This window comes from Moschus berezovskii, chromosome 8 (genome assembly GCF_049115385.1).
Source record: "Moschus berezovskii isolate FMDL1 chromosome 8, NW_MosBer_1.0, whole genome shotgun sequence".
Classification (NCBI taxonomy): Eukaryota; Metazoa; Chordata; class Mammalia; order Artiodactyla; family Moschidae; genus Moschus; species Moschus berezovskii.
In genome coordinates this window covers 40658619-41235334 of record NC_142467.1, presented here as the reverse complement: position 1 = coordinate 41235334, position 576716 = coordinate 40658619, and the positions used below count along the sequence as shown (strand labels likewise).

General features: G+C 41.1%; 1 protein-coding gene and 3 long non-coding RNA genes across 10 annotated transcripts; 1 reads left to right on the top strand and 3 right to left on the bottom strand.

Annotated features, from left to right (window-relative positions):
• Window positions 1–92525: 92525 nt before the first annotated feature.
• LOC148777041 (uncharacterized) lies at window positions 92526–98968 on the bottom strand. The gene is made up of 2 exons (XR_016037960.1): window positions 98837–98968; window positions 92526–92967 (listed from the first exon to the last, which is right to left on the bottom strand). It is a non-coding gene; the product is annotated as an uncharacterized LOC148777041 (long non-coding RNA).
• Window positions 98969–104549: 5581 nt separating this feature from the next.
• LOC148777040 (uncharacterized) lies at window positions 104550–112831 on the bottom strand. The gene is made up of 3 exons (XR_016037959.1): window positions 112328–112831; window positions 110780–110946; window positions 104550–106944 (listed from the first exon to the last, which is right to left on the bottom strand). It is a non-coding gene; the product is annotated as an uncharacterized LOC148777040 (long non-coding RNA).
• A 16491-nt stretch (window positions 112832–129322) lies between these two features.
• Window positions 129323–549045, bottom strand: EBF1 (EBF transcription factor 1). Of its 7 annotated transcripts, none has more exons than XM_055429599.2 (16): window positions 548051–549045; window positions 545821–545977; window positions 545208–545271; window positions 544529–544584; window positions 534344–534417; window positions 524413–524481; window positions 280151–280232; window positions 263802–263919; window positions 235375–235508; window positions 211820–211946; window positions 163023–163111; window positions 146358–146423; window positions 145225–145402; window positions 144386–144565; window positions 140137–140331; window positions 129323–131697 (listed from the first exon to the last, which is right to left on the bottom strand). In XM_055429599.2, the coding sequence occupies exons 1-16, from the start codon at window positions 548182–548184 to the stop codon at window positions 131666–131668; spliced, it is 1755 nt and encodes a 584-aa protein (XP_055285574.1). In that variant the 5' UTR covers window positions 548185–549045; the 3' UTR covers window positions 129323–131665. The 7 variants fall into 7 exon arrangements, with proteins under 7 accessions (XP_055285574.1, XP_055285572.1, XP_055285573.1 ...); XM_055429597.2 differs by having other exon boundaries at window positions 263778–263919; window positions 548051–549044; XM_055429598.2 differs by having other exon boundaries at window positions 235375–235505; window positions 263778–263919; window positions 548051–549044.
• A 172-nt stretch (window positions 549046–549217) lies between these two features.
• On the top strand, window positions 549218–562242 carry LOC129559476 (uncharacterized). The gene is made up of 3 exons (XR_008686551.2): window positions 549218–549555; window positions 557677–557800; window positions 560135–562242. It is a non-coding gene; the product is annotated as an uncharacterized LOC129559476 (long non-coding RNA).
• Window positions 562243–576716: the final 14474 nt, after the last annotated feature.

Here is a 576716-nt window from a genome sequence, read left to right as displayed (position 1 = left end):
ATAGGCAAGTAAAAGGATGATTTCACACTGCTGTGCTAAAGTAAATTCCATTAAGAAACAGTGTAGGACTTATGAGCGAGTATAACCCTCCTGAGGAAGTAAGGTTCAAGCTAGGATGTGAAGTATGAATAGGAATTAACTGGACAAAATGACAGAACAAATAAACTGTGAGGGGAACACCATGGGCAGAAACTCAGAGGCTCACATTAGCATCAGGGCATTGTTCTAATTTGGAGATCACATGACCAAGCTCTTTTTTTGGTAAGTGAGGAAGGTGAGAAGGTCTTCTAGAGACCAAATGTCTTGACTCATATCTCATTCAGGGTGTTGCCCAGCACCCTCCTGTCATTTCTTGAATTCCAGATGTGTCTGAAGCAAACAGAGAACATAAAGGTTTGGATAAGCAACAGGTATTGCTCTTGAGATTAACATCCAGGACTTGTGTGCACACACACACATACACACAAACACACACTTAGATTTACACACATGCACATATTTATGCACACATATACATACCTATGTGTATTCTTTGCTTTTGAGAATGGCTGTTTACATAGAGCAGCAACATAGAATAACAGAAAGAACTGAATTGCATTCCTGCCCATATTGGTACAAGTCACTACATCATTCCGTGCCTCTGTTTCCTTATCTGTAAAAGAGGGACAAATCTTCTGGTCTAAAAAGTGCATTGGGTTTTAGAGGTGCTAGTCAGATTGTTAATATGAAATTGTTATACCTACATAGTACATTGTTACATAAGTGAATATTACTAGGCAGCCAGGAAATGAAAGGGTGGTTTGGTGAGGTCCCTTGTGTGGTGACACTATGCTTCCTTCTTTGCCTGTTCATCTGGAAATTCTCAACCTCCACATAACTACTTGGTACACACTCCACAGATCTATAATCAAGAGAGCTGCCCCACCAATTTCACAGACCTTCTAGGTAGGGTTCAGTGTCACAAGGTTTGGATACCAGATCATGATAACGGCTTTGTTGTTTTCCAACTCTGTTGCCCTTGAGAAAGCTACACAATCTCCCTGAGCCCCAGTTTCCTTGTTTCTAAAATTTGGATACTAATATTTTCCTCACAGACTAGTGAGAGGCAGAGGCTATTTTGGGAACACCCCTGGGCCCCTGTCTATTACCTAGGAGCCTCAGGAGGCTGCATTTGGCAAGGCCAGTGCTTTACTTCAAGCATCAGCTCCGAACATTGCCAAACACACAGCAGTCCTGTATATCTGCTGTATCACTATGGATCTGTCATTCTTTGAATGTTAGCACATCTTTTAGGGACAATATTTGTATTTTTCAGTCTGTCCCATGTCTTGGAGTTGCTTTAGTTGTTTATTCAACCAACACTTATGAACACCTACTGTGTGCCAGATACCATTCTAGGCACTGGGACACATCATTAACAAGATAAACTAAAAACATCATTCTGCGGGGAGCGGAGGGGAACAGATAGTAAACCATAAATATAGCATGTTAGTAAATTCTGGACTATGTTAGAAAGTGCTTAGTTCTTGGGGGAATAAAAGAGCTGTGTGGTTGTTTAATGGGTGTTAAGTTTCAGTTATGCAAGATGACTAAGCTATAGAGATCCACAGTACAACATGGTGCCCACAGTTAACAGTACAAAGTTGTTCCCTTCAAAATCTTTAAAGGGATGGGTCTCATGTTGTGTGTTCTTACCAGAATAAAGCAAAACAAAAAAGCCAACAAACAAAAACCAAAGGGATACAAGGAAACGATAGACATGACTATTACCTTGATTGTGGAGGAGGTGTCAGAAGTTTTTGCATATGTCCAAAGTCAAGTTTACACATTAGTCATGTATAGTTTTTTGTGTATAAGTCATATAGATCCATTATCCCTTACATATTCATATTTTACATATCAGTTCCGTTCAGTCGCTCAGTTGTGTCCAACTCTGCGACCCCATGGACTGCAGCACTCCAGGCCTCCTTGTCCATCACCAACTTCCAGAGTTTACTCAAACTAATGTCCATTGGGTCAGTGATGCCATCCAGCCATCTCATCCTCTGTCGTCCCCTTCTCCTCCTGCCTTCAACTTTCCCAGCATCAGGGTCTTTTCCAATGAGTCAGTTCTTTGCTTCAGGTGGCCAAAGTATTGGAGTTTCAGCTTCAGCATCAGTCCTTCCAATGAATATTCAGGACTGATTTCCTTTAGGATGGACTGGTTGGACCTCCTTGCTGTCCAAGGGACTCTCAAGAGTCTTCTCCAGCACCACAGTTCAAAAGCATCAGTTCTTCAGCACTCAGCTTTCTTTAATAGTCCAACTCTCCCATCCATACATGACCACTGGAAAAACCATAACCTTGACGAGACGGACCTTTGTTGGCAAAGTAATGTCCCTGCTTTTTAATATGCTGTCTAGGTTGGTCATAACTTTTCTTCCAAGGAGCAAGTGTCTTGATTCTAGTTTGTGCTTCATCCAGTCCAGCATTTCTCATGATGTATTCTGCATATAAGTTAAATAAGCAGGGTGACAACACATAGCCTTGATATACTCCTTTCCCAATTTGGAACCAGTCTGTTGTTTCATGTCCAGTTCTAATTGTTGCTTCTTGACCTGCATACAGATTTCTCAGGAGGCAGGTCAGGTGGTCTGGTATTTCTATCTTATTAAGAATTTTCCACAGTTTATGGTGATCCACACAGTCAAAGACTTTGACATAGTCAATGAAGCAGAAGTAGATGTTTTTCTTGAACTCTCTTGCTTTTTCGATGATCCAGCGGATGTTGGCAATTTGATCTCTGGTTCTTCTGCCTTTTCTAAAACCAGCTTAAACATCTGGAAGTTCTTGGTTAATGTACTGTTGAAGCCTGGCTTGGAGAATTTTGAGCATGACTTTACTAGCGTGTGAGATGAGTGCAATTGTGCAGTAGTTTGAGCATTCTTTGGCATTGCATTTTTGGATTGGAATGAAAATTGACCTTTTCCAGTCCTGTGGCCACTGCTGAGTTTTCCAAATTTTCTGGCATACTGAGTGCAGCACTTTTATAGCATCATCTTTTAGGATTTGAAATAACTCAACTGGAATTCCATCATCTCCACTAGCTTTGTTCATATCTCAATTGTATTGAAAACTGTTTAAAAACAAGGAGCAGTATAAAGTTGTCAAGAATGCAGAAGTTGGAGCAGCAGGTGTGTCTTCTTAGGATATTCAGGGTAAGCATACCTGGAGAGAAATCATTTCATCAAAGACTTGCAATAGCTGAGAGACTGAGCTACGTTGAAAATGAAGAGGACAGAATATTCCTTGCAGAGGGATTAGGACCATGGGTGATGTATGAGGAGGAATAACAAGAAAGCCAGTGTGGGGCGAGCAGGGTGAGCCCTGGGGAAAATAGTTGAAGAGGAGGTTGCAAAGTTAAAGGAAGCCCAGATCATTGAAGGCTTTGTAGACATTGATTAGACTCTGGATTTTACTCTGAGTTTATTCATTTCACAAGTAGGTATTAGGTTTCTGTTTCATGGACATTCATATGTTAGAAACCACAATGTCCAGGAAGAAGTCAGAAGCAAAAAGAAAGAGCAATCTGTTGGTCCCCTTGCTGTTGAGACTGGTGGACAATCAATGATATCTATTAATGTAGCCTTTGTTTATCTGGTCAACACATCGAGCTGTTCATTTGATGGCTGTCAGGGCATAACTGTGAGAAAATCCAGAGAGGGTCCCCATTTACCTGTAGCTTTCAGCCTGAGACAGGTTAATGTTAATAGTTCTCTCTCTCTTGGAAATATTAACATTTGGGGCCATTTAATCCTGTATTGTGGGCAACTATTTTTGCACTGTAGGGAACTGAGCAGCATCTCTGCCCTCCACCTGTTAGATGATAGTAGCAATTCTCCCAGTTGTGACGACCGGAAGTGTTTCCAGACACTGTAAAAGTCCCTGAGTAGGGCAGGCAGAATCATCCCCAAAGAATCAGTATTCAAACTGGAAAGATGTACTGGACTTCTGTCATTATTTTTGGCTAGTAAGAGCTGAACCTTTTCTCTTTAATTTGGAAATCCCTACTTAATGAAATAGGGAGACAGACAGTGCATATGTCCTTCTGCAGTATCTGAAAATGCCAAAAACTTGCTTTCAAGACTTCCCTGATAGAGAGGATATGCACCTAGGCTCAGACAGTCATGTGTATCTTCTCCTAGTTTTGTATCTGAAGATAGAGTTGCAAAGAAGCAGGGCCAATAGAAAGTTCCTTGGCAGTTATAGGGGCACAGTAAGACATAGTTTCCAGGAAAGCAGGGGAAGGACAATCCACAAGACAGTGTGGTCCAGAGATACAAGCTCCAGAGCTGAGTGCTCAGCATGGGAGGAGACACTACCCTGCTCACAGCATTTTATGACAAGCAAAGCTGTCTTCCAGGTTCCCGGTTTCTGTGCTCGGTTCCCACTGGCGCTTTCCCCTGTATCCTTTTGATGAGCTATTTTTCTGCATTAGTCATCCCCGCTCAGTTTCTGTTGCTTTCCATCAGGAACTTTGCCCGAGACCGAAGAATAGGACAGGTCAAAAGGGGTTGGTACTCGAACTTGGACAGAATGAGTTCTTACTGAGTAGTTGTCATTTGAATGTTCTTGTGATTTGGAATACTTCAGTAGCTTGCCCTCGTGACCTTGTGTGTGTGTGTGTGTGTTTTTAAAGAGGAAACAGTCAAAATTCTTACGTGCTCAGAGACACTGCCTTAAGTCTTTCCTGAAGAGAGACTAAATGGAGGAGGGGAGAGAGAACTGTGCTCTTCATGGGAACTTAGATTGAAGACCGAAGCCTCAGAGAGCTCTCCACTGAACCCCATCCATCCATAACCTCCAAAACTCTCTATGAGCTACAAAATGGTGGCAGTTATTTTTAGTAGACTGTTTACTAGACTGTGGTTTGGTTTAGACCAGTCTGGTCACCTTTATGGCCTAAGACCTTCTTGGTATCTCTGCTGGTTGATAACTGTGTTTGAATCTGGCCCTTCCCCAATCAGATTCTAAAACAGAATTAAATCCTAATGTCTTAATGCATCCATTGTATGTAATGAAAGAGACTTATCAAGTAATGATAATAATAAAGAAATACTAAGAATGAACACTGAGCATATTCTTGTGCCAGGGACTCTTCTAAGTGCTGCACAGGTAGACCTTTTCCTTTATTCTTCACCTTGACAATATGAAGCAGGTACTATTATTATCCCCATTTTATAGACGGGAAGGCAGAGGTATTAAGAGGTTAACTAACTTGTCCAAGGTCACAAAGTCAATGAAGGATGGAGCTGGAATATTGATGTTTATTTATTTAGGAGCATCAGCTGCTTTCAAGATGGTGATTAAATCTTCTGACTTGAAGCCATGGATTAAAATACTAATTCTGCTTCATACTATGAGAACTTACTTTTAATTTTTTTCATTGTTAAAATAAATAATAGCATCTAGCCTCATAGGAATCTGAGAAGATTAAATGAGTTAACATGTAAAAATTTAGTACCGGGCACCAAGTAAGTATTCAATAAATGTTAGCTAATATTATTAATATTATTATGTGTATAACTCAGGCACACTGGTTGCAGAGCTTGTGTCCTTACTACGATACTATAATGTTTTTCTTATTAGACTCTGTGTCCTCAGTTCCACAGTCGAACATCTGACACACGTAAAGCAATCAATAAATACTTGATGAATAAATGAATGAATTAGTAGAAGATACAGAAGAGAATTGGGTCTGATGCTACCATGTGGGGTTTGGATGGGGAAACACAAATTCATATTTCTTAGGAAATAAAAATAATCACCTGTGTTTGCTATCATTAATGGATCAAGAAACATGCCTTCTTTCAATAGTAAATGACCAGCTTATCTACACTAAAGGAAACCCCAGCCTCTGGGACCTCCCAAGCATTTTGAAACCCTGGTCCCTCTCACACTTTTTCTTTGCTTCTTCATCTGCACCTAACCGCCCGCCCAGCCTGTGCTGTGAATTTCATGGCCATAGCTTATGCCAGTAAAAAGCTTTCATGCTCTGCTAATGTGGCATTTGTTTGGTAATATGTGGGAGAGAGCATTAAAAATAAATCCAGAAATGGCATCTTATAAATTTGGATTTTCTGTTCTCATAATTTATAGGAGTTCATGTTAGAGAGCACTGTCTTATGCATAAATACAATTTTTTTTGTGTGAGCTGATGATGGAATTTATATCAAAGGGGGTCGAACATATACTTCATGAACTCAGCATCCGCTATTAGAAGCTATTTCATGTATAACTGGAGACAAATGATCTCTCCCCCTGTTTGTCTTAACTTAAAATTCAGTTGGTTTGCTTGAATTCATTTCCAAGGCATAGCAGTGGGGGCAGGGAACCCAAGATTTATACACCTTTAATATAATCAATTCTAAACATATCTTTAGACAAATAATTTAAAAATCTATGCATCACAAAACACCTCTATTAATTTCAGGATACGCAGTTTGGAGAATTTTTATGTGATTGTGAGTTTGTATGTATAAGGCGATTTTTTTTTAAATTCCATCTTCTCTTTTCCTTCCCTCTCAGAAAGAAATTTTAACAGGAACGTTTTGAAATAAAACCCCACAAGGAAACAATCCTCTTAGACAATTAAACTGGGAGAAGGTCCCCTGAGGGCAGAAAAAAAAAATCTGTAAAAATAATTGCCGTGCTGGGTTTCTGCTCTATTTTGGTTGGGCATAAGCAAAGACATTGGATGCCTGTGCCCACACTCAGGGAAAACACACACACAAACACTCGCAGAGTAAGTATGTCCCTCCATGGAGCTGGCTGGTGACACTGCTATGTGTAACTACCTGGCCACTCTTGGGGCCTTTCTGGCAAGCAGCAGTGATTTGGAGACTGTAGGCAATATAAAATAACAATCAGGTCATTTACAAGGTTCTGCCAAATATTAACCTTCTATCCAATTCTCCTTCAACCTTTCAGAGCCCCTAATGTAAACCAGGCCCTCTCCCACATCACTTTATAATATTCTGGGGTGGGGGTGGCAGTAGTGGGTGAGTGGGGGGAGCTGATACACACTTGTTAGAAATATCTTAAGGGGGTGTGTTTATACCAAGATAATGATGTGGTTTGTTGTTGTAGGGTTTTTTTAAGTGCCAGAAAGATTGTTTAATTGCCCTCCCCTTCCTTAGGGGAAACTTAAAGGTTAACTCGTCCAAGAAAGTAGGGTTTGCATTTGCCCTGCAGATAACAGAATTACTTGAGCTGTGGTTGAGGGTATAGGAAACTGTGGTTTAGGGCCAGGTGGCCGAGAGTGTTTTGGCAGGGATGACTGAAGTTATGGTTTTGTGTCTGTGTTAGGGAATCGCTTTGGACGAGAATCATGTAGTCCTGCGTTTAATGCCACACTTAGGAGCATGCTAAGACAGCTAATGTTGTGTTAGTATTTATTTTTAACATGCTTGTTGTAACTATTGTTAGCCCTGTTAAAGAGATCATAGGTTTGGACCTCGATCTCTACATCTTCCCTTCTCTCTCTCTCTTTCTTTTTTCAGCAACCAGTTTTGGGCCGTTAGCATGTGCCAGACACCATAGTTGACATTCATCATAATCCTATTTAATCCTCAGAACAACCATGGAGGTGGATATTGTTAACATCTCCATCTCAGAGATAAGAAAGCACCTTTCCCAGGTTAAATCACAGCTGACTATGGGGCTGGATGCAAATCCCTATCCCTTTACAACACAGACTCCTGGGCCCTATGAACCTTCTGGTTTTAGATGTCTTTAACCATCCATGCCTGGATCTCTTCTGCAAGGATCACTAGTTTTTGCTTTCAAACGACAAGGAAGCAAAAGCAACTGAAGTAGTCTAAGCCATGTCACAGAAGACTGTATTTCTCAAATCATTCATAATCACCAAGGTTAAACAGAGAAATCGTTCCTAAGTGAGCCCCTCTGTTTAAAGAATGGATTTTATTCTCTCTTCCTTCTGGACAAATCCCAGCCAAGTACTCTTTTCCCCTCTAAAGCCTGATCATCCCTTCCTACCGAAGACCTTGGAGAACTTTCAGGCGATTGCCAGTTTGAAATTAAGCCAGGTGAATAGTTCAGCAATAACACTACAAAGCTGATATCTCTGGGTCTAATCTGGAAGTTGGTGTTGTCACAACTTCATTGGAAGTGGGGTAACATTTCTTGTCGGCCAAGATGTTACATCTTCCTGTGAGTCTTTTTTCAGTGTATTTCTTTCTTCGTGGAGTGGGAAGTGGGGAGCCAAATTCTTTAGCAAATGGAGTGTTAGAATAAAGAGTTCTGCTTGAACTTTTAAAGTGAGTACCAATGTACATAGTCAGGGAACCCAGATTTAACAGCAGTGCTGTTATTTTAACAATAGGTTACCAGATCCATTGGGCAATCTGACTAAAAGCCCATATTTATTTCCCTAATTTTATAAACATTTAATAGGTCCTTATTAAACACATCAGCCAGCATGATTTAATAACACAATCAGTCTAGAAGTTTAAGAAAATTGAAAACAGGATTTGAATGTAATACAGGCACAATTACTGGAGATTATAGGGAATCATTCCCATATGTCTCCAGTGGAGAGCTGCTAATCTCTGTTTGCGTGGAGGTGATTTCCTTTGGAACCCTGCCCAGCCTTCAACAGCACTAGCGCTGAACAAATTAGATTTGAAAGTCCCCAATTTTATGACTAAGGTAATATACTCTGTGAATTTAGAGAAACACTGAATTCCTATTTTCACTGGCTCTCAAATGCTGGACAGAGACCTTGATTTCATTTAGTTTGGCTCCACTTAGAATATGGTCATAGGTTTGAAGGGGTCAGCATATGTTTTTGTGTGTCTTTCATAGATACTCTAACTCCACTCCTCCCACAACACCGAGACATTCGCATCACGGCTCCGTGAATGACGACAGATCTTAGGAATGTGCTGCAATTAGACCTGGAAGACAGCCTGCTGCTCCGGGCTTGGGGACTCGAACCCCCTCCTCTAAATGCCCGAGCCCTTCCCCCAATTCCCTGTCCTCTGCTCGTAGGCTCTGTAAGTAGATTTTACTATGCTCAGAGTGGCAACCTGGGAAACTCAGCTTTGTTTTTCCCACTTTCTTAGGCAGTTTCTAGAAAAAGGGTGGATTCTTTGCAAGGAGGCAGAATTTCTTGACTCTGGGTAAGGCAACAAGAGCCAGTAAGCTTAAGGTTGATGCTCTTGGAGCTGTTGTATTAGGGGCAAAGCTGAAAATAGGTTTCCTGTTTTCTGACAGTCTTTGCTTTAATGTTCTCTTCCCATCCTGCCTCCTGTTTTTGTAGAACTAGAAAAACATAGTAACAATGACTCCTGATTACTGGGCACTGAGTACATGCCAGCACATTATAGTATTAACGACTTGAAACTTCATCAGAACCCAATAAGGTCAGTATCACCATTTATACTTGACATGAAAGGAGTCTGAGATTCTGTCCACTTCAGATCCTTGCTGTGGTCTCAGCAAAGCAATGATTCAAATCCAGAGGTCTTTCATTACAAGGCTCCAGTTGTTAATTGCTCTTTGGAATTTGCTTTTAACAATGGTAAAGATAATGGTGGTTCAGGCAGTAAGGAGACCGCTTGCAATGTGGAGACCTGGATACAATCCCTGGGTTAGGAAGATCCCCTGGAGAAGGAAATGGCAACCCACTACAGTATTCTTGCCTGGAAAATCCCATGGACTGAGGAGCCTGGCAGGCCATAGTCCATGGGGTTGCAAAGAGTAGGACATGACTGAGCGACTAACACACACACCCTCCCAAAGATAATGAGATGATCGCAATGCCTTATGTGTGTATGAAAAGAAATTGTAGGTTTTCCTAGGCATCTTCCCACTCAAACCTGTATTTCTGGCTTTATCCATTCAGATTCTTCCAGGGTTTTCTTCTTTACTATGGTTCTTTTAGCTTCTGAAGATACAGGAGCAACAAGAGGGGGAGAATCATAGGCCTTAGAGGAAGAATTTTGGGTAAGATTTAGAAGATGTGTTAGGCAGCTCACAGAGAATCAGGGGAAAAGATTTTAAAATTCTCAAGATAAAGGTTTATCGATCACTTACCATGTTCTAGGAGCTGTTCTAAGCACCTTTCTTGTATTTCCCTTCATTTCAGTCGTCCAAAGCCTGTTAATTTATTTATCTAATTTATCCTAAATAAATATTTATTTTACCCACATTAAGTAGTTTGTTCAAAGGTACCCTGTTCGTAAGTGGCATAACTAGGATTTATACCCAGGCATTCTGGGTCCAGCATCCACTCCTACCACCACTCTATGGCAGTTGAATATAAAGTAGAACCTTCACTCTGATACACGCAAATGAAGCATTCATGTTACGTGTCAGTTAATTTTTGTTGTTGGACTGCGTGTTTGCCTTTTACTGGACCCCTTGGCCTGAAGGCCTCAGTGGATTCATCTAAGCAGAGTGGAAACCAAACCTGTGACTTAGGAACTCACTTTACAACATAAGCATATTCTTTTCTCCAAACTACATCCATGCACAGATACATGCACAAGCACACACACACACACACACACACACACACACACACACACTTATGTGGTATAACTCATAAGCACAGACAAATTCATTACTGTATTTTAAGGCTTAACTTGTTGACTATTAAAACAGAATGGAACAAAATTATCCCCTCAGGTAGTCAATAACACCAGAACTCTTCATTCACCTTCCATTGTAGTCAGGGATTTGAAGGTTAGCTTAAAGGTGGAATGTTTGACACCCAGACATCTGTGTATAGATTTTCTTCGGTTCTTTTTTTGCAACTGTAGCAACTAGTCTCCAACTATAGCTTGCATTAAGGATACTGTAGAGAATACTATATCCTATAGATAATTGGTACAATATTAGAGATACCATAGAGAATTGAATGCATTAAACCAGAGGCTGTCTCCTGAACCTGATGGGCTCTGAAGGCCCTGCCTCCCTTCAGACTTTAGACCAGCCAGATTAGAACTGGTTCAGTGGCCCAACGCTTTGAGGCTTTTGAAATTGTACCAGCTCTGGGAGGTACCAGTTCAGGGCCTGGCCTAGTGAGGTGTTTCTACACCACAATTTTTCATCAAAAAAATTGTAAGGAACCTCATCTTAAGTCAGAATGTGCTGAACTCTAAAGAGAACATTGCTGGGCCACAGAGTAGCATCTTTTGTCAATCTTCAACTTTTGCTGTAAATAATTCAGATACCTTCTAGAGTCATTGAACATAGCATCCTGAGTATTCAACAACTTTTTAAAAGAAATATAGGTAAGTTCAGGTGAACTGTCTGAGAACAATCCAAGTTAATAAATAGCAGATAGACTTTTCTGTTTCTAGAAAACAAACCCTCCTGAGTATCATCCCATTCCATCACTAAGTACTTTATTTCATCAAAGTTTTCCAGTGTAGGTTTTCCACTAAATCCTCATGGTTAATTCTAATTCCATAGTGTTACTGAGTGGTTATAGAGCATGACCTCTCTGGAGCCCACCTGCCTGACTTGCAATCATCACCCTGCCAATCATTAGCTTTATGTCCAAGGCAAGTTCACTTCATCTCTCTATGCCTCAGTTTCCCCACCTCTAAAATGGGGACAATAATGGAATCTACCTCCTGGAGTGGTTGTGAGGGTTAAATTAGTGAATCCATGTCAATTACTTAGAAATGTGGTATCCTGAAACACATTCAGAGTTTAATGAATGTTATTTCCTATGCCTTCAAATGAGAAGATAAAAGTCAAGATAGAAGTCACTGCAGTCAATGTATCAGACGTCTTTGGGCAAGATACAGATTTGATTTTAAAATTAATAAAATAAGTTGAGTGTTATATTGTGGACCAAGGATGGGATTTTAGAATTAGACAAACTTGACTTTGCATCCTGGCCCTGCCCCTTTCTGAAGCTGTCCTCCAGATAATATCTCTGAGCCTCAGTTTCCTCATTTATTAAAAATAGGAGGATGCTAATACCTACTTTGGCCTTGGCCTTGAAGTCGCTCAGTCGTGTCCAACTCTTTACGACCCCATGGACCGTAGTCCACCAGGATCCTCTGCCCATGGGATTTTCCAGGCATAAATACTGGAGTGGGTTGCCATTTCCTTCTCCAGGGGATCTTCCCGACCCGGGGATCTTCCCGACCCAGGGATCAAACCTGGGTCTCCCGCACTGTAGGCAGATGCTTTACCGTCTGAGCTACCAGGGAAGCCCTACTTTAGGAGACTTAATGAATGGAATCTACATAAGGCAGTGTGTGGTCAGATATGTGAACTTCAGAGCCATGCAGTTCTTGGTTCAAACCCCCTGCCACTTAGTGTCTGTGTGATAATGGAAAAGACATGCACCGTTGCTGAAACTCAGTTCCTTCATCTGAAACAAAGGAACAATAAAACCCATTTTGCAGAGTTGGAGTGAAGGTTAAATGAGATTTCTGTACAATTCCTGACATATAGTCATTACTCAATGGATTATAATAGTGTTATTATTAACAGACTTTTTCAGATCACATAGATGGCTGCCACCTCCATAGCCAAACCTCATGAGAATGACATTTTTTTGTTTCAGTTGTGCTAAAATACTTATTACATAAAATTACCATCTTAGCCATTGCTCAGGATACCATTCAGTGATATTTAGTGCATTCATATTGTTAGACAATTAATACCACAACACATCTCTAGAACTCTTTTCATTTGGCAAAACGAAAACTCTGTACTCATTGAATAATAACTAATTTCTCTGCCTTCAACCCCAGGCAACCACCATCCTACTTTCTGTCTCTATGAATTTGACTACTCTAGATACTGCAGATAAGTGGTATCATATAGTATGTCTTTTTGTGACTGGCTTATTTCACTTAGCATAATGTCCTCAAGGTTCATCCATGCTATAGCATGTGTCAGGATTTCCTTTTTAAAGAAAAAAGATCCCATTGTCTACTTATTCCACATTTTATTTATCCGTTTATCAAGCAATAGACAGTCTGTTGCTTCCACATATAACTGTTATGAATAATTCTACTATGAACATGGGTGTACAAATATCTCTCTGAGACCTTATTTTCAGTTATTTTGGATATATACCCAGGAGTAGAATTGTTGGATCATATGGTTATTCTACTTTTAATTTTTTGAGGAACTATTGCACTGTTTCCCATGGTAGCTGCACCATTTTACATTCTTACCAACAGAGGACAAGGATTCTAATTTCTCTACATTCTCACCTACACTTGTTATCTTCTATTGGTTCTATGGTAGCCACCTTAATGGGTGAAATGCCATCTCACTGTGATTTTCATTTGCATTTCCCAAACGATTATTAATGAAGAACATCTTTTCATGTTGGAGAAGGAAATGGCAGCCCACTCCAGTACCCTTGCCTGGAAAATCCCATGGACAGAGGAGCCCGGTAGGCCAGTCCATGACATCACAGAGAGTCGCACACGACTGAGCCACTTCACTTTCACTTTCTTTTTAAGTGCTTATTGACCATTTATATATTTTCTTCAAAGAAATGTGTATTCCAAGTTCTTTGTCTACCTTTTTATAAGGTTTTCTGTTGTTCAGTCATACAAAAAAGACGTTTCATAAAACTTCTAGAAACTCATTTTATGGAGAAATTTTATTTTTTTCTTAAAAAAAAAACCAAATTCTTAAAGGAACTGTGAGTTTGCTTTTTCTTTCTTTCTTTTTTTTTTTTAACCATTGAGTTCAGTTCAGTCACTCAGTCATGTCCAACTCTGCGACCCCATGAATCACAGCATGCCAGGCCTCCCTGTCCATCACCAACTCTCGGAGTTCACTCAAACTCATGTCCACAGAGTTGGTGATGCCATCCAGCCATCTCATTCTCTGTCATCCCCTACTCCTCTTGCCCCCAATCCCTCCCAGCATCAGAGTCTTTTCCAGTGAGTCAACTCTTCTCATGAGGTGGCCAAAGTATTGGAGTTTCAACTTTAGCATCAGTCCTTCCAATGAACACCATAGGCAGCCGTAAATCTCCCTTTCCCTCAGAGTAGCTTGAACAGAGGCCTTGGGTGAGAGAGTACAGGAAGGTCTTCTGCCTCTGGGGCCCTGACATTTTCCTGTGCCCACTCAGGTCCCATAAATGGGGGGAGGTTGCTTATCCGGCTTGGTAGGAGACTGTCCATGAGCCTGGCCAACTCAGTGTGCCTCAGGATGACTACAAGGGAAGAGGGTGCCTCACAATTAACCGGACTCCACCTACCCCATAACCTCAAACAATGACTCCTTTCCCACACCTTATCACCTCAGAGCATCAGCCCTGAAAGCCTTCCTTCTGGGGAGCCTCCTTCCTTCAGAGAACTCCTAAGTGAGGACTGAGCTGGGTCACTGCAAGTGACAATAAAATTCTGCTGTGTTTTACCAGCTCAGCTCTGTGGTAAGAGGCCAGGAGAAGCAGCAGGTGGATTTTGCTGGAGCCTCGTGTCTTCCATTGCTTTTGTTCTCTTGCTTGTTCATACTAGTGTCCACAAAACCCAAGGCCTGCTTGGCACCATCTCCTGCATTTATTCTTGGGGAATGACTGCCTCTTCTCTCTTGGCCCTTACCAGGTAGGTTGCTTAGAATTCCTTGCCTTTGGCTTCTTTTATTTAATGCCATTTAATTCTATTTTACTGACAGAATTCTACCCTAGTTTAATATGCATTTACTCAACCTCAAGACTGGATGAACTTGCCATGAAACAGAAAGGAAAGTTCAAAATGTGAAGGGATGTAGGATACAAAGACCAATGGATAGCTTCTTTGGGCAAGGACCATCAAATGTCTGGCAGGAACCTGTGAAAATAACATTCTTGTGGTAATTCCTCCTAGTTTTCAGTGACCTGAGAACATTTCAAGCATTTTATTTTCATGTCTGCTCTAATCACTGAAAACAATTTAAAGAAGCAAAATATCAGGGCCAAAATTTTTCAAAGAGATCATTTTTTTTCACCTCTAGCTTGTAACTTTCTAAGCAAGCAAACAAAAAGGGCTTTTGTGCATATCTGATTAGCTCATTTCCTTTGATTTTGGCAGGTGATGTCATTTGGGCCCAGCTGTTGGTATGCTGCAAATGATTTCCCTTCCTTGTGTTTCAGCAAGCCTTTTCTGCCCCTAATGGAATTACTTTGACTGGAACCCAGCATTTTTCATGGTTCACCTCTTCTATCAGCTGATACCCAGGACTCCTCTGAAAGGAATAAGGAAAGCATTTAAATGCCTGGAGAACAATCATTTCATGTAGACTGTCATTAAGCAGTTGTCATTCTGAAGTCTGTTTGCTTCCATTTGCCTTGGATGCTTCTTGATTCATCCTATACAATAATAGTGAGGATCTGAGTAGTGGAGGGGTTCTGAATTAAAGGCTACTGGGTCCTCAGAAGCAGACTCACCACAGATCTGACAGGTTAACTCTGTAGGGAAGACAGCAGGGCTGTGGGAAGAACTAGTGAAAGTCATTCAGTCGTGTCCAACACTTTCCGACACATGGACTATACAGTCTATGGAATTCTCCAGGCCAGAATACTGGAGAGGGTAGCCTTTCCCTTCTCCAGGGGATCTTCCCAACCCAAGGATAGAACCCAGGTCTCCCGCAATGCAGGCGGATTCTTTGTCAGCTAACAGGTGATGTACTAAAGCATTGACTTTTACATTCTGTTGACCCTAGTCCAGATTCCAGGGCCGCACCTTGCTGGCCTACTGTTGGAGCCTCTGCAAGCCTTACTTTTCTTACAGGTGAAACAAAACAAAACAAAAAAACAGCAACTAAAAGTAAGCACAGATAGGGAAGGAGGCTGTAGGTTTGTGATGGTAGGGGGTGTATGGGAAATCTCTGTGGTTTCCATTCGTTTTCTGTGAGACTAAAACTGCTCTAAAAAAAAAAGTCTATTTTGAATACAATGTGAGCACAAAGGGTCATGGAGGCTTAGAACCTTATGTGGCATGGTAGACATAATCTACTGCTTATCAACTAGGTATTAGATATCGAGTTGGGCTCATCCACTGGTCAGAGATTTTTAGCCAGGGCATTATTGACATTTGGGGCCATTTAATTCTTTGTTGTGGGGTGGTTGGCGGGCATCCTGTGCATTGTAGGATGCTTAGCATCATCCCACCATCCCTGTTTTCTATGTACTAGATGCCAGTAGCACCTCCCCAACACACACACACCCAGTTGGGACCAACAGAAACATCTCTGTTCTGTTCTGTTCTGTTCAGTCGCCATTGCCAAATGTCTCTTGAGGGACAAGATTGTCCCAGGTTGAAAATCACTACACTAGTAAAGGAGAAACAATAATCAGTGCTTTTGATGGCTCCACTGCTCTGTCAAGGTGAAAACAGAGTTTTGCTCGCTTGTCTCCCAGTACTCACTCATCTACTTAGGCTGGTCTCACAGGTACATCTGGTTCACCTCACCTCTGTCCCTGATCTTGGGCCCCCACATCTGGAATGTACTGTTTCCTCTCTCTGCCCCTCTCCTCCAGTCTGGACCCCTTCTAGCTTCAGCCCCCACCTCCTTTAATGATAAACCATCCTGAACCTTTTAAGCCTCTGGATCTTCTTCTCTTCCCAGCTTCTTAGCCTGCCACTGAATATATCATCACGTTCTGCCCTGACCCTGCAATGAAGGCCTTAAGACCAGGAGTTTTAAAGCAGGAGAAGAAGTGTAACTCAGTGCCCCTCTGGAGCAGATAAGGAAATTAGGCCCTAAAGAAGTTAAAGGACTCAGCCAAGGTCACAGTGCTGGTTGATAGCATAACTAGGCTTATACTCTGTCTGGTAGCTGTTACCCTGGAGTACATTGTCACAGGAGTTGATCCCTGTGTCCAGCCTCTTCCTTCATTTACAAATAGCAGTTCCTTTTACAGACTGGTTGGAAAGGGTAGACTTATCAGCTATTCAGAGGCATTCAAAAGCTCTGGCCCTCCTAGGGATGCTTAGCTTAAAAGACTTGCTTCCTTGCTCCTCTTATCAGTTCAGTTCCTTCAGTTCAGTCGCTCAGTCCTGTCCGACTCTTTGCGACCCCATGAATCACAGCACGCCAGGCCTCCCTGTCCATCACCAATTCCCGGAGTTCACTCAAACTCATGTCCACAGAGTCACTGATGCCATCCAGCCATCTCATTCTCTGTCGTCCCTGTCTCCTCCCACCACCAATCCCTCCCAGCATCAGAGTCTTTTTCAGTGAGTCAACTCGTCGCATGAGGTGGCCAAAGTATTGCAGTTTCAGCTTTAGCATCAGTCCTTCCAATGAACACCCAGGATTGATCTCCTTTAGAATGGACTGGTTGGATCTCCTTGCAGTCCAAGGGACTCTCAAGAGTCTTCTCCAACACCACAGTTCAAAAGCATCAATTCATCGGCGATCAGCTTTCTTCACAGTCCAAATCTCACATCCATACATGACCACGGGAAAAACCACAGCCTTGACTAGATGGACCTTGGTTGGCAAAGTAATGTCTCTGCTTTTTAATATACTATCTAGGTTGGTCATAACTTTCCTTCCAAGGAGTGCGTCTTTTAATTTCATGGCTGCAATCATCATCCACAGTGATTTTGGAGCCTCAAAAAATAAAGTCTGACACTGTTTCCACTGTTTTCCATCTATTTGCCATGAAGTGATGGGACCAGATGCCATGATCTTTGTTTTCTGAATGTTGAGCTTCAAGCCAACCTTTTCACTCTCCTCTTTCACTTTTATTAAGAAGCTTTTGAGTTCCTCTTCACTTTCTGCCATAAGGGTGGTGTCATCTGCATATCTGAGGTTACTGATATATCTCCCAGCAATCTTGATTCCAGCTTGTGCTTCTTCCAGCCCAGCGTTCCTCATGATGTACTCTGCATATAAGTTAAATAAGCAGGGTGACTATATACAGCCTTGACGTCCTCCTTTTCCTATTTGGAACCAGTCTGTTGTTCCATGTATAGTTCTGACCGTTGCTTCCTGACCTGCATACAGGTTTCTCAAGAGGCAGGTCAGGTAGTCTGGGATTCCCATCTCTTTCAGAATGTTCCACAGTTTATTGTGATCCACACAGTCAAAGGCTTTGACATAGTCAATGAAGCAGAAATAGATGTTTTTCTGGAACTCTCTTGCTTTCTCCATGATCCAGCAGATGTTGGCAATTTGATCTCTGGTGCCTCTGCCTTTTCTAAAACCTGCTTGAACATCTGGAAGTTCACAATTCACATATTGCTGAAGCCTGGCTTGGAGAATTTTGAGCATGACTTTACTAGCATGTGAGATGAGTGCAATTGTGCGGTAGTTTGAGCATTCTTTGGCATTGCGTTTCTTTGGGATTGGAATGAAGACTGACCTTTACCAGTTCTGTGGCCACTGCTGAGTTTTCCAAATTTGCTGGCATATTAAGTGCTGCACTTTCACAGCATCATCTTTCAAGATTTGAAATAGCTCAACTGGAATTCCATCACCTCCACTAGCTTTGTTCGTAGTGATGCTTTCTAAGGCCCACTTGACTTCACATTCCAAGATGTCTGGCTCTAGGTCAGAGATCACGTTATTGTGATTATCTTGGTTGTGAAGATCTTTTTTGTACAATTCTTCTGTGTATTCTTGCCACCTCTTCTTAATATCTTCTGCTTCTGTTAGGTCCATACCATTTCTGTCCTTTATCAAGCCCATCTTTGCATGAAATGTTTCCTTGGAATCTAATTTTCTTGAAGAGATCTCTTGTTTTTCCTATTCTGTTGTTTTCCTCTATTTCTTTGCATTGATCGCTGAGGAAGGCTTTCTTATCTCTCCTTGCTATTCTTTGGAACTCTGCATTCAGATGCTTATATCTTTCCTTTTCTCCTTTGCTTTTTGCTTCTCTTCTTTTCGCAGCTATTTGTAAGGCCTCCTCAGAGAGCCATTTTGCTTTTTTGCATTTCTTTTCCATGGGGATGGTCTTGGTCCCTGTCTCCTGTACAATGTCACAAACCTCCGTCCAGAGTTCATCAGGCACTCTATCTATCAGATCTAGTCCCTTGAATCTATTTCTCACTTCCACTGTATAATCATAAGGGATTTGATTTAGGTCATACCTGAATGGTCTAGTGGTTTTCCCTACTTTCTTCAATATAAGTGTGAATTTGGCAATAAGGAGTTCATGATCTGAGCCACAGTCAGCTCCTGGTCTTGTTTTTGCTAACTGTATACAGCTTCTCCATCTTTGGCTGCAAAGAATATAATCAATCTGATTTCGGTGTTGACCATCTGGTGATGTCCATGTGTAGAGTCTTCTCTTGTGTTGTTGGAAGAGGGTGTTTGCTATGACCAGTGCATTCTCTTGGCAAAACTCTATTAGCCTTTGCCCTGCTTCATTCCGTGCTCCAAGGCCAAATTTGCCTGTTACTCCAGGTGTTTCCTGACTTCCTACTTTTGCATTCCAGTCCCCTATAATGAAAAGGACATCTTTTTGGGTGTTAGTTCTAAAAGGTCTTGTAGGTCTTCATAGAACCGTTCAACTTCTGCTTCTTCAGCATTACTGGTTGGAGCATAGGCCTGGATTACTGTAATATTGGATGGTTTGCCTTGGAAATGAACAGAGATCATTCTGTCGTTTTTAAGATTGCATCCAAGTACTGCATTTTGGACTCTTCTGTTGACCATGATGGCTACTGCATTTCTTCTAAGGGATTCCTGCCCACAGTAGTAGATATAATTGTCATCTGAGTTAAATTTACCCATTCCAGTCCATTTTAGTTCACTGATTCCTAGAATGTCTATGTTCACTCTTGCCATCTCCAGTTTGACCACTTCCAATTTGCCTTGATTCATGGACCTAACATTCCAGGTTCCTATGCAATATTGCTCTTTACAGCATTGGACCTTACTTCTATCACCAGTCACATCCACAAATGGGTATTTGTTTTGCTTTGGCTCCATCCCTTCATTCCTTCTAGAGTTATTTCTCCACTGATCTCCAGTAGCATACTGGGCACCTACCGACCTGGGGAATTCCTCATTCAGTATCCTATCATTGCTCCTCTTATACTCAACCCTAAACCCTGTAGTCAGAGAAATGGTATAAACAGGCCCCAACTTAAGTCTGCCTCTGAAGTACCTGGGAAGCTTTTGAAAACACAGATTGCTAGACTCCAGCCCTAGAATTTCTGGACTGTGCCTGGGACCGTGCATCTGGAGGTGAGGCTGGCATTTCAAGCCTCCCCCTGGAGACCCTGGTGGAGAGTGATGAGGAACCTAGACTCTAGGACTGGGTAACCCACAGACAATAGACTCGGTCTCCTTGAGCCTCATTTTTTAAGATCATAATCAGAAGTGCTCATAAAAATGAACCATTATTTTTTATTGAACACAGTACCTTCAATCTCTGGCATTTACTGGCTCTCAGCATGTGTCCTGTCCAGAGGCATAAAAAGAGGCCAGATTCCTTCGATTTATCTAAACTGGTGGCTTAAGAGGCACTCACAAGGCAGTTGGGCTCAGAGAATGTGTCTAATTTGGTATGGAACTCTGAGTAAATCACTTGATTTCTCAGGCATTTCTTTTTTTTTTTTTATTTCATTGGAGGCTAATTATTTTACAATATTATATTGGTTGGTTTTGCCATACATTGACACGAATCCGCCCTGGGTGTACATGAGCTCCCCCTCCTGAACCCCCCTCCCACCTCCCTCCTCCCCTTATCCTCCCTCTGGGTCATCCCCACACACCAGCACCGAGCATCCTATAACATGCATCAACCCTGAACTGGTGATTCATTTCACATATGACAACATACATGTTTCAATGCCATTCTCTCAAATCATCCCACCCTCACCCTCTCCCACAGAGTCCCAAAGACTGTTCTATACATCTGTGTCTCTTTTGCTGTCTCGTATACAGGGTTATCATTGGCATCTTTCTAAATTCCATATATATGTGTTAGAATACTGTATTGGTGTTTTTCTTTCTGGCTTACTTCACTCTGTATAATAGGCTCCAGTTTCATCCACCTCATTAGAACTGATTCAAATGCATTCTTTTTAATGGCTGAGTAATACTCTATTGTGTATATGTACCAAAGCTTTCTTATCCATTCGTCTGCAGATGGACATCTAGGTTGCTTCCATGTCCTGGCTATTATAAACAGTGCTGCAATGAACATTGGAGTACATGTGTCTCTTTCAATTCTGGTTTCCTCGGTGTGTATGCCCAGGAGTGCGATTGCTGGGTCATATGGCAGTTCTATTTCCAGTTTTTTGAGGAATCTCCACACTGTTCTCCACAGTGGCTGTACTAGTTTGCATTCCCACCAACAGTGTAAGAGGGTTCCTTTCTCTCCACATCCTCTCCAGCATTTATTGCATGTAGACTTTTGGATAGCAGCCATTCTGACTGGTGTGAAATGGTATCTCATTGTGGTTTTGATTTGCATTTCTCGGATTATGAGGGATGTTGAACATTTTTTCATGTGTTTGTTAGCCATTTTTATGTCTTCTTTGGAGAAATGTCTGTTTAGTTCTTTGGCCCATTTTTTGATTGGGTCATTTATTTTTCTGGAATTGAGCTGCAAGAGCTGCTTGTATATTTTGGAGATTAATCCTTTATCAGTTGCTTCATTTGCTATTATTTTCTCCCATTCTGAAGGCTGTCTTTTCACCTTACTTATAGTTTCCTTTGCTGTGCAGAAGCTTTTGATTTTAATTAGGTCCCATTTGTTTATTTTTGCTTTTATTTCCAATATTCTGCGAGGTGGGTTTTGGGAGGATCCTGCTGTGATTTATGTCGGAGAGTGTTTTGCCTATGTTCTCCTCTAGGAGTTTTATAGTTTCTGGTCTTACATTTAGCTCTCTAATCCATTTTGAGTTTATTTTGGTGTATGGTGTTAGGAAGTGTTCTAGTTTCATTCTTTTACAAGTGGCTGACCAGTTTTCCCAGCACCACTTGTTAAAGAGACTGTCTTTTCTCCATTTTATATTCTTGCCTCCTTTGTCAAAGATAAGTTGTCCATCCGTTCCATTCCGTTCCGTTCCATCGTTTAGTCATGTCCTACTCTTTGCGACCCCGTAGACTGTAGCCTACCAGGCTTCTCTGTCCATGGGATTCTCCAGGCAAGAATACTGGAGTGGGTTACCGTTTCCTTCTCCAGGGGATCTTCCCGACCCAGGGATTGAAGCCGGGTCTCCCGCATTGGCGGCAGATGCTTTAACCTCTGAGCCACCAGGGAAGCCCAAGTTGTCCATAGGTCCGTGGATTTATCTCTGGGCTTTCTATTTTGTTCCATTGATCTTTATTTCTGTCTTTATGCCAGTACCATACTGTCTTGATGACTGTGGCTTTGTAGTAGAGCCTGAAGTCCAGCAGGTTAATTCCCCCAGTTCCATTCTTCTTCCTCAAGATGGCTTTGGCTATTCGAGGTTTTTTGTATCCATACAAATTGTGAGATTATTTGTTCTAGTTCTGTGAAAAATATCATTGGTAGCTTGATAGGGATTGCATTGAATGTATAAATTACTTTGGGTAGTAAACTCATTTTTACAATATTTATTCTTCCAATCCACAAACACGGTATATTTCTCCATCTATTAGTGTCTTCTTTGATTACTTTCACTAGTGTTTTATAGTTTTCTATGTACAAGTCTTTTGTTTCCTAGGTAGATATATTCCTAAGTATTTAATTCTTTTCATTGCAACAGTGAATGGAATAGTTTCCTTAATTTCTCTTTCTATTTTCTCATTATTAGTGTATAGGAATGCAAGTGATTTCTGTGTGTTGATTTTATACCCTGCAACTTTACTGTACTCATTGATTAGCTCTAGTAGTTTTCTGGTAGAGACTTTAGGGTTTTCTTTGTAAAGGATCATGTCATCAGTGAACAGTGAAAGTTTTACTTCTTCTTTTCCAATTTGTATTCCTTTTATGTCTTTTTCTGCTCTGATTGCTGTAGCCAAAACTTCCAGAACTATGTTGAATAGTAGTGATAAGAGTGGGCACCCTTGTCTTGTTCCTGACTTTAGGGGAAATGCTTTCAGTTTTTCACCATTGAGGATAATGTTTGCTGTGAGTTTGTCATATATAGCTTTTATTATGTTGAGATATGTCCCTTCTATTCCCACTTTCTGGAGGGTTTTTATCATAAATGGATATTGAATTTTGTCAAAGGCTTTCTCTGCATCTATTGAGATAATCATATGATTTTTATTTTTCAGTTTGTTAATGTGGTGTATTACGTTGATTGATTTGCGGATATTGAAGAATCCTTGCATTCCTGGGATAAAGCCCACTTGGTCATAATGTATGATCTTCTTAATGTTTTGTTGGATTCTGATTGCTAGAATTTTGTTAAGGATTTTTGCATCTATGTTTATCAGTGATATTGGCCTGTAGTTTTCTTTTTTTGTGGGGTCTTTACCAGGTTTTGGGATTAGGGTGATGGTGGCCTCATAGAATGAGTTTGGAAGTTTCCCTTCCTCAGCAATTTTCTGGAAGAGTTTGAGTAGAATAGGTGTTAGCTCTTCTCTAAATTTTTGGTAGAATTCGGCTGTGAAGCCGTCTGGACCTGGGCTTTTGTTTGCTGGAAGATTCCTGATTACAGCCTCTAGTTCCGTGATTGTGATGGGTCTGTTCAGATTTTCTATTTCTTCCTGGTTCAGTTTTGGAAAGTTGTACTTTTCTAGGAATTTGTCCATTTCTTCCAGGTTATTCATTTTATTGCCATATAATTGCTGATAGTATTCTCTAATAATCCTTTGTATTTCTGTTGTGGTTGTGATCTCTCCATTTTCATTTCTAATTTTATTGATTTGGCTTTTCTCCCTTTGTTTCTTGATGAGTCTGGCTAGTGGTTTGTCAATTTTATTTACCTTCTCAAAGAACCAGCTTTTGGCTTTGTTGATTTTTGCTATGGTCTCTTTTGTTTCTTTTGCATTTATCTCTGCCCTAATTTTTACGATTTCTTTCCTTCTACTGACCCTGGGGTTCTTCATTTCTTCCTTTTCTAGTTGCTTTAGATGTAGAGTTAGGTTATTTAGTTGACTTTTTTCTTGTTTCTTGAGGTGTGCCTGTATTGCTATGAACTTCCCCCTTAGCACTGCTTTTACAGTGTCCCAGAGGTTTGGGGTTGTTGTGTTTTCATTTTCATTCATTTCTATGCATGTTTTGATTTCTCTTTTGATTTCTTCTATGATTTGTTCATTATTCAGCAGCGTGTTGTTCAGCCTCCATATGTTGGCATTTTAATAGTTTTTCTCCTGTAATTGAGATCTAATCTTACTGCATTGTGGTCAGAAAAGATGCTTGGAATGATTTCAATTTTTTTGAATTTACCAAGGCTAGATTTATGGCCCAGGATGTGATCTATCTTGGAAAATGTTCCGTGTGTGCTTGAGAAAAAGGTGAAATTCATTGTTTTGGGGTGTAATGTCCTATAGAGATCTATTAGGTCTAACTGGTCTATTGTATGATTTAAAGTTTGTGTTTTCTTGTTAATTTTCTGTTTAGTTGATCCAACCATAGATGTAAGTGGGGTATTAAAATCTACTATTATTTCATTGTTGTTAATTTCCCCTTTCATACTTGTTAGTAATTGTCTTACATATTGCAGTGCTCCTATGTTGGGTGCATAAATATTTATAATTGTTATATCTTCTTCTTGGATTGATCCTTTGATCATTATGTAGTTTCCTTCTTTGTCTCTTTTCACAGCCTTTGTTTAAATGTCTATTTTATCTGATATGAGTATTGCTACTCCTGCTTTCTTTTGGTCTCTATTTGAACGGAATATCTTCTCCCAGCCCTTCACTTTCAGTCTGTATGTGTCCCTCTTTTTGAGGTGGGTTTCTTGTAGACAACATATATGGAAGTCTTGTTTTTGTATCCATTCAGCCAGCCTTTGTCTTTTGGTTGGGGCATTCAACCCATTTATGTTTAAGGTGATTATTGATAAGTATGATCCCATAGCCATTTTCTTTATTGCTTTGGCTTCGAGTTTATACACCCTTTCTGTGTTTCCTGTCTAGAGAAGATCCTTTAGCATTTGTTGGAGAGCTGGTTTGGTGATGCTGAATTCTCTCAGCTTTTGTTTGTCTGTAAAGCTTTTGATTTCTCCTTCATATTTGAATGAGATCCTTGCTGGGTACAGTAATCTGGGCTGTAGGGTATTTTCTTTCATCACTTTAAGTATGTCTTGCCATTCCCTCCTGGCCTGCAGAGTTTCTATTGAAAGATCAGCTGTTATCCTTATGGGAATCCTTTTGTGTGTTATTTGCTGCTTTTCCCTTGCTGCTTTTAATATTTGTTCTTTGTGTTTGATCTTTGTTAATTTGATTAATATGTGTCTTGGAGTATTTCGCCTTGGGTTTATCCTGTTGGGGACTCTGGGTTTGTTGGACTTGGGTGATTATTTCTTTCCCCATTTTAGGGAATTTTTCAACTATTATCTCCTCAAGTATTCTCTCATGGTCTCTCTTTTTGTCTTCTTCTTCTGGGACGCCTATGATTTGAACGTTGGAGTGTTTTACATTGTCCCACAGGTCTCTAATATTGTCCTCATTTCTTTTAATTCGTTTTTCTTTTTCCTCTCGGTTTCATTTATTTCTACAATTCTATCTTCTAGCTCGCTTATCCTGTCTTCTGCCTCTGTTATTCTACTGCTTGTTCCCTCCAGAGTGTTTCTGATCTCATCTATTGCATTATTCATTGTATATTGACTCTTTTTTATTTCCTCTAAGTCCTTATTAAACCTTTCTTCCATCTTCTCAATCCTTTTCTCCAGGTTATTTATCTATAACTCCATTTTGCTTTCAAGATTTTGAATCATTTTCACCACCAAAATTCAAAATTCTTTATCAGGTAGATTCCCTATATCTTCCTCTTTTGTTTGTGTTGGTGGGCATTTATCTTGTTCCCTTACTTGCTGGGTATTTCTCTGCCTCTTCATGTTGCTTATATTGCTTTGCTTGGGGTGACCTTTCCCTCTTCTGGCAGTTTGTGGAGTTCTCTTTATTATGTACTTTCCTCGCTGTGTGTAGGGTTTGACGGGTGACTTGTCAAGGTTCCCTGGTTACGGAAGCTTGTGTCGGTGTTCTGGTGGGTGGAGCTGGATTTCTTCTCTCTGGAGTGCAATGAAGTGTCCAGTAATGAGTTATGAGATTTCATTGGGTTTGGAGTGACTTTGGGCAGCCTGTATATTGAAGCTCAGGGCTATTTTCCTGTGTTGCTGGAGAATTTGCGTGGTATGTCTTGCTCTGGAACTTGTTGACCCTTAGGTGAGTGCTTGGTTTTAGTGTAGGTATGGAGACGATTGATGAGCTCCTATTGATAAATATTCCCTGGAGTCAGGGGTTCTCTGGGGTTCTCAGGATTTGGGCTTAAGCCTCTTGCCTTTGGTTTTTGGTCTTATTCTTGGAGTAGCCTCTAGACTATCTGTCATTTCCAAGATGGTTCCCTCTGTTTTAGCTTCTGTTTGCTGGTCTCTTCAGTGTCTAATTTCCGCCCTGACACTAGGGTGAGGGTGGACACTTTTTAAGGCTCAGTTGTTCAGTCCTATTCTGGGAAGGGAGGAACACTGCAGACAAATATCTCTGGCGTCTGTGGGGAGTGCTCACAGCATCTCGGCCACACTGGGTTTGCCCCTGCTCACAGCACATGTGCTGTCCCAGTCTACACTGCTCAGGCTCTAGGTTGCTCTGCCGGGAACTGTCCGAGGCCTGCGCTGGGTTGCATGCACTTCCCAGGTCTGAGTGGCTCAAGTTCAGTTTCTCGGGTACTCCACAAAGGCACAGACTTGGTTGGGCCTGCGTTTTGTGCCTTCCCCTTTCTGAGCAGCTCAGGTGACCAGGTGTTTGGTGAGCGCAGTGGCTGCGACTTATCGCCTCCCCAGTCCCTGCCACTCGGTTTTCTGGGTGTACAACTGGCGCACCTTCTCAGGCGGATATCGAGCGGCCCAAGCCCAAGAAGTCTTGATTAGCAACAAGCCTGCCTGCAGTTTGTATTGGATGCCTTTCTGGGGCCACAGTTTCCCCCTCCGGTTCTGACTGACCTCCCTTGCCTGTCTCCGCGGGGGGATTGGGGGATGGGCCAACCGCAGCCAGCTCGCTCTGCTCAGTCCTTTGTTCTGTGAGCGGGGCTGGCAGAGTCTTAGGTTAGAGCTTTCCGCCTTTTCATGGGGAAGCTATCCCAGTCTGCTTTGCTATCCCCAGTTCTCTCAGATTGTTCTCGCGGCATTCAAGCCCAGGCCTCTCTCTAAGCAGTTCAGCCGGCTCCTCCCTGCCCAGCCCCCACTTGCAAATGGCGTATGCAGGCGTCTGCGCTGCTTCTCCACTGGGAGTTACCTTTGGCAGGTAATCTGTAGGTTTTAATTATTTCTTTCTTTTTCCTCCCGGTTATGTGGCCCTCTGAGGTTCCAAGACTCGCCACAGACTAGCCAGTGAGAGTGTTTCCTGGTGTTTGGAAACTTCTCTGTTTTTAAAGCCTCCCTTCCCAGGATGGAGCTCCGTCCTTACCTCTTTTGTCTCTCTTTTTATCATTTATGTTTTTTCCTACCTCCTTTCGAAGACAATGGGCTGCTTTTCTGGTTGCCTGCTGTCCTCTACCAGCATTCAGAAGTTGTTTTGTGGACTTTACTCCATGTTCAAATGTTCTTTTGATGAATTTGTGGGGGAGAGAGTGGTCTCGCCATCCTATTCCTCCGCCATTTTGTTCCTTCTCCCCAGGCATTTCTTTAAAATGAGCAAAATGGTCCTTTTCTGCTCCCCTCTATACCTGAGCAATTGTTGGACAGATCAGAGAAGATTGTATTACCTGATAATATGAGACTGTTTTATTCATGTTTATTCTTAACCCAAAGCCTCTTTTGGTGATTACCCGTTCTTTCAAAACCCAGCATGTTTTCCTTCTAGCAGGAGCTTCCTTCCTCACTGTAGCCCACATAGATAGCTCCCTTTTTCCTTGTCTCTATTACCTGATTGCTACTTAAGTATAAGCAGCTTACTTTGAAACTTACCTGCCTAATGAGTGCTGTCTCCCTGTCTCTTCTCTCCAATTAGAGTAAATGTTCTTTGAGGAAATGAACTATGCTTTCCATTTCTTTTGAATTCTCCCTGAGTGCCTGGCATCATGCTATGAATAGTCAATAGACAATTGTTGGTTGAATGGATATTACAGAGTTTGCATAGAATTAATATCAAAGTTTTATCCAGGACATGGGAAAGTAGTTTCCTTTATTTTTAAAATTTAAAATGTAGGTCTTTTCATCTTCCATGTTATTGGTTCTTGTATATGAGGTTTTGGTCACTAACCAACTCCTGAATGCTTGAGTTAACCACCTACAGAAGGATAATTTATAGGGGGAATCTATATGCATCATTTTCTTCTGGCATTATATTAACAAAAATTTTGGAGGGAGATCACAGTCTTAGGAAACTGAAACATGTCTGGCTTTCAATCACCATATCACCTTGTAACTGAAATTATAAAAGCATTATGATGAGCTAACATCAGTTGTCCCAATGTAAATGGTCAAACATTAAACTGTTAAAATAGCAAAACCCTGAGAGTAATGAAAAATAGAATGGAAAGGAGGGAATTTAAAAATGATATGAGGACTTACAGTCCTGGGTTGCTCATTTTTGTCTCACTGAAGTGTAGCCTTAAAATAAAGAATGGGCTAGTTGGAGTATATGTGGTTCAACTTGTATTTCCTCTCCCCTCCCAAATATGCTTTATTCTAATAGAATTGTTATTCTCCAAAGATAGATTTCCCTGGAGAGAAGTCAGGGAGCCATGACTACTTGGGTCCATGGAGGATCTATTAAGTCTAAAACCTCCCCATATTCTGGATGAGATTTTTTTTTCTGCTAGTGTATTTCACTTCAAGAACACTTCTTTAAAGTGTCCATCTCTTTTCTTGCTCACTCATTGAAGCCGCATCCTCAGAGAGGATTTGGTATACCAATCCCATTCCACTTCCAGTCATGAAGATTAAGTCTACTCACCAAGGGGTGTGACCTCTTCAGGAGGCAGCTGGGTGGAGATGATAGGATCTGTTCAGTTCAGTTCAGTCACTCAGTCGTGTCCGACTCTTTGCGACCCCATGAATCACAGCACACCAGGCCTCCCTGTCCATCACCAACTTCTGAAGTTCACTCAAACTCATGTCCATCGAGTCGGTGATGCCATCCAGCCATCTTATTCTCTGTCGTTCCCTTCTCCTCCCACCCCCAATCCCTCCCAGCATCAGAGTCTTTTCCAGTGAGTCAACTCGTGGCATGAGGTGGCCAAAGTATTGGAGTTTCAGCTTTAGCATCAGTTCTTCCAATGAACACCCAGGATTGATCTCCTTTAGAATGGACTGGTTGGATCTCCTTGCAGTCCAAGGGACTCTCAAGAGTCTTCTCCAGCACCATAGTTCAAAAGCATCAATTCTTTGGCGCTCAGCTTTCTTCACAGTCCAACTCTCACATCCATACATGACCACGGGAAAAACCATAGCCTTGACTAGATGGACTTTTGTTGGCAAAGTAATGTCTCTGCCTTTTAATATACTATCTGCTGCTGCTAAGTCACTTCAGTCATGTCCAGCTCTGTGTGACCCCATAGATGGAAGCCCACCAGGCTCCCCTGTCCCTGGGATTCTCCAGGCAAGAACACTGGAGTGGGTTGCCATTTCCTTCTCCAATGTGTGAAAGTGGAAAGTGAAAAGTGAAAGTGAAGTTGCTCAGTCGTGTCCAACCCTTAGTGACCCCACGGACTGCAGCCTACCAGGCTCCTCCATCCACGGGATTTTCTAGGCAAGAGTACTGGAGTGGCTTGCCATTGCCTTCTCCGAATATACTATCTAGGTTGGTCATAACTTTCCTTCCAAGGAGTAAGCATCTTTTAATTTCATGGCTGCAATCAGCATCTGCAGTGATTTTGGAGCCCCCAAAAAATAAAGTCTGACACTGTTTCCACTGTTTCCCCATCTATTTTCCATGAAGTGATGGGACCAGATGCCATGATCTTTGTTTTCTGAATGTTGAGCTTCAAGCCAACATTTTCACTCTCCTCTTTCACTTTCATCGAGAAGCTTTTTAGTTCTTCTTCACTTTCTGCCATAAGGGTGGTGTCATCTGCATATCTGAGGTTATTGATATTTCTCCCAGCAATCTTGATTCCAGCTTGTGCTTCTTACAGCCCAGTGTTCCTCATGATGTACTCTGCATATAAGTTAAATAAGCAGGGTGATAATATACAGCCTTGACGTACTCCTTTTCCTATTTGGAACCAGTCTGTTGTTCCATGTCCAGTTCTGACTGTTGCTTTCTGACCTGCATACAGGTTTCTCAAGAGGCAGGTCAGGTGGTCTGGTATTCCCATCTCTTTAAGAATTTTCCACAGTTTATTGTGATCCACACAGTCAAAGGCTTTGGCATAGTCAATGAAGTAGAAATAGATGTTTTTCTGGAACTCTCTTGCTTTCTCCATGATCCAGTGGATGTTGGCAATTTGATCTCTGGTTCTTCTGCCTTTTCTAAAACATGCTTGAACATCTGGATGTTATAGAAGACTTGAAAGAGGTGGCTTGACTCTCCTTGTGATAACCTTCAATCTTCAGTGTGGACCAGCATCTCCCAATCATGGGTCATGGAACATGTTTATATATCGCACTACAAAGTCATAGGTTGCTAAGTACCATGTACAACACTGGTGGGTAGTTTTGTCTTTAAACTAGAATTAAAGACCTCCTGAGCCATAAGTCACTCTCATGTCTATTTTAATATACCTTCTAAAGTAGAGTTCAACCATTGTCCCTACATATGCCTATGAAAGTGATAATTGAATATCTCATGTTGAAAGTGATTTTAAAAGACTGGACAACTTTGTGTTAGATATTTGGATTCCATCCCTGTAGCTCCAATGAGTTATAGAAAACAAGACCTAAGCCTAGGATATTCTAGCTCTGCAATATACCAGCTTAGCAGACTTGGACAAAAGTATTTAACTTTGAGGAAATCTTAGACTTCTAGTGTAAAAATTAGAAAAATAATAAGATTGAGCTCAGAGAGTTGTTGTGAAGATTAAATGGGTAAAGTATGTGCCTATATACAGTAAACCATCAAATGATTTACTGTAGTAATGCTGAATATTCTTTAAAAAAAATCATAAGAACTATAATAAATTGAGTGTTCTTTTTATGCCAAGCATGAGAGTAAGTGCTCTCATGTGTAAGTGCTTTCCATGTGTAAGCTTTTTAATCTTTGGAGAGCAGCCATTTGCATTTGGTACTTTCTGCTAACCCATCCTATATATGAGGAAACTGAGATTGAAGAATGAATTAAAGGTATTGCCCTTAGCAAGTGGAAGAGCTGGATCTCAAACCCATACTTGGATTTCAGAAGCCATGAACTTCACTTTCGCGGAGCCACTCTCTGAAGTTTCATCAGGAGTAGGTGTGAACCCCACCCTGGGATTCAAGTGGACTTCCCAGCACTGAGTTTTATTCTTCTAGACTGTAAGCTTCTTGAAGGCAGATACCATGTTTCATTCAACTTTGAATCTTCATTCCCCTTTTCCGTGTGGCCTATATATTGGTGAATTCTCAAAAAAAAACCACTCCTTGGATATTTGTTGAGTGATTTTATAGCACCTATCCCTGTTGGCTGTACAATATAATTATTGCAAATGAGTTTTAAAAACAAGTTTCTTGTATTTTTGGGGGGATGCAAACAGAAACCATGAAATTAGTTCTCAAGTTCCTAGATTATAGAACATTATCTGAACACAAAACCCTCCCGTGGAGGAAAGGAAAACTTGGAGTTGTCTTTCCTCTTAATGCTTCAAACTTCATCTCCAAGGTAGCGGTTGATTAACTCTCAACTGATACCATGTGTCCAGTGTCCAGTAATAGGCAGCTTCTGATGTGTGAACGAATTTAATTGTGGGCCCAGATGTTACTTTGAAAAATTAGTTGTCTGTGATTTGAGGAGGTGGTCCCACACAGATTAGTTGGGAAGGAGAGAATTATAGTGATGTTTTGAAAGCAATCACTGCAGGGAAAAGGATGGCTGAACCGTTTGTCTACCAGGGAGGCAGGATGTTTTATAGGATTTAAAAGAAAAGCATAGTGTCTGCACACTTCCCTTTCTAAACATTTGTGTTAGTCAGATCCCCACCTCTCAGGACGTTAGGAAAGAACCAATATGAGCCTCTCAAGAAGGATCTGGCTGTATTCTGTCTTAAGTGGAAGAAACTTGAAGCTAAGCCATCTCTCAAATTTTGGCCAAGCAAAACTAAAAATGTTAAGTTGTTGAATTGCGGATACTTGATCCTAATTTTTGTTATTTATGATGATGGCGATAATGTTGCTGTATGCAGATTCTTTTGTTGCAGCTGACATAACTCAAATTGCTGTAAGCTGTAAAACAAACAGCTTTGAATAAAGTTTAAGTAATCAACTAGACCAGAGTAGACTTGACTCTCCTATTGCTTTATTGCATGGCTCAAATGATGTCACCATTACCCTGTTTCTCCCCCTTCCGCAGGCACCTGTCTCTCATTACTGGCACTTATGTTAGATTCCACATACTCACAGAATGGCTGCAGTGGTCTGAGATCCTACTTTTGCTCTGATTCATTTCTAAGATGGAAAAATGGATGATCTCTTTCCAGGACTCTTTGCCAATGTCTCACTGCTGTGGTTGGGTCATTGGCCCATCTCCAAACCAATCACTGTAATTAGGGTGGGGATGTGACAAAGTGATGACCTATTCCTGGCATTTGTGCTTCTCTCCAGAAGTCCATGGGTTAGGAGTTACCAGATATCCATGATAAATATGAACTCTCACTACTATCGCCCTGTGTTGAAAGCTCTATATCAGGCACTACCTAATATTATCCCCCACAGCCTCTTATTCACTCATTTAATTGTTCATCTGTTGTGGTCTTAGCATGATGAGCAAAAACAAACGTGGTATTAATTCATAGTTTAGAAAGGAAATGTACCATGGAATATGTGTTTCATCTACATTTTGCAGGTGGGAAAATTCAGGCTTTCCTAACATTATTTCAGTTCCATACAGTATTATAATTACCAATTGAAAAAAAAAAAAAAGTGAAGTCGCTCAGTCGTGTCCTACTCTTTGTGACCCCATGGACTGTAGCCCACCAGGCTCCTCCCTCCATGGGATTCTCCAAGCCAGAGTACTGGAGTGGGTTGCCATTTCCTTCTCCAGGGGATCTTCCCGACCCAGGGATTGAACCCGGGTCTCCTGCATTCCAGGCAGACGCTTTAACCTCTGAGCCACCAGGGAAGCCAGAGATCCAAACTCAAATCTGTTTTCATAGGCCATGTCCTTAACTGCTGTGCTGATCTAAAATGCTTTGGGGAAGAATCTGCCCCCAGCTAATATATATTTATCTGTGACCATGGCCTCCCACTATGAGGATTATCTCATGATAAAGTATAGGGAACACAATATAAAAGTCCAAGGAATATATATCTTCCCACCAGTAATGAGTCAATATTAAATTCTTCTGGCTTTTTAATGAAGTGACCACAAACTGACCAACTAAATTTTGTGAATGTGTTTTCACTTATAACATTAGGTCTCCTCAGTGCTTTATAAATGACAGTCTGGTGTTGGATATTTGGTCCTGTGACAGCATCTTTGCAGCTCCTTTGTAAGATCAGAATTTTTAATTCTTTCTGGCTTCCGGGAGTTTAACAGAACACCTTATGCTACACATGAAGAAACCAAAGCTCAGACAGATTAAATGACTCATCCAAAGTCACTCGGCTAGTAAAAGGTTGAGCAGCAACTTAACTCTCCTATCCTTTTCACTCTTATCCTGGTATTTCCTGAACTGCTGTCATCCTTCACAATTTTATGGTAATATACTTATTGACTCAAGTATCCAGATATCTCCCCTAATCTCATTCTAGGTGATAATACTGCTCAGTGTTTCTAAGTGTATATTTTTCTAAAGCCCATTTCAATAAACATAAAACTATTCAAAATTTAGGGATCCATCCATGAATCCCCTCAAAATTTTTTTCATGTACCATAAGTAGCAGCTTCTGACACACTGAGGAAATCTGTGCCATGCTCTGTCATTGCCTCACCAGTTAGTTCCAGAACCAAGGCTTATGGTTACAGACAGGCAATAGTTAATTTCCATGGAAAGTTTTTTTTTTTTCTTTCCAGGAAGATATATATATATATATTCGTATATATATATATACGAATGGGGATATGATCATTTTCAGTTCCTTCCCCTCTGCTGATGGCCTTCACAATCACAGTCACATCCTCACACTCTGCTCACTTCCTGTCTTTGCTTGTGGGTGAAACACACCTGCTACTTAAAGGCTAACCCAACTTTCCAGACCCATTAATAGTTGATGCAATTTATTGTTCTGCATGAGTTTTTGTGGTATGCTTCTTTCGTGACTGTCAGATTGTATCATTGTTCAGATTGAGAACTATGTCTTTTGGAGAGTGACTTCAACAACAAAGCTATCACCACCTTCACTTTGTTTTGTTATAATTATATTTGGCTCTCCTTAAGTTTCCTACTGATTTCTGAAAATCTACTACCCTCATAAGCCACTTAAGGATGAAATTCAAACCCTGAAGTGCATTTTTATCCCTAGTTATTTTGAAGGAAAGATTAGGAAAACCACCTAATATCCCTCTATTTAAATACAGAGATTAGGAGAAAGGGAAAAGACCCATTGCATGAACACATTTCTTTACAAAAATTCAAGCACTTGGAGGCGGCTCATTCGTTTTACCATTTAACAATGAAATTAAGAAAGTCTTTGTCCCCATCGCTATTCTTGGCTGCCATGATGCTCAAGGAGACAGGATATTGAATGCAAGTGTGCCTTCTTGAGGGCAAGGGGTTGCACATTTATGTTTTTGTGTTTTATTCTTTTTCACGAGAGAAGCTATCAATCTGAAGGATAGCGCTGTGATTTTTTCTCAACTCCACATTAGGGTGTTAACCAGGTTATCGATGGCCGTTGTTGACTCCAGACAGAGTTTAGATCCATTCTCCTTATTGTAATAGACCTCAAATCTGTTGCATCTTGGAATCACCCTAAGATGCATTTAACTGATATTGATGCTCAAGCCCCAGGCTGATGAATCAAATCAGAATTCCTGAGGCTAGAAGCCAGGTATCCTTTTATCCTCTTGAAAGCTTACCAGATGTCTCCAATGTACACAAAGTGTGAAGGACTTCCCTCCCAGAACCCTCTGGTCTCGAGTCCCTGTACTGTCGTGGTCAGATGCAGTCGGGTGGCACTGGGGGGAGTCGTTCCACTTACACAGCGCTCTTCATTTCAGGTCTCTCTCATTCGTTCACAGTGCTATTGTTTTTCTGGTTTTGGGTTATACATTTTTATACTTTTTTACTTAACAGCTTTCTCTACCTATCCATCCTGAAATAATAACAGAGCACTTAATATGTCAATTATCTGTCCCCACAGATGTCCATAAATTAATTCATTAAGTCCAAACAATAGGTCCTTTTATTACGTCCATTTACAGATGAGGAAACAGGGGCATAGGAAAATGAAATAATAAGCCCCCAGTCACATAGTAAGTGGCAGAATAAGGATTAAGAAATATACTGATTTATCTTCCTAATAAGACTGTTACAAGGACTAATGGGATAATGCAATTCTACTTATATGAAATGGCAAAAATGTTTGGCCAATCTGTAGAGACAGAAAGTAGAAGAATGGTTGCCTAGGGCTAGGAAATATTGTGGGGTGATGGAGAGTGACTGCTAGCAAATACATGATTTCTTTGGGAGTTATGAAAATGTTCTTAATTGATTTGGGTAACAGTTTCACAACTCGGTGGATATTCTGGAAACCATTAAATTGAATACTTTTAATGGATGACCTATACTATAATTGCATCTCAAAAAAAAAGCTATTATAGTTTGAAAAACAATTCAGATGACACTATCTTTGGTGAAATTTGGGAACCAAATCTCACTCCTGTCTTCTGTTAGAGTCATCTGAGGATCTTTCCTAAATTACTAGGACCAATGGCCCGGCACCTGAGATTCTGATTCAAGAGAGACAGGAGCAACAGTGTTTGAAAAATTTCCCACATGAGTTTGATACACAACTTAGGTTAAGAATCTCAAAAACAGATAAACTTTAAATTCCCTTTTCCTTTGAGATGCTGTGTTTTCTCAAGCTTCCAATGCTATCTTAATGTTAATGGACATGAGCTCTGGATCAGATGCCTGCATTAGAATTTAGCTCTGCTTGTTATAAGCTGTGTGATATTGAGCCAGCTGTATAACCTCTCTGAGCCTTGATTTCCTCACCTGTAAAATGGAAGCAATGCTAGCATCTACTTCACAGAGCTTTTGTGAGGGCTAAATGATGTGTGTCAATTATTTAGTGTAGTGTCTTGCGTATAGTAAGACTTCCATATTAAAGAGGATGATGACATTGATGATGATGATGATGCTTCTCCTGGAAGGAGAAGAAATGTAAATTTGGAGATTGGTGGGCTAGGTATTTAAGATGAAATATGGCCAAATCACAGATCAAGTACATATGTAATGGATTTTGTGAACAAAGGTTGTGGGGTAAGAGAGTCAGTGGCATTGAGAAATAGTCTTGTTTGACTACTCTAAGTTTAAAAGATAAAGAGCTAAAGTTACTCATTTTAATGCTCCTTTTATAAGATGATATTTAGATGAGGCTAAGCATAAACACTGCAGTCTTTCTCACTGGTTCAGTTCAGTTCAGTTCAGTCGCTCAGTTGTGTCCGACTCTTTGTGACCCCATGAATCACAGCACGCCAGGCCTCCCTGTCCATCACCAACTCCCGGAGTTCACTCAAACTGGTTATGTTAACCCAAAAAGCAGTTTCTGCTCCTGACATCTAGGAAAAATGGGGCATGTGTCTGAGAAAGTTATCCATTAGGTGTAGGTATATCGTTAGACTGGGAATGTCTTTAAAATATATAATACACACACACACACACACACATATTTCAACAAACAGACATGGAAAACTACCAAGCATGAGGAAACAAGACTCTAATTTGAGCCTTCGTGGAGATCCAGCCTCTATCACATACCTACATGTGGAAAAAATAATGTGGTACAAACTTTCTAAGACTTTATTTTCTAGCTTCAGAAAACAAGATTGATGATGCTTAATCTGCCAGAGTATCAGTTCCCTGCTGCTGCTTTTCTTTTTCAATCCTCCACCCCCTTCCCCCAAACCCACTTACAAACAAAATCAGAACCCAGTATCCTCTGAGCGCACTTTTGGCAGACCTTGGCTTTGGCATTGTTTTTCTGACCAGTTTACTGATTAGTGTTTATTGCTAATCATCTGTGGCTAGAAACATGACCCAGAGAGGAGAAAGAGCAGGGCAACAGCATGCAGTGACATTGTTAGAATTATTCACAGTGTTTTCAGCAGGAATCACTCAACTCAAATCCACAACCACAACAGATGCCTTAGCATGCCAAATCCCAGGCATTGGCAGCCAGGCAAAGTAGGCTTTCCTCAGCACTTGGCAAGATTCCCCTTCCCTTTGCCTAGTATCTGGAGCCCAGTGCTTGGCCAGGAATGAAGGTGAGACAAGCTGAGGGAATAAGAGTTTGCTGTATCTGACAGCAATGCTCTGATGCCAGATGTCTCCAATACACCATAGAAAATCAGGAGTTTCAGTAAGGACATGGACACACGTGGGCACAAAGGCAGGATGGCCAAGGGAATATCCAACAATGTACTTTGAGTTACAGTGTCTCACTGAGTAATTTAACCTCTCAGAACTCAGACTTTTCTGGTGAAGAAATTTATTCACTGATGTAGTATTGTCAACAAATGTTCATTGAGTCCCTGCTTTGTGCTAGATCCATAGTGCTATAAGGAAGGCAGTAGATAAACCAAAATATTAAAATTCACTATTCAAATAAATGATAGACATTTATCTACACCTAAATCTGTGGCTCTGCAACAGCCACTGTTGCTGTCAAAACTTAGAAGAAACTCATAGGCTGAGATTTACTTTATTGAATAGCTATGATTATATCATCTGTTACCAAGTCCAGAGCATAAATATTGCTCACTTTGCTAATATAGTAGTTCCTTTGTCTGGAAATAGATATTTTAGTAATTAATTTTCCCCTATCTGCTTCCAAAAGTAAAAAATTCCTATTCCTAAATTAATTTAGGAAACATTTTTAAGTTCGTTCCGTTCCGTTCTGTCGCTCAGTCGTTTCCGACTCTTTGTGACCCCGTGGACTGTAGCCTACCAGGCTTTTCCGTCCATGGGATTCTCCAGGCAAGAATACTGGAGTGGGTTACCGTTTCCTTCTCCAGGGGATCTACCTATCACCATTTTACACCTAAAACTGTTCTTAACATTTTGGGCATAGATTGGGAATTTTTAGACTGTGAAAATATGTCTTTATTATTTATATTGAGCTAGTAGATCTTCAGTTCAGTTCAGTCACTCAATTGTGTCTGACTCTTTGCAACCCCATGGACTGCAGCACACCAGGCCTCCCTGTCCATCATTAACCCCAGAATTTACTCAAACTCATTCATGTCCATTGAGTCGGGGATGACATCCAACCATCTCATCCTCTGTCGTCCCCTTCTCTCACCTTCAATCTTTCCCAGCATCAGGGTCTTTGCAAATGAGTCAGCTCTTTGCATCAGGTGGCCAAAAGTTTCAGCTTCAGCATCAGTCCTTCCAAAGAATATTCAGGACTGATTTCCTTTAGGATGGACTGGTTGGATCTCCTTGCTGTCCAAGAGACTCTCAGGAATCTTCTCCAGCACCACAGTTTGAAAGCATCAATTCTTAGGCACTCAGCTTTCTTTGTAGTCCAACTCTCACATCCATAAATGTGATCTTCAGTTCTGTTCAGTTCAGTTCGTCGCTCAGTCGTGTCCAACTCTTTGCGACCCCATGAATCACAGCACGCCAGGCCTCCCTGTCCATCACCAACTCCCGGAGCTCACTCAAACTCATGTCCATAGAGTCAGTGATGCCATCCAGTCATCTCATTCTCTGTCGCCCCGTCTCCTCCCACCCCCAATCCCTCCCAGCATCAGAGTCTTTTCCAGTGAGTCAACTCGTCGCATGAGGTGGCCAAAGTTTTGGAGTTTCAGCTTTAGCATCAGTCCTTCCAATGAACACCCAGGATTGATCTCCTTCAGAATGGACTGGTTGGATCTCCTTGCAGTCCAAGGGACTCTCAAGAGTCTTCTCCAGCACCATAGTTCAAAAGCATCAATTCTTCAGCGATCAGCTTTCTTCACAGTCCAACTCTCACATCCATACGTGACCACGGGAAAAACCATAGCCTTGACTAGACGGACCTTTGTTGGCAAAGTAATGTCTCTGCTTTTTAATATGCTATCTAGGTTGTTCATAACTTTCCTTCCAAGGAGTAAGCGTCTTTTAATTTCCTGGCTGCAATCAGCATCTGAAGTGATTTTGGAGCCCAAAAAAAATAAAGTCTGACATTGTTTCCACTGTTTCCCCATCTATTTCCCATGAAGTGATGGGACCAGATGCCATGATCTTAGTTTTCTGAATGTTGAGCTTCAAGCCAACCTTTTACTTTCCTCTTTCACTTTCATCAAGAGGCTTTTTAGTTCCTCTTCACTTTTTCTTCAGTTCAGTTCAGTTCAGTCGCTCAGTCATGTCCGACTCTCTGCGACCCCATGAATCACAGCACGCCAGGCCTCCCTGTCCATCACCAACTCCTGGAGTTCACCCAGACTCATGTCCATCGAGTCAGTGATGCCAACCAGCCATCTCATTCTCTGTCGTCCCCTTCTCCTCCAGCCCCAACCTTGCAATACTTTGGCCACTTTTTCTTACTATATTGCAAATTCAGCTTCCTGGACAAAGATGGAGGAATAGTATTCTAATGGAAGGATTCTTTAGGAAATAGTGGTTTCTATCCTGGGTGAAATATTTTACATTAATTTAGTATTTTTGCCAAACCAGTATGATATGAGGATTAGAAAATGATAGAGGCTTCTCTAGTGGCTCAGTGGTAAAGAATCCGCCTGCAGTGCAGGACACCACCTGCAATGCAGGAGATGTAGGTTCGATCCTTGTGTGGGGAAGATCCCCTGGAGCAGGAAATGGTATCCCACTCCAGTATTCTTGCCTGGGAAATCCCATGGGCAGAGGAGCCTGGTGGGCTACAGTCCATGGGGTCAGAAAGAGTCAGACACAAAACCACTAGTCAGACACAAAACCACTAGTCAACAACTAAACCACCACTACCAGTATTTTTGTCAAGCCAGTAGGCTATGAGAATCAGAAAATGAGAGGATGAGATAATGGTATTTTATTTGATGTTTTATTTATTTTTTAAATTTAATTTTATTTTTTTATTGGAGGCTAATTACTTTACAATATTATATTGATTGGTTTTGCCATACATTGACATGAATCTGCCCCGGGTGTACATGTGTTCTCCTTCTTGAACCCCCCTCCCACCTCCCTCCTCCCCTTATCCTCCCTCCGGGTCATCCCCGTGCACCAGCCCCAAGCATCCTGTATCATGCGTTGAACCTGGACTGGCAATTCATTTCACATATGATAATATACATGTTTCAATGACATTCTCCCAAATCATCCCACCCTTGCCCTCTCCCACAGAGTCCCAAAGACTGTTCTATACACCTGTGTCTCTTTTGCTGTCTCGTATACAGGGTTATCATTACCATCTTTCTAAATTCCATATATATGTGTTAGTATATTGTATTAGTGTTTTTCTTTCTGGCTTACTTCACTCTGTATAATAGGCTCCAGTTTCATCCACCTCATTAGAATTGATGTTTTAGAATATATTTGTTTAAATGTTAAGATATGCCTTTTCATCAAAGAGGACAATTCTTACGTCCAAGAGAGCTATAAGTATTGCTGAGTGGTGAGAATGGTTTTTACTTAATAAGTCAATATTCTTATACAGTGTCTTTTATGCGCCAGTGATTAGGTGAGGAGACTGCAAAGTAGACGTATGGAGGTATTTCGTCTGGGGGACAAATGAGCTTAAGCCAGTAACTTAACTAAGTATCATGGGCACATGCCATAAAGGGAAATACATATACTATGAGATCACATACCAAGGTCCCTTCTTACCCTAGATAATGAGAGCAGCCTTCCATATTCAAGTACCCTTTAAACTCACACAATGTGAAGGCAAGGGGTTCAGTCTGGTCCATGGTGGAGACCATTTAAGCGACCACAGCAGATTAGGATTTGTATTTCAACTGTTTGAAATAACCATTCTGCACCAGGGGCATTTTTTACCTTGCGAGATTTTTGTGCTATTAATATGATTACATAGTGAATCTAGAAAATTCCTTATGTGCTCAACCCACTAACTGACCTTCGTCCAAAGAGAATCCCTCTTCCTGGAGACCACTTGCTGGAGCCCCACCCTTCAGCATTTGATGTATGGTACCACTTGGGACCTAGTTAAGGGAATACTAGGAATTCCTGACTATATGCATAAATGGATACAAAAAGCATTAGATAGATTCTTTGAGTGGTTGTGGCAAAAAAAGATTCATCATGATTTATGCCCTGTACATGGGGAGTTGTCTGATGTGAAGTCAACAACTGAAATCAAATGAATAATTCAGCATGTGGATCAATCGCATCATCTCCCTTGCCACGTTATTGCTATTTTTACGTAATTGCAAAGTGAAAAATAAATTGACACCATAAATAAACAACTGTCATTTGATATGAAATAGACCCTAGCATTTTAGGGATATTCTATTTTCAGGTACTACTCTGAAGTTTCTTATACAATTAAAAATATGCTCTTATTAAAAGATGAGGAGAAGCATCACTAGGCATTAGTTCAGTGCCACTGTTGAAAGAAAAATAATGGAAAATGATGAAGCATCACATCTCTTCTTCAAAGGGCATTCTTTGTTGGTCTCATTCTGGAAGGTATTGCTCAAGAGAAAGCTCTTAATTCCCATTACATAATGTGATAGAACAATAGACTATGCAACTCAAACAAAACACTAACTGTAATTCCTTTTGTATTCGTTTTTATAGTAGGTAGATACAAATGAACACGACCTAAAAGCCTGCTTTCCTTCTGCGTGAATCTTTTCTTGATTAAGTGAATAGTAATTAATAGCTCCTTGTCATATTCATTTTATACCTCTTTAAAGAAAAACACAAGACATAGTCTAGATAATCTCATATCTTAGACAGTAACTGTCATATCATTGTCATAATTGATGTTGCAACTAGCACTTGTTCATCATGGCACAAAAAGAATAATCAATTTAATTATTGCAATTATTGGCCTTTCCATTTTTAAGGGTTTTTATCAAAGTCGTACCTCCCTTAATCAGAAACTTTGCTTCTTGAAAGAATTAAGAGCACTTATTTTATGGGTGCAAAATAAATCTCTAAAGTTTATGCTTATTATAAAAATTAGAAACATCTTTTTATTTATTAGCCTTTGGTCAAAAAATAATTCCAGCTTTAGGTTTAGTTTTGAAAATATGTGTTATCAATAAAATCAGTGAGTCTTTTAGCATATTATTAACTGCATCAACCCTAATAGGTTAGTTTTATATCTTTAAACATCTTATCTCTGGGAGAATGAACTTCACTTGAACATCAATTAAGTCCACATCAATATTTGTTGTTTTAGAGTAGAAATTCCTCTGGGTCAAATAAGCTTTCTAGATAATATACCTTGTCTAACAGTACACTAGGTAGAGTTATTAGTAATAATAACAAAACAATTACAGATTATAGCATGATTTAGTGATCATAGCCTTTTCTCTGTCTTTTCAGATAACTACAGTTTTCTTTTGTTCATTCTCAGAATTGAAAGCACAGTGAGTTTTTCAAGCCAACCATAATTTAAAATAAACTCTTGCATTCTCCTTTCCCAGCTCAGATCTGGGAATGGACAAGAGCTAAGTGGGAAAGAATTAGACCTTTTGAACTCTTTGAGGGGAAAAGCGTAGGGAGTTTGAAGACTTCTGATGTTTCTCATCCGGGCTGGGTTTGTATCACTGAGAGGCTGGTGTTCTTGTCTGTGCCCTTCAGTAGGGTCAAGCATGTTTGTGCAGCCAAATGGAATTTCATAGGAAAAATCAAACTCAATTTGTTGAGATTTCTGGAGAAGAATGAATCCAATCTGGGGTGGAACTGACAAAGCACGTGGATTAAAACAAATGCTAAGCGGTGCCCTGCACATGCCATTGTAATGTCTAAAGATGATTGCTAGAAGAGGAATACAATGGTTTTAGACCTGAGGTGACAAAACACATTCTCTTTCCCTTTTCTCTTGGTAGAGCTTCCTTTCAGAAGGGAAATGAATCTCTATTATATCCCAGTGATCAGGGAGGAAAGAGTACCTCCTGCCAGAGCTGAACATCAGAGGATGTTAGTAATATTGACTGAGCAAATTGGATTCATGGAACTGATAGATTCAACACTGCACATTCAAAGGAATGCCATGATTTTGTGAAGTGCATGTTTATCTGATCCTATATTGTAGAAGCTCACTGTCGATTTCTCAGGACCAACCTGAATGATTTTTGTAGCCTAGAGTTAGATGGGTGGATAGCTGGACTCCAGGGCCAAAGAGTCTGGTAGTGCAGGTTGGGCATGCACACTTTCAGGACAGCCTCACTCACTTAGATTGCAGTACGGATGTAGCCTCCTTGAGTAAAGGTGCAAGACCTTTACAAGAGTAGGAGCAGCCCTACAAGTTCTTCTCATTCAGATCTGCTCCACTTAGTCACTTAGCTCTTTCACTCAGCTTCCCTCAGTGCAAGAATACAAAAAAAGAAAAAAAATTGTTTGCAGTGATCCCTTATAAAGCAACAACAAAATGATGGATATATCCATTGCAATCCAGTGCCCAGCCCATTCTAGATGCTCAGTAAGCTTTTGTTGGGTGTATGATTTTATGTTGTGTGTGTGTGTGCGTGCATGTGCTAAGTCATTTTAGTTATGTCCTACTCTTTGTGATCCTATGGACTGTAGCTCACCAGGCTCCTTGGTCCATGGGATTCTCCAGGCAAAAATACTGGAGTGGATTGCCATGCTCTCCTCCAGGGGACCTTCCCAACCCAGGGATCAAATCTGACTCTCTTTTGGCTTCTTCTGCATTGGCGGGGGGTGGGGGTGGTTCTTTACCACTAGTGCCACCTGGGAAGCCCTTTGTATTGTATGTGTTGGTGAATCTCTGCCATTAAGCTGTAACTCTGTGACAGCAGGGATGAGAACTGTTCCCATCTCTGTCACCTGGGTCCAGGCCCCAGACAGTGGCAAAGTTAATTAAGCATTCAATTAGTATTTGCTGAATGGACTAAAAAATGATGAAACATTGCCTAACAAGATACATAGGGCTTCCTGGGTGGCTCAGTGGTGAAACATCTGCTGCCTGCCAATACAGGAAATGTAGGTTCAATCCCTGGGTCCAGAAGATCCTCTGGAGAAGGAAATGGCAACCCACTCCAGTATTCTTGTCTGGAAAATCCCATGGACAGAGGGGCCTGGTGGACCACAGTCCATGGGGTTGCAGAATTGTCAGGTATGACTTAGCAACTAAACAACATGCCAAGGTACATACTTAATATATTCCCATTTTACATATGTGGAAACTGACTTCTGAAAAAGTAAAGTGAAGATCCCAAAAGGAGCAACACATGTTGTTGCAGCCCACCCATCCTTCTGGTCTGGGTACCTAATCTCAGTCAAACATAAGAGGTTTGTACCTTTGGACATTTTTGTTGCACATATAATCTCTCACTTTGAGCAAATTGTTTTGGATTCTGAGGGATGCTGAAAAAATGGCCAAACAAAACTTGCTATTATATTTATTATCAAGATATTCTTGAGTATAAAAGTAATGACCTATTTAGGAAGACTTGGAGAGAGATTTCTCAGTGCTCTGAACTAGAAAACTTTGATTCCCCCTGAGTAACTAGTGGGCTTTTGTTTTGGGTTTTTTGCTGTTTAGTTTTTTTTTTTTTTTTGACAGAGCTGTTTTGTTTTTATTTTTAAATATACTTGCTTTTTTAAGGAAGTTTTCGGTTCACAGGAAAATTGAGAAGACGGTATAGAGAGTTCCCACATACATCCCACCCCTGTCCATGCATTGCTTCCCTCGTTATCAACAATGGCCACCTGAGTGGTACATTTGTTATAACTGGTGATACTACATTGATCATCCAGGGTCCATAGTTTACTATTGGGGTTCACTTTCAGCACTCTACATTCTTCGGGTTTAGAAAAATATATAATGGCATATATTCACCTTTATGGTATCATACAGAGTAGTTTCACTACCCTAAACATCTTTATTCCACCTATTCATCCCTTTTCTTCCCACCTTCCAACCCCTGAGAACCTCTTATGTTTTTCATGGTCTCTATAGTTTTGTTTTGTTTTTCAGAATGCCATGTTGTTGAGATTATACAACCTCTTCAGACTGGCTTATTTCGCTTAGTAATATGCATTTAAATCTCTTCTTTGTCTTTTCATGGCTTGATAATTCTTACCTTTTCAGTGCTGAATTTACCACAGTTTATTTATCCATTCACCTACTGAAGGACATCTTGGTTACTTCTAAGTTTTGGCAACTATGGATAAATCTGCTATAAATATCTGTGTGCAGATGTGTGTGTGGGTATAAGTTTTCAACTTTTGGGGGGTAAATACCAAGGAGTGCAATTGCTAGAACCTCTGGTAAGAGTATATTTAGTTTTGTAAGACTGCTTGGCTTTTTGTCTTATGAACAATGTGCATTGTGTGTAACTCATCCAAGTTCCGAGTTCACTTTGTCCACTTGGAAAGTCAAAACTGACTTTGAAAGCCAACTTTAGTCATTGTGTACCAAAGTGTGTTTTTCACTTCTAGTGTGTTATTTTTCTTTCTTTTCCTGTCATCATGATTTTTTTCCTCTTACTGCATTTTACTGTTAACATGCTATTACATTTTGCATGGTGTCTTTAATTTTATTAATCAGAAATAAGGATCTCATATGTAATCCCAGTAAAGGCAAAGTTTGTGGAAATGGTTAAGAGATTAAAAGACCCTGGGTTCAAATGCCAGTTCTATCACTTACTAGTTGTATGACCTTGAATGAGTTACTTTACTTCAGTTTCTCGATCCATAAAGTATGATAATAATAATTTCTGCCCCATGGAATTGTTGCCAGTGTTAAAGGAAATAATCTATACATTTTTGGAGGGAGGGTTTAAGTCCCACCTCCCAACTCTTCCACCGACCAGATGGTAGCTCAGATGGTAAAGCATCTTCCTACAATGTGGGAGACCCGGGTTCCATCCCTGGGTTGGGAAGATCTCCTGGAGAAGGAAATGGCAACCCACTCCAGTATTCTTGCCTGGAAAATCCCATGGACTTAGGAGCCTGGTAGGCTACAGTCCTTGGGGTCGCAGAGTCGAACAAGACTGAGAGACTTCACTCACTCACTCACTCACTCAATGCCCTAGAGAAGGTTCTCTCAACCTCCATACTATTGACATTTGGGGTCAGGTGATTCTGACCTATTGTTCTGTACATCATAGGATGTTTAGCAGCATTCATGGGCTCTACCCACTAGATGCCACTAGCATCCCCCTTAGTCACGACAACCACGAGATGTCTCCAGACATCGTCAAAGATTTCATGGGGAGCAGAAGCATTCCTAGTTGAGAACTTCTGTTCTAAAACTCTCGTGTTGTCATTTGTTGATTGGGACCACTTTTTCTCCAGTAATTCTCTTTGTCAGATCACGTTTACCCAGACTATTGCACATGTTGTTGAGTTCATTTAATATTTCTTAAGTCAAAATTTAGTGACCCACCTAGATCCTGATCTCCACCAATCACGGGGAAGCATTTACTGAGCACCAGCAGTGGACTTTGCCTTTGAGGAGACATTGTCTGGGGAGTAAGTTGGGCCGTGTATATAAACCACTGTGACACATGCCAATGACTGCTTAAGGTGGTGACATGCAAACTGCCCAGGCCTATACTGTTTTTTCAGAATGGAAATGCAAGTCACTTGCTTTGACACAAGATTTTTTTTTTTTAGCTGACATTTCAATTTATGTAAAATATGAGTATACACAAATAAAATGATAAGTAGGTAAAGTCTGAGTCACCCTTTTGAAAGGAGTCATTACATGAAATTGAAAAGTGCTTGGAAAAACTGGGCTATATGACAACTATCTGAGGAGGGAATGATTAATTTTTCTAGAAATAGGCAGGTATCCTGATTCATATTGAAGCAGTGATAATTGGTAAGAGGTTAAAGTGATGTCCCTTCCTGATACCATTTACATTTTGATGTGGGGCTGTAATGTCCTAAATGCAAGTGTGAATAATGTGGGGATGATACTTATGGAATCTGAACATTTTTTGTAAACAAACTGAAAGCTATTGGGTGGGGTTGGGGGGGATGGACTGGACAGGAAATATTCTTTTTAGCAAACAAAAACAAAGCAAAACACACCTTGAAAACAAGCAAAACCAAACAAACCAAAAACAAGTTCTGGGTCCCTGATGATTCTGTGGGGTTTTGCCATGACCAGCACTGGAGCCAAAAGGCACTTGGATAAAGTCAAATAAATATGGAGGGAGCGTCCTAAGACTAAGGATGATGGTAGGAAATACATGAGTTAACGATAAATAGAAAAAAATATTGGCAGTATTCTTATTAATTTTATTAAAGCTAAATCTAGAAAATGTGACTTCTGCAAAACTTTCCTCCCTGCACTTTTCTCTTTGCTTTCCTGGCTACTCATCATCATACAAATGAAACCACCCCTTACATGTAGAGTGATTTAGAGGTTTACTGGAACATCCTGAAATTCATTGTTTTCATCAGTGTTTGTGCCACTAATTACCAAAAGTACTTAATTGTAGAAGTTTCCTCCTGACTATTACTGTGCTTTATAAATCCCTCATTTCCAAATTCAAGTGTCTCCAAGTACTAAGTGTGTTAATGTTAATGTGTCACTTCTTTCTGATAATTGTGGAGATCGTAGTGGGTTTTGAAAATGGAGGGAAATTGAGACAGAAGATGAAGTGCCTTCTGAGAAAGAGCTGAATTTATGTTCTCACTTCAGGTTGTACCATAGAAGTTACAAAAGACCCCCCATACCTGTGTACAGACCTATTTGTCTTCAAACCTAAAGAGCCATATAATCCAATATAGGGACTAGGTGAGAAGGCAGTAATGCAAACCAGAAGTTCATTCTCCATGTGCTTTCTGAAGCTCAACTTTGTACAGTTCCATGAAAAGCAAAAAGATACTTGCCCAGTGTGTATACGAGGGTCATTTTAAGGACACATTTGTTGGACTTCAGTCTTCTGGCATCTGTTCAGCACAGCTAACAAAAGTCAGTTGTCTCTTACCTTCTCATCGCCCCCACAGGACTCCCCCTTCTCGCAACAAATCCCTAGCAAATTCCACTTGCTGAGTGTCCCTCTATTAGCATAATGGTGTGTTTTAATTTGGAGAAGAAGCATGTGTTTCCTATAAGAAAGTTGTTTTAGGTCTTTAAATGTCTCTGTCAAACACTTTCTTTTTGTTTGGAGAAATAATTACAGATCAGTACTGTTGAAACCAAAACATCAGAGAAATTGCCTGTCCCAGTGTTTCTAATTTGGTGGATGTCTGCTTAGTGAATGACAAAAGTTTAGCTTGGCCATGCCAAGAAAAACACATCTAGTTTGACCATTGCAATTGCTGATTTGGTTGTAAAGGATGACAGTCACTGCACTGTGGTTATTTCCCTCACATCCCCATGAAAGAACTCTCTTTCTGCAGGACAGATCTGTCCCTGTGACTCCAATAATGGCAGACAGCTGGTGAAATGGTGATGTCAACCATGGTTGTCCTTGGATACTATTTCCCTCCCCCCTTTTTAGGAGGCATCTTATGTTGGCCCATAAATGCTCAGAACTGCCACACTGATATTTTAGCTGATGTCTCCTCTCTGTAAACATTTCACCTAGACATTTTCTGATCCCAGACCTGGATGGGGTTCTGTCATAACTGTCTGACTCTACTGGCTGAAGAGAGAAATATATCATTTTGAGAGATGTATACATCTTAGCATTTAAATGAATGGTACATTCATGGGATAAAGATAACTTAGATGTACACATGCACACACATACATATGTATGTTTAGAAAACTTTCTTTTGGAAGTAGAGAAAATCTTGCCCTCAATTTTTTCCAGTATCAGGGTCTATTTCCAATGAGTCAGCTCTTCATATCAGGTGACCAAAGTATTGGAGCTTCAGCATTAGTCCTTCCAATAAGGATCAGGGTTGATTTCCTTTAGGATTGACACGTTTAATCTCTTTGCTGTCCAGGGGACTCTCAAGAGTCTCCTGCAGCACCACAATTTGAAGGCAGTGATTAGAAGGTGCATAATTAAGGGTGCCTCACGGTTCTGGAAATACTCTGTTTCTTGATCTGATTGCTCGTTACATTAGTGTGTTCAGTTCATTGAACTGCACTTATATGTGCATTTTCCCTATGTATGTTCTTCTTCAATAAAAAGGTAAAAACATATACACACAGACAAAGTTTGGCTACAGGGTAAGATATCATGTATTTGGAAGTCTATTGAGATAAGGAAGGCTTTGAATAGATCTACAAGGAAGAGGCGGGTGGAAAGAGAAGTACAGAGGTGATTTTTAAAACAAATGTATGGCCCTCTAGAATAGATAAAGATGGGACTACCGTGCCTGCCCTCCAGTCTGAGCCCTTGGTACAACACAGTCTCTGAGGTCCAGTCTCACCCATACGTCTGAATCCAAACACACCTGTCATTAATCCACAAATAGTTACTGTATTGATCCATGACTATACACTAGACAAATCAAAAAAAGATATTCCCTCCTCTTAAAGGTCTTGCATTAAAAATTTAGATTTATTAAAACAATTTGGAATATTAGCAATATGGGGATTATTTAATTAAATTATCTTAGGCCCATATAGTCATAAACTACCAGTCATTAGAAACAATAAGTATTTTAATAACATGTAAAATGTTCTCATTTCTTCTAAGGGTTTCCTGCCCACAGTAGTAGATATAATGGTCATCCGAGTTAAATTCACCCATTCCAGTCCATTTTAATTCACTGATTCCTAAAATGTTGACGTTCACTCTTGCCATCTCCCGTTTGACCACTTCCAATTTGCCTTGATTCATGGACCTAACATTCCAGGTTCCTATGCAATATTGCTCTTTACAGCACCGGACCTTGCTTCTATCACTGGTCACATCCACAGCTGGGTATTGGTTTTGCTTTTGCTCCTGCTCCATCCCTCTATTCCTTCTATAGTTATTTCTCCACTGAGCTCCAGTAGCATACTGGGCACCTACTGACCTGGGGAATTCCTCATTCAGTATCCTATCATTTTGCCCTTTGTTACTGTTCATGGGGTTCTCAAGGCAAGTATACTGAAGTGGTTTGCCATTCCCTTCTCCAGTGGACCACATTCGGCTGTGGTCCATGTGATCAGATCGACTAGTTTCCTGTGATTATGATTTCAGTGTGTCTGCCCTCTGACGCCCCCTAGCAATACCTACCGTCTTATTTGGGTTTCTCTTACCTTGGTCGTGGAAAATCTCTTCACAGCCGCTCCAGCAAAGTGCAGCCGCTGTACCTTACCTTGGACGAGGGTATCTCCTCAAGGCCGCCCCCCCCGACCTTGAACGCGGAGTAGCTCCTCTCGGCCCTCCTGTGCCCGCGCAGCCACCGCCTGTTGGAAGTGGGGTAGCTCCTCTCGGCTGCCGGCCCTGGCCTCAGGCGTGGGGTAGCTCCTCACGGCCGCACCTCTTTGCATGGTTCGTTGCTCCGTCAAGAAACACCTGGAGTAACTGGCAAATTTGGCCTTGGAGCACGGAATGAAGCAGGGCAAAGGCTAATAGAGTTTTGTCAAGAGAATGCACTGGTCATAGCAAACACTCTCTTCCAACAACACAAGAGAAGACTCTACACATGGACATCACCAGATGGTCAACACCGAAATCAGATTGATTATATTCTTTGCAACCAAAGATGGAGAAGCTGTATACAGTTAGCAAAAACAAGACCAGGAGCTGACTGTGGCTCAGATCATGAACTCCTTATTGCCAAATTCAGACTTAAATTGAAGAAAGTAGGGAAAACCACTAGACCATTCAGATATGACCTCAATCAAATCCCTTATGATTATACAGTGGAAGTGAGAAATAGATTTAAGGGACTAGATCTGATTGATAGAGTGCCTGATGAACTCTGGACGGAGGTTCGTGACATTGTACAGGAGACAGGGACCAAGACCATCCCCATGAAAAAGAAATGCAGAAGAGCGAAATGGCTGTCTGAGGAGGCCTTACAAATAGCTGTGAAAAGAAGAGAGGCGAAAAGCAAAGGAGAAAAGGAAAGATATAAGCATCTGAATGCAGAGTTCCAAAGAATAGCAAGGAGAGATAAGAAAGTCTTCCTCAGTGATCAATGCAAAGAAATAGAGGAAAACAACAGAATAGGAAAAACAAGAGATCTCTTCAAGAAAATTAGAGATTCCAAGGGAACATTTCATGCAAAGATGGGCTCGATAAAGGACAGAAATGGTATGGACCTAACAGAAGCAGAAGATATTAAGAAGAGGTGGCAGGAATACACAGAAGAACTGTACAAAAAAGATCTTCACGACCAAGATAGTCACGATAACGTGATCACTGACCTAGAGCCAGACATCTTGGAATGTGAAGTCAAGTGGGCCTTAGAAAGCATCACTACTAGCAAAGCTAGTGGAGGTGATGGAATTCCAGTTGAGCTATTTCAAGTCTTGAAAGATGATGCTGTGAAAGTGCTGCACTCAATATGCCAGCAGATTTGGAAAACTCAGCGCTGGCCACAGGACTGGAAGAGGTCAGTCTTCATTCCAATCCCAAAGAAACGCAATGCCAAAGAATGCTCAAACTACCGCACAATTGCACTCATCTCACACGCTAGTAAAGTCATGCTCAAAATTCTCCAAGCCAGGCTTCAGCAGTATGTAAACCGTGAACTCCCAGATGTTCAAGCAGGTTTTAGAAAAGGCAGAGGCACCAGAGATCAAATTGCCAACATCTGCTGGATCATGGAGAAAGCAAGAGAGTTCCAGAAAACCATCTATTTCTGCTTCATTGACTATGCCAAAGCCTTTGACTGTGTGGATCACAATAAACTGTGGAACATTCTGAAAGAGATGGGAATCCCAGACCACCTGACCTGCCTCTTGAGAAACCTGTATGCAGGTCAGGAAGCAACAGTTAGAACTGGACATGGAACAACAGACTGGTTCCAAGTAGGAAAAGGTGTACGTCAAGGCTGTATATTGTCACCTTGCTTATTTAACTTATATGCAGAGTACATCATGAGGAACGCTGGGCTGGAAGAAGCACAAGCTGGAATCAAGATTGCTGGGAGAAATATCAATAACCTCAGATATGCAGATGACACTACCCTTATGGCAGAAAGTGAAGAGGAACTCAAAAGCCTCTTGATGAAAGTGAAAGAGGAGAGTGAAAAGGTTGGCTTGAAGCTCAACATTCAGAAAACAAAGATCATGGCATCTGGTCCCATCACTTCATGGGAAATAGATGGAAAAACAGTGGAAACAGTGTCAGACTTTATTTTTTTGGGCTCCAAAATCACTGCAGATGCTGATTGCAGCCATGAAATTAAAAGACGCTTGCTCCTTGGAAGGAAACTTATGACCAACCTTGATAGTATATTAAAAAGCAGAGACATTACTTTGCCAACCAAGGTCCGTCTAGTCAAGGCAATGGTTTTTCCCGTGGTCATGTATGGATGTGAGAGTTGGACTGTGAAGAAAGCTGATTGCCGAAGAATCGATGCTTTTGAACTGTGGTGTTGGAGAAGACTCTTGAGAGTCCCTTATACTGCAAGGAGATCCAACCAGTCCATTCTAAAGGAGATCAATCCTGGGTGTTCATTGGAAGGACTGATGCTAAAGCTGAAACTGCAATACTTTGGCCACCTCATGCGACGAGTTGACTCACTGGAAAAGACTCTGATGCTGGGAAAGGTTGGGGGCGGGAGGAGAAGGGGACGACGGAGAATGAGATGGCTGGATGCCATCACCGACTCTGTGGACATGAGTTTGAGTGTACTCCGGGAGTTGGTGATGGACAGGGAGGCCTGGCGTGCTGTGATTCATGGGGTCGCAGGGAGTCGGACACGACTGAGCGACTGAACTGAACTGAACTGAACTGAAAATGTTCTCAATAGTTGTTGGGAGAAAACAGGTGAAAAAACATGTTTTGACTATAATAACCGGATATGTATACAAAGCAAAAAATTAAAAAACCTGGAAGAATATGTATCCAAATTTCATCATCTAGGCATGAGAAGATGATGATTTTTATTTACTTTTCTTGTCTGAATTGGCTAAATTTGTCATCTGGAAAATTTATTGTTTTGTAGTACAGAAATAATTATGTTTTTAAAAAATGTGGGTCATTCAGGCTACAAAAGATAAAGTATAAATATAAAAAATAATTCAAATTCCAGGAAATAAGTGCCAGGCATAAGTATTGACATTAAATCTTATGAGCACAGAGAGAGAACAAATCCTAAGTAGTCATGGGAAGTGGTGGAACTTCAGCTGAGGCTGAATCCTGATATCAACGATGGCAGAGAGCATTCAGGCAGTGCTTGCCCTCTGCTGAGAACTGCTTCATAAGAATTTTCCATACTTACCTCACAATAACTTCATGATGTAAGTGATAGTATTTAATCCATTTATCTAAGATGAGAGAACCATTTAGAACAGAGAAATAACTTGCCCTAGATCCCATGGTTAGTAAGTTTCACAACCAGTATAAGAAGCTCCACTTATGTCTAATTCAAAAGTCTGCTTTCCTCACCTTGTCTTCCTCCTTAGAAGGAGAAGCAAAATTCAAAAAGTTACTTTCCTTTGTTTTCAGTCAGTGTGTTTGTTTGGGGATGGTTGAAGGTGACGGTGGCCAAAAAAAAAAAAAATGGAGCCACTTACAGCATTTCCTTCACCTAATAGCCTTTTTGCCTGATAGTAAGTTAAGGGCCAGTTAAAATGGGAAAGTTCTTTCTCTGTGTAATTCAACATAGGAAATCATTATGTAGAGGCTCCATTGCCTCTTTCAGAACAAAATACAATGTGACACTTTGGGTTTAACTCTGAGAAGTATACAGCCAGACTTTCTGGGTTTGTTGATATATATTGTCTTCCAAATTGTCTGCAGTCAATCACCTGATTGGAGATGCTCTGCTCTCAGATGGCATGGAGTTCATCCTCCAAGTATCTAAGAGTATCCTGAACCTATTTATCAGATTCCTTCCTAGTGCTGCAAACAGAAGGATCTTTAAGAGATCCTTGCAGTGAAAAATTCATCAAAAAATAAGTTCTCTACCTCTCTGATGAAATGTATATAGAGAAGATGAGTGGTGTATAAAATCCATCTGCTCTTATGCACCATCCACCTGGAGAAAAGAATTAAAATTCTGAGTATTCCTCTAAACAGATATGATAATGTCACATGAGGTATATTAGATAAGTTTAGACATTAGATCTTAATTTATGTTTAAGAATAAGTGTTCTGCTTTATTATGTTTTTAAGGGACCCCCTCATATATATTGTTTACCAAAAGGTAGACCAGAATGACACTTTTTGTGTCTTTTGTTTGCTAAATTGCAATGTCAGGATAATAAATGCTGTGGTTGGAGTAAGTGTGTGTTTCATTTCTCAGGGAATTCTGTACTTCAAGGGCTTTCCTCTTCAACATTGCAGATAAAACACTACATCACACTCTTTAGTGAAAGAGACACTTTCTCCTTCAAGATGCCTGTTCAGCTGTTCCACAGCTGAAGAGCTGGGACGACTTAAATTACATTCTTTTTCCTGCCATTAAAAGGGAATGGGGGAGGAGGGAGGATAAAAAACTTGCATCTGGTTCAATTTCTTTGCCAAATTCTTCATTTAATTGTTTTGTAATTTGAAGAAAACCACAAATGACAAGATGAAATTGCTAGAAATATAAATACAGAATTTAATTGTTCATGTCAGGATTTCAATTCCCAAACCATGGTAATTCAAGTCAGTTTCGGACAAACAAACAAGAAAAACATTGGATACTGCTGCTGAGTTTTCAGAGTCCCTGTGATCCCACCCTCCCCACTTACCTACCAAGTTCATGTAAAGTCCTTCAATCAGGAAGAGAGAGAGAAAGAGGGAAATTCACTCCTCGTATCTCTGTGGATTTGATCCCAACACCTGGGATCCAAGATTCCTCAAAAAAAAAAAAAAAAAAGCTATCACATCAAGCTCATGATCTAAAATAAACCAGTACCTAAGTGTTAAACACTTCATTTATGGGCTCTTACAAGTTCAAAGAATCTTTGATAATAATGATGTTCTTCTAAAGAGGTATCTTTGTTTTGGTTTATGACATAACCTTCCCTGGCCTAAGGGGCAATTTTACCGAGTTGGGGTTATTCTCGATTTTAAGTTAGGAAATGTATACATGTTTACTCTCAGCCGCCAAGCTGAGTTCCACTGGCTGGAATAGTGTTACATGTATATGCTCAATTCATATTTGTTAACTAAACTTGATGAGCAAATGCACAATAGAATGAACCCTAGGGTTTTTTAAAATAGTTGAGTAGACAAGTGTCTCAGTTCTCTGTTCTATGTTCTTATCAAGTCTATGGAGTCTCCAAACTGTAACTTACCAGAACTGTATTGCTTGCATTCCCTTAAAGTTCTGATTTTGACTCCATTAAAATCTAACAAAGTAATTGAGACTGAAATTCTATTGACTTAGAATGGTTTAATTTGCTGTATAACTCAGCTAATTTTATTTTTTACCAGCTTGATTTGTATTCAGAAATCTCAGAGTCTATTACAGAGTCAAAGGGGGCTATGTTGAGGGATGGAAGTACCTCTGTGTGTTCACAGGCCAATTGATTTCTTCCTTTGAATCTGAAATTTGAAAGGAGGGATTAGTTCCTAATCTTAGTTCAAGGTACTCTTTTATAAGATAGTTTGTGGGAATGATTGGTTTTGTTGTACAATGAAACAATTTAAATCCCTTTTATATAGATATATTCATAAATCATAGAACAAAAAAGTTGAAAGAATCACAAGAGAGAAAAATCTAGAATTACTCAGGTCATGTACATGATTAAGAAAATATGTTATGAAAGAGAATTATTTCTAAGAACTTTGTGAGCTTTAAAGGTCAGTGGATTCTATACATATGCTTTAAAATACTTTTTTTTTAAACAGCAAATAGTAGAAATGACTTATTACTTAATGAAATATGGAAGAATCTTAAATTTTATATAAATACTTGTTGCTTCAAGAAAACTACATTCATGATTTTCCCTCTTCCTGATAATAGTGCAGAAATAAGTAAATCTTAGTTATCTATCCAATGTAGTACATCTCAGTGACTCTCAATCTTCTCTGCATTGAATCCCACCAGTCTATCAAAATTTTTGGCTTAATCATGACAGGAAAAAAAATCTTATTTTTTCTCAGTAAGAAAAACCCTTTTATCAGCAATGTTGTTACATTTTTTAAGGCTGTCAAATACTGTAGTAAAAATATATCTGTTGGAATATATCATGTAGTTCTGGCTTTAATACTCAAATAAATGAAAACAAAGATGCATCGTTTCTTGAGTTGCATTATGATACTTTCCAAAGATTTTCTACAAAATTTTACTATCTAGGTTGTGCTTGATGGTAATAGTTTGGTAATTAAGTCAAGAGTTGCAAGCTTCGGTGAGTGGCCTCTTATTTGCTTCTCAGTTCATCCTAATATACCATTATATTGAGAACTGGAACTGTGAGAGGCTGCGAACACCTCCTTCAGGCGGCCTTTCCAGACTGGCTCCATTAGCCACCCTTTCGCTAAGAGGCGTTCGTATGAAGAGAGCTGATTGGTCTGTCTTTGGTGACACACTTCTCTGGCAGGGCCGAAGTCATCTGGAGGTCTTTTTCTAGCCACAGAGATATCTGTGCCTATGTTATTCTGGAAACTGCCTTTTTCTTTCCTTCTTCACTCATCACGGACCCCAGTAGCCATTCCCGTAATGACTATACCCTCACTGGCAAACTGGGCCAAAGCGAGCCATGCATGACACAAGTAAGCCAATCAGTTCTCTTTGTTGGCGACCTATAACTGGAACCAAGAGAAAATAGAGTCAGCTTATCTGTGTGGCTAAAAGTCAACATATAGACTTAACTTGGGGTGGTCAAATTCAGCACGTGTATCGGAGATGCAGAGATAGTGAAAAACAAAACAAGAGACAAAGTTGAGAGAAAGGGAGAGATGGAAAGTTTCTTTCTAGTTCTATATCCTGAGGTCCAAGCAATTTCTGCCCTTGATTTCTCTGAGACACCTTTATATCTCACAGTGAATTCTCGTTTTGCCCTTTTTGATGGGACAGGAGTTCTTGTTACTTGTTGCCTTAGTGTCCCAATGAATTCAGGTAAATTGCCCTTGGGAGGTTTCAAAGATGTTGGTCTGATTTCTTCCATTTCACTGCGTATTCTCTAGGACCGCTTATTCTGAGGGCTCCCATAGCTTGGTTCAGAGCTCAGTCTTCAGCCTGTGCTGCCATGTGGGGAGGGATGGAGAGGGGGTTAGGATGAAGGGATTTCTCCCTAAGTCCTAGTCTCTCTGGGAACCATCTCAGCTCCTCTGAGCTACCCAGTCTTCTTGGGGGAAGTTTAAAGAGTATTCTCTACTTAATGTTCTCGTGCTTCTCAGTAACAAGTTTATAATAAGTATATTATATATAATTTTGAACTAGGACATTGGTGGGAATCTTACAGCAGGCATCTTCTGCTGACTTCAGTGCCAGCTGCCAATTTTCAAAACTATGTTTTGAATAGATTTCATTACACTATGTGTAGAAGCCAATCTTCCTTTATTATATTTCATATTCTGTAGTCTGACTTGAAGAACTTGAAGAAATTGCATCCTTGGCTTTAGAAGGAAAGTTTTGAAAATTGATTGTTCTTGCTGCCACCAGTTGATTTTTGACCACTGTTTTTACTATGATGGCTACATTTTCTTTAGTGTCTTGGTGCTCTGAGGATCATGAATTCTGCTTTTTTAAAATTTGGTCCCATATTTTAAACCTGTTTTTTCCTTAGTGAATAATCATGTTGAGATTCTAGATGAGTAGTCCTCAAATTAAGACACATCAAAATCACCTGAAGGCTTTGGTGAAACACATATTACTGGATCCCACCCCAGAGTTTCTGATTCAGTATCTGGGGTGGATCATAATAACCAGTGTTTTACTATGTTTCAAAGAGATGCTGTTGCTGCTGATCGGGACCACACGTTGAAAAACACTGTTTAGAGGATGAAAGGAAAAGCTGCCCTTGGCTTTCCCCATGTGTTACACAGATCACCAACTTTTGATTTTCTTTCACCACTAAACCAGTATCATCATGCAAACACACCAGGCTAAATCTTACTGAAAATCCTTGGAATTACTATGGTGCAACTCAAGGATATAAGGAGTTGTGTTAGAATTATTTAGAGAAACAGAGCCAATAGGATATTGATTAGTATTTGTGAATATGCCAGTAGTATATATGGGGCTTCCCAGGTGGTTCAATAGTAAAAATCCATCTGCCAATGCAGGAGATGTGGGTTCAATCCCTGGGTCAGAAAGATCTCCTGGAGAAGGAAATGGCAACCCATTCCATTATTCTTGCCTGAGAATTCTGGGGACAGGGGATCTTGGCAGGCTACAGTCCATGAGGTTGCAAAAGAGTCAGACATGGCTTAGCAACTGAACAACAACAATAAACAACAAAATAGGGTATATACTTATTAGTAAAAATTTGTTATAAGAAATTGCCTTACACAGTTATGGAGCCTGAGAAGTCCCAAGATCTTCAGTTGGCAAGCCAGAGACCCAGGAGAACCCACAGTGTAGTTCCAATCTGGGTCCAAAGGCCTGAGAAGTAGGAGGGCCAATTGGTGTAAGTTCCAGTCCAAGTGCAAGAGAAGATCAATGCCGAGCTCAAACAGTCAGAAAAACATTCCTCTTACTCAACCTTTGTTTTTCCATTCAGATATTCCCTTGGTTAGATTAAACCTTTCCACATTAGAGGGACCAATCTGTTTTGTCTATGGATTCAAATGTTAATCTCTTCCAAAGCACCCTCACAGACACACTCAGCATAATGTTGGACCAAATGTCTAGGTACCCCATGGCTTAGTTGAACTGACACGTACAGGACTCCACCGTCACAGGAGTCCTTGTTTTCATTTCTTTGAATATTAAAGTCAGATTCAGTCTCAACAGTACTTACTTCTGTAGCTTTTGATATCATTAAAAATTAAAGTTCATGAAATATATAATAAGATAGTTAATCAAAATAGAAATCTTCAGATTAAGGAAACTAAAGACTTGTTTGTTTCTATCGTGACTAAAAACAACTTTGTGTTTATTATAGACATTCTTATGTTGATTACAACCAGTTCCAGGCTATTATGATAGCTCTGTCACTGCCCTTCACGTGTAATACTATATTTCTTGTAATACTATATTTCTCTCCTATATACTAGAGAAGTGTGGAGTTGTTGCCAGTTTACACCAAGAATTCACTAACCCTCAACCTACGTATTTATGACTTTTACTGATCTAGCTCTCGATTTGTGTCTATTTAAATGCTTTTATTGCCTCACACTCTTTTGTGGGGACAGACTTGTTTGGGGGGGGGTCAAAATATGGCTGCTGCTGCTGCTAAGTCACTTCAGTCATGTCTGACTCTGTGCGACCCCATAGACGGCAGCCAACCAGGCTCCGCCGTCCCTGGGATTCTCCAGGCAAGAACACTGGAGTGGGCTGCCATTTCCTTCTCCAATGTGTGAAAGTGAAAAGTGAAAGTGAAGTCGCTCAGTCGTCTCTGACTAGTAGCGACCCCATGGACTGCAGCCCACCAGGCTCCTCTGTCCATGCGATTTTTTAGGCAAGAGTACTGGAGTGGCTTGCCATTGCCTTCTCCTCCAAATATGGCTAACCCCCAGGAAAATGTGATGAGTGTGAACATCATGGGCATAGTAAGAGATAAAAAAGACTGAGATGCACTGCCTCATGAGACCAATTGCCACTTCTCTCCCCTTGGATTCACTAGCTATTAATAGGATTCATAACTTATTCTGGTTGAGCAGTATGTTCTCGTTACGGACATAACAGCATTGCCAGGCAACATGAAAAGTGCTGGATCTTAACACTATCACAGATGATAGAAAGACATAGGAGTAGGAGTCCCAGGTACTGCAATCTGGAACCATTGCCTTACCATAGACCTGGGAACAAGAGATGCAAGTGAGGGAGATGGAGGGTCAGGACTGAGTCAGAAGTTGCCAGTATCCACATCATTCTAACTGGTGCTGAGGAGCTTGAGAGGCAGGGCTCTAGGCTAGCAATCCAATTCTGAAGGGAACAAGGAAGGCTCGAATAGGCCTCATGATTCATTCATGCATGCCTGCCCTCCTTTCTTCTCTCCTTCCTTCCTTTCTTCTCTCCTTCCTTCCTTTCTTCTCTCCTTCCTTCCTTCTTCCCTTCCTTCCTTCAGTGAAGCATATCTGGGGGAACCGTGTTCAATGAAACTTCAGTGAAGAGATACTGAGTCTTTTGTGTGTCAAGCACCATGCAGGACCCTGGAGATCAGGAGGTAAACAAGCCAGACATGGTCCCACCTACCCAGAGCTTACACAGTAGCAGGGAAGACAAGTCATGAAGATTAATTACCCAGTAAATGATTTAATTCTATTTTTTCTGTTATTAATGAGAAATACATACAGAAGCTTGGGCTTCGAGGAAGAAGCAAAGTTGTTTAGCTGAGGCTTCAAGGAATGAGAAGGAATTAGGTTTAGAGGAAAGGGCTATAAAGAGGAAAATGATAGGAGAATGTTCCAGATAGGAGAAACAGCAGGTGTAAAGTACCTGAAGTGGGAAGGAGTCACGGGTTGTAGGTTCCCCCACTCACCCCCACAGCCACAGTCCTTGTGCAGGATGTAATCTACAAACCCCCAGTTACCTTGGTGCTATATATGATGATAATTCTCTTTTCTCATGTTATTTGGCCCCTCAGTTGTATTTCATACCAATTAACCATTGCTTTCTTCTTGAAACTCTTTCTTCCCTCAGTTCAAATGATCCCACCCTCCATTCATTTTCCTTTTACCTCGGCTAGTCCTTCCTTCTCAGTTGGCCTCCACATGACGGTGCATCCTAAGGTTCAGTCTTCAGACTTCCTCTTCTTTTTATTCACACACTCCATTGGGGCTCTTTTCTGGACCCAAGGCTTTCAATCTCGGTATTGTGATGATGTCTTCATTATTATCTCCAGCTCTGACTTCCCCTTCTGCTGCTGCTGCTAAGTCGCTTCAGTCATGTCCGACTCTGTGCGACCCCATAGATGGCAGCCCACCAGGCTCCCCCGTCCCTGGGATTCTCCAGGCAAGAACACTGGAGTGGGTTGCCATTTCCTTCTCCAATGCATGGAAGTGAAAAGTGACTCCTTAGTACTCCGCATTCTTGAATCCTACTGCTTATGTAACATCTCTACTTATGTATCTAAGACACTACCTCATACATAATATGAATTAAACAGATCTTTATTTCCCCTCAAAACTATTCCTGTCCTATCTCCCTCATATCTCTGGAAATGGCACTTAATTCATGTAGCTGTTTGGGTCGAAAACCTAGGAGTTATGTGAGAATCCTCTTTTTTCAATGCCACAGTCACTCCATCATCAAGTCCCATCAACTCTACCTCTCAAATATATCCCAGATTTCTATCACTTCCCACGCTGTTTCTCTCATCTTAGTCGATGCCACCATGACCTTACACCCAGACAGAGCAAGCACTCCTTCCCTGCTCTCCCTGCTTCTACCTTGTCCTCTAAAATCTATATTCTATCAAAAGGTTAGGAGACTGTTTTCTAGAGTCTCTAATGGATTCATATTTCAACCAAAATTGAATTCTTACCATGATCTACAGGATCGTATTTGATGTGTCCCCTGACTACCTGCCTACAGCTCTCAATTCCTCCTCCTACTCATCTCATCTGCATTCTAAAATCAAATCGTACACACTAGGGTTTTTCTGTTTATTAAATTCATTGTGCTTATTCCCATCTCAGGGCCCTTGTACTTACTTTTCTTCTCAAGGGACACGGTTCCCCCAGATATGCTCAGCCCTGTCTCATCTCACTGCTCAGGCCACTGCTCAGGGGAGATAGTCTCCTCTTTAATAGTCTCTCCCTCCCAACAGTCACACCCTCTCCCAGGACTTGCTCTCATTCTCTTCATAGGTTCAGCGTAATTAAAAATTCCCGTTTATGTTACTTGCTTGTCTCTCTGGCCATCCTCCTCTAGTATATAAGTTTTCTGAAGTCACATACTTGGTCTAACTAGTAACTCCAGCACCTCACAAATGACCTGGCATACAATAGGTGGTCAACAAATAATTAGGAGTAAGCGAAGTATAGAATTTTAGCTACTTGAAATGTTGCAATCAAGACTCAATACATTAAATCTCCAGACGAATGGACAGATGAATGTGTTTCATATCTAGATTGGAATGTATGAAAGAATCAATAGTTTCTGGGCCAATGGCAACACTTATATCATAAACTTAGGGCTTCCCTAGTGGCTCAGTTGATAAAGAATCTGCTTGCAATGCAGGAGACCCAGGTTTGATCCCTGGGTCAGGAAGATCTCCTGGAGAAGGGAACGGCAACCCACTCCAGTATTCTTGCCTGGAGAATTCCATGGACAAAGGAGCCAGGCTGGCTACAGTCCATGGGATCGCAGAGAGTCAGATATGACTGTGTGACTACAGTGGACAATGCATGGCTGACACTTATGGTTAGTAGCTCCTTGGAGGGGAAAATGTTGAAAAAAACATGGACTCTTTAGATCAAGGGATCTGGATTTTAATTCTGTCTCCAGTTTTGATATGTGCTGTGCTGCTGTGCTCAGTCAGTCGTGTTTGATACACTTGTGACCTCATGGACTGTAGCCTGCCAGGCTCCTCTGTCCATGGGATTTTCTAGGCAAGAATACTGGAGTGACTTGCCATTTTCCACGCCAGGGGATCTTCTCAACCCAGGGATCGAACCCACGTCTCTTGCGTCTCCTGCATTGGCAGGTGAATTCTTTACCACTGTACCACGTGGGAAGTCCTTAATTTTTGCTATGCCAACTTAGAAATCTTTCAGTGTCCTATCTTTTTACCTTTTCATACTGTTCATGGGGTTCTCAAGGTTGGTGATGGACAGGGTGGCCTGGTGTGCTGCAGTTCCTGGGGTCGCAAAGAGTGGACACAACTGAGCAACTGAACTGAACTTAGAAATATTTCTTACTCTATATCACCAATATGCAATAAAAATCATATCACCTGACTTGCAGGTTTGTAGTAAGGGTTAACCCTATGTACAAAAAGTCATAATATGAAATCTGTTCAGTAAATCATATTAGGCCTAGCGGTGGCACTGATGCTGTGGCTGTCACTGACCGAAATTAGGAGAGTACCGTGCCTAACCTAGTCACTGTTTCCTCCTGGCTGCTGTATTTGCTCTTCTTGATTTCTCTTTGCTCTTTCATGGTCCTCCTTTCCCTCAAAACTCTATTCCAGGCTAACTCTTCCATGCCCTTTATCCTTTAACCCATCCATCTCTCTCTACATCCTCATCATCTGTGTATGGAGGTATACATTCATTTATTTGTTCATTAAACATACTCATCAAATACAGTATTTATTGAGTGCTTACTTTATACCAGATTTTAAGCTTTAGCAATAAACAGAACCACTTGAAGATATCATATTGGTTCAATCATTTAGGCTCTTGCATAATTAAGGATCAAAATTAGTACATTTAAGGAGTAGGAATCAAAACTTATGGCATAGTATCTGAACACAGCAAAAGTTAAGTAACTATCTAATGGCTTTGAAGATGGTTTAGTGTAGTAGCAAGTATATAGGATTTGGAGCTGGATAGACCAGAGTTCAAATCCTGGCATTGCCATTGGTTTTCCATGTGACCTAAAATACTACTTCTTCATTTTGCATCTCTTCCCACCAGCATGAATGATGTCTTTCTTGGGCTCCAAGGCTTAGTTCTGGGAAGCCTTTTCTGAACCCTCTTAGTCTAAGTTAGTCACTCTGCTCTGGACTTCTAAAGTTCTCAGTATCTCTGTTTTAGCATTTATCACATCTGGGATTATATGTCTGTCTCCACATCCTGGTTCTTTCAGGAACAGAAACATCTTATTTGTGTTTCTGTCTCATCTCTAAGGTAGCGTACACAGTGGCCAGTGAATGTCTAAACTGGTTCCACTGAAATTTGCCTGTTGTCCTTTCTACATTGCCCTACTCAGTTTGCACACTTCATTTGCCCTAGTGCATTAGTTGTTTTGGAAGCACTGCTGTGACATTATTTGAGTGTTTGACCTTCCTAACTAAAGTATCAGCTCTCCAAGGACAGGGCCCCATCTTTTCCTCCTTGTTTATCACTCCTGCCGACCCAAGCTCTGCTCTGGTCTGTGTAAATGTCCCCTGTCCATATTGTTGACCAAGTGTTGAGCAAGTAACTCTCCAAATGTTAAATCCTTTTAAGAGGTCAGCAAAATCCTTATTTTGCCATTTTCCTTGTTCTTTGAGGACAAAAGAATCCCCCTAGAATTTCTTCTATGCTGTTCACTTGCCATCAGCCCCAGGTGACCTCCTCGAAGGCACTGCCTCTGTAGGTAAAAGGTATTTGTTCATCTTTATGAATGTCAGTCTCTTGACATTCATGGTAAATAGACAAGTTCTCAGTCTCTTGACATTCACAGCAAATAGACAAATCCTTCAGTAAATGACAATGGTCCCCAGCATCACATTAAAAACTCTTGGGGATAAACACTCAAGGGTAGCCATGATTCAGGCTCGACTTTCAAAGGCTTTGTAATGTGCTTACCTACCAAAAAAAATGTCTACCGTCACCAGTTACAGAGTCAACAGCAGCATTTTTAGAGCCCTCATCTATATTTAAACTTTCTCTTGCTTAGTCAGGAGCAGAGATGTTGCCTGCCAGCATTTCCTAACAGCAAGAAAGACACAGCAGCTTCTAATATAATGAGCACAGCTTATGAGGGCTGCTTCTTTGGTATTCACTACTGCATTGGTTTGCCAGATGATGCAGATCCTATGCAATTTCCATGACTTCTCCAATCTTCAACAGATTAGAGGGCCTTGGCCCTCCTCGGGGGTTATTTAAGCAACAATCTACTCATTATGGAATTAACAAATATTTATTGAATAGCTTCTATGACTTGAGTACCTGCTACTACTTTAGAAGGAGCATGTGTAATGATTGAGGTCATGGACTCTGATACCACATTAGGTGGGTTCAAGACCCAGAGTGTTCCACTTATTATAATAGCTGTTTAACCTTGGGCAGCATATTTAACCTCTCTGTACCTCAGTTTCTCCATTAGTCAAAGGAAAATAATAATACCTACTTCATGGGCTGTTGTGAAAATTGAGTTAACATCTAAAGTGCTTCGAAATGGATAATGATAGCTGTTGTTAGTTAGTCTCACTACTATGTCCCTGGTCCTGAACAAGGCTCTTTGAGCTACAATGATCAACAAATTTGTTAATGTTCTTGCTTAGAGTTCAGCAAGAGAAATTAATAGTACAATGATGCTAATGGTTATATACGATAATTACAAGGTAGGATAAGCATTTACAGAAAAGGAATGTGACAGCATAATCTCAAAGGAATCTTCCTGAATTTGAGTATCATGTCTTTTACCTAATCTACAAACAGTAAATTTGCACACTATGTAGTATTCTACGTAATCTATAAGCATGAACCAAAGTTTCACAAGTGGAGGCAGAGAGTGGTAGGCCAGGAAGGAGTGAAACAGGAGATCTATAAAGGGTCTTTCAAGCTATATTAAAGATTTTAGACATCCATTTGGAAGTAGAAATTCATTGAATGATTTTTAAACTGGTGGAGGCTTGGTGTTTGATTTGTGTTTGAAACTAGTATCCTGGTTACATCTTAGAAAATGGATTAGAGAGATGCTGAAAATAGATATGATGAGACTGCTTAAGTGACCATTTTAATGATCAAGGCATAAAATGAAGGTAGCTTGGATTACGATGGTTTAGAAAAAGATGGCAATTAAATATAGACTAGATCCAGATATTTTCTACCCTTGGAATACCAGCTCTGACTTTGTCCACAGTGATGGAGTAGTTTATTTGGTAAACCCTCTACTAGAATCTAAATATTACCAATGGGATGAACAGCCCACCAACATTCTATATAAACATTCAGAAATTATGTGCTTAGATGCATGGAATCTTCTGGTGATGCTGAGAAGTTTAAAAAAAAAAACATCGTATACATGTTCAGGGGAAGAGAAGGAAAAGAATACTGAAAGAAATTATACATTCTATTGTCACGCAAGGAAGATAAAAGTACTCCAACAAAGTGTGTTAATCATGACTTTTCTAAGAATGGATGAGCTTTATGGGAGGTGCACAGCCCTTGGCACCTTCAGTGGAAAAGCTCATCTCTCTGGATATGGCAAGATTTTGCTCTTGCACAAAAGCAGATTTTGGCTAACATTTCACAGACCTGTGTTGACAGTTTTTAGATATGAAATTTTCAGAGACAGAGGTTTGGAAAATGGGTCTTTAGCCAGAGTGCCTGATGCAGGAAAAAAAAAAAAAATTGGAATTAGATTAGAACATCTCCATTTACTACCAAGAAATGAAGACAGGATAACAACTCTTATGGTACAAGATGCTGACGTGACAAGAGGGAGGAAGAACAAACCATCTCCATCTTATTGAGCACTATATGCTAGTTTCTTTGCTTACCAGGTGCTATTTAATCTTCATGACAACATTGGGGTTTTTACTGCTATCTTTATTTTTATAATTTTATTTATTTATTGGTTGTGTGGGGTCTTCATTGCTGTGTGTAGGCTTTCTCTAGTTGCGGCGAGTGGGAGCTACTCTCTAGTTGCAATGTGTGGGCTTCTCATTGTAGTGGCTTCTCTTACTGTGAAGCACAGGTTCTAGGGTGCTCAGGCTTCAATAGCTGTGGTACATGGGTTTAGTTGCCCCGATAATGTGGAATCTTCCTAGACCAGGGATTGAACCCGTGTCCCCTGCAGTGGAAGCAGATTCTTAACCACTGGACCACCCAGGGAAGTCCAGTATCCTTATTTTTTTGAAACAAACTTTTTGTTTTGTATTGGGGTATAGCCAATTAACAATGTTGTGATAGTTTCAGGTGGACAGCAAAGAGATTAAGTCATGCATATACATGTATCTATTTCCACCCAAACTCTCCTCCCATCCAAGTTGCCACATAACATTGAGCCAAGTTCTGTGTGTTATACAGTAGGTCCTTGTTGATTATTCATTTTATATTTTTTATTTTTTTTGATTATTCATTTTAAAGATAACTGCGTATACATTCCACAACTAGTCCTTCCTCTATCCTTCCTCTTGGCAACCATAAGTTTTTTCTCTAAGTCTGTGAGTCTCTTGCTGTTTTATAAATAAGTTCATTTGTATCATATCTTTTTAAATTCCACATATAAGGGATGTCATATGATGCTTCTGCTTCTCTGACTTACTTCACTCAGTATGACAGTTTCTAGGTCCATCCACGTTGCTGCAAATGGCATTATTTCATCCTTTTTGATGGCTTGGTAATAACTCCGTTGTAAATATGTACCACATCTTCTTTAGCCGTTCCTCTGTCAGTGGACGTTTAGGTTGCTTCCATGTCTCGGCTATTGGAAACAGTACTGCAGTGAACATTGGGGTGCGTGTATCCTTTCAGATCATGTTTTTCTCCAGAGATATGCCCAGGAGGGTCATTGCAGGGTCACATGGTAGCTCTGTTTTTAGTTTTTTTAAGGAACCTCCATATTGTTCTCCATAGTGGCTGAACCAACCAATTTACATTCCCAGCAAGAGTGTAAGAGAGTTCCTTTCTCTCCACACCCTCTCCAGCATTTGTTATTTGTGGACTTTTTTGATGATAGTCATAGAAATTTAAGCTCAAAAACCTTAAATGACTTGTTCAGGGTGACTCAGCCTGGACATATAGATAAGACTTGAACCTACTGCCATCTGGTCCTCAAAGGCAGTCTCCTTTTACTACATGAGACCTCCATATTTGTGGCATTGTTTCCCCAATCATCATTGGCTTAACTGGGCTTTTCTATAAGGACTTTCCCCCTCATTCCACTATTGAAGGTGTAAATAACTGCCTTTATGGAAAGTGTGAAAGCAAGACAAGTAGAGAGGAGAAATCAACGACTGTCCCACTTTTCTGTTTCTCCAGACCCAAAGCTTGACACAGCGTGACAAAATACTGGAAGAAGGAGGAAAAAGATATTTTGTGAGAAAGCCACAGTAAAATGGGTTGGAAACTTCATCATCCTCCAATAATACTTCGAAATTGGTACCAAGTACTACTTTGTGGGGCTTTGATGGATTTGCTAAAGGAAGCATTGTGATTAAAATGGGTGCATCATTTCTTTCATTTCCATAGGGTCTCTACCTGTGTGCCATACAGGCCCTCCTAGATTCAGCCTCTTCTTGTCATCAGAATCATTAGCAGTGGCCTCTTCACAGGGATATTAGTTGGGTGATGTGGAGTGCCAACGTTCTCTGGAAGGAACTAGCTCCTTGAGTCACAGTCACATACCATAATCAGATCTCTAACAGCTGTAGTGAGGATGTGTTGGCAAGTTACACTAAAATTCTAGGATGAATTAAAAATATATATTCCAGCCCTTACGTCTAAATCTCGACTTTGTACCTCTTTCATGATATTTTTCCTGTTTTACATTAATGAGAAGACAATTGTCTCCTCCTCTGCTTCTGTAAATCACATTCATAGTTTTAGCCATTTCTCTGTCTCATTTGTATTATTCATGATTTTAAATCAATTTAATTTTTTATGTTTAGTTTTATTCTAAACATATGTGATATGAGATCAGTAGTATTTATATTTTCTACATGCATTAGTATAAATGCATAGTCATTTTTTTCATTTACCATTCATATTGACCCCCCATTAGATCAGTGATATGCATACTATATTTCAGAAACTTCTTGTATAAGAGGCCAGTTCTGCCACTAAAAGTCCACAGGGCTGCAATCCTTTTTTTTTTTTTTCCTTTCTTAAAATCAATCTCTCCCTCTGCAAAATGGGAAGGCTTCTATATTCCATCTTAAATTAGGAAGCTTCAGTGACAGAATCAGTTACACCTAAAATTTATTCAGTTCCTGTCATTTTCCAGAGGCCATACCATGTTCTTGACGTGCTTGTGTTCCTATTTAATCCTGACCATGATCCCTGGCTTCCCCAGTGGCTCAGTGGTAAAGATCTGCCTGTAACACAGGAGGAGACGCAAGAGATGCATGTTCTATCCCTGGGTTGGGAAGACCCTCTGGAGGAGGATGGTAACCCATGGTAACCCACTCCAGTATTCCTGCCTGGAAAATCATGGGGTCCAAAAGAATTGGTCTAGACTGAGCATGCACATGATCCTATGAGAAAAGTACTATTAACACAATCATGTCTGTTTTGTAAAGGAAGACTCTAGGATTTGGGCTGTTATGTAACATGCCCAAGACTCTTCTTTCATCCAGTGGTAGAGTGAGAATTGACCCCTGTTCTGCCTGATATAAAGCCCAGGCTCTATCCCATCAGCATGTCTGGCACATGCTTGGCACAGTCAATGAATAACCATGTGTTCCTTTCCCACTGTGTGGGGATGCCTACTGATGTTGTTCTGTCATGGGTGTTGGATTCTTGCTGGCCAGAACTGCCTTCTCCCCACCATGGCCACCAGTACTTTACACAGAGCTGATGCTCAAGGGTTAATTTTGGATGAGTTAACCAAAGGCTCTAGGATCCCAGTGGAATTACCTCTCACGTTTGCCTCAAGGAAGACCATTTCACACCTCTCTAGTGACTCTGGGACAGCATAGTTGTAAACAGAAACTACATAAGCCCAAAGCATTCACCTGCTAATGGAGCCTAAGGGTCTAGTTTCCAGTTTTTCCCATTAGATGAAGACTTCAGTATCCAAAAAGAAATCTTTTATCAATGTTTTTTGTTGTGCACATTGTTAGTAATGAATTAGGAATCAAAATTAAGTTTTCCTAGAAAGTGGGGAAAGATTGTTATGTGTGCTTGGTGTCTGTAGGAGGATAACAGCCGGTATGGAAATAGGAAAAGTATATGTTTACATTCTTTTAAATTATAGCATCTATGTAGGCTTCCCTGGTGCCTCAGATGGTAAAGAATCTGCTTGCAATGCAGGAGACCTGGGTTCAACCCCTGGGTTGGGAAGATCCCCTGGAGGAGGGCACAGCAACCCACTCCAGTATTCTTACCTGGAGAATCCCCATGGACAGAGGAGCCTGGTGGGCTATAATCCACGGGGTTGAAAAGAGTTGGGCATGACTGAGCGACTAAGCACAACACAGCACAGAGGGGAGAGACTTTGCTTCCTTCATAATTCTGCATAGAACTCTTCTTCATTCTGGCTGTTTCCACCCCCTGATATAACTAGTTATTAACCATCTTTTAGAAGCAAACATAAGCCTCCCAGAGACCTATCAGATACTGTGACAGCAGAACATGGGTCAGAATCCCAAAGAAGTCTCCCAGTGGGCAATTGGGGTCAAGATGATGTCACCTATTTGCCATAGAACAAATAAGAGAATGAGAAGAAATACACCCTGACCTTAGCCCTGATGGCTCAGTGGTGAAGAATCTGCCTGCAATGCAGGGGCATGATTCTATCCCTGGGTCGGGAAGATCCCCTGGAGAAGGAAATGGCAGCCCATTCCAGCCCACTTCTTGCCTGGGAAAGCCCATGGACAGGGGAACCTGGTAGACTTCTGTCCATGGGGTTGCAAAGAGTCGGACACAACTCAATGACTAAACCACCACCTAGGCAAATGCATGCCTGTGCGTACACATGAGTTTGTACACAGCTGCAGGTACAAAGTGGACCCTCCTGAGCATCTGTGAATCTCCCCCACACAGGTTAATAATGCCACAATTCCGGAGATTTGATGAGGTAATCCCCTCCGGGAACAATGTCAATCCTTTTCAGGTATCTTACACAATATAGGACATTTGATGTTTGTTTCTGAGGAACTAGATTTGTTAGAAAGCATTCCAAACAATAGTCTTCAGGTTTGACATTTTCACTGAAAACGTTACAGTAACAGTAGAAGTTCTTGCTTTGGACAATATACTAATATCATTTTTACAGAATTTGAACAAAAGAAGATAAAGAGAGACAAAGAGATATGGCATATTATCTATTATAGTTAAACCTCAAAAATCTGACTGTTTAAAAGTAGTTTTCCTGTATACTCAACATAGAAATAATAGCATTGTTGAAAGAAAAAACTTAAATAGCTCTTAAAAAGTAACAGGCATTATTCCATGTGCTTTACCTAATATATATGGTCTTTTTACCTTGTCCTCCATGAAATCTACCAGAAAAAGAAGATATTTTCTTATTCCTAAATGGACAGAATCCAGGGTGAAGGAAGATTTAAAAGACACCATTAAAATGACAGAAGAGTTTGTGTTACTTCATTGTTATTATACTTCATTATGTAAGGTTTTTTTTTTTATCTCCAGGGATTTAAACAGATCAATTTAACTGACCAATCAGCAGAGGAACCAAGAATCCCTAGCTCTCCAAAGTTCATCTTGGTGGCAGCAAGTGAGTTAACTTTTCCAAGGGACCAAAGTCTCTTTCAGAGAAAACTTTTGAAGTAAAATGCCTTGCTTACCCTCATTGTTCTCTAGGAAAACTCTTGTTTTCCACCTCAGTTGGTATTTTGCAAACACTTATCCTCGAGACGCTGGGGGCCATAGGGAATGGAATGCTGCCCATGAGCCAGATGTTTGTAAACCTTAGCTCTGAAATGTGGCACAGGACCACAAACTGTCAAGTTGTGTAAAAACTAAAGCAAAGACAAAAACAGAACGTAATATTTACCAGATGAGATTTGTGTGTATGTGTAATCCTGCTGGAATTTTGGGAGTATCCAACTCTCATACATTTCAAAATGAGCCTTGCGTCCCACCCCATCCCACCCCACCCCTCACCCCCAGTTTTTTCCTCCTGCACAGGGAAGGAGAGTTATGGAAGTGAAATGCTTTGTCCAAAGCAACAACGAGCTTGATACAACCCTCAGCAGTTAGCTATATATTGAAAGATACACAAGAGATTTTTGGCCCCATCTCAAAGAGAGAGTCCTAAAAATATTGTTCCTGGTATGATTTTCAGAAATAATGCTGAACAATGGAATATTGTATGTGTTGGCAATTTTTATTCAGCATAAGTGACTTAATGATTATATAAACTGTATGTTCATTAACTTGTCCAAAATGTTGGTGTGTATAAAAGAAAACTAGATTCAGATGAGAATTTCCAGTCACATGGAAGAAAAAAATTTTTTTTCCATATGAGTACTGATGTCATTACATTCTGTCCTCTGACACAAGTGAGCAGCCTAAAGAAACCGATAGAAGATACCCATTTAGAGGAATTTATTTTAGAAAGAATCAGAGCGGGGGGAAATGGTAGAATTTTAAGTGAATTTGAAACACAAGTCTTGTGAAGAAGCATCAAATTATTTGGGTTTTAATTCTGAAAGTAGTTTGAAGAGTTACATCTCGAGCTCTCACTACCAGTGAATTGCTCTTTCTGTTGAGAGACGAAACGAGGAATTTGATTCAGTGGCTTGTTGATAGCATGTTTGTGAGTGCTGAGTCTAGGCCAGCAGGTTTGTGCCATGTAACCTCTCCCCCATGACAGCTGGTTAGATCAGGGGTAAACTCATGTCCCAGGGGAGCCAGTCCATGGATTAGGTGATGACTAATCCAATTCTCTCTTTCTTTTGAAAAACTGAACTAAGAGACCCAGTACCTGAGATCAGACAATGGCAGGTTCCTAAACTGAAAGATCACATTCAGATGGGAAATGGGAGAGGGGAGGCTTTTTCAGCCTGTTGCAAGCTGGAGGATTAACAGAGGTCAATCTGCCCAGAGAAGTAGGAACTTTGATCCATTGCACAGAGAAAAAGATATAAGATGATGTTTTCCCAGAAAGAGAAACATGGTACGCATAGATGGCTTGAAAATGGATGGTTTTCCATTTCTAGTCCATCTGAGACCCAGAAATAGGTCACACTCCTTTGTTTAAGCTAGTTAGGTAGGTGCCTTTCCACAACTAGAACTCATACAGGTCCTTCTTGAATAGATTTAAAATTTTTACATACAGTAGTGGGGATTTTTTTTTCATTGTTTATTTGATTTATCTTTACAAAAAGTTCTTTCATCCTTGGGTGACACTGAGGTGCAGCAGAGCCAGTGTAAGAGTTGGGTTTGCTGGGGAAAGCATAGTGACTGTGCTTGGCATAAATCTGTGTTTAATAATTGTGTATTGAATGGAATTTGTGCCCTGACACAAGTAAGGTGAGAGTACGGTGGGTTTGCAAATGACACTGCTAATAGCTACATTCCAATTCTACCATAGATGGTTGATTTCAATTCTTTTTATCCAGCTGTGTTGAGGTAAGTGAAACTGTAAGTGTTAATAGCAAATTAAATGAAATAGATACTGTACATGTGCATTATGGGAACCATAAACTCCGTAACCTTAGCAGAAGATTCTAGAGAAGGAGAAAAAGATCCCTGTGGTATGCTAGTGAATAATTTGAAAGAAACTGCCTTACTTTTAAGTCCCCACTTTTGACTATTGGAGGCTCTGATGACAGAAGATCATGCTGCCACTCTGGGAGGTCAAGATTCTAGTTTCAAATGGCAATTAAAATGAATTTCTGCCTCACCAACCCCTCCCCCACCTTACCTAGCACCTTCCTTCTCCCACTCACTGCCTGAACTTCTCATGTATGATGTGGCTTTCCCAAATACTGAGCTAAGACGTAAGGTGTTTTGTTTTTTTGTTTTAACAACTTTAGCTCACATATTAATAGTGAATACTGCTGGTTGCTTGTTGACATGTGCTGGGAACCTTGCTAAGCATGTCACATATATCTTATCTCTTTAATAGGCACAGCAACCCCAGGTGATGGGCATTTCCTGGTCTCTTTTTGCAGGTGTGGAAAATGGTGCTCCCAGAGGTCAGGTTACATGCCCAGCATCACACACCTCTAAGGGCCAGGGTTGGTATTTCCCCGTATCTGACTCACTGTTGTAAACAACCAAGCTCTTCAGATTACACAGTTATGTGCTTGAATCTTGAAAGACCCAATCTCAGGGTCACCTCTGATATCAGATATTTTCCCCTAAATGACCAGGTACCTAGATCAAAAATTTGTAGACTCTCCAATTGAAAAAAGGTTGGTTCTCAGATTAAATGGTGTTATTTTTCATGTGCTCATTAACATGAAATGATCCTGAATATTCTTTTCTGTAAAAAAAACAAGATCACCCCTTTTTGTATTATCTGTGGCAGCACATTGAGTCAACATAATAAATGCTTTATACATTTTAAGTACAAAGGTTATTCAACTTCATATAAATTAACATGCATACTTTTAGACTGTCTTATTGTCAACTCCCATTTCAAGAGACCTATGAGAGACCCACCTCCTCCCTAAATCTGTATGGTAGCAAGTCTCAGGCGATAACATTACAAACAAACAGAATTCTTTGGATTTACCTGCTTTGTTTCAGGAATGATTAGGAGAGAGAGTTGATCTTTCTTAGAATTAATTGAGGCTATTTTTGGAGACCCATGTCCCAACAAAACACAATGTTCTCACATTGTGGTTTCCAGTTTGTTTTTAACCTAATACCAAATTACAAGCAATCTCAGGATAGAATTTAATCTTTAAAACATGTTAAAAATTTTCCCTGAAAGAATGAGGTTTAGGCGGTGGGTGGTGTAGTAGGGAAAATTTCTAACTGGCAAGTGTACCTTGGCCTTGGATGGAAGAGAGATTGCTATTGACCCCTCGGACGGCTCTCCAGTAAGACAGAAGGCCTTACATACGATGTCCTTCTGGATTGAAGACTGTTGGTTTTGCTGCTGTGCTAATACAGAAATGGGAGTCACATTATGCAAATAAGTATTTGCTTAACCTAACAAATTGTTTTTTTTTTGGCTCCTTCAGCTGTGTGGTATGATTTCTTTTTTTTCTTGGAAAATCAGCTGACATTAGAAATAAAGGAAATGTAATAATTAGCACAGGAAATATAGTTTGAAGAGGCAAAGGACCCAAAATAGCAGTTGTGGAAAAGGGAATCAAAATCATTTGCTGTTACAAACTGTACTATTAATAGGGCTCCAAGGAGAAGGAGTGAGTGAGTTCCCAGAGCTATTAAGATTCCACCGGCCCTTCTCTTGCTTTCAGCAGTCCCGTTGTATACCTTTGATTGTTGGCATGGATTTAAGCATGGACGGGTACTTTACTTAGAAATTCTCTCTCACACATGCAAAGGAGGATGGGAATTAATGAATACGATGCCTAGAAATGGAAGCCCTATATAGCACTAAGCAAGTATCCATGGCTTAATCATTTGAAACATTCCCCATACATATTTAACCTCACTGATCTCTTCTCTCCAGCCTCTTTTTTTCTGTTCTTTCTTTTTTTGTCTTATTTAAAGAGAAAACTTCATCTGATCTGGCAGAGAATGACAAACCTCCGAAGTGGGTAGTTTCTATTCTAATGACAAATGTTATCCTGGGGCAGCTTGCAGGGCCTGGATGTACACACACAGAGTTATCTAGTTATAAATGGGACAATACCTGGTAAGGGGAGAGCTTGGGAAAGGTCTTCCATCAATGGCCGGGTGCATTTTCTCTTCTGGGGAGAGTCCGAGTTAGCAGGTGGGATTCTCTCCTTGCCCACTACAAAGGTTTAGGGGCATTAGCTAAGATTGCAGACCTTGCCCTTATCAGAGTGGTTGGAATACAGTAACATGAGCCCTTTCTTTCTCTTACCAAACACAAAACCCTGTCCCAAAGAAGGCAATAGGAAACCCTTTGTTATTTCTGGGCTTGGATGGAGTTTAAGATGCTTCTCTAAATTCATGGTACATTCCAGCTTGGAGCTACCCTACATTCTAGGCTGGCTATGTTGGACTGGGATTAGGGCAGGGGCCTGGCAGATATGTAAGGTTCCTACTAAAATGATTGGAAAGGAAAAGTTTTACTTTTCATTTTGTTGTGTTTTCTTTGGCCCATCACTCCCTGAATTGCCTTGGCCGTAGAGCGTGAAGTGGAAGAATAGGGATTGATGGTTTAACTTTAGGAGACTGAAGAGTGGGGTAGAATGGACTATGAATTGTGATATATGTACAGTACAGCCTCATAAATGCTGAGAAACATACACATACATAGTATTTAGTGAGGGAAATAAAAATGGGCCGTTAACTAATGTGCATGATATCTTTCTTTTAAAACAATGAAAAATGTATGTATTTTGAAAACAAAAAAGTTTGGATGGTAGTAGACCAAAATGTTAACAGAGATTGTCTTAAAATGGGAGATTTGGGGAGGGAGGGGCTACATTTTTTTCTCTTTGTTTATTCATAATTTCTCTCTTTTTCCTTGCATGTTCAAGTGTACATATATTTCCACTTAAAATTTAAAGCTGAAAAAGTGAGATACCAAAGGAAAAAATCATATCGAGGTTCCAATGCACAGGTCCTGCCCCAGCCTCCTTGTGTCTGAGGAACCTGTTCTCACATTCTTAGGTCCACTTATAAAACAGTGATGAGAACTATACCCTCCTCACATTGTGAGCATTTGATAATTAAATATTCATAGGAATGCTTTGTAAAGTATATACTTTCTGTGACTAAGGGCTTGTGTTTGTTAATTTGGCATCCTTCTATTCCAGGGGAGCCAAGTCTTTCTTTAAGAATTGTCTATAAGCCTCATATGTGGCTCAGGGGGTGGTACTTGTGTCCTCACCCACAGGAAGGCCCACATCCCCCGGGTCGCTGCCAGAGCCCCCTGGCTTCCCTCTAGCCCTTCCTTCATCAAGGTGAGGGCAGTGATGTTGGGTGTTTGGAGGAGGCATGATTCCTGGACATCTAGTCAGAAAAAAATGGGAACCAGGTAGAAACAGCTCAAAAACAAAATTATGGCTTCAAAGAAGATCAAAAAGCCTGAAATTTAAACATCACCAGCCAGAATTTCAGCTTCCTAATTAAAAAGCAGAGACATTACTTTGCCAACAAAGGTCCGTCTAGTCAAGGCTATGGTTTTTCCAGTAGTCATGTATGGATGTGAGAGTTGGACTGTGAAGAAGGCTGATCGCCGAAGAATTGATGCTTTTGAACTGTGGTGCTGGAGAAGACTCTTGAGAGTCCCTAGGACTGCAAGGAGATCCAACGAGTCCATTCTAAAGGAGATCCAACGAGTCCATTCTAAAGGAGATCAACCCTGGGTGTTCATTGGAAGGACTGATGCTAGAGCTGAAACTCCAATACTTTGGCCACCTCATGCAACGAGTTGACTCACTGGAAAAGACTCTGATGCTGGGAAGGATTGGGGGTGGGAGGAGACGGGGACAACAGAGAATGAGATGGCTGGATGGCATCACCGACTCGATGGACATGAGTTTGAGTGAACTCTGAGCGTTGGTGATGGACAGGGAGGCCTGGTGTGCTGTGATTCATGGGGTCACAAAGAGTCGGACACGACTGAGCGACTGAATGGAACTGAACTGAACTGAATCTGAGAAGAGGCAGGTCAGGTGGCCTGGTGTTCCCATCTCTTTCAGAATTTTCCACAGTTCATTGCAATCCACACAGTCAAAGGCTTTGGCATAGTCAATAAAGCAGAAATAGTTGTTTTTCTGGAACTCTTGCTTTTTCGATGATCCAGCAGATGTTGGCAATTTGATCTCTGGTTCCTTTGCCAACAAAGGCCCATCTAGTCAAGGCTATGGTTTTTCCAATAGTCATGTATGGATGTGAGAGTTGGACTATAAAGAAAGTGAGCGCTGAAGAATTGATGCTTTGAACTGTGGTGCTAGAGAAGACTCTTGAGAGTCCCTTGGACTGCAAGGAGATCCAACAAGTCCATCCTAAAGGAAATCAGTCCTGAATATTCATTGGAAGGACTGATGTTGAAGCTGAAACTCCAATACTTTGGCCAGCTGATGCGAAGAGCTGACTCATTTGAAAAGACCCTGATGCTGGGAAAGACTGAAGGCAGGAGGAGAAGGGGACGACAGAGGATGAGTTGGTTGGACAGCATCACTGACTCAATGAGCATGAGTTTGAGTGAACTCCTGTCCAGTTGGTGATGGACAGGGAGGCCTGGCGTGCTGCATTCCATGAGGTCACAAAGAATCAGATACCACTGAGCAACTGAGCTGAATCTGAGAAGGGGAGATGGCACAGGGGCTTCCCTGGTGGCTCAGAGGTTAAAGTGTCTGCCTGCAGTGCAAAGACCCGGGTTTGATCCCTGGGCCGAGAAGATCCCCTGGAGAAGGAAATGGCAACCCACTCCAGTATTCGTGCCTGGAGAATCCCATGGAGGGAGGAGCCTGGTGGGCTACCGTCCACAGGATCGCAAAGAGTCGGACACAACTGAGCGAGTTCACTTTCACTTTCAGTCACTGTGTTAGCACAAGCATTCACAGTGAGAGAAAGGCCTTGCAGCATGAAGCAGAGAGCCTGGCACAGGGTTAGTGCTCAGTGATTGCTGGCTGTTCTGCTCTTGATCCACTGAATGGTCTGTGCTGAGCAGTGAGTACACTTATTATTACAAGCTTTCACTAGTAGTAAGAAGCATGGTAATGTGGATCCAGGAATGACTGGATAAAGTTTGAAGGTAACACCCAATGTGCTGCATTCTTTTGATATTAACTTTCCCATCTTATTGGCTTTTGAAATGCAACAGGCTTGGTCCTCCTCGTGGCTTCAGGGTTTTATTATACTCTACCCAAGAGTGTTTTCTTTGCCCAACTCAAGAGACTTCTGGAGAAAGTCAGAGAGAGTTGAGCTATTGCAGCAATGAATAAATAAAGCTGTAATCTGAACACTTTCCTCAACTGGTTCCATTGGGTTTGCAGCTCATTTCACAATGGTCCCCTAACTGTGAAAGAGATCTAACACATTGAATTCTGGAAAAGACCAAGAAGAAGAGAGCAGCCAGTGCTGGGCCATAACATGGTTGTCTGATGAAGGGATATTTTGTCTAAAATTGAGGGCAAGAGATCTCTTTGCAAAGAATGAGAGTAACAGTAACAACATTGTTGATCATTAATTATATGCCAGACTGTTCTCAATCCATTGCAAGTAGGAAATTTTTTTAACCTTCAAAACAAAAAACATTTCAAGCCATTTTTATCAGAAGGAAATTGTGTTGCAAGGAGGTTAAGAACTTTCCTAAAGTCACATAACTAGTAAAATTGGGAACTGAAATTCAAAGCTAGTCCACGAACTCCTATGTCTATGCTGGGCCCCACTGTGCCAACTTCATCTCCATTATCTACTTATCTAATGGGTTGTTGGAGGAAGAGAAATTAAATATCCCTTATTACTCCAGGAGGCCAAAAGACCGTAGTAGAAAGTTCAGGGAAAGAGATTTCATCTCAATCTGAGAAAGGTTAACAGTTAGCAGTAATTCAAGGATTGGCTGCCACACGAGGTAGTGAGACTTTGTTACTAGAAGTATTCATGTAGTTACTGGACAGTCACCTGAGATGGGTAAGCTCCGAGGGGATTTTGGTATCTGGAAATGGGTTACAGTAGATTAACCCTAATTCTTCTTACAACGCTGAAAAGTGTTCTTCTGGATTTGGCCTAACACATTGTAGTTTTTAATAAGAATTTTGGTAAATGATTAACTGAATCCACAGATTTTGTAAACATATCAGATCAAAGACTTACCTGCACACAGCAAAAATGACCTTTTCTTCCTGATGCCTAAAGTGCTTAGTGACTTTGGATATGCCAGTCAACAGTAAAGGTTATCCTCGTATTGTAATTTTATATTTGACTGTTTCCTTTGCTATAATTGGATTTTAAAATCCTTGCCTGCAGAGATAATACCTTACCTAGTATAAAACAGAGCACGTATTAGAGGCCCTAAATATGGGTATTAAATGATGAAGTCAATAGAAATATGATTCCGTTCCAGGTAAATATTCTAGATGCTGCCAAGATGTCCTGGGTCAAAGATCCATTCTGAACCACTCGTCCCTTCATTTACCAAAAGTTGATGATTTTGCTTAAATCAGCCTTTACTATGTGCCAAGTACTGAACAAAGAAGAACGAGACCATTCCTGCCACCAAGGGAGGGCCAAGTGATAAATAAACTCACAGTGAGAAGGTACCAATGAGGTCCCAGGAGCTTACATTAACTCAGCCCTAGAAGTAAGGAAAGCTCCAGAAAATTTCCCAGCCAAAGAAATTGGATGGTCAAAGACATGGAGGCAGGTACAGGGCCAAGCACAGAAGGCATTTAATAGCTGATGTGTCCATTGAGTACAGTTGATCTGTAGGGCTGTGTCGTATAGACCAGTGGTTCTCAAAGTGTGGTCCCCAGCCTAACAGCTACAGCATCATCCAGAAACACATGTGAAATGCCGATTTCAGACTCCACCCCAGACCTGACTCAGAAATTCTGGGAGACCAGCACTCCCTGTTTTGACAGGTCCTCTGAGTAATTTTGGTGCAGGTTTTTTGTTCGCTTTAGAAACCAGGTACCCAAATAAGACTAAGCCAACTAAATCCTCACCAGCCCCCGACAAACAATCTTAATTGAGATTGTAGAGTATCACTTCTCAAAAAAGGCAAAGCTCCTCTGCCCAGGGATTCTTCACAGCATTCCCTTGGTTGGGAAGAGGAGATGGTCCAAGGGGTCTGGAGCACTAATGCACAATAAGAAGCTAGTAACTGCCAGCCCTGGTGACAGAACAACATCAATAAATCCTCTTTGTTCCCACAGGGGTTAATGATGATCTGTGTTTCACTGGGACGTTCAGAATTGGGGATTCAGGTCTGTTTCCTGGGTCTCCAAAAACAGCCCTAAGATTTGGGCTGTACATCTGTGAAAAAAACAAGGAAATAGAAAGTGAAAACAAACATGGACATTTATTTTCCTAACTTGCCAATTGCAAACAGAATTTTGTTTAATAAACCATGAAATGATTCACAGAGGTCTGTGTATTATTCCAACGTGCAGCTGGCTAATGTAAAAGAATCTCTTCTCTTGGTCTTTCAGGCTATATACAATTCCCAGGCATGCCAATTTGTATTTATTTATTGGTAAGGCCTGTATCTGCCTTATGAGTCAGTGGACTGGAATTCTTGCTGTCACGTGGGCATGGTAAGCAAGAGACTGCAGGGGCCGATGAGCTGCTGTTAACCTCAGACACTTCTCCCCACCTCTACGCAACCCCCTCACCCAAGTCCAGGTCATCATCTGCATTCATGGATAACTGCATTTCCCAAATAGTCAATCTGGATATCAACATTAGTCCTCTCCAGTCTGACTTCCACACACAGCCAGAGTAATTTTTCTTTTAATGTATGTGGGATCATGTCAGCCACTTGCCGATAAGACTGTCTTTACTATATCTTCCCTTCTAGTCTTATAAAAACATCTTCCCATTGTCACTAGAATGAAATGCACGATCCATGTCACGGCCACCAGCCTTGCACATGTGTCTTCCTACCTTCCATCTTCTGTCTCTATGGCTCATTCTACTCCAGCCACAATGGCCTGCCTCCTTGTTTTCAGTTCATGGCAGTTGCTTTGTTCTTTGCCGCCTCAGCACCTTTGCAGGCCGGTGTGCTCTGCGTAAAGGCTCTCACTGCTGCTGTCTGTTCAGTTCATCCTTGAGGTCTTATCTGAGCTGCACCTCAGGAAACCCTCACCCCCAGCCCCACCAGGCCTCAGAAACTAGGACAGGCCCTTCTGTTACATGTTTAAAACATTATCAGTTGCAAGAAAGTAACAGTTTACTTGACTATCTAATATCCTCTTGCCTGTGAGTCAAAACTTGGTAAGAACAAACACAGTGATTATTCTGCTTGCTGCTGCCTTCCCAGCCACTGGCCCCTTGTGCAGCAGGGTAGGTTGTCAATCACTGTCATCAATATCATTGAAAGATCCAGTGAGTGAACCAAAATCCTTTAGAAGGATTTGGGATTTCTGAAGCAATTTAAAGGAAGATAGAGAGATGTGTTAGATGTAGGGTGAAGACCATTCCAGCAGAGGAAAAAGACCAAATTCAAATTTCTAGGCAGAGGATTTATAACTCAGAGGCCAACAAAATGAAAAGTCATCACTTGAAAGTATCTGTGTTTGGCTCCCCTGTGCCAGGAGCACAGCTTTCCAGTTGGAAGGGAAGAAGTGGAGAACCCTAGCACGGTTATATAGGATGTGTTTTTTTACTGAAAGTTGGATATGTTGTTGAAAACTCTTGATGGTTTACCAGATTGACTCCGATTTTCAGAGTTTAGAAGCACGGACATTTCCTCTTGCCACTAGCATCTAAAGGACTTGATTCCTATAATAATCTGCTTTCTAGAAACCTCTCCCCACGGACAGTGCCAAGTATGGAGTCTCTGAGGACCCGGGCAGGCTCTGGATTTAGAGTGAGGGGGTAGGACAGTTGATGAAGCCAGTGATGTGGCTTCTCTCGGGTCATTTGGAAGGACCAGCTCTCTTATCTGTTACTACAGAGTTGTGCCAGCCAGGAGAAGACATATGTAAAGAAAGCCATTTATTTTCAAAGCAATATTAGTGTCTTGAGTTGAACAAAGTGTCAAAAACACATCTTCTGTCCATACCCACGCACACAATCCATAGACCTCTGTGTTGCAAGTTGGCTTCCACACCAGACACGCCCTTCACAAGGTGCCTACATCACTTAGTGTGATCCAGGTTTGACATATCCATGTCTGAATCACTTGAGGATGCCAGAAAAATATTTCTTTTGTTTATTTTCATCCCAAATAGTTTTCTACTCAGAGTCTCATTGTCTGAAATTCCCTCCATTAAGTGGTTTTTCTTTGGGATAAAGTACTGCCCTTTCTGTGTAAATTCTTTAAATAGCAAAGGCTTAAATTACATCAAATCAAGTATAAAATAGCCTAATATTTGATATCTTGAGAGCTGTGAGTCACACAGGTACATGCATATGTACAAAGTCAGTGAAGATTCATTTAAGATTTGAGCATTTTATTTTTTGGAAAGTTTACATTAAAAGAAAAAGCAAATAAATATACATTAATTAATTATATGCCTGTGAAGTATTTAAGGGAAGTTGTACAGATGTCTATAATCTACTTTGAAATATGTTTTTAAAAATAGATGAATTGATGGACAGCTAGAGGGACAGATATATGATTAAAAACCCAAATAATGAAACACTAAAGGCAAAATCCAGATGATCTTTAAATAGATGTTCACTAAAATTATTTCAACTTTGCTGTATGAAAACTGCCATACTGTTGAGGGAAAGAGAAAAGTAAATAACCTGTTGAAATTCTTATTGGGACTTCCCCGGTGGCTCAGCAATAAAGAATCTGCTGCAATGCAGGAGACACAGGAGACTCGGGTTCAATCCCTGGGTCAGGAAGATCCCCAGGAGGAGAGAATGGCAATCCACTCTAGTATGCTTGCCTGGAAAACCCCGTGGACAGAGGAGCCTGGTGGGCTGCCGTCCACGGGGTTGCAAAGAGTCAGATGTGACTAAAATGACTGAGCACACGCACACACATACGTTCCTATTAGAGAGCCTCGTATGGAAGGTCACTCAGTGTGTGAGAGCTGTTGTTTGAGTAATGAGAGGAGTAGGAGAGTGGTTTTCAACCTTTCTCTAAAATTCAGATGCCTGGGTTCCCCTTCCTGACATCCTGATTTAATTGGTCTGGAATGGAATGCAGGCATCAGCATTTTTTAGTTTCATCCCAGGTGATCCTTTTAGGTGACAACATTAGGAACCCCTGTCACTCTGGCCTGCAGTGGTGACCACATTGCTTTCCTCCTGAGGCTGACTTGCAGGACACACCTTGCCTAGAATTGGCCCCCACAGAGAAAGGGAAAAGGGGGAGTTCCTCCAACCAGGCAGACTAGATCTGCCTTTGCCATTTACCAGGGCTGTGTGCATACCTGTGTGTGCTCAGTCACTCAGTAGGTCTGGCCCTGCAATCCCATAGACTGTAGCCCACCAGGCTCTTCTGTCCATGGATTCTCCAGGCAAACATATTGGAGTGGGTGGCCATTGCCTCCAGGGGATCTTCCTAACTCAGGGATCAAACTACAGTTATGACTTCCCTGTTTGTGGCCCACGCAGAACAAAAAAAAAGGTAAAAATCACATCAGTTACAAGGAGATCTTTTGTTGTAGCTGGCTAAAATAATCCTTATTACTTTTAACTTTGAAAAACAGACACAGTAGCACCCATGAAGAGGAAAATCTTTTCTGTTAACTTTTAGTCACCTTCATTTAATTTTTAAATATGTAGTAAACATGATTGTAGGGCTTCTCATTAACTGGGGTATCTTACAGTCATAATTTTTGATACACAACATTACTTACCAATTAGCCTGTCTTGTTCATTTAAATTTCTTTGCTCATATTTTAATGGGAGATAATGATGCCTTTGTTGACTTATTTAATGTTATGTAAATGTGGCTATAAACTGTGAAGGGTTTAAGCAGAAGCACTATTTTTGCTTACTCTTCAGATTTTGGAGTGTGTAGAATCCCCAGGAAACACACATATCAACACAATGAATATAAGCTTACTGAGGAGACCAAATAATAATAATAATTTTAAAAATAAGCAGTGAAGGATGTTTAGACTATAAGATTTTTATTTTCCTCTGTGTTAATTGTTTATTTGGGCATCATTAGAATTTCAAAGTTAACTTCAACAAAGTGTTTTTTCCCCCTCTTTCTGCTCCCATAATACTCAACATAGGCCAATCTAAGACCATCTTCTAAGCTCAGAAAGGGAGAGCTGGGCTAGATAGGTTCTCTTGTTGAGTTTCCTGAACGTTGCTCTCAGAAGAACTGCTTTCTCCCTTATGGCCAGCACATAAATGTTTGAATGAAGAGATGAATTAATGGGTGGATGGATGAGGAAAGGAATGAGGGATCAGAAACCTCATAATTTCAACATACACATAGATGAAGCTTCCAAGATACTGGACTCTCAATACTAGAGCCTCCATTCCTCCAACAATCCTGTCCATTTCCCCACCTGGGCCACTAACTCCCTTGATATACCTGAGACTGTATAATTAGCAGTATATAGATGGACAAACAATGGAAACAGTGTCAGACTTTATTTTGGGGGCTCCAAAATCACTGATTGGATGCTGATTGCAGCCATGAAATTAAAAGATGCTTACTCCTTGGAAGGAAAGTTATGACCAACCTAGACAGCATATTAAAAAGCAGAGACATTACTTTGCCAGCCAAGGTCCGTCTAGTCAAGGCTATGGTTTTTCCAGTGGTCATGTATGGATGTGAGAGTTGGACTGTGAAGAAAGCTGATCGCCGAAGAATCGATGCTTTTGAACTGTGGTGCTGGAGAAGACTCTTGAGAATTCCTTGGACTGCAAGGAGATCCAACCAGTCCATTCTAAAGGAGATCAGTCCTGGGTGTTCATTGGAAGGACTGACGCTAAAGCTGAAGCTCCAATACTTTGGCCACCTCATGCGAAGAGTTGACTCACTGAAAAAGACTCTGATGCTGGGAGGGATCAGGGGCAGGAGGAGAAGGGGACGACAGAGAATGAGATGACTGGATGGCATCACCGACTCGATGGACAAGAGTTTGAGTGAACTCTGGGAGTTGGTGATGGACAGGGAGGCCTGGCGTGCTGTGATTCACGGGGTCGCAAAGAGTCGGACACGACTGAGCCACTGAACTGAACTGAAGGGGCCCAGTTTGTGGTACTTTGTTATGCAAACAGATATGTCATTCTGTCTCATCTCTAACCTCAAATCTTCAACGTTTCTTCCCCATCCTCACTCTCCAGTGATGACTCTGCTTTTTCCTTCACTGAGAAAAACAAAAGCCATCAGGAGCCTCCACTCCCACGTATACTCAGCTATACAAGAGCATAAACTTCTATGCACCTGTCTACTGAAAGCCAGTTTGATGTACTACATGCCATCCTCCTGGCCTCCCCAAGGGTATCACCCCAGCTAGTCTCTCCTCTTTGTCCTTTTCATCACCTTTTCCCTCTTTACTGCATCATTCTTATAGGAATACAAGCATTTTGTTATCTCTCCTATTTTCTCAGAAAAGTTCTTCAAGAAAATGTCAAATCTCCTTTTGATTCCCACTTTCCCTCAACCGTACTGCCTCATTTTGTTGCTTCCCTTTGCAATAAAGTTCCCGGAAGAAGTTATTCATACACATTGTCTCCAGTTCCTCTCCTCTCATCCCCATAAATCCACTCCAACCCAGCTCTCTCCCCTGCGCTCACAGACATTTCTTTCTTCAGCTCACCAGTGACTTCCATGCTACATCCAAAGGTCACTTCTCAGAACTCATCTTACTCGACTTAATGGCAGCATTTGACACACAGTTGATCAACCTTTCCTCCCCAAAACATTCTCTCCACCTCCTTTCTAGGACAACAGAAGACACGGTGCCCCTTCTAGCCTCCTTTGCCAATTCTTCCTCTTCTCCCTAATTTCTTCCTTCTAAGGTTCCCTGGGTCTTAGTAGTGCTTTTTGTTTTCTCTCTAACTGCACTCGTGCTCTTCTATCCCTAGCACAGTGCTCTATTCCAGACTTCAACTCCAGTGTTAGACTGCTAATTCTCTCTCTCCATTTGGATGTTTGATATGTCAAACTCAGTACATCAAAAATTCAATGACTGTTCTTTCTCTTCCTGTCACTTCTCCGTAGAGCCTTCCCATATCAGAAGGGATATAAACATCATTTCCTTTGCTCAGGCCAGAAAACTTGGGGTCATCCTCGACTCACCTCTTTCGCTCCTGTCTCATGTCCAATCTCTCAAGAAATACTGTTGGCTTCACCTTCTCAATAGATTCAGAACTTGACTATTTTTACCACTGCTATGCCTATGCTATAGTTTGAACTTACTATAATTTCATAATGGTGAATTACTGCAATTAGTTCAGTTCAGTTCAGTCATTCTGTCATGTCTGATTCTGCAACTCATGGACTGCAGCACGACAGGCCTCCCTGTCCATCACCAACTGCCAGAGAGTACTCAAACTTATGTCCATTGAGTCAGTGATGCCATCCAACCATCTCATCCTCTGTTGTCCCCTTCTCCTCCCACCTTCAATCTTTCCCAGCATCAGGGTATTTTCCAGTGAGTCAGTTCTTTGCAACAGGTGGCCAAAATATTGGAGTTTCAGCTTCAGCATCAGTCCTTCCAATGAATATTCAGGACTGATTTCCTTTAGGATGGACTGGTTGGATCTCCTTGCTATCCAAGGGACTCTCAAGAGTCTTCTCTAACACCACAGTTTCAAAAGCATCAATTCTTTGATGCTCAGCTTTCTTTATACTCCAACTCTCACATCCATACATGACTATTGGAAAAACCATAGTTCTGAATAAATGGACTGTTGTTGGCAAAGTATGTCTCTGCTTTTTAATATGCTGTCTAGGTTGGTCATAACTTTTCTTCCAAGGAGCAAGTGTCTTTTAATTTCATGGCTGCAGTCACCATCTGCAGTGATTCTGGAGCCAAAAAAAAAAAAATAATAATAATAAAGTCTGTCCCTGTTTCCATTTTTTCCAAATCTATTTGCCATGAAGTGACGGGACCAGATGCTATGATCTTAGTTTTCTGAATGTTGCATTTTAAGCCAACTTTTTTACTTTCCTCTTTCACTTTCATCAAGAGGCTCTTTAGTTCTTCGCTTTCTGCCATAAGGGTGGTGTCATCTGCATATCCGAGGTTATTGATATTTCTCCCAGCAATCTTGATTCCAGCTTGTGCTTCATCCAGTCCTGCATTTCTCATGATATCGGGGTCCAGCCCCGATATGACCCAGGGTATCCTCGGGATGAATGGCGTCGGCGTCAGAGAGAGAGAAAGAGAGAGAGAGACAGGGGCTGATGATTCCTTGGTTTACGCTGGAAACCAATAAAACCCCAGCACGGGGCTTGCTCTGTTTACGTAGGCCGCAGGCGCCCTCTCGAATCACTTGAGGCACCCCACCAGGGCACCCCCTCGAGTGGGTCTTAGAAGCCCAGGCAGATAAGTAAACTCAGAGGGCCCAGTGCTCCAAGGATCTCAACCAGAAAAAGGAGAATAGAGAAAAGGATGGAAAAAGAGAAAGAACGACACGGGGAGACCAAGCTTCAGTGAGCAAGGCCCAAAACTTTATTTTCCAGTGCTGCTTTTATACCCTAAGTTATGCGCATAAGAAACAGAGAAAGGGAGGTATAGATTCACACCAAAATCACGTGGGGTCAGCAGTCTTGACCCTTATCAGGATCAGGGCTTATTTTTGTGTGATAAAAGTTTTGGGTGATTTACATCATCTTCTGGCCAGGGGGCCTGCTAACAGTTTTATGGCCCTCTCTCCTGACAATAGGTTAGTTAGCAAGTAAAAGACTTTTCTTTTAAGGTGACTTTCCTAAAGTTAGGTGGTAGACACATAACAAAGTTACATTCCTATAAGGCACCGGTGTAGTGAGCTGAAAGAAAGGAATTTATTAACTTAAGATCTGATGTGGTTAAATCAAAGGATTAATATATTTCCAAGGATACAATAGAGGAAACTGCAGCAAGCATTGATTCAACAATGAAATCTTTTCTAGTACTATTCTAATGATTTTAACTTCTTCAACAGATTCCTGTATTTTAGAATATTAGACTTTCTGTCCTTGCATGGCTGGGAGGCTATAAACAGTCACACTCATAGTTGTAGGAGCCCGGACAAACTTGTCATGCAAGTTAGAAAGCCATCAGAGGGGCTTGGATTGGAACACTCCTATTAAGCCGAGGAGAACTTTTAAACTACAGCTCTGAATTAATGTTTTCAGAGAAAGGTGGTTGGGGGGAAGCCCCTGTAAGTATTAGAGGACTTGGTAAGAGGCGTAAGATAGTAAAGCAGTCAGACTCCAGTTTTCCTTGGGGTAGATGCTCAGGTAAGTCCAGGGGGTTCCTCGAGCCCTGATTAGCCTTTGCCCGTCAGGCCTCTTCCCCAGTTGACCTTTGCCACAGGTAGGATTTCCCTCGCTGGCTCCCGGCATCATGATGTATTCTTCATATAAGTTAAATAAGCAGGGTGACAACATACGGCCTTGACGTACTCCGTTCCCAATTTGGAAGCAGTCTGAAGTTCCATGTCCAGTTCTAACTGTTGATTCTTGACCTGCATACAGATTTCTCAGGAGGCAGGTCAGGTGGTCTGGTATTCCCATCTTTTGAAGAATTTTTCACAGTTTTTTGTGATCCACACAGTCAAAGGCTTTGGGATAGTCAATAAAGCATAAGTAAATGTTTTCCTGGAACTCTCTTGCTTTTGTGATGATCCAGCAGATGTTAGTAATTTGATCTCTGGTTCCTCTGCCTTTTCTAAATCCAGCTTGAACATCTGGAAGTTCATGGTTCATGTATTGTTGGAGCCTGGCTTGGAGAATTTTGAGCATGACTTTACTAGTGTGTGAGATGAGTGCAATTGTGTGGTAGTTTGAGCATTCTTTGGCATTGCCTTTCTTTGGGATTGGAATGAAAACTGACCTTTTCCAGTCCTGTGGCCACTGCTGAGTTTTCCAAATTTGCTGGCATATTGAATACAGCACTTTCACAGCATCATCCTTGAGGATTTGAAATAGCTCAACTGGAATTCCATCACCTCCACTAGCTTTGTTCATAGTGATGCTTTCTAAGGCCCACTTGACTTCCCATTCCAAGATGTCTGGCTCTAGGTGAGTGATCATGCCATCGTGATTATCTGGGTCATGAAGATCTTTTTTGCGTAGTTCTTCTGTGTATTCTTGCCACCTCTTCTTTTTTTTTTTAGTCTATATAAAAATATGTTTATAGTCAGCTTACTGCCATAGAAAAGTGATGTTTGTATAAATGATTCTAACACACAAATTTGATTAATTCCTTTCCATTTATATTTCTGAGGCTCTTCCAACTATTTGTTTGCTGTCTCCTACAAGAATTGAATATAATTGTAGTTATACTGATTTCATAGAAAAACTTTGGATACAGTTTAGTCTTTTTCTTTCAGGATTGTAATTCTCAATGTATTTGCCCATGGTTTCTTGATCTTGGCAGTATTGACATCTAGAGCTGGGTAATTCTTTTTTTTAATTTATTTATTTTAATTGGAGGCTAATTACTTTATGATATTGTAGTGATTTTTGCCATACATTGACGTGAATCAGCCATGGGTGTACATGTGTTCCCAATCCTGAACCCGCCTCCCACCTCCCTCCCCATCCCATCCCTCAGGGTCATCCCAGTGCACCAAGCACCCTGTCTCATGCATCATACCTGGACTGGCGATCTGTTCCACATATTTTAGTATACATGTTTCAATGCTATTCTCTCAAACCATCCCACCCTCACCTTCTCCCACAGAGTCCAAAAGACTGTTCTATACACCTGTGTCTGTTTTGCTGCCTTGCATATAGGGTCATCATTACCATCTTTCTAAATTCCATATATATGTGTTAGCATACTGTATTGGTGTTTTTCTTTCTGACTTACTTCACTCTGTATAATAGGCTCCAGTTTCATCCACCTCATTTGAACTGATTCAAATGTATCCTTTTTAATGGCTGAATAATATGCCACCTCTTCTTAATATCTTCTGCTTCTGTTAGGTCATTTCTGATGTCATTTCTGCCCTTTATTGTGCCCATCTTTGCATGGAAAGTTCCCTTGGTATCTCTAATTTTCTTGAAGAGCTCTCTAGTCTTTCCCATTCTATTGTTTTCCTCTATTTCTTTGCATTGATCACTGAGAAAGGCGTCATTATCTCTCCTGGCTATTCTTTGGAACTCTGTATTCAAATGGGTATATCTTCCCTTTTCTCCTTTGCTTTTCACTTCTCTTCTTTTCAGAGCTATTTGTAAGCCCTCCTCAGATAACTATTTTGCCTTTTGCATTTCTTTTTCTTGGGGATGATCTTGATCCCTGACTCCTGTACAATGTTATGAACCTCCATCCATAGTTCATCAGTCAATCTATCTATCAGATCTAATCCCTTGAATCTATCTGTCACTTCCACTGTATAATTGTAAGGGATTTGATTCAGGTCATTCCTGAATGGTCCAGTGGTTTTCCCTACTTTCTTCAATTTAAGTCTGAATTTGGCAGTAAGGAGTTCAGGATCTCAGCCACAGTCAGCTCTTGGTCTTGTTTTTGCTGACTGTATAGAGCTTCTCCATCTTTGGCTGCAAAGAATATAATCAGTCTGATTTCGGTATTGACCATCTGGTGATGTCCATGTGTAGAGTCTTCTCTTGTGTTGTTGGAAGAGGGTGTTTGCTATGACCAGTGCCATCTCTTGGCAAAACTCTATTAGCCTTCGCCCTGCTTCATTCTGTACTCCAAGGCCAAATTTGCCTGTTACTCCAGGTATTTCTTGACTTCCTACTTTTGCATTCCAGTCCCCTATAATAAAAAGAACATGTTTTTCGGGTGTTAGTTGTAGAAGGTCTTGTAGGTCTTCATAGAACTGTTCAACTTCAGCTTCTTCAACATTATTGGGCAGGGCATAGACTTGGATTACCGTGATATTGAATGGTTTGCCTTGGAAATGACAGAGATCATTCTGTCATTTTTGAGATTGCATCCAAGTACTGCATTTCGAACTCTTTTGTTGACCATGATGGCTACTCCGTTTCTTCTAAGGGATTCTTTCCCACAGTAGTAGATATAATGGTCATCTGAGTTAAATAGTCGGACACGACTGAGCGACTGAACTGAACTGAACTGAGTTAAATTCACCCATTCCAGTCCATTTTAGTTTGCTGATTCCTAAAATGTCAATGTTCAATCTTGCCATCTCCTGTTTGACCACTTCCAATTTGCCTTGATTCATGGAACTAACATTCCAGGTTCCTATGCAATATTGCTCTTTACAGTATCAAACTTACTTCCATCACCAGTCACATCCACAACTGGGTATTGTTTTTCTCTGGCTCCATCTCTTCATTCTTTCTGGAGTTATTTCTCCACTGATCTCCAGTAGCATATTGGGCACCTACCGACATGGGCAGTTCATCTTTCAGTGTTCTATCTTTTTGCCTTTTCATATACTGTTCATGGGGTTCTCAAGGCAAGAATACAGAAGTGGTTTGCCATTCTCTTCTCTAGTGGACCATGTTTTGTCTAGGTCTATTTTTTTTAATTGCTTAGCAGTTTTATTCATTTATTTATTGACATATTTTATTTATAATGTGTTAGTTTCAGGTGTATAGCACAATTATTCAGATGTGCATGTGTGTGTATAAAACTGTGTACACACATATATAATGTATGCATACACTTTTATATGTTTACATATATGTATTTTTTCTCTTTTGGATTCTTTTCCTTATAGGTCACTACAAAACACTGAGTATAGCCTAAGACTATTCTTAACACAGAATGCAAACTGATTCTTTTAAAACATATAGGGTAGGAGATGAGCTACCCCATGCCCAGGGTTAGGGCGGTGGCCGAGAGGAGCTGTACCACGTTCAGGAGGCGGTGCCTGCTTGGGCACCGGAGGGCCGAGAGGAGCTGATCTACATTCAAAGCAGGAGGCGCGGCCTTGAGGAGATTCCCCTCGTCCAAGGTAAGGTACAGCGGCTGAGCCTTGCTGGAGTAGCTGGGAAGAGATACTCCACGACCAGGTGGAATATAAGAATCCAGTGTTCTGGGGAGGAAGGAACAAGAAGGCGGAGGGATAAGACAGCGAGACCACTTTCTCCCCCACAAATTCATCAAAAGAACATTTGAACGCGGAGTAAAGTCCACAAAACAACTTCTGAATACTGGCAGAGGACATCAGGCTCCCAGAAAAGCAGCCCATTGTCTTCTAAAGGAGAGAGAAGAAATCCAGCTCCACCCACCAGAACACCGACACATGCTTCCCTAACCAGGGAACCCGGACAAGTCACTCGTCCAACCCCACACACAGCGAAGAAACTACGTAATAAAGAGAACTTCACAAACTGCAAGAAGAGGGAAAGGCCACCCCAAGCAAAGCAATATAAGCAAGATGAAGAGGCAGAGAAATACCCAGCAAGTAAAGGAACAAGATAATTGCCCACCAACACAAACAAAAGAAGAAGATATAGGGAATTTACCTGATAAAGAATTTCAAATTTTGATGGTGAAAATGATTCAAAATCTTGAAAGCAAAATGGAGTTACAGATAAATAACCTGGAGAAAAGGATTGAGAAGATGGAAGAAAGGTTTAAGAAGGACTTAGAGGAAATAAAAAAGAGTCAATATACAATGAATAATGCAATAGATGAGATCAGAAACACTCTGGAGGGAACAAACAGTAGAATAACAGGCAGAAGACAGGATAAGCGAACTAGAAGATAGAATTGTAGAAATAAATGAAACAGAGAGGAAAAAAGAAAAACGAATTAAAAGAAATGAGGACAATATTAGAGACCTCTGGGACAATGTTAAACGCTCCAACATTCGAATCATAGGAGTCCCAGAAGAAGAAGACAGAAAGAAAGACTATGAGAGAATACTTGAGGAGATAATAGGTGAAAACTTCCCTAAAATGGGGAAAGAAATAATCACCCAAGTCCAAGAAACCCAGAGAGTCCCCAACAGGATAAACCCAAGGCGAAATACTCCAAGACACATATTAATCAAATTAACAAAGATCAAACACAAAGAACAAATATTAAAAGCAGCAAGGGAAAAGCAGCAAATAACACATAAGGGGATTCCCATAAGGATAACAGCTGATCTTTCAACAGAAACTCTTCAGGCCAGAAGGGAGTGGCAAGACATACTTAAAGTGATGAAAGAAAATACCCTACAGCCCAGATTACTATACCCAGCAAGGATCTCATTCAAATATGAAGGAGAAATCAAAAGCTTTACAGACAAGCAAAAGCTGAGGGAATTCAGCATCACCAAACCAGCTCTCCAACAAATGCTAAAGGATCTTCTATAGACAGGAAACACAGAAAGAGTGTATAAACTTGAACCCAAAGCAATAAAGAAAATGGCTAAGGGATCGTACTTATCAATAATTACCTTAAACGTAAATGGGTTGAAATTTTCAAAAAGGCTAGGAAACAATTCTCATAGCCATCAATAGTTCAGTGTTGAGTTCATGAATAGTTTTTAAAGTTTGGGACAAACTGTAGTATTTGCTATTTGAAGTACTATTTGTAATTGGCATATTACGATGTAACATTGGTCTTCATTTCCAACTTAAAACGCCTAAAAATGCCTAACAGGTTTTTAGATTTGTGAATTTTAGTTGAAATGTATTTTATGATGTTACTAAACCTGCAGAAATATTGAAATATTTCAGAGAACTTATTCACTGTACATTTAATTTATTTTATTTATAAAAGTTATGAACTGTAGAAAGTTTTACTTGTTGGGTCAAATGCTTGTTGCTTCAAATGCTTGTTGCATTTGAAGTGCTAGTTACAAGAAAATCAAATACCTTCAATGTATAAATGCTATTAAGTTTTTAAAGGACTCTGGAGTATAAGTAAGTTTGTTTAAAGAAATTTAGTCTGTTCAACTTGAAAAAAATAAATAAATAAAATTGGAAAAAAAAAAAACATATAGGGTAATGTCACTCCATGCAGAACCTAGCGACTCCATTTCATGCAGGTCACAAATCAAAGTTCTTGAAATTATTTACAAGGTCTTGCCTAACCTGTTCCTCCTCTGCCTCTCTGACTTCACCTGTTGCTCCCCCTGTTCTTTTTCCTCCAGTCACATTCTTCTCAACAATTGTTCCTCAACCTACCTGGTACACTCCCATTCTAGGGCCTTTCTACCAACTGTCCCCTCTACCTTGAAAACTGTTCTCCCCAATATCTCCAGAGCTAATGCCCATACTTTTTGGCAAGCCTTTGCTTAGATCTTTTCTTCCCTATCAAAGGTCCTATTAAATATTGCAATGTGCTCTTCCAAAGCTCCTGGTCACCCTTAGCATTCTCTTCTTCTATGTTTTTGTGAAGTACTTATCAACTTCTCTTATTAGATATATTGGTTGCCAGGGCTGCTTTAACAAAACACTACAGACACAGTGGCTTAAACAATAAAAATTTATTTTCTCACAGTTCTGAAGGCTAGATATTCAGGATCAAGGTGTCAGCAGGTTTGGTTTCTTTTGAGACCTCGCTCCTGGATTTGCAGATGGCCACCTTCTGGCTGTGTCCTTGCAGGGCCCTTTCTTTGTACTCACGTGCCTGGCGTCTCTCCTTTTGTGCAAATTTCCTGTTCTTCTAAGGATGCCAGACAGGGGATGAAGGCCCATCCCAGCAACCCCATTTTTAACTCAAGCACTTCTTTAAAGGCTTATCTCCAAAAACACTCACTTTCCTCAGAATATATGAGGGGTTGCTGCTGCTGCTGCTACGTTGCGTCAGTCGTGTCCAACTCTGTGCGACCCCCATAGATGACAGCCCACCAGGCTCCTCTGTCCCTGGGATTCTCCAGGCAAGAATACTGGAGTGGGTTGCCATTTCTTCTCCAATGCATGCATGCTAAGTTGCTTTAGTCATGTCCAACTCTTGTGTGATCCTATGGACAGCAGCCCACCAGGCTCCTCTGTCCACGGGATTCTGTAGGCAAAAATACTGGAGTGGGTTGCCATTTCCTCCTCCAATATGAGGGGTTAATGTTTTAATATACAAATTTGGGGCAGAGAGGGAAACACAATTTAGGCCATAATACTAGGTAACTTATTACATTTGTTAATTATTCTCTATCTAAACTCCGTAAGCCCTAAACATGGGAAACTAAGGTCATGACCACAAGCACTTTGTCTGTCTTGTTCCCTCCTGTGACCTCTGCATTGGAAACAATACCTCATACAAAGTAGACTCTTAATAAATATTTGTTGAATGAGTGAATGGATAGATGCAAGTCCAGTATATTAAGAGTTAAGAATAACAAGGACAGGTTTTGTGGGTTACTCAGGTATATGAGATCTAAGTTATATTCCAGTTACATGACCTTGAGTCAATAGTTTATTCTAAGTCTTAACTTCATTTGCAAGAGTGCAGGATTTTGTCTGCCTGTCTCACCAGATGGTTTTGAGGTTCACATGTAATAATGTATATGGAAGTGCTTTGGGATCCTCAATTCTCATTCATATACATGTCATTTTATTTACCATGAGGCTAATAGCAATCATGATTCATAGGGTCACAAAGAGTCGGACACAACTGAGCGACTGAACTGAACTGAACTGAATAGCAATCATAACAGTAATAATGACAGCTGCCTTCTACTAAGTCCTTACTGGGTGGCAGGCATGTATTATATGCTTTACAGTCACTACCTTATTTAATCTTCATAGAAACTGTAGGGTAGCTGCTACCCTCTCTATTGTTCTAAGAAGGAAAACCGGATAATGGTCATTGGGCATTAAAAAGAGGTATTTCCCTATGCTCTTTGGCAGAAATTAACTCGACCTTTAGAACTTTAAAGAAGCATCTGTGTTTGTGTGTGTGTGTGTTCAGGCTAGTATTTAAAGTCTATCCTTCAGATGATTAACAGTAAAAAATCAACGATATATAGATTAGTGCTGTGACATGACATTGTACTTTATAAAGTACATGGTATCCAGGGCATTTCAGAAATGACAAAATCTCTTTTTTTTTCTTCTTTCTTTTTTAGCTCTTAAAGAGGCAGCCACTAAACTAGAGAACATAGAAGCATTCTTCTTTTCTCTCTAGATAAATATAATCTGCTGGCTATCTATCCTAACTATATATTTTTAAATTTCTCAATGCCTCATTCCTTTTTGTTTTTCTAGCATTGTAACAATTGCTAAAGGTCTGCCAAGAGGGATTTTTGCTAAACCTTGTCAGAGCAAGAACCAGAGTAATTTGTGTACAATACAGTTAAAATTGCACCATTATATTTGAAACTAATATTATCCTAATGAGTTGAAATAGGGGAATAAGGTTGCTTAGAAAAGATTGTAAGTGACTTAGCACTGGTTTCTCACTTCCAATGATAATGTTCTTCAGAACTGTGTTTTGAACACATTATTATGGATTTAAATATTTTAATATTCATTTATTCTAATATCCTTTTGATAGGTACCGTCTCTGTGCTTGCATTTCATCAAATCTGACTAGTGACACCACTCTATTTAATATCTTTCTTGGCCAAATTTCTTGCAATTTGGGGGCTAGATTTTAGGTGCTTAAGGAGGTTTCTGAAACTCCTTTGTGATTCAACATTTAAAACTCAGGTACTCATCCTAAACCCTTTGACATGGAATTAATCTAGAGCTTATATAAATGTCCTGGGATACAATCTGTTGGAGCCATTGTCAGTGTTTGCCCTAAGTTGCAACCTAGCTCCATTTTCAGGTGTGTTTGAAATTGAAATAGAGGTCTTTATCCATAAGTGTCAGTTTGGTATATTCTAGGGGGTCAATTATTTCAGCTAGTCCTGAAAAGGTAGATTGAACTGTCTTATGCTGGGTAGTGCAGGTACGGTGAGACCCATCTGCCCTAAAATACATCCTCACAGGCCCACATGATGCCTGGTCCCCTCATCTCTGCCATTTGTCTATAATCACGTTGCCTGTAGTAGGTCCCTGTGGAATGCAGATGGTCTCTGGGGGAGTAATTTATATCCCTTACTAATGTTAGTGCGTGTGAGTGACTGGAGAAGGAAAGGCAAGTTTTGATGAAGAAAGAAAAACAGGAAAATAACAAGCCCCGCAATCTTTCTGGGATGGGTGGGACCGCGGATGTTTCCACAGGGACTGAAAGTACCAGTTAGGGGCGCTGAGTTCCTGAGCATGAGGCCCTGCTGGCAGACTCTGTGGAAAGGGGATGAGAAGAGGAGAACTGATGTCCAGTGTCATAATTTTACAAAGACCCGTTCTTCCTTACACATTCCTCTTACTCACAGAGTTACTCCTTTACCCCAGGTCTTCACTTTTATCAACATTCAGGTCTTACCTCAAATGTCTGCTTTTCAGAGAGGCCCTCTCAGACTATCCAGTCTAAAATGACAGTCTCCAAAATGTGTGTCTTATCTCAGGATGCCATAAAACAGCCCATAAATTTATTTTCCCACAGATCTGGAGGCTGGAAGTCTGAGATAAGGATGTCAACATGGTCGGGTTCTGGTGAGGGCTGTCTTGCTTTCTTCCAGATGATTGCTTCCCCATTGTGTCCTCATGTGGTAGAGGCAGAGACAGACAGACAGAGAAAGCAGGCCGAGGTGGCAGGCTTGGTGTGGGGCCGCAGAGCCAGTTCAGAGATGGCATTTGAGCCAGAGGAATGAGTCTCCAGGAGCCTCCCTCTGAACTCCTACACTCAATTCCCATAATACCATGGAGGTTACAAAGATTTGGGTGTAAATGACTGAGTCTCTGTAGGATTGAATCTTTAGCTCTAAATTCTTTTAAAAGATTCAAGAAGCAAAATAGAGATAAGATAATAATATGGAGTGAGGCAGAATGTAAGGACAGGAAGGAAGAGAGCACTATGGCTGTAGTGAAGGGAGGGGGTGCAGTCACCATCTGTGACATGCAGGGGACAGCGCCAGCACTTACCCTAGCTGGGCGATGGTCCACACTGAGCTTCCTGAGCTTTCTGTCATGTACACAGTGGACAGGATGGATGGTGCAGTGGGGAAAACACTTGTTCTGAAACTAGAGAGATACAGGTTTTCATTATGACATATGTAAGCCATGTGACCTTGGGTGAGATTGTAACTCACTGATCTTATCTTTTATCGTTGATGAAATGTGGACAATGTCATTTCAAAACTTACTGTGAAGGTTAAATTAAAGCATGTATGTATAGAAGTATCCTTGATGTGTATTAGATGTTCAATAAATTTAGTCTCTCCCTTAACCCTACAGAATTTTTTAAGAACCTGAATATACATTTCAAATATTTATGCCTTCTTAAAGCAAAACATAGAAAAGCCAACAAAAATAACAAAATAAGTAAAAACCAAACTTGGTTAACAGTAAACTCCCAGGAACATTTATTTCTTGATCCTTCTTTTACTTTTTCACCTGGAAGTGACAGGTTGTTATTCTAATGTTGCTCTTGTTTGTTACTTAAAGAAAATTTTAATGAGAATAAGAAAATTATGCTTTATTTTTGGTTCTCTATTGACATGTTTCCATGGATCTTTAGATTAAAGTAACAGTCTTATAGAAAATGGGCCTGCCAATGACGCGATCTACCTCCTTGACTTATTTTGTGATCTTAGACATATCCATTACCTCTTCCCTGACTGATATTCTCCCATAAATTGTAAGACTGAAAATTTACGGGCATGTAATAGCAGTAGAAATATTGGGTGTAAAAATTCCTTGGAAAAATTATTCTGTACAATCATATGTTGGGCAAGAAGTCAGACACCTTCTGATCCTCCCCAAACACAGATATTTGGAGGGTGAGTTTGTTATCGCCATTCTGAGTGCTAAGTTGAGAGAGGCAGAGGTGTGAGGAGGAAAGCAGAAAAATTAGACTGTTGTGGGAGAGGAAACGAGAGGCACCTTCTCAGGTCAGCAATTCTCTATGCTCCAGAGCTGCAGTCGGCCCCAAAACTGAGGGCACACAAGCCATCACTAAGCCTCCTGCATTTCTTCTCCCCCATTTCTTGCTCCGGTGGCCTTGCCTGGGCCTTTGGGAGAACTTGGTGCTTTCCTGACACATGAGCCAGACACTTGAATCCAACACTCCTCCCGTCCCACCCTAGCATGATCCTCTTACTCTTCACAGATTTGAACTTGAACTCCGTGACCCCCTGAAGCAATAGTAAAATCACACTGTCTGTGTGCTCAGGGGCACTTCTGTGGCAAGAAAGTCAATTTTTTCTTCATATCCTTCTGAGAATTTTTGACCCCAAATTTCCGCTGGGTGACCTCTCACTCCCAGAGTTTTAACCACCATCCTTTGCTCCACTCTCAGATACTGACAAAGTGTCTCCATCTACACCTCAAACTCAATGTGGCTGCTTCTTACTCTACCCTATGTTCCTTGTCCCATACAATCTCTTAGTTCATGGTACCACATTGTCCATCCTTCAGCACCACCCTCCTCACTCAGGCATCTGATTAGTCACTTGTCCTAGCAATTCTTTCTCTGAAGTTTTCCTTGAGCTGGTTGCTTTCTGTCTGCCCTGATCACCATTTCCCCAGGGTAGATCTTCACCACCTCTTACCCTGACGGGTACAACAGCCTCCCTCCTGGCCTTTCTACTTCTGCCCTAAATCTGTCCTCCCTATTACAGCCAGCTCTACCATCTAAGACATGGCCTGACCACACTCACACAGCATCCTGGGGCTTTGTGGGCAAAGGTCCACTTTTAGTCCTAGAAAAGTAAACAAGACCAGCCACCCTGCCTACTTCTTCAGTTCCATTCTTTCCATGTCCCCAGTTACACATCACAGCTCGGTGACCCTGTGCGCCAAAAATTTATGGGCATGTAATAGAAGTAGTAGAAATATTGGTTATAAAAATTCCTTGTAAAAATTATTCTGTACCATCATATGTGGGGCAAGGACTCAGACATCTTCTGATTCCCCCAGCGCACGTATATTTGGAGGATGAGTTTGTCATCCCCCTTGTGAGTGCTAAGTGGAGACAGGAAGAGGTGTGAGGAGGGAGGCAAAAAAAAAAAAAAATAGACTTTTGGGGACTGTTTCTTCATGTCTTTTAGAATACTATCTTCTTCCCTTGGAATTTCCGCTTGCTTCTGTTCTTCATTCAAGCGTCTACTCTTTCATGTCAGCTTCTCTCTGCCCAGACAGACCATATATCTTTGTGCTGTCAGAACCCCCTTAGGCACCAATATTGCCTAGACCAACCCTGGTGTATATAGGAGGTTATCCGTTGCATGTTTGTGCTCCCCATGAGACCATAAGCTCCTCAAAATCTCATCCAACTTGAGCCCAGTGCCCATCACATGGCCTGCCTCTTCCCTGCTACTCCATAGTGCCTATTGGATTGAAGTTGGTTAAATACAAAGAAGGTAATTGTGCTTGTAAGTGATCATATTTCCGGACTCGGCAGTGCAGAAAAGTGAAAACTAAAACAGTCTCCTAGTTATAATTTTTCTTCACTTACTTATATTTTAAGTGACCTGAAAGTTGCTTATTTTCTGTTTTTCTATTTCTTAATACCTTCACTAGTATCTCCCATACATAAAATAGGAAATGAAGAGCTATCATTAAAAAAAAAGAGCTATCTATTGTAAAATAAATAAGTAAATAAAGCCTCTTTGAGAAGTAGCAGTCACACACATTTCTAAGTAACCAGTGCCATTCCATGACATTCCTGAGGCCACAGTTTGTCCCATAACACTATACTTTCTGCCAGAACCTGCTCACATAATTGGTAATAGTCCTCCAGAACTGATGGTCCACATTTATCTGTATATGCCAAATTCTTGTGTCAAAGCAGAATTCTAACTTGGCAGATGGAGAATCCAGAGTTATTCTGTGATAAGCACTCTGAAACCACTGTGACCAAGGCATTAGTGGCCCTGGACAAAGATCCACCATAGAATGAGGCTTCCCAGTGATTAATGAGCTTTTGGAGAGTCTCTGAGCCCCAGGATGAATGTGGAATTCTGTAATCTGGGCCATTTCACAGGAGAAGATGCCCGCAGCTTCTGTCATGTCCACAAAGGGGTCCCTGAGACCCCAAAGTTCATGAAGAATTTAAGAAAATGTAGACTCTCTTTCCTGCGATGACTTGCTCTGTTTACGCATATTAATTCTGGGTGGTGGTGGTGGTGAGTGGGTGGGGGATACCAAGTTGAAGCAATCTGTTCTTCATTGACCAACTCACGGCTCATAAATGAGTAATCAACATAATCTAAATACTCTAAAATGAAATATTCTTTTGGGCTCAACAAAATGCTTGTTAGGTTGAAACCAATCAGTAGGAAATGACTGGTGTTTGTTAGTGTTTGAGAGGAGAGACCAGATTCTTTGCACATTAGCATTCCAGCTGGTGCCAACATAAACCTCCAGACCTCCAAGTCACAGAATGTGTTATTGTTTTCATATGAGTGAATCTGGGACCGCGTGTGAGTCCTGTTTCCATCACTGACTTGAAAAATGGAGCTCCCTTTTTCCACAGACTCTGGTGACAGACGTAACAAAACAGTCCTTCTGAAGGTTGAGCATACAGAGAAGAACATTCTTCCTCAAGCTGGTTCTGTCCTGGCTATTGTTTGCATTTAATCATGGAGCTGAGAGAGGACAAATAGCACAAACTCTGATCTGATGGCCATGTAAGCTAAAAAGCTTGACCCGTGGAATATAGCCCACACAGCAAAGGGCCCTTCCTGCTTGTGAAGGAAGCTCCCCCAGGAAGGACATTGATGGTTTAGGCCAGTTTGGCATTTTTCTGAGAGTGCTGTAAGATATTATTTTCTAGAGTACTGCTTCTTATATAACACCAATTTTCCAGAACCTCAGAGCATGTTATTTCTGTTTGCAGACTCTTTGGATTCCTAGGCTAAGGAAAATAATGCCAGGGACGCTCCAAACACCATGGCTCTTGCTGAATGGGTCTGAGAGGAAGACGGCCAAACCTGGAGGTGTTTGTTTGCTGCCCCCTTTGTTTTTCTGTAGTAAATGTGGTGCTGAGATTCAAGCAGAGAAGTTCAATAAACTAGTGTTTGAACCCCCGTGACGCTAACTATGTCCCTGAGGATATTACCTGATCTCCTTCAGTCTTAGTTTCATAACCTGTAAAATGGTCTGACCATTATATCTGTCTCATAGAATTGGGGTGAAGATTAAATTCTCAAAAGACATATTGAGGTGACATCAGCAACAATGGAATAATAAATAAGTCTTGGGTTTCCAAAAATTATCTCCTCCACAAAAGCAAAGAGAAAAAGGGCAAAAACTAGTCAGAATCAATTTTTTTTGGAACTTGGAAATTAATCGAAGGCTTGCAGCAATCCAAGGAGCATTTATTGAAGAACTGTAATTATACCTCAGAAAGGACAGTCCGTCCCACCCACCTTGAAAATCCACAGCCCACTAGAGTGGTGAAAGCCATCAGCCAGGCAGAAACTTAAGGGGGAAATGTGGCATTGAAATTCCTTCAAACCTTATTCTCTTCTGTTATACATGGTGTTTCCTTGAAGACTTCACTTGGGAGGTTGTCTGTTTTTAACCTGACTTTCTGCTTGTCCTGTAAGAAACCTTTCCCCAGGGGACATTTGTGTAAAAGAAATTCATCCTAACTGTCTGAAGAATTGGATAACAGAGTAAATGATAGAATCTATGTCTCAGATACTGATAGTGGGACATAAATTGGTACAACCACTTTAGAAAACTATTTGGATGTATCTATTAAAGTTGATTGCACCATTTTTATGATGCAACAATTCCATTCCTAAGTATAATCCAACAAATACATATATTCACACAAAGACATGTTCTTGAATATTCATAGCAGCAGCAATTAATAGTAACTCCCAAAAGAGAACTATACAAATTCCCATCAAAAGTAGAATGCATAAGTCATTTGTAATGTGTTCATACACTGAAATATTCTACAACAATGAGAATGAGCACACTAGCTAAATACAATAAATTGGATATATCATAGACATGACGTTGCATAAGAGAAGCTAGACACAAAAGACTTTATACTGTATGATGTCATTTACATAAAATTCAAGACAAGCAAAACCATTCGATGCTTCTAGAAGTCATAATAATACAATTGGAAGAATTACTGAGGAAAAGGGAAAAAGAGGAATTCTGGCAATACCAAAATATTCTATGTAATTCCTGAAAATACATCAAGCTATATGCATGTGATGTGTGTATTTTTCTGTATGTATGTTATGCACATGTTCTCCATTCAAATGTATTTTTAAATACAAAGAAAAAGACAAATGAATGGATGTCCATAGTCCCACTGTTGCATTAACCCCAAATGTTTATGGTTAATGTTTAGGTTATGTTTTCCTATTCTGTATTTATTCATATTTGAGTACATACATTCTTTTTCTTACAAAAACTGAATTGTACTATATTCCCTACTTTATAATCTGATTTTTTCTTAATAATATGCTACAGCCATATTCCAATGTCAATACATAAATTATTGCTGGAACATATCCAGTTTTACTTAACCAATCCCCTATTGTTGGGCATGATGGTTATTTCTAGACCTGACCTTTTAGATGAATTGTTAAATCACCTATGAGTCATCATACTCATCTCTATTTTTTTTTTAATGTAAGGGTAGAATTATAGGTGAAAAAAAACGCAATTTTGAACTTTAATAAGTGCCTTTAATATATGTTTAAAATCATCCTCCAAAAAATACTGAAACTATACTCCAATCAGACTTTATGGAAGGACTCATTTCCTTGCCAAGAATGAGGTTTATGATTCTTGTTCATATTTCCTATTTTACTGGGCCAAAGAAATTATATCTTGATTTATTATTTTTGTAATTTTTATTTCTGCCAGAATTGAACATTGTTCACATATGTGCATTGGCCATTTACATTTCTTCTTTTGTGAACTGCATGTTTGTGTAGCTTATACATGTTTAGAATATCAACCCTTTGTCTGCTTTGTATTTCAAGTATTATTTCTCAGTTTGTTTCTTGTTTATTGGTTTCTTTATACCATTTTGGGGGTAAAAGTCAAGTCTGTCATTATTTTCCTATAAATTGTATATTTAATATTTTCTTAACTATTGGATTTTTTTTCACATTTCATCTGTCTAGAGTTTATCTTGGTAAATGAAGTAAGACAGTAATGTGACATGTCTCTTCACTTACTGAACAATTCTTTCTAGGACTGGCATATTGAATTTGCTTTTTTTTCAGGGACTGAGAAAGTGAAATTATAAGATAAGGTTTTAGCAGACCCTAAAAGTCATGGAAGTAGTTCTCTCTGAAGATTTAATATTTTATGTAACATACTTGAAATAAAATTTTGTGTATCAGCATTCCAGGTCGATTACTAATTCCTTAGTCTCTTTTGTCTTTATCTGTTTCAAGGATATTAACTCTTTGCTTTCCAGTATATACATCAAGCTGTGTTTCTACTGATCTCTGTCTTCCTGCTTGGGAAATAATAAACTATCAGCAACATTCCTAGGATCTTAGTATAGGTAAATTTGAACACGTCAAAGCAAACATAGGAAGTCCTGTTTATTTCATTCACAAGTGGAATGCCAGCCATATGTAAGGTTCCTCATAATGTATATGAAGTCCTTACAACAGATTACACAAACTACTTAGAACCCATGACTAATTACCCCATAGCATAATGAATGTGTTGACCATCAGGTATTCATCAGACCTAGGGGTGTTGTTTGAGCACAGTCCTGAAAGCGATTGTGATTATTCTGTGCATAACTTTCTTATTTGTTGCTCATGAATCATATTCAATGGGTCTTTGTTCAAATTAATCAACCACTGGTCTAGGCTCAGCTTTATTGTTAAGTTGCTAATGGGAAAGGAGGAAGAAGAGGAAAGGGAGGAATAAGGAGGAGAGGAAAGGAAGTGAGGGAAGGGAAAAGAGAAAAAAGAAAACTTCGAACTAGGTAAGTATGAAGGTGATTTATCTGCACAGAGATGAAAAGTTCATCTTGGTTAGACCCATGCATTCACGTAAGACCCAGAGTCTATTTCTTTATAGGTTTTAGCCCTGTTTTCTTCGCCTCTGGCTTTTCTTTCAGACAAGACTTTACCAAATGGTAGCACAGGTGGAGGAGAAGGCAATGGCAAGCCACTCCAGTACTCTTGCCTAGAAAATCCCATGGATGGAGGAGCCTGGTAGGCTGCAGTCCGTGGGGTCACTAAGGATTGGACACGACTGAGCGACTTCACTTTCACACATTGGAGAAGGAAATGGCAACCCACTCCAGTGTTCTTGCCTGGAGAATTCCAGGGACAGGGGAGCCTGGTGGGCTTCCGTCTATGGGGTCACACAGAGTCAGACACGACTGAAGTGACTTAGCAGCAGCAGCAGCAGCACAGGTGGTATCAGTTGCCTTAGGGTTTTAGCCTCCTAGGTTAGCAATCTCCCCAGAAGACAAGAGCTCCTCTCTCCCATTAGTTCTGGCAAATGCCCTGTATATGGTTTTCATTGGCCCTTCAAAGATCCCATGCACTAGATATCAATCCCATGCACACCCCTGAATCAATCATTATAGCTAGAAAAGAAAGGGGTGCACCCAGGGGCCAGGTCTGTGTGCCCATGACATGGTGTGAGAGTGGAAGTGATATTAGTTCTGTTGACAGTTTTGTTATCAGGGGGAGGATGTTTGCAGACAAATCAGATACCTTAGAAAATTCTGAATAGTTGACTTGAGCAGTCTTGCTCTTCTGTCTCCAAATTGCAAAGTACTGCCTATGGTAAGGAGAAGGCAATGGCAAGCCACTCCAGTACTCTTGCCTAGAAAATCCCATGGATGGAGGAGCCTGGTAGGCTGCAGTCCGTGGGGTCGCTAAGGGTCGGACACGACTGAACGACTTCACTTTCCCTTTTCACTTTCACACATTGGAGAAGGAAATGGCAACCCACTCCAGTGTTCTTGCCTGGAGAATCCCAGGGATGGGGGAGCCTGGTGGGCTGCCGTCTATGGGGTCACACAGAGTCGGACACGACTGAAGTGACTTAGCAGCAGCAGCAGCAGCAGCAGCAGCCTATGGTAAAAATAAGAAGAACTATCATATAAAGAGACTTTGGAAAGAGACTTCTTTTTTAGCACTTACTGTTAAAGAGTAGAGACATGCCTTCTAGTCCTCCTTAGCTACTAACGTTGGAAAACTTATAACATTGTTTCCTTGCACTTTGTTTTCCCATATGCCATTGACTGTCACATTTCACAAGTTAAGAAACATGTTATTTCTTTGTTTATTTTGTCAATCTTTGGTATTCTCTGGAGAGAAATTATGTGTCTCTGTTTCAGTGGAATAGATTTAATCTGATTGTCTTGTCTCTAGACTCACCTAACGCCTTGTCTTTCACAGTCAAAGTTTTTCCTTTTCCCTCACTTGGTGAAGAGATAAATCTATCCCAGATTCTGGAAAATACAGAATTCTAAGTAGATCACATTAAAGACTTTCCAATGTAGAAGGAAGTTGCTCCAGAAATGTTATCTCTTTCTCTAATGTTGTTTGGAAGTTGCTCAGTCAATATAATTATTCAAGAACTCTAAAGGAGCCATTGACCTTGTGCTTTGGATATGTTCTATCACTATAGTCACACTTTGTCTGCATATCTCTTGTTAATTCACTCACATATTAAACACGCACCTTCTTAAACACAAATGCATACACACACACACACACACACACACATACATACACACACATTCACACATACATACACACCTGAGGTTGAGGTTTGAGGAAAATCCTAGAATATTTGTCTTTCCAAGTAATTTGCCTAATTTTATCAGTGGCTTCCTGATCAATCATGGGGATAATTTGGTGTCATGCTGGTTATGTTACTAAAGAGGAAGGCAGTGGACTAGTTGTGTGCTTTACTAAATGTATCCCTGGTATGTTTTTATGAAGTCATTTGCTTCCTATCACTGAAAGTATAAGGAAGTTTAGTTGCTGTACATTAGGCTTAAGCTATTCTTACTCCTTGGAAGGAAAGTTATGACCAACCTAGACAGCATATTAAAAAGCGGAGACATTACTTTGCCAACAACGGTACATCTAGTCAAGGCTATGGTTTTTCTAGTGACCATGTATGGTTGTGAGATTTGGACTATAAAGAAAGCTGAGTGCCAAAGAATTGATGCTTTTGAAATGTGTTAAGAAGACTCTTGAGAATCCCTTGTACTGCAAGGAGATCCAACCAGTCCATCCTAAAGGAGATCAGTCCTGGGTGTTCATTGTTAGGACTGATGTTGAAGCTGAAATTCCAATACTTTGGCCACCTGATGCGAATACCTGGCTCATTTGAAAAGACCCTGATGCTGGGAAAGATTGAGGGCATGAGGAGAAGGGGACGAGAGAGGATGAGATGGCTGGATGGCATCATCGACTCAATGGACATGTGTTTGGATAGACTCCGGGAGTTGGTGATGGACAGGGAGGCCTGGAGTGCTGTGGTTCATGGGGTTGCAAAGAGTCGGGTATGACTGAGTGACTGAAATGAACTGAACTGAACTGATTCTTATCTTCAAGCTGCTTAATTATTTATTTGTGAGTTATACGCTATGTATTGCAATTTTTTCTCAGCCAACTGTATATAAACAACGTATCCAGGTATATATTGTTCAGCACGTTAACTTATCATTAGTAATTAAGTACATTAAGTTCTTCACTGGCTATCTTTAGCTGTCTTTCCTCCCTTTTCCAAAGCTTTGTTCTCCAATGCACAGTCCATGGAGCACTAGTTCTAGAGGATACTAACAAGTGTTACCAAAAAGGGGTTAGGGTTCCTTGTGCAAATATGTTTAGCAAAGACCAGATGAGACCCAAAGAAGCCTTTATTATGTCAAGTACATTATTACTTTCCAAACAGTTTATTCTTGTGTGCTTCCTGCACTTATGGGAACGTGAGTGAATACTGATTTAAAGGGCTCCAGCATAGGAAGAACTCCAGTTTAAAATCCCTGCCTCAGCCAAATGACTAGTGATTCTGAATTGGCCATTTTAGAAAGTTAGCAAATGGTTGAGCCAGAATGATAACTATGTTAATGCCAGCCATCTACTGCAATCATGCTAGTATATATGTTATGCATGATAAAATATATGAAGATCTAAGAAGGGAAGATAACCATTTTGAGGTAGAAGTTGTTGTTGTTCAGTTGCTAAATCATGTTTGGCTCTTTGTGACTGTGTGGGCTGCAGCACACCAGGCTTCCCTATCTTTCATCATCTCCCAGAGCTTGCTCAAACTCATGTCAATTGAGTTGGTAATGCCATCCAGCCACCTCATCCTCTGTTGCCTTCTTCTCCTCCTGCCTTCAATCTTTCGCAGCTTCAAGATCTTTTCCAGTGAGTCAGCTCTTCACATCAAGGGTCCAAAGTATTGGAGCTTCAGCATCAGTTCTTCCAATGAATATTCAGGGTTGATTTACTTTAGGATTGATTGGTTTGTTCTCCTTACTGTCCAAGGGACTCTCAAGGGCCTTCTCCAACAACACAGTTTGAAAGCATCAGTTCTTCAGCGCTAAGCCTTCTTTGTGGTCCAGTTTTCACATTTGTGTATGACTACTGGAAAAACCATAGCTTTGACTATATGTACCTTTATCAGCAAAGTGAGATGGAAGTATCAGGCTTAAATCATTGAAAATGGAAGCCAAAGCAGGCTCTGAAATATTAGTAGAATTAGGAAATCGGAACAACAATATTCCTGGAGAGAACTGAAATGAAATGAGGTGGCTGTGAACTCTGTCTTATAGGCTAGCAGTGGTCATTGGGAAAGCACTTGTTGTGTTATAGGGAATCCATTGCCTCTCAAGTCGGTACCTTCCTTCGACCTCAGACCAGTTATGTATCATCTTCTCTTCCACTACAGCTGATCTCCCAAGACCTGCATCTTATCTCCCAGCCCATCTTCTGCCCCCAGGTACAGTTGTGGTACAGTTGTAAAGATGGCCACTGTGCGCGGTGTGGCATCGAAGGGGACACAGTTTACATAGTTGACATCACAGATTAGGAAAACTATTATGACCAGTTTTCTGCAGATGGCAGCAAAGTATCTACTTGGAGCCAAACTAGCACATTATTATCATTTCGTGACCCATGGAAATAATGTGTCTTGAAGGCAGAAGGTTTGTTTTCTAATTCTCACACAGGTACTCTAAGGGCAATTGGCAGTCTTTGCTTGCTGAATGATCAGAATCTTGAACACATTTCCAGGGGGCAGTAGTCAACTTTTGTGTTGTACCAAGGAACTCTTGGCAAGTCAAACATCACGTGTAGTCATTTGGGCCTAAGTTACTATCTTATGTCATTGATGATCAAGTGTTATGTATTATCTTACTCATTAACATTTTCAAGATTTATGAGTTGTATCCACAGGTGCATTTCTTCATGTTACAGGATGCTCGGGGCTGGCGTGCGGGGATGACCCAGGGGGAAGATAAAGGGAGGAGGGAGGTGGGAGAGGGGTTCAGGAGGGGGAACTCATGTACACCTGGGGAGAATTCACGTCAATGTATGACAAAACCAACCAATATAATATTGTAAAATAATTTGCCTCCAATAAAAAATAAATAAATTAAAAAAAAGAAAAGAAACTCACCTAGCCCTCTCTAGTGAGACACATTTAAAAAAAAAAAAATTTGGTATGACTTTGGAATTCTATTATTTACTTAGCCATGAAATTTTGTAATGAGGGTGGTTTCTAAAATGCAAGAGTATCTTGCTGTTTGTACACCTTTAAATGATCTATTGATTGTCACTCCCACCCTATGTCAGCCAGCTACATTCAACATGGTCCACGTGTGCATTTGAGGACCACTGAGCAGACTCTAGGTCTATTTTCCAAAAACAAACTCTTCAAATGACCAACCTGAGAAGTTATCAAGTCACCAAAAACTCTGAAACACCTTCAGCCAGGTCTTGAATAGTCAGCTTGGCCACTTTGCCGCAGGCATTCGGCAGAGGCCAGCCGAAGTTCAGAATATCCCATGTTGTCTTATTCTTCGGAATTTTCAGATCAAAAACTTCTTTTATTTTCTAAATCAGGAAAAATGTGCACAATTTAAGTCCAGATTTATATAAAAGAATGAGATTCTCTTCTAAAACTTTGAGTCCAGTCTACTGAGTTTCCATCATCTTTTAGCTCAATGATTTGTTAAACTAACTTGATTAAATGTGTATTTTGTGTGGGATTCAAATTTCAAAATTTCAACCATTCAGACACAAAGGATATCTGTGCCTTTTAAATGCATTTCTAGGCTGATTTGCATCCTTTTTTTGTGTGTGGGCTTGATTTCCAAATGGTAGCTTTATACTGCATGTTAATTTTCACCAATCTTTGACGACTTTCCTAATTGCTGAAACTACAGCTTTGAAAAAAACCAAATCCTCAAAGCCTTTAGATGCTGGCTAATGCAGTATGAATTCTATAAACTTTACAATTTGACAAATTGGTTAGTCAGAATTGCTCACTTGGCAAATTGGTCTATTTTCCATGAAGCAACTGTCCAGAGAGCTTTCAATGCCAATTCACACACAACCTAATGCCCCTGTATGAAGGCAAGGCCCTTCCTGGTATGAGCTCTGTCCTGCAGCGGGGGAGTGAGAGGGGCTGTGCCTCTCTGTTGCTTTAGCAGGGGGCCCTTTACTGTGCTTATCACTAATGTGCCCAACATCCCTGACACAGGTCCACTTTCTTTCCTCTCTTTCCTGTGTCACCTCCAGCACTAGTTACTGCCAAGTGCTTCTCAGTTCTCAAAGTTTGAGGGGCCTCTACTACTAGTCAGAGCTGCTTTATTTCACTTCAACTAGTCAGCTTGTAGTGATGCTTCAAGGGGACCCCCACTGTGTCCATTAAAATCCTTTTTATTTGCTGGATGTCCAAGGGCTGAGTTTTCTTTTGACTTTTGTTTCTTGTCTATTTCAGAGTTTGTACCTATAACAAAGTAGCAACAGGAGTCCTAGTCAGCTTGTGTCTATACCAGCTAGATAATTAATATGCACTTAAAGTCTGATCTGGTAGCATTGGAGTCATGCTCACTAACCTAGAATTCTGGCTATAATATAGTCATCACAACCATTATGTATGGATCATCGCTTTTCCAAGGCATAAAAAGACAACATGTAATTTCCTATAAAATCAGATCAAATAATTGCACCTTTGATAGTCCAGAACATGCTTTTAGAATTTATGAGACTTCAAATTCCTTTTTATTTCCATCAGTTTTGAGTTAACCATAAATGTATGGAAATTGTTAAGGGAGAGTTTTAACTAATATGATATAGGATGATAGAATTTGTAATGTGCTAATTTTCCTAAAAGTATCTGATTATTTAAGATCTCCAGTGTTTTGTTTGGGGGTGGGAGTGGTTAATAGGGTAAAACTGAGGATGAAAGAAAGAAATTGTAATTTCTTACCAGAACATCAGTTCAGTTCAGTTCAGTTCCGTCGCTCAGTCCTGTCCGACTCTTTGCGACCCCATGAACCACAGCACACCAGGCCTCCCTGTCCATCACCAACTCCCGGAGTTCACTCAAACTCGATTACACCTGACTAATTTGAGGCCTTTGCTTTGCTTCTTTGTGTCATATTCATTAGCACAGTTATTCCACTGAATAAACCTGAAGCTTTTCCTCTCCCATCTTCTGAGGTGGAAATTCAGCCATTCTTCTAGAGGAAAAGCCAGAGCTGAAGGACAAACCCGAGATCCTCCAGAGATGCCCATACCAGGCATCTCTTAACAATTAGTTCCTGGCTTACTTGATCACAGGTTAATTTCTCTTTCCAGAGGCTGAACTTTCCTGACCATTGACAGAAACCTCAGGACCCGCTGCCTAGTTCTGTGGTGCCTTTCAGGCAAAGCTCAGATTGCCATGTCTTCCAGTTGGCAGTATAGGCTGTGTCGCTGTCAGAAACGACTCGGACGAAGATGGGGGTGTGATTAGCTCTAAATGAAGTTCTAAACCACTGGTACATGAAATGAAACTTTTTTTTTCTTTCTCTCTCTCTTTCTTCTTCCCCTTTCTTTAACCTGGGCTGCTGATGTAAGTGGCTCTAATTTACTTTCCCCAAGAAAACAAAGCAAAATAAAAGGCAGAATGGCAAAAAGATCTCTTCTCGAAGTGGAGCACTTCTGCTGCTGATAAAAGGGAGTCATTTGCAGCTTTCATGGTGTCAGTATTAATTTCCAAGCAGTCAAAGCCACCGCTAATTTATTTACAGAACAGCCTCCTTGCCCAGGAGCCAGGCTGGTGAGGCAGCGATTTCTAGCCTCCAGCTTTGCTTGTTGACAGGCTGATTTCCCACAAGGCCATTTCCACCTGTGTTTCTGTTGTTTTTAGTGCATGTCTTCCTTTCTTCTCCCCCGCCACCACCTCCCTGATGGCTGCTGAAGGCCCTTCTCATCTCGGGTCTCTCTCATCCACTTCTTCCCTCCAGCCCCAAGGCCTCCTGGCAGGGCTTTGCAGTCACTCTGCACTTACCCAGAGTCTCTGCTGGCAAAGTCCCAGGGGGCCCCTCGTTTCTTTCTTTCTTTTTTCCCTTTTTTTTGTTTCAAGGACAAGATTCAAAAGAGCCTGCTACACACAGGTTGTAGGGTGCACCTTCAGATGTGCCTTCAAATAGGGACTGAGCAATTTGAATATTGTGCTCCTAGAAAATCAGCCTGTAAAATTGTCCCCCAAAGCCCATTAAATTCTGCAAAATCTCTCCACTTTGAGGGCTTCATTATGGAGTCCAGTTGGGGGCCCCAGCACCTTTCTGCCAAACGCTCATCTCCAAAGATGCCTACAATTGAAATTATAGAGTGGCTGCTTTGGCCTCAGCTTATTGCATATCAAAGGGTGGGAAGGAGGAAGGGAAGTGTCTACAGAGCAGTGGAGATGCTTGCTGCCTGCCAGACCCAGACAGGTAATAGATTGAGATGTTTAAAGTGCATTGCTCGTGTGTGCACGTGTGCCTCTCTGCCATTTTATAGCTTGTCTGCAGGGCAGCATGGAAGACCTAAGGCATGTTTGAAAGTTAGTGATGGTGCCATATGGGCACAGAGTGGGACATAGGTACTAGTAGCCCATTTTCCAGACTGTGCATTTGCTAAATCAATAAAGAATATTGAGACCAGAAGGAACATCAGCGCAGCTATATAAACTGCACCAAATATTGCCAACTTGGATCTATGAGGCACTTAATAATGAAGAAATATCAGTGGAAAATGTGCCTTGCACTATTTTCTCAGCCTCTGCATAGTGTGCATAACCCATTTTGTGCATCTTTTTTGCAATAGCTATTTTTTGGATTCAGAGATATTTATTAGTTGTTTGTGTGTAAAGATGCTGTGTTTAAATAGCCATTTATTTGCAAAAGAAAGGAAACCAGAAGGAAAAGCACAAAGTTTTATCCTTTTTGAAACCATACAATTAATCTGGAAAATTATAAAGAACCAGAGTCCTGCCAAAGGGAATTTTGTTGTCTTCTGTGGTTGAATAGCAGAGTGTAAGAACTGGCCTGTGGTTTCCATTCCCCCCAGTAATTATGCAATCTAAGCTAAAAAAAGTTTCACTTTGCTAATAGAATCTGCCTTACCTCCTGCCCTCCTCAAACTCCTGCATCTTCTTTTTTCAGATTATTTTCTCCCAAGTCTCTGAGGCTTGTTTGCTTACAAGGGATGTGGGATTCCTGGCGTCTGAAGGTGCAGCCATTTCTCACTTCTCTTTCCTGAGCTCTCTGTGACCAAAAACTCTTCTATTTTGAAAGCGGAAACAATGTCATTTCATTGCCTGCATGCATAACTCCAAGATGCCTGAAACAATTTTGCTCAAACTTTCTACCCACTCACCTTTGGGCTGAGACTAAACAGGGAAAGTTTGGGCCCCAAAGGACAATTTTTCCAAGAAGTTGGGAGCAGGTAGAGCAAAGCCGAGTGATGAAACTTATCTGACAATTGTCATCTGCCCTCTTTGCATCTCTGGTCTCCTTCCTCCCCGTCTCCTGAGGATGCCTTCCTTTTCTCTCCTCTCAATAATTTTAGCAGTTCCTCACTGCCTCCCCGTTGCCTGCTGGTCCTCTGGGATGAAGCAAAGGCTTTAAACCTGTAAACTGTATAAAATTTCTCCAAAACCAACTTGAAACTCAGTTTAAATTGGATGGGAGGTGGCAGCCATGCACCCACACAAGTCTGATGGAGCCTGTGCTGTCGGGGCTGCTGTCTGATTACATGGGCTAGCGAGCTCTGATGTCTGCAGCCTCGAGTTTCTGGTGTGTCTTGATAGAGAGACTGCTCCCTTGGCAAACTGTGAGGATGTGGGAGGATACTAGATATTTTCCTTCCCTTCCCAGTGAATACTGTAGCTCAAAGTCCGTGTTGAGATGCTGAGTCTCGGACGCCATGGATGTTCAGAGGCCCCGTGGAAATGGACAGAGCAGACGCAGTCCATGTACAAACCCACAGAATGCAAGAAATAAAACGTTTTCCTCATTCTTAACTGAAGTTTTCGTTTTGCAGACCACTCTACTGATGAGGCAGAAGCCTAATCTCTGTCATGTTGGGGTCTCCACAGTGCCTCCTCCCCAAGGGTGAATTTAGATCCAGACAATTGGCGTGGCCGCGGAACATAGGAAGGTCAGCTGGACATGGTTCTTGGCATCTTTTCTGAGCTGCTGTGGGCTGCGTGGTCCTCACGTGTAATCCAGGCTGATTGCTGCTGAGGCATCCCTTGTTTTACTCAGTCTCACCCCTCAGCCCTGGCCACTCACTGGTCTGCCCTCGAGGGTGGGCGTGCTGTTTGGTGATCAGGTTTCTCACTGGGATATGGAGATCCCCACCAGACTACGTAAACCTGTCTCTCTCATTCCCCTCAGGCCTTCTCTCTCTAGGCATCTTGGAACGTGCCAAGGAAGCACAGATAGAGCCCTTCTCTGGGACCCCCCCACATTTCTGCCTCAACATATTGCCTCCAGTCCCTCCAAAGTCCAGAGGATCTTTTTGGTCTTCAGGGGAAGCCCAGTTCTTCTGGAGCCCCCTTGCTTTACTCGTGATGGCTTTCCCAGCCATTTTGTGAACGCCTAGAACCCTCTTTGTGAGGGCTTTTAAAACACAAAAGCCTGAAAGAAACATCTTTTTTCTCTGCTTTGCATTCAGTCGCAGCCATTTTAGGAACTTGTGACTTGGATGGTTGGGGGGAAATAATGCATAAAAGAGGAAATGTGGGAGAAAAGAAGAATGTGCAGCCACTATAAACCAGCTATCCCCCCCTTTTTAGTACTCCTTGCAGCTAATTAACCAGCTTAATTAACCCGTCCTTTGCTTCGAGACTGTTTAAATAACTTTCCTATCATACAAAGAGCCAAAGACAATAGTGCCCATGGTTAATACTGGTGACAAGGATCGTCGTACTAAGCCATTCCTTTTAACAGTCTTTCAGATCATTTACAAGGCAGGTTATAGTCTTTGAATTAGCACTGTGATTAAGAACATGAGCTTTGGAATCAGACCCAGTTCTGCACTTACCTAACAGCTCAGTGACCTTATGCAAATTAAAGAGCTTCTCTAAGCTTCCAGGTCCTGAGGGGACTGCGTTAGTGTCACTGGGTGATGTAGATGAACTGATGTATGCACAGCACCCAGCACACAGTAAACATGAATCTTTCTTTGTGTTATTATTCATCTCCTATTTCTATGTATTACCTCTAGAACAGATTTCTTATGAGCATATATCTATAGCGTAACTGCTCAGAAAATGAAGTGAAATGAAATAAGGTGGTAATTTACAGCCAGAATTAAAAGGTGGCAGAGGGAGAAATTTGTCTGATCATCTCACTGGATGAACAGTGATTGAAAGGAATAGTAGATCAATTTTCTAAGCTAGGTTTTCTTTTTAACTTATACCCCATATATTTCAAATGGAGAATGATAAGAATGTACATTGAGGAGGGGATGATGTTTGTAAAACTTTGTGGTTGAACTTTACATTTTCTCCTGAGCTCCCTAGAAGGCAAAGTAAAAGGGGAAACATATAGTGTACATTATTAGAAGGGAGAGGCATATTAAAAATGTCATGCATGATATAAGGGAAATGAAAATTTCTTCCTCATCTTGACTTTATGCTGTCAGTCTGTGGCCTGTAGAGATTAAAAGAAATGGGATAGGGAGAGGCATAGAAGATAGATTACAGAATTAAATTTCTCTCTCTAAAATGAATGCTGAGTGCTAAGTCGTTCTAGTCCTGTCTGACTCTTTGCGACCCCATGGACTGTAGGTTCCTCCATCCATCGGATTCTCCAGGCAAGGATACTGGAGTGGGTTGCCATTTCCCTTTCCACTAAAATGAATAGAGGCTGACTTAGAAAAAAATTCCCCTCAGATCTAGAGATTTTTTTAATTAAAAAAAAAAGGCGGGGGAGGAAGAGAGCCAGACAGAGAGCCTTAGAACTCCTCCCCAAAGCTTTGGAGGGGTCTGTCTTGCTTCATGAACTCCACAGGTGTCCTTTCCAGCATCTTTGCTTAGAGGCACAGCCTCTGGGAAACCCCTGCCAATCATCATGCAGTACCAGTAAATCCTGGGAAATTAAGTTTAACTCTTGCTCCACTTAGGTAAGTGCTGGGCCTCAGTTTCTCTATGGGAAATAGTATTCATAATCTGTCTTTTTCTGTTCCCAGGGTAGGTTCTTTTTTATCCCCTCTAAAATATTTCCTAACTCCTAGGTCATACCAGCAGGCATTGTGATATTCACTGAGGATGGAATAGAGAGCATGACAAACATGGCTCCTGCCCTTGCGGTACCTACATTCTAACGGGAGGAACACACAAACAAGTCAACCTACGAATAGAATTATGAGAGCTCGGGCTAAGTACTGGAAGACCGAAACATAGGGCTTGAGGGGTAAGCCATCTCAGCTGGAAAAGGATTGAGATTGGAGATATTCAGGGGTAGTCCATTTGAGAAAGTGACATGTTAAACAAGACCTAAAGGTCAAGAAGTTACCAGATACACAAAGAGAAAGAAAAAACTCCTTGTAGACAGAGGAAAGAGTGAGTCCAAAGGTCACGCAGTGGGAAAAAGCACAGCATGTCCGTAGAGCATAATGAGCATGGGGAGACCTGTACAAGGTATGTTCAGAGAAAGAAGCACAGCTCCACCCTGAAAAGCTCAGTGGCTAAGAGAAGAGGCAGGTGTTTCCTTCTAAGTGTGATGGATGCTACTGAAAGGTTTTAAGATGGAGTATATTGTGTGGTCTGATTTGTGATGTAAGCAGACAACACTTGCTGCTAATGGGAAATAGAATAAGAGATGCACAGAGATAATCAGGAAGGGCCATTATCTCTTGCCTGAATTGCGGCTAGCATTTCCTAGTGTCCAGCCTCCTCCAGGACAGGTTTCCTCATAGATGGACCCAGTGCTGGGAAGGAGGAGCCTAGATTTGCCTGTTTGCTAATTAATTTCTCCTGATCCCTCCAGGGAATTCTGTCCATGTTACTGAATGCATCATTAAATTGACTTCAAAAGTTAGGAATTACATGGGCTTTCTTAAAATGACATATTAATAATTTCTTGGATATTGTTTTGTGAAAACATCTCAACGAGAAGAGGACTTTTTTATTCAATGCTTCAGCTTTTAAAATTCACATGATGAATCTTTGCTATCACTGCCCCAGAAAGTAGGGGTGCACGAAAAGGGAATGAGAACAACAACTCTTGTACTAGAGTGGAGATGAGGGGTCTGGTGCCAGCGTCACCCTTGCTGTATGACTTTAGGCTGCCCCGTTCTGAGTCCCTTCGTCTTGCAAGGGCATTAGAAAAATAATCTCTAAAGCTATCCCTTCAGCTCAAAAGGGACTACAATTCTTTGGCCTTGGATCAGAGCAAAGGTTGAGGTTGATCATTAGCTACTGATTTCTCTAAGTGTGAGACTAGTATTAAAAGAAAATAGCTTAGTAGTTCACTAACCGAAACCCCATTTTTCGGTTTAACATGTCCAGAATCCAATTAATTTTCAATCTCTTCCCACCCATAATCCACCTAATAAAGGTATTCAGGGGTGATTACGTAAGTGATAGTCTTTGCTTTGGCTGATGTGTGAGCTGGAGTTCTGAGGTCTCCAGTGCCACCCCTGCATGTGTTTCTGGGGCTCCACTTGCTGGTTTCTTCATTCTGCTGGAAAATGTGATCCATGGCATCAGTTCTCTTGCTATTCCCACTGCACACAAATCAAGCTCTTAGTAGCCCAATAAAATCATGAGATTTGGGATTAAAAAAAAAAAAAAAGAAATGTTGCTTGGATGCTAATGAGACACATATATCAGATTAAAGACCTTGGAAAGGTCTGGAGACAACATGTGAGGTGACTGGTTTAAACAGCTGAGGACATTCCAGGTACACGAATGTCAGGTACCTTCACTTCAAAGAGGTGAACTTAAAGTAGCCTGTTTTTCCTCACATGTTTTCCCCTGAAATATTGGGACACCAATGGAGTGAGAACAAGCCAAAGGGCTGAGTGATTCTCCCATCAGGATCCTTCGTCTGCCAGGTTAGAGCCAACAAATGTACCAAGCTGGCAGACCAAGAGTCTCCAATGTGTTTCTAGAATGTGTTGTGCAGTTGATAATAAATAACTCCTAAGTTGTGTGATTACATAATGATAGCCACGTTCATTCACTTGTCTATCAAAGGAGCCATACTTGAATTTGAGCTCCTTTCCCCTGGGCCCATGAAGTGTTAGCTTGGAGTCTTTAAAATTTCTAGCAATCCTGAGCTAAGTGCACTGGGGTGGAATGTAGTCCCTTTTGCTTAGTAATCCATTAGCTAATGGGTGGGAGCCCGTCAGCTTTCTATTTATTCCTTAAGCCATTAAGGTTCACCTGCTGTGCATGAGACTACACTTGACAAAAAAGAGTGATAGTTGAAATAAAATAAATATCAAGCCTTACAAGATCTGATGGGTATTGTTTAAAACATAATGGGCTTCATGGAAAGGTAAAGGTGAACCAGCTATTATGAGTTGACACATAGCATTGTGGGCAAGATGCAGCAAACAGAACTCTTCCTTGTGTTCCAGGCCAGAGGCACTCACTAGTGGAGGGGAGTTGTTTGAAAACTGTCTTCCAAGTGCCCCCGCTCCAATATTTGTCTACAGTGTCTACCTAAGTCTCTCGGAACGTGCTTGATAAATTTCTCAGTCAATCTTACTGCGACTTTCTTTAAACTCTAGATAAAAATCATACTCTCTCTGACCTGCACATGACTCCCCGTAGTCTGGGTCCCGCAATAGGACCATCTTTCATCTCTCTTTCCTTCCAACCACACTGATCTTTCTCAGGTCCTGCAAGTGATATTCATTCTCTCTTTAATGTTCTTTCTTTCCTTATGCACCCTTCAGATGTCAGCTGGAACACCATTTTTTCAGAGGAAGATTTCTTTGGTGTTTCGAAGAAAGTTGGTTTCTAACTGGATGATCTCCTGCTTTCCTGTCCTTCTACATAGTTACTATATTTAATCACATTCATATCTTACTAAGCACAGCACATATCTTATTAAGGTCTGCTTCTCTCACTTGATGGAAAGCTCCTTGATGGCAAAAATCATGTCTGGCTTTCCAGCACCTAGCATAGTACCAGTTGAAGAAATAAGGTAATTCAGTCCTGAGAGATCTTCATGGACAAAAAATGCAGATATGGACTGATGGCTATAGAGAAAGAAAGCGTGGCATTTCTTGGGCTTGATTCGTGATGGTTAAGGTTTATTCTGTGGTGCCTAGTTTTAACTGCATCAGTTTCTGTAATATCTCCAATAATGATCACTTAGCCCTTCATAGACAACTTTTCTGAGTTCTCTATATTCTTTCTCAATTGTGTTTGTAAACTGGACCATTTAATCTCTGAGCCCATCTCTTTCATGTAGCATCTTATCAAATGTAGCTACCCTACAACCAGCTCAGGCTTTTAATATTTCATTCCCAAATCTCCTTAGCCTACTCCCAGTCTGCCTGTCTAGATTATCTTGGGTATTACTTTTACCATATGTTTTATTAAATTCTTACTAAATATTTTCTCTGTTGCATACCACTGGTCATGATTCTCCCAACCTCCAATTGGTTCCTCACCACCCACCACTGAGTTTTAAAATCATTTGTTTTCAGTTTTTTCTTATAACTGCACCTACTTCAAGGCTTCTATTTCAGTATCGATCAGCTAATGTCACATAAGAAATCACTCCAAAAAAACAAGTGTTTACAAACACAGCAGGTTTTAATTCTCACCCTTGCAGATTTGCAGGACAGTGGATCCAAAGAACAGCTGATACTGTCAGCATGTCTGGGTGAGCGGGCTGTAGGCCGAGGGTCAGCGCAGCTCAACTCCGAGATGTCAGTGGGCTCTGATCTGTTCTGTGTATGGACACGTCAGGATCCAAGTTTAAGTTTCAGCAGTTTTTTGGAGGAAGCTCTCTTCCTGGCATATCTGTGGTGTGTAAGAACCAAGTCAGAATTCATAGTCACATCTGTGGCCTCTGCCTGTATCATGTGAGCTCATGTTCCAGGGACCGCATCAAGTCATGTGTCCAAGCCCACCATCAATAAGATGAGGAGACAGACAGCATCCTGCCAGTTTCCCTCACAGGGCTCTTCTCAACATGATATTGTATGTTTGCTTATTAATTTGATTTTTTTGTGCTGAATTATTGCCCATGTCCAACTGCTCTTACGTTCAGCAACTAGAATGATGACTGGCCTATATGAGGCACTTATATATTTGACTAATTAAGCAAAGAAGGAATAAGTGACTTCAAGAGATTTCTTGTGCTGAGTGCAAATAGGCTTCTAAAAGTCCATTCCATAACTGTGTTAATCATGTCTAAATTTCAGCTAATCTCATTTCACTTAAACCTGTCACATGGATCTTTTTAGAACTATGAAAGGGCTTAGCTGGATCACACATCATGAAATGATTTATGGATGCCAGCATATACGGGATATTTCTTTTCTCTTTTCCTTGTGTCCCTAAGTTACCATGTCTACCTTTGTCTTGTCTCATCCTCAGCATAGGTGCTAAACCTTTGCCCTGCAAATTTATTGCCTAGAGTTCCCTTCCTTTGGCATATGACAGTATTCAGAATGATTCTTCTTTTTGCTTGTCTGGAGCTCACTGGTACCTACTCTGGTACCAAAGTATAATGACTGGGGGATCCATTGTTTTGCCTGTACTTCTGACAAGCATCAGCCACAGATCGTGCTCTGGTTTGATGTGAGAACTATTGGGACAGTTTTTTCCATGGTAAAGAAGGAATCCTTTCTTGGGGATGGCTCTTTGGATGCCAAGAACACTATGCCATTGGCTTTCAAGTAGTCGGAAGGACTTAGGAGACTTTTTTTTAATCCATTATTATCAAGAGATAGGAAACAACCTAGTGTCTACCAGTTTGAAATCAGTAAAACATATCACGGTATATCTATGCATATCCATCTGTCACCTGTGCATGTATAGTCTACGACCTACCCATCCATCCATTCACACATGCATACATACAGGAGATCACAATCCCCTATATTGACAGGCTGGCTAATGTGTTCTAAGCTTACTTAACATTATCTTCTTAGGTACATTTTAAAATAATACTCTTACTGTCAATTCTTTTTAATAGATGAGACGCTGAGGATTCAAAAATTTTAGTGATTTCTTTTTTTTTAAGTTATTTTCAGTATATACTCATTACTGGATTAGTTCATCCCATAGATAGACTAACTATTGTGCCCATATATCTTAAATAAATGGCCTTCAAGATCCAAAGGGGGCCCTCTGTCCTCAGACAAAGTTGGTGAGCAGTTCAGTTTTAGTTGAGAATGATGACCGGTGTTCCGTGGTCATTGCGAGACTTTAACAAATATCTATCTGTAAGGTTAATAGTCACCTCATGTAAAAGGAGCCTCAAGAAAGGAATGCCAGGTGCCATTATAGTACCATCTCCTTGATTTTCCTGGATGTGAGGGTGTGCCACAGTATTCTGTGCTTGTCGGGGGAAAATGGGAGCTCAGTGATTGCCTTTTCACTTGAGTACTTTGGGCTATGGTGGTTTCTGGGGCATGAAGTTTAGGGTAGGAATGTTTACCTTTGAATTACAAAGAGCAATATGGGGGAATCCCTAACCTTTCATCTGGTTATAGCTGCTTTTAAAGGATTATAGAAAAGTTGACCACATCCCTAGAATCCCATGCAATAAATCCATGGTGCAGGCAGAAGTAAGGTAGGGAGAAGGAGAAGGTCTCCCCATAGTGGTCCTGGAATCATCAGAGTAATTGCTCTGCTTGAAGAGCTACCAGTGAGCCAAACACTGATCGGGAGTGTTACATAGCAGGAAACCATACTGGAAAGCAGAGGGAAAGGATTAGGACAGTGGAGGAGGTGAACTGAGCAGGAGGAGCAGTCTTCCACTCTGGGTGACCTGCAGCGTCCATGTGGAATGCTATATGCACACCCTCCCACCACTACCAGCTCTACCCTTCAGAAATGAAATGTTAGTCACTCAGCCGTTTCCAACTCTGCGATCCCATGGACTGTAGCCTGCCAGGCTCCTCTCTCCATGAGATTCTCTAGGTAATACTGAAGTTTGTTGCCATTCCCTTCTCCAGGGAATCTTCCTGACCCAGGGATCGAATCTGGGTCTCCCACATTGTAGGCAGATTCTTTACCATCTTAGCCACCAGGGAGGCCCTGCTGACTGTTTCTAAAATAGGAGTGGACCCATGAATCTTGCTCGACGTGTTCACTGCTCCTTATTCTTGCCCCTCACAGTATAATATGTTCAAACATTATTAACAAGGAAGTGTTTATGGACTTCCCCTTCCCCCATTTGCCAAAGGGAATCACGTCTGGACTGGCCAATGTCTCTCCTTTCCCCAGCTCTGCTGAAGAGGAAAGATTTTCTTGCTGGAAGAAAGACAATGCAGTGAGAGAAAACAATGCACTGGAGCGGGGTAAAAGAAAAATCACATCAACTCAGAATAGACTGTTGTCAGATGGATTGAGCGAAGTAGTGTCTGAGTAAGGAGAGTAGGAACAAAGATGGTAGAAGAAAGAGAATTTTAGCAGGTATTGCTATGGACTTTACAGCTAGGTTCTTATAATGGCCTTTAAGGCATTTGAGTAATGGATCAAATATTTTTAAACTGAATGTGGGTGTTGACATGTGTGCAGAGACAGAGCCACAGGCTTGTTCAGATACAGTAGGGTTTGTTGTTGCTTAGTCACTAAGTCGTGTCCAACTTTTTTGCAACCCCATGGACTGTAGCCCACCAGGTTCCTCTGTTCATGGAATTTTCCAGGCAAGAATACTGGAGTGAGTTGCCATTTCCTTCTCTGGGGGATCTTTTAGACCCAAGGATCAAACCTATGTCTCCTCCATCTCCTGCATTGTTAGGTGGATTCTTTATCACTGAGCTGCCAGGGAAGCTCTTATATTAGGGTTACAGCAGCATTTATCACAGTGTGAAACGATTCTTGTGTGGTTCTTTGCTTCATATCTGTGTACTCCTTAGGCAGTAATGGGGGGAAGGAAATGGGTCTATTTAAGACACAGTTAAACCCCAGCCCTTAGCAAAGTGCTTAACACAGAGAAAGTCCTTGATAAAAATATACTGAATAGAAAAATGTGTGAGAGAAGGCATGGCTGATGGTTCTAATTCATTTTTTCCTGCTCTCCCTCATTTTATGGCCATGAGTCCTGGTGAAGTCCCACCCAAATCTATGTTATTGAAAGAGTCAACTTCATTGGAACTCCCTCCTTTTTGTTGACATTTTGTTGACTCTTTGTGGAGTACTGGATTCTCCTTATAACCTAATTCCCTGTGCAACATATTTCCTGCAAAGAGTCAACTCTCAGGCCTGTGGTTCACTCCAGGGCTCAGAACGTTCCTTCTTAATATAGAATGTGGAAATTATACAATCAGTGGGAAAAAAGTATGCCAAGTAGATAAAAATCAGTCCCACTGTAGCATAACTCTCCAGAGAGAAGAGATAAAACTGCTTGATACTTAAGTTAAAAAAAAAAAAAAGTAGCAAAATATTTCCAGTTCCGGGAACTAAATTTCATTCCTAATGTAAATATAGAAACCTCTGGAGAAGAGGATTATACTTGGAAGAGGGAAGAAAAGCAAAGGGAACAGTAGGAAAGGATTTCACTACCAAGCTCCATAGCTTAATAGTAGGAAACAGCCCAAATAGAGAAGTCAACCACTTTAATAGTGGGTGTCTCAATCAGAAAACTGAGATTTATCTTGACTTCTCCTCCTCCCCCAATCCCAACATTGCCTCATCACCAAATCCGAGTGGTTTTATCCACTAGATATTTTTAATTGGAGTATACTTGACATTTAACATTGTGTAAGTTTAAGGTGTATGACATGTTAATTGCAACGTGATCACCACCTTAGCACTAACATACACCTCCACTGCATCACGTAAGTATTTCATTTTGTGGTGAGAACATTTAAGACCTAGTCTCTTAGGAACTTTGAAGTTTGTAATACATTTTTGCTGACTATAATCAAATGCTAAATATGTCTAATCCTATCTATTTCCCCCTTTCCCATTCTTCTAGTCCAGGCTATGCATTTTTTTGCCTCACCCATGGCAATGCCTCCTAACTTCTCTCTTTCCCCTCTGCCTCTCTCCAATTTGTTCCCTAGGTAGTTATCAGGATACTTGTAAAATACATGTTTGATCCCTTGTTTGCAAAGTTTAAGACTCCCCACTGTGCATCATTATAGCAAATATCTACTGTAAGACAGATAATAAGAGAATAGAAATGAAGAAGAAAAGACAGACATCTCTTAGAGAGGACTCGCTATAAAATGGAGCAGAAGGCTGATGGACAGACTGAGAGCAAAGAGAGGTCTAAGCATATTTTCTTTTTCTCTAAGATGAGATATTATGTGTAGGCTGACTAGATAGTAATATTGAGGAAGAAGAAATTGAGATGTTGGAGGGACAGCATAATCATTCCAGGAGCAACATGTTTGAGAATGTGATTTGGAGCTTGTGAGGGCAGGCATGGCCATGAGCATGGTGTGCTGGAAAAGGTTTACTTCTCTGGACATCTTTTAAAAATGAACTTTTCGATGAGGGTGTTTGGGCAAGGCAAAAAGAAATTTATTTTAAAGAAAAAACAGCAACAACTGATCAGTGTATTTAACATTGAACACGGCTACTGTAGGATATGGAGAGTATTTTCACAATTATATATTCCGTTTCCCCACATTCCTACTCCTTTTGATGAATTTAATGTTGCTTTCTTCATATAGCCAGCTCTAGAGGCATCGAGCATGGCCCTCCATGCCCTGCTTTCCCTTATTTCCCTGAAGAGTCTGTTTACACCACACAGGCAGGCCGTTCCATGCAGCCTTCCTAAACTAGTACGAGGACATGTGAATAGAACCCTCAAATCAAGCTGGGTAAACATCTCCTTTAGTAACTTGTCTTTTGGCCACAAGTCCCAAACTGACATTCTTAGAGGCCCATGGACTTTATTTTTTTCCCCAACGCAGTGTTTTGAAAGCACTATTTTTGGATTAGATGGCAGCATTTAAAAAATGAAAATTTCACACAAAAATAATTCAATAATGTTCAAATAATTCAACAATGGCATTCTTGAAAAATGAAAGATGGGCACCACTGGGGCTACATTCCCATGTGGGGAAAACTGCCTGGAGCAAGCGAGGGTTCCTTGTCTGGTTTTCACCCCAGCTCCCCCACTTCATGGTTTCCCATCACAGTCTCTGTGGTCAGATCCAGAGCACTGAGTTTACGCCATTGGTTCAGGCCCCACAGGCTGGAGCTATAACTGGTTTGCCTACCGCATCCTAGCAAACCAGTGACGTGCCAAACGGATGGTAGGTCCTCAGTCTCTGTTGTGAATTGAACTTCCCAGGCTCCGCAGTGCCATCTTGCACCTCTGCATACTCTGCAGACACAGTCTTTCTGTTCCTGCGTGTGTGTGCTCAATTGTGTCCAACTCTTTGTGACCCCATGGACTGTAGCCCACCAGCCTCCTCGGTCCATAGGATTTCCCAGGCATGAACTGGAGTCGGTTGCTATTTCCTTCTCCTGAATGGGCCCTGTCTATGCCCAAAGCCCAGATCCTTACATCTGCTCGGATTCCCTCTGCTTATGGTGCCACCCCATCTGCTTACTTCATCCTTCACATCTCGGCTTAGATGTCCATCTCTCTGGAAACCTTCCCCAACCCTTCATGTTAAAAACAGATCCCACTGTAATACACTTTCAGAGCATTCTAGAGTTTTTCAGTACCCTTATCAGTTTGTTAGTTAGACTTGTATGGTTGCTTAACGTCTCCTTGCCTCACTCAACTATAAAGATCCATGAGGGCAGGATCGGTGTTGCTGTGCTTGTTACAGAATCCACCAGGCCTCACCTGGTGCCAGATGAAACCCTCAAGGTCTATGTGAATAAATGAATGCTTCCAGGAATTAGGCCTCAAGGAAAGTAGAAGCCAGTATGTAGAGGTGTGGGTGTCTGTCTTATTCTATGGAGCATTCTGAGTGTCTTGTCCTTAACACTCTAAACTACTCTGAGTATAGATTCCTCTTGTCTGAGATTATGCGTGGCATAAGGGCAGGGGACTCTTGTTCCCTTTTTCATCTTCTGTACCTGATACAGAATTCCAAGAATGTATATTGAATGACCAAACTAATCAGCATTGATTTCTTTTTAAAATGAGGATGGTGGCTTCTCTGCTTATTAACTTATTCATTACACTCTTTCATCACCTCAGATTGGGCTCTATTCCAGAGCAAAAGTGTATCAGCAATGCCCACCACAAATGATCGCTGATGGTCGTTGCAGGATGACCTACCAGCTCTGGTCATCAAGTTTCTGTTGGTGCATGGCCTATTTGCTGAGTCTTCGAGGCATTTTACAAGCATCATTAAGCTTATCATGTCCAATAATTGTAAAAGTAGGGAAGGCATTGAATGTGCAATTGGAGAGACATATGATAATGATGGAAATTAAAGTGAAACCGTTTTACAGAAGTAGGTGCCTATGGGGTGTTTGTGGAATGTTTGACCCTAGGTAAATTTGTTTTTTTCCAATAGGAAAAATGTCTTATCGACATGGGATTTAAAACTATAGATCATGGAAAGTTCTGTGTTCACACTTGCTTCCTCCCCCGTGAACCAGAGCACATAATTGACCAGAAAGCTCACTGGGATTAATTAGCAGTGGTATGTGAAGAGCTTGGTTCAGACTTGGAACATGGAGGATGACTTTCCAGCGAGGCCAGATCCTAGATTCATAATTCAGTCACTTCAGGGGATCTCATTGCTTGCCTAGTGTGATGTTGGGGCTCTTGGCTCAGACCAGGATGGGCATTGTGTGTCCAGCTGCTGCCAGCAGAGGGCAGCAGTACGCTGTGTGTGTTCAATTTGCATTCCAGATTAGCAAATCCCCAGGCACTGACAGAGAGGGAAAGTGGGTGTCCCGGGACTACTCTTGCTGCTTTTCTCTGGGTGATAACACTGGCCCCACGCCATTGCACACACAGACCTTCTCACATTATGTTGGACTTGGGCTCATCCAAAATAGAGAAATGAATACACAACTAGGAGCTGCCATCACAGACAAGAAGTAACTTTAATTAAATATTGTGAAAGTTGAAAAGTTTTTACAGCTTGAATGTTTGCAAAAAAAAAAAAATTATAACAGTCTCTACAGTAGTTAGGTTCTCTAACGATTGAACTGTACAGTGTGTGTCTATTCCAAAAGTCTGATAGGAAGGTGAAAGGTTAGATTTAGAGATGACTTCGTTAAGCTGCATCCTAGTACAATGTGAGGCCAGGGTGTGTTATGCAATCCAGTCATCCAAAAGCTGTATTTTTCCCCCCAAACTGAAATCTGAGTTGAATTCTCTATTTTGTTTTCTTCTTAAAGCCATATTCTGTATTTAGGGGAACATCTTTTATTTGTTAAAAGTTCCATGTAGAAGAGAGAGGGTCAGAGGGCCAGAATGTCTTTTCATCTAATCAATGTGAATAGAGGCAACAAAACACAAATTATACACATTTTAAAGGCTCTTTGGACTTTCAAGAAAAGTTCTAACCACTACAATGGCTGACAATGGGTGGCGTCTGTCGCCAGGGTCTGAGCCGGACACCTCACCGGCTGACCCGGGGTCCTTCACAAACAGTTAAGGGGCTCACCAGACAAAATATGGCTTTAAATTGTACACATCTTCAGGCCAGCGCTTACCACACGAATTCAGACAACCTTTCTGAGTACCGAGAAGCAATGTGTCCACTTTGCTTACATTTTCCAGTTTTATTATTATTATTTATCATTATTATTTCTCACCAAGAAAAATCAGCTTTCTTCCCCTCCCTTCCCTCCCGCAACACCCCTCCCCCAACCCTCCCCAACCCATAAAAATCGCACTCTGACAGTCTAGTGAAAACCATTGCAAAATCCATATGGGGGCATGCACAGTTGCAGCATTGTTGTAAATTTTCTTGCTCTACTAGAAAAAGTTACATTATCTTAAGGTAACAAAACAGTTCTTTTGTGCTTTTCGATTTCTTTTTTTTTCTTCTTCTTTTTTTTTCTTTTTCTTTTTTCTTAGAATGTTAGTGATGACTGACAGTTCTGGTGCAGTTACAATGTACAAGTGACATGAATATGATTTGCATTGTTAAGGCATCCAATCTGCTGGTTTATATTTATGTGAAAGACAGAGGAAATATACAAGCAGACTTAGGAAAGAAAGTATGTTCATTGATTTCTATGAAGTTTCTCCCTGGAATTTAATGCACAAAATGCGTCACTCCAAAGGGAGATGTTCCATGCATATTAATAGAGTAAAACAGCATCAGGGTTTTCTTCTGTAAGCTTCCAAAGCAAAGGATACATTTTTCTCTTTTAATCTACGGAACTAAATGCTACAAGAATAATATGCTACTATTTTTTTTTGCCATAAATTGGAAAAACTTCTTAACTTACAAATAATACAAAAATAGACAATGGCTTTTGGGTGAAAATTTTTTTAAAAAAAAAGAAGCATGGTTTAAAACAATACTAAAATTAACTATAAATGAAATGTTTAAAAATCACATTGAAACAGCTAACTATAGGTGACCAAACAAATACGCACTTTTCACATAGCAAACATACACAATAAAATAAACTGGGAGTCAGAGGAAAAGGAGGAAGGGGAAAGCAATGTACAAATTCCAAAGATAAATACATTATTTATATGGATATCTTACAAAATCCCCTTTAAAACAAAAAGCCTTTTAATTAATTTTGCAAGTATGTGCAAGCTAAAGGTAGTGAGCTTTTTTTTTCCTTTGCAAAATATGCAGTAAAATCTTTTTTATGATATTGAAAAACCATCTTAAGACATTAAAATGTATAAATAGAACAACAACTTTGGCAAAAAATCACAAAAAAATCTACAGTATTTATAACTACATACAAAAACACAACAGCAAAGAAAAAAAATATCAGGCAAATGCATCCTCGGAGCTTTGCTGCATCTTTGCCATTAAATTCTATTGTGAGAACACTTCCCAGATAATGAGAGCAAAAATTCCCATCGAACAGAAAACTGTGTTTTGAGGTCTCAACCTTCTTCTCCTTTCTCCCAGTTTCCTTTTATTCTTGATTCCAAAGCACTTAACCCGTTGTTTCAATCTACTATGTTACAAATAGTAAGGGTCGACTGATAGAGGCGCTATCTCGAATGGGAAATCTGAAAGACCTGCTGTATTGGAGGATTGGGATGAAGTCAGCATTTAGGATGAGTAAACTTTAACCTTGTAAATGGCGGCGTGTTACTGGGATTTTGGCTTGATAACTAACTGGAGGGAATAATTTGGAATTCTGTGCCTGACCCTGTTCCATGCAGTCTCAAAGGAGATTCTCACACAGTGTGTGTGCCTCCAAGCTCTCGAGAGGCCATCGGCTTCAGAAGAAGTTGACATAAGCAAAAGAGAGAGTGCTATCAGGTTTAAATATGCAGTTTTAACATCTGTCTAGAGGCACTGGAATTTTGAGTAGAAGGGGAAAATGTGATCACTTACATCACTGGTTAACTTTCCAGGCTGCATTTATTTACACAGTTACTTAAGACAACAATACGAAAGGGAGAAATAAGCTTGCACTGCTAAAGGGTGGCATGTTAAGTTAGATACTGGAAATGCACTGTCCGAGTAACTACCACTTGATATGCTTTAAGGCGCAGAAGCCGACCCTTAGTTTCCTAAAAAAATCTAACTGGCATTCCTATTCTGTCCCATACAAGCTTTTTTTTTTTTTCCTTTTTCTAAACTTTTTTGTAAATATCACCACTTCATTCTCCTTTTACACAGCTTTAAAAACATCATAAATTAAAACATGGAGTCTTATTTATAGTGTCCCTTGTATACAGCTTTACGGTTTATAAAAGACAAGTGATTGCAGAGTTAAGCTTAAAAAAAAGAGAGAGAGAAAGAAAAAGTGGATTTGCTTTTATCAACACAGAATAAATATATCCCCCCAAGGACGCGGGAGGGACCACTGTAAGCAACACCCTGCGTTAGCAGATCCCTTCCAATTTCGGTATTTGCAAGGTCGGCGATATTGTTTGTTTAAAAATCTGCAGTTATTGTGACTCCTCTTAAAAAGGCCTGAGTTAAAAGTTCCACTCTGGGACTTGTATCAGATTACTCTCTGTAGCAGAATCCAACCTCTTCATTAATAAAATTCTTCAAGGCAATTCTTTCACATGGGAGGAACAATCATGCCAGATATTGCTGTGGAAAGAGAAGACAGGAGTCAGAGGCTTTTGTGTCCAAACTTCCTACTGAAAGAGAAGAAAGACGGGGGGAAAACAAACACCCACACACCACTATGTTTGTTGAACATTAGCCACAAATGAGCTTTCTCATCTTCCCCGGAAGGAATTTTTAATTACAAAATATACATGTACTTTATTAAGAATGTGGTGTTATCAGTGAGTATATGTGTCTTTAACAGACGATCCTGAATGTCCCTCCGAATCTGATTTCAATTTTAAGACATAACTGGCAAGTCAGAATTTGAATACTGCTGGGAAAGTTAGAGCCCCATCACTTGCAAAACAGTGGGAATTTTCAATTTGTCACTCTTTTTTCCCTTTGCTTTCACTTCCAAAATATAAAATGAAAAACGGGTCCACTGTAACAGCCAGCAATTGCTACAAAAAACCGTGGCTCTGCCTGTGTCCTGTATTGGCATGAGGGCTGAGCACTGAGGACAGGAGCAGCGATTTGAGTGCCTCCGCTTCAGTCCTCAGGCCTGGGCTGAGAAGCAGCCAGCTCCAGGAGATGTCATTCCCTGGGGGATGAGGAGGGAGGGTGTCCCCTGTCCCTCTGCTGCAGTCAGGGTTTCTGCAATGGTCTGACCATGTCTCTAGAAAACTTTAGCCTAGGAAAGCTGAAGGAGATCCTAGGCAAAGGGAAAGCTGTATGGGAGAATTAAAAATCTCGCAAAGCATTGTTAGGAGGCCTCACACAGTTGTATTAAAAGAGCGTGGGATCCCACAGGCCCACATTCCACCTCTTCTCCGTTTGCTGAGTAAGTCCCCCAGAGGTACTTGCTTGCTTGCGTGCATGCTCAGTCATGTCCGACTCTTTGCGACCCCATGGACTGTAGCCCACCAGGTTCCACTGTCCATGGGATTTTCCTGGCAAGAAAATACTGGAGTGGGTCGCCACTTCCTTTTCCACCCAGAGTTATTTACTTGTCTCCGTGAACCTCTCTGCCTCCTCGGCTAGGAATGGGGTGTATATGCTAGGGCCGTGATACTGTTAGAGTTGTGGGAGATTTAAATGTAACAACCAATATGAAGTGCTTAGTTCTGATAAGCTCCTAGTGAAGACCTAATAGAGTTGGGCTCCTATTCTGCTGCTAAATTAGCTGTGTGACCTAGTGCAAACTGCTGGACTTTTCTGGGCTGTTTCCTTCTATCAACTAGGTACTGTCCAACATGGAACACTTCACTTGATAGGTATAAGGAATAAAGGGACAAGTGCAGAGCTCAGGATGGCAACTTTGAGATATGTGGAGATGAGAGCAGTGCTTACATTAGAAGCAAGAGGCAGCCATCTTTGGCTCTCAGCAATGGCTTAGCATCCTGTCAGGCGGAGAAAGGAAGTCATTGCTTTCTTTTTGTTGGCAATTCTAAATTTAAATTAATGTCCTTGTCAGTGGTGACTGCATCTAGGAAGTGACCCTCTAAATTTCCCAGCTCTCATGTCTGCAAGAATGGGCTTTTTTAAAGTGAGCCACAAAGCCTTCAGTAGACACAGGAAGGCCAGGTGAGGCTCTGAGTGCGGTGGGCCCCTCAAGCCTCTGCTTCCCCTCCCTCACCCCCTGACATTTTCGATTCAATTTTTAAAAAAGCATTTTGCCAAACACTTTTTCCGTTAATTTTTAAACCCATCTGTATTCACAAGGAAATTTAATCCACATGTTTCTGATTCATTTACACGTAAATCATCCAAATGTTGTTTTGCAAGAGCCATTCTGCAGTCCAAAAGCTCCTAGAGTCTCTTTTGTAAGTCCTCATAAGCCATTTTTCTTAGAAACAGGAAGTGTCTCTTGCCAAATGCAGGCCAATTTAAACTCCCAACGATCTGGGATCCATTGGAAATGCAGTGCGCCCCTAAGATGCAAGTGAGCCCTAGATTTTGACTGACATAGGAAGCTGGGTATTTCAATCCAAGCCTTGAGAATTCAAGATGCTGTAGCTCCAAGGGTAAGGAGGATGGACTGGGAAAGAGGGAAAAATCTTTGCAGAGTGAGAGCTCAGCATGGTGCTGCCTCCCTAAGGATCTTTTCTTCCAGGCTAAAGGTAGGTCCAGGCACCTCTACTAAAAGGCAGACCTTCCCAAGGGAGTGCTAAGGCCTCTGGCAAAGAAGTGTCTCCTTATGCCTTCTGCCAAAATCTAGCCTGTGTGCCCAGCCGTCTCCTAGAGCAGAGCCTGATCACCAGGCAGTTTCCATATGATACAAGGCAAAAGGGAAAATGACAAAATTCCTGCAAATTTGGGTCGGTGGACCCAGTCAAAATTTATCAATGGGGCCCAGAATTAAAAAAAATACAAAAACAAAACCTACTCAGTGTTCTGATACCTAAATAATGTGTTAAATCAATAAGATGAAACTTCTATTGCAGCCACATTAAAAGCTATAAAGTGAAGCTAACTAACATGCTGCCAGTCCAGAGCTAACAGTGTTTCTTAGTCTGTGACACAGGGGTTCAAAACTCCAGCACATCAAGAGCCCAGGCTGACAACTTAAGTGAGCCAGGTTCCCACTGTGGGGACTGAGGTGGCTCAGCCAGAGGTGGGCCTTCTGTAGCGTGAGTGGCACTCGCTGCTGCCACGTGAGAATGCCTACACATAGCCACCACATGTTCCGAACTGTTTCTGGAGAAGGTAGAGAGTTGGATTCTCTAAAACATAAAATAGCCCAGTTTATATGTGTTAGCAAAAAATTAAAATCAAAGCCAAATAAACAAACATACAGTCTGGGGGTGTCTAGGGGTGACTGTGGTCTGTCCCAACTTTCCTCCCTCTCCTTCACTGGCCCTCAGACTCCTCTGAGGGTCTAATGGAAGCCAGGGAACCTCTGTCCAAGAAGAAGGCCCGGAGATGCTTACACCCAGAATTTTGCACGTAACATCAGAGGGTTACTGCTCCCTAAATCTCTTCCATCACTTCCTAAACTCCAGATGCAGAACCCTTATTGATGAGTAAATTTTGGGCAAGGAGTCACATTTGTGGCCTCTGGGTTTAGGCACTCTAAAGAGGCCTTTTAATAAAGAAACCTCATTGCATGACTGCGGGGCAGCTCCCAGGATGTTAGAAGCTGTTTTTCTTGTGTCTGTGCCATAATCCTCAAGATTACTTATGTGGGTGAAATGGATGGGTGTTTGAGGCTTAGAATGTTCCAGAAGTGCTGCTGGCACACGGACTTGCCCAAGTGGGGCCCATGAAGATTTCCATGAGGACACGACACCCCCACACTCTCAGAGAGTAACGTGTGCCAGGGCATCACAAGACCGAGTGGCTCTGCCATCCGCCTGGCAGCTGGGTGATCATGTTCCCTGACAGAAGCTCAGAAAACTACTGGCTTCAGCGGCAATGCATTTTTTGATTGGATAAGAACAAAGTCAAAATGGAAAGTTTTGCCGAGCTGGGAGAAATCTGGAGTGAGAGGGTGGAATGTGAACTTCCTCGAACCACCCCATGTGTAAGGATGCGGAGCTAATCGGGAACAGGACGAGGGGATGAGCTTGCATAAACTCAACATGTGTGTCAAGCAGAAGACAATTCCAGGAGATGTGCTACCAGACTGTGGAGAGCTGGGTGGGGCCGGCCAGCCTGTGGACGGATTTCTGTGAAATGACTCTGGCCTTTTGATTTTAGTTGTTCACTGTGGAGACTGTCCGGAACATAGGGTTTAAAATCCCCACCTTGGGGGCAGGTCCAATGACACGGTGACAGCATTCTGGGGGCTGCCTATCTCTTAATGAAATCCTTTGAGGCCCTAAATTAGATAGAATCAATGCTTCAGGGGCCCAGCTTCAGGAGAAGGGAAAGCGTGTCTCCAGGACTGTAACTGAGCATATAAGGTAACTCACATCTTGGCCTCTGAAAACAAACACACTTGAGGAGTCCACGATCAGGACTGACCAATGACATCTTGATGAGAATGGAAGGAGATTTCTCTGTGTTGTTATCTTTAAATCCAAAATATGTCTACATTTTACATAGTTTTTCATAGGGTGTTCCCTGGTCTTAATGGGCCAATAAGTGCAGAGAACTAAGAGGGAGACTCTCTTCTGTTTAGCTGCAGGGTGTCTTAGAGCCTTTACTTAAACTTGCATGCATTGTGACTCCAAGATAGTAAGCATCATTTCGAGGTGTGTTTGACCATAACCATTTCTTTCTTTTTTTTAAAACAGAACATCTTATGAGACTCCAGAAATACTGAGATAGATAAGAGTTTGTCTTACAGATGTCTCAGGCAAATGGTAGATTGTCAAAGGTTTTACCTACCTGGGAGAGAAAACCAACTGGAGTCACAGGAGAAACTGCAAATGCTAAAATATAAGAATGGAGCTCCTGACTCCCAGGTAAGGACTTCCTTGTTACCCTTTCTCCCTGCGTCTTGGTACCTGTGCTCTGGGAGGGTACATGGCTTAGTGGCTACCACGCAGGACTCTGGCTCAGGTTATCCTTGAACCTTCTGCTTGAAATGCCTCCCCCCTCACCTCATCTCCCTGAACCTGAACCCTACTTGCCCCTCATCCAAGGTCCAGTTCAAAGTCAACCTTCTCCACGAGGCTGGTCTGAATTCTCCCTCATCTGAACTTCCACAGCTGGTTGCCCAGTGGCTTGAATATGACCATTTAGTTTAACATATATAGTGGGGCCTTCCTGGTGACTCAGATGGTAAAGAATCCACCTGCAATGCAGAAGTCGCAGGAGACACAAGTTCAATCCCTGGGTTGGTAAGACCCCCTGGAGGAGGGCATGGCAACCCACTCCACTATTCTTGCCAGGAGAATCCCGTGGACAGAGGAGCCTGGTGGGCTACAGTCCATGGGGTGGCAGAGAGTCAGACACGACACAGCAACTAACACTTTCATGCTTACATAATAGTCAGTCGGGCTGGGACTTAACCCCAGTCTCCCCTGCTGTGCCAGTCCTATAACTCTGGATGAGCCTTCTCAGCTCTGCCTCAGTTTCTGCATCTATATAATGGGGACAATAAGCAGCCTGTATCTAAGGCTGGTTGGGAGGAACACATGAGACAGTGAAGAAGATGGGCTGGGAAGAAGACCTCCCATATTAGTGACTCTGACCATTTTCATCACCATCCTGTGAGGCCGCAGTGTGTATCTGTTGAGGAATAAATGTGAGCTGTCACCAGAGGAGGCCGAGAAAGGGCTGCTAAGGAAACGGATCTCTACGGAGTTGGTTAAAAAAAGAAAGAATGATGGACAATTAGCAGAGTGGTAGTTGGAGGGAAATAGACCTTTAAAACACTTAAACAGCCTAACTGTGTCACCTCTAATCTTGCTTATATGGTCAATTTGCTTAACCAACTCTTCCTCCGTCACTTGCCCTGTCTTAATGATCACAATTCTGAACAAGGTGGGTCCAAGTGAAACAGCTGTTACTGTAACAATGACGATGAAGAGAATACCACAGCTTCAGAGATTCTCCTCCTCAATGCTCTAGCCTACATGTCTTTTTAAAATTTTTAACAGAAGTGGAATTTAGAAATCGAAGTGAAGTGAAGTGAAGTGAAGTGAAGTCGCTCAGTCGTGTCCGACTCTTTGCGACCCCATGGACTGTAACCTACTAGGCTTCTCCGTCCACGGGATTCTCCAGGCAAGAATACTGGAGTGGGTTACCAATCTAAAGATGAGGTAGTTCTTAGGTTTCGGGTCTAGGAGCCCACTGTCAGAATATTACTTTTCCCAGAAGCCAAGGCCCTTGGCAAGAGACCCCTGAAGACAGTGGTGCGCTGCGCCCACATCTGCAGGGGAAGCATAGAGGACAGACGTGCAGCCCCAGGTGGGTGGGCCCCGCCTGGTGCATGGACGGTGGGAGCAGAGTGGGCGGGGAGGAGGAGAGGCTTCCTGGAAGTTGGTGTCAGTTACTGTGACTTTAATTTCTCTCCATATACCCCCTCTGCTGCCATCACCCCGAAACTAAGGACCTTTGGTGCATAATAGAATTGGTAACACAAAAGCCGCCAGGACGCACGCTCAACTAGGAGGGAAGGGCAGTGTCATCCACAACAGCAAGTCGAGCACAAGCATGTCCTGAGTTATATGCCCCAGAGCCTCCTGCTGTGCTAGGCAGGGGTGGAGAGGCAGAGACGCAGGTCAGAAGCGGGAGGCCGGCTCTGTACTTTTGGGATCTGTGCAGACTGGGTTAGAAATGCTCTAGGGGAGACAAATGCACACACTCTCTATGTGGCCGTGTCTTGATGCCATCTCATCATTACTTAAGTATACACACACACATACACACACACCTTGTACCACCGGAAGTTCCCTTAATCCAGGACGTTCTAAAATTCGGGCTGAGTTCCTCCTTTCAGACCCTTCCTGTTCCCTCCTTGATCCACACAGCATGAAAAGACCTTTGGCCTCACCGAAGGGCTGCCCACTTCAGTCACTGACCCTCCAGGAGCCTTTTCTTCTCACATGCCACCCTCTCCACGGCTGATTACAAACCCCATTATACCTCCTTCTGACGTCAAGTCTACGTTTAACAAGGGTTATGATTGGCAGCTCAGGGATGTAGATTTCTGCTTTCCATACGTTTTTATCCTTATTTAAACCCATTATAAGTTATGCTCACTTAGGCATCACATCCTCAGTTTGCCAGCTGGAGGTGCGGTCAGGGTGACAGCATTATTTTTAGCTGAAAAAGATACTTGCATGAATGGGTGGCTCCCCTTTTGTAGGGTGGGCATCTTCTATCACAAACAATATTGCCTGAAATGTCATTCCAGAGTCTGAGTATCTTCCTCTTCAGTCTAAGAAGATGGCTTTGCTGTGGGATGTTTCAGGGATGGGCATGGGCACTCACCTTGCCTGTCCTGAACAGACTGGCCAGCAGGTCTCTGAGTACTGCGCAGCAGAGCCCTTCTGGAGTCAGAAAGGCACAGGCAGCACGAGCTCAGGTTCAGGAGTCACACAGAGGGCGTTTGGTTTTGGCTCCATCATTACTAGATACGTGACCCTGAGCAAACTGGGCCTTCGTTTCCCCATCTATATAACAGGAAAAGTACTGCCCTCATGGAGTCTTCGAGAGAATGGATGTAAGTTTACATCAGTACAAAGTACGTGTACAGACGTATCAATAAACGGACAATAAGAAACAAGACTGCCTTCTTGCCCGCTCTCGACCTCCACGGCTGCGCTCTGTCAGTGACGATGGGCAAGCCAGCCACTGAAAGGAAGAAGGTTCTGTGGGGCCCTGGGTTGGGGCACAGATCCTGAGGGTTTATTTTCATCCCCTCTGTTTCTGCCTGTGCCTCTGGGCAGGTGTTTACTCTCCTGATGCCTGAGTTTTACCCTCTGTACGATGGAGACCATAACTGTCCTTGTGTTTCATCAGGAAGTTGTGAGGATTAAATAAGATAAAGCAGGCACAGTGCTTAGCACCGGTCAGTGCTCAAAGAATGGCAACTGATGATTTTATTGATCTTACTTCCCTGCCAGCTGCCTTAGGAATCCTGGATGCATCCTGTTTACCCACTGAGTAGTGCTTGGAAGACAGAGCAGGAGATAGAACTTTTGAGCCTGCGTTTGAAGCCAGCCTCTGCCACATACCATTGTCTCCAAGTCAAGCCATTCCCTAGCCTCACTAGTCCTTTGCTTTCTCGTCTATAAAATCTGAGTACCAATCTCACAGTCCCACTGTGGGAAAGGAAAGAGGCCGTGCAGCTCTATACCCCAACTCAGTGCCAACACTTAAGGAGAAGGTAAGAAATGGTAGATCCACTTTAAAAGGTTCCGTTTTTCTCAATGAGTAGAAAGGTCCCCTGAAATGACTCTTATTTTCCAGATTCCATGAGGGGGAGGAAATCAAACAATTTTAATATGAACCAGGGTCCTCCAGTGGCACTCTGGGCTTTCTGGTTCCCAGTAGTAGTAAGCCTTGGGTGTTTGGTCTAAGATGCTATAACCTCAGGGCCCTGACTGGGCCATCACACCCCCTCCCCATGATCAGCCCCACATGTGTTCATGCTGACACAGGCAACAGGAAAGGAACCTACTTCAGGAGAAGGCCAGTCCCGGGAGAGACCCTGCAGTGGAGAACTTGCTAGAGTCCACAAAAGACTGATCTGATTATGGCGACCACACGGAATGAGAGAGGAAAGAGAAACGACGACGTTAGTAAGTGACGATGGTGTTTCTCAAGGAAATCGAGGAGTTGGAAGAACTGCTGGAGTTGGAAGAACTGCTCAGGCAACTCCGGCAGAGGAGGGATATGGGGGGCCTGGGGCCAGGTCCAACAAGGGCGAACACACAGGAACAGACGAGCTGAGGGCAGACGGGCAGACAAGCCCAAGGCTGAGCGAGCCCTGAGCAGCCGCGCGTCTGCTGCAGACCCTGGGAAGGTGAGTCAGGGCATCTGGTGGGCCCGGGGGGGGGGGGGGGCGGCCCTGGGGCTTACCTTGCAGACTGTTCCCGTTGGTGCTGGTGCAGGTGGGAGGTGGGGAGGTCTGGGGTCTGACGACAGGCGCAAAAGCACTCTTCTGTTTCACGGCTGAGACCATGTTGGCTGGTGAGAAGGAGAAGATGCCAGAGGAGCTGCTGCAGTTGGAGGGGAGGCTTGTGGAGGAGGCCATGGTGGGGCTGGATGGCACAACTAAAGGGCAAGGGGAAAAGAAAAATCAGCGCTTCTCCTGGTATCCTGACACACAACCTCTCAGCTCCCACCCTGATGCCCACCCCGCTCAGGCCACCCTTCTAGCACGAGCCTTCCCTGAACTCTCAGGGTCTTGTCAGCTTTCTTCATTTGGTACCTGGCACGTGTTTCCTTTTGTTGGTGGTGACCGTGATCTTTTGTGTGTTTATTATAGGCTGACTATGTGCCAGGCAAGAGCATCTCAGGCGAGGAGGCAAGAGTGTTCTTACAAAGGGAATAGTATCACATAATAGCTTCAACAGTAAGTATGGCCCAGCCTGGGGAGTTGGGGAAGGGAAACCAAAGAAGGTTTCATGGAGGAGGTGTCAAAGGAAGTATTTCAGGTAGGGCCTATACTGAGGTTCTAGCAAAGGGTCTGGGGATACAAGAGACAGGAGGTGGCCAGACTGAGAGGGTGTGGTCACTAGTAGAAGGAGAGGTATGAGGAAGAAGAGTGAGTTGAAGCCAATGCCAGGATTCCAATTTAAGGCACTGATGAATGGATGGCAATGTGTGTGTCCGATGTCTCTCCATGAAGCTACTACAGCTTCCCGAAGTGTACGTGTATGTGTGTCAGCCATGTCTGACTCTTCAGGACCCCATGGACTGTAGCCTACCCTGTAGGCTCCTCTGCCCATGGGGATTTCCCCGGCAAGAATAGGCTGTTTCCTCCTCCAGGGGATCTTCCCTACGCAGGGACTGAACTGGAATCTTGAGTTTCCCGCATTGGCAGGTGGAGTCTTTACCACTGAGCCACCTGGGAAGCCCTCTTGAAGGATATGACTGTAGCTCCATGTTCCGCAACACAGATAGAGGTAGGCGGGAGGCCAGATGGATAAATAATCCAGCACGTGCTTTCTGAGTGACTAATGAGGGACTCCAAGTCAAAGTTCCAAATCCTTTCTACCTCCTGCAGAACTGTACAGAGATGCATGCGTGTGAGCTAATAAGCAGCAGGATCGGAGCTTTATGTAAATACTCATAGTCTGGGGGTGGTGGGGACGTGGATTATCAATGACAGGAGGTCTCTGGTGACTCAGAGAGAGAGACAACCTAGCTGCTTGGGGGATATGAAAGAGTGTGAGCGATGCAGGTCCTCTCCACCTGGCCTTTCATCGTTCACTAGTTGCTAGTCATCTCAGGTCACTTTAGGAAATAGATACTGTACACCCGGAAGCCCTCTACACTCAGGACTTAGGGCCATCACACACCCACCTTCCATTTCCTCTGTACCCCAGGGAAAAGTATGAGTCCTGTCCGGTGATTTTCAGGCACTTAATTCAAATTCTAGGTACTTCCTCCTCACTGTATCATTTTCCACATTATGTAATAAACATTCGATATTGCTTTGTCACCTGCAGGAATCTTCACATCTTTTCCATCTATGTCAGTAGTCAAGCAAGCTTAGGTTGGGACTTATTACATCCTTTTTACACCTGAGCAAACCAAGCGAGTCAGAAAATAGTCCAGTGACTTGCCCCAGTGAGTGAACTGAAAGGTGAGTTCCAGAACCTCACCCCAGTGCAGGGCTCTGTCTACGAGGCTATCTTGCAAAGGAAACAGATCACCAGGGGACAGGCCCCTTCCCAGGAGCACACCACAGTCCAAATCCCTGAGTAAGTGGCCTCCCCTCAACCTCCTGGCTTTGGAAACTTAGGGAAGAGCTTATCAAGTCAGTCACAGACAGAAGTTGCCATCAGGGGGAAATGACCTCTTCTAATCAGCCCTCAGCACTACACAACCCAAACGCACTGGATGTTTTATGGAGCAGAACAGGGAGCCGCCATCCTCAGGATTTTCACAAACATTTTCTAAACTGTACTTTTCTTTTAATGAGACCAGCATTTTTATACATCTCTTAGGATTTGTAAATGCGAAAATGCGCTCAATAATAACACCCATTTAAATTGCAAAACTCCTGCACTGGAGGTTTGATTTTTAAATATTCGTAGACTTGAAATCCTGCTGGTTCACTGAGGAAGGCAATTAATCTCGTTGGCAAATGCGATCATTATGTGTATTTAGAGGTGGGGAATTTGAGGGGGGCCTTAACAGAGGAAGGGGTGAAATATAGTCAAGCAGTTCCATTTGTTATAACATTATTAGTTATCAGCCACCACACCAGAAAGGGTGTTCACCAGTGGAAATGTCTTATTTTATTTTTTATTCTGTTTGGAATTTTTCAACATGAGTGGTTTATGAATAATTAAATATTGTGGAGGCAAAAATTCAAATCAGCTGGGCTTTTTGTTTATTGTTTTATTTGCATTTATGCAGATAAAACCGTCCCATCTGAGAGCCTATTTGAGAATTTAATACTATATTTGTGAGCACTGAGGAAATCAATTAATGGAAATTAAATGTTGGAAGTTTCACAGTCTGACAGATGCAATCTCAGGCTCAGGTCGCTGGGTGTCTGCACAGGCTTAGGAAGACAGAACAATCCAAGGCCCTAAATTGAATTGCTACCATATAGCAATTAGGTTATTGATTTAATTAAGAATGCCACCTTTTAATTTTCAGGTCATGATTGAAACCTTTTCTGATTGAGTAGAAACGAGAACACTGAAATGATAGATTTGTGAGAAATAATCTTTTGATGAATCAAAATCTAATGTGAAACTGGCCCCAAACATTGATGCTTCAGCAGACAGATGTAATATATGCAGATTATTAGGGAGAATTTTAAACGTACAACAAGCTGCTGATTCCAAACAGATCAAGTAGAAATAAACAAATAGAGGTTTAGCTCACACTGAGCCTACAAATTCAGCCGAAAGGTAAATGGCGATAAGCGTTACTTTCAGAAGTTAACTTCTTGCAAAGGCCAAGAATGATCTTTCCTCTTTCAACAGCCTAGCACACTCTGCATTTCCATCGTCTGAGAAAGCATCATTTTCAGTATTTTTAGCTGAGACTCATTTTTTTAAAAATTGTACCATTCTTTCATGTAACAACACAGTTTCTATCAGCTCACAAAATTCTAAGAAGAGCCACCCACACTGTCCAAGATGAACTTGGTTTTCTATGTAAAAATCCTCAGAGGGCAATCAAGAGACAGTGGAGACACAGTTCACGACATTTTGTATGTAAAGATGCCAGTTCCCTGAGGTTCTTTAGATGCAATCGAAACACTGCATCAAAAAAAAAAAAATCCTTTAACCTCAACTTCTTTAAGACAGACAAGGCACAAAAGAACAATTTCTTGTATATGTTTTTTCATCATGCCAAATTTTGGGGGAAAATAAAGTGTGTTTTTTGGTTTGAATGTTTGGGGTTTTTTTCTTTGTACATATTAAACACAAAGGGGACAAAAATCTCAACATTAAAAGAATAAAGGAGAGGGACTTCCCTGGTGGTCTAGTGGCTAAGACTATATGCTTCCAATGCAGGAGGCCCACGTTTGATCTCTGGTCAGGAAACTAGATCCTACATGCCACAACTAACACCCAGTGCAGCCAATTAAGTAAATATCTTTAAAAATAAAAGATTTTAAGGTTTAGATAGTCATTACCATGCTAAACTACTAGCACCATTTAACACTACCATTCTATCATTATGATTACTACCAGGATTTCATGGGCTGAGCATTAGGACACGCTTATTACATGCATTCTTTTATCCAAGTCTCACAAAAACTGTGTGGGAGGGAGAGTGGGTTCCCTCCCCATTTTACAGACAAGAAAACTGAGTTTTAGAGAGGAGATGAACCTGCTCAGGGCCACCAGTCAGTGACTGGTAGAAGAGTCAGACCCAGCTCCATCTGACTGGAAGTTTGGGTTCTCAGAATGACCTCACATTGCTACTCTGGTTACAGGCAAGCTCTGCTAGAGAGGCAGGGGAGAATGATGAGCAAGGAGGGTAGAGATTCCTGCTGGAGACAGTGCCGTCTTGGGTCCCATCACCTGGCCCCACACCTGGCAGGGCGGGGCCTGCACAATGAGCCAACACAGCACAACGCCCAGGTGTTGAAGCAAAAAGTGTGCAGAAACACAGGACACATATCTTTACTTACTGGCATAGGGAGAGTTGGCAGCTGAGCCGTTGAGGAAGGTAGGGGAGCCGCCCAAATTGGACATGGCAGCAGTGCCGTATCCATTCATACTCGTGGTGACCGAGTTATAGTTGGTCTGCTGGGGGGTGGTGCTCGGCACATACCCATGTGGTGACACGCTGCTTGAGTTGCGGGTGAAACCTGAGAGGCAGGGGCGAAAGCAAGGATGAGGGTGGCATTCAGGTGGGTGGTGGGCCTGGGAGGCTGGGGGAAGGAGGTCTCTGTCTCTTGCCCCCTCATCACATCCCAAAGGGAAGGGGCCGAGTGATTCATGGGTGGGTTGGTGGTGCTAGCTCTGTGATTAAAATGGGAAGCGAGCGAAAGACACATTTCTCAGGAGATCATAAATACTTAGCGGGCCCGTGAGAAGTGGCAATGCAGGACCTATAAATTACCATTTTGGAACAGAAATAAATCCCAATCCGAGCGATGTACCCTGGAGGTAACAGGTTCCTACTCCCTGGGTGAGGGTGATAGGCTGTGGCCCCTCCAGAACTTTAATTCCAACCCTCTTTGGGACTGTCATTCATGGTTTACAGTGAAAAGTCAAATGCAGAGATGGCTAAATGCATGGATCCTTTCTAGCCGCCCCCCACCAGATTACCAGACATGATGGCTAGAACCAAAAGTCTACAATAATATCTGATACACACAGACCTAGGAATCTCCCTTTTGGAGGGAGAAAAGAATTTAAAAAAATAAACACTTTTGTGTCAATAAATGGGGAGGGGTAGCTTGAGGTTGGGAAGGGGCAAGGAAATCAGCGGGGGTGGGGGTGGGAACAAGGGCAGGCTCCTGACCCTGATTGGTGGCCTGCGACGCCTCGGAGACATTCACGGCCAGTTGTCCACTGAAGGAATTCACGCCCATCATTCCCGCATGGACCGAGGTGTTCGTGAGGGCTGGGAGCTGGCTGTGGTTGCGAGGAACACTGTACAAAGCCTCTGCGATGTCAGCCGCTCTCTTCAGAATAATCTCCTGAAAAGTAACAGGAACATCCCGTTTAACTGCCCCAGTCACATTCCTGGGAGTACCACATCCCAAGTGTTTACTGCAGGCTGCACTCAGGGCTTTCCATGATTAACTGCACTAACTTCTGCAACCTTTTCAACAAACCTGTGTGCTCAGTCTCATCATCATCAAGCCCATACCTCAGATGGGCCAACTGAGGCTTAAAGAGGACCTCATTCAAGGACACTTACCTCCTTAAGGACAGAACTGGGCTACATAACTCTGTGTGACTTTGACAGCCCATTAACTCAGCCAGTCCTCCATACTACCCTGCAGTGTGGGACAGCAACCTGGGGCTTCCCTTCCCCACCAGTAACACAGAAAACTCTGGGGCCACTCTCCCACACACACATATGCCCTGAAATTCATCTCCCTGGATGAACTTAAGGGAAGGTTTACATGACAACCTGTGTCCTTAAGTATTAGTAGGGCTGTGTCCCTTGGACACCGACTGATTCAAGTGACACAAAAAAGGAAGGATTATCTCAGACTTGTTTCCTGAGCAAGTTGAATCAGAAACATGGAGTTGCTTTATGAAAGAGAAACAGACAATGTTCAGACCTTGTTACACTTTTTAGGAGAAGAAATTAAGCCCCCCTTTTCCTCCTAACTTTTCTCGAAAACCTGAAAGGAATAAAATTGAGCACCAGTAACTCTCTTCTTCAATGATGAACTATATTCCCACCGGAGATTCCTTTTAAATAAAACACCTTTTCTCATAAGAAAAATTATTCTCTAGAAAAGGCAATAAACGATTTACAAAAGAAGAGAGGAGAACTGAATGGCTTTGCAACACGTTAGGCCTGAATGACTTTTACTCTGAACTCTCAAAGAGCTTTTATAATTTTCATGCTTTTTCATTCTAACAAGGACTCTGGGAGCTTCAGCTGAATGTGGAAGGTTCGAGACCCAGCACGCTCACCTGGTTGTTGTGTGGCATCCCATAGAGTGCTTCTACCAGATCTGCAGCCCTTTTGAGTATCACTTCCTGTCAAGGAGAACAGCAGACACAGTCCTCTGAGTGAAGGCAGGATGTCACTATCTTTTCACATGATCACATTCTATGTTCTCTCTCACCATCCTTTGCCAATACACTGCTTTAAAGGCAGTGGGTTTGGGGAACCCCAGAATGGTGTTAAATCACCAATTTATCCCTGTTCATATACACACTTAATCAAGTCAAAAGGTGAGCATCATTGGTACTGCAAGATAAAATACATCACTCAATAGTCTGCCATAAGCACGATAAAGCACTCATATGTTTATTGCTGAATACAATTGCAAGGTCATTTACTAGATTACTACGATCGATGTCAGTTGGTGCATGTTATGAATCCCTAAGATGTGTTTATTTTGCACTTAATTGCTTATTCCAGGAACCATGACCTTATCAGACAGGTCACTTTCAAGAGATTTCCAATCAGTCTTCAGCAAGTAAGAAGCATGTGGCATTAGACTCCTCTTGTATCTCTCCCTTGTGTGGCAGAGTCATGAGATCAGGGGGTGATGTGCTGTTTTGTCAGAGGTTCTTACAAAAGAATTCTCCTGCCCCCAGAAGCTCCCTCTGCACCAATTTTCATGACTGGCAGAGTCTGCTTCTTTTATAGCAATTCTTTGCTATTTCAGTATTGTTTGTCATTTTCCCCAATTGCTCATTCATCCTCCTCCTAGGTGTTATGCTCTGCTGTTCACTCCAGTTGAAGAAAAAAAATGTCTCCTTTCATTTAGGTGGACTTCCATATTTAGCTAGCATGCCTGTTTCTAATAATATAGGGCACTCTACAAAAAAATGTGTGGTGGTAATTTTTTTCATTCTAACCACAAGAAATTGTTCCTTTATTCAGCCCCGATTTTCTGAAGATTCATTTATACTGCAATGTGAAAAGAAAAGCTAAGCTTGATACATATAAAATGGAGGTTTATCACAGAACCAAACTTGAAGGCATGGTATGATTATCAGAGGTGATTTGCAAGAAGATATGTTTACTTTTTTTTTTTTTTTGCTGTGGGTAAAGTTTCAAAAAGAAGTTTAACTTTAAACATTTTACACAATAGATTTCTTCATGGAGAAGCAGTGCTGTTCAATTTTCACATACTGCAGACACTGATCACAAAATAGGGATATAATTACATTCATTTTGCTGTCACCATAGCCTCTTCAAAAATTCTTGAACAACTCTTGAAATGACAAGCTTTTAGATACATATTAGCATTTTTCAATTTTAAAGTCTCTATAATATAAGATAAAATAGTTGTCATATTGCAGTAACTACTTATGACATATATAATGTCCTAAATTCAAAAATGAGGTAGTGGGGTTTTCAGTTCTCAATAAACATTTATGCGTGCCTTAAGCTGCTGCTATACCCCATTTACAAAACAGTTCTGTTATTTTTCAGATAAGGAGTGGAAAACATTATATAATCAATGGGGTTTGAATCAACCCATCTGAAATAATTTCTTTATTTTCTAATGCAAGCTACAAGATAACCTACCCACATTTTTGTTTGCAGTGCTGTCTGACCATAGCAGTTAATAATTTACTATGGTATGGGTACAGTAAACCCTATCCCCAGATCAAATTCAGTCTGTACTGCTTGCATTAAAACCTCACGGCTTTATCTGGCTCTTAGAAAAGATTAAAACAAAACAGGATCAAGTTAGTTTATATACTAAAAGTTGACTTCTCTGGGTCTATATTCATTTATTTCTTCAAATGAATATTTATGTCAGTGTTAGGGCTTGGCAAAGAAGGTATTTTTCTTTCTTCTCATTTTAGGGAAAAAAATACATGACTCTTGTTTGTCAAAAGCAGGATGAAGTATGCAGTTAGAACCTGCATTTGGGAACTTCAATCTTGGAACAGTATCATTGAGGATTTAAAGCAGTGCTTATTTTAATTAATTTCACAGGACCAGGGAGGAGGCTGCTGCTGCTGCTAAGTCACTTCAGTCGTGTGCGACTCTGTGTGACCCCATAGACAGAAGCCCACCAGGCTCCCCCATCCCTGGGATTCTCCAGGCAAGAACACTGGAGTGGGTTGCCATTTCCTTCTCCAATGTGTGAAAGTGAAAAGTGAAAGTGAAGTCGCTCAGTCATGTCCAACCCTTAGCGACCCCACGGACTGCAGCCTACCAGGCTCCTCCATCCATGGGATTTTCTAGGCAACAGAACAGTACTGGAGTGGCTTGCCATAAACTCCAGTATCTTTGAAGTTCTTGTACCTGAAAAATTCCAATTATCAGGATAGGCTATATATTTTACACAGATATATTTTTAGTGATAACAGGTTTTGATGACATAATTCACTTGTTTTTCTCCTTACTCAATGCCCAGAGCATTCATCAGCACTCAACCCCCTGAAAGTGAAACATGTGAACTTCACTTCCTAGAGTTGCCTCCTCCTTCAATCCATGGAGCCAGGACAAGCTTTCCACTAGGCACATTGCTGTAGTTGGGTCAGCAGCCCAGCATTGCTTCAGATCAGCAGTCTTGAGGACAGTGAACCCAATGTCATGTCCTGAAAGTGACTCTCTTAAATGGTATCTTGCCTATTTTGAAGTGTCCTTCATCGTGGTATCAACTTTGGGGCTTAAGGGGGAGACGGCTTTTTGGCTCAGCTTGGCCAATGTGATTCAGCTTCTATTAGTTATTTCTGCAAATGGGAAGGAGAAAGGAAATGTCTGGGTCCTCTATGAGTTAGTGCAGCGAACCTGCAAGGTGCTTGGATTTCAGTGACCAGAAAATTGCTCTCACCTCCATGTCATTAGGCTCCCAGTGAACTAGCCCCCAAGCGTGTTTGTGTTGGGGATCTAATATATTGCCTTTCAATCAGAGCTGAGAACCACTGAACACACAGACAGAACATGACGAGCAGGTCAGGAAAGCAATAAAGATTTTACAGAGCTGTCCAAGGTGCTAAATTTACTCAATAATGGGTTTGGCACCATAGTGTTAACCTCTCATTTACTACCAGTTTGAGGGACTAAATTGAAGTAGCTGACTTCATTTACCTTGAAATGTATATTTTATGACATTATGTAAGTAGATTGAAAGGGCACTGCAGTTTTAACAATTTAAAGGCTAAAGCATGTTTAAGATGAAACTTGAATATTTATTGTATATTGCACTTAAAGTATATAGAATGTTAAAATGTATTGATTAAATTTGTAAAAGGCATTATAAAAATGACAGGTAGTATAAAAGATGTATGCCTTTTAAAATCAAATTGATAGTATATGCTATCTCTTCAGTGGTCACGAGTGTAATTTTTTTGCAGTTTTATATGGTAATTTGAAAAATCTGTAATTTCACATTAGGAAATGATTGAGCCTGGGATGTTAAAAAAGAGAGAGAGAGAAATTTCCCATAAGGGGAAGAGCTGGATGTTTCATATAATCTTTTGTCTCTGAAATTGTTCCTAAAGTCTTATTTTTTGTGACATCGTATAAGGATCCTTCCATTCTAATATGCAATTTTAATATTTCTGAAAAGAAAGAGCATTTGACTAGTACTAATATCTAATTTTTCAAAGCATTTATTTGTCAGGAGAGATTTTCTCTTCTCTTCTTAATGTTTAAAATGACTCCCTGCTTGCAGTTTAAAACATGAGGGTAGAGATTAGATTCTTCCAAGATAATTAATCCTATCCTTGGATTAAAAAAATACATATCCCATTGGGCAATTAAGAAGACAAATACTAGTACCCGAAATATTGAAAAGTCCCAGAGTCTCCTTATAGAGGTAATGCTTATTCTCCAACCTATATCCTGAGTCAGACTTTTTCTTTTCATAAGTTTGGACTTATTCTCTCTTAAAGACATAGAAAATGTTTACTCTTTAAAAACAACAACTACTTTTTACTGACCTATTTCCTTTCACAATCAAAACTGGTCTTTACCTGCCATGCTATGACCATTGATTGATGGTTATGTGAATGGGATTCTGGAGAGAAAAAATGGATAAGCTATACTAAATCTGTTTAGAGTTGGTAGAAACACTGGAGAGATTCAAGGAACAGCCAAGTATAATTGTCATAAGTTTTGCTATGTTTTGGAACCTTAATGATAAAAATGCCAAATGGGCTACAAATACAGTGAGAAGACACGGCTTTACTTCCCATTTTGCAACCCCGTCAGTTAGCAAATAATGTTTAAACTTCTCGTTGCCCAAGTAGTCTCACACCAACATTCCTCTCCAGCACCTTTCAAGGCACCCTGTCTTCCCAGAATTAAGGTACAGGGTTCCTAGGAGGTTGCAAAAGATCTCCACGCCTCTTTATTCAGCCTCCTCTCCCTATACATCTGAAGAACTGCTCTCTAGTCTGGGCTAGCTAGACCTCCTCAGTCTAGAAGGAACATGCTGGGCCCCTTCCTATCTCCAAACCAACACTCATTTGCTCTTACTGAATCTGGAACACTGGCTTCAGTCTGTGTCCATCTGCAATGCCTTCCCATCCTGTAGAGTCTGGTAACCAGTGTGGCACTGGTGGTGGCGGTAGAGTAATGGAAAAGAGAACTGTTGTGTTTGGAAAGGGAGACTTTAACTCACTCAGTCCTCAAGGCGAGACTCTGTATCACCATTTGGCAGATACGAAGATTGAGACTCAGAGAGGTCCACCGATGTGCCCTGAGGTCACACAGCTAATGAATGTCTGGGCAGGGATTCAATCGCAGTCCTGTTACACATCAGAGCCTGAACTCTTCATACTTACACTATCCTATCAGAACTAATTTCACCTTCACTGAGACTCCAGCTTCTAACCTCTCTCATTCCTCTGAAAAAGAGTGCAGACTGCCCTACCCAGAGCCACACAGAAGTAGATTCTGGAGGGTCATTTTGTTCTGCTCTTAAGTGTGCAAGTCTTTAACCTCCAACAACTAGATTGTAGGTACTTTGAGGTCATGGCTATGTCTTAATCTCTTTCTCCAAGCCCCTAGCACTGTGTTCAGCAAACCACAGCCCTTGAGAAATTCTTATTGAAGAGTTTATTCTAAAATAGGTACTGATTTTTAAAAGTATGTGCTTAATTTACATGAGGAAATGACCAAGTCATATATTTGGCATAGTTTATAAAAGCAGAAGACTTAAATTTGGTGCCCCATTTGGCTCTAGACCTTTTAATCCAATATATAAATTCCCAAAGGTCAAGTCTGGGGGTGTTTTTATACCATTTTTTAAGTGAATTTGCTCCTTCACTCCTGCTGGCTTGTACTTACACTTTAATTTTGTGATTAATATAATGAATCATCTCGGGTACAGACATTATCTCAAGTTATAGGCTGCTATCAACATGAGGCTGGTCTTGATGTACATTAGCCTTTTATTAACTGTACTCCTAGACTCTTAGAAATACTCAGGTTTTCGCATACTCTCAGGAACAAGGCATATCATATCTGATATGCAGACGTGGCTAATTCATCTTTCTTTCTGTTTTATGACAGTAAAATCTCTGAGGATTATCCATCCTCCGTGTGAATCGTTGGCATCTGATCCCAAATGTGTTGCTCTTAATAATAAGTCCATATTCACCATGCCCACCAAGCCTCCCAGGGAGAGTGGGAAGGATGTCTAACCATCCAATACTGAGCCTATTTATAAATCCAGTTCAACGTTTTGAGTAATTCAAACCCAGATGAGCAGGGAAGATGGCCTGAACTCCCTTCCATTCAGAACACATACAGACCAACTCATAAAGCCAGATGGGTACCCATTTACCAACACAACATTAATTTCAAATATCAGAATCAGATTTTGAGACTCTGGAAACTCCCTCATAAAATTAAAGCCCAGGAATGCTTCAGTAATTTCAGAAGACAATCTGTGCTTGGCTTTATGCTCCTTCAAGTAGAAAATAATGTTTTGAGGGATGTAGAAAACAAGCTAAACGACAAGCATCAATTATCAAAGTCAAGTTGACTTGGGTGATTCCTACGAAAGAAGTACAATACTTTCTTGTTACTGCACATTTCCCTGGCACCCATTTATCACAAATCTACTTTTCTTATCAGGGGATTCAAGATACAGTGGGTCCAAATATCAGCACAATATAGAGTGGAATGGCAAAATCACTGCTGATTTGAAGTCAATAAGCACCTATCAATGAAATCAGCACTGACTCCAGGCACCTCCTCACTCTGGAGTTTACACTGGGTTCAAATTTTGAACAGTGTAATTCAGCTTATTAGCCTCTAAGTTCCAGCTCTTTCCCCACTTGCTTCTGAAAGTGTGGGTGACACTACTGATTGGAAAGTCTAAAAGCTGAAAAATTGATTGGAAGTTTCTGGCAGCCCATTTCCCACAGAGCTGGATGTACAGCACGATAAATACTAGTTGCACTGAAAGGTATTTCTGTGGAGGGTAGTTTTCTGTCCCAACTTCCTTTATGTTTATTCAGCCAAATGGAAAATTCCACAATGGGAGACTCTGCATCCTAAAAAAAAAAATCATATAATGAGGGCAATGAGGGAAAGAATAAAACAAACCAAAATAATACTTGAGCACTGTTTAGTTTCCAATCCTCTGAGACATTCCTTAAATTTTTCATTTTTTCTGGTATTATGAACTTCTCAAAATGGAGCTTACCGCAGATCATTAGAAGCCTTTAGTGTCACACTTTAAACACTCTTTACTCAGAAGCCCTATGACTGAGAAGTGTCGCTTACATTTAGCACAGATATAATTAAACATGTTTCTGTTGAAAGGGGTATTCTCATTATGGCTAAGGACCACTTTAGACTAAATTGAAATGGAAAGGAGGAACATAGATGAGGTGTAGGTAGCAAGTGGTTATTTCTAGGGAGGCATAAAATGCCAAATGTGTAACAATTATATTTTACAACCCTTTATTCTAAGACTTCAGAGCATTTTATTATATAAGAAGCCCCCACTTGGAAGCTTATGGAGCATTCCAGCACACACTCATTGCCCATAGCCTTTAAAGAAAATTAAAATTCAAACCATAATCAAAATCCACAGAAATTTTCAAAACAAAGGATTTAAGTATTTTGAAAGGGTCTACTGCTATTTGCACAAGAGGCTTCAAAAATATTCTAAAGACACTGCAGAGGTTTGAAGGGGAGGGGTGCTTCCATTTTGTGTTCAGATCAGATGATATTCCTCTTACTTCTCAAACGTATGTTAGGTATCATTGTGCCATGTGGCTGAAGGTACACCAGAAAGCTTTGCATTTGTTAGAAGCACGGTATAGAAGACTTCTGAATCACATGAAATTAAGGTAGGTTGTAAGCTAACGCAGCTATATCAACGTAAGACATACTAACTTACATGATTGACTTTTACAGTGGAAAGAAAAAGGCTGTTTTCAGGCAGCTGTTATTGCCTCAATGGAAAAAAAAAAAATCAATGAAAGTGAAATGAACAAGAGATTTTGTCTGAGTTGCAGTTAATACCACTGAAGAGCTATGGATATTAAAAGGTCAACAAATAAATTAGCCAGAGTGTTATGAAATGAATGATTTGGCTTATAATTTTATTGAGTGAAAATTGTTCGCTGCCTATTAGACCAGGTAATTTTTATCTCGTGCCTCAATTACTGTTCCGTAAGCAATAATATAGTTGTAAGAGCTGCTGGTTCGATCGCGTGACCTCTGAGAAGCCGGCTAGGACAGCTGACTTTACTATGATGGATAACTAAGCTTGGTCTCCACGAGGTGCCAAACCTCCCTTTCCTGCAAGGGGATCTCATAAAAGAAACATTACAGCTTGATTCATTTTACCAAAATGTTCGACTTTTCAAGTGTCAGCAGTTAAGTATAAATTGTGAAACCAGGTATTCCTGAGAAGAGTGATGACAATGGCTTCCCCCGCTCTTTTTGGTCTCGTGGCATTCTCTTCTAAATGGTGTCATGGTAATTGGTGAATGGGAGCCTGGGGTGCTTCCCGCCACAAATACAGTGAAAAATGGTGTCTGCACCCTTGTGGATATGACCTGCTTGGAGGTACAGAGCTGAACTTGGTAACCTCTGGCTGGCTCTTCTTATTCCGATTCATTGTACTGGTTTAAGACCAACGCTCTGGGTTAGGTCCTGCTGAGTGGCCTTGGAAATCGACTTTCTGATCAGGATGAAAGTCTCCGCTGAAAGAGAAGGCTCTGGACAGAGGTGCCTTTTTCAGGGCTAGGTTGTAAAGTCAGCACATGAAACAAAAACTGCCTAGAGTCAAAATTACCCTTGAAACTCTTTTAAGTTGCCAAGGCCTGGGCTCTTAGAAACACAAAAGCCAGAAATTAACTACTTGTGTTTCTCTTTGTCTTTTGGCTGTGCTTTTCCCTTTACCCAGGGTGAGAGAGAATAAATATCTAGTTTGAAAGTAAGAGGACGACTGAGTAAACAAAGAGATTTATTTTATGTATGTTGGCGTATGTCTGTATGTGTGTCTGGTGTGTGTGTATACAAATGTATGTGTATATTTATATTTTTGGACAAGTACGTGTAGTTAAACTTGAGTAAGTGATACATGCAGGCTGGAACTACGCTGGACTTTAAGAATATCTAAGGGAGGCAAAAATAGAGTTGGTTTTGGCTTCTTAAATTGTTGAACATCACTGGTTATTGCACGTACCTCCAGACGAACAGTATCTGTAAATGATGATTCCCAAAGCTTTACAGATGGTCCTGAATATAACTGCAATTAAAATTCACTGCCTCAAGACTGCTGGGGCTCTGTTGGTTCTTATTACTCCAGTGTTTAATTGAAGTGTTACTCAAGGCTGAAAATAGTAAGCATGGCCAGAGACCTCCTAGTGTCTCTGTTTCTTTGGTCTTTAAGAGGAGGGTGTTGGGTGGTTGGGAGGTAGAAATGAGCCCCTTGTGCCTCCTCCTATGACTTCTCCTTGAACTAATGAGTAATTGTATTCAAAGCCCCTGTACACAGGGTGTCATATGAAGGTTACAGTTCCCCCCCCCCACACACACACACCCGTCAAGAGCTCCATGCTAAAAAAGGACTTGAAGGAGGCTCAAGAATACAGCTATTGGAGTAACTGTTATTACAAGTCCCTACTGCGATGACTCGGGGGCTAACGAGAAAGAGAATTATCTCCTGGTACTGTATGTGTATTTTTAATTCCTGCTGCCTCTTTCCCCTGACTCAGCCATCTGTGAGGTACCCTCCGACCCTACCACCTTCCTCCTCCCCCTAGCTGTACTTGCGGAATTCTAAAAATCTGGTTTATAAAACTGCCTTTTTTCTTACAATTCCCATTTCTTAATTCTAGTAGGCAGTGCTTCAGAGATTCTGGCTCTGGAATCCAAAAGCGTTGGCTCAAAACCTGCTCGGCCACTTTCAGCCTTGTAAGTGCAGCCCTCAGTTTCCTCCGTTTCCTCATTGGTGGACTCAGACCAGCTTCGAGCTCAGCAGACAGCCCGTGAGGCTTATGGAGCAGGAGGCAGTGACAGCAGTGATCACCCTTATCTTCCAGAGAATTTGGGCAAATTATGTGCATTCTTAGTGCCAGTGTGGGTTATGTGCCTGCAAAACCCTGTGAAAGACTCTGCACAGACTAATGGTGAGGAAATCTGGAAATGGAAAATCTCTATTGACAGCTGCATGAGCTGTCCTGAGCCTCAGTGTCCTCATCTCTAAATTGGGCATGATTCAAAAGTGACAGAATAACTTACTGCAGAGTTGGTTAGTTAAAGATAACATAAATAAAGTAACACAGTGAGAATTAAAACTTCTGTGGGAGTCATAGCCTTTTTAATGAAGCTACAATCTCCCTCCCCAGAAAAATGGTGTGTGCATACTCATCTCACACAAACACTTGTGTATACAATTTCAAGGGCACACAAAACTAGGTTAAACTCTCCCAATAAAAGAAGCAAAGGTAGGAAGGGACACCAAGCCCCTAAACTGGGCATATTATCAAAATGGGGAAGTGGAATTTGCCTGTGAGTTTTCTGGCAGAGACAGAGGAGAGAGGGGCAAAAAGAACTGCATTCCACAGTTTGTGTTTTTAACAAGAAAGACAGAGACAAAATGGTTTTTGGAATCAAACCCAAGCATGCTTTTCCTAAGAGGTGAATATACCATATGATTTGCTTTTGTTACTGTATTTTTTTTGGTTTGAGTCATTTTGGTTCCCAGATATAATGTTAATAGACTTTCTTAAAATTAAAAACAACACAAATGAATGATTAGGATTAGAGAGCAGGGCCGGTGTCACAGTGTGGAAGATAAAGACATAGGGTTTTTCTTTCTCCTCTTCTGAAACCCTCAGTCATCCCCTTTTCTGCTACAGGCAATGTGGTTATGCAAAGATTTCTTATTTGTATTTTCACTGATGCAACTGCAGGTTTTGAATTACGGAGAGTCTTTGCATAAAGACTAAAACAATAAAAACATAATTAGAATACATGGTATACAGCCGACTCCAGTTTTATTTTGCCCCAGCTCTGTATTTATGATAAATCACTAAACACGACCGATCTTTAGGGCGGGTGATTTTGGGTCTCCTTTCTCCATTGAGCGAAACCAGTGCCTGTGACTCGTGCCTGAATTTCCATTCTGCAAGTGTACAGTGGAACGGAATAATATTTGGCACAATGCAGTGCACAACTGAGCCACTAAATGGCTGATTTACTAAATTATTATTAGATGAGCCCTTGCTGCTCCAAATGAAAGTGCAGTCCCTGTCTTCCTCCATGGTGTGTTCAGATTGTTCTGTGTTTAAATATTCAGCATGAGGCTAATGCGAACTGATGAACTGAGACTATAAACATTCACTTTCAGTACAGACAGAGCAACAGAGATGAAACATATCATGTGGCCTGCGGAGGCGAAAATGATTTATATATAAGGATGTTGCTGCCTACTTCCATTACTTTAAGGTACTCTTAATTAGCATGGTGTTAGAAATGACTAATTCCCGTGTACAGGAAGAAGAGGCTGGGATTGTTATTTTTTTGCACACCAGTGAACAAGAAGCTACCCCAAGGATCTGCTGCCTATGTTGTGGTTCAGAACCTTGAGTTTTGGCGGGCTGCACCATGCCAGCAGAGTCTTATTTCTTCTGGGAGAACTATGGTTTCTAACATTCAGTGTTTTTCCTGTACCCACGCAAAGGGTCCACAGTCCCCCCTCAGTACCATCCACACCTCCGCAGTCCACCTTCCTTACCACCGGTATCTACCGCACTTACTCCACAGCCAACCCATCGCACCAGTCCCTTTACTGACACCTGCTGGAATGGAGAACCACCCTTGCTCTGTGGACAAAGATAACCCCCTCCGCCTTCCTCCCCTTTGAGGGCAGTTATAGGCAAGCACTTAAAATACCGTGATCACTTACAGTAGATTAGAATTTTTTATTGGTGCCCTGTTGCCATAACAACACAAAGACAGCAGATGACTTAAGCTAAGCTTGCAAAGCAAAAGGCTGCTCATCTGGCAGTTAAAATGAATACAGTTCATTTCACAAGTTTCCCATATGGACTCTTAGTGTATGGTAATGAGGAGACCATATGGTGAGAGAACATGCAGTGAGAACAATTGGGTTCCACTGAGTGGGAAGCGCGGAGAGAAAACCCGGGTGAGAGATTCCGGTGTGTGTGCTCTCTGGGTCCATCCAAGGTTTCGTTGAGGTTTGTTTGGGTTTGCGTTTGGGATGGTTGTGTTCCGTAGGGGTTTCGCATTTCTTAATCTGTTCCTTAATATGTCAGCTGCGTGAAATGACAAACATCTTGCAAATTTTGCAGTATCATTCATCACAAACTGTCAGCAGTGTTTGCAAATCTGACTTGCAAGATCTTTTAAATGTGTTGTGCTTAAAAGGCAACAGTACTAAGTTTTTAGACAAAGTGCAGGAAAATTTAAGCACTTCTGACAAGCAGAAACATTAACGGTAATCATTTTAAAAACACTCGCATCTTTTGCCTGTGTGTTTAGCTGTAAATAATGCTAGAATGTACAAAAGCTTTAAAGTAAAATTGTAATAAATACTTTTTATTATGTTTCATAAAGGATAACAAAAAAATGCTGTGCACTGTGTGCATGTGTTATCTATAGGTGCGGAGGTATGGAGAGACCCACTCTCCTCACTGCTCACCAGATTGGAAAGTAGGGGGGACAGCTTGAGAAAGGCTCTAAAGTCAATTCTGTACTATACATGCTTCATAAAAGATGAATATAAATGCATTAGTTAGACACGGTGAGCTAAATTAGAAGGTCAGGCAGGGCTGGGAGGGCTGAAAAATCACACAACCAATGAGTGTAATTACTCTTTTTTAAGTCTATTAAGTGGTGTTGTTCTATCAAGGCTCAAGGGTATAGGACATGAAGAACAAGATAAAGTAATGTGTATTTATTACTCCCACTGGATCAATTTACCAGATATTTTCAGCTCCATAAAGCAAAATACACAAATGCTGCCTTTGTTACTTTTCTCAAACTGCTTTATTTTCTCTAAAAGAGGGACTGGCTCTTGGAGAAGAGACACATTTGCCCTGTGGAGGTCCCCATGCCAACCCCTCTGGGCGGGGAAAGAGAGAAAGCTGGTGCATGTTTAAGCAGGATGGGGCTGAGGTTAGGCGCGGGACGGAGAGAGAAGCCTGTGGCCTCAAGGCAGAATTACTTGGGTTTCCAGAATTGGAGGGAAATGGGAACTTGATGCAGTGAGGCCCGAGGCCCTGCGTGCGAACCCTAGTTTTCCCATGTGCTTGCTGTGAGTGGCACACCGCCAGCCCTCTGCAAACTCTGACCCTGTGATGTGGGGTGTACCCATCTTGCCAGGAATAATAGCCCCCATATACTGAAGTCTCGCTATTCGCCGGAGAGACTCCGTTGCATAAATTATCTCATTAACACCCAACAGCCGCACTGTGGGACAGCTGCTTTATGAAGGAGGAACCTGAGTCTGGGAAGGTTGAGTCCGTGCACAGGCAGCACATGTGGTTTTCAAAATCCACGTCCACCTAACCTCAGAGTCTCCCCTCCTGACCTCTGTGCTTTTCAGAAACCTTGATAAAGCCATGCCAGGCACATTGAGGGCACAACGTACATGTCACCTATTCCCTGGGACTCACTGCAAACACACGAATGCCAGCCAAGCACAACGCCTCTGTACTAATGCTCACGGATCACTCAGGAAGACAGCTGACAAACCGAAAGGAGACAGAGACACCTCTGGCCTTCAAAACAGAGACAGCTAGCTCCTTTGCTCAATACTTCTGGATGGCCTCCTGCATTTCAGCATCTCAGCGCTTCTGAGTGACCATAGTCACCATCCCCCTCACCTCCACATGATAAGAAAAGTCAAGTTTCAGCCCAAAGTTGCTAAAAGTTCCTCTCCCTGCTGCCAGGATCCAGAGAGGAAGGCACATCTGTACGACAGAAGAGAATGCTGCAGCTTGAAACCCTCAGCTTGCCCTTCTCCACCTGCACATGAGAAAGGAAACCAACTCACACCTGGGCTTTGCATAATAACCATATTTTAAATCGGTGTGTATGGCAACTATCCCTGATGGTAGCTTTCAGGGACAAAAATCATCTGCAGAAGATTCCCATTTGCTCCCATTTTCTCATTTGGTAAATGGGAATGAGGTCTGCTTTCCCAACTTCTTTCACAAGAGGGGCTCCCATAAAACAAAGCATGTACAAGTTCTTTGAAAAAGCGCAAGCCAGTATACAAAGGCATATTATTATGGAAAGCTGTCTGCTTGGTCTTTGGAGCAGTTTCATTTGACAGAATATGTGGGTGGTTGTATGAATCTAGCTTTGTCTATTCACAAACACATGGGTTTAATAAAGCAGAGTTTGTTTTTTAAGGTGTGTGGTCCACAGCGCACTGAAACACTCCTGTTTGACAAACACTGACCACGATTCTAAGAAAGGCGGAGCCCGTTTTCATCCCTCAAACAATGGACAGCGGGACTATAAATCTCCCAGGTCCACAGGAATACCTCGTGCTGGCTCCATCCGCCACTTCCTGACCCTGCTCTTGAACTCTCACTCCACCTTCACATTCAGAGCCAAGAGGACACCACTCTGATCTGAGTCATAGAGAGAACTTCCTGGGGTGGGCTCCGGCCAAAGCCCTCGCACGGCGCAGTGGCTGGATGCAAGCTATGGAGTGTTTCCTTAACACACAAACCCATTGTGTCCTTGATTACTCTTCCCAAACCCAGGAAAGCAGGGCTGGAAATTTCACCCTCGGGCCACCAGAGATGAAGTGACACGTGCCTGGGCTATTTGTTCAACGTTTCTGAACGTGATGTGCAACCATGAAGATGTTTTTAAAAAGCAAATACACAAAACTCAACCATATATTCCTGTTTCTCTCCTTTCTTTATGAATAAGTACTGCTTGGGAGCTAGAGACCTCAACCATTAAACCAAGTCTGTCTCCTGTTTTTTCAGTAAATATTTATGGAGTGGCAGTGGTGGGCCAGAGACTACACCGTGTAACCCACGGGATTACTTCTTTTTATCGTGATGTGATCCAAGTAAAGTCTGCATGGTTATTTTACCCCCATTTTATAGATGAAGAAACTGAGGCACAGAAGATAAAGCATACAGCCCACTGCTGACCCAGATTGGGATTTCCTGAGTGGCAGAGATTGGTTAGGAGAGCTCTCCAAAGTCAGAGTCTCATTCTCACAGCTGGCAAATAATCATAGCTACTTTTTGTTGAGTGATAAATAAGTGATGAAGGCAACCCCCCAAAGAAGGAAACAAAGGGAAGAATCTGCTATGCACTCATGACTTCTTTCTACCACTCAGAAACCTTAGGTACTGACCACTGGGTGGACACACATTATTTACATCCTTGTGCTATAAAATTATCAGTTATTTTCCCATAGGAAATGCATGGGAGCTAGGTTCCTGCCAGACAAAGGAAACTAAAGATAATTCTCTCCATGGCACACCTATGCTGCAGAAGCAGAGGATCGGTCACTACTACCCTTAGATTCTCTAATTGCTCACTGAGAATAAGTCAGGGTGAAAGGGAAGGAGGTGTAAGGTGGAGGCCCCTTGCAAAGACAAGAATCTGAACAGACTGACACATCATAGGGCTTCTTCCTCAGGTGAAATGCTCTCAGTAAGTTTTTCTAAGTTGAATAGCACCCAGTGGAGGTAAAACTGCAATGGGAACTCAGGGCTAGGACTGAAGGCTCTGCAGTTCTTTCCCTAGGTTTAGGAGAGGTCAGACTTTGCTTGTCACAGTTCTTCCTCTCTTCTGGCAAGCAGGGCCCCTCACCACCCTGCCAGCCCCTCACATCTGTGCATCAGTTTCAGGGGGTGGGGTAACTTTCTCCTGGACAAGGCCCATTCTGACAGGTGGCCCTTCCTGCCCCACCATGCAGCAGACCCCACAGGTAAGATGTGATGATGAACTGATCACCTAAAGAAGTTTGCTGAGCCAGGAAGGATGCCAATTTCATTTTTGTAAGTTCTTTACAAGGGGAAACAGACCTGGAGATGACATATCTCTAGACTTACTGTGGCTTGTGTAGTCAATGAAATTTCATTGTGCATCGTCCTGCCCTTTGACATTCTTTAGCATTTAGCATTCTCTCCTCTGAGTCCTCACACAGCATTGGTTGTCCTTTTGTTAAATGTGGCTATTGTTTTCTGTTATGCATGGTGTTGTATATAGCAATATCTCCTACACATGGCCTGACTTCCTTGGGTACAGAGATTGAAATATCTCAAAACTGACAACAGTATAGAAGAGAAACCAATAGACATGCATTTCCTTTTTTCTGCACTGGCAATTAATGACAGATCACTGTATGACATATATCACTCTGACTGGAATTTCTGTTTAATGTCTCCCAATTGTGTCTTAGGTGGGATGTTTCTGGAGGGAAGAGGCTCATGTCACAGTGACACAAATGCAAGATCTGCCAATATGTTTTCCTTTGAGCTCTAGCTGCTCTCCCCTCACCAGGAATAAGTAAAGATTGTCATGGGGGTAGAAAGCAATATTCTGTTTCTTCTTGAGAAATGATATGATAGAATGATTAATAATCTGGACTTTGGAGCCAAGCTTTGTAGATCTGAATCTCAGTTCAGCAGTTTACATGTTGTGTGACCTTGGGCAATTGATTTAACCTCTATATAGTTACTTTCTTCTCTAAAGTAGAGGTGGTAATGGTACCAATCTCCAAGGGTTTTTAAGAGAAAGAAATCACACAAGTGGGCTTCCCAGGTGGTGCTAGTGGTAAAGAACCCACCTGACAATGTAGGAGACCTAAGAGACACAGGTTTGATCCCTGTGTCGGGAAGATCTCCTAGAGGAGGGCCTGGCAACCCACTCCAGTATCCTTGTTTGGAGAATCTCCATGGACAGAGGAGCCTGGTGGGCTATCGTTCTTGGGGTTGCAAAGAGTCAGAAATGACTGAAGCAACTTAGCATGTATGGACAATGACCCAAGTACAAATGAGTACAGCATTACCTGGCACATGAGTGCTTATTACTTTGATTACTCCTTACCTTTTTGTACTAAATACATAAAGCACAGAAATGCTGAGTTGCTTCTCTATGAAATTTTATCAGTAGCAAAGTTTTCTGCCAATCATCCAAGCCCACATCTCCAGAGACTACAAACCAAAGAGAAGGTATCCTACCTTTGGCAAACGCTCAGGGTCACCAGGGTGCCGGGGAATAACCTTCTGTAACCTCTGGAAACCATAATCAATGGTGGGTTCGTTGAGCGCTACAAAGAAGAAGCCACACAATTAGAACAATTTCAGGAAATAAAGCAGCATATGATTTGCAGCACTTATGGTGTGGAAATAACTGGGAAGTACAAGGTTTCATTGATACTTTTGAATTAGATCATAAATGATGGACAGATGATCCCTTTTGTTGAATACTTCTACCATCTCTTTACCATGGTAGGGACTGACTCACTCTAAAGAACATGAGAAGCAGGTCCTGAACTTTGCTCTTCTGGCCAAATTCTATATCTCTTACATTGTTGAAGGTAGAGAGTAAAATGGAATTGGATATGAGGTTATAGGATTTCCTTTAGTCAGAAGGTTGGGTTAAAACACTGGAAGGCTTGTCCAGGGGTGTTTACAGTCATAAACAGCAAAAGTATCTACTTAGCTACAAAATATTGAGTGGCCCTCAGCTGATAGAGGATCTCAATGCCAGCAGTGACAATTAAGCAAGAGTGTGGCGATGGGCACAGGAGACTGGATCTTCTCAGCATGCAAAGCCTGTGCTACCCTTGGGAGACTCTGAAAAGAGACAGGCATTGAAAATGCCCTTGATATGACACCCTCACGTCTAAGATGACAGACTGATGCGCCAGCATCAACATTATTTCAGGAAAAGGCTCACCCCCGTGGAGCAACTAGCTTAGAACAGCTGGGTCTCCAAGACGAATTTTTAAAAAGAGTAAAAGAAGAGCATAATACTTGGAGATAGTGGGCCTTTCTGTACCCTAATTGACTACACTTTCTTCAAAGCATCCTTAAATTCAACTCGCCACAAAGTGGACTCTGGTATATCATTTTCAAAGTTCCTCCCCGGGATATGAAATGTCTCCAGCCTTCCTTTCCTGACCAGAAAAAGATGGCAGCTCCATCCTCTACCTCATCCCTCATCTCCTCTAAGTAATGGATGGGTGTGGGGTTTGTTCTTTTATTTTTAGTGTAACCAAAGTATTCAAACGCATAGTTTCTCCCTTACTGAATAAAAAGACAATCTTTGTAGTTCTGACATTTTGCTATACATTTAGAAAACAAGGTGCCACATGCTTTACTTAAAATGCATTTCCATTAACCTAAATTTTAAAACTAAGATTCATACTACTGCTAACTTTAAAAAACTGTATTAAATTCAAATAGGTCCCAAGGCTAATGGAAGCAATTTGTATACCAAACCAAACTGACTGGCCCACTTTTCAAAATACAGGTATGATAATCTTGTGGTTTTAAAAGGACATTTAAATTGAAAGACTGTGAATTTAGTACATAATTATACCAATAGAACCCTTTAACTTGTCAACCTGTAAATCTAAAAGGCTATCAATCATTTCTAAAGAGGAAATAAACCTTAAAATTCCTTGATTGACAGTGCTTACTTTTTATGTAAGAAAAAAAAATGAAGGGAAAAAAAGGCTGCATAAAGTGGCCAGAAATCCATTTACAAAAGTACATTGTTTTACATAGGTGAGTAAAAAGCCAATAATTACATCTCCAAAAGACATATAAATCAGAGTAAGTACTTTTTCCTCACTTGTGTATTTTAAGTTGGAGTGAACTTTAGGTAACTTTTTATGAAGATTTCTTTTACCCAAATGCGGTGCTTGTTGAAGTTGTTAATAAACTAGCATTTTCATTTAAGATAATGTAATCATTTTTGCAAATATGAGATTTAGCCATTTCTCACACGTTCTCCTCCTCCCTACTACCACTTCCAAATGGTAAACTTTCAATCTGTCTTTTGCGGAAATTAACTAAAATTACACCCAGGTGAACCAAACCTCTCTATACTAGTATATGAGTTAAGGCATAATATTTATTATTCCTCCCATTTTATGAATTACTTTCTAAACCCTTGAGAAGAATTCTTTTTTCAAATTAGACTTGTAGAGAAAAAGCCATAGAATTCTTTATGCAGGGAAGCTGTGACTCATAAAATCCCCAGTATTTAATCAAGAAATGCACAAGAGCAACAGGAATGAGTGCCTAGGTTAACCTGTATATCACATGTCTCCCACCCATAATGCTAATTGCCAACAAAGATGTTTAACCATAAAAGCAGCTTTAGTCAATTAAACGTATCATTTTAATACCTAAAGACATAGTTCAGCATGCTGAAAAGTCTAATTCTTGGTTTTATTTTTCAGTGTAAGCCACCAATAAAACTTGACTTGTCGACCTACCCCTTCAGTTGTTTGCATAATGAATTAATTCCTACTGTGTCAAAAAACTCATGGTTGTTAACTGAACGACTGCCTGATGTATTAGGGGGAGGATGTATTTTCTCTGACTACAGGACCAACTCACAGCAGAATGACTGACATTCAGTATCCACAATTAAAAGAACTGATTCAAATATCATATGGAACTAATAGCTAAAGAGCTGAGGAGCAGTCATTCTGCTGCCACAAACAGTAATTGAATTAGATATATTAAACTCATTATTCAAAGAAAAATAAGCATCTAGTCTATGGAAGTATGCTATGTGAGGGGAAATATTTTAGGAAGAGGGACAAAGGCTTTTAATTTATTTCCCATGCCTTTATGATTTGCTCTACACTCATATTTTTTATTAACCTGCCCTCAATTTAGGTACTGAATATTTCGATGGCATTGTCCGGTGCTGTAAACAAAGATAACACGAAAGATATGTAAGCAAAGCTCATCGTCTTAATTCAAAGTTGCCTGATGATTTCTCTGACTGCACTGACTAAAGAAAAGTATTAAACCAATTACCGATTGAGAAGGGCCATCTGATAAAGATGTTACTTATAAAAAATAAAACCCTGAAAACTGATTAACAGTCTAGGGAGGGGGATGGCTAAATTATGGCACACCCATAGGAATATGATGGAGTCCTCAAAAGAAATGCTTTGGGGAAAACATAGGAAAATATATTTAGTGGCATAAAATATATTGCCATGCCAAGAAGCGGATCACAGAAGCATTTTGCCGTATGGCTACTTTTTTTTTAATGAACATATACAGAGAAGAAAGAAAAGGTTTCTGTGTATAAACTGCTTAACAGTAGTTCTAAGAAGTAAGTCTTAAAGTGTTTTTCTTCCTTCTCTTTGTGCTGTGCATTGTATACATTTTCCACAATGAACATATATTACTTTTATAATCAGAGAAAAAGGTTAAGAGCAAGAGATTGTTCCCAAGATGGAATCTGACCTGCTTGTATAAAGTAATGACATAAGAAACTTTGCCTTAAAAGGGGTCTGTATACCCTTCAATAACCTTGCCTAGGTTATTACAGACCATAAGAAAAATAAGTAGTATACTTTCAGCCAGTTGTATAAATATGTGACTATTCATAAACTCTCTGCAAATCAACAGAGAGGGTAACGGGGAGGAATCATAAAGAATGGTATATTTATTTTCATCAGTGGGGGTAGTCGTACCTTAGGGACATACATCTACTCTGCAAGAATGTAATATAAAGTTAATCCTTCAACAAAGTGACTTCATTGTATTCAAGCACAGGGCTCAGGGGGCCCAGAAGAAACGTAACTAGTCAGTTTTTTCCCCTCAAAATTTGGGACAATTCTGAGAATTCGGTAGAGAAAGAATAAAACTTAATCAGACATGATTAGTCACAAAGTATCAGTATCTTAGGTTGTAAAAAGAAAAAACAAATTGTCAACTGCAAAAGGATTGCAATGATGAGAGCCCCTCACGGCCCCCGATTTCCAAACACTGAGTCCACACTCTGAATAGGGTTTGAGAGGCTGTTATCCCAAATCAGCTAGAGATGGTAACAGAAAAAGAGAGGCTCAGAGGTTTAGAAAAATCCATAATCCCAAAGATGAAAAGCTTCCATTTTTAAATCAGAATAATAAAATGGAACCAATGAGGGTACTTTAAAAATTCCATAAGATAAGACTACCCTGGTGGTTCAGTGGTTAAGATAGTGCTCCCAGTGCAGAGGGCATGCATTAAATACCTGGTCAGGGAACTAAGATGCCACATGGAACAGGGGAAAAGAAAAATAAGAGGAAAAAATTCCACAAGATAATTAATTGTCCATTGATTCTATAATCATTTTTAGTACCTCCCATGTGTTCAGAAGATGATGATAGGAATTAACTCTTTTATGTCACATAAGCCCTTAAATCTGAGAAGGCAATGGCAAGCCGCTCCAGTACTCTTGCCTAGAAAATCACATGGACAAAGGAGCCTGGTGGGCTGCAGTCCATGGGGTCGCTACTAGTCGGACACGACTGAGCGACTTCACTTTCACTTTTCACTTTCACACATTGGAGAAGGAAATGGCAACCCACTCCAGTGTTCTTGCCTGGAGAATCCCAGGGACGGAGGAGCCTGGTGGGCTGTGATCTATGGGATCACACAGAGTCAGACACGACTGACGTGACTTAGCAGCAGCAGCAAGCCCTTAAATGATGTCAGTGACATCACCAACTTGATAGACATGAGTTTGAGCAAGCCCTAGGAGTCGGTAATGGACAGGGAAGCCTGGCATGCTGCAGTCCATGGGGTCACAAAGAGTCAAACACAACTGAACGACTGAACTGAACAGTAGCCCTTAAAAATAAAAGACACACGTACCCAAATGTTCACTGCAGCACTGTTTACAATAGCCAGAACATGGAAGAAACCTAGATGTCCACTGACGGATGAATGGATAAAAAAGTTGTGACAGATATATACAATGGAATAATACTCAGCCACAAAAGGGAACAAATTTGAGTCGGTTCTAGTGAGGTGGATGAACCCAGAGCCTGTTACAGAGAGTAAAGTAAGTCAGAATAGCAAGTATCTTGTACAAACACATATATATGGGCTCTAGAAAAACGGTAATGATGAACCTATTGGTAAGGCAGCAGCAGACACATAGACATAGGGAACAGACTTGGAGACACAGCGGGGGGAAGGAAAGGGTAGGATGAACTGAGAGAGTGGCAGTGAAGCATATATTACTGTATGTAAAATAGCCAGTGAGAATTTGCTGTATGATGCAAGGGAGCTCAACTCAGTGCTCTGTGACAACCTAGAGGGGTGGATGGGGTGGGAGGAGGAAGGAAGTTTCAAGAGGGTGGGGACATGTTTACCTATGACTGATTCATGTTGACGTATGACAGAAATTGATACAACACTGTAAAGCAATTATCCTCCAATTAAAAATAAATAAAAAATAAACTGAGAGGTGTATATAATCTCACCCTAAAGAGAGATGAACTGCTATGATTGTAGGGTTGTAACCCAGCTCCAGCTCCCTTGGCCAGGCTTTCTTCCTGCTCAGCAATGCATCCTCCTCTTGCCTCCCTGATGGTCAGACGGTGGGTCACCCCTCTGCTCCTCTCTCTGACACTAGGATCACACTCCACTCCACAGGGCCATGTGGATTGAAAGACTGGTCAGACTACTGCAGAGCCGCAAATATTCGCATTCAAGATTTCCTGCCCTGATCACTCTTAGAGGTAGATACATATTAGCCAAGAAAGCTTAATACGACCTCATGGAGCTGTGTACATACAGACAATACAGGAAGTCTGAAACTTCCTATCAAGGCACAAAAGTCGAGATTAAATGACTCTACACAACAGAGCAAGCTTGCAGGGCAGATTATCAGCTGACATTTCAGCAGGGTCCTCTCTCAGCTATGACAGGATACCGGGGAATGGGTATTGGGAGGAAGCATAGGATCCATGCAACAAGGAGGCTCACTAACACTGGAGTCATTACTTTTCAAAAAGGAAAAGTTAAATAATAGCTTAGAAAACATCAAAGCACTTCATATGGCCTTACGTAGGGTCAGCTTATATGGCTCTGGGTTCCCTCACAATCTCCAATTCCACTAAAGGAAACCAGCAACTTTCCATGCAGAACCAGGCTACACAGAGCCCTTCCCCCTGGGGCTTCAACCAAGGTTCTGGTCAAGATGGAAGAGCTCTGGTTATACAAAGCTATTTACAGGGTTCAAATGTCCATGTGGCCACATGCAAAGAAAATTTAGAATAATACAAGCAAATTTAATATACTATTCACAATGACAAGATTACAAAACTCAATCTAAACATCTGGTAACGAGTCAATCCCAATAAAATATGTGGATTGTGGCCTTTTCATGCCTTTAGTTGTCATTTCTTTAATCCACTTCAAAAACACATCAAATAAAAATCTTTAAGAGGACTTATTTGCAAATTAAAATCGTGTAATCAAGACAAATGCATTCTCAGCTATGAGAACTGAGTTTTCTCTTTGCCAAGTTGCCTTTTAGAGAAAATACTCCTCAGTCCTCCTTAACTTCTGGAATAGGTACCCCTGGAAACAACGGAAATAAAAGGCAAGAGAGTTGTGTTCCCCAGTATCAGGGGAACAGCGCTTTGGGTGTCATTCCAACATGAGCGCTCAGAGTCCCCTTGCTTTTATGGCTCACTGACTCACTGCAGTGCTTTAACATATTTTCTGGGGTTTTAATTTCCTTTTTTTAATGGTTGTGTGACATGATGTCATTTTGACTGGAAATAAAAAGAAATGCAGATATTAGAAAGGTAATATTTATATTCTATTGCCATTTAATGTCCAAACAAATATCTAGACTCAATGCCAAGTAATAAATAAGGCCTCATAGCAGAGGCAATGATAAAACCAGCACCTGGGTCTCCACGCTTCCCTGGTGACTACTCTATATTTGAACTAAGGGAACAGCAGCAGAGCATTTCCCTTCAAGGCAGATCCATTCTGGGGATAAGAGTTATTACATATGTGTTAGGCAGAGTCTTTTTGTTCCATAATGGCCCTATTTTTCCCTCAGTCACTAAATTAACAACCAGAGGTGAACAATAAAACAGCAAGTTATCTTCAGGAACCTATCTTTAAGACTGACTTGAAAAGATATAAACCTCAAAATCAACCAGAAACCTAAACAAGAGCCAGAAATATGCTTATTGAAGAAACATGTTGCATTCCCAGCCGCGTGGATGTTTCATCCCTCGCCTAAATATGTAGGGCACACAGGTATTCCAGGTTGCCTCTTCCCGGAAGGGATACACTCCCTAAGAAACCTAACACCAAACCCCTTGCAAGCAGAGCCCCTGCTTTCAGTGTGAAATGCTTTCACAGCCTGGCGCCCTGCCCCAGGAGCCAGGGAGGCTCAGAGGAGCTTTAGGAAGAGGCTCACTGAACTGCAGAAAGCTGTCACTGAACCAGAAGGGTGTCAGGATAAAGCCAACATGGGCAGAATTTACCAATAGAGGAGCCAAAGAAAAATGTCCAAACTGGCTCTGAACATGCTCTGATTTCTTATTTGTAGTCTTCAAACCTCTTGATGTGAAGCAACAGCACTGAGACTTAAAAGTAAAGCAAAGGAAGTAATACCTTTCTCTGCTGTAGGTCCCATCAGAGGTACAGCTGGCTTGTGTGGCTGCATTCTCTTTACAGAGACTGGAGCCGGGAGCCTGCGAGGTAGGGACTGGAGAGAGGATAGGAGCCGCAAAGTGGATCAGAGCCCAGTATGAAGAAATGCACGGGCTCTGGGAGAGAGAGGTGGAAGACCCTGAGGACTGTCACTTGGAATGCTTTTAAAAGGACTGCATATATTTGGAAATTAATAACTCCTCCAGAAGGGAAAGCAATCAAGAGCAGGAAGCAAGAATTAAGAGCAACTTGTTTTTGTTTTCCAACATGGAAAAAGCTTTACTGTTTTCCTAAAAGGAACATATTCTTATTGTATAAAAAATACAAAAGAAATGCAAAACAGTGGGAAAAGCCCCAAAATAGATAAACTTTTGAGTGAGTGAGTGAGAGTCGCTCAGTCATGTCCGACTCTTTGCAAACCCATGGACTGTAGCCTGCCAGGCTCCCCTGTCCATGGAATTCTCTAGGCAAGAATACTGGAGTGGGTTGCTATTTATTAGTGTGTAGGCTTTCAGGCATTCTTACAATATTGGTTTATATAAATACAGATTATACACATATTCATATCCATCTCTTTCTTTTTAATGGTTGTAGCATATTATATGGATGTCCATAAAACTTACGCAATAAATTCCCTGTTAGTGGGAATGCATTTTTCCCCCAAAATTTCACTGCTTAAGTGTTGTAATGAATAACATTCAGGAGAAATTCTTGGATAAAAGAATATATACATTTCAAGACTTTAGATTCATATATTTCCTAACAGTCTTTCATAAAATGTATACCAATGTACCTGTCGATGGGTTACTTTTGAAGGCATCTGCAAAAGAAAACTAATTTTTAAGATTAGTTCATTCCTGAACTCAATTATTCTCTAAGTTATAAGGACCTCTGAACATTTTTAATAGATGTTAAAGATCACAATGATTGCTTGGAGAAGTGTCATTTCAAACACACCCCGAGGTCATATAAGACCCTTTTCCCAGTAATATCCTAGCGCTTTATAGACCTTATCTCATTGATTCCTTTACTATGCCCCTGACATAAATGTTAAAATTTATTACTCCCAACCTGAAGGAGAGAAACTGAGGCACAGGAAGAGCTGGCTGCAGGAATCAGAACAAAAGCCTCAGTGTTCTACTAACTAGGCCAAAAAGACAACTATTTTAATATTGATAAATCTCAATTAGCAGCATATTGACAAGTCCAGCTACCAAATCAATTAAATGGCACCTTTTTTAAAAACTAAGTATCCGTGCAACAGAAACGCAGCGCTAGGAGGAATCCTTGTGCTGGACTCCTGACTTACAGGTGAACACGCACTTGGCCTGATTTCTTAAAGCTCACTCTGTCAATAAGCACAAATCTATTGGAGAAGCCCCCCTGGCATTTTAAACTTGCCTCCCAAATGATTAAGAAACTGTGCTTTCTGTCTCATGAAGTTCTTCTTATTGGTCTGAGCTGTGCTCTCAAAAGTTGATTTGTCTTTTGAGAAAAAGAGGTACATAATGCTGTTGAAATCCATTAAACTGACTTATTTCCTACCACAACCAATTGGTATTTTCTAGAAGATCTTTGATGAGAGGCAAAAGTGGAGCATTTCTTAAACATACCCCCTTTTTGCCCTGGAGGGTTATACTCTTATCTAAAATGGGAAGTAGGTGAATGTACAATCATTAGGGACAACTGTACTGCTGTCTAATTGTGATGAAGTTGATGAGGTTGCCCCGGTTACTACATATGATATGCAGTTTGGCCTTCCAGGATCCTTAGTTTTCCAAATATGATGCAAGTTTAACTGAAATTAAATCCCTCAAGCAAACAGAAACTTAAAGATCTCCAGGATTTTTTTTTTTTTTTGCCTTTCAATCTCTTCCATTTTGAAGTTTCTTTTTTTAATTAATCACTTATGATTAGGTTTCAAAGCCACACCTGCTCAATTGAATGCAAAGAGGACAGCTGTCAGTGTGTAATGGATGCTGTTGTTTTAAGAATTGGAGGCCAACACATTCTGTCTTTCTTCCTTAATGTTTAAAGGTAAATCCATCATTCTCTTCCCTACTGGCATATCTTCTGATATAACAAGAGTAATATTCCTTCTATAATTGTTCTTCAGATTTCTTCCCAAAGAGTTTTGACAATAACTGTTATCAAGGGGGTAAAATCACCCACCCTGTCTGATAAACATGTTTTCTTGTGTTCCCACCCAAGCGAGTGCTTGACACTGTACTTTCATCATCCAGTGTGTGTTCAGAATGAGCTTAGAACAGCAATTGCCGGGAATAGGCAGGCGATAAACCGCATTGATTTAACACATCTTGTTTTCAATCATGCTCGGATTTTCTGAGCACGCATTTTTCCTGTACTCCGGCTTGTAGCTTTTATCTGACGAGCTGATCCCTTTTCACTGGAAAATGAAAAGGTCGCACAATAAGACACGGTTTACTGGAACTTGAACGCGCACCAGGGAAAGTATTTTAGATAAATACTGTCAGACATAGTGGAGCTGAATTTCAACAACGCAATTGTTAAACAACAATACTTATTACTCTCCTAGAACAAGCTACCAGCGTCTTATAGTTCTCAGCAGGGAAGAGCACTGAGTCAGGCGCCAAAGCTCAGAAAGCCCGCTCTGTGCCTCGCGCTAACAGCACGGAGTTTGGGGCTGCGGTCCCACTTGGGACAGTTAATATCACAACTCAAAAAACTACTGCCACCGTCACACAGTTGCTTCCTCTAAGCCAGTGGGCAGGCTTCAGAAGAGCCGGGTGACGAAGTCACAGCAGAGTTCTGCAGACAGATTGGGAGGGGAGAAAAAGATCCCAAGAAAAGTGACCAAAATGTGATAGCAAAGAGCCTATTAATTCTACTAAGAAGATAGGAGAGTACTTGTGACCAATGGATATTTGAGGATTAAGTACTTATTTGGTTATATTCTAATAGACTCAAAGAGAACGTGTAACAAGTATGCTGTGTGGAGTGTTAATAATGGCCTTGCAGATAAGCCCAGAGGTTTTTGTCAGCCTGGACTCCAACCTTAATAGCATGTGATATAAAATAAATGAAGTCAGCCTTCTTCAGTGTTGACCCAACCTAGTGATTATTATTACTGCCTATCATTAGCCTTTGGTTTAGCCAGAAAGTCTGCTCTGCCTGAGTGTTTGAGGCTGGAATCCTACCTTTTCAACCTCAACACACATCCTGAATGTATTATATCTCTATTCATTTTCTGTGCTAGAGCTTCTTGAACTTTCTCCCTTCACAGTTATTATTAGGCATCTCAATAATTTTTTCACAAAGCCAAAAGAAATGCCCAACAATTCTGTTTAACTAACTACTTAGGTCCAAATAGATTAGTATTTATATCCTCACATCTTAACATTTATATCCTAATAGCTTAGTTTTTTGAAAAAAAAGAAATGGAAATTAAAAATAATATAATAATACTTTTAATTCATCCTAAAATCATCACAGGAACTTACTCGTGGGATGTGTGCTCCTACTGAGCACAGCACAACTTCTCAAAGTTTCAAGTAAGATCGGACATTGATACCCACTTCTCTATTCCAACCTGATTTTCACAGCAACTGCTGAAAACTCAGCAAAGTTATGATTCTATCAAAAGGAAAGCAGTGCAATCTAATATTGAGCTCTGAACCACCTGGCACTAGTAGCTTGTCTGATACCTCACAAAGTACCACTTGTTTTCCTTTCATTTAAACAGCCCACGTCACCCTGGACATTTGCAGGGGCACCTGGTGCATAAGTTTAAGGAAACATGGACTACTTAGAAGCATAGAATCAATTAAATGCTAAGATGCTACAAGGATCCGTTGCATTCATTGTGTCTTTTGTTCTAATTATTAATATAATAACAGCACCAGCTAACACTTCCTAAGGACTGACTATGCACTATACAGATTAACCTATCTGCTCTTTACCAAAACCTTAAAGGGAAGTGTAATTGTTATTCTCATTATACAGAGACGGATACTGAGGCCTAGAGGAATTAAACATTTCACCTCAATCCACAGAGCTAATGAGTGAAAGGCCAGAGATTCAAGAGCAGTGAGTCTGCCTCCCAAGGCTTGTGCTTAACCTCTTTGATAGAAGAGCCTAGCTAAGACAACCAAGAGGTCTCCAGGACAGGCCTCTAACAAGTTTAGACCTGCAGTACTCCTCTAACGTTTTCTTGCTCCCAGTATACCCCTCTATGTACAGTCTGTTCTAATTCTTACTTTTGTCCCAATTTATGTCCTACTCTAGCCTCATTTGACTTGCATTCCTTTAACAGCACACTTCCTGCCTCTGTTCCAATCCTTTAGAGTAAGACAGAGCTAGATTATCATCCGGGCTATGGGACTGACCAGCTATGCGCCTTCTGGAAAAGTCACATTCTTTAAGTCTCCTAGTATTGTGAAGATGTGATATAATACTATTTGTGTAACGCTTTGCACACAGAAAAATCCTCAATAGGCAGTTGTTATTACTAATAACAGAATACCTGAGATGATCTTGAAATAGGGGCAGATGTGGGGAATACAGGAATAACTAGATATATTTATGTATTCTCCACCCTCAAGAAACTCCAGAGGCTAGAAGGACATAAAGACAGAAACGGAATTCTGTAACAATGTGATAATTACACTATGAGAATGCAGAATTAAAAGGGAACATCACGTATTCTTCACTTGTCTTTGAGATTCAGCCTTTCCTCCCCTACTCACACTAATAGGAAATTACAGTTCAAAGAATTCCACCACTTCTGACTCTCAAATGTTACTCTGAAACAGAGCTCTATCTGGAATAGGACATAATTATTTTAAAACCATATAAATTTTGTGATAAAATGGAAACAAAATATAGGTGGGAGATACCTAATTCAACTGGGATTTTTATCCCAGAGATGAGTTGTTTTACATTGCTTAATTAATTCAATAAGATTGAGTACTTGCTATATACAACCAGGTGCTAAAGAAAATGAAAACGAGAGAGAGAGAGAAGTACAACACAGACGTAGTTCTCCATGTGATGTCCAGCCAGGAGATGGTTCCATCTGAAAACTCTCCCAGGCACTGTGATGTGCCCGAGAAGAGTTTATAATCCAGGGAAGACAGGACTATAATCGGTCACTCAAAAAGATACAAAACTGTAGCATTACTAATGCAGTAATAGTATACTGCACAGGAGAAGGGAAAAATAATCATCTGTACTGGAGTCAAGGAAACAGAAACCCAAGAGGTCATGTCTGAGTTGGACGTATAAGGACAAGTAGGATTTTACTACTGAAAAGGGTGGGGAAAGAATCTGAGACAAAAGAAACAGCAAGAGCAAAGGCAAAGAGATATAAAAGGATATGATGTGTTCAGATATGATTAGATAGTCCAGTTTGGGGAAACCATAGTTCATATATTGGGAGTAGGCTGTTGAAGGGTAACCATGACTAACAGTATTGGCCTGGAGGGCCTTGCTAAGAAATCTACCTGGTGAGTAACAATGGGCTATTAAAGATGTTCCATATCACAGAAGAGACACAATCAGATCTATATTTCAAAGACACAACCATAGGAGTCCAGTAAAAGATGGATTTTAAACTCGGAACTATCACAATAATCCAAATGGAAAATCAAAGACCAACTAATAATGAGGCGGTCATGGAGAGAAAGGTAGACTTCAGAGATGTTATAGAATATGTTTCATGATTTCAGTTACATGGTAGATGTGAGGGATTATAAAAAGTGGAGGATGATTCTGACATTTCTAATGTATCTGACTAGGTGAACAGAGTGGCCATTCAGCAGGATAAAGAATGGAAGAAGAAAACTATCCACAGAAGGAAAAATCATGAGTTCAACATCAGAAATGCTGAATTTGGGGTACCAATAAGATATCCATGTGAAAATGTTTAGTAGACAGTTGGAAATAAAGAACTGATATTCAGGGAAAAGATCAAGGATGGACTTAAAAATAACACATTATCTGTAACACTGAGATATAGGTAATAGCTGAAACCATCCATGTGAGACGAGAACAAAGAACACACAGTGCTATGGGGAATGCCAGCAGTTAAGGAATAGTTTGAGAAAGATTCAGAGACAAAAAAAGGTAGATACAAAACAAAGAAAGAAATATCAAGAAAGAATAATGTCCCCACAAATCGAATGAGGAGCTTAAAATTGTCCACACCATCTAGTGTAGCTGGGTACTCGACCAGGAGAGGGCTAGGGAGGAAGGAGCTGTCAAAAGAGACCACTCCAAGATGAAGACTCGTGACTACTTTAACCCAGAGGCTCTGACTTTCTTGTGTCTCACTCAATAACCCCCAAATACAAAGATCCAAGTACATCAAATCGGTAAGGGATGAAGGCAAAGCTATTTGCCCAGCTGAAGCTTAGCTAATCACAAGAGGCGGAAGAGAGAAGAGGACATTCAGCCCTGATTGGAGTCACCTCGGTCCTAAAGGAAAGTGTAGAACTCCAGGTGCCCTGAGACAAAAACTATGACGCCAAGTTCACGTCTAGGTCTGGCCATTTCTCTTGGAAATTGGAAGGTATAGTTGGAAGGGTGAGGATGACGGGATTTTCCATAGCTCTTGAGTTTTTCTGCTCCCAGCCTTGATGCCTGTCTTCTCAGAAGTGGACAGAACCCAGTTAACCCCTCACAGCACCCAGTTAGGCTCTACTGCTTCGAACCTACTCTACATATGGACTTGTGAACCATGAGGACTGGGTCTCCTTGCCACAAAATATTGACAAAAATACGTTTGTATACGTAACCAGAATTTAATCTTCTTTGGATGTCGGTGGTCTTAATATTGGTCCCTGATGACTTACAATCAATAGATGTTTAGTTAAGCAGTTCACTTGTTTTGGAGTAACAGCTATTGTGTGGGTAATGGGTATGTGGCCACTTCCGCAATAACTCCACATCCCCTGATGGAGTGAACGTTACAATCACACATTTGTTGTTATTAGCTCAGGAGATGCTGGAAACCAATTTTGAAAAGCAAGTAATAAAGCACCACATAAAAAATAATGGTGTAATTACTTCTTGGTCAGGTTAAACCTACTGTGACGATAAAAACCAAAGGGAGCAGCAAGCATCATAAGTGGGTTTGCTGTAAATTTGACACTGGTTCTGACCTTCAGTGAGAAAAAGTCTTGAACTCAACCACCTAAGCCAGATGCACAAAAGAGTATTTGTGTCACATAGCTTTATCAAGTCTCTGTTTAAAAGCACTTTAATGAATGTACTCCAGGAATGCTATGTCAACTTTCAAGAGCTAAAGAGAACAGACCAATTGCTAAATTACTGAGCCATAGGCTTTCAGATTCCCATTTGAATTTAGGCCCTCAAAAAAAAAAAAACCAGATTCAGAAATTTCATGGGCGAGCTATTGTACCATAAGGGTACAATCTGTTCTCTAAATGTAGAAGAAGAAAGTAGGGGGTCTGGTTGGAACATGGGCCACACTGTCCAGGAGGTGAAGGAAATTCTGATTGTTGGTGCCGATCTATGAGCAAACACTGGTGACCCACCAATGTGAACAGAAGCCACACCAGCCTCTGCTCTCAGGTTGTGATCTTATACATCTCCCCTGAAATGCCTGAGAGGCTTCCTACATCCACATGAAATAGCACAGGTGGGGGTGTGAGTGCAGCGGGTGGGGAGAACTTTAGCCACAGCTATGACAGAACGCTTAAGGAAGGCATGGCAGAGTCCATGTGTAAAGATATTACTTGCTGCCTTTGATTAGTTCCAGCTTTTGGGAAAACAGTTAATATCTTTGCTTAGCCCTTCTAGAAGTTGCAAATGGTTCTCCTAAGGTTCATGCATTATGAACTGACACTCTGACAGGATGCTAAAGCAAGTGTTAGCTCACTGGAAAAGCAACAACAAATTCATTTTTACTAGTGAAAGTGACTTCTGTAGGTTACATTCTCAATGACAGCAACTCACTTGGAAATGCAAGTACTCTTGTATGCTGATGGTTGTTTAGAAAGTGGGTGCAAACTTTCTGCAGGGCAAACTAGCTAATACTGAGTGGAGAGGATGAAAGATTAAGTTCAGAGACTAAATCACGTGTTTAGAAACATCTCCAAAGGAAGCCCAGGGGCCACACAAACCAATTCTAACAACACTATTTTTCCAAGTGGACACAGCACACACCAGACTTGTCAGCCTTCAGAAATGCCATTGTGTGTTTCAGGAGGTCACTGTTCTTGCTCTGACATCTCTGGATCCTTCTCTTCCTTCAAACTGGAAACAGAGATCGAAATTCTCCAAACCGAATCTTCCAGTTCTGTCTAAATTGATGGGTGCGATGGAGTGGCTTAAAATGAATAATAAATGAGGAAAGGAAAAAGAACTGACCTTCCATCCATATTCTCTCTCTACAGTCTACCTGTCCCCATGCAGGTTGGTGCATTTAGAGGAAATGAAAATACATATTTGACACCATCTGTGGAATTCACTCTGCCTGAGGCCACTGTGTCAGATATTGTTGCTGGGTTTTTCAGAGGGCAGGGGCATTTCTGCAGGGACACCTGATAAACTGCTGACCGAGTCCCAGGTGGAAAATTGTTATGATTATATTGGGACAATAGGTACTGTGACCCTTTAAGAACAAAATCAAACATACTGGATTGCATTTTTCAAAGGCTACCCAAACAACTTTTAGGAAAGAATACATTCTTCTAAGTCTCCTTTCTAAGTCTAGAATTAACAACTTGATCTTCATGTGGTCAGGTAGAGGGCAAAAGCACATCCATTCAATCAGCTTCATAACTTTATTGCCGCAAAGATCCTTCCTTTTACAGCAAACACAACCAAGCTTAGAGATCCTAACTGATCAGTGCATGATCCAACGGCTAGTTAACAGTTGAATTAGAAAGAAAAACTCAAATGTTGGAACCTAATTCACACTAGGTCCCACATCAGTGTTCCATGAAAAGTCTGATTTAAAACAACACCCGGGGTGGATTCATGTCAATGTATAGCAAAACCAACCAATATAATATTGTAAAATAATTAGCCTCCAATTAAAAAAATTAAAAAAAAAATAATAAATAAAACAAAAAGGATCATTTACTGAGAAGTGAGACGTGGTACTGGGCATTTAAAATTTGTTAATTTATGTGTTTTTTTTCTTCAATGGCCCCAAAGGTTCCTGTTTCACCGATGAGGAAACTGAGGAGGTAAAGGGTGAGTAGGCAATGAAAAGAAATACGACTGGATTATATCCATGGAAAAAAGACAGAAACTGCCTTTAGACAACATCCTCATTAAAAGATCCATCTACTACAACTGCTGACCATTTCAAAGCCGAATGGTGCTGCCATTTTATAAAACGGCCACTGACTGCAAGGAAGGTCAGCAAAGGCTTCCAGGATCTTGAAAATATCATGGAGGATGTCTACAAGGTGTCCACATTTTAACAAAACCATTGCCAATCTCTCTTAAAGTCCATTTTGCGAAGGTTCCTGGGACAAAAAACAATGTGCTCTGACTTGACCTAAATTCTTGTAAAAGAAATGTGACAATAACTGAAGCCCACAGGAAATGACGCATGCTTAGAATGCACCAGAGCTGCGCTCAGCACTATGTACACATCATTAATTCGGAGCCATCCTTATGAAGTCTGTCCTGTGACTGTCACTGTTTTCACAGAGGAAGGAAGACCCTTGGGACAACAGAGGTGTGATGGATCCTGCCCAAGTTTTACGCGGTAAGAGCAGAACCTGGATCCAAACTTGGGCAGTGTCCAGCGCCCACCCTCTTGTTCAACCTCTACCCTGGGCTGCCCTGTGGAAGCATTTAGCTGACCCACTGGAAGGGATGGCGTTATCTTCCCCTTGAGGGAAACATGGGTGAAGACAAACAGTGAAAGATTGTTTCTGGCAAAATTATCTGGCTTTGACTTGAAAAGATAAATGTGTACCCATGTATGCTATACACACTCCAAGAGGACATAAGTTTAAAAAGGGAAACTTTCCAGAAAGAATCACACCTAAGCCCCAAACCATTTTCTATGAGGTGTATGGTGGTGACGTCACCCATAAAAAGAATGAGAAAAGACACACACTTCTCCATTATCACCTCCCAGCTTGTTGAATCTCACCTGGCAAGTTTTCCTTAATCAAGGAACTTGAAAATTGTATGGAGTCTTGGGGCCGCTCTGGGTAACACGGGTAGAATTCTGATATGCTTTCTTCATTAACTGCTCATACTCCAGAAATGAGAATGAAACCTCTCCTCCTGGGGAGTCTTTTCACTGAGAAACTCATCTTAATTGAATGCACAAATCAGTTAACTGTCTTTGGATTCACAACCCATTAATGCCCCATTCTCACAGAGCAGCTTCCTTCTGGCTTGTTGAGAGGCTGGCACTCTCAGGGCTGTGCGGAGAGGGACATGAGATTCAGCAGGAACAGGGAGGGAACAGCGGAGAGAAGGGCTCACTCTTCACCAGCGAAGGAGCGTTCCAGGGCTGAGCAGGAGGAACACCGGATAACGCTGCCTTTGCAAAACTGACATCCTCCCATGACCAGTCTGTGTTAACTGTCAGGGATTCACAAATAATGCCATTGTGCCCTCAGAATGCCAGTTAAGCAGGCTTCAAATGTGCCTGCCAAGGGAAGATGAGGTTTACAAATGTTTCATGGACGTAATACCAAGATGGTATTAGTGATAAAAGCAAATGGGAAAGAAACATTAATTGCACATTTCTCTGTAGAAATATCTGGCCTGTCTTAAAGTCCCACTTTTCTTTCTCTCTCTGGAGCAGGAAGATCTAACTAAGGTTTTGAGATGTGTCAACAGAAGATTCCTGTTAGGTTGCTCTGCAGAGCACGGCAAGTCCCCATGGAACAGATGCTGGATTAACTGCCCTCCTGTGACAAGGGCGGCTGAACTCTGGAGCAAGAATTATGCCAGCTGGATCTCTTACTGAGCCACTTGAAGTCAGAAGAATCTGAGATTATGTCTCTGATGATGAAGACATTTATAATTAGACTTTGTAAGAGATATAAGCATATTTCTTACTGTGTGGGGAACTATTTAGGCTCTATCAATATTTTTTTTAAAATCTCATGAAGTTATCAGAAACCACCAGGCAGATCCATTTCCCAAAATATGTAATACCATCTTTTTAGACAGGCTGATCTTGCTTTTGAACTAAACTGAGAATCTGTGCTTCCCTTAGCCAAGATTCTAAAATCAACCATGACTATAATTCTGTGAATAATAGAAAGGAGACGCCTGACCTGCCACAGCCCTGCCTTGGGCTTTGCAATTGAAGGTACCAACCAGCCGACAATGAACTCCACACTCGGTAGGAACTGATGCGAAAGTAGGGTTCCAATACACCTGCGAATAATGCCATTAGTGGTGACATAAGCCCACAGGCTCCCAGAAAGTTTAGGATTTGGAGAAAACAAAACAACAGTGTTACATGAGGGAGATAAACACATACTGAATAACAGCAGTTATGAGTTTCCTTTACGTGGCAGGAATATTTTCTTGGCTTTGGGATTTAGGATGTCAACAAGGAAGGCTGAGCATGCCAATTCTCTGAGTTTTGTTTGCCTGCCAGAATATTTAGATGTCTGGGCAAGGTAAACCAACTCTCCCACACTTGTGCGTAAGACAACGCGCCATTGACTTGTCCCAATCTGGGTATTCAATTATCTCTCCTCATGATGATACCAGCATGGAAACTTTCTAGAGGACCTATTTTATAGTCTGCAATATGGGGCACTGGATTTTATTTCCCTTTGGACAATAAGAGTGTCGTTAGCATAACACAGTGAATCCAACATCAGTCCTCTGTCAAAAATAGTTTTATGAAGGCCAGAGGGAGGGTGGGCACACAGGAGACACACCCAGTTGGCGATATATAAACATTGAAAGAGAAACTAAAATAAATGCTGTAAACAGCAGAAGTCAAAGCTTTCCTGCAGTCATGAAAAACTGACACTGTAATATTCAAATAATAGGATATTTACTGAAATATCAGATCAATTCTTAAAGGATTTCAGGTCCCAGTGGGCTTTATTTGTAGTCGTCTGTTCAAAGCCCATTAGATAGGGTCCCTGCCTTTAGTACAGTGGATCCAAATAAATTCTAAGAGAGGAAATAGATTCCATTCTCTCTGTTTACTTTATTACTATTGATTTCTGAATTCCCTCCAATCTCTTTCTTAACTGAGCAGATAATATACATTTAGTACCAAAGGTAATTATCCCAAATGAATACAGTTTGCAACTGAGTGATAAAAAAGAGAAAGGACACTGATAGATTAAACACTTACACATTAAAATGCATGTATGATTGTATTAATATATACAAGAGCTTTAATATGATCACTTTATGGCTATATATAGTTTCCTAGGCTAATCATAAGTTCATTTGTATACTTAGACATATTTTAATTCTACTACTTCATATTTTATAACAATATCATATGGTGCAAATGCTAAAATAATAAAAACAAAATCACTTCAAATATTTTTTCAAATCTCCCGTCTACAAAAAGAGACCATTTAGACAATGTTTTTAGACATGTAAAAGGGGTTAGAAAATTTAATTGCCAGAAATGACAATGGTTTTTAAAGTATCAAAGATAGAAAAAAGAACAAGGAGTGTATCATTTTTAAAGTATATATAAAACAACTTAAATACCCAGTGACAGAGGAATGGATAAATAAATTTAGGATATCCACACTGTGGGAGATTATGCAGTCTTTTAACACTATGTTTATAAAGAAGTTTTAATGCGTGGGAAAATGCTTGGTATTCTGTGAAAAAAAATACGATATAAAAATGTGTCTGTGTGTATACACAAACACAGTATAACCACAAATATGAAAAAATGTTTATATATATTTGTTACACACAGAGAAATATGAAAGCAATATACAAAAATGTAAGCAGTGGTTATCTCTGGGTGATGGGTACCGGATGGTGTTCATTTCTCTTACTCTATCCTTTTCTTCTCTAAATTTTCTAAAATTAGCATACATTATTTCTACATAGTGTATACTATAATGTAATCACTATAATTACCTAAATATATAATCACTAAACACAAGACAGATAGATGAACAGACAGACAACTGACATTGGATGGAAGGTTGACCCACTTTATGTTTATTCCTGGCTCAAGACTATCTGGGAGCCCTTGCAAGCCAGGGGCTTCTGTTCTGGCTCCTCTTTGAAAACCTGCCCATTTATGGGTGAGTCTTCTACAGAGTCCTACCAGACCCAAGTATTGAACATGTAGTGATCATCACATTTTTAAAGAAGGAATATAATTACATAGACACTGAAGTTCTTCTGGGAGACAGCAGAGTGGAGCAGTTAAGGCAATGAATTCTGGAGCCAGACTGCCTGGGTCTGACTAAGCCTCCTCCACTTACATTTGAGTAACTCTGGAAAATGACTTAATCACTCCATGCCTCCATGCTCTATATAAAGTATATAAAGATACTCTATATAAAAAGTATCGACCTCATAGAGATGATAGGATGTTATAGCATTATATGAAAGTGGCTCAGTCATGTTCAACTCTTTGCAACCCCATAGACTATACAGTTTGGGGCTTTTCTGGTGGCTCAGCTGGTAAAGAATCTGTCCACAATGTGGGAAACTTGCATTTGATCCCTGGGTTGGGAAGATCTCCTGGAGAAGAGAAAGGCTACCCACTCCAGTATTCTGGCCTGGAAAATTCCGTGAACTGTATGGCACTAGTATCTTTAAAATGCTTAGAAGAGTGTGACTCATAAATACTTAAATTATTAAATTAAAAAAAAACTGACTTGTACCAATCAGAATAAAGTTACAAATAAAGAAATGAACAAAATACATGTAAAACATTTGAGTTTTTGTGTTTTGATAAGCTCATCTGGGGTGAGAGTATAATGTTCTGTCAAATTTAAGTCAGTACTCAGGAGTATAGCAGTTTTTGATGGCTTTCCCTTCCTTGCCAGAGGTCTGTCCCTCATCCATTTTGAGAATGTTGGTGATGATCCTAAGGTCCAATGGAATACTTACTATGTGCTAGTACTGTTTATAATGCTTGGTTTGTGACTCTGTGAGTGCGTACTAAGTCGCTTCAGTCATGTCCTACTCTTTGTGAATCCTATGGACTGCAGTCCAGCAGGGTCCTCTGTCCATGGGATTCTCCAGGTAAGAATACTGGAGAGGGCTGCCATGTCCTTCTCCAGGAGATCTTTCCAACCCAGGGATTGAACCCATGTTTCACTGTGTCTCCTGCATTGGCAGGTAGGTTCTTTATCACTAGCGCCACCTGGGAAGACTTTGTGAATCTATACTTAGACTCTTGGAGAAGGAAATGGCAGCCCACTCCAGTATTCTTGCCTGGAAAATTCCATGGACAGAGGAACCTGACAAACTATACAGTCCATGGGGTTGCAAAGAGTAGGACACGACTGAGCAACTAACACTTAGACTCTAACAGAAGACTTGGAACTAAACTAGGTGTAAAATAAATGGTATGCAGACTGAAAAAGTCAATGAATGAATTATTTCACCCCAGCTGCATCAAGCTGTCCAAATGTGGGCATATTTCCACAAAGGGAAGTACTAAGAGCTACAGTTGAAATGTAAGGTTCTTAGGATCTAAGATTTATTTCTACTGTTATAATATGGAGACAATGAGACGGCATTATCAAAAAAGAAGGGCAATGAAAAAAACTGTTTATTCTGGGAAAGTTGTTGTTGAATGCTTAGCACTCTAAGGTCTACCAGGATCCTTTGCCTGGGGCATCCATAAGGATGGAGGAAGCAATGAAAGTGGAGAGATATCAAGACAGCCATGGCAGCAGCAATAAACAGAAACAGCATGTCTCACTGGTTCTCTGGGCTTTTTCCTACCAGGTAGTGCATGACAAGAGAAAGCCAATTCAACTGAAATCAGAAACAACGCTTGAAATAACAGTATAGAATGGTCAATTTTACCGTAATAAATTTCATTATTGAGTGAGAGAGGAAAACAGCTATTTTTAGACACTGTCCATCGTTTTGTGTGCATTTCAAAGTTACTCTTCACACATCTAACTTCTAAATTCATAGTGTAACTTTGAGCATTTTGTGGAGGTCTTGGCTCCAAAGCAGCAAAGGAGAAGTGAAAGGTCCCATGGTTGTAAACTCTTGATAAGTTCTCAGTGTCACATTTTTCAAATGTGGAACTGCTCAAACCACATAGATAATTATAGATGACCAGATTGTAACTGTTTTATTGCTTCTTTTTCCCCATAAATTTTAATTTTGGAAAGTTAAGTGAAAATGTGGTTCCAATTTTCTACAAATTGCACACAATTTGGTTTTAACAAGAAAATAGAAAGAAAGGGTATGTTCTTTAAAGTGAATTATGAACTAGAGTTTGTTTTTGCTCGCTCAACACCGCAAGAATAATAAAGCACAAAATTTAGAAAAGATGCCTTGCAAAATGGAAATAATGAACTGTAGTAATAAAAGCATAGAGTAATTTTTTTATCTAAACATGATTTAAGCAATCCAATAGGATAATACGACTGAGCTGGTCTATCTCTGGTGAAACAAGCTAAAATAAAAAAGGGAAGAAAAAGAGAATGAAAGGAAACAGGGTAGAAGCCGACAACCTCAATGCCTTGTATAACAGGAAATTCCTTAATAAGAAAAGCCTATGCACATCCTCATCTTACTCTCTCCAAAAGTGCCACCGACTACAGAACTATTAGAAACAATTAATATAGAAAGCACTGCAATGCACACCTAGAAACAGAACAAAAGACAGGAAAGAGATTTTTAGTGGAAAGAAATTACAGCCAGTTGCTGGGCTCTGGCTATAACCACAGAATGAGACCAAAATATTTTCTCTGTTCAAGGTGAAGAAGTGAAGTCGCTCAGTCATGTCCGATTCTTTGCGACCCCACGGACTGTAGCCTACCAGGCTCCTCCATCCATGGGATTTTCCAGGCAACAGTACTGGAGTGGGTTGCCATTTCCTTCTCCAGGGAAGGTTATTCAAGGTAGTAGACAACAACTAGCATATTAATGATAGGAAACCCATGGTGTGTATCTACCACAATAAAACTACCAGCTTGATGGCAAATAATGAAATCAATCAACCAGCTGTTTTTCTCTTCTTCGTGCCAAACATTGGGTTGAATATATTCCTTAAATTAACCATTGCTTTCATCTTATCAACAAAGTAGACTATATCTAAGTGTGAGGAAAAATAAATTATTCAGATAATAAACGATTTCATCACAGTTGTCAATCTCCATTGGTCAAATTGCTCCAGGGCCCATATTATGTAATAGTACTACCATGGCTTCCTCCAATTTCAACTTCCAAAATGTTTACTTTCATACTGTGACAACCAAAGATCACCTGTGCTTTGCCTGTATCCTAGAAACAAAGCCGATCAATCCTTAATACTTGGAGTTATCTTGTACCCCTCGGTTTTCTTTCTGGGCCAAAATGTTGCTCTTGCTGAAATGTTTCTATCTGGGGTTAAAGTTCCAAGTGTAGAGGGCCTCTGATCATTAGAACACCAAGTTCTGACTTATGACGGTCCAGCTATAAACTGGGACTTGGCAAACTTGAAGTATTACTCATTGACTAATAATCCTATTAGTCAAAACTGCAAACTTCTGGTCAACTGCATATTTTATATATTACTGCAGAAAGCTTGAGCAGTTCACCATCCAAAATGTCCTTTGAAGACATCACAAATAAGAAATGATATACTCTCTTGAAATATAAACACTGAATTTCCACGCGCCCCCCTCCCCGCAGAAGTCAATAAATCTACATGTTGGTAAAGAGGTTCTTCCCTACCTGTAAAAAGCCAAGTTATGTAACCCTCAGGCAGTGACCGTTCACTGAGCACAGATTTCACATGTACCCTGGTCCCCAGTGTTCACAGATGATAAAGTCTGAGCAAAATGCTAATATAGCAAAATGGAAGGATTTCCCAGCAAAATGCTCAAAAACTGCAATAACTGAGCCAGAGGGAATCCAGAGAAGAGCATCTTGAGAGAGAAGCAAATCAGAAGGATTGCTCTCAAACCCAGGCTGATGTGCTCTTCCACTCATTCTTCTGAACACTTTCAGTAAGAACTCTCTCACCTACGCCTCCCACTTCAGCCTTGTTTCCACATCTACGGACATCAGATCAAAAATACCATCCTGTTTACATGACAAGGATCCCCAAATAATTGGCTCTTATTTCTAAGAAAAAGTGTCTGGATGACACTGGATAAATATAGGAAACTCTAGTTACTTCAATACAAGTAAGTGTTCTTACTCAAAACTGAATGCAAGTGAATGTTCAGGATTTTCCTTAATAAGATGAATAAAATAAAAGTACACTGCTGCTGCTGCTGCCGCTAAGTCGCTTCAGTCGTGTCTGACTCTGCAACCCCAGAGACGGCAGCCCACCAGGCTACCCCGTTCGTGGGATTCTCCAGGCAACAACATTGGAGTGGGTTGCCATTTCCTTCTCCAATGCATGAAAGTGAAAAGGGAAAGTGAAGTCGCTAAATCCCCTCAAATACCTTAGCAGGGGCGTGGCATGCAATATGAGGGCAGGGAGTAGCAATGCAAATGATGAGTTTAGGAAACCATTTGTATATACATTCTGGAATAGTATAGAACATATTCTAAGAGCTAAAAATGAAAAGAGGGGGCTGGGTGGGGCAGAATTTCTCTTATAGTTTCTTATATAATTTTCACACATAAAGACTGCCCATTTTTGAGATGCTAGCGCTCCATATGGGAAATAGATGGGGTAACAGTGGAAACAGTGTCAGACTTTATTTTTTTGGGCTCCAAAATCACTACGGATGCTGATTGCAGCCATGAAATTAAAAGACGCTTACTCCTTGGAAGGAAAGTTATGACCAACCTAGATAGCATATTGAAAAGCAGAGACATTACTTTGCCAACAAAGGTCCGTCTAGTCAAGGCTATGGTTCTTCCTGTGGTCATGTATGGATGTAAGAGTTGGACTGTGAAGAAAGCTGATCGCCGAAGAATTGATGCTTTTGAACTGTGGTGTTGGAGAAGACTCTTGAGAGTCCCTTGGCCTGCAAGGAGATCCAACCAGTCCATTCTAAAGGAGATCAATCCTGGGTGTTCATTGGAAGGACGGACGCTAAAGCTGAAACTGCAATACTTTGGCCACCTCATGCGACGAGTTGACTCACTGGAAAAGAGTCTGATGCTAGGAGGGACTGGGGGTGGGAGGAGATGGGGACAACAGAGAATGAGATGGCTGGATGGCATCACCGACTCGATGGACATGAGTCTGAGTGAACTCCGGGAGTTGGTGATGGACAGGGAGGCCTGGCGTGCTGTGGTTCATGGGGTCACAAAGAGTCGGACACAACTGAGCGACTGAACTGAACTGAACTGAGCGCTCCATAACAAGGGGAGAAAGCAGGAGACTAGAACTGAAAGGAGTCCTACACCCTCGTGCCCCAGGCAAAACCTTTCCCCGGGGCAGAGTTCCCTGGACCCCCAGGCTGCGCAGCCCTCCCACTCCAAGACCATTTATCCAGTTTTCTACCAGGGTGTTTACCTATTTGATTAGCATCACATGACAACACAGCCTGCCCTCTGTTAGTTTCTGCTGTGCACAGGAGTCATATTTGTATCCCTGAGCCTTTGCACCATACTTTGCACACAGCTGGCACTCGATGAAAGGCAGAGAATGAAACTTAAGTGGACAACAGATTTGCCTCTGTTTTAGGAAGTTCATTTTATTTTTAAACTCCTAAACCCTTCTTGGGATTAGTTCACTGAAAGCCTAAAGGTGAGAGAAAGGACAGGAATTGAGAGGGCATTTTGAGGTATTTGATGGACCTGGAATCCTCACAGAATTTAAGTCTGAGGCTTACAAAAGACCTAGTACAATGCCTGGCCCAGGTAAGTATACCCTTATGAGCTGAGAACACGCATCCGTAAGAGAAGCAGGGAGTGGGGAAGGGACTTTCAGGAAGATGGCTGGTGTGGAGGGATGTCAAGAGACCCTGTGAAGACGGACGAGGGAATCTAGGATAGGGTCAACCAGTAGATGTGAACACAAGTACCCATATATTCAAACCATAGTTTGGAGAAAGAACCCCTGAAAGAGTGTAAATCAAGACAGCTGTTAGCTTTTCTATTGAAAAAAGCAAAGTGTAAAAGCAGATGATTTTTTTTTTTTTTTAAGGTTTTTCCCTGAAACTTCTAACCTAGCCAAAATGTCGTGGCACTTTAACGGCTTAGAGAACTTAGGAGCCAACCTTAGGGAGTTTTGGAGTTGGCCCAGAGTCCTAACTTATTGAGCCTGCTATGCCCTGGAGGTGGGTTCACACTATCAGGTCATGGCTGAGCCGCTCAGATCCAAGCTCTCATTCCAGCAGACTCTCACCCTTCAGCCTAATCTCAACCACAGCTAAACTTTCCCAGCCTCTGGAGACAAGCATTTGGGCTGCCTTCTGACTAAGTGTGAGATAGGTTTTTTTTTTTTGTTATTTTTTTTCTGTTTATGAGATAGGCTACAGAGCCTTTCCCAGGATAATCAGTCATCTTGACTCGTGACCCCAGGCAGAGGCAGACAAAACTGGGAGATCTAAATCAATGGATTTGTTTTGAAAAAAATCACTCAACTCTATTGGGACAAATTTGATTTGGTTTTACTTTTATTTGCACCTTTTTTTAAAAATTGAATGACATTTGTTTTTTAAGAGTTACTTTGAATACTTTGCTTGAACCCATTCCTAATTACAAATAATCTCTAAGTATAAAAATCATGGTTTTCTAATTTTCTTTTTATTCATGTATCCATCAATCTGTCCATTCAACAGCCATTACTAAACTTTTTATACCCCATCAGGCATTATGCTTGAGGTGATCAAAATGCAAACTTAATCCTTCCAGCGGTATATTTTTTTCATTCCCCAATAAATATTTGGTAAATAAAGAAAATGAGGAACAAATGAACTAAGTCATAAAGGAGTCAAATGCAAATAAGAAAATAAGCAGAGGGGAGTGACATTTATGCAGGTGACATTGTTTGAACACTCAAATGCTTAGCGAATTCTGCCACAGACTTAAAATGTGGGCATTTATTGGTCACTAATAATTCCTGTTGGGGGTGGGAGGAGAAGGGGACGACAGAGAATGAGACGGCTGGATGGCATCACCGACTCTGTGGACATGAGTTTGAGGGAACTCCGGGAGTTGGTGATGGACAGGGAGGCCTGGCGTGCTGTGATTCATGGGGTCGCAGAGAGTCGGACACGACTGAGCCACTGAACTGAACTGAACTGAATAATTCCTGTGGCCTTGATGCTGAGGTTCTGGACATAAAAACAAAACAGTTGGTGGGACTTTTCTGTAAAAATGATGACTTCTAACCCAGATGCTCAGAAAAGAAAATAGAGTGAGCTCTTCCCAGATACCCCATCCCCCTCCTCCATGGGCTGAGCCAGAGGCTTATCTTTTCCTGGTTAGTCTGGAGCAATGCTTTGCTCAGCTCTGACCCAGAGGTTGGCGTGGTACAGATGGCAAGGCTACACACCTGCTCACAGAATTGGAAAATCTCGGTGGCATCTAGAGCTTCACAAGGCATGCATCCTATGTTCTCTAGAGAGAAGGAGGGCTGTGAGCTGGGTAACCCACAATCGTCACAGGGCCATCCCAATTCTCTCCCTTTTAGGCTAACCCTTACACTCTCATTTCTGCACATGTGTAGCCTTCCTTCTACTGCATCAGGTAAGACATCAAAGTGTCCTTCATTATAATAGTCACTGGGGAAAATATGGGATGACTTGAAATCTGAGAAAATCAGACCTTTTCGACTAGAATCTCCATGAGGGCAGAGCCTATGGGCATCTGATACATGGTATCTCCAGTAAGTACACTATGGATGATGATCAATAAATATCTGCGGAATGGATGAATGAACAATCAAGGCACAGTGCCACATTTCAACTACCTTGGTGGCTAAATACTAACGACAATGCCACATGCTCAGGATGCTAAGGCTGTCTGCCTGCAGCCAAATCCTGGTTTTGCCACCTTCTTGTTGCATGACTTGGAGCAAATTCTTAACTCTTTGACTCAGGTTCTTCACATGTAATTTGGGGATAATAATAGTACTTCTCTCACAGTGTTAGGGTTTTTTTTAAGAACAGATGTCTAAAAATATGTCATATACTCAAAACAGTGAGTACAGTGTAGTTAGTACCTTTTAAGTGTTAGCAGCAATAGTTGTTGTTATTTGCTAAAGGCAATTGGGGGATTCATTCAGTCAACAAACATTTTTTGAGCATCTGCTCTGGGGCAGACATAGTATTAGGCACTGCGAATACTCTGGTGAACCCAATAGAAATAGATTGTCAGATAATCAATTCACAGATTGAGAACTACTTAAGGTCATCAATTGTAAGAATTCCCATTTCTTGAGTTCTTAATATGCACCATTTATAATCTGCTAAGTGCCTTGCTCATATTATCTGCTTTAATCATTACAACAAACTAGTGAAGACTATATGTTTATTTCCCCCATTATTCAAGATAAGAAAATAAAATTTTAAGTAGTGAAGTAACCTATCAAAAGCTAGAGAGCAGGGCTTTTATCCACTCTTTCATTCAACAACCACTGGGAACCACTGTATTCAAGGCTCTATGTTGACAAGAGAATAACTAGTACACACAAGAAAGTCACAGTGATAGCCACAAGTTTTTCAAAAGCAACCTGTCTCAAACTGAAAGCACACAGCAGAGAAGGGTTATAATAGTTGAGCTATGATATGACATGTATCTCCATGAATATGGGACAACAACACTAAACAAGTAACAGTTCATTTTGACAATCTGCTTGCTGCTGCTGCTAAGTCGCTTCAGTTGTGTCTGACTCTGTGCGACCCCATAGACGGCAGCCCACCAGGCTCCCCCGTCTCTGGGATTCTCCAGGCAAGGACACTGGAGTGGGTTGACAATCTGGTTGCCAACAAGCAAACAAATAGTGTTTGAAGCCAATTCAAATGCACCTGCCATTTAAAAGCATTAATAATTTTAAAAATATATGATCTATTAGAAAAAATAATCAGCATTCTTTTTAATTCAGGCACTACAGAAGCTAAGTAATCACTGTTGCAATTAATTGCTTCCTCGTTGCTTGCCACTTTCCTTTCATCACAAGAAATTAAAGAGTAGAAGCAATTTTACAATATATATTTATTCAAGCTAAGATGACTTGACATCATTTATTGTATCTGTACTTCCCAAACATTAACTTATTATTCTTTTAAAACTAAAATTCCTTTAGCTCCAAACTGACTTAGCATACTCCCTGCAGTGACATACTTGATAATCATGACTCAAAAATGTGGAGCTGGAAGGAGCTGAGATAATATGTTGTCACTCCCATATTTATCATTACATTTCCTGAATCACCCAGCTTCGTAATGATGATTTCTTTCCATTCTTTGCACTGTTTGGCAACTACATGTTTTGTGAATACCTAAGAACGCTTATAAATATTCTCCTTCTTTGCAGCCAATAAATCTTTAAAATTAAAAGACAAAGTTAAAATGACTTCTGCACTTCACCAATGCCTCCACTAAATGTACCATACATCTCGCAATTTTATTATTCACAGTTTAAGACTCAGTGATGACTTTCAATCTTACTTTGCGGATAAAGAAGGAGGGGTATGCTTTGTAGTTTACTGAAAGCTATTTTAGGAGTTAGTCTTGAGGGTTGGATATTTTATTCTTTCTGTTTCTTCATCCTTCCCTCTCCATCCACCTTTATTGACATGGGCACCAGCCTTTTGTTCCACACAATTTTTTTTCCTTTTAGAGTCAGAAATGGAGAGACAAATATTATAGAAACAACAATTTCAAGGATCTGGTGCAATGACGTGGATCAATGCTTATTGAAATTTCTGGAAGCTTGATCTGCTGAGAACATAGTCAGACAGTATGGCTCATATTTCTAGATAATGATCACAGAGTGACTGGGGGATGGGGTGGTGAAAGTGAAGCTTCTGGGCAAACGATAGCAAGGCTTTAGCACTGGGGAAAATCCACAGATGCTTAGGAAAAAAAGTATGTCTGGGCTTGAAGTGATATCCATTTATATACTGTTCTAATTCTACTGAACTATTTGCTATTTAAAGAAGCCCTCCTCCCACCTTTATGCTCTCTACCAAATCACACCTTTTTTTTAATTTTTAATTGGAGGATAATTGCTTTACAATGTTATGCTGGTTTCTGCCCTACAATGATGTGAATCAGCCATAAGTATACATATAATTGGGCTTTCCTCATAACTCAGTCGGTAAAGAATCTGCCTGCAATGCAGGAGACCTGGGTTTGATTCCTGGGTTGGGAAGATCCCCTGAAGAAGGAAATGGCAAGCCACTCCAGTATTCTTGCTGGAATTGTCTTGGAAAATCCCATGGACAGAGGAGCCTGGTGGGCTACAGTCCATGGGGTCGTAAGAGTCAGATACAACTTAGCAACTACACCACCACCACCACCATACATATAAAATCTCTCTTCCCTCTTGAATGACCTTCTCATCCCTCCTGCCAATCCCACCACTCTAGGGCATCACAGAGCACTGGGCTGAGCTCCCTGTATTATATAGCAGCTTCCCACTAGCTAGCTATTTTATATATGGTTATATATATGTATATAAGCATATATATATATATATTAATGTTATTCTTTGAATCCGTCCCCCATCTACTTCAAATGCTATGTCCACAAGTCGATTATCCACAGCTACTTCTCTATTCCTGCTCTACAAATAGGTTCATCAGTACCATATATATGTGTTAATATATGATATCTGCTTTTCTCTTTCTGACTTATTTCACTCTGGATAACAAGTTCTAGGTTCATCCACCTCACTTCAACTGACTCACATTCATTCCTTTTTATGACGAATAATCTGTTGTTTAAATATACCACAACTTCTTCATCCATTCATCTGTCAATAGACATCTAGGTTACTTCCATGTCCTGACTATTGCAAACAGTGCTGCAATGAACACTGGGGTTCTTATTTCTTTCATAACACTTTTATGAAAGTCTGAAAATTATGTTATTTACTTGCTAACTTCTGTATTGCCTTCCTTCTCTTAGTAGAATATAAGTATCTTGGCGGCAAGAACCTCATTTTTCTGGGTCACAGAGCCTAGAAGATGCGTAGAAGGTAATTGGTATCAAAAACTTTCTTGTTAAATTAAAATGTTAATATTATTACACCCTCTCTTTCAAAAAACAAAATGATAACAAAATATTCACTACTGATAGGATAATCTTAAGTTCTAGAAAGAACTTAGACTTCTTCAGCAATGAAATACATTCTACCATTTTAGGAGTTACTATGATGATGGCATATTGTCAAGTTCATGTGTTAACATCATAAACATTACAGATAAATTTATAGACTCATGATTGATGCATATGAATATCAAAGTTTCAAGCCACCTTAAAGATTTTGCTCAGAAACAATAATACTACAGCCTTGTCCAAAAACCATCTTAAAATATAAAATGACGTCATGTCAAAAGAAAGTGGCATAAATGTATCACATTCAATTCAGTAACTTATGAAGAAATACAACAGATGCAAATGTCTTCAGACAAGACAAGAATTCCCTCCAAATACAAGAGCCCATAACAGAAGACGAAGATCTCTCTGGTCCCTAAATGAACCACACGGCACTGGGATTGTCATTAGCTACTGTAAGGCAATGAAGAACTTATAAAATCAGAGCCAATGTGTTATTAAGACCAGGCACAGTGGCTTTAAGGCAATATAGATTTCTGAGCTATTTATTTATTTATTATTACTATTGTGGGTCCCACTGTCCCAGCTGCAACAATCCCAACTCTGCAGGGCCCATGTAACAAGGCGATAGTATCTGAGAAATAATGAGCTGAGGAATGCTGTTCTTTCTTTCAGAGCAATCTCAGGTGCGATCTTATACCGTAAGGACTGGATCAATACACCCAGCAGCAAACCGCTCGATACCCCCTGAATTATTGCTTCATTTTTCTTCTTATTATAGATGAGTTGTGTTATTATTTTCCCCAAATCAATATTTTACAACCTTTTTTATCCGTTTCTCCATAAATTTTGTGATTACTTTAAACTGGGAATTCCGGTACACTAAATAAGATGCAGTATCTGAAAGGGATGGAATGTACTGACATGTTTTTGTTTTTGTTTTTGTTTTACTCTTTTAGACAAAGTGCCTTGTTTAAAGGCACATCATAATCAATAGCTGAAGGAACGTTTTCACAGAGAAAGTTTAACATAACCCTGTACCTGCAAAATTAAAGTGCAAATCCTTTAAAATAGCAGCAGCCCAAACAACTGCAAAGCTGAAAAACACAGAAGGAGGTGCGATTGATCAGCACTTAGCATCTGAAATTTCATTCCTAATGCTTCTTCTCTCCTCCAGTTTAAGGGCCAATGCAATTCCCTTAAATTGTTTCTCACAAAGGAGATAAGTCTATGCACCTTGGAGAGAGCTAATTGGCTTCTATAGCTGTCTCCTGCTAAGTGTTTAAAACATCAGCAAATCAAATCATGTAAACTCATACCCTGCTCTGCTGTCAGTTCGCTCCAAGCTTGATTATTTAGATGTTCACATTAGCAGTGCCCACACTTAAGAAAGAAACCGGGAATACACTCCCTCTATGAGTTCCGGGATGACTTGAGTTAATTCTATGCTTCCTATGAAATAATGTGTGTTATTTGGCAGAGATGCTCAGTGGTAACTAAATAATCATTACTGTGCAGCCAGTGGTAATTACATGGTAATTCACATTAACTTCATAATAAGCACTGTATTTTTCACTATATCCATCTGAGGATGAAGCAGAACCATAGTCTTTCATTTCTTTTTACTGCCACCCAAAATAAAAATAAAGTAAAATCACTTTAAGGGCAGAAGGACAATATAGCCCTGGTGAGTTAAGCTACAGATTTCATTAAAGAAATACTTAAATCCATTAAGTCTAATTAGACATGACATCCCAGAATTCACAAACAGCACTTCTAATAAACTCATTAAAAAATTTTGGTGGCTTCTTTAGAAAATGGGAGGAAATTATGTTATATTACAGGCTGTTATATTACATTAAGGTTTTATAATTTTATATGGCCTCTTCTCTTTTTATGTAAAAACCTACAGAACTTTATAAGAATAGTTCTACTTAAATCAATGAGTCTTAAACAACAATGTGCTTCTTGTAATATGTACTTAATAATGCAATAAACTATTCTAAGTGGTATAGAATAAAAGGTGAAGCACTTTATTTTGATTGGCTGAAAGGTATCAGGATAAAGGGACCTAATTCCTTACAGCATTGCAGTGCACAAGTTATATTCAAATCTCCATTTACATATATATTATTTAATTTGGGCAATTATCAAATCCCGAAACCACTTTTCCATTACAACCTGGACCCTTAGAAGGATTCACATCATGAGTGCATCATATATAAGTGTACAAAAAAGAATTCTGAGAAGAAACCAGTGGGAACAACTTTAATTGAATACTTATATTAGTAGATTAAATTGGGTCTGTTGTAAATGAGCCACCCTTAATTAGCTGCAGTTAGAAGTGGAATCTTTTTGCCTTTTCATACTGTTCATGAGATTCTCATGGCAAGAATACTGAAGTGGTTTGCCATTCTCTTATCCGGTGAAGAAATTAAAAGATGCTAGCTCCTTGGTAGAAAAGCTATGACCAACCTAGACAGCATATTAAAAAGCAAAGACATTACTTTGCCAACAAAGGTCTGTCTAGTCAAAGCTGTGGTTTTTCCAGTAGTCATGTGTGGATATGAGAGTTGGGCTCTAAAGAAAGCTGAGTGCCGAAGAATTGATGCTTTTGAACTGTGGTTTTGGAGAAGACTCCTGAGAGTCCCTTGGACAGCAAGGAAATCCAACCAATCCATTCTAAAGGAGCTCAGTCCTGGGTGTTCATTGGAAGGACTGATGCTAAAGCTGAAACTCCAATACTTTGGCCACCTCATGCGACGAGTTGACTCACTGGAAAAGACTCTGATGCTGGGAGGGATTGGGGGTGGGAGGAGAAGGGAATGACAGAGAATGAGATGGCTGGATGGCATCACCGACTCTGTGGACATGAGTTTGAGTGAACTCCGGGAGTTGGTGATGGACAGGGAGGCCTGGCGTGCTGTGATTCATGGGGTCGCGGAGAGTCGGACACGACTGAGCGACTGAACTGAACTGATTCGCAAAATAACTAGTTAAGTCCATTTATGTATGATTTGTTCCAGTTCTGTATGCAAATCGATTATACATCAGATCAGTTTGGGAAAAGCTCTTCCTACAGAAGTCTCAGTTACCTTCTCTACAAAATGGGCAGGTTGGTTTAATATATCTCTGAGGGCCTTTCTGGTTCTAAAATTCAGACTTACGAGTCTGCTCTTCTCAAACCCTGTTCTGATAAGATCCACTGCTAAGTGAGCACTTGGATGCAAGTACTATGCTAAGTGTGTCACATGCATTACCTAACTGGATCCTTACAGTAACCATATGAGAGATTATCATTCCCCATTTCTGAACTGAACTGAAACAATCTAAAACTGTAATAATATTAAGAAACAGTTCAGATCATATCAACCAGTGCTAAGTGCTATGAATAAAATAAAATATAATCGGAGAAGACAATGGCACCCCACTCCAGTACTCTTGCCTGGAAAATCCCATGGACGGAGGAACCTGGTAGGCTGCTGTCCATGGGGTCGCTAAGAGTCAGGCACGACTGAGCGACTTCACTTTCACTTTTCACTTTCATGCATTGGAGAAGGAAATGGCAACCCACTCCAGTAATCTTGCCTGGAGAATCCCAGGAACAGAGGAGCCTAGTGGGCTGCCATCTATGGGGTCGCACAGAGTCGGACACGACTGAAGTGACTTAGCAGCAGCTATATATAATAAATGTGCAATGCTGGAGAGGCAGCCTAAGACCCTAGAGGCCTCCATCTAACTACTGAATCATATCCGCAGAAAACTAAAAAATAAAGTAAAAGTATTTTAAGTCCATTTTTATATTAAAAATATGAAATACAAAAATGTCTAACCAGTTACTTAGGGTGAAAAAGATCCAGTACCAGACCCATCACTAGGTAATCTAGATGACTTTAAATGAATCACTGTACCTCTCTCTAAACCGCAGTTTTCATGCCTGAAAATGGGTCTAAAAATACTTGCCCTTTCTACCTTAAAAAAGAGAATTAAATGGGAAAGGCTTGGTCAACCATCCAGACTGCACTTAGGTAAATTTACTTAATTACATAGAAGACAAAAAGGAACAAAATTGGACCATCTGCAGAACCATAGATGGACCTAGAGACTGTCATACAGAGTAAGTCAGAAAGAGAAAAACAAATCTTGTATACTAACACATATACGTGTGGAACCTAGAAAAGTGGTATAGACGATCTTATTTGCAAAACAGAAATATGACAAAGGCATAGGGAACAAATGTATGAGCACCAGGGGAGGAAGAGGGGGAGAAACTGGGAGATTGGGATTAACAATATATGCACTAATGATACTATGTACAAAGTAGATCAGAAGAGCCTACTGTATAGCACAGGGAACTCAACTCAATGCTCTTTGATGACCTAAATGAGAAGGAAATCTAAAAAAGTGGGAATATATGTATACATACAGGCTTCCCTGGTGGCTCAGATGGTAAAGAATTTGCCTGCAATGCAGGAGACCCCGGTTCCATCCCTGGGTTGGGAAGATCTCCTGGAGGAGGGCATGGCAATCCACTCCAATATTCCTGTCCTGAGAATTCCATGGACAGAGGAGCCTGGTTGGCTATAGTCCATGGGGTCAAAAACAGTCAGACATGACTGAGCAACTAACACATACAGATACACACATACATGTATACATACAGCTGATTCACTTTGCTGTACAGTAGAAACTAACACAATATTGTAAAATTATACTCCAATAAAAATTAATCTAAAAAAGAAAGACAAAGATGAGACACAGAGGCCCAATAGTCAAGCTTGCTCTTTGGTCCCCAACATATAACTTTCTGACAAGTCACAATAATTTTTTAGCTTTGATGCCAATAATCTTATTAAGCAAAATTTCCAAGTCTTTAGATGATCCTCCTACATCATCTGAGCTAATAGGTGCACATGTTCCCTTTTCTAGTCTTGAACAAACTGGAGAAGAACAAGACATACAAGCCAGCTCAGAACAGATTCTTCAGGGACACTTCCCTGCATCCAAACCTCCCAATAAACTCAAATAATTGGCTTGGTCTCAGCGAACATTTAACAAGTCAGTTAACACCAAGAGGAAACTATGTATATCTGCAGCATGACTGGGAGGACCTTATTCTATGCAGATATTTAATGTGAATATATTCTTGGCACTAAAGTGAAAGTGAAAGTCGCCCAGTCATGTCCAACTCTTTGCGACCCCATTAACGGTAGTCCATGGAATTCTCTAGGCCAGAATTCTGGAGTGGGCAGCCTTTCCCTTCTCCAGGGGGTCTTCTCAACCCAGGTATCAGTCCCAGGTCTCCCGCATTGCAGGAGGATTCTTTACCAGCTGAGCCATAAGGGAAGCCCTCTTGGCACTAAATACAGGCCTAAAATGACTGAATATTATGTGGGAGTTGAGATTTCCTGATGCTAATCACCAAGACTGATCCCAGGTGGCACTGCCCAGCCGGTCAGGCATCGCCCCTGTGATACACAGAAGGGAGCTACAGTTGATATTAATAGGGAAAAGATGAACAACTACATTTGGAGGCCAAAGAGCCATGGGTTCAAGGGCAAGTCTGCTCTTCTGATGTTATTCCTGCCCATGATTTAGAGAGTCCCAGCTTCTGTCTACTCCCTCACTTTTGAAAGGTTTGGCAGAAATTCTCCAATCTCACATTAATGGGATGATTTGTACTTTCAGTGCCTTGAATAATATAAGATCCATTTAAGATCCAGTTTATTCAAATAAAAAATACTATGTGGTATAGAATTCAGTTCACGCCAAGAATCATTCTCCAGGCAAGAACAGAGTGAGTTGCCATTCCCTTCTCCAGGGGATCTTCCCAACCCAGGGATCAAACCCAGGTCTCCCACATTGCAGGCAGATTCTTTACCATCTCAGCCACCAGGGAAGCCCCTCAGAGTATTCAGTTCACACCAAGGATCACATATACCATATGAACCACCAATAGAAAAGATGGATCAGTATGCTGACATAAAAGAAAAAAATACTCTTCTTTTAAAAAGCTCCCTTGTTACATACTTAAAGTCTCTCTAAAGACAAAGTGGTTTCCAATTATGTTATTTTTAAAACTAAATTCTATTTGGGGCAGGAAGTAACTATAATCCATGATGGTTTGGTAATGCTTAAGAGGTCGCCTTAAGAGGACAGCAGAAACAAGGAAGATTAGAAAACTTACATAAATGTAGCAATTTTATCGGGTCTCTCACCATTATAAATGTTCCTCAAAACAAGAGTTTCAAAGACCAGTTTTAAGAACATTGCTGAAGTGGTTATGTTTGGAGACTTAAATATAGAAAATGGTTAGTTATGGCTTTGATAAAATTTCCAGTGAAAGTATCATGTCCAGACTCAAACAGAAGATCTCAAACAACTAAAATAGAAGAGAATATAGTAGGACTAAAAATGACTCTGATTTTGCTAATAAAGTCAATTTGTTTTGTAATAAAACAAACTGATATTAAAGATGACTGTAATGAGTGTGAATAGAAGTATAAACCCTAAAGGTGGAAGTTATATTTGTAACTGTTGTCAATTATGTATGGGATTTTAAATATGTATACTTAACTAAATTAATGTGCAAAATACTATAAATAGACTCATTGGCATCTATAAATACATATGTTTGGCTAACTTGGTCCTAAAATATAGAAAACTTTTTAGGAAAATGACAGAACACCTTATATTCAAAATCATCCTCTTGTTCTGACATATATGGTGCTAAAAGTTCTGTGAAGGAAAAGATGTGGCTATCCAACAAGAGGGGAACAATTAGGTAAATTATGATGTGGCCACAAATAGACTATTACATACCCACTAAGATGCATTTAGGAAGAGATTAAGCTAATAGAGGACATGTTTACTCTCCAATTCAAATTACAAAGGAGGATACAAAACTATATAAACATAGTGTGATTAACTCTGACAAAAATACATAAGAGTTCCCAAAATAATCTTAGAAGACTAAAAAACATATTTCTTCATACTTCTCATGTTTTTAAAATTTTCCCTCCTATATGAATATGCATGATGTGCATCATGACCTGATTTGTCTAAAATATGTAAGGCTCCGGTTCGTCCTAGACCTCCTAGAAATAGCCCCACTCTCCCATCGCCAACAATCTAATCTTTTTGAAATCACATAATTCAAAAAAGGAGAAAGTGAAAGTAATGCCACAGGGGATTTACTGCTTCCCAGGCTCTGGTATCCTTTGACTGGGGTCCAAATCCTGGCTCCTCCATTTATTAACTACATCACCTAGGGGAAGGCACTTCCCCTTTCTAAGTGTTTTTATCCAAAGAGAGGTGGCCTTACACAGATTCTCAGAGGAAAAAATGTTTTACATTCCAGTAATGCAGTCAGGAAGAAGATGAACAGAGAGGATACAGTAAGAAAAAAAAAAGTGTGAGATAGGAGAGAACAACGATAAGTCCAGAAAGGCGGATGGAAGCCCACATAGGAGAGACAGGAGAGAAAAGAGTTCAAAACTCTAGTAGGAAACAGTGCTCTCCTAGGGAAGAAGGTCGGAGGGGAAGCTGCATTGCCCCATCTACTGTTATCATTTTGGAATTCATAGATGTTAAGTGTTTCAGATGAGTTCTTGTTTTAACCTGTGGGGAGCACAGTGCCGCTTCACAGAGTGGGGGAAATTTTACAGACTTCATTGGTGGTTCCGGTTGAGAACAAACGGCTATGGGGGAGAGGGTGCTAGCCCAAACCTCTGAGACTGGGGTCCTCTGACACCTGAGGCCTTCAGAGCTACTCATGCGCAGTCAGTGGGGGTGGCTGATGAACCCCAACCAATAAGGAATGCAAGAACAACATGGGTATAAGACCAATGACCCTGTGCTGTAGGCTTTTCAGGAACAAAAGGAGACGAGAATCCAGATTCAATGTACCTATGCTTCAACAAGATGAAGCTACAACTCGTGATGAGATTTTGAAGTGTGAAATGATCATGAGAGATTAAAAATTATTTTACATTTACAAAGCTGTGATGTTTATGATATGTAGTTAAGTGAAAGACCAAATGAATATTATGTAAGGCATCACCCTATTTTGGTAATGATTCAGATATCTATACAGGAAAAAGACAAGACATATCCCATTAAAAAATAATATTAACAGCTAACGTGTTATTTATGTATAAAGAACTGGGATAAATGTTGACACTTTTAATACTGTTTTAATTATTTTCTGTTGGTGCTTACTGAATTGTCTGAAATCAGCATGGGCAACTTTGCAATAAAAAAAGAAAAGTTTTAATGCTCTAGTGGGCGCCATACCACTTAGTTAATGGACAGAAAGACAAACATCCATACCATTATAACGGTGGACTCATGAAACAAAAAATACTTTGCCATCAAACATTTGGAATAAATGTTAGGAAAGGAGAAAAAGAAAGAACTTCCATTTTCATCTCCCTCCCACCCACTGCCCTCAGGATAGTAGAGAAAGTTTCACAGTTTAAGTACTGGAGGGTTAATTTATCATGATGCTGGTTTAAAAAACAAAAAACAACAGCCTTGAAAACTTCCAAATAGTTTATTGGCTTTGAAAACCAAATCATGTTCAATCATACTAAATAGATTAGAGGTTCAAGGCTTTATAGTATTGCATTACATTGGCATGAATGCATATAAAGCTCAGTCCCTACCTTTATTGTTAATAGCTTTCTAATCCCTGACTAGAAATTTATAGTTTAGAAATGGCAACACATCTTAAAGATTAAAGCCATGTGACAAATAGTTCATGTCCCTTAATAACCAAATCACATGCCTTAGATTGGGGACGCTTATCTGCCTTTTCCTTCTATACGGTTTCATTGGTAGGAACTACTTTATATCCCTATTACATGAATGATGAATGGGGCCGTTGGTTATGGTCTGTTATTTGCTTGGCTGTAGTCAATATGTTTTCTTTGGACAGGGATTTCTGTGATTTATCTCTCTCCTGGCCTTATCACTTATTAACTCCGGGTAGACAGGAAAAAGCCAAGGTTGTATATAAGGCCTAGTGGCCATTTAGACCTCTAATGTCAGTGAAAATATCCCTTTTAATGATCCTGTTACACTAGCTACTCAAGTCCTGATTACACTCCACTCCAAATAGGAAATAAAGGTCGTATTTCTTGGAAAGTATGTACATAAAATATGCAAAATAATATGCTTCCTTCAGACCAGCTTTATTCTTTGCAGAAACGGCTTTCATTTTACAGATGTCACAGAAGTACAATGGGTATTTTCAGTGATTCTTGTTGCTCTTGCCCCTGGATGGCACCAATGGTGTTTAAGTTTACAGATGCCACTGGGTTGAGGACCACCAATCACATCAATGTATGTCAGATCAGGAGCGATCGTATTTTGTGAAAAAATTCCCTTTGGCAGAGAAGAGGCTTGGGACTTAGCCTTTGGATCACAAAAGCAAAAGAGAATAAACATTCTCTCTGCCTTGAATTCTTTTCTTTGTGTGTAAATGGCTCATTTGGAGTAATATTTGAGACATGTGGACAGGAGCAGCCTGTTAATTTTTCTTTCTTCTTGGGTCTTTTCCAATTAGGACACAGCTAAGGCAAAACTGCTCGTCAAGTGTTCATTACACAGCCCTTCTTCAGCTGCGTCCTAAGTGAAAACAATCTGATATAAAAGAAAACACATTCTTGCCTTCCTTTCCCCCATTCTTACTGAATTTTCTTAGACCCATCTTTATAACAATTAATACATGTGCAGAATACTACCCTTTATAAAGCATTTTCATGCCCGTTCTTTCATTGATACCCACAAGACCCTTGGGGCGCCCAGAGGAGTAATAGCCCCACTATCTATTCACTGAGAGGAATCCAAAAGTCTGGGCCTGAGCCCTTCATCCCCTTCACCTCCATATCCAACCCATCTCCAGGTCCTGTCCACTTTTCCTGTTAAATATCTCTTGAATCCTCTCACTATATTCCATCTCTACCCATTACTATCCAAATTAAAGTCATCAAATCTCTTTCCCAGACTGCTGCAAAGGCCTCCTCATAGGTCTTACTTATAGCATCCATTTTGGTTTCCTATGCTCCAGCCAGCCAGAGTTTTTCTGTTTTTGTTTTCTGTCAAAATAAAAGTCTGGTTATGTCCACCTATCCACCTGAAGGACTGCCCATTGCTCTTGAGATGACAGACAACTAAATTCCTCCCCACGGATACAAGGCTTCATAGGCTTGTCTCCGCCTGCTTCTCCAGTCTTTTCTCTTGCCATTCTTTTCCTCTCTCTTGATTTTTCAGCCTCAGAGGAATTTTTACAGCCTTCCAAGATGTCACATTTCCTCTCACTCAGAGCCCTCTTACATGTTCCTCTCTTCTGGAACATGTGGTTTCCTTCCACAAACCCACCCAACTTCATGAACTGCCAGGTTAACTCCTGATCACCCTTTAAATCTCAATTCATGCATCTTTATCTGACAGAAAATATCTCCAACTGACTGACTGGGGGTCCTTTGTTATATTCTTGCCTGAAACTCTGTTCTTGTTTTTCTGGACACTCAGTAGGTTTGAAATTGCAAACTTGTGAATATCCATGTTCCCTCTTAAACTATAAGATCCATGAGAACATGGTTTTACTCCACACAGTTTTAGAACACTGCCTAGAATAGAACAGACAATCCACAAATACATGTGAGATGAGTGAATGGAGTAACAAAAGAAAACCATGAAATCAGACAACCTAGATCTTTTGATTCTGACTCTAATACCTAGAAAGAAACAATTTCCTTAATCAGATGAAAGCTGGCACATACGTAATATTAAATAAAATGTGCTCTCACAACCAGTTCTTTATATTTTGAAGAGAAACATAACCATTATCTGCTTCTCTCCTTTTGTGTTTGCTTTTAGGGAACACTCATATTGTACCAGGAAAGCATTACATACACTGACCTATTGACTTCTTAGATGCAGTTACTGTTAAAATATCTCATCTTACAGATAAAAAATTAGTACTATGCAATATAGCTCCAACCCCATTTTTTTTCCTTTAACAAAAAATCCAACTACTATTCTCTCTACATGTAAGTGCACATTAAAGGAGATGGATTCTTAATTAACAGCTCTTATTTACATTCCCTGCCATCCAGAGCACAAAAATCAATGAGGACCCATTGATTCTGTGCAATATGTCACTCAATTACTAGAGAACACCTATCGTAAGTAAGATACTGAGTCAGGGTGCTTATAGTGGGCAAAACAAGATAATTTCAGGGAGGTTTGCTGCCTGTGGACTTTTTGAGATGTGTCTATCTAAGAACAGAAGAAGAGAGTGAAGGTATAAGGAAGTGAATGTTGAATGAGCCATCTAAGCACATGCAACAAAAGAGCTCCAAGGACAGTGACTCTTCCAGCTAATCAAGATGAACCATAGGAAACATCAAAGTCACCTAGTCAACTGGCTCATTTTACAATAAAAACACTGAAGTCTGGAGCACGTCAGCAACTTGTCCCACGTCTCATAGCCAGTTAGCAGGGCTGGGACTAGAACACAGACCTCCCTGATCTCAAGCCAATGCTCTGGCCACTTGCTACAGTGGCCAGAGAACACTTCAGAGGGGAATCAAGTTTGAACTGGATCTAGGAAAATCACTATATTCAAAGTTGCTAACCATGAAGTAAGCTTGAGGCATAGTGGGGAGACTGGGAGTAGAGGAGCCGAGAAACCACCCGACCCAGGGCACAGTGAAATGTGAACGACAAGCCCAGGGGTTTGGGCTATATCTTACACATAGGGAGCAAATAGGAAAAGTTTCTCTGCACAGAAATGGTACAAAAGTGACTTTTTGGAAGCTTAATCTGGCAATGAATTAGTGTAAGAAGAGGCAGAAAAATAGGAGATTCACTCGATGGAAACTCTCTACTTTTTCCCTAAGCCTGATAACTTTGTTTATCCTCAGGATGGCAGCCTTCATTTGTGCAGGTTTCCAAGAACTAAAAACAGAGCTTTCTGCCTGAAACCTCTTGAAAGGTGAGTTAAAGCTAATTATAACCTAATACCTTTGAAGGGGGCTGGTGATAGATGGTACCCATGTTACTATAGCCTCCAGAAGAGGGGTTGAAGTTGGGGATGGAAATAAGAGAACAAGTGTTCTGTTCCCGAAAAATCAACACCTGAGAACTTAATAAATCTGCGATGCTTTATTAAATGTTTATTATTTGAGGCCATTTCTAAGAAAATACTTGTTTAATCAAAATAGTCATGGTCACATTCATAAATCTTTTTCTTACTATCTTATTTATACTGTGCTCTCTTTATTTGTGGTTGATAAGCAGCAGCAGCAGCAGCAGCAGCAGCAGTATTACTTATTTCTCTAATTTACTGATGACTACAGGTCTATTACTAAAACTCCAAAGGACATTTCATAGACCTCTGGAACATGATGGACAAGATAAACAACATGTAAAATATTTACACCATATTGGGGACAGCAATGAATGAATGCATGATAATGATCATCGCTTATTAATGGAAACTACTGATATCTGGCTAAGTGCTCATTAGCTCAACTTAAGTGCTTTATACACATTTCCCTGATACTAAGAACAACCCCAGCAAGTTATTTTTCCTTGTAATAATGTAAACATGAGGCAACTGTGATTTAGAGCCATCACACCACATACCCAAAATAATCTCTCTGGTAAGAGGCAGAGCTGAGATTTCAATCTGTACCCATCAACTCTTAAACCCAAGGACTTAATCACTATGCTGCATCATCCTCCTTGGAAGTGAGAAAGAAAAGACTAGGGGGGAGGAATGAAAAGAGCGAGAAGCGAAGAAAGAAGACGAGAGAGTGGGGGTAGAGGGAGAACACAGAGGAATGGGGAGAGAACAAAAAAGAAAACTGCAAAGATATGGTGCATGTCATCAACTTTCATGGAATATATCCAGGCAACATGACCCTTCTACATGCAAAGTAATTCTGGGCATATGGTACAAACAGGAAGCATTTCCAGGAAGAATATTTACTTCAAAGTAAAGTCTGAGACTAACAAGAATTTTGTTTAGTCCTTCCACAGGAGCAGAAAGCTTGGTGGAAAATGTTAAGAACAGGAGAACTCAGCAGCAGAAAGAATTAGAGATGTCACCTGATCAAACCAAATCTGAGCCGTTAGATTAGCACCCTTTGGGGCTTTCACCAGCTTTGGGGTGACAGGCAGTATACGGCTCTTGGTGCACACCTCAGCTGGTCTAACATCCTGGTGGCCCACTGCTCCAGTCATATTTTCCCCAAAGACACCACCCGCTCCAATAGAGAAATAACTGGAATGAAGTTTAAAAGTACATTTGGATTTGGACACCACTTATGAAGAAAAACCAACTAGAAGAGCTTTGAAGAAGCAGTTAACACCTCCTGAGAGTCCTTTAAACCCAAGGTTACTTCAGGTTTAGCAGGAGAGAATTCTACAAGCCACTTAAAGATGTAACAGCAAAGAGGCTATGAGAAGAACAAAGATACCAGATACTGGGGAGGCCCCCTCCAGGGCAGTGGAGGTTTATGGGGATTGACTTCCCATTGGACTGATGGACTGGACACAGGATTAGGGAGGGCTTTGAAAACAGTCCTGTCCTCAGAAACGGTTTTTGTTTCCTCCTATGAGAAAACATGATTTAAAATTTAAAATCAGCCTTGCTCTGCATTTACATGAGAATAACTGGCCACAATAAATCAGATCAGGGACGTGATATCGAGCTCTTTTGTTCCAGTCGAGTTGGGATTCACTTTGCTCCCTCACTCTGATGGCGCAGACACCAGAGAAGGGCACAGCTGGCAGCTGCGGATCCTCACGTGTCCCTGGCCTGAAGCGCCAAAGATGGAGAGCGGCACTCCCGTCCCTACAAGTGGAGCCAGCTTGCAGGCAATCTGTGTTTAGTCAAATTCTTTCCTCCCACCCCCAGAAGCCTGCTTTTATTTGCATAGATTAGGCCAGGCTGTTCCTGTCTCGGCTGTGTAGGGGTTTTTCTTTTTCATTGATTATGGATTTTTAGAGACTTGCACATACGCACGCGCAAATCCTCTCACACACACTCAAAAGCAGCACCTTCGTCTGGAATGTTATTTTTCAGTCCCAGGACATTTTTTTTTTTTAAAGGAAAAATTCCAAGTGATATTCTCCTAAGAAACAGTGTTGGCTCACCCTATCCAGAAAACCAAGCCTCGCATCTTGAAATGCAAGAAAATGAAGTGTGAGCTTCTGTGGGTAGCGATGGAAGGGGAGGGCTGCAGGTTTCCAATGAGCCGAGTGGTTGTTCGGCTACAAAGAACAGAGAGAATTTATGACCCATCTCAATGCCTTTGCTAGAGAGTGGCGACAAGCCGAGAGGTAAACTGAGCAAACCACCAAGGTCTGGCAGCACCAGCCATGAATGTGTGACCCCTTGGTAGGGGCATTTAATGGTAATGATCAAGAGTCTTCGGTGTGGTTCACCAATTAACAGAGACTGTCTTTTGTTAGAAATGATGTAATGTCACAGTGACTGTGAACAGCCAGCTATATCAATGGGGAAGTTTTTGTACCAGTTTCTTCGAAATTTTTATTTTTCCAAATCAGAGAGAGGTAAGTCTCTCTCTTAGAATACTTAAAAAACTAAGTCTTCCTATCTATGGTCCACAGTTTGAGGCAGGATCGGCAAAAGCATTTTTTCATACTTTAAATTTCACGCACACTTAACACACGTGCATGCACACCCAGGACTTCTCTCTCTTATCCTTAACTACTTTGTGAGACTTGCAATTCGGCCACTTTTATCTTTGATCTTAATTCCCCCGTCTGATACAGGTTTTCCAAGATGTGATTTCTTAAATTGATGGCAATTTTTTTAATGGTTAAAAAAAAAAAATCCCAATAATGATGGGTCCCCTAGCTATTTTCTTTTGAGAACTTAAGTAATTTAATGAGGATGATTTTTTTTTTAACTTTTATGGCCAGGTGGCTCAAGGGGATATTTTGTTGAGCACTGATTAAAAATAATTTCTTCTAAATGAGACCTGACCACAGAGTGGAACCATTAATGGGCAGAGACGTTGTCACCAAAGCGGAATCACGCTTGATTGCCTCTCGTTCCTCCCACCACACGAGCGTTTTCTTCTTCTTTTTCTTCTCCTTTTCTTGTTCTTAATGGCAGAGTAAATAAGCAGCCAGCGAGGCCTAAATGTTTTCGACCAAAAACAGAGTCCAAACTCCTCAGAGAAAACATTTGGCCTCTGTGGTTTTGTAATATGTTCCAGAACACCGAGTTCAGTGAAGAACATTGTGAAAAACTCCCATCCATCGGAATGATGGTGGGGAATGTTACAGTATCAGAAGTTTCAATTGGTCCTTTTCCTGCAGGCCCATAATGAGGCTTGTAAAAAAAAAAAAAAAAAAAATTGCGCTATGTGGAAGTTCTCATGGGAAAAATGAATGGCAAGAAATCCTAGCTTTAAAAGAAACAGCTAATCTGCTAGTTTGATTGTTCTTCAAAACTTACGCTGAACCAATGAGCCTAATTAAAAACACTTGGCCTACTTCTATAAAGCATCATAGCTTTCTCTATGCTTCGTTTGTATACACCACAAAACTCCAGATAGACTATTATTTTTTCAAGTGCTTGCTAACAAAGTGCTGACTTTGTTGGGATGGCTGAGCTAATTTCTTGAACTCAGTGTGAAACCTTAGCTAAACAAAATTGTGGTAATTTTCCTTAATTTGTAAAAGTGATTGGAGTGCAAATAAAATTTTCCTCTTGGGTCAATCCTATAATTTTCAATTAACTAAAACTAATCGTCAGGCAGGCACCAAACCTGCATTTTGTTTAAAGGACTGGGAGGCATTTCCAAGGGTCAGGATGCATTAGATGTTTTTATAATTTTGAGAGAGAGGGTTGAGGGGGGAGAGTGAGTCACTGAGAAGCATGGTTGATTTTGTTCCTCCTATTAACATACAACAGGAAAGATGCTTTGAGATAAAATGTCACAGTAAAATAAAATTCGTCCATTTAATTGTATGGTTATAATTAGGATGTGTTAACACAGTTATCCCTTCATGCTCTGAAGTCTCTTCGTGTGAAAGCAACTTACACTCTGTACTTAGTCTGGCTTTGTGGTCCTTTATTGATTAAAGAAAGAAACATGGGGCCAGTTTCTGGAGGCAACAACCCAGCAACTACTGCTACATAGCAGAGGACCTGGACTGTCCCCAAAGCCAGTGTGGTCCTTGGAGCAGGATCATCAGCCTCTCCCCGTGAGCTTGTTAGAAATGCAGAGTTTCCGATCCCACCCAGAGCTACTGAATCAGAATCTAGATTGCAACCAAGATCCTGGGTGTCTGGTTTACATGTAACACTCTGAGGATCTCTTCAGCTCCACACTGGGCACTTAGGCTACGCACTTGATATGTTTCCATAGAGAACCTGCCTGGTTCTCTTCATGTGACGTGAGGAAATTCACCCTCACCCTAGAACCCTAGCTTCTTAATGCAAGATAGGTCCACGTGCCAAGTCAGGTCCATGGTTTGGGGTGGCAGGAGGCAGTCATGGGGAACAAAATGAAGCTTAAAGGGAAAGAAAGCACCAACCCAGAATTAAATATGAAAATCACCAAAAGTCTTTAAATGGCCATGACCAGGCTATAAGAAAGTTGTATTGTGCACTCAAGCACATTCCTACTCCATAAAGCAAGCAAACCCCCACATGATGGCTTAACTTCCAGAGACTCTTAGGACTGTATAACACTCCTCCTTGCTCATGCCACTGCCTTAGGTATCTAACCCATGATTTCAACAGATCCTGTCATTCAACAAGGACACCTAGATGAAATCTTATCTAATAATAATGGTAATAATAATAGTAGTAATAGTAGCAACTCATTTCATCATAAATGGGGTGAAACGGAGAAAATGGGTCTTAAGAAGAAATAGATTTTAGAATAAAATAACACTTATACATACAAGATAGAGTCAAAGACCCACCAGGTCAAGACCGCTCTGTCCACCATCTGCAGTAGTTCTTACCTGTGTAAATGAATCTTCCAGGTGTCCCTTTGCAGAACTGTTTGGATTTGTAGGACAAGGTGACCTCTACAACACCAGGGATATGCCGAGGAGGAGTCTGCACACGGATGGCATGAGGAGTAATCAACTAGTGGGAGACATTTGGGGGGAGAAAAACATTGTCATTGCAATATGTAAAGGACTCATTTCATAGCTTTCTTATCGGTTCTCAATAAACATAGCCTTCAAACACATAATTAACCTGTCCATGTTTAAATAAAATCATGATGGAACCTGTATAAAAGACACTGACAACAATATTTACAAGTGCTCTGAGAACAGTCATAACAACTTTATCTGAGTTTTCCTACATGGCAGGCACTCTGCTTCCTGGTTTGAAAAGTGAACCTGGTCTAATGAAATGATTTATCTACTACAGGATATCCTTTGGAAAAATCTCTGCTTTTGAGGCAGACACCCAAATCAGCACTGAGCTCTGCCACACCTCTCCAGAAGCTGGTGGGCCTGGTGTTTGAACTGAGCCCTTCAACATATGCAAAAACACAGAGGTAGGAAATCTATGGTCAAGGCGCTCTGATGAGCTGCAGAGCTCATGTAGGAAATGCCCTGAAGACCATTTGGTGCATTAAGAGGAACAATCAAAGAGCTTTAAAGGGGAAACCCAAGAAGCTCTCTCCCTGGAACAGTTGAGAGGTCTGGCAAGACTAAGAACTGTCCATAAAAGGGAGCTGGAAGCTGAGGAGGGGCCGGAGGATGATCAGTGGTCCATTATGCAGTGTCACATGCACAGGGAGAAAGTTCAATTCTGAACCCTGTTGGCAGTCATAGCACACTGCAAAGCAGAATTTGCTTTTTAGTACTCTTATCATTGTTTATATAACTAAAATGTTATTAATGGCCATAAAACTGGCATTATCTGCTTCTTTGAAAACTTCAGCCCTGGTAGTTGACCTCTGATGGTGCTGGACTCTGTGTGCTCTCTCTCTGGTGTGTGCAACTGCCCGTTCCTTGACTGATTTCAGATTTGTTTAGCTCAGGGCTGCAGTACTGAGTTGGTATGTAACGGGTGATCATTTGTACTAAATCATGTTTGTGCTGTTCTTATAACTTAGAAAGGGCTTTGGTTTCAACATGCAAATTTAAATATTTTGTCCAGAGCATCACAGACAACTCCATGAGAAGCACAAATGCCAGCCCCTGAGTCCTACCTAGGTAAACAGTCCCAGCACAAAGTCCTGGCAAAAAGAATGTAAGAAAGTTGCTCCTGCTAAAATCCACAAATGATTTCTATCAAATGCTCTTTCTTGAAACATAAAGGTCATCTACACAGAAATCACTTTAAGTTAGTAATTAGAAATGCCTATCATCTCCCATAGAATGTGTGCACCCTTATTTGCTGGAAACACACAAAAGATTCTTCAGGAATACCATACTTGTGTGGAACCGCTGGAGACTGAGTTCTCAATGGCTACGCATTTTTGTATGGCTAAGGGTTTACCCATAAAAGCACAAAAAATATTTATTTAAGATTATGACCTTTTCATACTGAAATTCTTCCAAAATGCATTATATGTTTTCTAAAATAAGCAAAGTATATATAATTTAATTTAGCCTTAATATAAATCAAGACTTTCATTTGAAATACCCCTTGCTATATCTTACTTCTTTTTATCTTAGATCGGTGTATCTTCTATAATACAGAAAAGGCCTAAGTGACCATGAGGCATGAGGGGCTATTTTCCCCCGCAATAAATGGCCCTAGATACTTATGAGTTTTAAAATATTTCTATTTTGTTCATTTTCTTTGTCTTTTTTCCTCCTAGTGTCCTTTGCACCTTCTGTACTTCTCTTCTAATCTTTAAGGATTGAAAACAGGAAATCTAGTTTATTATTGTATAGAAAATAAGTGAAGGAAGGAAGCTCTGAGGGGCAGGAAAAGATGATCTTCCAAATCCAATGTGTGTTTAATCTCAACTGATCGGACAGTGTTCTTGCAATGTTGGGATTAACACTAGTTGAGTACCAGGATAGGAGGTTACCCACTATGTCATCAAAGGTTTTACTTCCAAGCACTAATTTGGTCAGGTCAATTGTGTGTATTCTTATCTGCTTTTTTCAGATATGAAAACAGAATCATAAATTGTTAAACTGCTTGCACAAAATCACCCTCGTAAGAGCAAAAAGTGACCCTGATAACAGTTCAGAAAATGATAGGGAGTAATTCTTCCTATCTAATCATAAAGAAGAAATATTCATATTTATATCTTTAAGCATTTTAAAGCTAGCATCAAACTCAAAACTTTCAGATCCAACACTATATGTATATGTGTTGCTTTTAAATTCACATGCTATTCATTTTCATTTTCTACCTGGTCCCTGGTTGTGCCTTTGATGGTGGAAGTTGCCATATAGTCACGTTCCAAATAAGTGGCATGCTTCTATTCTAAAAGTTACTTGGACTGTAGAGTAACATTAAATCACAATGATATTTAGAACTTTCAGACAGTTAGAGAATATTTCACCTACCCTCCCTTTTCTCAGGGGAAATACATTTTAAAAGATGGAAAGATATCAGTAAATAGATAATGGAGACATCTTTTAAAGTATAAGGACCTATGAGTTGATACAATAAGGAACAAAATTGATTTAGAAAATTTATAAAATTTACAAACTGATTAGATATGACTGCAAAGAAACTACTTAAGAGAGTAAGGGGTCGGCATAAAGGAAATTGAAACAAATTTTCATTTGCAATTTCATTTTCCATTTTCATCAATCACTCTAACTAAAGCAGAAATTCACTCTTGAAATAACTGTCCTTTGCAAATAAGGTAGAAAATGAATCATCATTAGAGAATGAACTTGTTGATGTTTTCCTTGCTGTAGATGTTAGTCTGGGAACAGGCTCTCACACTGACACATGATATTGATGGCATTCAGAAGGAAAAAATTGTATCTAACCACTATCAATTAGATAGCAGAGAGGTTTACTTATTTACAAGAGGAGAGGTTTATTTATTAATCACTCAAAGAGTTACAAATTTATTGCAGGAAGGAATGCTAGTAACCATTTAAAACTAATGCTCTCATTTTAATAGCCAAAGACACAAAAGTCCAAAAAAGCCTAGAGCTTCAAAAATTGACCCAACATCTTAGGGAAAAGATAGGGTCTAGATTTGGAAGTCTAGTACCCAAAACCCACCCCAAACCCCTCCCCCATCTCAAGACAAATTTCCCTCATTCTAATCGGGCTGAACTAAAGGCATCCCCTCTAACTTACAGAAGGAAGAAGGGTTCTAGTATAAGTCTAAATTTTTCAAACTTTCATCATTGGAATACCACTTTAAAAGTTTCACAATTTCTATAAACAACCCATCAGTTCAGTTCAGTGCAGTGCAGTTCAGTCGCTCAGTCGTGTCCAACTCTTTGCGACCCCATGAACCACAACACGCCAGGCCTCCCTGTCCATCATCAACTTCTGGACTTCACTCAAACCCATGTCCATTGAGTCGGTGGTGCCATCCAGCCATCTCATTCTCTGTCGTCCCCTTCTCCTCCTGCCCCCAATCCCTCCCAGCATCAGAGTCTTTTCCAGTGAGTCAGCTCGTACCCATACAATTATGTACTTACAATTTTTAATTGGTTAACTTTTTGTTTTGTTGTTGTTCAGTCACTCAGTTGTGTCCAAGTCTTTGTGAACTTTTTGTTTCAAATAACTTATTTTAGAAGGACACTATATTACTATTGCAACTGGTTATGGTAATCTTAAAGTTAATATGATGTTGTTAAATTCTAGTTAGATAATGTTGACAACCTGAATGGGTTTATTGAAAAGGGAGTTGAGCTAGTGTTAGAATACAGACTTGTTTGCTCCAACTGAGACTTTCTCCCTTAACATAAATCAGAAGGATTAAAGGAGAAATAAAAGGAGAATCACTTTCTCATGATGATTCAGTTCTATTTAATGTCTGTGTCAAATCCAAAATGGTCTCCTGAACAACAAGGGGTACATGCCCCACACTTTGGGAAATTCTAAGTGATTCGAGAACAGACTCACTCTCTTGGCTTAACTTCCTTAAACCACAAAACGAACAATTTGAGTTAGAAATAAATATACTTCTGAAACCCTGTAGCATCTGATATTACTTTCTTCCTTTTTGGAAGTCTACACTTTCTTCACTTCTGTGACACTACTTATAAGACCTAAGCCTCAGAGAGTATCTGATGGTTTACCAACGCACTTTCACATTCACTATCTTTTTAAAGCCCATCCTTATGGGATATGTATTCCAGATGAGCAAAAATTGAGAGTCAGGCAAATTAACTAATGTTATTTGGAAACAGCAGGAAGAAAATCAGCCTCTTATGCCTGTAAATAAGTGTTTTCCAGAGCTCCTCTCTTATTCATTGATTCCCGATCTCTTCCTGTGCCAACTATTTCCTTCTGCCGACTTGTTAATTGTAGACATTTCCCAAGTCTTGTTCTAGATTTTTTTTCTCTTTCATTTGCCTAACAATTCTTGAATTCACTCATTGGCTCAACCACGTTAGCTAAACTGACTTCCAAGTCTACGCCTGTGGCTTTGAGCTCTTTGGCCAAACACCATATTTTTATCAGCAACAGAGTAACAGAATCTCCCCTTATGTATCTTACTGCCACTTCAATCTCAACAGGATGCAAGATCATTTATCATCTTACCACGTATAACTGTACTTCCTGATCCTGTGATCGAACCTTTGAATCACCCAAAATAGAAACCTTGGGATTATCTTTTTTTCTCTCTTCAAATTTTCTTTTAGTCATGTTGACTCTACCTTCTACTGAATTTCACTGGCTCCCTGCCTTTCTCCTTTATCCTGTTTAGGCTGTCACCATCTCTTACTCAGATGATTGCAATGTTACAAATGCCTTCTAAAATGGCCTTTCTCCACTTCTACTTTCTCAACCAGAATCGTCCTCTTCAAACCACCCTCATGCCATGCCCTGACTCAAACCCTCACCTGATCCTTCATGTATGGTATGCAGTCCAGACTCCTTAGCATGGTAGCCAAGTGCTCCAAGGCTTGAAAGCTGACTGCCCTTGCGAGTCATCCTTCCCACTCTGCCCTTCCACACTCTGGAGAGAAGGCCACGTGGATATATGAAAATAGCCTACCATTTTTGCCTTGTTCATGCCATTCCTTGCCTAAACATTCCCCTACTGCTATTTCTCTTGTTCCCTAATATCCTGAAGAGATGTTCTCTCTAAGTTTCACCTGATCCTAAGAGTCACAGTTACTCACTCCTTTGTAAAAATTTATATAATTATGAAACGCATACTCGAGAACTTAGCATCCTATTTTACCTTGTGCTATAAAGATTTTCTTACACATCTTTTTCTCATTAGACAATCCTTGAGGTCAGCAACAGGGTCTAATTCATGTCCATACCTCTAAAGTATTTAACTTAATGCCTCATACACAGGGTATTTCCAAAATATTTCTGACATAAATTCTTGTATAAATTAGGCCAGAATTCTACTAGATGTTTGACTGCATTAAGCTAAGTAATAAGAGTCCACCCTCTATCCATAATATAGGATCTCCTATCTTTTCTCCTTGGAAGAAAAGCTATGACCAACCTAGACAGCATATTAAAAAGAAGAGACTTTACTTTGCTAACAAAGGTCCGTATAGTTAAAGCTATGTTTTTTCTAGTAGTCATGCATGGATGTGAGAACTGGACCTTAATAAAGAAGGCTGAATGCCAAAGAATTGATGCTTTTGAGCTGTGGTGTTGGAGAAGACTCTTGAGAGTCCCTTGGACAGCAAGGAGATCAAACCAGTCAATCCTAAAGGAAATCAGTCCTGGGTATTCATTGGAAGGACTGATGCTGAAGCTCCAATACTTTGGCCACCTAATGCGAAGAGCTGACTCACTGGAAAAGACCCTGATGCTGGGAAAGACCAAAGGCACAAGGAGAAGGGGACGACACAGGACGAGATGGTTGGATGGCACCACCAATTCAATGGACATGAGTGAGCAAGCTCCAGGAGATGGTGAAGGACAGGGAAGCCTGGTTGCAAGGTCCATGGGGTTGCAAACAGTTGCAAACACGACTGAGAGGCTGAATGACAATAACTGTTCATAAGAGCCCACCATTCTTAACCTGATAATATTTAACCCTCATCCCAAGTTGCTCTTAAAATTATCTAGCTGGCCCAGCACTCAGATCCCTGCATGAGACCACTGCTCAGATATCATCTAAGAGGTAAAAAAGATGTCTAAAGGTCTGTGACTCACTCCAGTGAGAACAGATACAGTGAAAGCAAGAAAAAATGTTTAAGCAACATAAAAAGGTATTACAATTTAAGCAATACAAAAGAGGGCCACAGAAGATCACCTCTCCAACAGCAGCATTTATCTCTAGACTGATGGCGTTAATGTGACACAACTTCTCTCTCCCCATTCTTCCTCCTACGCGTGTGCACATGTGTGTTTGTGTGTGTGAGTATACATGTGCTTGCACAGGAAATAGTAGCCATATACACAATTCTAGAACAAATAAATTCACATATTTATAGGTATTAAATATGAGAAAAATCTTACTAAAATCGAAAGTAGAATACTATCAGTTTGTGCAATATGTATCACATGTGACTTAAATAAGGATTAGATATATATTTGCATTGAAGAAAGGCTAAAAGGAAGATCATCAGGGTCAAGAAAAGTTACAAGATGGTAAAGTTATAGGTTACTATATTTCCTTCTGCATACTTCCCTGAATTCTCAAGCTTCTTGACCACAAGAATGCATTAATATCATAATTAGAAGAAATCATTTTTAAGTGTGATGTTACAATGAAAGAAACACACATGGTTTCCGCAAAGCCCCAGTAGAGGCTGCTGGCACACCAAGGACCTACCGGCAAACAGTAATTATACTCTCTCTGAGCTACCTATATGAGCATTTTCTCTTCTTATCAGAACACAGGAGCAGAAGAGTCCTGAGTGGTCACCAGGTGAGGCATGCTTCTGGGTGCAAAGTGAAGCTTCTGTGGCCATGAGAGATAAGACACAGACATGGAGGGGGTGGGTGGGGCCTGCCCTTGATCAAAATGGGAAACAGGAGAGAAGAAATGCCTCTGTCCGTGGATGGACAGAGCATCATGGAAATGCACAGAGGTGGAAGCAAAACCCCCAAGAGGCAGTCTGCAAAGTCTGGAGTCCAGACGAGGGACATGGGAGAGGATAATTCTCCGTGCAGTTTTTATATGTCTCAAAAGTATGACCCACATGGTGGGTGAATGAGAGAACCAGTATTTTAAAATATGAATGGAAACATATTGGAGAATTCTGGGGGAAAGCGGCAAGTCTTGGGAATCCCTTTCTTCTCTGAGAGCCGGTAGCACTTACTATCTGTACTCCTCTGTGTGCTAAGTCGCTTCAGTCATGTCTGACTCTGCACAACCCCATGGACGGTAGCCCGCCAGGCTCTTCTGTCCGTGGGAATCTCCAGGCAAGAATACTGGAGTGGATTGCCATGCCCTTCTCCAAGGGATCTTACTGACCTAGGGATTAAACCCACGTCTCATTATTGTCTCCTGAACTGGCAGGTAGGTTCTTTACCACTAGTGCCACCTAGGAAGCCCCTTATCCCTCTAGCTCACATTGAATGGATGGTGATAATGAGCTTGATGGTGACTTTAGGAGCAATGACTTTTCACTGTCTTCTAACTATATGCCAAGCTATCTGAGAAGCTAACTATGTGAGAAGCTCTTTCAGTGATTTTTGCTCTGTCATATTAAGGGTAAGCATGGGTATTAGCTGGTTCACACATATGAAAAATGAATTTCAGCAAAGTTAAGAAAAATGATCAAGAAACTGATATGAAGCATCAAGTCTGCCTGTCTGGTGACCACCATCGTACAACTGTCCCTCCTTCCTGCTATTTACTGTTTTTCTATAATTCCTGGTACTTGTACTTTTCATCCCACTTCCACTGTTGACAGGATGGAATGGGTCCCCAGTCTCTCCTACATCTAAAAAAGTTCTGGGAACATAGTAGGTCCTCAAAATATGCTTTCTCATTGGTGAGAAGCTGGCTGGGAATTATTTCCCACCAAAACAAAAAGCAATTCCAAGATAAGCATTCATGCATGTTTTCCAACCAATGGAACTATATGAAATAAATGTAATTTGAAGTTCCAAGCCACAAGACAAAAAAATAACTGGGATTACTAGAAAGCACACCAGTGATTTTTCCTTATTATGCCTTGGACTTAATATTTTAGCCTTAATCATTTTCAACACTAAAAAGTTAAAAGGAAAAAAATAACCCTCCAAAACAAGCAAAGCCTTAAAGAGAAGGGGTAAAGGGAAGAAAAGGTTTCTTCTCTAGAACAATGATGACTAGAAACAGCCTAAAGTAGGCACTGATGGAGTAGTTTTTAGGTATCACCCATCCAAGAGTCTGGGTTCTAAGGGACACTGGCCCATTCATCCACTGTCACCCTCTGTGCCTCAGTTTACCATCTTATCCTGCATGTTTTCTGTTCTGCTGGAGTACTACTGATAATAATGTTAAATATGTTTTGTGTTGGGTAGAGCTTCTCCAGGGACCCTAAAGCACTTTCCAGATTAATTTTTTAATTTATATATTAATAATTCTCACAGCATTCTCCCTCCTCCTCAGCCAGGGTAATAATATCTATCTCTTTTGAGACAGGGAGGGGGTGTTGAGTGATGGACATAAAACAGGCACTTAAATAAGGAAACTATAACATGAAAGCATAATTAAAACTTCCAAACCAAATCGACTAAGGATTTTTAAAGAGACACCACAGTATTGGTGACCATACAAGCAAACTTATTGTCCTTCCACTCTGGGGTGTTCATTTTTCGGTAGTTAAACATGGTGTTTAAAAAAACATTGTTTTCTGGAGTTCTTAAAGAAAGTTGAAATATGATCAGCATGTATGCTTGGGGACTGTGCTGGCTGAACCTACATATTTTATCTCTATTTCCCCGAAGTGGATACAACATAAATCAAGGGATGCCAGTTCTTCTCCCAAGTTTCTCAGTGTATTCTGGTTTGTTCCCTAATCAGGGTTCCTTGGGTTTCGTAAGACAGATTTTTTCATTCCCAAGAATTGCCTGTCTCAAAGGCAGTATACGATTTCTCAGGGAACGTGAGAGAAAGCCCGTGGAAGCATTTACTGTTTCACAAACATTCTGGTTTCCTTTTGTCCCTTCAAGAAAATAACTAAACCAATGTTTAGCAAAATATGTTGGGTCACATGAATTCCCAAAGATAAACTTTACGTATGAATGTCAGAGGAGACTTTGGAAACTAAAGTCTCAGAAACTGAGTTAAATAGGGGATTTAAAATCTAGCTTTTGAACAGTCAGCAGTATCTCCTAACGCTATCTAAAATTTCTCTCATATCGGTATCGACACAGACACAGATACACAGAGACGAGACAGAGCTCTGTTTTCCAACTGACTGTCTGCATCTCCCAATGAGAATACAAGCCCCATAGGATATGAACTTGGTCCTTCTTGTTTTCACGACTCTGTTTCCAGTTTTAAGAGGGCCTGGGAAACTAGCAGACATTCAATGAATACTTGTTGAAGACTGAACGAGTACATACTGTGACACCGTTAACTGCCACTAATAATTAGGGTAAAGATTTAATAACATCCCTTATGCATCCGCCAAAAAGATATCATCAATACTACTCCATTCAAAAAAATTTTTTCTACTGAAGAAAAAAAAATTTTTTTAACTTTGCTCCCACAGACTTCCTGGCAGCCTCATTAAATATTCACAAAAATATACTGCCCAGTTCTTCTGACCAAGAAACTAACCAGGTCCTAAATCAATGCAGTTAATTGTACAAAACAAAACAGCAATAAGATCATCTTTCAAAATAACAGATCGAGGAGAAAAAGGCTAAAATAAATACATTATACTTGAACTACCTTTGGTTTTTGTGGGTTGATTGATTTATTTATTTTTCGGTAATTTATTTTTTAAATAAACTTTCTCCAGCTCTCTTCCCAGGATGTAAATCTTGTGCCAATTGGGCCCCATTAAAGACTGGATCCCGTCCTGACCATCTGGGAGCTGGAAAAGCGCTGGTGAGTTTCTGAGGTCCAGAGTATTCCAGACAGAGCGGACTGGACACCAGTAACTCCAGCCCCTGTGGTTTGAAAGTGTACAATGGGCTCTTTCTCGAGGCTTGTTTTTCTACATTCAGTCAAGAAGGAACATCATTCCCTAGTTGCGCCTGGCTTAGGGTCCTGGGTTGCTGCTTTCTTTGTTTGCAAATTAAAATATAAAAGAAAAAGGAAGGCCAGATACATTTTTGGAAGGGGCTGAGTGTTTGTCATCAAAGTTGGCTATTTGCAGGGCACAATCTCACCTGCAAAGATTTAGGAATTAGGAACAAAAAACACAAGAACCAAAAGGTAGAGTAGCAAGCTGTGACTTCATCTTTCACCAAAAAGTCTTTCAGGTTCTTGCGGAGCTCTAAGAAAAGGATATCAAAGCTGTAAAACACTAAAGAGTAACTCAATCTAATGTTCTCGGGTGGTATAGTTCCTGTCTGCATCCCATTTACAGTGATCCTTGCACATATATTCAGTAATTCTCAATTTAACACGTGCCTCCAGGAAGTGAGCTCTGCGGAAAACCGAAGCCACCCTCCTTAAACACTGTGCTTTCACTGAAATCTTTCGAGGACACGTTACACACGTCTTGCTGTTTCAGACAGGATACTGAATATAACTGCCATCACTTTCTTCATTACTCAGGGCCACTGTCATTATAAACAGTCATTAATGTGCAGTACAGTAATATAGTTCTGCATCTGCTTTTTAGGTTTTCCTTTCCTGCCCTTGACATTAAGCTGTCACTTCTGTTGTCAAGAAGCCTTCTTCTAACAACCCGCCTATACTTTGCTCCTTCTAATTTGCTATGTCCTGGGAAAACAGATAACATAGTTTGTTTAAAATTCCTCTTCTGGTTACCTCAAAGTCTGTTATTTTATTTATCTTTCTTTCTTGTTGTTTTTTGCTCACTTCTGGTTTCATGCTGAATTTTGAAGAGTTGCAATGACTACAACAATCTTCTCTGGGTCAACGGGGTTACACTACATTCTTTTTATATGGTTAAAAGATAACTCTAGAGTCAAATGGATTTTGGTTCAAGACCAGGTTTTGCAAATTACCATCTGTGAGATCTTCTGAAAGTCATTCAACCTCTCTGGATTCAGTGTCATTGTCTGGGAAGGGGGAGGGGCTAGCTATCTAGTGTTGCTGTTGTTTAATCACTTAGTCATGTCTCTTTTGTGGCCCCAGGGACTGTAGCCCACCAGTTTCCCCTGTCCATGGATTTCCCAGGCAAGGATACTGAAGTGGGTTGCCATTTTCTTCCCCAGGGGATCTTCCCAACCTAGGGATCGAACTGGCATCTCCTGCAAGTCTCCTACATTTATTACAGGGTTAATTGACTTAACACCTATAAAGAGTTTAGGTGAAGGCCTCACATTATCCATCACTTAAAAAGTGTTAGTTTTATTACTACTTAATCCTCACCATAACCAACAGATTTACACTAAGGTATTTATGTGCATCCTTATTGCACAATAAATATACCTAAATATAAACTACCTAATTATGCCTGTATTAACAAAATCTAAACTGTAATCTATCTGGTACTGACACTATGATGCAGCATTGAATATAACAGTTGCTAAAAAACAGCACTTGTCTGCTTGAATGAATGAATGACCAAAAGAAAGTAGAAGTAGTGTCATTTAACACTATTTGGTATAAATTAATGCCTCTAACATGCAAGACTCTGTGCTAGACACTGTAGGGGACACTAAGCTGAATTCAGCATAGATCCTGCCTTCAAGGCAGAGAGCAGCCTCTTAAGTCAGAATAATTAAGGCAGGAAGTGATAAGGAACATAAGATGGTATAGATAAGTACATTAGGAATTTAGAAAGAAGAGAAAATATTTTATATCTAGAGTTGTGAGGGAAGATTTCACGGACCAAAAAAAAAAAAAAATGGTTTTGGGGGATCTTAAAGGGCAGAAGTATCTGGGCACAGAAAAGAGGGAAAGGCATTGTGGAAGGAGGAAAGGGATAAACAAGAGCACAGAGGAGGGAAATTAATGCAGGCATAAAATCACTCATTGTGATTGGAGCAGAAGTTAAGATGAATGGTGGGTTAGGATGCAGAGAAGAAAGGCCAAAGCGTTACACGGCTGTGCTTGAATCCCAAACGACGGCATCTTGGATTTAGGAAATAGGAAACCAGTAAGGCTGCATCAGGAGGAAGATTCCAGCTCAGATCATCAGGGAGCCATTCCAGCAGTAAGCACTGAGCACGTGGATGAAATGAGCACAGCGCTATATAAATATTGATTTCCTTCACTTAAGTCACAAGACTACAGCCAGGCGTGAACTCTGTCCTTGATTCTTGTTAAAATTAGAAATGCATCACACTTTGGGTTTTTCCATTTTTAAGTTACATATGTGTACATTTTTAATGCACTGTAAACAAATAACCGAAAATGTCAACCTAAACGTGTTTTTAACTATCTCATAATTATCAACATAGATGATAGATTTAAAATGCCTTAGTCATTAAAAATAACCATACAGACTAGAACATTTTAAAGAATAAGTTGAGCATGTTTGTAACTATGTGACTATATTAAAAATACCATTAAACTATTTTTACATTGCTTTTAAATATGCTGACTCATTTAGAAATCATTTCCTATAAGATAAGTTGAACTTGAAAGGTATTCATCAGAGTCATACTCAAAGTTTGATATAAGTGATTCACACTGCTCTTTTTATTCTTAATGAATGAAGTGTAAAACTTGGCATTAAACATCTGCCTCCTAATAGATGATCAATAAGTATATGTGGAATATAGAGTTGGCAGCTTATATATTTAGGAAAATGTAGGCCTGTGCCTATTTTATTTAAAGCCTGTGCATTTAATAAACTTTGAATTAAACTTATACCTACAAGCTTCAATATTTTTAAAATAAATGACACAGCTGTTTACACTGTACCCTATTTATATTATAAATTTTTGAAAGAGATGATATTTGAGACAATGTCTTTTTCCACCTTTCTTTTCTTTTTGATTTTAGTGGAATTGTATCTCATATAAATGTGTTACACATAATAGTCATTGGAATGGTGATGTCATCATGTATAAAACTTGGGATGGTTTGGTAAATACAAGGAAGTCTGGTGGCGCAAGTGGTAAAGAACCCGCCGGCCAATGCAGGAGACGCAAGAGACACAGGTTCAGTTGCTGGGTTCAGAAGAGACCCTGGAGAAGGGCATGACAACCCACTCCAGTACTCTTGCCTGGAGAATCCCATGGACAGAAGAGCCTGATGAGCTACAGTCCACTGGGTCGCCAAGAGTCAGATGTGACTGAAGCAACTTAGCACATGCACACATACTAAAAAAAAAAAAAAACTAGGGAAATGTCATGAGAAACCTTGGTAGAAAAGAAAATTGAATGGGGAGTGTGGTTGGAGTCTGGAGAACTGGGCTAAAGCCCTGCCACCAAGTAGCTAAAGTATTCCCAGGGCAAGTCACTGCACCAGCAAGCTCCAGAACCTCTTTTGCCTCACTTTCAAAATAAGAGCTGCATCTAACAACTGGAAGACTCCTCAAAGTCCTCAAAATTTTGTGACTCTGCATGTGGTTCAGTAAAAATCAAGACCAGATAATAGTGGGAACTTATAGTGGGAACAAGTATGAGTTGAACTTATAGCGGGAACAAGTATGAGTTGTAGTCATTCATTCTTTGATGTCAAAGAAGAGAAAATACCATTTATTTTTATTTACAACCCTCCCTCTGACCTATGTGCACAAATGAGAATGGAAAGTAGATATACACACTGCTATATGTAAAACACATAGCTAGTGGGAAGCTTCTGTGTAGCACAGGAAGCTCAGCTGGGTGCTCTGTGATGACTTAGAGAGGCGGAATGGGAGGGAGGCTCAACAGGGAGACGATGTATGTATACTTATAGCTGATTCACGCTGTTGTACAGCAGAAACTAACACAACATTGCAAAGCAATTATACTCCAATTAAAAAATAAATAATGAAAATAATTTAAATTAAAAGAGAGCAGATATGGAAAGAAAGGAAGACAGAAAATAAAAACTGTATTTAAAATCTTATTTTCAAACTTTTGCATTCAAGCAGCAAAATTTCTTCTCAGCCCCACAAGCTTCCATTTACATAACTACAATCATCCAGAGGTCCCTCCTGTAGTGGCTTCTTTTGCCTTTTCCCTGTCTCTGGGAATGCAGTTGAAGAAGATATCTATCTGGATGAAAAAGAAAATGTACGGCCCTTGGATGAGGCTAATCAGTTCATACAGTGATGTAACTCTGACTTCTCCCATCTGAGATAAACGGTCCTGGCAATCTTTAAATATAGCTGTCCTACAAAATCACATGGCATCTAATGCCAAGTGTACATGGACTAAAACCAGCTGCAAAATATGAGTGAATTTCTGTTCAGAGCCTTGCAACATTAAACAAGAATGGCTCCAAACATTGTTAGTCTAATCTGAATAATACTCTGCAAATATTTCAGATTTTCTTATATGTGCTCCAGCCCAATCACTTCAACTGGGTTACATGACTTTACTTCATTAACATGAAATCCACACGGACTTCAGCCATTGTTAACATATGTTCCTATTAGGTGATTCCGGGGGAGGGGAGGGTTCTGTGGTCACAAGAAACACCTGGAGTAACAGGCAAATTTGGCCTTGGAGTACAGAATGAAGCAGGGCAAAAGCTAATAGAGTTTTGCCAAGAGAATGCACTGGTCATAGCAAACACCCTCTTCCAACAACACAAGAGAAGACTCTACACATGGATATTGCCAGATGGCCAACACCGAAATCAGACTGATTATATTCTTTGCAGCCAAAGATGGAGAAATTCTGTACAGTCAGAAAAAGCAAGACTGGGAGCTGACTGTGGCTCAGATCCTTATTGCCAAATTCAGACTTATATTGAAGAAAATAGGGAAAACCACTAGATCATTCAGGTATGACCTAAATCAAATTCCTTATGATTATACAGTGGAAGTGAGAAATAGATTTAAGGGACTAGATCTGATAGAGTACCTGATGAACTATGAATGGAGGTTCATGACATTGTACAGGAGACAGGGACCAAGACCATCCCCATGGAAAAGAAATGCAAAAAAGCAAAATGGCTGTCTGAGGAGGCCTTACAAATAGCTGTGAAAAGAAGAGAAGCGAAAAGCAAAAGAGAACAGGAAAGATATAAGCATCTGAATGCAGAGTTTCAAAGAATAGCAAGGAGAGATAAGAAAGCCTTCCTCAGTGGTCAATGCAAAGAAATAGACGAAAACAACAGAATGGGAAAGACTAGAGATCTCTTCAAGAAAATTAGAGATACCAAGGGAACATTTCATGCAAAGATGGGCTCGATAAAGGACAGAAATGGTATGGACCTAACAGAAGCAGAAGATATTAAGAAGAGATGGCAAGAATACACAGAAGAACTGTACAAAAAAGATCTTCACAACCCAGATAATCATGATGGTGTGATCACTTACCTAGATGCAAACATCCTGGAATGTGAAGTCAAGTGAGCCTTAGGAAGCAACACTACGAACAAAGCTAGTGGAGGTGATAGAATTCCAGTTGAGCTATTTCAAATCCTGAAAGATGATGCTGTGAAAGTGCTGCACTCAATATGCCAGCAAATTTGGAAAACTCAGCAGTGGCCACAGGACTGGAAAAGGTCAGTTTTCATTCCAATCCCAAAGAAAGGCAACGCCAAAGAATGCTCAAACTACTGCACAATTGCACTCATCGCACATGCTAGTAAAGTAATGCTCAAAATTCTCCAAGCCAGGCTTCAGCAATACGTGAACCCTGAACTTCCAGATGTTCAAGCTGGTTTTAGAAAAGGCAGAGGAGCCAGAGATCAAATAGCCAACATCCGCTGGATCATCGAAAAAGCAAGAGAGTTCCAGAAAAACATCTATTTCTGCTTTATTGACTATGCCAAAGCTTTTGACTGTATGGATCACAATAAACTGTGAAAAATTCTGAAAGAGATGGGAATACCAGACCACCTGACCTGCCTCTTGAGAAACCTGTATGCAGGTCAGGAAGCAACAGTTAGAACTGGGCACAGAAAAACAGACTTGTTCCAAATAGGAAAAGGAGTACGTCAAGGCTGTATATTGTCACCCTGCTTATTTGACTTATATGCAGAGGACATCATGAGAAACCCTGGGCTGGAAGAAGCACAGGCTGGAATCAAGATTTCCAGGAGAAATATCAATAACCTCAGATATGCAGATGACACCACCCTTATGGCAGAAAGTGAAGAAGAACTAAAGAGCCTCTTGATGAAAGTGAAAGAGGAGAGTGAAAAAGTTGGCTTAAAGTTCAACATTCATAAAACTAAGATCATGGCATCCGGTCCCATCACTTCATTGAAAATAGATGGGGACTGAAAGTCAGTGGCTGACTTTATTTTGGGGGGCTCCGAAATCACTGCAGATGGTGATTGCAGCTATAAAATTAAAAGATGCTTATTCCTTGGAAGGAAAGTTATGACCAACCTAGAAAGCATAATAAAAGGCAGAGACTTTACTTTGCCAACCAAGGTCTGTCTAGTCAAGGCTATGGCTTTTCCAGTGGTCATGTATGGATGTGAGAGTTGGACTATAAAGAAAGTTGAGTGCCGAAGAATTGATGCTTTTGAACTGTGGTGTTGCAGAAGACTCTTGACAGTCCTTTGGACTGCAAGGAGATCCAACCAGTTCATCCTAAAGAAGATCAGTCCTGCATGTTCATTAGAAGGGCTGATGTTGAAGCTGAAACTCCAATACTTTGGCCATCTGATGCAAAGAGCTGACTCATTGGAAAAGACCCTGATGCTGGGCAAGATTGAAGGCAGGAGGAGAAGGGGACGACAGAGGATGAGATGGTTGGATGGCATCACTATCAATGGACATGAGTTTGCGTAAACTCTGGGAGTTGGTGATGGACAGGGAGGCCTGGCATGCTGTGGTCCATGGGGTCGCAAAGAGTCAGACACAACTGAGCAACTGAACTGAACTTGGTCACAAAGTTTGGGACATGCAGCATACTATGTTTTAGATAGTCAAATGCATGTAAGTACCTCAAAAGCTCTAAAACAAGATCAGCTGAATTTGTCTGACTCCACATTTCTCAAATTTGGGCTTCCCTGATAGCTCAGTTGGTAAGGAATCCTCCTGCAGTGCAGGAGACCCCAGTTTGATTCCTGGCTCGGGAAGATCCACTAGAGAAGAGATAGGATACCCACTCCAGTATTCTTGGGCTTCCCTTGTGGCTCAACTGGTAAAGAATCCGCCTGTAATGCAGGACCCCTGCGTTCGATCCCTAGGTTGTGAAGATCCCCAGGAGAAGGGAAAGGCTATGCACTCCAGTATTATGGCTGGGAGAATATCCTGGAGAATTCCAAGTCCATGGGGTCACAAAGAGTTGGACACAACTTTGCGACTGAACACCAAATAACTACCTTAAGCTGTATAAATTCTCTCAGATTTGTCAATGACTAATTAAAAGGACTCTGAGACCTCAGAGTCCACCACGGAGACCACCTGGACAGACTAGAAACCTGATTCGTTATTCAAGTAGAATAACTATACTATTCTCTCTGTCTTCTAGAACCTTGTTCAGAATTTTAAACCACAAATTTAACTCTGCATTACATAAATTTGGAACTCTCTAAGTTGCTGCATGAGAGCAAGCTGTCTTTCTAAATAAAACACCAGATCCCACAAAGCCTAACATTAATCATCCACAGTACGTATTCCAGTGTTAGATACCAGCAGGCAAGCCAACCACCTGTTGTTTAGAAGTTAGAAAGATATTAAAAAGTGAACAATTAGCTCTGCAAACCAGTAGCAGGAGCCCCTCCCTCCTCCTAATCACACAGTGATAGAAAAGCAAAACAATAAAATACATCTGTATTCAAGAAAAAACTGAACCCATCTCAGCACATATCAACCTTGTTGGCTTTTCTGGTTTTATATATAAAATACTACAAAGATTTTTTTTTAAGTCTTCTGGGGTAAAACGTGTTAAGGAGTACCAAAGTATCAGTAAAATAATTTGCTTTGTGAAAAGAGAGAAAAGAGAAAGGGCCAGAAGCAATAAGGAAGAGTAACAAAGATGGCATACCACATTCTCAAGAACACCATGCAGTTCACTCCAAACTTGGGAGTTCGCAGAAGGCAGCCCTGAGTTAGGAGCAGTAGGCTGCCACCTTTCTTCCAACCCTCAGGGGGCAATCAGTGAGCTAAACTGAACTACTCATTTGCAAAAGATTGGGCTGGTAGGGAATGGGCACAGATGAGGGTAAATTAAGCCAACCCTATTTTCTCTGGCTCTTTTTAAAATTCTTTAGCTAAAAATAGTCTTCAAATTATAGCATCAGCTGCTAATCTAAAATGTTATCTCCTTGTCCTGGCCCACCAGCCTGCTTCCTGAGTGCTGTGGGCTACAGAGTAAGGAAATGGAGGAGAGAGAAAAGTCTACTTAAAAGTACTAGATTTCAGAGGTGGCATAACCTCAAGACACAATGTGACCAGGGACAAAGACTTTGGATAGATCGGGGTCCTAGAGAAAAGGCCCAGACAGGTTAACTATCTTAAATATATAAGTAACTTAGTCACTTATATGGAATAAGCAAGAGGTTGTCTTCCACCTCTAACACAAAGCACACACTCTTCTAAAGGTAAACTCTTCCTATGTGTCAATGGCTCCACTCACAAATTTATACAACTAGAAAACGGAAGGATTGCTCTTACTTCTGATCCTCTACAAGACAAGTCTAGCTGACCTTGGGAGGTGATAGTGACTGTTAAGATGCTGTCCAGTATGAGGCATCAATGGCAAGTCCACTGATATGGTAAATGGACTGATATGGTAAAAAAAAAAAAAAAAAAAACCCTAGGGTAAACATTTTGGCATAAGCTAAATCATAGAGTTGGACCATAAGGAAGGCTGAGTATCCTTGAAGAATTGATGCTTTTGAACTGTGGTGCTGGAGAAGACTCTTGACAGTCCCTTGGACATCAAGGAAATCAAACCAGTCAATTCTAAAGGAAATCAACCCTGAATATTCATTGGAAGGACTGATGCTGAAGCACCCACACTTAGGCCACTTGATGCGAAGGACCAACTCACTGGAAAAGATCCTGATTCTGGGAAAATTGAGGGCAAGAGAAGGAGGCAACAGAGGACGGGATGGTTGAATGGCATCACTGACTCAATGGACATGAGTTTGAGCAAACTCTGGGATATAGTGAAGGACAGGGAAGCCTGGTGTGCTGTAGTTCATGTGGTCGCAGAGTCAGACACAACTTAGCGACTGAACAAATCGTGGACAGTTAAAGTGAGCTCAGGAGTTGGACTGTATGGATTCACATCCCATCTCCAGCACTTGATAACTGGACAGCTTATTTAACTTCCCCAAGTTCAATTTCCCCATCAATAAAATGAGAACATGCTATACACGTGAGCTGTCACCATGTTCACAAAGAGCCTTAGCAAACACTTGCATAGTACCCGGCAGGAACTAAGTGCTCAATGAATGTTAGCTAATACTAGTCCTACTCTACTTTCATAGATATCTTCTCTTAATATTCACAGTTATCAAGTTTTGATTCTACTCAGTAGAAGCCTGGAGACATGGCCCCAGTTTTTTGCCCCTACCAAAATAAAAGGCACATACTTTAATACTGATTGAAAAAGAGCCACAGTTACTACTACTGTACTGCTACTACTGTACCACTTGGATTACTGTGCATGTCTTTCTTCTCTTCTTTCTGTCCTTTGCTCTCAAAATTCCACCCACTTGCTCCCTCATTAACTTGGGCTTATATTTCCTTCGTAGAAACACGCATTGTGGTTCAAATCCCATCTCTAGCACTATCTGTCTGTGTGATGGTGGATAAGTTTCTGAACTGCTCTGACACTCAGTTTACTTAAATGTATCTAACATAAGGCTATAAAAAAGGACTGAATAAGATAATATTCATGAAGTGCTTATACATGAAAGTCATCAGTACATGTGAACCATTTCTCAATTTCTCATCAGTATACGGTAGATTGGGGGACTTGGAACAGTACCAGATTCTCTCCCTGCACTAAAAAAGGGAGACCATTATATCTGTCAAATAGCCTGTATGAAAATTTCCATTTGTAAATAGTTTAGCATATTTATAAAAAGTTCACCTCTCCAAGACTCATTTTTCTAAATGTCAGGACCATCACGATGATAACAGCCCAAATTAAAGTCCTCCATCCAGACACTCAACTGCTCATGCTGTAGGCAATTCATCTGCTAAAACCTGGCTTCCCAGGTGGCACAGTGGTAAAGAATCAGCCTGCAATCCAGGAGGTACAAGAGATGCAGGTCTGATCCTTGGGTTGGGAAGATCCCCTGGAGAAGGAAATGGCAATCCACTCCAGTATTCTTGTCTGGAGAATTCCATGGACAGAGAAGACTGGTGATGTGAAGAGTTGGATGGACTGAGCACAGCACATCTGCTAAAAGATTTCGGGACACTACATAGTGGGCTTTCACCAGGAAAGGGTCATAGCTGATTTATGACAGAGCCACAAATAAGAGCAGCTTGGGAGAAGGATGTGGGCAAAGAAAGTGAATGTAACCCCCACCCTCACCTCCCAACTGGACCCCCAGATCCACTGTAAAGGGCTTCCGGTATAAGCAAGGCAGGGATGGAGGAGGGAGGAGGGGACAAAGGTATTGCCTCAATGGATGTTCCTTTTCATGATGTGCATTGATCTGTTTATGGAAACAGATTCTTTAAAGCAATTTTGGGCTTCCCTTGTGGCTCAGCTGAAAAAGAATCCACCCGCAATGCGGGAGACCTGGGTCAGGAAGATCCCCTGGAGAAGGGAAAGGCTACCCACTCCAGTATTCTGGTCTAGAGAATTCCATGGATTGCATAGTCCATGGGATCACAAAGAGTCAGACACAACTGAGCAACTTCCACTTTCTTTCTTTTAAAGCAATTTAGATAAACCTAAGTTAGAATTTAACCTCCCTTTTCTGTTCCCAAAAGAGGAAAAGAAAGTAGGGGAACCAAGAGGAAACTGGGGGACCTGGACAAGGTGGAGGAACAAATGAATAATTTCCTGATGCACACCACATCCAATACGGTCCACCCGGCCTCAGACAGGCACAAGCTTGTAAAGAAAGCATCACACTAACCTCACTTACTCTCAGGGCCAAAAATACTACTGATTTGAACCCCCCACCTCTCAAGCTTCACTGTGGCTACTATGATCTGGATTTTAAAAGTTCATGTTCTATCTACTCTTCCCCTCTCACAAGGTCCAGGACAAGCAACAGAATGAGAGATAGGAAGGGATGAAGACACAGCCTACGGGACCCGGGAAAGGCTGTCCCCGTGAGCACCCCTGCCTCCAGCAGCAATGAAGACACCAACTTGCAAGCGACATACACCAAGTCCATGGAGCTTCTAATTTTACAACCCAGTGTTTACAACAAAAAAGGGGTGCAGCAGCCAGGGGAGTGCAGTTCACCTTCACGTGTGGCATGTTCCAACTTGGACAACAATCAGTTTGGTGGACCGGCAAGTTCAACTCTATGGGAGCCTTAATTCTCTGAGCAAGCACTTGCTGCCTGTCACCCATGTGGGAAATACAAATGCAGTGGCAGCATAGGCTGGCAAGGGGCTTGCCAGAGTGGGTTCTTGGCAGTGAGATATGTACACAGAAGGCTTAAAAGAAGGGCAGGCTCTGCTTTGGAGAGATAAATGTACTCAGCCAGCACAGTCTTAACTTTTTCCTTATCTCTGGGGCCCCTCTAAAGAGAAAACACAATACAAATATCTGGATGAGCTAAACAATGGTGTCACGGGAAAACAACCAGGAATGGAGACAGAAAACCCGAGTTACAGCTCCAGTTCTGCTACTGAGTCCTTTGTATGGCTACATACCTATCACTAACACTCCATGGGCTCTGGATGGCTGTTTTTGGGTTATGCAGTTAAATATATATAATTATCATATTATATAAAATATAATTATATTATTACATATTATATATGTATTATATATATTGTATATGTATAATATGTGTGTGTGTGTGTACATATATGTTGCTGTTTAGTCACTAAGTTGTGTCCAACTCTTTTACGATCCCATGGACTGTAACTTGCCAGGCTCCTCTGTCCATGGGATTTCCCAGGCAAGAATATACTGGAATGTGTTGCCATTTCCTCCTCTAGGGGAATCTTCCTGACCAACCCAGGGATCAAACTCACATCTCTCGCAAGTTTTCTCCATTGGGAGGCAGATTCTTTACACTGAGCCACCAGGGAAGCATATACATACATGCTTAGACTTTCTCTCTCTCTCTCACTATATATATATATATATATATTATATATATATATATAGTCTAAGCCTCAGTATCCTTATCAAGAAAAGATACATACTAAACAGTATTTACTTTGTGGTGTAAAGGGAAGATTAAGATGATCTATGTCAAGGGCTCAGCACAGTGCCTAGTGTATAGTAAGTCTCAACAAGGTTTAGTCATCCTTTGACCACTTGTAAAGTGTGTAAGATATTAAATGAGCTCAATGGTCTCTTGCAGCCCTAGAACTATTTTTATTCTAAACTTTGGAGAGATAAAAGAAAACAGGCTCTGGGCATGCTGGCTAAGAAATCAAGTTTCAGTATTTAGGAAGCAAAGGCAAGTTTGCCATGCCTTCCACAGAATGGTGATACTCATGTTTTGTAATTTGAGATAACATTGATTACTGCCAGGCAAGTCAACTGGCAAATTAAAATAATGATCACAATGCTTGGAAAGCACTGCAAAATTAGAGCATAGTTATTTTCATATGGTTGAAGATCCATATTGAGATGCTTGGGAGGTTATAAATTCCTAGGGCAGGAAAGAGCCCTGAGTTAGTCTAGGTTCCCCTGGCAAACCACTCACTCTTTGATGAAGAGTCATTGAGTAAGTCAAGAACCACCTACACCTAGATTATTACTGTCCCATGAATGGTGATCATTAAAGATGGATGTATATTTGTAGACTCCATCTGCAAGTGTTCACAAATTACTACCTTGTTACAGGGCTTTGCCTCTATCTATATTTGTGAATGTGTACCTCCTTTCCAAATCCCAATACACAATAGGACCTCTGCACCACGGCCTGCCCATGAGGACAAATGACGAAACTCTCCTGGGGCTGATGGGCCAGTGGGTGGAAGGCATTCCAACAGAAAGTGATGTCTCCTGGTAAACCCAACCCATCTTTCCTAGTTTCCAGAGGTCTGCAGACTGGAGCTGGCCCACCCAGACTGGCACCACAAAATTCTATACACTCTATTAGAAATTCAAGTGTAGACAGTATCCTCAACTAGACCAAGCTATTAGATATTAATGCTCAGACAACACCTACCTCACTCCAGACCAGCATGGTACCGAATATGACCTGTAACCCATCAAAGAAATTGTCCCCTATGATGATCACAGTCGCACCTCCTGTCGTCCATCCTTCACTCGGGCTGATGGCTTTGATACAGGGAGTAGCTGCTTTTCAACACACATGAAAAAGAGAAGGAGTCTGCTGTTAGAACCAAACTTTAATGATGGGAGACTTGAGAAAAAGAAAAAAAAAATCTTTTATCTTTTCATGAACAGAAAGTCCCTCAAGATCTCAGCCATTTCCTAGTCACATTAGGACCTGAAACTTCATGGTGCAATTTCAGTTTTTAAAAGCATTTCTTTTCTTTGTTTCTATTAAGATACAGATATTTTTACCCAAATCTTTTTCAAATGTGAAATCTTATGAAATAAAACATAGAAGCAAATATTTTTTATGAAATGCTAAAGATTTTTTTTCATGGGTGACATTTTGGAATATACTAGAAACCTTATAGAATTGCTTAATAATTAAATATATCTCCTGAAAAGAAAAATCATAGATTTTTAGATAAACATTCATGTCAAATGGTAAGGGAAGAAAGAGAGGAGGCTGGAACAGAACACCATTCTTGTTCCATGCCTTCTGTCTGTACCACTAATGGAACAATATTCCTGAATAAAAACCATTACATCTTTTGCAATAAATGTCATGGATCCCATTTTATAGATGTAAAGTATGCAGGTCATTCAGGGTGAATTATGTAACCAAATGGTTGAGTCAGGGCTGAACCACAGAAAGTCCCATGACCTTTGCTTGGTTGTCATTCCCAGGCATAAAACCCAAGAACTGGCTTTTCAAAACTTCCTATCTCCATTCTTTCCATTATAAATGGCCCTTGGAGATGGGAAATAATTTGCAAATACTGTGATTCCAGACTGGAGGTGGTTTGCCCAATGAGCATGGCATGCTTTCAACAGAATTACTGGGCATAAAAGAAATCTCTCAGGGAGTACTTTCATGCCACTGAGAATTGTTAGCTCTACAATGCCATGCTGCTATTTCATGATCACTTTTATGAGCAAGAACCAAGCAAAATTCTAAAGCAAAGGAGATACTGTGTAAGGAGAGAAAATAAGACCCTCTTATTTAATAAAAAGTGTATTAAGTACTCCAGATTGACTTTCTAAGTATTGAAACCAATGAGAGCACCAGTTAATTTTAACGGGAAAAAAACTGGCAAAAAATTACTGGACTTTGTCAAATTTGGCAAAATGTCATGCTTCAACTTTTGCAAGAAGAAAAGAAAATATGAAGCACAGCCCTAAGGGACCATGGCTCACGTGCCACCATACAAACAAGTAGAACGGGTTTGATTTTGAGTCAAATTAATCTTATAAAAATTGCACAGAGAAATTTGGAAATATCCAAACTAAACATTTCATGTTGGCTGAACTCATAGCAGTGCATTTACAACTAACACTGGGCAGTCCAGATGCCTTTTCTCTCCTCCACTTTCTCCCAAAAACAAAATAATTAATCAAGGAAATGTAAATGATTCATGGCTTGAAAATTCTTGTTCAATTTTTAACACTCATAAAGGTTGTGGATCAATGTTCCACAGGCATAAGACTTTTTCATAAAATTTTCCTTTAAAAGTAACCATGTTTAAATGCATGATTGAGTACTCCCAAACCAACAGCAGAACATGATGTATGATCCCAAGCAATTTATAAGAGAAATAAACTACATTTAACAACTATATAAAATTCTTAAAATATAAACAGTTTGGACATACTCTAGTTAATGTCTCAAAATCTTAATTCTTAATTCCTAACTCAGTATAAGTTGCTAGAGTGGAATAGAAAAGGTATTACTATATCCTTAGATACTTCTGAGAAGAATAGAACATTGGTTTTACTGAACTGGTCTTGAAAGAGTCTCTCTGATGGCAAAGTGTGGAATCCAATGGTATCATTAAACGCTGACTATGATTGCCCTCATTAACCAAAAAATAATCTTGGTGCTTATTACCTGTATTAGTTTAAGGATTTCTTCTGAGTTTTTAAATTTTATTTCATTCACATAAGCATGTTCTTTTAGTTAAGTATGGGTACCTCCAGGCTTTCTCATCATTGCACAAAAGGTGGCATCTGGGAATGTCAGTGTATCTTTGAGAGTCTCTCTTACAGGCAATGAAGTTATAATAGCATATGGCCAAGAACTGCAGATTTTAGACTTGCACCAGCTTCCTTTTTTCCATTTGCTATTGTAGGATACAGAAGGCATGTAATTATATATGTGTATATATTTATGTATAGATATAAGTACATATATGTATATATCTATATGATGTAAGTACATATACGTATAGATGGTGTGCGTATATGTTCAAACATTTCCTAAGGAATCTAACAATGTTTTCAACCATTCAGAAACAAAGTTACAGGTCAACTAGTTGGAGATAAATGAGCATCAAGTTAGTAGAGAAAAACTGGTGAAGAAACAATATATGATACCATCTTCTTAGTTTTTAGGGAGGGGAAAAAAAGGCTTGGAGGAAGTACTGAAGGAAGAAAGAGACACCCCTGGGTCCATCCTACCCTTGTGTTCAAAATAATCCACTATCCCTGGTGAGGGACTAGTTGATAATCTCAGAACAAGTCAATCAGGCATCTCTTTATAAGCTGAGACCTCAAAGCTTTCGAGGTATATATGTCTCCTGTACACCTATGTCATAGCCGTCTTAAGAGGAGTTGTTTGGGAAGCTTCCCTACTCCCCTACTGGGAAGATTGGAAAATCTGTAAAAGGAATCCTGGGCTGACCCTCTGAGAGAGAGGGCTAAGGAAGGGCTGTTACTGGCATTTAGTAACCTGGAGTCAAGAATGCTAAGTATTCAGTAAGACATTAGACAGTCCCCCAAGCAAAAAACCCTAAAATGTCAACAATGTAAGGTAGAAGACACTGTGACTAGCTAAATGGATCAGGCTCAAGAGCAGCTGTTAAGAACTCAGAGATCCACACCAGCCAAGGCAAGAAACACAAATGAACACAGCAGCCCAGGGTCTCAGAGCAAGCATGAGATGGCTGGCTGCTGATACCGAACTGGGGAGGATCCAGCCATTGGTATCCCCACACAGATGCAGTCCCAGGGTGAGCTGGTCTTCCGATCTTTCAAAAGGAACCAGGAGCCCAGATTTTTAGGGTGAAATTTCCCAGTCTTTAAATGCTGGCAACTAATTCATTTTTTTAATGTGTAGGCCAAACAAAATGTTTATGGATTTAAATTTAACTCATAGGCTGCCATCTTACATTTTTACCCAAGTCACAAACTTGCCAGACTAAAAGCAGCCAAGAAATACTTTCAATTGTGCCTAAAACTACAGGCACCCAAATGTTCACTGCAGTATTAATTGTGAAAAGCTTAACTCTAAGTGTGCCCCCGAATTCAGTTCAGTTCAGTTCAGTCGCTCAGTCGTGTCCGACCCTCTGCGACCCCATGAACCACAGCACGCCAGGCCTCCCTGTCCATCACCAACTCCCGGAGTTCACTCAAACTCATGTCCATCGAGTCGGTGATGCCATCCAGCCATCTCATTCTCCGCCGTCCCCGTCTCCTCCTACCCCCAGTCCCTCCCAGCATCAGACTCCTTTCCAGTGAGTCAACTCGTCGCATGAGGTGGCCAAAGTATTGCAGTTTCAGCTTTAGCATAAGTCGTTCCAATGAACACCCAGGACTGGTCTCCTTTAGAATAAACTGGTTGGATCTCCTTGCAGTCCAAGGGACTCTCAAGAGTCTTCTCCAGCACAATTAAATAAATCATGATGTATCCATATATAGGATATGTCAAGGGTCATTAGAACAGATGAAAACATTTCTATAAACTGACATGAAAAGATGTCAAAATATGTTAGTAAGTAAACACACACACAAAAAAACCAATTTGTAGCCTAATGAACAGTGGGATTCTGTTAACTGTAAAATGATATATATACACCTATAGGCATGAGTGTGTGTAGTTATGTGTGAACAAGTGTGATAGACAAAGTCTGGAAGGATGTCCAACTATCCCCAGTGGGTCTATATGAAAAGGGAAGGTGACTAGAGAAGACAGACTCTATTGCATTTTACTCTATAGATAGCTGCATGGGTTGAATTTTTCAGTGAGCACCTACTAAGGTAGTATGTTTTAATTTTTAAAGAAGTAATAGCGGAGCATTTAATTCTGTGAAAGATAAAAGCTGTATGCTTTAGAACCAACTGATACTAATTTTTTTAAAGCCCAGATGTACTGACTAACAGACCCTGAGCCTTCCCCTGCCCCTTCTTCTCTTTGAGAAAGCTCAGAGGACATCTGCAGCAGCCATGGACTTGTTTTTCTTTCACTCAGGATATCCAGAGAAATACAGAAGGATGACAGTTCATAATAATCACAGTGGATGTATTCAGTGAAATCTGAAGGTGAAAAGTCTCATGAAAGAGTTCAACTCAACCCAGGAGTATAATAATCAACACAATTCTATCTCAAAGGAAATATTATGGAATAGAGGAGAGGGGTGGATTTGAATAAAAAACCACTTTTACTGACCAAATCTTGATTTAATTAATAAAAGACTCTTCCTTCCTCACCAATAAATTTTCACACTCTGGGTATCCACAAGGACAGTAAGCCAATTCCTGCTTCTAAATCTCATTAAAAATATAAGTCTGGGTTGGTTTTTTTTCCCCAAACCTCTCCTCCCACCCCCAACAGCCACCCAAGTAAAGGAGATTTTCCTTCCTTCAAACTATGACAATAACATGATTACACTACCACAGTTTAGCATAATGGCTCTGAAATGCTCGTGGCACATTGCAGAGTTAAAGTGGAAATTATTAGGTAGCTCTTCTTTGTTATAATAATGATCACTCCACAAATAAAAGCTCTTCTCCCAAAGGTACTGCAAGGCACAAAATGCTAATTCTGAAGATTATGTGTGTGCTTTTATTAAATATTACTATGCCCTGCCTGTTTGAGGGCTTCTCTGCTCTGATTGTTTTATGAGTACCATGTTAATGTCATTCCCATCTTACTAGCAGCAGGCACACATTTTAGCGTTTGTATGAGAGTTGATCAAAGGCCACGTGCTGGGGGAATTGCTGAGAAAACACGGACAAGCGATAAAAATCTAACAGATTAATTGGTTTAAATTTCATTTCAGGGTGTTGAACTTTGGCTCGGGACTCTAATACTACACCGTGAGTCAGGGCCTAATTACCAGATTTCCAATTTGCTTCTGAGCAATGGTTGTGGTGAGAAGGAAAAGAGAGGGAAGAATGAGAAGAAGTAGGAAAAAAAAAAGAAAGAAAGAAATCATTCAGGCTCCAGTACATATTTAACAACTAATGTTCTGTGTGCAGACAATTGCACCAGGGGACATTTGTGCTCACCTGCTCTACTTGCAGAGTATTTATATTTCCTTTCAATAGCCACAGAAGGCAGAAGAAATCATGGATGGCCTCAGCAGTTTCAAATTTTCTGATTTACAGAATCAGTATTACAAGATTCTAATGCCTGCTCACCCACACTTGAAGTATCAGGCTCTTTATTAGCAGGTAAATTTATAAGCTGGATCGCCCCTCAGCCTCCACTAGAAATGATCTATTTCATTGATAGAAAGTCAGGGCCACGAAAACCATGTTTACCTCAGGGTTTATGGGTGGCCTTGGGAATAAGGGTTAATTGAGCTCAGAGGTGCCTGCCCATTGAGGTGAATTAGTGGTGTGTGCAGCTATCAACAGGGGCCTGGGGCTGCTCTTACTTTTGCCTCTGAAATCTCTTTGTACTGTGATCAATACCTCTCTTGTTTGGGGTAGCCGAAGAGATGGCCTGGGTGTAGCATTTACCATCGCTTCTCCCTAAAATGAGGCTTTTGCGACAGTTGATGTCCCATTATAATGCAGCCTCATTAGAGATGTGTTGTTTGGTTCTTTTCTCCATCCCTGTTTAAATACCACAGGCAAACAACACTCAGTTGGTAAAAAGTACAAATCCAGAAAAGTTCTAAACTCATTTAAATCTCAAAACAAAATTCCACTGAAGGTTATTTTCCATTTCCTTTGTGTATGGTATATTAAAAAATGGAAGCTCTCTTTTTCCAGAATTCTATTCTGTTATCTAGAACTCTCTACTACTGATAAACATTTCTACAGAGCAGATACCGATGCTTACAATGCAGGTGAAGATTCTGGCACCAGCCCTTAATGGCCTCTGAGTAAAGATAGAAAGATGCAATTATGTTAAGTTGATTTTAACATTCAGGGTATTATAGCATCTGAAAATGGGCCAGAGCTCCAGCTGTTCAAATTCCACATTTACCACTCATTGTGACCTTGAAGCAGTCACTTACCCTCTCTAAGTCATCCATTCTAAGCAGCAGTGGTACCACCTCACAGACTCCTGGCAAAATGCAGCAAGTGCTTGCTTGGGTTTTGCTGTTTTACTATGTTCCAGGCACATAGGATTCGAGTTGCTAATATATTAGTTACTGTCATCATCAGTTCCCCACTAACCAGAGTTATTTACTAGAATACATCATAGTCTCACCATCACAGATCATATAATGTATTATAAAACTTTCCTAGGAACTTTCAACCCAGTGACTTGCTAGCATAGCTAAGTTTACTGAGGAGGTGGATTTGGCATCAGTACTTACAAACTAGAATGTTTATTCCTAAGGTTCTCATTTGCCTGGAATGAAGATTAATGGCAATCTTTTCAGAAATGAAGAATTAACTTTAATGTTATTATCCCAAATTCTTGAGACTTGGCAGAAAATGTTGCGAAACCCATGAGCTCAGCTCATTTCTGTGGGACACTTGTGACCTCATAAAATCTCAGCCTTTTTCTCTCTTGTATCTACTTGATTTTGGTGAGGTTATGCTTGGGCGCAAGACTGTTCCAGAGATGGGGACACAAGGTACCCCCACTTGGACTCAGTGAACAGATTATCTGCCCTTCCTGTTTAATCAGACTATTGTTTTGCTGGGTTTCCTTTTTTTTTTAAGTGAAATGATGACTTTCCTGATGGCTCACAGCTCAGCAGCAGCAGCACCTGCATTCTTTGATCCTGACAACCGGGAGCTGCTAGCCAGGGAGGAAGGCAAATGGAGGGTTTGACCCAAATGGGAAGCCTGGCCCTGTGAATTTTTACCATGCACAGGAAGCAAATCTATTCTAGGTTCACCCCCTCTCCAAGTGGAAGTCTTAGACACCATTAACAGTTATAATGCCTGACCTGAACCCTAGCACCAGAGGGTACAAACTTCACTTTCATAACCTCACCACAGACTCCTAGTCAACTAATAAACAGATATACACATTTGACAGTTCTCTCACTCAGGATGGAACATTCTTTGTAGCACTTATTAACTTGAGTAACCAAATTCATTTCTGCCTTTTATTTTCTTTAGCAATTGCTTTATGCATTTTATTGTTTATTAGGGTTTTTATTTGGTTTTGTTTTGTTATTGGTCTGCATTTACTGCCCCATCCACTAGCATATCTAAATATTACTTGGCAAAGAACCATATACTATATATACAAAAGAGCCTCCCTCCGTCTCCCCCAATCTCCACCGTGTGTACTTGTGTGTGATTGTCATTTTGAAGAGAAATGTGACACGGATGACCCAGAGGGAGGATAAGGGGAGGAGAGAGGTGGGAGGGGGGTTCGGAAGGGGGAGCTCATGTTCACCGGGGGTGGATTCATGTCAATGTATGGCAAAACCAACCAATATAATATTGTAAAATAATTAGCCTCCAATAAAAATTTAAAAAAAGAGAAATGTAACCTATGGTCTAGATATTTCTCAACACCAGATGCAATTAAATCTATTAAATATTAAATGAGGAGATCGAGTACTTCAAGTGCTTTTCATTCTTTATTCCAAAGTGACTTCTTTCAGCAAGAAAGCCCTTTGATTTGACATTAATGGCTCTCACAGAAAACAAGGAAAGACTCATAGTCACTAGATGGAAACGGAGATCCAATATCCATCTGTATCAAGGCACAGTTAACCTAGTGGGGTCATCTAGGGGTATCTAAACTTAGTGGAAGAGCTAAGTTCCAAACTATGCCATATACTAAATACAAAGCAAGCCTACATTATATCTACTTCCTATTTGTTTTGAAGATTTCTTATTCTATTCTGACTTTAAAAAATTGCTCAACAATCAGTGGGCACAGATCTGAACAAGGGAAGGACAGAAATCCTGGTGGAACAATTGTAGTCTGAACATTCTAGGACAAGCACTTTTGGATTTCTGAGTTTGTCTCTTTGTTATCCAGAACTCTGTGCAGGTTCACTACACAGGGTTATTTAACAATTGAGCAGTGAAAAATCTTGACATTTTGATGTACCTGTAACTTCTAAATTGTACTTGAAAGACTTGAAGGCTTTTTGATTTAATGACACACAACACAGCATTGTTTCATAATATGCAAAAATTGTTTGTTAAAAAACACTTCGGAAGCTCAAAATTTTATAACTCAAAGAGGTAAGAATATACTGCTTCCCACCTCAAGTTTGATCTGCCAAATCCAAAATTAAAATGTACAGAATATTAATCCTAGAGGAGCTCATAGCAAATAATGCCATCAGTTTTTCTTTTTGTTGTTGTTCTATGATTGTCAGCAACCCCTTTGCAACAGAGAAAAATAATCATGGAGGGTGAGAGAACCCTCAAAATAAATAACTCATGGAACCAATTGTGATATTTGTTGCAACAATAGTAAATTCACTTGCCTCTGATTATACAGTAAGTAAATAACTCTTTTCTTCCTGACAAGGAGAACTTTCATGCACAAAATTATTTTTAGCCCAATTCTCCTTATTATCCTACTATAAGAAGTTCTAGATGTGAAAGTCATGGAAGAAAGGAAAATGAAAATAACTTTCCAAAAATGGACACCCAATATTGTGAAAAGAGGAAACAATTTTCAGGTTAAGAAAAAAAAATGTCACTGCTTCTTCATGGAATCCTCAAGTCTTTATCTGCAAGCAATCTCTCTGGGTCTGGAAAATCATAAAGTCAAATATGACCAAGTCTAGTGGAAAATCTGTGACGCTAATCTTGGCTAGAGCCGTATTTTTAACAGGCCTTGAATGTGTGTGCCGGATTACCCAGATGGTCATACAGGAATCAGCCTGATAGGATTAAACCTTTATACTGAACTCTGCTCCATCTGTTCTCCAAGGTTTGCCTTTCCTTATCTGAATATGAATTTTTAGCCTCCTTGTGTCTGGGAGTCAGACTAAATTCAGCATTCAAAGCAGAGATGAGTGCAGATAATTTAACATTTCACTAGTTAATCTCAGTTGATATCAGCTTGGTCTTTTTCTAGTAAACATTTTTGGAAAGAATTTTCCTAAGAAGGAATTTTAAAGTATGGAGAATCCACGTTGTTTGTTAGAGGGCTTTTCTCCTCCCATTGAATTCTAGGACTCACTCCATTCACTGTTCTAATAGGGGTTTACACTGACATTTGCACATAAAGACAGAAAAGGAAGACCTGTGTCCTCTCTCTAGATCCGACTATAAGAAGAGAAGATATATAATTCCGACTGGATGAATGATCCAAGAAGACTGACTATATTTGTGTATGTTTTGTTCTTTTTCTCCCTTTCGAGTATTAGTCGATATTTGATAAAACTGTCTACAACAGCTGTCTCTATCATGTTCATTCAGTTTTCTGTGGTTTTATGGAGGCTTTCTCGGGCTGGAGGTTATAACTCAGCTTCATCTTCAGTGAAACAAGTTGATGTTTGCTTTGCCCTCCTGTGCCTCTATCCCTAGATGCAGTTAAAGCAGTGAAGTTACTCATTTCTCAGCTGGAAAAGTTGGTTCCGGGCAAGTTGCAAGACAGAGACCAGTAAGCTGCCAATGGGCCAGAGCCTGGTGGATGGTTTGGGGGTTTCCAACCCCGTAACAAAGGACAGGGGAGGCCTATGACTGCTAGGCTCAGTGAAGCAAACCAAGATGCAAACGAATGAATAAGCTGCGTGAAAGAAGGATCTTTTGGAATTCTACTTTGTGTCTGGTTTATGGCCATGTGGTCGTTAGATGTGTTGGATTTACGCTTGTGATGGAACACAAGAGCCAGCAGCCTGTGGAACCCCAGGCCTAAGAAGAGAGGATCCCTCTAGCAGTCTAGCGGGGCTCCAGTGGTTCCACAGTCCCCTTGGTACCCTAGTTTCTGTCTCTGTGCCATCACAAATGGCAGCAGCAAGCAGCTCATCAAAAATTTAGGCTTTTCCACATATGTCTAGTTATTATATTTACACAGTACCCTTAACTGAACAGTCAACGGGCAGAGCAGCAAAACTTCCCATTCAAGCTTAAGGAGACTTACACTTATTGACATAAATAAATATACATAAAACATCTCGCAGAACATATGTGTTGGGTTCCTTAAATTGACAAGAATTCTAGTCAGGTGATAAAGTGTGGTCCCAATAGGTGATCCTAACTGATGAAATCCACTATAAGTAATCTTTTATAAAATAAACACACACACACATATACAGTCCCACCGTCTATTCTCTACATTTAATCCTAAACAAGGACACTGTACCAGATGTTCGATCATGTTACTTAAATGTTTTGCCCAGTATGGTAGCCACTGGTCATAAGTGGTTACTGAAATTTAATTTTTAATTAACGAAAATTAAATAAAAATTATTTTCTCTGTCATACCAGCCACATTGGCCAACAGCTCCATGTGACTAGTGATTATCACAGAGGACAGTACAGAAATAGAACATTTCCCCCATCACAGGAGTTCTATGGGACTGTACTAATCTATAGTTCAAGTATGGATAATGAGCCAGTCATTGACAGGGAATAATCAGAGCTAATCATTTATGGGGTGTCCTCCATATGCCAGGAATTGTGCTAGGAACAATTAATCTCTAATCCTTCCAACAGTGGTCACAAAAGCAAATGTTCACAGGGCCAGGCAGGAAAGGAAATAAATAAAATGGGCTAGGGACAACGCAATGGGAGAGGTGGGGAGTGTGGGCCACTGTAGAGTAGCTCCCTTACCCAAAAACTTCTCAGTTTAGCCTAACCATTGCCATTTGAGAATGTGGCAACCCTACCTGCACGACCACCTCTTCTAAATATTAAGAGAACGGGCACATCCAGATTTCCATGTAAAACATCTCCATTTTTAATTGTAAAGCAACATATACATAGTTTCTTAAAGCACCATGCAAACCAAATCTAAATATGATTTCAAGCTGGATTCAACCATGATCTGATCTGTCAGTGTGCAACGTCCATGAAGCCTTGGAGGGCCAATCATCTTTTAGTCATTAATTTCTGAAACTGCATATCTAACACTAGCACCGACTCATCGAACAATAAACACCAGCCACAACCACTGTCAGTTCTGTCTCTGTTGTTCAAGCTCTCTCCCAGAACAACACAGAAGTCCTCAAGCATCCCCGCTCTGCTGTGCAAGAGGTTTTCGATAAGCAGTTTGGGAGACAAGCTCCGTGCTCCTGAAGGATTTCTACCATCATCATGCAAGACAGCATAGATAGTGACTTTTTAAGGAAACCATGTTCTGAGTGTGAGCAGCATCTCAAAATCACCCTTGTCCAACCTTTAGCACTGCATGACTCTTGCTTTGTGCTTTTCAGAATAGTACTGCTTGCCCTTCTCTCCATGACCGAGGCTACTGCCGCTAACGCATCTCAGTTCAGTTCAGTCGCTCAGTCGTGTCCGACTCTTTGCGACCCCATGAATCACAGAACGCCAGGCCCCCCTGTCCATCACCAACTCCCGGAGTTCACTCAAACTCATGTCCATCGAGTCGGTGATGCCATCCAGCCATCTCATCCTCTGTCGTCCCCTTCTCACACATCTCAGGGAACTTCTATTATCGAGAACCGTATCGTTGTGAGCCGGTTTCCTCTCCTCCCCCACACACTGGGCGACGCTGCGCTCCAGTGTTTGTTCAGCACAGACGTTTCCGTGGTGAAGACCTGTGACGTCACAGGCACTGGGATGTGTACCGTCACACTTATCCAGACAGAGGAGGGAAGGAGAGTGGGAACTCCACTTCCATTTGAACTCCAGGTTGGACTTAGCCAGCTTCCTCAAAAATTACTCTTTGGGGTCTGGGTTGTTCTATCTGGGCTGCAAAGAGCAAATACACTTGCCTGCTTGTGATTCATTTCTACTAGCAGATTATTATTTAGGTGCTAAATCCTGTCTCCATACCAAATCCCAAATTATCCTTCCTCTGAGGCTCACTTTCAAAATGATACTGCCCTACTCAGAACCTTTCTGTTGTTTCCCCTTAGTGACTGGGGATCCGTCCAGATCAAGTCCACCCTTATGAGCCTAGCTGATTCTCCCCTCCCAACCTCATCCCCCACTTCTCCCAAACTGGAGGGAGTGCTCAGCAGCATGTGGATCACTGGCTTTGGAATTCAGGATGCCTCAGCTCACATGCCAGCTTCTTCATTACCAGCCTGGGCAACTTACTTTTCTTAAACCTACCACTCTAATTGTGGATAATCCAGGAGCACTCACCTTGTGAGGTTTCAACGAGTTAAAGTGTACAGAGCTCAGCACAGTGAGACAGAATGAAGGGATGAGGAAGAGGAAGACAGGAAGAAGGAAACAGAGATGATGATGGCAGGCTCTCCAAATCCACTGTCTCCAAAACTGCTTTGCTCCTTTCCACCATTTCTTTACTAGGAGGTTATACCACTCACTTCCACCCAAGCAGTATTTTGCCAAAAGACTGGTCTTTTGTGGGAAGTTGTTTCTATCCCACTCTACAAACACTACCCCTTCAGTGAACTCCTTCACGTCTTTCCCATTCGTTTGTCACTTCCTGCACATTTTTCTTGAACTTTTATCTTTACACACATACGGAGGTGTGTGTACAGCCGGGCATGTGTATATCTATGCAAATCAACCCAACTATCAACACATCCATTGAAGGCAGGGACCTCATTCATTCATAAACTGGATGGGTCAGTACTCTGTACTTAACCAATACTTGACAACTAACTAATGGTGTTATATTTTCAAGGGGTAGCCCATACACTATCTCAATTATTCTTAATCAACCCCAAGTGGTGAGCAAGGAGATGTTATTTTAAATTCCACTTTACAAATGAGGTAACTGAAGCTTGGGAACTCATTTGAACTTGAGACTCTGAGAATCCACATTGGTCGATAAAGACAGATATTTAAAACACCCAAACTACCCTTCAATTTTGGGTATAGTTGAAATTTTTGCTCAGTTTGGCTAAAATACTCACTTCAATCATGTAAACATAGCCTAAGTCCCATAAAATCTTAGTTGTGAAATTCCTTATTCCCAAGACAGAGGGAGGGTATTTATTAACTTTACAGAATATTATTACTCTATTTCCAAGTAAAGTTATTTTCCCCTTAAGACTCAGCTCCACATATGAATTATAGTAAACTTTCCCTTTACCTTCTTCTGTTTCCAAGTTCAAAAAATGGCATCCTAATATAATACCACAGGTGCCAACTTAAACATAGGAACACTGGAAATACTGCCAGACTTTGAGGCTGAGAAGATTTTCTATTGTTGTAAGTTGGGCTGCTAAACACACAGAGTCCAAACATCCCAAAAAAGTGATAGTACCACAAGAGCGTGTATTTTTAAAGTGCAGCACAGTTCCCCTTAACTTTCATTTTCAACCTGGACATTATCGATTTCAATGGTGTTCATTACAGAATTTTGCATACACAATGATAAAAGTTTACAGATTAAATAGGTTACCCTAAAATGGTACCTTAATAACATTTTCTCCAACATTTTTTTTTTTTTTTTTTGAGCAACAAGGATTGGATTCCACAGGCATTAGCTAACCAAACCAAGGAGAGTTTCTAGGATCCTGCCAAAGTTGAAAGGTAGAGGAATCTGAGGTTTGACTTTATAGATTTGTTGCACAAAATTGTTACTGGAAGAACACAGCTGGTTCGGTGATTCAGCCAGGAGATTTTAACAAAGAATAACCCAAACTCTGCTTTCCCGCTCTACTAAGAAATGACAAAAGAAATGCTGGGGCACATTCCCTCATCCACAGCCCCCCACACAACATAGCCTAAAGCATCTGCCTCCAGCTCAGTAGGTGCTCAGTACCTGATGCCCTCTCCACTGTGCTCAAAAGAGAAGTAGCCAAAGAATCATAAAGAATGAAAAAAAGTTCTTGATTTGTACTAACCACATTAATTTTAATCATCCTTCTCAGTAACAGCCAGAGTCTACTGCTATTTCTAAGCCTTTTGACATCTGTATATTGCTCTGCCCCAAAGTGGATGAAAGCAACTGACGTGTTGAGAAGAAGCCACAAACCTGAACTGTCCCTGTCTCTGTTCCCCATATTCTCCGGCTACACATCACCCCCAGAACTATGAGGGGAAGAACATGGGTTTGAACAATTGGTGTCCTGCTGATTGCAACTGTCAATTAAATAAAACAGCCACCCAGGAGCATATGTTCACACATTAAATATTAAATTCACAGATTGGGATAAAAATATATTAATACTTGGGTTCCGCTTTCATGCTTAGTGGTCAGATAAGTATTCGGCCAGTTCAGTTCTATTTCTGCGCCCTGTGGGCTCAACGGTGTTACTTTTGTGTTTCACTTTTCTTTTCCTTCTCTGGTTACTGTCTGGTTTCCCATGTCGGTACCTCTGTTATGACTGACCAGCAGCATACGTTTAAGCAGGATTTTAATTACTAGGTCATCTCCCAGCCAACTTGCCCAAGGCAGGCTGGCAGGAAAGTCCTACAATCCATGCCTTACACTTCTCATGCTCCTCTCCAGATAAATCTCTTATTTTCTGAGGACACTAGACTCAAGATGGCATCGTATTCATCTGATAAGGATGATGATCACCTAATTTCTATAAAGTTTCATTTTTGTCCACTGAGTATTTCAAGTTGCAGGGCTGGCACACAGAGGTTGAGATGGGGTGCACGATAGTGTGACGTGATACCAGGATTTTTTATCTTAACCCAGAAAAGCACCTTCCCATATAACACTGCGCATGCCAACTAACGTACCCTGGGGATTTAGCACAAATCTGGCTTTTCAATTTGCCTTTGAGTAACGTCGTCAATTTGCTTCAATTGAAGCAGGAATTATATTACATGATCAAATGGCAGGAGAATTTCTCTCCACCTCTGAAGTCCAATGCAAGAGAATCAGCAATGACTAAAGAGCGGGAAAGAACAGGAGTGATGGCCGCCTGTGTCAGTTGCTTGGAGGTCCAAGTGCTGTGGGCACAAAACCCCACTCTTTTTTTCTTTTTGGCTACAATCAAAGTTTTGAAAGATGGCTTCAGTGTTCCTCATTTACTAAGTGGAGAGAATAATAGTAGTGCCCTCCTATGGTGGTTAAGAGCATTAAAAGAGATGATATAATGTGCTCAGTATTAAACCTGATGGGTAGTAAATGCTCAAAGGCTGCTATCAAAATAGCAAAACCACCATCACTCAAAACATGGTCTGAAAGGTAGCATTTTACTGGCAAAGAATTCTGTTAGCCTGTGATCACAGAAATACACTGGATCCACTTCTCCAGGTCAAGGAGAAAGCAATCTATGGAAAATTCCAAACTTATTTTCTCAAAAATGGATCTCAGACCTAAGGCACTTTTCTGATTAGCTCTCCCCCAAGCTTCTAATATTTTGTTCCCATGTGAAACTCTGGACACACTTTCTCCTCTGCCTAAACTGTTCTTTCCTCCTTGCTTGACAAACGCTACTCCTTATTTTTAAGTGTCGTTGATTCTTCAGATTTGGCTGTGTTCTCTTGTTTAAAGCTCCCTTAGCAGTCTGTGTTCCTCCTTATAGTGCTGACCTTCATTTCAATTTAAGTAATTTCATGTGCAATTATTTGCTTTATATCGACACATAAACAGGCACACTTACATGAACATACACCTCACAATGTCAACAGCGGTGCCTGCCTTGCTCACCTCTGCATCTCCATGGTCTAATAGAGCAGGAAGTCCATAAATAAATGTAAATAGATACCTAAAGGAATAAGCGAACGTACTAAAGAATCATCATCCGAGTTAAGATATTAAGGTGCTAAACAGAGTAGCTGAAAAAGAGTTGAGACGTTTTCCAATGGTTATTAACCGCCATGACACCCACACTGGGCTTCCTCACTGAATTAAGCTGAGGCTCTGTGGAATCAGGTTTCCTAAGCTGATCGGTCCCTCTTGGAGCAGCAGGCACTCCTTTCTCATGGGGGTTAAAATTAGCACCATTAAGCTCCTCCTGCACTGGGCTCTAATCATGCAAGGGCCCAGGTGGATCTTGCTGACAGATGTTAAGGTTAGAAGGAAGGGTAGCAGCCAGATGAGAAAACAGAGCCACCCCCTTCCGGAGGTACCAGCACTTCCTGTCTTTAGGCCTGGCTGGTTCCTGCCTGCCCCACCCCTCCCCCATGCATCATTTTCAACACAGTTGCTGCTCTTTCTGTCATTTGAACTCAAATCCTATCTTCGAAATTGATGGGCGATTCTGCCCCTGACAACACAATGTCAGCTTTGCTCAGTGTCCAGCTGGTTCCGTATATATTATCATAATGCGCTGCCTGGGTGGACCCTGGCTGATGCTCTTCCTTGACTCAAATCCTCCTTTCCGCACTAATTTCTGCTCTCTGACATGCAGACGCTACTTTTTTAAAAATAAAAACAGAGTTAACAGCTTGGGAGACATTTTGATTTTCGAAATCCTATGAGGACATTAAGTCTATTCTCATGGTCAGTTCAGTTCAGTTCAGTCACTCAGTCGTGTCCAACTCCTTGTGACCCCATGAATCACAGCACGCCAGGGCTCCCTGTCCAGGTAAACTGAACTAAAAAGGTTTTCTATTAAAAAAAAACAATATGCGACTCATTAAAAAAAAAAAAAAGTATTTCCCAGGGTCCTATACTATTTCCTGGTGACATGAAAGAATTATTACTTCCCTCAACCCCGTAAGCCCTCCAAAACAGTGTTTCCCAAACTTCAGTCCCGATTTTGCTCCATCTCCTATCACTTACTTTATGACTTAATTAAGATTATAGCTGCTATTTTTGTTTACATTGATTTGCTTTTTTCTTTAAATTTAGTCTTGCCCTAAGCAACAGCAGCTGTAGGTCACAACTCGGGAATGCTTTGTTTATGTTGAGGGTTTTTTCGTTTGTTTTCTGTTTTTTTTTTTCTTTATGCATTAAGGTAGACATAACTATGTTTTGGTAGGCTACAGTCCACGGGGTCGCAAAGAGTCGGACACGACTGAGCGACTGAACGGAACGGAATGGAACTATTTTTTGAGAGGGTTTTTTTTTTATTTTTGTTGGAAGTATAGTTGCTTTACAATGTTGTGTTAGTTTCTTCTGCACAGCAAAGTGAATCAGCTTTATATATACAGACACACATATATCCCCTCTTTTTTTAGATTTCCTTTCCATTTAGGTCGCCACAGAGCACTGCGTAGAGTTCCCTGTGCAGTCAAGTAGGTTCTCATTAGTTATCTGTTTTATACATAATATTTAAATAGACATTTTTTTAACTTTTTTTTTTAATGTTTTCCCCCACCACCTAAAATGACACACATACTGCATGGGAAACTAGTCCAAAATCTCACTGCTAACCATCAAATGAAGTCAATGTTATACCATTTTAGCTGAAGGAATTCAGAGAACATACCAGGTGAGAGCTACCTAAGGCACAAGTGTCTGTGTAAGGCACACTGTGTGGCTTTTTCAGGACCCCTGGGACCCACTGCCAACCTCCTGCATAAATGCCCTAGGTGAAGGGAAGTGGCCTCAGGTCTGTCCTGTGGAATAACCATCACCTTGGTATTTTGGTGGCCACTCACCAAAGCAGAGAGTGTATGACAGATCAATAGATCAGCTCGGTTCAAATGACAAATCATCAGGGCTTAAAGGGCTCAGCAAGTCCCTTGTCCCCAACTAACAGATGAGGAAACTGAGACCCCAAAATCAAAGTACATAGTGGATGTCACATGGCAAAGCAGGGGCAGTGCTCTGTTCTCATTTATTTCTACATGTATGAATGAAAAGGTTCAAACAAAAAGATGTTTCAAACCCATCCTGATCAGTGCCCCTAAATATCTTATCTTAATAAGATTTATGACCAGTACACAGAAGCTCTTATTTGCATATTCATATTACGTGAATCCTCTGATATCCTCAAGTAAGTAGAAAGTAATTAGGAAGAGGCCTTCGGTTTGACACAACCAAGTATGCAGATAAGCACAATTGGAATTATGTAACCAAATTAAAACAAAAAAAGGCTTAAAATGTTCTGCTGTTTCAGTCCAAGTTATCGGCTGAAAGCACCATTCTGCCCCTCTCTCCCATCCCCTCCCCTGACGCTATGTGCTTATTAAAATAAGCTAGGTTTGGCTCACTCATTTACTAGGTCACACAAAACACCAAATAAACTGTGGGAAGTTTCCCACAGTTGACAGGTTTGTCAAGAAATTTATATAAGAAAACTGTTCCTTGTGGGGTGAGGCTCAGTAACTCTTCAGTACCCCAATAAGGAGATTCTTAGTATCCTACCAGTTTTATAACTCACAATTTCACACTTTTCTCGTGGTCTCCCTTTTTTCTACCTTGTATACATGCCAGAGAGTCCATATGGTCAGCAAATGAGTTCTACAGAGATGAGTTAGACCATCCTTGCAAATAAATAAAATATTACCAGCCTCTCTCTCTTATCTTACCAGCCCCATGAAAAACATATATGTCAGCAAATAAAAGAAGTGTTTTCTTGATTTGACTATAGCCATAAGAAGAATAGGCTATTGAAGGAAAACAAACTCTAAGGTAAACATAAGAAATACGCCCGTTAAAAATAAAAGATATGTCTGGATTAACTTTTCAAAGGTCTATTTGGAAGCACAAGTAAGTATAACTGCCTTACTTATATTGAGAAAAAAAAAAAAAAACAGGAGGACAAGAAATAGAAAGAATATTAGCATATTGTATAGAGTAAGTAATTGAAAGGATAGACTCTAAGGGACTTCCCTGGTAATCCAGTGGCTAAGACTCTGCACTCCCATTGCAGGGGGTGCAGGTTCAACCCCTGGTCAGGGAACTAGATTCCACATGTCTGGACTAAGAGTTCGCATGCCACAACTGAGACCCAGCACAGCCAAATAAATGAGTTTTTTTAAAAAGAAGGAAATAAAACAAAGTATGGACTCCGAAGTCAAGTTTGAATCCAAGATTTACGACATCCTTGCTATGTAACTCTGGGCAAGTTACTTAACCTCTCTTTAGTCTTACTTTCCTCATCTTTACAATGGGTTGCCCACAGTATTATGTGCCCAGTAGAGTAAGGGCTCAGTGAGTATTTGTGTCATAATTGTCAGCCCCACTGATATGCAGAGCTCTGTGATTATGTAGACCAGGCTTGAGTCCCAGTTTCAGCTCTGACTGTGGCCTTGGTAAGTTGGTGACCTCTCTAAACCCCAGCTTTCCCATCTGTAAACTGAGGAAAATAACTGTTACAACTTATCAGGCTTGTTGAAGGATTTGATGAGATGACATAAGTAAAATGATTAGCAAATGCTCCATAAATGTTAGCTGATAACAGTCCAACAATAACAAGAGCAATAATAAGAAGAAAAAGAATACATACTATCACCTTGCCTGGTCACTATTAAGCAGGATGGCAAAGTCTGAGCACTATTTCTCCTTTGTCAGCAATGCTGGCTGGTGGTGTCATATTCAAATAAAGACAGAGTAGATCACCTGCTTAGCAGTGCCCTGTGTCTTATGAACTCTTTAATCTGCCTGATGCTGAACACTTACTGGCTCCCAAGTCTCCAGTGTTAGGATTTCTGGGGTTACCTGTTTTATGGATTACTCAAGGGAGACTTTGAAAATCAGTCTTCACTTACATCCCTGTTCATTATCTTGACTTCTTGCCGGGTCCTTTCTATTGCAAGGGAAGACAAAAAGACACCTTCTGTGCTGCTCAAAGAAAAAGACCCGATGTGATGCTTAAAAATCTGGGGTCTCTGTCCTCTACCACTCATCTGGATATTCTTAACCCTAACATTCTATTCTTGCATCTGTCTTGCTTTTCAAGTAGGAAAAAAAATCAATTGATAAGAAGTGACATGCCACCCTCGGTAACAAGAGATGATGCCCGTATTTTTCTGCTAAACTGGACCCTTCACTGAAATGCGCCTGGCTGGAGTTCTGCACCACAACCAGTCCCATAAAGGGCCACTGTCCAAGTGTAAAGCTCTGAGTCAGTCATCCTCTGCCCTTGTGTTCTGAAGGCGCACTGCGTTTCTGTCAGGAAGTTGGTGAGATTTCATAGATGTTCTTCTTGTGACCTTGGAATCCCAGAGATTCCTGCAAGTCTAAGCCAGGCAGAACTGGAAAGGCATCGGGGTGGACCCTACATCCTCTGACATCAGTTCAGTTCAGTTCAGTTGCTCAGTCGTGCCCGACTCTCCACGAACCCATGAATCACAGCACGCCAGGCCTCCCTGTCCATCACCAACTCCCGGAGTTCACTCAAACTCATGTCCACAGAGTCGGTGATGCCATCCAGCCATCTCATTCTCGGTCGTCCCCTTCTCCTCCCGCCCCCAACCTTTCCCAGCATCAGTCTTTTCCAGTGAGTCAACTCGTCGCATGAGGTGGCCAAAGTATTGCAGTTTCAGCTTTAGCATCAGTACGACCCCTGAAATCCGTACTTACTGGTCAGCATACCACAGGCAAGTGCAGCTTTAAATGGATTTTGATGGAAACTAGTCATGTGAACGTGAGCTGGTTAATGCCCTCTCCAGGTCTCAGTTTTCTTCTTTGGAATATGAAGGGCTGTATTAGACGACCGTCCATATTCAGTGACTCTTCACTCAGGATGAGGTGTGTGTCTAGTCACTGACCATGGAGGGAGGGAAGCAAGAGACTTGGGACAGTATGTTTCTCTTTATTTTCAATCATCTAGTTTTCTTTGGTTGGGGTTAGATAATATACATTTCATACATACAAAAGCATGGCAGCCCTTCGTTCTAAAGGCTTTAGAAAGGTAAGTCTATACAAGTTCAGAAAGTAAACTCTAGCTAAGCTATTTATGAAAAAATTAATTCGATAAGCCAAAACTATCTGGAGAAAGAACTCTCCAAATTTGGGACTTTCTTCCTATTTTGAAGAGATGCACTATTAACAGAATGAGAAGTGATGAGAGGTACAGCTCCAAGGTACAGTCAACTCCATGATGAGCTCCCAAAAGCTAGGAGGGAAGGGCAAGTTTATAAGTCACTCAGAGCAATCTCGCCCCAGACTTTAATGACATACTAGGAGTCTGTGTACCTGACACTGAGCTCTTAAAAGCCCTGCCTGGCTCTCCCATATCATCCCACAACCGTCACGGACCATGGCCTGGGCATCCACACAGGCCTGCATGATCGGACCCTCAGCAGCTTCCCCAAACTCGTCTCCTGTCACCTCCTGTGGCCAGAGCAACAGGACCCATTGCAGGCTGCTTCTGGTTCCTTGGACTCAATTAGGCAAAACAGCCTTTGCACATGCTCTTCTATCTGCCTGGATATTTGTTTCCGCCCCCTGTCAGATGAAAGCTTACTCATCTCATGGTTCTGGCATAAGTGAGATTTCCTCAGAGAAGGCTTTCTTGACACTTCACTCCTCCTCTCTCCTTTTATGGTTCCCCTTTGATGCACAAGTCTAAGGAGTTAGTTGTAAACTGTGTTCAGCATCTTCCTTCTCTATTGACATCATACTTTCTATGAAGACAGCAACTCTACCTGCCTGTGCTCCTGCAGCTAGCGTCCTGTCTGGCATGTGGTGGAGGTTTAGTATGAGGGAATGGAGGAAGGAATGATCTAAGGTCCATCTTACTGACACCTAAGAAAGGGCAATACTAGAAAAGTCATTGGAGTTCTCTGTTTCTCCACAGGCACCTCAGGAGCTACCAGGTGAGTGAAGGCACGTGTCAATGGCTTCAGTCCAGAGCATCAGAAAATAGTGAATGTGATACACATGAAATCTAGAAAAAATGGTACTGATGAACCTATTTGCTGGGAAGGAATGGAGACACGGATGTAGAGAACAGACTTGTGGACACAGCGGGGGAAGGAGAGGGTGGGACGAACTGAGAAAGTTGCATGACATATGTACACCGTCTTGTGTAAAATAGGCAACTAGTGAGAAGCTGCTATATAGCACAGGAGACAAGCCTGGCCAAGAAGGGTGAGATGGGTGCAGGGAGGGAGTTTCAGGAGGGAGAGGACATATATACACATAATGATGATTGAATTGGGCTGTTGTACAGCAGAAACCAATACAACATTGTAAAGCAACTTTCCTTCAATTAAAAAAGAAAAGAAAACAGTACACGTGGAAAGGTCTAGAGATGACCACAGCCAGCCCTGAGAAAACATACACAACTGAGGTCAGAGAAGCAAAGGGACTTTTTCCCAGGTTTCCTTTTCCCTTAAGCTAGTTAATGGCAGCGATAGGACTAGAATCCAGCTCTCCAGTCAGACAGCTCATCCTCCTCCCTCTAGGTCCAACAGACACTTATTAGCCACTTCTGAGGGCCTCATTACACAGAGGGGAGAAGAGGGCCCTTTGTGTCTTTGGAAACTCCACGTGTATGTTAGTTGCTTAGTCATATCCAACTCTCTGCAACCCCATGGACTGTACCCACCAGGCCCCTCCATCCATGGAATTCTCCAGGCAAGAACACTGGAGTGGGGTGCCATTTCCTTCTCTAAAAGGAACTATAGAAAGAAAGAAAACCCGGGGCGGATTCATGTCAATGTATAATGTATGGCAAAACCAACCAATATAATATTGTAAAATAATTAGCCTCCAATAAAAAAAAAGTGAAAAAAAAAAAACAAAAGCAAAAAAAAAAAGAAAGAGAGAAAGTGAAGTCGCTCAGTCATGTCCGACTCTTTGCGACCCCATGGACTGTAGCCACTGTCTCTCAATTTGGAGTAATCTCCCCAAGCCTGAACCATCTTTCTCCACACATCCAGAGAACAACACATTTAAGTGCAGCTGCAAGTCAATGGGGCCGGATACCCAGGGGCAACCAACAGAAGCAAAAAACCACTTCTGTCTAGAGCAAAAGGATTAAAGAAGGTCAAATGCTAAAGAGCAAGAATAACACCATATTGTCAGGGGCAGCTGGAAGGGGCCACTACAATGGAAAAGTCAGAACTGACTGGTAGTTGGGAAAATCAGATTCTCTTTCTCCACCACTGTACTTACAGCAAGGAGATGGCCCAGCAAGTCTAACACCATTCAATCTTTATTCTGCAAAGGACTTTTAGTTTGACCAAATCCCACTTCTGTTTTATTTTGGGGTCCTGGCATCATTATACTTCACATTTCAATCTTTGTAATTACTGTGAAGGGAGACTGAATTCTTTTGTATCCAATGCCCACAAAACTAAATTTCAATTGCTTCCCATTTAAAAAGCCAGAAGTGTCTTTAAACATTTGTGTTTGAGCCAAAAAACTAAGTCCTCAGGTCAGAACTCAAGAACAGTAAAATGTTCATCTTCCAAAAGCTCTTAATACAGTCCTACTGATTTTTAAAGTAAATATCAAGGTTTGTACAAATTTGTAACAATTTAAAAAAAAACTCTTAATCTCAAGAACATCTCACCAAGGCCTTAACTGCACTTCTAGGAAGGGTGACAGATGAGCTCTTAACCCCCTCAGATTTCCCCAAGGACCCTGGAAGAGGTAAGTTACCCAGTGATACAGAAAGGGGAGAGAGTAGAGGGAGAAAAACACATGCACGCCAAAAAAAAAAAAAGTCCCCTTTAAAAAAATGAGCATTTAAAGTGCTTGTCAGCCGGCTCCCTGACAAAGACAGTAGTGTATTCATAGCCATTTGCATAAATGCTGCCGGTGAGTTCACCATGGCTGCTAGCGCTAATGGTACATAAAGTAATTTAGTCACTTCTCCCGGCATTCTATGTCAGAATGATGAGCACCGGCACTTTGCCTTGTTGCATATTAGATCATTAGATAATAAAGTGTTAGCGCATGCAAGCTGGCAGGGTCCCCACACTACAGCTTTGTGAGGGCACTGCTTTTTGCAACAGAGGGAAAAACATAGAGAAACGGATGCCACGTGTGGCCTTACATTCAAATAAACACAACCTGAAATCTCAGAACAATGATAACATACCCTGCAAGTCCTATGAAGATCCCTAGCACACAGTCCCCAGGAATTTGCCCAAGTGATGGGGTGATCGAAAGGGCACAAGAGCCAGGGCTATGCATTACCCTCCCTAGGGTCAGCTCAGGGTCTTTGACCCCCAAATCTACGTTTTTTAAAAAATCAGAATCCTGAGAGCAGTTAGGTTCTGAGGCTGCCTCTCTCCACAACTATACATCTTCCCTAACACTACTGCTTAAAGAGAAAACCTCACTGGCCTAAACTCTCTCATAAATATCCAGCCAAAGAAAATCTCAGTATTTATGAATGAAGGAAAAAAAATAAGAGGGAGCGCAATTACCATGAGCTACAGCGTGCCAGGATTCACCCTCTCTGGACCACACAGGAGTCTATGAAATAAATTTGCCTTTGTCAGCTCTCTTAGTTGAAATACAGGGACAGTTATTTGAGCACGGAGGTTTGTGAGTCTGTGGGTCACACAGGGAAGATGGCATGAATGTAAAGTGTGGTCTCTATTTCTCTTATACGAAGAAAGGTGAGCCACGAAAGAGAACTTTCTTCCAACCACCTGACAAGCAGGATATAAAAAGAGATGTGCAGAATAGCTCAAAATAATTCAGGCTACCTGTAAATGAGATGGTAGGGAGCCCAGAATGAGGGAAAACAAGGCTCCTGAAAGTCACCGAGGAGGTGAAAACAGCTTACGCAGTCTCACTGTGGGGCAGCTCTGTAAGGTGGAGGTGGGAGAGGGAGGGGCTGGCGAGGGGGTATGGCTCTGTGAGTCAGTTTCAAATAGGAGTGTTTAATGCAAGATAAAGTATCACTATACCCTCAAGTCGACGTGAATTAGCATCAAAGTCCACTCCCACACAGCATCATGAAGAAGCCCATAGTCACTCTCTGCTGAGTAGATATTTATGTGTCAGCTTGAAGTGTCTAAATGAGTGGGTGGTTATGTGTGGTTGGTTGATTCATTCTGCAGAGAAGCAGATTTCCATGTTACTGTCATTACTGAGAACCTCAAGGTGTCTGCCTTTTTATTCTTCTGGGTAGAAATGAAGTCAGGTTTTGGTGAGAGGGAGGCCCTCTAGCTGAAGGAGATAGGACACACTCAGCTCCCCGTGATGGTTAACCATGAATACACAGTGAAATGTCATTATTTCTTGAGTAATATGCTAAGAAGAATATGGTCATTTGTGGACTGGTCACCTGCAGCAGAGGAATAAAATGCTGCCTTCAGATATATTAAATACTAGCCCAACTGAAATATTAATATGTCCACCTAGAAGGGAGAATGTTCCAGCTGGAAGGCAGCTTACAGACATTTTGATCCAGAAATCGCAAACTGTGAGCCTCTGGCTGTCTTCTACCTGACTTTCTTCCCCTGTCCTCGATTCAGGGGCTAAAACACTTGTAATTTGTTACCAACAATTAAAAATTGAGAGAGTTTTATTTCTGGTCAGACTGGAACATCTGGTCCACCTGGGCTCTCCCTGCCCTTGATGACAACTGCCCAGGGCTCGGTTCGGCAGAGCATGAACTTGCCCTTCTTCCGCAGTCTCCACCCAGCCAACTTCCCCTCTGTATGTGACCTGCCCCCACCCAAGGCACACATTTGTTTTTACCCCCCCAGAGATCATCACCTTCACTTTGCTGAGAAGGAAACTAAGGATCCTCAAAGGTAAGCTGACTTGTCCAAGGTCACACAAAGGCTAGAAGTGAAGGCAGAACTGGTTTAGGTTTCAAGGCTCCTTCTCTACCACACCATGATGTAAAATAATGTTCCTGACCTCCAAGCCCTAGAGGTGTCCTAGCTGCTGCTGCTGCTGCTGCTAAGTCACTTCAGTCGTGTCTGACTCTGTGCGACCCTATAGACGGCACCCCACCAGGCTCCCCCATCCCTGGGATTCTCCAGGCAAGAACACTGGAGCGGGTGGCCATTTCCTTCTCCAGGTGTCCTGGCTAGTGAGTTTGTTTTTCACTGGTTTGTGTTGGGGTTTTTTGGTGGAGGGATGATTTGCAACAATCCTGGATGTTCATTGGAGGGACTGATGCTAAAGCTGAAGCTGCAATACTTTGGCCACCTCATGCAATGAGTTGACTCACTGGAAAAGACTCTGATGCTGGGAAAGGTTGGGGGCGGGAGGAGAAGGGGACGACAGAGAATGAGATGGCTGGATGGCATCACCGACTCTGTGGACATGAGTTTTAGTGTACTCTGGGAGTTGGTGATGGACAGGGAGGCCTGGCGTGCTGTGATTCATGGGGTCGCAGAGAGTCGGACACGACTGAGCGACTGAACTGAACTGAACTGATGTGCTTTCCCACCAGCTTCCCAAGGGCAGGAATGGGAACCTGGGTGTGGTCTGCACATGAAGCACATTTTAGAACTATGAACCCATGACTGTCAGATATCAAACTGACAGTCAAGTCAGTTCCCAGACAGAACAGTAAGTAACGGTCAGAGTTGGAAACAAGACTTTGGCTTTTAAGCCAGTGTTGTCCAAATTGTATCCACCAAGTATTTACCTATTTTTTCCTTCTTCCTTTCACCTTAATATCTCTAATCATACAAAGTCTGAAGTGACTCCAAGGGTATAAAAATGGCAATATTACTATAAAGTGAGGATCCGAATAATTTTAAGTACAGAAATGGAGCTAGGAATGTAATCATGAGCAGGTGTTTCAAATGGCCTCCTACAAAAAGTAATATCCATCCATCTCAGCACTAATGAAACTATAAAGAAGCAGCTTTGGAAAGATGATGGTTTACTTTAAAAAGACTGTAAAACTGGATATGGTATAGAATCCCTTCTAAGAGTGTTCCATCTGGCTAATTAATAAAAAGTACAGATTGTGTATTCCGTGCTGCTGCTGTTGCTGCTGCTAAGTCGCTTCAGTCGTGTCCGACTCTGTGCGACCCCATAGACGGCAGCCGACCAGGCTCCGCCGTCCCTGGGATTCTCCAGGCAAGAACACTGGAGTGGGTTGCCATTTCCTTCTCCTTAGGCACACACACAAAAAATCAGGCAAAAATGATGACAGTAGTGTGTTTATTAAATTGAGATGCCAGCAGAGAAAGGAGTTTTCTACTCCATGAACTATATCGTGGACAGTTCATGGTCCATCAAAAAATCAGGCAATCAGGTAGTACTTTGTGTGGTAGTGTTTTCAAAAGAATTCTGATGACCTAGCAAACTGAAAGTGAAATGGGGAAAATAAGTGAAGAGTTTAATTTGAGGAGACTGGAGAAAACCTAGCACAGTGACTGGTATCCAGTTGAAACTCAGTCAGTTTTTTGGGTGGATTGATGGATGGATGAAAAATGGATGGATAAATAAAGGATGAATGGAATGGACAGTCAGAGGATGGATGATGATGGATGGATACATGGGTTGATGAATGGGTGGATGATGAACAGGTGGATACTCTATATATATATATATATACAGGTAGCTCAGAAACATTTGGACACATACTCAGTCCAGCCTATTGTTCCTTTGAGTGGCATTCACTTTCTTTGGTTCAAATTTTTGTCTGGTTTCCTCTAGTCCTCTCAAAGGTACAACTAACTAGCTATAAAATGAAGACAAATATGATTTCTCCCCACCGAAATCTGCCTACATAAAGCAGGCTGCATCATGCGGGGATGTGGGGTGGGGCATGCACAGGGCACGGAAGGGACATTTAGTTTGGAATTTATATGCAAAAAGAAATACATCCGACCAAGACTTTGGAACTTATCTCCAAATGAAGTTAAATGTATGGTCGCAGACACATACCAGTAGGATTGTAAAGAAAGTGAAGTTCCTTATATAACCAGGTCAACCACAAACTCAAAATACTCAAAATCTCAAACTCAAAATCAGGATTTTTGCTGCCCTGCTTTGGCCTTTCATTATTTTTAAAATCAAGTGGCAATTAAAAATAAAGCAGTGGTCCAATCTCCCTCTTTCCACCATAAGGAAGGAAATGTCAGCCATTTCCAGGGTAGGGACCTGTACAACAAGAAAGCCTGGGCCTCCGAGATATCTTCCCGTATTGAAATACTCAGCACCAATACTGTTCAACAGGACATTTGAAATTTGAAAAGGGGTAGAAAAGATGGTGGAGTTGGAAGAAAGAAACCAAATAAATGCACAGTTAAAGTAGCAATGACAACCAATGAAAATGATTCGCCTACCATGTTCCAGATAAGAGGGCGTACCTTCCGAGGGGTCAAGCCTCCGAGCCCTCCGCCCATGCTTTGAGTTATTATGGACAAACATGTTATCAGAGACTGCCAGGACATGGCCATCCACATTGACTGTCGTAGACACCACGACCTGGAGACAGAAGAGAGAAATGAATGAACATTTTAATATAAAAGCATGGAGGGTAATAAACTCAAGTTAAATAAATAACAGCTGGGAGCTGCAGAAAATTGCATAGCTATTTCACATAATAACTGGTGCTTATGCTGTACAAGTCTAACAAGAGGAGCTATTGATGAGTGGGTCTTTGGCATGGAACGCTTTTGATGCAGTTTTAAGTAAAATTGCACAGTTTATAGTTATACAGCAGAAGGTACACTGTTAACCATAATTTTAACAAGAGGATCTTTATTAGCATATTTTTTTTTTACACAAGGGTGGTTGTGTTTCACCTAAATTACCCTTCAGTTTAGACACTGAAGCAGATATCACAGTTGATCATGCAAATAAAAATCTTTTGAATCTTTAAAATATTCCCCCCCCGACAACTGTGTCAGGGTTAACAGGAGAGAGAAATGAAAAAGAGAGGTTTCAGTGAGAGCTGGGATGCATTTTTCTCTCCTGGGTGTCTCTTTGGGGTTTCTTGTATTTTTTCTACACACATTCGTTTAGTTAAACAGACATCAGACCAAAGCCCCCCTCACCACCATCACCACCACTACCCAAAAATCTTTGCTAATTAAGAGTCTTAGAGCTGTGTTTCAAGGCCAAAAAAAAGAAGCCTTGCCCCAAGGTACAATCAGATACCCTGGCGGTCCCATAAACTGATTGGAGTTTGCCAGAAGGGACCCAGGCAAAGGTGTTTTCTCGGGGAACTTTGACTAAAACAATGAGAAGAAGTGACCTACACTTCTCCTTATATTAAATGGGGAAGAGGATTAAAACTGAAACCCACAGAGATATGTTTATTCATGCGACCTCTTACAACCAAATATAATAATTGTCTGTAATTGCAGCTTCAGCGCCCACCTCATGCTTTGACATGGGAAACAGCAATCAGCCGGCTCCCGTTTAATCCACCTATTATGTTGACTAATTAACTTTGCTCGACAGTTTATTTCTTCCTCCATTATCAGCCCCTGTCAGCCGCAAGCACCCTGCAGCATAGGGGGGACCTCAGGCTCTTTGATTGATCACCGATAGATTGACATGCAGATTAATTTAATTAGAATCACCTCACTTGAGAAATGAAAGACAATGGCAAGAGGGCTAATAGATCTGCTCTCATAATGAGGCGAACCTCCAGAGCCAAGGCTGAGGATTTCTGATTTATTTTTGCTCAATTCCCCAGTTGCTTGGGAAGACTCCCGCTTTAATTGTTCTTGGTTTTGAGAGGCATTAGCCCCTGAAGAGGTGAAACGCTTTACAAGGATTGGCACATACTGAGGCCCCAGCTTCTGAGAAGCCTTTTCTCCAAGTTGGGGAAAGGGGACCCTGCCTTCTAGAGTCTTGGGCAATGAATGCTCTGATTTCATCACCTGAGTTGGGCAGAGGGGAAATGCTGGGTCTGTGAACTGTAAGCCCTGCCTGGAAAAGCAACCCCACTCCCAACCCGGTAGACCCCCACCAATGGATGCCACACTTAAAAGTTCCACTGTCTCTACCTCTTTGACCTCAAAGCATTCTGGTTAAACACAGCAGATTCTCTGCCCCTTTGCCTCCAAGATGGCAACACAATTTTTCTGTTTTCCTTCTGGGCCCTCCCTTCTGCAGACTTAAGGCCCTTCTCCCCCACACCAAGAGGATCTAGACTTTCTCAGACCCAGGAAATGGGGTCCCACTCTGGGGTCTCCCAGGGGTGACTGCTGGGGGGGGGTTCCTGTGGGGTCCCCTCCACTCTCCCTCAGAGTCCTCATCAAGATCCAACCCCAAGCAGGACTTGGACCCTCACCTGAGTTTATTTTTCACTTCTATTTTACTAAAATGCAAAGTAAACAATTAAGAGAGTCCATTTAGGGACTCAGGGTGTTCTCCTTAGTCATTGTGATATCCAAAATTCCAGCCAGGGCAAGTCATTCATGGAAGGACACAGTCAGTTCTAAGCAGCAGTTTGCAAAGTGGTTTTTCTCTTTCTTCATGATTGACCAACCAGACATGATGGCTGGAGGCTCTGTGTGTGCCTCATCAATTATAGGTTAATTTAGAAGGAAGAGAAGGAGAAAGACTAAGAGAGGAGAAGAAAATTCTCTATTCTTCTATTTTCGAAAAGTACTGTGAGTGGTGGCAGAGTCTGTATTATTTAAAGCAACAGAAATTTCATTTTTCTTTTTAGTTCAGGAGATGACTTCGTGGGACATTTGCAATTATGTAACGGAGCTGGGTCTTTCAAAGAAATTTTGATTTACTACAAGACCACAATTGAGTGGTCACTGGAGTCGTTAGCTGAAGAAACTATAAAAGGAATGACAAACGGTATCTGTTTCCAGTGTCAGGAAATACAGAAAGTGGTTATTCTAGACGTCTGTCTTAAGAGAAAAAAAAAGCAATGACAATCCAACATGCACCTGTAAGTCAGACTGCTACAGGCTTAAAATATTCAGTATCGTTTAAAGACACTGTCATCTAATTCCTACATTGAACAAAAACTGAAAACGGTTAGCAAAGAAAACTACACCCCATATGTCTTTCTTTTCTTGGCAAGAGAGGGATTACCAAGGCCACATGTGTGATAGGATAATTTCATTGAAAGACCAATTATAATTGGAGAAAGATGATACCGAGAATTCTCATGCCTTTCAATTTCTAGAAAATAAACACCTTATATGTTCTTCAAAAACTCATAACACTGTACATTTTAACTTCCTTACCCCCAAATAATTTCTCTCATTCCAATTTGAAATGATTAGGATATAGTTGAATAAAATAAATGCTGCAATTAACCCACAGAGCAACTTGTAAATACACACACACGCACACACACATATATATAATGCTGAGATGCAAAGGGAGTACTGAAAAATCCTTTAAAAATAAGCCTATACTGGGAGGGAAAAGAGCCTTCACAGTTTAAACACAAGATTAATGAGGTGCTGACACGTTCATGCAGGCAAGGGGACAGGCAAGCCTGCCAAATCTTCAACCTTCCCAAATTTTGTCAACAAAACTCAGCTTGAATTTGGGACAGATAAACATGGGAAATGATTTTACATTTGGACTTGACCATCCCTTCCCTTTTCTAACTTCTTCCTTACTCTGCTGACCCAGGATAAAATGAGGGACAGGTATATTTAGAATTTTATGATATCTGTTATAATTAACGTAGTCGAGAATTATACGAATACAGTAACCACACATTTAGCTATTTAAATTTAAATTAAATAAAATTTAAAATTCCATTGTTCCTGAGTTTCCATAGCCATATTTCAAGTGGTCAGTAGCCACATGTGGCTGGAAGCTACTATATTGGACAAGGCAGTTACAGAACAGTCTTCACTGAAGAACGTTCTATTGGACAGGGCTGCTGTAGAATGATTTTGAAATAAATTGTTCCAATTTATTTGTGAGGATGCCCAATTTATTTCTCCTGAAATAAGTATTAAGCTTAGGCATGTTTAGGGTTATATATATGTATTATCACTGTATTTTGGGAGAAGTAAAACTCTACCTGAGGAAGGAGCATGGCTTTTTAGTACAGCAATCCAGAGACATGCTGATGAATACTCAGTGTGTCCCATGGTATTTTCTGTTTGTGTCCAGTTCTCCAGGTGACAATATTCAATGTGAGGGAATAAAAAGGCCACAACTATACACAGACTTTGAAGATTTTGCAATGAAGTTTTCAATTTCTTGGCTCATTACAGTGGTTCACAATTTGCTATGTTATATCCTAGATCTAAATAGACCTAAATGTTACTATTTTTTTCTCTCTCCCCAATCTACTTAGAACTAAAATTCAAAACAAAATTTATGACTTTTGACTCTCAAGCTTTCCTAGCTGATGTGACTTTGGCCAAGTAACTTAACTTCTCTAAGCCCCTGTGTCCCTTACTCTCAAATGGAAATGTTAATAGTACCTAACTCATAAGGTTACTGTGAGGCTTACATTATTTAAAGTGGTTAGTATGGTTTCCAGTTCTCATAGAGCAAATGTTAGCAGTGCTAGCAGAGTTGTTGCTTTGTTGGTGATTTCATCAACAAGTTCAAGAACCTGTGCTGGGCTGATAATCTGAAGCATCTTATTTTCTATAAAGAGGACCCAGCATAAATTGTTCTTTTAAATACAAGGAAACAGAGATTATTTCTTCTACATTCACTCTTTATTAGTTTAACAATGAAATCTTACAAACTTAAAGACCTTCATGTTCATGACATTTAATTATATAATTTAGGCCTCTTGTGAATTGCAAATTTCATGGTTTCTGTACTTTAGCTTTTTATAAACCGTCTGCCTATTAGCCTTTTACATTCTAAACTTGAAATGAAATGAAACCTTATTGCTCTGAAAATAGCCTATAAAATTTTCTGCATTTTATCAATGCAGTATATTTTTCCTAATACATAATTTTAATGAGGGATTCTCTAGGAATTTTTTTTATTAATTATTATTTCCTTGCTATCATTCCATAGACTGTCCCTCTTCCCTTCTGATCAAGCAGGAGACCCTGTATGTCCCAACTATATTCTCTCAAATTGATGAAGCATAATCTGTCTCATGAGCAGATTTTCAAAAAGACACAAGCAGCTAAATTCAGTGATGAGTGGCAGATCACATTAACAAAAGCAGCAGCTCATGTGGAAGAAGGGGTTAGGACACAGGCCACCAAGAGTTGAAATCTGTATCTTTGAACATTTCTAGGGGGATGATTAGGAGAAGGCAATGGCACCCCACTCCAGTACTCTTGCCTGGAAAATCCCACGGATGGAGGGGCCTGGAAGGCTGCAGTCCATGGGGTCGCTAGGAGTCAGACACGACTGAGCTACTTCACTTTCACTTTTCACTTTCATGCATTGGAGAAGGAGATGGCAACCCACTCCAGTGTTCTTGCCTGGAGAATACCAGGGACGGGGGAGCCTGGTGGGCTGCCATCTATGGGGTCGCACAGAGTCGGACATGACTGAAGTGACTTAGCAGCAGCAGCAGCAGCAACAGGATGATTAAATCATAAAAATATTTTTAGTGTTTAAATTTAGAATATCTTGGTAAGAAGTACCTCTAAAATATAACATCTTCAGCAGCTTAATTTTGAATAACAATTTAAAAATTACAAATCTTGGTTTTTAAGGCTTATATATGGTAACTCAGTATAAGGAATTTAGTGCTAAAGTTGGTCTATTTCACAGCTTCCTTACCTCTGGGTTTAGCTTATTCTATGTTTGCATTAATTCAGAGCCCTTAATAAAGGTATGAAATGCACTGGCCTGAAGTACATAAAATTAAAAGGCATTAAGAGGCATTCCTGGAGAAGGCAATGGCAAGCCAGTCCAGTACTACTGCCTAGAAAATCCCATGGATGGAGGAGCCTGGTAGGCTGCAGTCTGTGGGGTTGCTAAGGGTCGGACACGACTGTGCGACTTCACTTTCACTTTTCACTTGCACACATCGGAGAAGGAAATGGCAACCCACTCCACTGTTCTTGCCTGGAGAATCCCAGGGACGGGGGAGCCTGGTGGGCTGCTGTCTATGGGGTCACACAGAGTCGGACACAACTGAAGTGACTTAGCAGCAGCAGCAGCAAGAGGAATTCCATGGAATACCATTCAGCAATCAAAAGGAATAAACTATTGATACATCTGAATGAATCTCCAGAGAACTATGTCAGGTGAAAAAAGCCAGTATCAAAAGGCTACATACTGCATATTAAATGAGCTGAACTGTGTCCCCCTCAAAATTCACATGTTGAAGTGCTAACCCTGGAACTTAAGAACACAACTGTATTTGCAGATGGAACCTTTGAAGAAGTAATTAAGTTTAAAATGAGGTTGTTCAGGTTGGTCTTAATCTAATCTTACTGATATCCTTACAAGGAAAGGAAATTTGGACACACAAGGGTCTTCAGGCAAAGAAAAAAGACCATGTGAGGACATAGCAAGAAGGTGGCCATCTGCCAGCCAACGAAACCAAGCCTGCCAACACCGTGATCCAGAACTTCCAGCCTCCAGGATTTTGGAAAATACATTCCGGGCCTGTGGTATTTTGTTACAGCAGTCGTAGCAAACTAGTACACTGCATGATTCTATTTACTACTTCTTGATATAACAACAATTTAGAAATGAAGAACAGAGAAGTGGTTGGCAGAGATTAGGGGCAGAGGGAAGATGGATGTGGAGGCTACATAAGGCCGACATCTTTGCAGTGATGAAAATGTCTAATATCTTGACTGTGGGGTGAAAGATACACAGACCTACATATGACAAAACAGTATAGCACTAAAATATACATATGGATGAGTACAAGTAAAACTAGAGACATGTGAATAAGATGAGTGGATTGTATCAGTGTTTATATCCTGTATGAATACTGTATGTCAAGTTTGACTCTTTGCAACCCCGTGGACTGTAGCCCACCAGGCTCCTCTGTCCATGAAATTCTCCAGGCAAGAATACTGGAGTGGGTTGCCATTCCCTTCTCCAGGGAGTCTTCCTGACCCAGAGATTGAACTTGGGTCTCCTGTGTTGCAAGCGGATTCTTTACCATCTGAGCAATAGAACAATAGAACAATCTAATACTGGTCAATAAGTTTTCAAAATATCACTGTTATGGGAAACTGAGTAAAGGATACACAGGATCCTTCTGAATAATTCTGTACAACTGCATGTGATTTAACCATCACAGTAATAAAAAAATTCGACTAAATAAAAGGCATCAGCAACCAGAATGTCCAACAGATGGATAAATAAACAAACTGCTAATCCACAAAATGGAGGATGATGCAGCAATAAAAAGAAATGTGCTATCAAGGCACAAAAAGACATGAAGGAAACTTAAGTGCAGATTGCTAAATGAAAAAAGCAAACCTGTAAAGAATATATACTTCATCATTCCAACTATATGACGTTTTGGAAAAGGGATAACCACAGAGATAGTGGAAAGACCAGTGGTTGCCAGGAATTTGGGAAGAGGGAAGAAGAGATGAATAGGAAGAGCACAGAGGAACTGGTGGGGGAGTATGGAGATGAAATCATTCTAAATGGCACTGTAATGGTAGACATATATCATGAATCTGTATAAACCCACAGAATGTATAACACAGTGAGTCCTACTGTAAATTAAGGAAATTAACAATAGTATATCAATACTGACACATCAATTGTAACACATGCATCACACTAATGCAAGATGTTAATAAGGGAAACTGGGTAAGGGTTACTAAGGAAGTATATGTGAACTCTCTGCGCTTTCCCTTCATTTTTCTGTAAACCTAAAACTTCCCTACAAAATAAAGTCTACTGGGTCAAACTTCTACCCTCTGCTTCACACAGCCCACATTCTACACCCAACCTATCAACTGAACTACTCTTTACAGGCTCCTGCAATGAGTCCCAAGAGACCCAAGAAATCAGCCAATCTAGTGGCTCCCAACTACGAGCTTTCCAATGTAGCACTGGGGACGACTCTGCAGAAAGGGCACCCAAATTCATCCACAGTAAGGATGCATACTATAACATGCAATAACTCTCCTTTGTTGATATGGGACCATATCAATTCCATGTGGAAACACAGTTATCTCATGCACACGAGAAGCTCGAAATTGGCAGTTTCCATGGCTTTGACTAATTTTAAAATAGAGAGTGTGATTCTTATTCAATAAATGCAATTAAGTTGGAAGATATGTCAAGAGGTTCGTAAGAGAAAATGACAAAAGGAGACCTCAGTAGTTATGATGCTGCGAATTTATCCAATTCCTCCTTTTCAGTTCAGTTCAGTTCAGTCTCTTAGTTGTGTCCCACAGTTTGGAAAACTGAGACCCAAGAGACTTAAAAACTTCGAGGCCACAGGATGAATTAAGAGCACAGGCAAAGCTGAAGGGAAACTTCAGACTCCAGGTCCACTTCTGGCCCCTCAATCCATGCTCCGGGCTTAGGTCCTCTTTCCCCTAACTGTCTCTTCCAGGACACATCGCTGTCTATCTGACTGGCTACACTTTAGGCATTATCTCCATAAAAATGCTCTGCAGTGTTGTGTCTTCATTAACTTCGTCCTTTAAAATCTCCTTGGCTGATACAGAAAGAGATATTCTCTGAAAACAGCTTGATTGCAAGTTTCTATCTGGTTGAAAGATCCCAAATAACTCATTAAAAATTATGGAGGACGCATGGACCTACAGGATGTAACAGACGGGAACTGCAGGAGTGAGGGACTGAGTAGCTGAATTAAATCCACTCTCTGAGCCTCAAGACAAAAATATCTCTTCTTTGAACAGTAAGACAAGAATGGACTTTTCTAAATCCTTAGATTCCTGTGCTAAACTAATTTGAACCATTAGAAACTAGATTCAGCTTCTGTCTCCTGAACTGTGACACATTGTTGACATAAAAACTCATCATTGATCTGAACCTAGTTTCTCTCTCTGTGGATCAGAATACTTTTGATGCCTTTTAATGCTGTTGTTGGCATTTAACTGGTGCTCCATTTATGTGTTCACATTGGACATTTTAAGCAGCAGTGAGCCCAAGTATACATAACTGCCATGCGTGCTTTCTGCCTATGGGACCATGGTACACCGACATGGAAGCTGGAAGCAAGAAAATAGCATATAGTCATCAGTTCAGATTCCGGGGTCAGACAGTGCTGACTGTGAACCCCAAATCCATCACTCACTAGTCTGTAACCTTAGATAAGTCATTTAATCATAGGAATAGGTGTCAGGCATTATGTTATGTACTGGAGAAGCAGCAATGACAAAGTATGTGCCCATCAAGAGCTTCGTCTCTGTCCAGAATAAAAAAGAGTTTTTAGATAATAAACAGATACACAATGAAACCAAATTTCAAAAGGTAAAAAGTTCCAAGAAGAAAATAAAATGAGGAAGGGGGTGAAGTCCAGGCAGGAACTACTATTGAGTGGATGATTAGGAAGCCCTCTCTAAGGAGGTGACATTTTAGCTGAAATCTGACTAATAAGAAGTAACCAGCCATTCAATGATGTGGCGGAAGAATATCCAGGGGCACAGGATAGCAAGTGCAAAAATCCTGAGGAAGGAATGAGTTTAAGTACATTTGGTGGAGAAAAATGACGGAAGAGAAGGAAGGTCAATGTGCTCATTTGGAGCAAAGTAAACAAGGGAAAGAGGGTAGAAAAACAAATAAAATTATACATGTAAAACACTTAGTACAAGGTCTCACACATAGTAAGAGCTCTATAAGTTACAACCTAAAAAGTGGAAGAATATAAGAATACCTCTGGGTTGGCAAGTCTCAGTAAGCACCACGCATCCTCAGATTCAATATCCACTGGGCAACACTGATCAAACCAAACACTTCTATGTCTATCCTTTAATACATTTTACTTTTTTTTTTCAATAGCAACTGTACTTAATGTAGGAATTTATTTCCTCTAAGTGCAGAGCTACCACTCATCAAATCCTGTTCATAAGGATTCCTTTTCAGTGATGCATATTTTCTGCCAAGGCCCAGCATAAGGCTCATGCCAAGATACATATTTGCCCAATAAGCCGTAATGGTTTAATATATCAGGTTGAAAATCCACCATTTGTATTTACCATGTTATGTGAATTAATCCTGTATTCTGAAACTATCATTAGAGCTGCTTTCAGTATAATTAATCAGCATGGTGCATCTTGAAATTATTCTGTAGGAAGAGAGTGATTGTGGCTTAGGCCCCTAGCATTCTGTTGGTAAAGAATTTAATTGCAAGATGTGCTGTTTGTCAAAACAATATAAGACAGGGGTGGGGAATGGTGGGAGAGAAATAAAAGTGTTGAGAACGTTTCCTTCTTTCTTTAAGTGCCTTTAAAAGCAGACCGAAACTGCAGAGAATGGGCATATATTTTAAGAATCTCTAATCATACCCTGTGGGCTTCTGAATAAATAAGAAGGATTCTCCAAAATTTATAGAATTCACCAAAGAAGGGGGGAAGGCAGAGAGTTGCCTTTTAATGTCATTAACTATGTCATCATTTTTGAAAGACCACACATTTTTGGTGGGAATTTGGGAAGAAAAACCTGGTAGCTTCCCCTCATATTTCTTACCCAACCCCCATTCCAAATGATGAGTAAGCAAAAGAAAATTGTTTGTTTCAGAAAAACATGAGACAAACATGAATTTTGGGCTTGATGTTCCTCTCTGCTCATAAAATTCTTCTGGCTCTTCTCAGAATGACTTATTCTTATCCATTAGCTCTGAGCTTGAGTCCCCTCCTCGAAAGTTTTCCCTGGTCACCTGCCTTTAAAGTATCTTCCCACCCCCCATCCCACACTGACATTCTCTCTCATAATACCCTGCTTCATTTCCTTAAAGCAATAATTGAAATTTTTAATGACGTGAAATTATTTATTTGTACACAGTGTAGCAACTGAAGGTCACTGTTCCACATATAACTGTCTTTTCTTCTTGGACAGTATAACTAGACATTTTCAGGCCTCTCTGTGGCCGTACATGGCTGTGTGACAGACTTCTAGCCAGTATGAATGTGAGCAGATTTGACAAGAATCATTTCTAAGACGAGGTTTTTAAGCCCCCAAGCCCCTCCATGCACTCTTTACCCTTCAACTGGATATATGGAGACAATAAGGTTCTAGGGGGTGGTGAAGACTACTTCACATACAAGAGCTACTCACCCACCAGGAACACTTGCCTTGTACCATTATGTTAGGAATAAACAACCTTCTGTTGAATGTGAGCCATTAAATCTTCTTTGGTCCATTTGTTACAGCAGCTAGTATTATCCTAACTAATAGATCCCAACTAGAATTTAAGTTCCGTTAGAGCAAACACTCCATCTTTCCTGTTCTTATCACAATATACTCACCACCTACCAGGTCAATAAATACTACTGAGAGCAGGCGTGCATGCATAAACAAGCATATCTCGCATTATGTTCACATGTAGTTACAGATCTAACATTTACACACAGATACAGATTTACAGCCTATGGAAAACTTTGTTAAGGCAATAAGATGGATTTGGCAATTTACTTCCCAGTTTTCCAGGTATTACGGTATCTACCGTGATGACAGCTTGTAGCCAGTTCTTGTTCTCCCCTCACCTCCCCGCTCTGCCAGCCCCAACAAGGGAAGCTATTGATAAGGATTTAAATCTTAAGCTTGAATTGTCTAGCTCCCGTCAGTTAAAAACCAGACCCGTGACATGGTTTTAACACAGTCCTTTGACATTAGCATCTTTTTAGTGTCAAGATGAAGAAACAGGCTCATTTAGTCACAGGGAAATTCTCCCCGTCAGGAGAGAGCTGTCTCCATCCGCCGCCTTCCCTCCTGCTCTCTTTCTCCCGTCGCCCCCACACCCACAGAACTGAATGAAGCCTGTATCCACTGTTGTATTTAAGCAAGTTTGTTACCCTAACCACAGCCTGGGGATTTCAAAAGAAAACATCAATTATAAGCTTAAAAATAAAAAGATTGTACCAAATTCTCCACAAGGCTTATTCCATACTGCCTGAAACTATGAATACAGCCGGGCTCTGCAGAAAGTGATGAATTTCTCAAAAACGCTAAGGTCACACTAATTGACATGACCTGTGTAATTAAGCAGTCTCTGTTTACACACTAGAAGCTCAGCTGCTGTGAGGCTGAGTTTGCTTGACAGAATGTCTTTACATGTCAAGAGATCAACAACCTTTCTCATGTCCTCCTCAGTCACCTACACAGGCCCCGACTGCTGTTCAGAGGAGACGCACTCTGGCCTGGCTGCATGAAAATCAGCAGGCCTGGGGAGCGGGGCAAGAGAGAAAGTGGCATCCCTAACAGGTAGGGGGAACCCCCTGGACAGGCAGGAGGGCGTGCCTTCACTCAGACGTCCCTGGGCCTTGGGCGTTCAGTGTCACTGGGAAAAGCCACGTTGAGATGTAAAGAGGAGAAGGGAGTCTTCCCATGCTAACATGACACTCTCTCACTCCCCTCAGAGGCAACAGTGACATCAACATATTTGAAACCAGCTTTCCAATTAGTGTGCTATGAGAAAAATGAGGAAAATCATATGTTTGCTCATGGGAAACCTTCTACCAGTGCTTCAAGGACTCATCTCTGCCAGGCAGCACAGCTGCACAGAAGACTCCTCCTCCCCATTTTGGTTTAGTCCTAAGAGCTGGGAAAGTCAATATGATTTCCAAATGAGTGCTCCGACACATCAGGGGCTCCTGGATTCAGGCTTCAGTTGTTGAAGGGTCTTTCTTGCCCTGGAGAACTGGCCAAAGCCTCTACCAATTAGGTGAAGCTCAGGAAGTCTTCAGAGCAATAACCTCTTTCTCTAAAGTTCACATGAGTAAACACTGACCAGCACTGTGGCTATAAACAGAAACAGTGCTCAAGTTTTTCCCCTTCCGCACAACTCCACGTTCTGCTTAACGAGATATATTGGAATCCCAGTGTTCTTCAGGCAGCTGGCATCCTTAGGTTCTATTCTGGGCAAACACCCTTTTGAACACCGTTCCTTGACTTCCCTGGGATTCTAATACTAGTCACAGGCACCCACTGGGCTCCCAGATGTAGAGAGACCTCCTTACTGCCTCACTACATATCTGCCTAAAGGCTGTGGACAAGTTCTTTACTGTTGCACCACATTAGAGAACATCCGGGTCAGACAGACCGGGTTGAATCATTGCCTCAGGACTTAGTAGGTGTGTGACTTTGGGCAAACTGCTTAACTTTCCTAAACTTCACGTACCTCATTTGTAAAGTGGAAGTAATTCCTATTTACATGACCCTAATTCCTATTTTGGAGAAGGAAACGGTAACCCACTCCAGTATTCTTGCCTGGAGAATCCCATGGACGGAGAAGCCTGGTAGGCTACAGGCCACGGGGTCGCAAAGAGTCGGACACGACTGAGCGACGGAAAGGAAGGAAGGAAGGAAGGAATTCCTATTTGGATGTGTTGTGAAGATACATATGGTAACTCATATAAAATACTTAGCACAAAACTGCTCACATAAGTACACCATAACTGTTAGCTTCATCATCATCATCATTACAGACAGTGTCCATAGGTGTATATCAAGATACATACATGGACTCATATATTTATACATATAAATATGAATGCAGACCCAAATATAAATGGTCATCTCCGTAGCACTCAATACAGTTAGAAATGAACCAAGACAAGGAACATAAGAAGAAAAGCAAGCTTGAGGCAGAGGCCCACACAAAAAATGAGGCTGACAATGGTGTTTAGGGCTCATTGAGTTGCAGCTGCTAGATATATCCAACAATGCATAAGACCATGTGCTAACTGTGTAAATGTGATGATTCACGAAATACGCAAACGTACACAAACACAAAATAAAATGTCAGTGCTCATTCTGCCACAGGCTCCCTCTTTCCTCTCCCAGTAAGAAGTAGGTGATGGGAATAAAGCGGGTTAAATTAAAGCTCCAATAAGGACTCTGTCATTGCTAACAGAGACAGAGCTCTTCTTTGACACAAAGACTGACTCTGTAGTGGTCAAGGTAGCAGCCCCTACTGGAAAAGGTCCACCTACTTTAGGATCAGTTGGAGAATACTGAGAAAGAGCACTGTCAAGGCTGGACCTTGTGTTGGGCAACTTTCAAGTGTAATCAAAGGGTGCACTCTTTGGGACAGTAGCACTGCCAGCAGGAGAGTATGTCAGAGGTCATCAGGTATGGGACTAAACCAGTGATTCCCAAGCAGGGGCAATTGTGCATCCCCTTCCCCATAAGTGACATTTGTCAATGTCTGGAGACATTTTGGTGTCTCTCATGACTGCAAGGGGTGGAGGATGGTTTCTCTACTGGTATCTGGTGGGTAAAGGCCAGTGATTCTGGCTAAAAATCCTTTGACACACAGAACAAATCCACCTCCCTCCCAACAAAGGCTTATTCAGTCTAAAGTGTCATTTCTGCCCAGGCTGAGAAACCCTGTGCTCAACTAATGGCCAGATTTAGTTTATAGCAAATATTTTCTTTAAAATCGTACATTTATATTTTATCTTTGGCAAATTGGTTATGCTTTCAAAGTACAGTCCTTTGTGAAATAAGAAGAATCATCATTTTTACTCCATTTTACAGTAGAGGAAATTGAGGTTTTGCGGAAATCTAACTCATGCCTCCTTGTCTCAACAGCCCTTCTACTCAACAAAGAATAACTACTTTGTCTACAAAAATAAAGCTTTCTAGACACTCTCAAAAATAACAGCCTGAGTTGGTTCTCATCTCATCCAAAAGCTATATTCCTATAATTCAAAGCTTTCAGACATTTCACTAGCAGGTCCTGCAAGGGAAAATAAGGCCCCTGAAGTCTTACACACACTCTCTTTTAGATTCCGAACATCACTGAAGACCATCTCTAACTCTGCCACTCTGTGAAGCCAGCCAAGTCGATCCTAGTATTCATAAGGCATCACACATGTCTAGACACATTTATTATATGTCATGAATTGGTTAATGTCTGGACATGTCTTGTTCCTAACCCAAGCTTGGTCAAAGGAGATACCTGGCCCATTTCAAGGCCAAGGTAAGTGACAACACAGTTTATACAAAACTCATTCTCACATTTTAAGACACTTAGCAACACATATTTAACAGCATCACATGTTGCACCAGCAAAGATGCTCCAACTCAACACAAAAATGTCCTGGGTAGGAATGAGAGCACCCAAGTCTGCCCACTTGGTCAGAAGCTCCCCAGGAGAGACAACTTCCAGGACACTAGGCATCTAAGGATTCTCCCCATTCATCTGTCAGGACAAAAGGCAGCAAGCCCAAATGATTTCCAGAACTGCTTCAGAATCTCAGGAGCAGGGGTCTTCTTTCTACTGAATTTGTTCTTTTTTGAGACTAAGTCTCACCTATTAAAAAAATAATTATCTTGGAGACTAAGAGATCCTCACATCCAAAAATTAATGCCCAGAATCATCCCTTCCTTTTCTCCCATCAGAGAATGTGCAGAGAAAATTTGTCCAGATCCTCTCAGAGATCCTATATTTCAATCTACACTTAAAGCAGACTAACTCCACCTAAGAACATACCTTAAACTCCAAGATATTTTCACCGACAGACCACATGGGCATCCATATATGGATGCATCATTACTCTGGTGAAGCAACTAGCATTGACCAAATGAGTCAGTCATAAAATTAGACGGAGAGCAACATAAGGGTCTAGAACCCTGCTACTCCAAGTGTGGTCCATGGCTTTGCCCATCACTTGGGAGCTTGTTAGAAAGGTAGAATTTCAGGTCCACCGCAGACCTCAATTAGCAGTTTAACGAGATCCCCAGAGGATTTTCGGCACTTTAGAGTTTGAGAAGCACGTACCTAGAGTTTAGCAACCTTTCCTAAAGCCTAACCACCATCCTGTGTTTTGGAAGTTAACAAATGTATTTTCACATATTTTTCCTTTAGTAAATGTATAATTATATGAGGTTAACATACCACTAAGACTTTAAATGGAGGCGGATCTGACTGATGCTTGAAAACATTTACATGGGCTGAACAAGGACATTTCTCAAACACACTGAATGTCACCCATATTGCCCTACACCCTGCTTCTTCAGAGATCCACTCTTAATAAGATAATTACTAATAATCTCCAAGATTGGAAAAGGAAAACAAGAGAAAGGAAGGAGGAAAGTGACGTAATTCCAAAACAGCACAAAGCTCCTATTGACCAGTTTTCTACCTGTAGAACTTCAGGCAAAGACTTCATCGTTTGTACGTGCTTCACATAACCTGCAGTGGTTTAAGCTAATGGTCCCCAACATTTTTGGCACCAGGTACCAGTTTCATGGAAGACAAATTTTCCATGGACAGGGTGAGCAGGGGGTGGTTTCAGGATGATTCAAACACATAACATTTATTGTGCACTTTATTTCTATTATTATTATATCAGCTCCACCTCCGATCATCTGGCATTAGATCCTGGAGGTTGGGGACCCCTGGTTTAGGCCTATGAGTCCATTCAGGAAGCCAGACGAGGTTCAAAGGGTACCACTGCCTCAACCACTGAACGCAGGTGGCTCAGTCCTAATCCTTCTCTAATTAAAACAACAACTTCTAAAGAAAAGACACCCAGGGACCCAAACTCACCTGCTTGTCAACTCTGGGAAAACAATGATACAATGATACTCTGGATTTTCTCCACCTAAGACTTCTTTTACCCTGTCCTGATACTCATGTCATTATTCAGGTATAAGAAGGACAAGACAGACCCACCTGGAATCTCCGCATGTCACGTGGGTTTCCCGCATTCTTTAGGCAATTTTGGTTACATTTGAGGAAAAATTTCAAGAAGAACCTGTGAAGAAACAAATTACCATGTTTAGCATTTCAGTCCTCCACAGAAGGGGAAAAAAAGTAGTAAGTCACTTCTGAGCTGTGCATTCTATTCTCTGGGCATTTTCTGAAACATTCAGAATGACGTTAGAGCCAGTATTTGGTTTAAAGCTTTAGTCTTCGTTTCACACCCAAGTTAGACGTTCTGTATGAAGAGAATGCTCTCCATGGTGCCAACAGATCTCACAGAAGAATTAAGCCCCCAAGGAAGTATTTTCACTCATAGAGAGGGTAAGTTTTCCCTATAATTTAAGGCAGGTTCCAATTGGAGATAATTGCCTGAGAATTACTCATGGTCCCCAACAACAACATGTAATTTAAGCCCCGTAAATTCACAGATGATGAACCAGCAAAATACATGCTGGATGAATATAAGGACATGGTAAACACTTTTTATCCGAGCATCTCCAAGTAAAACACTCTGATTAGGAGTGCTTATGAGAAGATTCACATACTGACTAAAGTCCATTGATTTCTTGAACATGAAAGTGAAAGTGAAGTTGCTCGGTCGTGTCCAACTCTTTGTGACCCCATGGAAGGTAGCCCGCCAGGCTCCTCTGTCCACGGGGATTCTCCAGGCAAGAATACTGGAGTGGGTTGCCATTTCCTTCTCCAGGGGATCTTCCCAACCCAGGGATCAAACCTGGGTCTCCTGCATTGCAGGCAGACTCTTTACCCTTTGAGCCAGCAGGGAAGCCCAAGTAAAACATTCTGATTAGGAGTGCTTATGAGAAGATTCACATACTGACTAAAGTCCATTGATTTCTTGAATATATCCCATATGTTTTCCTTACATGCCAGCTATAGACAAAAGCTATTTGTGATGGAAGAAGGAATGTCCTGCTTCACAGCCACCTTGATCTCTGAATTGATTCCATAATGAGATCCATGGGTTTACTCTCTAGGGTGACCAAAGGTCTCAATTTGCCAGGAACTATACTAGTTTACACCAGCTGTATTATTATATGTGTGAATAGTTCAAACCAGTCAATCTTAAAGGAAATCAACCCTGAATATTCATTGGAAGGACTAATGCTGAAACTGAAGCTCTAATACTTTGGCCACCTGATGAGAAGAGCCAACTCACTGGAAAAGACCCTGATGCTAGGGAAGACTGAAGGCAGAAGAGGAAGGGAATGACAGAGGATGAGATGGCTGGATGGTTCAATGAGTTTGAGCAAACTCTGGGAGATAGTGAAGGACAGGGAAGTCTGGAGTGTTGCAGCCCATGGGGTCGCAAAAGAGTTTGAGCTACTGAGCAACAACAACAAAATGAACCGTACCCACTTTAACGTTTAAAAGTGTTCTGCACTGGGTGATAAATTAGATGAGTTATTTCTACCTTTCTGTGAATCAGGAGAGTTATTTCTATATTTCTTAGGTGGGAGTTGTTGAAGTTCATCATGGAAAGGCAGCATGATCAAAAGTGTCCAATTAGGGCATTCTTGTTAGTTACCTACAGTTAAACCTCTCCATCCACCTATTAATATGTTTGGGGAAAGAAGCATTTTAAAAGATGCTGAAAGTTCTTCATTCCTTTTTACTTTAGGGATGTGGATTTCAGGCCCACTTTCCCAAAATATTACAATGCATTAAAATGTTGCTCAGTTAAATTCTCATAGGAATTTTCCTGTCGTCACCTTTTCCCAATTTCAAGTCTACACTGCAGTAAAATTCCTACTTCAATACACATAATTTGTGAGGAACTATCAAGCTGGGATGTCTGGATTTAGCTCTGAGTATAAAGTCTATCAACCAAATAGCACCTCTATAATGAGAGCACAGCACAAAGAAGCTCCAAATTCAGCCAATTTCTGAAAACCAGACTGAGCAATGTCCCAACAGAATCTCTTCCTCCCCGGTCTCTTAGACTCTGCCAAGAGGGAAGTATGGCATGGGAATAACTCTTTGAAGAGAGACAATGACTTTGTCAACCCCCAAAATAACATTTTAAAATGTAAACGTCTTCCTGAAACAGCTCTTTCGACATCATGCAACGTTCAACTGTCCATCAGTAAGACCTGGCTTCTGGACAATCCTTCATCCCTACTTCCAGGTTCTCTTCACAGAGGCCAAAGTTTATCAACTTTTCTGAACAAGATAAATGACTCATGGCACACTGCTGAGCCCAGCTGTGTAAAATAAAATCCTGCTCAAAGAGCAGCACTGGCTCATTGGCCAGTGCAGACTCCTGGACACATTCAGTAGGGGAGTCTGGGGGACAGGAGAGGGGTTTGAGGGAGTGGTCACAATCCTAAGCGCCTCTGCACTGTCCCCTCCCTCTGAACTCTCAGACAGCAAGTGCTGGGAGCCCTAGCGATCACACCTTACTGTCGGAAACTGTCTTGATGTGGTGGAGGTCAGGGATAGTGAGTCTGCCATCTTGACCGGGCTCAAGCTTACATCCAAAGACACCCAAAGTGTGAAAACTGGCTGCTTCTTTCAAGCACAGCTGGTTGGAAGAGAATATTTAAAAGCCACACAAACCCCAGGACAGGGCTGATTATCACTAAATTGACAGTAAGATTCGGCTTGGGATGATAGAAAAGCCATGACCCTTAAAAATATTCAGAATGAGATTCCTATCAAACTCTGACAGATACTGCTGTGTGACTTGATAAAGAGCTGAACTTCTCTGCACCACACTTCTTACCTAGAATTTGGGTATAATACCAGTCCCTACCATAGAAGGGGACTATGAAAATTAACCGCAGCGACACACAGTGTCTGGAACATGGTACACACAGTGATGGTGGCTGTCATAATAATAATCTCTTTCATATATTAGGTGCTTACTTTGTGTTCAGAAAGCTGAGAACTTCAAATATATTTTCCCATTCAAGCCTCCTAAATAACCTCTACTATTAATCCCATTTTATTGATGAGGAAACTGAGGTTCAGAGAACATAAATAAGTTGCCCAAAGGTTATTAAACGTGGATCAACTCAACTTTGCACAGTGCTTTTAACCACTGTGCTACAGTAGTTTTAATAAGTGCATTGTTGACATTAATGCTAACTGTACCATTGACAGCAACTGTACCACAATGGCAACTGCACAAATAAGAGTAATCATAAGAGTAATTATTAGTACAATTGTTTCCACACCGGCAACCTGAACATTGTGGAGGGAGACATCGCTGCCATTCTCCATCCAGTGGGCACCCCACTCCCACACCTACTTCTCCAGGACTGATAGATAATATTCGCCACCTGTGTATGTTTAAAGCCATTTGAGCCAGACCCGACAGCCAGATTCAGGTTGTGTTGGAAGGAGCTGTCAGCACACCCTCTGACATCTTCAAGTCAGACAACTGCTAGCCACCATGAGGGGGTCCATCTGGTGCCAAAATAGATTTTGAAAGGCAGGCAAACAGGACGTTAGCTCTGCCAGAGAAACAGAATCAAGGGAGCAGGGGATCTTCTGCCTCGGCGATGAGCCGGGCGAGGCGCCTGTCACCAGCCCATCGTTAGCACAAAAGCTATGCTGGGCACAAACCAGATCCCCGTTACCCTAAGCTGCCCTGTCACTTGGCACGCTGGCGGCATCTTCTGCCCGCCCTCTCGACAGCGGATCCCTAGCTGAAACTGAAGGCTTGACCATCTGTTGTGGGGAAGAGACAGCGTCAACTGGTGCCTGAGGCCTCACACAAGCCCTTATGTGGCAAAGACACTCGGAAGGGCCAGTTCTGTTGGAGAAAGCCAGCCCTACCCCAGGGGGAGCATCAGGAATTCTTTCAAAGTTTTCCCCCAAGTAGATGCCAAATGTCTGACCCTTTCGGATCACACTTCCTTAAAGGAACTGCAAGGAGTTAGAAGCAGGAGTTAGAAATATCCCCACCAAAAGATGGAGTTAGATGTGGCACACAATTTTTTTTTTTTTTGGCAGGGGTGTTTATCAGGCTGTTTTGAAGGCATCTGTAAACCTGGGGACACGTGCACATCTGCTGGTCTGCAGAGAAGGTATCAGATTCCAAGGAGGAGGGGGGCTTTGAACAAAGCGGAGGTTAGCGTAACTCAAAACCACACTTTTGTCTACCAAATTACCACATTTTGTGTGGCGGGTGTGTTTGATAAAGTTGTTGTCAGGGAGAAAGAGTGCGCAGCCTTATCCCAACCGTGGGAAACTGACCCAAGGCAAGACAAAGCCCCCATTGACCCCTCAGCGTTTCAGAAGTCCATAAACTACAGGAAACAGCCCAAGAAGGACCCAACTCCAGGCATTTTTTTTTTTTTTTGGATGGGGGAAGGAGTGGCAAGAAACCTGACACCTTTCCATTAACTTTCAATACAAATAATATCTTGTGTTCATACAGTGTTACATTATTCAAAACATTTCTACCCTCAAAATCTCACTGAATCCTCACAGAAGTCCTACAATTAGGCAGGTCAGGAATGCTCAGCCCATGTGCAAGGCAAAGAAAACAAAACAACTAATATTCAATAAAATTAAGATATTTATTGAAAGACAAATCTAAATAATACCCTATATATTGGCCCAAAGGACTCACTAATGTATGAATTATCTCTGTGGATTACAGGACTTTACAAGTGACCTAAACCAACATTAGGTCTACCTTCTTCACCACGTACGTGGGTAAATTGAGAGGTCAGAAACATGACAACACTCACAGAGTTACAGTCGTTCTGAGAGCTAAAACTATTAATCCACTTGTCTCGACTTCTAACTGCATGATTTTTCAAATATAGTGTTAGTTTTTCAAAAGCCAACCCAATAAGAGCTTAACACTGGCGATACTGCATCTTGCAGTCTATTACTTTCATTATGAAAGGCTTTTCTGGTGGCTTAGTGGTAAGGAGTCTGCCTGCAATGCAGGAGAGCTGCAGAAGACATGGGTTTGATCCTGGGTTGGGAAGATTCCCTGGAGGAGGAAATGGCAACTCGCTCCAGTATTCTGGACTAGAGAATCCCATGAACAGAGGAGCCTGGCAGGTTACAGTCCATAGGGTCGCAAAGAGTTGGACATGAGTAAGCAACTGAGTACACACATACACACACCTCCATTAGGAAAGTGACAGTCATAAAACCCAAAGCGACACTCTAATAGAAGTTGTGTTTAGGTTCACCAATGAGGCTAATGTATGACATTACCCTCACTGAACATTACTGAGCTGACCACACATATTTGTAGAACATAACTGCTTATTCAATGATTTCCCTGTATCACATTTTACCAACCAATAGATATTCAGTATAAGGAGTAGTTTCCATGTGACAAGCACAGTGCTAGATACCAAAGGTACCACTAGGCACCCCCAAAAGGAAAGTTATTAGTCAAGAGGATAGGCCCCACCCATATAAGGATGTAAAATAACAAAAAATCATCTCTGTATACCAGTACATGGCACAGGACTCAGAACCAATAGTTTTCTGGTAAATATTTACACAGCTAAACAGAATCCCCAACATCCCAAGGGTAGAAATAGGGCCATTTTATGATGAAGACAGCAGTAGAGTACTCTGGACAGGTGCTTGGGTTAAAGATAAGATGCTGCTGCTGCTAAGTCACTTCAGTCGTGTCCGACTCTGTGTGACCCCATAGATGGCAGCCCACCAGGCTCCCCTGTCCCTCGGATTCTCCAGGCAAGAACACTGGAGTGGGTTGCCATTTCCTTCTCCAATGTGTGAAAGTGAAAAGTGAAAGTGAAGTCGCTCAGTCACGTCCAATCCTCAGTGACCCCATGGACTGCAGCCTTCCAGGCTCCTCCATCCATGGGATTTTCCAGGCAAGAGTACTGGAGTTGGGTGCCATTGCCTAGGCAAATTTCTACAATTCCCTGAGCCTCAGTGGCTGCAATAAAACATGAGTATAACAGTACCATCCCTTCCAGCCACATGGTGTGACTTTCATCATAATCCTACCTCTACTCTTTAATTAATTGTGCTACTTTAGAAAAGTTATTTAACCTCTCTGTGCCTCATCTGTAAAATGGGGGCAACAAAATCCTACTTCAGAGGGTTACTGAGAATTCAATGAGTAATATATGTAGAGTGTTAGAACCTGGCATAGAAGGATAAATAATTCTTTCTATCATCAACTGCTCTAATGTTCAGCGATACTGAAATTTTTCAGGTACAGAAAGTATTCTCTCTTTCAATGTTAAGGTTAAGAAAGAAAGCAAAGATCTATGTAACTGACAAGAACTATAGGTTTCACTGAATGACCTACAAAAAAGAAAAAAAAGAAAGAAAGAAATGAAAGACAGGTAATAATGACTAAAGTAGCTCTTTCCAAAGGCCAAGACATGAAGGGGAGGAAAGGTAGCAGCTTAATTCATAGAGGGGTCTAGCTAGTCACAACTGAAGGGCACACACAGTAAAACCATCCATTAGGCAAATCATCCATTAGGCAACAGCTTGTACATCATTAATTATTATGCAAAGCACTGCGATAGATCTGGGCTGAGAAGGTTGAGTTTTCATCACCACCACCCAAATTCTGAAAAATCACGTTTGGATGTTTTCAGCTGCTCTCATAATGTCCAGGCTGGAAAAGAAAAGCATCAGGGCACAACTAAACCAAGACATAAAAGTCCCATTTGCAGTCTTCAGGCTCCCTGAAAGTTCCTCTGACTTCTCCCTGCAGATGGTTACATGGCAGATGATCCTTCTCAAAGATTCTCAAGACACAGAGACTCACTCTGGCCCAGTGAGGGAAACAGCTGTGTGGAAACAACTGTGGGGTCCCTTCTGTGTGAAATTCAAGCTGCTCCTGCCCACACTCGCTGGAGGGTAGAGAGGCAAAGGCCTCATGATTCAAAGGTCATCTTTGGAGGAATCCTTGCCACAAACAGCGCCATCCTCTGGGCTCTGACATCGAAGTGCAGAACCATCTGCCTGCGAGACTAAATCTACTGCCCAGATGTAACCAAGAAGACTTTCCTGGAGTACAAGGGTTCTCTCAAATTAAAAATATTTAACCAGAAAGCACCTATGCCCACCCAGACACCCGAGATGCCAGGGACTGTCTCAGAAATACCACTGCTACTCCATGGGAGCCCTCCGTGAAGAGGTAAACACAAGTCCATAGCCCCTGCCATGAAAAACAGATCACCCTTGAAAACAGGGGGCTGAAACAGTTAGAAAGAAAAAACTTTATTTTCAATGTCAACACTTTTGGGTTCCTAGTACACAGAAGAAGTTGTAGAGTACAGTTCATCCATGTGAAAATATGATACCCGCCAAGTCTGCCAAAACCCCAGAGATGCCACCAGGGCGGGCTGGGGAGGCTGAGCCTGTGTGAGGGCAAAGGTTTCTGACTGCCTGGCTGACCTCCTCCCCTCCTCTGATAATGCACCGCTGAGAGAGGACCCGCCTTGACTCAAACCCCTGCAGTTCTGTCTGAAGAGACTGGAAAGACCAGAAGGGGAGAAGCAGGATGACGGAAGGGATTCTCTGCAGACTGAAGCACATTCTCTCCTCCCTGCCTGAGGTGGGAGGTGGAATGATACCAAGCTGTGGCTCTATCTTGGGGATCCCAGGGGGAGGGCATGTGGCTGCCCCTATTCTTGGCCACTGACTTCTAGTTTACCTTTCCCCCTGACCAAGGTCCTTCAGATCTTAGGCATTTCTGGAAAGTATTCTCAGCCTAAGGGATGAACATGATCAACTTAAAAAGCATCCATGACCTCAGAGTTCAGAGCTAGGCTGTGATGGAAGGACATAATCAGTGGCAAGGATTTACTCCCCAACCCCGAAAAAAAAAAAGGTGGGGGTTGGGATAGCATGGCAGCAGACTAGAGAATTTAAAAATAGTTTTCAATAAAAGCACCCCCAACAAATAGGTCTCCTGATGCTAGAAGTCAAATTTGAAAGGTGGGGAAAAGCACCAGAATAGCAAAAGGGGAGAGGGAAGGCCAAAGAACCAGTGACCAATAGGGAAAGAATAAACTGCAATTCTGTAGAAATGACACACAGAAGGGATGCCAGGGCAAGGGGGCTGTAGCTTACACCAACTGCTGCAAGGTTACACTGGAAATTAAGCGAAAATTTAATTAAACCCCCAAAGAACTGAATTAGGTGTTGCAGAGAAGGCGTCCATCTTTAGGGATACTCTTCTATAAAGCTTACTCAAATGTCAAGTGTTTCTTGCTTAAGTGTATTAAGGTATAAACCCTGGCCATGGGCAGACACCGTAGTAGTTTTCTTTGCAGCAGGAATGAGCAGATAATAAACCCAAGTATTGTCCACTGCTGGAGGAAATGGATAGAGAAGATGATGTACATATATACAATGGAATATTACTCAGCCATTACAAAGAATGAAATAATGCCATTTGCAGTGACATAGATGAACCTAGAGATTGTCATACTGAGTGAAGTCAGACAGAGAAAGACAAATATTAAATGATACCACTTATATGTGGAATATAAAAAAGGGGTACCAATGAGCTTATTTACAAAACATAAATAGAGGCACAGATGTAGAAAACAAACTATGGTCACCAAGGGGGAAAGGGGAGTAAGGATAAATTGGGAAATTGGGATTGACAAATATAATACATAAAATAGTGTGTGTATATATATATACACACACACTATGTATAAAATAGAGAACTAATGAGAGCCTACTCTGTAGCACAGGGAACCTTATTTAGTACTCTGGAATGACTTATATGGGAAAAAAATTGAAAAATGAGTCGATATATGTGTAACTGATTCACTTTGCTGTACAACAGAAACTAACGCAATGCTGTAAATTCATTATACATCAATGAAAATTAAGAAACAAAACAAATTCCAAGTGTTTTTCCTTCTCAGAGCTGGGCACAGACTGAGAATAAATTTGTCTGAAACTGTTTCCCCTACAAGGGTCACGATCTGCAAGGAATCATGCAGCACAGAGTTTCTACAGACCCAGGGTAGGATCTGATACAGGTGTTGGGTCTTGGGATTCTGAGTCACTGGGCAAATCCTTCCCCAGGCTGGAAAAGATGCAAGTGCCATTTGGCTTCAATAACCATCACCCATCCCACAAAGCCAGACATATAAGATGAGAAAGGAGGAACCCCAACACCTAAACTGAGCAGATACTACAGCAGACACACAAGTACACCACATGCAAGACACTGTTCTGAGTGCTTCACATGTATTAACTCATTTACTTTTCATAACAACCCCATGAAGTACTATCTCTAGTCTCGTTTTACAGATAACGGTACAGTGGGGCTATGTAATTTGCCTAAGATTACCTGTCTTAGTAGTAGAGCTGGAATTTGAATGTAGGCAGTTTGGCTCCAAAACCCACATCCATGAAACTACATTCCTTTGTACGTTATGATAGATATGGGCATACAGATCATTGACCACATCTAGCTATACTCTTATCAGCATTATCAAATTCATTCAAGATTAGAGCTGAAGTCAGCATACAGATTTCTGGTCTTGTTATTAGAATAATCCCAATCGTAACTGTTTTTTTTTTTATTTCTAAAAAAGAATTTTATTAAAAAAGCACAAATGCAAAGAAATGAACAGAGGAAAATTTATGCGTCGAACCTGGACTGGTCACTTATGATAATATACATGCTACAATTCCATTCTCTCCAATCATTCCACCTTCACCCTCTCCCACAGAGTCCCAAAGACTGTTCTAAATGCCTATGTCTCTTTTGCAGTCTCTTATACAGGGTTTAGGTTACCATTTTTCTAAATTCCATATATATGCGTTAATATACGGTATTGATGTTCTTCTTTCTGGCTTACTTCACTCTGTATAATTGGCTCCAATTTCATCCACCTCATTAAAACTGATTCAAATGCATTCTTTTTGATGGCTGAGAAATACTCCATTGTGTATATGTACCAAAGCTTTCTTATCCAATCATCTGCAGATGGACATCTAGGTTGCTTCCATGTCCTGGCTATTATAAACAGTGCTGCAATGAACATTGGAGTACATGTGTCTCTTTCAATTCTGGTTTCCTCGGTGTGTATGCCCAGGAGTGCGATCGCTGGATCATATGGCAGTTCTATTTCCAGTTTTCTGAGGAATCTCCACACTGTTCTCCATAGTGGCTGTACTAGTTTGCATTCCCACCAACAGTGTAAGAGGGTTCCCTTCTCTCCACACCCTCTCCAGCACTTATTGCATGTAGACTTTTGGATAGCAGCCATTCTGACTGGTGTGAAATGGTATCTCATTGTGGTTTTGATTTGCATTTCTCTGATGATGAGGGATGTTGAGCATTTTTTCATGTGTTTATTAGCCATCTTTATGTCTTCTTTGGAGAAATGTCTGTTTAGTTCTTTGGCCCATTTTTTGATTGGGTCACTTAGTTTTCTGGAATTAAGCTGCAGGAGCTGCTTGTATAATTTGGAGATTAATCCTTTATCAGTTGCTTCATTTGCTATTATTGTCTCCCATTCTGAAGGTTGTCTTCTCACCTTGCTTAGAGTTTCCTTTGCTGTGCAGAAGCTTTTGATTTTAATTAGGTCCCATTTGTTTATTTTTGCTTTTATTTCCAATATTCTGGGAGGTGGGTCTTGGAGGATCCTGCTGTGATTTATGTCGGAGAGTGTTTTGCCTACGTTCTCCTCTAGGAGTTTTATAGTTTCTGGTCTTACATTTAGATCTTTAATCCATTTTGAGTTTATTTTGGTGTATGGTGTTAGGAAGTGTTCTAGTTTCATTCTTTTACAAGTGGCTGACCAGTTTTCCCAGCACCACTTGTTAAAGAGACTGTCTTTTCTCCATTTTATATTCTTGCCTCCTTTGTCGAAGATAAGGTGTCCATAGGAGCGTGGGTTTATCTCTGGGCTTTCTATTTTGTTCCATTGATCTATATTTCTGTCTTTATGCCAGTACCATACTGTCTTGATGACTGTGGCTTTGTAATAGAGCCTGAAGTCCGGCAGGTTAATTCCCCCAGTTCCATTCTTCTTCCTCAAGATTGCTTTGGCTATTCGAGGTTTTTTGTATTTCCATACAAATTGTGAGATTATTTGTTCTAGTTCTGTAAAAAATATTGTTGGTAGCTTGATAGGGATTGCATTGAATGTATAAATTACTTTGGGTAGTATACTCATTTTTACAATATTTATTCTTCCAATCCACGAACACGGTATATTTCTCCATCTATTCATGTCCTCTTTGATTACTTTCACTAGTGTTTTATAGTTTTCTATGTACAAGTCTTTTGTTTCCTTAGGTAGATATATTCCTAAGTATTTAATTGTTTTCATTGCAACAGTGAATGGAATAGTTTCCTTAATTTCTCTTTCTATTTTCTCATTATTAGTGTATAGGAATGCAAGGGATTTCTGTGTGTTGATTTTATATCCTGCAACTTTGCTGTAATCATTGATTAGCTCTAGTAGTTTTCTGGTAGAGTCTTTAGGGTTTTCTGTGTAGAGGATCATGTCATCAGCGAACAGTGAGAGCTTTACTTCTTCTTTTCCAATTTGTATTCCTCGTAACTGTTAATGTGTTTCAATTCTGCTTATGAAAAACCTTGCCTATTTCAAATACATTAATAGATTTTAACCATAATGAAAGACAAGTGAGTCTTGTAATAGAGCCAAACCAAGTTCAGAGAATGATGGCCAAAGCAAAACCAGTGTAACCTGGGTCTCTTGGGAGGAGTCAATGAACATAACCTTAAGGATTTAGTTGTACTATCTGTGGTTACCAGTTCCACAAGTCACTATCTTTGAATGTCTTTTTTGCCAACAGAAAGCCACAGGTTAAAAATGAAAGGCTTTTAGTACCCCTCTGTTTAATACCCATGTGTATAAAATTTTGAAGCAGATTCATTTAGAATCTGATGCTACAATTTCACTTTTCCTCTAAGGACTCAAAGAGTTTCGATATTAATTTCCCCTGTGGAGGTGATAAATCTCAGAGAAATATGAAGTTTAAATCCACAGTAACTGAAACACATGGGTTTTTTGAACATGCAACTATTTTTTTCAAGTTTATGAAGTATAAACATTCACTGTCATTAATTTACTTCCTATAATCCTATTTATCTTCCAAGAAAGTGAAAGTGAAGTTGCTCAGTCGTGTCCGACTCTTTGCAACCCCATGGACTGAAGACCACCAGGCTCCTCTGTCCATGGGATTCTCCAGGCAAGAATACTGGAGTGGGTTGCCATTCCCTTCTCCAGGGGATCTTCCTGACCCAGGGATTGAACCCAGGTCTCCCGCATTGTAGGCAGACGATCTTCCAAGTGGAGCTTAAATGAACTGAGCCCATGAAACCTGCCCAAGAACCTCAGCTAGAATTAATCACTTCCTCCTCTTTCTGGGACAGTTCTGGTCACATTTGGTCTCCACGTCTTGTACTCCAGTTACTTGAGTAACCACCTGCCCCCTCCATAGCACTACAACACCTTCAGAGGGCCTCTCTATCTCCCTCAGCACCAGGGACAGCTGTATTTGTAAAACAGTAAGTAAACATCTTTCGTGATTGACCTTTAACATTAATGGCAGCTAACTTTGTATTATAGCACAAAGATGATTTCTTTCTCCTTTCCATTCTTTTCTTTACTTTCTTAATTTTCTCTGAATAGGCACTACTTTAAGATAAGACAGGTGGAAACTTTTTTAAAAATGGAAGTGAATATTATTCAGCATGGAACCTAGGGAAAGGCGCCCTCCATTTTGCAATGGATAAATTAGGAACTAAAAATGATGAATGTCTTTGCGAAAGTCTTTATTCTCTAAGATTTGCCAGTTAATTCAAATGAGAACACTTAAGAGCTATTCATCTCACACTCTGTAAGATGTCGATCTTAGTTTCCCATATGCATAATTCATAAAAGAATATCAACTGGGCAGATTCCACACCATTGGTGTCCTCAATTTCCTACTTTAAAATTCCTCAACATCAACGTTTAAAATATTATCTTTAAGCTAAACTTGCCAGTGTTCTTGAAGCACTTAAGCATAACCCAAAGGGATAAAAGGTCAAGTAATTAATAGTATGAAATGGATCTCCTTTCTCCAAAAATCTTACAGACCCTTCTGATGACATTGTTGAAACTCAGTGGTTAAAGTTTTTGGTGATTTGCTATTCCTTGCTTCAGGCTATTTCTACATCATCCATTAATTCAGTCAGTACCTCCTTCATTCAGGAAGTGTTTACTAAGCACCTACTACGTGCCAAGCACAAGCACAAAGACAACTTCACCCCCGCCCTTACAGAAGCTCATCAAAATGCAATTCTCAGGCTACCTGTGTCAGAACTGCCTGGGAAATTGCCCTTGTGGGAGTAGATTAGGGGGTAAAGTACTCAAATAATTCAGGTATACACTGAATCTTGAGACTTGATACTTAATTTAATTTCTAAAGTCAAAAGTCATGTCAATACCATGTGATACATGCAATGATAGATTTACATACCAAGAAGAGCGAATTGCACAGAAGAAATGGACATCTCATCATGCGTCATTGAAACTTAGCACAAAAACTTATGTCAAATCACCTCGGAGTAAAAATAAAACTCAAATTCACTCATCCATCCCACTTCCTGACCAACATAAGCCACAGAGAAAGAAAGAAGAGCCTAGTTACTATAGAAAGCTGATACTTGATGAATTTTTGCTTCAAGGAAAAGAAACAAGCTCATTTTTCTACCAAAAAGGAAAGAAAAGATAAAGGCATCAGCTGAAGATGTCCTTTCCCAAGAGAAGAGCAAGAATTCTTGCCAGTTTGAAACCTACTTAAATCTTCAGTTCAGTTCAGTCACTCAGTCATGTCCGACTCTCTGCGACCCCATGAATCACAGCTCGCCAGGCCTCCCTGTCCATCACCAACTCCCGGAGTTCACTCAAACTCTTGTCCACAGAGTCAGTGATGCCATCCAGCCATCTCATTATCGGTCGTCCCCTTATCCTCCCGCCCCCAACCTTTCCCAGCATCAGAGTCTTTTCCAGTGAGTCAACTCGTCGCATGAGGTGGCCAAAGTATTGCAGTTTCAGCTTTAGCATCAGTCCTTCCAATGAACACCCAGGATTGATCTCCCTTAGAATGGACTGGTTGGATCTCCTTGCAGTCCAAGGGACTCTCAAGAGTCTTCTCCAACATCACAGTTCAAAAGCATCAATTCTTCGGCGATCAGCTTTCTTCACAGTCCAACTCTCACATCCATACATGACCACGGGAAAAACCATAGCCTTGACTAGACGGACCTTTGTTGGCAAAGTAATGTCTCTGCTTTTTAATATACTATAAAGGTTGGTCATAACTTTCCTTCCAAGGAGTAAGCGTCTTTTAATTTCATGGCTGCAATCAGCATCTGCAGTGATTTTGGAGCCCAAAAAAATAAAGTCTGACACTGTTTCCACTGTTTTTCCATCTATTTCCCAGGAAGTGATGGGACCAGATGCCATGATCTTTGTTTTCTGAATGTTGAGCTTCAAGCCAACCTTTTCACTCTCCTCTTTCACTTTCATCAAGAGGCTTTTGAGTTCCTCTTCACTTTCTGCCATAAGGGTAGTGTCATCTGCATATCTGAGATTATTGATATTTCTCCCAGCAATCTTGATGCAAGCCTGTGCTTCTTCCAGCCCAGCGTTCCTCATGATGTACTCTGCATATAAGTTAAATAAGCAAGGTGACAATATACAGCCTTGACGCACTCCTTTTCCTATTTGGAACCAGTCGGTTGTTCCATGTACAGTTCTGACTGTTGCTTCCTGACCAGCATACAGGTTTCTCAAGAGGCAGGTCAGGTGGTCTGGGATTCCAAACTCTTTCAGAATTCTCCACAGTTTATTGTGATCCACACAGTCAAAGGCTTTGGCATAGTCAATGAAGCAGAAATAGATGCTCTTCTGGAACTCTCTTGCTTTCTCCATGATCCAGCGGATGTTGGCAATTTGATCTCTGGTGCCTATGCCTTTTCTAAAACCTGCTTGAACATCTGGGAGTTCACGGTTCACATATTGCTGAAGCCTGGCTTGGAGAATTTTGAGCATGACTTTACTAGCGTGGAAGATGAATGCAATTGTGCGGTAGTTTGAGCATTCTTTGGCATTCCCTTTCTTTGGGATTGGAATGAAGACTGACCTTTTCCAGTCCTGTGGCCACTGCTGAGTTTTCAAATTTGCTGGCATATTGAGTGCAGCACTTTCACAGCATCATCTTTCAAGATTTGAAATAGCTCAACTGGAATTCCATCACCTCCACTAGCTTTGTTCATAGTGATGCTTTCTAAGGCCCACTTGACTTCACATTCCAAGATGTCTGGCTCTAGGTCAGTGATCACGTTATCGTGACTATCTTGGTCGTGAAGATCTTTTTTGTATAGTTCTTCTGTGTATTCTTGCCACCTCTTCTTAATATCTTCTGCTTCTGTTAGGTCCATACCATTTCTGTCCTTTATCGAGCCCATCTTTGCATGAAATGTTCCCTTGATATCTTTAATTTTCTTGAAAAGATCTCGTTTTTCCTATTCTGTTGTTTTCCTCTATTTCTTTGCATTGATCGCTGAGGAAGGCTTTCTTATCTCTCCTTGCTATTCTTTGAAACTCTGAATTCAGATGCTTGTATCTTTCCTTTTCTCCTTTGCTTTTCGCTTCTCTTCTTTTCACAGCTATTTGTAAGGCCTCCTCAGAGAGCCATTTTGCTTTTTTGCATTTCTTTTCCATGGGGATGATCTTGGTCCCTGTCTCCTGTACAATATCACGAACCTCCGTCCAGAGTTCATCAGGCACTCTATCTATCAGATCTAGTCCCTTAAATCTATTCCTCACTTCCACTGTATAATCATAAGGGATTTGATTTAGGTCATACCTGAATGGTCTAGTGGTTTTCCCTACTTTCTTCAATATAAGTCTGAATTTGGCAATAAGGAGTTCATGATCTGAGCCACAGTCAGCTCCTGGTCTTGTTTTTGCTAACTGTATACAGCTTCTCCATCTTTGGCTGCAAAGAATATAATCAATCTGATTTCGGTGTTGCCAAAAAACCTTACTCCCTTTGTCTGTTTGTTCACTTTTCAGGATACATCCTTCCCCAACCCAGTCTCAGCATCACTCTCTGTTGCCTCCCATCCTCCAGGCTCACATACCACGGGGGACAATGACTTTAATTTGAGCAATGGCTTTCATCGAAAAAAATCACTGCATGCCAGCATGACACAAGTGAAGTTCAGACAAAAACGAGTGACTCCTTAATTTGGATTTAAAGCTCAGGATCAATCTCCAAATAAAAATGACCAGTGAGGAGTCATGCCCACAGAGCACTGACAATAATCTCATGAGCTCCAAATTATTCCAGTTTATATTATACGCTATCCAATAAGTCTGTGTGTTCTAGTTCATAAAAATATAAGAAGAAATTTATCATTTTAAAATCATAATGCAAAATAGAGTCTGACATGTTATTAAGCACCATTTCTCATGATATCATAAGGATGCTGATGGAAAATGAAACTAAAGCAATATTGGAGACAAACAATGACATAATTGAGACTTTCTGAGGGCGCTTTGCAGCTCACAGGTCACAATGCCTTGCCCTCCCTTCTCAACATGTTACTCTTAAACAGCTTCAGTTTAAAACAAAAACACTTCAAACAAAACTCCAAGGAAGCTTTTATCACAAAAATTGGTCAATCATCTAACAAAATGGAACAAGGATTTAGAAATTATCTAAGTCCAGATATTCTTAACCTGGAGTCAATGGATGGTCTACGTCAGGTTCTTGAATGCCTCAATGTTGTATCCAAAGTTTTACCCATACTATTTTTTTCTGTAGAATGTGTCCACAGTTTTCACAAGATTGTGGAAAGAATCAGTGAGTTGACTGCCCAGAATCCTTTTCCAACCATTTTGATAACCACCCTCTATCCTTCTTTTGAAGAACTTCCTTGTTCTCACCCAGGAGTCCTTGTATCTCAGCAGTATGAAGTCATTCCACACTTGGGCCAGATTACTGCCTGTGATCCAGACCTTACTAGTCACTACACCCACCCTCAAACTCTATGACTGCTATAGAGACAAGCATGTGACCCAAGTCTAGCCAATCAGGCCCAATCCAAGCCTGTGGAAGGACTTCCGTTAGAGTCACTCAAAACAGAATTGGGCTCCATTCTACTTAGAGTTGAACCTGGAAAATGTGAGGCTGTGTGTGCTGGAAAACTTTATTCTCCAAGATGAATCCGCAATAGAATATAATCCACTAGTATCCCACCTAATAGGGATCACAGGACAAGGAAACTCTACTAGGTGGAAAGGAGAGAAGATAGAGAAGCTATCTTCAGGAAAGGAGGCAGGCATGTAAAGATGGAGATGTTAGCAGAAGGGAGAAGCTGAGAAGGTAGCAGAAGGGAGGGTCCCCAAAAAGCAAAGTAAAAGAGAGAGAATATTCTGTTCTATTGGGCCCTGCACAATTTCAATGTCCTATGACCTCCTCTCAACTCATTCACTGTCCAGATAGACAGACATATTGACAGATAAACAGTCCACTCGACAGCAAGGAAATCAAACCAGTCTATCCTAAAGGAAATCAACCCTGAATATTCACTGGAAGGACTGATGCTGAAGCTTAAGTTCCAATACTCTGGCCACCTGAAGTGAAGAGATGACTCCTTGGAAAAGACCCTGATGCTGGGAAAGACTGAGGGTAGGAGAAGAAGGGGATGACAGAGGATGAGATGGTTGGATGGCATCACCAACTCAATGGACATGAGTTTGAGCAAACTCCGGGAGCTGATGATGGACAGGGAAGTTGAGTGTGTTGCAGTCCAAGGGGTGGCAAAGAATTGGACGTGACTTAGTGACAGAACAACAGCAATAATAGGTCTCTCTATGCAGGTAACAACGGGTGAACCAGGCTGCATGTAACACCTAAGACAGAACCAGGAATTGTAGGAAGTGAAGAGACGATGTCTTGGTCCACACGGGGCAGCCTGACACTTCTCCAAATAACTAACTTCATGGGGGAACCTGGGAAGAGTATTGCCTGAGTTTCCCATTTTAACAGAAGCTGGAAATACATATTTAGTATAAAGTTTGCCCATCTTCCAGACAATATAAGGGCCAAATTTAACAGGTCTGGGAGTGGAGTCCCAGTTCACATCTTTCTCTAAAATATATAACCAAACTAGCAGCAAGTCATCCATCTGCGAGACTAGGGCAGGGCTTATTTGGACCCATTTTTAATTAAAAAAATAATTTTTTTAAAAGAGCCATTTGGCTTCACTAAATAGGACTTTCAGTTCAGTTTAGTCGCTCAGTTGTGTCCAACTCTTTGCGACCCCATGGACTGCAGCACGCCAAGCTTCCCTGTCCATTGCCAATGGGACTCTACTCATAATTTTAAAAAGCAGCTTCTGCATTTGAGATAATGGCATGTTTTGTTTTGTCATTTTTGAGAATCCTTGTCACTTGAAATCCAGATGTACTCAAGCTTTATTTTCTTTCAGACTTTTGGCACCTGACAAGTTCATTTCAGTTCAATCACTCAGTCATGTCCGACTCCTTGCAACCCCATGGACCACAGCACACCAGGCCTCCCTGTCCATCACCAACTCCCAGAGTTTACCCAAACTCAAGTCCATTGAGTCGGTGATGCCATCTAACCATCTCATCCTCTGTGGTCCCCTTCTCCTCCCACCTTCAATCTTGCCCAGCATCAGGGTCTTTTCCAATGAGTCAGCTCTTCGCATCAGGTAGCCAAAGTATTGGAGTTTCAGCTTCAACACCAGTCCTTCCAATGAACACCCAAGACTGATCTCCTTTAGGATAGACTGGTTGGATCTTCTTGCAGTCCAAGGGACTCTCAAGAGTCTTCTCCAACATCACAGTTCAAAAGCATCAATTCTTCTGCACTCAGCTTTCTTTATAGTCCAATTCTCACATCCATACATGACCACTGGAAAAAACATAGCCTTGACTAGACGGACCTTTGTTGACAAAGTAACGTCTCTGCTTTTTAATAAGCTGTCTAGGTTGGCCATAACTTTCCTTCCAAGGAATAAGCGTCTTTTAATTTCAAGGCTGCAATCACCATCTGCAGTGATTTTGGAGCCCAAGAAAAGAAATTCTCTCGCTGTTTCCCCATCTGTTTGCCATGAAGTGATGGGACCAGATGCCATGATCTTGGTTTTTGGAATGTTGAGCTTTAAGCCAATATTTTCACTCTGCTCTTTCACTTTCATCAAGAGGCTCTTCAGTTCTTCTTCACTTTCTGCCATAAGGGTGGTGTCATCTGCATATCTGAGGTTATTGATATTTCTCCCAGCAATCTTGATTCCAGCTTGTGCTTCATCCAGCCCACCATTTCTCATGATGTATACTGCATATAAGGTAAATAAGCAGGATGACAATATACAGCCTTGACGTACTCCTTTTCCTATTTGGAACCAGTCTGTTGTTCCATGTCCAGTTCTAACTGCTGCTTCTTTATCTGCATACAGGTTTCTCAGGAGGCAGGTCAAGTGGTCTGGTATTCCAATCTCTTTCAGAATGTTCCACAGTTTATTGTGATCCACACAGTCAAAGGCTTTGGCTTAGTCAATAAAGCAGAAATAGATGCTTTCCTGGAACTCCCTTGCTTTTTCAACGATCCAGAGAATGTTGGCAATTTGATCTCTGGTTCCTCTGCCTTTTCTAAAGCCAACTTGAACATCTGGAAGTTCATGGTTCATGTATTGCTGAAGCCTGGCTTGGAGAATTTTGAGCATTACTTTACTAGCATGTGAGATGACTGCAATTGTGCAGTAGTTTGAGCATTCTTCGGCATTGCCTTTCTTTGGGATTGGAATGAAAACTGACCTTTTCCAGTCCTATGGCGACTGCTGAGTTTTCCAAATTTGCTGGCATATTGAGTGCACCACTTTCACAGCATCATCTTTCAGGATTTGAAATAGCTCAACTGGAATTCCATCACCTCCACTAGCTTTGTTCATACTGATGCCTCTAAGGCCCACTTGACTTCACATTCCAGGATGTCTGGCTCTAGGCTCCAGGATGTCTCATCCTGGACATCCATGACTCATAATTTTAAAAAACAGCTTCTGCATTTGAGACAATGGCATGTTTTGCTTTGTCGTTTTTGAGAATCCTTGTCACTTGAAATTCAGATGTACTCAAGCTTTATTTTCTTCCAGACTTTTGGCAGCTGACAAGTTGAGTGAAGGGAAAAGTCAGGAAAAGCATCTGCACCCAGAAGCACTTTTATCAGCATGAGTCTGTCCATGGACGTGAGTACAGACAGAGGAACAATCATCCACGCCCACCTGTTCACAGCTGGATTTCCTAGGGCACTTAATTCAATCAGAAGCAGTAAGTTTTAGTAGCATTTTACAACCAATTAACCATGCTGGAAACAAAACACCTGACTCAATGCCTTCCTCCCAGCTTCTGAAGAGTCTGTGGCCTGGAAAGTCAGCAATTTGGAACAATGTCTATGGAAGAGGACACCGCCAACCCTGTACAAACAAGCTTTCTCTTCTTACATTTAATGGGAGGACACATGTCAGGCCTCACTGACATGGGAGTCATTCGTGTTTTCACCTCAGGTCCCCATTTCATTCAGCGGGTTTCAGGCACTGGGCATTTACAGGGATCATTCCAATGAATCCCAACAGGACACTCCCTGATAGGTCCCACTGATAGCCCTATTTCACAGATGAATATACTGAGGCTAGAGCCACTGGTAAAAGAGCCCAAGGTCTCTTTTATCAAGACAGTAAGTAGCAGAACCAGGACCTGAGGGCAGTTATAGTTCATAACAAAGAGTAAGACTACACAGCAGTGCTCCCTGCCCACCCTTGGACCAAGTTAAAAGTGAAACTATGTGATAAGAGTGGGTTTCTGTTATTTCTGGGAATAAATCTCCTTGAATGGAAAAGAGATATTCAAACTTGTGCTAAGTTCTATTAGCAGTAATTCTTTGCTAAATCAACAATTTTTTAAAAAGCCTATACTTTTTAAACTATGCTTCACTTGAAAAATCATTTTTCTAATTTTTTGCTCTGCAAAAAAAACTCTTGAGGGATGTGTCAGTGATGGGTATAGCTGCTCTCATTTGATGGATTGATCTACTGAGACTCAAAGAGATCAAGTGGTATGGCCAAAGTCAACCAGTTGCTTACTGGCAGCCTCTGTTCTGACTCCAGCCTTGGAGGCTTCCTTTTACCTCCACAAACAAGCCAAACTCTTTCTCACTCTGGGCCCTGGAACGATCTGACCCAGTTCTTTCTCATCCTTTCGTTCTCCCTTAGACATGAATTCCCCAGGGAGGCCTTTCCTGCATCCTACCTCAGCAGCCCCCTTCAGTCCCTATCACTGTCTTTTTTCACCCAGAGTCCAGAATAAGGCTCAACATCTGGCAGTAAAATATTTGCTGAATGAATGAACAAGGAAGTGAAAAAATGCCTGAGGGAGTCCCAATGTTCTGATCTTCCTTTCAACAGGGGTAGATTAGAAGTTTGGGTTTGATATGTACATACTGATATATGTAAAACATAGCTAACAAGAACCTACTGTATAGCACAGGGAACTCTGCTCCTGTAATAATCTAAATGGGGAAAGAATTTGAAAAAGAATAGATACATGTATAACTGAATCACTGCTGTACATTTGAAACTAACATAACATTGATAGTCATGTGCTCCAAAATAAAGTAAAAAAAAATTAAATATATAATAGTGATTAAACAAAAGAACTTTATCACTTCCAGATAGAACCCCGTGGAAGGCAACAGATGAAAATGAATCCTGCCCCAGATATATTTCAGGGCCATCTGCTGAAATGAGACCATGATGGGGGACCCTCCCTACCCCGCCCCAAATGTACACACTTGATCTTAAATGCCTTTTCCAGTTGACCCAAAGCTAGATTATTAATTCTGATGGGATGAACCGCAAAATATGGTAGAAATAAGTACAATGGTGATAAATTAATAGTTTTTCTTACTAAGCGAAAGCACAGCATCTTCAGACTTAAGCAGAGAAGTTGTCAGTGGGTGTGAAAGGCTAGAGTTGGGTCTCTAACTCTTCCCCCTGAGTTCTCATCTCTCTCTCTCTGGGGTGCAAGAGCTATCACATGGAACAAAGAGGTACCTGATTTAAAGCAGACAGAATCCCCCCAGCTCAGGCCAGGGGCTGTGGAGACAGAGCAGTGCTTGAACCCCAAAATGTGTTCTCTCCCAACCAAACAGTTCACTTCTACAACATTCCCCTCAACTCATAGAGAGTTTGGAGTCTTCTTTTTCTTTTCCTTTTTAAAAAAAGAAGGCTCTTTTCTTACAAAGATGATGATGATAAGTTATTCTTAAAGGGAACAGTCTGGGAAAATATAGGATTTCATGTATTCTTCCTTGAACTATAGGATCAAGAGTGCATGCACTCTCTAGTGCAATAATTCTTAACCAGGAAGACGCAGAATACCAATTTCTTTCTGAACATGGTTGATGTTTTTAAGACAAAGACTGATTTGAAGTAGCCTAATTGAATACTTTACCAAGTGTTAGGTTTATAAAAACAGTAATGAGTTAAAAGACAGTTGATTTTTATTGAGCAGTTCCTATGTGCCAAATACTGTGTTTAGTGCATACATTATTTATCTAATTTTAAATTTTATTGAAGTATAGTTGAATTTACAATGTGTTAATTTCTGCTGGATAGCAAAGTGATTCAGTTATACACACACACAAATATTATTTTTCATATTCTTTTCTACTATGGATTTATTACAGGATATTGAATATAATTCCTTTGATATATGGTAGGACCTTATTGTTTATCCATCCTATGTATGATAGTTTGAATCCACGAATCTCAAACTTTCAATTTTTCCCTCCTCCACAATCCACCTTGCTTGGCAATCACAAGTTTGTTCTCTACATCTATGAGTCTGTTTCTGTTTTGTAGAAGAGTTCATTTGTGTCATATTTTGGGTTCCACATACAAGTGATATCATATGGTATTTTTCCTTCTCTTTCCAACTTATTTCACTTAGTATGACAATTTCTAGGTCCATCCATGTTGCTGCAAATACCATGATTTAATCCTTTTATGGCTGCATAGTATTCCATTGTGTATATGTACCACATCTTCTTTATCCACTCATCTGTCGATGGATATTTAGGTTGTTTCCATGTCTTGGCTATTGTAAACAGTGCTGCGATTAACATAGGGGAGTGCACACAATATTTTAATCCTCACAGAAACCTGACACTCCTCCATTCACCCTCTGCCTTTGCCCCAACTCTCCAGGGAAGAAAACAGTTGAATGACAGATTAACTTTTCTACCAACAGACAAGTACAGAGGACAAGTACAGAGAAGTTTAGAACATGGGGGCTCATGAGGCAGCCTGTGCTCTAAGAGCTGGAACAGAGCTCTCCAGGAACCTATGTTCTCTGTGCTCCTGGGGAATGCATCAGTAAACGTGCACTCAATATTGTTCACAGTCCACTGTGTGCTAAAACCTGTGCAAATGCCTATGTGATCTGGACCAAACTTCCCACTGTATTCCTCCCATTTTCTACCTTCAAGCTTACGTGGACCACTCCTCCTTCCATCTACCACCCTCTGCTTTGCACACTCTGCAACCCTGCGTGTGCTGTGGCTCCTCCTATCACATGGCTTTCCCTCTCCCATTCCTTCTCACCTCAACAACTAATCATTAGTCAAGACCAAGTCCAAACATCACATGGATCTGGACATCATCCTAACCTTCCCAAACCAATATCCACAAACTCTCTCCTCTGTGCTCCCACCATAATTATCATGTTGCAAACAATCAAGCTTCATTTCTCTGCTGCCCTAACACAAGTTCCCACTCATTCACCATGACACCAATTTTCATAAGATTCAAGACCTTAAGACCAAAATTTCACCACCAGCATCCTAAGTATAATCTTTTTGGTGCTGTTAATCGTTGAACTAGAATCCTGCACTGGGCTATTTATACTCTAAATTGCTCACATTTCTTCCCTTAGGAACTAAACATAAAAGCAAGCACAAGTGCTTTGTGCCTCAAGTAAGACAGTCCATTCAGCAGCAGTCTCGAGTCGGTGTTGGGTAGTGGTTTTTTTATACTAAACACAGAGAGTTGAGGGAAAAAAAATCTATTTAACTCTGATTTCTTGCTTTTTGTTAGAAAGCTTTATAAGTCACTGCTCAGTCTCACCTAGTAGAGGGGTCACTGCTTTAGCTGGGATTGTGACAAGCTGCTCCAGAATTAGAGTCCTTTATTATCACATTAGTACTGGGAAAAGTCACATAATTAACAGAATTTATCCTCATTTACTCTGCAAAAGCACTAATATTCAATCTCTCTGGCTCTGCTTAATTACTTTCCTTAACACAACTTTTTTTTTTCAAGTTGACCCTTCCTGGGCTCATCTACAGAAATGTGTTAAAACTTTTCTCTCTCCACTCCATTTAAACTGCTAGACTTTATTCATTTGAATAATTGTAAAAGGTGCACCAGGGTCTGTCATAGTTCACACAATGCCTTTGAATTAGCAGCCGTAACGGTGTCACACTTGTGTGGAGATCCTCTGTTCAGAGTAAGTGATGACAACCACCAGAATTACTGTTAATTGTAATATGACACTCACATTATACTCGGTGCTTTCTAGTGGTAAACTAGCATTAGTTCAGGTGCCTAAGAAATTCAGAAGTGGAGACACCACAATTCTTTAAAGAGAACAGCAGACCCATCTGACACATGCTGCCTTCAATAAGACCTGTTGGCTCACACACACACACACACGAGGATGGGAGGAACACACACACACACACACACACTCCACATCAAGCCACCATTAGATAACAAACTCATCATCAAATAACAAATCTGGAAGACACTGAGCTTGCCCTTTCTCTGTACTGATTATGTTCTTTTATGTAGCAAGTCATAGAGAAATCAAGGTTTAAGAGACAAACATTTAGGAGAGGCTCAACACCTGCTCCCCTTTTTCCACAACACAGATAAAAAAGTATGCCTCTGTATTTCATAGTGAGACAGTCCACAGCCTGGTCTGGAAGGTAGGGGCTCAGAGGGAAGGGGAGGATCTTTCCCTTGAACAGATCTTTTGGTGTTGGTTCACTTCTAGTGGAAGGTAATCACTTCCTGATGAGGTCAGTGTGAGGTGAGTGATGGGAGACAACGGATAAAATGGACACTCATCCTGGTTCCATGGACTGTGGGGTTTACACATCAGTGACTTAAGAGGATCCACAGTAATCATCTTTCCCCATGTTTGTCTATCAAGGGAAGAATCAGCCCCAATTTATCTTCCCTACAAGAGACTCATATTGGCTGGAATGTGAAGAGATTGCAAATGAGAGGTCTTTTTATCTGTCCTCCATTCTAGCCAAGTGACATGAAGGAAACTATAGTGGCCTTTATCCCAAAGTAGAATAAACTTGTGAGCCCACAAACAAGATATGGCTACATTCACTGGGAAATAAAAGATTCCTCTCCAACCTCCAAGCTTTAGTTCAGTTGTTTCTCTGATCTGTAATGCTTTTCTCTCCAAGCCCCACCAACCTTCCAGATCTTGTCCAGATTCCTTCCCTTCCAGTAAGACTGTCAGATTCTCCCAATGTGGAGTTAATGTCTCACTTCTCCATATACCTAAGGCATCCAATATCTGTGAGTGTCTTTCTTAGGGCCCTTCCAGGTCATTTTATATTTAGGTTATCTATACATGAATCTGATTGTTTCACTTGGCTGTGACCATCCAGGAGAGCTATGTGCATTGATACACTGCCTAATTTCAGTGATCACACTTGGTGCCATGCCTGTCTGAAACAAATTCATTTTTTTCCCCCAAAGCTGCTCTTCATTTAACCTTTGGTCAAGTGTCTCATCATTCTCTGCAAGTTTGCTATGTCTCACCTCAAAACCTCTGCACGTACTATTCCCATTGCATGGAATTCTGCCTACTGAAAGGAAATCAAATTCATCCTTCAATGCCAAAGCCTCCTTCATCACACTGGCCCAAAGAGCACTAAGTTACCACAGCCTTTGTTTATATCAGACTAACCCCTTAGCTTATCTACATTTACATTTTTTATCTACCCAACTAGATTACAAGCATCCACCTTACCTGCCTCCTGAGGAATCTGTATGCAAATCAAGAAGCAACACTTAGAACTGACTAGTTCCAAATCAGGAAAAGAGTATGTCAAGGCTGTATATGATCACCCTGCTTATTTAACTTATATGCAGAGTACATCATGAGAAATGCCGGGCTGAATGAAGCACAGGCTGGAATCAAGATTGCCAGGAGAAATATCAATAACCTCAGATATGCAGATGACACCACCCTTATGGCAGAAAGTGAAGAAGAACTGAAGAGCCTCTTGATGAAAGTGAAAGAGCAGAGTGAAAATATTGGCTTAAAACTCAACATTCATAAAACCAAGATCATGGCATCTGGTCCCATCACTTCATGGCAAACAGATAGGGAAACAGCGAGAGAATTTCTTTTCTTGGGCTCTAAAATCACTGCAGATGGTGATTGCAGCCATGAAATTAAAAGACGCTTGCTCCTTAGAAGAAAAACTATGACCAACCTAGACAGCATATTACAAAGTAGAGACATTACTTTGCTGACAAAGGTCCGTCTAGTCAAAGCTATGGTTTTTCCAGTAGTCATGTATGGATGTGACAGTTGGGGCTATAAAGAAGGTTGGGCACCAAAGAATTAATGCTTTTGAACTATGGTGTTGAAGAAGACTCTTGAGAGTCCCTTGTACTACAAGGAGATCAAACTAGTCAATCCTGAAGGAAATCAGTTCTTAATATTCATTGGCAGGACTGATGCTGAAACTGAAACTCCAGTACTTTGGCCACCTGATGTGAAGAACTGAATCATTAGAAAAGACTCTGATGCTGGGAAAGACTAAAGGCAGGAGGAGAAGGGGACGACAGAGGATAAAATAGTTGAATGGCATCACCAACTCGATGAACATGAGTTTGAGCAAGCTTCAGGAGTTGGTGATGAACAGGGAAGCCTGGTGTGCTGCAGTCCATGGGGTCGCAAAAAGTCAGACATGACTGAGTGACTGAACTGAAGTGGAGAGATGATATTTTATTTAATCATTCATCTTCCATAGTTCTCAGTAGAATTTTGTTTGTGCCTCACAAACATCCATTGTATAGTGAGTGAATGGACACTGATCAAATATTTAGGGTCTCCAGCAAAATATTAATAAGACAAGTATTAATAAACTACTACAGTACTGGCAATAATACTTCTACTTCTGTTATTACAATGATTATATCATGATTATTGTTATCTGGGTTCTTTAACTAGAGTTATTATTATTTGAGCGCCTACTAACTGCACGGTAATTTGCTGAGCATGTTACTAATAGCATCTCATTTAATTCCCACAATAATCTTAAGGTAGCAACTATTAAGGTAGATAGTATTAACAGTCCATTTTTATGAGGTCACAAATATATTAAGTGAGAGAGCCCGGGTTCAAATCTAGGTCTAAGGTCAAAAATCATGTTCTTGCTCACTACACAATTTGTATTCAGCTTATCATTATTGGGAAGGTATTCAGGATGCTTGTGGGGCTTCCCAGTTGGCTCAACGGGTAAAGAATCCTCTTGTAATGCAGGAGGCGGAGGCAGACACGAGTTCGATCACAGGGTCAGGAAGATCCCCTGGAAGAGAGCATAGCTACCAACTCGTGTTCTTGCCTGGAGAATTCCATGAACAGAGGAGCCTGGTGGGCTACAGTCCATGGGGTAGAGAAGAGTCAGACACATCTGAAGTGACTGAGCATTCACAAGGGTGCTTCTGCCCTGCCTGTCTACTGCCTGCGTACTCACCCTGGCTCTTAGGTAGAGGAATGAGAATTTGGGATATAAAAGTGGCCCCACTCAGAGTCTGGAGACAAGGTACCATTATGCGGAAGGGAGCCACCTCTCCTGGTTTCTGTCAGCAATGAACTTGGCCGCCATTTTGGCATGGTGCGACTGTGCGTTTTCTTCACTTTTCTTGTTGTTCAGTCACTCAGTCATGTCCAGCTCTTTGTGACCCCATAGACTGTAGCACACCAGGCTTGTCTGTCCATCACCAACTCCCAGAAGCTTGCTCAAACTCATGTCCATCGAGTCTGTGATGCCATCCAACCATCTCATCCTCTGTCATCCCCTTCTCCTCCTGCCTTCAATCTTGCCCAGCATCAGGGTCTTTTCCAACAGTCTGCTCTTCACATCAGGTGGCCAAAGTAGTGGACCTTCAGCTTCAGCATCAGTCCTTCCAGTGAAGATTCAGGATTGATTTCCTTTATGATTGACTGGTTTGATCTCCTTGCAGTCCAAGGACTCTCAAGAGTCTTCTCCAACACCACAGTTCAAAACCATCAGTTCTTCGGTGCTCACTTTTTCACTTTTAGAAGGACAAAGAAGCCCTCTCTGCCTCTTAACTCCCTTGCTGCCATACTTTCAGTCCATGTAGTCACCTTGAACTTAAAAGGGCTATTAGTTAATGGTTTGCTAGATAGACATGTGACATTTCTGACTGCTCAGAGTCACTTGCCCATGCTCCCCTTCAGCTCTAACCCATGGAGCATCTTCCAACTCAGGGAACCAACACATTGGCTTCAGAACCCTAGCACTGCCACCATTACATCCACCCCCAATGTCCCGCACAGAGACAAACTCGGGGCCTCTCGCCCCCAGCTGTTCCACTGTGTCAGCATCACAGGCAGCAGGACACACATTCCAGTGCCAGGTGGATTAACCTCCAAGATGACACTCAGTTTTAGCTTTAGCCTCCCTAAATCCTCAACAAAAACTTTAACAGCCAGCTCTGATTTAGGACCTTAACTGTAAATCTCCTCTCTTCTCATGCACTCACTAAAGGGATGAGTAGAATCTATTCAGACCTTTTGTAAGCACTTGTCTATTGTGTTTGCTGGAGGACTCAAGGCAACAGGTAAGAACCATCATCACTGTGAGCCTCGGTTAAAGGCAAGCTTAAAAAGAAATAAGAAAAAAAGAAACTAGAGGATGGAGACACATTATTAATGCCTTCTTTGACATGGTAAGCACAGAATATGAAATGCGGGTGAGATTTTCTGAAAATATGTGAAGCAACATCATTCATTTATAGAAAGCAAGCCAACATGCTGGAATGTTAAAAACAGCAGTAACCGAATTTAAACTCAGTTCTCAGAGCCTTGTTGATCAGCAACTGAGCCCTGCCGTGAGAACAGATCTTCTTTTCACTCAAGTGAGGATCTGCAGGGGTATTTTCAAAAGTAAATAAATGGCCACAAAGAACAAAAAAGATCAGTAAAGAATTGAGTCTCTCAAAAACATCCCTGACAAAATAAACCCCATGTTTATGTATACTCCCTCAATTGGCCTGAGTCAGAAATCTCCTCTGCAACTTAAAACCCAAACGCACAGGAGCGGAGAGAAATGTCCGGAATTAGCTTAGTCAAATGCTGCCTTAAATAAATGCTGCCCTGGTACTTAACAAGATGCTAGTGCCAAAGCCGTTTTACTTTGACCTTAGCAATTCCCACTGTCTTGCCATCATGCATCACTCTATTTTCTTTTTCCTTTTGGTTATATGGCATCTGAAATGTAGATTCCTCTTAAATATTACACTTTAATATATTTAAAAATAGTATCTAGCTTTTTCCTAATTATAAAAATTGAGTTATTAAGAAAAAAAGTTTAAATACCCAAAAGTAATAAATTAAAACCACCTGTATCTCACTTTCTCCCAATGTTTTCATGTATATACAAAGTTTATAATGATATGCAAATTTTATATCATTTTTTCATGTCAAGTAATTTTCAAAATGTGATTTTTTTCACTCTATAAGAGTTCATCATATACAGTATTCAACAAATCTCCTGTTAGTTGATTACTTTCATTTTTTTGCTATTACAAATAATATTTTGGTGAACATCTTCATCCATAAAATTTTACCCACATGTTTGAATATTTCCTTGTAGTTTCCTAGGACAAGAACTGCCGAGTCAAAGTGGCATGTTTTTCAAAAGTAAGTGTAAAGAAATTTCATTTGTCAATGTGGACAGGAATCAAGGTAAATCAAGATTCAGGCAAACCAGACTGGAGGAACTCTAAGAAGTGGGCTTTGTTGTGCCAAATGGTACAGGGGTCTCTAAGCATTCATGTTTATAACTAGCTAACTAAATACAGTGACTGCATTGCATAGCTATAGGTCCAACCTGTTTCACCTACAGTCACAGAGCATACCTAGGTACCTAGGTGTGCTAGATACCCAGGACAACAAAGTTACCATCTGGAATTATAATTAACCACAAATTAGGTGGTCGAAGAGAAGTTTGCTCTCTGCCACCAGTACTCATGATGGTCTCACTGAACCTTACAGGGCTGAGAAAAGGATTCAACTGGATGGCATCACCAACTCGATGGACATGAGTTTGAGTGAACTCCGGGAGTTGGTGATGGACGGGGAGGCCTGGCGTGCTGTGGTTCATGGGGTCGCAAAGAGTCAGACACGACTGAGTGACTGAACTGAACTGAGACCAAAGCAATTCACATACCAGACATAGTCAGAGTTTCCACCAGGTTCATGCTCCCGTCAAGATGTCATGTCCGAGAGGAGAGTGAAAGCCCACGTTAACAGACCTCTGCTTAAAAATTGAATGGAGTCATAGCCTCTCTTGAGAAGTTGCAATATTTATGGAATAGCATCCTATTTTGAGTTTAGCCTATAGAGAAAATTTAAAGCAAGCAACCTACAACATGGTTATCATTTTCTTATCATACCTGGAAACTGTTTAACAAGACCATCCCATCAGGAACAGTAGTCATTTGTTAGGCTAACATTCTCAAAAAAGTTAATTTCTCCAAGATCCTGCCATTGATTTCTGGAGATATCTTGTGTATCTGAGATCAGTTCAGTTCAGTCACTCAGTCATGTCCGACTCTGCAACCCCATGTACTGTAGCACACCAGGCTTCCCTGTCCATCACCAACTCCTGAAGCTTGCTCAAACTCACGTCCATCAAGTCTGTGATGCCATCCAACCATCTCATCCTCTGTAGCCCCCTTCTCCTCCTGCCTTCAATCTTTCCCAGCATCAGGGTCTTTTCCAATGAGTCAGTTCTTCACATCAGGTGGCCAAAGCATTGGAGTTTCAGCTTCAGCATCAGTCCTTTCAATTAATATTCAGGACTGATTTCCTTCTGGATTGACTGGTTGGATCTCCTTGAAGTCCAAGGGACTCTCAAGAGTCTTCTCCAATACCACAGTTTAAAAGCATCAATTCTTCAGTGCTCAGCTTTCTTTAGAGCCTCAAATATAACTGATATTAAGACCCCATCTCACTGTTTCACGGGACAAAGGCTACCATTTTTGACCTGACTTCCAGTGAGCCAGTCAGCTCCATCTCATCCCTGTCCCTCAGTTCCCCTATGCTACAAAACCTGATGCTTCCTAAAGTCTCTGAGCTCTCTCAGGCCTCCTTCAAGGTTAGTTCTTCCTCCTGACATGGACCTCCCACCCCTTCCGGCCCACTCCTGACCTAGAAGAATCCTCTAGTTTAATAATTATCACAAACACTACTCCTCTGTCTGAGCAGACTCCCCAAGTTCCTCCAGACAGGTATGAAACCTCTCACCTCAGTGTTCCCCAGGCATATTCCTCCAGAACCATATCTATCAAGTGACTGACTCTGTGACCTTCTGCCTCCGTGCTGACCTCCCCAACTACAGAGAACTATCCTTGAAGATAAGAACCATGTCTTTTCACCTCTGTATCCTCAGAACTTGGGACAGAGTTTATAAATATCTGCTCAGTTCTGAAAGAATAAGAAGCATGTAGGTAGCGAAATAACGGAGTTAATATGATAAAATGCTATCTACACCTGAGAAAGAACTGAGAAACCAAAATCAATGAACTGAGGACACCAAAGCAGTCTAGAGGTGACCTGCGCATATAGCACATCACGGTTTATTATAAAGAACCATATGCTGGAATGTTTGCAAAATCAAGTTGTGCTAAGGAAAACATCCCCAGTTTTACACTATGTGGCAATAATCTTAATACTCATGAATTGGGGACTATCATCTATAATTAACACAATTCTATAAAGTGTCATTGGTATAATCCAAATTTTTTTTTTCTTTAGTGCATTCTAAACATACTTTACATAAGTGATTCCAAAAATCTCACACTGGTAACACATCTACCCAAAGTTAACAGGCACCGAATATAGAGAATTCCCACAGTTACTGAGGGAGCAAATCAAACCCATTAACTTGGGGGTTATCTTATATACGAAGAGAGTACTGGTTGTCAACCAACCAAGAGCTGATACTGAGGTCTTGTAAAATCTCAAACACTTTCTTGTCTGATAAGGCACAGAAACAAGGGGAACTGCTGGAACACTGAGATGCTCACAGCCTGCGAGAATGAACAAGAAATATAGGGGCTATCGAGCACAGCTTCCTGCCCAAAGGAGCCCCTTCTCCAATGTCCCGGCCAAAAAATGCTCTGCTCTATGGCTATCCTGCGAGCTGGAGACAAAGTGCAGAGACAGGAAGGCTCCCTCCCCTCAGGAACTCAATATTCTAGTGTGGAAGAAAGACAGGAGGCGAGTTATTTTAAAAACCCACAACTGAAAAGATAATGCCAGTTACTGATTAGAGCTATTGGAAGAGAAAGAGGAAAAGTGATTGCTGTTAGAAAGGGGATAAATTTAAAGAAGGTGGGCAAAATTTTAAAAACAGATAACTAATAAGGACCTCTGTGTAGCTCAGGGAACTCTACCCAATACATTGTAATGACCTACATGGGAAAAGAATCTTAGAAAGAGTGGGTATATGTATATGTATAACTCATTCATCTTGCTGGGGACCTGAAACTAATACAACATTGTAAAACAACTATACTCCAATAAAAATTTAATTAAAAACTGAAGGCTATGGTATAAATAAATTAACAATAAAGAAGGTGGTCAGGGAAGATCTGCAAGACAGTGTTTTGGCAGAGACCTGAAGGACAAGGATAAGCCACTCATGCCAAATTCTAGGTGAACAGCACTCTGACAAGTGCAAAGGTCACTGAAGAAGAGCGACCGAGGTGGAAAGTGATGCAAAATGTCCCAGAGGAAGCAGGATCTTTCAAACCATGACACAAAACATCCCACCATGGGAAGGTAGGCCTTCCCATCCACGCTGGACCACTCTCGGAGGCTCTCTCTTCTCGAGGGCAGAATTCTCCTGTCATTCACCTAAAGAAACGTCCAACTTAGATTGGGCTCAGAGAATGACACTCACCTCTTTCCTCAAGATTGCCCTTAGATAACTTCACCTTGCCACTCCATCTATCCCGGACTCTTCTCCAGGATAAGCAAACTTATTTTCCTATCAACTTAGGACAAGAGTCTAGATGCTTCACCATCCTGTTCATCCTTTTATGAAAACTCTCTCATTAGACAAAATCCCTTTAAAATTATGCTGTCAGAACTGAGTGAGCCCCCAAAATGTTAGGGGCAGTAGGCAGGTTCACTAAAATGAAGTCGGATAAGCTAGGTTCCAATCTGGGCTCTACCACTTATCAGCTGTGTGACCTTGAGCAAATCAGTTAACCTCTCGAGAAGTCTCTGCCTTCTTATGTATGAAATGGGGATTAATACTGTGAGGAATAGATAAACGAATATATAAATAAAGCCCTAAGGGCTATGAAAGGCATGTAGAAGATGTTTGATATTTACTACTACTATTATTACTAGTTGTTGCTATTATTATCAGACCTCAGTCATCCTTCATCTTGGTCAAAAATCTGTATTTGTTCAAATGCCGCTTAAATATACATTTGCTTTCCTTTTGCTTTGTTTGCTTGTATTTGCATTAAGGGTCTAAGGAATGGGCTGGGGGTTAGGAGCCATGTAAATGTAGACTGAACCTTCTCTCCCTATGCCTTTTGCATATAATACAATAGCCCTAATCTGGTCACAGTAACAGAAAGATCTATAAAGAAATAACCTAACCCATTAAACTGGGACACTTCAAGATCCCAGTTACCGTAGGAAATTTAACCTGTCCCTATGACTCAGATCATGCTGCAGGTACTGAACAATGCTTGGTGATCACCCTTTGGGGACCAGAGAAGAGGCTCATCCATCTCTTCAGTCTTTATTGGGGCCCGCATGCCAGTCCTCTATAAATACCACTAAGTGTGAAGGAAGGGAGAAGTCAACTGAAGGTCTACAGAGACATAAAGGGTCACACTGGCTCAACCAAATGAAACATATCACAGGCACAGAAGCAAAGGCTCAGAGAGGTGAAGAGACTGGCCTAGAGCCACACAGCCACCCTGGATCAACAATGGGACTCTTAGTTAATCTCCTCCCGGAGAACCATCCTAAGTAAACCATTCACAGACTGGCCAGGTCCTTCAAAGCCTCCGAGCAGACATGTCCTGTGAGGCAGAGAAGAGGTGGGCTTCTGCCCATCCACGGCGTGTATCCATCCCTGCTGCTGCTGCTGCTAAGTCACTTCAGTTGTGTCCGACTCTGTGTGACCTCATACACAGCAGCACACCAGGCTCCTCCATCCCTGGGATTCTCCAGGCAAGAACGCTGGAGTGGGTTGCCATTTCCTTCTCCAATGCATGAAAGTGAAAAGTGAAAGTGAAGTTGCTCAGTTGTGTCCGACCCTCAGTGACCCCATGGACCGCAGCCTTCCAGGCTCTTCCATCCATGAGATTTTCCAGGCAAGACAACTGGAGTGGGGTGCCATTGTATCCATCCCTAGCTTATCTGAACTCAGAGCTCCACAGGGAGTAGAGAGTCAAGGCGGGCATCTTCCAAGGCTGCCTCTCTCTCACCTCAGGAACATCATCATTTTTCTCTTGTCACAACCCTTCCAGCCTAATATTTGACAGATCCGATAGGGTACTGTCCAAACATTTATTAAAACATTTTAAATGATGAATATATCCAATTATTACTATTAATGCAGCTAATACTGACTAATGAGGGGGAGACTCGGGAGCTGGTGTCCCGCAATTCATTACCCCTGCCTTGTCAACAATTCAAAGCCCGAAACCTAATCATCCATACCAGGCCCTGTTATATTTCACACGTCACTTTTAATAAGTCACTCAGTGCCTATAAATTAATGTAACATGTCGGCGTTTATGAGTGCGGCTTTGTCGCAGTTAACAAATGATGTTCTGGGCCAGTCTACAACAGCTAGGCAGTGACGAATGATGGAAGATGATTTCTTTCCAAACTATAAACTATACACTGGGGACTCCAGTAATATATATATATAGCCACATATTACATACACCTAAGCACACATAGATATGCCTACACAAACTAACAAAACACACCTAAACACATATAAGCACAAATGTGGGGTAAATATGATGTGCAAACTGTGGCGAGGCGCTGTGTAATAACCCCTGTTCTTTCTTCTCCAAAAGGTTAAACATGCGGCACTGAGAACCAGGATAGTCCCATAAATGTGGTTAATGTTGATTTCAAATTTGTTTTAAGTTCTCATCTTCACTCCTGGCCAGGTTTCAGGACAACCAGACATCCTAATAATGGAACCCCAGTGGTGTTGATGAAAAGGAGAGGGTTGGTGTGACACCCAAAATTCTAGCAGTTAGAGGAAGGGTATGCATGTTTATGGAAAAATTGATGGCTTTTTGGTGTTGGGGTGGAGGAAGGTACTTATTTGCTTCTGAATAGACCTGAATAATTTATAATCCCCTTCTAAGCTACAACTTCCTGTTTCACAAAATCACTAGTATACAATTTGGGTGTAACTCGACCTTCATAGTGTCATCTAATTCAAGATTCAAAAGAGAGAAGATTTTTCTTTAACTTGTGTCCATTTTTCACTACTTTGCCCACATCCAAAGCAACTCTGGCACTGAGGGAAGAGTCTGGATCCTCAGATATGTGGGTTAAGGACTATATACAATGACAAAAATCCTGGGCAAAGACCATGGGTTTCCATGGGAGTCAGTCTACAGTTAGGACTACAGATTTGGGGGCAGAGTTCTAGGTGTAGACAACATATCTCTCCACCTGCCTTGATTTTCAGAAAATGTAACGCTCTTTTTTGGAGAGCACTTATTTTTGGGGGCTCCAAAATCACTGCAGATGCTGATTGCAGCCATGAAATTAAAAGACGCTTACTCCTTGGAAGGAAAGTTATGACCAACTAGTATGTTGAAAAGCAGAGACACTATTTTGCCAACAAAGGTCTGTCTAGTCAAGGCTATGGTTTTTCCCGTGGTCATGTATGGATATGAGAGTTGGACTGTGAAGAAGGCTGATCGCCGAAGAATTGATGCTTTTGAACTGTGGTGTTGGAGAGACTCTTGAGAGTCCCTTGGACTGCAAGGAGATCCAACCAGTCCATTCTAAGGGAGATCAATCCTGGGTGTTCATTGGAAGGACTGATGCTAACGCTGAAACTGCAATGCTTTGGCCACCTCATGCAACGAGTTGACTCACTGGAAAAGACTCTGATGCTGGGAAAGGTTGGGGGCGGGAGGAGAAGGGGACGACAGAGAATGAGATGGCTGGATGGCATCACCGACTCTGTGGACATGAGTTTGAGTGAACTCCGGGAGTTGTTGATGGACAGAGAGGCCTGGCGTGCTGTGATTCATGGGGTCGCAGAGAGTCGGACACGACTGAGCAACTGAACTGAACTGAAAACTTCCAAATGGTTAGATATTTATAATTTTTTCCTTTCTCCATGACATCCTACCTAAACCTCAGAAACTGTTATAATAGACATTAAAATTAACAAAATTTGAAAAATTATGTACTCAAATAGTTTGGAATGGATCCTACAGGGTCCTTTCATGCTTCCTCTTTGACAGCTTTCCAAACCATTAGCTCTCAGAACCCATTTTCACTGGGTTTTTTTCTACTTGCTTACAAGATTTAGAAGATATCGTTACATCTGACTATATAAAGTCTACAAAAACTTTAAAAATTTTTCCCCTGAAGATACAATTATGTCTACACATTTGTATCTGGGAATTCTCTATGTGGTTTTGCCTCAAGGATTCAGCTCAATTACAGTGGCAAACAATTACAGTAAAGTTGTTCAAGAAACAAACAACAACAAGAAGAATGGCTTCTTTAAATGTCTTGCCATATTCCCTATTCTACCATTAAATTAATAGTAATAAACAAGAGCTTTAATTTAAATGTCTAGAAAAAGATGCATATTTTATAAACTCAAAAGTTTATAAAGACTTTAATTTTGTGTGTGGCTGAGAGGTTAGTTTTTCTAATCTACATCCAGGTAACATGAGAGAGCTAAACATGGAGTTTTTTCTTCATAAATCACTGAGAAATTGAAAGGAAACTAAGAAAAGCACTGCAAACCTGTCTTCATCACGTGTTCATTAGAAGAGAGTTGCACCTTGTCTGCTGGGGACCACATTGACCAATTTGTCTTCCTGGGGTCTGGGATTGTCTAGTTCACTTCACATACCCTAAAAGAGTGGAGAGCAACCAACAGTAATGCAAGTGCACTGCTTTTTTGTTATTTTTAAGTTGGGCAATGTCTGGTGCTCAAGAAAAACTACAGCCTGGGGTCATATGCAACACAGCCAACTGGAAGGACGAGTGCTCAGTAAGCTGGGTGATGACTTGGTGCCCCAGTCTTCCAATGCTTGCCCAACTTTTGGGCAGTAATGACGGTAAAAATGCTGCACAGCAGACAAGAGTCAGGGCAGTATCTTGTTGGGGACAAGGGGTGGGGATGGCATAAGCAAAACTTGAGACATTTGCAACATGTGTGATGTTGAAATCACTCACTTGTAACCTACTCCTGAAAAATTTCAAAAGGACTTCAGAAAACCAACTCACGGCGACCGAAAGAGGTTTTATGTTCCCTCCACAAAGACAGTGGGGTAAAGAAAAGAATAATAATGTGTACTCTTTCTTGGGAAGTTTGAAGAGTGGGACGCTCAACTTTGCCTCTTTCCAGGGCTAATGTCTTCTGGGGTGTGTGTCAGAAGGAAAAGCACTTGTGTGTGTGTGTGTGTGTGTGTGTGTGTGTGTGTGTGTGCAAAAATGAGGCAGAAATGGAAGACACTAGAGTTTTAGGCACTGTGTGGTAAGAAATGCAGAACGCTGTCTGCTCCAAAGGCTCGATAAAGATATCAACCCAAGAGGAGACAGCTGAAAAGCGCTTTTCCCAGCAGAGGTCTTCACTAGGCGCAGCAAAATCCCACAGGGAATAGGGACAATTTGCATAACAATATGCTGCTGCTTATCAGGGGACCCAAGGGATAGGATCCCCTTAGAGAAAAACCCACAGTTCTGAGTCCAGCCTATTGTGGAGGAGAGCATTGGTGTTCAGTTTGTGGGGGAAGAGGAGGGAGTAACCCCCCTTCAGCATTACTTCGCACAGGAAATCAACAAGACCCTCAAGCTTCCTCTTCTCCCAAGCATTTGTTTTTCTATATTGGTGGTGGGTGGTGTCCTTTTTTTTTTTTTTTTTTCAACTTTGCTACAGGTCCTCATAGGCACTTCTCATACTCTCTCCTCCCCCTAATCTTCGTTTGTTTTGCTTTCATCTTTGGAGACCCATCTAACTCCAAAGTTTCCCCATTCCATTTTAACTTCTCTATCCTGCCTTTTCATCCAAGCCATTGATCTGGACTCATGCATGAGAAAGTCAGTTCTCCATCTTGCAAACTTGGAAAGATTATCTTTACTCTTTCATGAAGATAAGTGGAGGGTCTATTCTCTGCTGATCTGCTGCTGCTGCTGCTAAGTCACTTCAGTCGTGTCCGACTCTGTGTGACCCCATAGATGGAAGCCCACCAGGCTCCCCCGTCCCTGGGATTCTCCAGGCAAGAACACTGGAGTGGGTTGCCATTTCCTTCTCCAATGTGTGAAAGTGGAAAGTGAAAGTGAAGCCGCTCAGTCGTGTCCGACCCATAGAGACCCCACGGACTGCAGCCTACGAGGCTCCTCCATCCATGGGTTTTTCTAGGCAAGAGTACTGGAGTGGCTTGCTGATCTAGGGGATGTCTATATTGCCTGTCTTTTGAATTTGAAAGAGCCATGTCTGAGGGTGATATTTATTCCTGCTCTTTTTGGGGAAAGCAGGTAGGGAGGCTGTTGAAGAAAGCTAAGGAAATCTAGAGAATGCAAAATTTTAATTTCAGAAAATGCCAAATACTCATGAAAAGCAGAATTTCATGCTCCAAAGTTGCTACTGTTTATCAACAAGCAGTCTACCTGGTGCCAACACAAAGTTTTTTGCCAAAGCACCTTGGCAAGGGCTGGATATAGAAGGCCTAAAACAGAAATGCACATGTTCTCTACTACAACTAAAGATGAAGTCATATTTGGCCATCTTACTAGAAATATGATGTTTAGAAATGAAGTGATATGAAGATTCTGCTCAATTCTCCAAAGTACTCAGTACGCCTGAAGTCCCACATCATTTCTGGGTGTCATAATGTAAGACATAAACAAAGGAAAAAGTTAACAATGAGAAGTAATACAGTTTCATTTAATACCTACTATAGATCCTGAATGACAGTAGATGCTTTCAAATATTATCACCATTTTAATTATGAGAAATCTGAGTCTTAACCACAGAGCCACAGCCCCATAGCAAGGTAAGTGGCTTATTTGGAATCTAAATTGACATCTGATTGACCTAATGTTCTAGCTCTTTGCTCTTGTGTATCTTTAGCATAGAGTGATCAAGAGATCAGAGGACTCAACTCAATGTCACAGGGAGAATATCTGACAGTTCACTTAGTCTGAAAGAGAGAAGCCTTGATGAGACAAGAAAGCTGTTTCTAAATATGTGAACTATCTGTGTTGTGGCTGAAGCAACGGATCTATTCTTTAAAAGTCTGTAAGACAGAACAAGGACCCCAAAGAACGAACATTTCATCAAACAGATTTCTGCTCAACAGAAGGAAAGAACACGCTAAGGTTAAGATGACCTGTTTTATGAAATGGTGGGTTCCCCATCACTGCACATGTTCAAGACAAGACCAGACACCACTTGGCAGAAGTACCAGGGAAGTGAGGGACTCATCGAGCTGGTCATTAATTTCACTTCAAGTCACAGGAATCTAAGAGCAGCAGAAGCTTGGGGAGTTTTAACCTCTGACATGCAGATGGCTACAGAAAACAGATTAAGATATCAGAATCAAATATCAGAGACTTCGAAAAAACAACTTCTATAATTCTCCATAACCTTCTTCATTTTCATTAAATAATGTTTTAGATATATTTTGTCTCTGAAAATGCCATTTAACTGCATTAACAACTGTTGCTAATAGAAATAGTTACATAACGATAGCAATATACAGAATAAAGGAGAAATTGCCAGAGTCCTTCTTACGTATGATCACATGTCTGTGGAGAAAGAAATTAAGTGTTCAACAAGTAGTCTTGTTTAGGTCATGGTAAATGATGTTCTGACTTTCTAAGGGGGCCAAGGATCTGAATTCCATCACCATAGATGTGAATGGTAAATGATGGAAACATGAAGTATTAGAATGGAGAACCTCGAACACAATCATGTCTTTAGATTGCTTGGTGGACTTACTGAAAGTCTGTACACTGGAGGTGGGGGAAGGAGGCAGGGGTATTCATTAGTGGTTCATTAGTGGTGGAGTTGGGGCCACAAACTTCCTCAGACATTCCACAGCAATGCACTAAATTCATCCTTTTATAACTGAACTTCAAGGAGTCACAAGACCTGAGCTTGGGACAGTCAGAACCAGTGAGATAAAAGCCTAGAAGAAGACAGAGAATCACCAGAGCAGGTGCAGAGGTACTCAGTGGAATTGCAGCTGTGGCTTTCCAAAACACAGAACCTTGACTGAGAAAATTTTAAAAATGCTTCACTACTCAGCTCTGCTGCCAAAACAGACACTAAACAGTAGCCAGGATGGACGTTCATCCCGAGACTTAAGACAAGATGCCCCTGTCTACCCAAATAGAAAGGTTAAGGTTTTTCCTGATTCACACGGTAAAATGGAAAGAAATAAGAAGACATTCACATCTGAATTTTAATTTTAAAACCTGCTTAGCATACAATTCAGTCTTGTCAAGTGAATTGTCATGAGCTTCTAAAGAACTATATAATTTATTCCTCAGCCACCCCCCAGTGTACAGACATAGGCATTTACTCCACATGATACACGGAGTAGATGAAACAGTAATCTAATTTCATCTTCAATCACACTTCACTTTTCTGTGTGTAAATTTTAAGGAAATATTAGTTAATCAGAGCCCTGCTATCTAGCACTAATTCAAACACAATGGATACGTGCTAAGCTATCAGACGTGCCAGGCACCATCCCTGGGCACAGGCTAGAAGTCTTCCAGAGCACATTCTCTTCAAACAACAAAACAGCCAATATTCTGGCTTTATTGAGAAATGTAGTTTGTCCAAGGACTCTTCTATAGAGAATAACACTGATTTCCTATGTTCCTGTGAACGTTAATCTATAAGCTCCTCTGTGGTTTACAACAACCTCTTTGAGCCCTCAAAGCCTTCACTCATTAATGACAGTCAATTTCACCCCTGGCACTGTCTTACTATGGGGGAAAGGGGACTCCTGCACTTTTAGAAAAATAATTTCGTCAATATGAGTGGAGCCTCAGTAAGAAAGAAAAGAAAATTGAATACCACCCTATTTAGTTAGTAGAACTTTCACTGTCTAAAATCAAAGATAGCTAAATTGCACAAAAACATATGCCTTCATCCCACCATCACATCAATTTCTCTTTTTGCCCATTCCTCAACTTCATCTTTGGCTCAACTAAATCCCCAGCTCTCTGGAATGTTTCATCACAGCACTGGCATGATCAGAGTGTCCTCCAACCTTCAACTATTCATAAAAGCACTTTTACATTTTTTGCCATTTTTATGTATTACCTATAATAGTATTTAATATTTTGCGGATATTGATTCACCAATTTATTTTTAACTGACATTTTTCATTACCATTATGAAAGAAAACAAGTGCCACTTGTCTTAGATAAAAGGAAGTCATACAAATAAAAGTCAAAAAAAATTAGCTAAACTTTGGCTAGATACGGTTTCCTGCCAAAGCATGTTTATTAAAAAGGGAGATGAAGCAAATGTGAGAGAAGTGTTAAAGACAGATTAGCACCAAACTGAAAACTTGGCCTAGTTTGAAGGACTAAAGGAAATTTTACATGGAATTATTTCCTCCTTACCTGATTTAGTGTTATTTAAAGCTACTTTTGGATACCACTTAAAAATCATCTGGCTGCCAACTTAAAATGAGCCCCTGAACCAGCAGCAGTATGCAGGTATACTTGAGAAATAGTGAGTTGGCTGACACAGGTGTGGGAAAATGCACATCACACATAAGGGAGGGCAACCTGTGTGATGGAAAGAAGGCTAGAGGGAAAAGATTGATCAGTTGTGGGAGAGGAGATGGAGGAAGGTTTGCTAAATGATTTGTATAGAGTTGGAAGTTCCTAAACCAGCAGAAAATTCATGAGTTTCCCCTGGTGCAGGAGAGAACAAAAATATATCAGCAGTAGGTTATGAGCTGCCATGAATTTTTCTATCTATTTTTCTCCTTACACATGGAAAATGATAGTGAAATACTAGAAAAGTAGGCTCTGTCTGTGGTGAATCTGGCTTTTGATACTGATTAACATTAGCATGTACTTTTGAAACTAAACAACTCAAAGAAAGAGAGAAGAGATATGACCACTGTGTCTTCCCATCCTAGAATAAATTTCAAAACAGTATGATGTATGTGGAATAGAGATCAAGTTGGCAGAAAAGGGAAAGGAGCATTAGGAAGGTAAAATAAATAGGTGCAGAGAAACTGTCATACAACCGAATTGAGACTCGGTATTTAATTAGGGACAGCAAGCTTCAAAGCCTCCTTGTAAATGTCTACCCAAACCAACCACGTGTTGGTTAACACGAAAACATACAAACTGATCAATAGTACAAAACAAAAGGGCTCAGGTATGCATGTAGAGTCATACATCATTTCAATAAATTATGCTGTGTGTAAAGACGGGTTTTTTTAGAACAATCATTCTGGGATCAAGAGCTAAATCATTTCAGCCACATCTTGATTTCTGCAAAACTTGGCAGGAATTATGAGGCTTAACAGCATCCTGACAATTAGCATATTATAAATACAAAAATGATATATTAAAGGGAGAGGAGGAAAAAAAGGCCAGCGTTTTACACCTACAGTAATATAATTCCACTACTTAATGCAAAGTAACAGGCCTCAGAGTGTTTGGGATCCTCTCGTATGGTGTTATCTTCTCTATCAGTAAATGAGACTATGTGAACAGTACAACCTATAAATAATTCAAGGCCTGAGATGGCAATTATAGAACCATGCACAACTAGCATGAATATTTTATGAAGGCTAAAACAGCCCTCAGAATGAATCATGGAGAGATGAGCACACACACACGAGGCAGTTTTGGCCAAACTGTATTCCAAGAAAAGGCTTCTCTCTGATCCCTGGCACACCTTTATTTTACAGAAACAGTGCCCACAGTTATATATTTTTCCTTTCTCAAATTTATTTCTTAAAATCCAAACACAGAAGAAGGAACGAACAGACTTGTCAACAGGGCAGAAGAGCTTGAAATAGAGGAAGGACAAGCCATTTTTAAACTGAACTTGTGCAGGGAATTCTGAGTGATTTATTTTTTAACCTCTCCAAATGGACTCAACAAAAAGTATAGAATTCCAAGACATCAAAACTGAAACTGAAACCAGCATCACTTCTTTGCGACTCAAGCAAGAACACAGCCTACTCAAAAACTTCCCTGGTATAAATAAGCTTTTATTTCTAATTATTCCTTGAGGACTATCTATAATCCCTGCTTTCACTACATTTATAAGACAAAACAAATATTACCAAGCCATAAGCCTGAGCAAACAAAGTACTATATTTAAAGAAGAAGCCCAGATGTCACACTTTACTAGGAAATGAGCAAAACCACAAGTCCTGTGCTGCTTCTGTAACCAGAGGATGTACACAGCTAAAAAAATGAAATCATAAGAATTCGTGTCCTGATTTCTCTTTGCAACATATTTTTACTATCTGAATAAGAGTGAATATTCATTTGAATGTTGCAGAGATTAGTGTTCATCTTTTTCACCCATCTCTTATTTACACACACCCAGACAATATCCATGTGGTTAGAGAAATACTAGTGCCTTCCTCAAGTCAGTTTTACATAATCCACTTTCTTATTCACAACCTAAAACTTTTCAGGCTTTTCCCAGTTCCTTCCCACAAGATCTCTAGATTTATGAATACTTCTGGTAAAAACATGGACCTTTTTCACCCAACTACAAAAAAAAAAAAGAATGGACCTTCAGAACTCTAGGACCTTTCTATAGAAAGAACCTTAGAGATCATCTGGTCCAACTCCTTCATCTGCAGATGAGCAAAGCTGAGTGGATAAGAAATGTGCTAGAGCATCTTCAGTATCACACAACTAGTTGAGACAGAAGGACCAATCATAATGTAAGATGCAATAATATTAGCAACAGTAAGAATCACTAACAACTTCAGATATTTACAGAGAGCTCATAATAAGGCAGGTCTCCTTTAGTCTCTCAAAACAAAGTGTAGGTGGCATTACTGTCCCCATTTAAAGAGAAGGAAACAGGCTTCAAGAGATTAAGAGTATATTCTACCCCCAATCCCATGACCCTTCCCATGGAACATACTCTTCAGCAAACTACATCCCCATTCTCTCATTAAGCTTCAGCTACAAAAATCTTTAGGACATAGAACTGCTGCTTTTTACGGGAGACTTCCTAGCTGTGAGATACAATGTCTTCTGTCTTACTTTACCTGCTACTTTGCAGGAACTCTGAGGGCAAAGAAAAAGAGGCAGTTCCTACAACCTGCACCACAAGAACGTCAAGAAAAACAGTACCTTTCCACAAAATGCTTGGCATTCCCCTATTATCGAGTTTCCAGGTTATGATCACCGCTCCACTGGGTGTGCCCCTCGTGCTGGACTTGAGGCATAAAAATACCCTGAGAATATATAAAGCCCAAAGCAACAAACTGAGACATCGCCTACCACAGCAGTCGACGGGCAGGGTAGTGTTGGGTTTTAATAGCCCTCTTTGGGTTTTATTAACACAAAGAAAATAAAAATAGTATAATTCTCCCTCTTTCCCTGCTCATGCCCGGTTCTGAAATTTAGTATCAGGAGTATAACGTACACAGGTCTTTATACACTAGTGCACTAATCCAGTATAAAAAGAATTATTCTGCTTGCTATTTTCTTTTAGGTGCTCACTCCAAAATATGACTGGCTCTAGACCACTGTTCAGAGAAATACCCCGTTATGTTGTAAGAGTGTAAGGAATTAAGTAAACTATTGCCTTTTGGCACGTACTTCCTTTAAACCTCCCCCTCGGCTGTCTCCTTTTCCCCTGCACCCAGATTTCACTGCAGAGCCTGCATCCTATATTTCCCAATCCCAGCCTGCAAAGATGTCCTGAAAAGGAAACCCAAGTAACTGACTCAACACCACTCTCTGGACCCTTGCCTCTTTTCTTCTTACAGCCTCTCGGCAGCTGAGGTGTCATTTATTATTTACATGCACCTGAATGGGTTAATCTTTTCTTTTCCTTATTTTGACAACCGTGTTTATCTTTTGAAAAGGCTAGCGGAGGCGCAGTGTGGCACTGCAGTGCTAACTGCTAACACATGGGCTGTGCTGCATCTCTGGCAAAAATGTCTTTCATACTTGTACAGGCACCTCCGCCAAGATCAACACCATGAGTTTGATTTTCTTCATCATGAATTGACAGCTTATTTATCTCCATGGAAGAACTTTTTAAGCCCTTTAGACACCCAGGCAACTTTGGAGGCATTCAGCCGACTATTGAAAAATATTATTATAGATTTGTAAGAAATAGAGGCTAAAATATTTCATTCTAATTAGGCTGTTCTTCCTTTAAAGGGACATTTGGGTGACCCTGTTATAATGATAATCGAGTACTACAAACCTACGTGCACACACACCCCTTTTAACTGATATTTAATTTTGAAGCCCTTCTTAGACCTAATTCTAGGCTGCAAGTACAAAGTTTGGTGACAATGCACTCTTTGCATGGATCCCCTTTCCAATAATGTTCAGGAAGCCTCATCAGAATAATTAGGAAAGAAGTCATTTCCGCTTGTCCTATCTTGCTCTGGAAATAATAACTTCTGATGCCAGTCAAACCAGCAAGAAATAGAACTCAAATGCCAACCCCTTAGTCACGATGGAAAGAACATGACCCCACGTGGCTGCTGTATGGAACCAAAACCAAGTGCAACTCTGTCAGGCTCTCCCTTCCAGAGGGAGCTTGCCGCTGCTCCTGGAAGAAGTTTAAATAAATTTGCAAGCAGAAAACAACCCAGAAAATACTAACAAATTGAGTACTTAAATGCAGAATCCAAAAAGCATTTTCACTAGTAATAAATCACCTGCAATTTTCCAACTAAAAGCAGGAGAATATTGACCTGCTATCATGTGGGGACAGATTTGTATGTATAACTATCAGCAAAAAAAACAACCAAAAAACCAAAAACCTGTGCATGAGTAATTGACATGGGGAGACAGAGGACAAGAGAGCAAGGTTTATTGGATAGATGGCAGTGATCTCTAACTACAGAGCCTCCTGAGCCTTAGCTGGTGACCAATTCTCTAAGAGAGTATCTCCAATTAAGACACTAGGTTCTGGTGTTATGACTTCCACATGACAGTAGCAACAAGAGAAAATATTTACTGCATCCTTACTGTAAGCATATGTACAGCTACACATGCTTTACCTCATCTCAACTCATTATCTCATCTCATCCCCACGACAATGCTATAATGTAGGCATATACTATTATTGCCTTCATTTTTCAATGAGGAAATTAAAGCTCAGAAAAGTTAAATAATTTGCTCAAGAGCATCCATTTCTACTATTAGCCAGCTTTAATTTCCTTCCTATACTCCAAAAATTCAATAAATGGAAGAAAAACAGATTACCATCATTCCAAACCTGAAACTAAAATTCGCATTGTTTTCTGTACTGTCTATAGTCCATGATTCACTCTGTTCAGATTCCTACCATCCATTTTGCCTCATTATGATCAGCTATGTCCCTTCTATTGCCAGAATGTTTTACGTGTAAATGTCTGACTAGGATGGTTGATTTGTACAGTTATGAAACCTGGCACTTAAACAACATCAATGGTCATAATGGTGAACGTATAAACTTGGAGGCACCCCATGAGTCTTCAACGTTCAGTCTTCCACAGCATTTGTAAGCACACACACCCAAGAGAGGGTGGCAGGCATCAAGTTGAGTTTGGGAAATAAGCTGTCCCCGAGAGAGGCAAGTTCAAGTGGAAACACCCTTTGGTACTTCTACCTGAGTGTTAACGAGTGGGAGAAAAGAAAGTCACAGAGCAAATATTACAGAGACTCAATGTGAAGAAACTTATGTAGAAAAGCACATCACATGAAAGGCAAGGCTGAGAAAAATAAAATCACGTTCAAAAGTCACAGGAAGTTTGACTTTACTAATGAAGAGAGAAAAAAAATACAGAGAGGCAGACAATCTGTCACTCGCTCAGCCCCAGTATTTCTACAGTGAGTTGTGAATGGGAATAACTGCTAAGGTCTCAATAAGACTGTGAAATACTGGAGGGCAAAGACTGGGCTGCACGCCTTCTTCTCTCTTTCTCTCTCTTCTGAACCAGGCTTCCTGGAACATTAAGGCAGGAAGGGCAGTTGGAGACCCCACAGTCTGATCACCTCATTTCAGACACACACGAAGATATGGAGGTGCAGACAGGTTCAATGACCAGCCCAAATCACACAACCCACGAGTGGCAGGAAGTTCAGTCACCAGCAAGAATCCATGCCTATTGACTCCTTACCCTGAACATTTTTCAAACTGCCCAGCTACCTCTTGTAGGGGGCTCTTGATAAACACTGCCAAGCTCTGGGGGATCTGAGAAAGGAAAGGAGGGAGGGTCTGATGTACCTCAGGGCTACTGACGTGCTACATCAAGCTGTCCCCCGCCATCCAATCCTTGCTCAAAAGGCTTTCACACAAGTGAAACAGCAGCTTTAGAAAAATGGATAAGGATACAGTGAAAGCTCAAAGTTAATGATTTTTAAATGAGGAGAGCTAGATGGAAATGCAGAGGAAAGAAAAGCTTGAAGGATTTATTATCAGTCTGACCATAAAGATGATTAGGTAAGACAAAAGATGTACTGTATGTATATATACACACTTGTATATTGCCACACTTGTATGCCCAGCACTGTATTAACATATGTACATATTTGTTCAACAGAATCCTTCAAAGTACTCTCCCTTAGAGTCATTTTCAGACATTTCTCAAACATGATTCAGATCAAAATGCAATATACAAAGTCAGGTAATGTCCCCAGCATCAAATTAAAATAGCTAACTGGCCAACAGATGGCAGCTAAAGCAAATCACTGCCGTTTTAAATAAGAACGGCATTCGGTTCAGTTGCGCACATTTTTCTAGACAGAAGTTGACTGCTAAATGAAATCAACTTCAGAGCCCAGTTGCTTGTAGTACAAAGGGGAAATTACGAAAATCAAAAATGCCTCCTTTGTTCCTGGAACCTGGGGTAATTCACAAGCATGGACATCCCCAGGTATTCTCATTTTAAATCACTAAAGGTGGACATGTCATTCACCCAGGAGGTTATTGATTAAAATAAAGAACAGGAATGTTTTCTGCATGAACCTCACTTCTGCTGGCAATGCTGTACCGTTTAGATACTGAAAGGAAAGAAGGGGGGCGGGAAACAGCAGAGAGAGGAAGGGAGCAGTCACAGACTGGGAATAAATAACAAAGAAGCTTTCTGGCCTGAGGACAGAGGCAGAGGTTGGCATTATTTTACATTAGAAACACTTCGTATTCAAAACGGTAATTGATAGCAGTGAAGTGTTGGGGAAAAGAGCCACTTGCGTGCAGGCAGCCTGCCCTGCCAATCAAACTCAAGCTTTCTTTGAATGAATAAAAGCTTCATGGCACTATTATGCTGATACAGTCAGACAGGACTAAAGTAGCCTGTTTGTCAAGTTTATGTGCACTGCCCCAAGCTACTTAGATTCTGATGCTTAAATAATTCCCTCAGAATTGGCCACGATTTTGGATACAGTTTTCTTTTTTATCAGCACAGTATAAATCTTACCTTGGAGTTGCCCCCCACTGGCCAAAGATTGGGGAGGGGGCACAGGTTCCCCTCATTTGAGGACTAAGAGAGCATTTGGCTGCCTTTTGTTTAGAATCTGTGGAGCTGGAGCGTTCCGCACACAGTCTGCGTGTGCTATGGGCTGTCTGAAGCCTGCAGACATTTGCCAGATTCTGTATTCCCAGCTCTACAGGAAGTCAGTGCAGAGAAGTCTCTCCATCGCCTTCCTTGTCATCAGGGATTTGGGGTAAATAGCACCAAACCTTGCCTGCTACTAAATGATCAATGAAAATTGAAGGGCCTGGGGGTTTTTTGCTTCCTAGGTTCCAATCCTCTGCCTTCAGTGGCATGGCAGGGCTCTGGGCACTGGAAGGATTGGAAGGTTTCAGGGCCCCTGTACCAGCAATGCGGGAAGCCTGAGGAAGGTCTCTAGACACCGAGGGCAGCAGGGGATCAGGAAAGCTGGTAAGAAATCTGTCCCCACCGCCTGCATAGGCCTATGTGCCTCTGCCTTCCCAGTTGCCTCTGCTTAAAAATGCATATGACAAAACTGCTTTGTATTTGCAAAGAAGGACTCATGGGTAACAATGAACAGCAACTGGGCTGGAAATAGATTTATCAGGCTTCAAGGATTATTGTTTGCTGAGAGATGGTACACACATTACTATTTCACAGTTCAGCTATGACATTATTAACCTACTGTGCAAGGATTTTATTGCCAGATTGGTCCATTTATCAAAAATAAGAGAAACTCAAAACCCCATGAGGAAGTTAACATTTCAGGCAGCCTTGGCTTTCACTTAACACCATTAATCTATCTATTTACACAAGAGCAAAAAATGTTCATTTAGTAATGTCTCTCCGTTTGGTATAAAAGCTGCAAGATGGTACTGAATGCAAGCGTGAGAATGTCATCCTTATTGTCACAGGAAAAATGAGTGTTTTCTCCTTAAAATGAGTTGGAGTCCCCAGAGCCTGCCACATCTTCTGGGCTGCCAGGTGCTAGAAACTTGGTGTTCAACCAGTAAAGAGCTAAATCCAAGTATTGGAACATTTAAATGCTCAAACTGGAAAAAGAGATGTGGGGAAAGGTGGACACCCCTAATTTTAGATTTTGTGACAATATACAAAACAAAAATATGCCAAGTTTCTTCAACGAAAAAGATTTTTATCCAACCTTAATAGAGTGAACCTTTATAATAAAAAAAGGACAAAAAAGTGATGGCAAGCAACTCAATAATTCACAGAGATGAAATTGATTTTGGACTCCAAAGACAGTGGTCTTCTGACATATCTTCTCCAATAGGAGGTTTCACTAACACAGAGATATTCACGGAGCAACACACACGGTCATGTCACACATCGTGGGATACTCAGCACTACATATACACCACAAGATAGCAGATAGCCTTGCCATCCATGTATGAAATCTGTATGATGGTGTTAGAAATGTACTTTTCTGTGGGTAAAGACACGGGCCTTGAAAAAAGAAAGGAGTGGGCAAGATGACTGTTTCCATTCTTCAGTCTCTTCTGTTTTCTCCTTCGTTCTTTTTGTTTTATTATCTCTTTATGGAGGAGAAGACAATTGACAAGCTCATAAAAAATGCCTCAACCACTAACATTGATCCTATCAATCTATTTTTCTTCCAAAAAAATGTAATGTTGGAAAAAGTAAAGGAAGGCCATAACAAAATAGAGGGACGCTCATTTATGGTAGGTACATATGTGTGTGTGTATATATGTGTAAATATGTACACACATGTATATATCCTCCCTCACATATACACACACAAATCAACCCTGAATGTTCATTGGAAAGACTGATGCTGAAGCTCCATTTTTTTTGGCCTCCTGATGCAAAGAGCCGACTCGCTGGAAAAGACCCTCATGTTGGGAAAGATTGAAGGCCAAAGGAGAAGGGGCAGCAGCGGATGAGATGGTTAGTCAGCATCACCAACACAATGGACATGAATCTGAGCAGACTCCGGGAGAAGTGAAGGACAGGGGAGCCTGGTGTGCTGCCATCCATGGGGTCATGAAGAGTTGGAAATAACTTAGTGACTGAAAAACAACAACAACAATATCCTCCCTTCACTTTTATAACACACACATCAGTGTAGAGAAACATGCCCAAGCTATGTGGATAGTTAAAAAATATTCAGCAAGCCCTACTGAGCCCCCCCCTATAGAAAAGATTCTGCGTTTGGCTGAGGGATATGTACTCTATAAATGGTAGCCTTGAATCAGTACTAGGAACTGTGTCCAGTATTTTAAAAAATTATTGCATTCGTCCTCACAGCAATCCCACAAGAGTAATTAGCCCCATTTTACAAATAAGGGTGATAAGGCTTGAACAGGTAATGTTTGCTCAAGTAACACAGCTGATAAGTTGCAGAAGCTGAGCTCTGCCTATCTCTAAAACCTGGCCACCCGTGTGGCACTGTTTAAGGAAAAAGAGAGGACACTGCAATAAAGACGTGGGCCTTGTCCTGGAGGAGCCCACAGTCCAGCAGAAAAGCCACACACAGTGAATTATCAAGGCAGAAACCAACCAGCTTCATCTCAACAGGGTGAGAAGTTAAGCGGAGTGTGGTGAGCTCAGCACTGACTGGGAGAAGCGGGGTCTTCCTGGAAGCTGTGTGCTCCAGCATACACACATATTCCTCCATCACCTAGGACAAATCTGCCACACAAGTACACACATGCCCTGTGCCTTTTAACGTTTCTGGTACAACAGTGTTACTCGTTCAAGTTTTCTCCCCTTAAGTCACTGTTCCAGTATTTTCAGAAGCATTTGGTTCATGGACTAGAGTAGTTACAGTGATTCTGATCAAGTCTCATTCATTTCAATTATTATGAGTCAAGCAAGTCATTCAGTACATGAAGTGACCTCCACATATGGGGCTGATCAAGCTGGTGGGTAGTGCTCCTCTTGGGTGTGTGAGGGGAGAAGATCAGCTAATAACACTCAGGCTCCAGTGGGGGTTGGAAGAGCAGAACTGACACACAGTATTTACTATCAACATGCTATCAGAGGTTTATTGAGCACCTGTTACCTGCCAGACACTCAGAGAGCATTTGCCCACATCTGCTCATAAAATCCTTCTTCCTCCTCTGTGGCCATACACGAGCTCCTCTACAGACAAGGAAACAAGGTCTGTGAGGTCTGGGCAAGTCCCTTACATGCCTCACTGCTGAGTGGCAGCACTGGGACTCAAACCCAGGTGTTCCGTGCTCCAGAGTCCATGTTCTTAATCATTATTCTCTGCTGCCGTGAGGGTCTATGTCTTTTTTTATTTTTCTCTCCCTAGCATAGTCAAATGTCAGCAAATGTGTGATTGAATCTAGGGGGTCTACCATGCAAAGTACCTACTGATGTATTTCTCCACCTGTGCCCGCCCCGTGACTCCCCAGCCCCCACTCCATGCACAGTTAGAAGGAGGTTGTTCTAAGGCAGGAGGAAGAAAGGAAACAGACCTAGGAAGCTGGCCTGGCTGCAATGCTCAGTATGAATGGATGTGCTGCTACCTGTGTCTAACTCTCTTGTCCTAATCCTTAAATGGAACCCATCAAGCCCACCCTTCAGATTATCTGTAATGATAGCGCTCTTATCTATGCAGCCTCTTAGAATAAAAGTCACAATTTGAGGTATTTCTGTCACCAGCGTGTGGCACTGGAAAAGTAGTAGGGGCCAATAGCTAAACTATACATTTCAGAAACCCAACAGACGTGCGTTGCATTGGCAAATTAAGTGCTGGTCTGAAGCCAGACACTCTGTGTCTTCCAGCAATACTCATCAATAACTGACAAATTCCATGCTATTTCTGAAGTACAACATTCCAAGTTAGATGGATGGGCATTTGCTTTGCATTGGACCTTTCAAGTCCAAAAGATTCACAAACACATTCCCCAGAATCAAGCATTTCTGTTCAGATTTGGGGATAAAGGAGGGTGTTTGCCATGGGGAACTCCAATCCCAGAGCCTATATATATATATATATCTGAAATTGAATTCAAGTAAATGATGTTTCTGTTCTCTTTCATAATAAAAATGATTTAACCCTCACCCAACATCTTTAATAAGGTAGCATCGCTTAACCACTAGAGGATTAAATAGAGCCACTTTGGGAAAATGAACATTTGTTTGAATTCCAAAATACAGAGAAGATGGAATATTCTTTTTACAAAAGAAGACTTTACATTTCAGAAGGAGACACCATCAATATAGAAACCTAGATTTTTCAAAGATCTCAATTTCAAACAGTCAACCTCTTTCTGGTACACTGGCTGGCAAAAACAAGCTGGTACTTAATAAACATTTTTTCAATGTCTAATCAAATGAATGTCTTCTGTTCTAACAACATTTTTTTGGATTTATAAGAGCACAGGTTCCCATTTTGATATGAACGCTATGATCAAGAAAATTAGTAGGTACATGGATTTCTGCTAAGTGATAATGGTCAAGCCAAAGTATGACCTTCATCAATTATGTACAAATCAAAATTTACCATGGTTTAATTTCACTAGATTAAAAAATATAGGTTTCAATTTATACATAGTTCCTTCAGAATCAGCCATTGTACCTGTTAAAGTATACCTGTAATGTTGCAGAATCAGAGAGCTTTATGCTCAGGCTCATCTCTGGAATGTCCTATTGATCAGAAGTGGTTTTAACCTAATTTTCATATGTCATAACTTAGATCACTATCCTTATAAATTTTTCGAGACAACTCTGAAGAAAGCTTACGGGGAAATTACCACTTTGAATAATCACCTTCATGGTCAGATTCCACCAGTATCACAACCAGCTCTTCTGTGGTCAGAAGCGCCTTTTACACTCCTCCCTTGACGTTCACTCTAACCTAGCAGTCTAGAAGTGATTTTCACTCCATTTTATATCACCTACTGGGATTCACTTTTGTGGAAGATCGAGTTAATGAAATAACATATCTAAAACTTTTCAAATTTATGATTCAAAGGGGAAGAACAGTCTAACCTTGAGCTCTAAAAAGTTTGTTAATGAATTTCCAAGGTTCAAGTGAATAATTATTTCTGTTTTGCCTCAGTATGAATTCAAATGATTGAACCTTACTACCAGGTTCTCTATTTCCAGGGTAAAAGGAAGAAAGAATTACTTCTCCACTTAAATGTCTAAATCAGGCTGCATGGAAGGGTTCTGGTCAGTGAGGGCTCAGCAGAAGTCAGATCCTTTTGTCCTCAAAACCTTACACACTATTTATTTGATCCAAAAGAGAGCCACAAAAGACAACACATATTGACAATTACTGCTTCGGAGTTTTGTTCTCCCATTTTTCTCTCTTGTTGAAGAAATGAAAGAGGCTCTTAAAATCTACTCTTTTTCCTTTTTCTACTTGTATATGCAGAGTGTGGCACCGATGTCTGAGCTGAAATCGAAATGCCATAGTATTGACTATGGCTCACACGTATCACGGCAAAGAAAACTTAAGTGGGCCTATTTGTTCTCAGAAAAAGCTCTGTACATTCCTAAGGGGCAAAACCATGCCCCGTGTCTGGAGTCACAAGCTGCATAACTTCAGCCAGCATTCACAGCCCATGGGATAAGGTTGTCCAGTGAGTTGACTGAAAACATTTTCTATGACTCAGTTTAAAGTCTGTACCTCCACAGGTCCCAATAAAAATAGACGAATTATATTGAAGACCATGGAACTGGTATTGATACGTTTTTGAACAGAAAAGTTTGCAGCTGGGGGAAAAATAGTCATCAAAAAGGTTTAACTTCTGTTGGTACATGAATTTGCTTCAGTGTATTTCCGCTAGTCCTTCCCTCATGTCTCCCACAATCAAACTCTCCTCACGCACCCAGGAAAATGCACCACCACTTCTACCTGTGGACCTAAGATCCTCTTCCTCCTTCTTCCTCTCCACCTTCACACCAGATTTTCCTCCTGCTGCCCTACCCTTTTTAGATGTGCTCTTCTTCTAACCATCATGAGTAAAATTTTCTTCCTTCTATTTCTCCCAACCAACACGTTGAGTAATTCTCTTCCGTTGTTGCCCTCATCTCACCAACGTCACAAGTCATCAAATTCCCAATGACCGCGTTAGAGCTTTGCTCCAAGTGTACCTCACTGAGCAAGATCTGATCACATTACTATCAAAGCCTACCCTGATTTCCCAGGACCTTGAACCTCATCTTTTAGAAGCTGATTAGCATCCTGCAATGCTAATTCAAACACTTAATACAATATGCCTGGCTGCCCATGGAAGCCATTCAATAAATACTTGCTGAATGAACCACTAGTAGCCAAATCAATAGATGGGTAGAGGGGAGATTCTACAAGCAGAAAATGGTTAAAATGACTCTGAAAAATTCTGATAAAGATAATATTTAAGCTTAGTTTTTCAGCTGAAACAGTTGAAGGCATTCACATGATCATTCTGCTTTGATTTCTTGAGGTTAAAATTTGTAAGTGAATTTGTTCACGTCTTAGTAGTTGTGCTATTGCCCAATGTCGTATTCTGGAACTGGGGAACTAATCCTCAGAAATGTTGGCAAAGGAGAGTAGAGAGCTTTAGAATAAATGCATCTAAGGCAATTATGATGCTGAGCCAAGAAAATAAAATTTTAACGTCTACTCTCTAATTCATTAGGGACAGTAGGCGACCAAGGATTCCCAGAGTTTAGAACTGAAAGCCTCATTAATTACTTGTCAAACACTCCCATTTTCCAGATTCAAAGTGCCTATAGATAAAGGGAATTTATGAAAAGACACAGAATGAGCTAACGGCACAGCCAAAAATCTTGGTCTTCTCTACTTTCTTTTTCTACTCTTCTTCTCCTATTAATTGGACACAGTAATTTTCACACTTCTAACCCCCCAGATTGGTGTGAGAATGAGCAGAATGGAAATACATATGCTAATGCAAAAGAACGTTGCAAAGCAAAAACTTTCACATAAGGAATATTATATGGGATCAAGCAATATTAGATTTTTCCCTAAATGAGGTACTTATATAATTTTTGAGTTGTTTAATCCCTGTTGTTCAGGCCACAAGGCCTTTACTCTTTGTAAAATTATGCTTTTTCTACAAAGAAAGTCAAAGATTGTCTCCATTTGCTCATTCATTTAAAAGTCCTTATCCCGTATGTGACACCAAAACAGTCACCAGCCTCTTCTTTCTGCCTCTTTATTCTTCTTTTGTAAAAACACAGGAAAACAGAGCTACCAGATAAGCTTTCAATACCACTCTTGAGCATACATCTAGAGAAAACCATGGTCTGAAAAGATATATGCACCCCAATGTTAACTGCAGCACTGTTTATAACAGGCAAGACACAGAAGCAACCTAAATGTCCATTGACAGAGGAATGGATAAAGAAGATGTGGTACATATATATAATGGGATATTACTCAGCCATTAAAAAGAATGAATAATACCATTTTCAGCAACACAGATGGACCAAGGGATTGTTCATACTCTATGTCCATTCGGAATGAAGTCAGAGAGAGAAAGAGAAATATCATATGATATCATTTGTATGTGGAATCTAAAAAAAAAAAAAAAAAGATACAAATGGACTTTTTTATGAAACAGAAACAAACTCACAGACCTAAAGAACTAATTCAAGGTTACCAGGGGTGAAGGGTGGGCGAGAAGGATAGTTAGGGAGTTTGGGATGGCCAAGTACAGCTGCTGTATTTAAAATGGATAACCAACAAGGACCTACCGTATAGCACAGAGAATTCTGCTCAATACTATGCAACTTAAATGAGAAAGAATTTGAAAAAGAACAGATACATGTGTAACTGAATCACTTTGCCGTACACCTGAAACTAACACAACATTGTTAATCAACTATGCTCCAATACAAAATAAAAATTTATATAAAATAGAGACACAGGCCTTTTCCTGTCTAAGCTTGGGACTTCTATAGCATTATCTTACATACTTCAGTTACTTCTTTCTCATTGTTACAAATAGAGACCAGAACTGAAAGCAGCATTATATTAATAGCAATTTCCTCCAGGTTACTGTCTATTCAATACTTCTATTTATACTTTTCATTTTGTCTGCTGCCTTTTAGTCCCTCCTCCTGCCACTACCACCCTGCTGTTGAGCCTGGTGTCAAATAGATGAGAGTTTTATACTCCAGTTTTATAAAATAGCATGAGATTATGCTATTTTGTCTTGACTCAGGGATGGGTCACTCTTGAAGGTGTAGGTTTTCGATTTAACAGTTTTAAATAAAACTTAACAAGCTTTGATGGCATGAGTTCTGCCCTCCTTTTAGCCAAGTCCTCAAGACATGATTTACTGCCACTTAGTGTCACGACTCTTTCTCTGAATCCTGGCCTGGTGTCTCTCTCATTATGGGCATTCAAAATGCTGCTATTCGCTTTCCTGCCCTGACTGAAATGTTAAAGACAAAGAAAATATCTCGACTTTGGAGTACGAGACAGATTTTCTGTCCATACAGGAAGCTAATCCACAAAAGGAACTAGTACATTATAGTCTCTTTTCCACTACAGAGTCACAATCTACTCTACAGTCAGGGGACAGTAACCCTCAGCATTTCCCACTGTTCACACACAGTTTTGGGTTTGCACTTGTCTTTGTTTGAGGACAACAATGGTTCCTGATCTGGGGGGAGTGAAGGAGCATTTTTTAAACCCCTTGTTTCCCTCTTGCCACTGCTTTATTTTGGCTTTTTAAGATCCCATTCCTATCTTTTGCCAGTTTCTGAAGGTAGAAAACTGAGTGTGATGAAAATTGATTTTAATAGGAATCACCTCCCTGTAACTGTGGGAAGGAGCTCATCTTTCTCCGGAAGTAGCAAAGTCCTCTTCCTTTCTTTTGATTCATATGTGTATATTTTCCCCCTAATGCTCATTCTCTGCAAATAAAAAATAAATCCCTCCAGCAGCTCTCCTTTGTTACTTTTAATTTGGAATTGAAGCAGACTCAGTGCAAAAGCCTTGCCACTGTCAGAGCCACCACTTTCCCAAGTCTCAACTTTGGGTTATCTTTTTCTCTGGTAGTTTTCCTTCTTCAGTTCAGTTCACTTCAGTCGCTCAGTCGTGTCCGACTCTCCGCGACCCCACGAATCACAGCACGCCAGGCCTCCCTGTCCATCACCAACTCCCGGAGTACACTCAAACTCATGTCCATTGAGTCGGTGATGCCATCCAGCCATCTCATTCTCTGTCGTCCCCGTCTCCTCCCGCCCCTAATCCTTCCCAGCATCAGAGTCTTTTCCACTGAGTCAATTCTTCGCATGAGGTGGCCAAAGTATTGGCGTTCCTTTGTGTCTGTATAGACATGTGCTTATCTATGTGTGTCCATGTATGGATACACATGTATATATGTGTATGTGCGTTTCTGTGTTTGCTTGTATACACTGTACATTTGCTTTTATACAGTAATTTGCTATTCTTGGCTCAGTCATTTCTCCTTGGAAATGTCTTAAATATTCAACTCTCTGTTACTGTATAGGTTTCCAATTTTTATGGACTAGGAATATTTGGGGGGATATTATTTTGCATTCTTCTCATCTCACTGAAAAACAAATGAAGCAAAGGGCAGTATTTATTTTTATTTATATTTAAATATGTTTGTTTATTCATTTGTGTATTTTTGCCAACTGGTTACTATTCAATCAAAAGCTCCCTCTTGTGTATGTATCTCAACACAACCTTTACTGATTTTATTCACTATTACTGTGAATGTGCAACATATCAGGGAAAATTATCTTCCAAAGATCTCTCCTCCTCATTTTATTCCCCCACACACACAAACACGTACAGCTCTTCCTGATACATTTAATATTCTGTTCAACAATATATCCTTCTTCCACCTATATACCATCCTATTCAGTATGAGTGATATGTATTATTTTCTTATTTCATAGTTAAGAAGGAAAAAAGTTAAGGTGGAAGGGTCAACAAACCTCTCAGAACTTTGCCAAGGTTGGAATCTGTTTCTTTGGTGCATAAACAAGCTCTCAAAATTCCCCATATTGATCAGAGCTTATGATATGATTTTTCCCGATATCATGCTTCACAAAAAGAAAAAGATAAAAAAAGAAATGGGGCACCCAGTTTCTGTTCTTTATTATCCTTGATTTCAAGCCATAATGATTTTGCTCCCTCAGCATGCATTCCAAGGTCCTCTCTTACCTCAATTGTTTCTAACCCTTACTTTATATGGAAGGTTATTCCTTAGGTTTTATTTTCACCAGCCTGGCACTTTTCTTCTTTGCTGATCTTTCCTAAACAGTTTATGTCCCACAATATTTATTCTTCTCTCCCACACACCATTCATTTTCATTACTCTTCCATGATTTGGCTATACCCATCATTTCTGAAATAGAGAATGCCTGAACTTCTTTGAAAATCCACATGTCAAAACGTAATAAAAATCTTTTCATTGCTACATTGTTTTAGAAAAAATGAATGGCCTGCTCAACCACCAATTCCAAATTTATATTCAATTTTAGGAATATATAATATTAAGCCTTTTTCCTCTTTCCCTGGTTATAAAAGACTCTACTCAGTGGTCTTGCACAGCTGGGATTAGGAGTTAGGCATTCCTTATAAATCAGTGTAATCTTTCCAATAGGACATCACTGTATTGAGAATTCCTCTCTGTATTGTGCATTTTCAATTATGTTACATGTTTCTACTTAGTAAGCCAGCTTAATTCTACCCTGTGTCACAATATTAGAACATGCCCAGGTTGAGAAAAGGAGCAATCTTACTTCTCTTGTAAGTTGTTTAGCCTTTGGCACTTATAAATCCCCCCAAAACACTGGGGAAATCCCTTTTCCTTGCTTTTAATATGTCTTTAGATTTATTACTTGAAGAATCTGCTCACTTAATCCTTTGCTGAGGCCAAGGTTTGTCAGCATTCTAATAAAGGTTCTATGAAGGGGAAGCGAGAAAACAAAAATCACAAAATCAGGTGCCCAAAGAACGTTTCAGATTTAAAACGAATTTCCAAGTTTATTCTCTAAAGAAAGGCAAGAGTAGGCAGAAGGCTTTAAATTACTCTGCATAAATCCAGCCCCATTTGTCTCAGGCTTTACTCTTAAGACAGTCAGGCAGGGCAGGCAGCAGGACAGAGCCCAAAGGGCCCTTCAGGGACCAAATTACTGATTTAAAATGGGGCTTGTGTTCCAGGTGTAGGACAATATTATCTGAGAAATGTGGCAGAGATGCGGTGTGCTTCAAAGAGCTCTGTTAAAAACATTTAAAATAATCGAAGCTTATGTCATTTTTAAAAGGGGGAAGGATTGAGAAACTTCATTTAAAATTTATCTTATGTAGTTCTGGCCAAAATACGAAAGTCCTGCAAATGACCCAAGGAATAAAGTCACTACTAAAAAATTAACCTGCTGTCTAAAATGCCACTTCCAACTTCTAAGTGAAAGTGACAGGGTCTGCAGAGTTTTTATTGTATAATGAAACAATTGTTAAACTTCTCCGTGCAATTCTGATGCAAAAGATATAAGGCTGGGGGAATAGGTATTGTCTCAATCAAATCAAGTCTAATTTCTGTTCTTTTTCCAAGCTTGAGTTAGAGAAAAGGGTATCGAGGATTTTTTCCTTTGGTTTTTGAAAATTATCTATGTTCACAAACAAGAGAAAATATAGGACCGAGGGCAGAGAAATTAAAAAAGTAAAATTCTCTTAATAGTTAAATACATCTTTATCCCTTTCAGATTTATTTTTCTCCTCTTTTTTGTTCATACCTCTTGAAACCATCCTGGGTTGAGTCAAAAGGCAGATTATCCTCTGTAACGTGAAGAAGATTCCCTAGGCAAGAATCATCAACCCCTCCCCTTCCAGCTGGCCCAGTATCTGTGGTTCCAGAGTGCGTTCCACCCTTTAAAGCTCAAACCTGCTATCACCTCCTCCATGGTCTTACTAGCAGGATTAGTTGTTCTTTCAGCTTCACATAGAAGAGCAGAGAATGTGATAGAGGGAACATGAAAACTCAGCCATTTACCGTGTCAGAGGGGCAGGTCATGTAACTTCCCTAAATTTTCATTGCCTCATGTGTAAAACAGAGCTCATACCTATCCTGCCTATTTCAAGGGGCTTCTGCAACAACTAGATGGACTAAGGGAAGCAGCATTATAGCGTACAAATTCCTCCATGTCTCTCCATCCACAATGTCCCATCTGGACCCCTTTAAGGAGCCGCATAGGCTTCACAATTCAGAATTCTTTAGATTTTAGAAAGGCAATGCAGCACATATACCATACATACTGTATATTACGTAACACTTCATCAGTGAAATGCATGAGTATGAACAACAAAAGTAACAAACAGAATCATAACAAGTAACAGAACCTATTTCTGTCTGTAGGAATCTTGTTCAAATTTGCTCATTTGCCAATTCAAGAATATGGATTATCTTTTTCATTTATAGGACTGTGAACATCAATAATAAATGTCAGTAGGAAAGGTTGATCATCAACATTATTCACTGAGCATTTACTCTGAGCAAAATACTCTGCACAGCATTTGGAAAGAATACAAAAACAGTAAAAAGTAATATTTTGGAGGTGTTGTACAATAATGATGATGATATAACACTTCAGTTAACGTTCACTGAGTGTTCACTGTGGATCCGAAGCATTAACACACATTATCTCATTTAACACTCAACCATTCACAAGTGTTACACCAGTCTGCACATGCAGAGCCTGAGGCTTAAAGAGGGAAGTTAGGTGCCCAGGTCAGAAATGTGATCATTCTAGTCGTGGACCACCATTAGACAAGATAAATAAGATATTTCCTGGGGCCACAAAAGTAAGCAATTCGTATAGGGAGGAGTGACCAAGCCAAAGGCGGATCCAAAGTCTGTTACAGCCTGAGCTACCCAACCTGTCACCTGGATCCCTTGAGACAGGTGGAAACTTCTCCCAGTCTGCAAGCATAACTGAAGTTTGAGCTCCCCAACCACCTACTGACATGCAACTTCCAAGTTCTAAAAATAAAACTCCCAAGATCAACCACATTATACTTTTGGAACCATGGACACATACAAGCACTTCTTTTCCTGAAATGTGTTCTTGATGCAATGAAATAAGAGAGAGGCAAGGAGGAAGATGAAGGGATTCAAAGAAGGTAAGAAAGAAGAGAGAAATTCCAAGTTATTCTACATAATGAAAGAAAAATTAAGGGCAAGCTGAACAAGGAAAGGTCCTTTAGAGACAAAAACAATAAAAGAATAAAAAATTAATATGAATCGCTTACCCTTCACAGAAGGCAAGTTTCAAATTATTTGCAATCAAAATAAAATGTTCCTTAATCACTAGAGGATAAAGAGCTTTTGAGGACTACGGTATGATCCTTTGTGGAAGATTATGTCATTCGTTTATCTTCTGTACAATATTATTTGCTATGCTGATGGCAAGTGGGTTTGGTTTGTTTCTTCATCTAGTACAGATTAGACAGCAAGTATTCAGAGGGCAGCAGCTATGCCCCATACTCTACTGTATCTCCTTATCTTCATATACATCTCTGAGGGACTAAATATCCAAGAAATACTTCATTCAACAGTAACAGTCAAAGCTACCATTTGTGATGACTCATAATGTCCCATGTGCTGACTGTTCTCCCTAATTCTCTCATTCAATTCTTGTTTAAAAGGAGTGTTATTACCCACAATTTCCTGACAAAGAAATCAAAGCTTAAGAAGCTTGAGTAATTTGCTCAAGACCACACAGCTAAGTGGCAGAAGCTGGGACTCAACTGTATGATTTCAAAGCTCCTGCTTTTCTAATGTTGTGCATATGAATTGTATACATTTGCACACATAGAGTATATTCACACAGATGGCTGCTTTGTTTTCCATCATCTTGCCACCTTCGTTCATGACTCCAGCAAAAGTACAGCCAAAATGACTCTAATAAGCTTTTTTAAAACTTCTGTAGCAAAAACCCAAAGGCTTTCCACTTTTGATATCTCACTTCTCTCCTTGGGGAATCAGGAGAAACCTGGATGTCTTTCCCTCTACCCAACCTAACCAGGTGGCTCAACTAAAGAGTTAGAAATGTGCCCGAGGTCACACAGTCAGGCAACAATGGAGGCTGGGCTAGAATTTGTGTCCCTTGACTTCAGCCCAAGACACATTTAACTCAAGAGACATTGTGAGCAGTTGGTTTGTATTTATGAAGGATCCACTTGCTAGTCACTTGGTACTACTGTAAGACAACTAAAATTGCTCTTATTCTCATTGAATTCAAGAGAACAGCTTAGACACATGAAATTAATAAATGAACTTCTCAAGCTGACAGTACTAATCACATACAACACAACTTCACAAGAGCCACCATGCAATGGTGGAGAGGGCACCGGCCTAGAGCCACAAGACTCAGCTGCACATTCAAGTTCTGCCACTATCTCCAGGGCTGTTTTGGCCAAGTCACTTTCACCTTCCTCCTACAAGATCAAGATGATGAGCTTGGGAAAGTAGAAAAATGTCTCATCTCAACCAGTGAAGAGTGGTGTGTGTGTCAGCGATGGAAAATGGGGATATTAATAGTACCTCAACCCACTGCAGGGAGGAAGAAATGAGACAATATACAAAAGTCAATAGGCAAGGTGTCTAGAGTGATCAACAAATACTACCCACTGCTATTTGCCATTGAAAGATCATTGTCAATTCTGAAACTCTGTAAAAGGAAATGTTTTGCCAGAGTCCAGTTCCCCAGAAGACTCTAATCTCTTGCTATTTAAGGACCATGACTTTTAAGTTAACCCGTGATCTTCAAAACATTAAAACAGTATTATTTGGTGGTATTATTATAGAAAGTATGTGATCAGTTGCTAAACACCAGTGACATCCAGCCTGAGTCTGATGGCCCTTGGTCTTTTTTGGTATCTCAAGGTGTTCTTTTACCAGTATTTGCATTGGCAACTGTTCCACGTCATTACTAAACATCTGACATCAGGCTTAAGAATTTCTGACACTGGCAACGAAGTTCCTTCTCCTCACTATACTTTCTCAGAAATTACTCATTGTAGTCAAATGTGCCCAAGGCCTTGAAGCACATGAGGCAAATCACCAACCAGAATCAGAAGTTCTTTCTACCACAGAGCCTTGAAGAATTTTCCCAGGTTTAGAGCAAGATATCCCTTTAATTTTCATAATGTAGCTTTCATTTTTTTCAAACAACCCAATACCAGAGGTTTTTGTAACTGGGGTATTTGTCAGCTTTAAAAGGATAGCAGACAACTGTAAATATAAATTGACATCACTTTTTCAATTTCCCCGCTTCTGTTATTTTCAAAACCTCAGACTTCCCACCAGTCACACTGCATTCAGTGAGGCTGAATACCCATGTTAAGCAGCAGATTACATTTAATAATCAGCAGAAGTTGCTACACACTAAGACAGTGAGGCCTGAGGAAGGGACCACGTTTGCAAGGCAGTGAGAGACTGTCTGAACGGGTCATCTGACCAGCCTGGGGAGCAGAAAACCCTTGAGATGAAGCTTATAACAGCCCCTCTCCACAGCAACACCCCAAACTGCTCACAATGAACCGTGAAGTTTCAGCACAAGATGCCCAGTTCTCCTCGTGAATGCAGAACAACCAATAGCCTACGGTTTTAGACACTAAAATTCTCCAGACACTGTTGTATATAGATGATTTCTACATTCTTGAGTTCTATAGTCCTGTATCAGGATTATTACATGAGATTAAAGATTACATGTTAATTATTCCAACAGGTGCCTCTTTAAAATAAAAACAATTTCTGCCTTGAACACGCCCAGAAAATAAATTTTCTTTTCTGTTCAGTTAGGACAGAAAATACTGTAAGTCTTTGCAAGTTAAAGCACATGCACTAGTATAAAGATTATAAAACACAACACGCTCCTGGCACTTAAAAGGTACCATTGCTGAAACTGACCTAGATGCCTACAGATTTGACATAAAGCATATACGACAGGGTGAGAGAGAACCCCACTATGTTTACTGTGCTGCTTGTGTAAGTCTATCTATCAGTGAACAATTATGAGGCAGAAAGACATTCCCGAGTGGTGGGAATCACACGAAGCAGTAATCTCATCCGCAGTTTAATAGTCCTTTTTGTGTGTGTGTGATTTTTATCATTCTCCTTTTATGAGGGCCGTATGCACAGACTCTTGATTGCTTCTGCAACGTAAAAAGAAGAGGATGTCCCTCTGAATCCCAATGATCTGTTTTGGCCAAAATCAGACACCAAAGCTGTTAATAGGAAGAACACTTGCAATACGGGAAAGCCTATAATGTAACAACCGATGCCATTGTTAGACACTGTCAATACAGATACAAGTTACAGAAGATGGCAGTTCTCACTGACAATTACACAGCTATACCTCTCTGTCCGTCCTGTTTAAAGAATAAGAAAGAAATGCAATGTAATAATTTCCTATACATTCTGGGTGGTCAGAGCCATGTGTTTTAGGACTGCCTTTTCCATGGGGAAGGTGTGGTTTTGTGGGCAAATATTTTCATCCCCTTCCCCATGTCCCCCAGGCTATGTCACACAATACAAAAGTGTGGGTTGGAGAAGATGGATTGCTCATTGCCCTCCCACTCTGTGGTCCTTCTTTTGGACGGCATCATCGGACCCAGATGACAAGCCGGGAGGCAGGAGGCTTCCAGCAGCAGCATCTGGCCCTCTGGCAGATGGTCAGGCCCTCAGGTTCCCAGCTTGGGTTCCCTCCAGATGTGTCTCGTACTTCTTCTGTTTGTGAGCATCCTCCTTCCTCAGCAGGGTATTTTTACAGAAAGTCATTCTGGACCAGAAGAACTGGCAGGTTCTTACCTGAGAAGTGGATCTTATGCTTTGCCCACTGGTTTACATTTTGCTCAAAGATGCCTGGATCCACAGGCATATATGAAAATAGTATCAGGGCTGTCTCCTTGGAGACCTGGGGGCTGAGCTGGGCTATTGGGGAGAGGGGGCTGAAGAAACAAATCATACTGCGCCCTTACTTCTCCCATCACTTTCTACCCCAATATTTTCTTTCCTACTCAAATAAAAAATTAACTTAACACTAAGGTCAGCTCAGAAGAGGAAAACCTGAGAAGAGAACTGTCTGTCACCTGGGATGAGAGTGCTCTCTAGGCAGTTCTGATTTAGTGATAACATGAGCCCTGGGCTTGGGAATTGGTACCATGTATACGACACGACTGAGCGACTGAACTGAACTGAACTGAACTGAAACGACCCTTAGTCTTTTTCAACATGACAGCTACCACCTGTTCTGTTCCCTACTCCCTTGACTTATTCCCCAGCCACTGCCTCAGCAGGACTAAAGTGACAGCTCCCAAGTTTTGGTGAAAATCACAACAACCACAGAAATATCAATTGTAACAGCAACTGCCATTTATTAGACAGCAGGTGGTATGCAAGGTACTCTACATGCCTTAATTGAATCCTCATAACCATTCTTATGAATCTACCCATTCTGTGGAGGAGGAAAGTTGAGAGAAGTTAAGTAAGGTCCTACAGACAGTAAGTAGAACAGAAGACCTGGGATTTGAACCACTGACTGCCTGATCCCAAAGCCTGTGTTCTTTTCCTTCTAACGCTACACCCCACCCCAAGATGCCATTAGAGCTTATCAAAAAGAAATTAAGAGACATCCTCATCTGTAAACTGATGGAAAACCCTAGAATTACTTACACTGGAAAAGAACCTTAAAGGTTATCGCAAACAAGCCTACAAATGTTGCTAGAATGTCTCTTAGCTCCTGTGTGCCAAGGACATTCCCACTGCCCTCCAGGCAGTTCGTGCCACTCCGAGACTACTAAGCCAGAAGTATCTCGGTTAATCAGAGCCAAACAACTTCTTTGTTCACTTTCGCCATTTGGATCTGCTTCTTGCTCTTGGGAGTAACACAGAATAATTTCTCTCTCACAGATACCTCACTGAACCCACCTTTAAACTCAGTCTCTGGCCTCTGCTGGGATGGCTACCGTCAACTAGTTCTCTCTAATATTGCTCAAGCTCACCTAGGACCACTAAAACTTACTGCCTGAAAAATCACCTTGATTATTTACTCAGTTTGCTTATTATCTGTCTGCCCCTGCTAGGATTTAAGCCCATGAGAGCAGGGATACTGTTTGCCTTATTCACAGCTATACCCCCAGCTGCCACTCGATTGGTAGTCAACAATACACAGGCGGATATATCTGGCTTTCAGCTCAAGTAAACTCATGAATCCACTCTTCACTTCTTCTTCTATTCATTCATTCAACATCTAGAACTGAGCACACCCACCAACTGCGTGCCAAGAGAAGTGTTAGGTGATAAATTCAGTCAACAAGAACTTACTATTATAATAATAAAAATAGCTAACGTTTATTAAAAGCTTACCAGGGTATATGTTGGATACTTTACCATACTAGGGATATGACACAGGTATTTTCTTAACCCCCTTCTTAGAGATATGAAAATGCAGGTTTAAAGACAGTAGTTACTTCTCAGGTTTATATCAACATTAAGTAGTAAAGAGGTAACTCAAAACTGAGTGTTCTGTCTAAATTACATACTCTTATCCCTGCCATGTACTGCCCTCCACTGACTGGTAATAAAGGGAGTATCTGTCTATGTAAGTTTGTTTTGCTATGTTGTTGTTCAGTCACCCAGGCACGTCTGACTCTGCGACCCATGGACAGCAACACACCAGGCTTCTCTGTCCCTCACCACCTCCCAAAGTTTGCCCAAGTTCATGTCCATTGCATCGGTGATGCCATCCAGCCATCTCATCCTCTGACACCCTCTTCTCCTTCTGCCCTCAATCTTTCCCAGCATCAGGGACTTTTCCAATGAGTCAGCTGTTCGCAACGGATGACCAAAATACTGGAGTGTCAACTTCAGCATCAGTTCTTCCAACAAGTATTCAGGGTTGATTTCCCTGAAGATCAACTGGTTTGATGTCCTTGCTGTCCAAAGGACTCTCAGGAGTCTTCTCTAGTACCATAGTTCGAAGGCATCAATTCTTCAGCACGCTGCCTTCTTTACCGTCCAGCTCTCACAACCGTATGTGTCCACTGGGAAGACCATAGCCTTGATTATATTGGCCTTCGTTGGCAGAGTAATGTCTCTGCTTTTCAAAATACTGTCTAGTTTTGTCATAGTTTTCCTGCCAAGAAGCAGATGTCTTCTGATTTCATGGCTGCAGTCACAATCCACAGTGATTTTAGAGCCCAAGAAGAGGAAATGTGTCACTACTTCCACCTTTCCCCCCCTCTATTTGCCATGAAGTAATGGAGCCAGATGCCACAATCTTGGTTGTTGTTTTTTTTTTTAATATTTTAAGTTTTAAGCCTTTTTTTTTTTTTTCTGCTTTAGGAAAGGAGAAAAAATTCTTAGGGAGCTAACACGAAGGACTCTCATAATTTAGAGACAATCACATGACGTAGTCAAAAATTCACCTCTAAAAGAACAACAGATCAATCACAGAGCAAAGGTATTGATGGGACGCTGTGTCCAAATTCAAAGCACACTTGAGAAATGGAGTGATCAGAGTAGGGTGAGGCCAAAAAGGCTACTCATAGAAACAGAGTAGATTTCAGCCTGGTCCCAAAAGACACAGTTGTTCACGGGAAAGACCAGGCAAGCATTCCAAATGGGAAAGAAGTATTCTGACCCAAATCCCAGAGATGCAAGAGGTTTATGGAAGAAGAAGTGGCAAATTCTGCCAGGCTGGAGTGAAAGAGAAAAGAGAGGAAAAACATGAACACCCAGGATACACAGAAGAAATCTTCCTGAACATCTTATGTGTTCACAGAGCTGGGACCTTCAGTTAAGGAAAGTTCAGGGGACAAATCAGTACAACCATTAGGCTGAGACCCTGAGGTAAAGTGGAGAACACTGCACGGCCTTGACTGCCATGAGGAGAGAGTCCCTCCAGTGAGAAAGCCTGTCACAGAGGACTGTGATTATAATCTGCAAAGCCCCCCTTCCCCAGGCTAGCTCATTCATTTATAAATAAGAAGATTACTCACTGCCTACATGCATAAACAGCTTTCTGCATCATCTTTGGGGTATTTTCCCTCCACCTTTCCTGCACGTATGTCTCTTTTCGGTTTTCCTCTTTAAATGCTCATTGTGTGCTGGGGTCATGATGAGTTTTCCCTACCAGCCGGCATCAATTAACAGTTGCAAGTCAGGCCAGAGATGGCCTCTCTCCCTGGCTTCTCTGAAGAGGAGTCCCTTGATTGGGGGACGTGGAAGGCCCTGGCAGTGGGAGGCCTTCATGCTCTGTCCTCCCTGTCATGAGCCTGGCAGACAATGGGCAGGGCTTGGGTTGTTAACTCCTGTTCGGCTGGTGGATCTCCTTCTCTCTTGCTCTTTTTCACTTAAATGCAGTCTGCTCACTTTCCAGCCATTAGCAGTGGCTGATTAATTTTCAAAGTGAGTTCAGTTTTAAGCCACTTCTACAAATAGACACTTGATTGAGTTGAAGAGTCAAGAAGGGATTGTTTTTTAATTGTATTTGATCCAAAGACAATCAGCAGCTTTACAATCTCACCTCTCTGCATCCTCTGATTAATTATGAGCACTATTCCCTCTGCTCATGTTGACAGAGCACTTCATAATTTTCCATGCTCTTTTGCACTTACTCCTGGTGAAATCCTCCCCACACCCTGTGAGGTGGATGGGGCAGGTGGTATTACCTCCACTTGGCAAGGTGAGGTGTGCAAGCTCAGAATGTCAGAGAAGGTCTCACTCTCACAGGAAGGGTGCCGCCGAGACACCAAAACCCAAGTCCCCAGTCCCCATCCCATTTCCCTTCCTGTGGGGCCATACCACCAAGTCAAGGTGAGGGAACTGCAGTGTGGTGCCCAGGAGCTCACAGAGCTGATCTGAGTTCAAATCCCACCCCTGTCTCTTGGGGCTCCAGTTTCCATAGCTGTAAAATAGAAGACATGGCAGCACCTACTCATAGCACTTGCTTGAGAAGGATAGGAAGAACCAGTGAGGTAAAGCACACCCTGCTGAGGACGTGGCCCGGCACACAGCACTGCCTCCTCGTCTCCGCCTCAGCTCTAAATGCTGTGTACCACACGGCATTTTTTTTTCCTGCTTCAGACACTGAACTGCAAAGCAGCAGAAATCACAGACTCTGAACCCATGGCCTTCATTTTCTTCAGGATACAGAACTTTTCTGGTTTTACTTTTTTTTTATGACCAATGTTTGAAAATTGGGAGACTGCACAGAAAACTCAAGATTTCCCAAATTTTTTGGAACATGAGACATTCCACAGCGCTACTAGGTCCACATTCCTACATGGCAACAATCTGTTGGACCTCAGCAGAGACTCCAACTTTAGAGAGTACACAAGCTCACCAGCTGACCCCAGTCCCCACCACTCCCTAACGCCTTTTTCAAGCCACTCTACTCATTCATTTATATTGCTGCCTGGCTCGGGCAGCAATTTCACTTGCAGGTTCTCCGATACTAAGACCACAGAGGGCCATGCTACAGGAACTGTTAAAACACAGCCTAGAGCCAGACAGATGACTTGCACTTGCCAGCACTGTGAATTCTCATATTAATCACAGCATTTCCGTGCATCCTCTTTATCATCCCTGATTCTCACAGGCAAATCTGCATGGACATTCTGCCCCTTTTGTAAGCAGAAAATTTTAACTGGAGTCAAAACAGCATAAGCTGAAACTAAATGAGGATCACAGACTTAGGCCTAGAGTAATAGCTTTTACTTTCTGTAAAAATCTCCCAATTTGCACCTATTCACATAAACATTTCTGCCGTGTGACTCCAAACTGCCCTCAAAATATATTTTGCTACTTGATAATCAAATTCGCTTATGCCATAAAACGCCCTAGCTCCTATGTGAATATTTTATTTAAGCCAGAATTGAGGAATATTGACTATTATTGGAAAATTAAAGGGCCTTGCACTCTCTTAATCATGAGATGAGTTGATTAAACGGGCAGTTTGTTGGAGAGTTTGGACAGTGGCATCCTGGCATGGTGGTATAACTAGGTGAGGATGAAGTCATTTTTCAGCTTTACTTGGCAGAGCCTTTTATTATTTACAATATTTACTTCAGGGAAATCTTGGCATGTGTCATATTTGTCTTGCTGAAAAATGGGCCCGTAAAAGCATATCACCTTTTAAACAAAGCCAAATGTTGTGATACTAATTTGGTTCAGGGAGTGTGTAATTCACTTCCTTTGCACGAGAGCAACATTCTTCTTCTGCTTTTATTAAACTATCATAAAACAATTTTTCTTGCTCATTACTGAAATATGCGTTGTGTCGCCAGGGCTGGGGCAAAGGGATTTCATGACTCAAGCTCTAAAGGTGTTCCAGTGACACTTCCTCTCTGTTCTAATGGGCACCACCGGAAAAGCTAAGAGAACAAGAAACCTGTAAGGAAACCTTCGCCCTCTCCCCACTTAGAGGGTGGCACAGAGGAAAGGGTAGCAGATGAGAGGAGAAAGATAAAGCAGTCATGTTTTTGAGATTATTTCCATGAAACATGTACCTCCATTAATAGGAGCTATTATAGACCGCTCTTGATTTGCTTTTTCATTTCACTCAAGTCTACTTTTAGTCTCTACAAGGACAGCGGCACAGAAACTTTGCCACCAACACAACCAGGTCCCAGCTTTGCCACCACGTGGTGGGTGATTCAGTGAGGAGACAGGAGTAAAGGGAGAATTAATACGGCTCCACCCAAGGCTTCCACCTTGGCCAGTCTGGGTGTTGTTTCACGGTCACCCTGTCCCACCTATAACAGCTCGCTTGCCTGGCTGCCTGTCTTTCAACCCTGGCAAGGTGGGAAGAAGTGACACAGACTCAGGGGATGCGGCATTTTAGAAACCAATCCTGCATTCTTTTTCCAGAAGAACCATTCCATGCAGAAATAACTCCAAATCCAGTCTAACAAGATGTGCCACCAAAAAGACTCCATTACCTCCCTGAATACACTCAGTATTTGTCACGTGCTGAAGGAGCAGGGGAAGGGTGCGGGGATGAGGCCGCAGGGCAGACGCGCTGCTCTGGCCTGTATCTCAGTGAATCCTGGCTCTGGCTCTGGGAGGAAGGTACTGCTATCACCCATCCCTTTTTCACAAGTGGGGAGAATGGAGAAAGATGATAGAGCAAAAAGCTTGTTCAGCCTCAGAGAGCCAGGAAGGAATACAGTCTGAGTTAGCACTGCAGAACACTTTGCTACTGGATCACGTTTTGTTCAGCACCTGACTGAGCTATAACTTGAATGTGTTTCCAGAGCACCATGGGAAATTCAAAGAAACAGAAGAGACACAGTCCTGCCCTCCCATACCTTATCCACGAGCAGGGTAGATGACAGATAAATATATGCTGCTGACTAATTTTAAACACGGGCTGAGTGCACTTTTCTCTCACGTAACTCTGTAATCTCTGGAAGGTGATTTATACTTACAGATATCTCATTTTTTCAGATACTGAGGAGCACCTAAGGGCCAAGATTGCCTGGGACTTGGGGACTCCCTGAAATTGGGACTCTTGGTGAGAGTATCAGGAAAGCACCAGGCAATAAGGGTAGTTGGTCACCCAAAAAGTAACTGTGTCTAGAAATCAGAGGTACAATAGTAAACTAGACAGCCATGAGCCATGCCTTCAGCCAGCAGTCAGTCTAAAGGGGATTCAGACAGCTATAAAGTAAGGTAATTGAGACTGGGAGGGAGGTACGGTGCAGGGCAAGAGCACAGACAAGCAGGATGTTGTCAATATGCTTCTCTCAAGTCTAAAAAGTCTTCCAAATAAACAAAATCAGAAATAAAAAATGTAACTTTTTCAAAGAACTGCAAATATACATTTATTAATGAAGCTTAAAAGATGAGGTTGAAATTATGTACACAGCTTACCAATATGAGAAAATGCTTATGTATTTTAGACTATTATTATATGGTCAATTGACATTTAGAGTCATTTTGTAATATATTTATACTCATCTCTGAGATGTTTTGTGTAGAACTGAAAATGCTGAAAACACGAAATTTTCTGAACACAAGCAAGAGTGCATGTTAATGTGACCAAAAATCTTTCCATTTTCCTGGGTGTCCTGGCTCCATCAGATGAATTGCTGAGTAATCGATATCATTTGTCATTTTAAATTAGTAAGAACAGAATTAGTTCTCCTCCTCCACCACTACCAACACCCAAAATGTATTTTTTGAGCAATTATAACATCACAGTAGCAATTAATGTCAACAATATAAAAATAACAAACGCTCAGAGGTGTAACCAACCAAAACCAGGATAATCAGCCCCTGGGTTGATGTACACTTGTGTTCTCAGTGCACTATCAGGTAGGCAGGAGATTCCAGAAATCACATCAGTGGGAATCCCACACCACACCACTGTAATGAGTTAAGTAACTGAGGAATTAGAAGCCACACTGACTTTTTTCAAAAGTGTGACTAAATAGTTGCAGAAAAAGGAGTCCAAAAAAAACGTTAACAAAATGAGATGCTAATCTTTCCCCCAACACCTACCACGTTTTGGCAGATGAAAATTACTGAGCTGGAATTTGGGAACTGATGAGCAACACATAAATTCTGAAAAATCATGTGAGGGGAACTTTGCGGGCCCTCTCACTAGCCCCATCTTTGCTTTTACCACAAATTACCTTGTAGCTTGCCAGTTATTCCCAAAATACTGCCATGTGACATATGTACACACATGCACTATACATCCTTATGCACAAATGAATTATCTTGGTACACATCCATATTCCTTCTGTGTGCCTCTATACAGATTTGCACACAGATTATCTTTGCTTGCAAAAGGCACAGTCACAGATATATTACCTTAACGTGATACCTTGGTCTGTGTGGCCACACATTGCAACTTTTGTCTACAAAACAAACCCTAGCTAAATCCTCAGCTCCTCCTTTCTCTATCTTACCAAACTCCTCTGGAACTTGAAGCTTCCATTAACTCAGTCCCAGTTCTGAGGTTCTAATTTCACCCAGCCATTTCCAGTCCCCTTAAATTAACCATGCTGAGTCCTGCAATGGGAAAAGAGCTTGCCCACAAGCACAGTGTATATTCCAATCAGGTGTGCATCGTTACTTCCACCTTGGCAATTCCCAACTTCATTTTAAATATGGCTAAGAGGCCTCAAGAAATGCAGATTTATACCCAAAGAGATGTGTTTGCACGTCCAAACACAAATTATGCTAATCAGGTGTTCCCGCCGAAGCCAGGAAGAAGTGGTGTGATCACTGTCAGGAAGCCTCCATGACTGGCAGCCAACTCCTACTGAGAACCAGAACCAGTTGGCTCCTTGGAAGCGTGCAGAGCGCATGCCTCCCTCCCCTTAACTAAAGGCTGCTCCACACTCTACCTGTCCAGCGGGGCTGTGGTCAAGCTGTTCGGCTTGCCATGCATCAATGCCACTTTGTTCAGACTGACTGCTCTCCCAACAGTGACCCTCCTGCCGTCTGTATTATTTAAAGGAGATTTATGGTTGGGTGTCTCATGTTGTGAAACACGGGCTGTGACCCCCGGGCTGGGGAGCCAGCAGGGAAAAACATTAATATTATGGCACATGGGAAAAGGAAACTCATAGGCAGCAGCAAAAAAGAACAACGGAAATATGAGATGGGAAATGTATGGACCTGTCATTAAACTGCATCGAATATTTGAATTTCCTCTCTGATGGAACCTCAAAATATGGTTAGGTTAGGGCTGTAGTGTTTTTTAACTTTTTAAATATTTTGGTTTTCCTGTGTTTTCAGAAACAAATGCCTAACAGGGCTTATGGGAAGAAATACCCCAGCTTACTAGAGCACCAAGAATCCTGGTTGCATATTAAAGAGGGCTAGATAATTTTATGACCATTAGGACCATTTGAAGTTATGCATACTAAATTAAGAGTTATCCAAACTCATCTTTCAGGGCACACTCTCATCACCGGTAGGGTCGGAAAGAATTCACCCCTTTTCTGATACCTTGTTCTTCAGGACGAGTGGCACTAGTCATTAGAAGGGGTTTAACAGTTACTGTCAGGTTAAGGAGCAGAGGAAAAGACCTGAGCTTCAACCAGAAGAGCAAATTTGGAGGGTTTCTAATATAATCAGATGTATATTTCCTGATTTCCCAGGTGCATATGTTTGAAATGAAGAGGCATTACTATCCTAATGTGAGTAAGTCTGACATTTTATTACTGACTCTTAACACTAGCCAGAAACAATTTGTCCTTCTTTGGTCTCAGTGTCCTAATCTGTAAAATGGAAATAAATATTCACCACTCCAAGCAGAAACAGGCCACCCACCAAGCAGTCGTCCTTCTAAAGATGGAAAGAACTATTCTGGCATCTAGTGTAATGACATTTTAATAAAAATGCCTTTCACATATCGATCTATCTTCCTATCTTTCAGACAAGCATAACCTTCAACCAATATTTCTCTTAGAAAAAGACACATTTCATTTCCATTAATAGTACTTAGAAATTCGTGAAACTGAATGAGCACAGATATGTGGAGGGAAGTGGGGCACTATTAAATCCTAAACATACCTCTTGATCGAAACTTGTTTCAAGGAGACCTGTGAGCTTCGATTACTTTAGTGAGAGTGTTGTTCTGCTGTTGTTTAGTCGCTGAGTCATGTCTGACTCTTTGCAACCCCATGGACTATAGCCCGCCAAGCTCCTCTGTCCACAGGATTTCCCAGGCAAGAATACTGGAGTAGGTTGCCGTTTCCCTCTCCAGGGGAATCTTCCTGATCCAGGGATCAAAACTGTGTCTCCTGCATTGGCAAGTGGATTCTTTACCACTGAGCCACCAGGGAAGCCCTTGGTGAGCATAGATCCTATACTACAGAAACAGTATGTTTAAAATTATCTGCAGCAAAGATGATTTTTTAAACTATATTTTTTATACAGACGTGATTTCTTTTGCTCAACGAAAAATTGACACATGCCCTCAGACTCATCTCCGAAATACCTGGTAATCTTTTTTCCAATGTTTAAATATTTCTCACAACAAATGGCCCTTATGGTTTATGGAAAGGCCTGCAGACTGTGAGCCCCCTCTTCTTTAGATGCACACCCCATTAATTTGTTCAGGATCTTGAAAAGTACTGGAATGCCCTTCAGACAAAGGCTGGCTGAAGCTTGCTGCAATGATTCACTAGGAAACTGTCAAGTCCAAGTTGCTGCCCCAGAAGAAAGCACTGCTGTCCTTATGTAATCCACAAAATTCTATTTCCAATTAGCTTCTGCTTCTGGGAATGCTGGAGCAGGTGCTCACAGCCCAGCAGAGAGAATTTCCTTCTTCTAAGTATTGCAGGCTCCCTTCTATCTTCTGTCATTAAAAGCACATCCTGAAATTGCAGCAAGTCCCAGCAAACTTTCCTCAATGAGTCACCCATCTGAGGCAGGGAGCCTCCACGAATCTCCTTCTTTTCATTAAAGTACTGAATCCTAAAAATAAATGCAACATCCATTTTATACAAAATGACTGGACCTTCTTTAATTTACTCTTTTAGTGTTCAATCTTGCTCATTTATCTTTGTGTGTTTCATGCCTAACTCAGTATGACTAACTAAAGCTGTCAGCTCCCAGAGGTAAGGGACACAACCATTTAATTCTGTCTCTAACCAGCATGGCAGTCCGCTAGTTACAGCAAGATGATGAACAGAAAGAGCTTGATGAAGATAGGGATTTTATTAAATTGCCATCTTCCCTGGGATGGAAGGAGAAAGAAAAAATGAAGATCCATCTTTTTTTTTTTGTTTCCCATCTCTTCTAAAACCAATCTACAATCCATAACCACTACAACCTAAAGAACAGGGCATCTTCTCCTGTGATAGCATAGAAGATGAGCAAATCACATCGCTCGGCCCATCGCATCTCGCCCAAGCCTTCAAGTGCCTCGAGTAGGACAGGACACCAATTATTCGTGCTGTAATCCTTAGCTGGGACAACCAGGAGCTCAGAATCTCAGCACCCAGACCACGTGCCCAACTTGGCAGCTAAAATGTAACTATTAGGCAGCACTGATATTAGATTAGATGATGCTGTCATCCCATTGTTATCCAATTTAGTCTACTCTGACATGGTACAAAGTGGTTTTGTGTCAATAATGGTTAATAAATACAGCCGTACCTGAACACTATCACCATTTCCATATGCTTTCACAGACAGGAAATGACTCTCTCTCCCATTTCTCCATGTGCATTTCTTTAGCGGGTAATGACAGTTTCACCTCCAGAGTCTATTTGACTATAAAGAACATTCACAGAATGACCTAGATATCTGGCTCAAAAGCACCTGCTGTTGACTGAGGGCTCACCTCACTAGTCTGGGCTGTATGGGCTGTATGCGTCTTATTGGTGGGCAAGGCAAGTAAATGCTCTTCCTCGCAGATCCTGCTGAACAGATACATAGAGACCTCATTTCTGCACAAACACTGCAAATTTCAGGCAACCACTGTTTTCATCAACAGATCCCAGTGACTTACCTGGCCAGGATTCAAATTCCAGAATGCAGTTAATGCTTGGAATTCCTATCATCTTCAGCGTTTTTCCCATTAAAATTTCATGCTATGTCAAGGTACAGTCTTGAACTACTTAATTACTTTGCAAGCCTTGTCTCCTTAAGAGTACTATATTTTATAGAGCACTTAATATACAGCAAATACCTTCCCAATTGGCTGGATCATAAAATATCACCAGAAAACATTTACGTATACAGGTTTCCAAGCCCCATCCTAGACTTAAAGAATTGAAATCTCTTGGTAGAAGGGCCCGGAAATGTGCATTTCAGACTACTCTCAGGTGATACAGATGAACAGGAGAGTCCGGGAAACAGACAGATCTCTGCAGATTTTCACAACAGGCCCATGGTAAAGACAGAGCAAATAAATGTTAGCTGCATTTTACAGGTACAAAAAATGAGGCTCAGAGAGGCTGGTTCCCTTCGCTTTGCTTAATTCTGCCCCATCAGCTCTGTATCACTGATATATACCACTTGTATTCGTGTCCTCCCTTCTCTCTGTCAGCCTCCACCAAATGATACCCAGCACTCGGGAGACCTGCGCTGCACTCAGTCACTAGGTCAAGTCCGACTCTTTGCAACCCCATGGTCTGTAGCCCTCCAGACTCCTCGTCCGTGGGATTTTCCAGGCAAGCGGAAGTGAGTTGCCATTTCCTTCTCCAACTCTGTAGGTGACTTAGTAGTTATTCCTGCAGATAATAGGGACGCTGACTGCACAGCAACTCCTGAGACTTTCTCTCCAGTATTTTCAGAGGATGCTCGGCATACTTGTGCCCATTCTCCATCCCTGGCCCCACTTTTGGTCTACATTCTGATATAATCAACATCAATAGAGCCTCCCTCAGCTGAGGAATTAATCACCAGAAATACTGCACATGAGGATATAATATACAAAATATCTGTATAATACAAATTCTTAAGCAATTATCCTGTACCACTGGGTCACATTATGCAACTTAATATTTCCCATAACAAAAGTAGAGTTATAGGATTTTTTTAATGCATACGTTGTTAAGTTTTACTTTAATCATTTGTGGCATTCTTCAATATTATTTTACTATTGCATGTCAGTAATCAGTGACAATTAAATTTTTTAAAACTTGCATTGAAAATTAACTCTCATCAGAAAAAGGATTAAGATCAGGGCTTTCATGGTTCTAAAGCTGAACTAAGTGGAGGAAAAGATGTGACACGGGGGGGAAATTTCCCTTGACTCAACACACACCATTGGGCTTCAGTGATTTCTAAGAATTTTCCATCAGTGTTTTCTCAAATAGCCCTTGGTGGTCTGTGCTCTCAGTGTCATTCCTAGTAATTCTAGCAGGAGTGGCTATACCCCAACAAGGGGAAAAATGGTTCTGTGTGCTCCCACTGAGATTCGGGGAGAGGTTGTGTAAACATCTGAAGAATAAGACTCGGACCCTACACCAGTTCTTGTTTATGTACTGCCTGAGAAGACAGAGAGCGGTGGAAAGGGAGCTCAGGATGGGTTTGGCAAGGCAGTGGGCAGGCCCTCCATCTTTGCCTCTCAGATGCCTCCCAAGGACACAGCGCCTATTCAGAATTCGAGTTTGTGGAGGCTTTTCAATCAATAACATATGGCCACGAAAGCACTGGTGCTATACAAACAGACTGAAATAAATATGCTCAGCAAATAAAATATCTGTATGTGAAACAACAAAGCTTTTAGTTTAACTGCAGAAAATGAAAAACAAGTCTACTTGAAACCAGGCTAAATGAGCAACCAGTTATTCAATGGGAGTTTTTGGAGATGAATGAGCTGGCAGATGCTTTATTCAAATCATTAAGACCAGATATCAATAATTCCAAAGGAATGGAGGCAAAACTCACAAGCCACAACTCAATGCGGCCAGGGCCCCACACCCTTTCCTTCCCCACTAGGACTGGTACAGGGAATTCTGGGACATACCAGCTGTTTAAAAAGCCAAGTGGCTCCTAGCACACCAGCTTGTTAGCCTTTATCTTACACGCATTTTTTTTTTCCCCTCCCAGATTCATGATTTCAGATTAGGTAGGTGGCGGGGGCGGCTCTAAATATACCTTCCTGTTACCCGAGACCTGGATCAGGGAAGGTGCTTATTAATATCATGGAGATATGATTTTTAATGATCTCTGAAAACAGCCTATATGGGTGTGAATAATGGCACTGTCTCATTGCATGCGTGGTTTGTGCTTTTGTCTCAGACAGGTTCATTTTTCACTGGAGGGGAAAGGTTCACGCCGCACGAGGGGGGTAACCAGTTGATGTTACAAGGCTGACTATTAGGCCCCTTGCTGCTCCACATGTCACAGGGAAGGACTCCAGCCGGCAACCTTAATGCCTACTTCAGCATCTTGAAGAAATTAATGAACACAGCTTCTATGGCAAAACATTTCAATCAACCCTTACCAGCTGTGCCTACATTTAAGAAAAAGAAAAGGGGAGGGTGGCGGGGGGCTGAGGAGGGAATGCCCAGGTTTATCAAAAAAAGTTTCTTCGAAAGATCAACGGTGGTTTTGGCTGTGAGCAGGGACGTGGGAGGTGGAGAAGGAAGAACAGAAGGAGCGAAGGTAGAAGGATGCCAGCGCGGAGTGCCAGAGGATGTGCTCTGGCCCCTGTGTTTGTTGAACAAATTAAGCACATTCTGGTTTTTCACCTGCTGAAGTAGCAGCAGTGCATATGGCCTAGAAGTTAAAAATAAGGAAATATGCATACATTACCATACTTAATGGACGACCCTCTCCATTTAATATGCAAATTTCCTGAAATATTACTGAATGCCGTCTGTTCTAAATGAATAAATTTGAATTGCAATTAGAATAATCCTTTATAATTAATGAAAACTGTCAATTTTAGTTCATAAGTAATTTGATTAACAGGATGATGGGACACTTATCAAGTTCACTGGACTGCTAGGGTATGAGAAAACTGACAGTGAAAACGGGGCGGGCCAGGCACTCAGGCTCCACCGGAGTATTATCCTAAATTATTGATAACACAAGCTAATGAACTTCAGAAAGTGAACTCTGGGGGCCTCATTTAAAGGGACAGCTTCGGAGGCGAATGGGCAGCGTGAGATGGAGATCTTTCAGAATGCATCTTTGCTGGTATTTCTGGCCCGTAGGAAAATACATGTTTGGAAATGCCAAGGCAAAGGAAAACATTGGCTCAAAACACACATTTACCATTTCCAGCTGTTGCTGGAACAAAAGGAAACAATAGTCAGAGGATAAATGTAAGAGAAGACAATGCAAAAACATGTGGAATGAAGTTTATGGTAATGCATCACAGACGAAGGACACAGCCATAGCAGCGGGGCCGTCTCCATTTCCCTTCATTGTCTCTTCCTTCAGATAGACCAGGAACAAGAACTATTTAACTGGTATTAATTGGGCATCTATATAAAGCAACTGGGGGATGGGGACTCCTTGGAGACACACATGCAACTCTTAGTTATGGCACAGACAACAAGAGCACAGACTGACCCTAAAGAAATAGATGCCCATCACATCGTCATTGAGATGGGAAGGAGGCAGGAAGAGGATTAAAGCTGCAAGAGAATGCTGGCCTTCTTACTGATGCTGTTAGTAACATGAAGATAGAGCAAGTAAAAACAAGAAAATAAACAAACTTACTTCATCTTTTCCAGAAATTGATTACAAAACTCAACACAAAAATGTATCAGGATTGGGTCTGCATTTGGGGGCTTTGACCCTCACTGGCAGGTGAAAAATTGTATTTAAGAACCTTCTCCTAGGAGTCTCTAAAGAGCAAGAGTCTGGCTTTCTTGCTTCACAGCCTCCTGTCAGACCCTTGCTTTTTCATGCCTTCCCCACCTGTAGCCCCTGACAACTACCAGCTACCTCCTTAGTTGATGTTGGCAGAATAGAGGCAAGTCACAGTTCTTTACTTCTGTCTAGTTATCCTACACCCATTGAGAAGTACCCTAATTCCAAGGATGCATGCTAAGTCCCTTCAGTCGTGTCTGACTCTTTGTGACCCTGTGGACTGTAGCCCACAGGCTCCTCTGTCCATGAGATTCTCCAGACAAGAATACAGGAGTGAGTTGCCATGCCCTCCTCCAGGAAATCTTCCCAACCCAGGTAACGAACTCGCATCTCCCTTGGCTCCTGCATTGCAGGCAGATTCTTTACTGCCGAATCACCAGGGAAGTCCCTAATTCCAAGGATGGGCGCTAATCTACCCAAAAGCTCTCATCTCTGAAATCTCAGAATTCATATGGTGATAACCCTGTCATGGTAACTGAAGATCATCAAGGAATAATTTTCCAAGAATAATACTAGTCATTTGATACAAAATTTTGAATTAAAAACTAGATAAAACAGGGGCTTCCCTTGTGGCTCAGTGGTAAAGAATCTGCCTGCCAATGCAGGAGACACAGGTTTGATCCCTGGTCCAGGAAGACCCCACATTCTGTGGAGCAACTAAGTCTGTGCGCCACAACGATTGAGCCTGTGCTTGAGAGCCCAGGAATAGCAACTACTGAAGCCCCACACCCTAGAGCCCATGCTCGGCAACAAGAGAAGCCTCCACAAAGAGAAGCCTGCACACCACCACTGGAGGGTAGCTCCCGGTCACCGAAACTTGAGAAAAGCCCGCACAACAGCAAAGACCTAGTGGAGCCAACAAATAAATAAATAAAATTTAGGAAATACAATAAACCCATCACATAATGATGACGGCGCTGCTTTTTTTCCAAAGCACAAATAGTTTTTTTTTTTTTTTAATATTCTAAATGCCAGACATTGTACAAAGTTGTTTAAGTCTTTAAACACTTCCTGGAAGTACATATTACACCCATTGGACAGGTGAATAAACCAATGCTCAGAAAGATTAGGTACCTTGCCCAAGGAAGGAAGTACAACCTTGGCAGATTTAGGATTTGAACTGTGGGTCTGCCTGTCCCTGGAGCCTAAGCTGTTAATCTAACAGGTATTCCAGGCCGATTTCCATTTTGCAACAGTGTGCTTGGATGCTGGGTATATTTACTTACGCTGTAGTTCCCGTCATTTTACAATTACATTGTCATTTCCCTGCTCTGGACCACCATGACTGCTAAGTTGTCATGCCATTTCCAAGCCAGCTCAGTGGGTATACATTTGGAGCCACTGTCCCTGCCTCGAGAGGAAGGGAACAACCAGGTCATAAACACTGTCTTTCGAGCTACAATGTGTGCTAAAAGCAACCCTTTAGCGGCTCTGCCTTCCACCCAGGGTCTTTTGGAATCATATATTTAGAGCTCAGTTTTCCAAGCATGGCCAGGTACCAGGTAAGGCTCATTCCCTGGACTCTGCCCTAGAGCCCTGTGTTGCCACTGTCCTAAGTAGCCAAGTTGGGCCTTAAAAGATGTGTAATAAAAGTTGTTAGCTCTTTGACACTCAATAAAAGAAACAAACAAGAAACCAATGATGTTCTTGGTTATTAAGCTCCCTATTAGACCTAAATAAAATTAAGCAGCTGGTGGCCCTATGTCTCCACAAAGTTAATATTAAAAACTCTCTTTGAGCCATTTAAATCCTTTGTACATAGACTCCAAGCCTCAAGTGCCATCATTCTTCCCAGAAGCACAAGCAGTTTTTTCCCTCTCCACCCCCACTAGTCTTTCAAATGCCTCTGGCACCCAGAGGATTTCTTTGTTTTTCCCTATAACTTAACCCCATCTGCAAATCCCCAAGGTAATAACAAGAGGGACCTATCTGGATACTGCTGTTGCTGCTGCTAAGTCGCTTCAGCCATGTCCGACTCTGTGCGACCCCACAGACGGCAGCCCACCAGGCTTCCCTGTCCCTGGGATTCTCCAAGCAAGAACACTGGAGTGGGTTGCCATTTCCTTCTCCAATGCATGAAAGTGAAAAATGAAAGTGAAGTCACTCAGTCGTGTCCGATTCTTCGCAACCCCATGGACTGCAGCCCACCAGGCTCCCCTGTCCATGGGATTCTCCAGGCATGAGTACTAGATACTAGCCTCTCTCAATATTAGAGCAGGGAGCTCTTTCAGAGATCTTCCGTTCAGTATTTCTCAAGGGTTGTATGCCACCACTGGTTTTAGGTGTAACACTTTTTTTCCTAGTGGTTATATAGTGATTTTTAAGTGTATTCAGTTCAGTTCAGTCACTCAGTCGTGTCTGACTCTTTGCGACCCCATGAACCGCAGCACGCCAGGCCTCCCTGTCCACACCAACTCCCAGAGCCAGCAAAGAAAAATCATAAGCAGACATAAAACTTTTGTATTCACAAATAGCACCAAACCTAAGTGAATATTTAGATAAGAAGTAGTGAAGATACTATTTTTATATTCTAAAGACAAACATGCAGTAAATACTACTCCAGGTGCTACTCATCTACAGCAAAAGGCATAAGGGTGTTCTGTGAATCATGGCAGCTTCCAGAAAAACCCATCTAGCTGAAACCCCTCTTTTCCCTTAGCTCAGAGGTGCAGGCCATGCAGCAGAGTAGAAATGTGGCTGCAGCGGAACTCAGATGCCCTTAGGGAGGTGGTCTTTCCTCTCCCCGGGACTCAGGCCTTCCTCTGGTTCACCTGGGAAGACAGAGGACAGTGAAGCACAAGAAGCCTGCAGAGCTGCCCGGGGCACCTGAAGATGAGGGGACAGACAGCAAGCAGCAGTGTCCGCTCCCCTTCCTCGGCCAGAGCACCTCCTCTTGGGTTAGCTTTAATTTGGGGGATCCGTATCTGATTTCATTTGAAGAAAAAAATCTCACATAAGATTTTTAAAAGGATTCCACTGACGCAGTGATAAAACATCTTCAAACTATTGGAAACTCGGATTCAGTCTTATTGTACCATTCAGCCTTGCTCATGGGGTCGCCATCAGCTGCTCCCAAAATATAGCTCAAGGACTAATAACGCTATAATCTCCTGGGGTGGGGTGGGGTAATCTGTTAATAATACCAGATGATTCCTGGACCCCACCCAGTCTATTTATAGAAATAAAATTCTATAAACATCCCAAAATGTGCATGTTCAAGTAGCTTCCTAGGTAATCATACACCCTGAGCTAAGATCTAAGAACCAGTAGGATAGAGTGATGGATTACCAGCAGGGCCAAGAGACAGAGACTCAAAGAAAATGCATTCGTAAGAGAAAGAGAGATTGTGACCAAGGGAGAAAGACTAAGAAACTGAGATTTAGTAATTTTCTGATCCCTCGGTGGAAGACTGCCTTTATGGTTAAGACACCTTATGTAAAGTTATCTTAGTACTTACATAACTAAACCCAATCTCTCACCCATGCATCCTCACCCCAACACTTAACCCATCCTTTAAACTGAGTTCCTTTCTGAAGAGAATGGTGTAACCATGAGGTTATGACTTCATCAGCAGATACCTAGGGGAGCATCCTGTGTGCTGGGTAAGCACGCATACCAAAATAAAGACAAGATACAGTTCAATAGCAAGTTTCACTCTGGTACAAAGTTAGCACATATATTTGAAACTGCGTGCTTTCTCCAAATTTAAGTTCAGAGTGGGCTTGTACATAGGAAAGAGGTACTGATGGAGTCTGTGTGGGCTTTCAGCTCACGCATTCATCGTCAGTGGAGCCAACATTCCCAATATACCATGGCCTAGAACTCTCTGCAAATGGATGTTAAAAATCCATTTGGTGAAAGAACAGAATTTTTTTCATGGTAATGCAGCTCTGCATTCAGACTCCATCTGAAAGAACAGAATTTTTTTCATGGTAATGCAGCTCTGCATTCAGACTCCATCTGTTTACCACTTGTTGGGCCTGCAAGGATGTGCAGACGCCCTCCAAGGCTGACATGGGTGGTCACCTCCCATAGAGCAAGAAATAAACCCGCTTTCATTAACGGCTGGCATTTATGAGGATCTCATAATAAAATCAGAACTTTTTTAATGGCAGTTTAGAATAATAACAACCTTGTAGGGGAAAATGGTAGTCATGTTACTTGGGCAACATGTGGTCTAAGTAGCCAGAGCGGGGAACCCTGAGGGGGTTATCTCACAGGTAAGATCAACCACACCTGAGGGGCCAGTGAGAACAATCTCAGTGCCTGTCCTACCTGATCTGTAGGGATTTGACGAACAATGTGCTGGCAAATGATGGAGAAACAAAGACGCCAAAGGGGAAGCAAGTCTATCTTAACCTTGAGAATAAGAAGCAATCCCAGAAAATGTATTCCAACAACAGTGCTCAATTTCAGAATAAAGCACCAGTGATCTGGCCTGGGAAGAAGACTTGAAACAGAACTACATCTTCTCTCAACCAAAGGTTCATTAGTAGCATGAAAGTCAAACTCTTCTTCACTCAGTCTTGTCCAACTCTTTGTGACCCCATGGACTGTAATCTCTGTTCACGGAATTCTCCAGGCAAGAATACTGAACTGGGTTGCCATTTCCTTCTCTGGGGGATCTTCTCAACCCAGGGATCAAACCTGGGTCTCCCACATTGCAGGCGGATCCTTTTCCATCTGAGCCACCAGCGACACCTCATTAGTAGCATATGTGGAGACAAAGGACAGGAATGTTCCAGAAGCAGGGGTAATAGGGTTTTATTCACATAACAAACACCTACCAAATGCTAAGCACTACATGAATCCATCATCCAATTTAATCCTCTCAAAACCACACTGTGGTAGGCATTATCTCAACTGATACACAGGCATAAGAAATTTATCAAGATTGAGCAAGTTCCCAACTGCAGAGGTATTTGACACCTAAGCTGTGTTTTCTGCCATATGCATTGCACACAGTCCCATAAAAGTGCAGAAAGAAAATCTAGAGGAAAAAATTGACATCTTAGACAACATTCTCCTAAATGCCCCATGATGAAAATAATGCCAGCCACAGTCTCCCAGCACCTCTCATGCCACACATATCAATATATGACTTCACTTGATTGTTCAGTCACAGAAGAGGACAGCAAAACCAAGCGTTCAATTACAAGCTCAAGTTTATATGACGCCTAACCAAGGCCGGGATCTCTACCCAAGTCTGACTCCCCATCCCCTGGGCTTTCAACCACATTCCTCTATCTTTTCCTATGAATGAAATCGTCCTTTTCCATTCCTTTCAACTGGAGATGAAGAATTTAAACCAGAATCTTAAACTTCAACTATGAACAGGCTAAAAGGAATGTGTTATTCTGTGCTTTCAATGACTTGCATTTTATGCCACCTGAACACACGGTGGACAATGTGTGCGCCCCACAGTCAATGTTCAGTGTGAAAGTTGGTGACATGAAAGCCACAATGAGCCAACAAACTCTTCCCCGAAGCCAGTGGAACCCCTGAGAGCCAATTGCATCTCATGGACCTGCCCCTTTCTCCTTTGAATGCAGGCTATTCCACTGGTTTGATACACTCACACCCACCTGGAGAAAAGGAATGACAGAACTGGAGAGAATGGCATGAACACTGAGGTTCTTGTGTTTTAATTTGCCTAAAAATCTGTGTGTTGTTAAAACAAATGTAGAAATCAGCCATATGGGAGCCTAGCTTGGGTACATATCTTCATCTGTCACCACATTTGGGGGAGGGAGGGACACTGCAGAATCATTGTACTATTTAAGCTTGTAGAGGGAGAGATAAGTCTGCTTGGAAACAAACTAATACTGAACACATGTTTACGCTTTTGACCTCACAATATGGTAACTAATGATGCTTCTGCAAACAGACTTGGGAAAACAAATGGATGACTGCAGAAGGGAGAACCCCAGATGAGGGTGATGAGCTTCATCTCACCTCCGTTAGCCCTTAATTCTTAACAGGACAGCCAGCACAAATTCTGTACAGCTTGCCTAAATAGATAAAATCAAGCCTTATTCTGAATTCAAATCTTAGACCCAGTGCATGTAATACAGTGCCTTAATAGGTTTCCAAACTCTCATTTGGCCTCAGTTATACAACCAGCTGACACTGAAAATAATTAATGCCCTTTAGGACTTGCATCTGCTTCTATGGTTCCAAGTCAAGGTTTTTAATTGGGCTATTTTGGCATTTGGAGACAATGGCAAGGTGAAATAACCTTTCTTTAATATTTCTGAGGTCAGCAGATAGTCCTGCCAAAGGTCATCCTTCAGGTTCACAAATGAGTCATTTGTATCACCTAATGCAATCTGTGACTTGCAAATTGCACTGGGATGTGTTAGCGTGCATTAATTAGTCCATGTGATGAATACTGAATTCATCATTACTAGCCAGAGCTTGTAGAGATGTGCCAATACTTGTTTTGGTGGTTTGTGGTTGCTTATTTTTATCTTATACTACACTTCCAACCCTGGTCTGAGATCTTCAGCATCCCAGGCTCAATAACTGGCATATTAAAGTTAGCCCTCTCACTATGGCACAGCCAGGACCTGGGGAAAGATGCACTGGCATAAAAATACTGCAAAGCAGGAAGCAACCACAGTCTCCCTGTCTTTGGTTTGTTTAATCTATAACTCAGCATCAAAAGATGATTCTTTCTGCCCTTTATGATCCAGAGTGTAGCTAACCTTGAGAGAGAGAGAGACAGAGAGACTCTTGTTTCAAACACTTAACTCAGAGCAGTGCCCTGAGTTGCACTGGGTCCCCTCAGCTGCTTGGCAGCTACTGCCTATAATGAAGGCATTATTAATTTCAGTTTCAGGGGATAGAAAATCAGGATGTGGACACTGTATGGCTATACCATCTGTGCAGTTGACATATATTGATTCATACCTTCTTCCCATCTGTCCTTGACACTGTGCAATAACAAAGGTCACAATCTTCCTTTTCCTGGAATTCCCCCACCACCCCACACACCAAATGCAACTTGCAATCCAGCATCCTTTCAATGCTATTGTGCAACTTCTAAGGAAAACTGGGGGCAGAGTGCCTGCATCAGTCATCTCCCAGGTAGGTCTCTTGGACCCAACATAACAATAACCAACCACATCAAAGAGATGTAGGAAAACAATAGCTCTTCCACTTTGCTTTAAGATGAAGTCAATGAGGGGCAGGCATTCAAAATAGATCTTCTGGTTCTCCCACATTTTGAGGATAACAAAGAGAATTACTCTAAAAGTTAGCACATTCATTTTACACAGAAAGGTACAGTAGCCAATTAAATTATATACAGTAGACCAAGGGAATTGGAAAAGCAGATTTACAGAAAGTTATGAAACGCTGAAAACCAGCAGGTGGCTACACCCTGCTCTACATTGAGGACACTGGGAGAAAAATAAAGTCTCCAGTTAATGAGACACTTATGCGTGCTACAGTCCACATACATTTTTTGAAAAAAAAGAGAACTGTATCTGTTATTGTCACTTCAGGAGTGAGAAAGCCTGAGCCAGATTTTGGAGGGATTTTATTTCAAGGACTATCACTTATTTTATTTCACTTTTCCCCCTAACTACTCTCTGTCTAGGTGAAATTGAACACACAAATAACTGAATTCACAGTGGACTTTTTTTAAGATTCAAGTGGCCACTTCTATTTGCAAAGTAAGGAGTAAGTGGCTAATTGCAGCCCAAGAGAACGGCTGAGCCTACAATTAAACAACTAGGTTGTCTATTGGGGGAGGGGTGGTTTAAAAGCAGAAAGCCTCTCCATGGAGCCCCCAGGCCTTTCAACAGACTCGAGGGACCCCAGGAAGGGGGTTAGGAGCTGCTCCATCAAACCAGAGCTAAGCTGTTCAGATTTAGAGGGTTCTTTTTGTCAGTTTTTTCCTACAGCTCTAAAATTCTCCAGATACAGGTAATAAGCGCTATATTACCCTCTCAACAGGAGGAAATTTTTTAAGATTTTAACAGGTGCCTGTAAACCTTCACACTATAAACAAAGTAAATATCCAACCTTACCTTATTCATAAAATTCTTCTCTTTTCTTTTCTCATAAAATCATAGATTACATTATCAGCCTATATTTAATGTTGAAAATGAATCCATCTTCCAGTTACTCCTGAGAGAAAATATTGCAGCTTTCAAAAATATTTTAAGGAAATTTCCCTTGCTTTGGAGGGTAGATCTCAGATCACTCAGCCAATTTGATTTCAAAACAGGACATTTCATTTTGATTAAACTGTGTAGCTCTGCTGAGCTGCAATCTTGGACAAGAAGTAAAAGTGTTTGGGGAGTGTGGAAGGATTTGAAATAGCCACATTATACTAAAGGGATATACTATTAGCTCCTTTAAATCAGCTCTAGAGGAAACATCATTAAATGAACAAATAGTACACAAGTCACACCTTTCTGGGGCTTCAAAAGTTCCCCATGTGTAAACCCAAGGACTGGCCTAGTACAGGTCCCTTTCAGATGCACATCCCCATGATTCTGAATCTTTTTTTTTTTAATTAATTTTAATTGGAGGCTAGTTACTTTACAGTATTGTAGTGGTTTTCCCATACATTGACATGAATCAGCCACGGGTGTACATGCGTTCCCCATCCTGAAGCCCCATCCCACCTCCCTCCCCATCCCATCCCTCTGGGTCATCCCAGTGCACCAGCCCTGAGCATCCTGTCTCATGCATCAAACCTGGACAGGTGATCTGTTTCACACATGATAATATACATGTTTCAATGCTATTCTCTCAAATCATCCCACCCTCGCCTTCTCCCACAGAGTCCAAAAGACTGTTCTAGACATCTGTGTCTCTTTTGCTGTCTCACATACAGGGTTATCGTTACCATCTTTCTAAATTCCATATATATGCGTGAATATACTGTATTGGTGTTTTCTTTCTGACTTACTTCACTCTGTATAATAGGCTCCAATTTCATCTACCTCATAAGAACTGATTCAAATGGATTCTTTTTAATGGCTGAGTAATATTCCACTGTGTATATGTACCACAGCTTTCTTATCCATTCATCTGCTGATGGACATCTAGGTTGCTTCCATGTCCTGGCTATTATAAACAGTGCTGCGATGAACACTGGGGTACACATGTCTCTTTCAATTCTGGTTTCCTTGATGTGTATGCCCAGGAGTGGGATTGCTGGGTCGTATGGCAGTTCTATTTCCAGTTTTTAAAGGAATCTCCACACTCTTCTCCATAGTGGCTGTACTAGTTTGCATTCCCACCAACAGTGTAAGAGGGTTCCCTTTTCTCCACACCCTCTCCAGCATTTATAGCTGCTTGTAGACTTTTGGAGAGCAGCCATTCTGACCGGCGTGAGATGGTACCTCATTGTGGTTTTGATTTGCATTTCTCTGATAATGAGTGATGTTGAGCATCTTTTCATGTGTTTGTTAGCCATCTGTATGTCTTCTTTGGAGAAATGTCTGTTTAGTTCTTTGGCCCATTTTTTGATTGGGTCATTTATTTTTCTGGAACTGAGCTGCAGGAGTTAAACACACATTTCTTGAACCATGAACTGGTGATAAACCAGAAGCCTCAGCTTCTGGCAAGTGAAGAAATATCCAAAAGCCACAGACTCTGCGTCAAAGCCAAATCTGGGCATGGCTTATCATCCTCACCTCTTTCTTTTCGCCCTTTTGGCTTCAGTATTGATTTAATAATCATACTTGAAACTAAGTTCACACAGATTCGTGCTGTTTTAATCACTTGTTGTTTTAAACACTGGAGACTTTCCCTACAGCCCAGATGTGTCATTCACAAAAACACTGTCCCCTGTGAGAATTACAAGATAAAAATCATATGTTCTTAGTTATCCAACTTTTTATCCTCTAACATCCCCCTACTGAGTTCACCCTGGTCCCTGGTAGCCTATTAACATCTGCTCTACCACATGATGGGTGAACAAACAACTGGTAGAAAAAGACAGCTTATTTGATGAACCATAGCTTCGTTTCGTCTGTAATTTTCTTGCCTTTTCACTGTGAACTCACTCCCTCCTTCACACAGGGGTGCTGCAAAGTGAAGGTGGTTTTAAATGTGGTTTTCATCATATCCCTAAATATGCAAGCCTTTCAGGTTCTGCTGAAGCCACATCAGAAATCTCTGGATGCCACTGGGCAGAAAATCTCCTTCATTCATTCGACACAGACAAGAGAAGCTGAGGGTAAATTCCTCTTTCCTTACATCAGCTACAGCAGAATGGTCCTGTGCTACGGTCTGTTTCATTTGTCATTATCCTTATAACACCAGAATGATCTATTAAAAAATGACCAACTTAATCACACACACAACCTTCCTCCCCTCCCTTCCAAATGGTTTCCACTGCTTTTAGTGTGAAATCCAAAGCCCTCACCATTGCCTAGTCTGTGCCTACTTCTCCAAGCCCATCTTGTGCCTTTCTCCCTTTCTTTCTATTCCTGAAATATACTAAACTCCTTCCCACCTCAGGACCTTTGCACATGGTGTTCTCACTGCTTAAAATACTCCTCTCATTCAACAGCTCACCACATGGCTGGCACCCTCTCTCAGTCAGATTTCATTCAGCTCAAAGGTCATATTTTCAGAAAAGGTGCTTTTGCCTCAATCCAAAGTAACTGCCACCCTAGGCCACTACTCAACTTTCTATTACATCAATATGCTTTGTTTTCCTTAAAGTACATGTCACTTTTATCTTGTTCAATGTCTAGGTTCCCCTGGAATGCCAGCGCGATCAGAACAGGGGACTTGCTGATCTTTTTCAACTCTCTGCTGTCAGGAATAAAGCAAGCACATAGTGAGTACACAATAAGTATTTGTTAATACATGATGCATAATTGAATGAAAGAATAAGTGTTTTAAAACAAGGGGTACTTTACTGGGGTTCATGGGCATCTGGGCTTTAAGATGTCCTTGAACTCTCTCAAATTACTTGTAAAATCCACGTATGTGTATTGTTCAGGTGAAAGGTTTCAATTTTCATCAGATTCCCAAAAGCTTTATGACTTTTGAAAGAGAACGAGAGCCTGTTAATAACAGGACCCCTAATTTTAGGTTGATCAAAGAACTGTCCTATTTTTGCTGACCCCCTGAGTAGCTATATGACTAATTCTGACCAATGGGAAAGGGTACCATTCTTCCTCTTCCCTTCCTCTGGCAGTGATGTGGAGGCAAAGGCTGGAGCTCCAGCAGCCATCTTTGACCATTAGGTGACCTTGAGAATTGAAGCTATGCACAGCACAGCAACAAATTAGAAGCCAGGTATACAACAGCACAGAGCACCACCCACTCCTAAACTATCTCTAGACTTCTTAGACAGGAGAAAAAAATAAACTTCTACTTTAAACTATTGTTATTTGATGAGGTATGGTGGGTGGACATAAGAGGGTATTACTTGCGATACAATTACTTCTAATTTAATTATCCTATTGTCTGCAAAGGAGATGTTGATGTTCATAGAAGAGAATCAATATGTTAATACATGTTAGCGGACACAGTCCAAGATGTAGTTCCCAGTACTGACCCATTCAGGATCTAAGTTTGGTGGGTTAGATAAATAGGAAAATGGATTCAAATGGTACAAGAGGAATTTCATTCAATAAGCCTCAAACTTGGAGGTTTGCTAGAGAGTAAAATCATGAAAGCAAATAGTACTTATTTGATCCATTGCATTTACACTTTCACCATTAAAATGTGCCTATATGAGTTAATTTCTAACAATAAAAAAAATCCTTTCCACAACCATCTTTCAGCAAAAAATAATGAAGCCTAAATATGCACACTGTCTGTATTTAGACAATTATACCAAAGACTCTAGCTCATTTTTATTCAGGTCCACCTGTAAGGAAATGGTGGTGCTTTTTGTTACATAAATCTATCTGTGTAGTGTTGAAATTTAATAGTAACCTTTATATATTGACTCTGAAGGTAATAATAAGAAATAATGACATCACCATACAAATTAGTATTATTATAATATATGGAAATGTCCTAATCCTGTGTATTATTAGAAATAGAGATCACAGTTAAATTATTGACCCACAGCAATAAAAACACCCAGGATTTATTGTATATAATTTGTGTATAACAGATTTGTTCAGCAAATTCATCCACAGAGACTTTAAATTTATTAATTGCAACTCAATCAATATAACCACAAATAGAGGACATTATTATTTACAAAGTGATGAACGGTGGAACAACAACTTTTTTGTTGATGCAAGAAACAAAGAGAAGTAAAAGTAATCCAGGTCTGTTGATGCCTCCTTCCAACCACACCTCGGGTTTAAGGTCAGAAGGCTTCCCTCCATCTACGCAGCAGAGGTCAGTGACCGAGATGAAAGGATGCAGACAGACTTACAGCTATATTACCGTAGGCAAGTTACTTCTTGGATCTCTCATCCTCCTCAACTATAGTTGAGGATCCACTAGTCCTTATTTGTAGAGATACTGGGAGGAGTGAATAGGATAATTTTACAGTGTCTGGCAAATCACAAGTACTCACTGCATGTCCATTACCATCAATGAGGTCACCGTCATCATCATCTTTCTCTGTGCTCTCTTCTTTTGGATTTCCTATAGTGAACTCAACAGCTTTTCTGAATTGATTTTAGTTCACAAATCCATCATCTTGGTCTTCTTTCTGTCTCCTAGAGTACCAAATGATGCCTTGAAGCAATGCTTTCTTCACAGATGTGAAGTAACCAGCTTATCATTTTCTGAGTTAACCATCACTATCCATTCGAATAACACAGGAGTTAAAATGGCTTCAAAACAGGAAAGCAATGCCTTCTTACCTCAACACCAGGCACAGCCCATTTATGCTAAATGCCACCCTGAGTTCTTCCCAGAAAGCACTGGCAGCAGCCAAGTTCCCAGAGGCAGCCTGCACCCAACAGATAAGATGAGGCAAAGCAAATTGCACTGGACGAGACAGATGACCCTGCTGGCTTGCACTGAGCTAACAGTAAGCATGGCTATCACTTACTGATCACTTACTATGTTCCAGGCACTGTTCTGAGCACTTTGCATACAGTCCCTCATTTAATTCTTCTGACAAATTATATGAGAGGGTTTCCATTATTATCTTTTTGTTACAGTTGTGGGAACTCAGGCTCAGAGGATCTGAATAGCTTGCCTACAGTCAGGTACAACTAGAAAATTGCATATCTTGGCTTCATATCCAAGCAGCCCGACTAAAACCTATTTCTCACACACTACATTGTGATGTTCTGGGAAGTCGGTCTAAGCATTTCAACACTCACAGATTCCCACCATGCTCTGCCAGAGGCTTCTGATGACAATTTACAGAGACAACTCAGATAGTAGCTAATTATAATCTCAGGATGTTGACATGCAGCAGGGGTTCAAATCCCAGGTCTGTTCCTTATTATCTTGATCTCTCTTTGACTCACTGTTCTCATCTGTAAAATGGGGATGATAATAGGGCCTGCTTTGCAGGCTTGTGAAGATTAAATGACATGCTGGAGTAAAGTCCTTGGCACACTGCAGGGCACATAGTGAGTGTTCAACAAATAACTATGTTGACATTTTTCCCTCCCTCCTTCAGAGATATATTATTTTAAAATAAAAATAGAGGCCCTGTTACTTATCATATGCAGCCTTGAAGCCCTCCCTCCTTACATCTGGATGATAAAATGTAATTCTTAGGGAAAAAGATAATTTTTCAGCACGACGTTCCCTATCTGCAATTACATCAAAATCACATTAATTGAGCTATAACACTGTCAGGCTCAGCAGCTGGAAAGCGCATCCATACATTCTAAAGAGAAGGCCATTAATTCAGCTCTCTACAGCACGGCAGTGAAATCGGGATGTCCGTTCTCCTGCGTGATTTACTGTCTTTCAAGCTGCTTAAGTGGGAACCTCTACAAAAAGATTTAAGTTAAGTGACTCTCGTGCTGCTCTGAAGCTCATTTATTATTGAATTAAGTTTTCATTTCGTTTAAAGGGAATAAAGAAATATAGTTTTATTTGAAACAAGGTAAAACATTTAAAAGGAATCGACTATTATGATCCAGGAAGCCAAATATCTGCAAATATATCTGCAAATGATCTCACCCTGCTAATGCTCTGCTGAAAAGCCAAATTTCAACTCATAAATGTAACTAATATGCATATAATTTGAGACTTTTGCATGAGAGCTTATCCTTACTTTTCAAGTTTATCATTTCGCTCTTTAAAATTTTTTTTTCTTTTTTCTTTTTTTTAAATCCAACACAGGGAACGGGCTGGAGAAAATCCAGGCAGAAATAAACATTTTTGAAAGGTTTTCTTTATGACATAGAGGGAAACATAGGAGCGAGAGGAGACCAATAAGCTGAGAGCCACAGTGTATAGGTTTATCAGTAAGTGGCAGAAAAATCAAGGCACCATAGGCATATAGTATTAAAAGATTTACAGCAACTTGGTGCACAGATGAATTGTGTGTGGCAGACAAACAGAGAATAATTCTCCGCTGGTTGAGAAAGCACAACTTCACTGCCTAAATTATCAGCCCCTGCATTAGACATTGGGCAATAAACCCGTTTTAGAATTAGTAATCCTGTCTGTCCACTGTCTGGATAAAAGAGATGGCATATTTCTATACAGTGTTTCTTCTTCTAAATCTCAAGCAAAACAATCAAAAGTAATATTCCCTGTACTAAGAAGTCTGTAAAGAACTAAGCACTTCTGAACAAACCACATTTTCAAAAAATTTGCCAGAACCCCTATAATGGTGTCATTTACACTCCAGTCACATGTGTCTACAGCCCAGGCCCTTCATAATTAGGCACATACACTATACCAGCTCACCGCCTAATTAGCAAATTACGTGAAAATAGCATCCTGCTAATTAACGGCTATTATGGCATTTCTGAAGCTGAAGCTTTAATTATCACCAACCTAATGCTTGTGTACAGAGGAAAAAAAGGTGCCCCCCTTTTTTTTAAATGATCAATAAGTGCAAGAGATTATTATAAGGCAAATCTGCTGACAGCTGATTAATTTGTTTGATGCAAAGTTGCTGTGTGTTTCATATTATTTTATCGGAGTTGCAGAAAAAAGGTACATAATTTTATTTCATTAGCAACCTCTGCGATTTATCACTAGAAAATGCACCCCACCCCCCGCCTTTTTTTGTTGTTTGTTCAATTCCCTCTGTGTTTTTGCCTGTACCAGCATCAAAGTCAAGAGCAGGAAGTTTTAATTAAGTGACACTAATGAGGTCGTTGAAAATGATACTTCAGCAATTCAGCATGCTGTTAAATGTGTTTATTCTATAATGTCATCAAAGGTGATTGTTTTCCCTCGTAATAGATAAAATTCATTACCATAAGCATTGTACTTTTGAGTGTTAGAAATATGAAATGCAATTTAGTCAGGTGTATCTGTTGCATGTTTTTCCGCTTTTGCTGCCAATTCAAATTACTGGACCTAAAACAAAACTTCAGCAAACAAGACTCACTCTGATTTGTTTTCTTTTTTAAAATCTCCCCTGTTTAGTAATTAACAGACCCTGTCTGGGAGAAACAGAACAAAAATGAGCATGCAAATAACTAATCAAGGAAGGCTGGAATCAAAGGGACTGATGAGGGGTGAAAAGATGTTCTCCTGAGTCTGGCCATTGTATCGCTGCTGCTGTCGCTCTGCCAACTCAGAGCTGCCCTCCTGCCTCGCGGTTCGCTGCCTGGGTAGCCCCACCACCCACAGTAGAGGCTGCACCACCTTGTCATTCAGCATTGGATTTGAAAAAGAATGAGGACACTTTGGATACTTCTTCCTCTAAAATGGTTTCGGCCTCCCAAGTATAATTTGGTTGTATGACCCACTTTGGAAAATTAATTATCACATTGTGAACTTCCATGCTTACTAAAGACTGAAAATGATTCTTCACATTTCTGAGAGGTCTATAGGGGGAAGCAGTAAAATTATCCCATTCTACAGACAGGGAATACTGAGCAGAGTAATTCAGCCCAGGTCAGAGAAAGAACTGACAGCTCACCAATTTATACCATCTCTGCCATTCCAATAGTCACTCTTGATTTTCTAAGGTTCATCAATAGCAGCCCACTTTCGTACCTTGCACAAAGTTAAAAGTTCTACAAGGTTTCCGTTTCTCTTTTAATGAGACCGGCACTAATGGCAAATCCTTCATCGAAGAAGCAAGTCTCATATCTTACTTACCTAGATTTAGACAACAGTGAAGAGTCTGATGCTAGGAGGGATTGGGGGCGGGAGGAGACGGGGATGACAGAGAATGAGATGGCTGGATGGCATCACCGACTCGATGGACATGAGTTTGAGTGAACTCCGGGAGTTGGTGATGGACAGGGAGGCCTGGTGTGCTGTGATTCATGGGGTCGCAAAGAGTTGGACACGACTGAGCGACTGAACTGAACTGATTATCTCCCACACAAAGCTTCCTATGTCCAAGGTGTATTTGTTTTTAATGCCAAAGGAAACCCATTCTAATTTACAGCAGCAACTATTCTTTAACAATGCTACTAATTCACAGCAAACTAAACAGATTCTGCCCATTTTTTTTTTAACTGACTGCCCAGCCACAGATCAGGACAAAGAGAAGTGGGCTTTTTCAAGATACTTACTTAACTATTGTAACTGAGAAATTAAACTTGCCTTTCCTTCCTCACTGTAGCCCTGGGTTAGGCTGATTTTATTCTAGGGCAGGAGGCTGGATTAGGTGACCTCATGGAATGTCTCACAGGCTGTCTCCACCAAAATTATTAACCAATTCCCTGAAACATCTCAGGAAAATTAAAGAGTCACTATTGTGAAGCAAACCAAACTTTGACTTAATTTGCCATTTTTCAACCAGTTAGCTGCAGAGGAAGCTCAAAATGATCCGGTGTTACATAAAAGTACAGGAGGTCAGCAGTTTTTTTATTGGAGGGTTGAGCACAGGAAAAACATTAGAATGGCTCAGAAGTATTGACAAGGTGGTAAAAGCTCTAAATCCCTATCTAATGTGCATTAATGAAACATGCGAACATACAGGGAGAGGCTGAGGGGCACCTAACACTCCAGGAGACTGTGAAATGGGGAGCAGCTTCACAGAAGCAGGAGATCCATCCTCATCTGTGAATTAAGGGAAAGATGTTTCTAGAAGAACCAGAAGGCCGTTGCCAATTAGGGTTTATTGTCCGGGGTTTAAGTCTCTGCTTCTCTTTGTAGTTTCTCCACCTTAACTTCAGCTATCACCAAATGCTCCTCAAAAGAACAGCAAAGATGTAAATACATGTGAGTGTTCAGTGCCAGTGATGGGGTGGTGGCTGAGCACTTTCTTCCATGAGGGGTGGGGGCCATATCAGCTAGCACAACCTCTCTAGAAAGCACTCTGGTACTGCATCTAGAGTTTAAAAACATTCACATCCTTTGATCCCATAATTGCACTTCTAGGAATCTATCATAAGGAAATCAGAGATGCTTATCAAAGCATGATTTACAATAATGAAAATTTAAAATATTAAATGTCTAATATTGGCAGATTGGTTAAATAAATGGTGCTCTATCGCATGATGTAATATTGTACAGTCATTAAAAAACACGTTCAAGGAACACATCTTAATAAATATAACCACCACAAGGAAGAGGGCTTAAGAGGTCAGGTACTGTATATGGTATATGCCCATATTTAGAGATTTCAAACATCTATTCATGTCAGCATTAAAAAATGAATAGAAAACAAATACCAAAATGCAAGCAAAACAAATACCAAAATACGAACAATGGTTATCTCTGAAAAACAGAATGAAAAGTAATTTGAATATTTGTTTTTCCACTTTGTAAAAATTAATCATTTAAAAATATTAAAAGTAGTATTCAATAATCTTTTTCAGAATGCACCCAAGGTATTAGGAATTTTTATAAAATTTATTATCTAAATTATAAAATATAGTATTATATAATTTAAAACATAATTAGTCTAAATATTTTTTCTCTATTAACTACATAACTGTTCAGCCCATGAAGCTCAGAAAATACTGAAATGCTGGGACTACTATTATGAGACTCTCAGTATAGCACTCCCAGAACACACCTTTAAAAGATGCTTTCACATTTTATAACCAGAGTAGTCATCTCCGCTTGTACAAAGTTTCCTACACATTTGTATGAGGCAAGAGTACAACATCTGAAGCCCTAAATTGTTTGATAGCACTATCTGGGATCCTAAAGATGCTTACGCCTTGGAAGGAAACTTATGACCAACCTAGATAGCCTATTAAAAAGCAGAGACACTACTTTGCCAACAAAGGTCCATCTAGTCAAGGCTATGATTTTTCCAGTGGTCATGTACGGATGTGAAAGCTGGACTACAAAGAAAGCTGAATGCCAAAGAATTGATGCTTTTGAACTGTGGTATTGGATAAAAATCTTGAGAGTCCCTTGGACTACATGGAGATCCAACCAGTCCATCCTAAAGGAGATCAGTCCTGGGTGTTCACTGGAAGGACTGATGTTGAAGCTCAAACTCCAATACTTTGGCCACCTGATGCAAAGAGCTGACTCATTGGAAAAGACCCTGATGCTTAGGCAAGACTGAAGGCAGGAGGAGAAGGGGACGACAGAGGATGAGATGGTTGGATGGCATCACCTACTCGATGGACATGGGTTTGGGTGGACTCCAGGAGTTCATGATAGACAGGGAGACCTGGCGTGCTGCAGTTCATGGGGTTGCAAAGAGTCGGACACGACTGAGCAACTGAACTGAACATAAGCTAATATTTTCCTTAAAGGTTTCCTTTATTCCTTTTACAGTGATGGATATTATTCCTTTTTCCCTTTTCTTTTTAACTGAGGTGTAGTTAATTTACAATGTTGTGTTAGTTTCAAGTGTACAGCAAAGTGATTCAGATGTATGTGTGTGTTCTCACGCTATTTCAGATTCTTTTACATTATCGATTATTACCTGTGATGGACACTCTCGTCTATGATTCCTTGAAACTTCTGAAATCACTCAAGTTATAGAAGTTTGCGCTGGGCTAAGAACATATGTAATCAAGGCTCAGTTTTTTGGCTGTGCTGTCGTTGTTACTTTTCTTAATCAGTGAGAAACTGTCGATATATACATACTGAGCATTATTTAAATTTTGAAAGATAAAATGCAAGACACAGAAGGGAAAACGTTTTGATGTCTAATTAAATCTTTTCATTGAGATTGTTTCCTAAAGGGATGTTTAAAATGTTTTCCACTAGAGAAAGGAGGGGGAGAATCCAGCTACCAGGAGAAAATTTACAACACTAAGCAACCATCATCCTTCTGAAGGATAACATAATTACAACAAAAATGAAGACAGGGAAAAGGAGTGCACAACAAGCTACCTTGTCAGCTGGAGATGAGGAGATCAATATATTGTTTGCTGAACATTTCCCAATCAGATTCCTAACACAACTGGATATACGTGGGCTTTGGGGATGCTCAGAAAATCATATAGATTTCGCCCAACTGGAGAGTAACAAAAATAAATTTAAACTCTTCATCAAAGGCTTCATAAATTATCTGGTGCTGTTTTAACCTTTTCAGAGCCATGAGGAAGAGGAAAGAGAGCTGAGAATAAGGAGTCTCAGGTTTGCATCTCTGTCTTATTTCTTATCTGTCACTTTTGGAAAGTGACACAACCTCTCTGAACCAATGGGATTCTAACCTGTGCATGGCTTTTCAACAGGTGTTGAAAAGTTAAGTAAATTAATACAGGGCTGGAGAAACAGTAGGTGCTCAATATCTTCTGGGAGTGTTTTTGGATCACTTTGAATAAACACACAAAAACAAACAAATGGGATCTGCTCATACCCCAACGGAGAAGGCAATGGCAACCCACTTCAGGACTCTTGCCTGGAAAATCCCATGGATGGAGGAGCCTGGTGGGCTGCAGTCCATGGGGTCGCGAAGAGTCAGACACGACTGAGCAACTTCACTTTCACTTTTCACTTTCCTGCATTAGAGAAGGAAATGGCAACCCACTCCAGTGTTCTTGCCTGGAGAATCCCAGGGACAGGGGAGCCTGGTGGGCTGCCATCTATGGGGTCACACAGAGTCGGACACGACTGACGCAACTTAGCAGCAGCAGCAGCAGCTCATACCCCAAAAGAAAAGAACCGGAGTGAATATATTTGAAGCATCTCCACTACTTTACACCCACACAGTATGACGATCAGTAGTAATATCACATTTTAACAACTCTTTTTGTATTTTGCTCTTTATTGGACCACAGAAAAGCAAAACTCACCCTTGTTCAGCATCTAAAATACAGATGAGAACAGACCATGGAGTCACAGGGCATGTGTCCCCCACACACAGGTGCACTGGGTGTATGAGTGCCAGTGCGGTACGATTACCAAGCAGGGGTGATGACACAGACCCTTCTGAATGCTCCTGGAAAGTGACTCACGTTTGATAGTCACGTGTCATTTACAGGCACACTGGCTCCTCCTTTCCTTGCTTCACCTTCTGCAGTGCAGAGCCGCATCGTGCATTACACACGCACGCACACACACTCTCCCTCTCTCACTCACTCACTCACACAGAAGCAACCTCATCATTGCCAGACTGCACTGGCTTCTTAAAGTTACCTGCAAGACTGGACGCCATGCTACTCTGTTGAGTTAGGAGGGCAGGTCACTTGGAAGATAGAGGCAAATGGAAGCTTCCAGAGTGAAAGATCAGGGACTCCCCTTTTCCTTCCTCTTTTCCCAACTCTCAAGTTCAAAGGTCTTCCACAGTTCAAATAAACCCTTGAAATGTCAACTCTCAGGCTCTGCAATGGGCAGTGTCAAACACTCGGCAAGAGTGTGGATTCTGGCATCAAACTTGAATTCAAATCCCTGCAAGTTACTGAACCTCTCAAAACCCCAGCATCCTTAGTGGGCTGTGGTAAAACACAAAGGCCATAACGCACATGAAGTGCTTAGCACAGTGCCTGGACACAGTACCCACCAAGTGCCAGTACTAAAGAAGCAGAAGTAACATTTACAGCCTAGTCCTGAGCTAAATGCTTTAAGTCCACGACTGTATTCACAAGTCTACAAGGCGGATACTACTGTTATCCCCATTTTACAGAAGAGGAAACAGACTCAAAGAGGTTCAACTGGCCAAGAATCATCAAGAAAGTGACAGAACTCATGTGAAACCCCAGAAGGCTGGCTCCAGATTGAGTTGCTAATGGATACACTATATATTTTTAATGTGTGAGGATTGAAGTCTATTTAATATATTTTTAAATTAAAAAAAAAAAATCTTGACACTTGTGTTCATCCTGAGAAATGATGGGCCCAGTCAGTTTTTGCCTGACCTCAAGGAAAGCGCCTGGGCGGGTACATGTCCCTCATCCAGCTCCATGACCCTCATTGAGGCCTATTCCTCTGCCCAAGAGAAGATGAGAACGGGGAATTTGCCAGGGGCATCTTAGAGACAGAAGCTGGTCAGAGGCTATATTCCAAGGGTGCAGTTAAGGTGAACTCAGAGAGCAGAGTCCATGGGCTCCAAGAAGCTAAGGAACATTCCAGAGATGTGACACAAATGTGCCTGCTGCAGCACGGCCACCCCGCTTGCCTACTGAGCCCCCCCTCCCCGGGAGCCACGGGCACAGGTGCTGCTGTCCACTCCCAGCTTAGCATTCATGGAGCAGGACAGGCGAGCTGGCAGAACATCCACTGTTCCCATGCAGGCTCTCACTGTGTGTGCACATACACACGTACACTCAGTTAGACCAAAAAAAAAAAAGAGTAAGCAGGAGGAAAACTAGATTCATCCCCCCAGAAGTCCTTTAATAAGGCAGCAGCATATACAAAAAAGCAAAGTAAGTCTAATTTTCTTCCCTTTAGCGACCCTGTTAAAAATGACCATGTGATCCTATCACTATAGTTAGCCATTTCTGGGTTGGAGCACATTTTTCCAACAGAATAACTCTCACTCCTGAAAGTATAAAATACACCAGAAGTGGTGGCTATGTTCTCATTTAAACAAACATGCAATGAACACCTACTAAGTGCTGAGTATACGAGACAATATCAACACGATGCCAGAAATCTGTCAAATACTCAGAGGTTTTCCAAATATGCAGATGATTCATACTCCATTGTTATTCAGCTGTCTTTCCGCTGGATGGCCACTTTCCTTTGCTGTCCAGTAGAATCTGCTCTGACAGGTGGACAGGCTCAATGTACATGATGCTACTAAGATTCTTAAAAGAGAGAGAGAGAGAAGCTTGGTTTTCCACCGTCTGCTTAACACCACCAGTGATAGATAAATATCTATGTGTGCTCCCTGACTGTACAAAATGTCACGCTGATCCCATTCTTGCTGTGTGTCAGTACCAGCACAGGGAAGGTGATATCAGTTATAAAAGGAAAACGGTCTTCAATTCCCTTCCCTGTGAACATCTTCCAGACTCAGTTTCCCATTTCAGCCACGCATGAGTGGCTAATCAGTATACACGGGACAGCAGACAGGAGAAGGAGCACTGGAGAGAAAGCAGCTTAATACAACCTCGGCTCCACCACTTACCACCTGTGTGACATCAGGTGAGTTGTTGTATATCATTGAGACTTGGTTTACTCCTTAGTAAATGGAAATAATAAAAGCCCCTAAAGTTGTTCACGAGTTCATGAGATACACACAAAAAGTGCTTAGCACACTCCCTGGCATGCCTCCACATGGACATACCTGGGCACCGACTACGTTGAAGGATCATGCTAGGCATCATGAAGGGCACCCAGATGCATCGACAGTGATCCTTCTCACATGCATGAACTCACAATCCATAATGGGAAAGGCAATCTTTTCCATGTCCCTCCCATGCCACGGTTCTCCCAGCCCACCTCCCCCAGCCTCTGTATGTGGCTGTGCACAGGCTTCCTCCTCTGCAAGGGAAGCTTCTTGAGGGCAAGAATTCTGTCTTGGGGTTTTAATCTTGTTGGTCTTCCATTTCCCCCAGCATGCGCCATAAAAGCAAGAACAGAGAAGGTGCCAGATAAATTTCTTGCTGAATGGATATATGAATAAAATAAAGAACAGAAGGTGCCACAAAAGCAAGTGCTACAAAAGTGCCATGGAAATCCATAGTCTTTTTGGTCATACCAAAGTGGGGTCAGGATGATAAAAGAGGGCATGGTGGAAGAGCAAACCCAAAAGCTTGGTCTGAGGGAATAGACTGGATTTAGTGAAACTTATCAAGGAGGGTCATTCTCATCCCTCCATGGTCTAAATTCATGCCACCTCTGCCCTCAATGGGTTTCCCAGGTGGCAGAGTGGTAAAGAGTCTATCTATCAATGTGGGGGTGCAAGGGATATGGCTTCCGTCATGAGTAGGGAAGATCCCCTGGAGTAGGGAATGGCAACCCACTCCAGTATTCTTGCCTGGAGAATTCCATGGACAGAGGAGCCTGGCGGGGGGTCTGTGGGGTTGCAAAGAGTCGGACACAAGTGAAGCGGCTGAGCGCACACACACACTGCATTCAACAGTACAACGAAGTGCGGGCACCTGAGTATCTGAGGACTAAGGTTTGCCAGGGTATGGGTGTTGTGGGGGCGGTGGGGAGGGGGGTGATCCCTAGAGTCAAACTGATTTTCTTCTCACTCTCAAGTGCCCAGAGTCCTATCATAGGAGGTTCGCATCAGCTCTATCTTTCTAAATGATTTATTTTCCACTGAGCCCAGTTTAGCATCATTGAGAAAGTCTGCCATATAAAAAGACTAATATATACTACAGTTAGGAAGCCTAGGATTCATTCTGGGCCCTTTGGTTCCCTTAAAGAAATAGGCAAATTGGACAGAAATCAAAGAAGGGAAGCCACAAGGATTAAAGAGAACAGCTGCAGGAGCTACTTGTAAGGGTTTTCCCGCAGCACCAGCCAGGAATAAGCAAAGCTCAGGGAGGACAAAAAGGACCGAGGATCAAATACTCTCCCTGAGCAAGGGTGTAGGCACACCGATGAAGGGAAAGAATTGCTCAAGGTCACGCGGAGGGGTAGAGCAGAGAGGGATGGGATGTAATTACAGGAAGGAAACCTTAGGCTGCAGATCAGGGCAGCCTTCTTAAGAACACGCTCAATCCAAGTGCGGACCGGCTTCCCAAGGGAGGCCGTGGAAGCCCCATCGCTTGAGGTGCATAAAGCCACTGGACAAAAAGCAGAGACAGACAGTGAGGAACAATCTGCCTGCGCGGGGGGTGGGACGGGTGACCTCACGGGGCCGCAGGCTCTGCACTTCAATGACACGTCGAGATGTATTTCATCAGGCACCCACTGGCGAACGCCGAAAGCGCGGCCCCCCCAACACCCTCCCCCCACCGCAGCCATTGTGCTTTCTCAATACACCACTCAAGAAACAGTCCCATTCACTTCAAGAGACCCTCCATGGCTCCTTGCTGCCAGCGAACGTCGGGAGGATAATATCTCGCTATGGACCCGGCGTGTTCCCACTTGAAGGCAAAACGTGGCTTTGAAGGAGGAATTTTAGCTCTGGCTCAAGTGCCTTAGTCTTGGCTCCTGGAACTGGGATATATTTGTTTTGTTTTGTAAGAGACCCTTTCAACTCAGAAGATAGTCTTTATCTCCACTATGGGATTCTGAGTGGCCAAGATAAAACTGAGATAGTTTAATATATTCTCTTGATCAATCAAACGGCTCCCTTTAGCTTTCAGAAGAGAGTACAACATTGCTAACATGGACTGTAGTGCCCACAAAGATCTCCGCAAACTCACCTTCCAGGGCCCTCAGCCCCACACACCCCATTTGGGGTTTCTCAAACATCCCTGTGTTCCCCTCCACCCCAGGACTTGTCCCTGCTCCTCCTCCTGTCCCAAACACTCTCACACTCTCCCCAACTTCATGATTGTATTCATGTGCTCAGGCTGCTGTAACACAATACCACACTTTAAGGCAGTTTCCACAACAGAAAGGTATTCCTCAGAGTTCTGGAGGTTGGGAAGTCCGGATGAGGGTTGGCATGGTAGGGTTCCAGGTTTACAAACTGGCTGACCTTCCGTCCTGTTTATCCTCACATGGGAGAGGACGCACACTCTAGTCTCTCATCCCTGTTTTATGAGCCCTACCCTTAGGACCTCACCTAAACTCAGTCACCTCCCAAAGGTCTCACTTCCTAATACCATCATACTGGCAGGTGGGGTTTCAACATGTCAATTGGCGAGAAGGAAATTCAGTCCAGAACATTCCACTGATCCTCTTCCTTTAGGACCTAGCCTTAACTGTTGAGTTTCAAAAAAAATTTTTTTATTGGAGTATAGTTGCTTTACAGTGTCATATTAGTTTCCACTGTACAACACAGTGAAACAGCTATACATACATATAGCCCCTCTTTTTTGGGTTTCCTTCCATCTAGGCTGAACTTCCCTGGTGGCTCAGATGGTAAAGAATCAGCCTATAATGCAGGATACAGAAGAGATGTAGGTTCAGTCCTTGGGTTGAGAAGATCCCCTGGAAGAGGAAATGGCAACCCACCCCAGTATTCTTGACTGGAAAATTCCATGGGCAGAGGAGCCTGGCAGACTACAGTCCATAGCGTCGTAAAGAGTTGGATCCAACTGAGCGACTTTCACTTTCTTTTCCCTTTAGGTCACCACAGAGCACTGAGTAGTTTCCTGAGCTATTCAATAAGTTCTCATTAGTTATCTATAAATGTCTTTCCTGATCTGGCAAAGGGTAGGCTAGGGCCCCTCCAATCAGCATCTGAGCCTCGCACAGTTAGCTCTGTGCAATCACTTAATACAACACGTGCTAATTTGTCCTACTTGGTCACCAGTCCACAAGGGGACAGAAGCTGCAGCCAACTTGCTCTCTGCTGTAACTCTGAGACTTGCTATAACTTTGAGACTTGGTACACAAGGTGAATAATTCAAGAAACATCATATTAGAAGGGGTCCCTGGGTACTTCATGCTCTTCATAGATTCCATGCATACCTAAGGGTTTAACATGCATAGCACAAGGGCTGGGTCTTCTGGAAAATGCAAAGACAAATAGAAACTCATCCCCAAGAACTTACAGACTAGGCAGGAAGAGAAGATACACATATAAATAACATGCCAACAAGGTACAGAGCCAAAAGTGACTGTCATACATAGTGCTATGGAAATTCAGAGGCAGGACACACGTTTTCAGCTGGGTTGGGGAAATGGAGTTGGGAAGACTTTCTAGAACAGGCTGGTAGAATGTAAGATGTGGAGAAGACACTCAGAATGCAGGTATGCCAGACAGAGAGACCTGAATAAGCAAAGGTGCAGAAGCTAAAAATCTCTAGCACCATTGACTCAAGAATAGAATTAAAGTGAAATTCAACTGTAAGGAAGCTATCTTGGTCACAAAGTCTCTTGAATATCAAGTTTAGACTTTATTATGAATGCGAGGGAGTGACACAATCAGACTTTGTTCTGTGGTATGAGTTGGCAGAAGTGGACATCTGAGATATAATTTGTAAGGAAACCTAAAGTCTGCCACTTTTCAAATAACCAACCAGTGAGCAGTCAATATTCTTAGAAGGTCAACCACGTCTGCCTTCCCAAGGGGAGATGAGAGGCTATGAAATGGCCCCTTGCCTCAGAAATTGTCGGCCCAACTGCCATCGTGGAAATCCATCCTTCTTAGATTTATGGACCCCAAGATCCCATACAGAAATACAGCAATCCAGCTAACAAATTATGTGGATTATGGACTCCAAATATTCTACTTCAGAATTCTGAAATCATCCCTGGCAATACATTTGCATGCCCTCTTATGGCTCTCCTCACTAAGGACTTTGCCCAGGGGGACTGTTAGGCCCCTTTCAACTCAGCCCTCCCGTTTCATTTACCTGGTAGACAGCAGCACACCAAACCCGGTCCCAGTGCACCCTGGGAAGACCTCTCTTGTCCCCACTTCTATTTAGTGGGACTGTCAGTGGCAGCTTTTGCTGGTGAGAGAACCACAAAGCAACCAGCTAAACAGTGGTACAGCGAACCACCTGTGAGAGGGGATGGTGACTTGAAGACTGTGCCCAGGATGTTTACTCACCCTACACACCTTCTGAAACCAAATGGGTAGGATGTGCCAAGAATGAGAGGGCCCACATCAGATGAGGGTGAGTCTCAGGAGGACTAATAAATACAGAAGCATCTATGGCCATTTGCAAAGCTACCAGATTCAGCCCATTTAAGCACAATTAGTGGTATCAGCCCAAGGTGAGAGACCAGGAAACAAAAGCTTAGACAGACAGCTGGCAAGTGGTGGAGCTGAGATCTGAACCGTGGTTTGTCTAACTCCAGAGCCCAAGATCTCAACCATTTTGCTAAACTATTTGGTTGCTGTATTTATTGGAATATCCTTAGGGAGACGAATAGGATAGGGTGCTTATTAACAAGGCACCCTCTTCCCAGCCTTTTATAAGGACAGGAGATGGAATGGGCTCTCCTGTGCAAAACTAGTCTTCTGCCTTCCACTAGTCAAATAGAGGGATGGGCTTTAACAGAAAGTAAATCCCGAATCAAAGGTCCTACCCTGTGGACAATCGCTGGTATAAAACCACTCCAGATGAAAGAATGGCCTGTGGATGAGCTGAAACCAATTATTATTATAATCATTATCTGTGTAACATTTGGGCAGGAGACAGCTCCTGACAGTTTCTTGTGAGAAGTTATGTCTGTCTGACTGAGCAGAGTTTAATTGAAAATGCCAACCACCTTGAAGATCACTAGGGTGAAGCTCTTAGCCTCAGGAAAAGACAAAAGTGAAAACAATGCTCTGTCGCTGCTGATAACCACCTGTATTGGGGTGAAGAGCAAATGAACAGATGGGCATATGGCATGTGGGGCTTTCTGTGAGCCATTCAAGCACCAAATCCTCAGGTTTGCTGTGAGTGAACAAGATCCTCACTCCAGACACACGCATTTGTAAGAGGTTGGATCCATGCAGTCAAAACTAGACAGATCATATCAGGAATGTGTCCAAATGCAGTGAACCTCTTCTAGAAAATGACTTCTTGAGGCAGGAATCTGTTTCATTGGTTGCCTTGTCTTGGAATAGCCAATCACCTACAGTCAATGCTTAGCATTGTTCATCCATCTTTCTCTGTTCTCTTCCTCTTCTTCCTGCTGACACACACAAATACAGACTGTGTGGACAGAAATACACACTCACACACACATACATCATCAGGGGTTTCCACTAAATTATTCAAACCCAGTTTCTCCTCTAAAGTATCTAAGGATACCCCAAGAGTCTGGGAGCCTTGGTATATCTGCAAATGGTGTCCAGCTGATATTTTCTCTAGTACTTTCTAAAGTAAAAAAAGAATGTGGCTATTAGAAAAAAGATGCATTTTATAAATATAGAATATGCTTTTACTACCAAAATTGACAAGACAGAAAAAAATGGGTAAAAATTCAGATATTAACACATAGATCATTTAAAGGATTGCACTGAGAAACTCTGCTCTCTAAAACATACATACTGTACTACATAAAATGCCTTCTTAACATTGTGAAGCAGTGTCCTTAGCTATGACCAGATTTAGCACATGTCACTGTATTTGTGAAACCCCAATCTGGTAACATACAATGTACAGCAAGCATAAAATCATGAACTATTTGCCAAGGGCCCTAGCTCTGGAATCAGACCACCTGCATTCACATCCTGGCTCTATAACTGACTGGTTGTGGAACCTTGGGAAATGATCAGTGAAACAGAATCACCTACAGTTAAAGTCTTTAAACCTCAGTCACTTCATTTATGAATGGAGGATAACAGCAAAACCTAGAACCCCACAGGGGAAAGGCACTTATCACAGTGACCAGCCTCAGTAAATGAGAATGGTTATTAAGCTTCACTGGACCCTAGGATTGGGTAAATAGGGACAGATTACCAGTTATCATGAATTTCAAACAGGGGTTTAATTTCACATGCAAGGAAACAGGGAACCAGGGAAGGTTTTGAAGGAGGAGTGGTATGATAAGGAGGCCTTTAAGGAAGCACGAAACCATGAGGTTCGATATACTACAAGGGAGAAATGCTGAGTGCAGTGGTCAACAAAAAACGTCTCTGCAATGATCCAACTTAACCCCATACATCTCGGGATAAGAATGGTAGAAAAGGCAAGGACAAGAAAGGGGCCTTCACCAGGATATTTTTAAAGGGAGAGGAGGAACAGGAAAGGAGGGGAGGGAAGAGGAGAAAAGAGAGGTGGGGAGGGAGGAAAGAGGGAGGGAAAGAGGGGAGGAAGGAGGGGAGGGAGGAGGAAGACAAGACTGTTCTAGCTGACGGACAAGAATGACTCATGGTGAGTCAGAGATGAATCGAGGGCAGTCATCTGAACAAACTGAATCTCCTGTCTTATGACACTAATGCAAAGAGTGGCCAGAATGACACACAAGTCAGTCATCATTCTAACTAGACAGTCTTTAGGGATCCTTCAGGGCTGGCCTCCCAAGTCCAGAAGTTTCCTGATGGCCCTTCATTCAAAGCATTTAGCATGTGTCTCTCGGGCATCCACTATGTATAAGACACTGTGCTGGGTTCTGGGGACACTGAAATGAAGAGAGACAACAAACCTGCTCCTTTGGAGTCTACGACCTATCACATAGACAGCCATAAATCAATTCAATTCAAAATTAAGTCATTCCAGTTGTGCTATGTGTTGTCAGTGGCACCCTGATCAGATCCATCCAAATGAACAGGCTTCTAAACAGTATGGGTCCTTTACTGAATCAGAATATAAAACCTCCTACGTAACTTTCAGAGGTAATGTGGCTTCTAGAATCAGAAGCTGAGTAGACGCTAACAGCATGGTCATGCCTGTTCTAAGCAGCAGCCTGTATGCCTGGGAAAATTTTGGACCATCCTTGAAATCTCAGTTGAAACAGAAAGTAGAATTGGAAGACAGAAGAGAGCCTGGGATGAGGTAAAGGGAGCACTGGAATATTCTACGCAGCACAACTGCTCTAAGTCATGACCCATCAAATCACTTCAAAACATCTCTCACGATCTATAGAAAATAAGATTAGGCGAAATCAGTGATAAAGAAAAATACCTGACAGTCACCTCCACTCTGCTGTATCCTTATATACGGAAAGATGTCACTGCTTTACCATAGCACTGTCTCCTTACCGTACTTCTCAAAAAAGCACTCCAGGCAGCCATCAGCAATGGAATTGTGTAAGGAGGAGAGACAAGTGTATTTTAAATTCATCGGCTTCTAAGGTCCTTTCCAATCTATGTCGTGGCAACCAATAACTTTAGAGTTTGGAAGGTAAGCAGAAGGACCGCAGCCAACAGAAATTGTAAAGGATGAGTAATCATGTCAGAGCAAAGCTACACCTGAAATACACTTGGAATGAGAATCATTTTCCTTGTAGGTAGAAATGAGGGGTGAACAGTAGCAATTTGGAGCAGCTTATTTTACAGCAGTCACTCACTAAATAGCTAAGCATCCTTACCCCATTAAAATCCAAACTTGGCCTGTAAAACACTAATCCTCTCCATATTTTTCTCTTAAGTTGCAACATGAAAAATGTTAGCATATACCAAAGAACTTCTAATGATCCATAGAAGAAATAAATCCTTCATTCCTAGAGGGTGGGTATACTTCCTAAGAACTATTCAGGAGCCAAAAGTGACAGACTGCTATGAGGAACAGATGTTCCAGGTTCTCCTGTAATGTGGACAAGACAGGGGATGCAGGGTTGTATCAAAACCTCCCCAAAATTCTCCGAGGGTGGAGCCCTCACTCCCTTCTTTGCTCAGGGTGATCTGGGTTCCTCTCATACATATGTTTGGTGTCTCAGATGTCAGGAGCAGCCTGAGGGCAGACCAATGGCAGCTTCTACTCAGCCAAAGAATAGGACACTGGTTTACTTCAAGATACAAAGAGAGCAACAAAGCAAGACCCCATGGAAGAAGATACACTGCCATGCTTTAAAAAAAAAAGAATTATGCCATTGGAGCATGGTCATTACACAAGTACACTGAAGAAGGGCCAAAACCGCTTAAAATGACTCTTAAAAATATAAGTCTTCCTGAGATTGCTTCTCGGGTGCATTATTTTTATCTATTCTATTGGGATTAAGAATGGCCTAGAATCCCAGCTTGAAAGGGAAGAGTAAAATTTTCACTACCTGCCCTCTCTCCGTATTTGTCATTACCTATCAGAAATCCAGATGTGGACACCCTCGACACAAAGAAAGCACAATTAAAGCCTGAGACAAGGCCAGTCTGAGCTCTGCCAGAGCCAAATGGACCCTATGTGGCTCCCTTCCGTCTCAAGCCCTGCTTGACGGCTGTGCCTTTGACTGACATGTGACATTCTTGTCTTCCTGGACAGAGAAGCCAAGCTCCTGATGGTTATCGACATCAGAAAATGTCATGTCTGAATATGCTTTAGCTGGACCTTCCTCCCTCACTTCATCTCCTGCCTCCTGCCCTGCAGTTTATTTTAATTATACAATGAAAACTCTCAAGTATGGAATGGCTGCTCGCCATATCACACAAGCCCCTAATTGTACTCTGGAGCTGGATTGTGGCATTTTATCACCCTGCAATGGTAAAAGGCACATTTGCAACAGGAGTAGGTCATGGAATATTTTCTGGAAATGCCAATGGATTTCAAGGCTCCTCCTTTTTTTACACCAGACACTTAGGATTTCATCTTTGTATAAGTTACATCTCCTCTCTTACACTGTTAGCTCCTCTCCTTCTAATCCTATACAATTTCTCAGCATATGGATGAACGTTAATATCCTGATCCATAATCATTCTTATTAAACCACAAAAGCATTTGAGCAGAGTTAATGTTTATATTACCATAGTTCCTATACTGTGATGGTGTGCCCATCTATCAGTCTTCCTGCTCTTTTAAACCATTGTCATCACTAACAGCATAGATCATAAGAGAGAAATGATATTCAGGCTTTTCCCAAAAGAGGCCACTTCAACAAGATAATTTTGTAGAAGACAAAAGAGGTGACCCATGCACAATCTCGACACAGCTGGGCAATCTAAGACTGCTTCAGATGGCTGTATATGCAACAAATGCAGGCTTTCCCCGTTGTGTGTGTTCAATAAATGTTCACTGAATGAGTCTCTCAACTGATCACACGGTCATATTCAAATACACCCGACACATATTTAACCAGGAACTCCCTTGCTCTAGTTGCCACATGTTGCATACTCATCCTCTCATTCACACTAAGAACAAATTCTCTTCTGATAACCCTTCCCCAGCTCAATACAAACCTTGAAGAAGAAGGGCTCGTGTGTTCATATGGCTTATAAGTCACGCTCCCCACAGCAGTATTTTTCACTTGACAGATCAATGTCATATCACTTTCAAGCAATTCCCAGAGGTGTATGGTGGTGCGTGGTCACAGCTGTTCCCCTAATACTGCTAAGGAAAATGAAAGATTCTGGGCTAACTTTCACAGAGGCAGTGGACTAAGAAGAAATGGACTATGGATGCTTTTCTATTTCCTTGTCCCAAAGTCTCTAATTAACACTCATGAAATTGGCTTCTCCTGGCACTCCCACCTACTTCCCTTGGATGTGTTTCATGTCAGGACTTGGGAAGAAGCAAGGTTTTATGTAACAATCTCATTCATTAATCCTAACACACTCAAGAAAAGGTACTCACTCAGGGCAGACAAAAGGTCCAGAGTCAGTAGCCAGTGAAGAATGATAACCTGTTCCTCACACTGCCATCTCCCAACAGAACTTTAGGCCAGGCAAATGTTCTACCATAGGGGTCCAGTATCTTCCATTAATATCTGCTGTAGTCCAGTTTTTATGGAACCAAACAAGAGCTGATGCATGTGAGAAGCACCCAGCCCAGTGTTTTACAAAAAAAGAGATGCTCAATGAAAGCTATTTTGAGATCTAAAAAGAAATACAAGATATGTTAAGAAATTCAGATGTTGGTGAAATCGGCATTGATCCAAGGACCATGCAGTAAGCAATGAAGGCATTTCCTCAGTGACCTGGCAGACACCCTTCAGGTGTGACATCTTTGAATCTGAGAAAGGAAAGGGCTATAAATGAGTGGTGTGAGCCATCTGCGGTCTCATTGTGGCTGGATACTGTGGGAGTATGTAGGTTTAATCTGATTGAGTTTCTCCAAAAGTCAGCCACTCAACCACTCTAACCCACCACCATTCCCAACTTGAATCCCCCTAGAAGTCAAACAAAACACATCTGACTGTGGACTGAACTCAATGCATACTTACCATTTTGCAATCCCTGGAGTCTTTGAGGCATGTGGTATTGAATCATACACCTTTTTAGCATTATTTCACTTTTCACTTTGTAAGCTGTGACTTCCCAACTAGACTACGAACACTTCTGACCATGACACATTTTTGTCTGGGTGTGTCTGGCGATGCCATGCGTTTACAAACAGGAACTCTATTTACATACTGCTGTGTTGAACAATGGCTCCTAGCAGATGTAACATTTCCCAAATAAGAGAAGAAAGCAAAGGAGCAGACGGAACTTGGCATCAACTTGAGTGACTGCTCTTCCTTCTCTTCTTCATTCTTTTTTCTTCCTAGCAGGTGCACGTTTGCAATGGTGATTTCTTATTTAATTGCTAAGTATTTCCTCAGTAGGGTAAAATCCATCAAGGACCAGACACAGGAGTATGCTAATTCCCCATTTCTCTGGTCATGCACAGATTCAATGGGGTTTTCTTCCCGCCAATGTGCGTTCATAAATGCCATTAATAGTAATGGGAATCAAATGCAAAGTATCACTGAGTAAGTAGGCCCTAGTGCATGAAATATATTCTCAACCACAAGGACAAGCTGCCACACAGTTCACTGCCTTGCACTAAATTAGGGGCCGGGGAGTCTCTGATGGGGACCAAGATGGTGATAATGACAAATAAAAAGAGAAAAGCCAGTCCCTGTTCCCCGCTCATCCCCGACCAAGACTATCCTTGACTTACAGGTCAGAGACAATGAGAAGCTTTGAAGCCAGGAAACAGAGACAGGGTGCAGAAAGATGCCAACTCCTGTTCCTGCACAGGAATTAATGAAACACAACTCAGCCAGTTCAACACAGCTGCCCTTTAGTCATCCCACCCACTAAAAGACACTGTTAAAAACCCGCCAGCTTTTATTAGCAGAAACAAACGGAGTCGACTACCAAGCACTCAGGAGTTTTTTCATCCTCAAAGTCCAGGATGGCTTTGCCATAATAAAGGTCGTATCTCCTAACCACGGTAATGTTCACACAGCAACCTGAGCTCCAGGCAAGAGCCAGGCCAGCTTCTCAGTGTTCCCCCTGTAGAAGGTGTTGCCGATTAAACTATCACATTTCAAAGGGCTCCTTACAGTAAATAGGAAAGAAAGGAAAAAAGAGATCCAGGGCCTTTTGTTAGTCAAAAAGCCAGGGAAAGGCGATAATTAACCCATTTTTGTAGAGAAATCATTTGGACAAAAGTCAAGGGATTTACCACCCTGTCAATTGTTAAGTCTAGATAAGGACATTATATTCTCCGGCACAAAGGGGGACTGAGAGGGAGAATAGAAAGTAGGCCACTACTACTACTTTACCTCACATCTGAAAAAGGACTTTTTTTTGTCCTCCCAACGCAGTGATGGACTAAAGGATTTCTTCCCCCTTGCACTAAAAACATAACTTCAGAGCCATGCTTTTGCATTTTGTTAAATATTCAAAGGTATTGTGCAATTAGCATGTCATTAATGAATAATTAATTATAGCTAAAGCAGCCTTCAGATTTTTGCAGCTAAATTATTTAAACAGCAAATATAACAATATGATGCAACGCTTTCCTTCGGTGTTCTGTTATTGCATTATTTGAAAGGAACAGCAATATTACTTTTCATTAGTTGCAAGAATTATGTGCAACAAAAGCTGTTTTCCTTTTTTTCTTACCTAAAAGTTGTTTCATGTGCCCTAAAAGGGAAAATTAATTCAATCCAGATTAGATTTCCTAAGAATTAATTAGCTGCAAATATCTGAAAACTATAGCTAGGGATAGAAGGCTCAGCTAACTAAACCTAAAAGAAAAAAAGTAAACCTATTTAAAACCTGTCCTTTAGAAGAACTCCTGCACAAAATTACCATTTTCGAGATATTTGGTTACCACTTCTGAAAGAGGAAACCCGCTAAAAATCCTTGTTTTATTTTTTTAAGCTAGTGGGTATTACAGAGTCACCCCAGCAAACAGTCAAGAGTTAAAGAGAAAGTAATACATCGCTACTTGCAGACATACATCACTAGTGAGACATGAGTTTATATTTATAAGTTGCACATCTGGGATCAGTTGACTTACCCATCTGCTAACTACACCAGTAAACAGTACGTCTAGGACCGTCATATCCTTGCATCCATCACAAATTCCTGCTTTAATTGTGTGTTTACGTGGCAAACCTCTGCTTAAGTATATTTTAAGACTGTTTTAAGCAGTTGTAATTGCTCCTTTCTTCTTCATATTAACTCCAACACGTTTTATTTACCATTATGACAGACTGTGATTTTGCAAGCCTCACAGATAAATAAATGCCAGAGATCATCCTGCTTGGAAAAAGTCTCTGTGAAACACAGAGACTGGGGGCTTTAACCTGCCTGGTCTGAAGGGCTCGGGCCTCTTGCACAAATGTCAGTGCCTTGAGTCACAAGTTCAGATCTCAAGATCTATGTTCATGTGCCTATCTCTAGAACTCAGAAAACTGTCAATTATACAGGCTGCTTTAGAAGAAGAGGGAGAAGATGATTTGGGAGGAAAGGTCTATTCCTAGTTTGGGAAGATGAGATGCCACCCAAGGGTTTCTTTCTTTTCTTTAATATAGTCTGCTACCAATCTGACAGCAGAGTCCACCATCACTTGACAATGATGGACTGGGGAGTTCCAAGGTGGTGGGGGAGTGGATGAGCCACTGGCAAAGGGTCAGAAGTATTGAGAAGTCCAAAAGTCAAAGGAGACTGTAGTCCATGGTCTTGCTGGATTTTCAACCCAGTTCTACAACTGAGTTTCATAACCATGCTAAAAGCATGGGTTATAAAAAAAAAAAAAAAAAGAAAAAGGCACTTTCCATAATTAGGGAAAAATATGCACAGTGTTCTGCACAAAAGAGGGGGGAGGTTTACTGTATTTTTTCCCAACCTGCCTTTTACATGTATATGTATAGCAGGATGTTAAACTTCACACAACATTGTTAAACCACCTCCTGGGTTTGGGGAACTGAAAGTCTTATGTGCCTACGTATTATTGTACTGAGGCGAAACTGTTCAACTTTTCTACACGATTAACCATCGTTTTCTCAGGGTGTCCTCACACAGCTTGCAATTTCCAGCTTCTCAGTAAATGTTCAGATCAATATGTAGCTAATAGGGGTGGGGGTGGGGATTACAAGCTGCAGACCCTCCCGGAACCTAAAGAGTCACTCTGGCACAATCGAGTTAAATGACAGTATGGCAGCAGGCAATTTACTCAGGCCAAGGAAGCTGTGGATTGTCAAAGACATTAAAATCCAAATGGGCCAGCCATGGTGCCAAATGTACTCATAGGCTTTGCAAACACATAATCCAGACAAACTGAATTAAATTGCAACCAGTTTATAATTAATTTGCTTTTGAAAGTCATGCCATGAGAACAAATGTGTCATCCATTTACAATGAAATGTTCTTAGGGTGCTCCTACTTAATAACGCCTCTGTACACGACAGAACCTCAGCAGGGGGTGGGCAGTGGGGGACAGGTTCCAGGAAGCTAAACTTTTCTGTCAACCTCGTGGAAGCTGGTGGCGTGTGGTCCTGGGGCCTCTCTGACCACAAATGCCAGCTTCACTATGCCAGAGATGTAAAATTAGAAAATGCTCCTCTTGACAGGGGACTGCCCTTTCTAGACACCATCTTTTAAGTACACACACTCGAGGGAAAGATAAAAACAGTAAGGAACCAAGGCAGTCATGCTTCATGTGAATTTATTTTCTGGGACTTGAGGATCCAAGGAATCTGAGAGCCTTATATACAAGTGACAAAGAAACTAAAATAATGTAAAAAAGGGCAATTATCCTGAATCTTAAATGGAGTATTAGGTGCCAAGCACATTTTTTTCCTGCACTTCTTGGCAGAGGAGAGGCAATTTACAAAGAAGTAACCACAGAGTAGATGATTTAAGTAATAAGTCTTAGGTCTTATAGTCAGTACGGGGCAGAGGCTAGATTCAAACCCAGGACTAACTCAACAGCCTGAGATCCTAGCCTTCCACTTTTCATTTCACCAAGAGCCGGATCTCATCCCTCTATTTCCAAAGTACAGAGACCAGTGCGACTTTAAGTGTGGCTACTTTTCAAACAAACTTGAACCTCACATCAAGATAAACTCGACCCCATCCCTATCAATTTCTTGAGGAGACTAGGCCAGAGAGCACGTCCAGCTCAGAGTCCTGAGTTCATTTCACTGTAACTCTCTTAACGGCACACAGCATTTCTGATCCAAAATGGTCTTTAGTAGGCTGATGTCTTACACCAGGCTTGGCACCAAATTACTGCTGCTGCTGCTAAGTCGCTTCAGTCGTGTCCGACTCTGTGTGACCCCATAGACGGAAGCCCACCAGGCTCCCCTGTCCCTGGGATTCTCCAGGCAAGAACACTGGAGTGGGTTGCCATTTCCTTCTCCAATGCATGCAAGTGTAAAGTGAAAGTGAAGTCGCTCAGTCATGTCCGACTCTTAGCGACCCCATGGACTGCAGCCCACCAGGCTCCTCCATCCATGGGATTTTCCAGGCAAGAGTACTGGAGTGGGGTGCCATTGCTATCTCCAAAAGTCAGATCAACCCTCAAAGAGTGGAAGAGCACTACTGCTGAGGACAGTCCTAAGAGGGTGCGGCAGGTTCAACAAGCAACTGAGAGGAAGATTTGCAAAAACACGTTGGGCAACGGCATTAGGAAAGGAAGAGTAACTGTTGTCCTTCATTCATGTCAAAAATATTGATTTCTCACAGGCTTGAATGTGCCACACACTGCATTCAGTTAGTAAAAATATAAATACAAGTGGACTTATGATTATGTGTTTTTAAGATTTAGAAGCATGCCCCAAGTCATCAAGATAATGAATGACAAAGCCAAGATTTGAACCCAACTGGAACTGTAGTATACACACACTCCAATCCACAACACTATTATTTCAAAAAACTGTACTTTGCAGGGACATGTCAGTAGCATGTCCAAGGTCTTTACAGGTGAAAGCCTACACTGAAGTTTCCTTTCCTTGCATCAGAGATGCAACCTAATGGTCTCTGAGCATTTCACCAGGAGGAGACTGACAACATCTCTGAAGGGACAACTGTGGCCATGAAAAAGGAAGAGAAGAAATGAGAAAGTTCAAGAGGTATTTGGCTACTAGAATCCAAAACTGGAAATTTAACTGGAAGCTTAGTTGCAGGACTTCTCTTAAAATACACACACACACATCCCTTCCAGTCATTCTATATACAACAACCATTAAAAACTTGCTTCAGATCATGACTTTAGTGTCTCCTCAAGCTATTTCCACAAATAATCACTGACTCTGAAACTAACAATACTAACTAACAGAAAACAGAAGTGCAAAATCTTATAGAAAGATTCTAATGGAATTAACAAGAACAGAGGTTCAAGGTGTTAGATATGCACTACCGTTGCCATTCCCTCTAATACCCCAACAGCTTCTACACTAATGAAAATACCAATAGCTTCCATTTACTCCCTGAGTACCCTCTGCGATGCTCTCTGCTGAGTGCTTTATATGCCCCACATCATTGACTCTTCACGAGCACCCTACAAGATAGGTATTATTGTCCTGTTTTACAGATGAGAAAACTGAGGCTTCAAAAGTTTAAACCCTACACCAAAAGTTTAAACCCTACACAAAAAGCCAATTAAACATGAAGAAAAGTATTTACCAAACCCATCTGTAAGGTACTGCAAAGGTAAGCAGAGCTATGGATACAAGAAAGCATGACATATTGATTCTTTCTATCAAGGACCAGAAATTCAAACTGAAAATATCAGGACACATAAAAAAGCATATTGATAAGGCAGATCTAAAGAGGAAATCCCAAGAGGGCAAGAGCTAAGTCCATCTTGTAGCAAGTTGGGTCCTAATGGCCTGGCACAGCATCTGACCCATAGGGCATACTGAACAAACAAATGTTAATAAACGTAGAAAATAGTAAGTGATGAATGAGCATTTTAGAATTCCTGGAACCCATCTACTAAGCATTTGGTTAAATGAGATTAAGGGGAAAAAATGGTCCTGATTCTGCAACTACCACTTAGAAGTCCCCTGACCCCAGGTGCTTCAGAGCAGGTTGAGCCCTGCTTTGAAGGCATGTGTCTGTTACTTTCATCAAATTGGGGCAACCAGAGAACTAGAAGGCTTAATCAGAAAATCTCCATTTTTCTTTGTCCATATTCTGCCATGGATGGCTTCTCCACCAAACATTTCATAGTTACCTTAAAGCAAAACAATATCTTTCAAGGGAAGTGACTGGCAAACAGCCATCACCTCTGATGCAGAAAAATATCACCATCACTCCTAGGTTTAAATGCCTTCAAGGAGACCCTAGAACGAAGGAGTCTTTACAGGCAATCTGATTTTTTTCACTCCCCTTTTGTGGAAATATCTTTTACACAAGGCTTAAAGAAGAAAGGGAAAAATAAGAAGAAGCAGCAAAGAAAAAGAAAACCTGCCTTAAATGAAAAATTCCAATCTTGCCTTTGTAAAAACCCTCCAAGCCCCAGTCAGCGGCCCCTCCCCCTTTATCCAGGCCTCTGTGTTTCCCGGCAAAGGGGTTAGAAAGCTGTTGAAAAACATTCTCCTGCTGTATTGAGACTGACATCTGACAGAGCTCTGTGGTGTCCTAACTTGGGTGAATTTAAATGACAAGCTTGGCTTTATAAGTCAGGGATCCTCTTTTACAATAGAACAGCATGATTGCTTCACGGTAGAGGGGGAAAGAGGAAGAATCAAAGTTTTCTTCAAATCCCCAGTGGTGCCATTGACCTGTCAGAAGGTTGTGACCCACTCCTGTTAATCCATGCAAATCAGATGTCTCCAATTTGTGCTACTGATTGGACTACCACACCTTTAAATTCAGGAAGCAGCTTTAGAGTGACGCTCCTATCACAGAGGTTCAATTCACCTCTCATTTTTTTCTTCTTCAAAAACATGACAGCTGACTTCCTTTAAGTCCTGCCCTTGCTCAGTGAGGGAAGACTGTCTGATGGTTTCCTGATTAGCATCAAGGCAAAAGCAGCATGTTTTTCATAGACTAACGCTATTACCTAAATTATAGGCCTGTTGCTCTCAGCATCGTCCCCCCACAGACAGGTTAATATACACATCCCACTGGTATTACTGCTTTGCTAACAGTCACCCAATCATTTTTATACCATTGGGGGGTAAGGTCTGGTATTCCCTGGAACACACTTCAAATCCGATGAGAGAATCATATAAAACCAGAAATGCTGTTTTCAAACCTGACCACTCAAAACTGACCAACATTCCCCAGGTTCAATGCCATGTGCCATTCAGATTTTAAACCAGGTGATGGAATTCCAGTTGAGCTATTTCAAATCTTGAAAGATGATGCTGTGAAAGTGCTGCACTCAATATGCCAGCAAATCTGGAAAACTCAGCAGTGGCCACAGGACTGGAAAAGGTCAGTCTTCATTCCAATCCCAAAGAAAGGCAATTCCAAAGAATGCTCAAACTACCGCACAATTGCACTCAACTCATCTCACATGCTAGTAAAGTCATGCTCAAAATTCTCCAAGCCAGGCTTCAGCAATACATGAACCGTGAACTCAAAGATGTTCAAGCAGGTTTTAGAAAAGGCAGAGGCACCAGAGATCAAATTCCCAACATCCGCTGGATCATGGAGAAAGCAAGAGTTCCAGAAAACCATCTATTTCTGCTTCATTGACTATGCCAAAGCCTTTGACTGTGTGGATCACAATAAACTGTGGAACATTCTGAAAGAGATGGGAATCCCAGACCACCTGACCTGCCTCTTGAGAAACCTGTATGCAGGTCAGGACGCAACAGTCAGAACTGTACATGGAACAACAGACTGGTTCCAAATAGGAAAAGGAGTGTGTCAAGGCTGTATATTGTCACCTTGCTTATTTAACTTATATGCAGAGTACATCATGAGGAACGCTGGGCTGGAAGAAGCACAAGCTGGAATCAAGATTGCTGGGAGAAATATCAATAATCTCAGATATGCAGATGACACTACCCTTATGGCAGAAAGTGAAGAGGAACTCAAGAGCCTCTTGATGTAAGTGAAAGAGGAGAGTGAAAAGGTTGGTTTGAAGCTCAACATTCAGAAAACAAAGATCATGGCATCTGGTCCCATCACTTCATGGGAAATAGATGGGAAAACAGTGGAAACAGTGTCAGACTTTATTTTTTTGGGCTCCAAAATCACTGCGGATGCTGACTGCAGCCATGAAATTAAAAGACGCTTACTCCTTGGAAGGAAAGTTATGACCAACCTTGATAGTATATTAAAAAGCAGAGACATTACTTTGACAACCAAGGTCCGTCTAGTCAAGGCTATGGTTTTTCCTGTGGTCATGTATGGATGTGAGAGTTGGACTGTGAAGAAAGCTGATCGCCGAAGAATTGATGCTTTTGAACTGTGGTGTTGGAGAAGACTCTTGAGAGTCCCTTGTACCGCAAGGAGATCCAACCAGTCCATTCTAAGGGAGATCGATCCTGGGTGTTCATTGGAAGGACTGATGCTAAAGCTGAAACTGCAATACTTTGGCCACCTCATGCGACGAGTTGACTCACTGGAAAAGACTCTGATGCTGGGAAAGGTTGGGGGCGGGAGGAGAAGGGGACAACCGAGAATGAGATGGCTGGATGGCATCACCGACTCTGTGGACATGAGTTTGAGTGTACTCCGGGAGTTGGTGATGGACAGGGAGGCCTGGCGTTCTGTGATTCATGGGGTCGCAGAGGGTCAGTCACGACTGAGCGACTGAACTGAAATGAACTGAATTTCAAGCAGAAACATTCAGAAATGGGAAATTCAAAGGATATCAACAGAAATCTGGCCTGTGTGCTTCTCACATCATGCAAGGTGTCCTGAAGTCATTCTGAACTGGTTATTTATACAAGATCAGTGACCAGAATTGGTGTGAATCATATAAAGGTAATTCGGAATCCTATGGGGAGAAGGAGGCATTTAAAGGACTTGAGCAAAGTTTCACTTCCTGAAATCTGGAAAGTTGCTATCTTAAAGAACCCCAGAACAATTAGCATATATATACACATATATGAACAATAAATAACTTTACATTGCCCATATTGAGGAAGTGCTATTCCCAAAAGCAAGAAAAAAACGTTAAATGGGAATAAGCCCAACCAAAAATATAAAGAAAAACTCTACTTAGGGATATTAAAAAGACTTGAATAAAGAAATGAATACATATGAATATGAATACATATGAATATATATTCATGCCAGGTCAGAAGACTCATTATATATAGATATCAACTTTCCCAGATTTCAATAAAATTTTGCTCAAAATACCAAGGGAATTATTTTAACCCAAAAAGGATTCTATAGCTTATATGTAAGAATAAATAAAAGAAATAGCTATGAAAATGGAAGGATATTATAACATTAAAACATATTAACTTCATAAAAACTAAAACTGCACATTAAGGAAATCAAATCGATGGAACAGAGTAAGAAGCCACATGCCTATATGTCCTTACTGAGGGCTGATATTCAAAACAGCAGGACTAACACCTACATTGGCACAAGAAGCTCAGACTGGCAGGCATTACACATGCCCTCTTCAGTGTGCCAGGGGAGACCCTTTACATTGATAAAGAAGGGTCATAACTAAAGGGGAAGGGAGAGATGGAAGGCTGGAGCAACAGCTATTGACCAAACAGCATGGAACACTTTTAAGAGTTTGATAAGGTGGCTCCTATACAATGAAACAAACTTCCGTCCATAGTTCTGCAGGCACTCTATTAGATCTAATCCCTTGAATCTATTTGTCACTTCCACTGTATATTCATAAAGAATTTGATTTAGGTCATACCTGAATGGTCTAGTGGTTTTCCCTGCTTTCTTCAATTTAAGTCTGAATTTGTCAATAAGCAGTTCATGATCTGAGCCATAGTCAGCTCCCAGTCTTGTTTTTGCTGACTGTATAGAGCTTTTCCATTTTCAGCTGCAAAGAATATAATCAATCTGATTTTGGTATTGACCATCTGGTGATGTCCATGTGTAGAGTCGTCTCTTGTGTTGTTGGAAGAAGGTGTTTGCTATGACCACTGCATTCTCTTGGCAAAACTCTGTTAGCCTTTGGCCTGCTTCATTTCGTACTCCAAGGCCAAGTTTGCCTGTTATTCCAGGTATCTCTTGACTTCCTACTTCTGCATTCCAGTCCCCTATGATGAAAAGGACATCTTTTTTTGGTGTTAGTTCTAGAAGGTCTTATAGGTCTTCATAGAATCATTGAACTTCAGCTTCTTCAGCATTAGTGGTTGCGGCTAGACTGGATTACTGTGATATTGAATGGTTTGCCTTGAAAACGAACATAGATCATTCTGTCATTTTTGAGACTGCACCCAAGTACTGCATTTTGGAGTCTTGTTGACTATGATGGCTACTCCATTTCTTCTAAGGGATTCTTGCTCACAGTGGTAGATATAATGGTCATCTGAAATTAAATTCACCCATTCCAGTACATTTTAGTTCACTGATTCCTAAAATGTCAATGTTTACCCTTGCCATCTCCTATTTGACCACTTTCAATTTGCCTTGATTCATGGACCTAACATTCCAGGTTCCTATGCAATACTGTTCTTTAAAAACATCAGACTTTACTTCCATCACCAGTCACATCCACAATTGGGTGTTGTTTTCCCTTTGTCTCAAACACTCCATTCTTTCTGGAGTTATGTCTCCACTGATCTCCAGTAGCATATTGGGCACCTAGCAACCTGGGGAGTTTCTCTTTCAGTGTCCCATCTTTTTGCCTTTTCATACTGTTCATGGGGTTCTCAACGCAAGAATACTGAAGTGGTTTGCCATTCCCATCTCCACTGGACCACATTTTGTCAGAACTCTCCACCATGACCCATCCGTCTTGAGTGGCCCTACATGGCATGGCTCATAGTTTCATTGAGTTAGACTAGGGTGTGGTCCATGTGATCAGTTTGGTTAGTTTTCTGTGGTTGTAGTTTTCATTTTGTCTGCCCTCTGACAGATAAGGATAAGAGGCTTATGGAAGATTCCTGATGGAAGAGATTGACTCTAGAGGAAACTGGGTCTTGTTCTGATGGCAGGGCCATGCTCAGTAAATCTTTTATCCAACTTTCTGCTGATGGGTAAGGCTGTGTTCCCTCCCTGCTGTATGGCCTGAAGCCAAACTGTGGTGGGGTAATCACTGTAATGGCCGCCTCCTCCCTGACCCTGCAGCAGGCCACTGTTGATTCATGCTGCTGCCAGAGACTCCTAGACACTCACAGGCAAGTCTAGCTCAGTCTCTTGTGGGGACACTGCTCCTTCCTCCTGGCTTCTGGTTTGTACAATGTTTTGTTTGTGCCCTCCAAGAGTCTGTTTCCAATCCCACAGAAAGGCAACGCCAAAGAATGTTCAAACTACCACACAATGGCACTCGCCTCACACGCTAGCAAAGTAATGCTCAAAATCCTCCAAGCAAGGTGTCAATAGTGTATGAATCAAGAACTTCCAGATGTTCAAGCTGGATTTAGAGAAGGCAGAGAAACCAGAGATCAAACTGCCAATATCTGCTGGATCATAGAAAAGACAACAGACTTCCAGAAAAACATCTACTTCTGCTTTATTGACTATGCCAAAGCCTTTGATTCTGTGGATCACAACAAACTGTGGAAAATTCTTGAAGAGATGGGAATACCAGACCACCTCACCTGCCTCCTGAGAAATCTGTATACGGGTCAAGAAGCAATAGTTAGAACCAACACGGAACAACGAACTGGTTCCAAACTGGGAAAGGAGTATGTCAAGGCTGTATTATTGTCACCCTGCTTATTTAACTTATATGCAGAGTACATCATGCAAAATGCCAGGCTGGATGAACCACAAGCTGGAATCAAGATTGCCGGGAGAAATATCAATAACCTCAGATATGCAGATGACACCACACTTATGACAGAAAGCAAAGAGGAACTAAAAAGCCTCTTGATGAAAGAGGAGAGTGAAAAAATTGACTTAAAAGTCAACATTCAAAAAACTAGGATCATGGCAACTGGTCCCATCACTTCATGGCAAATAGATGGAGAAACAATGGAAACACTGAAAGACTGTTTTCTTGGGCTCCAAAATCCCTGCAGATGGTGACTGCAGCCATGAAATTAAAAGACACTTGCTCCTTGGAATAAAAGCTATGACCAACCTAGACAGCATATTAAAAAGCAGAGAAATTACTTTGCCAACAAAGGTCCATATAGTCAAAGCTATGGTTTTTCCAGTAGTCGTGTATGGATGTGAGAATTGGACCATAAAGAAAGCTGAGTGCTGAAGAATTGATGCTGATGCTGAAGTTGAAACTCCAATACTTTGGCCACCTGATGTGAAGAACTGACTCATTGGAAAAGACCCTGATGCTGGAAAAGACGGAAGGCAGGAGGAGAAGGGGACGACAGAGGACAAGATGGTTGGATGGCACCACCAACTCGATGGACGTGAGTCTGAGCAAGCTCCGGGAGTTGGTGATGGATAGGGAAGCCTGGCGTGCTGCAGTCCATGGGGTTGCAAAGAGACACAACTGAGTGACTAAACTGAAGGTGTCTCAGTGGTAAAGAATCCATCTGCCAATGTAGGAGACTTATGTTCGATCCCTGGGTCAGGAAGATCGCCTGGAGAAGGAAATGGCAACCCACTCTAGTATCCTTGCCTGGGAAATCCCAAGGATGGAGAAGCCTGGAGGGCTACAGTCCACAGGGTTGCAAAAGAGTCAGATATAACTTAGTGCCTGAACAATAACAACAAGGAAATGATCAATAGACTTAAGTTTTAAATCTGAATGTGAAAAAAATTTGAACCTCTGAATGTGAAAAAAATGAAAGATCAATAACAAACCAGAAGAAAATATTTAAAAGAAACATTGTAAAAACTTTTTTTAAAAAGATAGGCTATGTGGTGGTGGTTTTAAAATACTCCAGTATTCTCGCCTGGAGAATTCCATGGACACAGGAGCCTGTGGGACATGGGCTATAGTCCATGGGGTCACAAAGAGTTGGCATAACCAAACAACTAACACTAACACTTCAAGAGGTGGGCTTTAGCTTTCCTACCCCAAATGTGACCTGAACTCAAGGAATTGTTTTTAACACACAGAAAATATGGCAATGCATGACTTCTAAGACAAGGTCATCAAAGGCATTAATGTTTCCTATTTGTTCTTTCTCAAGGCACTCAATCTGGGGATGCTAGTCACCAGGGCATGAGGACACTCAAGCAGTAAGAAACTGAGGCCTCCTGCCAACACCCTTGTGAGTGAATCATCCTGGAAGCAGTTCCCCTAGCCCCAGTCAAGCCTTCAGATGACTGCAACTGGTCTTAAATTCCTATGAATAATAAATGTTTACTGCTTTAAACCTAAGTAAAAATCCATGAGAAAGAAAAGAAAATGAATAGTCAATTCACAAAAAGTAAAATATATAAATGACAAAAAAGCACAAAGAAAAATATTCAATCTCAGGAATAAGTACAAGATGCCAATTAAAATAGAAGTAAATAACATATTTCAGCTTACCAAGCTGGCAGAGGCTTTTAAGTTAGGGAAGTCTGTTGAGGATGCCAGTAAAGTGAAACCTCTTAAAATCATGGTGGGAGTATAAATAGATATAGTCTTTCTGGAGGGGAATTTAGTAACATGTACCAGAAGGCTTAAAAATATTCATATCCTTTCATTCAAAGATCACACTTCAAGGAATCTAACTTAATCAGATTGGAACCTGAAGATTTATACCCAAGGTTACCCCATTTTTACAGTAACCTCAAAAAACTGAAAACAGTCTAAACATTCCACAAAAGGGGGATGGTTAAATAAGTTATATCCATAAGAGGTAATGTTGTGCAATTAATTTTTTTAATTATGAGATACATTAAAATAATCACAATGCCACAGTGCATTAATGAAAAAAGCAAAATACAAAAGAGTATGTGTAATTCAATTTTACAAATACATAGAAAATATTCTGAAAAAACTGAAGGAGCTGTTAACATTTTTTTAGTCTTTGAAAAAAAAGTAATTTTCATGTACTTGTCTGTATTCTCTCAATTTTTACAAAAAAAAAGTTATTCTTGTAACTTAAAATTTAATTTAAAATCATTTTAAAAACAATAAATGGCAAGCTAACCACCTACCAACTTATACCAACTCCTAAGTGTGGAAGTCATTTCTATTTTAAAAATAATTATTTTTTAAGTTTCTGAGAGAGAAAAGACATTTTAAAAAGAGAGAAAAATGAAAACCCCCAAATCCTAGAAAACCTCTTTCCAGGTAATACAGGAAAGTCTTGATACCTGGAAGACTTTTGTATACACTTTGACACAAATGTACTAATCTTATTTGCTTATGCCTTGCATCTATGTCAATTTGCTGATCAACTAAACATCTTTTCATACAAGCACTGAAGGTTGCCAGTTATGACAGATTTGAACTAATGTTGGTGGTGGCACAGGATGTGGTTTAAGTGATTGATAAAGCCAGCAGCAGCTTGAGGGGTGGTATGTTCCCAAATATGTAAACAACACTGTCAACAACCAGCCCATCCCATGCCTGTAACCCACTTCTGGGATGTGTTGAAAATAAAATGGGCACCTCCAGCTTACCTTCCTCTAAGCCTCAAACAGAACAAATGATCACACTAAACTCAGAGCTCCTGGTTCAAAAACCTTTGGGATGAGGGGTTAAGATGACTAGAGTGGGTTGCCATTTCCTTCTCCAGGGGATCTTCCCCACCCAGGAACTGAACCTGGGTCTCCTGCATTGCAGGCAGATTCTTTACTGACTGAGCTACAGGGTAACCCCACAGACCATACACCCCATCTAAAAGAAAACAGCACTGCACCGCCCAGACAAAATGCTTCCTAAGCGAAATACTATTACAGCTGCCAGTCTGCAACTTTTGACTCTGCACAATCCCTGGGAAAATGTTTTGTTGTGACTATAGAATCATGAATACCTCAGTGCTATAAACCAGTGTGTCGCTATAGTAAAGTGTTGTTTTACCAGACTACAAATTACCACATCCTATTCACTCTCCTCAGTTAACTAGCATTGTTTTCCGTACCTGACTTATAGTCAGGGGCGAGGGGTGGGGGTAAGCAAGCACTTTTTGAAAAGCCCATGGAGGGACTCATGCTGAAGGGTAAAGAACAATGAATTAGAAGTCTAAGGACCAGGTATAAATCCCACCTGTGCAACCACCTAGCTCTGGAACTTTGGGCCAGTTGGTTCATCTCTGCGATCTCCATTTTCACTTCTTTAAGGTTGAGGTTTTATCAGGTTGTGGGTAAGTTCCCTGCTGACTCAAAAGGCCCACAATTCTATGACTTAAGGAAACAAGTCAAGGACACCAAGAGTCAGTCCATATCCAGCCCAACTTCCTCCCTTACATCTCCACAGCCAGACCATTATTTACTAAGGAAGACAAAGAAATACTTTTCTATCAGAGAGGTTGGAAAAAAAATTCACAGACTGCACCATTTTCCTGGCATTTTGGCCAGCAAAGTTTGACTATAATAATGTGTCTCTCTAACTTCTTGGTGGCCAAGAGTTTGTATTTTCACTTGCAGACTGTGGAGGTCCAGGAATGAATGATATTCGCTGAAGAATATTATACTCAAATGTCTGCTCCACCACTGGACAATTATGGTATTCCACCAGATTTGAATTTGTAAAGAAAGATTCTCTGCACACCACTTTTGAGTCTTAAAAATGTTCAGAGGTTGACCACAGAAAACAAACATTTTCCAACAGAGCTGCAATGATACTTTGCTGTTAACTTTCACAGAATGACAGTATGGGCTTCTTTGAAATTTTCATCTCTTACATCAGATTACAGCAAGAGTATCTTTAGAACTGACCTCCAAGACAAGCCACAACTCCAGCTTAAAGAATACTCCAAAATCCATGACAAAGGCTTTTCTCTCCAACTGAAAACATCTCTTCAACCTCTTCTTTGATTACAGGCTTCTGCCTACATGCCAAACATATTACAAAGAGGTAAAATCACCATAAAATATCCCCAGAGAACCAGTGTTTTTAAAGGTGGTAATCAACTGATTTCTACTGTATCCAGGTAACTTTGTTTTGTTTTGTTTAAAAAAAAAAAAAGCTATTGGAACTTCCCTGGTGGTCCTGTGGTCAAGAATTCACCTGTCAAGGCAGGGGACACAGGTTCAATCCCTAGTCCAGGAAGACCCCACATGCCATGAGGCAACTAAACTCGTGTGCCACAGCTACTGAACTTGAGCTTTAGAGCTGGTGTTCTGCAACTACTGAGCCCAGGAGCCGCAACTACCAAAGCTGCGCACCCTAGAGTCCATGCTCTGCAACAAAAGCCACAGCAACAAGGGGTCCATGGACCCCAACCAAGAGTAGCCCTCACTTACTGCAACTAGAAAAAGACCATACACAGCCACAAAGATGCAGTGCATCCAAAAATAGATAAATAAATATTGTTTTAAAAAGCTATTGAACCAGTACATTAAAGCCTGATGTAAAATGGAAAAAAAGGCACTATCCACCTATTAATGAAAGACAGTATATGATGGAATAGGTAACGAGTGAACCTTAGAACAGTTCCCTCTGCACAGCTTACAAGACTGAAAAGTCTCATCTGAGTTTGTTTCTTTTCTTCCACGTTATTGATTTCCTCCTCAGAAACGAACACAGTACTTAGAAATAGGAACACAATAAACAATACTACATGTTCCCTGCTTTCAAGGGGTTCACTGGTGTGGGGAGTTGTGTGGCAAGGCACCGCTACACACTGAAAAAGTGCTAGAAGAGAGGGCAGGGTGCTCACTATTCTAAATCAGCGGGTCTGAGAAGACCTCATCAAGCAGCTCATGCTGAGTTTAGTCCTCAGGTTAAGTCAAAGACAGCCAGATAAACGCTGAGCCAAGGATAAAGCTAAGAAGGACAAACCAGCTATTGGAAAAAATAGATGCCAAGACAAAAGCCACCTCAGGGTGTATGGCGAGTTTGTGTCTGTTCAAAGAGCATGAGGAGAAGAGCACTGAGAAATGATGCTGTGCGCGGGGCTAAGAAGCCTGGACTTTTCCCTCTGGGACAATGAGGAGTCAGGGCACCCAAATGATCGTCAGCTTTAAACAAAACAGTGATGTCAGAAGGGTCCTTATAGTTGCTGTGTAGACACTAATGAAGTAGAGTTAAGACTGGAGACTGAGAAGGAGCTAGGAAGTTCTGTAGTGATCTGGTAGTGAGAGATGATGGTGAAGCCAATTTGGCCAGACAAGTGCAACAGGGTGGAGAAGAGAAAGCAAATGTGAGAGATACTGAGAGGGTCCAGAGGCATGCAAGTGCTAGAACTCCTAACCTATGAGGGTACCTTTAAGCTCAGCATTCCCAGCCTGTCTTCCCCTATCTCAGAAACATCAACAGCACATGATTGCCAATGCCCAAGGAAGTTCTCCAAGCTTGGCAGCACCCTAAAAACTGATATGTAATCTTTCAGTCCTTCAAATAGGTGGGGACTCAGAGAAAACCAAGTGCCCTGACTGTCAACTTCTTTTTCAGCTAGCCCAGCCAGAGTAGTAGAGCATTTACTCTGGAGCAGCAACTTTCCATTTTTACTACACATATGACATGGCATCTGCCTAAAAGTAAAAAGGAACATGAATTTTAAAGTAGTGGAAATGCAACAAATCCTCAAGATGGGTAAGAATATACTTCCCATTTGTCAAACAGACTGACTTCAGTAAACAGAGATATCTTAGGACATGACGCGTCAAACAAATAATTCAATCTGTCAGGATACTTGGTAACCTGACTAGAGATGCCACGTTGTTTACCAAAAATAGCACTGGACTATGAGTGTTCTTGCCTGGAGAATCCCAGGGATGGGGGAGCCGGGTGGGCTGCCATCTATGGGGTCGCATAGAGTCGAACACGACTGAAGCGACTTAGCAGCAGCATGAGTCGGAAACTTTGACTTTTCAGCTCTGGCTAGTCACTAATTGTGTAAGGTTTGTGCTTCTTTGCCTTAAAATGAGGAAGATAGGATGAAAGACCTTCAAGATTCTCAACTCAAAGATTCTAGGATTATCTCCATTTTATAAGGTATTTTAACTTCATAGCCACGAGATCCCTATGACAGAGAAGCCCTGAGGTGGAGCTTCAAATCTCCAGTTCCCTTTGCAACAACAGAAATCCTCTTACACCTTTTATACATGTTATTTGTTTAAAGAAAGGTTATTTTTTTAAAAAAGCTTGTTAAACTTGTGCTCAGTGGATTTGCATATTTTCTTAAAGATTCCAATTCACCCCTCATTCTCCTTAGGAAGATTAATATCATCCAGAAGTTAGGGTCTAACAGAGAGTAAAGATTGCTCTGCAGCTTTCGATCTTTGTAATTGTTTTAAAAATCCATGTGATTAAATCAGTTATTCACAGATGCAAATTCTGTGTTTATTCCAACCTCTAAACCTTCTGTGGCATTTGAGTTTATAACAGCTTTTGCAAATGTTGATTTAAGATTTGGGATTAAAGTAGGAACACACCACCTGTCTTAAAGTTGACATAAAAGTTATAAAATGGGATACTCAACTTTTTCTAATCCTTGTCTCTAACCAGACCCATATGTAAATTTCACACAGTAGTATTTAGTAGCATAATTAATCCCTACTTTATGTTATGAGTAATATTTCCTATTCCCGACCCTGTAACGTCCTTTAAGAAGATCCATGTTCCAATTAGACTAGCCCATCGGCACTCTTTTAATGAGCAGATTAATCATTCAGATGGGTACAACGGTGTCATCACAGGTTTTAAATATGATAATCTACATCCTAATGGTGCTGCAAAGCCTTGGCTTAGAGCAAAAAAGGTAGACAAAATTGGTGAGAGTTTCATTTTGTTCTCTATCTGGGACAATTCAGGACACAGGAAACCTTGAATCATGCAGAAGGGCAGATTTAAGAAAGCAATCATAATTCAGTTACAACAATTATTTCTTGAGGAAGTCACATTTGTTGATTCCCTAAGTTACATGCTTCTATGTTCAACAATGATATGGGAAAATTTTTTCATATTTTCTTGGTAGAATAGCTTCTTTTTTAGAACTCTATTCCCAACCTCCCCTCCTAAGAAAGGGTGAGTGAGTGAAGTCGCTCAGTTGTGTCCGACTCTTTGCAACTCCATGGACTGTAGCCTACCAGGCTCCTCCATCCATGGGATTTTCTGGGCAAGAATACTGGAGTGGGTTGCCATTTCCTTCTCCAAAGAAAGGGTATAGGCAGGGAACTTCCAGAGGAGAACAGTTTTAAAATAAAATTACTTTTGGCCAAAACGAATCCATATTGATCAAAAGGTTCCTCCAGAGAGGTATTGGTGGGGCAGGGGGAGTCTTGCCAATTTGATGACTACCTTTCACATAAGTTTACAGAAAACTACTCATTTTTCTCTGCCATCATTTTTCCTCCCTACAAAAGCAGTGTTGTAGCCAAATCTCAGACAGCATCAGTTCTTTGGGAAATACAGGGCAAAACAGAGAAACAGGCTCACAGAGAAAAATATCAATAAACTCGAATTCACCCTGACGAAAAGTATACTCTTAGAAGGCGATTAATAAACCCAAGAAACACAAACCAAACACATTCTCTTTTCTGTACTTCTTAGGGTTTTATCATCATTACCCTGAAACCAAGTCTTCCTTTGAATTCTTATATTGATAACCAGCTTCCCCCATCTCACTGAAACTTGTTCCCTCAAAGACAGGCATCTGTTTGGCCTTGAAAACAAAGTCCAAATCATCTTCTTGGATGAGCAAGTCATAGTTACATTTTTATACAAATAACCAAAAGCCAATTCCTTTGTAACTACAGCAAGGATTAACTGCCAAGAATTCTCCAAAGAGAACACAGGCTGACTTGAGCAGATAGTGAAGGATAGTAACTCAGGGCAGATGTCAAGTATATGATAAAGGAACATAATGAGATGGTGCTGTTAATATGCTCAGAGTAACCCCAAGTTCATCAGCAGCATCTGCAATAACAACCCAAGTTTCTGGATCTACACAGATAAAAAGCTTTTTCAGGAAATAAGACATTTAGAGAGCAGTACTTGAAGAGGGCTGGGGAGGACTGCTTTTTAGTGACAGCACCATCCATTGACTATAACAAATGCACATAGAGCCCTTAGAAGAACAAGGCACTGTGTACACAGAAGTGCAAGAGATACACAGATCCCTCTTGGGCTGGCTGGTCCATATGGCTCTAATTCCACTGGAAAATACAAGAATGAAAAACATTCTTATTTCAAAAGGCTGAATAAATGTACAACTTTCTTGAATCGTGGACAATAATAAATATGTCCCTTATTGTAAAACGGAGCCCTTTTCTATGAGACACAAATTAAGTCCCTACTACCATCAAAATCCTTGTTCTAGGACAAATTTCTTCTTCAGGGTCAAACCCATATCTACCTCCTAGCCTTTTGATAGTTTTCCTATCAAAATCTGCTCTGAAAAGATTCTCAAACTAAAGTATAAGTGTCGAGTATGTGTTTAGAAGATCAAAGAGAGGTCTATATTTGGTCAGAAGTCAAAATATTAATATGCTAGAATTTCAGCAGCAAAATTGCGGGGCTGGGGAGGAGTACATCAGGTAGGGAAAGAAAGGTGTAAAATGGTTTGGGGGAATGAGAAAGGGAAGAGGTGTTTCCTGTCCCAGTACCTTAGATTTATCACTTAGGAAGCTTTCTCAAGACACATGATAACTGTGCTTTTTGCCCATGAAGTCACCATCATGAATAAACATGAATTCACCTAGTTTTTTCCTAGGATGATGATTCCGAGAAAACTCCAAACGCGTCACTTTCCAAAACTCAGGAATTTGAAAAATTTGTGAACGAATCATACGTGGACACTCTTTTAAGAACAATGGCTTAGCATCTGTCCTTGAGAGAAAATATTTAAAACTCTAGGAGACCCTCCCTGAAACATGGATTTTAAGTGCAACTCCAACATGCTTGTCTGTTCTCCAGTAGGTTTAACTCCTCCCCACTAAGTACCACATCATGGAAAAACACATGTCAACAGCTACCAACAATTGCAAAAAAATAATTATAAATTAGTTCTAGAAGTCTAAGTCAGTGCAATTCATTTAATGCTTCCACTGAGATCCTAGTCCAAGAAGAGTTAATCAAGCATAGCGGCTTCCTAATCAGAACAGTGAACTAATGATCGTATTTCTGAGTAATACCAGTCAGATAATGCTCTCAAAAGGTAGTTAACATCACTTCGGTGGAAAGGAATGACAAGTGCAAGTCCTAGTAGGGGTAATGCATCATTCATGCCCCCTCTCATTCTGACATTTTAACGTTATCTTGTTTTACTGTGTCGGCCTAACACTGCCACTGCTGGCAAATTAAACTGTGAACTTACAAAGTGGGTGGCAATAAATACAAATTATGAGAGTTCAAAAGATGTCCCTGGAGGTGCACTGCTAGACACAGAATGTCTCTGGCTTTTCTGTCATATAGCAATAGACAAGAGACAGAGTAGAACAGGCCTTCTTGGAGGCAGGAAAAAAAAAAAAAGAATTAACTAGCTGATGATAAAAATGAGATGAAAATTAAGGGAAAACACATGTTTCAAAAACTGATTTAAAGATGAACATACCAATAAAAAAGGGAAGAGATACAGAAAAACTATATAAACATCAAAGTCTTCTAATATACTGGTCTTTTATGTCAATGACATCAAAAATCTGTTTTGAAATTGAGCCATGTATTTATAAATTAACAAAAATAACTTCCAGGTATGTGAGTAAAATTTACAGTGAGAAAATTTGCACTGAAGGCATGAATCTTTTTCAGCTTATAAAGTTGTTGTTAAATGAAATTGGAACCACAGTCTCCCTTCTAACAAAGAAAGGGAAAAAAAGAGAAAATCAGCTTCTTCTAAGTAACTGTGGGTAGACCAGACTGGCATGGAAGCCACTGAAAATATAAGTATCAAGAGTTCCTCGGGAAGCAGTTATAAGCCAAGAAAGGAGACTCTCGGGAGTCTTAATTTCTACAAGAATTCCATGTGCTCTTCTGGTCAACTCATTCTCAAGGGTTAATGGGCGAAGTCAGGGAGAAGCAAATGAACATTAAAACAGCTCTAGAAATTCTTCTGGGGGCTTTGTCAACTTCAAATGCCTACAATAAAAGGCAGAAAAATACCTGAAACAAAAGAAATCTGCCCCTTCCAGGCACATGAACAATAACAGCCCTAACAAGTACAGCCAGAGATCAGATTTTTTTTAATATTGCCTAACACTGATACTTTTGATCCCAATTTGGTCTAGTTCCACTAATGAATCTTATAAAGTATTTTATCTGCCTATTCCATGCCCACAAACCACTCACAGGAGACTGGGAAATCATCACTTCTTCCAGAGTGCAGATATCAGTTGGACCATATGCAACAGCGGCCTGTTTATTTTTCCCATAAGCCACCAGTTTCATAGAAACTCATTAGCATCACCTGTGTTAATTACACTAGCAAACCAATCAACAGCTCCTTCTTAATTAGGTTTTCTTTATTAAAGCCGGAAATTGCCAAGGAGACAAAAGTCACCTGGGGAAATTATGTGAAAAGGAGTATTTATGCCAAATTACACACTAAAATAATAATAAAATAGCCCAGTTTGTTTACAGGAAAAGGAAACAATATTAATATTCAAGGTCACTGGCACACTCCTTATTAATTATTCTCGTTATATTGAATTGTGATCATTTCTGCTTCAAGAGGGTTGGCTTATAGAAAGTCTTTGTACTTGAAGTTGACTCACATCAGAGTTTAATGGTTGTGGTCAGCGATTATGACTTGCTTATTCCATAAACACGAGCACCCACGGGTTAAAGCAGTTAATACTAATTTCATGAGCTCATGTCCCAACTGTAACTCAAAATCCTGTATGTCTGTTAGCAAACCTAGAAAGGCATATAAAAATCTACTCTGAAAGGAAAAGATACTCATGTGACTCTTGGAATTTGCAGTTCTCCTAAAAGAGAGAGGAAAAAAGACTTCCAATCATATTCCTCTCACTTTCCAAGAGCCTTTCAGCAGAGGAGGTGGCGGGGGCGGCAGGGGGGTTCCCAACACTGAGAACACAAAAGCAGCTTTTAGAAGGAGGTTCTCTCCCTAACGTTAGACTTATAGGGAGGTTCCCCTGGGACAGTTAAACCAAGACTGGCTGAAACACTAAAAGGAGACAGCAGGAAGCTTCCTGCTCTGGTTGTGTGGAGGTGGAGAGGGAGGGGCAGTCCTGGGACCTAACAGATCTCATCTTCAACTGACTATAAAGCTAAGTACACTTATCGTGTACTCAACATCTATCTTCGGAGTAAGAAAATCTGGGCACACCCATCTATAAAGTGGGCCTAACAATGCGTAATCTGATTCATACAAAAAGAATTAGTTCATATTTAGAAAGTGCTTTGATGATAAAAATCACTGAGAGATTGATATTTGTTCTTATTCCCATTGCTCCTGGAAAACAACCTGTCCAGGAGGCCTGTGACTTCCCGTTCTCCGTTGTCAAAAGAGCAACAGGTAAAAAATCAACTAGATCTGGGAGTTGAACCTGTAGGGAAAGGAAACGTGGACTTGAACAAACATCGATGGAATCCCTTTCCAGCATCAAGAGGACCCAGCAGTACTGGCTCTCAATGGTTCCCTTCTTAGGGTCTTTTTGGCTTCTGTGTGAGTTGCCACACATTTCCCACTTCAGGTCAAGGCACAAGGAAGCTGGCTGATTGTGCTGAGGAATATTCATTGGAGACCCAGGAGAGTTTGCTGCAAGTCTCATAAGAACCGTTTTGTTTTCTGGAAAAAATGCCACAGAAGATGACAAAAGACCACGAGCAGAGACATCTCAAATGGTATTAAAGCCAGAGAGAGATAAATAACAAAGGATTTTTGTTGCAGACTCTCAAGTCCAGGGACCCAACATCTACTCAGTCCTGCCTTCAAGATCTAAGGCCCTGGAGATGCTCTCTCTCCTCCACCCTGGAAAGGTGCCTAGAACTTGGAGTCTGTAACTCTGGAATTCCTTCCTACTGCTCAAAGAGGAATAGCAAAGATGAACATCAAACGAATATAGCTGAAAAGAGGAAACAGAATAGGGACCCTTATACACAAGTAAAGAAGCATTTGGATACAGATAACAACCTACCTATTTCTTTCTCTTGATCATCTTGCTAATTGACACAGTCATTTTTAACCTTCCTTTCAGAGCTCCCACTGGCTTGTCTAGAGAATGAAACTTCAGTGCACACAAAAGTCAAGGTGTCAGGGTTGAGTCTCCATGACTGACTGATGACCTTTGTGGAAAGGTGCTTATCAGGACAGGCCACTGTCTCGCCTGCTCACCTCCATCTACATTCCCAGCTGTGCTTTCTCCCTCCCCTCTCTTTCACCCTCCCAGCTGGATCCCTTGTCACTCAGGCCTCAGCTGAGTTTATTTCCCATAACCTCACCCAGATCGCACACACAACGCATATCTGGGTACACAACTGTCACATCACTAGATAGTTTAGGCAGGATGTTAGCAATGGGGTTATCAAGGCAGATCTTTAATGGGGACAAGGGTATGTTCCAAAACATATTTTTATGCATCAAGGCCAGTTTAAAAATCCTGTTGGTGAACCTAACACAGAAGCCATTCTAAAAAAAAAAAAAATGAATCCTAAGTTGCAGTGTTTTTTTTATTTAGGGTTTCACTCAGGAAACACTAGGAGACCTCGAATACTCAATACCTGTTGCTGGAAATGCTTCCTTTTAGGATTTATTTGCTTATTAAAGACTGGGTAGACATCTCCCTCACTGTCCGAAAACCTTCTGTCTATCTGTCCTCTACCTGCAATGGCTTCCCATCTCACACAGAGTAAAGGGCCAAGAGTTTCATATGGACCACAGGGCCCCTGAAAGATCCCATTATGCTTCTGGCAGCATCATCTACTACTCTCCCCCTTGCTTATGCTGTTCCAGCTACACTGATCTCCCAACTCCTCAAGTCTGTTAGGCACACTCTTCTCTCAGGGCCTTGCCTCAACATGGCTTGTTTCTCCCCTGCCTTCCCTTCCCCTGGCCAGGCTCACACACTCTACCCCTTAGGTCTTTGTTCAATTACCAACGTATATGTGGGGCTTCTTCTGGCCAGTGTATTTCAATAACAATTCTAACCCTACCCCAAACACTTTCTTCCCCCTTTTCCTGAATGATTTTCCTCAGCAAAATTTAACACTGTTTGACATCCAAAGTATTTTGTCTGTCTGTCAGTCTCCCCCCAGCTAAAATGTAAGCTCCAAGAGGGCAGGGATTTTTTTTTCACACTTTGATTCATGCTGAAGCCCCAGTGCCTGGATGCTAGGGGGCTCTCAATAAATAAGTGTTGAAGGAACAAAAGAATGAAGGCGGACAGGAAATGAAGACAGAAAGGATGTTGCTGCTACCTTAGCTTTCTACCATTCATTTCTTTCCCTCTTCCCACCCCCGCCTACTCGCTAGAACACTCTTCCTGCACCCTGCCACTCCAATCCCACCTCCTTCACCTGCCTAACCCTCACTCTTCCTTCATCACTTTCTCAAGCATCTCCCTGGCCTCCTTTACCATGTCAGACCACCATGCACACTCTTCTATCTCCACTAAGTTGACCCAGCCAATCAATCAAACATTTAGTGTTCATGGAACCCGTGTGACTTGCATGATCTTAGTTTCCCAAACAGGGCTTGAATCCTAGCCACAGCAATAAAAGCACCAGGTCCTAACCACTGGACCACCAGGAAATTCCTGAGTGTCCTCTCTTTTATGAAGGTATTCCATTATAGATTTCTCATTTAGGTGAGATTTTTAAAATTAAGGTCTGAGCCCCACCCCACCCCACCCCCAATCCCACAAGAACAAGACTCTATCTATTATCATTATACTTCAAGTTACTAGCACACAGAAGAGATGCAATTCTATTTGTTGGTTGAATGAACTAAAAATTTACTCTGCAGTAAAGGAAGGACTGATGCTAAAGCTGAAACTCCAATACTTTGGCCACCTCATGCAACGAGTTGACTCACTGGAAAAGACTCTGATGCTGGGAGGGATTGGGGGTGGGAGGAGACGGGGACGACAGAGAATGAAATGGCTGGATGGCATCACCGACTCGATGGACATGAGTCTGAGTGAACTCCGGGAGTTGGTGATGGACAGGGAGGCCTGGCGTGCTGTGATTCATGGGGTCGCAAAGAGTCGGACACGACTGAACTGAACTGAAACACTAATTTATAAACTATTCTTAGCTAAGAGCTTCACAAAAGTAGGAGCAGTAACTGTGGTCATCGTTACTGTTTTTAATAACAGTGTTACCTTTTGATTCTTGTCATCTCACCCCATCTGACCCAGCACCAGATGCCCCACTTTGTACCCAGAAAAACACCAAAGACTCCCAGATCTTATAAACTGCTACCCCCTTCTTATTTCTAACATACTTTGCCAGTGTTCCCATTCATTCGTGCCTCCATTATCCAATTTACCATTCTGAATATATCTATAGGTCTACATGCTCTCCAAGTTCATAAGTGCAGCTTATTCTCTTTGTATCTCTAATTCCTAGTACAGTGACATACTCAATAAAAGTTTGAAGAAACAAACAAGTACTTACTCTATTCTGACTGATTTCAAGTACTCTGTGATTAGATGACAACCTGTGATTCAGAGACCTCCAACAAAATCAATGCCTTGTCTCAACTTTCAAGAAGCATGCAGACTTGAGGAAGAAAGTGGCAAATCACCTAATTCTGGTAACCTATGTTCACAGTCTCAAGTAAGGGTAGCCAGCAGTTCTGATCTTTCACAGCCTGGAGTTTCTCAATTGCCATTTGAGAGGCATTTCGAAAATCCTTAATTCTGAACTGCTTCACTTTAACAATCTGTCTAAATTTCAATTGTTTTACATAATTTTTTTCAAGTTATTGGTAAGAGAAAAATTCTCATTGTAAATATACACAGCTTTGAGATGAGGGGTTTTTTGTAGACAATTTCTTGAATACACACACACATTATCTCCCTGATAGACAATAATGGCTCTTTAAGGAGCTGTCGTAATCAATCGTAAAAATACATATTTAGAACACTTTTTAAAATGTATTATAAAAATGTTTTAAAATGAAAACTATTTACCCAAAAGACTATAAATGGTTCTGAAGAGTATTTCATAAATCCATATTTGAGACTTTAAGGGGGGAAAAAAAGGTTTCTGACCTGGGGGATCATAAAGACTTCACTAAGCCATTAACATTTCTCTCAAGGGCTAAAAATGTTGCTGGGAATTATGTTTCCAGGTTAGAGAAAAACAAAGACCATTCTTCTGACAAAGGGTCTTAGATGTAACTCTGTCTCACCCCAAAGGCTGGAAGACACCAGTCCATTATACTAACTAACAGCACACTGGGAAGAAAATGCCATCCAAAAGATGTTAGCCCAGGGATCTTGACTAATGGGTACTGTCTAATGTTCCAAGGTCCCATCAGCTCTGGTCACTGATGAGACATTCTATTAGTACTGCATTAAGACCTTGGTGGCCAAAGTCACTGTGGAAAATCTGATAGGATGAATTGGATATTTGAGGAGAAAATACTCTTTACCCCTTTCATCTCAAGCCTGATACAGGAGAAAAGAGATGATTAATAATCATATGTAAAAACTGAAACTTCTATACCTTCTGTATCTCCTTCCACAATCCCAATCAAGGAAAATATATTTGATTAAGAACCCTTAGCTCTTGTATTTATACTTAGTACTGACTAAGTGTTGTATTTACTAGGCAGGAAATGGGACACTTTCTGGTTAATAGGGGGAAAATGCATTCACTCCAATACTCCACTGGAAATTTTCTCAGGAGAGGCAGGATTTGTCTGGTGAATACCAGAAAATACACTGAATCAATCCCAAAGTTATGATGTTACATAGTGTGTTCATCTTTTTTCGTCAACTCTTTTTTAAAAGAAGAGTTTTTGTTTTTGTAAGAAAAAAAAAAAAAGAGGGGCCCCAAAGTTATGAATGTCATATTGTGCCTTCATATTTTTTGTCAACTCTTTTTAGCAAAAGATTTTTGGTTTTTGTAAGAAAAAAAAGATTTTGGGGCTGGCACAAAAGAAAGAGGGAGAGAAAGAGCAAGAAAGAAAAGGAAGGAAGACTGAAAGTCATATACTAAGTGCTGGCCTGAAGCAAAATATCACAGGTAACAGAAATCAAAACTGGAAAGACGAGAACCTTAACCAGAGCCACACGAGAAACACTGTTGGATATAAACAACTGTGGTGAAGGCTGACAGGAGGCTTGAGTGGACACATTTTCCACTTTTTTACACTATAGCTTTCACAAATCTATACTGGGCTTCCTCAAAAACCTTACCTATTGGGTCTGAAGGACCAGCTGAGTTTGATCAGGATAGCAGTGCACCCCCACACAGGTGAAACGAGGTCATATGGATCAGTGGATTCGACTTTACCCCAAAGGAAGTTTAGTCCCTAATAGTTAATGAAATGAGCAGATTTTCTTCTTACACCTGAAATAACCAACCTGCCTCCCAAGTCTGCTCAATATACCGTCCCCAACAGCAAATAGCCCCAGCCAAGAGTACCTTCAAAGCCAAGCTTCCATTTATTGTCAAGACAGAATCAAAAAGGTCAGTCTTCATTCCAATCCCAAAGAAAGGCAATGCCAAAGAATGCTCAAACTACCGCACAATTGCACTCATCTCACACGCTAGTAAAGTCAGGCTCAAAATTCTCCAAGCCAGGCTTCAGCAATATGTGAACCATGAACTCCCAGATATTCAAGCAGGTTTTAGAAAAGGCAGAGGCACCAGAGATCAAATTGCCAACATCCGCTGGATCATGGAGAAAGCAAGAGAGTTCCAGAAAAGCATCTATTTCTGCTTCATTGACTATGCCAAAGCCTTTGACTGTGTGGATCACAATAAACTGTGGAACATTCTGAAAGAGATGGGAATACCAGACCACCTGACCTGCCTCTTGAGAAACCTGTATGCAGGTCAGGAAGCAACAGTTAGAACTCGACATGGAACAACAGACTGGTTCCAAATAGGAAAAGGAGTGCGTCAAGGCTGTATATTGTCACCCTGCTTATTTAACTTATATGCAGAGTACATCATGAGGAACTCTGGGCTGGAAGAAGCACAAGCTGGAATCAAGATTGCCGGGAGAAATATCAATAACCTCAGATATGCAGACGACACTACCCTTATGGCAGAAAGTGAAGAGGAACTCAAAAGCCTCTTGATGAAAGTGAAAGAGGAGAGTGAAAAGGTTGGCTTGAAGCTCAACATTCAGAAAACAAAGATCATGGCATCTGGTCCCATCACTTCATGGGAAATAGATGGGAAAACAGTGGAAACAGTGTCAGACTTTATTTTTTGGGGCTCCAAAATCACTGCAGATGCTGATTGCAGCCATGAAATTAAAAGACGCTTGCTCCTTGGAAGGAAAGTTATGACCAACCTTGATAATATATTAAAAAGCAGAGACATTACTTTGACAACAAAGGTCCGTCTAGTCAAGGCTATGGTTTTTCCCGTGGTCATGTATGGATGTGAGAGTTGGACTGTGAAGAAAGCTGATCGCCGAAGAATTGATGCTTTTGAACTGTGGTGTTGGAGAAGACTCTTGACAGTCCCTTGGACTGCAAGGAGATCCAGCCAGTCCATTCTAAAGGAGATCAATCCTGGGTGTTCATTGGAAGGACTGATGCTAAAGCTGAAACTCCAATACTTTGGCCACCTCATGCGACGAGTTGACTCACTGGAAAAGACTCTGATGCTGGGAAAGGTTGGGAGCGGGAGGAGAAGGGGACGACAGAGAATGAGATGGCTGGATGGCATCACCGACTCTGTGGACAAGAGTTTGAGTGAACTCTGAGAGTTGGTGATGGACAGGGAGGCCTGGCGTGCTGTGATTCATGGGGTCGCGGAGAGTCAGACACGACTGAGCGACTGAACTGAACTGAACTGATGTAACATATGAGTTATGCTGATCTAGCCATTCATACACAGCAAAGTACTGGTTCATTGTGTTGGCTTCATTCCCTTTCCTTTAATGTAACAAATAGATCTAAATACTCAAGGTTTCCTAAGCCCTGTGATGAGAGTACTCAGCTCTCGTCAATGGTTCAGTTTAGTTCAGTTCAGTCGCTCAGTCGTGTCCGACTCTCCGTGACCCCATGAATCACAGCATGCCAGGCCTCCCTGTCCATCACCAACTCCCGGAGTTCACTCAAACTCATGTCCACAGATTCGGTGATGCCATCCAGCCATCTCATTCTCTGTCGTCCCCTTCTCCTCCTGCCTTCAATCTTCCCAGCATCAGGGTCTTTTCAAATGAGTCAGCTCTTCTCATGAGGTAGCCAAAGTATTGGAGTTTCAGCTTTAGCATAATGGGACTTAAACCTAGCGTTTTAGGCAGAAGGCACAGCTTTGTTGTGAGTTTTCCTTCTTTCCCTGAGCTTGATTTCACACCAGCTATGTTCACAAACCCATAATAAATCACTAGGAATGTAAAATACACTACACTTCCCCCCTACGTTGGCCTGGGTCATTTATCATTCTGCGGATTTCAAAAAGATGGTAGTGTTTTTATTGCAAAGGCCTTGTCATTACAGAAACTAGAAAAGTATTGATCACAATTAGATCATATATTAGCAGCCCCTGATGCCTGGACAGCTGAAGATTTCAAGCTAGATCATTCTCCTCTCTGTTAAAATTCTGGACAGCAAATTTCTTTTATGTTAGAATAACAAGTATAAACCCATAAAATGTAACCTAAAAATGTAATTATAATTGCCATGCCAAAAGCAAGCCAGTCAATATCTTCACGATTCTAATAGTTTCAAGCACTAATACCTTAATGGTCTCACATCACAGTACTGATTAAAGAAATATTTTGTCTTTTTATCTGTATGGAATGGCCAGCATAATCACTGAAGCATAGAGAGCTAAAATATTTATTAGTGAGTATACATCTTGGTTCAGGCAGCGAATGTCAATTTAAGGATGGAAAGTTACAACCCAGCTCCTTGCTCAATCCATTTTCAGGATCCTCTAGTGCTCCTCGGGTAGTACTCATCCCAAGCTGAGGAAGAGATCTTAGAATCTGCCCCTCTACCCTAACGAACTCATCTGGCAGATTTTCCAGAAAGAAGCTCTTCTCGGGAGCTTTGAAACTGGCCTCAAATTGACAGTGACTATCGTGGAATCAGTGTCAACCAACAGAGACAAGCTTGCGAGGATGGAAAGCACAAAGTGAGGCCACCTTGACAGCAGCAGGTCCTCCCACCCACCCTTCCGGTCCAGCCAAGCAGACAGGCAAACAAAACTATCCGTTTTAACATGATTGACCAAAATAAACGCAATCTGAAATCTGAGAATCAAAACCTTTTCCCACAGAATACATCATCTATAATTTATATCTTGAAAAGTATCTGTCATTACATTCTTGCCAATTACCAAATGCAGAATTAGAAGGGACATGTAAAAGGGTTTCTCCAAGCTAGACACTTAATATTGTTTCCCTCTCCAAACTGCAAGATTGAGTTATGTAGATCTGGAATGTAAGACATACAAAAAGGTGTTTTTAAATGAACAGCATATTCCTGATCATGTCTCTCAGAAGGGAACATATATTTTCTCACAATTAGTTCAGCAGGAGGAAATTTTAATACCCTATCAGTTCAGACACATCAGCACACTGGTCAAATAAAAATTTCTACCATGTGATGTGCACAATTAATTTTACAATTAAACTTATCCATGTAATGTGCATTTCCAGAGCTAGATAGAAATCAGGTGGAGAAAATCCGCTTCATTTAGGGAAATACATCCTGTGACTTGGTAAAAACTGCCACAGTGCTGCCCTCCCCATGGGCCACTGGGTGAAAGCATCTATGAGGACTTCTCCCCAATTCTCAAGCAAACAGAGCAGCAGGCTTCAATCCACCCCACTGTGGGGAAGAGGGAGCAGGGAGGAGAGAGAGCGGGGCAAGGGGATGAAAAACGGGTGATGCCCAGCTCCAGAATTAAGTGAGAATGCCAACCTTGTCAGCCAAGGATGGCCAGACAAAGGGAAGAGGCAGTCTTGCACCTCCACTGTCTACCCACGGGTTAACTGGCATTTCTCATACTTTTCACCTAGCCTGACTTGACAGATGCCTAACCTTAGCTACTGAGTGGAGACAGGCTGATGGGTCTTGGCCATAGAGGGGGAAAATTTTTGATGCTTCTCACTTATGACATGATTGATTTTCTTTCAGCGGCCCTTCACTTTGGGAAGTGGCGAGGGCTGGCTCACTGCGCCCCAGTGCGCCCTGACCCCCGACACGCGGCCGCTGTGAGGCTGGAAACCGATGACGGCAGAAACCTAAAAAATCAATAGGCCCTGTCAGTCAGGGGCGAGGCGGACGTCTTTTAAAAACCCAATCACGACACGTATTTGCTGCATGGTGTGGATCTACTGCACACTTGAGAACACACTGAATTTCCCCTTCCCCTTATTTATTTATTTGGCTCTGTTTCACACTTCATTTTACCTTTTTGGGAGAGGGGGCGGAAAAGACCTTAACCTTTCAGGCAGTGAGGGAGAGGGAGCAAAGCCCTGTGGTAAAACTGACTCTTCATGATATTAACAGGAAAAATTCCCTGGAAACTATTTGAATAGTATGAAATAAATAGAGCCCCTTGTGGCTGCCAACATAAACAGTGACATCATTTTTTTTTTTTGACATTATCTGGAAAGAATTTAGATATAAGACTTTTAAGTCCAAAAACACATGAGGGCAAAGCTGCTTAATAGACTTGGTTAAGGGAAGAGTATTGTTTAATTTTTCTTTGGGGGTTTCTTTAAGGTGCAAGAATGGAGGACACACATATGCACACACACACACACTGGAGTTCTCTGCTGGGGAACTAGCACAAGCACTGCAAGAATTGCTCACTTTCTGAGCAGGGTCAGTGTAACAGTCTCCATTCAGTGCAGAAGAAATACCAAATATGCATCCTTTCTTTGGGAGACAGACAATGCAAAAGATGGCATTTAGCTTCTTCATGATCTGAGGAAGGGAAAAATAAATATCAACAATGACAGGCCAAAAAGATAAGAGAAATACCATCAGGTGAAATGCGGCCACACGGGGAAAGAAATTCCACACTCACACACACACACACAGAGCAAGTGAAAGGATCTGGAGACTATAGAAAAAGAGGGAAGGATACTATCAGGTACAATTGTGTATTATGGGATTTATGTGCCAGTGTCTTTCAGAATTTCTTTGACATGCTTTTCTTCTTTCTTTCCAGAAAAATAGATATATTATGCATCATCTTAAAATCTACCAAGGTAAATATCATATATTAAAAAGAAAACAGATAAACAAAATCTGTGCCTGAATTCCCAAACTAAGCCCAATTAAAGGTTTTTTTTATGGCTGTAAACCTGACAAGCTACAATTTCCCCCTGTTGCAGTGGGTGTGTGTGTTTTAATGTAATATTAATGAGCCAGGATGGAGGGTCATAAAAAGTGATAGGTTTTTTCGATGGTAAATTATAAATCGGTATTGATTTTTCCCGGCACTAATGCAGCCAGCTTATTGTAAGACACCACAGGCAAAGTGCACTTTATCAGATTAGACTGGGGCCGGTATCAAATATACATGAGAATAAGGATGCATCTGTGAGTTAGACTACACTTTTCTTCCCTAACAATGCATGAAATTTTTAAGGAAAAAAAAAAAAAAAAACACCAGACAAGAATACTGGGAAATTCAACATTTTTTTTCCAAAGCACAAATTTCCAGAATTGTTGCTCTTGGGATGATTTATTTCCAATTAGAATAGAAGGTAGTAATAATACTAATCAAATTATAAATAGTTTTCTTTAAAGGCTATTCTAAGTTTCTTTCGTTTAATTTGTAGTCTCGCAACAAAAGGGCGCACTCTGGCCTCTCTGCCATGTCCAGCTTCTGGCTGCAGCATCATTCTTTCCCTCTGCCCACAAGTCATTGAGGTAGAGAACCACGGTGGACCAGAAAGTGTTATTTTTTCAAATGACTGAGGTTCCTCTCTGTTGGTATTTTATAGTCATAAGGACTTCATTAGACACTTCAGCGGAGATTTCAGCTCTTGAGAGCCAAGAGAAGCCAAAGAGAGCATAAGAACAGGAGAAAGAAGAGAAAATGACTGGAACCCATTTCCCTGGACAAAGATGTTATTATTTGTCTTCTCTCTCCAAACATGGGTCAGCCTCTGACTCACTCGAATGTCAACAGAGATGCAAGTCCTCACCCTGAGTGTGTGTTTGCCTTTTGTTCTTTGGCCGAGACTTCTCCGGTTTTGTTGGGAACACTAGCAGCCCTGTTTCCAAACACTTCCCGACTTCTTCCTATAACTGCTAGCACACTCTCTATCAAAATCTGCCGCTCTCCTCCTGCACAAAGGCTGTGCTCCCACCACGTGACGCCAAACCGTGCCCAGCTCTGAGGCCGGGTCCTCAGCCAAGATTCCTTCTCTGTCTCCACAGCCAGCGTGAACAAGAATTGGAAACCCACACACTCACCCCCAAGACAGTCTTTTTTTAAGAAGTCGGGGAGAACATGTGTTTATTGACAGTTCATTAACAAACATCAACCCCCCTGCAAGCTGTTTACTAAGGAATGTATTGAAGTGAAGAAGTGTGAATATAAATAACTAACAAAGGAAGAACGAGAGAAAATATCTCAGGGCTGTCCCCTTTAATGTACTTTGAATCTGTTCTCTCTTCTACTGAAAACACGATGCCACTGAAAGTATATCCATGGCACCCAGGACAGTAAAAACAATAGATATTTGTGTACTGATACCTAGAACATTTAAGTAAAACACAGAAAAACTGGGCTACACCATTTCATCTTGTCTAGATCAAGGGATTTAAACATTTTTTTTAAAAAAAGGAAACATAAGCTAATAATTTTCATTATAATAAAGTTACAGAAAGAACAAAATCGCTTATTTCTAAAATTTGAAGGATGTCAAAACCACAGTAAAAGTTCACAAAAACCAGGCCCCAAGTTCGAGGAGCATAAAATCTAAGTTAGAGGTAGGCAAAATCAGCAAAAAAAATATACACTGTTCAGTAAGGTGTTTCTCATTTGTTACATCGATACTCAAAATGGACCATATTGAGTAAGGGTAGCTAACTATTTCCAAATGTTAAAAAAAAAAAATCTTACTACAATATCCTTGCATCAAAATGACTCCTGCAATTATAGGAAAAAGGGAAAATGTTTTGAGACAAGAACAAATCAGGTAAAACCTAATAAAGCCAAAAGGAAATTAGAAAAATAGAAGGTTGTTTTCATGGGAGTTTAGTCTTTTCACCAAAAAGTGATCATTATATGTCAAATCAACTTCTTAAAGATCTATTTTATAATGTTATGAAAGTGAAAGCATACATTTTACCTATGCTAATTTAACTTTATTAGTGATGCCAAAACCCTCATTTACATTTTTCATAAAATCACGCAGAGGTTCTCCCTGCTTTAGGGATAAAGCTAATAAACAAACACATAAATTACTGTATTTTAATTAAATGTTATCCCATGAAATAATATTGTACACCACCATCTAATATAAGAACAACTTTCTTACTTAAAATCCAGTACAATATTAAAATATTAAAACTCATTAAAAATTAATTTACAAATACGTTACAAATGTTCAAGGACTCTGAGTTCTCTATTGTTAAAGGTTTTATGTTCTTGCTGTACTTATGATGTAATCCCTAAACTCCCAGAAAAATAGTGCAAGAAGCTAAGATTACTTTGCAGAATTGCACTGACAGACTTAGAAAAATTGCTACTGCTTTCTTTTAAAATTTTTTCAACAAAACGATGTTTCCAGAATCTTTCAAAAAAATAAAACAAGAAAGTTCATTACATGTTTACGGTAAAACAGGATTGAATAACAACTTCAGGTCATTATTGTAAAGATCTGAGGTACCTCACTGAAGATTTATCTCAGCAAGGCTCCTGACTGCGTAATTTTAAACTGCATTCAACTCCCTTAAGCAGAGTCCTAGCACCTACTAAGCACCTAACATGAGCTATGCACGTTGGATTTAATTGTTAATGTATGGCTTGAGGAAGAGGATTGAAAATAAGCTACTAGAAGCCTAGACCAAAGCACAAACTAATTGAAACTCTACAGTAAAGACTCGATAGGTTTTACAACATGTCTATAAATGTCTTCTGAGATCCTAGGTCAAATAGATAAGAGTGCCCTGAGACAAGGAACTAATGAATGCGAATCATTTGACATTTATTAAATAAATATTAGAGACTACAGTTGCTACTAACAGTATTATTTCCACAGTAAGGCTCAATCAAAGATGCAGACTGACCAAAGTTTAAAAACCCAGATGTAAAGGATGCACTTGGGCTCACTTCCTACTTAAGCTAATCATCATTTATTGAGGGACTCTTTCTTGTGTGTCAGACACTGAGTTAGGCAAAGAGGATGCAAAGAGCAACCAGGATTAAGCTACCTGAGGGCCGTAACTCTGTCTGCCCTATTCACTGCCGTGTCTCCAGTTCCTAGCACACTGCCTGACACACTGCAGATACTTGATAAATATTTGCTGAATAAATGAATTCATAACCAAACGAAAAGACCCATATTGCCAAGGCACTCACAGTCTAATTACTTTTGTCATACTTGGATTTTTCTATAACAGATCCAGCTAGCTCTTTTTGAAAACTCCTCCCTAGATAAAAGCAGGTTAATAAAATAGCTTGGTGTGGATCATATAATATAGCTGGTGTTTAAGGGGAAAGGTTGCTATTGTGGTCTAAATACGGGCAAATTTCTGCTCAGCATCCTATGTATGAAGTTCTTGGTTTATACCGGAAGGAAATTCAACATACACACACACAAAAATGCTCAGAAATACTGTTTTGTCGCCTTGTGAGACTGAGCCTTCACAGGACCCGTCACCCACACTTCAGCTTAGAGGCCCAAAATACACATCATGGAGGCCCCAGACTCCCCAAGCCCCGTGACAGAGCTCTTGTCAGGAAAATACCCACTTTTCATTTCAATCAATTTACTGTGATGGCTCAGATGGGGGTAAAATAGCACACCGGTTCCCCTTTGGCAACAAACCTTTAAAAAAAAAAATCATATCTTTCATTTGGCTGAAATTCTTAGTAACCTGAAAACATGAAAGAAGAAAGGAATAATGGGCCCCAAGGAAGCAGGTAGGGGTTTTTTGTGCATATAAGTTGTTTTGAAGAGGTACATTCACTCAGCAAGCTCTCTCAAAGTATGACTGACTTGATATTTCCGATACAACTAATTTACAACACGATCTGAACTCCGCTGCAACCACTCGTGGACGCGGGAGGCATCTTTCCGATGTTGGTGGAATGTTCTCTAGAGTAGTATTGATTGCACAGTGATGGGAAACGATAGGACAAACCTGAACTAATTAAGCAATAAGCTCAAAGACTACCTACCTTCAATACTGTTTTAAGGTACATTTAATTATTGCGTGGGTGCAGCAACACAGGGAGGAACATGCCATTTAGGTAAATGTATCAGAGTATTGACCGAATGACTAAGGCTCCCTATCGGCTCTAATGTATTTAGGAAATCAAAGAGCATAAGAAGCAAATATTTCAGTTTGGAAAGTGAATGCTACCACATGGGTTGGAAGCATGGAAGAGGGAAGCTGATGACCAAACTAGAGATACTATACTCAACCAAAACCTAGAATAAGTAGGTTCCAAGCCCACGGTGGGCCGTGGGCCATTTTAATAATACCTGAGGGCATTTTAGTACTTTATTTGGGCAGAATCTCATCCTACAACTTTGTGTGTATGATCAATGAAGAAAAATAGGAGTGTTTCTTTGAGTGGAAATGCAGTAGCAAAAGATAGAATTAAACTGATGGTTACTGTTATGATAATTGGGCACTTTAGTTAGCAGCTGATTTCCCATGAATCTCATAAATGTCAAAGTCAAACTTGGAATCACAAAAGGAATAAAATATCTAAAGGAACACTTTAGGGCCTGGAGCTTCTCTGAACTCAACCTTTCACTTTAGAGGAGACCACTGCCTGCAAAGTATGCTAATAATAACATAGCCACAGTAGCCAAAGTCATAAATGTTTATGTGCTCACCTGGTTTGAAAACTGATTTCTAAGATTCTGTCCAAGATTTACTCCAATTTTCTAAATTCTATTCTCTAAGCTTAAGTCTCTTGTCTGATGACCTGAGTTTAAACTTCCTTTTTCTATTTTGTGGGTACTTGATCTCTTTTAGAGCATTTTTCTTATAGGTACCACCATCACTATTTTAAAGCAAAGAAAGAGGTACTCATAATGCATTCGGGGTGATTTTAGTGATACAAGAACACGGGCATTAAATAACACTGAATCACATATGAGAAAGTCTGTCCCTTTTCAGTTTTCTCTTTATTTTACAATCAGTGAGAGAGTCTCTGTTGGGTGCTAGAATTTCTCGAACACCTCACGCTTGCCAGCCTCCAGGTCTGACAGAGCCACTGGCAGGCAGCAGCGCCCAGCTACAAGATCACAATGCTGCTTTCTTTCCTTTGCGTGTGTTCTGTGGTCACCTTTCATTTACTGTAGGTGAGGCTGAACCAGCGCTTACTGCAGCACACAAAGTCTCCTTTTCAAATAAATTCAAGTTTAAAGGAGTGAGTTGGTGTAAATAAGGTTCTTGCTTTAAATAGTACAGATGGTACAGAGATATGGTAAAAGTCATGGAAGAAGTCTGAGAATGATGCTTGCAAGGAAACCCTGGCATAAGAGGAAACACCCAGAGCTGAGAAACTAACAACCTGTGTTTTTCATGGTAGTTCTTCCACTAACCAGCTCTATGATCATCTGGAAGTCACTGAACATCGCTTACCTTGACCAAAAAATACAACATTAGATCAGTGTTTTTAACCTGACTGTCCACTACTCTCACCTAGGGACCCTTTAGGAAATGCTATTTCTGGGCTCTACCCCAGACGCATTAATTCAGAATGTCTAGAGACAGACACTAGACATCAGTATTTGTTCTAAAGATTCTCAGGAAGTTCTAATGTCAGGCCAGGGCTGAGAAACACTGAAGCAGATGATTTCTAAAATCTTCTGAATCCTAAGAAGCCACTAAAGGGTGCAAGAAATGCAAGCATCTGTTTTCTCCTTTTTTTCTTTTCAAACCTTCCCTCCCTGTCTTTCAAAGTATCCAAACATGCTTGCCGACATGACACTTCCCAAACCACCATTATCCACAAAAGCTACTGATAAGCTGTTTTCCTGTTCCTCAGATCAGTAATAGAGCCATTAAAACAGAGGCATCAGAGTTAAACTCGGGAATCCTGGACAGACAGTGCAGATTTGTAACTCCAGTCTAATGTCTGGGAGAAAAAGAGCAGGAGGAAGGTACGACTCCTTAATCTGGAGGCCAAGGAACCCAGGACATTCAGCTCCTGAGGCCAAGCACAGACAGGCTTACGGAGCAAATTCCCCGCGGAAACATGGATCCCGCTGAAGCCTGGAGCATCAGCCCTGGGCCAGCCTTCTCCTATTGCCACTTAAGCCCCTTCATCAATAACCACTTACCCCAGGAATGGCATACCAGCAAAGCCATTCCGAGCAGCCTGGTGCTTCCATCCAGCACAGTCCTCAGGTCAGGGGGCAACAGCGTGATAAATGCTGAGCCGCAAACTGTGATGTCTCTCCCAGCCACTGTCTCCTTCCCCAGCTTAATTAAGGAACCTCTCTCTGGCCTTCCCTTTCATCTTCCCTTCCTTGGTCTGCAGTCAAGGGACTGTTTTCTACTTCATGGTGTGACAGGTGCAAGAGAATGCCGATGACAAATTCTGAAGAATACTAGGAACAGATATGATTTCAGGACTAGATTTTTTTCCTTTCTCTTTTATTAAAAGAGTCACTTCTGTCTCCTCCCATAGGCTTCCCAAGATGATTCTCAGGCAGGGTGTTCAACCCCAAGCACTACGGGATACACAAGCAGAGTACCCCCCACCCCATTATATAATAATCAGCTGTAATCAGCTGTAATCAACAAAACTAGGGTTTCCAGGCAGGCATATGAACCCCTGGTTATATATTCTCTGATTTTATAAGAAAAGTCAGATACACAGATTTGAATGTGAAATCTTCTGATCTTATGATACTAGCTTCTAATTCAAAATTTTTTTCAATATTCTGCAGACCAAACCAAATTTATCTATGGGCTGAATTCACTCAGGGAGCCATACATTTGGGGACTCCCATAAGCCAGGAGGTTGGGGGAAGGAGACAGCAAATTCTTTAGAATTTAATGTCCCTCATTTCACGGGATTTGCCAGACTTTTAAGACTCTTGTCTGGACCCCAGCTTAGCAATTCAGTCATTCACCATCCAATTAATGATTAATATGACTGTTTTCATAGTTTTTCATGTGTACTTCTACTAAACACCCCTATGAATAAGGTACAGTTATCATCACCATTTCACGATAAGGAGGTTGAGGCTCACAGTGATCAAATAACACAGATCACACACGTCCAGAGTATTAGACACATTGAAAGCTGAGACTAGCTGATCCCAGGGCCCATGCTAGTAACCCTGCATTAACAATGAGGAGTCCCATCCTAGAACTAAGACGTCTCAAGAAATATCAGCAGAAATGCTGGTCTAATTGGGGAAATAAAGCAGACAGATTTTTAGTAAAATCCAGGCTTCCCATGTACCCCAACCATGTGCCTCTGGGCAAACTGCTTCCATTTTCTGAGCCTCCATTTCTTCCATAAAATGGATAGCGTTAGTAGTCCTCATATAGGCTGCTGGGTGGGCATTACATGAGATAATCAGGTACAGGCTTAGCACAGTGCCTGAAGGACAACAAACATTGGATATAGTCAGGCTACTATTGTTATTATTTTTGTTTTCTTTACTGTAAGTCATCACTGCTTATATTCAACCTTCTACCCTAAAGCTAAGGAATCCTAATACTCCCTAAGGCTTTAAGAACACTTTGAGCTTTTTAAAGCCTTTTAACATCCATTATTCCATTTTATCCTTCCAAGAACCTGATGGGGTAGGTGAGACAAGGATGACTTCATACAGCAGATGAGAGAACGAAGAAGGCAAAGAGAAGTTCATTAAACTTCCAAAGTCACACAGCTAGACACAGGCTCCATAATAAACCTGTTCGGTTCAGTTGCTCAGTTGTGTCCAACTCTGCGACCCCATGGACTGCAGCACACCAGTGTTCCTGGTCTCTCACCAACTCCCAGCGCTTGCTCAAACTCGTGTCTGTCAAGTTGGTGATGCCATCCAACCATCTTATCCTCTGTTGCCCTCTTCTTCCCCTGAGCTTTCCTCAGTTACTAGACATTCAAGAAGGAGCTAGGCAGGGGAAACCCCTAAAAGTAGAAATAATATGCATGTCTTTGGGTGCCTGAAAAATTAATGGGAGTCATAACACAACTAATTGTCCAGAGTAAAAATATATAAGAGAACTTCTGAAGAAAAGTAAATGAATTGGAATTAATACACTGAAAATTGTATAGATAAATACTTAGAGAAAATATGACTAGAAGAAATGACTAACATGAGAAGTAACTGGAATAGGGACATATGAAGAACTCCCTGGAGGACAGAAAGGGATATAGGGTTTCTGATATGCATGTCACAAACTTACTAGAATTAGGAGTGGTGTCCTGTGGGTAAACTGGAGCAGCACTGTGAAGAAAGGACATCATTCTCCCCAACTGCCTCTGGAGCACATCATATGATCTGGACAACTGATTTATGAAGTATGGTTATTTCCAGCATGGAGCACATTATTTGTCCAATCAATTCAGTCGCTCAGTCGTGTCCAACTCTTTGCAACCCCATGGACTGCAGCATGCCAGGCCTCCCTGTCTATCACCAACTCCCTGTCCATGACCCAAACTCATCGCCATTGAGTCGGTGATGCCATCCACCATCTCATCCTCTGTCGTCCCCTTTTCCTCCCGCCTTCACTCTTTCCCAGCATCAGGGTCTTTTCAAATGAGTCAGTTCTTCATATCAGGTGGCCAGAGTATTGGAGTTTCAGCTTCGGCATCAGTCTTTCCAATGAATGTTCAAGACTGATTTCCTTTAGGATGGACTGGCTGGATCTCCTTGCAGTCCGAGGGACTCTCAAGAGTCTTCTCCAACACCACAGTTCAAAAGCATCAATTCTTCAGCACTCAGCTTTCTTTATAGTCCAATTCTCACTTCCATACATGACTACTGGAAAAACCATAGCCTTGACTAGATGGACCTTAATGGGTACTCATAATAGGTGGACTAGCTGTTGATTGGCTGATTGTTTAAATGAAGGAATCAGAAAGATGGAAGACATTATCTGACCAGAAAGATGGAAAAAGCTGGGAGCCCACCTGCAGTAGACCTGGCCCATTCTGGCAGATGTCTGTTATTTTTCCTGCCCAATCCCTCCATCGTTTCTTTGTAATTGTACTTTCCCTTTGGCGAACTGTCCCTGGTCCATTCTTTGTGATCTTAGAGGAACTGACAAGCCAATCCACTTTTCTCTCCTGAGATGCTGAATCTTGAAAAGAGTAGGACACAGTGAAAGAAATGGTAGGGCCCAGGCCTTTGGCCAGCAGCATCCTGAGAGACCACTACTGACCCCAATCCCCAGGGCTGCCTTACATACTCATCTTTCCAGCACCCAATTACTGAACTCTTCTTCTGACTTTTAAGCTTACAAGATATGACAGCAATAAACCCTTACTGCTTCGCTGACACCTTCTATAGCTTATAACCAAAGGATCATGTGCCTTAGAAGTGAGCAGTTGAGTGGACAGGGTTGCTATTATACCAGCTGATGCAATTCCAAGAGACTTTAAATAGACCCCATTGTTCTACCGAGTATGCCTCCCAGAACCTATCAATAATATAAATATAGAGAAGGACATGGCCAGTTATGCTGTCCCTGGCTGATGCACGGGAGAGATACCTGCTCTAAAGATTTCTCTCGTTCTGGCTCTGAATGAGGCAAAACGGAGCCAATGAAGTGGCCCAGAGAAACGGGGGGAAAACCCTCAAAAGACTGCAACAGAAAACCCTCTGGCAGCCACTGGTCTAGGCCACCACAGGCTGAAGCCCTCTCCTCTGCCCAGGAGAAACACTGCTGAACTGTCCCGATGGTGATGCAAGCACTGCTTGCCGAGGAGACTACTGACTTCCTGACCCTCCAAGACCCAGTAATCCACCCACCCACCCCAACACCTCGAGCCACATGTCTCCAGGCTGACAGCATCCAGACAGATGTAGTCTGCAACTGCCTATTCAGCAAGAAACAGGAAAGGACAGACTGAGAAAGGAGGGCTTTCTGCAAAGGCTCCTCTTCAATCCCCGGGTCAGAAAGTGGGGCTTCTTGGTTTTTAATAAAATGCTCAGTTGAACCTGAAAGCAGGCCACAGGGATGGGAGATCACCCCTCTGATGCCAAATGACGGGCAATTTCTTATGAGCGTGGAGAGCAGACACAAACTTCTTCATGTCAAATGATGTATACACATGGCCATGAGGCTCCTGGAAACCCTCAAAGTGCTTAGTCATGGCCATCATGGTAATCCACCACCAATTAAAACCAAATGCAGGTATCCCTGGGAGGGATAGCCTGGCAGGTATAGCCCCACTAACTAAAGCTTTCCTCTCTCTGTGTGCAACTCCAAACCAAACTCATGACCATGAGAGCAGAGTGGCCCTAAGCACCAAGATCAGAGGACAGCAGAACTACTTCAAAACTTCCACTTAAGACGCTGGCAGGGCCTGTGAGAGGTCAAGTGCCCATCATAGCCACTCATTCATGCATTTACTAGCTTGTTCCAGACATGCTGATTATGAAAGCATCCAAGACGTGCTATCGCTCACTACTTCCTTCCTTCAAGACAACACCTGTAGACTACCTGCATTGCTGTGCTGAGTGCTGGAAGGTATATTATTTCTGTGCAAAGCCCATGAGAAGCTTATGGTCTTAGCAGGAAGATTTAACAGGAAAAATACAACTAAAAAGCAAAGTGGAAAGTGACAAGTAACATCAGAGATCCTAACAAAGAAGACAGCAGATGGCAGAGGAGCTGCTGGAGAGGGTGACTTAGAAGCAGATGAGGGGGACTTCCTCAGCACCCCAGTGATTGGGACTTCCGGGGGCGAGCTCAATCCCTGCTCAGGGAGCTGGGATTCCATATGTCCTATGGCTGAGGAGCCAAAATATAGAACAGAGGCAATGTTGTAGCAGATTTAATAAAGACTTAAAACAAAACGGTCCACATTAAAAAAAAAAAAAATGTTAAGAAGAAAAAAGAAGTAGATGAGGAACCTTTAAGAAGGAAGCAAAACATGAACCTCCTGACAAAGGATGGGAAGGATTCTAAACACAGGAGTGGAGCCTGGGGCTGTGGTGGTGGTGGGGGAGGTGTACGTTGGGTGGTATAAAGTACATAGTCAGAAAAACACTACCATGACACCTCAATGATGCTCTTCTGCTGGAGTGGAGCATGCTGGGAGGACACCCCAGGTAAACCAGGCCCTGGGTTCACATCAGGAAGTCCATCAACCAACATTCAGCAGTCATGGTTCTGTGAAACCAGATAAAGCCCCTTCCTTGGAAAGAGGCAAAATCAGAAGTACACACACAGAGGGCTTCCCCAGCTACAGTGTGGAGCAACAGACAGAGGAGGCAACTTTTAGGAAGAGAGACAAATCAGAAGTGTAATGAAGCAGGCCTGAATTATGGTGGTAAAACCAGAAGGGAGCCACATGAAGACTGGCTCTCACTGAAATGTCACTAGTTCAAGCCCGGAAAATAAACACCGGGCTTGGATTTGAGAGGCAATGTGATTCCACCCAGAACTGGGCTCCAAGTTTGCTAGCTCCAACGCAAACAAGAGCTAGCCGTGTGCCCTGAACCTCCCTGTGCCTCGGTGTCCTTGTCTGTCACTCTCTGTAGTTACCTCTAAGGGGAATTATGCTTAGGATGGGCAGATGGAAATGTTCTTCCACTTTTTTGGTAAGAATTATAAAAGCTTAGGCTAATAACACAATTACACTCTTTCTTTAAGGTGGTCCTTCAAAGCTTTGTATCCTCTATGTCAGAGATAAGTCAACTTTAGAGAGAGGTTAATCTCAATGAAACCTATCACATTCTATTTTCCTGAGCACTAGTGAGCCAAATGATAACAAGAGCCAATTACCTGTGTGAGAACTCCCTTAAAGTATCCCAACACCAAATCTTAGTCATAGGACCTGCTACATGCATATGTCCCAGTCATCAAAGAAAGAGCAATGAAGAAATAATGTCAGAGGCAGAAGAGAGAACCAGGAAATCAAAAAAAGTTTGAGCAACTTTGAGCCTTAATTTCTCCATCTGTGTTGTGCTAAGTCACTTCAGTTGTGTCTGACTCTTTGTGACCCTGTGGACTGCGGCCTGCCAGGCTCCTCTGTCCATGGGATTCTCCAGGCAAGATAGGGTAAATAATATCTATCACCTAATACAAATGAAAGAATTAAATAAATATGTATCACGAAACATAGTGTCTGACTCATAGTAAGCAATTGATAAATAGTAGCTGTTATTCATTGTTATTTTTTATTGCTTACATCACAGGCATTGTTTCATTAATTTTAAACTATAATATTTTGCATATCCACTCTAGCATACCAGATGGTAGCTTAAAAATATCCGAATTGCTCATAAAAACAGTTTGAGACATTCCATTGAATAAGTCACTGGTTTATTTTTTAAGTTGAAAAATCTCATATTTTATGTAAGAGATGCCTTTGTAGAGATAGTCTTTTTCAAAACACTACCACATGTTTTGCCACTATTTCTTGACAAAAATGTTTTCAAGAAAAGTCACACACACACACACACACACACGACAATTGTTCTGCTGTCAAGAAAACAGATCAGGCCTGAGAAGTTAACATTGCCAAAAGATGACAGTATTTGGCAAGCCTAAAAATGTTTGTCATCTTAAAAGTATTTATGCAAAAGCAGAAAATAAACTATTCAATATTTTAGTCATTTTAGGTGATTCAGGCAAGTCAGTGGGTTTTGGTTTCAAATGTTCTTGCAAGAAATTCACCCTTTATTCACCTAGCTAGTTTTATCCTTCAACCTATAAAATTTAAACTGTTTCATAAATTTTATCTGTGTTACCTGTGGAGTTTTTGGCATTTGTACAATGCAAGGGCTAAAAATGCCCCTTGCCTCTTACCCAATCTACCCCTTCCAATGTTTATGCAACACTTTCAAGTTAAAGGCATTTACTAGCCCTGAGACCTTGAGCAATTTACTAACTTCCCAAGTCTCAGTTTCCTCTTCTTTTAAAAAGTTGGGGTGGGGGTTGGATTGAGGAAGAATACAAGCCCTTCCCCAGCTTCTCACATGGGGCTAAGAGAGAAAGGATCTGAAAAATCTTTTTGTTAATGGTAAGGCCATTTGAAGGAGCAGGGGATGGCGAGGACCCATAAAACCAAAGCTAGTTCAACTAAGGCTTTCCTCAACATCTTCCTCACAGAACCCTTAAATAAATCCTTGTAAGGGCAAAAAGGTTCCCCTTTTGCCTAAGTGCAAGTAACGATTGAGTTCATATAGAAGGAGAGCCCAAAACGCTCCCAATGGCTTTGCTTAATGATTTTTTTGTCATCAGAATTAAAGAAATGTATGCCCTTTCGGAACAATTTATGAATGTGTATCTTGTGAAGTTATAAATACATTTAGATCTATTTCTCTTCCCTTCTTATAAAGACATTGATGTGTTTTTTCTGACATGCCTCATGAACTCAGTCAATCACAAGTCTTTCTTAATGGAAACCACATGTCTGCCCAGAACTGTGTAATTATAATGCTAGGATTCTTGGCACTGCCAGGAAAAGGGGCATTGTCAAACCAATTAAAGTTTATTTACTTACATACCATTTCTGGATCAGAATGTTCTTTCTTTTATGCTGATGCTGAGAAAATATATATCTCATCAAGTTGTTGTAATTGTTTTTTTTGGACAGATTTACATTTCTTACCAATTATATTTCTGGTTTTCAGTTCCTTTGCATGTAACTAAAAATTTTTCTTTAAAAAGACATCTGGGAACAGCATCATGAGATGTTCTGTAAATAAGAGTTTACACATTTCACACCAAAACTACTGTGCTTGTCTATTTCGCTGCTAAAATGTAATTTTATAGGACTTATTTCCACTAAGGGGTATATTAAGAGCATTTCCTTTAGACTTGTTATGAATTGAGCATACCCTACAAGGAGGTCTGAGTTTGGTATCTGGCTTAGCTCTTGAATCGATGGATTATCAAGAGGAAAAACAAAACCAAAAAAAAAAAAAAGATTTCTTAAAGTCTCAGTATTTCTGACTGAAAGCAGAAATTAAAATTCTACTCACAGAAATAACAGTAATAATGGCAAGTATCATGAAAGGTGAGGAAACCAGTGGAAAAAATATTTGGAGGCAGACACCAACCAGCTGAATGGCCTTGGACAAGGTCTTCAATCATTCCAAGCCTTTTTTGTTATCTGTAAAATGGGACTAATAATACTTATTCTATGAGCCTCAAAGGATTTCTCTGAATTTAAAATGAGACAAAGTAACTGTCCCTGCCTCACCCTCTGTAGCCTCTCACTTTATGACGCCTAAGTCAAGAACCACAATCACAAACCAGCAAAAATAAAACCAAAGAACAAACTTAGAATGAGGCCAGAAGTGGGGGACTTAACAAAAGCGACAGAAAAATCTCAACTTCCAGCCCAATGGGGAGAAAAGGGCCCGTCAAGGAAATAAGGCTGACCTAGGTCAATGGGCAGGCACATGAAAGACAGGCCTCTTAAACTTCTCCTCCACTTTCATCACTGGAGACGAATGATTCCAGCGTGCTGTCAAGAACGACAGGAAGATGGGAAGGTGGGGTGAATTACTAAGGTTCTCGTCTCTCACTCTAATGCTGGCTCCCCCAATTACCAGGAAGAAGGGGCAGAGAGCAAGCATGAGGAAAGTCCCTCAAGCCCTTGGTGGGATGGTGGGATGAATCTCTCCAGCCTGCATGTGGGTGTCCCTCAGAGGGGGGCACAACACGAGGGACAGCTCTCATCTCTTGGGGCCACCAAATTAAATGACTGTGAGATTCTTCTCAAAGAGAGACAAACGGGAAATTCTAAATATAGAAACAGACCAAAGCAAAACAATTTTCTATAGGTACAATGAACAATCTGATTCCCGCTATGGCTTCGTTATTGTTGTAGAGCAGCTTCACCCAAATCCAGCAAGTCAGTCAGCGTTAGCCTCTGAACTCTTGCCCTTAGAGACAAAGGACCTTTCAACTTACAAAGTCCGCCAGAAAAGAATGTGAATGTGCCTTACAACAGGAGGCTGTGCTAACACAACCACAGGCAAAAGAGTTAACACAAACTGTGGAGTGGAGCGTGTCCCCAGACGTCAGGGTCTACTCTGCCAGTGACAACTCTGAAAACATCACTTGAACTCCTTCAGAATAAAGTACTACATTTCCTGGAACTCTAAGTCTAAAATTATGTCTGACTTTAACATTTATATCATATTAGTTTGATGCCTCATAACAAGAATGACTGATCTTGCATTACCATTTTCCATTTCATCATTTGAATGATTATTTTATCAGAAACTCCTTTCTACCTCAAATATACCATTACATTAAGAGACCCAATAAGGCAAAAAAAAAGAAGCCATAGTTTTGCTCACACTAGTAAAGCAGAAAATTCATGAATGCCTTTTTTCATCAGGTTAGAATTATTCACTCCAGACAGCACTAAAGATTACTAAAGATTAAATTTGCCAGTTCATTGTGATTTTTTGAACATTTAAACTAACAATGCAGAAAACGTAGGGTTGGTTTTCTTTCTCATTATATAAAGATCTTTAAGAGCTTTTCTAGCATATTTGATTTTTGAAAATCCTTTCTGGATTTAAATTTTCAAAAATGCATTAACTACATGAGACGCTCACTCTGGTCTCCAGAAACACACTCAGAGTGGGCAGAGCCCTCTCGTGGGTGAATAACCATGGACTGAGAGAAGGGAGTATGTTCTAGTTGGTTTTCCCTCTGCATTGTCCTTTAGGCACCTCTCGCCCAATATCCTGGCCAAGCTTTGAGAAAAGTCTTGGAAATCCTCTCCTTGATGGGAGAAGTAGGGGAATGGGAGAAAATGGTGTAAAATTAGAGTAAGAACATGCCAGGGCCTTCCCCAGCAATCAGATTTTCCCTGTTTTACTTCTCCCCAATACCCTATTTTCCTTGGATACTTACATACAAATAGTGTAAAGTAATCTAAACCTCATTATTATTGGGATCTTCCTGGGGTCATATTGTATTTAACAAGACTAAGATTCAATGTGACATAGTCATTGGAGAGGGAGTTTTGAAGAAGAGTGGTGGATCAGTGATAGGACTCTGGATAGGTTTCACTTGGCCCTGCTGGGAATGAGGCATACAAGCATCAGAACAATTCTGTGACTGTACAGTCTCCAAGTCCCTCTGTGTCTGCAAGTCTAGGAGGCCGAACCACATCCCAAGGCAGAGGATGCTTTTAACATCCCTTAGCATTTGCCGAAGAGCCTAGAACGGGCATCACGTGGACAGCACTACAACTCAAGGATCTGGAAGCTCTGGGAGCTCAGATTTATTCAACTTCTCTGTCTTTCCTGCAGGGCTGTTGTGAGGATTAATTGAAAAGTTGACAAAGGAATCCAGCACCCTGCCTGGCACAGTGTAGCTGAATGACAGAATCTAAGTTCCCTCCTGCTTCACATCACAGCCCACAGACATTCTGTCCTCCTCCACCTATGGGTAGGGTGGTCCCGGCCTGAAACTATGAGCTAACAAAAATGACCTCATCTCTGGTCAGAGACATGCAATGCAGTTTTATCGCATGATGCACAGAGACTCCCAGAACGTGTCAGTTCAAACCTACTGATTTCAGGGGTGCAATGATGGGTCAAGTTCTGCAACAAAGAGGACTCAGCCTCCCTGAGGATCTCAGCCTTGCTTCTGGCAGTCTGGCCTCCAGCCTTCGAGAATACAAATGGCTCTAACAGATTCTGGGCCCCAAATCCAACTTTAATTTACTGGTGACCTCATGGCTTTCAGAAGCACTACACAGGACTTATCTGGAATTCACTCTTTCCTACGCCCTTTCTTTTATTGGATAAATCTGATGATCATGCTGATTTCTTGGATCTTTTTATCTAGAAAGGAATTTTTCTGGAAGTACTTAGTATTTTTAATCAAATCAAGAAAGAATTTTATTTTAAAAAAAAGTTGCAAGCATATAATTTCTTAATATAGTTTCTTGGTAAATTAGTGATGGTTTAGATATAGTTTTTCCTAATTTTTAAGAAACATTTTCATTAACTTTCATTCTATATGTTAATCACAAAGATTATAGTTTAGAAATTGGAAGTGGAAAGTTTTGATCCCTGTCTTTCACTTTAAAAAGGGAGCAGGACTGGTTTCTCTTACTTTCTCCAAATCTACTTTATTAAATCAGTTTCTAAGTATGAGCTTATTTTTAGCTATTTAATTCAACTGTGGATGTGAATTTATGAAGAAGTGAGGAGTCAAAGTCACAGAAAAATGGTGGAAAGTAAGGCAAACTTTAATTTCTAAAAACACTACATTATTTAGTAAAAGTCTGTTCAGGTAGTCTTACAGGGACTGGACACCTTTATCCATTATAACTGCATTTCTGGCTTAAAGGTAACAAATGTAAAGAATTACAATACTCAGATCCATCCCCAATAAAAAAGAGGCTCACACACTACATGTCTAACTGTTTCAAAGCTGTAAAACAAACTTCAAGTGAAATATGTTATGCCTCCTCCCTTGGTGAATATTCCTTCATAATGATGTGCAAGGCCAGGTTTGACTTTAGAATGCTTGACCACTGGACAGTTCCACTCAAGAGCTTGGTGATACAGAAGAGCAGACTCGTCTTATCAGCCCTCTCCTCCATCCACCTCTGGCTCAGATACACATCTCAAGAGGCTTCATGCTCCCAAATGAACACTCCAATCCTCACATCCAATCCCTTCCCCATCCTCTACAAGTAGCCCTCTACCCCCCTACTCAAGACTAGGATATACACACCCTGGGAGGGAAGACCTAGTGAGAGACTCAGGAGGCTCTCTGGAACTGGGCTCAGGACCTTTGGGGGCTCAAATTCCCAGGTGCCCAGAACTCTGAGTATGATTGAGAAGGTAGACAGGTTCCCAATAGCCCCATAGACTTCTCATCCATAAGGAGGGTTATGGCTGGGGGACAAGGCGGGGCCCTCTGAAGAGCAGAGGACTCTCTTTAACTCTTGGTCTCAGCATGACACAAGACATTCAACCACATTCTGAATAAATGGAAATACCGAGCATTCTCTGCAGTTTCATACTAAATATTTTAGAGTTTCTAATTTTCTAAAAATTGCAAATGTACATCCTAAAATTGTGCACTCTCTATCTACACCTTCCAAAATCCAGACTCCACCTACTAGAAATGTTTTTCACCTTTCTGTATGCTGTGCCCTTCATGGAAAACAACCCACCCTCCCAACATCGTGTTCTCTTGCTAACTCCTCTTCATCCTGAAAGATTCACCGCAAGGCAACTACCTCCTCTAGGATACAGTCTGGGACCTCATTTTCCATTGCTTGGGGATAGCCATTCCCCTCTTCTGTGCTCCCAAAGTATCTGCTTTATAGTGCTGTACTGCAATCCATTTATTAAATATTAGCTTTATTATTAGCTCTGCAACCCACATTCTAATCTTCTTCTGATCAGGGTTATTTATATTTGTATTACAGAGCCAAACATCCAATACATACTTGCTAAAGTGAATTAAATTCAACTCACGGTGGTCTCATCTCAAATGCAACCTTCTCAACAAGGCTTTCAACTTTGTCTAAAATAGCACCCTTATCAAGCTCCAGCCCCTTACCCTATTTTACTTTTCTTTATAATATTAACTACCTATCGCCTCTTGAGAAACCTGTATGCAGGTCAGGAAGCTACAGTTAGAACTGGACATGGAACAACAGACTGGTTCCAAATAGGAAAAGGAGTACGTCAAGGTTGTATATTGTCACCCCGCTGATTTAACTTATATGCAGAGTACATCATGTGGAATGCTGGACTGGAAGAAGCACAAGCTTGAATCAAGATTTCTGAGAGAAATATCAATAACCTCAGATATGCAGATGACACCACCCTTATGGCAGAAAGTGAAGAGGAACTAAAAAGCCTCTTGATGAAAGTGAAAGAGGAGAGTGAAAAGGTTGGCTTGAAGTAAAACATTCAGAAAACTAAGATCATGGCATCTGGTCCCTCACTTCATGGGAAATAGATGGGGAAACAGTGTCAGACTTTGTTTTAGGGGGCTTCAAAATCACTGCGGATGCTGATTGCAGCCATGAAATTAAAAGTCGCTTACTCCTTGGAAGGAACATTATGACCAACCTAGATAGTATATTAAAAAGCAGAGACATTACTTTGCCAACCAAGGTCCGTCTAGTCAAGGCTATGGTTTTTCCCGTGGTCATTATGGATGTGAGAGTTGGACTGTGAAGAAGGCTGATCGCCAAAGAATTGATGCTTTTGAACTGTGGTGTTGGAGAAGACTCTTGAGAGTCCCTTGTACCGCAAGGAGATCCAACCAGTCCATTCTAAGGGAGATCGATCCTGGGTGTTCATTGGAAGGACTGATGCTAAAGCTGAAACTCCAATACTTTGGCCACCTCATGCGAAGAGTGGACTCACTGGAAAAGACTCTGATGCTGGGAAGGATTGGGGGCGGGAGGAGAAGGGGACAACAGAGAATGAGATGGCTGGATGGCATCACCGACTCGATGGACATGAGTTTGGGTGAACTTCGGGAGTTGGTGATGGACAGGGAGGCCTGGCGTGCTGTGATTCATGGGGTCGCGGAGAGTCAGTCACAAGTGAGCGACTGAACTGAACTGACTGAACATTATATTAGATACTTATTTATATTCCCCTTCTAGGATATGAGTCCCACAGGGCAGGGACTTTTATTTTAATGACTGCTGAATTCACTGTACCTAGAATAGGCAGGCATTCAATAAATACTGTTGGGTAAGTAAATGAATGCACCAAAAATGTCTGAACTATCTCAGCTTTCTCAAACTTCAACCATTTGTATATCTTTTGCCAATCCACCCACCACTGATATTATTTACTTAATTTGACTTTAAAATGATATGCTCCACTCTTTCATTTAAGTATAATTATTTTCAAAGGAAACTACACGTAGAAAACCAGTAAATTGAAGATAATCATAAAAGTAGGTGCTGAATGATTAAATGAAAAAATGTGTGTAGGTCTCCTAAAATTATCTTATGGGCCAGTACTGGTACCTAGACTGTAACTTACCACACTTTGAGAAACTCTGTTGACCTGAACAAAGAGACCTTCAATTCCCAAACTGTGCCAGATTGCAAAGTATATTATGCATGCTTCTCACCTACTACTGTAAAATATCCACAACCTGAAAAATTCAGCACCTACACCCTAAGCATTTCTCTGTCATGGAAGCTTCAAAGGTTCAGCCCAAATACCATGCTTCTCAGATTGCAATGAATGAACCTCAAGCACACACAAGAGTTTTTCTGTTTCATTTTCTCTCTGAAAGAAAAAAAAAAAAATATCACAGAAAAAAAGAAACAGAGTGAAAGACCCATATTGACAACTCTTACCCAAAGACTCAACTCTGAGATTTATCTATGTTCCAGCCTGAGACATAAACAGCTTCTGAGTCTATGTAATGCCCCCAAATAGAAGATACGGTCAATAGTCATTCCAAACAATGGATTGATAACTGTTCAAAATAGCAGTAATTATGATCAGTTTCCAAAAAATTTCAAATTTTCTTCATTCCACGAAGTCAAGACTCTTCTTCACTAGTCTCTCAAAATTAGTTGCTAAGCTCAGTTTTTTAGAAAACCCCTTACATTTAGTCAAAGGATCGGTCTTCAAACTTCCTCTCTTGGCTAAGAGGGAACATGAGATGTTTTCAGTTACAAAAAAGAATATTTTCCAAACATTTGTGAGAAATTGGTGGTTTTTTGCCTCTTAAAATGCTACAACTGTACACAAATATTTTAAGTCTATTCCAAATAGCTAGTCTTCAGAATTATAAACAGAGAATCAGTTATGTTCCAATACTGACATGGTAAAAGTGAAAACTGAGCTCAGCAGTGGTTAGCTTCAAAAATACGCTCTCCACTGATCTGTAGTATTTTTTCTTTCTTATTTGACGTGAAGCACAAAGATATAACAACATATAAAACCCTACCAACTTTTTATTTGCTTTATAGAAACATATATATATGAAATTATGCATTCAAATTTTATTGTAGAATAATAATAGCCAATTATTTTCTGTTTTGCTGTCCTATTGTTTTATTTTCCTGCTATGGGAAGTTGTTCTTATATCACTAGCATTTTTAAGAGACATTAGTGTGTTGAGCAGCTATTCTCAAAGGTGCTCCCATGGAACCCTGAAAGTCTCTGAGTCTCTTTTAGAAGGTGAACAAAGTCAAACTATTTTCCTAACAATACTGATAGTGCTGATATTTGTACAGAATTGCAAAAGCAATGATGGATAAAGCAATGATGATGCCTTAGTGAGAATCAAGTCAGTGCCACCAAACTGCACTCAACAGTCATAGCCTTTACCATCATGAATTTGCAATAAACACACACATGTGGACACACACACACATAAAAACCATCTCACTTAAAATGTCCTTGAAGTAGCAAAATTAATTTTATTGAACTTTATTAAAATATTAACTGTATTAAATCTCAACCCTTCTTATATCTTCCTAATATTCTCTGAAGTGAAATGGGAAATAAAAATAAAACTTTCTGCTGCATGCCAAAGTATAATGTTCAGGTAAAATACTTGTGCAACTGTCTGAACTATGAGCTGATTTTTGCAGAACACCATTTTTAATTGTGAGTACAACTTACAGTGTTTATTCAGACTTGGGTACTCGGCAAGGGTTTTCTCAAACATGAGCAAAGTGGAACTGTCACTTCATGCAAACAATCGACACATGTTGTCAACGATAAACTGAACCTTTCAAGTTTAAGTTAGTATTTTAGGGAAACCTGTATCCCCAACTATAAACTTGAAAGCTTCCTAATAATTTCTCTGCTGAGACTGACTCTGATATTAAAGAATACGAAAATGAATTTTTAACATGTATAATAAAATGTTATTTAGTTCAGTGAACATAATTCAGGGGACCAATATTTTCCAAATAACCAATGTATGATGTTACAAAATAATAGTGGATAAAAGACCCATTCAAGGTGAAAGATACATAAGTTCATACTTTAATGCATGAATTCACACATTAATGTAAAGTTCATACTTGAAAGAATATAAAAAATTCATTGATATGGTTTAAGATCGACTACTACACCTAACTTTAAAGAAACTACCACTTGTTGAATTTTGTTATAATATCAAAGAAGAATATTCACAATTATTTAAACTTTTAAGACAGTCCTCTTTTTTCCAACTACATGCATTGATGAAGCTGGATTTTCTTCATATAGTTTACCCAAAATAACATGTAGCAACATAATGAATAATCTTGTTTTCTATTAAGCCAGAAATGTCTTTAAAATATTTGTAAAAATGAAACATAATGCCAGTCTTCTCATTAAAAATTTTTGTTTCAGAAAATAGGTTTTTCCCATTTTACAATATATTACTTACATTAAAATGTAACAATGTATGTTAAAATGTATTAACTTATGTTAATAACAAATATAGGTTTGCTACTGTTATTTTTAAATGAATAATAAACACTTTTTCAAGTTCTCATTTTCATTTATAATACATAAATTATAAATATGGATAGATATAAACCACATAAACAAAAGTTCTCTGGAGTCTCAACAGTTTTTAAGAGTATGGGTTCTTAGGCTTTACACTTAAATGAGCACTGGTATACCTTTGAAGAAACTGGATTCTGTAGTTAAGAGAGGCCCACACATTACAGTTCAGCCATACATTGACTGCCTAGCCCCTTGCAAAAGTTATTTAATCTCTCTGAACCTCAGTTTCCTTATCTGTAACAATAACATTGTTCCTCCCCCTTCACAAGGGCTGTTATGAGAATTCCATGAAGTCATGGCTACATTATCCTTAACACATTGTGTATTCTTAGTAATTACTAGCTGCCAAAATCATCTTTATCTTGCCCTTTTTGTCTAACTTACTGACAATGGTGAAAGCTGCTCAGACTTTGAGAGAGAGAAGAAATTGCCCCACAAAAGAGAGATGAGGCTGGCCTCCCTTCATGGATTATAAGACAACAATTTACCACAACATTGCCTGACAGAGTGATTCCACCAGGGCTCAGCTCTCTTCTTACCAGCTAGTGCTAGCAGAGTAGCAACCAGGCAAAGGAGAAAATCCTATCACTTCCTGAGACAAACGAAGTCATTTCCATTGTCAGTCACCAGGTCCTGTGTAGGTGTGCATGCACATGTGTGTTTCCCCAAGATAGATGCTCTAAGTCAAGTAAACCTATTACTAGCAATTCAATTCTGTGATAGTTTCAGGGTTCAAATGCAGTTGACATTTATCATCTTTGAAACTTTTTGCCATGATCTTAGGAAAAGACAACTTTCCCTATAGAATGAAATAAAAGATAAAGAAACTCCTTTATTCACATTTAAGTCCTGTGGGGTAGGTACACAAAAATACAAAAATAATCATTTCTCAATTTTCCCCTATTACTTTTTTCCATAATTTGAAAACATAAAGCTCTTTCCACTGGCTGCCCTTCTAATTCTTCTTTTTATTCCTGTGCCAGTGCAAAAGGAATTGCCAACGAAAGTGCTATAAACAGCCATGCCCTTGCTGAAAAAGGCAATATGCCGTCAGCCTGACATATACCTCGCTTTTCCGCTCATTGTCAACACCGTGATTGATGGTGTAGTTCATTAATGTGGAACGATTGTCAGCTTTTCCTGAATAAATATAAAAAGAAACAAAGAAATCCCCACCCTTTTCAGGCCAGAGTGAATTATTTCCTATTTTCCATGCTTAGGCTTAAGGATCCATAGGGCATTTGTTACAAAGTAAATAATGAACATAACCTTTAATGGAAGAAATTTTAGTTTAGATTCTAGAATGAAATAATTTACATTTTCACATATATTTATATAAATATTTTATATACACATGCACACACACATATATATACACACATAACTGTATACTAAAGATGAAGTATTGCTTTAAAGGAAGTACAGTTTTAGGTTCCCAAATTGCTTATAATATATATATTGCTTATAGTTATTATATATATATAAAAGGAAGAAGGAATTATAATATTATATATAATTATATTATATAATATATATATATAAAAGGAGGAAGGAATGCTATTCAAAAGGATGAAACGATTTGGGAGGCTAAAGCTATACTTCCTTTAAAGCAATATTCCATCTTTAGTATAGTCATGTAAAATTCAAGAAATTATCACCTTTGGAAACCTGTAAAGTGAAAGTGATTTGTCAGGTGCTGAACTGCACGTAACAAGAGTCATAAGGAAAGAAAGCAGTGAACTGGATGGATAGTTAGGGGACTAATTTACAGCTGGATAGGAAAGTTGATTAACGTCAGCCCATATCAAAAGGAAATCTCATGGAAATTACTAAAATAGATTTTCCTTTCAATTTCTGTACTCATAATGCAGGTTAGGAATGCTTTCAATAGAAAGCAGACACATTTACATGTATAAGTTGAAGAAAGGTAAGATGGTTCTCACTTGGTCACCCTTGCCGTTTTATCAGGAGGCATTGCCTCTGACTCTTCTTGGCACCCTCATCTTTCTGCTTCTCTGAACTGTCCTAACTGGATCTCTGCTAGACACAAGATCAACAAACACCATCGGGTGTGTCTTGCTTTTAGGTTTGGTGTAAAAAAAGCAACAATTGAAACAAAAACATCCTTGTGCATGCGATGCTCACAGGCAGATGAACACACAGCATTTCACTCTGGGCATTTCTGTTCCTGTACAAATTTTCTTGGGTGGTAATGTGCTAATGACAATAATAATTTATTCTGAAGATGTGCTAAATTTCTTAAGTCAATCTGTGGAGTATTTTGAGTACTACTGGAAGGCATAGGGAACTGAGAACTGTAGAAAAGCTGGCCCTCTGCCACCCCTTAGAGACCCACTCTGGTCATAATAGAAAGTGACTTTTCGGGACTAACCAGCAGACCCTGGGTGATTTCTTAAGATGACAGCTTGCCTATGTATCGTGCATGCTTACACACATATGCAGGGCTCAGTTTTCAGCAAGTTCTCATTCTTAATGATGCCAGTAAAGGGACTCAAACCCTAATGAGAGCTCATGGTCATTAAGCACTCACCACATGCCAGGCTCAGGACTAGACACAGTTTCCTCCCTTCCATCCACATTCCAACCCTGTCAGGTCTCAACTACCATTATTCCCATTTTAATGATGAGGGGCACAGAAGACACAAGAAGCTTATTCAAGGCCACTGGACATGAGTTTGAGTGAACTCCGGGAGTTGGTGATGGACAGGGAGGCCTGGCGTGCTGTGATTCATGGGGTCGCGGAGAGTCGGACACGACTGAGCGACTGAACTGAACTGAACTGATGAATAAGCGGGACAAGCCAGGATGCTCACCCAGCCCTGTCTGACTCCAGAGCCAGAACTGTAAGCCACTAAGATCTGTGGCTTCTGATTAACTCTGAAATGCTGGAAGTTTCTGTCAAGGAAAGAACAATCTCCACATGACTTTTAAATGCTTTATAAAGTGGTAGCCATTTGATTTCTCATTTCCTCCTCACCCTAACCACATTAAGTTGACACAGCGGATGATAATATTGTGTTCATTTTACAGATGAGGAAAAGAAAGTCCAGAGGGGCTAAAACATTGCCTTAAGATTCAACAACCACGACTGGAATAACTGACACTAGAATTCAGGTCCATTATTTTGCTACAAAGTGACAAAATAAAAACAAACAAATAAATCACTGAAGTCTATCAAAGTCACTTAGTGCACAGGTAGTAGTTGTTGCCATCATCATTTTGCAACTAATTACCTTGTTATATGGGTTTCCCCAATGGCTCAGCCAGCACCTGAGCAGGAGATATGAGTTCAATCCCTGGGTCGGGAAGATTCCCTGGAGGAGGAAATGGCAACCCATCCCAACATTCTTGACTGAAAAATCCCATGGATGGAGGAACCTGGAGGGCTACAGCCCATTTGGGTCGCCAACAGTCAGACACAACTGAGTGACTAAGGGCATACCTTGAAAAGTTAAAATGAAAGTCGTTCAGTTGTTTCCAATTCTTTGGGACCCCGTAGACTATAGCCCACCAGGCTCCTCTGTCTATGAAATGATTTCCCAGGCAAGAATATTGGAGCGGGTTTCCATTTCCTTCTCCAGGAGATCTTCTCCATCTCCTTCTCCAGGAGATCTTCACAATCCAGGGATTGAACCTGGGTCTCCTGCATTGCAGGTGGATTCTTTACTATCTAAGCCACCAGGGAATATAATAAATGATTACATATTTATTTAACCATGATTCCCAGTAGCTAAAAAGTTTTGCAATTCTCCAGATGCACTTTCGTATTATCTCAATAAATTCAGTTGATTCTGGATTGTCCAGAATGAGGGGAGGCTAGAAGTCCTGAGAAGTCTGAGGTGAAAGTGGCAAAGCTGCTTACCATCAACAGCCAGGCTCAACATAATGTGAAACTCTTTCAGTAAGTAGCCAGTCAGCAATATACCCACTCGTACTTCAATTGTCACCACAACACTTCTACCATGTCACAGAAAAATAAAAATCAGTTGTGGGAAATGGGGAATTGGAAAGAGAGAAAAGTGCCTCCCAACAAACTCCAGGATTTACAGGTCACAGGGACCCAGAGACTGTAATACAAGGGCTCCTGGGCTTCACAGCAAATTTAGATGGATGTATTTTCCAGAACCTGTCAGGGCGAGGCCTTGACACCCATTCAGAATACTCCACCAAGGAGGAAATAATCCACAAGAGCAGTAAATATTTGAAATCTTTTAAGTGTCTCTGATCACAACACTCATCACTAAAATTGTATGATGCCAGAGAACAATACTTCATCTACTGCCTCTGACTTCAAGAACCCAACTCACAGTAGTTCACAATGTGTGTGCCTTCCCCTGAATATTACCAGCGGGGACCATGTGTACATGTTTTGCTTCTTAAAGACGTGCTGACTTGTGGGCCAATGAGGAATATAATGTACATACAATGAATTTACTCTGTATTCCAAAGGATCTTCCTTCCTATTTTCTCCCCAGTAAATTGAAAATTATATTTGTAACCTGATTTTAAAGCACTCTGAATGTGCATTTCTCAGAGCTATTAACTGAGTTTGGGTAGGGTTTTATATTTCTTTCCTGTACATTTATTATTGGGTATCCACAAGAGAGAAGAAATTAAAGATCAAGGAAATATCAGAGTTGTGTCCGCTTTTGTCTCTTCTGTATAAAAGGAAATAGAACATCAACTTTTAAAATAAAACATTAAAAAATTATGAAGATGGAAGGCACTAGTTCCTTAACCTTTTATGGGTGTGGACCCTTGTGAGATTTTGATATAAGCCTTACCCTAGGAAAATGTCTATTACTTAATAAAAAGTGTTTCATCCACTTTAAAAGTTTCACTACCACCCCTCAAAATCTAGTCTTGAACTGCCTATAGGATAAGAATCCCTGAATTATAATTCCCAACACCATGGAAAATCAGTTCATCTAATTGACTTGTCCTGTGTGATAACAATCATCGATGGCATTCGATGGCATTCACGGCCTGAGATTGCAAGTGCAGCGGCTATTTAAATTTTACTGGAACCCACACCTCCTGACCCCTCTCTTCCTCTCTTCTCCACTGGATGCATTACTCAGTCCATGCATGATGGTATAAAGGAGAATTGAATTAACAATGCAGAGAGAGTTGCTTTTGCATCCTTGGCACTTAAGACACAGACCTTAAGAGAAGGGGTTTCTGCATCAAGAGAAAACAGTGTGCATTCCTGGGGCAGTCACACCAGAAGGGTCACACTTCCAAGAGATAACTGAAGCTGAAAAGGAAGCCAGGCTCTTTGGGGAGCTGGCCGACACCACGAATGAATTGCATAATGATTTCCACTGGGGAGTTCAGTGGGGTTGACATCGTGAGTCCTTCACCATTGTCCCAGGATGGTGGCAACTGTGTCCATTTTTACAATCTAATTTTACAATAGATTAACTTGGAAAAGGCTGAATGGCAAAGAGGCTGTATGGGGCATATAAGTGGAACCAACCAATTCAGTCATTAGTGGGTACAGCACTTTTATTCCCCTCTTAGAGAGAGAAATACATCAAGAGCCATAATGATCAAATCACAAAGCGACGAGGGACTCCATTTCAAATAATACCACTTTTAATGCTGCCCAGAAGTTAGGTTTGCAATTTCACAAACTCAAACAATCACAGTCATGCCCAAAAAGGCCCATCTTGGGTTCTCACTGGTTATGACTTCAAACAAGAACTGATTTGTGAGACTTATACCCAAACACACCCAGCTATGCCTCACCCGGAAGAAAGTTTGGCTCCTAAACGAAGCAAGAAAACAACTCCAATTTCTATTCTCTATTTAACAGAAGGTTTCTGTTTAATTTGTTCTCTGCCTTATAAAGCCATAAAAATGAGCCTGACTTGCAGAATTCTATTTTTAAAAACTCTTCCTATTTACATATGCTTTACTTCTCAAAAGAATGTCACCTTCCTATTAATGCAACACTTAACAAAGGCAGTGTCAGAAACATACCAGTGGTGGGGGGCTTTGTTTCTCGCTTGCCATGTTTTGATTGGGATCCGTGTTAATTCATGTGCCCTCATTGTGAGACAACTGAAAATTATCATTGTCAATACAGTTTCCTAACAATCCCAGAACCCAAGCAATTAGGTATAAATAAGTCATTGTCGGCAAAATAAAGAATGTCGTCTAATGTCTCAGATGAATAAAAGGAACAGCTGGAAAAGGAAGGGAGGGAGCACAGAGAAAACAAGAGAAAGCGGACCCAGAACTTCTTTAAGGAATCCAAGTAAAAGGAAAAACTTTATATGCCTAAATAAAGACACCAAAAAAATAAACATGCTTCGAAAATCATTATCCAATATACTTTTAAGCCAATTCCTAAAAAGAGCTTTTCCGAAATGCTTTTGGATGACTGTTTATACGTTAAAATCAACATTTAAATTGTGCTACAAAGCTTATTGTGCACTACATAAGCAGTCCTAAGACCTCTAGAACAACATAGCTTTGGGTTTAAGCCACTGAAAACACACTCTGTGCACATGAAAATTTTGTTCGCTTTGGTTGGGAAAAAGTGAGGAATGTGCTTGTCTCCAAGTTAGAAGAAGGTCAAGAAAGTATTTTTAAAATATATTCCTCCACAAATGACCAGATAGCCAAGGCCCTAACGTGCAGCTGAGAGTGTGCCAGCCAAGAAGCAGATCAGTGTCTCAAAGAAGCATTCATACCTTAAATATGCAGTCATGCTCCCCCCTAAAATGCACAGTTCCAATTTTTTTTCAAAAATAGGAGTTTAGAAATGAGGAAATTGGAAACAACATAAGTTCTGTTTGTTTAAGCCAATGGTAAGTATCATAAGATGTTAAGGAAAAAAAAACCAGAGCAATCAGACAGATCTGATTTTACAGGTCACTTTTTGCAAACAGGAAAGCAAGTCTCTCCTACAATGTACAATGAGGACAACAATCCATTTAATGATGACACAGGAAACATATTTTATTCTATAATCTAAAAACTGCCTTCATGTTCACTACTTTTCAGTATACTATTTCAAATAACCATTCATCAGATTTTCATATGTAATAATAAGGGATTATTTCTACTAAAACAAGGAGGACCAATGAAAACTAAAATAAGATAGTGTTGTCAGACACATAAGAAGCTAAAGTTTTGACCCAGAAATTCTTTTGTCTGGGAACCTATTCTAAGACTGAAATCAGAGTGGCGATCAAAGGTATTCATCACGGTGACATTTATGGCCATGAAAAACTGGAAATAACCTAAATATCCAATAATGAGGGGATAGTTAATGAAATAGTAAATCACAACTGTAACATTTTCCAAATATGCCTAGATGACACAGAAAAATTCTCATGACATCATATGAATAGAAGTTATAGGGTTCAAAGCAGTATATACAGAGGGTCAGGTTTTATTTGTTTGCAGTTCATCATGCTCCCCACTTTATGAAATATGATAATCACTAGAATTCTTTTTCTAAAGTATATATATTTTATAACATACATGTACCAAATATTTTATTATATATATGCACTTTATTCTAATTAAGAAACAGAGAGACAGACAAGAAAGACAACTAAAAAGAAAAGAAAAAAAGGAAATGCATTCCAAATGCCTATCTGTGGGTAGTGGCACAAATGAATTACTTTTTAAACTTTCCCATATATTCCAAGTTTTCTACAACATGTAATATCAGCAAAAGGACACATGGAAGAAGTCAAAAAGACTTTTATCAGTTTCAACTCTAGTTAACATGACCTCTTTTAGACAAAAGAGAGTAGAAGGTGACTTCCACACTGGGTTCCAGGATGCTCCAGGGGTCTCAGGACCACTGCATGGCTGAGAAGGGAAACTTAAGCCAGTGATGCTACCCTAGGTTCAATCTCCTCAAGCACAGCAGTTTTGCCTTTCTTTCTCTAGATATTTTCAATTTTCTGTCAAATCAAACACTCTTCAATTTACGCATGAAGAAACAGCCACACAGAAAAGTTAAGCATCTTGCCTAGGATCACATGGCTTGTTAGTGGAAGATCTCAGATTAGAACTCAAATATCCTAACATGGATTACCTTCTGTCCACAATGTGGTTATGTCTGTACAAGGAGGAGCACATGCTTTCAGCTAATTGCTTCTGTGTGGTAACAGACCCACACAGAACCACCCAAATTTTCTCACACAGCACCTTCCCCCAAATCTCACGACTACACTTTAAAAAAGAAGCCCTGTTTAAGAAATGCCACTTGGAATCCAGTTGAAAATGTCTATCCTAGTCTTAAAAGTCTTTCTTGAAAATCATCGCTTGCCTCCCTAATCTTTAGAGTAACAAAATTCATAGTGCAAATATGAAAAAGATGGCTGATCTATTAAGGATAGCTTCATATTATTCATGAGGGAAGCGTTTTATATAGTACATATAAAACTAGCCAAAAAATCATTTAAAAATTAAATAGTACGAGATATTAGTACAACTAACACTTTTTTCCATGCAAAAGAAACATGTGGGAAACCTCAAAATCATTTCTTCATTGTCAAATAATCCGTGGTTGGGTTTTTTAAGTACATCAGAACTTACTCCCATTGCAACTATGTGTTACTTCATCAAAACCTAAAATTCAGGCAATCTCCAAAATATTAACCATTGTACCAAAATGCTAAATACAGATACATTCAGATAGTTAGTCAATGCTGGAATTACATTTAAATGATGATGCCTGGTGAGCAAGCAAGTATATGGTCCAAAAGAGTAAGGTTTAATTATTGAAATGACTGAAGACATGCAAGAGAGACAAGTAAAGAGAGAGTAAATTTTCAATAAGGTATCTGACCGAAAAAAATGTCATAATATCCTTGCAGATGAAATGGATATGAGTCGGTGGGTATATAGAAACACACAGTGGAAATGCAGTTTGCAGGATTCAAATCTAAACAAATAACCTTACCAAGAGAAGATACCAAATCTCTTTTTGCAAATGCGAAACCAACTTCTGCTCTTAACACCTTCAATATCCTACCTGCCTATTACCTGCAAAACAGTTTCTTCATGTGTTCTATTGTTTCAAAAATTATTTATCTTCTTGCAAGCAAAGAGGAAATAGTCTATGCTAGCTTTAAAACCTCTGAAAATACTGCCCAGAAGCACGACTAGTTTGCATCTTTTGGACAGCCAAGATCAAAGTGATTTAAAATGTTTATTTTTAAAGTAAACCATTTACACTGATCTTTCAGAAATTCTTTTCACCCTTTAAGAGCAGTGTTTGTCTCCACAACTCTTTCAGAGACATAGCAAAATCACACTCTACATTCAAGATGGCATTGGGAGGACTGTCATGCCCAAATTAGGTGACACAATCTCCAAGTCATCTCTGCAGAAAGCAGACCCCAAGGAGGGCAGGAAAATGAGTAAGGCTGGACCACAGCACTAGAGCTGCCATGAGCCCAGGAATGGGATGATGTGCACCACATGGCTCTCTATCTCTAATTGAAAAAAGCTGCCAAGAAACAACACTGAGAGGAAAATCACAAACTCCGTATCTTGGGATCACTTAGGAAGATAACCTTCATGGATCTCCAACTTCTGTTTACAGAGTAGAAAGTTACAACATCAAATCCTGTTCTTCCCCAAATAGAGACACATGCCATACAACAGTAGATACCAAGTGCCACAAGGACTTGGGGTGGGTGAGCCTCTCTCCTTTTCCTTTTCAAATCTGGAGGATGATTTGAATTGCATCAGGGTCACTGTATCTGAGGGAGTTTTTCCAGCCCCCTGACTTTACTTCGCATCTCACACACAAGTCCTTCTTTTATGAAAACCCAGCTTAAATATTAATGCATGTTTTCTTAAGGAAGTGCAAGGCAAATCAACTTCCTGGTACCCAGGGTATCTGATTTCTAAAATGGTCTAACACTGATTGTCACAGCTCCACCAGATGTGAAGGGTGAAGCTCTATAAAAAACGGAAAGGCTGGCTTTCAGGCTCACCGCTGTGAGGGTCCCACGCCTCCCCGAGCCGCATCCTGAGAGTATATTTTTGTTAGCTGGCTGCCGGAAGCGCTCAACTGCCCGAGTTGTTTTGCGATCCTATAAGGACCTTCCCAGCCCTGCTGTCGGCCCAGACATTAAGAGTATGTTTGTGTTGGTAACTTTTGGGGGCTGGTTGAAATAACAAGTATTATCATCAGCATCCCCGCTTCAGCAGAATAGAAGCGGGTGGGGTTCAAGAGCCTGGCTCCGGAGTTTTCTAAAAAACCTATTTTGAGAAAACCTTTGTTCTAAACTCTCTTGTTTACCTCCTGCGCCAAGAAACAATGTCTTTTGTTACCGGCACCCCCTTCTCTGACTGCTGAGTTTGTTTACTGACATTTTCAACACCAGGCAATACAAAGAGTATTTCCTCATATTAATTCCAAATGTCACAAAGAGCACAATTTGGTTCCAAAGACGCCTGTCTAATTAGATAAGATGCCCTCAGTTAAGAAAAAATTATAATGAAAATAAATCTTGCTCTTTAATGTGGACTACATAACCTTAGGGATCTGATTCTTTGCCTCTCTCACTATGTCATCCGGAAACTGCCTGACTTAGCCTCGCTCTAACCCGGCCAGGCTAGGCTGCAGTGACTCTAGTCTCTGCTTCGAATACGCCAACTTGTGCTATGAAGAATATTAAACTTCTGTTAGCTAGAATCTGTGATGCTCATCAAGCAAATGTCAAACTTAAAAAACTATATATGTTGATTACAGAGAGGTCCTAAAAGTTGCCAGAGAATGACCCAGAGATAATTTCTTTCAAATTTCATAGATAATGACTTTCAAATTCATTTCTTCTGCAAGTAATTGTTGAGCACCAGGCCAAGCACAGGAGTCATAGTGCTGAGCCAAAGGAGACCTTGTCCCTGCCTTCACTGAACTTACAGACAAGAGGAGGAGGTGGCACAAGTCAATGTCACCTAAGAAGCATATCGTTACAGCCCAAGATGGGCATGCTGAAAACAAGCAGCCCAGTGTTACGAGAGTAAATCCCAACAAGCCTGCCCAACCTGAGAACTTGGAGAGGCCTTCCTGGAAGTGGGGTGTGAAGGATGAGGAGCAGGTAGAGAGGCAGAGAGGACAGGTAGGCCCTCCAAGCAAAGAGATCAAGCTGCAGAAGGGCCCTGAGGCAACAGGGAACTCGAGTGCAGGTGGAGGGCTGAGAATGCAGGGCTAAGGAGGCAAGGGGGTCAGACCACCACCTCTGTGGACTAGATCCAGAAAGCTCATCAAGAGGGAAGGAGTTTAGCTCAGCACCCAACGCATTCCTACCTCCTGCATGACCTGTCAAGAGCTGGTCCAAAATAAAGCTGTTAACACTCTGTCCCATGTATGCCTAACACACTTCTGATTTGGATCACTGCTCTTTTATTGGGGGGTGGGAAGGATCTAGGCCAGTTTCCCTTACTTGCAGCTAAATCTAACCATGGCTGATGCAGTCATGTAGAGAAAAGTGTGATACTTGGAGCAAATTATTCAACCTCTCTCAATTTCCCCGTCTATAAAGCAGGGTGGGTAATACCTACCTTAGAAGATTATGTGAATTAGATGAGATATGCTGTAACTGTAATGCTAAGCACAGTCTCTGGCATATGATAAGCCCTCAAGGGATGTTAGCTTCAGTTCAGTTCAGTTTAGTCACTCAGTCGTGTCCGACTCTTTGCAACCCCATGAATTGCAGCACACCAGGCCTCCCAGTCCATCACCAACTCCCGGAGTTCACCCAAACTCATGTCCATCGAGTCGGTGATGCCATCAGCCATCTCATCCTCTGTCGTCCCCTTCTCCTCCTGCCCGCAATCCCTCCCAGCATCAGAGTCTTTTCCAGTGAGTCAACTCGCCACATGAGGTGGCCAAAGTATTGGAGTTTCAGCTTTAGCATCAGTCCTTCCAACGAGCACCCAGGACTGATCTCCTTTAGAATGGACTGGTTGGATCTCCTCGCAGTCCAAGGGACTCTCAAGAGTACTGCCACTATATTTCTGGTACAACAGAACTCATGGTAAACTCAAAGCTGATGAATTTCACCAACTTCACTGTAACAATCACCCCTGAAGCTCCAACATCCAGGTGGCTGTACTTTAAATTGTAGGCCCCCTAACTGACACCACCGGAAGTTGCAGGGGCTCATCTCGAACATCCTTCTAGAAATAACACAAATTTGGCTTAAGTGAAGCCTAGGCACTGGAGGGAGCCATAATGTCTGTGGGCTCCTGCACCGAGGCTGCTGTGGGACCCTGCTGGGTCCTCTTGAAGACTGCCCCCTGCTGCCATCTTCACTTCCAAAGAATGTCTCTGCTACACTGACCAGTCCCCCTTTCCCCAGCTTTAGGAGCACTCAGACTGCCTAAGTTTCCATGGGTTCTTGCCCCATCCCACCAACCCTCACATTAAGAACACATTAAGGACTTCCCTGGCGGTTCAGTAGCTGAGATTCTGTGCTTCCAATGCAGGGGGCCCGGGTTCAATCCCTGGTCAGGGAACTAGATCCCAGCACAGCCGAAAAATAAATAAATGAATAGTTAAAAAAAAAAAAAAAACAGCAACAGTTTAAAAAAATACATTATTCTCTAAGCCCTGGAAACAAAGGCTGCTGCTGCTAAGTCGCTTCAGTCGTGTCTGACTCTGTGCGACCCCACAGACGGAAGCCCACCAGGCTCCCCCGTCCCTGGGATTCTCCAGGCAAGAACACTGGAGTGGGTGGAAACAAAGGCTACTTACCCCATATCTCTGTTTCCAGCCACCAGGAATCATGCACTAAGAACTCTTACACATTCAGAGAAATTACATCTCAGGCAAGAAGTCAAGTCCTAAAGTTATCATAGAAGTTATGCTAACTTAACATAGAAGAAATCACACATAGTCAAAATTACTCCTGAAAATCACTGACATCATTCATAAATTATCACATACATGGATTTGTGGTTACAACCCACTAAAATTTGAGAACCACTGAGCTGGATTAAGGAAAAGTTTCTATGCTCACATCTGGGTATTCAAACTAACCTGACTTTCAGAAAATTATTAAAGCCCCCACAAGTCTAGGGATGGATGGCATGTTCCTTCTTTCTGATATTAAGCACATAAAAGTTCAATAGAGGCTGCTAGATGTGTTTCATGAGGTGAGAATTAGATGAGATAACGTCTGAGAAGACATTCTGTGCAGAACCTAGCACCTAGCAAGTGGGTCAGTATTTCCTGGATTTGAATCTAGTGCTTGCTTGGTTTGATCCACAAGCTCACAAATCTCTGGAAAACAGAGAGAACTGACCAGCAGCTTTCCCTCTTTCCAAGCTGGCATTTCTAGCTGTGGCCCACTGACCAGTCACTACCCTTGGTTAGTTACCAAATGATTTGGTTAAAATGTGAGCATCACGTGACTCCCATCCATGGTGATGGTGACAGTTTATCACCACTCTGGGCAAATTTCAAAAGTTTTGCTCCTTTTTTCAACAAAAATGAGCTTTTAAGCAACACTGGGGGCAGGAGGAGAAGAGGACGACAGAGGATGAGATGGCTGGATGGCATCACCAACTCAATGCACATGAGTTTGAGTGAACTCCAGGAGTTGGTGATGGACAGGGAGGCCTGACGTACTGTGATTCATGGGGTCGCAAAGAGTCGGACACGACTGAGCGACTGAACTGAACTGAAGGCAAAACAAAGAAGTGTGCTTCTCAAAAGTTCACCATTGCTTCTGAAGAACACAGGTACCAAGGGCTCTTCACCCATGACTGGGACACCAGATGTCAGTGCCACCACTTTTGGGGCTCAGGCAGAGACAGCTGGCTGCACACCTGCCAGCCAACCATAACAAGCTAAGGCATGAGATCCATTTGCAGCTCTATCCTTTGATCAAAACTGACCTGGCTAGGGGACTCACCTAAAAGGCAGCCCTTTCTTGACCTTTAGGTTGATCTAAAAAGGAAGAAAAGATTGTACAAGTAGATAAATCTGTGAACCTTTTTACCCATAGAAAACCACAAGCACACTCAGAGACTACGTTAGAGGGAGAGAACCCAGCTCAAATTCTCTAGAGCAAGCTGTCCACTAGAAATGTAATACAAGCCACAAATGCACACCACGTGCCATTTAAATTTTTAAAAGTGAAAATAACCAGGTGAATTAATTTTAATAAATGTTTTATTTAATCCAACGTATCTACAAACACTGGGGCTCCCCCGGTGGCTCAGACAGTAAAGAATCCACCTGCAATGCAGGAGACCCAGGTTCAATCCCTGGGTCAGGAAGATCCCCTGGAGAAGGGAATGGCAAGCCACTCTAGTATGCTTGCCTGGAGAATTCCATGGACAGAGGAGCCTGGTGAGCTACAGTCCATGGGGTTGCAAAGAGTTGGACATGACTCAAGAGATTTGTATGTGTGCGTGTGTGTGCACGCAAAGACTAAAATATTACCATCTCAACATGGAATCAATATTTTTAAATACTAACATATTTTGGAATCTTTGAAATCCTCTGCATATTTTATACCTACTGCATGTCTCAACTGGAACTAGCCACAAGTGCTCAAGAGTCACTATCCAGCTAGTGACTGCCATCCTGGATAGTGCAACTCTAAAAGAAAGGTGACACCCAGAGAATAATTTCATTTTGGCTTTGATAGAGATTTAATTTTTTAATTAGTTGCCATCATTTAAAATCAGATTTCACATTAAAATTCTAGATTCTGGCTCCTGCTGAAAGGTCCTGCCTGGTAAGCCTGGGTTCTGATCGTCCAACAGCAACGAGCAAATGGCGCTGAGGGGCGGCTGCAGCACTCCCCGGTAAGAGGAGCCCTGGTCTCCAGTTGCCACAGTCACCGGTGCTCCCCACTGCTTCAACTCCCTACATTTCCTGCCTGGTCATTCCCCAGCAGGCACACTAAAGCAAGCAGCCACAACCTATGGAGATAACATCAAAACTACTGGCTTGTTTAATGTGGCAAATTCTGAAAAAGAAATGCCTTTATGTATCTGCACTTTATTTGTTTTCCTCCCGCTTGCCATTTATGTTACCATGAACCCTGAATTTAAATGGGGTCATATACACAAAGAAGAAACAAATCCTTGCTTATTGATTTAGGAGAAGACGGAAATCAGCCCAGGGAAGGAAGGGATCCTGTTTACTCTGTTTTTCAAATAACTGAGGACATAAGACTGAAAAGGCTAAGAAGCATGAGAACACCTAATGTGATTCAAATACATCACTAAAAGGACCCTGTTCTCTAAAAACACTAGCAGAGGGAAACGTCATTCTCCCTGTGTTCCTCTGTCCCCACATGTGGCTAATCATCCACTGGGTCTCCTCTCCATTTCCTCTCTTCACTATTCCCGTCAAAACCTCCTGGCAAGAGGCCACGACCCCTCCCTGTACGTCTCACCTCAGCCTCTCCCTTTTCTCTCTCTCCCTCACACTTGATGGACACTGAAGAGTCCCCTACCTCTTCTCCCTGCTACCTGTTTTCTATCCTTATGAAAAATCCTCCAAGGAGATTTAGATTTGTGTCAAGGTCTCAACTGGAGGTCAAGTCATCCTATCAGCTACCCTCCTGATTCCTTCACCTCAGGCCAATAATAACACTAACAACTCAATTATAATACAGAGACTTCTACTGTGAAGGGAAGTTAGATTCTTAAGTCAGTGTAAAAGATAAAAATTACATAAAGTCAAAATAAGGCTTGGAAGTCACAAATTACACATAGAGGGTGTTATACATGCATTTACAATCTTATACATTACTATCCATACATATGAAGACCTGATAATCAGCAAATTTACATCCAGAGCTCAATCAGTGGCAGATGCACAGTGAACGGAATGGAGAATATCATTTACCCTGTTCTTTATCTTTCAACATTTCCAATTTTTGTTCAGCCACACACAGTTGAACAAAATGGACAAACGCATATACAAGGAAAATCGATTGTGATAATAATTTTATAATAGATACTACTGGCTAAAGCACTTATCATGGGCTGGGCTCAAACACTTTATAAATATTCTATTATAATCTTTCCCAAAGCTCGATGAGGTAGAAAGCATTGCTGTTCTCCTTGTTTTATGGGAACAGACTTGGAGTAATCAAATAACTTGCCCCAGATCTTGCAGATAGTAAGTAGCAGGACTAAGAGTTGAACCCAGGCCGTTAGAAGAATCCTCCTTTGCAATAAAAAAGGCAAATCTATGGCTTTTCTCCTCCTGTCTTCTGACTCGAGACTGAAAACAGTATGAAGCCATAATCCACACAGACAGTGTTCACTCACTATCTCTGCACAAGCCTACAAGCCACTCCAGATCTTGGACCTGGCCTATATTCCCGTTTATCCAAACACTCAGGATCTTCTCCAATCAGTGAGAGTCCAGTAAGTGTTTACAGATGGCAAGTGTTTAGTACCAAAAGTTCAGAAGACACCCAAACCAACCATAATTCCCACGACTAGAGAAAAGTTTTTCAATGTTTATTATTTAGAATCCACTGGAGAGGAGACGCCCCCTTCTCTCTCAAGACACCATGAGAAAACACTTTAGTCAAACACCACACCATTTACATTTTCTCATTTTCTTCTGTAAAAATTATAAATCTCTGTATAATTTCCCACAACATTTAACAAGAGACTATTTAAACTAAGAAATGTCTTGCGGATATAAACGTCAGGCTCATGTAATTATATATGTCATGTTAGATAACTAAATAATATCCTAGACTTTTCTATGTGTATCTGCATAACAGTACTGTAAATATAAATGGAAAAAATAAAGTAATAATTTATGAAAACTGATTTGCATTTCCAAATATAAAATGTGCAAAATCCCACTAATTAGCAAGAGTGAGGGCTGAGGTGTTTCTATAGCAACTATAAAAATGCTAAATTATTTTTTCTCCAAAGTGTTTTATATCTGCCTCATTAATGTTTGTTTTTCGCATTTGTTTTGTGGATATTTCCAAAGTGAAAGGTTTCAAAGATTGCAAAGATTCTCTGCTTTGTTGCAAAGTTCAAGAAAAGGTTTCTCACTGAAAGTGTCTCATATGCCAACAGCCATGTGTATGAAAACTGTATTTGGTCGAGTTTCTTTCATGCCAGTGGCTCCAGCCTTTGTTCTTGGTTTCCTGCTAAAATCTCCTTTTCTCTTACTATCTCTGATTATTCTCGGTTTATCCCGGCTAAGGAGATGTTAACCTAGTGTCAGTTTTTCATCTTAAATCGTTTGCTGCCACCCTGATGGTTCCCAAGGTGCCTGAGCCAGAAAGGCAGTATCCATTCAGCCAAGGTTGATAAAGAGCCCCTAGGAGGGGCTGGGGGGATCCGGGGCAGCAACCTCCGCCTCTGACTCTGTTTCCCCACCTGAAAACAAGGTGGATGGATAACAGCCCTTTTCTAACCTTCTCTGGAGGTCGCTTTAGTGGCTCCATGTTGCCTTCCACGTCCAAGTCCTCTGCCAGGATTTTAAATCCCAAGCACCCCCAAAACCAGCCCCACCTCAAACTTACGACCCACAACCCACAACTTGAGGCAGCAATTCTCAACCTTGGATCAAGGAATCAACTGATGGGCCTCAAAGGGATTATGAGTTCCTTGAATTCCTTACAAACAAATTTTTATTTCAGTGGAAGATGCATAGGTTGAGAATTACTGCACTAGTTCCCCAAGGGTAGACAAATATTGTATCCATGTGTGTCCTCAGAGCCCAACCAGAGATTCAATCAATTATGGATTAAAAATATTTAGGAAAAAAATTCCAAAAAACAAAACTTGAATTCTCGGCACACGTGGCAACCACTTTCATAATGGCATTTACACTGTATTTACAACTAGTCACATAGCATTTACATTGTACTAGGTATTACAAGTAACCTAGAGACAATTTAAAGTATAACTAGCCACTCCTAGGGCTTTCCTGATACCTCAGTTGGTAAAGAATCTGCCTGCAATACAGGAGACCCCAGTTTGATTCCCGGGTCAGGAAGATCTGCTGGAGAAGGGATAGGCTACCCACTGCAGTGTTCCTGTGCTTCCCTTGTGGCTCAGCTGGTAAAGAATCTGCCCACAATGTGAACCCTGGGTTCAATCATTGGATTGGGATGACCCCCTGGAGAAGGGAAAGGCTACCCACTCCAGTATTCTGGTCTAGAGAATTCCATAGACTGTATAGCCCAGGGGTTTCTAAGAGTTGGATATGACTGAGAGACTTTCACTTTCACTTCACTTTGCCACTTCTTAGGAGTATGTGCATAAAATATATACAAATATACAAGGGACATGAGCATACTCAGATTCTGGTATTTGGTGGGTGGTCCTGAACCAATCTCCCACAGATATCATGGCACAACTGTATTATATATGAATATACTTAATATGGCAACCAATTTGATCTTATTTTTAATGACCGTTGGGCTTCCCTTGTGGTTCAGCTGGTAAAGAATCCGCCCACAATGCAGGAGACCTGGTCCAATCCCTGGGTTGTGCAGATCCCCTGGAGAATGACCTTTGCCTCCTATCTGTGAAGACGGGCACCTCTGTGTACTTTAGTCTTCTCCCTTCTATGCCTCTGGTGTTATTCATTCATGCCATGCTCATCCCTCAAGCTCAGCTGCAACTTTGAATCAATCCCCAAATTTCTGTTTGCAACTTCCTTGCTCCAGTAAATTCTCTAACATCATTTCCCCTTGTATGACTGGGTGCTGGGGGAGCTAAAATATGTTAATAGTTGAAGGAAAAAATCTTGAAGGAAATTCATACAATTTCTTACCCCAATGGAGGGCAATCACACTCATGGGGGGGGGGGATTAATGTGTGCTGAAGATTATAAATTGCTCTTATTTCTTAATAACTTGGGGTCCAAACAGAATTCTTTTCTGTCAAATTCCCTAAAATGTGTTGAGTTGCAAACAGAACCATCGTGCGGAACAAGCCAAGTAATTCGAACTTACAGGTCTACCTGTGAACACCCAGCCGGCAGAAGGATGTTGTCACACTCAGTTCATGAACACAGAAGATTCTGTGTGAGAGCCCACATGCCATCTATGTGTGTATAAAGACAACAGGGCTTTGCCCAAGAAATACCCAGCTCTACTTTACTCTAAGCCAAAGTTAATCAGACACTAATTCCCAGTCGGGTGTTATTTATACCTCCAATAAAGCACACAGCATCACATCTAAATGATGGTGAACAATAAGGATATCCTTAAAAGACTGTGGTGTTGACAAAAAGCATATACAACCAACCCAGCTGGAAGGGATTCACTTAGAATGCCCCTTTAGCAATAGTTGTAATAATTTAATACCATTAGTCTCCATCTCAACTGTAAATGGCCTTAATGGACCCTGCAGTGCTCCTTCAGATTCTATACCGATATTGGGGCACAGCTTTTATGCTCGCATTACCGCCACTAATTGTAAAGCCCTTGTGTTGGATACACTCGAGTGTTGCAATAAGTGTCTTCAGTTAACTTAAGGGCACAGCTTTCAAAGGGACATTTGTCAGCACGATAAAAGAGGCAAGAGAACATTTCTGGTTTCCACGTCAAGGGGGATCCTGAAAAAAATCTGATTGCCTCGCTCCTTACTTCTCTGCAACGAGCACTGTTGCTTCAAAACTTGTTAGCAGCCATCTCCTCAAAGGATTTATTTTGATAGTTCATGAATGTGTTGTCACACAGCATAATTAAAGCTTACAGAACTATTATCAAAACACAGAGGAAATGTGCTCAGGGAGGCTGATGGCTACCCGGCCGCCTGTGTCTGCCGCTTCCCACAGGATGTGCGCTGAATGACCAGCTGGCTTCCAAGTTCTGACACTAGGCATATGGAGGAAAGTGGGGCCTCAGGGTAAAGTGCGCGGGCAGGCTTCAGTGAGCAATCAATTACAAGTAACAGCCAACCCCTCTTGGTGACTGTATATATTCCCACCATCACACACTGCCAGCTTGCCTCTATTTTGAATGCAATAAAACTTGTAGGGAGCCGACTCATGTGAAACTCTTAAAGATATATGGTAGGGATTAACCATAAAAATACTAATTAGGGATGGGCTGAGGAATCAGGGGACAGGCAGAAAGGCTTTCTGCCTTGCAGTCTGTACATAATGAAGGAGGAAAGAAACTGAAGACAGTCTTATTCTGCTTTCTGAATATTGGCCACACAGGATAAAGGGACAGGCTGCTTGGGCAACGCAACCTCACTTTCTCAAAGTGATTCCTTACCTCAGTGGTGTTAAATGAGATGAAGCTGAATAGAGGGACAGAGATTAAAATGAAGAGAACATTCAAGAAAATGTGGATTCAAAGGTTTCTTTGTTTTAGCATGTGACTTTAAAAAATATTTTGTAATTCACTAAATAAAATATGAAAAGAAATTGTGAAATGAAATGCTTGTGCTTCCAAATGACCGGGAATTTGGCCCTTGCCTTCTCATCTCTTCCTTCAATACAGCCAAGTTCCTGGACTTATTTCTCGCTTTGGGAATTGTGAAAGCTTGGGGCTATTTGCAGTAATAAAAAGCTATGTTTCATTTGTAGAAAAGAGAACGCTTAAGCAAATATTAATTTATTTTCTACATCTATGCCAGAATTTTCTCACTCAAAAAAAAATTATACTGTTTGTGCAATTCATTTTATGTGAATAACTTTAGGCAAAAGAAGAGAATTAAGAGATCACTGAGTGATCATTTTATCATGTGATAAGATAGACACAGTACAAGAAAACCTAGGAAACAAGAATTACGCCTTTTGCATAGATAAGGAAATGCTGACTGAACCGAGTAGAGCCTTTGGATTGGTAAGGAAAGTGCTGAAACTCAAACCGAGTCTATGTGATGCCTGAGTTACTCTTTTTTTTTTTTTTTTAATCAGTCTTCCCATTGTCCTTCAACCTCAGAGTGATATTCAAGAAGCTGTGTTCTGGATCCTAAGAACAGTCTTAAGGAGTTAAGTCTCTGGAACAGACGAGTCCTTCCTCTATCATATTATAGTCATAAAGTTCCAAACATTATCATACGGAATATGAAGACAGTGATATAGGGAAGTATTCAGTTCAGTCGCTCAGTTGTGTCCGACTCTTTGAGACCCCATGAATCACAGCACACCAGGCCTCCCTGTCCATCACCAACTCCCGGAGTTCACTCAAACTCATGTCCATCGAGTCAGTGATGCCATCCAGCCATCTCATTCTCTGTCGTCCCCTTCTCCTCCTGCCCACAATCCCTCCCAGCATCAGAGTCTTTTCCAGTGAGTCAACTCGTCGCATGAGGTGGCCAAAGTATTGGAGTTTCAGCTTTAGCATTAGTCCTTCCAATGAACACCCAGGACTGATCTCCTTTAGAATGGACTGGTTGGATCTCCTTGCAGTCCAAGGGACTCTCAAGAGTCTTCTCCAGCACCACAGTTCAAAAGCATCAATTCTTTGACGGTTTGTTAATTTTTACTTCACTTTGCCTTCTACTCACAAAAACAAAATTCTAGCCCTCTGTTCAAATTTATAGAGAAAGTGAGAAGCATCCTAAAAAAAAAAATCACAAAAGTACTGCTTATCATGAAACAGCATGAAGTAGGACAGATGACAGAAAACTAACCCATGTAAAAATGATCAGGGTAAAACTTTCCAAGGCTAAAGAGAGGGAAAGAGGGGAGAAAGAGTGGGTAAGAGAGAGAGGAGAGATGAGCACATGGAAAACATGCATGTTTTCTTGACAATTCACAGCAAAATTCTTTCTTTAGATTACTACTGGGATTACTCAAGCAAGGAAAGGTGAACTGTTGGTGAAAGGTGAACAGCCTTACCTTCAGGTGAGGCTGAAGGTAAGACTTTTATTTCCTAGATTGGGGAAACCAACGATATTCAATCAAAATCTCTGTGACTGGGCCACTATTGATGCTGAGATCCCAGAAACCAACACACTCTTCAGCCAATGTCTACAGTTCCAAAGGCTCAACAGAACCAAGAGAGAAGCCACTAAAATCACTTTTCATAGACTTCCAATTGCTGCGTGAAAAGAAAAACCTTGTCTTCACAAACTTTACCTTCAGTTGACAACCCAGGACTGTAAAAGGTTAAGGCTGAGGTTTAACCAAGAAACCTTAGAATAACTTTGTAATTTTTTTTTTCTTTCAATTTTATGGCCTTTCACTTTTTTTTCTCTTTTTTCAGAAATTTCTCTTTTGGAAATGACTTCACAGTCCTAATGCACATGAAACCAACAACAACAGCAGCAAAAACAGTACTCATGCTTTATAATCTAATGAACACCTATCCAAGCTGACTTCTAATATTTGGTTCTTTCCAAATACAGCCACCCAAAATGAAGACTTATCACTCTCTCAAGGATATTCAAAGTAAAATGCTTCAGGCTGAGGAGCAAATATGGTTTAAAGAGATGAAATAAACCCATGGCTTCCCCAAAGGGTAATTATTCACTTAGAAGTGTAAGTAGGGTTATGCTTCTTTAAAAAATAAATGCATCATATGATTCTTTGTACTCATAATTTATAGAATCATCTCTGAGACTGACTACTAGTCAGAAATACTGTCCATAGCTCATGGGTATGAAAGTAATAAAAGGGAAACAAAGGAGTCAGTTAGTACACCCAGTTATCAACCATTTAAAACCGGGCCAGAACCCAGCACTTACCAACATAGGTAAAATGAGCCATCTCGCCTCTGAGATATCTGTTTCTGAGGCTTTGATGTGGTCAATAAAAAGCGTCTATGGCTGTGAAGGCAATTCAGTTACACTGTCTTCAAGACTTTGTACAACTTATAGGAAGTGTACAGAAGATATGGCCAAATCCGTGAGCCACTGTATTTCCCCAGTCAGCTGGGCAAACCCAGCCCACAGAAGGAGTCTCTCTGACCTCTCTTTTCAGGGCTGAGGTCAAAGGGGACTGAAGTGAACCACCCTCTCGGTGTGGTGGTTTATAATGGCCTTTCCTTGACATCAGGTGCTAAGCTACACTGAATCTGTTCTTCTTACATTTTACACTCTGATTGATGTTAGAGAATTCTGCCACAAGGGAAGCGATTAAGTGATTTCCAGAGAGGAAAGGGGGCTGTTGGGGTCTCCAAGTGAGCATGCAAGACACCCAGGAAACAGTCTGGGATGTCTCAGTGCAGAATTCCACATCTACTGCCCAAGTACGTGACTTATGATTTTTGCTTTTCCCACACAGTGGGTACACAATGTGACATGCTTTATTTATTGGACCTGATTTATCCACACGGCTTTATTGTTGACCAGTTTTTATTTCTTCCTTAACCTTATTAACCCTTGCTAGTATTTGACAGCTTAACACCCTCCATCACTCTGCAACATCCACTCTGAGACCCGACATGGAACTAATAGCGGCCTTTTTATTTCCAATCTCTGAGGTCACCAGCAGCTGCCCTAGCCTGAACCCTGAAAGATTTTTCTATAGGTAGTTCTCTTTCAACGGGTCGTCTTCTTAATGTATCTCTACAGGTCTGTCTGGATGTTTGAAATGAGATGTGATTCCTGCTAACTTTAGTCACTGCCAACGTACACCTCGGAAGAAGAGGAATAAGTTTTACCTTTGGGAAAAAAGCCTTGAGCAATTCAAGTGAAACAACTTGGTGATTTTCTTCTTGGGCATTTTATCACTTTTCAAGTTACATCCAAGGAATGTCCATTTGGGGACACCCTTGATTGCCTCGACAAAATCCACCAGTGAAACAAACTCAGAAACATCTATTACCTGATGTAAGTGTGAATGAAATAGAGCATGGTGGGTGAGATTTCCTAGCTCCGTTTTTCAGCCTGGATTGATTAACTCTAATAAATTCAGGGAGGTGATTTCAGATGATGCCGTCAGGCTGGATCTTACAGCCCAGTTGTTTATTATTTTACACTGCCCTGGGCTCAGTCTTTGACGTTTACCCCCCTACAAGGTCACGAAGTCAAATTCTACAGCCAGATTTAGTAAGTATTTCGGTGAGCAGGCTCTTGTGTTAATGAAAACTAGTTTTCTTATGATTGAGACTTAAAGAAGAAAAATTCCAGGATGAATAAAAATAACCCTAAATCAGGAACTTCATACTTTTAAATGGCCAGAACAGTGTAAGAACATTTGAGGCCACAGGAGAAAGAAGAGGATATAGAGGGAAGACAGTGCTTACAAAACAACAAACGTAAGCGTTAACAACCATCCGGGCAAAGACAACAAAACCTATGCTAACAGCCGACAGAGTCCATGGCCCACGTGCCCCATCAACGTGCACGTCCAGGCTGGCCACCATTGCTCTGGCCTCCCCAAGGATGCTCCAGGCTTTTGTTTCCCAGCACAGAAAAAACCTGGAAGCTGACTCACAGTTCTCCACGCACTGTACAAGTGAGAACGACAAACCTTAGGAGTCAACCATATTCTCAAACTTTTCTTTCCCAAAGCTAAGTGCAACTCTAGATGTTGACACTGATATTATCAGACCAGCAAATAATTTTAAGAATTTCTATCTGGGAAGAAAATGACATGATAGACAAGCACAGGGTCGGTGCCATCTTCTTTTTCTGTCCATCAAACCTTCCTTTATCTGCCTTAGTCTTCCACACCCTCCCTGTGCCTCTAACCTAAGGGGGGAAAATAGGCATCTGTGTACAGCACACACAAGTTCCCACTGTGGAGGAGGCTGGGGTGGGTGGGGAGAGGGATTCAACAAAAAGAAGAATGAAGAGAAAAAAAAAAAAGACAGGTCTATTGCCTTTGGTTTGGGCCCTGCCTAATTTCCATTAACTCCACCCAGTTGGCTTTTTTGGCCTCAGGCATCTAACTGTACCATTTGAGCAATTTTCATGACCACCCCGGATGCATCTGTCCCTCCATTAGATAATAGGGGGTATGCCCAGCCTATCAGGAGGGGCAGTGCCACTGTCTATGTGGCCTGATTTTTTCATGAGTAAGAAATTCCTCTTGCATACTACTCTCATTCCTTATTCTTTCTTGGTAAACACATAGATATTATGTCCACTCACTCTGATGACCTGAATATTTCTCAGAGAGGTACTAAAGTCCTCTTCCAATCTATTTATTGTTGTTTAGTTGTTAAGTCATGTCCAACTCTTTGTGACCCCAAGGACTGTAGCCTGCCAGACTTCTCTGTCCATTGGATTTCCCAGGCAAGAATACTGGAGTGAGTTGCTATTTCCTACTCCAGAGGATCTTCCTGACCCAGGGATAAACTGTGTCTCCTGCACTAATGGCAGAGCCTTTACCACTGAGCCACCTGGGAAGGCCCTCTCCTCTAACCTGTGGTCTATCTTAAACCAGTCCTAACCCCCATTCCCTCCCAGTTAACCCGACTCCTCCTTGGAGTAGTAACCCTACTACTCCAAGTCACCACTGAAATAACACTTTTTGAGGAAGCCTTCCAGACCACTTGCTCATTCCCACATCAGGTTAGGCTGCCCTGACAGACCCTCCCCTGGCTTAACACTCAACACTTAATATTCATTCATTGTCATTCTCTGCTGTGGTACCAGACCAGCGTTTTCCAGGTCTTGGCATGCAAACGAATCTAAGGGGAGTGTGTTGAAAATGCGAATTCTCAGTTGTATGTTCCCAGAAATTCTGATTCTATGGCAGAGGCTTGGGAGTCTTCATTTGACCAAGGTGAATTGCACACAGGTGACTATCAGACAGCAACGTCCCAAAATGTGTGAGCTCTGTGAGGGTCTAGTCCATGTCCTAATCAGTCATTTTCCCACCACTCAGCACCATGCCTGGCATGTAGCTGGCATCTGATAAACACTGAATTAAGGACATTCTGATTCCGGTTCTACCCTCATGTGACAGCTGTTCAGCAGGGGTACCTGCTCTGAATCTTTCACAGATCTTTGCAGCACCTTACTTGTACAAATTCAACCCTGGCATATCATGCCCAGGGTTCCCCAGCTCACAGGGACCTTTCCTTTCCTCTCTTTTGGAAGAATGAACTTCAGCCCATTCCTTTTCCAAATAAAGCTTGCAAGGGAAAAACTGACATGGACTTGGCAAATAAGGGTTTCTATTATTAAAAGCAGGTTGAAGTTGGGGCTCTGTGCAACTGCTTCCTACTTTCTGAAGTGTCTCTATTTTAAGTGTGTGGCTAGTGCTTGAAAAATCCAAGCAGGCTCTAGATGAGAGAGCATCACCCTCATTAACACTAATGGGAGATGTGTTCAATGCACTAAAGGAAGAAAACATCCTCTGGGCCAAACCTAGTGGGTGGCAGGATGGGAACAGGAAGACATGGAGTGGGGGAAAGGGAGGACACCCCTTGATTTCATTCTTTCCAGGAATGTGGTGACAAGGTAGAAACAGAGAAACCAATTAAAATGGACTGCTAGGCTAAGAAACTCTAAGCTTCTGAAAAGATGCCAACAACATTCCAAGCAACTGAAATGGTACCATGTTGGGGGCATGGAGGGTGAAACATTTATTTATTCAGCAAATGTTTATTTAGCATATATAGGACTAGGATCCAATAGTGAGCAAGAAGAATAAAGTACTTGTTCACAAGGAACTATCATTCTGTAGCAAGAAGTGAAGGGATTATATAATTAACGAGGAAACAAGATATTCCAATGAGAGCAGAGAAGTCATCTGTTTTGTTTACCGTATTCCCTGCACCAAGCACCATAATGTGAATGCGATGAACATCTGTTAAAGGATGAATGGAGAACTGGATGGATGGGTGGCTGGATGGCTGAATGGAAAGACAGAAGGGAAGTTGGGAGAAAAAGTGAACAAGCACGATTTCTCTGAGAAGGTGACATTTGAGCTGAGAAGCAAGAAAGAGGCAGTCACGAATGTTCCACAGGAAAAGTTCCAGAAATAAAGTACAGCAAGTTCTTGAGGCATGAACAGGTTTGGCTTGTCAGAAGGCAGCCAGTGAGGCCAGAGTGTGGTGGAAGTGGCCCAGGGCAAGGGGGACAGGGGCAGGGTTGGAGATGGCAGTATTTAGTAGGATCTTAATGAGGATGAAGGTGGAAAATAGCAAGCAGCTGTGACAGAACTTCATCCATCCAACTAGCATTTGCAGAACTTCTGATACACGAAAGACTCAATGCCAGTTGCTATGTAAAACAGAAAGTCTCCTTTACCTCAAAGGGCTCAGCCAGTGTTTTACAAGAATGAAATCTTAAGTACTTATTTTGCAAACAAAATGGAAGAATCAATCATGTTTCATAACCTAAAATATGTACATGACATTATTTCTAGACAGCTATTATCTTTATCAAAGAAAGATTTAAACCAACTGACAGTCAAAATACTAAGATTCCAATTAAGAAATCCTCAATGAAAAGGAAATAAAGAAGTCACACACAAAAACTTGAAAAGTATAAATGCACATGTGAAAAAATGTCCAACCACACTGGTAATAAGAGAAGTGTACACCCATATTATGTTCAGTTTTCACTGACTAAGTTAGGTAAAAAAGTAAATTTAATGGTAATACACAGTACCCACAAAGATGGAGAGAAATGGCTCTCTCACAAATAATCAGTAGAGCTGAGCGGCGGAGATTCAAGTCATTGGGAGACAATCTGACATTATGCATTAAGAGACATGAAAACGTTTATAAGCTCTGAAGAAATAAATAATTCTTCTAAGATTTATCACAAGAATTTCAAAGTATTCCCTGCAAAGCCCCAGGGTTTGGCAGAGGTACCTCAAGGTCTCTGGCAATTTTGAAAGGGAAACAACAGGTACGGTTGAGGATACCTTACTCCATGACAACCAGAACAGTTCTGTTTTATTAATTCAGATTCTTGAACATGTAACAAAGTTTATTTTAAAAAGGAAATTTTTTAATTTGTTTTTTAAATAACTGCTATCTTAAGGAAATACCAAATTATAAAAATAACTATAATCATAAATATGGCCACCAGTATTATTTACAATAACAAAAAATTAAAAAACCCTCAATTATAAAAAAAAGGAAAATAACTTATTATCCCTTAAAATATGGGATATACAATTTTCTATTTTTAGAAAAATCATAATCATTTTTACACACATACATTAATTGGAGTTTGAAACAAAGAATACAAAATTGTAGTTACACCATCATAACTTTCTAAAAACACACATGAATTAAAAATGGTTTAATTAAAAATTAAACCATTCTCATTATATGATGAGAATGGTTGGATGGTGAAGTCTATCTCTCCCTTTTATTTATATCCTAATTTTTCTGTAATGTAGCTAAATTCCTTTTATAACTTATTAAAGAAAAAATATTTTAAAATAACCTGGATGGGCAGGGGATTGGTTTATTATTATTACTATCTGCATCCCAGCATCATGCAAAGGTGCTAGCAGAGAAGAGACACTCGACAAGTATTGGTTGAATAAACAAACTTTTAAAAATAATCTGACTCTGAACAAAGCACTAAAGAGAGGCAGGGAAGATTCCTTCTGGAGGGCCGAAGGGCCAGGTAGGACAGGCAGCAAGAAGAAGGAAGAAGGGAAGTCAGGACTGAAGATGGGCAAGCGCTAACTCTGGGAAAAGGAAGAAATGTGGGCTGCAGAAGCGTAAGGCATCTGGAGGACAGCAGAGGAATACACAGTGAAGAGATGGTTTGAGCCCTCAGGTCACATAATTTAGATTTGACGTAGGAGGAAGACGGTTCCAGGGAATGTCTGTGAGTGGAAGTGACATAATCAGACCTGGACTGGACTGGCTGGGAACTAACGTGGCTGCAGTGTGCACGGGGACGGGATACGTGGGGTGTGTAGAGAGTAGGGCCTGAGCTATGGGCATGCTGAACTCTCCAACAACATGCCTGGAATCCACGACGACACAGCATATGTCCTTAAGAAACCTGTACTGTGGAGGGCAGCAGTCACTCCCTCCTGGTCTTCTCTACAGCAACCAGGCTTCCTTCAAAGCCCAAGCACGCATGCGTGCATCCAACAAGTAAAGCCTCATCGTTTGTAACATGTGTTTATTAGCAGCCCAAATGTTTCCTGTGCTATATAAAGTTTACCTTCGACCTCAACTGGGGAAGTGAAGGGTGGAGCCGGGAGAAGGGGAGGAGGCGTGATCTGGGACACAGTCATTTCATGCACAACCTCCAGTTTTAAAATAATGTATTAACTCCGAAGCTCAAATCAAAAGGCTACAAACTCGCATAAGGAACTGGTGATTTACAGCTCCCTTCTATGCACAGTTCAGCAATGCATGGAATGTAAAAATACATGGAAACCACAACACAGCAGGAATCTTGCAGTGCTGCTGGCAGAGACTGTCGTTTCCCACACAGGCCCTAAATCTGACCCAGCGATGAAACTTTTAAAATTTGTAAAAATAGAACAGTTGGGAAATCTCAGCCACTTTTAGTTAAAATAAAAAACAAAACCACCATATTTGTGGGTGCAGTTGAAAATCTGCCATACTCCTCCCCACTTTGAAGGAATTTTAATAGTTAAAAAAAAAAAAAAAGAATTTTTTCCCCAAACGTCAAACTGAATTTTCCTTTTAGGTTACCTAATGAATACATTTGGGAATGCTCTAGAATATGTAATTCTTCAAGATTTAGAATCTCTACCAAGACCAGTAACAAATATCCCTGCTTAATTTTCTAAAGAATAATAATAGAACAACTACCACTCAGTCATACATTACATGCCAAAATCATCTCCTTTAATCCTCGGTCCTCAATTCACAACCCTATGATTGTATGTACTATACACACACCGTACCAATCTAGAACCAAAATAAGTTAATTAGCTCATCCAGGTACACGTAGTAGCCAGGATTCAAATCAACCATCTGATTCTAAAGTCCAGCCTCTTTCTATTTATTTTGAAGGAATAAATTCCCCTCATCCACTAAAAACAGCTAAATTTAGAAATCAAAACATACCACTGGTTCCTTGATTGGTTCTTAACTAGTTTCCTTGGGCTACTGTGCAAAGCCCATGTAAAACAGTGATATTTCTAAGCTCTTCCACAGACCTCTCACCTATATGTTATTGTTATTGAATATAGACAATGCCTATGCCTTATGGCAGGGCGCATGGTAAACAACAGAAGAACTCTATAGAAAGAAAAATCGTCTGCCTCTCTCTTATAGCATCCTGTCCTTTGAAGCATCTCACTAATATTTATTTCAGAATTGCTATAAACAGTATTATGACATTGGCTTCCTTAAAAAATTTAGCATTCACGATTAGCACTTGAAATGAGCATATCCAAAGAATGCATTTTGCTCAGAGCTTACAACCAAATTATCTCAAGAGGCTATCAAGAGCTCTCAAGTCATTTTGTTAACTATGTTCTCCACTTAACTGAGCTCCACATGGACAGAAGGGAGGGGTAGGAAAGCAAGACTTAAAATGTCACTTAAAAAAAAAATCCAATATTCGGTTCTCTTGCTCTTTCCCTTCCCTACCTTCCCCACCCTCCCACATCCGCCCCACCCCCAAACTAAATATAGAGCCCAAACACCCAAACTTGAAGGTGAAAATTCCCAAAGTGGTAATCAACAAATCATTTTAACACAGAACACAAAAATTAAATGCAATGCCCAAGTTCACATGGGCAGCCACATGGAAGACGGGAAGTGGGGCACACCTGGACACACTTTAGGACACTCTGCACACACGGGCCTGCTCTGCAGCGGTCTCTTCCTTCCACTCCACAGCACAGGAAAAGCAGACTCTGAGAGTAATACCAGAGCCTGGGCTTTTCCTACCATTAATCGGAAGGTTAGATCCTGGATACAAAAATGCTAAACGATCAACAAACATAAAGTTAGCACTGAACTCAAATGATTTTTTTTTTCCCTTTCCCTTTCAACTGAAGGGAGAGAGAGAAAAAAATGCTTCATGTGGCTTCCTTTCCTTGACCTACAATAAGTTCCATTAAACTTCAGAAACAATGATTTGAGATGCTGGAGGATGCAGACAGGAAACTGAAGAAAAGACCTTACACAAAAGTTAAAAATGTCTTTTTGGAGGGAGAGCTGTGGCAAGGAACAGTTGAATCTTGACAGCAAGAGCTCGTGGCAACTGAGAACCTAATGAGATTTGGATGTCATATAGCTGTGACTAGGATATATACAGCACATCAAAACAGACTGACTCTCTAGTCAGAGTAAAAGAAATATGTAAATGCCTGTAAATAATTAATGATAACCTCAAGTATACAAATTCATAAAATGCCCTACAGATTAAATTCCATCATATTTTCAAGTTACTTGAAATCATCTTTTTTTGCAATGACTATCACTCATCTGTCCACGGTTGATTCATCTTTAAGACTGAGTCTTCCTACCCACCCACTCCCAACACCCCTCCGTTTCCTGGAACAATTAATTTATGAGTGCTTAGTATAACAGGATAATCTTCCAAAAACGATGTAATAAAAATGGGCTTGCGTGTCATCATCATTAATAAGCCTGTTATTATGAAATGTAGTGTTTGAAATGAAAACCAGGTTTATATTTACTCATCATGCATAAAGTTTGGGGCCATTTTGAGACTTGACTCAAATGACTCAAATTCAAGATCAGAAAATAATTTCAAAATGATATTCAGTAGTGATCTTATTAGGCTTATTTCGGGGAGCACTCAAAGCTTTTTTCATTCCGAGCATCATTGGCCCCCTGAAAGCAAGAAGGGTTAACCTTGATTGCAAAATCAAGAAAGAAAGATACAGGCCTATTGTGCAATAATCAGCCCACATTTCAATGAATAAGTAATATTTCTCACAAACCCAAGTTAGATAGTGGATTTATTTAACCTCTTGGGGTCAGGTAATAAATACTAAGTGAATTATTCAGCCCAATGGCTAATCAATACAATTCCATGATATATTTTTTGTGTTTCATAAAAGGTTGTACACTAAAGGCAGTGAGCAATTATGGAAATTGGGCCAGAGCGCCTCTCAATTCCTCTCTGGCTTGAAACCCCAGCAGGCCACCTTGACAGCAAATCGATTAGTGCTCCAGTGAAGCGGCTCAGTGACCTCTGACCTGCTTCCAGCGCAGCCTGACAGAGGAGAGAGTATTTTATATTTATTTTATTGAATTAACTCCATCTTGCCTGTATCAAGGCTTTACACATATTAGGCAGCAAGCTACAAGCTACTTCATTGTCATTGTTTTCCATTGCTCTTACTAAGCAAGCCCCGCCCCGTGTCCTGCACATTTCTTTGTCCTGGTTTTCCTTTCACTTTTGGCCTCAGTATAGGATTTCAATCCACCCTGAGACTCATGATGAAGCTCCAGGTAACAAAAGCCAAGAGCAAAACATGGAATCCTCCCACCCTGTGGTTCCTACCTACCTAATCCACTCAGGATGGTACCTTTTCCCCATTTTTTCCCTAATAAACAAAGACCTGGCTCAACATGGAGCTCTTTGGAAAACATATATAAAAGAGCATCAAGGATTGAGGGTATGTCCTACTAGAAAATCAAAAACAAATTGGAAGCCTTAGGTATTCTCTATTTGGGGCACTTAATTATATTACTGGCTCACTGAACCCGTCAGAGAGAGAGACAGACCTAGAGACGGAGGAACCAAGCCAGCTGAGTTTACAGCACTGTTTCATCAAGAGGGCAATACATGCAAAGGGTTATCAACTGTCCACAACTGAAAGCTTACACAAGAGAGAAAATTCCCGAATCATCAAAACTTTCTCAGCTTTACTTCTGCTGTATGGAGCATCAGTAAAAACCACCAAAATAAACAAAAAGTACATGCCAGGAAGAAGACGAGAGTTCCAAGTCAGAAAATTCAGTTGGCAGTTCTGGGTATTAAACAATGCCAAAGGTTAAATTATCAGCAGAAATGTAATGCTCTAAATCAAAAGATCTTAGACCATATTTGCAGGATGCTGTATAGAATAGTGGTTTAGTATATAGACGCTGAAATTAAACTACCTGGATTTTAATCAAAGTTTTTCTACTAATTAACTGTAGACTGTACAAGTCACCTAGCTTCTCTAAGCTTCAACTTTATATATTCATAAGAATGACCACAATAGTCTTGCATGTAATGAGTAATGTTTTCTACATTATTTAACCAAATCCCCAAATATTTTATATGCATAGGTAGGAAGTATTTTTCCAGTCTCACTTTATGAGTGAGGGGGACTAAAGGATGCAGGGGATCAGAATTTACCTTCCAGGTAACTGATCTTCCCAGTTTCAGGTATACACAAAAGTACTGTGATAAACCACCCATTCCTTAAAATGTCTCTTGGATTTAGATGACCTTCAGTTCAGTTCAGTTCAGTTCAGTCGCTCAGTCGTGTCCGACTCTCCGCGACCCCATGAATCACAGCACGCCAGGCCTCCCTGTCCATCACCAACTCCCGGAGTTCACTCAAACTCATGTCCACAGAGTCGGTGATGCCATCCAGCCATCTCATTCTCCGTCGTCCCCTTCTCCTCCCGCCCCCAACCTTTCCCAGCATCAGAGTCTTTTCCAGTGAGTCAACTCGTCTCATGAGGTGGCCAAAGTATTGGAGTTTCAGCTTTAGCATCAGTCCCTCCAATGAACATCCAGGATTGATCTCCTTTAGAATGGACTGGTTGGATCTCCTTGCAGTATAAGGGACTCTCAAGAGTCTTCTCCAACACCACAGTTCAAAAGCATCGATTCTTCGGCGATCAGCTTTCTTCACAGTCCAACTCTCACATCCATACATGACCACGGGAAAAACCATTGCCTTGACTAGACGGACCTTGCTTGGCAAAGTAATGTCTCTGCTTTTTAATATACTATCAAGGTTGGTCATAACTTTCCTTCCAAGGAGCAAGCGTCTTTTAATTTCATGGCTGCAATCAGCATCTGCAGTGATTTTGGAGCCCAAAAAAACAAAGTCTGACACTGTTTCCACTGTTTTTCCATCTATTTCCCATGAAGTGATGGGACCAGATGCCATGATCTTTGTTTTCTGAATGTTGAGCTTCAAGCCAACCTTTTCACTCTCCTCTTTCACTTTCATCAAGAGGCTTTTGAGTTCCTCTTCACTTTCTGCCATAAGGGTAGTGTCATCTGCATTTTGCTATTAAAGATTCAGTTCTTGGGTTGATCGCCCCAGAGATCTAAATAGAAGTTCTCATCCTCCTCCCCCCAACTCAGTGATGGAGAACGTAAAACTACTTCACTCTATTTAGAGTCTGGTCAGAAGAGACTTGGGCCTTGGGGAGCACTGGCATCCTGTATGCAGAATGAGGGATGGAGTGTGTGATGCAGGAAAAGAGACAGAAGAAAGTAGGTGAAAGATTAGAAGGAACGGATTCCAGAATTTTGCTTCAACTGCTTCATCATCTCATCAGGGATAGGCCAGCACTTCTGAATCCTTTGCTTCTGAAAGAAAGGAAGATAAACTCACCTCTTATAACCCCCAAGTTTCCTCAGCAATGAGGACCACTGTTACCTTCTCACTGGCCACATCAGACACCCTTAAATCTTCCAGCAAAATAGGACCAGGGCCCATGTTCATTTGCAAGAACTATTTCTATGCAAATGCCCTCAACCAGACTCATGGGCAATGCCAGAGTAACAGGAGATGCTGCCTGCCAAGATTATTTTTGAAGCACTCATCACAGTTCTTGGGGAAACTGTGAAGGAAGAGTAACTTGATTTTTATTTTGTCCCCCATCTTTCTTTGTTCCTTGATGCCCTAGGGATTTGTGATCTTTTCCTATCTGAGTAGTCCATTCTCCCTTGACCCATGCTCACCACCACCATCCCTTTTGGCAAATAGAAAGGTAGACTCACCTTCCTCTACCTTTGATCTACAAACCTCATGACAAAAAGTCAAAAGGCATGGGAAGCAGTAGAGGGAAACCTACTCACTCCCCCACCCCCACCTTCTCTATGAGTACTTATGTAACAGCCCAGATATTCCACACTTTTTGGGCCAACGAAAATAACTTTCTATGTTTATATTCTCCGATCAAGATGGACCCAGTTAATCATACCAAAGAGAGATATCAAGACTCAGGGTCAAAAATCTAAAGCAGCAGTGTCTCCAGACTACAAAAGAAGAGGAATTTAAGTCATGATTATGTTATTATCTTATTATGTTGGGGGGGTATGGGGTGAAGAGAGCTCAAAAACTGGTCCAGAAGCTAAGTTCCACAGCAAGCAAACAATTTTTACTTGGAATGTATCTTTATTTGAGGCGGTCTGAAGGGAGCTGATAGAGACTAACGGAGGAAGACTAAGGCCCTACCTCAGAGTCACTCCTCAGGATGCTCACAACCTAGTGATGTTTGGTTCGTTTTAGGTGGCCTGACCTATTACATTAGCAAGACGACCGACTAACACGGTCAACGTTCCCCTCAGTCAAGTGCCTGGGCACCTAATGGCCTGTAGAAGTCTCAGCCACTTCACAGTGACTCTGGCCGAGCGGGCGAAAGGGCCTGAGTAGAAAGATTCTGAACCCACATGCTTGCTGGCTGCACGACCTTGGGCAAGTCTACTCTTCTCTGGTTCTCCATCCAGAAAATAGAGAGGCTATTTCCTTTGCATACACATTCTGTGATTTAAAGTGGTTTATTTATCAGAATGTGTGAGAAGCCAGAGATGGAATGTTTACTTCCTTTGGAAAATTGGAATTTAACAGTCAAAAGAGTCTTTTTTCCCCTATGAAAGAATAAAAAGAAATGTATTTACTCAATCTGTTAACCCCAAAACCAAAACAAAGAAGAGTGTGGGGTATAAATGAGTTGGCCCAGACTCCTGCTAGCACTTGCTCATGTGTCAGCCGTGTTCTCTGAGTCTTTCTACAAAATGGCACGGCACACTCTTCCTGGTCCCACAGAAAAGAAAATCTTTCACACCTCTGTATAACTCTATGCATTAAATCATAAATTATTCTTTCCTTCTCTTCCACTTTCAGAATCTATACAAAAGTGATTACCTCAGTCATTCTTCAATATTACTTTCATACTTGGAAAATGCATTTTCAGAAAGTTATTTATTTTTCACAGCATGTCAGGTTGTTATATTGTACTAGTTGAAATAAAACTACTATATAAACTACTGTATACTTTTGCATGTATTATATTTCCCTACAAATGCTGTGAAGTAGAATTTTCACAGGTCTTAGGTACATTTATTTTAAGTATTATATTATACTTTATTTTAGCACTGTTCCAGATTTTAAGAAAGCTAAAGTAACTTAGCTATTAAGTAACTTTCTTACTGAAGTTCCCCCACTTCAGAAGAAAAATCATTTAAATATTAAAAGCGGTTTTACCATGAAACTTAAAACCAACTCATACTATTATTCCTTCGCAAGAGCTCTCGAAATAGCTAAAAATGTCCCTTTGGATTTGATTCATGCTCACCTAAAAGCAAGAACTGGGCGGGGAATAAAACATGTAAAACATAAAATATTGAATGCGTACAATCCAGCATTCCTAATAATGGGGCCCACTGGTTCTTGATGTATATAGTGAAGTTTAACGTATTTCCTGGAGTACCTCTAAATGATGACAAAACAAAACAAAAGCTTTGCTTGAGGTAATCCTAAATTTTCTGCCTGAAATTGTTTTCTGTTCAAACAGAATATTAACGATTCTCCAGAGTGTCATGGATTTCTTTTAAAAGCCACATCAATTAAAGGCTACACAGAAGGGCCTAGACCCAGGTGCTTTCATTGGCATTTGTCTCTTTGACCATGGGAGTCCTCAGCTATGATTGAGGGGTGCTGGCTTCAGGATCAACCACCAAAACAAAGCTGACTCTTGCCTATAAACCAAAGGAACCACGACTACACACTGATACCCCACTGGCTTGGGAAATGCTCCTCTCCGGTTCTCCGAGCAGCTGAGTGAGAAGCAGAAAGAGGAAATGCTTAAATATTTAATAAATGATTCTGCAAAGGCTTTTGAGCCCTGGCATGAAGGGTCTGAAAGCATGAGCTACTTTACATCCACCGAGGATGCCACCAAAATGGCTATCTATGATCTAGAGCACGGGGAACTCAAGAAACTAGTTTCTTTTCCTTTTTCTTCTGCGTTTGAGTTGACAGCAGCCTATCTTGAAATCTTTCAGAATTACTTTAATCTTTCATTTTCAGTTTTGTCTCATGCCATACAGAATGTCCACCCTTGGAGCACTAAAGGTCACAGGCATTGAGTCCCTGAACAGGGAAAGCATGTTTAGAGAAATACAAGAGAAGAGAAAGCAGATACTCCACATGTATTTTTAATACCACCAAATTTAGCTAAAATGCGCTCCCTAGTAGTGCTTTTAACTAACAAGCAGGCAATATATTGTGCTGTAAAATGTTTTATTTTAACACCTTACAGTTTTTAGCTCTGTGGCTGTTGCAGGTATATCCATTAAAGGCAACACAGACCATAAATCAGAATTCCATACCTGTTCACAGCATATGAATCTATTCTCCTGCTGGTAAGCACACAGCTTTCATTGATGCCAATGGGGGGTGACATATACTTACGCAGGAGAGAATAGACCACTCTATACATGTGAATTTATGCTTTTAGACAGGTGGCTGTATGTAGACAAGAGACACCAATAAACAGATTTTATTGGAGCTGTTTAGAAACAGATTCTGTGCTACATATCTACAGAGGAACAGTCATCTTTTCAAAGGGAAATACAGAGGCAAGCCCCTGGCAGAGTTATGATCTACAAGTTCACTACCACAATGTGGTACCCATCCTCACACACATCCATGGTCATCCAAAGTGAGCCTGGCCAATCCTTGGTGCTTTAATAAACTAATAGTCATTCTGCAATTATACTTAAGTTTATTCCTCACTGCAATGAAAACATAGCAAACACTGCACGGCAGAGGCAACTGTTAAGTTTTATATATAAAACTTATATACACACACACACACACACAAACAGGGTACAGATTCTCAAAGGAATGGATTTTTCATGAAGCATAAATCTTTTACATCACCACTAAAGGAGCTGATCCTCTGATTTTAAGGATATACATTTCTGGTGTTTAAAAAATAAATACTAAAATAGTCTGTGTTGCATATGGATTCTGTGTGATTATTTTATATATTTCTATTCTTGAACAATATTTTCTTTTATTTGCTTTCTGCATTTTAGTCACTTTCAAGAAGGGAACCCAGGAATAATGCAAGTTGCAAAAACAGATGTAGCAAATATTAAAAAAAAAAATAGGCAGCCTAAATTTCCATAATTTACAATAGATATTCACACCTGCACAAAGGGGTTGACATTCAGCAAATATATCTAGCTGTGTATGATGAACAGAGAGCCTTTACCAAAATAAAATATCTATTTCCAAAGAAATAAACCAGACACACTAGCTCCCATTTTCAGCTTCTTCCTGTACTTCATTGTGAAGTCAGCCCTCTAAAAGACACTGGGTCAGTCCACTTTTATTTACTGCACCAAATATTGCTATGATCGACACTGTCATGTCCATCTGTTACAGAGACTTAAATGCCATGACAATATTTAACTACTCACATTTGCTTGCATGGCTGTGGCAGAGAGAACCACAAAATACTGATCTATCCAAAAGAGAAAAAATTAGAGAGTGGCACAGTGGAATTTATGAATGAGAGTGCTTTGGCTGCAAAGCATTCCCATTATAGCCCTCAGCCACCACAAAACTGCCGTGTAATTGGAAGGGAACTTTTTCCCATGCAAAGAAGCTTGCTGTCGGCACCAATCCATCAGAGATGGCACGCTGGCATTAACGGACACACACCTGCAGCCTCTCTCACTCACTGGCCACTGACTGTACTCTCTGATCACCAAGCAGAGGAAGATCTGAGAAAGAACACCAATCACAGAGGCAGGGGCTGAGGGACTGTTAAACTCTGGAGGTCACTTCATCCACTGGATTTAGAGAATGGGGAAACTGAAACCTGGAAAAGCAAAACAAACAAGTCCCAGGTGCACAGCCAAAGTCAAAGGTGAAACCAATGTTGACCTGCATCCCAGCCCAGGGCCCTTCTTCTATACATCTAAAATTGACCCTATTTCAGAGTTTATTTACCTAAAACCATGATCAACCAATTCAAATGTTATCCCAAATATCATTCTGGTCGGGAAAAAAAAAATCAACTTCCTCCAAACCAGCTTAGGCATACTACTGTTTTCCCAAAGGAAAAAAAAATTTTCTTTGTGTGCATGTATGTCTTTGTATGTGTTTATTTTTTGGTCCCCAAGCAATAGAAGCAGTACTGAAGCTTCTAATTATCATCTTTTTGGCCTTCCTTTAAAAACAAAATTCATCTTCTAAACAGAATCACAGATCTCACATGTATTAATATCTTATATTTCAAAAAGACTGTTACTAAGTTCAGCAGTGTTCTCACATTTTGACTGTTATGCTTCACAACATAAGCGTTGTATATATTATTTTTTATTTATTAAAACTTAACAGTACAAAAAATTAAACAAGACATCATGATAAGAATTTGCTTTGAGTTAGGTGATAAGAAAAGTCCCTGTTGTAAAGATCTCTCTGGAACATAATGTATAGCATGGGGAACACTGTGGTGACCTGAATGACAAGGAAGCCCAAAAGGAAAGGGATATATGTATACTATGACTGATTCACTTTTCTGTACAGCAGAAACTAACATGACATTGTAAAGCAACTATTAATTTTTAAAAATATATCTCTCTGGAAAAGGCCCGATTTATATAACTCATATTGTGTCACAGATGAAATAATATTAGTAAGCACCTACTATTTAATGGAATCAGGCATTTAAGGAAAGAATTATTTCTGCAGTATCTCTACAATACAAAACAATCCAGCAGGTGAGATGTGTTTCCCCTGTTTTGCAGATTAAAATGCTTACATTTCAAGAAGATTGAGGTTACTTATCCAAACACACACGACTCGTTAGTAAAAACATTTGAGACCTTTGTTCATCTGATCTCAACATCCATGCTATTTCTACAGTGCCACATGGAATTCTGACAAAAAGGAGCAGGCAGACATAGAGATTTGCTCTCCATCTGATCATCATGTCCTTGGAGCCACATTCCCTGACTCCTTCAGTTTGTTGGATCTCCTCCACGTATGTCTGATCTCCTCCTCTCTGAACTTCCCTGGTGGCTCAGACGGTAAATCTCCCTGCAATGCAGGACACCCAGCTTCAATCCCAGGGTCGGGAAGATCCCCTGGAGAAGGGAATGGCTATCCACTCGAGTATTCTTGCCTGGAAAATTCCATGGACAGAGGAGCTGGGTGGGCTACAGTCCAAATTCAGACACAACTAAGCAACTAACACTTTCACATGCCATGCCTGACATTTGTATGCACTTATACTATCCTCCTGCACCTGTCATCATGACAAACATAACTGTAATCTTACCTTTGTTTATGTGATTCTTTGAATGACTGTCTTCCCCACGAGACTGTAAAGTCTATGCAATGTCTATAACAGTCTTTGCTTGCCACATAGTAGATGTTCACTGAATGAGTGAATGAAACACTGCTTCAAACTGAACCTTTGCTGTGAGGAATTCAGTACAAACTACTCAGCCAGGGGAACCCAAATTGCTATAACTGTCTTACTGTTCTAGCCAGATCCGATAATCACGATTTAATTCAAATTATCTCTTTCATTTAAACATCTCAAAGCAAGAAAAAAAAAATAAACAGCTGGAAATAGCTAACAAAAAAATAAGGAAAGAAAGGAGAGACTAAAATAACTTTAGAACTTTGCCAAAGGTCTTGATGGTAGCAACAAAATCATAAATGTCTCACGGCACTTCATACGTCATGAGGGCTTGCAGATGGAAATGATATCAGTCCATTCTCTGCTTCTGCTTTGGCTCACCGAGACACTGCTCCAGGGAAAGGTGAAATGATTTACCCTGCATTCTATCATTCTGAATCCTCTATTAACCGGCACTTGTGTAGTCACAGTACAATGACAAATGATAGTCATAATTATGACCCTAATTCACAGCAAGTCACTAAGGTATCCTCCAGATCATAGAAAAATGACATTAGGTAAGATGTTCTTTGAAAGTTGAAACCATGATACACAATTCTCCCAGGGGTTTTAGACAATACAGACTTGTTGAATAAAACTATATTGATCATATCTATGCTATCATATCTGAAAGAGATATTCTGTATTTACCATATGATGAAATTACCTATTAACCAGACAGTTTAATTATATAGAATACTCATTCATGTTTCTTTCAGAGAAATTTAATTCATCCTAAGTGAAAAGTGATGATGATCTTGGAGGAGAATATTTGGTTCCAACCTCCAATTTCCTAAACGGCTAAGAAATTACTATATTGGGACTTTTAAAGAGCAGTAAGTTAATCAAGGTATTGTGGTGACTGTTATTGTTGTTGTTTTAACCCACCAGACACTGCTGTCTAGATATTTAAATTCTGATGTAATGAAACAGGGCTTCCCTAACGGCTCAACAGTAAAGAATCCACCTGCCAGTGCAGGAAATGGGATTTGATCCCTGAGTTGGGAAGATTCCTCAGAGAAGGAGATGACAACTCATTCTAGTATTCTTGCCTGGGAAATCCCATGGACAGAGGAGCCTGGCAGGCTACAGTCCATGTGGTAGCAAAGAGTCGGACATGACTGAGCAATTAACACTGTTTCACAATTCAAGTGGGAGAAAATACATAGAACATATACACTGTCAAGGAGAGTATTCATGTAAATAACATAAAATTAAAAGCAAAATTATGTTATTCTACAGTATGAGTCCCTCAGGTTTCTAATCTACAAGTCATATACGTAGTTTATTACTCATTTTTTATTTTGTCATTTATTCAAGGAAACTTGGTGTTAACTAAGCAGTATAATATCAAGAGCACAGTAATTATTAAAATATTGCTTTTTCTGGAGAACCCTCCTACACTGTTGATGGGAATGTAAATTGGTGCAGCAACTATGGAAAACAGTACGGATAGTCCTCAAAAAACTAAAAATAGAGTTGCCATATAATCCAGCAATCCTACTCCTGGGTATATATCCAGAAAAACTATAATTTGAAAAGACATGAACCCTAATGTTCACAGCAGCACTATTTACAATAGCCAAGACATGGAAACAACCTAAATATCCACTGACAGATAAATGGATAAAGACGATGTAGTACATATATACAGTGGAATACTACTTAGCCATGAAAAGAAGGGAATAATGTCATGCAGCTACACACGGATGAACCTAGAGAGTACCATAGTAAGTGAAGTAAGTTAGGAAGACAAATACCCATACATCACTTATATAAGGAATTTAAACTATGATGCAAATGAACTTACTGATGAAACAAACTCACAGATAGATAGAAAGAACAGACTTGTGGTTGCCAAGCAGGAGGGTGGGAGAGGATGCATTGGGAGTTTGGGGATAGCGGATGCAAACTATTACACACAGAATGAATAAACAAAAAGGTCCTGCAGTATAACACAGGGAACTATATTCAGTATCCTGTAACAAACCACAATGGAAAAGAATATGAAAAAGAATATACACACACACACATATATATAACTAAATCACCCTGTTGTACAACAGAAATTAATACAACATTGCAAATAAACTATACTTTAAGAAAATAAGCTTTTAAATATATATATTTATCTTATTTATACTTTTTCTTCTAATTCACTTGCATTTGCAAATTTCTAAAGTAAGTTCTGACACAATCATAAGGGAATTAGTTAATTTTTATAAACAAAACCACAGAAATAAAAAATATACTCAATATACCAGAGCTAAAAACAGACTCCAAAGAAGGTGAAAATACCAAATAACTTAGAACCTTCAGAAATACATTTAATCCTCTGTATACTTATAAATACTTGACTGTCTTTTATTTATGTTTTCATTCTTTTTATTATAAAGATAAGCTTTATAAAGTAGTACTCTTTAAAAAAAAAAAAAAGGAAGAAATGAAACAACAAAAAAAGAAACTGTGGTTTATTATTTAACTTCTGAAAAACCAACATCAAAGGTTAGACATTTAGCCTTCAAGATCAGATCACTTGTAATTTCTTCTTTTATTATTTTTTAAAATTTTTTTATGTGGAAAAGAGTCAAAGATCTCAAAAATTCTTATCCAAAGGCTTCTCTTAGCCAAGCTGAATTGATGGGAATTACTTTTTTGTGCCAAAACCCAAAAAAGAAGCTGCATACATTCCCTCCCTCCCATCTCTCTCCTCTACATGCCCCTCCCTTCTGACTCAAAATGCATTTATTTATCTTCTTTTTCTCCTTTAATTTAAAGGAAGAAAAAACAAGAGTCCCAGCTGAACTGGAAGTGTAAAGAATGATCTGAAACTCCCAAATTTACTTAACAAACCCATAGTGTTTATTTCAGACTAGGATGAGAGGTGCTTCTTATTTGCGTAGGTTATCCTGTGAATTTACTACATGCATAACTTTAAGGTACTTAATGAGTGCTCCAAACAGAAACGGAATTAAGTTGCAGACAATGACAGTAATGAAACTTAGGGACAAAGAAATAGGATACAAGTGCAAAGCTGTTTGGTGAAATCAAATTGTGTATCCTACAATCCAATTTCTATTGAAACTGCTGCAGCTTGAGATAAAGTTGTCATAAAAGTCCTATCAAGGTTAGTCAAGATAACATGAACACTGAGAAACCACATTTAGATCATTTCAATTCTCCCGTCTCCCACCACAGAAAGGGATGGGTGAGAAAGTGATCCAGGAAGTTCATCTTAGTTCTTTTCTCCTTTGCCCCTCACAGCCAATCTGATCCTACAGATCACTGTAACTATCTAGTTTGGTCTCCTTCCCTCTGGATTCCACTCTCTACAGCTCTGCTTATCTCTCCAAGTTCAACTCAAGTATCACTTATTTGCAGCTTTCCTTGACCCCATAGTGAATTGATCAGTTCCTGATACGGGTGCTCCCTGATACTCTATTATACCATCTGAAACATCTTATTGGTTAGCACTCTGTTTGCAAATGTTTACAGCTTTCAAGGGTACAGCCACACGAGAGCAGGAAAAGCCTCTGTTTCACCAGCATATGAGCCAGAAGATGTCTCACAAAAGAGGCCGTCAATAATCTCGTTGTTTTGAACCCATCAGCTGCAGTGCGGAACTTAGCTATACATTTCACTGTGCCAAGTCGTCCATGATGACAAGAATCCTGCTAATTAAAACATGCTTCTACAACAGAAGTAGAATGTGACACCCACCAATTGTCAGGCACTGTACCAAGTAGGGCTGAAACAGCCCCTGGCCTCATGGAGCTTACAGCATTCTCCTCTGGGAACTGAGCCCTGGAGAGGTCAGTAGAAGTGTCTCTGAGAACCAGAGGAAATGCAGCTAGAATCTAATGGATGAACTGAACTTATCGAACGGGAGGGCGTGTCCCTGATACAAGCAGTGGGCACAGAATATAAGGAATCCGGCCTTTATCATAACAGTAATAAGAAACCTCAGGAAGGGCATTAATAGATGTCCACTTTGACAAACTTACTCTGGCTCCTGTATGGAGGAATGGATGCTGTTCATAATGGGAAGAAGATAATGTGGTGGGAACCAGAATTGGAAGTTCATGTTTGGACACTGAGTATTCAACATGGATTTTATACCGCCTCTTTATGTAAAAATGGCTCCCTGTACTAGAAAATCCTTATCACAGCTTTTAGAAGCCTTCACACAGTAACACCAAACTTCTTCCCAATCTACTTTCGCATCAGTTTCCATGCTGTTTCCCTTCCTCAGGAGTACCCCCTTGCCAAAATTTTAGAAAACTCATGGAATCCTATCTGTATTTCTTTCCCCTAAATCCCCCTCCAAAACCTGCTTTCTAAACTTTGCTTCTTGGTGAGAGGCAAATGCTCAACATCTAAGAGTCACCCACCCCAGGACTGCCTATATTTCGGGCTTGAGACATGTAGCTCAGATCATGTCTCATTCATCTTTCTATCTCCTGGACCTGCCAAGAGATAGGGACCACATTTCCATAATCTGGTATCATATTTTTCAAAGCAAAATCACAGCACCTGGTCTGACAACATGAATATACTTAGAGGAAGAAGACAGACTGGCCTTCAGACATACAATAAGTTCTCATCAAACATTTATTGAATATGAATTTGTGCACTCATTGATGGATTCAACAAAGAATCACTGAGCGCCGACGATGCCCAGGCACACAGCAGGTGCTCAATAAAGAACAAAGGATGGACTGCTAAGTACCAGACGCTTCCCTCCTCATAGGCTTTCATACTTAGTCTCCATAACAGATGCCTCTGATACCTGCCTCCCATCTCTGTGGTCCATTCTGACTTCAGTCATGTAGCTCACCCTGACTGCATGCCATCACAAGAAGGTTTCCTTCCGTGACATGCCCACTCTGGAGGAGTTGCCTGGACTGAAGGCAAACATAGCCTACAAGTGTCAAGGTGTCAGTGCACCCAGGGACAACCCTCCACCAATGCGAACCAGGAGCCAGGAAATAAGTGTCCCAGGCTTTAGTCTTTTGGAAACATGATTCTTGGAGGCATATTTTACTTTGCCTCTTAGGAGATCCCAACAAGATCAAACACCTACTGCCTATGCAGTGACTTTGAAAATGTACCCTTATCTTAGTTTTCTTCTTTACTTGTTCTCCCTCTTCTCATACCCTGCTTCCTAGGATCATGCCCACATAAACTGCTGCTGCTGCTGCTGCGTCACTTCAGTCGTGTCCGACTCTGTGTGACCCCATAGACAGAAGCCCACCAGGGTCCCCCGTCCCCGGGATTCTCCAGGCAAGAACACACATAAACTACCTGCATCCAAATTCTTGTGGAAGGTTTACTTTCAGGAGAAGTTCAAACTAAGATAGCCTCTAATCAAAAGCAGCCATGTCAGTGTCCATGGGATACTCCAACTTTCACTCTGGCTAATGAATTCCACACTGGAAACAGGGCGAGGGCCATTCAGAAACTCTTCCAATTCTGTAGTTCCATAGAGAGGACATCTGTGTATCATTGCAGTGAAAATGGCACATGGTAAGTGCTAAATGCGTGTCTTGCAAATTAAGTCCAGGTAAAAAACACAGCTTCTTCACTACAGAAAAAGGAAGTAATACATGTGACTTCCCAAATCATTGGCTTTGTCACAACATTCCCTTGCATTTTTTCGGTTTGATCCGGCTCTTTCACTGAACCTTGGCCCAGCATACTAGAACATATTCGTCAATATATTAAATGTCACTTAAACTTCCTAAAATCATCCCAGAACAGTTAAGGGAAAAAAAAGAAAAAAGCTTCTGATTGCAACATACTCAGCTATCCATTAGCATGACAAAGTCTGCATTTTATTTAGAAATTGCCATTAATAATGAAATGATGTATGATTTCCACTCCTGCAGCTCTTCCTTCCTTGCACAATCAATTATACATTTAAGAAAATACTTAGTGGAGAGAGGCTTCTCTAATTAAGCATCACTTGAGGGAGCCTGTGAGATTCTTAAAACTAGAAAAGCACTCTTAAATATGTAAGAAGACAGAGGGAAAATAAACATTCAAAATGTTTGAGTCTTAATCAGAAAAACAAACTTTTATGCATTCTGAACTGCTACATAAGGAAAATTCACATACATACATATTTTTTAACCTAGTAAAGATTCTGAGGTGAACTAAATACTCTGCAAAGTATAAATTCTTTCTCTTTTTGTTCCAGGGAAGAAGGCAGTACTAAATTGAAATTAGATATTTTGAGTGAGACTCGGCCTTAGAATTGCTGTCCTTCAGACAAAACAGTCTTTTCTGTCAAAATCACTGAGGATTTAAGATGGATGGTTCTTCAGAAGTCTGGAAATTTTCCAAAGTGAGAATCAGACAGAAACAGCTAGCATATGATTTCCCAGAAGGCAAAACAAGGATGGTTTTTCTCACTAAAATTATTACATATCACATCCTGTCGTCAGGAGGGGTGCTTATCTTGGGATAATCTGTAGTATGAATTTGCATCTCGAAAACGAAATCTCTCCAACGCACCACAGCAGATTCAGTCCGTTTGGCAAGTTCTAACACTTTCTCTTTCTCTCCCTCTAGAGGCAGAAAATGAAGCACTGAATAAGGCTTGATTTCAGGGCATTAGAAATAAAACTTGGGATAAGCCACTCCAACAGGAACAGAAGGCTGGCCTTGAAAGAAGACGAGGCGTGTGACAAAGTTGCATAGTGGAGAAACAAAGGGCCGCAGCCGAGGAAGGGTGGGGAGACTAAAGATGAGGTACAGGGCACCTGCTTTCCCCCTCTCACCCTCCTGTCTCCATCTACTCCTGCTTTCTCTCCTCCAGAGATCCTCCCCCTCTCTCTGGTTCTATCCCTTTAAGAGGTAAAAACATGAAAAAATGTATCCCTTCTTCCACTGGTGCTCTCTGTATTCCTGACTCTCTGGCTTTTGTTTTCTATCCAGCTTTCCACCCCTCACATCCCCCAGGACTGTGGATCCAGACCCCTCCTGCCCCATGACTCCTCCTACAATGGGAGGGATCAGTGAGCTTCTGGGAATAGGCTCTGTACATGGTTCCATGGATGAGACTCATTTCCCCCAGCATCCCTTGGCCCCAGGATCCTGGTTCCCAGCTCTCAGACCCTGGGTCAACTGGTTTAGGGCAAAATCAACTTTTTCCCCATATGCCATGGAGCAGATTTTGTAAATCCTGTGCATGAATGAACTTCTAGGTTGCTGGACTCCTCTCCTGCCTCTGTTCTTCCTGCTAGCCTGTCCCTCCGGGCGTGGGGGGGGGGGGGGGGGTGCCGAGCCCTCCCTCCTCTCTGGCCAGAAATCTCAGGAGGAAACTCAGAAACTCAGCTGCAAGAAGCAAGTCACTCTGGGTGGTGGGGGGGGAAAGGGGACAAAGCTGTCCGCCTGTGCTCTTTTTAATTCCACTTTCTGGCAAAAAAGAAAACCTCAGGTCTGACTTTAGAGCCTTTGACACATAATTGGTAGCCAATTTTCCTAAGTGGTGAGTCAATTTTCTGCTTGTGAAATGTAACTTTACCCTGGTGCACACCAGGCCCCAGGGTTTTCAATGTGGCTTAACAGCAATTATATGAATGTTAGGAAGGGGGGAAGTGTTAAAGTCCCTACATTTACATTTTTTCATGTTTTTACCTCTTAAAGGGATAGAATACATCTCCTAAGCAAGTAAGCCACGAAAAACCCACCCCAAGAGGGACACAGGATATCCTGAGAAAGCAAGCCAGTTTAGAGCTCCATCACAAAGAGGACCTTTTTTTTTTTTTTTTAAATTCTCTCAAGTATTCGGACGAGTAATGGCGGGTGGGGGGCGGCAAATAACAGTTAAGTGTCAGCGCATCCCTGCCCGGTTCCTCTGGGCTATTTGCTCTGCTCCCACCCTGCCCTCCTCGCCTCCCCGCAGCAAACACCCCGCTGGCGGCGGGCGGTGGCGCGGGCCCCGCTCCCCCTGCGCCGGGCTCCCGCGGCACATGTGCGACTCATGTTTCGGCTTTCACTGGCGACAAACTGGAGCCGGGGCCTTTCCGTTTCGGAGGAACTCGCTCCGTGTCGCTAACAACAACACAAACACCGAGGCCTCTGCTCTGTGCTCCGCTGCCCACAGTGCTCTCGGCACCAGGCTGGATTTATAGCAGGGAGCCCCGACTGTAAGAAGTAATTCATGAGTCCCCACAAAGCCGGCACTGAGAGCGCGGGCGGGGGGAGGCGGCTCCGCGCGCTCCCGCTCCGGGCCTCCCTGGAGCCCATCTCCAATCGCAGAGGTGCCGGGCACCGGCAGCAGAACACATGCTGCTTGTCCTCGTTCATTTTGTTGTATCAAGAATTTTTTTTTCTGGATAAGGGGGGGAAAAGGTCATCTCGACCACCTCCCTTTCATCATAATTAGTTAAAAACCCACTAGTCTCAAAGTGCGTTCTTTTGTCATTAAAAGCTGCAGTAGAAAAGCCATTCTATGCACATATGCTTATGCAAACCTACAGGGCACGCACACATACACACTCATAATACCCTCACATGCAAAAGGAAAAAAAAACTATATCACTGTCATGAACTTGTCCTGGAAGACTTAACATGTTTGTTTCCAAAAGACATAATTTTAATAAAAGCCACTCTGATTTGGGAAGCATCTTCTATGAATGAAGTTTTGGAAAGGTGAGAAAGAAAACAAAGAAACTGATGCTTAAAAATATCTAACAGGGAAAAAATGTATTTTGTAAAAATTCCACCAATAAAAGAAGAAATCGTGTATCTGGTAGACACAGGTTTATTGCTTCACGCGACACTGGAGAAGTTTCTAAACTCAAAGCAAAGAGGGAAATAGTGAACATGAAAGCTACCCTTTGGATTATCAGAGTTAATTCCAAAAGATACAGGGAAAAGGCCCACAGCAAAAATATACACATGAAACTTTGTACCAGATTCTGTATTAAAAGTAAGCTTGTCAGGTCTCATGAATACCTCAGTGCTCTGTGGTTACAACGTTCTGCCTTCATCAAATCAGCTTGGGGTTTCTCTAAATCTGAGCCACTGACTGTCTGGATGATCCTTTGCAATATCAACCTTTTAAAGCTCTTATCTTTGTTTTGCTCCCCAACGTTCAGATGAATTGTCTTCAAGATAGTGCCTAGGTCAGCCATTCCAAGCTAGAATTAAGAGCCGGACCGGTCCTTTTCCCTGAGAATTTGGAGCATCAAACCTTTAGAAGAGGCCCAGGGATGGATAATTGTTTTAGTGAAGCTTACTGCTTCTTCAGTGGTCCGTGAGACCCTGCTGAGCATAGCTGCTTACCTTTGGCAGTAACCCAGGGCAGGTTCAAGAAACCGTCTCGTGTTCCTGCCCTTAGCCTTGTGTCAATGAAGCTTGGCACATCTTTTTTTGTGGTTGTAATTTAAATGAGACAACCAACTGCACAGCTGTCTCGGTCAAATTATGCAAGGCCATGTGGCCTTTCTTCCATCTTTAAAAAGTCCAGGGCACCTCTGACCATGTTTGAGGGAAGCCCAGGGGAGCAATGACCAACAAAAGGAATAGTGATTATGCCAGCAAAGAATGGAAATTTGCCTAAATGAATATATTAAAGGCTGTGCTCAGAAAATGGAAATGTTAGTTTTTAAATAGAGGCAGAACGGTGTCATGATTAAGACCCTGATCTCTGGGGTCTGACACAGCAGGGCTGGTGTCACAGCTCCAGCATTTAAAAGCTGTGGTGACCTTGGGCAAGTTATTTAACCTCAGAGCCCTAGTTTCCTCATCTATAAAATGGGGGGAAATAAGGACACTCCCAACATAGAGTTACTGTAAGGATTAAATGAGAGAATCCTTAGCAAATACGTGGCTTAATAAGTGTTAGCTATTTTCAACACCATCATCAACAATAATGTTAGTAATTACAACAATAACATATAGGACATGTAAAAGCCAATGCCGGTCACCATGCCATTTTACTTTACCTCTTGTTTTGTATTTTACATATTGCAGAATGACATCCTTGCCAAGTGGCAAATAAAACTTATTTGACTGAAGGCTCCTATAATCTAAATTTTATTTTATTCTGTTTATACTTTCATTGAGTGTTTTAACAGCTATCTCTCTCTCCCTCACACACACACAATATAAGAATATACCCAGATGCTTTCTACACCATTTAAAGCCAGCAGATATTGATACAGAAAATGAGTACACACACCCCAGAATGAAAGGAACATAATTATCAACTTTTTTTTGACAACTCTTTTCAATGATATTCAATTATAAATTGCATGGCAAAAATAAACTCTTTAAAAGACTGAAAACATGGACCCATTGTATCTTTGCTCCTCAGGGCCCTTTAAAAGCCGAGGTTAAATTATAATTAGATGGCAAAGGATAAGGACCTCGCCTCAGGGCACTTCTTGGGATAAATGACCAGTTCTTGTCCATGTTGGAAGGGATTGGTGGCCCAAAGCACCATGGGGCCAGTGAACCCTTGCTGGTCATTAATTGTTACTGAATTCTCTGGAACCAAAGTCATTATCGCTAACATAAACTTAAAAATTCCAGAGACATATGGATTTCTTTTAATAGTCAGTCTTATTTCTTTTGGTTTTTATAGGGCATTACTATAGAATTAGTGTTCTATACTTCAGCTCTGTAGTTGGTTTAACAATTGATCCTGCTTAAAGTAAAGGTTTATTACACATAAAATAAGAAATGAAAGCAAGCAAACACAAAACAGGAAAGCCTGAGAGGGCCTACCTGGAATTCTCAGAAAGTCATTATACATGGGACTCATAAGTTTGTTTCTTTGAGGATCCATCAAACTATTAACAATGTTTCTATGAAAGGATTCAAAAATTTCAAATTTAAAAATAGATATAGATACATATAATCTTGTTCCTATCCTAGATAAAGTTTGTTTCTCAGCCTCTAATATCTGCACATAGTGACCAAAAAAGGCAGTTTTTGAGATTTTGTAGATTCTAATTTCTTTAAACTTAAGGTATATCCACTGTATTCTCACACACGTGCATAAGATACTGGCCGAGCATATGATTTCATAGCTTCATTCTAAAGACACTCAGAGTTATTTGGCCTTATAGGACATTATTCTCCCAAAAACACAGATATGCTGACAACTAACATGTGCTGTGTGCAATTCATTATATACCTTTATACATACACACCAACATTTAGTTGGCTTCACCTGGAAGCTGAGTGTAAACCAGAATCCGGTTAGACACAGTTCTGGCATGTCGTATAGGTAGCCTCTGCTGATGGCCTTTTTGGGCTAACTGTCTCATGTAGACGAATGTGTCTGTCCACGTGCCTCACATTTCACAAGCCTACAATCTTTGTTTTATAGATCCTTTCCCCATCTTGCCCAAGTTACGCTACCAATAAATTTAAATATACCAACTCAATTAGCCTTGTAAGGTACATCATCTAAAGACCTCACCCCAGAGCCACCTGCCTTAATATAAATCTCAGGAATAGATGTGGGCTGTGCTTACTGCCTTACCTTCTTATCACTTAGCTGATACCTGGACCAAGGTAATAAAGAAGGAATAAAAGTTGGCTGAGAATACTGCCGGTTGTTTAATTCTAACTGTGAGGCCACTATTTGTAGTACAGTATGTGCTGCCCAAGCAAATGTTTAATAATAGGCTACTGTTCAATGTTACATAGAAGAAATGACCAGATTTATAGGAGTATAGAGGATTAGAACCATAGAGAGAGAAGGAATCTTAAAGATCCTAAGTGTCCAATTCTTTCATTTTATAAATGGGAAAACTGAAACCCAAAGAAGTTAAGGGACTTGCTGAGGCTCACATATCTAAATAACGGCAGAGGCAGTATTAAAAACCAGGTCTCCTGTGTCCTGGTTCAGCATTCTATACCAGGTTGCTTCTCATTCTCATTATAAATGAAAAATCCGACTTCAGCATGAGTGAGTTAACTTATCAGGCCTGTAATAGAACCAAAGCATGCTGGCTCCTAACAGAAGGATGTTCTTGATTTTGGGTATCTTGAAGATCAAAAATTAGCACAGTAGGGCATTAACCTACACTGATTCTGATGTGGAATGAATTACTTCAAATCTTACATTGGGTGTGGGCCAGGGGACTAGGTGATGTCAGGAGAAAGATAAATGATTCAATGGAAATGGTGGTGATTTGGAAAAGAGTTTCCACACTGAACTCGATGTCCTTAATAAGTGAGGGCCCTAGAAGTGCCACATGGTACCTCCAGGCCCGTCCCCACACAGGGATGGGGGTTACAATTTATGTCATACAGTAGGTGTTTCATGAACATTTAGCGAATAAACTAACATGCTGGTTCATTTTCCTACTTGAGGTCAATGAACTCAATGGGTGTTTGTCCTCGTCACCTCCATGAATGAAAACAAGGATACACCCCACAATGAAATTATTTTCTATAGGTTTAGCAGAATTATTCTGAGTTCCAACATCCAAATATTTGGGAGAATAAGCAAATTCAGCTTTTTAAACTGCTTATGATAATTTGGGGAGAAGGAAGGAAGATATATCTTTTTTCATCTTTTTTAAATGAGGGCATGGGCCCTAAATAACCAGAGAGTGGACACAGGAAAGACTAAGCTCCTGTCTACATGAGTTTTATAGTTGAACCAAGACAAAAACCCTAAAATTCTTCCTAATCAGCCCAATCACTTAGGCAAACCAGATAGACTTGTCATTCAGAAGCTGAGCTGTTTGCTGCCGCCATATCCTGAAGGAGTACCAAAGCTACCCATAACCCACCCCACCCCCAGCTTACCAGGTGAATCCCCCTTTGGCCTTTGGAATTACTCTCCTGCCACTCAGCTTGAGATTATGCCAGGGACTACTAATGTCTCTTAGCACCACACTCCAGATTTCTGCCCCTCCTTGGCAGTTCAAAGGGTGCGACAAACCTGCTCAGGAAACACTGTCCACAAAGGCAGCTTTGAGTAGGGGGAAGTTCAATGTACTTTTTTTCCCCTTTCACTATGATTTTTTCAGAATTATATTCTACAATATTGCCTCATTTCCTTTATTATTATTTCCAGAAAGAACAGTTTATTAAATTTGTTTAGGTTTAAATATAAGATAACTTTTAAATTAGGACTTACTTTGAAAATTGTCAGACTCTATGTTTGTCAGTACCTTCCAGCGAAAGATAATAGAGACCCCTGCCAATGATGAGACATCTAGAATGGAAAGAATTTTCCTAAAATTCCTGCTGAAAGACGACTATTGATGAAATATCTCTGACGAATAGAAAGAGAAATTGCTGTTTTTGCATAGCGTTATGACACAGCATAAACAAGCACAGTTATAAGTGAATGAAATATGTGAGCTTTAAAAAAATAAATAGAATATGATGGGAGTAGTCTGGGCTTCCTCCTCCCCAGGACTGTTACAGTTTCTTAGAAACAATTTAACACGTGCTCCTTATATGTGTGATACACCATGCTGGGTCTTGTTGGAGATCCTGAGCTTACAGGTTTCCTTGGACCCAAATCCAGAAAATACAAGTTATACACTTCCCTGAGGCTGGTCTCCCACAAAGCGAGATGGAGAGCAGAGCAGGACCCAGATGGCCCAGGGTGGCAGAGAAAAGCCACTGGAATCAGAGCCAGGGATTTGGCTTACGGTCCTGGCGCGGAGGCTAATTAGATCTTTGGGCAATGTTACTGAGCTTCTCTTGGCTTCAGCCTTCTCATTTGTAGAACGAAGGGACTGGACTGGATTCTCTGAGAGTTCATTCAGCTCAAACCTCATCTCTTCCTACAATAACCTGGATTCCTCAGAAAACCTGCCCTTGAGACCTGGCTAACTTACTGATTAGCTTCATGAAGCTAAACTACTCATTCTTCATCTCCAGGAAATGGGCACAAAATCCCTGCTTATCTCACAGGGTTGCCATGGGAACTAAAGTGATTTTGGCCAAAGAGTATGAATGAAAACTGAGAGGAGCCAAACCCATGTAAAATTTTTATTTCATTCCCTCAGAGAGGTAAATGAGGGATAGAATAAAGTGTTAGCCTTCCTAAAGCTATGTTTGTCTTAGTAAAGATCAAAAACTCTTAGCTGAAAGGATGAGGCTCTAATAGAATTCCCAGCATCAGTCAGAGTTGGGTGAGAAAACCATGCCTGCCATCTTAAGAGCTCTGCAAATAATCCTTGTTGTTTTTAAACTTGGTTGTTTAATCAAACCTCAAGGAGACATTTCTGGTGAAGTTCCCAGACTTGCCCAAACTACAAAGGATATCTAAATGGGGTCAGGGATGAGGGATAGGGGAGGGAATCAGTTAACTACATGTTTTGTTAATGAATAAAGATCCTATATTTCATTGCTGGATATTTTCATGTTATTTTAGGTCCATCAGCAGAAGCATAAAGCAAGCTTAATACACCAGAGGATGCAAAAAGTTCACAGTGATACCCAACATGTCACCAGCTGAAGGCAACCCCTGGGAAACAGTCTACCCACAGCCCTATCTTGAAATCAGACAGATGAATCTGTCTGCTATAAAACCAAGATTCCCTTTCACTTTTCCAAAATTATAAAATTGTTTGTGACAGTCCCTAGAATCATTTATAACTAAGATAACAAGGGAAGCCACCTTCAAACTCCAATTTCAATAGACCTGAAATCCTTCTGGGAACCCAAAGCAGCTATACCATTTGGTATCCCCAGAGAATACGAGCAAGAGAGAAAACCAATCCAACCCAGGGAAAGAAGGGCCACTGTAGAGCTTGGACTAATTTCTTACTAACAGTCAGCCCTTACCAAATTTTCCTGCTCCATCATTTCTGTGTACCTTAGAACTTGAATTCATAACTCACTGTGGTTGTTTAGTTGCTAAGTCGTGTCTGACTCTTTTGTGAGCCCATGGGCTGTAGCCCACCAGACTCCTCTGTCCAAGGGATTTCCCAGGCAAGAATACTGGAGTGAGTTGCCATTTCCTTCTCCAGAGGATCTTCCCAACCCAGGGATCGAACCAGAGTCTTCTGCATTGGCAGGTGGATTCTTTACCACTAAGCCACCAGGGAAGCCCTTGTAATTTATACCCCTGTTTTAAATTCCCACCTCCAAGGGAGCCTAGAAGGCATACTGACATGTTTATGTCGAGGACCTTCCAAACAGTTACAGGGAAAGTACTGAGGTAGCATTTTTTCTTCCCAAATTGGGGGACTGCATGCCTGGCTAATACTACCTCTAAATACCCAGTGGACACCCAGGAACATGGCCACGCTAACCAGAATAGCCATTTCAGTCAGGCCCGCTCAAACAACTTACTCCTAATTCTATAATATCTGGGTGGCAAAGGAAGCCCAGTGGGTGCTTGTAGATACAAACAAAAGCTTGCTAAAACCACCCTGTCTGGGAAACTGAGACATTCCCAGGCAATCTACTCTGAGCAGCAGACAGAAATAAAAAGACTTGGGAAGAAGAGAAACAGACATATAATGTAACACAGTTTCCTGAAAATCAGAATACCAAACTTCCATGACATGTCAAGGAATCAGACCTGATTCTGCTCTGATTATTTGTGGTACGTCATTATTAATGTTGCAGGAACATTTTTAAGCCACTGTCTATCACCACTTTGATGAAAGGAAAAAACTAACATTTCACAAGAAAATGTTGAGAGCACTACGATTTGAAAGAAACTACTATCAGTAAACTAAACAGCACTCTAAATAAAGAAAATTACTGCTGTTAAGACATACTGTTCTGAGAATTATCAGGAGAGTACCAAAACACTAACACTGCCCTATATAAGAAAATATTCAAGTATGCATTTGAGTAATTCTGCATTTTAATTTAACCCTTTGAAACATTAATCTAACTGTGGCTAATTATAGGAATTAAGGAATTAAATGATGGAATCTTCTAAAAGATATTATTTAAAAGGCAGTTTATACAATTACTTGTATAGATGTTTGCTTTAAAAGAGGAAAACAGTTCTACTGTAATGAAAAGGGTCTTAGAAAATTAAATTAACAAGGGGGGACCAGACTGATATGAAACTAAATTAGCATCAAATGCAAATTACAGGGTACTTAATGGTAGAAACAGGTGCAGAGAAGAACCCTAAATGAGATAAATGAATAAAACATCCCTCTCCACAAATGTGGAAGCTGACACAAAGTCAATGATATGAATAATTCAGCAGCCTCCACACTGCTGTTGAGGTCAGCCTGCCTTGACCTTTGAAACAGGAAGTAAAATTCAGTTCAAATTTGAGTGACTGGAAATATAACAGTTATTTATTTTTTTATATTAAAAAACCCACAGAATTTTTTTAAAATACAGATGCAAAAAATATACAATAGAATTACAGTTCAAACTAAAGCTACATAATCAAAGTAGCTGGTAAACAAACACATTTTAAAAATTCTTTGGCAAGATTTCCCACAAACCATATTTCAATATGGAAATCCTAAAAATAAAGTAAGTAAAAACATATATATCAGTGCTCAGCTTATTAATCAAACTCCCTGTGAAAATAAATTTCTAAATTTTTATCCTTTCTTCACATTTTCATTGTGTTGATATCACTGTAAAAAAGCATGTCATAATTTTTTAAAGCAATCATACATTTTTATTAATAATGCATGGAATCTCTTACTTTTATAAGACAAAATTTGGTTAAACTAGATTTTTAGAAATCTTTATGAAGCTGCAAATCCTTCAAACCGTGATTTAATAAATGTTGCAGTCCCAAAATTAGGTTATCTGATAAAAATGTAGCCCAGGTTCAAAAACAAATCATTCCCATAAGTGAATATTTACTGTGGTTTTATGTGTCTTTTATGCTTTCTTTCCCCCTTCTTTGTATGCTTCAAAAGTATTTTGTACAGTTAACCAGAGAAAGTACTTTCCTTATTTCAAATTGAATTTGGTGCTGCTAGAGATTAACACAGTATGACAACAAACCAATTTCTACAAGCTAGAAAAACACCACAACTTACACGCTATATCACCCTCATCGTTATTTTACAGGATGGCATAAAAGATGTTTGATGATAGCAGTTATCTCTGCCCTCCAATGGGTTCTATTAATGGGACCCACACCTTGGCCATCTACCTTTCATCTATCTACTATGCTTGTCAGATGAAACATTATGTTGAAAGAGGTTAACTTTATTCTCCAGTTTCAGAGAGGGTTAAAGCTGCACGCAAGCAAACACACACACACACACACACACACACACACCAGGCATCTATGAGAAATGGTAAACTAGTCCACAGTATAATTACCACAGGAAGTGTGAAATGTGCTCCTTCTAAATCCAAGCGTTCATTCGGTAGAAGCAAAATTAAAGACTCGGGGTGTGTTTTTTTAAAATTATTATTATTATTATCTTATTGGCTAAATCACTCCTCGGTCGACATTTAATAAAGGGTGATAGACCAAACACTGCTGATTCGGGGCTTGGAGTAATGACTGACCTGAGTGAAGGTTTGTGTACAAAGTGGCTCCCCATTAAATAGGGCTCTGTGGAAGCAGCTGGTTCTCATTTTGAAACAACCGGTTTCTCTATCCCCAAGTGCTAAAGAAAATAATCCCTGCCATCTATGACTACACACTTTCACAGAAGCAGGAATGAGAATTTGATTGTGGAGATAATTAAAGTCATTCCTGGAACTTCCAAGAAAAAAAACGGGGGGGAGGAAAAGAGGTGGGATTGAAAGAATAGTCAATGATAGTGTTTAAAATTAAACTATGACAAATCATCTGGAGTGAAGGAGGAGGAGGAATCCCCGCCTTTCACAGAATTTGGTGGAAGCAGTTCTCCTTTCTCTCCACCCCGAAGCTCAAGGGGAGGCCGAGACGCCCTGAGCCAGGGCCACAGCCCCCAGTGTTCGGCTCGGATGCCAGAGAATCTAAACACAGCTCAAGAAACTCCTTGTCAATGATGGCACATCACGATGAGGGTTTTTTTTTTTTAAGTTTCAACCTTAAATAAAACAGCCAGAGAGGAATCCATCTGGATTCTGCAACAAAGTCATCTCAAATGATCTGAAACACTAAGATTATTTCAACATTAAGAAAGAAAAAAGAAGATATCAGATCTTTGAAGGCACACTTCTCTCAATCACAAGCAGAGCTTATGTTTTGTTTTTTAACACTATGCTGCTCAAATAAGAACCCATGCTCCAATATCCTCAGTAACATCAGACTGAAGCTACATTCCCCAAATGCCTACAGATTTCATGGGCTTGCGGAAAACTGAAATATGTGTAATCTATCTGTCTGCACTATCTACCTTTAACAGGAAGAAGGGAAGGGCTCAATGAAGACAATCCAGGGCCTCCCAATTAACCTGATTAGTTCAGCACATTGCTCTCAAGAATGACACCTTATCTTGAAAATAAGGGAGAACTTCCTTCCTCAAGAACATGCAGGAGCCCTCAAAGCCACAACAGAGATGCAGTCTATCAAAGATGAACGGCCTCTGCGTCTCCTCCCTCTTTCCAGCTCACAGGCAGGTCAGGGAGACCGGCAGACACGGCGGCTGATTGGATTTTGTGTCCTAAGGACAGGAGGCAAGCTCCCGTCTGCCCAGGTGGCCTTGGAGAAGGCTGGGGAAAGGGATGCCCTGTGGGCAACTTCAAGCCCCTTCTTTCAGAGTCAACCAGGCACATGATGGGATTGGGATAAGGGGCAGGAGGGGTTGAAGGGAGGCGGGGATTCATTAACCCTACAATCTCCAGAGCAGCACGTCAATATTACACCTGCCTGAAAGAAAAAAGCAGTGAATTCTTAAGTCTTCAAACATTATATAAAACAAAGGCACGGCTGAAACATATGGTACCCTAACATTGATTTCACATTTGATACAATAATGGGAGACTACCAAGTTGCCATACAAAAACAGAGCTTTCCCCTGAACTCTCTGAAATCTACTTGGTTGCAAAGAATACTGTATGTGTATGTGTGTGTTAAATTCACATTATCGTGTGTAATAGACATACTAGTTAACAGAATATATTCTTGAAATGTGCTTTGCATGAATGTCAACAGCAGGGTTTTTCACTTACTTGTCTGCTCAGTGATTTACTTGATCAATTAAACAGTTAGGCAAGGAGGGGATGTGCATGGTAATCGTGTGAAGATTAACATTTTTAAGTGTAACAAATTTAATATTTTATCTTACGTTTTCTCATCATTCTTTAATGGCAGTGCCTTTTCACTTTATTGTGTAGTTGTAACAAGCCTATCTTCAGGCAGAGAGATTAGAACACCAGACTCAACTCCACTTCTACCTCTTTCTTTCATTTCACGAAAACATATTCTGAGCACCTACACCACAGCAGACAGGCAACTGTGCTGAGTGCTGGAGCCACAGCAGCGGCCAGTACACGCACTCCACTGCCGTCTGGGGCTACGGTCTACTTCCTGAAGAGTTCTTCTGCCTCAGCAATACAAGAGGGAACTAAAACTAGAATTTCAGAGCTGGAAAGTGTCTCTGAGAGCTTTTCATTCCAGCTCTTTAAAAAAATAAATAAAATAACAGCCACCTTCTCTTGACTGTGATTTATGTGCCAGGCATTATGCTAAGTTCGCGCCACGCATTATCTACTGGAGTGGGCTGCCATTCCCTTCTTCAGGGGATCTTCCCGACCCAGGAATCTAACCTGGGTCTCCCGCACTGCAGGCAGATTCTTTACCATCTGAGCCACCAGGGAAGCCCACTTTATTCCTCACCACAACCCTAAAAAGTAGGAACTACTTCTCCTACCTAGTCTCACAGATGAAGAAACTGGAGCTTGAGAAGCGAGACGATATGCCTGCACCCCAAAGTTAACACTGGCAGAGCTCAGATTTGATCCCAGGCAGTCTGACTCCTCAGCCTGTGATTATAACCAATGTGTAGACTGCCTTAGAGGAATACAATAAAACCATGGAGTTTGCCCAAGTTCAATACCACTGAGTAGGAGCTAACAAGTAACTTTCTTCCCAGGGACATTTTTCCTCTGCATCATGATCTCTATCGATCTGAAATAATATTCTCCTATTAAATATATATATATATATATATATATTTCTTTCTACACTTACTTTTCCAATTTTTTTTCAACTCTGAGTTGCTAGAAATATCAGGAAGGTGGGAACCATATGTATCTTATTGTTATATCCCAACCCTAAAAACAATGTGTGGCATATAGTAGATCAATAAATATTTGAAGAAAGAAAAAAAAATGAGCAACTCTTCAACGAGGGGACTTAACCACCATGATGAACTTCAATAAGGTAATTCTGCTTATAAGAAAGTTCCATGGCAATCATCCATTAAGAATAACAATCCACATGGAATATTATGTGCAGATTGCAAGAGCTGCCTGATTTCAAGCACCTAATATGTGTCAAACTCTGTGCTAGGTATTTTAAACCACACAATTTTTCAAACTTGAGATGATTTTCCCATTTCAAAGATGAAAAAATTAAACTCCATGAGATTCAAATACTGGAAAGTAATGGTGGAGGGATTTGATTTTCTGCCAATGAACTCCAAATTGTAGCCCTTTTCCATTGTACTCTGCCTTCTTCCAGATTTCTCTTTGGATTATTGTCTGTTTTATCCCCTAGTGAAACACACAATGGTTTACTCATCAAATCAAATGAGGACGCAAGAACTCAAACATTACGCTAGCAGTGGGCACAATAATTTACACTATTACTATTTTTTAAATTATTTTTTTATCGAAGGATAATTGCTTTACAGAATTTTGTTGCTTTCTGATTTACGTTATTACTATTATTTTTAATCTCAGAAGTGCCAAATCTACCAAGGAAACTGTTTAGACAAAAAGCTTTAGATTAATTCATGGAAAAAAAGGAATTCTGGATATCAAGAAAAAGAGGCTGCACAATATACTGAAAACAGTCTTTCATTTTTTCAACTGAGCAACTGAGATGAAAAAAGATCAGACTGAAAGCTAGGACATGAAGTTTCAACTACTTGCTCTGCCACAAATAAAGTTCCTCAGGGGTATGCTTCAGTTTACAGATCTATAAAATGGAGTTAATTATCTGCCCTCCCATTTGTATGAAGAGAATTCTCTGAAATACTACACCTTAAAGGTCTCCAATACCATTGCAAGCTCTATTCAGATGTAACTATTAAACTCATAATGGTCAGAGATATTGTTTACTTTAAAGTGCTCATAGGCCAGGATTCAGATCTGGTCTTCAAGAAAACATGAGGATGGCCAGAAAAGGACATTCCTACTCCTGTAGCCACAGAAAGAAGAACACAATTTTTTGAAAGACATTTTGAGATGTACACCATTCATCTGAGACTAGAATCTGGCTTTAAGAAAAAAAGACTATGTAGCAAAATGTGGGTTTTTGACATTGTAATAGCTTCAATTTCATAGAATTCCAGTTGAGCTATTTCAAATCCTAAGAGATGATGCTGTTAAAGTGCTGCACTCAATATGCCAGCAAATTTGGAAAACTCAGCAGTGGCCTCAGGACTGGAAAAGGTCAGTTTTCACTCCAATCCCAAAGAATGTTCAAACTATCACACAATTGCACTCATCTCATATGCTAGCAAAGTAATGCTTCAGTTCAGTTCAGTCACTCAGTCGTGTCCGACTCTGCGACCCCATGAATCACAGTATGCCAGGCCTCCCTGTCCATCACCAACTCCCGGAGTTCACTCAAACTCATGTCCATCGAGTCGGTGATACCATCCAGCCATCTCATTCTCTGTCGTCCCCTTCTCCTCCTGCCCCCAATCCTTCCCAGCATCAGAGTCTTTTCCAGTGAGTCAACTCATCATATGAAGTGGCCAAAGTATTGCAGTTTCAGCTTTAGCATCAGTCCCTCCAATGAACACCCAGGATTGATCTCCTTTAGAATGGACTGGTTGGATCTCCTTGCAGTCCAAGGGACTCTCAAGAGTCTTCTCCAGCACCACAGTTCAAAAGCATCAATTCTTCGGCGATCAGCTTTCTTCACAGTCCAACTCTCGCATCCATACATGACCACGGGAAAAACCATAGCCTTGACTAGACGGACCTTGGTTGGCAAAGTAATGTCTCTGCTTTTTAATATACTATCTAGGTTTGTCATAACTTTCCTTCCACACAGTCAAAGGCTTTGGCATAGTCAATCAAGCAGAAATAGATGTTTTTCTGGAACTCCCTTGCTTTCTCCATGATCCAGCAGATGTTGGCAATTAGATCTCTGGGGCCTCTGCCTTTTCTAAAACCTGCTTGAACATCTGGGAGTTCATGGTTCACATATTGCTGAAGCCTGGCTTGGAGAGTTTTGAGCATGACTTTACTAGTGTGTGAGATGAGTACAATTGTGCGGTAGTTTGAGCATTCTTTGGCATTGCATTTCTGCTTTATTGACTATGCCAAAGCCTTTGACCATGTGGAACACAATAAACTGTGGAAAATTCTGAAAGAGATGGGAATATCAGACCACCTGACCTGCCTCTTGAGAAACCTGTATGCAGGTCAAGAAGCAACAGTCAGAACTGTACATGGACCAACAGACTGGTTCCAAATAGAAAAAGGAGTACGTCAAGGTTGTATATTGTCACCCTGCTTATTTAACTTATATGTAGAGTACATCATGAGGAATGCTGGGCTGGAAGAAGCACAAGCTGGAATCAAGATTGCCAGGAGAAATATCAATAACCTCAGATATGCAGATGACACCACCCTTATGGCAGAAAGTGAAGAGGAACTCAAAAGCCTCTTGATGAAAGTGAAAGAGGAGAGTGAAAAGGTTGGCTTGAAGCTCAACATTCAGAAAACAAAGATCATGGCATCTGGTACCATCACTTCATGGGAAATAGATGGGAAAACAGTGGAAACAGTGTCAGACTTTATTTTTTTGGGCTCCAAAATCACTGCGGATGCTGATTGCAGCCATGAAATTTTAAAAAGTAATGCTTAAAATTCTCCAACTCAGGCTTTAACAGTACGTGAACCGTGAACATCCAGATTTTCAAGCTGGTTTTAGAAAAGGCAGAGGAACCAGAGATCAAATTGCCAACATCCGCTGGATCATCAAAAAAGCAAGAGAGTTCCAGAAAAACATCTACTACTGCTTTGTTGACTACGCCAAAGCCTCTGACTGTGTAGATCACAACAAACTGTGGAAAATTCTGAAAGAGATGGGAATACCAGACCACCTGACCTGCCTCCTGAGAAATCTGTATGCAGGTCAAGAGGCAGCAGTTGGAACTGGACATGGAATAACAGACTGGTTCCAAATCGGGAAAGGAGTATGTCAAGGCTGTGTACTGTCATCCTGCTTATTTAACTTATATGCAGAGTACATCATGCGAAATGCTAGGCTGGATGAAGCACAAGCTGGAATCAAGATTGCCAGGAGAAATATCAATAACCTCAGATACGCAGATACCACCACCCTTATGGCAGAAAACAAAGAACTAAAGAGCCTCTTGATGAAAGTGAAAGAGGAAAGTGAAAAAGTTGGCTTAAAGCTCAACATTCAGAAAACTAAGATCATGGCATCTGGTCCCGTCACTTCATGGCAAACAGATGGGGAAACAGTGGAAACAGTGACAGACTTCATTTTGGGGGGCTCCAAAATCACTGCAGATGGTGAGTGCAGCCATGAAATTAAAAGACGCTTGCTCCTTGGAAGAAAAACTATGACCAACCTAGACAGTATATTAAAAAGCAGAGACATTACTTTGCCGATAAAGGCCTGTCTAGTCAAAGCTATGGCTTTTCTAGTAGTCATGAATGGATGTTAGAGTTGGACTATAAAGAAAGTTGAATGCCAAAGAACCGATGCTTTTGAACTGTGGTGCTGTAGAAGACTCTTGAGAGTCCCTTGGACTGCAAGGAAATCCAACCATTCAATCCTAAAGGAAATCAGTCCTGAATATTCATTGGAAGGACTGATACTGATGAAACTCCAATACTTTGGCCACCTGATGCAAAGAACTGACTCATTGCAAAAGACCCTCATTCTGGGAAAGATTGAAGGTGGGAAGAGAAGGGGACAACAGAGGATGAGATGGTTGGATGGCATCACCTACTCGATGGACATGAATTTGAGTAAGCTCCAGGAGCTGGTGATGGATAGGGAGGCCTCACGTGCTGCAGTCCATGGGGTCACAGAGTTGGACACGACTGAGCAACTAAACTGAATAGCTTCAAAGATAATTTAACCAACTCTCTTTTCTAAAGAACTTTCTAATAAATAAAAGAGACTTCTCATTATTCATTTTTGACTTTGTAAAAGTGTGTGTGTCTGTGTGTGCACATGCGAAAGGAACCAAACCTGACATGGGTTCTGGGTTCTTTAACTCTCCGTTTTGTGAAAGGATTTAACAAATTGTGCATCCAAGACTATCAAAAATGATGCTTTGGGACTCCTCTGTTGATTCAATGGCTAAGGCTCTGTGCTCCCAATGCAGGTGGGTCACTTTTGATCCCTGGTCAGTAAAATAGATCCTACATGTCACAGCTAGGACCCAATGCAGCCAATTAAATAAAATATTTTAAAGTGATGCTTTAAGACATTGAGCAATAATAAATAAATTGTAAGTAGCGTCACATCTCTATAGATAAGAGTTTCAAAAAAAAAAAGAACAGCTTTAGTCAAACCATGGCTGCTTTCGGAAGGTGGAGGGTGACAACCTCTGACCATTGGCAAAGCTGTCCACCTGCACTCTGCCTCCTAGGTCTCACCAGAGCAAGAAGTGACACCATCCAGTACAGGCCACACTCGGGGCACAAGTAGAGAGCAGGATCACACGAAAAAGCAGCAGCTACCGTCACAGAACAAGACAACCTAATCTTTCACTTTGATCATTTCCTATTCATTGATTAAAAAAAGAAAAGAAAAAGTTCTTTCAACCTGGAAACACCATGTCACCAGTGTTCATGCCCCACAGAAGGGTTCTTCTGACTTAGTCACCTACCTCCCCACAGGCATAAACAGTATCAGTGTCTGGTCAATTGAGCAGCAAATAAGCAAAAAAAAAAAAAAAAAAAGTTCCTGAAAGATTTTTTATATTGATGTTAAAGGGGCATTTTTTTAAAAGCTACCGTAACCTTGACATGAACCAAAATTTGAGAGTCTTGCCAAAACCCTATACAGTATGTACAGTGACCACATCCAGATTAAAAATTCACACACCTGCAATTTAATTATTTTCTCTTTTTTCCCCTCTCCTGGCAGGGAAAGTGTTAAAGAAAACAATAAAAGGACAAGTAAGTGTACAGGGTAGGATTTACTGGCATTTACTTTTAATCTATGGCCCTTCACTCTGTAGCTTATCGGGCCTCTGTCAGTCCTTTTTCCTCCTTTATATTTCATGAGGAGCCCCCCATGCTGCTACTGAGAGACAGAGCCCAAGTGCCTATAAGCTTTTTGTCAGGTAAAAAGAGAAGAAAAAGGAAAGGAACAAGAGGAAAAGCAAAGCTAAGAGGCATCTATTAGATGTCACTAGGCTTTTGTATTCATGTCAATGATTCAGGATTAGAGTATTTGAAATAATCTTATTGAGAAGAAATCAAAAGGCCCACCGAGGGAGAGGCTGCTCTGTAGCATATGGCAAAGGCTCGAACAATATCTTATTAAAGATGTGTTGGCTAACACTATTACTTTATATTATATTACAAAACTATTGTGCCTCCAACAGTTAGCGGGATGGTATAGTTACCGAGGGCCATTTTGGAGGTTATTGTGTGGGATCGAGCTATATAATTTGCCAGCTTGTCTAGTTACATCTTTCCAAGTAGGGTTTAGAGGCAAGTTTGGAACTGGAACCAAGCACTTCACCTTCAAAAATAAAAATCCCCAAAGCACACCGAAGACCACTCTATTCCCACTGGAAGTGGAATATACATTACATGGACGAAACGCCAATGGCATTTTCCTCCCCAGAACCGGTTTCATTAAGTTCGCATCATTTACCACATGTGACCCCCTGTCCCCCCATGAAAAATATGCAGGGTCTTTTTTTTTTTTTTTGGCTTGATTCCCCTCCTCATGAAAAATACACACACACACACACACACTCAGCTTCACACATTAGCAGAGTTAAGGCAATTAAAATTATATTACAATAAATACTGCAATGTTAAAGCCTTCATTTACCTTCAGACAAAGGCTTGTAACTGGAGAGAGTTTGAGAGGGAGATTTATCTCCATCTACCCATACCTTTAAAGGCAACATGAATCAAAGACAAACCTATAATGTTCACCATTTTTCATTGATTGCAATTGGAGTATTTAGGTCACTTTTATATTATCATGGATGGTATACAATTACACAGTTTGTAAAGGGAGGGATGAGACAGTAGGTGAGAGAGAAGGAAAAAGATTATCTTTTTCAGATAATGTGTGTTAGTCACTCAGTTGTGCCCAACTCTTTGGGACCCCATGGACTGCAGTCCACCAGGCTCCTCTGTCCATGAGATTTTCCAGGCAAGGATACTGGAGTAGGTTGCCATTTCCTTCTCCAGGGGGTCTTCCCAACCCAGGGATCAAACCCGGGTCTCCTGTACTGCAGGCAGATTCTTTACCGACTGAGTTACAATACCTAATGCAAATTAAAATGACCAAAATCTCACTACAAGCAGAAGTTTCTAAATGGAGTTTTTCAAATCTGTCAATTTTTATTAGAGTCTGGTCAGGTGTGAATGGTAAGGAAAACGAAGGGAAATTTATCACTGGAGAACTGAGTTGCACTTCAGGAGGGTTTGGGTTTTCTTCCCCATACTAAGCCATTTCTTTTAGAAAAGCAAAAGCATATTTAACATAGTGATATATTCTCATCACAAAATGACTGTGCAAAGTTATTAGATGACACACAAGGGACTCTGTTCAGCTTTTCTGTATTTTTCCAGAACTGTTACAAAAACAAAGTTATGATGACACAGGATTAAAACCCCACATCATGGGCTGACACCCAGGCCGGTAACACATATGCACTACTGATTCTCCAAAGCTCCATTAAATACATTTCCTGGAAGTTGCTGCCATTATTTCCTTTACAGGAAAGCTACAGTTGTTCATTATACAGTGTCTGCAGTAGTATTATACTGTGTAAAAGTACTTTGCATTATGATATACTGTCAGCATACTTGAAATCCATTTGAATGTATCCTGGCTGTATATTTGGGAATAGCTGATAGCAAATGGAATATAGACTGCTATTAACTGATTGTATTCGTTATATTCTTATCATGGTAGGAAACTGCATACAAATGTATGGGCTCATCTCCTATTCAGAATGGTATCTAATATGTGATAAAATTTAGAATGATAGTCTCTCACATAAGTCTCATCGCTAATAATCACATATGAATTCCCACTGAGAAAACAAATGTTTAAATATGGTAGGATTAATAAACAACCATAAATTCACGCTCAGTGTCAGCGCTGGCTTTTCACTTTTGTAAAAAAACACAAACCTCTCCAATCAACCAAGAGGACAGCAATTATCCTGCCTGCAGCAATTTTAAAGAATGAATTACTCCTCTTTTTATTTTAATGGGGCATTCAAAGTTGGGAAATCAGGTGATATAAAAGGCATATCAGAACTCTGGGAAATGCATTTATACCTCTGGGTCTTCGAACCCTAGATAGCTATTTGTGTACCTTACAGAGTGATTATGTTTAGTGGTTGGTCCTTCCGAAAACTGGATGAACACCAAAATAATAAGTTGAAAGGTCAATGAAATAATGCCATGAAACTCTGACTAAAAGCCTCATCTGCAACTTTAATAAAAGTATGCTTATGTTCATGTTAACTGAGGACTTTCTTTTCACAGAAGATGAAGAAAAAAATTTTAGTGACTTTTTGGATTTAAGTCTGATGATAAAAGACAAAAAAAATCATTTGTTGTCAAGGGGCCGTGATGCCTTCACAATTAGGATTATTAGGATTGCAGATATAGGAATTAGAATATAGTCCACCCTGCTCAGTGGTTAAAAAAAAAATTTACATCCTAATTCTAAAGTTTTACCATAGTTTTTCTGTTATACAGATGAATGTATATGTTACATATATGTATCAGGATTAGTTTAATCAAGAAATTAGCTTGGTGTTAAGGCAACACTGCACTTTTCTGAAAAGTCTTATCACAGCATTCAAATCTCTTAGATGAAGAATGAATCAAATAAAAATGTTTTTCTGAACAACCCTGATATGAATCAGCAGGTAAAATGGCCATTCCAATATTTTCATTCTGAACATTCTATTTCAGACAACAATCATAAACCAAAGCCATTAAGTGTTACCGAAGTGAAAGTGAACTAGAGGTGAAAGATCTTTAGAAAATTCTGGAAAGAAATAAGTACACACTATTTTTTTCTTTTTAGGAGACCCTTGGGTAGTGTGGCCTGAAGAACCAGTTTCAAACAGGCTAAATTCTTCACGTTACAAAATTGGTGTGCTTTTTTTAAATGTTGCATGGCAGGGCTTACGGCTCCAAAGTAGATACAGAGGTTCTTACAAATGGAAAAGAAAGACCAATCTACTAAGCTGCAATAGCAAGCCCAAAATCTTTAGAGGTATATTAGTTGACAGGCTTTAAAAATCCATTTTTAGTACTGGTTATGAAGAACTCAAACTTGCGGATCACTTGAGCTGCATTACATCCCAAAAGGGCTATGTCTAAATTCACACGAGAACAAGAAAGTAATTTGAGGAGGAATTTCATCCTTTATTATTTCTACCTATTAAAAGAAAAAAGTCCACTTGTCAATTCTCAAAATCCACAGTGCAAGGAAATGAAGAACTGGGCTCTTCTTTTCTCCCTTTATTTAGCAGTCCAACTATTTCATCAATCACACTGATCTTAAATTGAAAAACCAAACAAACAAACATTGAGCCATCCCCCTATCCCGCCCTACTGGAAGTTAGCAGCACAAATCTGGCTGGAAACTTTAAAGCTCTGTGTGAAAGGAATCCTATAGCATAATTCAGAGAAAGAAATGTTTTTGTAAGACCCATCTGTATTCATCCATGTCATTGCTCAAAGAAAGTTTAGTGAGCCAGGATAGAAAAATAAAGAGTTTTGTGAAGCAAATCTAGAATGAACGGTAATCCTAACTAACAAGATAAGGAGTGAGAGTCTAGTCTGCACACTTAATATATTCAGTTCAAGCATTTATAAAGACGTTTCCACATAGAAAATGGAAGATTTTTATATGAATTCAGAAAAACTGGGTTCCCAATTCAGAGTACCCTAGGTGACTTTTGTCATTATCATCTTTTCTGATTCTTACAAAGTAAACCTAATTAAGAACCTCCCTCATTAGTCTTCCAGAAAAATTAGCACAGCTTATGCTAATTACTCCTGCAAAATTTAATAAACTCGTTGAAATGGGAATAGTCTAATGAGGTTTTATTTATTGAACTAAGATAACTCCAAGGAAAAAGGTTAAGACACAAGGATATCCGATGTGGTAATAAAACTACAATTTATTCAATTTCTAAACATGAACTTTATTGCAAACCTTTTAAATTCAAATATGAGTTACTATGTGAATATGTTAAATCAATCTCCACCTTAATCCAATAACTGCAAGTCATTTTTTGCTTTTTACTTTAACAATAATTACCACACATAGCCCTTTACCTCAACAATAATGAAATTTGCTGTTATTAGTTCCTGGTCATCAGTTATTAAACATAACACATTTGACTTTTCCCATGTCTACATATTCCAAATATCTAGATCCTTGCACACAGCCTGGTTTTTATAATTCTCAATCAAACAATTTGGCATTAAACAGAAACACAACCAGGCAGTCAACTCAAGATGTACACATCATCCATTTACAAAAATTTCCTTCCAAACGTTTTTAAAGTGACTTGACATATTGTCATAATTGTAGAAAGAGTTGCGGTCATATTTTTCTATGTTGCATGCTATCATAAATGAAGCAGAAACACATTTTCTAAATCACAGTATTTAACTGCTGATTTTGTTAATTCCACTTTTTTGATAGACTATGCCAAGCTGACCACTTGCAGCAAACCACTGGCAGCAAATAATACTGCCAAAATTTAACACAGAAATAGCTTATCCTGCACCACTGCCGTATGACCATAAAGCCTCTTCTATCAATCCTATAAATAGTTTTCCTGAATAACCACTACTAAAAGTCTTTCGACTGATAAAAATAGCACTGTTCTTCCAAAATCTGAAGGACAAGCAAAGGGAGCTAAAAATTATTGGTGCCCAAAAGGTGACTGCGTGTTAAAACTATGCTAAATCCTAACACAAGGATTGCCTGTACCCTCAGTCCTATAATTGCAAATTGGATGCATCTTGTAAAAACAGTTACTCCTGCTACTGAATGCAGGCCCCATAACCTATTTTTACAAAATATGCAGGGATTCACATCCATAAATCTGAAAGCAAATCAAACCCTAAGCACGTAACGCAGATATTATGCAATTGGTAATATAGAATCAAATTGGAAACTATGAAATTCAAACACAGTTGCCATCATTTTTTTTTCCTTTGCAGCAATTTTATGGAATTGAAAAATCTTTTCTATTTCACCCTTCCTTGTGTAAGTTCTTTTCCTGTTGTTATTCTCTTGTTAAAAATTGAAGTTTCACATATCAGCACAGACAGGACTGGAGCTTTAAAAACCTTTGGCAGACTGAAGGACAAATAAATTCTGAAAACTCAGATGTAAATAAAAATAGCTAAATGGGGTTTTGCATATCAGCTGGCATCACTGCTTGAAAAGACAGTTCATGGCAGACAGTGGCAACAGCCAGCAAATAAATGTATGTTGGGACTCATTGCAGATAACCAGGGTTTCAGCTGCTTTTCCAAGTACTCCTCTCTTAAGAGACCAAGATTGGTTAACAGCATTTTCTACTTTGTCAAACCAAAAAGGAAAAAAGTAATGAAAAGGATAAATGTCATGAGTAATATCTCTAAAGCCACCAACAGTATAAAGTGCATACTTATTTTACCTAAATTGTTTGAACTACCCTAGCCAAGAAAAGGTTTTAAGTACCCTACTGGGATAGATGCAAGGCGGCAACAATAGAAGCCACACTAATGCAATCCAGGTAACACAATCCTGTTTCAAAAACACAGGCCAGGCTAATTACAGCGCCGCTGAGTCAAGTTTCTTATGCCATCGCAACCCACAGAAACAGGTCAAAATCAAATGTTATTCAAACCACCGTCATATCAACCTTCTATATCAGAGTCATGGCTTAAAACCAAACGAAGAACTTAAAAGCTTAACCCATTCAAAAGCAAAAAAAAAAAAAAAGCATTTTCATTGCGGGTGGCAAAGTAAGGTTCTTGTCATCATCTAAACCAAAAGAAACTGTGCAGCAGAACCAAATGCTGATAGTTTCAAAGTTTGGGGCAAATATTTGGGCTGGTCTTTCAATCAGAACACTTGCTTCCTAATAGAAGAGTAAAATCTGCTTAAAATAACAAATGGTATTTTGACGCAAGGTATTTAGGTGAAACAAACAGCATAAAGGTTGTTTTTTTAAATCTTATTTATCTGAAGATTTATCTGCCATTGCAGAAAAAAAGAAACTACATAATGGCATGTCTGCTTCTGTAGATAAACATGCTATATTAATTCTATAGGCAGCACACAACTTCATTACACTCTAAAGGTGGATGTTTTCAGCTTTGAATCAAAGAAGATATTAAGCAAAGTTATCAAGTTATGTTTTTGGTGAATATTAGTGAAAGATAGTTAAAATATCTGACTCAAATGCAAGCTTTATAAAACTGCTGGGCAATCAAAATTGGGTTTAAGCCTAAAGAATCACATAAGTGATTCACATAAATCACATCAACAACTGATGTTTTGTCATAAATTACAATGAAGAATACTTTTTCAATTAATTGAAAAATGATAAAGCCCCCCAAAAGTAAAGAATTGGGAAGACAGATAGATGCACACCAGTGGGCGGTGGGGGGGGCGGGTATCAAAAATCAATATTACCAAACCCCAAAAAGGGTTTTTTTTCAGCTGTTGATCTCTTCAATGAGAGATCAGTCAGTCTTACTTGCAAGACTCTACCAGCTAGTGGAGGGTGCTAGCTCTTTTCCTAGCTGACAACTGACAGTATCTATAAACCTTCTAGGCCATTTAACTCCCAATGAGTAATGCTATGTAACAAACGGTTTATCATACATGTTTCCATACAATGAATTTCAATAATTAAAATGTAAAACGAATATTTGGAATGCGACTTTGCATAATCTGTGCACACACTGACTCGAAATTGCACCGAACAACTAAAACAGATTTATTGTTCTACAGTGATTTACTTGGTCATGTCAGATTAGTAATATGGATCTGTTTAAAAACACAATAATTAAGACAAGCAGGATAAATTAATCAACTTCCAATGCAGTCTGAGCTACAATCAAACCCAGGAAATTACTGTAGAAAATCTTGGTTCACAGATCTCTTTAAAACTGCTTTTATGCATAAATAAAACCTTAAAATGTAGATGGATTACGTCCAACAGAACTACTGTAGCTAAAAGTGATAATGATTCAAACATTTTTCAAATAAAAGTTAAATATTTATAAGCACCCAACCACATTTCATAAATCACAGATTATTATTATTTTATTTCTGAAGCTTCCTGGCACAGCATGAGGATTGAGCCAGAGAAAGTCAAGAAAGAAGAACATTCCTTTAGGAGCATGAATCAGACACAAAACTGGAGCAATCCAAGAAAGCGGGCCTCCAAAGAACATTCCATATGGCTTTCCCAGGAATCGCAATAGCTAGCCGCAGCAGATGAAGTCATGACCAACAGGCAAATTTCGGCCACATGCCTTCCTAACCCTCACCCGAGAGCCACACGAGGCAGGTGTTTCATTATAATGAGGAAAAGAACCGACTGAAAGTAGAGTGGTCCCTACCTGTCAATTATCACTGGATCTGAGGGAGTCTCATTTCGGTTGCCACAGCTTTTCTTGTCACAACAGCGGCTGCAGAGCAAAAGCGAGAGGATTTAGTACAACCATTACAAATGTAAAATCATCATTTAGGCAGACAGAAGGTTCAAATTGCTGGGTTGCAAATGCTAGAATTACCACAAAGCCATACCTGGCAATCAACGGATCCCTGGGACAGAATTTTCTGTTTGGGTCACCTATGGGTTAATGCCAGGTTTAACCTCTCCCTGCACAAAGGAGGGAGGGAGAGGGACTCTCTCCGAGCGAGGACTGACAGCCCTAAGATGGGGTCTCCCCATCACTGCCCGCGGAATTGGAAGACTTCACTGTGAAACGCATTATTATTACATCTACCCAATGAGAATATTCAGGGTTGTGGGTGGCTCACTCTTCCCTCAAGATCACACTAATTGCGTGGAACACGTCAATAATGAGGTATGAGTGATTCTCCCCCTCTAGTCATTTTGTATTCAATGGATTCCTTTTTCTTCTCCTTTCTCTTTTATAGGAGACGTTTCCTTCAATCACAGCCTTCCTGAAATCCTAGAACTGTAACGGTCTGATTTGGAACCACGTTCAGAGTGTAAGAATGAAAGTACAACACAATAATTAAGACAAAAAGGAAAGAGAAAACACAACAGAGATCCACACGTCCTCTGGCTTTTGTGCCCTCCACTGGTCATTGCGTAAGTTTTCTGGAAGCAGTATGGACATGGATCCGAAGGCTGGCAAAGGCCTGACAGTGAATGCTCTTTATTAGATCAGAGAAGAGGCAGACACGGGCAAGAAAAGCATCTACTATCAAAATCCCACCCCATGTGTGACCTTAAAGTTGCCAGTGTTTTCTTAAACTGAGATGCTTCTAAAAAGTGAAAAATCAGAGTTTTTGAAAATTACCCATGGTCAGTGGAAGACTATCCATCTGAGACTTGTCTGCAAATAAGAAATGTGTACACTGGCCAGTCTATACCTCAGGGCACACTATAAAAGCATGTATTTGATCAATCATGGAGGTGAGGGAGTTATGTAAGGATTATACGTTACCTGCATCACAAATAAAACATGCATTTTTCTCCCCCTTACACAAGCACACATACACACACACACACACACACACACACTCATTCGACCTAGTGAATCATAGAGCCTAAATTTGGAGAGCTGTTGGAGAGAAACAAACGCTGAACTTTATTTTCAGGACCCAGAAATATACGCCCGCACAGGGGGTCTTTCACCAAAGTTGGGAAGTCTCTCTCTTGGCCATTACTCTATTTCTGAAAAGAGAATCAGCTTCAAAATTTGATGCTCATTTTATTTGTCTCTCATATCTTCAGAAACCAACAGCAAGAATTCTCTTTCCTTTGTCAGAGCCCCAGCTAAAAACCACACCACTCGCCTTAGAGCCGTTCCCTTTCTGGTTCAGAGGAAACAATTTCCTCCAGGTCTGAGTTCAGCTATACTAGGACTTTGAGGGAAAGAAAGCCCAAAGGATCCTAACACCTAAAAGACAGATGTAGAAAAAAAGAGACTGAGAAATCCAGTAGTTGACATCAATGCCAAAAAAGTAATGATAATTTAAAAACTAAACTTTACTATCTCCAGGAACTCTACTTCCCTGCACCTACATTTCAAGGGCTTGCCAGGAGAGTGCAGTGGTTAAGAACACTGACTCTGGACTCAGAGTTGCTTGTGACACTGGAGAAAGATACTTCACCTCCTGGAGTCTTAGTTTCCTCATCTATAAAATGGAGTGATTGCAGTACCCACCTCTAAGTGTGAGGGCACAGGTCTCAAAAAAAAAGCCCATCAACAGAGTCCAAGTCTTTACCCAGGGAGAAAAGCAATGCATGGGAAGGCCTATTTCTCCTTGCTTTTTTTCTTTTCTTTTTCAAAACAGTGATTGGGCAAATCTCCAGAGGTCAAAACCCTCACCATCATCCTGCCTGGACTACTGCCTTTCAGGGACACTTCCAACTTGCCTGATGAGAGTTTCTACATCTTAATATGATCTGACCCTCTCCGTCCTCACTGCACCACCCTCAACCAAGTCGCTTCCATTTCTCACTTGGACTCCACACTGGCCTCCCCTCTACTCTTCACCCAACGGCCAGAGTGATCTTTTCAAAATGTCAGTGGACCTGTCACTCCACTGCCCTAGACCTTTTGAAGGCTTCCCACCACACTGAGAATAAATCTATGGCATGACATGGAGCCAGAACACCTCACCATCTCATCACTCTCCTCCAGTGGGCCACACTCCAGCCTCACTAGCCAGTTTCAGTCTCCACACTGTCTGACCCCAGGCCCAGGTGCGGGCAGGCCTTTGGGCCTGGACTGCTCCTCCTCCAAGCCCTCCCTAGCTAGCCAGCCTCTACCTGCTCTTTGGGGCATCCCAGGTGGCTCAGGGGTAAAGAATCTGCCTGCAATGCAGGAGACCTGGATTTGATCCCTGGAGAAGGAAATGTCAACCCACTCCAGTATTCTTGCCTGGGAAATCCGAGGGACGGGGGAGCCTAGCAGGCTACAGTCCATGTGGTCGCAAAAGAGTCGGACACGACTGAGCGACCAAACAACAGCAACCTCCTCTTTGGGCCCAGGCTTCTAGACTCCTTCCTCAGAGAAGCTGATCTTAATACTTGATAGGCTGCTCCAAGTTTTTCCTTTCAGGGCACTAAACACAAAGCAAATTATATTCTTATGCATATACTTGTGTATTTTTTTGTTACTATCTTTCTCCTCCCACCCCTCCCCCACTAACCCTTAGGCTTCATAAAGGAACACACTGTCAATCTTATTTACCTAGCGGGTAGCTGTAAGGCCTGGGACAGAACAGAGAAGATCAAATAATGGTTGGTTGGTTGGATGACTTCATGAATGAATGAATGCAATATACTAGGGGAATACAATCCAATAGGAAGGTAGCAGATAAAGGAAGCCATGCTGCCCCTCTTAGCAGACGCTGCCCAAGGAAGGAAGGTTCACCCCCACCCCACCCCACCCTTCAGACCACCTCCCCAGGCAAAGCATCACTAGGCTTGAGATCTGCCCTGTGCCTTAAGCACTGTCTTCATCCCCTTAAAATATAAGTGCCCTTGAGTGAAGCCAGCTGAATCGAAGCACAGCCTAAGTGAGAACCACCTTTTCTGCTGTGCCCCAGGGGACCCAGGGCAGAAAGCAGATGCGAAGAACAGAGGTGCAGAAGGACGAACAGAAGAGGAATAAAACAAGGAAAATGGACTAAAGGGCTGGAGGTCACTTAACATCATTTATAAAGAAAACTTTACACAAAGTATGAAAAATAGCCCAACAGGTCTCCTGTCTCTCAGGTCATATCACTGCACTGCATAGTCATCATCCTCAAAACGGGATTCCTGGGCTCTGTGCTGCATCTGGGGCAGTAACAAAGTAGTGTCTATGGTTTAAGCCCACTTTAAAAATAAATGCATATACACATGTGTGTACATACATATGTAAATATGGAACTGTGTGCAGCATTAAAAAGAATGAAGGTGGGTTTGTCCACATCATCACAGAAAGAAGTCTACATCATATTATGACCTGAGAAAGCCAAACTGCAGAATAGCATGTATGGGGGGTGTGTGTGTGTGTGTTAGGTCACTCAGCCGTATCCAACTCTGAGATCCCATAGACTGTAGCCTGCCAGGCTTCTCTGTCCTAATGGAGTGAGTTGCCATTTCCTGTTCCAGGGGATCTTCCCAACCCAGGGATCAAACCCACATCTCTTGCACCTCCTGAACTGGCAGGTGAATTCTTTACCACTCGCGCCACCTGGGAAGCCCCACATGTATGGTATGGGTATGGTCCAACTTCTGGGAGAAAGAAACCAGTAGGAGAGACGGAGAGAGGAGAGGAAGAAACAAATTGTCACAAGCTACCTCAGTTCCCTCAAATTTCTGCACAAAGTGACAGCCTATGAAAGCCCTTCCCTTACCACCCCCAGAGCTCTCCAGCCCCTCATCCTGCTTCACTTTTCTTCCGAGCACTCATTTTATATTTATTTTTCTTCTTTATTGTCTGTCCGTGAGTACAGAGGTCTTAGACTATTCTGTTCATCCCTATGTCCCCAGCAACCAGAACAGAGCACAGCACACAGTAGGTCCTTTGGAAGAAAAATAGAGTGTACATATTGCATTGCTGTATTTCGGCAGTATTTTTATTGCAATATTACTTTCCTATCAAGAAACTAAAAATTAACTGCAAATTGGGAAAGGAAGGTATTCCTTTAGGCTGAGCCAGCATCTAACCTTGTGAATCTCCCTACTTCTAATGCAAAGCCAAGCAGAACAAAGACCTGTCCTTCCTTCCTTCCCCAAGATGGTTCTTTCTCTCCTTTCCTCTCTTCTCCAAGCTGAACTGCCCCCTCCCCACACCCAGTTCCCTCTACTGAACCCAGAGGACCAAGAATGTGGGTACCAACCTCTACCACACACAAGGCAGGCATTAACCAAGAGGGGCAGGATGAAAGGAGAACAGATGCACTTGTGTTTAAGACAGAAGAGGTCTTGGGATGAAATAATACAATACATGGAACAACACACACAAAAGCATTCCAAGGGAAAAGCTACCATGTCAACAGAAGAATCACAGTGCTAACTCCATTCCCATGATGGCACGACTGATGGACCTTGATCCCCTCACATGCTGTTCTTGAAACTCTTACTATGTGTGCCAGGCACTGCACCAGGCACAGACCTGGCATTTGCTCCCTAAAGCAGGCATCCATCAGGGGGCTTGGAGTTTCCTCATTTGCCTTGTCACAGAGCAGGATTCCCACTACTTCACATCCCTTCTCAACGTGCACCCCAAGTGGCAGGAGACCAATGTGGCCCAATCACAGGAGGGGGGCCCTGCCGCACCTGGGGTCCTACATACACTGTGGACTCAAAACAGCAGCCCTTTCCCCAGCAAGACTATGTATCCCTCAGACAAGCTTGTCCAGGGAAAACCAAGCTTGTGAGTCTCTTTCTGAGCAGCATGGCATAGGTAGTGCATCTCTAGCACACTGACACATGGCTTCATAAATCAGAGCAAGAGACGTTTCCATCTTCATCTCAGGGACATGGAACTTCTTCCCAGAAGTAGAGGCTCTCTTAACTGGAAGAAAGCATCACCTCCACCTCTAAGCTTTACAACAGAAAACAAGATTATTTTACCCATTTAGCCAAAATGACTGGAGAATGAGCATACGGTTATCTGAACAATTTCTGATTAATCCTAGTAAGTTCATTCTTTCCCTCAGTTAACCAACTTATTCAGGTTTTCCCATTCTTAAAAAAAAAAGATTTGCTCCTTCTTTTGTTGAGTTGATTTCTTCACTGCCCAACTATCTCCTTGCCAGAGCCTCCATCACTTCTTCCCACCTGCATCCCACAAAACCTGGCTTTTGGGTTAGCACCTACTTGAATATAATCTCTTGAAGTTCACCAGTGACTTTCTGGTGCTCTTCTCAGTCTTCAGGTCCATCTGGATCTCCCTACACTTATTATGTAGATGGCTCCCTGCCTCTGAAATACCCTCCTTTCCTTTCTATCTCCTGTATGCTCAAGGTTCTTTTTCCTCATTCTTGAATGCACTAAGAGTGACATTGTTCCCTGAGAATGTATCCACAGCCTCTCCTCTTTCTAATGTCCCATTCCCCCATCGATCCCACGTAAGGCCATAGCTTCACCTTGCACCTTTGTGAAAAGACCTCAGAAGTTGATTATCCTTCACCCTGACTGCCCAGATCCAGGCCACAGACTCACCATCTGCAGACCTCTCCCCACAGAAATCCCACTTGGACCACCAACAAATGTACCAAAACACTCCTTTGAACACTCTCTAAAATCCCTGTCCTGTCTCACCTTCCTCCCAACCCCTGCAAATACATCCTCCCTTCTCTTAGCAGCCACGGTCTTTGACCCCATGTCTCATCCCAGTCCACTCTTTCTACAGTGCTGTCTAGTCACCAGCTTCAGGTCTCATCTCCCAGGCTAACCTGTCAGCTCTCCTACTGCAGGGGCCAGTCCGTTCTGGCTCTTCATTCCACTGTGTTTTTGCAAAGAGTAGAAGAATGATTGAAAATATCCTTAACCAGCATACCTAGAGTGAACAAAGCATGTTAACATCTTAGTAGCCATTTCCCTTCCTTTCAACAGTCTCTTACCATCTTTCTCTCTGAGCAACTTTGTGACTTTGTGCCAGGTACTTAGCTAGATACTGTAGATGTTGCTACTACTACTCCCACTACTTCCACTGCTTCTGTTAACATCAATGCTGATACTCTGCTGTGACTAATAACAATCAACATTCAGTACTTACTATGTGTCGGATTTTACAGGGGTTGCTGCTGCTGCTGCTGCTAAGTCACTTCAGTCGTGTCCGACTCTGTGTGACCCCATAGACAGAAGCCCACCAGGCTCCCCCATCCCTGGGATTCTCCAGGCAAGAACACTGGAGTGGGTTGCCATTTCCTTCTCCATTTACAGGGGTTATAGGATTGAATCTCAATAATGACCCTATGACAGAAGTCACAGTTTCACACATTTCTCCTCATTTCACATATAGGCAAATAAAGCAGAGAGGAAAACTAGACAACTTCTTCATCTTCAAGGAGCTCTTAGTCCAGCAAAGAAAGACTTGCCCTAGACGTATAGTTACAATGTGCCGAGTGTACAGGTACAGTGTGCCAAAAGAAAAGCACAGGACACAATACGAGCACAGAACACAGGGGCCTCACTCAGGCCAGCAACCAGGGACACTGCCCTAAAGAAACATGCTTCAGTGGGAATCTGAAGAAAGAAATGAGAAAAAGCCAGCCCAAGAGGAGGGAAGAACGAGGCATATCAAGGGCCCAGGCTTACCCCGAGAGCTCACGGTCCACAAGGCATGAGGTAATGACAGTAGGGAAAGAAGGCTCTCCTAAAGAGCACTCATCCCCTGTGACTGTCCTGTGTCCTGGAGAGGAAGAAAACCTGCTTCCACCTGCCTGGCGGGGACTGGAAACTGGACTCACCTTCCAAGCAGAGTTTCTATTTTCCCTTCACATTTTAAACACGAGATGTGGACGTGCATATAATCAAATCCTTTGTGGAATGAATCCTGCTTTTGCATTTTGAAGAGCTTCATCCCCAAGTACTAACAAAATGTAAAGATGACTGGTATGATAGATTCCAGTTACCCAAAATGCAGAACCTCTCCCAGAATTCCATGGAAAGAGTTCTATGCCATCAAGTCAAAGGGGTTTTGTCTCAAAGAGAGACAGTAATTATAATCCCATGGCAGCAAGTCCTTTATATAGCTCATGCAATGGATTACCCTCTCAACAGAACAAAACTGGTATTTTATATTTGCAACCACCTTATGTGTAATCCCCTGATGCTTTTTTTTTTTCCTCTGCCGATAACAAAACAGAATCAACCCAAGCCCTTTCCTGTCACTCTAAATTCTGTCTCCTTTACCATAGCTTCAATGTACTATAAATATACCTCTTTTGTGACATAAATGCAAAGTTTTATTGTGCAGTTAGCCTTGATAGAAAGCACTGCAGAAAGTTGTTTAGAAATTAAATATCTAAAACAAGCTATTTTAAAATCCAAGGCCCTCACTATTTCATGTCTGCAATGAAGAAATTTCATCTTAGGGAAAGCAAGCTGTCTTTCACACCATATGGTTAATGGTGGTGCATAGCAATTAGCCAGGCTGATTAATGGTGAACAGACTCTAATTTTATGCTTATAATTGAGCCTGCATTTGCACCCCTGGTGCAAATTCAGCACATCCCAACTTCCACTTACAACAGGCAAGAAATCAAGAGAAATAGGATGGTGTGGAAAGTGAGAATTTTTTCTGAAGCCCCCTAAAGAGCATCAGATTTGCAATTTAAAAGACTGTTAGCCACACAATAGATGACAGGCTTATGTAATAGGGTCATGGCAGCCTGGTAAACAAACAGTACCCCTTCCACATCTATAGGCAGCCAGGAAAACCTTCATCTGTAACATTAGCAGAATGACATTTTGAATATGACTTTTCCGTTTTAGCCACACAATACAAACATCAGTTGCCTTCAGTGGCTTGAAGATTTTATTTTTTGCTATTTTTATGTTTCTGAAAAATAGAACATCAGCAGTAAAGCACCCCAACCAGCATAATAAAATACTTTGGGCCAATGAATTTTAAAAACAAGAAAAAATATAAACTGCATTAATAGAGGGTAGGCTTATGTGTGAAAGGCATAATATATCTTTAAGTATTTTAAGAATAGAATTATTCCTAGCACAGTGCAAACATGTACAGATATGAGATGCAAATCTATGATTTACAGATATTAGTCGGCCTATTGGTTGAGATCCATCTTCCTGTCTGTCTCCAGTTTGCTAGAATTATATGGAACAGAATACAGAGAATTCATGCTAACAACATGCTAATTGTGGGAAGGTAAAACAGAGATATGGTTGGAAATGAAGTAATATGAAAGAGGTCATTTTTTAATGTTCTTCAAAATGATTTTACTTATTTATTCTGAAAAGTGAAGCTCAGCTCTAATTGTGCAGCTGCTGTGTGCAGTATAACACTAATTTTGCCTAAAAATATCTTCTAAGAAATCCCTGATCGTATTTTGGGATTTTGTTGCTGCTTTAAAGTTAGAGAAAAGTAACCTGTTTGGGGAATAATTAATAAATTTTACAAATCACTAAAGTGAAAACTTGTGAAACTCCTGTATATTTTAGAATAATATATTACAGGTATGTTTTTTAAAAGGAGAAAAAGAAACTTTGATTTACATACATAATTATATATGAAGAGGAAGTTAATATTTGAGACTTCTCTAAGGAAACATATTCACCTCTTTTCTATTTTACTTCCACCTGTAGAGTTTTCAGATTGCTTTGCCCACAAGTCCCTGAGCAGCAAATAAAGCCCACCCATGCTGAAGTAGCAGCTGAAATCCCTACACGAATTGGTCAGAAATAGACTGGAGTCAGGCACGCTTTGTGCCAGGAGAACCCGCATGGCTAACAAAGCAATTAGTGGCCCTTCCCTGATGCAGAGTGTCATCGTCATGCTTTATCCAATTACTCAGAATATATCGGAAGCAAAGTGCCAGTGTTATCTGACAAAGAATAAGAACCTAAACTGCAAGTTAAAAGGCTGTTTTCTGGTTTACTCTCTCCCATACAGAGGGTTGGCTGAGGCCAGGGAAGTGAATGTGGTCTGGTTTCACAAGCAGCTTCAGACAAAAATAAAGATACTCATTTGTGGACAGCATGAATGTTCACACCTTTCAGGGACTCATCTTTGCTTTCTTTCCAAAAACACACCATTTAAGAAACATGAGCTACACTGTCACAGTTATATAAAAGGTACGGAAGATTAAGAGATCAGATGCAAGGTAGGGGTAGGGGCAGGGAACCACATTCAGTTCAAGGAGGAATGATGCCGATGTGGATGGTCATATTTTTAAGTGGAAAAATTAAAAAGAGGAACTATAACTTTCAAGTCTTCTCCAAACAGAGACTTCTGCTGACATCAATAGAACTCTTACTCATTTTATTAGCAATGCAGTTGAGTGCATATATTAACACTAGAAGGGTTATATTGTATTTCATTCAACTGACAGGAAAAAGGGAAGGGCACTGTTTTGTGCCCATTAACAGTGTGATATCAAAATGGAAACATAACTTTCAGGATGAAATCTAATAAATAATTGAGAACCACTGTGATGTCTGACACTTTACTACCAAATACATCTCACAGCTTTTAGTTTTGTTTAACAGAACAGAAACGTATACACCAAAATAGGCCTGAACTCACCTAGAATTCAGAGGTACAAATTTGAGATACAAATTCATCTTCTCTTTGGCAATTAAAGACAGAACAAGGTATTCCTTACCTGCACATGATCTCGTGTGTGAGCAACACTCGGCACATTTCTGGGTTCTTATCTTGGCCTTCATATACTATGGCCTGTGAACAAAGGAAGGATTTAAGAATGGAACTAAGTAGCAGAGAAAAACTATCACAGTCGAGTTCTTGACCACTCACCACCGCCCCAAGCAAGGCCAATTAGCTTTCAGAGCCGAAGCCCTCACAGGGCTGACCCTTTCAAGACAGCTGATGAGGATCAACCCACATGGAGTGGAAGGGGATACATTCCTCTTTGTCCCATCAACCACCTTGTTATAACGCACATCTCTGGATACTTTTATGAGATGGGCTTCTGTTGTCAAGACAACCACAACTCTCTCTTTAATTCAGAATAAAAATAAATCTAATCAATGGGGAAGGGAAAATCCAGAAGGGTTTAGGAGATTGAGATACTAGTGATTTAAAATACACAAAAACACATGGATTTGATTTTTAAATAATTGTTATTTGTCACCTCATGTTACTGCTTTCAGCTCCAAATTGTAATGTTCTAGAGGTAAGTAGTAGAAAACAAGTGAGGGTATGGTTAATGAGTCCACTCACTGTCTTCTTTGAGATGATTCATCAATCAGGGGAAACCCTTCCTGCCTACACTAAAACATGTGTTCTCCAGGGCGTACACCCACCCAAATAGTAGAATCTGCCTGCATATGCTGGGGGAAGGGTGAGGGGAAGTTCAGCCATAGTTAACTCCCTCGACCAAGAAGAACTGCATCTGACTCTGAAAATTTGGAGTCCCAAACCACCTCACCATCCAAGATATTTTTATCTGCTTTTACTTATATGTGTACAAACACTTTCCTTAAGGTCACCAGAAGTTTTCCTGAGACCTCTGCTTCCTGGAAGATCTACCTTTGTTAACACCTGGCCAAAGAAAAAATTCATAGCTATGGGTAGAGGAGTGTGCTACACGAGTATACATTTAAACTAACTTAACAATGTATCACCACAGAATACTGATATAACACAGCTTCAAATTGTTAATAAAATTACTTTCACACATTCAGATAACTCTCAGTTTCTTGGTGATGAAACTACCTAAATTAACTGGAGATTTTTTTTTTTTTTTAGGACACACAGAAACTACAGTAACCAACTTGTATTTGGCTGAAATGTGCTCTCTTTATGAACCTGGGACTTTCAAAACCATAAATGATAGGGGACAGCTTATGAAATTGTGTGTGCAAACCCTCAGAACAGGTTCTGATTTTATATAACTCAACAACAAAACAAAAATTGCAACAAATTAAAAAATGACAAAAAGAACCTAAATAAGGAGAAAACCGTTCTCTACCACTGACCCATCAAAAGCCTTTCTTTTATGACTGGCCTACTATAACCCTGTATTTTTAATGTTTTATTTTACCATAGTTTTAGACATACAGAAAAGTCCCTAGAACATATAAAAATTTCCAAGATACTTTACCCAGATACTTCACTTTACCCAGATGCTGCCAATGTTTACATTTTAGTAAACTAAATTTATTCATCTTTCCCTATTCTCTTTTCCTGAACCACTTGTTAACTGCAGACATGCCCTCAATACTTCAAGATGCACTTCCTTAAGACAAGAAATTCTCTTACATAACCACAGCACAATTATCTGAATCAGAAAATGAACATTAGTACAACACGATAATGTAAACACCTGAGATTCACCGGTTGGGCAATGATGTCCTTTACAGCAAAACAAACACCCTAATAACAATCACTGCATCCAATTGTCATATCGCCTTCAATAAGAAATATTCCTGAGTGTTATTTCATGACATTGTTGAAGAATAGAGGCAAGTTATTTTGTAGAACCATCCTCAGTTCAGGTTTGTCTAATGTTTCCTCAGACTAAAGTTATGTAACTCAGGGCTGGAATACCACTGACATGACGCCGAGTTCTTCTCAGTGTATCCCATCACTCTGTCAGCAAGTTCCACCAATGGCAGCAAACTCTGACTATTTGGTTAAGGGAGTGCTTGCCACCCATCAGACAGCACAGCCAGATCTATGTAAAGTCACTAGTTCACTTGACGTAATTCATAACTATCTTCTGGTTAGATCTCATATGTGGTGCTACAAACTTTTAACTACGCACCTTCTGCAAAATCCCATTATCACTCCATGGTTTGTATGTTCTCTTAACACCCCCGATAACCTCTGTTTCAACTTCAGTTTTCTGTCACACTAAACTAATACAAGTAACTTGGAAAACAAAATTCACAAGTATTAATGGGATTTTCCCCTCCTGTTTAAAAAATAATAATTTGGCTTTTTTAGGAGGAAGGAATATCAATTACATCAGACCTTCTCATTTTGATTCTTTCTAGATAATACCAGTATTATTTTTACTGAGACTACTGGTTCCTCTGAAACCAGTGGACCCATGATGATACTCCATTTAACATAGGCTGCAGTGAAAATATGTTGATGATTCCCCTAAAACAGTAGATGATCCACGGACTCCTAGGAATTCCATCTTTTTATCTTTGGTGACTGAACATCATTTGCTGCAAGCCCAGGGCCTCCGTAATACATCTCTACCAAATGTCAACCTGCCACTTCACTTCTGGCAACAGAGACTTCCTCTACATTAAGCACAGAAAAATGAAAGCATGAGTTTGGATTTGCTCAGAAATACTTAAACTCTGGGGACAAATGGAAGCAGGAAACTTCTGCTGTCCCTTTCCTTGGGGTCTCAACACAACAAAACTTTTCAGCATATAAACACAGATAAACAAGTGCTTGCTGCTTCTGTGACTTCTGAAATAAAAGCAAGTGAAACAGAGTCTTTTTCCTCTCCTTTTAAAGAGTAGAACTAAAATCCTGGAAATAGAGTAATCTAGAACCTCAGTGTCATAGCATTAGCTAGCTATACAGTGGAACTCCATTAAAGGCATCTCCACCTCCAACCTCGCCTGTTTTTTTTTCCACTGAGAAAACTTATTAACACACACACACACACACCATCTTATAAAAATATGGTCTGAGAAATCAACATTCTGATGAGATCCAACATAGGAAAACAGGATAAATCTATTTTGATAAGTGTCTCTGATGTAGTGTGTCAACAAGACAGACTCTCTAAAAAATGCCAACAAGTTCTCTCGGGCTTTCACACACATCAAGTCCCTACCATCTACATTTAGTACACACGTCAAGACTGGCTCACAGTTCAGCAAACCCAGACTTCAAGCCTAAAGTGAAAGGGATCCTCTAGCACAACTTAGGGAAAAGTTTCTGCTTTTCTTCGTAATTTAAATATGTGCCTCTGTAGGGTGTGAGTAAAGCTCCTTGAGGCTTGGATCAGCTGGGAGGTCACAAAAGCTTATAAACAGCATTGACCACTTTAAGTGAAACCACTTTAATAGACAGCTGGTTTAGGACCTAGACAATGGGACACCAAGAAAAAGGCTTATTTTCATCCTCCATAGTAAATCATGCGTCTGCTCACTGGGAAGAAGGTAGTCTGCTGTGAGACCGACAAAGACAACAGTGGTTTAAATAAATCAATGTGTTCATCACGGGTAAGAATGGGAGGCCTGTTACAGAGGTGGGCAAGAGGGGGAGAGAAAACATATAAAATATATTATTTAAATAAATGAATCAATGGTGAATCAACCAAAAAACAAACCAAAAAAAAATTACAATATCAGGTAAAAAAGATGTTTACGTTAATCCTTCCAATGCAAATATAAACCTTAGGTGGCAGGAATGCTTCGATAGGAAGAAAAGGAAAAGAATAAACAGCACAAAATTCATCTCAGCTTTAAAAACCTAGTGAAACTGACAAAAAATAAAGTTGTCAAAACTTGACAAATTTGGAAATTTATTATTCTGAATATACTAGCCTCCCTTTTCTTAATGTTCTCTTCTAATGAGCATAGTTAAATTATCACAACTATTCTAAATACCCCATTGATTTCCATACTGAAGGTTTTTTCAGAAATAATTTTTTATAATTAACAAAAATGAAGGAAAAATAAGAATTGTTAAACTTTTACATCCTTACACAGCAACACTGTCAGAAGGTTTACCGTAAGAGGATGAAATGCCGGCAGCTTCAAATGCCCATTAACCTATACCATCTTTGAAAAGAAATAAAATAAATTGAGAAACTCTGCCTCGGTTGCTACTGTTTTAGAAGGCATCTTGTGAAGTACGGTTCATCTCTGCGTTTCTAAAATACCACTGGGTCTTAAAAGTTAACTGAAACCTACTACAGATAAAGACCATGCAGTAAAACAAAAAATACATGGTAAACTTACACTGGGATCACACATCAATGGGATGCCAAAGAAAATAGAGAGAACTAAGCATGGTTTTCTTTGTATACTTTTCTAATAGTTTTAACTCTTTGTGTCCAAGGCCAAAACAAAATGGGCAAAGAGAAAACTTTGATTCATCAAAATCTGAAAGGGTTTTAGGAACAAAATGTTTTCATTAGGAGTCTTCTTGGTTTACAAACAAACCATTAAGAGACTTGTCATCATCAACTGAGAAAGAGAGAATGAAAGGAAAGAAAGAATGGAAGTAAAGAAGAAAGGAAGACAGACTGTGGTTTTGTCGCTAAGTCATGTCCAACTCTTGGGATCCCATGGACGGTAGCCCTCCAGGCTCCTCTGTCCATGGGATTTTCCAGGCAAGAATATTGGAGTGGGTTGTCATTTTCGTCTCTAGGGGATCTTCCAGACCCAGGAATTGAACCGGGGTCGTCTGCATTACAAGCAGATTCCTGCATTGCAGGGGATTCTTTATTGACTGAGCTACAAGGAAAGCCCAGACAAGTTACCTATAACTAACAAAAACTCCTAATTTTCTATTTAAATCAAAACAGCAACCTTGAAAATATGTCACTTTTTTTTTCAAACTGAAAATAAAAAGCCAAACCTAATTTGTCACCTTAAAAATACATTCACAAACACACAAAGTATCTCTCTCAACCAGAAGTGTCCTCTAAACACAGTCAACATGCCTTTGGCAGCAAAATGCCAAGAACTGAAACTAATCAAAAAATAATATAAATACCTACACTATCAACATACAGTAACATTAATCATTACATTTGACCACCGAGTTCTAGCACTTGTCATTAAAATAAAAAAAAGTATTAGCTAATATGGTTCAGGAAACTTCTAGTAGGTGAGGGAGTCTCAGTTAAAAATTAACCTATGCCAAAGAAAACACTACAAATTTGACATTTCATAAACAATTGTGTCAAACATCAATCCAAAATTAATAGTGGAATAAATTTTTAAAGTTATTTTGCTTCAATTAGCAGTTTTGCTACTGGTGAACAAATTAATACAAAAATGTAACTTAAGCTCAGCTGCTAAGCAGGCCTGTTAGTAGAACTGAATTAGGAAAGTTGCAAAGGAATGATATCGTATTCAGTAAGCTGTTCAGTTACATCACAGCCCTGAAAAAAAAGAGAATGTGTACCAAAAGCAGTTAGCTTCAGAATGCATCTTTTGTGCCTCAAAGAAATAAAATCTCTCATATTATTCAAACACCAAGATAAAAACTGAATCATTATAACAATATCGTACGATAGTTCTCTTTCTAGCAGTAATAAAAGATATTTCACTCATACGATAACTACATTTACATCTATATTAGCAGATACAACTAGCTTTGTTAACTCAATGGGGTAATAATAGTAATAATAAAATAATAAAATCAGAGAATTTATTAAGCACTTAATATATGCCAGTCACTGTTCTAAGCACTTTTCACGTATGAACTCATTTTCACAACAGAGCTTCCAGGTAGGTGCTACCATTCCTTCCATTAGTTTCCAAATGCTTACACATTTTAATAACTAAGACCAAATCATTCTTGCTCGACAACTATATAAACAATTCACCAACATCCAAACACTTCTTCATCCCTCAGCAATATAAGACATGAGAACAGACTATCTAAGCAGTCATACAAGTTCAATAAATGCATCGCTACTAATACGTTCGTTTTTAATGCTGTTCAAACATTCACATGGAAACAGCTCTAGCGTAAATATCCCCGAACAAATGGCTGTATATTATCCAGGAGGGAGCAGTTGGACCGCCAGACTGGGAAAGTACTAGGCCATCTGGCTCCAGCAATCTCTCCAAAACCATCAGCTTTGTTTTCACCCCCAGACTCCAAACAACACATTTTCCACTGTGATGAGTTTACATTTTCCCAAACACAGGTCCCGATCATGCATAAAAATCCCAAACTTCTTCATTCCTCTATGTGCAAGGAAATTTAAATCACCTGCATTTTTGACATGTTACCAAAAGAGAAAGCTGCTGAAATATGGCTCCTAACTATAAACTTGCCCTGTCCTTTTTTGTTTATTTGTTTCCTCAAATAAAGAATCTCTCTGCTGGCCTTGTTGAATTCCTTGGGAAATTATTGATACACTAAAAATGTGTTTATCTACCAATGAAGAACCACAAACAGAAAGAGTTGTTAATCAATTCTACGTAGCTGTGGCAGGATATAATGAAACAATCAATAGGAAAAAATGCACTTGCATCAATAACTTAAAGTACCGGGAACATCAAAATAAATATATAAAGATTAGCTGGAAAGAGAACTATGACAGCAGTTCTGATTACTGTATCTTAGACTTCTCACTGCTCTGGGACTTTTAAGGGGTCCCCTCACCATACTGCCTACGTTCAAATCCATACATACCAGGATTATGTGACTATTAATTTTCCCTTTACAAAAAAAGGGCTTTGGTTTGGGGGCAGGGAGTGTTTGTTTTTGATAACTTTATGGAATTTAGTACTCTTTCTTTGAACTATAAAAAATGGCGCTTTTTTCAAAGTAAGATGGTAGGAGGGAAGAAAAATTAAAGGTTTTTTTCAAAAAATAATTTAACAATAACTCACTGAAGCAATCAAAGAACATAATATTTCAAATACTACAGGAAAATCTAAACAGAAGCATATCAAACCTCAGACCTCTCTCCCTGAGTTCATTTGAGTTTCCACAGTAGATACTGTTGTTAGATGCAACAGCCATAAACTTCTGGATCCTACAGGCCCTTTTGCATGCTCTCTAATGGAATACCAAAAACAGCAATGACACAAAAACAACCTATTTTTAGTCCAGCTAAACTTGGTTTTGAAAAACCCTTCCCAAAAGCAAGCTTATTTTCCAGTTGCGGAGAAGTATTTTAAATATCATTATATCCTTTTTGTTCTATGAAAAAAGTACAGGGATGAGAGGCTCAGATCCTTACACATTCATTTCTAATAAAGCTTCCCCTTTCCTGGTAGAGTCCAAAATTAAAAGTCATTACCCAAAACAGTGTAATGAGACACTTTGAAAAGGTGTGAAATACTATGTCATACCAATACATCTTGGTTGATTGAGTACATTTCTGTTTGATCTCAGTGCCACTAACTCCACCCAAGATCAGGAACACTCTACTAAAATATCAAGTGCACAGCTAGTTTTGAATTTTGCTTGCCAAAGATTCCCTTCGAGTTTTAACCCCAACTTGTGAATCAAAGATATGACATCACATACATAAAGCTGCATCTGATATGAAAAATGTTATGATAAATTAGCAGCTAAGACACTTGAACTATACCGAGATATTCCCTCTGAAATTTATGATGTTATTAGAACTTATCGCATCACTGAAATTATTCCATTCTGCAACAAAACTCTAAACATCAAAATTGTGAGTCGATCTGTAAGAATTTCACAGGGGAAAAAAAGTAAGTATTTAATCAGTCACCTATATCAAGCTTCTGATTGAAGGGGCACTGCATACTTAAATAAAAAACTTAAGAAATTTAAAAATCAGACTTGGCATTTTAATGATCATAGAATAATTTCAAAGCTAGATGAGAATCCACAGTTTTACTTATCAAGGCTAGAACAAAATAATTACATCACAGCTAAGGAGAGTCAGGCTCTTCATGCTGATCTGCTTTTTGAAGACTATTGTATTAGCTGTGTACACAAGAAGTTAACCTACTTCCCAAACTCTTACAGCACATAATCAAGGAACAAGCAACCGGATAACGGGCAGAGATTGCCTTTCAAAGTAAAAGCTACAGAGAAGGCATTAGACAACTATTATGAAAGCAAACAGGTATGCCTGGAAAAATCTTTTTTCTTGATATTTTTAGACTAAATTCAGATAATTACTACACTTTTTTTCAGGTCACTCCCCACCAAAATATGCAATTGCCTACATTTACAATTTTAACTTTCAGGGAGATGTCACAGTATGGCAAACGACTTTCTTATACCTGCTCTTACTATATTTTATTCTGGTCCCACCTCCACCCTGGAAAATCAATTCTTGTGGCACTTTTTTTTTTTTTTACAGGGCCTAAAATAAAGTTTTGAGAGAAGGTATCACTTCCAGCATATCCTAATTTTATGTTCCTTACAACTATTCATTTCATAGAGCTGCCTATAATTTAATATTTAAGTGGCCAATATTTCACAAGCAGACAGGTCTTACATACTGGTTTGTGGGGATGTTTTTATCTTTAAAAATTAAACTCTAATAAGTACATAGTTCGGAATATGTATTAGAATTCATACTTTTCCTCTTCCCCTCCCATCTTTTCTTTCCTCTGATGGAAATGGAAGAAAAAGATAGTCGAGGTATCAAACACAATTTTTTACACAAAACTCCACTTAAGACATTCTTGTTTTGATATCATTTTTTTTAAGTTACTGAAATCAAGATTTTGTGACTTATTTGGCAGGAAAAACATTTTAAAAAAAATACAGTGTATCCAAATGAAAGGGAATTAGCCTATGTAATAATCAAAGCCAGTATAATAATAATAAAACAATGATATTAATAACAGTAAAAGTATAAATGTGCATTTACTCTGAACGAACAACTAAGAAATAAAACAGATCTTCAAGAAAGTCAAATATTTAGGCTAATAATTTGAAACAGATTTCAAGAGATATGTATTCATCATTTTAAAAAATACATTTCATCCTCTCATGTTTTTTACTTGGCTCACAATGAAATATGAAGGTAATAATTACAATTAGCTGTTATTTAATTAGTCCTTGCTGAGTAGATTTTAAAACTTCCAACAGCTGGGTGCATTTTATACAACATATTTAAGCCATGGGTATCTAAAAACAATTTTTAAATATGCATGTATACCCTAAATCGAAACTTTCCAAGCCAGTATCTATGAAAACTGTGTCCCCCTTTTTAAAGGGAATATTTTAAAATCACAATCAAGCAAATGAGCTTTAACCCTCTCACTAAATTGGTGGTTAGTACACAATGGGTCACTTTCTCTTTGTTCTGATTTCTTTCCCCCACCCAATAAAACTGTCTTCTTTTTTGTTACTAAATCCTCCAGCTACCTAACCAGATATTTAATTGCTAAACTTTTTCTTAAAATTAAAAAAAAAAAGTTTCTGCCCCTCGTTAAAACGTCAGACCTCTTTCTGACTCGGCTCATAATTGTATCTTTTAAACCATAATTCAACCTTAATGTATACTGCTTGGCACCCGCGTGTTGGGTAGCTTAAGAAAACGCCGTGTATGTACCTTTAAGACCACAAGCTCACTCACGCTGCCTGGCTTCTTGCCAAACTTGGAGGCAAGAGCAGGAGGATTTTTGCAAAATACCCCCTAACAATTGTTGCTCCCTCTTCCAATACTACCACCATCGCCATCTCTCTTTTTTTAATGCGTAGAATAGGTCATCTACGCTCTCAATCCATCTCCCCATTCCTGGAGAGGCTGCCTTTGCCCCTCACCCGTTCCTCCTACCCTCCACCTCCCGGGGGAGGTCCTGATGGTTTGAGTTTCACAAGTTCAGCCCGATCTGCACCAGGGTCCCTAGGCACCTTCTGCCCCCCCCTGGGGCTCCCTGGCCGGGTCACAGGAAGTTCAGCCTGTATTCTCCCCCACTCAGCACCCCCTTAGTCTTAATTCACAAGGTCTGAATTTCCCTTGTAAAGAAGGAGCCGTCGAGCCACCTTCCCCACGCGGCGAGCCAACGTGCTCATGGGCATTTGAGAGGCTGCGCTGAGAGAGCGGTCTGCCCAGGCATTGAGAGTTCGACTCCCAGCTCTCCCGCTAAGCAGTCGCCAGCTTCTTGACTCTCCTAAATTTCGCTGCCGTGGAGTCACCCCCGCGGCGCGAAATTAAGAAACTTACTTGTTTTGTCATGGAGTCAATGAGGCGAACGTAGAAATCCTGCTCGGTCCTTATTCCTGGGGGAGGGGACGGGGGATAGGGGAACGAAAGAGAATTAAGTGAGAAAGGATCTGCACAAAACAAACAAACAATGGAGCTCCAAGACTGATGGAACTCCGACTGTCCCGGAGAAGCACATTCGGGACCCCCTTTTCCCCAGGGCGCAGATAAGGGCCACTGGCCTAGACCGAGCGCTTTTGGAAGGCAGCCCCCAAGCGCTGGCAGCCGGGAATAAAATGGACCCCCGACCTGGGTACTCTCCCTTCCAAAGGCTGGAGCCCCTCTGCGAGCTCTCCTGCAGCCACCAAGGCCCTGACCGCTCGAGCCCCCTGAACTCGAGGGACTTTGGGGATGAAGCGGAGAAGCCCGGCCTTAGAACGCGGAGCAAGAAAAACAAAGACGCCCAGCGCGGGTTAAGGCACCACACCTGGGCCCAGGTACGCTGATGAGGCCGCCCTCGGGCCACTCAGAGCCCTCCTCAGGTGAGACCTCTTCAAGCAAAACCGACGGGGCCACTTTACCCCGAGAATGCCAAACAAGTGTGCTTTGCTCAGGGTTCTCGCCCACCTGGAGCTCCCCCATGTCCCCTACCCTCACCCGCAGCCCCGGGGTACCGGCGTGGACCCGACATGAGCCTCACCGTTGCTGTAGAGGAGCTGGAGCCGGTAGTGAATCCCGTTATTGGTCTTTTCGCTGTTGGCTTCCTGGGTTGCAGCAGAACGCAAAGACATAAGAGATGCAGGAGAGGTCGGCGTGAGCTAGTGGACCGACTTTGAGGCATCTTTCCCCAAGCAGGGACCCCCGGCCGGGGAGCCGGACAGGCCCGGGAGCACCAGAAATTGCGGCCAACTAGGATCCCTCCGCCGCCCTCCCGACCCTTACTGCTCCCTCTAACTTTCCAGAAAATTTCGTGGGGCGCGCACAGGCGATCCCGTGGCTAGGGCCTGCGGACAAGCAGAGGCAGGAGCTGTGCGTCGTCGCGCGGTCGAGGGCGGGTTCACACCGGAGCCCTTGACCCTGGAGTGCGAAGCCGGGCTCGCCTCTCTCCAGCTCCGGGGAGTCGGTGCGAACTTTTCTGGAGCAGAACCTCATGAACGGGGAGCCCAGGTTCGCCCAGAACGGGAAGTGGCTTGGGGACCCCGCGCAGGGATGTGTTATGGATGCTCTGCACTCGCGGAGGAGCGTGCCTCCCAAAGCGCCTGGGCCTGCTTCCCAGCCAGGGGGCGAGGGGCAGCGGCGCTGCGCCCACTTACTTTTTCTTTCTCCACGAACCCCACAAACGCTGTCCTCTCGATCTCCACGGGCTGGCCCTGTCTGTCGTAGAGGGCCAGGACGAAGTGGAAGAAGTTGGATTTCCGCAGATTGGAAGGCGGCTGCTTCTCAAAGTGAGCCCGGGCCAGACCCACCCCGCTGCGGCCAAAGACGCAGAGTTAGACGGCTAAGCGGGACAACAACCCGCGACCCCCGGTCACCCCTTACACACACGCGAATGCTCAAACTACCACCTTGTCTGCCCTCAAAATGCCCAGTGGGCTCCCTACACGCCCCCTCAGGCGCCTCGGGCCCACCAGGCGATGGGACCAGAGTGCCCGCAACTGTCCCATCCTCCCCGCCGAGAACCGGCGCGCCCCCCGAATTTGACGAAGAGGTGTGAAAGTTTTGTTTGGGTTTTGCGCAAGAGATAAAACGCTGTACGCATTTATTCCGACTTGACTCCGCTGCGCAGGGAGTAAGAAAAGTAACGGTGGCTGAGGTGAACCGGGATCGCGGCATAAAGACGGTAGTTGACAACTTAGAAAGAGGGTGGGCTGGGGAGTTGGTTCCCGCCACCCCCTCGAGTCTCCCGTGGGCAGGTGAAAATGGAGGAGGGGAACATACTCAGCTCCTCGCTGCAGCAGCCATCCTCCGGGAAACCTTATGTGCCCCCGGGACAGCCGCGGATACCCAGCATCGGGAAGCTGCATGTCCCCCCCACACACACCCCAGGAAAGCATGTGGAGGAAAAGGACCTGCGGGTGGAACTCAGAGCTGTCAGGGGTGGTCGCTGTGGGAAAGGGAATTGATTTTTTTTTAAGACCTGTCCTGACAAAGTTTTACTGTTTTGCAGAAATCCTCACACGCTTTCCAGAAATCCTATGAACAAGGGCTGAGGGCTGAGCGCGCCCTCCCGGGGGTTGGAGCCTGGGGCGCCAGGGGTTCAGTGAGGCCACTGACAGCTCGACCTGCCCGGACACAAGGGCTCTCGCGCACACACATATGCACGCGCCAAACACAGACATACACACACACACGCACACTTTCGCTTCTAGCCCGGTTACCCAACTCACTCTCACTACCAACCACCCCCATCCTTATTATCACTGGGGATGGGAACAGTGTTGTGGACACTTGTCCCCAGCCCGGAGAAGATGAGGATGATGTAATTAGTCATCTTCCTTCTTCCCTTTCCGCTCTCTCTGGGCGGGATAGAGTCTTGGGCCACCATATCTCCCACTCTCCCAAGCCCAAATGGTGGCCTGAAAAATAGGGGGGACCATTTCTCAGTTGGGACCAGGAGTCCCCAGAAAGGGTACAGAGGGTGCCCGGCAAAGTTCCCCCAGGTCAGTCTCCTAGAGCAGTGCCTCCAGGCCATACAACCTAGCATCCCAGGAGCTGAGAGTGGCAGAGGGGTTTAGGAGGGGCCATAGTTACAGACTGTAGGGAGGACTTTCAGAAGATGTCAGAATTAAAGTTAGGAGTTGCTCTTCTCCGGGTGGACCGAGAAAAACTGAAAGCTACAGAGAGGAAAGGAGAATCAGAGAGGAGAAATAAGATGATTCTAGGGGGATAGGTAAAGAGAAAAGGAGTTAAGAGAAGGGAAAAAGAGGAAAGAGGGAGAAAGTGAAGAAAGAAGAGGCAGGAAAGAAGGAAGGAGAAGAAAGGGGGAAAGAAAGGAAGTGAAAGGAAAGGAGGAAGAAAGAAAAGAAAGGGAGGAAGAGAGGGAGGCAGGAAACGAAGGAGAAGGAAAGAAAGTTTTCAAGTGGGAGAAAAGGGCAAAAAGAAAGAAAAAGAGGAAGGAAAGGAAGAACGAAGAAGAGAAAGGATGGAAGAAGGAAAAAAATGAAAAAAAAAGGCAAAGAAAAGCGGAAAAAAATGAAAGGAAAGAAAGCCGGCCAGAAAAGAAACAGCAATCACAGAAAAACACAGATATCCAACATCACGCTGGTGAGAGCCTCTTCTGGCTTAAAACAAAATGAAAACAGTCACAGACCAGGCAGGGGAAAGTGCCGGTAAACCGTGGGCTCCTCGCAGGCAGCTCCCGGCTCTCCAACCGCAGGCAACCAAGACCTGGCGGCCGGGGAGCGCGGAGCCCCGGAGGCGAGCAGAGCCCAGCCGTAGACGCCAGAGCGCGGCTCGACCCCGCGGCGGCCACTGCCGCTACCGCCGCCCGGCTCTGCTGCTCGCGGCTTGCCTCCCCGGCCGCGGTCCCCCAGCGGTACCCACCTCTGCGCCGCCGTGTTGGCGTCCAGCACCCCGGCGCCCTGCATCCACGTCCGCACCGCGTTCATGCCGCTGCCCAGCGGCTCTTCCTTCATGCTGCTTCCACTCCGTTGGATGCTTTCCTGAATCCCAAACATGAAAACAACCTTTTCTTGTGGAAAATCTCCTCCCCCTTGAAAATTTGAAAAAAAAAAAAAAAAAAGCAAAGAAAACGCCAGCCAGAGATTTTTTTTTTTTTTTTTTGAGTCGATGAACTCGCACTAGATCGAGGCGGGCTGGAAAGCAAATTTTTAAAAAATGTAAACCTTCGCTCAAAATTGAGCGATAACCCGGAAAAAAAAAAAGAGAGAGAAAAGGAAGGGAAAATCCAACAAAAAGACCAAAATAAAAAAAAAAAAAATAGAGATGTGTGCTTGGCTGTTGGGGGTTGTTTGGTTGGTTAATTTTTGGTTTGGGTGCTTTTTTTTGCTTTTTTTTTTTTTCTTTTCTTTTTTTTTTTTTTTTTTGTAATGATCACAGGCCGGTGAAGGACAGGAGGGGCTGGAGTTTCCTTTTGTAGAGGTACCGTTCACTTGAAGAAGCAGGAAGAAAAAAAAAAAAAAAAAAAAAACCCTGATGGCAATTTAAGAAACAATAGACTCAACTCGCGCTGCCGGCTTTGCTACTTCAAGTGTCATTTTCCACAACCAGGCAAGTTTTTCCCCTCTCTCTCTCTCTCTCTTTTTTTCCCTCCTTCTCTCCCAACCAAAGATGTTTCTTTCCTTTCAGCGTGTATAGATGAGGAGGACGCTGGTTGCCGTAGACAGATACACCAGAGAGGGAGAGTAGGGTGGGGGGAAGGGGGAGGGGGTAGGGAAAGACAGAAAGAGGAGAGGAGAGGAGAGGAGAGGGGGAGAGAGAGGTGGACCCTGCTAGATAGAGATTCTGTTTTCTCCTTGCTAAAACAGAAGTGATTTGCAGGCTTTCCCTATGGAATCCAGTTTGACTCTCCCCAGAGCTAAACACAAGCACACTAACCCCAAAGGGAGGAGGCGGGGCCCGCGCCACAAGGGCCCGCCCCCTCATTTGCATAACGTCATCCTTCCGCCTCGCCGTAGCCAATCGCGGCGCCGGAGCCTCCGGGCTCTCAGCGCAGGGCCACGCTCCCTCATTAACATCCCTCACCGGGTGGCGCAGGGGAGCCGGCCAAAGTTCTTTGCAAAGTGGCGAGCGAAGGATTGCTGAGTACCCGCGTCCGAGCTGGAGAGGAGCGGGGCTGAGCTGGGAAGTGCCGGGCAGAAGGGAGACAGAAGGAAGGGGAGGAGGAGATTCTTCTCAGGGATTTGAGCTGGGGTCTGCATCCTGGCCATTTCAGTCCGCTTAGCATCCTCGCCGCGCTCTGAGCGCGCTCGAGGCGCACAGGCTGCGCCCTCCCAGGGCCGTGTCCTGCTCCGCTGTTCTGGGACGTCGGGGGCAAAAGTGAAGGAGACGGGAGAGCTCGGGCAGAGAAAGCAGGACGCGCATCCCAGGTGCCCACCTCTTCGCTTTGAGGAGGGGGTGGTGGGTTGGAAAATGGGTGCGCGAGGTCGGCGCTGGGAGCTCGCGGAGGGCACTGCCTCCACGTTGGGAGGGAGGGGTGGACCCTGGGCCGGGGCAGGGGAAGCGCTGTGGATCCCCAGGGAGAGGTGGACCGGGCTCTGCCCCTAGTCAGGTCTCTGAAACACTTCTCGCTGGGCCGCTTGCCTGGAGACGGCCGGCGTTAGGCACTGGCCTCATGTGTTCACTTCTTTGGAGCATTCTGCGGGATACGTAAACGGTGGAACGAATGCTCTTACTGTAGATGTGCCAGGCTGCGTTTTAAATTTTGCTGACATTCAATCCTCACCCTCTCATCTCCGCCCTCCAAATAGATTTTTTCCTTAGTGTAACTACCAAAGCAAAAACAACGTCTCTGATGAGTTACTTGGTGTAGGGTTTCTCTCTTCCTTGTTCTTTCTGTTTAAATTGGGGGCTTGAACAAACCCTCCCCCAGCTTCTGCCTCTTCGACCTGTCCAGAAAGAAAGATCTGGAGAAGGAGGGAATGAAGGGAAGGAAAGAGGGAAGAAGGAAGGAAAGAAATGGTCCCCTACCTCAGATCTTTCGACATATATGGTTGTGGCTGGCAAAGGAAATAGCTAGATGTTTCTGGGTAATGTGCCCCATCATTTTTTAGCAGGTTGTAACCTCTAATAAGCACATGGTGAACTTCTGTTTCATTGCTCTCAAAGGAACTCCCTGACTGCAGCCAAATCTGCTAAAGGCTCCTTCGGGGAAATTCTCTGCCAGAAATCCAGGTCCCCTTTCTGCCTGCCTTTCTTGGCCCTTTGATTTAGGAAGCTCATGGGGTCAGTGATGGAAAAGTACACATGCCCATGTTGAATGGAATGGAGACAGGCAGAAGTTATGCTTTGTGCTCTTCACAGAGCAGAAAAGCGAGAGTCACTTCCAAACTAGTTGAAAGACTATTTCAGGCCTGAGGATACATGGCCACTGTCTTCAACACTGCTTTATCTCTTATGCACAAAGCCTGCCCAGTCTCATACCACTTAATTTCGACCACTTAATGTGCTGAGCTTTCTCCCTGGTACCATAACTAATGCCACTTCCTCCAAGATGCTCTTGAAGAGATCTGTTTGACCCAGCAGGATCCCCACACCTTCTCCCAGGCATACAGTAGATGTTCATGAGGTGTATGTTGGTAGAAACACTGGAAGGATTATAGATCTGTGAAGAGGCAAAATGGAAGGCTGGACATCCATCTCTACAGTATTTAACTGCAGAATTGAAACCTGGACTGCTGAAAACTTCTCAAAACTGCAAGTTTAGGCCCAAAGGGTGTCCAGAGCCAACCCCTTCCCCTTCCTGGACTTCTCTGCCCCCTCTGCCTTCTTTCCTCCCCTGCCTTGTCTGAAGGGATCCTTCAAAGAAGGGGGACCAGGATGCAGAGGCCACCCTCCTATCCAAGAGTCCCAGATTGCACTGGCAAAAGACAGAGACCTCCCTCTCTTTAACTTCCTGAATCTCTATTTTACGCTCCAGTAAATGGTGTTCAGGACTCCAAGTGAAGTCTGGTGAGGTACAAACCCCAGTGATGAGGAACACACAATGAGGGATCAGATCACTGCCAAAGGTGACAGAGAAAGGAGAGACACAGCCTCTCTGAGGACCAGGATCAGTGAGAGTAACACAACAGATGGATTTCTGGGGGGGGGGGGGGGGGGGGTCGTCAAGCAAATCTAGACACACTCTGCAAATGATGTGTTTGTGAAGGGGCCTGAAGCTGCCTCATCCAAAAGAGAAACTGGCCCAGAGAAATTCAGGCAGCCCAGTTCCTGCCTGAGCACCAAGAATCTCCAGAAACTACATAAGAGGAAGACAACCTCCACATCTACCAGGCCTTGGGAGGAAAAGAATACTAATAAAGGGAGATGGGAAAGTTGATAAGACCAAGTCCATTTGCACAGAGGTAGCAGAGATTTCAGCTGGGATGGTGAGTGTGTTTTATTTCAATCACACAGAACGTATCTGGAGCTTTCCTTCTGAGTGGGCTTGTGCTTCCTCACTCAGCAATAAATGTTTAAGAAGGAAGGAAGCTAAAGAGAAGGTGGGAAAGAGACAAAGAGGGTGACAGAAAACTCAGAATGACACCCAGGCCCGCAGACTGGTAGCTTTTTGTAGATTTCCTCTGGTGAATACTGAACTAGCCACTGGCAAGTTTAAACTTTGAAAAGTGTCTTAAACGCTTTTCAGTCTTCCCTCACGTAAGGTTTGCACCACCTCCAAAAAGCAAAACGTGTGTATATAGGGGTAACTATTTGCACTGAGGCCATCTTCATCCTTTTTGCACTGTAGTCACATCTCCAGTGGAGAGAAGAGACAAACTTGTACATATAGCATTGCCAGGCTTTATTTGTATATTTGTGGTATGACTTTAGGGTAATTTATAAGGCCAATCCCCAAACCCAGCTTATCACCTTAATCAAAAGGGGGAAGGAGACATTTTGTTAGAAATGCAGTTTTCCAGGCCATGTCCAGACCAACAGAATTAGGGAGAAAGAAAGTGAAGGGTGAAGAAAATGTACATGAGGAAGATCGACTTTATATGTGGATGGAGCAGTTGACAAGGTTTGATATTTCCTCTGGAGTGATGAGTCCCTCAGAGTTTCTCCCAAGGGACTGTTGGGTGGCAGAGGTCTGCATCCTCCCTCTCAGTTGCTCCAAACAGTGAACAAGGCTGCTCAGCCCCCAGGCTCTCCCTGGGCTGGGGGCAACTCTCAGACCCAGTGAGCAAGCTCCCCTCTCCCCACCCCAAACTTTGATGCCTTCTTGCTCTTGGCTACCCCAGACACTTCCGGCACAGAGAGATCAATTCCATTTCCAAAAGAGCATCAGTGCCACAGTAACTTCTGGGGAGTGCAAACAGAAACACACCCGCTCCCCAAAAGGGCAGAGATAAGATAAACACAGCCGAACTAGGACTTGGGGGACATCACTGGGAAAGAGGGGATCTTCTCTGCTCGGCCGCCCCCAGGAGGCCAGACTTGGGACCTGTCACTTTGAAAATTCCCTCATTCAGTCCCCCTTATGAAGGTGAACGCCCCGAAGGGCCACCTGTCAGGGTAATAGCCCCTGCCTTTTGCTGCTAGCCCAGTTCACTCAGAGTGAACCAGGGAGGAAAGAAGCATCTTTAAATGCTGGGAAAGATGGGGCGATGAAGGTCAAAGGTAGCAAGTCCTGCCGCATGCAGCCGGCCCCAAAGGCTAGGGTCTCTGGCAGGGGCGTGCAGAAGCCAAGGTTCCCCCGAAAGAGGAGAGGGTTGGGAGTACGTAGGAGCCCCCGGGACCCTGGCAAAGTGAGGACCTGAGCGTTGCGCGACTCCGCTCCGGCCCCAGAGCCGCACCCAGAAGCCTGCAGGGTCGATCACCCTTGCCTTCAGCAAAACCTGACCCTAAAGACCTCTACACGATGCCCTCGGGGGAAAAGGAGGCAGTGGTTTCACTGGAAATCCATCTGTCCCTCCTTGCTCTCCGTGCTCTGGCAAGCGGCAAAGAAAAGGGACCATTTCCCCGGACCATGAACCCTGATTCCCACCCCGAGGGCTGCAGAGAAAGCCCGGTTTGTTCACCCATTCCGGCTGACACTTCCAGACCCTGGGAGCATGCTTCGCCCCATTGTACAGACAGGGAAACTGAGGCCTACAGAGGGAAAAAGTCACCCACTGAGAGCTAGGTGGTAGAAATCAGGCAAATGACACTGCTGGGACTCTGGCTTGAGAGGCTTAGTCGTCCTAGGAGGGGGGCTTGAGGCAAGGGGTTCCAATAAACCTTTCCCAGGCGAGCCTGCTGACTCTCTTGGGTCCCCTGGGGCGTCCCCAGGTAAGAAGAGATCACATTTGTTGAAGGTTTGATGGGTACAAACTCACTGAATTCCCACAACCGACAAAGAAGGCGGGTAAAATCACCTCTATTTTACAGGTGAGAAAACTGATGCTCTGTGATTTAAATGAAACAACGTGGCCAGGGTTGCACTGCCGATAAAGCCGCGGAGCGGAAATTTCTCCAGAGCCAGTACCCTGAAAATTGGATCTGAACCACTCACCCAGCGCCCTCGTTCATCTCCAGCGTTTGCCTTGGTTCTTGCCCTCCATCGCTCAAAGATCCCTTTAGCTCTCAAGCCTGTAGGTATCCCAGACGACCAAGGAGCATGGGCGCAAGATGTACCCTAAGGGCAGGCAGCAGAGAGGAGACAGGAGGATAAGGGGTTCTGAAAAGCGCTAAAACGCGGACTGTTCGCACATTCCCGCGGTCGAGATCCGAGATCCGAGCATCTCTGGGTGGCCAGTGACAGGTCCTGCCGGCTCCAGCCCTGACTGTGCCACGTTTGCTATGAGATCTCCAGTCAGCCGCTTCTCCCCAACTTTAGCTGAAATTTTGGAGCCCCAGGCGCATGCAAATTCGCCTAATTCAAATAAACTAAATACAAGATTGTGTGGGGATGCCTGGTACTCCCTTCAGAGAGCAGAAATCTGGACATCTGCGGATGTGCTTTAATAGAGGAAGGCCATATAGCCTTGGAATGACCGCAGCTAAAAGCACGTTATTCTGTGCAGAGAGAATACAGTTGGCGGCACTGCCAGAAAGGTCCCAGTCCAAGGCTGTCCCAGGGCGCGACCGTACCCCTCCCCTGACCCTTCCGCACAGCCCTCCAGCCCGCGGGACTGGAGTCTGATAAGGCTGGTTGATTCTGGAGTATGAATGGCCCTTGCTCCCCGCTCGCTAGGAAGGAGATTCCAGGGTGGCAGAACGAGGCTGCCTGCCGGGCTGTTTATAAATTAGCATCCCTTCAGCAGTGCAAATCCGAAAAGAAAGAAACTGAGTCTTCCGAGGATTTGGAGCGAAAGGGAAGGAGGAGTAGGCCTGTTTGCTTAGAGTAAAGAAGGAGAAGGGAGGAGGAGTTTTCAGCGGACTAGCTTGAGATTCCCGAGTCACAAAAAGTTTTCGGGTGTTTTCCTTAAGGGGCAATTCACTAGATGTTTTTGCACCGTTCCGCACTTGGAGGTCTTTGTTGGATGTATGTGATTGTGAGTGTGCAAATGTGTTTGTACAAACGAAGAATGGTTGCATATTGTGGGCCTGTGCAATAGGCATGTGTGGCAGTGCACTTGGTGACATCGTGCACTTGGGTGCATGCGTGTCCATGTGCTTGAGGATTGTTGCACACAACCGTGAGTACACAAGGGCATGTCTATAGTATGTGCCTGTGTCACGTGTAGACGTGTCTCGATTGTGAGTGTGCATGTGAAGAAATGTGTGTGTGCGCGCAAAAGCATCGTACATGTGTCTGAGCCTGGGCTCATATGTTATTCGTGTGCCATGTGTGCATGTGCAACCCAGCAAAGTAGTTACAAAATATCTCAGGTCCAATCAAAGGTGCAGGCAGCGTCCTACGACAAGGAAAACTGTTGCTCCTTTGGCCTGCAGGTAACAGGGAGCTGCCCACAGGGTGCAGGACCTGCCCAAAAGCTACAGGTTAGCCTGCAGAGAGGGTGAGGCAGGTTCCAGCCGGGGTCCACGATTTATCCGGATTGCCCAGTGATCCCTGCTGGACAGTTCTGCATTCTTAATTGATCCTCGCGGACAGTTTCTGATTATTGACGCCGTGTGTCCTAAAGGACACTGCTTCAGGCTATCTGCGTTAAGTATTTATTATCTTCATCAACATCATTATTTGGTGGCTGTATGTAGATGGTGCCAGATCCATAAAGATAGCCCTGCCCCGCCTCTCCGAGGCTGCCATGGGTGCCTGGTGACCCGCGGGCGCCTGAATCTTCCCTTTACGTGGAGCCACAGCGCCACCTTGCGATCACCCCAGCGTCCTTCCCACCACTGCCACCCAAGGCAGAAGCTTTTCTGGTTCAGACCTCCCAAGTTAACCACTACTGGTTTTCCATCCGCTTTTCATTCCTCTTTCCCTCACTAGAACGTTACACTTCGCCAGAGCCTAGAGGTTTCCCAAACACACCTTTGCCGCAGCATCTTTATACAGGAGCAGAATGCCTACACCCTTCTCCACCTGGAGAAGCTCCTCTCCCCTTGCAATCACTGGCTCAAATTAACCTCTTCCGCGAAAGTTTTCCAAACCCATTCTATAGGCAGTCACTCACACCATTCCCCGACTCGCCTAATGCTCATATCACACTGGACAGCAAACATCGTTTAAATATCTCCCCCTCCTTCCTAATCAGGGAGCTCCCCAACAACCTCTATTGTTGTTTATAGCAACGACAATAACAAAAATTACAAAAATTAGTACATGCTGAGCACATGGAGCATCTTATTCAGTGTACTGTTCTAAACACTTGACTTTCATTATCTCATTTAACTTACCCATGAATAAGCATCAATATAATTTCCCAGTTTGCAGATGAAGCTAGAGTGCCTGTCCACGGTCGCATTGCAGAGCCTAACCCAAGTTTTTTGGTCTAAGGCCAGAACCCACTTTTCTTAACCTCTGTGCCTTGCATATTTATTCAGTTCTATATCCACAGGCTTTAAGACAGGGCTAGGCACAGAGTGGGCATTCATATATCTATGAATAAAGGAACCAATGCCAATTTAAATTCTTTCCTCTCCCAGAGAGGTGGATTAGAAAAACACTGCAATTATCAAACACTTTGGTTGAAATATTACCACAATGATTTATCCCCACAGAGGATTCCCACTCCTAACTAGCTAGGCGACCTTGGTCAAGTCATTTCATCTTCAATTTCCTCATTTGTAAAAGCAGGTTTGCTGTGAGGAATAAGTGAGGGAAAAATGTAAAGTATTTGATACAGCCCCTTGTACTGTAGTCGTTACCCAATAAAAATTTGCTATTAATATAATTAGTAATGATAGTTTAGAAAACTAAAGCATGAAACACAAAATTGATTTGCCCCTAGTCACAGAGAATTCATGGTACCTCTGTATAAAATTATCTCACTATTATATCTTCATTTCCATCTTGAACATAAAATATGTAATAAAATATGTTTGGTTTATTGTGGTTGGGGTGTTAATGTTAACCGTGCTCTGTTATAAAATTTTAAGGGGCAGGGGGGAAAGATATAATTAAACAGTAAATCAGCAGCCTTTGACTCTTACCCTTTTCTTTTGCTTTGTAGATTTTTACTAAGAAGGATTTAAAGAAAGACTATAAAAGTGCTTATTTTCCTGGAAAGTACAAAACTCTTATTTTTTAATTTAGGGGACATTCTGAGCTAGTTTTTTCCCCCCACTTGAAACACTTTGTTGTTAGTAATACACTAAAAGTTTAAAAATATGTAAGCAAATAGTTGTACCCAAATAAAAGAAACAAATGAGAGCCTTTAAACATATTCCAGACCTTCCAACATTTCCCAGAAAGGCTAACTTTTAAAGGTTCAAAATCTCTTTGTAGAGGGACCTGTTAAACAATTACTCTTATTAGCAATTTAAGTGAATATGAACTTTACTGTCCGGCCAGGCTCTAACTTTCCTACTGTCATATTATTTTAGAAAGACTCTATTGACTGGTATAATCATATCATAAAGAAGCAATTTCTCCTTAAAGAAATGAGTCTAATAAAATCCACACAAGGCATGGATGTGTTGCCCCATTTAGCTGGCCCACAATGCATTTCTAGAAACTTCATCCCAGCCCCACATTTAGTTCAATTTGTACCTATTTCCCATTCTATGCAAGAGTAATGAAGATGGATTCAGGAAATTTTACCTGCCACAGATTAATGTGTTAAGAGTTTTTCTTGTGCAGCAGAGAGATATTTTATTACTCCAATTGATGATGTAACACACTGGCTTTTTGATAGCTGGGCTGGGTAGGGGACCTGTTTCATTTTCTTCTTTTTTTTTATTCCTATTATGTTAGCCATCACAGATGCTCATCAAAATTATGATTTTTCTTCTTCCAGGTGCATGGTAAGATTAAACTATTCTGATCCTTCCGCATTTAGATGGGACCTTGTAATTTGCTTTGACAAATGAGGAATTAGCAGAAGTAGTGTGTGTTATTTATAGGCAGAAGCTTTAAGCCCCAGTGTGCAATTCACCAAACCCCTTTTCCCTTGTCACAGCTGCTGGCCACCCCCAGATGGAGTTTCGCTCCGCCTGCCACTCTTTGCAAAGATAATGTGGAGTGAAGAGCCCTCCAATCCACAGTGGACTTCTAACATGAATAGGAAATGATCTTTTGTCACTGTAAGTCCCAGGGATTTTTTACTGCTGTATAATTGAGCCTCTCCTGACTAGTATGCCTGGGAAGGTAAACTTATATTTTTCTTTTTGTGGCCAATATGAAAATTCTTCTCCTAGGATGAAAAGTAGACTTCCACATCTAATAGAATAACCAGGTAATGAAATTATTCAACTAGAAATCAGAATCTTATTTTCTTACTCAATTTATTCATTTCCCGTGGATCAAAACATCATTTGGGAAACTCAGAAATGAGGAAAACAACTGAATTTTAGATATGCAGAAAAGGAATCTCAAAATCATTGTTGGACCTTTATAAGGATTTTCAGTAGATTTTTCTTCCATAATGCAATATTTAATTGCAGATACACAATGAAGGGAATTTTATAGGTTTTCGATTTAAGAGTTTTTATTAGGAGTTATATGAGGAACAGAGAAACATTTCTTCCTTCATTGTGTTCATCTCTGTACTTTCAGGGTGAGGAAATGGCAAAAATACTTATCAACTTGTGTTTAAGGAACATGATCTAGGGCAAATCAATTAAACTTACCAGATCTTACTTTCTTCATCTGGAAAATAAGACCATCTTTAGGATGGCAGCCAGTTCTATTAAACTAGAACTCCAAGATACTTGACTGATTTGAGTTTCAAGAATCGATGCTACAGTAGTACAAGAATCTTCCTGTGTTTCTATCTTCAGCACTGTTTTGTGAGACATTTGTGATTTTTCTCATACTGATCCCCAACTTAAAGCTACCACTTCTTAAGCCAGATAGACAGTGCTTCTTCTGTTTAACTTCACATTTTTTAAATGTAGGAATCTGCTAGAAAATTGGACCATATAGATTTGGAGTTATGTAAAATACTCTGTAATTTTCTAGCCAGGAGGAAAATTTTGGTTTTTATTATTGGAGAACTATTCTTTCAGAACTATTTTATTATTGGAGAACTAGGCGCAGATCACCTAAGGAAATTTCCTGTTAATTTTCATGAAATTTTTGTGAGAAAATATTGACGGTGTAACAAGTGCTGTAGGGTGAAATCGTTACAATCTGTTCTTCATCCTCAGTGTGGCTGACTGATCGCCAGAAGCAATACTATTACTTCCTTTGGATAATTTACAATTGACAAGGCTTCACATGAGTTATTACCTTGACTCCTCTCAACAAACCATGCAAGTGACATTTCTCCCCCATTTCACAGGGGAGGAGCTAAGGTTGAGATGTGCCCTTGCCCCGAGGCTAGTAAGAAACCAAATTTGGCAGTAACCCAAGAGCCACAGCTGCCCATGAAATTAAGAAAACTGTCTACAACTCTACCAGGGAATAGAAAGTGTTGAAACCAGGCCACAGGGCACTCCTTTACAGAAAGATGGAGGATGCTTTCTGTTACACACATTATTGCTGTCATCTAACTCCTGGCTTCTCTTTCCTCCAGGCACCCCCCAAAATTACAGTCCTCTCCTTGTAGTTAAGTGTGGTCATCTGACCTACTTGAGCCAGAGCGTTTACTTAGAAGTGAGAGGACCCTCCGTAGTTGCTCCCCTCAACCAGAGGTATTAGCAAGGATAGATCCATCAGTTGGTATCCTGCAGTCATGATCACAGTGAGCAGAGGTCTTTGCCAAAACCCAACAGATTTGATGTAAGCATGTGGTTTAAGCCACTGGGGATTTGGGGTTTGTTGGTTACTGCAGCTTAGCTTAGTCTGTCCTGACTGGTTCAGTTTTCTAATTCAAATATAAGTCTTTGCAAAAAAAAAAAAAAACTATCTCTGTGGGATGGCCTCTTGTAAACTTGAATCACATAGAGTTAGCCCTCTGTATCCCCACATTCTGGATCCAAGGTTGGTTGAATTCCCTGAATGTGGAACCTGTGGATAGGATGGCTGAATGGACTCTTATAAGGGACTTGAGCATCCTTGGATTTTGTTATCTGTGGGTCATGGAACCAATCCCCCTTGGATACCGAGGGATGACTGTACACATACCTTTTGAAAAGAAAATAGACTCCTGGATCCCTCGTGTTTTTATTTAAATTAATTTTACTATCTTACTTAAATATGCACAAGCATAAAACTAGGGATAAATTCTTTATGCACATGGCACAAACAACTATAAAACCAAGTTACAAAAGTAATGAAAAAGAAAAGCACCACAAAAGCAAAGATTTATAAAGAAACAATAAAAAAAAGTCTGGAAACACTGTTTTGTGGGAATTAAATTCCCACACAAATGTCAAGATGTTTCTGAGTTCAATAAAGTAGGTTCTTTTAGGCTGGTATGTCTAATTATGTCTTGTGTAATGCTTCAATTCTTCTACCATTTTTCTCTTTTTCAGAACCACCACCAACCATTCCTTAATTCACGTGGTATAGGAAAAGCTTAAAGGAGTTATTTCAGTACCAAATCCACTTCTGTCCCTTTCTTACCAGCTTATGACAATAAAGCATCACTGTTGGCACCCAATAAACATAAACTAAAATGTGAGACTGGAAATTTTATGTCAGTACTCAGTTTTATAGAAATTACCCAGATAAGTCTGACTGTGCTTGACTTTTTAATGTTACCATTGAAATGAAAGCCCTGAGCTTTTAAATTCCTATCAAAGTCTAAGAAACTCCCCATTCTCCAAAATATCTTATATACCACTGAACAGTACACTGAAAAATAGCTGAAGTGGTACATGTTATGTATATTTTACCATGATTTTTTAAAAGCTTTTTTCAGAGAGAATAGAGCAAGTTTCAGAGCAAGATATCCTGACTCTCAATTCCCCACTCCCACTATCTTGATACCGGGTGACCTTGAATCAAGTTGCTTAACCTCTCTGAACCTCAGGTACCTCATCCACAAAGGAATACTGTACTTATTAAACAACTGTTTTGAGGAACAAAGAAAATAGAGTAAATGGAAGAGTCTCGCACAGCACTAGTCTGTGTGGAACTTCTATAGGTTTCCTCCTGGGCCACTGCTAAGACTGCATGTCTCTCCTTCCCAAGCAGCTAGGTACTGTCTCTGACTGAGCGGTGGCCAATGAAAGGCAGGTGGAATTGATGGAAGCCATTTCCAGATACAGCTTATAAAAACCTCCCAGAGAACCTTCCATTCCTCTTCCCTCTTCTGTAAGCTGAATCAGAGAATCTGAGACAAGATTCCAAAGCTCTAAGGCAGGACTTAACAAACTTTTTCGGTGAAGTGTTGAGAGTTCATATTTTCAGGTTCATGGGCTCTGCTCCCGCTGTCATAGGTACTCACTGTCATAGCCTGAGAACAGCTAAAAAGCTCAAATACATATGAATGGATGTGACTGTGTTCCAATAAAACTTTATTTACAAAAAAAAAAATACGACAGAAACAGTATTTGACCTACAAGCTAAGTTTGCTGACCCCTGCTCTAGGATGAAAGGAATCTGGGTTCCTAAAACTGCCTGAGGAAATACCCTTTAGTACAAGCAAGAAATAACCTTCTCTTATGTCAACTCATAAGGGATTTTAGGGTTGTGTTGGTATTAGCCTACTCTGACATTTTTAGAGGAGGTCATGGAGAGGATATGACCACCTGCTGACCCTCGAGCTGAACCAGGGCAATCAGACACTCCTCACCCACTCGCCTGTCCTTGAAACATTTGCCCTCCATTCCCACAGTGGGAACTGTCTTCAAGGACATGGCCTTGAGTCAGCAGTGTGTTGGTGAGACCACCTGGATGGGACAGGTGACTGAATCCCATTAAGGTTTCCACCCAAACTTTTAAGATTCAGACAGGCAGGTGCAGAGATCTGCTTATCTTGCAGCCACCCAAGATAAGACTCATATCAAGTTCTCCTGCTTATCACACCTGCCACCTGCCAGTCTGGAGTGGTCTGCCTCTTTCTTCAGTCTCCCCTTGCCCTCCGTGTACAGCAGCCAGTTTCCAATTCACCCTGGAAGCTCCTTAGGTTTTGGTTTTTTAAATTTTGGGCCACATCTCATGGCATGCGATTCCTTAGTTCCCTGACCAGGGATTGAACTTGTGCCCCCTGCAGTGGAAGGCGGAGTCTTAACTACTGGACTGCTGGGGAAGTCCTGCTCCTGGTGTTTTAAACCAACAGATATCATACCCAACAACATAAATTCCTCTTCTGCCCTACATTCCTTTGAAACCAGGGACTGTGGGTTATTCATCTGTCACAATGACTTCCGAATACATGTTAGTGAAACAAATAAAACACCATTAAATAGAAAATCATGTGCATGGGGATTAATGGGTGCAACAGCTATGATTTTCTAACCCATCTCTGTCCTCTCTCTCCATCCCATCACCCTATCCTAGACACATACCTGGGTTGTTTGTGCCCCATCCCAGGTAACCAGAGACAACATTTGGGAGACAGTTTGCTTGCATGAATTAAACAGAGCTTGCTTAATTGGTTCATTTTATGTGAACAATTTGCTCCCTCTTATAAGAAATAAGCCCCTGGAACATACTGCAAAGTCAGCTTTCAGTTGTAGCTCAGCTGCGATATAATAGCACGTTGATAGCCTATCACCTACAGCCATGCCTATGCCATCACTGCAGTTTAGTACTTTTACCCCTAATTATAGTCGGGGAGCCTGAGACCTCAAGAGTTTAAAAAAACTTTTCCAAAATCCTATGCTGGCCACACCAGAAACCCATAGCTATGCGAGTCTCAGACTTGGTGCTGCCCAAAACTGGATTCTGAAACCTCTGGAATCTCACCCACCTTCACTACTTGAAATGTATTTGTTGGGGAACAATTAACCTTAGGATGAGTAATCTGTCACCACTCTGTGTGAGTTTCAAATTTTCCCATTACAAGAGGAAAATGAGAAAAATATGTCCTAGATAACACAGAGAAAAATGCTTCATTGTCTTAATTGCCTTTCTATTTCAATCAAGGAAGGCATTTAATTATTTCTGAACTACATTCAAAACTCTCTCTCAAGAATATTAGTCTCCCCAGGTGAGTTAACCAAATCTGTGCAAAACATATCTCGTGTCTGAATATTAATATCAAACATTTATTGAGCACTTTTTATATATTCCAATGACTTAATTCCTTCCACTTAGTGATCTCATTTTTCCCTCAGAGCAAGTCCATGAGGTGAAAACAGTCCTTATTCTTCCCTGACAAGTGAGGAAACTGAGGCAGAAAACTGAGACAGCATTTGTGTTAAGTGGTGAATCAATGTTCAATCCCAGGTCCCCACCCTTGGGCCACATTGCCCCTCCCTCATTCTGCCTCACTGACTCTGTGCGTTCCCCTCTAGATTTCAATTTCTGAGTAAATGTGCAAAACTCATCACTCATCATGACCTGTGTCAGCGACTCAAGGGTCATCTGGAACTTGAGGTGGGTCATCTAGAGTACATGGAGTCAGAAAGGGCTGAGTCCACCTGGCTTCTTGCACAAGGAAGGAAGCCCCAGACATTTCACACCACTGCCTTGGGCCCTGGAAAGACCAGGGCCCAGCTCTGACTTCATCATTCAAGGAAATAACTTTTCTATGATATGTACATAAAGCCACTATTATCTCACTCTTTAAAAAATGGAAAACAATCAACTCACCCTGCTGCTGTGTTCAGTCTTATCCAACTTTTTTCAACCCCATGTACTGTAGCCCACCAGGCTCCTCTGTTCATTAAAATTTTCAGGCAAGAATACTGGAGCAGGTTGCCATTTTCTATTCCAAGGGCTCTTCCCAACCCAGGGATCAAACCCGTTTCTCTTGTGTCTCCTGCATTGGCAAATGGATTCTTTAACACTGTACCATCTAGGAAGCCCAATCAATTCACTGTTTATAGTCTAAAACTGAATGGCATGAACACATGTGTTGTATAAGTAAGAAAAAGAAAATATTTTCTTCTGTGATGGACTGTCCCCTTCAAAATGTACTATAAAACAGAATAAAGGCTGGATTTTGAAATCTGTGGGCCATATCACTAGGGAAGTTGACACTGGCAATTTCCACAAGGATTTTAAACTTTATAATATGATAAGCATAGAACAATGAGTACACTTATATCCTCAGAACAAATGCTTTATAATTTGGGTTAAATATTTTTTACTCTTCACAGTAGTCTTAATTTCAATAACATGGCTATTTTTAAACATTTTAATGAAAATATTCTATTTCATTAACTGTCCATATAAGTATGTATGAGAAAATTGATATTTTTAAAATGTAAAATGGCTTGTATTCCTAATAAGTAATAGCAACTATTGATTTCTCAACTGTGTGTCTTTAAAGGCTTCTATTCTTAAGTCTGATCATTTGCACAGATGAATCTATTTTCTCTCCAGTAAATATGTTAACACTTAAAAAGACCATATATGCTCAGCTTCTTGTATTAAGGCTCGTGGAAGTCATAGACCCTTGAGACATGCAAGCAGTTGTCTAGTAAAGATTTGAACCATATTCTTGAACAGCTGGAATTAGGTAAGAAGTCTAAACAAAGTGCATTTTCCCGTGTGCTGGTCCACGGCCATGTGTATAGCACTTCCAAGCATTTAAGCACCCAAATTCCACTATCTTCTAGGGACCCCATGCCAACTTGGACACATTTAAGGATATGAGAGACTAAAACACCACTGAGCTTCCAGTTTCCACTCACAGCAGCTACATCATTCAGATCACTCCCCACTGCACACACACACCCTGCATACATTGGTTTCCAAACTGCCAACATCTCCTGAAAATGACTGAGGAGCCCAAACAGCAGTCAGGAGTCCCCAGGCAAATTTGTGGAGAAAGCAGAGAGATCAGTAGAATTTTGGAAGCGCTTGTGCCTACAAGCATTTCCGGTTATTGTTGACTCAGGCTTCTGCTCCCGGACTGCATGGGGAGAGGGGCCACAAAGGTCAGGGCACAAAGCCCATGCGAGGTGTTCACTTTAAGCTGGGGTTTCAAAAAGCTTTTTATTTAAAAAAAAAAAAAAGATAAAAAGGTGTATTTTCAATGTCAGAGCAAAGTTAGTGGAAACCTCTCTCTCTTTCCCATAAACTGGGGGCCTTTGGGACCCAGACTCTGCCTCAGGAAGACTGACCTCCAGGAACTCACAACCTGAGTTGGCTGTTTAGTTGCTCAGTCATGTCCGACTCTTTACAACTCCACGGACTGTAGCCTTCCAGGCTCCCCTGTCCATGGAATTTTCCAGCAAGAATACTGGAGTGGGTTGCCATTTCCTTCTCCAGGGGATCTTCCCGATCCAGGAATCATACCCATGTCTCCTGAATTGGCAGGCGTATTCTTTACCACTGAGACACCTGGAAAGCTGGCTAAGGAATCTCAAACTGTGAAAATGGTTTAAGGCGACACCCAAGTTCGGGAGTGACCGAACTCTCTGATGGAGTGAATCCAAATCTTCTCCCGGGGCAGGAGCACCTGTGCCAGGCTGTGCTTCTCCCTACCAGTAACTTTACAAAGGCAAAGGAGGCCAGCAGTCAAAGGCAACCAGGCACAGAAAGGAGCACCACTCCGCTGCAAGATCCAGAACAAACAAAAGGAAGCAGAAAAGCAGAAACACAGCCCCCTCTCCTCAGACATGCACTCTCCTCAAACAGGCTAAAGCACCTCCTTCGTTACCAAGCTTAAAGAAATAAATGACAAACTTGAAAATATCTGCAAAAAACAGGCATACCATAGGAAACAGATTATGTTATAGGAAACTATCAAATTTGTCCTAGTAAACTGGAAAAAGGAATGAATAGGGCTGTTGTAAACAAATATTAAAATAACCAGTGTTAAAAATGCAAGGAATGGACACAGGCACATTCCTCTAGTGCAATACATTTGCGCTGAAGATCCTTCCTGTCTGGAAAGAACATCCCCCAGACATCCCTCTTGGATGATTCGGGTCCTTCAATGTATTCTCAAAGGTCCCCCTCTCAGTGAATCCCACACTGATCACAACAGCCATCTTCCCTCTTCCCACACATTTAGACTCTGAATCACCTTCTTTAAAGCATTTACCAACTCTGACATAAACATTTCCTTCATTTACTCTGCTCATAGTATACACTCTGCCCCTTACCAATAGACCATATGCTCCATGAAGCCAGGACTGTACTGTTTGCTTGTTTTTAGTTCACTGAGGTTTCCGAGATGCAAAAATACTGTCTAAACCATCTGACACACAACAAAGATTAGCTGAATGACTGGTGTAAAGCACCTCCCTATTCTAGAGAGAGTATCTTTATTAATGTAACCTTAGGCCAAATGCTGCTCTGTGGCAGCTACAGTGCAACACCCACTCACCTTGATGTCAACGCCACCAGTACTTAATGTACAGCCTTTTCCTCCCTTCACTCAGCTCTGTCCTCCCCCACCAACCCTCCTGCACGCTATAGAGCACAATTATATTTCTCTCTTCAGAAAAGATGAGCCTAGGTTTATGGGTCCTATTTTCTAACCAACTGAGTCTCAATTAGACTCTGTCAATCCCCGAGCTTGCATTAGAGCCAACACTCAAAATACTAGAGCTGAGGGCAGAGCAAGAGAGGCAAGTTTGCAGAGAAGATTAAAAAAAAAAAATCAGTGAATGAGTTTAACAGCAGATTTGGATAAAATATAGGGAGAATTAATGAACTCATTAATTAGATATATTTTAGCTATAAAACTACCTAGTTTTACATGTAAATTATACGATATAAACGTATGCTAAAAATAAATTAGAATAAACTACTAAACATGAAGTAGAAAAAAATTTAAAAGAGAATAACACACAAGGAGGGTACAGTGAGAGAGCTAACATGCACCTGATTGAGTCATAAAAAGAAAGGATGAGGTAGAAGAAACTGTTGAAAAGAAAACAGTTGAGAATTTTCCAGAACTGAAGAAATGCATTCATCTATGGATCAAAGAAATCCAAAAAACCCCATGGAAATAAATAAAAATAAATTGCTAACAAAGTAGATCCTAAAAGTTATCACAAGGTGAAAAAAACTGTCACTGTTTGAAGTGATGGACTAAAGATTATGGTAAGCATTTTGCATCATACATGAATGTCAGGTCATTAGGCTGTACGTCAAACAGATCTCAATAAAATCGAAGAAATAAATAAAACAAAAATTTGCAACTACATTCATGACAGTAAAATTGCAAAAAATAACAAAGGTGAAGAGAAAAATTCTAAGAGTAAAAAAGACCTTCAAAGACTGGCAGTTAGATTGACCTCTAACCAACAGTCAACTATTTTCTCAGCAGTAATGAAGGAAGGCATTTTTCTGCTTTTCTTTTACTTATTTCACTAAGCATAATACTCTTGAGATCCATCTGTGTTGCTGCAAATGCTAACTTTTCATTTTTTATAGCTAAGTAATATTCCATTGTGTATATACATACCACATCTTCTTGATCCATTCATCTGTTGATGGACAGTTTCATATCTTGCTTTCATATCTTGACTAATGTAAACAAAGCTGAAGATTGGGAAGCATGTATCTTTTTGAATTGGTGTTTTCATTTGCTTTGGATATATACCCAGCAGTGGAATTGCTGGGTCACATGGTAGTTCGATTTTGAGTTTTTTGAGGAACCTCCATACTGTTTTCCATAGTAACGTCACCAATTTAGAAGCCCACCAACTGCGTACTAGGGTTCCTTTTGCTCCACATCCTTGCCAACACGTGGAACCTAAAAAATAAAACAAACCAATGTATATAGCAAAACAGAAGCAGACCAACACATACAGAGAGCAAACTAGTGGGCATCAGTGGGAAGAGGGAAGGGGAGAGGGGACAGACAGGGGTTGAGGATTAAGACAAGTTACTACATGTAAAGTAAGCAACAAGGATATATTTCACAGGGAAATACTGCCACTATTTGGTAATGACTTTAAATGGAGTATGAGCTATAAAAGTACTGAGTCTCTACGTGGTTGCTGGGCGGCAACCGGCAGGCATGCAAGGCCCGTACTTGCCCAAGTCTGAGATGGAAGAAAGAGCCAGGAGACCACGAGAGAGACATAAGTGATTTATTAAATAGGGCAGGGGTCCCCAAATCCCAGGCCGAGGACTCATAGGAACCAGGCCGAACAGCAGGAGGTAAGCAGCGATCTGCCGCTTCCCATCCCCCCGACTCCTCTCAACCATCCCCGCCCTCCCACCCCAGTCCATGGAAGAACTGTGTTCCAGGAAATCAGTCCCAGGTGCCAAAAAGGTTGGGGACCACTGAGATAGGGGATCTTACGCATCCAAAGCAAAAGGATCGTGGAGCCACAGCGCATCACATAATGGCAGACAGCAGGCAGAGCACAGGAACAAGCTTCGCTGCGCAGGAGACAATGAGGCTGCCATTTGCAGGGGGAAGTGACGTCAGGCTGGTTCATCGGTTACCAAAGAAACCGGCAGCTGGGTTACATCCGTCTTAGCCCCTCAGATTAACGATCACCAGGCCGCGCTTCCCTTTCATAAGCTAGCAGGTGGAACCGTTTTGGCTTAAGGGTTAGAACAGTCACTAGCTGGAGCTGGGGGCAATATATAAACTAATGTAGTACATTGTAAATCAACTAGTTCAATGGACATGAACTTGGGCAAATTCTTGGAGATTGTGAGGGACAGGGAACCCTGGCCTGCTGCAGTTCATGTAGTCTTGAAAAGCAAGATAGGACTTGGCAACTCAACAACAACAAATCAACTACACATCAGTTAAAATTTTGATTATTTTTTTTTAAAAGACAATGGTTTGGCATCTTCAAAGTATCAAAAGGAAATAACAGCCACCATAAAATTCTACTAATACACCCCGTAAAAGACAATTTAAACTTGAATTTTTCACCATCAGATTCTCACTATAGGAGCTCTGTTGATATGCTTCAGGCAGAAAGACAGTGATATTAAAAAAAAAAAAAATTGATCCAAGATGCAAGAAAGTTTGTGGAACCAAGAAAGTAGAGAATGTGGTTAAATAAAATAAGTACCAGCTGTACAAAATGGTAATGAAAATTTCTAGTGGGGGTAAAACGAGATTGGCAAAGTATTAGACGACAAAAGTGTAAGACTTGGAGGTGGGGAAATGAAGAAATGATACAAAGGTCCTTGTTGGTAATTTTTTATGTTCATTATCTGTCCAAGAAAAGGTGATGTTTCTGATGACTTCTAGACCTGGGTACGGTAATTATGCAGTTTGTAATTTCTAAGGTGTATTAGTTTCGTAGGACTGACATAACAAACCACCACAAACCAAATGACTTAAAACAACAGAGATTTATTCTCTCACAGTTCTGAAGTGCTGTGCTAAGTCACTTTAGTCATGTCTGACTCTTTGTGACCTTTTGGACTGTAGCCCTCCAGGCTCCTCTGTCCATGGGATTTCCCAGCAAGAATACTGGAGTGGGTTGCCATGCCCTCCTCCAGGGGATCTTCCTGACACAGGGATTGAACCCACATCTCTTACATCTCCTGCACTAGCGAGCAAGTTCTTCACCACTAGCGCCACCTAGGAAGTTGCGCTGAAGGGTAGAAATCCAAAATTAAGGTGATGGCAGGCCCAGTGTCTTTCTGAAGACTCTAGGGAAGAATCCATCTTTTCATAGCCCAGGCTTCACAGAGCCATCTTCCTCCTATCATCCTTCCATCCTCCTGTCATCTTTTTTGTTGGTTGGTTTGTTTGTTTTTTATCTTTTGGCTTCATCACGAGGTATGTAGGATCTTAGTTTCCCATCCAGGAATCAAACCTGCGCCCCCTGCATTGGCAGGGCAGAGTGTTTACCACTGGACAGCCAGGGAAGTCCCTGTCATCTCTTTTTATAACACCAATCATATTGGAGTAGGGTCCACCCCAATGACCTCACCTTAATTTGGTTATATCTTCAATACCCTATTTCAAATTAGATCACATTCATAAGTATCAATAGCTATGACTTCAACAAATCCTTTGGATTTGGGGCAGGGACACAATTCAACCCAGTAAATAACGTAAGAACAAACATTGTAGAACTAGGGTGTTATTTCCAAACTAGTAGAAGAAGTGAACTGGATAATTATGAATACTCAAAATTAAAAATAATATTGACATCAAAACCTAATAAGAACAGGACCATTGCAGGCTAATCTTATTAATGAACACAGACTTTTTTATTTTTTAAAAATATTAATAAATTGAATTTACAATATATACAAAGATTTTAAGGTTGATGCAGCATAATAAGGGGCTTCTCTGGTGACTCAGAATGTAAAGAATCTGCCTGCAACGCAGGAGACCTGGGTTCCATCCCTTGGTTGGGAAGATCCCTTGGAGGAGGGCATGGCAACCCACTCCAGTATTCTTGCCTGGAGAATCCCATGGATGGAGAAGCCTGGTGGACTACAGTCCATGGGGTCACAAAGAGTTGGACATGACTGAATGACTAAGTACTCACACATGCAGCATAATAAAAATGAAGTAATATAATTCACCTCATTAAAAAATTAAAAAAGAAAAATCATACTCTCATCGTATATCAGAGAAAGTAGCATTTGATACAGATAATTAATAGCACCTACCTCCCAGGGTTATAGTGATGATAAAATGAATCTATATCAAGCAGTTTTACAGTGCCTGGCACATAGCCAACATTCAATAGATTGTTACCTATTACTAGTATTTACATACACAGAAGATATTCACATGACCAATACATAGACAAGAAAGTACTCACCTTTATTCGGATTCAGGCAAATACAAAATAAAACCCAAATAAGATATCACTATACCCATCAAATTGGCAGAATTTTAGAAGTCTGACCATACTAAGTGCTGCTTAATATATATAGGAACTTTCATATACTGCTGATGATTACAACCACCTTGGAAAGCAGTCTGACATTATCTACAAAATCTTTTACTCTGTAATCCAGAAATTCCACAGCAAGGTATATACTCTACAGAAGTGCATGTTAAATCAACCCAGCACTTCAGTTATAAATCCCACTTGGTCATAGTCTATGAAAGTGAAAGTTATGGAGAACAGAATGGAAGTTTCTTAAAAACTAAAACTAGAACTACCATATGACCCAGCAAGCTCTCTCCTGGGCACATACCTGGAGAAAACTATAATTCAAAATATATATGCACCCCAATATTCATTACACACTATTTACAATAGCCAAGATATGGAAGCAACCTAAATGTCCACCAACGAGAAATGGATAAAGATGTGGTACATGTTCACAATGTAATATTACTCAGCCATAAAAAGAATAAAATCATGCCATTTGCAGCAACATGGATGGACCTAGAGATTGTCATACTGAGTAAAGTCACAGAAAGGCAAATATCATGTGCTATCACTTAAATGTGAAATCTAAAAAAGGGGAGGTATAAATGAACTTATTTACAGAAGTAGAGTCATTGATGTAGGAAGTAAACTTATGACTACTAGGGGAATGGAGGGGGGATAAATTGGGAGATTGGGACTGACACATACATACTACTATATATAAAATAGATAATTAATAAGAACCTATTATTGGTTATATACATACATATTGGTATATGTATGTCAAAACCTATCAAATACTACACTTTAAAGATGTAGAGTTTATTACACATAAATTATACCTTGACAAAGATTTTTAAAATAGTTCAAAATTTAAAAAAAAATCTACCTGCCCCACTCGTTTGAGAGAATAGGTTTGGTAACCCTATATTAACTCAAAGAACCTCATCAAGAGGTACATGAAGAGCCATCACAGCCCATGTCATCAGAAGTGATTGTCACTCTCTTACGAGGTTAGTGAACACAGGTTTTTTGGCCATTCTTCCTTTCTAACAGAACAGCCTCTAATTTTCCTGGAGGGGAATTATGTCTTCCCTGTTGTGACACCCTTGACTTAACAGTGACTCTGAACACAGGAATTCCCTAACAGTCCAGTAGTTAGGGCTCTGAGCTTCCATTGCAGGAAATGCAGGTTCAATCCCTGGTCAGGGAACTAAGATCCCACAAGCTGCATGGCATGGCCAGAAAAAGCCAACCTTGAATAAAAGGTGGTCACATCATGACCTGAGATGAGCCCAGTGGACCCTGTCCCCCAGGAACTCCTTCTCTGTGGGGTACAGGTTTGGAGTCTGGGAGACAATGCAAAGCTGACTCCCCTTAGCCATTGCTTCAGTGGCATCCTTATCATTTCTGTGTAGAAGGGATGGGGGTGGTAATATGGTGGAGGGTAGGATTTGGGGGACAACTTTGATCTACTTTTACATAGCATTTTGAATAAACATAAGGAATCTCAATTGCCCTGACTAAGAACCGGGTGGAGAGCAGTTTAAAGCTCCCCTGAACAAAGGAGTCATCACTAACTCCTAAAGACACTGCCAACCAACACCTGGTACCTAGATTCCCCAGCGTCAGTATGGTTTCTGAGCCACCCTTTATTAATACAATAAACACCCTTTTTGGTGTAACTTGCCCAAAATAGGTTTCTACTACTCGAGCTACAGGCGGCTGATACGGTTAGGACCCGGGCACCAGATGGGATAAATAGATCTTTAAAGCGTCTTTCGATGCTGTGGTCCTAAGATAAGCACAAATATAATTAGGCCTCTCTCATAGGAATCAATAGTTATAGATGTGCTGGGAAGACAGTACTCAGTATCTCAAACAGACATGCTGGCTCTAGACACTTTAAAACAATGAACCAAAGTATGATTTGTAGCTCTAAGGACACACTGGGGATATAGTTCCAGAAATGGGCTCAAAGTACACTTACTAGTGATCTTAAAAACCTTTGAAGGAGATTCTGCCAGAATACCATCATCCATTAAGACTGATGTCAACACAGAATAAAACAATTGAATGAATGTTGGAGGAGGAAGCTGGGGGCAGGAATCTGTAACCATCAAGAGGATAATGGATTCATAAGCATTCATCGGCATCAGAAACAAATGAGGTTAGAGGAAACCTGAATAATTCCTTAGCAAGTCTCAAATAGGTCTCTCACCAGAAGAAATCATGCTTTGTATATCTCATGAAATCTTTAATATCTACTCACCTATGTTTGAATCTCAGCAGAGTTACAGCAATGAATACTGAAAAAAGAAACAGGGGCTTCTCACTCTGAATTGGGGTGGGTGGTAAGAATATAGTTTTACAGAATTTGGTACAGAAAAAAGTTTCTATTGATTCAAAATCAACCTTTTGTGAAAATTTCTTCTGAAAAGGTCTCTATCTAGTTTTTTGTTTTTTTACAGATAGAAACAGTGTTTCGTGCAAGAGAAAAAGCATTCTAAACATTCTGTTTTGGTGAACATGGAAACTGAATTCTCAGATTTGGGGTTTCTAATGGCAAATTAAATCCATCTCACCAAGAAAAGAAAATGAGAAAAATTTTGAATCTCCTGATTTCTTTACCTTGTCATGGTTTTCCTTAATGGCGACACAGATTTAAGAAAATAAAATACATCTGATAGAAGTTCTCTGTCTTACCCCTTTTAAATTATTTAGTAACACTGGGTAGCTAAGAAATTGTCTGTGCTCCTACAAAAAAACCCCTATGCTAATTGTGGCCAGAAAAATCAGTAATTATAACAGATTATACAAAGCAGGAACAGCTACACTAACGTTAGGGAGTAAAGGGTGCAATTATATGGCTCAGCATAAGACATCTTCACTCTGAATCTCTGTGAAGAATGAAGAAAAAAAAGCTCCACACCAAAATTGAAGGGGACCAGTTTTCTGATTGTGTCCTAGGGGATTTGGATAAAGCTCAAGCAATTTGAAGCATACCCTCAGGTTGTACTCAGCAGAATTCCTGACCTCTGCCACATCCTATCTATCATAAGCCTTTATCAGGAGAAGATGCCAAATCACAAGCCATTTGGTGGCATATAATTGCTTTGACATTGACAGCAGAAGGGTATATATCATCTCCTATGTTAAAAGGGGAGTGAGTGTTTTAAATGGAAGAAGACTGAATATAAAAGCAAATTTAAATAAACACAAAAGAGAAGCTAAACCAATACTAAACTGAAAGGGATATCAAAATAAAATGAAAGCTTAAATATGGACTGAAGAAAACAATAATGTATGATTTCTAATGATACTTTCTGATCTATTAGAAATATTGAAGAAGCAAGAATTAAGAAAGAAATGGAAGAAGGAAGGAAAAAAGGAGGAATAGAGAAAATAATATGACTTAGAAAAGCTCATGAGATCATGGAACTGATTTTACGTATGTGAAGCTTTATGGTTGGTTTTGTGGATACAGAATTAAATAATACTAAACTGTGCAGACAGAAAGGTCTTCTAAGTCTGTTTTTTCACTTATATCACGAGGAACATCTCTGGGCAGTCTGTCTTCATCTTTAACACCTTCAAACCTTCCTTTGACGAGGAAAAACAAAACAGGCCACAAACTCTGAGTCTTTGGTTGATGACAGCATCCAGCTCAAATTTAATTACATTATGCTATTTTTAGTGTATTTATTTTTGTGATTACCCTCTATTCATGGCAAGTGAACTGGTTTCCAGTTGTGATCGGCCCGTAATTTTTTTCTTTACTTACATTTATAAAAACAGTCAACTTAAAGACAAACATCAGACATGAGAGTACAAAGTGAAGAAAAGAAAACCAGTGTGAGTCCAGTGTGGGTTAGGCAAAAACCTTGTAAGAGGCACAAGTGATTTTAGTTAAGAAAATATCAATGTATCGCTTCTCAGCCTTTTGGCTAAGATCAAGAAAATATCAATGCAAAATCACAGACTGTCAGAGCTAGAGGAGGCTAAGAGCAGACAACCTGAATCCCCTCTCCTTGTAAAAGCCCCAAAGACAGGGCAGGAATAGCCAGAGAATGGACAGTACAGCCTGTAAGAGAAAGACGATCTTTAAGCTTGCTACCTCCTTCTCCAGTGCTATACTGTTATTTAACTTGTAGGCCTCTCCAAAGCTATATGTGTTGGAACTGGCTAAATGTGTCTAGTCCACAAGGATGTCAGAATACAGACGCAGTCGACAAAGGAATTTGTATTATTAACACAGATAAAACTTGTGCAACTTGAAGAACCACAGTGACATCTAATGGTGCTCATTGATAATGCAACTTTCAAAGCAATTCTTGGTTTAAGGAAGCTTGTCAATTTAAAAGCAAATATTTTTTTGTAGAATATTCCTCCTTTGGGATTTGTCTGCTTTCTCATGAGTAGAATTACTTTTTAATGGGAATATCACATACATGAAGTTGTGCCTTCCTTAATGCATCATACCGAGAGGCAATGCATCTAATTCTTCATTGGTGAATATTAACTTTGACGACTTGGTTTACCCACTGGAAAGTTACTGTCTGTTCCTTTCTAATTAACAAATGAATTATGAAGTGACATTTTGAGGCCATATAAATATCTTTTTCCCTTTCAAACTTTAATCCACTAGTTTTAGTATTCATTGGTGATTCTTGCCTGAATCCGTTATTACTCATAAGGGTTGCAAAATGGTGATTTCATGATTCTGTTATTCCTTCTTACATTTGTTTTAATTATTATTTTACTGAAAGAAGTTAGTTTCCTAGTTGCTTATTTATTTGTGTTTATATTTATTTCTTAGTATGGACTCATGAGTTCTTACATCATCTATCATCTATACAGTAGGTTATATGTATAGATATCCAATATGACTACCATATTGGACAGTGTAGACACAAAAAATTTCATTAGGTTCCCAACTAACTATGCTCTCTCTTGCCTCTGGGACTTTGCCCTTACTGTTGCCTCTCATGTGAAGACCTATTCCCAATAGATTATAGATTATGAAAGAATTCATGAGTATGCTCCTGTATGCATTGTGTGTGCTAAGTTGCTATGATCGTGCCTGACTCTTTGCAAAACTATGGTCTGTAGCCTGCCAGGTTCCTCTGTCCATGGGATTCTCCAGGCAAGAATACTGGAGTGGGTTGCCATGCCCTCCTCCAAGGGATCTTCCTGACCCAGGAATCAAACCCATGTCTCTCATGTCTCCTGCACTGGCAGGCAGGTTCTTTACCATGAGTGCCACTTGAGAAGCCCATGCACTGTATGAATGGTATACATATTATATATGTTAGATATGTTGTAGATTATATATTCATGGTATCTATTATAAATCATAGTGTTTACTATACATAATCTATAATCTATTGCTATTGTTATTTATTTCTCTTCAAAAATACAAATGTCATGAAAGTCAAAAAAGTATAAGAAACTGCTGCAAATTAAGGAGTCTGAAGAGCTATGATGGCTCAATGCAAAGTCCAATTCCAGATGCAGTTCAGCTATAAAAGACATTTTGGGATAATTGATGAAATTTGAATAATCTTGTAAATCACTTAGTGTGGATTAAATAATGATACTATAAGTGTGTTAAATTCTATCTTGATCATTTTACTGTGATTATGTGAGAAAACATCCTTGTCTTAGGAAATATACTTTAAAATATTTAGGGGTAAGTCAGCATTATATCTGCAGCTTATTTTTAAGTGGTTCAAAAATCAATTAATTAATTAATATTAGTTAATTCATATTACATGTGCATTGAGATAGAAAATGAAAAACAAATGTGGCAAAGTGTAAACAATTGGTGAATCTCATTGAAGGGTACACAGAGACTCTTTGTACTATTCTAGCAACTTTTTTGTAAGTCTAAAATTTTTGTCAAGATAGTAATAACAAAAAGGGTAAAATAAGGTTTTAAGGAAGTTTTTTAAATTTCGTATTGATTTGTTTTTGACTGTGCTTGGGTCCTCATTGCTGTGCAGGCTTTTTCTAGTTGTGGCAAGCAGGAACTTTGTTGCAACATGCGGGCTTCTCATTGAGATGGCTTCTCTTGTGGAGAGACTGTAGGTGGGCATGCAGGCCTCAGTAATCTCCATGGTAGACTCCAGTAGTCGCGATTCCTGGGCTCGAGAGCACAGGCTCAGTAGTTACGGTGCATGGGCTTAGTTGCTTCTCGGCATGTGGGACCTTCCCCTGCTGC

Excerpts from the sequence above, each read along its gene's own strand:
- EBF1 (XM_088838533.1), bottom strand. The coding sequence starts at position 548,184 with ATGTTTGGGATTCAGGAAAGCATCCAACGGAGTGGAAGCAGCATGAAG. Across the intron at positions 280,233-524,412 it reads GATCCAGTGATAATTGACAG|GTTCTTCTTGAAATTTTTCC; the intron begins GTAGGGACCACT and ends GTTTCTTCACAG. Across the intron at positions 145,403-146,357 it reads GGATGCCACACAACAACCAG|GAGATTATTCTGAAGAGAGC; the intron begins GTGAGCGTGCTG and ends GTTACTTTTCAG.